The 529,541-nt window shown below is 38.5% G+C and overlaps 1 protein-coding gene across 9 annotated transcripts; it reads left to right on the top strand.

Annotated features, from left to right (window-relative positions):
* Positions 1-43,422: 43,422 nt before the first annotated feature.
* On the top strand, positions 43,423-503,742 carry esrrg.L (estrogen related receptor gamma L homeolog). 9 transcript variants are annotated; one of them, XM_041562543.1, is made up of 11 exons: positions 43,423-43,902; positions 99,286-99,321; positions 161,284-161,374; positions 281,425-281,502; positions 360,781-360,857; positions 409,962-410,377; positions 419,373-419,489; positions 460,104-460,214; positions 463,586-463,747; positions 496,785-497,054; positions 499,977-503,742. In XM_041562543.1, the coding sequence occupies exons 6-11, from the start codon at positions 409,975-409,977 to the stop codon at positions 500,219-500,221; spliced, it is 1,308 nt and encodes a 435-aa protein (XP_041418477.1). In that variant the 5' UTR covers positions 43,423-43,902; positions 99,286-99,321; positions 161,284-161,374; positions 281,425-281,502; positions 360,781-360,857; positions 409,962-409,974; the 3' UTR covers positions 500,222-503,742. The 9 variants fall into 9 exon arrangements, with proteins under 9 accessions (XP_041418477.1, XP_041418478.1, XP_018118082.1 ...); XM_041562544.1 differs by lacking the exon at positions 43,423-43,902 and adding an exon at positions 66,804-66,891; XM_018262593.2 differs by lacking the exons at positions 43,423-43,902; positions 99,286-99,321; positions 161,284-161,374; positions 281,425-281,502; positions 360,781-360,857 and adding exons at positions 368,830-369,064; positions 374,076-374,153.
* The last annotated feature ends 25,799 nt before the right edge of the window (positions 503,743-529,541 follow it).

The following is a 529,541-nucleotide window of genomic DNA, read 5'->3' as shown; positions in this document are numbered from 1 at the left end:
GCCAATTCCGCGTTGCCAACTGTATTTTTTAATCCCATGTGATGCTCAAGGTGAATAATGTGATCCTTTTAGTTAACAGTTTATGAGCCATGAGATTGGAAATGTATATAGACCCATCACTGCGCAGAACAGCAGGACTCATCTAAATGGGGAGAAGAATTGCTTCCCATCTAAAGCTTGTTCCCAGCAGTGCAGCGCTGCCCTGTAAATCTCCAAATCAGTCTTTCTGATGCTGGGGGGGGGGGGGGTTGTAGCAAGAGGTTAAAATGCATTAAACAGTTATGCTGGAACTGTAATTTTCATAAATAACAAAAAAAACTCCAAAATGTTGTGTATAACCCTTTCACTAATAGTCTGTATTTTATAACTATTTCATCCCTATGTGCTATAGATCTATAGTCCCCTTCTGCCCACATCCATGGGCCTCTGACCCCTTTTGCACAGCCACCCCTTATGGCTTTCTTGAACTCCCTGTGATGTAAAAGTAGTTTATGGAGTATCATGGGACGTACATGTTATGGGGCAGGAGGGTTATTATTATTATTAACATGTATTTATATAGCGCCAACATATTGCGTAGCACTGTGGTTGCAGGTTTTAATGGCTGTGGTGCCTCCTGTCCCTATAGTTATGCCACTAGTCTAAGAAACTGGTTCCGTTATATGAAATACCCAACATGATTGAGGAAGAAATATTAGGTTAAGGCACAGGACTAATAAACTGTCTGTATTTAAAAAAATACCGAAAACTTATCGCTGGAACAGATTCACTAAATATTCACAAATGCCCAACAGATATTTGCTACACTATCATATTCACTCATATTTGTTTCTAAATTCTGCTTCCCTGGCCAGTAACTTCAGAGATGCCGGTATCAATATACGGATAATTCAGAAGTATTTCTGCAAAAATATATTCCTTGCTATAGAAACAAGCTGTCTTTTAGATTCCAACATCTGAATGATTTATATTAGTCTTAATTGCTGCAAAAACAACGTGCTTTAAGAATGTTGGGTATGAATAATTCTGGTGTTGGTGCACAGTGCTGCTGCTGAGCTGCTCTGAGTACTGACACCCGCTGATAATGAATGTGGTTGACTACTCGGTGCAGCTGAACTAGTGATGTGCGTGTCAGGTAAAACCCAACCCGCACCTGACCCTAACCCTCCCTCCACCCGCTGACCCGACCCACCAATGATGTCACAAAAGGGGTGGGTGAGCAGGTGCGCGGCTATTAGAGTGGAAGCCGGAAGCCGGGTGAGGAGAGCAGGATGAAAAGTTCGACCCGGACCAGCCCACCAACCGCAAATGGGGTTGCGGGTAAACCCTTGGGTCCCGCGGGTATTTTGGGCCAGCTCTCACATAACTAACGCTGAACCTACTAGAATGGAAACTTTTGTTATTATCTGTATCATTTAGTTAATAATGTCTTGGAAAGGTTGCTAAATTATAAACTGGATTAAACTGTTGGGAATCCTCCATTTCAATCTTTGATTAAATGAGCCCACCTTGATACTCTATCACAGTGTATATTTTGTGTTCAACATAGAGTAGTGTCCTTCTAAGCCTCCAAACGACAGGGCCCATTTATCAATGTTCTAATTTTATTGTTTTTAAAGGTTTTAGACACTACAATTAAGCTCATTATCTCTAAAACCGCGAATGCCAAGTCATTTATTAAATCAGCCTAATATAACAAGCACAAACAGATAAAAATCTGAATACTAATACAAACACCTCAAAATCCTCAAATTTGTTGTGCAAATACATACAAACCGAAAAACCTCTAAAAGCTTGAATGAAAGAAAGATTTTACAATTGCAAAAGAACAAATCCCATTGTCTGCTACATGACCTTGACAGCTTTTAGATGACAACATTTGTATTCGTGTTTTTCATGGTTTTTACATTTAATAAATTACAACGAACGAACAAAATATGGCTCCTAGGTGACTGGCCTTCAAGGAGTGATGTAACACAGTGGATAAGTAGAAAACATTTGGTTTCACCAAATGCTCTAACACCATGATTGGTCTTACATAGTGATGGACGAATCTGACCCGTTTCGATTTGCCGAGCTTTGTGAAATGGAGAAAATTAGACTAAATGCATTTAAGTCGATGGGTGACAAATTTTTTTTTTGACACGCAACAATTTTTTTTGGGAGTCATTTTCGCGGTGAAACTTGGTGGAAAAATTTTGCTCAACACTAGTCCTACACCCAGTTTGTCTAGGAATGGCGAGGCCCAATGAGAAAGTTTGGCCACACCCTTGATTAACAAAGCTAAAGGTGGCCATACACTGAGAGATCCGCTCGTTTGGCCATGTCGCCAAATGAACGGATCTCTCCCCGATATGCCTACCTTGAGGTGGGCAATATCGGGCTGATCCGATCGTGGGCCCTGGGGCCCAACGATCGGATCCTAACGAATAGCAATGGGCGAATAGATGCGGCCGCGATCCGACAGGATTTTTTGTCCCATACGATCGAGACCTGGCCGACTTTCGGGCAGATCTCGATTGGTGAAGCCCGTCGGGGGGCCCCATACACGGGCCAATAAGCTGCCAACACGGTCTGTCGGCAGCTTTTATCGGCCCGAGTATGGCCACCTTAAGCCTGTGAGCTAATTTAATCCCACGTTTGATATCAGATATCATGCAGCACCCCTGGATTATGATTTAGGTGACAAGACCAAGACAAAGTATGTATTTGACCTTCACCCATATGAACTGCAAAAGAATCTCCTTGTATAACTGTAGCTGTTCATTTCTCCTCTACCTAAAAAAAACATAACACAGTTCTATACTGTAACGTTTTATAATACAGTTCCTACTAAAATGCTCACTAGCTTTCTCATTTTTACATACAGGTATGGAATCTGTTTTCCAGAATGCTCGGGACCTGGGGTTTTCCAGATAAAGAGTCTTTCCATAATTTGGATCTTCATACCTTCAGTCTACTAGAAAATCATGTAAACCTTAAATAAACCCAATGGGCTGGTTTTGCTTCCAATAAGGATTAATTACATTTTAGTTGGGATCAAGTACAAGCTACTGTTTTATTATTACACAGAAAAAGGAAATCATTTTTAAGAATTTGGATAATTTGGATAAAATGGAATCAATGGGAGAGGGCCTTTCTGTAATTCGCAGATTTCTGGATAACGGGTTTCCGTATAACAGATCCCATACCTGTATAATAAAAATGGATTAAACTGACATTTAATAGGACATTAGATATAGTTACCTATTTAAAATGTTGTATCAAAATATTTTTTATCTTTGTTTATCCAATATTACATTGAAAATTTTAAGTCATTTTATTAATGTTTTTTTGAAAACCCCCTTGACATACTCAGAGGCTTTGCAGTAAGTTTTTATGTTCCTATTTATTTTGTCTTTAACCAGTAGAAACTCTGAAGAAGTGCAGAGGATAACAGGCACGAAACGCGTTAGTTCTCACCCACTGCTGTACTTTTGATATTAATAAAGAAAAATTAGATATTAGCACGACTCCTCTCTGTGTTGATCAGCGCTCAGAAGCGAGCGATACAATGTCCAATCAGTAGAAAATGCCTATGGAATAATGAAATGAAATAAAGCAAAGATACCATGTGATGCTGGCGCTATATAAATAAATGATGATGATGATGATAATGTTGCAGCTCTGGGCAGATTTGTTAGACAGCGGAGTCCATCATAATACTGTAGGAAGCTCAATGGCTGAGCACCACCTCAGCCTGCAGACATAAGATATATGGAATATATTCCAGCAGACAGGTAGACAATCCTTAGCTGGACAGGCTGTGTGACAAGTTGCAGCCGGAGAAGGAAAAACTCTTCATTCGGCAGGTTTAGAAGCACAGAGGATGCTTATCAGCTGACAAGGCCCCATCCTGAAGAGTCCTAAAAATCGATGCATTCAGGAGACAGGGAGCTGTCATTGCGAGGGCATTCCAAAAACTGCCAATACTTCTAAGCCTATTAACAAACATTGGTGTGAAGGGGCTTTAAGTGAGCATCCTGACATGACTTAGATACACTTGTTTTCCAGCTAGACGGTTCAAGCCTTGAAGGCATTTAACCCCCATAGCAGGAAATCCTGAGTTAACCTCTAAGACCTTAATTAACCCCTAGTTTGCCAGAGGTCTTCTATGATGGTATCGCTACTATGAAGTGAAGTTAGTGAATATGTATACACCCTTCGGAAAGCATGGGATCTAATATCCAGAACGCTCCCCCATAGTTCTTTGTTGACTGATTAGCTTTTTCTTTTTAATAGGTATAAATACCTGTTACCTAAGTTGCATGCATTGATACTGACATTGACGAAACAATTTGCTTTCGTTTTTTCTAATGTTTCAATGGTTTAACATTGTGCTTCACATTGTGGAAATACCTCTTTTCTAGAAATAAAACATAACCCAGGCATTTGCTATAATAGATCTATGTATATACCTTTGTATATGCTACATGTCATTGTTCCTCGTATATAAAATATAGAGGCAGAGACTTTATATATCTAACTACAGGTATGGGATCTGTTATCCAGAATGCTCGGGATCTGGGGTTTTCTGGATAATGGATCTTTCCGTAATTTGGATCTCCATACCTGAAGTCTACTAGAAAATCTGGTTACATTAAATAAACTCAATAGTCTGGTTTTGCTTCCAATAAGGATTAATTATATCTTAGTTGGGATCAACTACAAGCTATAGTTTTGTTATTACAAGTATGGGATCCGTTATCTGGAAACCCATAATCCAGAAAGCTCCGAATTACAGAAAGACCATTTCCCATAGACTCCATTTTATCCAAATAATTGATACTTTTTTCCCCTGTAATAATAAAACAGTACCTTGTACGTGATTCTAACTAAGATACAGCAATGGGACCTGTTATCCAGAATGCTCGGGATCTGGGGGTTTCCAGATAATGGATCTTTCTGTAATTTGGATTTTCGTACCTTAAGTCTACTAGAAAATCATGTAAACATTAAATGCTCGGGTTCTGGGGTTTTCTGGATAATGGATCTTTCCATAATTTGGATCTCCATACCTTAAGTCTACTAGAAAATCATGTAAACATTAAATAAACCCAATAAGCTGGTTTTTCTTCCAATAAGGATTAATTATATATTAGTTAAGATCAAGTACAAGCTACTGTTTTATTATTACAAAGAAAAAGGAAATACTATTGAAAGATTTGGATTATTTAATTATAATGGAGTCTATAGGAGACAGCCATTCCATAATTCAGAGCTTTCCGGATAACGGGTTTCCGCATAACGGATCCCACTGGGGCTGGAATAATTTTTGAGCAACAGCATAAAAGCCTCCTAACTAGTTCTAAATACATTATTTGTACAGTATATTTTAGTTACTCTGTTGGTGAACAGAAACAAAGAGTTAAATGAAGCCACGTTTGTCTTACATTTACTTTAACCAATTTCAGAGAGAGGCTGACATTGATAGTAAACAATAGATGAATGAATGATATATGGATCTGCAATGACATATATATCTGACATGTATTTTGAAATGTAGTTTTGCATTTTTCTGTTCATTAACTCATTAATGAGAAGGAAGAATAACGTTTTTGCGATATCCCTTGATACTATTGATCAGATTTTTTTCCTCTTTTCGTTGTCATTTTAATTTTATTTTATAATATTTGCAATAAAAAATGTTTAATTATCTCCTGCATTTATACTTTATTTTAATATGTTATCAATATATACAGAAATAGCATTACTTCAATACTGTCAAAAAATGAAGACCTAATTTAGGACTGCCTTTTGATAACAGAATCACAGAAAAACTGTTTTAAAACATCTTTGGAAATCTTTAAATTCTCTTTTACATTTCATTGTGAAAAATAAAAATGTTAAAGTGTATGATTTTAATTTGAAAGTCCCAAGCGTGAATGCGCTGTGAAATAAATTCAATTTTAGCCGGATAAATCAGTGGAAAGTATTTACAATAACGTGAAAATATAGAATTTTTCACTTCATTTAAAGTTTTTGTAAAATGTTAACATCAATATTTTATGTTTCTAATGAAAACAAGATTTTTTTTGCTCAACACGGTTTTCATCTTTAACCTTGTTTAACAAAGCGATATAAAATTAATGAACCAAATTATCAATAACTATTTCCCTTGAATTCTTTTTTACCGTTCAAAACTGTCAGTTTCCTCCTAGAATATGAAAACCATTTCAGCTAAACCCAGGCAGAAATATTGAGACATGCAGAGTGAAAGTTTTTGCCTTCCTAGAGGTTATTTTAGTCATAAATTCAGTTTAATAAATATAATAATAATTACACATTGTTGCTCAAGCTTTAGTTCTATTTACATAATTTAGCATTTTTGGTCTCAGGCATGTTCTTCTTGACATGTGACTCACGGAATGATGAATTGTGAGCCCCTGACAAATATTCGCAATTGATTTACTGTTTCATTGATTATTAAGCAATCCATGTGCCCAATAATACATTCATTTCGGACACGGGAATAGAGGAATACCTGAACACTATGCTCATGCTCTGCTCTGTATTGAGAATATTTGCTAACGCAAATAAACTGCCTCTGTAAATCATTTATGGCATCTGGCATGGAAGGGGTTAATGCAAGATAGGCATGTTTGTTCAAAATGGTGGAATTTCTCTAAATAGATATTTGAGATTTCAGTATCAAACCAATGCTTTGCAAGATGATGGTCCTGCCTTGGTTCAGCATGAGTTAACGTGTAACGAGGGCAATATATACAGTAGAATGTAGCAGAAGATCACTGATATTATTATGGCATTCTATCAGCAAGTTGAAAGTATCGTGTTATATTTTTACCCTGTAATTTCTCAAACTCTTAGAATGTAGCTTGGGGAAAAAAAGGGAAAAAAAAAAAAAAAAACTAGTAGGATTTTCATTTCTGCATGCAACTTTAGATGGGGCTCATGTCTAAGAGATGTACTGGTTTGTTGCCTGGGATCTTTAGAATAGGAGCTAAACGTTAACCATCTTTTTCCCTTTTGGATTAAAAAGAGAAAAAAGAAACTTTCCCTTTTTCTGGCTACACACACACATAAATGTAATGTTATGCAAATCCTCCCTAGGTTTTCAGTTTGCAAAATGACCATTTTCTGAACTGCTGCAATCGAGGGAAGACCCCACGCTAAGAGCCCATTCAGCGCTATGTGAAGCCCCAGCAGCATTCGAGTAGTGATTTCAGTAAACTCCCCCCCCACCACCACCAACACCACCAAGTGTGCCTTGATCTGCCAGACCCCTCTTACCTTGTTTTGTACAGAGAGCATGGGAGGAATGCAGCCGTACAAAGGGAAGCAATGGCATTCGAGTAGGTCACATGCACAAAGCAATAGCATTGTCCCACACAGCAGCTGGCAGCAGATCAGTGCACAATATACACAATATCATATCTGTATACAAAGCTTTTGCACTGCTTTTGGGGGTGTTCATACTCAAACTTTTGCTGTTATTCCTCAAATCAAGTGTAGTCTTATTAAGTGCTAAAAAATGATTTCAATATTTCAGTTACTTAATTTAGAGTTAATTTAAAAAAAAAATCTATTTTAGAGTGGGGGAATTAAATGTACCTGCATTTATTTTATCCAGCTGCACAATGTATATATACTGTATATGTGTGTGTATAAGTATAAATATACACTTTATAGGGCTCATTACTTGTATTCAAGTAGCATTTTCTGCATCATTTCATTACAAAATGTTTTTTTCTGCCAGTGCAAGCTTTTTCCTTTAAGAAAAGTCACGCTGAAGATTTCCTCGCATACACAAAGAATAAATATACATAGAGATAAGACAGATATTTAGCTAAATATAGAGACCCGCAAATACATAGAATTACAGAACTAGATAGAAATATAGATAGAGTTGATGGATAGATGCAGTGAGATATATAAAATGATATCATAATTGAAGAATAGAAGATAGTGAGATAATAGATAGATGTCAGAAAAATAGATGCATTATAGAAATATGGGTGTTGAGATGGATAGATGACAGATGATAGATAAATAGATAGATAGATAGAACATGATAGATAGATGGATGGATAGATAGATAATAGATAGATAGATAGATAAAGATGATAGATATACATATATCTTATAGATAGACAAATACAGTAGGTAGATAGATAGATAGATAGATAGATAGACAGACAGACGGACAGACGGATAGATATATGATAGATAATATATATATATATATATATATATATATATATATATATATATATATATATATAATAGATAGACAGACGAAGATAGATAGACAAATACAGTAGTTAGATAGACAGAAGAACAGATGGACAGACAGACAGACAGACAGAGATAGATAGATAGATGATTGTTAGATAGATAGATAGATAGATAGATGATTGTTAGATAGATAGATAGATAGATAGATAGACAGACAGACAGACAGACAGACGGACGGACGGACAGACAAACAGACAAACAGACAGACAGAGATAGATAGATAGATAGATAGATGATAGATAGATCGATAGAACATGATAGATGGATGGATAGATAGATAGATAATAGATAGATAAAGATGATATATATATATATATATATATATATATATATATATATATATATATATATATATATATATATATATATATTATAGATAGACAAATACAGTAGATAGATAGATGATAGATAGATAGATAGATAGATGATAGATAGATAGATAGATAGATAGATAGACGGATAGACAGATAGATAGATATATGATAGATGATATATATATATATATATATATATATATATATATATATATATATATATATATATATATATAGACAGACAAAGATAGATAGACAAATACAGTAGTTAGATAGACAGAAGAACAGATGGACAGACAGACAGAGATAGATAGATGATTGTTAGATAGATAGATAGACAGACAGACAGACAGACAGACAGACAGACAGATGATAGATAGATAGATAGATAGATAGACAGATAGATGATAGATAGATAGATAGATAGATAGATAGATAGATAGAGAGTGGACAGCTAGGTAAAAGGTAGATAAATAGATGGATAATATATCAGTATATAAAGCAGATACTGTAGATAGCAGACCAGCCTACAGATTGATGGTAGGAATGGACCAAATCCATGATTTGGTAGAGGATACGATTATTCACATACATGCTTACAGTGGATTTGGTTTGGCAGTAACATAAAAGTCATGTGACATAACAGATAAAAGACATGTAATGTTAAAATGTATCTTGGATCTGAGTATACTGATTTGGTTTGGGATTTGTCCAAATGTTTTTTTGAAGGATTTGGTATTCTGTCAAATAAAAAACATTTTAGATTTGGTGCATCCCAGATAGACAGACAGACAGATAGATAATAGATAGATAGACCAGCAGATACACATTATGATAGATGATAGGCAGATGGACTGAAAGATAGATATATTTGGTGGAAATATGCCGAGAGATATACAGAATGATAGATAGATGATGGAAAGGAATGGGATGGATAGAAGATAGAGACATGATAGATATGTTATGAATGGATAAATGGATAGACATACAGATAATAAATAAATACATGCACAGAGAGATAGACCAGTGATTGTCTGTAATGCGCATTAGAAACTCGACTATTTGCTGCATCAGTTGTTAGTGACTTTTTTCCGTTTATTTATATTTGCACCTAATCTCCTTTTTTTTCTATAATCCCTTCCTTCAGAATGACTTTCTCCTAGTGAGTGGGGGGCAGGCTGGATAAATCAGATCATTATCTCTGAGTATCACACTAAGAACTTCTAGGGCTAAAAGCCTGCATTTTCTCATTCTAAGAATCAAATACCTATGTCTCTCCCACCCTGCTGGTTTAGAATTTCTCCCATTAGTATCCTTTGATGTCGGCCCATTCTGTATGCACAGACCATGCACATGTGTACAGAAGGATCAAACAGCTTTGTCACCCAAAGTCAGGCACTTGCAGTCCTTTATTAGCCATGATCAGAGAGACTGGCTGCAGAGGCTCCTAGAGTCATTCTAAAAGGTCTTTTAAATAAAGATGATAGATAAATAGATGATACATAGATATGGTGTAGATAGCTCGCTAGCTAGATTGGTAGATTGGTAGATAGATAGATAGATAGATAGATAGATAGATAGATAGATAGATATAGATAATATATAATAGATCGATAGAACATGATAGATAGATAGATAGATAGATAGATAGATAGATAGATAGATAGATAGATAGATGATAGATAGATAGACAGACAGACAGACAGACAGACAGACAGACAGATAGATAGATAGATAGATTATAGATAGATACAGTAGATAACTAGAGAGATAGATGATAGATAATATATTAGATACAGTGTATAAATGATAGATAGATAGATAGATAGATAGATAGATAGATAGATAGATAGATAACTAGAGAGATAAATAGATGATAGATAATATAATAGATAGATAGATAGATAGATAGATAGATAGATGTATCGATATATGATATATATAGATACATATATATATATATATTTATATATATATATATAGATACATTGATAGATAGACTGAGATGGATAGATAGACAGATAGACTGAGAGATAGATAGATAATATATAATAGATAAATAAAGATAGATAGAGAGAGATTAGCTGCAGAGGCTTCTAGAGTGATTCTAAAAGGTATTTTAAATAAAGATGATAGATAAATAGATGATACATAGATATGGTGTAGATAGCTCGCTAGCTAGATTGGTAGATAGATAGATAGATAGATAGATAGATAGATGATAGATAGATAGATAGATAGATAGATAGATAGATAGATAGATGATAGATAGATAGATAATATATAATAGATAGATCATAGATAATAGATAGATAGATAGATAATATATAATAGATAGATGATAGATAGATAGATTGATAGATAGATAGATAGATAGATAATATATAATAGATAGATCATAGATAATAGATAGATAGATAGATAGATAGATAATATATTATAGATGGATATCCTGAGAGAGATAGACAGATATATATAAATAGATATATAGATATATGCCTTTCAATACCAGGATTTTCCAGTGGGTATTTATGCCCTGAGGCACTGCTAACAATAACTAGAATAAACCTGATCACAAAGGGGAAAACAGTAGATTATTTAATGTATTTATATATATATATGTTGGTTTATCAGCACAAAACATTTATAAGACCCTTATTTTAAGTACACAGAGAGTATTCTTCTGTTGCTCCTTGGGGCTGGGGAACATTGGCAGAAGATGTCTCTGTACTGCTGTCCATTGTGCTGCAGATTAACATCCAGCAGTTGGATAAAGAGCCACTGTGAGTATTTCAAGGAGAATTAAAGCCTCTCCACGAAGCACCTGTGTACGTTTGTGATCCTCGCTGGTCAGACAAACCATCTCATCGACTCAGTGCTATATCTAGGGGGCAGCAACGCATTCTTCCAGAACCAGGGATTCCTAATAATATAACATGTAGTATAAAAAAGACAAAGAATTTAAGAAACATATTGCTTTACATGGTTTCTTTAAAGGGGAAATGGATAATAAATAGTAATAACTGGGCTGATTACTGCTTCTTTTTATAAAAGGTTTTTATTTGTTATGGAGAAGTATGAAACCTGAAATCTAAAAACCATGAGTACAAGATCATATTGCTATCAATCTGTAATTGCCCAGTTGGTAGGGTCGCTGACCCTAGCTGATGGGTGAGTGACGTACAAGCAAATCATTTACCAATGCGAATTCTACTAAACAATCAAAATTCTGTCCACATTATGCTAGTGTCAATAAAGGTACAAATAGAAGAAGCATTTTAGCTGCAAATCAGTAGCATTATAAATTGCAAATTTGCCAAGATAAAAGGTATTCTACAAAATTCTGCAAAAAACTGACAATTTGAGAAATTTGTTAAAAATGTTCTTTTGTCTTGTTGATGAATCTGCCCGAATATTAAAGATTTACAGGTCGCTGTTGTAGCATTTCTGCTGTTGAATACTAGTGATGAGTGACATTTTTCACCAGGCATGGATTCAGAGCAAAAGTCTGTGTTTTACCAATAGGGAAATTCTGCCAAGAAAAAATAAAATACTTTTTTCATTTCAGAGGGCTGTATTGTCGTCTCAGTTGTATTAATTAGTTAGCTTTTGTCTTCTTCAATCCTCGTCTGGGTTATTCTGTTAAAAGGAAGAAAATATTCATATTTTTAGGAAATATTCATGAATTAGCTCCCACGTTCTCTGGAATGGATGCAGAATTTAAAAAAAACTGAACATTATGGGGAAGATTTATCAAAGGTCGAGGTGAATTTTCAAATTAAAAAAAATTCCAATTTCAAGCTATTTTTTTGTGTACTTCGACTAGGGAATAGTCCAAATTCAATCCAAATTTGAAAAACACCTATTTGGAGTGAATTGGTTGACTTTGAAAAATCAAAGTTTTTTTTGGTAAAAACGTCAATTCGAATTTGATCGAATGCCCTATTACTTCGATTTGTACGATTCAAATTCGGCTGAATATGGACCTGTGCGATTGAAAACGGACCTATTCGGCCAAAAAAAACTTTGACTTAATTTCGGTTGGTCTTTTTGAATTTCAAAGTTTTTCAAATTTGAAATTCGATCCTTGATAAATATGCCCCAATGGGTCCTATTGATTAAAAATCATGACCACAGCGTTGTAATTCAAGATCTCAATTTGTTTTTCACATTTTCAAGATTTTTCTAAATACTTAATAATTTGAATGAAAAAATTTGACTACTAAAACCAGGTGCCTTTCTATAGTAGTAAATAGGTACTGTATTTTCAACATGTGGGACCCGATTTATGAATGCTGGAGTCAGTTACTAAAACCACAAAAGAATTACTATTTTGCTTTGTTTCTTCCTTTGAATACCTTGTCTTCCTGCTGAGCAGCTTTTCTTTTGCCTGACCAAAAAATAAAATGCAGGCAGGTTTTAAGTGCCAAGCTTTTTATTTTTCTGAAAAACCCAATTGAGAATAAAATGCTTGTCAGAAAGTCGAGATATTCAAATCAAAAAACCATGCAAGAGTTTATGAACTCTCAGGTGGTTTTAGTAACACATAAGATTTCTTTGGGCTCGAGCATTCGTAATTGGGTCTTTAAATTTGTAATCATTTGATTTTTTTCAACCGGTATTCTTTAAAATAAATGGAGCAATGTGATTTTCAATGCAATATAGTTTCCTTTTGGCAACTCCGTTTAGTTTTTTGCAGTAGGATTATGTTTTTACAACTTGTTTTTATGTACAACAGCAATAAAATAAAATCACAAAAAAAATAAAAAAAAATTCAAGTTTAAAGAAAAAAATCTAATCAGAAAATGGCTAAATCTGCCTCTATTGGGCTTATCAATGTTCGAATTCAAATTTTAACAGTGATTTGAGTTTTTTTGCTAAAACTAGAATTTTAGAGATTTAGGGGCAGATTTATCGAATTTCACAGTGGAAAATACTTCGAAATTCGACCATCGAATAGAATCCTCCGACCTCGAATTCGTATTCAAGGTACTATCATATTTTGATCGTATTTTGATCGTATTTTGATCGTACGATTCGAACGATTTTATCCTACAATGGTACAATTTTCCTTCGAAACCCAAACTTTGGGTTATCAACAAGACAAAAGAACATTTTTAACAAATTTCTCAAATTGTCAGTTTTTTGCAGAATTTTGTAGAATACCTTTTAGCTAACATAGCACTTCGACAGGTTTAAGTTGGCCAAGTATTGAAGTCAAAGTTTTTTTTTTAAAGACACAGTACTTCGATTGGTCGAATGGTCGAATAGTCGAACGATTTTTACTTCAAACCGAAGTTGACGTAAATTCGAAGTCGTAGTATCCTATTCGATGGTCGAAGTATCCAAAACATTTCTAAATTTTTTACTTCGAAAATTCCCTCGATAAATCTGCCCCCTATTATGAGCAAAAAGCTAAAAAAATCTTTGAATGCAAGAATTCAGCATCTAAAAGTTGGCAAATTCATTTGGAAGTCAGTGGAAGCTGTCCTAGGCAAACTGTACACAATTTTTCAGATTTTTCAAAAATTTGGTAGACCCATTGAAAACAAAGAGTAGAATGCACATTTGCTGCATTTGAGTTCAAGTATCAAGTATTTTATATCAAATTCAAAAAATTCAAATTTGAGTTTTTCTAAATATGCCTCAATGTGTAATGAACTTGGGACATTTTCATTTCCTTGCGTTGAATGAATGTTGAATTATCTTCTTTTTCCACCCAGGTTTCAAATTTTGCAGTTCTCCTTAGTAAATCCATATTTCTAGTAAACAAGATACTGGATATAATATTATTCTTTTAATGTTTTAGTCCTATCATCTACAATGGCTGCCTGTTACATTTCAATGACATAATAAGTGATTAGGAACCACTTGAGTTTGCCAGATGATTTAGTATTCAACTTTATGTTACTATGTTTAATATATTTGAATGTGGATTACTGAAGTAGGGCAGAGCATTTACAACACATTTAATACTCTCTGGATGGAGTGAATATTGCGGGAGTAATCTGCATGAAAGCTCTAAACTGTTGCGATGTACACTTGTATGTATATCAATCTGCACTTACATTTTCTACTTATAATTTCTCATGTGCAAAAGTGCATCTCATCTCTATGAGACAATATTTTCTTTAAGGCTGAAGATCTTATTCAGTAAATTATTATTGTCATATAATTCAGTTTATTCTAGGGGTTTTTTTTTTCTTTTTTGAAAAGCTTAACAAACAGATTTACAGAAGCAAATATATCATTACAGGTATGGGACCTGTTATCTAGAATGCTTGGGACCGGGGTTTTTCCGGATAACAAATCATTCCGTAATTTGGATCTTCATACCTTATTATACCCGAATTGAAAAAAACTCGAAAAACGTTTTTTTTCACTAGAAAGCACAAATTTTTGAGGAAAAAAAAACCTCAAATTTTTTGTGATTTATTATACCCCAAGGCTGTTAAAAGTCAGAATCCAAAAATACTCCAGCTCCAAGCTGTCGGGGTTCTGTAGAAGTCAATGGCAAAGGTTAAATTTCAAATTTGAAGATATCATAGTCTGCGCTGAGTTTCAGGCAATAATCGCCAAAATTCGGAGGGTTCGAATGATTTCATGAAAAATTCAAGCATTTCGGATAAAACCTGAAAAATTTGTGTTTTTCACAAAAACCCAAATTTTTTTACGAACCAATTTTATCGAGTAGTTTCAATGATAAATAAAGTCAAATCGTAGATTCTAGTTTGCTCTGACTTTTTTTAATTAAAAAATCTGAAACAATTGGATTTTGATAAATAACCCCCTTAATGTACTAGAAAATTATGGAAACATTAAATAAACTCAATAAGCTGATTTTGCCTCCATTAAGGCTGAATTATATCTTAAATGGGATGAAGCACAAGATGCTGTAATTACTGAAAAAAAGGAAATCTTTTTAACATTTTTTGATTATATTTGATTATAATAGAGTCTATGGGAGACCGCCTTTCCATAATTTGGAGCTTTCTGGATAATGGGTTTCCGTATAACAGATCCCATACCTGTAATGACAGCTTTCCAATAAGTTGTATATTTTTCTCAGTGGTCATATAAACATCAATTAAATTATCCACTGGCCAAGATTCTAAACACTTTTTAATCAAAACCTTGGAGCTTGTTTAAACTGAAAGGGAACAATACAAGAGCAAGTGTTCCATATTTAATTGAACTTATTTCATGTTTAAAGCAGTTGTGCTTCAAACAGCAAGGTTTAACACAAACCTACTTTTAAAAAATAGAAAATGTAGATGTTTTAAAAAAGAATCTTTGATTAAAAAATTAAAATGAATCTAGAATTACGTGTAGAAATAACCTGTAATCAACTATACAGTATCTGGCATTAAGCAATGTCACCTGTGACACTCGCTGAAATGTACTACAAGAGAGAATATACCTGCATATTAGAAGTCATCATCATCTTGTGACCTTTATGAAAGCACTTTGCTTTAGGGCTTGTCCCTTTATATGGTCATGGAACTTTCAACTGACTTCTAGGGGCCCATTTACTTAGTTCGAGTGAAGGAATAGAGGAAAAATAGTTCAAATTTGGAATGTTTTTTTTGGCTACTTCGACCATCGAATGGGCTACTTCGACCTTCGACTTCGAATCCAACGATTCCAACTAAAAATCGTTCGACTATTTGACCATTTGATAGTCGAAGTACTGTCTCTTTAAAAAATTCTTCGACCCCCTAGTTCGCCACCTAAAACCTACCGAGGTCAATGTTAGCCTATGGGGAAGGTCCCCAAAGGCTTCCTAACAACTTTCTAATCGAAGGATAATCCTTCGATCGATGGATTAAAATCCTTCGATGGATTATTCCTTTGATCGTTCGATTGTAGAAATAGTGCAAAATCCTTCGACTTTGATATTCGAAGTCGAAGGATTTTACTTCGACGGTCGAATATCGAGAGTTAATTAACCCTCGATATTTGACCCTAGGTAAATGTGCCCCCTAATATGACACAGGGTAATAATTAGTTAAACCAGACAGAAATGAATACCAGAATCCAGACATTGTAGCCTTTTTAAAAATATGGTAATTCATTTAACAAATTAGAGTTTTATAGCCAGAAAGCTCTGTAGATAAGTGTTGCTGCCATTTTTAACCATTAAGCTACTTTCTGCAAACAAGAATACTAGCACAAGCCTGGAGACTCTATCACTCGTCTTTTCAAACCCATCTTCCACTGAAGAACCATGGTTTTTCTTGAATGCTGTGAGATGCTTTTCCACCTATTGGGCAAAAATAAAAAAGAATTGTTTTGGAAGAGAGTTCAAACTGAAGTTAAGTTCATTATCAGTTCTTGGACAGTGGCAGTAGTCCACATTGACTACTAACCTAAGAGGAAGAAAGTCATAGTATGTTTGGTATTTCCAGTGCCAACTGCTGCTTCATTAAAACAGTATTCTACAATATTACTTTCGCAATTCAAGTAATTTCGCAACATTTAAGGATTGAATTTCAAGTTTTTGGCAGATTTTCCATGAATGCTGCCATGAAAGTGCACCAGAAAATTGAGAAATTCTTCTCTGTTACTTGTAAGAATTTCATTCACATTGCAACAATCAAAGGTTTCCCTCACAGTATTGGGCTGGTGGGCTAATACTTTATTTCGGACTCTTTGTAGGGGAAATGAGCTGTAAAACTTAAATAGACAAAATTAATTTGGTAGCATTTGCCCCATACTAATAAAATGGCGGTGGGTTGATAGGGCAACTATAGTATTAGCCATAATAAAATCAAGTAACATTTATATTTATGAAATTTTTTACTTTAAAGTGTCTTTTAAATCGTCCCTTGTTGACTACAGGCACGGGACTTTCCGGATAGCAGATCTTTTCATAATTTGGATCTTCTTACATTAAGCGGCAGATATATCAAGGGTTGAATTTAGAGTTCATGGGAATTTGTAAAAACTCCCAAAAACTCCCATGAACTCAAAATTCTAATAAAAAAAATGACCAATCAAAAAATTGCAATTTTCCAAATTGGGGTGGAAGGGATTGACCCGCAAATTCGAATCAAATTTGATTCAAGTTATTTCTCAGAAAAAACTTGATTTTCAGGAACGCTGCAAATAACTCCAAATTGATCCCAGGACGTCCCCCATAGGCAATTTAGTAGGTTTATGGTGGCAAATAGTCAAATTTGAATTCTTAAAGGGCCAAAACATGATACATTTCAAAAACTGAATTCAAATTTTATTAAAAACTTGAATTGAATTTTAACTATTCTCTAGTCAAATTTCACTAACAAAAACTAAAAAAAAAAATTTAAATTCTAATTTTCACTTCGACCCTTTATAAATCTGCCCCTCAGTCTACTAGAAAATCATGTAAATAAACCCTATAGGCTAGTGGTTTTGCTTCCAATAAGGAATAAGTACTATATATCTTAGTTTGGATCCAGTACAAGGTAATGTTTTATTATTACAGAAAAAAGAGAAATCATTTTTAAACATTTGGATTCAATGGATAAAATTGACTCTATGGGAGTCCGTAATTCGTAGCTCAATAACGGGTTTCTAGATAACAGATCTCATACCATTTTGGATGTGGCCATTAAAGTTGGCAGTTAAATATCAGGCAGAAACCTCTAAATGCAGCCAAGTCATATGATGACAAAACATTTATTTATCATCCTTTATGATCCTACATCAGGATTTTGGTTTCATAGTAAAGTTAAAAACAAATCAACATTTCAGTCTTTATGAGGTTATATCAATAATTGACTGAGCTATTAATTTGTTGACCCTTCCCCTTTTTTTCCAAATAAGAAGTTATTTCTAGAAACAATGGAGCTTCATTAATTTCATTTAAATACATTTACAAATTAATTGACAAGGAAATCAATGAATCCCCCGTATTCCAATAAAATAAACAAAAATCTGTAGCTAAATGTGTACGCCCCACCTCAGAGTCTGCAAGGTCAACCTAGCCGCTTGTCTACTTGCAATATTGTTCATTAGCGCTGCACTCACTGATGGATGGGATTTTGTGAAATGGTTTTAGTGATGGAACAAAGCTATTAGCCCTATTAACTTCAGCTGATTTTATTTTTTTTATAAATGTACAATTTCCTTGCTTTCTCAAATGAATTCCTAAGTGAAATACTTCCAAATATCAGAGGTTCCGCGCTATCAGGAGAGACATTGAAAGTGTGTTTTATTGCAAGATGAAACTCCAAGAGGAAAATGTTCTGTATGTTGCTAATTATATGCCAGGTCAAATGAGTAGTACTAATAATAGCTGGAAATTGTGAATTGCATTTCATTTGATAGGTAACAAGGTATAACCCAAATAACAGACTTATTTATTCCCCTTATAGATCTTGCGTGCAGGTAATGTTAATATGTGTGTGCTTATTTGTTGTTGATATAGAGTAATAAATGTGCAATATGAGCTCAAATAGATTCAGTGGAAACATTTAGGCAATATCATTAAAAGGGTCTTGGCATGAAAAGAGTGATATATCCAACTGCTTAATCTTGAAACCATTGTAGAATTATTACTCAACATTTACATTAAACGGGATTCTGTCATTATTTTTTCAAAATGCATCAGTTAACAGAGCTGCTCCATCTTAAATCTGCACTGAAATCAGTTTTTCAAAAGCACAAACAGATTCTTTTATATTTAATTTTGAAATCTGACATGGGGCTAGACATATTGTCCGTTTCCCAGGTGCCCCCAGTCACGTGACTTGTGCTTTGATAAACTTCAGTCACTCTTTACTTTGAGGATAGGCAGACAAGTCTGACTCAGCCAGGAAACCCTAAGCAGCCATGGACATATTTGCTTTCATTATTCTATCCAGTAAAAAGCTAAATGCTCATTGGTTTATTATAGATTACTGGACCAAGCCAAACTTTGCCCAATTTTCTTGCTCAACCCCTGATATTTATCCATGCTGAATTCTCTTTTGCATGGCAATCATGGGAATGAAAAACGTCTCAGCAGAATGAGGTCAGAGTTAGCAGTATGTACTTAATTAGTTGAGAAGGGTTGATTCCATATTATAAAATAGAGAGGTGGTAATGATTAAGATATATGGTGAAATATACAAAAAAAAAAGGCACACCACTCTCTCCTTGCAGCTCTTTCCATGCCCCCATACAGACAATATAGGGTTTTTATGTTTTTTACTGAAAACTTTACAAAAGAATATTAACATAATTTAGACTAACATGTCAGCCAATAACATTATGCTCATACAGAATGACAAATTCCCCTCCCCCAGTCCACTGGTCAAATGTCCCAATGAATATCTTGACAATGGGACAAAGACAATATAGGACTGAGTTTCCTGCCACCATGTGATTTGACAAAAGGGTTAATTTACAAATGCAGGGAAGGGAGAAATTTCCAAAAAATGGTCACAATCTGCAATGCTTTTTGTCCTGCGCTCCTCTTCAGAATAGGCAATTGGCGATCCATCGTGCGGTGCTCCATTTCTCCTCCCTGCCTTCCTTATAGGAGATAGCCAGGGAGGAGAAATCGAGCACCGCACGATGGATCGATGCCCTGTCGCCGTTTCTGAAAAGGAGTGCAAGCAGAGTTTCGGTAAGTTGTTTCTTAATAGCGACTTTAAAGTTTAATATGTGTTGGCGTCTTTGTTTTGTCGCATACTAAAACATTTTTTTAGAAAATGTTTGCTGTTACTGTTTACTCCACTTCTTCCCATGACATACCTCCCAACTGTCCCTTTTTCGGAGGGACAGTCCCTCTTTTGACAGCTCAACCCGCAGTCCCTCATTTGTACTGGAAAGTCCCTCTTTTCTCTGCACTGAACAGCCAGAGAAACAGGTGCAAATAAGATACTTTGTAACAATTTTGAGACACACAAACACAGTTTAGATAAGGAGAAATATTTTCAAACTTTCATAACCTGCCAAATTTTGTAAACCGAACATGGTAATTAGGGGGTGTGGTCACAGAAAGGGGTGTGGTCAAAAAATTTGCTGCGTTACGTGCGTAAAAAATTTTTTGTCCCTCTTTTTACTTCCAAAATGTTGGGAGGTATGCCCATAAATACAGTGCTGTCTGCATTCAGGAGTGCTGTATTCATTAGGTACGGCCAGGGTAAGGTACATGGGTCATATTCAGACAAGTTGGAAGGGGCAGGGCATAACAGGCTTTGTACAAAGGTAGTGTAGGAGCTGCCTTGCACCCACCTAAGCTGTGCCTTTTGCTGTCATTTTTATCTGGTGAGAGGTAAACATTTCAGCCAAACCTCCAAGACAAGTGCTTTCTGAAGAAGCTAGAGGAGCCCAAAGGCAAAAGCAAGTGAGGTAGGTTGGAGGCTGTCATTACTGGAAGGATTAAGTCAACGTTTAAGTAAAGGGGTACTTCTCTTGCGAAAGGAATGTTCCAAATGAAAAAAAAGAGGGGGTTAGAAAAACATGAAAGAAAGCAAAATCTTAAAGCTGGGCATCCCAAAGTTAGATGTAATAGTGCTGTACAGTACGGCCTGCCATAAATCCAAATATGTGTTTTAAAAAAGACCCATTACATTGCCTTTCTGGGAGCAATGCCAAGGTCTCAGTAAGTGTAACCTATATATCTATGTATATGATTATTTCACAGAATCACCTCCAGTGAACTGTGACAGACCTGGAATCCTTTAATGTGATGATTTGCATGTTATTTAAGGTAATGCATTACTAGAGAGGTGAAACATTATACAGATGGTAAACCATATTGATTGACTACACTAGCGTTCATAGTCCCATCGCTCACCTAAAGTCTCAGGGGCTCATCTACTCAAGGGTGTAACTACAGAGAAAGCAGACCCTGCAGCTGCAGGGGGGGCAGGAGCTAAAGGAGCCCAAATGAGGCCCTAATTAATTTACAATTTCAATAAATATTGGTAAAATGGCCAACCTCTAAACATTTTGGGGCCTGAAAAATAATTTGCTGATGGGCCTACAGATATCTAGTTACACCACTGCATCTACTCACAGTGGGCACAGTTCTAGGAGCAAAAATGTTTACAAAATGCCACATATAAGGTGCTTGAACCTATGTTCACTCCTTCTTGCACCAATGCGTCTGATGCCCCTAGCTAAGTACTTGAGGCACAAGTTACATGCGCAGGGCTTGTTTTGAGCACGCCAGTTCTTTTTCTTTTTTAATAATGGTGTAAGTACATTTAAGCCCTGCCCATGTGAGGCCCATAATACCGTGGGTGCAAATTGTGTGACACTTATAGGTGCCCCTGTTCTAGCACAGCCTTCATCTACTGTAGTAACACTTTAGCGTGAAATACTGGGGAAACAAAAATATCAAATTAAACAGATTTTTTGAACTTAGAACTTTGCACTATTTCGTAAACAGCTATAAGTGTTATTAAAAATTTATAAAGGGACTGTGTTGATACAACTCATGATTTCTTGGAATCTCAGATTGCATTGATAGTGCTAAATGTGCTAAGGTGCACAGCTGCAGATTTACAAAATAGTGCCACTGCAAACAAACATCTCCAAGTCTGCTCACTGTATGATTAGCATAGTGGAATATTCCTGCCTAATAATTTAGTAGCATGGTAAAGCTGTTATCCTTTACCTTAACTAGTACTAATATTGGAGTGTAGGCAGCCATCTAAGGTCAATGAGGCTGATCCTGTGCTTTTAGAAAGAACCAGCACTTCACAATGGAACTGCTTTCAGACAATCTATTGTTTCTCCTACTCAACATAATTGGAGGATTCGCATTGGGACTTGGATTTTTACTATTTAGTGCTATTCTCACATCTACCAGGGAGCTGATATCTTGTGTCAAGGAGCTGTTATCTTGTTACCTTTCCATTGTTCTGCTGATGGGCTGCTGGAGGGGGAAGGGAGGGTAATATCACTCCAACATGCAATGCAGCAGTAAAGATCGATTGAAATTTATCAGCGCACAAGTCATCTAACTGACGGCACCTGAGAAACTAACAACATGTCTAACTCTATGCCAGATTAAAAAATATATTAAATTTAAAAAAATCTGGTTATGCCTTTGACAAATGGATTTCAGTGCAGAATTCTGCTGGAGCAGCGCTATTTACTAATGATAAATGAAAAATACATGTTTTCCCGTGACAGAATCCCTTTAACTATCATTTTAAAGAACCACTGGCACCAAGAAACTGAAAGCTATGTGTGTGTGTGTGTAAGATCAGCATAGATCAACTTTTTCTTTACACTGAGGGCCCACAATGGAGAAAGAATCCCATGTAACACATACTCTACTGCCCTAATGGCATTATTCTCTGTGCTAAAGAGCGGTATGGATAGTTGGCCATTTGTGAATAGCTTTATATTATATTTAACCATAAAAATGCCTACAGTCCAGATGTAGACTTTCAAGGCATTTCTATGGTCTCCAGTCTGCCAAGGGTAACACAGTCTTTTTGTATGACATAATACAATTATTATAACCTGCGCCCCTAACTCCCCAAATGATACAAAAGAATGGGCTGCTGTACCTTGCAGCCAACAACTGAAATCCCTCAGCCTCCGCCTGTGGACTGTCTGCGGTGCTTTCATTAGAGAGCTACAGTTTGTGTTCCAACAGTTTCAGACTGATGTCCCATTTAATCTGTGTCTTTAAAAAGATCATACGCACAATGCCTAATTTGGTTCTCTCATCCTTTCTTAATGCTCAAATTAGTTCTTCTCTTGGGAATATATAATACTTTTCATGTTGTAAGAGTGTTTTCCCCTTGATAAGAACATTTAGAATTTCAATGCTAAATTAAGTCAACAGCCCATTATACTCGAGGATGAAACATCAAACTATTTATGGATTGAAATCTTTAATTAAGAATAATGTTTTTATTTTCATGAATGCAACAATTGATTTCTGGGAGAGGGTAATTGACTGTCGCTGTATCTATCCTGGCCAAGAAATATCCATATGCCAATATATAGGAAGTTTTGTCTTTTTGTAATTCTTCCTGTGTAATAACCGGGAACTTAAAGTGGAATGTGTTATTGCCAGCACTATAAAAAAACACAAGAATATATGACTTATTGATGGCCCGTACAGTGAAGTTGTTGACATTACATTGTAAAGAAGATGATAGCTAAATTTCTACACTATAATGCAAAGAATTACAGAGACCTGTTCTTATATATTAAATAAAATGGTCTCTATAATGGGCTGATATGCCAAATCAACATTTTATGTAATTCAGTGTCCTTTATTAACCATCATTTCTTATTTCAATATCTGTGTTAATTTTAATTGTGCATGTTTAATATATATATAGATGTCAGATATTTCTTTAATATTTGTAGGCTTCCTGCATAGCAATAGACAACATTACATAAAAGCATGGAGGCAATTGATTGGTTCCAGTTCCAGACGGGTTGTGTAAGTTGACTCTGACTCCATGCAGCTTTCCTTGAGCAGAACATTTGGATTAACTCTTTCTCAAGTAAAGCTGGATAAACATAAGTAGATCCAATCTTTGGGTAAAGTCACCAGGAGAGTAGCTCGTTGCCTGATGTGGCCACTCAAGCCAATAATCAGACAAGATTGGGGCCTCTGAGGTAGGGCCTCAGAACCTCATCCATGGTTTAACATGGTCCTTACCTGGTGGGATTTTTCAGCCTTCCCAATCAATATTTTATAAAGCCTGAACAGGTGTCTTTTGGGTGGTTCATTAATCATGGTCTGAATCTGTCAATAGTGGTTGTCTTGTCATCCAGAATTGGCCTATGAGTGATTAACTTAAGCCTGCAACCTAATATAGGAGGCTTCCAATATGCCCCATGACAAAGGGGCCATGTTCCCCCAAAGACTCACACCGCCAACCCCCCCCCCCCCCCGTGCCGGAAGTTGATGAGGCTGGGTGGGTGTGAGGAAATAAAAGTTTTATGTGTTGGGCAAAAACTACCCCTGGTCCCCCTGCCCTAAATAATCTTCCATGGCCAGTGGTATAGACTCCGTACACTCCAAATAAAAGACGTTTTAATGTCTGAATCTTTATACAATACTGAGCCTGCCAGAATATAGCCCATATACCCTTGTTTATTAAAAGAATAATCATGAGAACATATATGAACCCTACTTTTCATGGAATAAAATAGTTTTAAGACATTGCACTGATACACAGTTTGTTTTAAAACAGCAAGGGATTTCGACCACCAGTGAGTGATCATATTGTGATGAGACGGAGGTACAGAGAAGGTCCAAGCCCAAAGTTCCTAAAGGGACATCAGGCTGGTGGTTCAAGATATCTCATTTTGCAACCTGCAGCCCTCGTTTTGTCTGTTTCATTTCTTATAGAAATCTGTGTATGTTGTATTAAGTCTGAATCTAGCTCAGGCTTTGACAGTGATGAAAAATATGTTGTGTTTGGTATAATGGACTGTGATGTGTATGTCACATGCTGTAGCATATAGCATGAGTTGCATGGAATGGCAATGATGAAAATGAAAAGAAATTCACTTTGACAGAGGCTAAAGAAATGTTTCTTTGGAATATGGTGTGCGCTTTCATATAAAACAGCTTCATGAAATAGAGGTTAAAAGTAAAAGGGGGCGTCCAAGCTGCCAGCAAATTACAAGAGGGGTCGCTCAACTTCCTTCTAAACTGGTCATTATGAACTTAAAGTCATATGCAGTGTTCCAGCTCACCAACATTCCTAAAACTCATAATGTGTGGGGTCATTTACTATTGCACAAACACCAGCAGGTTGACCTAAAATGGATACAATGGAGAGCACATATTGATGCAATCCAAACCTGCTCTAATGATGCCACTTCTGATGAAGGCTGCCCAACAGCACCTATTGGAAATAGGAACCCTGGAGCTACTGCCACCATGGATCTGGCTCCAAGGTTCTCTGTGTTGTGTCAATAAGTTTTCCAGGCTTTCCTCCATGCATTTTGTAAATGAAATGATCCCTATTCTGAAATACTAATTGCAATTTGCACCCGATTTGCATCAAGACACAATCTGACACAATCTGGCACAATAGCACTGACCACAACTCAGATCACTATTCAAATAATGCTTTAGTTTAGAGTTATTGAATTGATTCAAAATATAGTATGGTATTTAAACATTAATTTGAACTCAATTTACTGACAGTATAAGGATATTCATTATGTATTCATTATGCACAAATTTTGAAGACCACATTTCTTGCTGTAAGGAACAATAACCCAGTGGAAAGAAAGTTGCGGAGACTGTTGAGTGTTACCAGTAAAAACAGTCCTTTTATTTTTGAAAATAGGAAGAGAAGAGCTGAAGATATGTGTCAAGAGTGTAACTCTGCATAACATTTATTGCAGGAGGTTTCTAACAGGTTGCTCCTCAATTTTATGGACAAGGAAACAAGGAAAATTGAGTGCACTATCATGGCTTTGGGGATGGCATGACTCTTTAGGGACCTTTGACTGTTTTAAACATCTAACTGGTAGCAGATACAGAGTAATAAGAAGCCATTCTTAAGCATAGGTCTGGACCTAAACTAATGGGGCCCTATACTTTTGAAAATGGGCGTTGGTATTGACAATTCCTCTCCCTTAAAAGCCGCATACTGGCGGGGGAGGATAGATCCTTTACACTGAAACCGAGGTTCAACAGACACTGATTACACTGAATGCTACTATGCAGTAAGACTTTTTATACCATGGCCAAAAGGCAAATAAGTTAGAGACCGCCATATGGGGTTTACCTTGACGTGGTATGGTGGCTTTTCAACTTTATGATCATAACTTTGTAACTAAAAACCCCTGTTTTATAAACTTTTGAGACAGAGGACTACGGGATGTGCATTAAAACTAGCACTTCCATTATACATAAATATACTATTACTTAGCCTTTAGAGTGCTTCCCCACCTTCTATTTTGTACACTGGACTTTGTGGGGCCACAGATGATGTTATTCACACATTAAGATGATCAAAGGTCAATCACATCTAACAGCTTGGCTAATCAGGTTCCAGTGGCCCTAGAGAGAGACATATGGTTGGTTATGTTTTTCCAATCCAACTTTTTACACTGTTATATCCACATTTACTGCTATTTACCATCATCTGAAGAGACCCCTAGGGTAGAGGCACATCATCAAACTCATTCTAGAACCCAGTATTTCCTACAGAGAGTACCCAGCCCGACTGCTGTACTTCAGGTAAGATGATTCATTTTAGATGGATTGTGAATTATGAAGTAACCAACAAAATCAAGCTTAGGGCACATGGGAACAAACACCCATTGCCCACTCACATTTGAAAGAAAGAGACAGAGAGGGAGCATAGCCAAATAGCAGGTATAATCTCTCTTGACGGATCCTTACTGTGACTTGCAGGATATAAGGCAATTAATGAGGCTGTGTAAGTATGCATGTGCATGTTTTCAATATAATGATATATGACGTGCGGTGTAATTAATTATGACTTAAATATGTATTAAGGCATGGTGTATTCATGTGATATGAGTATGTCTAATGAACCATGATTGTGCCTTTAGACCTCCCTGTAAAACTGTGACCTCCCATCTGTGTACATAGCAACCTTTTTTTTCTTAATTAGATAAATAATGTACTGTAAAGTCCCCAACACCATATACTTTTAGAAAATCTGGCATAGTCACTAGTAAGAGTAAAAATGACTCTCTGTTATGCTTATGATGGAATGCCAAGTATAACTGGTCCATGTATGGTGCTTAGCAAACACCAGAATATAGTGCAAGGCTATACAGATGACTGGTGCATCATTATAAACCTCCACAAGTGGCTGCCAAAGTTATAGGACACGTTATGTGGTTTGATAGATCTCTGACCATTTTCCTGCAAGAAGCTGAGAGCAAGCCAGGACCATGCCCATTTGTAATCACCAGCCCTTCTTCTGTATGCCTGGTGCGTTTGTACACAACAATATATCTATATATTCTTACCAAACAATACGCAATTTCCAAATTAAGGGAATTAAAGGGGTAGTTCACCTTTAATTTAAGGTTTAGTATGTTATAGAATGGCTAATTCTAAGCAACTTTTCAATTGGACTACATTTTTTCTTTTCTATAGTTTTTAAATTATTTGCCTTCTTTCACTGACCCCCATCTTAAAAACAAATGCTCTATAAGGCTACACATTTTTTTCCAATTATAATTTGTATTGAAATTTTATGACTAGTGATGGTCGAATTTATTCATCAGGTGCGAATTTGCGTGTTTTGCCCGACGGTGAATAAATTCACGAATTTGCAGCAAAAATTCACTGGGGGTCAAAGCTTTTTTGATGCCAGCAATAGAATTGACGCAGGCAACAATTTAGTCGCTGGCGACCATTGACGGATGCCCATTGACTTTAATGGGCACCGGCGTCAAATTTGACGCTGGCTAATTGCTGCCGGCGCCAAAATCGGCGTTTCGCTAATTTTCCCCCGTTTTGCAAATTTTGGGGGAAATTCACTAGTTATGACATGAACATCAAACAGTGTCGGTCTCGCAGGACCCAAATAGTATATAAGTATCTATAACAATTACGTCTTATGACTGGCAGCAAGAATTACACAATCATCATTGGGGTAGGAGGTGGGGAAGGACTGGTCAGAGTAAAAGGGGGAGGAGCAAGGGGGAAGAACTAAAGAGAGAGAAGAAAAGAAAGAGAAAGGAAAGAAAAAAGAAAAGAAAAAGGGGGAGAAGAAACTAGAAGGTGCCTTTATTGGTGTTGCTACTTTATTACTCATCTTTCTATTCAGTCCCTCTCCTATTCATAGTCTAGTCTCTTATTCAAATCAATACATGGTTGCTAGGGTAACCTGGAGAGCTGCTGAATAAAAAGCTAAATAATTTGTTTGTGATATATAAATAAATGATGATGGTAAATAACTCAAAAACCACAAATACTAAAAAATCAAAGTCAATTTAAAGGTGAACAACCCCTTTAAGTCCTCAATGTAGGTTTTAGTGACTCCCACTGGGATCTACCCAAGAGCAGTTTGTTCTGAAGCACCAGGAAAGGCTTCATTTATTTAATGGGCACGGTGCAAAGAGCATGCATTAGGTAGAAGGCTTCCTTATACCCAACATCTATGACTTGGACCATATTTTTTGACCCGTTTGCTCCGTCCAGTAATAGAGGTGGAAGTCCATGATCCTGCACTTGTGCATGTACCATTAGTAAAGTGGGCCAACTGTCTTATAACTACATTACCTATATCCAGTAATATGCCTCCTAGGATCATTTTATTGACTCATGTGGTCACTCATGTGTGGACCTGGGTGACCACCAATATTTGCAACCCTTAAGGATAATCAGACTTAGCCTGAGTGGTACCATTAGGATGTCCAACTCATAATCTTTTAGTTTAGCTTTCCAACCATTTCTATTAGAGCTCCCAATCTATACTCTTCTGTAAGGTTTATCCAACAAGTAAGAGTTAAAGAAAAGTGATTACTCCACGGAGAGCCAAAGCTCGGGCAGACTGTGGTGGGGAGAGGAGTTCTCATTAAAGTGATTCTGGTGCAATTAAAATATAAGTGTCCAGTCAGTTAGTTCAAGGGTTAGCACTACTGGGAATGTGTTTAGTGACCTTACACTGGCAAATGCTTGGGGTAATGCTGACTGAACTCTTTCATCCCTCGATAGTCGGAATCTGCAGTAACTCATGCGCAGGCAGCTGGGCATATTTTATGCTTCGAGGATAAAATGGAAGAAAGAGAGGAGCATCGCATAAGGTTTCAAAGGGAATCAGCATGTTGTCTCTGCTGGACTGCTGGGGCAGCACTGAGCATTAGTGAATTTCTTTGAATGTTAAGGGAAAGAAATCTGTTTCATTTAGATTAGAGAAGATACCACTGATAAGCACATCTATGATCATCTCTCTGGTCACTATCTCAAAAGTGACAGAGCTGCATAATGTATGGGAACATGGGATCTTAAACCGGCAATTAGAGAACATGACAAAGCCACAAATCATCAAAAAAAAGTAACCAAGAAATTTACATTTTTCACAGAATTCCTACAGGAGATGTCTAATTGCATCGCTAACTGTTGGGGGACGTAGAGGTTCCTTGGGAAGCTACAAAAAGCAACAGGCTGGAGATGTTGGGGGCAGCAGGTCGGATACCCAAACTGAGAGATAAAAATTAATTACTGGTGGACGCAAGTTACTGTTCAATAAATACACTGGGCGATGAACATGAATAATCTCCATTTGTTCACTTCCCATTAACGATTATAGTGGGAGGGAGACAGGACCAAAATGTCAGATAAAGAACGAATCAACATCAACAGGTAAGTGGTTCTGGGATTACAGTTCCCATGTGTTATCCTTCTTGTACGCCACATGCTTTGAGTAGCCCAATGGTTGCTAACTTGATAGCATTAACATAGACAAGGCTGCCATAAAGTGAACTCATGGCTAAGGCAGCACAATACCCACTGACCATACTGCTAAGCAACGTCCACCCTCCGTACTTTTGCTTCCCAGGACCACTGCCAATACTGCAACATACTTTAATACCAGTTACACCCCTTTTTTTGGACAGCCTGGTCTTCCCAGTGCCGATCTCTGCCATGTGCATAACCTCAATAAGCCTCTTCAAAAACAATGGTTGAGTGAGCCTGCATGTTATACAGTAGCTGGTCCTGCTACCCCGAAATTCATTTAAATTATGATCATTCACATCATATTGTTTCTTAAAGGAGAACTAACCCCCAAAAAGAGAAAGCCCCCATTCACTACCCTCCATTGTCCTTGCTCCCTGCTTCCTCCCTGCATAGTCCATTATTTTAAAAAGTGTCCTTAAATGTCCCAATGACCTGTCCATGTAGAATAGCCTTGTGGAGCTCATGGGCACCTTTTTCAGTGTCCAAGGATTCCTTCGCTAAGGGACTGCCAACGCTAAGCTTTTTTGCCCAGTTGGGGCCAGTCTTGTATTCACTTTCACTGCACATGCACCAGAAAGCTCAGAAAATTGCAGAAGGGAAAAAGAGGATCTGGAAATACAAAAGATGGGGTCCATAAGCTCCTACGGGGCACATTTACTTAGCTCGAGTGAAGGAATAGAATAAAAAAAACTTCGAATTTCGAATGATTTTTTTGGCTACTTCGACCATCGAATTGGCTACTTCGACTTCGAGAACGACTTCAAATTTGAATCGAACGTTTCGAACTAAAAATCGTTCAACTATTCGACCATTCGATAGTCGAAGTACTGTCTCTTTAAAAAAAACTTCGACCCCCTACTTCGCCACCTAAAACCTACCGAGGTGCAATGTTAGCCTATGGGGAAGGTCCCCATAGACTTCCTAACAATTTTCTGATCGAAGGAAAACCGTTCGATCGAACGATTTTTCCTTCGATCGTTTGATCGTAGGAAATGCGGTAAATTCTTCGACTTCAATAGTCAAAGGATTTTACTTTGACGGTCGAATATCGAGGGTTGATTAATCCTTGATATTCGACCCTAAGTAAATGTGCCCCTAAATGTATAGCTCAGTACAATGGAGGGTTGTGAATTGGGACTTTCTCCTAACTAAATCCCCACAATAAAATATGCCCCATCTACTACCTTAGATAGCCCCCCCTCCCTGCTTCCCCCCTGCATAGTTCATTACCCCTGAAAGTGTCCCTAACAGCATGCTCATGTATTCGTGCAGATTAGTGCATCAGAGCTTATGGATGCCATCTTCCGTATCTTTGGGCTTCAGCAATTCATGGCACTTTTGGCACATGCACAGTTGCTACGAATACCAGACTGCTCCAACTGTGCATGCGCCAATATGGTGCTCCCTTACAGTAGAAGACCAAAGATCCAGAAGATGGTGATACTCTGCACAGATACATGAGCGTGCTGGGGAAGCAGGGAGGGGGTACTATCTAGAGTAGTGGATGGGGCTTTGTTGGGGGTTTAGTTCTCCTTTAAAGGAACAGTTCAATGTAAAACTCAAAACTGGGTACATAGATCAGTTGTGCAAAATAAAAATAAAAAATTGTAATATAGTTATTTAGCCAAAAGTGTAATGTATAAAGACTGGAGTGCATTTCTCTCCACAGACAGCACGCCAAATTCTTAATTAAAATTCGCCTTTATTTATTTCATCTTGGGGCAGCAAAGGATGAAGTGAACAGATGTCTAACATAACAGAACAGAACACTACTTCCTGCTTTTCAGCTCTCTAACGCTGAGTTAGTCAGCGACTTTAAGGGGGGCCACATGGGACATAACTATTCAGTGAGTTTGCAATTGATCCTTATGATACAGGTCAGATTCAAAAGCAAACAGTTATGACCCATGTGCCCCCCCAAGTCACTGATTGGTTACTGCCTGTAAACCAAATTATGACATATTAGGGCTCAATTACTTATTCAGTGTGCAAGTACAATTTTCCATTGCAATTCATTTCTGACATTTGGGGGCACATTTACTTAGCTCGAGTGAAGGAATAGAAGAAAAAAAACTTCGAATTTCAAATGTTTTTTTGGCTACTTCGACCATCGAATTGGCTACTTCGACCTTCGACTTCGACTTCGAATCGAACGATTCGAAATAAAAATCGTTTGACTATTCGACCATTCGATAGTCAAAGTACTGTCTCTTTAAAAAAAACTTCGACCAAGTACTTTGCCACCTAAAACCTACCGTACCTCAATGTTAGCCTATGGGGAAGGTCCCCATAGGCTTCCTAGCAATTTTCTGATCGAAGGAAAATCGTTCGATCGATGGATTAAAATCCTTCGAATCGTTCGATCGAAGTAATTGCGGTAAATCCTCCGACTTCGATATTCGAAGTCGAAAGATTTTACTTCGACGGTCGACTATTGAGGGTTAATTAACCCTCGATATTCGACCCTAAGTAAATGTGCCCCATAATGTGTGGGTGATGCATTCTCCCTATTCATTTGACGCTACTGCACTGCGGAGAATAACACAGGACACTGTGAACCCTGGAGCTACCACCTGGTTCGGAGATGGTGGTAACTCCATGGTTCCCCTGTGCTCAATTCAGAACAGGAGATGGGAAGGATTGAGTGTTGCTGAGCAACAAGAGTGCCTTTGACACAAGTACCTTTAATGAATGGGGTTATTTGTACAACTGGCTGTGAGGATGTTTGTGTGATAGCACCCTAGGTAGAGTAGGTGAATGAGTTGGTTTCCATGGCATGTGTAAATGAGCCCTATGTATTTATGTATACTAGACACCTGCTGAAGTTCATTTTTTGAAGTTCATTGGGTTGGGTAAGAAGCAAGGCAGCTTCTCAATCTTCAGCCATCTTAAAGTAATTCTAATAAATATGATGGTGCAATTATATGTCATAGAGTATATTCTTTGCCTATACTGTATATATTTATACTTTGGGATATGTACTAAAAATAATCAATCCAAAAGAACCAATCCCGCTGCCTCTCATGTTGAGAAACTCTTGCATCCTAGGGATACTCTCACTTTAACGGCAAACAACAAAGTTCTTTTTCTTTTCCCCTTTTAATGTTCCTGAAAACTTTGACATTTCGTGACCATTCCACTAAGAGCATCTAGGCCTCTCCTGAGATTGTCTACCAGGATTTGTCCTTTCCTCTGATGTGAAAGTCTGATATCTGAACAATATATTCTCGGGCCTTTGGGGTTTTCTCAAATTTTCTCTGGTTGATGTTGGGGAACGCGTTTCTTCTCGGTGATTGAAATCCAGCCGAGGTATTTTCTAACTCAGTCCGGAGCGCCTTTTCTATGATGTCATCTAGAAAGATTTAAACGCTTTATACATTGCTTTGATCTCTTAGAAATTAGATGAAAAAAACTAAGGAATGTCTGACCCATCTGGAAAGCAATTTTGAAATGACTGTTGACTGTTACATTCAATGGGGTGTTTTATGCGCCATGATACATGTGAATATGTACTTTGTTTACACCAGATGTATATTATATAGCAGATGTGGTATTTTAAGTGTCCAGGGAAGAAATGTTTTTTTTTTATTGTTGTTGTGTCTGGGACACAGAAACCTACAGATCTACAGACGCTACTTGGAAGCTATAAAGACATTTGTTTTTCCCAACAGGAATATGAGCCAAATTCATTCTAACAATAAAATCTGCATCAGTGCCTTCTGAATATCTTCATTTTACAGAGAAAATATGTTTTATTAGAGGCAAATGCGATATCAGTTACATATTTTAATGTGATTTGACTTGGCAGAAAATGTCTTAATATAAAAGATGTGCGAAATTGCACAATGCAGCTGCCAATGTATTCCTTTGTCAGTAAATAAACATAGAGGCAGATTTATCAAAATTCAAATTTGTAGAATAAACAAAAAAAGTGGCAGTCTTAAAGGTGCGCTTATACAAAAAAACTGAGAAATTGATTCAAAATCACATTTCTAACTATTCCTTTTCAACGAGTCTGTAAATTTTGAATTAATCTCAAAGCTCTTAATTGAAGAAATTACTTGAATTTTGAAAATAAAACTCCTTTTGACATTTACAGGAGCTGGCCGACTTTTAGACAGCAAATTTTATTAGTACATTTTAAAATTGGGAGTTTCGGAAACTCAAATTCAAATGTTGCTAAATTTACCCCTAAATATTCGACAGAATGGAAAGACAAATGGTCGGTATTCACCAACTGAGAACAATAACACTTTGATGAAAAAGTAAAAAGGTTTGTATCTACAGTATTTTCTCAAATGCAAATTCTATAGGTTGATTAATCACAAATCAGTAAATTTTCTTGAATTCTTCAGTTTTTCTCTAGGCATAACGTTAAGGTTTTTTTGTACACTGACTATTATAATTGGCTTTTTTGTCACATAAAAATGCACAGATTCCATTGTGAGAATTCATTATGATCAAGTCCAGCTTTTTTGTGTTTTTCCACCTGGGTCCACAGCTGTTAGTAAACTGCTGAGTTTCAAAGAAACCTTCTTAAAACTGGTGTTTGTTAAATAATAGCTAAATTCTTTTGATAATTCTAAATATTTTCATTTTACAGAGAAAATACATTTAGGGGATTATTTATCAAAATCCACATTTTTCAGATTTTTTAAAATAAAGACGTCAACGTCAGACCGAGATAGAATCCACGATTTGACCATATTTATTAATTAAAAAGCACAATTTAATCAGATCGGCGAAAACTCAATAAAATCGAGTGAAAACCTGAATTTTTTTCAGAGGTTTTTCCTGAATCTTCCTTTTTTCAGGCTTTTTCCTGAAAAACCTATTTTCGGCTAATTCCAGACCACACTTCCAAATAGGGACCTCTCCCATTGACTCATATACAGTACAGGTATAGGATCCCTTATCCAGAAACCCAATATCCAAAAAGCTCCGAATAACGGAATGGCTGTCTCCCATAGGCTCCATTTTATCCAAATAATCGAAAAAAAATTAAAATGATTTCCTTTTTCTCTGTAATAATAAAACAGTAGCTTGTACTTGATCCCAACTAAGATATAATTAATCCTTATTGGAGGCAAAATCAGCCTATTGGGTTTATTTAATGTTTAAATTAATTTCTAGTAGACAAGGCATGAAGACCCAAATTAGGGAAAGATCCATTATCCGGAATACCCGAGGTCCCGAGCATTCTGGATAACAGGTCCCATACCTGTACAACCTTGACAGGTGTTGGCAGGTCTGAGTTAGCGGATTTTTGGATTCAGACTTTTTTTTTCCATTGAAAATTCTGAGTTTTTAGCGTTCAGACTTTGATAAATAACCTCCTTATTGATTTTATTTTTAGGAAAACCTAATATAGATTAAAATTATTTATGTGATTTGATTGGGCAGGAAATGCAGCATGCACATATTTCTCTTAGGCTTCCATGTGAGAAATTAGGGATCATTTATGACCAGAAGTACAGTGTGGAATGTGCACATTTTGGATGCAATGAAGAGAATTGTCAGTGCAAATGTTGTTGTGCCTGACACTATTGTGGCTACTGCGCTATTGCACTTGAACTTTGATGCAAATCAGGAGTAACTTCACGTTAGTCGGTATGATGTCCTTCCTGTGATCTGCATAAAAAATTCTGCATTTGTTTGATTCCTTACTACTATATCTATGGCTGTAGGCATGGCAATCAGTTTGGATCAGGAGGTAAGAAGCATGCTGCAGTGCCAAGCACAACTGGATGAACTATATGAAAGTGCAAGAATCGGCCTTTAAATGAATCCCGCCATTTTTGCAACCACTATGCTTTATTCCCCATGGACGTAACTGCCATTGCGGTGATAAATCAGCCCGTTTATCCCGCTCAAGTCAAGTGTTATCTTGTTTTTTACCTTGATCCACTGATAGATATTATTATTATTTTTTTTTTAAACATCCTAGAATTTTGCCTATAAATTAGAAAATAGTTTCACCGTTTATGATGGAAACTGAGGGGGGAAAAAAATCAACATTTGTAGTCAACTTTGATAAGGCCCACAAGTCCTGCAAGCCAAGACAAAAAAATTATATTTATATGTATATTTGATAGTTTCTCTGCCTTATAGCTGAACCATAGTTGATGCTCAGAGGTTTCCAATAAAGAATGTTAGTATTCAGCAGAAGATATGCTTGAGTTTCACTTGGTCTCGTTGGAACAATCTGTGACAGATGGACAAGATTCAGTAATGAACTAAAGTGGGACTCTGTTTCGCCCAGTACCTGCACATTTATCTCTTGGCAACAAATGTCCTGTTTTGTATAAGAAAGACTTTCATTTTATAATATATAGTAAAACTTCTGTAGCTCCTCTCTTCTGTAGAAAGATCTGAATGCCATTGGGCCCCTATTTACCTTCCTGTTTAGAAACAAAATCCATTGTTTTCTACACAACTTGTTTTGTTATTTACTATGTATATAAGAGCACATCTGCCCAACCTAAATGGCTGCCCCCAGGGCTACACAGCAGCTCACTGATATAAAGGGGGTTATTTATCAAAAAATTTTCTGATTATTTAATTTAAAAAAGTCTGACCAAACTAGAATTTGACATTATTTATCATTAAAAAAGCTCGATTTAATCAAATCAGTGAAAAACTATATAATTTCAAGCGGAAACACGGATCGTACATTTTTTTTCTCATTTTTCCCCCGAATCACTAAATTTTTTTTCAGACTTTTTCCTGAAAAGCCAAAATTTTTCGTTTTTTCCCCAAAAATAATCTGATTTTCAAGTTTTTTTTCGGATTTTTCGGATTTTTCACCCGAAAACTCAGAATTTTGCCTGAAAACTCCAAAAAACTTTGGGGTAATACCAAAAACCCAGTGCACATCAAAAAATCATTGAGACTTCTTCCATTGACTTATATGCAACCTCAACAGGTCTGAGATGCCGGATTTTCAGATTCTGACTTTTCCATCCTCAGGTTTTTTTTTAAAAAATAAAATCACAATTTTTTTGTGAGTTTTTGCATTTGGAGTTTAGTAAATAACCCCAGATAATTGTCAGTTGGCCCCTAAGCTCAGGTAAGGGTCAGCAGCCCAGAGCATGTGCTGGGAATCAGCAGGAAAGAAGATGGGGAGCTACTGGGGCATCTTTGGAGACATATCTTTAATGCTTAAGGGCTGTGGTTGCCTTGGGCTGGTACAGAGCACAAGACACCGGGTGCATACTTTTTAGCCTAATTCTTTGTTGAGTTTTAGTTCTCCTTTAAACTCATGGTCAGCTGGGTTCTGCAGCATCAGGTGGTAGCATGGCCTACCCCTATGTGTGTAGATGTTCACTTAACATATTTGCTAGATACATTTGAGACTGGGCAAACCTTCATCAAACACACTATTTAAGTGTCCTCTTGTGTGACACGGTCTAAAGCCGATGGGTGACTAGTCAGCCACGTCAGAATTACACAACGAAGTCCCTGGTTTTTCTGGGTTACTGGATATGACAACCATTGTATCCGTTGGTTCTCACTTACTTTAGCTGTCAACGGCGTTCTTGTTAATATTAATTTCCAATTACCCGGCAAAATGGATTGGGACATCGCTTAATTAGCAAAGCAGGTTCTAAGCAAATTAGGGATCAAAAACAGAGTTTTACGGATAAACAACTAGAGAAATAGTGATTTGTCACCGTGCGTCTCCAGCCCTGACATTAATTAATGATTGGCCCTGTTTGTCTCATGCCATCAAAACCAACAGTTGAGAACTCGTCTCTTTAAAGAAACATCTTAATAAATAATTAAGGGGGATATAACGAACTCCAAGTGACACGAACAGCCTTTTCACTTCACAGGAGCCCGGGATATCAGAGGAGTTTTTATGCTTGGAATGTGGCACAACTGGGGCCCCTGATGAAAAGAAGACCTGCGATGATTGCTATTTAAGTCATTATTTACTAAAATCCGAATTTATCACATTGTCCCAATAAAAAAAGCTTGAGCAAGCCCGATTGCCCGATTTTGCCTTATTTATTAATAAAATAACTAGAATAAATAGGATCAGGAAAAAACCTGATAAAATCGAGTGAAAACCTCAATTGTGTGATTTGTTTCAGGCTTTTCTCCTGAAAAGTTCCGAAATCGGACTATAACCAGCTCAGACCACGATACCTTGGTATAGGGACCTCTGCCATTGATTTATACAGGAACCTGACAGGTTTGAGATGGCGAATTTTTGGATTCAGGCTTTTTGCAGCAATTCGAGTTTTTTTTCCATAAAAATTTTTAGTTTTTTCCCCAAAAAGCCCGACCACCTCCATAATGTACATGTAATAGAAAGCAGTGTATTGCATTCTCTTTCTGCACTGCTGTGATCTAAGGGGGCCCAGCCTGAAGGCGATTTACGGTAAGATTCAAGGTGAGATTTGGGGTGAGCGTTTAATTGTGCCCTGGGTACCCCTGGTACTTTGGAAGGGTGACTGTTACCCCAATGTTTCTATATATCTGTAACCTTGTTATGAGCTAAGGGAGTTAGGGTGAGCTAAGGGGAACTCTGACTAAAGATTGGACCTGCAAGGGGGCTTACATTGAAGTCCACCAACTGCTGTTCCAAACTCCAAAAGTAAGTAGTATATTTCTCTAATATTTGTGAGAAGCTGAGTGCAAGAACAAAGCCTGGTTCCTGTGGTTCTACAGTCAGCCAATAATCCCGGTTATTTATACATCTGAGAGTCTATTCTCCATTATTTCAAACCAATGAAGCTCAACTGACTGCTCTGCACTTTGCCAAGTCTGCTCCCTGCCGCATGTGCACAAGCGATGCCCTTTATTTCAGCTTCTCTGTCCTGAGAATTCAGCTTCTTCAGAATTCGAAAGAATGAAAAACCTGATTTTTAAATTGTATCTCAGCATTCCATCAGTCAGAGGGGGGAAGTTATTGAGTTTGCTCCCATTGTCCCACTATTGGGTTATTAAACCCTTGAAAAGTAGCTTGCAGTAGGCATTGCCCAGTTGTCCAGGGTGGAATGATCTGCTGTCATTGGAAGTGAGAGTGGTCAGTAATGACTTTCTGTAGCCAAAGCAACAGCAGGAACAACCTCGACGTTTCCTTATCATTGAAACAATAAAACTTTTTGGCTTTTTTCTTTTTGCCATCCTCTCAGGGCAGGAGGTGTTAATAACAGCATTCATTTGGCACAACTCAGTTGCTGCTATGGACTGAAGCCTCGAAGGAATTGATCCCCAACCAGTGGCAACATGTTGCTCACCAACCCCATGGGTGTTGCTCTCAGTGGCCTCAAAGCAGGTGCTTATTTTTGAATTCCAGGCTTGTAGGCTGGTTTTGGTTGCAGAAAAAGATGAACTGTCCTCATGTGGGCTGCCACTCCACATAGGGCTACCATATCCCAGCCCTTATTTGAGGTTTCCAGGGACATTTTTCATGATGCCCAACTCTTTTTACCTTTGAGTGTGGCTCATGGTTAAACATAGGTTGGGGACCCCTGCTCCAAGTGAACCATGGAATTAACGGTAGGTCCCAGTTAATGATAATTTCAGAATTCCCTTTGAATCAATGTGCACAATTTATTATTGATGCTCAGCACATGTAGATAGGGAACCTGAGGAGGGCTTGGCCAGTTAGAACGTTGGCATCTGCTAAGTAAACACCATAGTGGCTAAACTTCTAGCTGCATATTATTTTATGGGAGTGGGGCACCATTCTTCTAAATTGCTTTCTATTGGGTTTGAATCACTGCCTGTACTGACAGTAGGAGATGGGGTAACAGGGAACTTATTTTTAAGCGTTTTGAATACATACACCAAGAAACCTACAGTCCAGTACGTCCCAGAGATCTGACTTCTGATCATGATCAATATGGTCTGATATAAAAAGTAATTATTCTGCTATATATGGGAGGAGGGCTTTAAATACATTTTAAATATACCGTGCTGATAATAAAATCAGATAGGGTTCTGGATTCTATATATTTCCGTATCTTCTCCCCTTTTCTAGAGGAAGCAAATCATCGAGGCAAATGCAAAATAATTCATTCAGACCACTGGTCGTTTATGGGTGAGAGTGAGTTTGAATCGCCTGACTGGAAGAAAGTAGATAGTTCCATGCCTAATGGGTAATATGGAAATTTAATTTTTTTAAAAAAATTATACTGATTTTTTGCAAGGATGTTCCTTATGGACATAATCCAGACCATTGTGCAAGTTGACCTTCATAGATCATGCTTCTATTCAGAGGTGTAACTACAGAGGAAGCAGACCCTGCGGCTGCAGGGGGGCCCAGGAGGTATAGGGGCCCCATGAGGCCCTAATTCATATACAATTTCAATAAATAACACAGGTCAACTTCTAGACATTTTGGGGGCCTGAAAATAACTTGCCGTGGGCCCAGTAATATCTAGTTACACTACTGCTTTCATTATAGTTGTGGTGGCAACCAACAGAGTAGCAGGTGAAGCAACAACCAACTCACTAGTAATGATACACTAAGTGGGACATTCACTAAGAATCGTAGTTGCGTCCGCCGCACTTCGCCAGGTGTATTTTCGGCAGCGCTCCGCAAATTCACTAAAATCCGAAGTTGCGCTCAGGGGTAGTGTAAGGTTGCGCTAGCGTTAATTCGCCAAGCAAAGCAAAGTTACGCTAGCGATGGTTAATTTGCATACGGCGCCAAATTCAAGTTGCAATGGAGGTATATGTAGCAGAACTACACAAGCCTGGGAAACCTTCAAAACAGCAAATAAAATTTTTATTTTGCCCTACACATGTGCCCACTATAAAGTTAAGTTGCCATGAGCTAGGAAATGTAGGGGGGAAGGAGGGGAGCCCCAAAAATTTTTTCGATCTTTTTCAGCCTATCACCCATAATAAAGAAAAAACGCCAGCGTTTTTTGGGACTTAGAAAAAATTTTAACTTTTTTTGAAGCAATCCCTATCTACTCTATTGCGCTTCGCCTGGTCTGAGGTGGCGAAGGAAGTCTGGCGTAAAAGGTAGCGTTCAGAACACTGCGCGCGTTAGTGAATTTGCGTAGTTACGTCCGTTGCGCAAATTTGCCAGGCGTAAGGGTGCGAAGTAACACTAGCGAAGTTACGCCAGCATCCGTTAGTGAATCTGCAAAGTAATGAAAATGCCCAATGCTGGTGAATTCACGCTAGCGTTAGGCGCTTCGTGAATTTGCCCCTAAGTATATAGACACCTGCTAGTTAAGCTGGTTCTCACTTGTCTACTAAAACCCTTTCTCTTGTTGAGAAAATGTTTCCATTCATATATGAGATTGGACTCTGATGTTGGGGATCATGTCTGGCTCACTATTGAGGCTCTGCTCCAGATGAGGTTCCTCTAGGCTCTAGCATCTAGGGGTGCCCAAAAGGTAGATCGGGATCTACCAGAAGACCTTTAGCTGGTGATCAGTAGATCTCAAGAAACTCTCAACAAAAAGCGTGTCTATATCACCCTCCTGTTTCATGATTTCAATTTAGATATTTATTGTGTTAAGATTATATAAGAAAGAGTTGTTTGTTAAATATAGCAATATAAATTTTCTCATAAATCCATATAATATTTAAGTAATATTTAACATGGAACAGAATGTTATCAATGATTTTATGGATGTAGATCAGTGATCCCCAACCAGTAGCTCGCGAGCAACATGTTGCTCTCCAACCCCTTAGATGTTGCTCTCAGTATCCTCAAAGCAGGTGCTCATTTTTGAATTCTGAGCTTGAAAGCAAGTTTTAATTTCATAAAAACTAAGTATAGTTCCAAGTAAAGCCTCTTGTAGTCTGCCAGTCCACATAGGGGCTACCAAATAGTCAATCACAGCCCATATTTGGCTCCTCAGGAATTGTTTTCATGTTTGTGTTGCTCCCCAACTCTTTTTACATTTGAATATGGCTCACAGGCAAAAAAGGTTGGGGACCCCTGATGTAGATCATAATGGGACAACATCACTAAAAGTAGACCTTGTATTAAGAGGCTATGAGAGGTTCCAGCTACTAGTTGCCTGATTTGGTCAATGAGATGGGATTTCAGAAGGAGATCAGTGAGAACACGGAGCTACTAAAGGTTTGGCTGCTGCTATCTGCCAGTTCAGCAGATAACAGTTGGTTGCTGTCAAATGGTCACTTTAATAACACGTTTGCATATCCGGGAGTCCTTTGGACTCTCTCTTGGGCATGTGAGATCCTATTTCTCAAAGAATGGCCCAATACAATGTTCTGCTCCTGCTGAGGTCACCTCATTCCTTTGTGTATTGACTGAGCATATTAGATGACTTTCTAAAGTTTTGAAGACTACAGCTGAAATAACATGAAGTGCCCCGAATAGTGATGGGCTATTTTGTCCCAGTTTGCCGAAAAATGTGCGAATTTCCAGTGAAATTTGCAAAACTTAAATTTTGACACGTGCGTCAGTTTTGACGCTGGCGTTAAAGTCAATGGGCATCCAAATAGTGTTGCCGTGCGACGGTTTTGATGGAAAAGGCTTTTCCAATGCGTGTCCAAATATTTTTTACGCCAGCGAATTTTCGCAGGAGTTGATGCAAATTTATTTGCCCGTGCGAAACGCGGAAATTCGCAGTGGATTTGCAACTGCCGAATTTATTCGCCCATCACTAGTCCTGAATAAGGGCACCACGAGAGGATCTGCTGCAGTTCAGGGCACCTAGTTGAACCTTTATATTGGCTGAGGGATGTTAAGTCATATTTAGCAGTTGGATGTCAGAACTTGATTTTGGCCAATGAGTTAAAATTTATCAGGGGTGGCTGAGGAAGAGGTTCTGCAGCAGCTGGGTTTGAGCAGTTATACCAAGTGAACCTGTGAGTGGACTCATGTTTGGAAGGGAGAGGGCTGCTGGTGGTCTAGTTTGGCCCAGTCACACAGAATTTTTTCTGAAACCAGGTGCTGCCACTGACTGTTAATAGTAATGTCTGAGCACATTGGAACCTGGTTTAGGAAATGTGGGTTCCCAGTTGTAGGATCTGGTCAAAGTTCCAGCGAATGGTGGAGCAAGAGGTTCTGCAGCAGCTGGAGTTATCTATCTGACCAGTTATACCAAGTGAACCTGTGAGTTGACTCATGTTTGGAAGGGAGTGGGCTACTGGTGGCCCAGTTTGGTCCAGTCACATGGATTTCTTTGCTGAAACCAGGTGAGGCCACTTAGTGACGGACATCAATAATAATTAGCTAATAAATACATTGGGACCTTGTTTAGGAAATGTGGGTTCCCTGGTGTGGGATGTGGTGAAAGTTCCAGGAATGGAGGAGCAAGAGGTTGTGCAGCAGCTGAGGTCCCCAGTGAGTGGCAATGAGAGGGCTGTGAGGAGTGACAGGGGCACTGCTGGGTCACATTGAGCGTCAGTGAGCGACAAAGAAGCAGCAGCAGCAGCAGCAGTAACTGTGAGGAGATCCGTCCCAGGTGGCACCGGTGCCCAACACAGAGGCTGCTGCTGCCACTCAATGTCACCCTGAAGGTAAAATGAAAGACGAGGCAGGAGGGAGGCTGCACGAGACTGATAACGACACAGCGAGGCAGCGAGTGGCCCCCCAGCTCCCCCCACAGCCCTGGCACCTTCCCACTGACTGAGCAGCTCAGAGCGGCCCGGCGCTACCAAAACTCGAGCAGGGAGGTGCCATCTGCAGCAGCGGGGGCTCCGGGTCTCTTCTCCTCACCGGGTCCCTCACATCCCACGGGAAGCCGCGCTACATCCCTGGGCTCCTCGCCCCGCCAGTCACAACCTTCCCCGAGCCGGAGAGCCCCGTGCCCCTGCCAAGTGCCAACCAACGAGGAGACATCATCCCCCCCCCCCCTGACAGAGGTCGCGGGAGCCGGCGGGAGGGGAGCGAGTGGCTGTTGTGTGTGACTTCCCCGCCGCTGCCTCTTGTCTCACTGGGACTCCAGCCTGTGACTCCGCGCTCCTGCCTGCAGCCTCCACCAGGTACCGTCACACTGCTGCTCCTCACACCCGACCCCTGCGACCCTCTCTGCTTTATACGTCAACTCCCAGCTGCACCCACACAACTCCCAGCATCTCTAGCTGCACTCACACAACTCCCAGCATCTCTAGCTGCACTCACACAACTCCCAGCATCTCTAGCTGCACTCACACAACTCCCAGCATCTCTAGCTGCACTCACACAACTCCCAGCATCTCTAGCTGCACTCACACAACTCCCAGCATCTCTAGCTGCACTCACACAACTCCCAGCATCTCTAGCTGCACTCACACAACTCCCAGCATCTCTAGCTGCACTCACACAACTCCCAGCATCTCTAGCTGCACTCACACAACTCCCAGCATCTCTAGCTGCACTCACACAACTCCCAGCATCTCTAGCTGCACTCACACAACTCCCAGCATCTCTAGCTGCACTCACACAACTCCCAGCATCTCTAGCTGCACTCACACAACTCCCAGCATCTCCAACTGCACTCACACAACTCCCAGGATCTCTAGCTGCACTCACACGACTCCCATCATGCACAGCTGCACTCACATAACCCCCAGACTCTCCAACCACACTCACACAACTCCCAGCATGCACAGCTGCAGTCATACAACTCCCAACATCTCTAGCTGCACTCACACAACTCCCAGCATGCACAACTGGGTCAAGACTTGCACTTGGGCAGCTTACATTAGAAATATGTGAAGGGCAACTGTCAGTAGGGTGAGTGCGGGGAGTAGCAATGAGCAGGCAGCTGGGAGTTCTAGGGTTATAGAGGGTCACACTGACCTTAGCCTGAACTTATCCCTTGGGGGAGTAGGGAGACACTTGTCCCTTGGGAGAGGGGGGGACATTAATAGCTTCTCGTTTAAATAGAGGGTAACCCTAGTGCAACACCCACATGGGATGGGGATAGGATGAGAATTGGATAGGATGAGAATTGGATAGGAATGGGAAAGGATAGGATGGCAATGGGATGGCTTGGCACTGTACAATGTTGTGTAGTCATTCTTCTGTCTCAGGGCAAAGCAAGGTCTCCATCCTTTAACTTCCTGAACTACAAGTCTCATCTGGATATGGGAGGCTTTAGTACATTATAGGCAGAAGTGGAAATATTCCCACAGATGGTAAAACACCAGACAAGCTGCTTGGGGGGTCTGGAGTCCGAGTACAAGCAGGGAGTGGGGGTTACTGGGTGGGGGTTACGTTTGAAATCAAGAGTTGAACGTATTGTTCCGGGGAGTTTGGGAAAGAGGGCTGAGAATTTCAGGATAAAAGAGAGTCGGCTTGGGTCCCCTTAATATTTCATTTCATTAGTATTGGCCAAACTTCAGAGGGGAGTCAGTGGGTCGTCAGTATAGAGCCTTGTATAGAGCAGTGATATTGGGAAGCATCAGGGCACACAATGGGCTTGACTAGTTATCAAACAGCAGGAGCCTCCAGTCTTTAAACTAGGAAACTGCAACTCCCGTAGGCAACATCCCAGGCTGAAGGACCCAGACAGGTCACTGGATTTAGGGCAACTCATTTGGAGCAGGAGACTTTAGTCATGTCCAACCTGTAACCTTCATAAACTACAATTCCCAGCATTCCCTGGGATTTTGGCTATCAAGGGGTTATGGTAGTCAAAGTTCAACTACAGGTGGAGGGGGGGGGGACATTCTTGTATTAACAATGTTATTATTTATTTTACCAGCATTCTCTTAGGCACCCGCAGAGATTCAGCCCCCACCTTTGTATAATAGTAATGAGTGATATTAACCCTGTCTCTCTTTCCTAAACTAATTGCCTTTCTCACTGAATTACAGATTGTCTGCGATAACCTAAAATAAGATTGTACCTAACAGCCCTGGTGGGATCCTGATGTGTCTCAATTTAGTGTTTTTGGTACATTTAGTTACAATGTAGATTTGCTACCTGTTTGCTGTAGAACGGGATCTAGTGTGTCCAGTAAAGTGACTGGATTTGGGGTTGTGGTGGGGAAGGTCGGGGAGAGGTAGCGAAACTGGGGAGCTGCCAATTCAATCACCCTCTCTGGGCAGCCACAGAGTTTGGGAACTTCTGCCATAGAGGGGCCATTAAGCACTACTAGAGTCCGTCTTTATTTGTACCCTGGGTACCCCTGGAACTATAGCAGGGTGACACCCCAATGTTTCTATATATCTGTAACCTTGTTATGAGCTAAGGGGGCCCAGTCTGAAGGTCAGTTAGGGGGGGATTTGGGGTGAGTGCTTATTTGTGCCCTGGGTACCCCTGGAACTATAGCAGGGTGACTGTTACCCCAATGTTTCTATATATCTGTAACCTTGTTATGAGCTAAGGGGCCCAGCCTGAAGGCCAGTTAGGGGGAGATTTGGGGTGAGTGCTTATTTGTGCCCTGGGTACCCCTGGAACTATAGCAGGGTGACTGTTACCCCAATGTTTCTAAATATCTGTAACCTTGTTATGCGCCAAGGGGGCCCAGTCTGAAGGCCAGTTAGGGGGAGATTTGGGGTGAGTGCTTATTTGTGCCCTGGGTACCCCTGGAACTATAGCAGGGTGACTGTTACCCCAATGTTTCTATATATCTGTAACCTTGTTATGAGCTAAGGGGGCCCAGCCTGAAGGCCAGTTAGGGGGGATTTGGGGTGAGTGTTTATTTGTGTCCTGGGTACCCCTGGAACTATAACAGGGTGACTGTTACCCCAATGTTTCTATATATCTGTAACCTTGTTATGAGCTAAGGGGGCCCAGCCTGAAGGTCAGTTAGGGGGAGATTTGGAGTGAGTGCTTATTTGTGCTCTGAAACTATATAAAATTCAAGATACAATCTAAAATTATATTGTTTTATATTTTCCTACTGTTAATAAACAAGTTACTTCTCGGTTTATTGTTGCAGTTTAGTTAGGCTGTAAGTTCAACCCTGTCAAGCAACACTGTGATATTTGGATATACTGTATATGATGATTACAACGATGAGCAAACAGTATGAATTGTTATCCAAGGTAAATAAAATTCATTGACAACATAAGCACACTGGTGAATCCGATGGCAATAGTACACACAGAATGTGCTTCTAAAGATCAGTATGTATTGCTCATTGTATTGTGCCATGCAGTTTAATATCACATCATCATGCTATTAATAAAGAGCTACAGCAGAATGATATAATGCTGGGAAGGGAAGTAGCAATGCTATGGGCGCAGGCGTTGGAAAATTTAGGGCCCCAGACTCTGGTTTGTAGTAGTGACAGGTGTGTATGTATTGTGCCCATTGCAGCAGAATAAGATGTGCAAGATACAGAGTGAAACCAGTGCATACAGTGCTGCATTCAGAGTGAGGGACAACTTTTATGCCCCATTCTAAAGGGTGGCGGCACACGGTAGATGGCACACGGTTGTCCGCGATAAATCTTCGCTACTGCAGGCGACTAATCTCCCAGGAATGCCTTCCCACCAGCAAGAATGTGAATCTCTGGTGGGAAGGCATACGTGTCCCTTTGGTTTTCCCGAAGTCACCTAATGTTTCCTAGTGAGGCAACTTTGGGCGACTTTGGAAAACCGAAGCAATGCTTGTGCCATCCCGCCGGCGATTCACATTCTTGCCAATAGGAAGGCATTCCTGGGAGATTAGTCGCCCACAGTAGCGAAGATTTGTCGCAGGCATCTAATCTCCCCATGTGCCACCACCCTAAATGGGTCTTTGCACCTATTTTTTTTATTGCACCTGTGTCAAAATAACGGTATATATTAATGCAAGTTGTGGTTAACATTTGCAGAATGGGGATTGTGTCACGTCAGGTGGGTGGTGTTAAAGGACCAGTAACATCAAAAAATAAATTGTATTAAAGTAATAAAAATATAATTCCGTGTTGCCCTGCACTAGTAAAACTGCTGTGTTTGCTTCAGAAACACTACTATAGTTTATATAAATAAGCTGCTGTGTAGCAATGGGGGCAGCCATTCAAAGGAGAAAAGGCTCATGTTACACAGAAGATAGCAGATAAGCTCTGTAGAACATAATGGTGTTATCTGTTATCCATTAGTTAACCTGTGCCATATAGCCGTTTTTCAATTTCCGCCATTGCTACGCAGCAGCTTGTTTATATGAACTATAGTAGTGTTTCTGAAGCAAACAGATCAGTTTTACCAGTGCAGGGCAACAGTACATGATATTTTCATTACTTTAAAACACTTAAAACAGTTTTTGGTGTTACTGTTCCTTTAAAACTGTGTAAATCTGGAATTACTACCATGTTCAGGGTTGAGGCAAGTCCAGACAATAGATGAATTTGTGCTTGATTCATCAGGGCAGACTGATATAGCCACAACATACAGTATACAGGTATGGGATCCATTATCCAGAAAGCTCAGAATTACAGGAATGAGGTCTCCCATAGACTCCATTTTAATCAAATAATTTACATTTTTAAAAAGATTTCCTTTTTGTCTGTAATAATAAAACAGTAGCTTGTTCTTGATCCAACCTAAGATATAATCAGTCCTTAATGGAAGTATAAGAATCGTATTAGGGTTATTTAATGTTTAAATGATTTTTAAGTCGACCAAAGGTATGGAGATCCAAATTACAGAAAGACCCCTTATCTGGAACATTCTGGATAAGAGGTCCTATACCTGTATATAATTGCTCAAAATGAAAAACACTGTCAGCCAATGGCTTCATGGGGTTGGTGGGTTAAGTTGAAGGGGGTGGATCATCACAAACCAGTAATGCTTAGGTGATCAGATCAATGGTCTATGGGCCAAAATATTTACCCCAAGTGCGTGAATGATATCCAGTTCTTAGTCATTGGTGCTATAAACTGCTTACTGATTCAGAAGAGCAGGTTGAAGATCTAATTTTTGGATTATTCCTGATTATGATTTTTATCATATTTCAGCCAGGTGTTGTTGCACAATTTTGCTTTATAAACTGTGGATGATGTAAATGCTGTTTCTTGATGTGGTGGCAAAATAAATCTAATCCCTAATTTCTAAACCCTACCCTTAATGGTTTGGGTTATAGATGAGGCCTGGAGATAATTAGATGTTTTAGGGGACATTTCAGCAATCGTTAGTTGTAAAAAGGCAGGAGCTGGGGCCAACCAATGAACCAATAGGATGTCACTGATGTATCTTAGCTTCTTGAGATTCTTGAGATTACTCCCAAGTTATCCAAATTGCCAATGTGACTATTAAGCTGCAGGCCCCCTCCTGGCAATGCCATATTTCAGATGGTCATCATGCTTGGTCAGCTACTCTTTCCATGCCCTGTTAACGTGGAGTCACCACAATTTGTATGAAGGTCATTTAGTGTTGGAGATTAAGACCACTGGGTGGGGGAAGCTGGCTTTACATCGAGGATCAACAGGTTCTATTCAACAGGTGATAACTGGCCACAGGTGTTTGGGTCATGTGTCTTCAGGACTGCCATCAGAAATCGCAGGGCCCCGTACGTCAAAATTTCCTGGGCCCCCTGGGCTGCGCCCACCGCAAGCCCCACCTACAGGTCCGCCCACCACACAGTAAAAAAACAAAAAAAAATTGATGGCTAGGGTTCCCACATGTTAATAAAAGATATAAAGATATTGGTTGTCAGGGCCCCCCATAAAAAAACATTTGTGGCCAGGGCCCCCCCATTAAAAAATATTGGTGGCTAGGACCCCACATGATAAAAATAAATTGGTGGCCAGCCCCCCCCCACATTATAAGAAAATTGGTGGCCAGAGCCCCTTAAACATCCATTCCTTCCCGAAGTCAGCAACTCTCAGAAAGATGGGGGGCCCAGCTAATCAAGTAAATGTGGCGTGGCCGGGGCCCCCTTACCCTCAGGGGCCCCCTACAACTTTCCCCCCTTTCCCCCCCCTGATGGCTGCCCTGTGTGTCTTGCACCCATGAAAACATCCCCATCTTCAAATGTTTTCTTATCTACAGATAAATGGGCTTGACCTTCTAAAGTTTTTATATGAATAGACACCTGTTGAATAGAAGTTGCATGATCCTAAATATCCTGCCAGCTTCCTCCACCCAGTGGTACATGACTTAATCTCCACTACTAAATGGGCTTCTTACAATTTGTGGTGACCCCACATTAACTTGGCATGGATAGGGCAGACATTCAAGCATAATGACCAGCTGAATATAGGAGGGGTAGGTAAAGAAGCCTCTTGGTGGGCTTGTTGGCTTTCCCAAGTAGGGTTGCCACCTGTCTGGTTTTGGCCCCGACAGCCCAATTTTTGAAGGGTCTGTTCAGTTTCCCAAAGAAGTAAATCTGTACAGGACTTCCACTGATTGATGTGGTAATCAGTTAGTCACCGATTGTCACGTCATAGCCATGCCCCCGATGTCACAAATCCCGCCCCTGATGTCAGCAGTCCTGCTATGATGTCACTGCACTGCACCCCTGTACTTGTGACTTTTCCCAGTGCTAAAAGTCAAAGAGATAACGGGTGACCTCTAACTTTTCTGCTCTGAAGAAGTTAAAAAACTGCATTTTTTAATTTAGTTTGAAAAGCCAATTGTAAATTGAATTATCAAAATTAATTGCCAGCTCCGCGTCTAATACCAATAGATAAATAAAAGGATTGTGTGTTTTCTTCTATTCAATATTATCTGAAGTCAAAGTAACGATTGCTGTCCACATGTATTAATCTCAATTATTAGGGCGGCTGTAAGGGAGCGAGACAGGGCGTGCGGTCACTGGCACGTGGCAGGGGAAAAAAAATGAGAAAGAAAGAATTGGCAAGTATGAAGTTCCCTGGAAAACAATGAAATTAGATCCTCACATGGATTTTTTTTCAGATCTATTCTATTACGTTCCCCATTCTTATTTCAGAGTGCAATATCAGAAGTAAAGCAACATGAAATATATAGATTTTATTGACATGAACATGAATTAGTGTAAGTGCCTCGTGCACACTCTGTGGGCTGGCTGGGAGGCAAATGAAATTACTGGCCCAGATCTCAGGCTTTCATTACATGGCACAGTTACACAAGAGTGTTTTTTGTGTCTGAATTTCTCTCTCTGTGTCTCCCTCTATATATTAATATATAATTCATAATTGTTATTGTATATATATCATCTTATAGTGAGATTTTGGCCCTTGTGTAGACTTTCATCCGGTAGGCTTGTTCCATTGGAATGGACTATATAGAAAATAAGGCACCCAGGATTCGCATAACTGACACCTTGAATTAAAGATGGTCCAGTTTTAATTCCAGTTGGTCTGGGATTCCTGGGGCAGGAAGAGGTGCCCTCATCATTCCCGTCTGGCCACATCTTGGGTTTCCACTGTTTATCATACCAAGATGTGGAGGGGGTGGTCATTTACATAAGGAAAGGGGGAAAGCAACAATGCAATGGGACAGGGTAATGATGTACAGGGCAAGTAATGAGCAGGCTTGTGGATTCTCAATGAATTGGATCAGTTAAAGGGGTTGTTCACCTTTAAGTTAACTTTAAGTATGTTGTAGAGAGTGATATTCCGAGACAATTTGGAAATGGTTTTCATTTTTTATAATTTGTGGTTTTTAAGTTATTTAGCTTTTTATTGAGCTGTTCTCCAGTTTGCCGTTTCAGCAGCCAGGTTGCTAGGGTCCAAATTACCCTAGCAACCATGCATTGATTTGAATAAAAGACTGAAATATAAATAGGAGAAGGCCTGAATAGGAAGATGAGCAATAAAAAGTAGCGATAACAATACATTTGTAGCCTTTCAGAGCATTTGTTTTTTAGATGGAGTCAGTGGCCCCCATCTGAAAGCTGGAAAGAGTCAGAAGAAGAATGCATATAATTAAAAAACATAGAAAATAAATAATCATGATCAATTCAAAGGTTGCTAAGAATTGGCCATTCTATAACATACTAAAAGTTAACTTAAAGGTGCACCACCCCTTTAAAGTGTTAGGCAGACCTAGATCAGGGCTTAAGTGGGCGCCAGGATATGTAGAAGAGACAGTGCCGACCGGCACTCAGACTGATCCACAGGACCAGAGAAAATCTTTAAAAAAATATTTTTATTTGTACAAAGTTTAAAAAATGTATATTTGCATCTCCATCCGCCCTACGCATTTCACACCCACTCAGGGCACTTAGTCATGGGCTCTGATGTGGGCGCCATCTCCTGGACCGTAAATCCGAGACATCAAATCACTGCAGTATTTACACCTCTGAATATGCAGCTTAGTCACACCTGAGCTCTTTCCAGGGCTGCCTCTATTTCCTCTAGGTAAATGTAAACAGGTTAATAGAGTTTCAGAGGTGGTGTTTAAATTAATTAGGAAGCAAAGTGTAGGAAGCAGGTGACCAGGAAAGGAAAAGGGAACTCAAATCCATGTGACCCCCAGAAATGTGACAGTTGATAATTCTTTATAGATCTGGGTGACTCCTGGTGGATGGGTTAATGGGCATCTATCTTGGCAGATGCAGGTTTTTAAACCTAGCAACCCCCCTGTACTTCTGACTTCAATATTAGTCAGTGAAATATATTCCTGCTTCCCCTTGTGAGCTTTTGGGTCTGATATTTTTCTGAGTTGGCTCTGTTGTTGCCTAAAAGCACCTTGTTGCTCCACGCTAACAATACAGGTTAGAAAGCCCATGTATATGCACTTGTGTCTAAGGAACAATCATAATGGTTCACTGATAAAATAAAGATTTTAAGGTCTCTTTATACATAAAACACCCCATATGTAAAACAGTTTCAGATAAATATTTCTATTCGTATGTGTCATTGGATAATCTCAAATTGAAAAAAAAAACCAGCCATCTAAAGCATACCTCCCAATATTCTGGAAATGGAAATAGGACCAATATTATTAGCATTTTTGTCCACGCCCCTTTTTGCGGCCACACCCTCTAATTACCATGCCCATTTTGCAAAATTTGCCAGGTTAGGAAAGTTTGAACACATTTCTGTAGTTTTTATGTTTTATTACTAATAAAGGCGAATTTCCCTTTAAGCTGACACGACTGTTGCAAATGTATCTTAAGTATCTATTCTGGGCTCGCCAATTAAGCTAGAATTAGAAACAGTTAGAAACTGTATCTTTTTTGGCTGTTCAGTGCAGAGAAATCGGGACTTTCCAGTACAAACGAGGGACTACAGGTTGAGCTGTCAAAAGAGGGATTGTCCTGCTATAAATGGGGCAGTTGGGACAGTGTCTAAAGGAGTTTGAGAGCCTCTGGCTCACATGAAGGTCTGTACTCACAAGGACACATGCTAGGTTACATCAGCCAATGAATGTACAGAGCTGTGTCTTTTACTACCTACTTCCTGTTACAGAACCTGCATTACTTCCTGTCAGGTGATCTCTGACTGAGCACACAGACCAACACAAAATGGTGACTCGTGGTAAAACACTTAAAAGGGCAATGTTTACTGCCATGTATATGCCAATTTGATAAGATAATATGTCACTTATTGGGATATAAAACATCTGTTGGATGTGTAATCGTTCAGATTAAACTTTTCCTTTAATACCATGAATAATTGATATAATAAAATACCAGTGTTTCTGTATTAAATGCCCGGCTCTGTTCTTTCTAGTTACCTGTGTACATTTTCACTGTGAAGTATGAGATGCTCTAAGTTATTCAAGTCTTATGGTTATGCCAGTATATCCAATAATTATTTCATTCAGTTAAATTAAAGATTAAGAAAACTTTGTTTTCATTCTCTAAAATTACGTTAAATGACCCCCAGAACAACGTATCTTTTCCCTCCATTTAGTCTTCTCTATTAAATTGCATCTCTTTCAGCTACTTCCTTGTCTAAAGTGTAGCTCCGCCCTCTTCCTTCTCTTCCTGACTTCGAAGACCTCAAAGAGGTGCCTACTGGCCATGCTCATTGCCTCTGCTCCAATGAAAATCAATCAGGCATGCGCAGTAGGCACCTCTTTGGGGTTTTCATAGTCACAGAGGGATGGAGAGCTCAGGGGGTGGAGCTTCACACTAGACAAGGAAGTAGGATTGTAAATAAAAGGCTTACTTATCCTTTAAGGTACAATGCCCATTGCATGCTCGATGGAAACCGCTCTTATAAGAAAGAGAGATTCTTTAGCAGAGGAGGAAAAAAAAAAAGAAGAAGCTCTGTTGGTTGAAAGATTAATATTAATTTACAGGACAGAAAAATCAAAACCCGGCAAGCAAATAAAATGTAAAATTCATATATAAAGTCTTGGGAAGGGACGGCTGGTTAGAAGAGTGAAATATATCTGCAACTATTTTCTATGAACTCAGTAAGGAACCTTGACAGCCTGTGCCTTGCAGGTAGCGTGCATGTGAAAATACATCTCCATTTAAATGTAGATCTGCCGTTCTCTCCAGGGGCCCCTTGGTGAATCTTTTGATTGAGCTTCTTCTAACGAGAAGAAATGGCTGAAGATTTCCCAGCAAATAGAGATCCTTTAAGCTATTTCTAAAAATCATGATGTTTAAGGTTCATATAATCTTATTTTTTTTTTTGTACTGACTTTAAAATTCTTCATGGGCCGATAGTCCTTTAGTCAGTTCTGATTTAATAAAATTTATATATTATTTAGAAAAGAGCATATTCAACCTGCAGAGGGAATTCATCAAATTGGTGTTATTTGTCGTCGGTCGAGTAACACGTGGCAATGAATTGCAGAAATAATAATAAAAGAACATTACTGAAAAAGGCACAGACAAGTGAGGCAGTAGAAGGTACCGGGTGGGATGGACACAGGCCCATGGCCTGAGAACAGGGTGCAGATGTCGGCCCGACCCATGGGTAAACCCACAAGTCCCGGGAGTTTTGGGCCAAACCACACATCACTAATTTTTTTGTGTAGGCCAACACAATTACATTGAAAACCAGGCAACACAACCTTAGCCACACCCCATTTGGCTCAAACTACTTCCAATCTACCCATAACACCAAACAACACTCCCTGCCTCTTAATAGGACTTCACAGAATTTCAGGTTTTAATGCTTTCCAATGTGAGCAGGTAAAATTTTGGTGCAAATTCTGCCATTTCTGTTCTGGCCAATCCTTCACAGTGATCTGATTCTATATTGCTAGTGATAAAATGTAACATCCAAAAGATTGCCACCTTTTTCTAGCCCACAATCCCAACAGGGGGGCGGGCTGTTGACATCATGGGACAGATCTGGTAACATCACAGGTGGATCCAGTGATGTCACAAGGCAGGGCTATGACATGGCGATTGGCAATTTCCTAATTTCCACATTAATCTAGGAAAGTAGGCAATTGTGAGGCAGCCCTTCTGAAAACCAGGCTGTCCAGGTCAAAACCAGAGAGGTGGCAACCCTAAATTTCCCTCCCCTGATTGGCCGAAATGCGTGTCAGAGTCCCGTCTGGGTTACTGAAATCGAAAATCAGGTGGTCTTTAAATGAACAGCCCCTTAAAAAACAGACAATGTGTGTGCATGGCGGCTAATTGGTTAGGACTGCTGCCTTCCGGTGCCAGGATCTTGATTTCGATTCCAGCCAGGAAGGAAGTTTGCATGTTATCTCCATGTACTGTACAATGTATAAATGCCACACAGGCAGTTTAATTGGCTCCTGATGCAGTTGACCCTCATGTGTCTGAATGTGATAGGGGTTTTTGATTGCAAGCTCCACTGGGGCAGGGACTGATGAATGTTCTCTGGAAAGCATTTTGCATCAAGCCCATATATATCAAGGCTAATGATACATTTGAGTGCCGCACAGGTATCTCTTAATCTAAGCACAGGGTCGGACTGGGCCGGTGGGACACCAGGAAAAAACCCAGTGGGCCCCTCTGACCCAGACCCGCTTCCCAACTCATGGGTGCTGCCCCTTGACCTCCCACCCTGACCCTGATTGTGGCCTCAAAAAGAAAAAATATGTGTGGGGTTGTTCGGGGGGTGCGGGCACTGAGGTGACAGCCCTGATGGGCCCCAAGTCCGACACTGTCTAAGCATTGTTCTTGTCCAACATGAGATGTCTGTACAGTTCTAAGCACACTGCTGCATTGTAGCACTGGGGTTCTAGGTTCAATACCAGCCAGGGAACTATCTGCCAGTAGTTTATATGTTCTCCCTGTGCTTGAGTTCCCAGCAGGTACTCTGGCTTCCTTAGATTGTAAGCTCCACTGTGCAGTGAATGATGTATACTCTCTGGAAAGCAGCATAATGATAATCCATGCATACCTCCCAAAATTGTGGAAATAAAAAGTGGGACAAAAAAGTTGCCGCATGTAGCGTGGCGATTTTTTGACCACGCCCCTTTTTGTGGTCACACCCCCTAATAACCATGTTCATTTTACAAAATTTCGCAGATTATAAAAGTCTGAACATATTTCTATTGTTTTATTTTAGTTATTACAGTTTTGCAAATGAACGTGAATTGCCCTTTAAGCTGTGAGTCTAACTTCTCCCAAGAGACCTGTTATCTTATATTGTTACAATTACTTATTTTCTTATCTCAAAATTGTTACAAAACTATCTTATCAACAGCTGTGGCTGTTCTGTGCTCTCTGCCAAAAGCCAATTAAGTTAGAAGCTTTGTTTCTTTTTCTGACTGTTCAGTGCAGAGAAAACGATGACTTTCCAGTACAAATGCGGGACTGCAGGTTGAGCTGTCAAAAGAGGGACTGTCCCTCTCAAAACGGGACAATTGGGAAGTATGATCCATGCGGGTGTTATTTGTAAGCACTGACTTAACTCTGTAAGTGCCAGCAAGCTTTTTTAAAAAACTAAGAGATTACTGCTGACACTGGGCACATTCAAGGCAAGTGTGCAGGAAGAACACTCATATTATAAAATGCCCCTCATGGACATATACATTGACAACATTTCCCTAATTAGATCCCCTTTTTATAATTCTCTGCATCACTTTGTGTTAGTTTATGTTAGTGATTCAATCCAGCGTTACGACTAAAGCTCTTTGCCTTTGATAAATGTCATATTTTGCCGTTTTTGGCACACTTTCCTTCAATTTCTATATCAGCGTGGCCACAATCCCCCCGTGATAACTTAAACAGAGGAGGGGAAAGTACAGGGATTTTCTTTTTCCCTCAAACAGCTTTCCTGATGGGCAATCCAGTGGCAGTGCCTTTGAAGCGTATTTAATTGATTATCATAAATTTTTTTTAAAAAAAGGAGATGTAACAAGGGATCCAACACGATGTTTTAGAATATATCCGCCGCCCCGCAACGTTCTTGAGGGAAATGTAAGGTTGCAGAAGTCATTTCATGCCCTGTGTGTTTTTGAACATAAATCAGTGGAATAGTTGGAGAGTTATGATCGTGGAGATGGCTGGATAATAAACAGGGGCGGCATATTTCTACTTATCTCTATTGTGCTGGTTTTCGCGTTGGATTTGGGGCTAGTTATTAGCAATATGGTATTTACATTGACAAAACAAAAATCTATGTGTCTCTATAGTCATCATCATGTCAATTAAAGGAGAAGGAAAGGCTAAAATTAAATAAGCTTTATCAGAAAGGTCTATATAAATATACAAGTAATCCCTCAAAGTAATGCTGCTCTGAGTCCTCTGTCAAAAGAAACACCACATTTCTTTCCTTCTATTGTGTACACATGGGCTTCTGTATCAGACTTCCTGTTTTCAGCTTAAACCTCCAGGACTAGGGCTTGAGCATGCTCAGTTTGCTCCTCTCCCACTCCCTTCTCCCCTCCCTGCTGTAGTCTGAGCCCAGAGCTATAAGCGAGCAGGGAAATTCAGGCAGGAAGTGATGTCACACCTAGAAAATATGGCAGCTGCTATCCTAATGAAACAGACAGAGCTTCTAGAGCTTCTAAAGTATTCTACAGAATAAATAGTGGTATAGCTTGCACTATTGTGGCTAATCTATTGGCAATAAACTTCTTTGCTAGCTTTCCTTCTCCTTTAAAGGATCAGATGTGTTTTATGAGGAAGCTTTATTTGTGTTGCATCAATCTTTACTGTATATAATAAAGCACATTACATCTTGTAGTCACATTGTGACACGAATTCCCTGCTTTGTGATTTCTGAGGACCACCAAGCTTAGCAAAAAAACAACAGCTAGGGTTGCCACCTAGCCAAAATACCCATCAAGTAGGTATTTGCCATCAATTTGTAATACCCTCTAATTCCCTGATCCAACCCAATTCCTTTTTAAATGTACCTTCTCTGTCCTGATTATCCTTAATCTGACTCCATGAGCCACTCCTTCAAATCACTCATTTTCATTGGTCTGCTCCATGATGTCATTGACTCACCCCCTTTATTTCATCACGCTTCGCCTTTTCATAATTGCCCCACTGGTATTAACTTTTGGAAAGTTGACAACCATAACAGCATCCTAGAACACACTGAGCATGTGCAGTGCCACTGGCACTCAAAAGATAGCCCAAGATGTGGAGCTGCTGTGGACAATTTCAAAGGCCCAGATCATTACTGTTATAGGTCTGCTGAACCTTTGGGGTTAGTATAAATACAGGTATGAGAACTACTGTATTATCCAGATTGCTTGGGACCTGGGATTTTTTGCATAACGGATCTTTCTGTAATTTAGATCTTCATACTTTTAGGGGCAGATTTATCAAGGGTCGAAGTGAAAATTCGAATTAAAAAAAAATTAGTAAATTCGAATATCGAAATTTATCATAAACCATCTTTTTAAAAATGTGACTTCAACTATTCGCCATCTAAAAACTGCTAAATTGCTGTTTTAGCCTATGGGGGACCTCCTTGAACCTATTTGGAGTCAATTGGTGGACTTTGAAAAAACTTGAAATCGATTCGATCAAATACGATGTTACTTCGATTCGTACGACTTGAATTCGAACGAAAACGGCCTATTCACCCGAAACAAACCCCCTTTGTTTTAATAAATTTGACTTTTTTTTATTCAAAATTCTAATTTGAATTTTAATAAATTCTAATTTGAATTTTAATAAATGTTAAGGTTTTTTTTCATTCAAAATTCAACCCTTGATAAATCTGCCCCTTAGTCTATAAGAAAAACCGTTTAAACATCAAATAGACTCAATTATTTTTTTTTGCATCCAATAAGGATTAATTATATCTTAGTTGGTTGGGATCAAGTACAAGCTACTGTTTTATTAATAAAGAGAAAAAGGGAATCATTTTTAAAAATGTGAAATATGTGGATAACATGAAGTTTACTATGTGCTTACTGGCATATTAATTTTATACTGTACAAAGTCGATAAAAAGTTACAGGTGTGGGACCTGTTATCCACAATACTTGGGACCTGGGGTTTTTCTCAGTAGCGGATCTTTCTGTAATTTGGATCTTCATGCCTTACGTCTACTAGAAAACTATTTAAATAAACCCAATAGGCTGGTTTTGCTTTCAGTAAGGATTAATTATATCTTAAGATGGCCATACATGGGCTGATAAAAGATGTTGACAGTCCGAGTCGGCAGCTTATTGGCCTGTGTATGGGGCCCTCCGATGGTCTTCCCCGATCAATATCTGGCCGAAAGTCAGCTAGATGTCGATTGGATGGGACTAAAAATCCCGTTGGATCGTGGACCGCATCTGTTCGTTGACTGCCCGTTTACCCATCGTTATGATCCAATCGTTGGGCCCTAGGGCCCACGATCGGATCAGCCCGATATTGCCCACTTCAATGTGGGCATATCGGGGAAATTGCCAAACGAGTGGATCTCTCCGTGTATGGCTACTGTTTCATTATTACAGAGCTACTGTAAGTACAAGCTACTGTTTTATTATTACAGAGAAAAAGGAAATAATTTTTAAATATAGATTATTTGGATAAAATGGAGTCTATGGGAGACGACATTCTTAAATTCGGTTCCGGTTAACAGATCCCATACATATATTCTAGCACTTGAAACAAATACCCTCCATTTAGATACAAGTCCATTGTTTCTCAGCGAAATGTTATGCAAGAACATGTAATGAGTTTAGGGGTAATTTATTAATGCGATTGCCCCCTACCTACCCCTCTAGCAAAGGTATTCTCATGGAAATCAATATGCATGCGATAAGCCCAGTGATCCCCAACCAGTAGCTCGTGAGTAACATGTTGCTCTCCAACTCCTTGGATGTTGTTCCCAGTGGTCTCAAAGCAGGGGCTTATTTTTTAATTCCAGGCTTGAAGGCAATTGTTGGTTGTATAAAAACCAGGTGTACTGCCAAACAGTCCATGTAGAGGCTACCAAACACCCAATCCCAGCTCTTATTTGACATCACCATGGCTTTTTTCATGCTTGTGTTGCTCTACAAATCATTTTACTTTTAAATGTGGCTCACAAGTAAAAAAGGTTGGAGACCCCTGCATTAGCCTAAGTGGGCATTTTAGAAAGATAAACATTCTGCCCTCTTTCAATTTATTTGTTTGGATCCCTCGTTCCATGTAATTAACATACTTTTCCTTTTCATAATTTTACTAACCAAATCTCATTTTGCCTTTCTGTTGAACACGAGCGCATCTTTGCTGCATGCCTCATTGGCTAAATAGCATAGAATGCCGTACACAAGCAGCTGGAATGGTATTAGCCCCGTAGGGCTTTATCAGGGTATTGCTGGTCAGAAGGAATCGGCGTAGAATCCATTGCATCTTTCCTTAATTTCATTGTATAATTAGATTTTTAAACTTGCCACGTTAGTGTCCTATTTTTTTTTTATTAACCAATTGTACTTTTCTTTTTAATTCAAAAAACAAGTATTTTTTTTACACATATAATTAAGGCATGTCATTATAGATAAAGAAGAAAGTCGGTGCCTTAATCTTGTGACTGTGAAATCTCAGCGACGTGCAGTCTCATGGATAGTCGGGGATTCAATTCTCAGATTTTTGGTGCATATATATATATATATATATATATATATATGCAAAAATAGAAAAGTTCATTACACAACGTTTCGGCTCTAATACTAGAGCCTTCCTAGTATTAGAGCCGAAACGTTGTGTAGTAAACTTTTCTATTTTTGCGCCTTACAAGTCCTATGGGTGCGGTTTTTCCAGCATTTTGTCTTACATAATACCATTAACCAGCACCAAGGCGGTTGTTATATATTGCATGAGTGCTCCAGCTTGACGAACAATATATATATATATATATATATATATATATATATACTGTAAAATCCTTGACAAGAGCACCTGTTATTTGACAAGGAGTATGAGAATAAGGTTTAAAGGGGCCTTCCCCTATAATAATATGGGGGAAATGTAATAAAATTCACAAACAAAAAATTAGCGAATAAAGATTTTCTTGCCGCAATGTAATATTCTTCATTAGGCTTTTATTGCATTGCGAATCTTAATTGTGCAACTTTTGGAGCAAACGTTTTCATTAAGAAGTTTTATTACATACACTGGAGCTTATTATTACACTTATTACATGCACACTGGAGCAAGTTATAAAATTCACAATCGCTATCCTACTGTCATGTTCGCAAAGGCAAAATTGATCACTTTGCAAACATTTATTCACAATGCCAACAATTTTTGCGTAAGAGACCAATATTACACCCCCCTATATATATGAGAAACAACAAGAACTTATGTTAGATTGATGAGCAGAGGGGCTTGTGCTGGGATAAGGCTTTTAGACCCTATGGACAACATTATAATGGGCCTATTCTCCAAAGAAATACATTACTTGTTTTATGTTTGTTACTTCTTCAGGAATCAGGGACTCCTAGTGCACTCCATGTATTTCAGTACAGAAAGTGGGTTTGGAGTGTGTGCTGTTCCTGTCAATTACTCCTGGCAACCCACACGCAGAATTATTGCATACAGACTGGTATAATTCTGGTATAAACAATATTATTATTGGTTGAGCAAGTGCTCCCCTACCAAGTATTATGACTTGCAGGAAAAAGGAAATGGAGTTTTCCGCACACCGTTAGCAATTAAAATCCAAAATCTTTATTAAACGATAGTCATCGGCACACACAGCATCACACACGTATTATGACTGATTAACCTCTAGCACAGTGGTTGTTGGACTTTTTCATTTGAAGTCCCTCCTTTGAGAAACAACTTGTGTCAGAGAATCCCGAAGCTCCTAACAAGTTTACAGATTTTGGTGTACAAGATATGGGTGTATAAGTCATTTAGCCGCATCAGAACCAAGAATATCTGGGAAAAGAAATACATTTTCAACCAAAACCCAACCCAACTGACCTTCCAAGTGGCCTTTCAGGTGTATCTAGATGAACAAATACTCTCCCCAAATCTTATTCTATTCGGGCTGAACCTTTGTGCCCATTTCTCGAAGACCCCAGGGGATTCAACCCCGGGAGTTTGGGAACCACTGCTCTAGAATGATTATAACCAAAATAAAGAACTTAGTTAGTCTTGCATTGGTTTGGGTACCCACAGAATACCCGCAAAGTAGTTGGGGTTTGGGCAGAAACAAATGTGGGCGGTGCCTGAGTACACACCTCCTGAAGTTAAAACTAGTGTTTTCCCACTGTCCTGGTTAATCCGCCTCTGTAGTGACATCACTTTCACCCACAAGTGACAGCACTGCCAGTTTGTGTGGGTCCCAGGTCAGGCTGAACTTTGGGGTAGTTTGGGGTGTTTCCAGCAGTGGGGACTGGGCAGTTAATAGTGAGCAAGCGGATCTCGTTTAGTTCACAGCTAGCGGGCCTGGGTTCGGTTCGCAGTTAGCGAGTCCAGGTTGGGCACAGGTCTTCCCAACTGGACCTGCACAGGACTCATAAGTGAGCCATTTATTGACCCTGTTTAGTACATGTAATGTCATCATCCAACCTGGAACTCTGTAATACCCACACTCCCCCAATTTTCCCCAACATTGAGTGATTTGCTCAGTGGCTAATATCAAGTATGAGGATGATCTCTCTACTTGCTCTATGTGTGGTCAGCCTAAATCCAATACTTCTGTATCTGTTCACGCAATACTGAATCCTAAATGACCTTCCTGCCTATCTATATTCTTGTTGTACTGGACCTGGATGAAATGCTGAGTTAGAAGGGTAAATAGTTAGTCTGAGTATCAGTTTTATGGAAACACTGACGTTATTTTCTGTATTTTAAAGTTGATGATATGATCATTTTGGGTGGCTTGTCGAATCTAATTGAATAAATGCATCCATTTCATTTAACAAATTATCATTTTTGTACATTTTTTTCTCTCCTAACCACTGATAAATGTAGATTAAGTAGGGCTAAAACATTCACAGTAGCCATGAACATGCAGAGGCAATTTCAGTATATTTAATGTGACCTTTTGAGATCACTGAAAATGACCCTGCAAAATCCCATTAAATATATCTGAATCTGAGGCAGAAGGCAAGATGGTGGAGCAATATATTAGTGCAATTGGACACTCTAAACTAATAAATTCTTATTCAAGAAAGGAAATGTTGTGGACAGAGGAAGCAACGTTCAGCTTTATGCAGAGAATGAGTGGAAATTGAAGCAGTCTACTTTGTCTCATGTGTCTTTAAAAGTCTTCTTGTAGTGTAGATTTAAGTCCTTTTCTGGCTTCCTTTTGCTTAGGAAGAAAGCCAGCACTGGTTACACACCACCTTCAACTTGCATTATGGTAGAAGAATGCACTCCACCACATTGAGAAGTTAGAAGGATTCTGTCATAATTTTTATGGTGGCATTTTTATTTCTAGATTAAATTGTTCACATTACAAATAATATATAACATATATATTATAATACATTCATACATACAGTATATAACATATAACATTTTATTCCTGGACCAATATTCCTGTAATATTGGTGTGTAGGCAGCCCTCTCAGTGCATTGTGCCTGGTCATGTGCTTTCAGAAAGAGCCAGCACTTCACAATGGAACTGCTTTTAGATAAGCTGTTGCTTCTCCAACTCAATGTAACTGAAGGAGTCGCAGTGGAACTTGGATTTTTACTATTGACTTTACTTATATCTACCATCCATCTGTTATCTTGTGTCAGGGAGCTGCTACCTTGTTACCTTCCCATTGTTCTGTTGATTTCTATTGGAGGAAAGGGAGGTGGGTGATAACTCTTACTTGCAGTGCAGCAATAAAGAGTGACTGACGTTTATCAGAGAACAAGTCACATGACTTGGGAGCACCTGGGAAACTGCCAACATGTCTAGCCCCATGTCAGATTTCAAAATTAAATATAAAAAAAATCTGTTTGCTCTTTTTAAAAACTGATTTCAGTGCAGAAGTCTGCTGGAGGGAAGCAGCTCTATTAACTGATGCATTTTTGAAAATAAATAACAGAATCCCTTTAAAGGAAATTAGAATCAATCTGAGTGAGCTGGCAAGTATGCATTTATTGGGCCAATACATCTGTTCCATGTAGAGGTTTCAGCCAATTGGGTTAAGTCTGTTGGGGCACTTTGACAGGGATTTGAGCCTGATCTCATCAGTGGTGCCGTCACTATTCTAGTGCCCATGTGGCGTGTTAGGGAACCAACCATCATAACCTAAAATATTCAACAAGTGGCCAGCTAATTTTGGAGTCTACCTTGTGTTTTGGGAAAACAACCCGATTATATTATAATAAGAAGAAGTCATATTAGTTTTGGCCAGCCATAAGACATCCATAAGGAACATTACTAGGAGAATATTTTTTTATTGACAGACACTTGGCATTTAATGGGCATATTGCAGACTTTCAAAAAGTATCATACCTCTGGAATAACATAAGTTGGATTGATTCACAGATGCCACCTTGTTGCTTTTACACTTAAAAGTCCAACACTTCATTAACCTACAGTAGTCCTGCCGGACCCACTGCCGGTTTCTGACTTCCGGGCTGTCAATTTATGCCTGCCCCGCCCCTTTCATAATGCCACCGAGGGGCGGGCTTGGGTCTATAAATAGAGGGGACAGAGCGGAGCTGGGGTTCGGATTGGGAGGGGGTGGGTGCAGGGAGGGTACAGGTCTAGGAAAACTCGACCCGCACTTTACTAACCTACAGCCCTAGCATGGCCCAGATACTGGATGAAAGCTATAAATGTAGGAATATTATTATATATATATATATATTCTCTTTTTTGTTGTGTGGGTTCTGTACACTCTTTGCCAAAAAAAATGTGTAAAAAGCTGTGTAAAATAATTCGAGGATTTATCAAGCTGTGGTTTATTTTATGCCATGTAAATGCCAGATGTTACGCCATTATATTACACTGCTTCAGACCTTTGTAAGTTCTGGCGGAAGTTGGTCAAAGAAAAACATGAAAAAAATATTACTAAATTCTTACACAATGATGTCTGGCGATGTGTGGCAAATTATTCTGCCGCTTTTTACACCACATGCCAATGAGAATCTTTATTGAGGGAACCCTAAAGAAGGTCAAAATCTAAGTTTATTGTTTTATTAGGGATGCACCGAATCCAGGATTCGGTTTGGGATTCGGCCAGGATACGGATGAATCCTTGTGCCTGGCTGAACCGAATCCTACTTTGCGTATGTAAATTAGGGGCGGGAAGTGAAATCATGTGACTTTTCAAAACAGGAAGTAAAAAAAAGATTCCACTGTTTGCTTTCCCGTCAGTAATTTTTATATCTAAATTAGTATCCGGAATAGGTTCTCAGTGCATCCCTAGTTTGTATCACAACAGAATTGATTTTATATGTCCCTGTGGCATCCCTATGTAATGCATTTTCACCCCTGCCAAGGAAATCCATATAACTTGGGTCTTTGTAAGATTCAACTTGATGGACTTGTTTTTGATCAACTATAGTTTCTCTTTTTACATTGTATAGTCAAGAATTCTCGTTGTCTATGCATTTCCTGTTAGCAGTCACCAATAGGGATACACAAATTAGTAACGATTCAGCTCATTTCAATTTAAATAGCACAGTTCATGATGATTTGTAATGAATCAGCTTCCTCGCGGTCACGTACCAAGTGGAAATATTCATGCAGCTATTTACTGAGTCAATTCACTGCAGATCTTTATTGGTATGAATCAGCTTGCTCATCTGTGTTAGGGAAGCAGTGATAACAGGTGCATTCTGGATGTCACAGCAGGTTTAAAGGGCAAGTTGATATTCACCTTGCTTCTGTTTATGTTTTTAGAGTTTTCGTGTGGGCTTCTCGAATTGGACCCTGGCATTATGCATGTTCCCAGGGCAGCTGTAGATTACTGAGGGGGGGGGGGGTTATTCCAGATGGAAGATGGGGGTTTGTAGATGAGAATCCTGCAAAAAAGGAAAGGGTACCAAATCAAATGATCTGCCATTTGGTTTCTCATTGCATTTAAGGAGCGTGTTCGTTGGTAATAAATTATCTTACTCATTTGCATGACTCTGCTTGCTCATGGGTTGGCAATTGACTTCTACAAAAACTGTCTGTGGACGCTTGCTGGATTCAGCCAATCAGAGCTGCTGAAATCTGTCAGTGACTCACAGCAAGTCTGAGTTGGTTGCACCTGGAACAAAATGTTATATAAACATATAAACGACTGCAAGAAAAAAAAATTATTGACCACATATTAAATAAACAATTGCTATGCTTTGGTGGAGTTTTTGGAACAGCAACAAATTCTATTATTGAAGCTCCAATAAAGAGCACAACCTTACTTTATAACAGGACGTTCCACTTAATCAGGGACCACATTTCACAGAAATCTGGCTTTGTATTTCTTAGTATTACGAACCCTGGACAAAGGGATTAGATAGGTGCAAAGCATTGTCAGGAACTATTCTTACCCCCTTGCCAGGCACGTGTACTTTCTTCTTGGAATAGTGTAAAGTTGCCCGGGGTAGCTCTGCTCCCTCACGCCTGGCACCAACTCCACTGAAATGTGATGCTGTTGGTTTTCAGTAAAGGTTCCTTTCTGCCGGGCTGCAAACAGACATCAGCTGCTTGTGTGTGTGTATCTACATAAATAGTGAACACATCAAGCTGCTCATTGAACAAGCTTCTAGTCCTGCCAAGATCGCCTCTCTCTCCATATAGGAAGTTTCTATTATCTCGGCAGATTTTAGTCTGGTGTCTGTGTAATCAGATCAGAGCTGGGGCTACAAAACACTTTCCTCGAGACAATGTGTCCTTGAAACTGCACCAAACTCTTGGAAGACCAGGTAAGTAGGGTCGATTTAGGCTGCGGAATGCAATGCACCTATTCAAGGGAATGTGATTGTGAGACAGGGGTTGTAGGGGGAGAAGAATAATGATTAAAGTTGGCATGTTCAGTAGTGATTTTGTTTAGGGTTCCATCCTGAAGCTGTCTTTGCTGCTCTTTTTGTCGGTGATGTTATGGATAGCTCGCGTTTTCATTTGTGTTTGTAGAGTTGCCACGTCCCTCATTTAAACAATACTGAATCCATAAACTGCATGTCTAATAAGCAATTCTTTTAGATTATCTGCCTAATTGATATCTGAACATACCCTTCTCCTGCCCTTTCTCTTACCACCAGTCAGGTAGGAAAGGGCTGCCGGATTTAGCCAAATGTGTCTGGTTTCAGTCTTGGAGGCTGTTTCTATATAGGTACCCAACTGAAGCTGCTGTCTTAGACATGAACCCTGGGCCACCTGTATAGAAAATGCACCCCTTCACATAGGATGTGGATTACAGAGATGCCAACCTGGATCTTGAGTGTATGGGTGATCCAAGATCCTTTTGTCAGGTGATAAGGACAGGGCTGCTTATATATGGCACAAGGTGCAAATCATAACCAGATGCCGTACAGAATTGATCTTAATGAGCATATGGGGGCATGCATTTCTGCCCCTTAGGGCTTTTGCACTTCTGCCCAGGGTCTAAGTAAATGACCTCTAATATTAACATATTAACCACCCCTCATCTCATTTACATTAAAACTTTTGCAACATGTCCATTACCGTTACTTTGCTGAGGTTGCAATTTCTCCCCCTCCCTTCCTCTCTCTCTCTCTTTTTTTAAGGACTATTGGTATTCCATCCACACGCTGCTAAATAAATGCACACAGGATAAAGGCAAGGTTTAAGAGGAGATAGCTTTATTACCCCTGAAAGCTTGCAGGGATGCACTACAACAGATAAAACACCCCTATCCAGACTTATTTCTGCCCTCTTGCCTTCTGCTCCAAGTACGAAGCAGCTGATCATTCCTGGGGATCCACACATTTTTCATATAAAACAATTGTCATGCTTATAAAATTAATTTCTCCCAGGTTACTTTGATTGATAGCTATATTGCTTTTTTCTTAAGAGCTTCCCCCCCACCCCTCTATGAATCCTGTGGACCGGCTGCATTCCATTTAACTAGTGAATGTAAAAAAAAGCCAGTAACCATGGATTCAGGCACCACTAACTGCCGAACGCAATGACTTGTTGTAAACAATACAAATGAGCCCGGGTAGCAGAAGCAACCAAACATGAAATGATTTTAATAGAAATTACGGTAAAGGTCATGTGACACACTCTCTGATTGTTGCCTTGAATTAACTGCATAAAAGCCCTTGTCGCTGGTGAGCAAATCGCTCATTCTTTAGCTCGGTACAAACTCACAATCTGTTCCCTTTATGTAAAGCAGGGTATTTTCCCTTCTTTGTTGTGTAATACAGAGGAATCCACTACTTACATGGTAATGATTCAGTATTACAGAGAAGTGGTGTATAAGCAAAACCTTCTTTATGAGCCCCAACATTTGGCAAGATGAATTGTTTTGAGTGTTGAACTTGATCAGGGCATCTATTGGGCTCCTCTGTACTCCAGAACCCATCTTGGGCTGGTTCTGCTGTGTTCATGTTATTTGCTATAGAGGGATGAAAAAACATTTTTATTTGGCAAAGTGAGTAAAGAATTAAGTTAGTATTTGCCACTTTAACAACTTTAGCAACGGCCTCACTCACAGCCTTCAGCATTCATTATATTTGAAAATTCGGAAAACCACAAGCAGAGAAGGAGCAAACTTAATTTTAATGATTGACACAGCTGGTTCTCTATGTCCATCCAAGTGACACTATATAAATGGATCATTATCATACCTTTTTACATTAAATTGAACTAATGGGACATGTTTTGCCACTGGGTAGAGTCATGCAGTATTCACAGACGATCAACAAAAATTCAGGAATTTTACAAAGTTGCAGGTTGGAATTGCTTTGTTATGGGTTAGGGCAGTGATCCCCAACCAGTAGCTCGTGAGCAACATGTTGCTCTGCAACCCCTTCAATGTTGCTCTCAGTGGCCTTAAAGCAGGGGCTTATTTTTGAACTTCAGGCTTGGAGGCAAGTTTTAGTTGCATAAAAATTAAGTATAATTAAGTAGAGCCTCCTGTAGGCTGCCAGTCCACATAGGGGCTGCCAAATAGCCAGTCACAGCCCTTATTTGGCACCCAAGGGACTTTTTCATACTTGTGTTGGTCCCCAACTCTTTTTACATTTGAATGTGGCTCAAGGGTAAAATAGTTTGGGGACCCCTGGGTTAGGGGGTCATGGTTTGTGTTGCAAATCTCAATGTAGGCCTTTCTGTCTCACTTGACACCTTTTTCCATCCTCCAGGCCTCCATACATACAGTAGGCCAGTAAGCCTGTCAGCCCCTCCAGACCAAGTCAGGCAGCTTTATTGGCCAGCTTAATTTCTAGTGTGCTTATCTCTTTTAATTAAATGACACCAAGTCAACGGGACACCAAATGGAAAGTGTTAAAGAAAAAACAAATAGTAATTTTGTTGTATTGGCGGAAAAATGAATTTTTTGAAACCAGAAGGGCACCTGAAATATTAGAGACATCATTGTTAGTGGTGATCTATAATAAGAACACATTGAAGCCTCTTGAAGGCTGCTTAATTAGTATGTCACCCTGAAGGTAAAAAAGTGTGTGATGCCAGGTCCCAGCCTGCTATGTGGGAGTTAGTTTCAAAGCCTTAATTTTTATTTTTAACAACATTTGAGATGGGGAATCTATGTAAAGCGATACCATGTTCCTTAAAAAATGACTTGTTCTAAACAGCAATTGGAACCAGGGGTAACATAGAAGCAGGTAGAAGCAACCCCTGTGGTCCATTAAGATAAGCCACTTCCTTTGCCACCATTGCCATGGTCCTCACAACTTCCTCCTCTTTCAATAAAGCCACAGCCTGATCTACCACCAGTTTGTCTCAACATCCAGGACATCAGGTTCTTTTTGGGTCTGTGAATAGGGATTGCTTTGTCTAATTCAAGGTAATATAGCAAGTGTGCTAACGGTTATTTAACAGTTTCTATCTGTACAAACCCCTTTAACTGTTCTCTAAGCAATAATCCATCTGGTCTTCTGCTTACCCATATCTGTATATATTATCATTCTCCCAGTTTCCTATAGTAGTACCCTTTCTGTTCAGTCTTTGGATAATACCACCTCTGTATAATGACCCAAACCATTAATGCCAAAGAAAGACAGAATAAAATCACTCTAATTTCCACCATATGGATGTGACTATATCAGCTCCATCTTTCTTTATATCAGTGAGCGGCTTTTGCTCCAGACAAGTTTTGTGGGGCCAAGACACTGTTTAATTACCAAACATAAGATGCTTCCCCAGGTTCTTGAAACATCCTTCTTAATGTCTTCTTTTATTACACTGGCCTCTTCTTTTTTTCCTAATTTTGCTGATCTTTGATGGTCTTTGTACAGAAGGCTTCATAGTCAATGCGCCTACCACCTTCTCCTGCGCTTTGCTTACTCACATAATCATGTTATACATTTCTAAGAAACAAGAGAAAGAGAGAGAAGCCCATGCAGAAGGTCAGATGGCCCATACTCAATGTCACACAGGTGCCAGTGTCTCTTCTAATTTGCAAACCTTTAGCAATCTCTGTGCTCACTCTTTTAAAGGGATGCACTTGTCTCTTAAAATAACATCACCTCTGCTTTATCCGCAGTACATGGTGAGACCAAAACAGCTGCAATGGGAACGTAGTTGGTCTCCCTGCAGTTTATCAACCTTCTGCTTGTTCGTGTGAACAATCAGTTGTCTTTAAAGAAGCCTTTGCACTGCAGATACAATACCACCCTACTAATAGTATCGAGGGGGGGTTCTTTGTATTCTTCAATGCAGTTTCATATTTATGAATAGTTTATAAAGCTATGGAAATTTGCAGGTCCATACAGCAATATATGACAAGGTCCAATGAGTACCTATAAAGGAAAAATGCAGTATTAATGACCTTTCTAAACTAAACTTTGATGCCCTGGCAACATCAACAAAGCTGGCATTCATAAGCAAGTTCAGTACTTTATTTTTGACAGTTGCTGGCAACATTAGAACATCATGTACTATAGCTCGTTGCGTCGATCATTGTCGTGTAGATTCTTAAAACAGAACACATTTTTCAGCAATATATGTGTTGACCATGCCGACAGGGTTCTTTACACGTAAAGCCTTTATATCTGTCAATAGCTGCAATGACTTTAATTCGGCACAGTCAGTAAACAAAACATACTTGGCAAAAATGATATACAATTTTCAGGGTCACGGGACCATTACATCATACAAGAAGTGGACTTTTATAGTGTGCACAGGGTGCTGCACCCACCGTAGATGGCCTCCATTATAGGCATGACTATTACAGATCTACTGCATTGTGAGAACCACTTGCCTACAAGTTAGGGATGTACCGAATCCAGGATTTGGTTCGGGATTCTGCCAGGATTCAGCTTTTTTCAGTAGGGTCCGGCCAAATGCTTCTGCCCGGCTGAACCAAATCCTAATTTGCATATGCAAATTAGGGACAGGAGGGAAATCCTGTGCCTTTTTGTCAAAAAAAAGGAAGTAAAAAATGTTTTCCCCTTCCCACCCCTAATTTGCATATGCAAATTGAGATTCTGATTCGGTTCGGTATTCGGGGAATCTTTGGCGAAGGATTCGGGGGTTTGGTCAAATCCAAAATAGTGGATTTGGTGCATCCCTACTACAAGTATATGTTGTGAAGAGAGGCCAAGCACGGGGGACTGATTTCAGGTCTTACTTCTGTGCAATTGGTATGTTATACAAATCAATAACATTTCCAGGGGTAACAATTTTCTAGGGGTTCAAGTAACAAAACAGTCTTTCCTTGGAAATTATTGAGAGTTGATGGTAATATATGTACAGCATTTTTTTTAATGTCCGAATCAGAATGTCACAAGATGCGAGTGGCAGTTTGTAACAGTGATAGGACATCCTTGTCCTATATTATTAAAGTGAAAATGAAAATTTTATATAAGCTTTGTCTCACTGAAATAATAAACTTTCTAGATGTAATCAATTAAAAATTCTTTACGGTTTCTGAAATAATGAAACAGAAATATAGTATGTCTCTCTTCATGCAGAAGTAGGAGTCAGAATTTGCTTGACGGGTAGGTCTAATATATATTTTAGGGAGGGCCTTTCCTTGCAGATTTGTTAGCGCTAACTCAAAGAATTCACTCTAGCACAAACACAATTTAACAAAATAACTAACTCCAGCACTGATCCTGCATGTAGAGAGAAATAGTATTTCTGGTTACTTTAAAAGATTGAGTTCTAATACATCTTCTAGGCAAAGGAACTTGCCCAAAGTATGTATTAGACCAATATGTCAATTAAAATCTGACTGCAACTCCTGCTGAAGACAGAACAACGAGAGACAGATTGATGAGAGGTGGACAGTGAAGGGTAACTTGATTTTTTTCAAAAACAGTACAGATTTTTATAATTGATTATATTTAGAAAGTTTCTTATTTCAGGGAGATGAAGCTTATATTACATTTTCATTTTCACGATAATTTCCTTTTAAAGGGAAAGAACACTTTATAGAATACATTTGGACTTCTGCATACATTTTAGTTAGGGTTCCAGTTGAGGAGCCTGGAGGTTGAACGTGTTCTTCATGCCCCCTCTAAATGCCCCTTCAGCTGAATTTTTGTTGAAACTCCACAGTTTTGACATTTCCTATAAAATGGTTAAATACATTTTTGATTACCCACTAATTTGTTGCATGAAGTGGTTACAGCTTTATTATTTTTACTGTAACATTACTGCCTAGTTTGAATTTAGCCTATTACTTGGAATGGTGGTTTTTTCCCAGAGGTTCTTTTGCCATTATTTTGGTTGCTCCCCTCAGCAATTTATTATTACATTTAACCATTTTCTTAATTTGGCAAAATATCTGGAGATTTTTTTACTGTTTCTTTTCCACATTTCTATTATATTTTTTTTGTATTCTTTCTGATATTGTTAGAGAGTATGGTGCTATAGCAAATAGATTTCATTGGCTTGAACTGTTTTAGTATTAATGATTTTCTAGTTCTTTACTGCACATTTTAATTATTACTTTTATAAAATGCTAAATCAATTTTAAGCCTTGGTAATTATAATAATGATTTCATGGTGGAATTATGCAAATAAAGCTATTGCAAGTAGAGATCCTAACACAGATGGGATGTTCCTCATGATAAAGCAAAGATCTAAGCTATTCTGTTACCATATTGTCATGTTGAAGGTCCATGAGCTCAGAGTTGGGGGCAAACATTTGCAATGCATAAGAGACCTCTAGCTATTAAATGTACATGCCCTTATTGGATCTATTTGATCCAAAATTTGCCGCCTTAGACGTTACAGTACCTCATGTTACAATAACCCACGGAGTGATGAAGTTGGCAACATTCTCTCTGAACACTATTCCAGTATTCAACAACAGAGAAATATTAAGTACTACAGGGGACATGGGGAATAAATATGTAATGAAGGTAGATGTAGAATATGCTACTTAATGGTTGCACTCCAAAACTGGCTTTTAATTCTGTCCTCTAATTGTTTTCTCTATTTTCTCTTTGTTTTACACATAAATATTTAAGATTTGAAACATTACAGCCACAGAAGAATGGCATGTTTGCAATAAAAAAGCAAACTGCTTGTTTTAATGAGGATTCCTAAGGGGTGGTTGGCGGGTAAAAAGCATTGCATTATCCGTTCATCTTGTTAAGCTTGTTTATCCAGAATTGGTCAGGACGCTCGCTAAATGCAGCACAGTGTTTAATAAAATGAACTGTATGCATAACTAAGAATACATTTCAGACATGTAATTGATGCTGTATACTTCTGGAATATTTTTATGTAAAATGTAGATTTTGTGTAAAAATGTCCCCCCACAAAACATATTCTACTTATTTTGAAAGGACTGAATCCGTAAAAATGTATTTTGTCTGAATGTTTTTTTTAAATGAGGTTTTAATTTTAGTAAATATTCTATAAAATTTGCAGATTTAAAAGGGCTCATGTACTCAAATACAGTAGTTGTCATCAAAATTTAGTGTACAACCATTTTAATTAAAGGAACTTGCATCAAAATGCACTCCTTGTTCTTCTCTTTAGTTGTGCTTGGTGCCGCTCAGTCCTTCCTGCCTTCTGAATCGAGTGCTACTGTGCCTATTGACATAAGGGAACATTAGAGCTAACACCACCTCCTGGCCAGGCAGGAAATGTTTGGGTAAGATTTGGAGAGAATGCTTATTTACACTCCTAGATAAGGGTTCCCTTTGCGCCCTTCACCAATAGACAAAGAACACTTGTCGCTAAAGAATCGGGTGTAGATGTCAATCACATACCGAACACTGGAAATTATGCCAGCTGGACCTCTGTGGAATTGATATAAAATGAATGGAAACAGTTTTTGGTAAATTGCATAAGCATTGTTACCAAAGTGGCCCTGAAATTCTGGGGAAAAAAGGCCTTTTTGGGGAAAAAATATGGCGTTTGCGCTTAATATTACTCACTGTACTTGCAGATGTATGTGCGCCCTCAAGGGTAAATCTTCAAACTTATCATCAATTCCTACACATAAATCAGTTTGTGGTGGGTTTTCTTTTATGTTTTAAATTGTTTAGCATTTCCATTGAATTTGTAATTCCCAGCACATAGACTGGGGGGGGGGCAACAATCATTTAAAACGTATAAACAGCAAAAATGATTTGACCCCCTTGAATTGATTTACACAACTGAAATTCAGAATTCAAGAATTGTTACATAGTAACATAGTAACATAGTAAGTAAGGTTGAAAAAAGACACATGTCCTTCGAGTTCAACCTTTTTTTTTTTTTAACTACCTATCTGCCAGTGGATCCAGAGGAAGGCAAAAAACCCATCTGAAGCCTCTCCAATTTGCCTCAGAGGGGAAAAATTCCTTCCTGACTCTAAAATGGCAATCGGACTAGTCCCTGGATCAACTTGTACTATGAGCTATTACCCATAACCCTGTATTCCATTACTTGCTAAAAAGCTATCCAACCCCTTACAATTTCTATATACACATGTAACATGCACCTTTAAGTGATATTTTTCAGCAATCAAAAAGTTTCTCTTATATTTAAAAAATATACCGTGAAGTTCATATTATACTCACTCTTTTATCTACTCTTTCTTATGGTATCTTTTTGCAATTTTCTTCATTGTATTTATATACAGTATATATATATATGTGGTTTGAGGAGATAATTATTGATGGAAGATATCTCTTCTGTTTTTGAACGTGAAAGTCATATCAGCTTTTTAGCAAGTAAATATCAAAGAACAAAATGAGGGAACTTACACAACCCTCCACTCTTGAACTCACTTTTGAAGGTAATATTGTATATCACACGGTTATATGTTCTTTGTTATTGTAAGAAGGGACATGGGTGAAAGTGAGCCATAATTAACTGCTCTTGCGAACCATAATTAAGACCATAACTCAACTCACTCTGGTTTATAATTACATTCTATAATCACGGCTGAAATCATGGAAATTAATTGGGGATTTTATTGGGGGTATAATTAGGAAGCAGAAGGGGTCCCACTTATGGATCAAAGGAGTATTTAATTATAGACAATACATTGATGCCATTCACACCCGGTTAAAGATGCTACTGGCAAACGTATCATTGACTGGTGGACAAGGTGTTGAACAATCTTCTCTTTTCTCAGCTTGGAATTTGTGTGGGTGGGCTGCAGTTTATAACAACATTAAAATTCCAGCCCTAGAATGCTTTACTGATCTATATATCCTTAAAGATGTATATGTCTGCTGATATTTTATTTCTGTTTTTGAATCTACTTTCCCCATAATCTAGACCTCACTGCAATTGAAACCATCTAACCATTTAAATTTACATGTTGATGGAATTAATGGGATATGAGAAAACCATTCATTAAATCTCATCATTTTTATGTCAGCTGTCACATGACACATTCATTTATGACCCCTTATTGAGTTGTGTAGATGGTGCTTTCTGCTTCTGTCTCAGTGTCTACTCCTATCAACAGATTTGCTGGTATCAGGGAGATGCCTTATGGCTCCCATACATGTAAGCCAGCAGCTTATTGCCCAGTGTATGGGGCCCTCCCAGGGGCTTCCCCGATCAATATCTGTTTGAAAGCTGGACCAATGTCGATCAGCTAGGCTTAAAAATCGGGGAGAGATCTGCTCGTTTGGCAACCTCACCAAAAGAGCGGATCTCCATATGTATGGCCAGCTTTATTCCCTTTAGCCAGACCTATCTTCTTCTAAACCTTTCTGGCTTAGATATCAAATTGTCAAGATTCTCCATCTAAAATGTTGAAAGATATTTTGTCATGGACCTTATATCACGTTTTCTTTCTACAATGTCCCCAATCATTCTCTAGCTCTCCAATTCTCATGTTTTCTTTAAAGGTCTTCTTTGTTTATAGTATGATGTTTATTGTAATGTCAGTGTAAAGTTCTGTGTGTAAAAATAGGGTGCTGAAGTTCCTACAAACCTCCTAGAGTCTCCATTGTGTCCATTGTGTCCATCTAACTTCTTAGAATTACATCTTCCTTTTAATTAAATATGTTAATATTTAAGATGTATGGTTCACTATGTTGAAACAGTTATGTTGACTGTGATCTCTTACACCTTGGTTTATAGATCAACTGTAATAAATATATCGCCCTGAGGAACTTGAGCAAGGGGGTTGAAACATTAATTAAAGGGGTTCTTTTAAGTCTATGCTTAAACAAAAAGTTTTAATTATCTCCATGTCACAGGAGCGAGCGAATGTCTTCAGATTTATTTATTTTGAATTTGTGTTGCATGGGTTCATGTTATAAGGATCCTGCCAGGCACTGTAAATAATATTTTTGACATTTAAGAATATATTGGTTTATAATAAGATTTGCAATTTTGCATGGAGCTTACAAAACTTTGGACTGAAGCTACTGGGATTCAAATATCTTCATGAAGACGGGAGAGATGGCACTGTAGCAACAGAGACGAGGTTTTTTTAAAAAAAATAACATTTTGACAATGTCAGACTGAAGAAAAAGGATCATTTTTTAATTATTATATTGTTCATGCTCTAAAAGTTGAGGATACTTGTCTATAGATGAATGCATTTGATAATGATAATATATTTTAGGCAGAAGCTCAGCCATGGTAAACTGACTGCTGTGCTATTCAAATTTTCCAATATACAGTATATACAACACAACAATTAAAATACTATTTAACAACACTACCATTATGAATTAGCTTTGCATTCTTTTAGTCTTTATTGTTTAATATTGACTAAGGAATTTCTGCTGAGTTTCTTCCAGTCCAAAATAAGGAAACCTATTGTGTCAAACAAAATAAAAATCCCAACACATTTCATGCATGAAATGTGTTAGGTCATTTCCTTACATGCCCATTAAATGCCATATCTTTTTCTGTTTGATCCTTATTTAGAATAAATTGTTGCAATTTACTTTTTGAGACTATATTATTGGATTTCTGATTTCCCTTGATTTTTAATCTTTAGTAAGAGACAATTTCATCATCAGTAAATAGACATGCATTAAAAATTAAATGATAGTATGCATGTAAGAGGATAGTAACGGTTTCAGGATTATGTATTTTTGTACAGAGGAGTTAATGAGCCATAAAGCTAATATTTCTAGGTATATTTCCGTTTGTGGTCCAACATTTTGTCAGCCCTTACCTAACATTACTCTGCTATCATTACAGAAGAATGCAAGTAATGAAATAAGTAACCCCTAGATCAACCCTAGAGCCTGGTGGCAAAATCTGATGACAGGTGATATCGCCAGTACTTTACTGATAAATTGTCATTCATAATTAAAAATTACTTTAATGACCCAAGGGATGAATAACTTGACCGGTGCCATCTACTGTAGATGCAGCCTTTCAGTCATCAGGCCTAAGAATTACGCCTCTCAAATTCCAGGGTATGTGGCATGGTAAAGATGATCCAAGATTTTCATTCATTCATGAAAATGGGAATCATATATATGTTCATTATTATTTTGGAGAGTTGTGTGGATTTAAGTGGTCTTAAAGGAGAGGGAAAGGATAAAATGAAGTAAGCTTTATCAGAAAGGTCTATATAAATACAAAAGTAAATCCTCAAAGTAATGTTGCTCTGAGTCCTCTGTCAAAAGAAACATCACATTTCTTTCCTTCTATTGTGTACTCATGGGCTTCTGTATCAGACTTCCTGTTTTCAACATCCTCCAGGGCTAGGGCTTGAGCATGTTCAGTTTGCTACTCTCTACCACCCCCTCCCTTTCCCTCCCTTCCTGCTGTAATCTGAGCCCAGAGCTATGAGTGAGCAGGGAGAGACTCAGGTAGGAAGTGATGTCACACCAAGCTAATATGGCAGCTGCTATCATAAATAAACAGAGATAGCGTATATAGTTGTTCAATCAGATATGGTAAAACATTCTGCAGAATTAATATACATCATAACACAGTAGGAGAACTATGAGATATTATATGGGAGATTGTGGCCAGGCAGACTAAGATAATAGCATCTGTAATGGAAACTTCAACTCTCACCCAAGATGGCGTCCAAGATGGCAACCGTCTGCTCCACCGCATGGCTCCTGCCGGGCGCTTTCCTGTGACATCAGCGCCTTCTCCATCTAGGATTGGTCGCCGGCGACGGAACGGACGCCGGCGTCAGAATCGGGCGCCGGCGTCAGGACGTCAGCGTGGGGACGCTGGCGTCAGCGTCTGACGCCACCGCGTCAGCGTCTGACGCCAGCGCGTCAATATTTTGGCGCCAAGACTTGGACTATTTAAACCCCATTTCCCCTGTCTTCATTGCCCAATTATAGGTTCCTTTGACTAGTGTTCCTGGGTGTGACTTCTATTCTGATTATTCGTGTATTGACCTTTGCCTGTTTCTCGTATCTCCATTGTCTGCCGCCTGAATTGATCTTTTGCCTGTACCTTGACTACTCTTCTGGATAAACCCTTTTTGTACCTCGAACCCGGTTGTGTCTCCTCTTTGGTCCACTACTATTACTGCTGCGCCTTCGGCCCATTACAGTATAATTGGGCCATGGACCCTTCGGAGGAGGCCCAAGCACCTCTTGATGTCGGAGGGGCTATTCGTGGGTTGGCTTCTCGTATGAAGACTTATGAAGCTCAACAATCCCATTTTGGCCAGGCCCTCGAGGCGATTCTGGAGAAGTTGACTGCTCTGTCTCCCGTGGTTCCGCCGGTTGTGCCTGCTCCGGCCATACCTATTCCGCTCCAGGTTTCTGAGCCTCGTATTCCTGCTCCACCTCTCTTCAGTGGTGATCCTGAAGCGTGCAGAGGCTTTATTAACCAATGCGAGATTCAGTTTGCCCTGCTTCCTGGTCAGTTCGTTTCTGAACGTGCAAAGGTGGGTTATATAATCACTCGTCTGCAGGGAAAAGCTTTGGAGTGGGCATCACCCTTTTGGGAAAAGGAGGATCCGCTGATTGACAACGCCAGGGCGTTTGTCCAAGAGCTTCGCACCGTGTTTGATGCTCCAGGTCGTGCCACTGCATCCTCCGCTAGGCTTTTTCAACTGCAGCAAGGTGTTCGCTCTGTCTCCGAGTATGCCATTGAATTTCGCACCCTGGTGGCGGAGACTTCTTGGAACAACGACGGTTACCATGCTGCCTTTTACAATGGTCTAGCCATGCGGATTAAGAATGATCTGGTGTCCCGTGAAATTCCCCCCAGATGGGAGGACCTGGTCGCTTTGGCAGTGAAAGTGGATACTCGCCAGCGAGAATTCCAGGTCGAATTAGACCGTGAACGCTCTAAAAGAAGTTCCCGATTTCAGCCTATCCTGGCTCCCCGCTTCCAGAGACCGTTACTCTACGACCCTGCTTACACCTCGTCCTCTCCAACCCCCGCGACGTCTGCTTCTTCCTCTTCATTACCAGCAGAGGAACCGATGCAGATCGGACGGGCCCGTCTTTCCGAACAGGAGAAGAATCGGAGAAGGGCGGCGGGGTTATGTCTCTATTGCGGGGGCAAAGCTCACTTTGCTCTGGAATGCCCAGTGAAGCCGGGAAACGCCAAAGCCTAGGTAAGTTTGGGGAGACTTACCTGGGTGGGATTTGTCGCTCTCCCCCATTCTTCTGCTCAACGTTTCCTCCTCCCAGTGCAGATCCAGTTTGGTTCCAAAGAGATCTCTTCTCAGGCCTTTCTTGATTCCGGTGCCGCAGGAAATTTTATGGACCGTGTGTTCGCTGCAACCCACTCCATTCCTCTCCAATCCTTGGCGATTCCGCTTCGAGTCCTGGCAATCGATGATCGGCCCTTATCTTCTGCGACCATCTCACAGTCCACTCAAGAACTCTCTTTCAAGGTGGGCTCTTTGCATCTGGAAAGACTGTCTTTTCTTCTTATTGATTGCCCCTCCACTCCGGTTGTTTTAGGTCTACCTTGGTTATGTCTCCACAATCCTGTTATCGATTGGTCCTCTACTCAAGTTTCCAGGTGGAGTCCATTTTGTGTACGGAACTGTTTACCTGCTGCTCCTGTCGTCAAAATTTCTTCTGTGTCTTCAAATTCTTCTCTTCCCTCCGTATATCAAGCATTTGCCGATGTCTTTAATAAAAATTCTGCCGAAAACCTTCCACCTCATCGTCCATACGACTGTCCAATTGAACTTTTATCCGGCTCCATGCCTCCTCGCGGCCGCACCTATCCACTTTCTCCCTCGGAGACTTCTGCAATGAAATCCTATATCCAGGAGAATCTGCAGAAAGGATTTATTCGTCCTTCCATCTCCCCTGCAGGAGCGGGGTTCTTCTTTGTTGAAAAGAAAGATGGTAGTTTGCGGCCCTGCATTGATTACAGAGGACTTAACAAGATCACCATTAAAAACAGGTACCCTCTTCCTCTCATTTCTGAACTGTTCGATCAACTTAGGGGTGCCAGTCTCTTCACTAAATTGGATCTTCGTGGGGCCTATAACCTCATTCGGATTCGTGAGGGGGACGAATGGAAGACCGCTTTTAATACTCGTGATGGTCATTATGAGTACCTAGTCATGCCTTTTGGTCTCTGCAATGCCCCTGCGGTCTTCCAGGAATTCGTTAATGACATTTTTCGAGATTTATTGGGGCAGTGTGTGGTCGTCTATTTGGATGATATTCTTATTTTTTCTAAAAACCTCCAGGAACATCGCAGCCAAGTACGTGAAGTACTATCCAGACTGAGAAAAAACAACCTTTACGCCAAGTTGGAAAAGTGCACCTTTGAAGTCTCTTCTATTCCTTTTCTTGGGTACATTATTTCTTCCCTAGGCTTCAAGATGGATCCGGCCAAGGTCTCTGCAATCCTGGACTGGCCTCTTCCTACCAGTGTTAAAGCTGTTCAAAGGTTTGTTGGCTTTGCCAATTACTATAGACAGTTCATTAAAAACTTCTCTTCCAGACTTTCTCCAATTCTTGCCCTGATCCGTGGTGGAAACAAACCTCAGCACTGGCCCCCTCAAGCTTTGGAAGCCTTCAAATCTCTCAAAGAAGCATTCTCCTCTGCTCCAGTCCTTAGACACCCCGAACCTCTTCAACCCTTTTTCATCGAAGTGGATGCCTCAGACGTCGGTGCTGGTGCAGTGTTATCCCAGAGGTCTTCTTCTGACGGTAAACTTCATCCATGTGCCTTCTTTTCCAAAAAATTTTCTTCCCCCGAACAGAACTATGACGTTGGCAACCGGGAGCTTCTTGCTGTTAAGCTGGCCCTGGAAGAGTGGAGACACTTATTAGAGGGCTCTTCGGTCCCGGTAACGATCTTTACTGACCACAAAAATCTCGAATTTATCCAGTCTCTCAAACGCCTCAATCCCCGGCAAGCCAGGTGGGCACTTTTCTTTTCTCGTTTTAATTTTGTTATTACTTTTCGCCCTGGGTCCAGGAACAGGAAGGCCGACGCATTATCCAGAAGCTTTATTCCTGAAGACTCTTGCTCCAAAGATCCTGAACCTGTTGTTCCTTCCTCCAAGATCATCGCAGCTTTGTTTCCTTCCTGCGCTTCTCAGTTACTCTCCGCTCAAGCTTCTGCTCCTGAAGAGACTCCCCTGGGTTTAGCTTTTGTTCCTCCAGAGTTTCGTCCTGCCATCTTGTCCCACTCCCACAATTCTAAACAGGCTGGTCATCCTGGGATTAAAAAGACTACCGAACTTTTGTCTCGTTTGGTCTGGTGGCCATCTTTAAGGAAAGACGTTAAAGACTTTGTTTCATCATGTTCCACCTGTGCCGTTTCTAAGTCTGGACATTCCCCCCCTAAGGGTTTTTTGTTGCCTCTACCCATTCCTTCTAGACCTTGGACTCATATTTCCATGGACTTTATTGTCGATCTTCCAAATTCTTCCGGCCACACTGTCATCTGGGTGGTGATTGACAGATTTAGTAAGATGGCTCATTTCACTCCCCTCCGCAAACTGCCATCTGCCCCGGAACTTTCTGAACTCTTCATTAAACATATTTTTCGTCTCCATGGTTTTCCTGCTGAAATTGTGTCTGATCGTGGTCCTCAGTTTGTGTCTAAATTCTGGAGATCTCTGTGTAAAGCTTTGAACATTTCTCTTCAATTTTCTTCCGCTTACCATCCTCAATCCAATGGGGCCGCCGAACGTGTCAACCAAGCATTGGAACAGTTCCTACGTTGTCACGTGTCCCTGTGTCAGGATGACTGGTCAGACCTTCTTCCATGGGCGGAATTTGCCCACAACAATTCCCTGCATTCTTCTTCCCAGAAGTCTCCTTTTTTCTGTGTTTTTGGTTTAAACCTTTTGGCATTTCCTCAGGACCTCCTACTCACCAACGTGCCTGCCGCCAATGATCAAGCAGCTCATATGATGGCCATCTGGCAGGCTACTGCCGCTAATTTGGAAAAGAGTGCTTCTTCCCAGAAGAAATTTGCCGACAAAAAGAGGATTGCTTCTCCAACATACTCTCTTGGTGACAAAGTTTTGTTGTCTACTCGTAATATTCGTCTCAAGATTCCCTCTCCTAAACTTGGTCCCAAGTTCATCGGTCCCTTTCCCATCATCGAGGTCATCAATCCTGTGGCTGTCCGTCTTCTTCTTCCACCCGAAATGAGGATCCCTAATGTGTTTCATGTGTCTCTTCTTAAACCTGCAGTCTCCTCTCCCTCTTCTTCTTCCACAGCTCCTGTTGTCGTCAATGATTCTTTGGAGTTCGAAGTCAATCGAATCTTGGATTCCCGCATTTCCAGGGGTACTCTCCAATATCTCATTGAATGGAAGGGTTTCGGTCCTGAGGAGTGCTCCTGGGTAAAGAACTCTGACGTTCATGCTCCCATCCTTGTCCGCAGGTTCCACAAACAGTTTCCTTCTCGTCCTGGTCCCGGTGGTCCTGAGGCCCCCCCTAGGGAAGGGGGTACTGTAATGGAAACTTCAACTCTCACCCAAGATGGCGTCCAAGATGGCAACCGTCTGCTCCACCGCATGGCTCCTGCCGGGCGCTTTCCTGTGACATCAGCGCCTTCTCCATCTAGGATTGGTCGCCGGCGACGGAACGGACGCCGGCGTCAGAATCGGGCGCCGGCGTCAGGACGTCAGCGTGGGGACGCTGGCGTCAGCGTCTGACGCCACCGCGTCAGCGTCTGACGCCAGCGCGTCAATATTTTGGCGCCAAGACTTGGACTATTTAAACCCCATTTCCCCTGTCTTCATTGCCCAATTATAGGTTCCTTTGACTAGTGTTCCTGGGTGTGACTTCTATTCTGATTATTCGTGTATTGACCTTTGCCTGTTTCTCGTATCTCCATTGTCTGCCGCCTGAATTGATCTTTTGCCTGTACCTTGACTACTCTTCTGGATAAACCCTTTTTGTACCTCGAACCCGGTTGTGTCTCCTCTTTGGTCCACTACTATTACTGCTGCGCCTTCGGGCCCATTACAGCATCTACAAAAAATTAAGTTGGGAATGCTTCACAGAAGCTAGGAGTGGGGAGGGCAGCAAAACAAATCCTGATTAAAAATGACAGTAGGACAATTGCTTTATTTAGCTATTTTCTTTTGTTCACTGTTTTATTTAAATTATACATTTGGTGATTAGAAGTAAATATAGACTAAATTGTCTTAAAGGGAAGCTGTCACTTTACTTACTTGTTATTTCTAAAAATGCAAAAACATGGTGCTGAATATACACATTCTCTGACAGCAGGACCAAATCATCTCGGATAAGCAAGTCTGATATATACTGTATTTATGTCAATCACCTAATGAGAAAAATAAAAAAACAACCCTGTATTGAGTATATGTACATTTATATATTGTGTAATTAATTAATAATTAATATTTTAAAATAAATAGTGATGGGCGAATTTGCGCCGTTTCGCCAAAAAATTCGCGAAACGGCGCCGGTGTCTCATTTTTGATGCCGGCGTCTGTTTTTTCGGAAAAAATTTTTGACGCGGGGAATTTTTGCCACGAATTTTCGCGGGCGTTTCACTAATTTATTCGCTCGCGGCGAATCGCTCAAATTTGCGCCTGGTGAATAAATTCGCCCATCACTAAAAAGGTTTCATGGTTCCCAGTAACAAATGGTGTAGATGATGCCTGACAGCTAAGTGGTTGGTTAATTAGAATATTCATTCCATTGGGTCTGAGACTGACATGAGTGATGGAAAAATATCTGTAAAATGCTGTATAATGTGGGTGCGATATAAAAAAGTACAATAATAATAATAGCATGAAGACTTCCGGCCAGATATACCTTCTTTACAAAGATCTCTTATTCCAATCCGTTTCTTGTTGGGACCTGCATGTTCTCATTTATCTCAGCAGTAGTAAAATACTTTTGGACGTTAACGACATTAAATCCGATATGGAACACACTTGTTGTATAACAAGGCCTTTTTATAGATCACATGGTGATTGCGTTCTAAAAATGATGTGATAATGAGCCGGAACACCAGACCACATGTACTCAACTATGTGCTAGCAAATTGTGGGATTACCCTAGCGGGTGAAAAGAAGGTTACTGTAACAACTGACTGGGTGTCTGTTCAAAGGCGGGCTTGAGTCTACTGTCCTAACCTAATTATCTGCACCACGGATATGGTTGATGAACATATCAGCAGCAAAGATACAGTTACTCTACATTTGGAGATAAGCTTGAGTCTCTGTTCTGTTGCCAGTTTGCTGAATCCTTGCTTCTGTTCCATTCTTTGCCTGGTCCTTAGATCTTATACCAGCAAAGATAAGATTTTTCCCCTTGTTCTGCATGCCATTGTAAGACAGTCAGTCTACTCCATGGAGATGCTTTGTATCATCAAGGACACAGTTCCTGGTTTCAGTGTCAGGTTTAAGTTATTTGTGATTATTTCTTTGAGTGGACATTTTATCCAAAGGGAAAATAATGTGATCTTATTTTTTTTTAAGTAGATGAGGATGGAAGAAGCAAAATAATGATCAATGTATCTTTACAAAGTAAACTGAAGGGCTAGCCTTTCTTAGGAGCTCCAGAGCCTTTGTAGGGGCAGTTCAGGCTAAAGTCTATTAAGGGCAGAGACACATGTGGAGATATGGGGAGACAAATGGAGACAAATCGCCTCTTCTTCGGGCGACTTCAGAAAACAAAGGGCTCTTAGTGCCATCCCACCGGCGATTTAGATTCTAGCTGGCGGGAAGGCAGTTCGGGAAGATTAGTCGTCCGAAGAAGAGGCGATTTGTGCCCGGGCAACTAAATCTCCCCGAATCTCCACTTGTGTCTCTGCCCTTAGGAGAGATTCATTTTTAAAGCCCTGCTTGAAGGCCAGTTAGAGTGATATGTGGGGGTGAACATTTATTTGCTATCCTAGATATTTTTTGGAAACATGATATGTTTACATATGTCTATAACCTTGAGCTATACAAATGTAGGGCCCTCTTAGCTTAACTAACTGTTTAATGTTATCCATTGTTGACAACCATATGCGGCTCAATGGCACTGACCGGTCATCATGCAGGTCAACTAGTTAGATATGCAAAAGATCAGCCAGAAATATATCTTGTTGATTTATTGGTTCAATTTAATTTATGTTTTTTAACTTTTATAATAATAGGATTTCACATGGGTGATGTTGTATAAAGAGATATATAGATTTTGAGTCTAAAATCTGTATCTCAGTGATGAGAATGAACAAGAAAAATGTATAATATATTAATTATAATAATTAATATATAATTTAAGGGTAGCGTTTTGGTGGATTTGGGTGAATCTAGGTGTGGCATAAATGATTTAGTATATCAGTTCTGGAATGTTGGGATCTATGTTCAAACAGAAAGATTACGCTGACTGATTAACACATGTTTACATTACCCAAGGTTCAGGGGATCATTCATATACGTTTGGGTTGTTTTTGCTGTGACTAAATGCTGTGACACCAATCTAAACTTGGTTTCTGAAGAAAATGCAATTCTAAGCAAATTTCCAGAATATATTCACTTTCAATAGGTTCAAAGTATCTTGTAAATATAATTCCAGTCGAATGCAGTGTTTGTTTATCTCCATCTGTTCTCCGATTCTGACTCTTGAAACAGTGTAGCAAAATACAGTTCTTTTCCAGCTTTAAGCTTGCTTTTGCTACATTTTTCAGGAGTAAGAACCAGCAGTGCAGTATATGTAAAAAGACAGACCGGTACTGTTTCAATAGCAATTACATTTACAAATATCTTTAAAACCATTGGCAATGTGTAATTAATGCAAAGTATAAAGGTTGTTTAGAATTATTTTTCTCTTTCATTATGCAAAATAGGGTTTTTGGGTGGAGTTCTTTTAATAAAATTAGTAGAATAGATTAGATTAATTTGCTCAATTCTATTGCAAAATGGGAGTATTTTTATGAAAACAATCATATTTATTTTACTCAGCTTTCTTAGCACCAAGTTGGCACATGAGCAACATAAATACTTAACCCAGTTCAGATATTATAATAATATTTACTTATTTATGATCGTAGTAACAGCCTGTAGTGCTTTCAATTTAACACACCAATGGTTACTACTACATATCTGATGCTGGAAATATAGAAACCGTTAATAAGATCTGAAACACCCTGTCGGTTGCCATGGGGGTGCTGGAGTGGTTGGTGTTTGCTGAGATGTGGTGCTAATTCTTGGGGAGGAATTTTACAATGGTTTCAACGAGGCAGATTCATCATTATTACAATAATGTTTTTTAGTCTCCATTTATACAGTATTATTTTCATTCTCAAATGAGCAATAGACTTTTACAGAGAGCTTTGTATAATATACAACTGCGCAGATTAGGAGATTAAGCTAAAATAATACTCTTCAAGGATAATTATTTTAAATCATAAGAAAGATCCATTAATAAATAGGGTACTGCTAATAGTTTAACGTGTGATGAGTATTCATCTCAGTCTATATTTCCATAGAATATAGATTTAACATATTCTACAGAGCACACACATACATGGTTAATTTCATTACAGCTCTCAACCCACCACCACAATTCGGTTATGCTTTACTCTATGTGGTAAGAGGCCTAGGCAAAAATCTCCCAGAAACTGACTTCAGAAAGTTTACATCTCTGAAAGTGAGCCAATAAATCTACTAGTATATTATGGTCTGAGGGTGGAAACCAGAGTACCCAGAAGAATCCAACACAAAAAAGGGTGGAAGACATATTGGAAGACATATTCCGTTCAACAAAAACCTACATCTACTAGAATAAAAAGAAGGGGGGGAAAAAAAGATATATATAGTGTAGTATTTTTGGAAATAGTCGATTCACACCAGGTGCTTGTGTACAAAGTTTCTATTTTGTTATATTTGTTCCCCTTTTCCCAAATTTTCTTTTATTTTAGTCCTCCATTTCGGGGGCTGTGCTTATATTTAATTTTCAACATGCATGTGTGTCTTCCACCAACAAATGGTTAAAGTGCCTACTTACAAGACTTTTATTTTTTCAACCACATATAACAGTGTTTTCTTTTCCCTTTACGATAAACTTCTGTGCCTTCCACCAAAAAATGGCCAAAGTGCCTACTTACAAGACCTTGATATATGGCTCGCATGTAATATTATTTTGCGACCCTTTCTTCTTTTCTCAGCTCCTCCAATCACTCCCACATGGAATAGAGACGTATATTGTGTAATACGTTTTAATAAATATTTAAAAAATTTTAAAAAGATTTTGCACTCACATTTTAATCGGGTTTTACAAACGTTTCTATAAAATCAGCTGTCCTTTGCAGGTTGCCCAGATCTTTCCGGGGTAGGAATAAAAGAGCCGGCTTTTCCTATCCCTCGTGGTTGCGTTCCTGCTGGTCAGCCTCCTGTCCCCTACTGCCTGACACGTTTCGCTGGTCCAATCAGCTTCCTCTGAATCTACTAGAATAACAAGTGTTGTACGGTTCTGCCACCCTATTTCAATTGAAAAATGTAACTTAGTAGACAGTAACCCTTCCAACAAATTCCATTTGTCTTTGTCCCTTTTTTCTGAGGTCAACTTACTCATAGTGGCTCGTATGATACATAAAAGGCACACTATGTGCTTTGTTTCTAGAAATAGAACCAAAGGCCAAAATTATTTTTATGCAGTCTTTTTTTAATGTTGGCTTATTTACAAGTGTCATGGTTTTACTACTCATATTGGTCAGCAAACTATTCTGAAGACCCCTGGCATTCCTTTTTAGGATGTGTTAGATAAAATACAGGAAAATGAAAGTTTTGAGCCAGTCTTCAAAAACATTTTACTGTTTGAAGTAGAAAGACATATTTGAAAACATATTTGAGTCCCAGAATGTTGCAAAATACGTTACTTTGCATAAATAAATGGTTTTCTGTGGTCAGCTTACTGTTATGGGACTTTCTGGCATTGCGAATCGCACTGGCATGCTCAGGAGATATGGGGCTTTTAGTTTTAGTTGTCTTTTTTTTGCTTTTAATAATGCATGTTTCAGCTGGTAGGTAATACAAAAGAAGTGCAAATATGAGCTAGCAGTGAAAGGATTAAAGGAGACCGTGACTTCAATGTATATAAAACACTCCTTTTACCTACATACCATCAAAATGCTTGTCTAACACTTGTTGGTATGGAAAATAGCATAGATATTTTCTGAAAGGGAAGTTCCAGTGTATAACGCAAATCTGAATGCAACTTGGAATGAGCCTGGTTTGATGAGTTAGAAGACATATTATGTTACACGATTAAAAAGAACAACAACAACACTAGTAAAAAAATATATGGCACCTGTCATCATGTCTACAAACCAGCTGGGTGGTGAGGATAATTTCCTTAGTGATCTTTCGCAGGACCCTTGAGATTAAACCATCATAAGCCTCATCCTCAACAACTGCAGAAATTCTGTGCCTTTAAATGGCTATGAAAACATCCACTAGAGTAACAGAAGGCCGCGACCTGTCAGTTCCAATCCCAACAATTTTGTTTTGATCCCTGATATTGGGAACATCTGTGGAACAGGCGAACAAGCTTTATTGCTGCTAAGTCATACTGGAGATTGCACGCATTCTAACTGGGAGAAGCAACAGATCCACCAGCTACAATTTGTGTTCCCAGCTGCACTTTTATAATTTGCTGAGCTCAAATGTTGGGATCCTAATCTTGTCCATATTATGTTAAACAGTAAAATTGCTCCCAACTTGCTTTGATGCCTTCTACACTTCACGTCAGCTGCACAGGACTAAATATTAATGGTTAGCGGAATAGAAAAATAAGTATTTACTGTCATTGTAAGCATGTAGGCATAGTTGTTTTGGCTTATTTAATGCCATTTCAGACGATATCTGTATTGTGCCAAAGTTGTGTTTAAACATAAAATATTGCTAAAAATGTATCAAGGATATGAAAGGAATCTGCCCTTTTGGACATTCCCTAGTGGTTTAGCTATTCTAAAAACATTTTATACTTGATGTTCAACTGCTGTCATAAAACATTTAAGACAAGAGAAGCTCCTTTCTACTGTGCCACAAATATTTTTGTAATAATTAAAATTCCCCATTGTGCCAGGGTGAATGCTATTCCATAGTGGGAAAAAGAAGATCTAGCTGCTGATTTTTGCCCAAAAAATTACTATAACTGAAAGTTTGGTGTGTTTTAACAAATTGATTATGAAAGTGTATTTCTCAAACTAAACTCGGTGTGAGCATTTCTTAAGTATCTCTTTAAAGGGGATCTGTCACCCTGAAAACCGTATTTTATGATGTTAGTCATGTATAATAAACTTCACTTTCACTACTTATTATTTAAATCTTGTTTCTTTTAGTCTTGGAATTCACAATCACAGCAAGCAGGCAGGTGCCATTTTGGTAACACTGTTATTAAAGTGGACCTGTCACCCAGACACAAAAATCGGTATAATAAGTCCTTTTCAAATTAAACATGAAATCCAAATTCTTTTTTTTATTAAAGCATTCATAGCTGTTGTAAACTCATTTACAAATATCAGCTGTCAATCAAATATTGCATTCCCCTCCTCTATGCCTTAGGCATAGAGGCGGGGCAAGCAATTACTTTTACTTTCCTTTCAGCATTTCCTAGATGTCACTGCTCTCCCCACATCCCCCCAGTTCTTTTAACCATTTAATTGTGTAACCAGTGCATGGGGATGGACATCAGGTCCCCCATTCTGGTGCACAAACAAGATTCTGAGATGATGCAAGACTTGTCTTAATAACAGTGTCCACAAAATGGCTCCTGCCTGCTTGTTATAATTATGAGTTCTAAGACTGATGGAAACAAGATTCAGATAATTTATACAGTGTAAGTAAAGTTCATTTTGCTTGACTAATATGATAAAATAGTAATTTTTTTGGGTGATGGGTCCCCTTTAAGGCAAGCATTGCATAATGGCAAAATCTTTATTATGCTCCAGAATGCTGCACCTGATGCCCATGCCATGCACTGGCTGGTGAGGAGGGAAGGGGAATGTGAGGAGTGCAGTGACATCTAGAAAATGCAGGATGGAAAGTGAAAGCAATAAGCTGCCCCACCTCTATGCCTATGGAATAGAGGAGGGGCAAGCATTGACAGTTAAGACTTTTAAATATGCTTATAACAGATATGTGTGCTTTAATAGAAAAAAAATTAGGTTTCATGTTAAATTTGAAAAAGACTATTTCACAGATCCCCTTTAAGAACAATGCCAAAGAGAAAATTTTTTGGGGGACACGTTAAAATAATTTTTTTATTTAAAAGTTCTTTTGAAACTTCTGGGATATTTAATTGATGTCTCAGATCCCACCCATTTCCCATTAAACTCCACCTACTTTGGAGTACGCAGTATGGAAATGTCCTCCTCAAATTGAGAAAATTATGGAGTATATCAGTGTTAATATGTTGACCCATATCAACACCTTTGTCCTGGACCATAGCTTGTGTGTCAGTTGCTACTTCTGTGTGCAGTGTTCAACATTTGTTTTTATTGAAACAATTATTCCTGTGATAGGCAACTGGTCATTATTTACTTTCAGAGGGTGATTTATTAAAATTCTGCTCAATTTTTCTTTATAAATGATTGGATTTTTTTCTTTTTTGGTAATCATAGTTTCTTCTTGAATTTTTCCAAGTGTAAAAATTCCATCAAAATATTTTTCTCCCATTGTGCAAAGTTCCTATAGACAACTTCAGAATTCTTGACAATTCTTGAGAACTATTGAACACGTGCTACAATACAAAGAATCCCATTCAAACCAATTGCCATTGATTTGAATGGATCCTAATAGGTTTGAGCTACAAAATATTTTAGCTAAAAATTATTTTGATAATTTTAAAAAATGGAACAAGGTTTGTGATATTTTTCATAGAAAACAACATTTAAATTATTTTTTTTCTTTTCTTTTTTTTTATTTCAGGGCGTAACAAGATATTAGAATAATCTTACATTTGAAGCTCAGTTTTGGCTGGAAGCAAATCAAATGAGATTTTAAAATGGGATATTTTTAACATAGATACTTATCATAGTTTAAGGGTATAAAGGAAAAATTAGGCCACCGAATAATAAGTGTATCATTAATGTCTCATCTCAGCGGATACTTTATCATAACATAACTCTGACTTGGAAAATTTCAAGCAAAGAAAAAAATATAATAATGTAAAAATGTTTCATGGAAGGAATAAGGGAGCAATGGAGTAAACTACACAGGCTCTGCATTACTGGAAAATATCTCCACTTGTATCATGAAAGCCACGAACTTTTGTCAATAGTAATAAACATCAAATTTTGCTGCATGTCAGAGAGAGAGAGAGAACTGTAGGGTTTGAATACATAAATGACCTGTTCTTCTTTGTGTTGTACTTTGTAATCACATGATCCAGTTAGAGGGGTGGGTGGGTTTAGAAGCTCTGAAAAATTGTACTAATTATTAACTAATTATTCAATTAATTATTTATTAAAAATAAACTGCTTCTGTGGCTTTGCCATACCTGCAGTATTACATTTCTAATATACAGTATGGTGTCTCTCCATGACTGATGCTTCTGCAGTGGTTATATTAGTTAAATATCTGAATTGATTAAGGCATTTAAGTATTATTAAAGCTATAACCAATATTTGACTTAGGGGGTTATTTACTAAACTACGAATGTATCTAATTTTGAAATTAAAAAAACGACGACCAAACTCCCATGCCCGATTGGTCCTTATTTAAAAACTCAAATTAATTGGATCAGGAAATAACCCAATAAAATTGAGCAGTAACCCGAATCATGCGATTTTTTCTGACTTTTTTTCCAAATCGCTCAGGTTTTCGGTTTTTGGACTAAACCCAGCTCAAGCCACGATATTGTCAAAATGAGAATGGTGCCTCTCCTATTGATTTATACAGGACCCGAGAGGTCTGAGATGGTGGATTTTCAGATTTGGGTTTTTTGCAGCATCAGGGTATAATAAATCTCGAAAAATGTTCCCATGAAAAATTCAAGTTTTTGCCCCAAAAAGCCTGACCAGATAAATTCAAGCTTTAGTAAATAACCCCTAAAACTGTTTGTTTCAAGGCAAATAGTACTACAGCCATGTGTGGGTAAAAATAGGGCTTTTCTTTTTCCCCTGCAGTATTCTTCTCCTTTGCCCAGTACTGGGCAGGCAAACATGTTTTGGATCCAAAGCAAGAGTGATACCATAACTTGTTGTGTGGCTGTTACTAGCAGGCACATATCAGAGGAGGGATGCCTAAAGCTATATTCTATGGTACCGTATCTCTCTGTGCAGGTCATGAGCACAATTGGATGTAAACCTGGAGAGCATCATCTCAATCTCTTTCAGTCTGGCCGTGCTCATAAGGAGGTCACAGCATTTGCCCTTTGCCACTAGGCCATGACCACTGACTTGTTTTTTGCAAGGGTATAAAGACACTGTAGGAGGGCTGGGGTGGAAAAGGACGAAACTGTAGCAAGCCAGCCTGAGACAATGGCAACTCAGATAAGACCTAGGGGGTTATTTATCAAAGGTCAAATGTTAGAGTTTTTCATATCTCAAATGGACTTGCAACTCGAATGGTATCTTATTTAAGAAAAAACTAGGGAAAACCCTGATTCTGTGAGTTTGAGGTGTGAAACCCTAAAACTCGAATCGCTCAAATTATTTGAGTTTTTGGGCAAAACCATCCCAAAAAAACTCGAACATCATGGAGGCTATTAACATCTTCAAATGATTCAAGAGACCTCTGCCATTAACTCCTACATGATTTAGACAGGTTAAAGATGATATATTTTTGGATTTGAGATATTTCCAGGGTATAATAAATCTTAAAATGTTTCTTAAAAAATACAAACATTTGTAGTTTTTTTAACCCAAATTTATTTTAATTGACCAAAAAATCTACTTGAAAACTTGAATTTTTGTGGAAAACATAACTCAACCTTAATAAATAACCCCCCAAACCTAAACTTCAATCTTAGTCAGTAACACCTACACAGCAACAAAGAAGCTACAACAAGAAAAAATTATGATAATTTCAGTCTTAAAAAAGTAAGAACATATACAATGACTGTTTATGGAGACTACTAGGTACATAGACATGTAGTGGTGCACTATGCCCTGGCAAACCTGTAAGGCAGGGTATGTTGTTTTTAATAGTAACTTTTTATTAAGTTTTCATTAACAAACAAGGTAGAAGGAAATATAGAAGGAAGGAAGAAGAGAGGTAGACATGAAGGAGATATAATGGACTATTCTCAAATAGACTTATTGGACCGTTGTTGTGGGCAAATCCAGCCAAGGAGTCCAGAATTTCTGTGGGCAGCCTCTGGCAATTTAAGTTAACTTGTAAAGTTCCAGCTGGGGATTTATGAGTTTAATCCATTTTTTAAGCATAGGGGTGTTGGTCCCATCCAACACCCCTATGCAGGGCTATCGTTTTCCTGGTGTGGAACAAAAGTGTTCTCATCAATAATCTGGAGTGGGTTATAGGTTCCAGAGCATCTGTAACGCCTAGTAGGCAGGTAGCTGGGTTCAATACTTGCGGTAGAGTAAATTCGTTGGCTAAAAACTGCATTACTTTTTTCCAAAATTTCTGTATATTTGGACAATAACCTATGAGATGTATGAAATCCGCATCTGGTGAGTTGCAGCGAGGACATCTCGAATGCTCTAGGCGACCCATAAATTGTAGTTTTTTTGGTGTCAAGTACGTTTGGTGCACAATTTTAAATTGAATGAGCCCGTCTCTTGTGCTGATTAGAGGGAGATAAAGGCTGTCCTCCATCTCTTCCCAATCATTGGGTTCTAAGTGAACTCCACTACCTTTCCACTTAAGTTTGACCCTGGGTCTGGGGTCACATTTTTGAGATGCAAGGTATGTGTATGTTTTAGATACTAGCTTATGTTTCCCTGGTGAGTGTATTATAGTCTCTACAGTTGTTTGTTGTATTTTGGGTGGAGTAATATGAAATTGAGAGTGGAATAAATGTTGCATTTGCATGTAGCTATACACCGACAGATCTGACAGAAGCTGTATGTTTAGTATCTTTTTATATAATCCATAGCTTTGCCTATTAACCAATGAACATTTTCACAAGGACTGACATATGGCATTTAACCCAAGAGAATATGGAACCATTTGATAGTTCTCTTTCTGAGCTGTCGTTGCAGCTTAGTGCTTGGCAGCTATGATATCCTCTGCGTTCATTTCTCTCTTTCTTCATTTTCATTCTTTTCTACCCGAGAAAATTAGACAAAGTTCCTATGGCACAGCCAATTAAAAATGTATTGTGCATACACTTTAGGAAAACAAAGGGGAATCAGCTGAAGAGCCCAGTAATCAGAGACAGCCATTCACTCTCATCATTGAAAATGCAAATGGCTAACAAGTTAGCGCAAGACCTATTGTAAACAGCAAATTCCAGCCCGGGCTGTGTCTGACAAACTGATTATTTGGTAAAAATCACCAGGCGCTCCGTACTAATGGACACTGATTTGCAATGAATTAAGCAATCAAACTTTGCTGTGAATAATAAATCAGACGGAGCAGTGATCACTTTCAAATTTGACATGGGGTATTGGTGTACAGAAGAGAAGCAAGCAAAGTAAGGGTGATACCTCAAGCGTTACAGTTGGATAAAGTCAAATTAATCAGGGAGCTTGGCACAGGCTGGTAATGTATCATTTGGGCATCACTAGTGGAATCTGAGTAAACCTCAATTTGACTGGTTGCATCACTATGACATAGACCTTAATTTGACTAGTTGCTTTTACCTCAACATGGGGCAACGTGTGATTTGGGGTAATGCTATTTACAGAAACTGAATAGTAAATGTCTCTCATAAATTCACTCTCAGCCAAGAAGCCACATTCATAAATGACTTATTGGGGTCTAAATTCTGCAAGAAAGTCATGTGTCTACCTCCACCACCAGGGAAGAGTCTTTACGATTAATAACAAAAAGGTATTGAGTCTGTGGGGTCTGCAGTCTACCATCCCACCTCAAATTACACCTCAAACCAGCAGTGCCCACTCCTTCCTAATTGGTTTGGGCAAGCACTGAAGGTATTTGTCACACATGTGTGTGTGAATAATTTCCTCTGAATTTAATTTCCAATGGACAGTTTGCCTCAGGGGTTGATTCTAACCACTGTCCGTGCATAATTCTTAGAACGTAGAAAACAAGCAGCCTAGAGGAAATAGATTTATAAATAACTTAAGACACTTCCCTAAAGGTGAAAAATATATTAAAAGATAAAAAAAACCCCCACAAAACGTGTATTTCTTTATTTTTATGCCTGCGATTAATATGTAATCTGGCCTAGTTTTACTATGGCTTGTCCTGTGTTATAGGCACCCATCACTAAGGTTTGGGAACCTGCTGTGTTTTTTTTTTTGCGTATGTGTGTCCAGACGCAAACAATACTGAACTTGAAACCAATCAGAGTTTTACATTTTTTTAAATTAACTTTTAAAAATAGAATTTCACATTTATGTGTTTAATTTAAAAATGTATTTGAAAAAACAGATCCAGGGCAAAAGAAGATTTTATGGGACCTTTTTATTTATAGGAAATAGGTTTTCTGACCTTTCAGTTGCTCTTGAAGTACAGCTTTGGGACCCCCAGTCTCTGTGTGTTGGTGGGTGCTCAGAACATACATCAGCTACAGAGTTACAGGTTACTGTTGCCGTTTCACCCATTCGCTTTGACTTATTAGCAGTGCCGCATGATTCCTACTAATTACTGATGCTCAATATAGCTCCCCTATGTGTTGGTTCCAGACAGTCAGCCATATTTTTGACTTATAAAGATAAGTATTTTTGACTGAGCAGTAATGATGGCATCACCTGATCTTTGAATACTGTAATTTGCAATGGGGAGCAAAGATTCCAAGGGGTGTTAGAGCTCAACGCTCCCATTGACCTCTAACATCCCATATTATAGAAAGGCACTCGATCAAAACTTTCCTGACAGTCTCAGGAAAAATATCAAACTTTTGGGAATACCTCTGGATTCCCCTGTTTAATATTAGTGATGGGAGAATCTGACCCATTTTGCATTGCCGGAAATTTGCAAAACGGCTAAAATTCAGTCAAAATGCATTGAAGTCTATGGGCGACAAAACTTTTGGTGCGTAACAAATTTTTTCACCTATTACAGTCTATTGGTGTAATTTTTGACAAAAATTTGCCCATCATATAATAAATCTGCCCATAATTAGCTACCTGCTTCATTGCAGCTATCAGTGGCCATGTTGGCAATACAATATAAAACTGGCAGGCATACATTAGACTTATTCGGGCTAATCCATTAAGAGAACAATGTCCATTTAGTAATCAGCCTACACTTCCCCTACCTGTGATTTCTTCTGAGCGGCTATGAAAATTCCCCTCACAGACAGAATTTCTCGGGTAGACGAAATATGTTCCAATCTTGTTATTGCTCCTGATAGATTGCAATAATGATTAATTCTTCCCGACAGTACTAAAAAACTGTCAAATCCAGAAAGGCCATAGGAAGAATAAAATTCGTACCCATGGGTAGCATTTCAAAGATATTAATGAAAGGTGAAGCCTGAATCAAACTGACATATAGATTTAACCGCAGATTGGTAGACTCTATCTTTATTACTTAAGTAAAACAGCTCTATTCTAGCCGAGTGCAATTAATGGCAAAAAATCTCCGTTATAGTAAACTTCTATTTAATGTTTAATGTTATGATATAGTATTCAGTAATAAAACGACACTTCTCATTCACACAAGGGACGGTCACTGGCCTTGCAAATTTAATTTTTAGCTTCAGTAGGCCAGTGTATTGAGCCAAAAAAGTATTATAGCCTAGTTTAAATTTAAATTTAATGACATTGATATATTCTAAATATTCAATGAAAACCCTCGGACACAGATGCAGGGTGCCGGTGGTCTGAAAGAAAATGTAACTTCGTAGGGTGGAACTAGAAGTTCTGGCTCAGAGCACACGCAAATGACTTGGGCTGGCATTGAACGAAGAACGGGTCTGTGATTTGATATAAAACTTTGCTTGTTGGTCATCCTTATTAGTGAATGCTCTGCTTATATGTGGTTTAAATGTGCCGCCCTTGTAGATTTCATTATGTGAATTATTTGCAGCCAAGATCTGGAATTAAAAGGCAAAATATACCCTGTTTATAAGTAGGGTTTACGTTGGTAAAGAGGGATAACTGTTGTGGCTTGTGTGTGCTCCAGTTGATACACTTTGTGTCTTGCTATTTTTGCTGTTATGCTGTGGTGTAGTTACTTTTGCCATTGCTCAATGTGCAGTTATTTCATACTACTTCTTAGTTGTAAACTGGAGATGGCTTGAGTGTATAGGAAGATGTGGAGCAGAAATTCCTGCAAAGTCTCAAGTTATGGCAGGGGTATGTGTGGTGGCCTAACCATGAAGATGGCAGAGTTGTGCTTTCCTGTTGGCATTGTCTGGAAAAATGTAACTATTATAGAAACATTATATTCATATTTTCCAGGGAAGCTTTAGCTTTAAAATGATGTTTTGTTCTTCTGTAGAAAGCCCAACATGGATGACAATTAGGTAGCCATGGCTGAATGACTGAACCTTAGCTAAGGAGGGGAACTATGGCCAAAGGCTGGCCCTCCAGTGGCGTTTTAACTAAAAAAGTCAACCACTGATCTAGAGGAAGGCAAAAAAAAAAAACCCCTCACATCTCCTCTTTGTCTGAGAAGACAATTGGGCATATACATTTCTTTTTCTATTTCTAAAAAACAAATTTAACCAAAAATTTCATTTGCGATGTGTTTCTACTTCTGCTTGGAAAGAACTTCAATATCTTGATGAATATAAATTTCAATAAATGTTTTATTCTCCAGCTTCGACCTGGAGAATACCCTAATGGAGAATGAAAAACTGGAAAATATAGGCAAATGGGAGCAAAAAAACTATGTTGTGAAGTATTTCTACAGTCTTTATTCTGTTTAGGAAGGATGCATGCTTTTTAATATAAATGTTAACTATTTTTTGTTCTTCATTATTTCCTAATGGAGATAAAAAAAACTTACATAAATAATGGAAAAGAGAGGGGAAAAGTATTATTGTAACTTATTTGGGTCAAATAACCACAAAAAAGGACAAACGTTTCACCAGTTAATAATTTGCTCGAATTTAAAACAATGGCATTTTAGTAAAATTTCTAGAATTAGATCATTTCAACAATAGAAATAAAACGATGCTGCAGTTGAAAGCATTTATACTTGAAATGTTTATAAATAGGACCTTACATTTCTAATTAGATTTTTAACAAGATGCTTCTTTCATGGTATAAACTATTCTCTGTAAATCTACCGTACATTTGATATTGTTTTCTTGTTTCTGCTATAGGCCTCACAGAACAGAAGAATTTCTATGAAACCAAAGGTAAGGTAAAATGTTCTCTATATTTATCTATATTTATTATAATGGCAAGAATTCCACATGCTTATTAGCTGGAAACTATTCTGTGTGATATGATAATTGGCGTGACCAAGAAGAGGTTGGCGAGTGGGTTTCTGTATGCACAGAGCATTTCTGATGCCTACGTTGTCTGTATTGTAAAATTTATCAACAAGCTGTCAAAACAACATATATAAATCCACTGATGGATGATAAATGAATCAAGTAAGATCTAAAGTAGAATCTTGAAATAATTCAGAGAAAGGCACTCAGATTAATATTGGGAATAGAAACTATATATATATATATATATATATATATATATATATATATATATATATATATATATATATATATATATATATATATATATATATATATATATATATATAGAAAGTGAGTGGGGGTGGTTTGCTAACCTTATGCTACATATGTTTCTAAGGCTGATGGTTATTGTACAGGTTGTGCCAAGTTGAGCTTGTATCATAGACCACCACTTTTGTTAATAAATTGATGATTTGGGTCAGTGACATATTCAGGGAAATGTCAGTCATTACATTTGAAGATCTTGGATCTGCTTCTCTAATATTGTGCTACTCCTTCAGGACCCTACAATGCAAGAGTCAAAATGGGTCATAGAGAATATTTTGGCACAAGGTCTTTAGATGGCCACCATAGCAATAAAGTTAGGATAACAACCTGAGAACCTTTCTTCTGATGTTGACTACAGATGTCAACTGTGTTACTATGTTATATAGGAATTCTGACAGTATCAAGGTTGTTGGTCACCTCTTTCTAGTACAGGTATAGGATCCCTTATCCGGAAACCCGATATCCAGAAAGCTCCGAATTACGAAATGGCTCCCATAGACTCCATTTTATCCAAATAATCCAAATTTTTTAAAATGATTTCCTTTTTCTCTGTAATAATAAAACAGTAGCTTGTACTTGATTCCAACTAAGATATAATTAATCCTTATTGGAAGCAGAATCTGCCTATTGGGTTTATTTAATGTTTAAATGCATTTCTAGTAGACTTAAGGCATGAAGACCCAAATTACGGAAAGATCCTTTATCCGGAAAACCCCAGGTCCAGGAGAATTCTGGATAACAGGTCCCATACCTATACTTCTATCCACAGGGGAAGAGAAGGAGGCATATAGATTTAAGGGTATGTCTTAATATGTCTTTACTAACTTTATTCACATATGAGTAATAGGTGACAGTTAGCACCAACAATATTGTCCCTTAAATTTAATGTTATCACATGGGTGTGGTTTAAAGTGGGGTCAGTGGTCAACACTGGCTTCCATTATCAGCCCTCCACCAGGTAGGCCAGAAAATGTATGGCCCTTGATACCACCGAAGTTGGACAACACTGCTCTAATAGAAAGTACTTTGTGCAGGTAAACATTTTTGCGAGGAGTAGAAATGGCATGGTGGTCCTAGCTTAGAAATTAGAGTCACTGGGGGGGTCTAACAAATTGGCACCACTCAAGAAATAAGGGTTTCTTTGTCCTTAAAAGTCTTCAATTCCCTATAGATTGTAGGCTACTGCGTATTGTGTTTTTTGTGCAAAACTGAAACAAATGGTGGATACAGTATGTTCAAGAACTGGTATAAATGGGAATGGTCATTACCGCCCCACCTGTTTTCCAATCTGCATGCAGAGGCCACAGACTGCAATGGGGTTCTTTCCTTACTGCCTAACATTCTCCACCTGAGGAAGAGAGATGGGAACCCCCGGACAGCAATGTACATGTTTCTCTTACAGTAAAAGATTGTAATGGAAGGGATGTTATTCACCATGAAATGTTCCTGTTCCTCCTTTTGCATGCCGATAGAAGAACAAACACATCTGGGGAGATGTAATAAAAGTCGGTAACGGGAAAAATATTCGCAATGTGAAAACTTATGCCTCTGTGAGAACAAATTTGCCTTTGTGCGAATTTCATATAGCTTTACGAACAAGGAAAATGTTTAGCAACCACTTCCGACAGTGGAAGAAGGTTTGCAAATTTTATAGTTAACGCCAGTGCGCAGTGAATATAATAAAACTTCTTACTGAAAAAGTTGTTATGTTTGCTCCAAAATATTACGACACCTTCAAGCACTTCTTAAAAGTGGGCAATGCGCAATTAAAATTCGCAATGCGCAATTAAAATTTGCAATATAAAAACAGTTTAAGGAAGATTATTACATTGAGAAACGAGACTTTTTATTTTAATTTGTGCTAATTGTTTTGCACTTTACAACTTACATTCCCCCAATCATTGGTTAACACAGCAATGCTTGTGATGGATCAATTGGTCGGTTAAGGCCCTGATTCTGTTTGACTTTGACTTTAAGCAGTGTGGCTTACACAAATATACAGTAACCCCTGTGGGTAAGGGGGTAGATCAACCCTTTCTAGCTGAGCCCCACAAAAAAAAAATCTTGGCCCCATCCCCTGACTAAAATGGCAAGTCCCTAGGGAAACATGAGTGGGTATATTTATCAAAGAATGAAGTTAATAGTGAAGTTCCGCCACTAGAGTGAAATTCCGCCACTCTCCATTCATTTCTATGGGATTTTTATAGGCGTATTTATCAAAGGGTGAACTTTCACTTTCACCCATTGATAAATACGCCTTTCAAAATCCCATAGAAAGGAATTGAGAGCTGCGGAATTTCACTCTAGTGGCGGAACTTCACTCTTTGATAAATTTACCCCGAGGTGACTTATGATTTTGCATGTGTTGTAGGTCACCCACAGGCCTTCCTTCCATAAATCAGACCTGGTCCCACCAACAACAGGGTCTGCTTCCTCTGTAGTTACATCACCTGAAGAGATTTGGCCTTAAATGTCACAGTTTGTACTTTAGATGGTGTGATTAAGTGGTAATTATGGAATCAAATTGATGGCAACCATATTCTGATTGCAATGCCATCTTGTTCCCATGTACATGATACCTCTGAATTTAAAATACTTTTCACTCACATTCACTGCCATTGCAATGGCAGACATTCATTCCCTTTCGGCGTTGTGGGCCGCTACCTTCTATTGTCCAATCATTCCTACCTGCGATGGTTTCGCTCTCTTTACATTGACTTTTATGATGTTATCAAAGTATATGTTGATTTTTATGTGATTTTTTATGCAGCAGCATAAACACTGACATTTTCATGGTGGCATAAAAGTAGCCCTGGCAAAAGCCCAAATTATTGTGCTTAGGCCTTCATAGCATATTGTAGTTTTATTTATGTTGCAAAGATTCTACTGTAGCTTTTGCTCTTGGTGCTGTCAAATAGGAATTCAGTTAGATTCCTTAAAGGGGATCTATCATGTGATGATTGTAAATAATTTTTACCACATCAGTGTTTATATCTAAAAAAACTGAGCTTTAGAGAGACTTATTTGGTTCAACCACAAATTTGAGACAATGTCTACTTAGCTCATAACAGGTCAACCATTTAACCACAGCTCCAAGAATATATCTAGGAATCAAAGAAGAGTTCATCCAAAACTCTCTATTTGACCTTCATGCTGGACTTCTGGGAGTTTCTAGGAAATTCTACTAACTGGCCTTCAGACTGATCTTTCCAATTCTAGGCTCTGGAAATAATTGCACTGGAATTGTGGGGAAAAAGCTGCATTCTGGGTTAAATAAACATGTTGAACGGCATCCAAAATTTCACATTATTGTTTGTAAGTCATGGAAAAGATGTGCATTACCAGCTACTGTACTCGCTGGCACCTGATGGCCTTCTTAAGATATGTTTATGACTAATATGCCTAACCTATCATTTATTCTAAAGGTTCTTTGTCCGATTCATAGAGAAAGTAATCAGGCCCAGGATGGGTATACTAAATTTAGTGATTAGGGTTCCTAAACCTTCATAAAGTAGGGTGCAGCGGTGTTGTATCCATGCAGGTTGCATACATATGCATACACATTGTTTCATAGTGCACCAAAAAGAGCCACTGGTACATCATGGGGATACCAGTATGTCATTGTGTTGTTCACCAGTAGGACATATACAAAACTTTTTTGGAATAATGTTGCTTTCAGTTTTTCCATATTTATTAAACTGTAACCTGCATATGGCATATTTGACTTTGATGCCCACTCATGACCTGGGTCTTGTCCTTTTAGTGGTAACTGACAAATTCCCTGTTTCACTCTTTTCCTGAAAAGCTACTTACTTCTTCTGCAATTTAGTGCTGATTATAAGCAACCAAGTTACCAAAGTTCCTTGAAGTTCAAAGCAAGTTTAGAGAACATATCAATGTACAAATGATCTGCCTGCGAAAGCTCTTTTTGAAATGAGCAATGTGGTGCTAATTGCTGGTTTCAGAATTCAGGACATCCAGATTTCCTCTCGTGGACTCTGTGTTCTTGTTGACCTCAGCAAGGAGGAGAGGGTTAGATGTTGCTGCAGTATGAGGTGTTTTAAGTAAGAGATACAGTGTAGACTATTAATGACCAACCCATAACCCTTTGGAAGTTTTTATAGCTTTAAATATATCTCCTAGCATGTCAGACTAAGATTATCCAAGGATGCTATAGTTCTACAGTAGATGGAGGACGGGCAGTTCTGCAATAGATAGAAAACTACTCCTCTTTGTGGTAATGTAGAAGAATGACCATCATCGTCAACTACAAAAACAAATATCATATTTCTCTCAAACCATTTCCCTTATGTTGTATTTATGCCCAGCCTTGTGCAGACTATCAGTGATATTAGTGATGTACATGGAAATATGCAAGTTGAAGCTAACTGAAGTGATCCTTGGTACCTTGGTATCATTTAGATCTTTATCCAATGTAAAACAACCTTGAAGGTATTGGTTATTTCTTCAATTCCTTGAACAGGATCAAGTTCATCTTAGTTCAGGTTCCCCTTTTGATGTAGCCTTCTTCTGGTCTACTAAAGAGATACCGAACTTATTATGGTCATTATTTTGAAGAGCAAAGAACACAGTATACTTTGCAAATATATGTTTGCCTTAAATGATCAGCATTCAGAATAAGAAGGACTCTCAATGGGCTTAAGCAACTCTGTCCTTCAGGTGATATTGGTTTCCAAGCTAAGGTGGGTTACACACCATCAATTTGGGCTTTGTTCTTTTCTTGACTTGAGACTGAACTGTTTGTAGAAGTTCGTACCAATAAACCCATAATGCACTTAATGGAATTCATATTGACCTCCATACCACTTGGAATCAGTTCAAACCATCACAAGATAACTGTAATTTAGGGGGACAGTTTCAACACTTTCGATATTCCAATTGATTTGTTATACATAATAGAGTTGAAAAGATTTGTCTGGATATTTTTATAAGGTAAACACTTGATATGTATACAGTACATATGTTAACTGCCTTACTGACTGTGACATACCATCTGAGAGGGCCTTAGCTGCCTCCAACATACTTCAAAAGCATCAACACATCAACAATGATGTTTTAAGCCATCTCATTTCTTGATAGGGATGCACCAAATCCACTATTTTGGATTCGGCCGAACCCCCGAATGCTTACGAAAGATTCGGCCGAATACCGAACCAAATCCAAATCCTAATTTCCATATGCATATGCAAATTAGGGGTGGGAAGGGTAAAACCTTTTTACTTCCTTGTTTTGTGACAAAAAGTCACACGAGTTTCCTCCCTGCCCCTAATTTGCATATGAAAATTAGGATTCGATTCGGCTGGGCACAAGGATTCGGCCGAATCAGAATCCTGTTGAAAAAGGCCAAATACTGGCCAAATGTCAAACCGAATCATGGATTTGGTGCATCCATATTTCTTTATGAGAGTACAGTAGTTAAACTATAACTCAAATTAGTTAGGTTATTACTAGTATCCTTTGTTTTACACAAAGCTTTACAGAGATGATTCTTAATACAGATCAGTTGCTGTCCCATGTTTCCAGGGTTTATATAATAGGTCCTCACACTTTTCAAGCTCCTTGGTATATTCCAGCATCTGGCCAACTACTTCACATAGCAGTATTTTATTCCCACAAAGGAGGGTAGGAAGACAATAGCCCAGCTTTGAACTTGGTGGCATATGTAGTACAGGTATAAGATCCATTATCCAGAAACCTGTTATACAGAAAGCTCTAAATTAATGCAAAGGTCATCTTCCATAGATTCCATTTTATCCAAATAATCCAAATTTTTAAAAATGATTATTTTTCTCTGTAATCATAAAATAGTATCTTGTACTTGACTCAAACTAAGATATAATTAATCCTTATTGGAAGCAAAACCAGCCTATCGGGTTTATTTAAGGTTTACATGATTTTCTAGTAGATTTAAGGTATGAAGATCTAAATTAAATTAATTCAATTAAATAAAACCCCAGGTCCCAAGCATTCTGGATAACGGGTTCCATATTAAACGTATGAAGAAGTTCCAAATGCATGAATAATACAGCAACTACAATTTTTAGCTCCTAGAGGGAAGTCTGGCTTTATTTCTAATTCCAGCATTTTTAAGATGAAGATGGAATTATGTAACACAGGGTTAAATCAGTAATCTGCCTTGCTTTCATCTTCCTTCCTCTGCTCTTTCGATGGGAAATACTTGTGTTCAATGTTTTACTGTAACAAAACTACCACGCTGATATAATAGAGGGCTTTGAATCTCTGTTGGTTAAAAATTGGATTTCAGGATGCATCAAACTCATGTGGTCTTTCATTTTGAGGGGATAATGATTACTGGGGTTAAATTTTTGTTTCTGACTTTAAGCTGTAATTCCAGCTTAATGGCGTAGTTTGTGGCTCTCTGCATGCAGTTTAAGTCGCCGCATAAGTACTAAAATCTATTATTTGTCTCCGTTTCGAGACAACATAATCGTGTTGGTAAATGACAGGAGCAATTAAGTGTGTAGCATTATGAAGAAATAAAGGTTCCAGGCCTTAGGATTTCACTTTATTTCCAATTACAAACCTGATGGAATGCGAGCATAAAAAAAAAAATTCTAGGTTCCGCTTGGTTTCTTAGTGACCCTTTTGTCACACATAAAAGAACACTAATGCAGAAGGAAATATGCATAAAAGAAATGTTTATTCAGATTTGTTGTTTTCATTTGTTTACAGACAGTGTAGGACTGGGGTGACGGGTGCTTATATATTTGCTTGTCCTCTGCTGAAGTGCAAGGAATAAGTACAACAGCCTCTTGGCCCAAAATCTGTATGAATGATCCTCCTGTCCCTGCCTTACCAGATCTCAACGGGTGAAGGATTGATTTTAGGGCGCCGTCAAAGGGATCCTTTGCCGTAGGGTTAGGAAACATAAAAAATGATAGGACCCGATGGACCAGGTTCAATTCTCTACAGAGAATCTTTAGTCTTTGGGGTATCACATTTAGGAAATAAGCTCTTGTTATATTGAGTGAGAAATAAAGAGAATCCCTTAAGAATATAACTGTTAAACTGCAACTATCAGGATCCCAGCCACAGCTGAAAGGAGTTTCAATATATATGGGAAGGGTGAAGCTGGGGGCATGGTCGGGTGGACCTGGCATTTTTTAATGTACAAAAAACTCCTGGAAATCACCTCTGGGTGGTTGACATCTCAGATTAGTTATGTGCATCATTCACATCTTAAAGGGATGCTGTCATGGGAAAAAAAATTTTTTTTCAAAATGAATCCGTTAATAGTGCTGCTCCAGCAGAATTCTGCACTGAAATCCATTTCTCAAAAGAGTAAACAGATTTTTTTTATATTCAATTTTGAAATCTGACATGGGGCTAGACATTTTGTCAATTTCCCAGCTGCCCCTGGTCATGTGACGTGTCCCTGCACTGTAGGAGAGAAATGCTTTCTGGCAGGCTGCTGTTTTTCCTTCTCAATGTAACTGAATGTGTCTCAGTGGGACATGGGTTTTTACTATTGAGTGTTGTTCTTAGATGTACCAGGCAGTTGTTATCTTGTGTTAGGGAGCTGTTATCTGGTTACCTTCCCATTGTTCTTTTGTTTGACTGCTGGGAGGGAAAAGGGAGGGGGGTAATATCACTCCAACTTGCAGTACAGCAGTAAAGAGTGATTGAAGTTTATCAGAGCACAAGTCACATGACTTGGGGCATCTGGGAAATTGACAATATGTCTAGCCCCATGTCAGAATTCAAAATTGAATATAAAAAATCTGTTTGCTCTTTTGAGAAATGGATTTCAGTGCAGAATTCTGCTGGAGCAGCACTATTAACCAATTCATTTTGAAAAATCTTTTTTTCCCATGACAGTATCCCTTTAACTTAGTGGAAGTTACAATCTAATCTAATCACCCCAGCACAGGCACACTAACACAAAAAGGTTCACTTACAACTGTGGGTTAACTGCACTCACACACAAATCGACAACATTAATTGAACCCATTGACACCATTTATTGAAAGCACTTGCTTACTCTTCCCTTTTTTGTCCTGCACCATTTTGGTCATCTCACCTCCTCATCTGAATCATGTGCATCTAGAGTAAATTCACTGGGGAACCCTGGAGCTACCACTGCCTTCAAGCTGACTGCATTACTGTGTGGACTATGATAACAGCAAGTTATCACATGCAAACATCTTAATAATGTGAATTAAACAATCCCCAACCGCAATTGTGTCCATTATGGCAAACTACACACCCACAATTGCATTAGTATTGATGCATCAGATGCAACTGAGGCAAATACAGTTGTGGGGAAAACATTTCATTGTGGGTACAAAAACAGTGATTTGTGTCCAAAAATTGTACTTTACACAATGAACTTGTCGTTGTAAATGAGCCCTTAAGACTTAGCATGATTTCATAAACCTTCTTGGACTGTTGGAAGAACTCATTGGGGCTCATTCATAAACAAAAATTTGCACCTGGGCAGTAACCCATGGCAACCAATCAAATGTTTGCTTTCATGGTTCAACCTGCAGCTGGCTGAAAAAAAACAGTCTCTGATTGGATGCTATGGGTTACTGCCCATGTGCAAATTTGCCCAGTGTTTATAAATAAGCCCTATTGCGTATGATTCCCATAGCAAGTGGTCCAAACACACTTAATACTCATACTTTAATAATGACTTTCTATGGGAGGTAATAGTCCATTGTAAGATTCAGTTTTGTCTTGACTCCTACGGGAAATGTAATAAAAGTCGGTAACGGAAAAACTATTCGCAATACGAAAATTTATGCCTTTGCGCAAACAAATTTTGCTTGGTGCGGATTTAATATAGCTTTTGTGAACCGGAAAACTGTTCAGCGACCACTTCCGGCAGTGGAAGACCGTTTGCGAATTTTATAGTTTGCACCAATACGCAGTAAATGTAATAAATCTTCTTCCTAAAAAAGTCGTTATGTTTGCTCTAAAAGATTAGGACACCTTCAATCATATCTTAAGAGTGCACAATTAAAATTCGCAATGCAATAACAGTTTAAGGAACATTGCGAGGTGTGGATTTTTATTCTTATTGGTGCGAATTGTTTTGCTCTTTGTAACTTTGATTACATTCCCCCCTTAATGTTTTATTTACCTTACGTAATTTGTATTACTGAATTATGATGCTCTGTTGGCCACTCTCAAATTTAAATTAGGGTTGGATTTTGTTCTATATGTTGACAAAATATTTTGGGGAGGATTCGGTATCCAAATACAAAAATTAGGAATTTTCCGAATCCCTACAAATTATCTCATTACGAAACCAAAGGTTTACCATAGGTTTTAAAACCAATGGATATTTTTGTTTGTTTTTGAAATCCTTTACTCAACTTACTTGAGGATTCACAAGAGTTGTTGAAAATTGTTAATTGTTATACCATTGGAGCCCGTGGCAACCTTACACAATGCAAAACAACCCCCCAAAAAAACGTTATGTCAAGCTTGAGAAACACTTAACTTCGGTGACAAAAATCAAAAAGAAATTTTAAAGGTTGGTATACACTTGGGTAGAGCCGGTTCATTCCTTAGTCTAAGGGAACTCATACAAGGGTAGCACACTGTAGTTGTAGGGATGAATAATCACAACATTCAACAAAATTCCCTCTAGGCGGATGCATTCCACCACTCGTGAAGTCGGTCAGAGTTGTAACTAATCAGTGAGTTGTACTTAGATACTAATGGTGTGCTCTTTGTGTAGAGCAGAGTGGCTTGAATAGCTTTGAGCAGCTTATCCATCATACTTGGATTTACCTGTTGCAGCTGTCTGATTGAATGACTGTTGCAGTTCAGTCATGGAGCTACGCGCATCGAGAAACCAATTTGCAGTAATGCATAATCAGAGCAGTTGAAAGCAATATCCATTAATAAATGTGGGAATCTTGATTTCCAATTTTTTATTTTTTTTTCCCAGGCAGTATAGACGCGAGCAGCTTGCTATTTGCATATTTGAAGCACCTCATAACAATTCCAGGAAGTGATTTGTTAATGATGGAGTTCTCAGAACAGCTTTCATGCCATAATTGATGCCAGCCTACAAACAACATCCCCAAAGCTCTCTTAGTCTGCGGCCATCATTGGCATGCTTGGTGGCACAAGAATTGCTGGCCATCAGTACCCAAGCGAGGACAGCTGGGATGCTTTGCGATGAAGCATTTTGGCACAGTTGTTGAGATAATCACAATTGCGGCATCATTTAGCTTTTGGCTTTATAAATTTGGCAACACACAAATAAAAAATATTATTTCATGGGCTGCCCATTTCTCCTAATACTTATACACTCTGACCTGTTCATGTTCATGCTTGTGTAAATGAGGTTATTCATTGTTGGGTATGGTATAACGTGGAAAATTTAAATCAGCTTCAGATGTGTTAAAGAACAACACTGACTAAGCAATCAATCCCTCAGGCAGACATGGCACATGTAACAAGTTTCTTCTGCTGTGAAAATCACCCATATCATTTTTAAAATGGTTGTATCCAACAATGGTATTTTGAGCAGGGTCAAAAATGGAGCAGGCAAAACACCATAAGCTTTTTAGGGTAGACTATGACCTGAATTGTTAATACATCTCCTACAATCTAAAAGTATTTTAGTAATTTGTTGATTAAGAATATTAGGAATGGATTGTGAAAAAATTTATCAAAAACATTAAGGGTGGCAGTTCACCAGCTAACATTGTGGATGCATAAGATTGCATATAGGTATCAGGGAAACCACATTCTTATATGTTAATTTAACTTTGTTGATGGGAGATCTCTAAAGATGGGCATTTTATTATTTAGAACAGATTTTCTAAAATTATAATGGAAAAATATTTTACAAATCTGGTGAAACCTGAGTGGGCTTCTTGCTCCTTAACCTTTGAGCAGCTACTGCTACCTCATTATAGAGTCAATTGCATTTCAATGTCAAACTATTGCATTATAATTGGTCTTTTTGTAAACAGTAATAACTGCAGGTGCCTGTTGACCTAAGTGTAATTTTGGAAGTGATTATTCTAGTGAGTGAGGCCCTGGTGTTGACTATGATAATCAATAGGTGGCTCACTATGTTTGACCACTACACATCCTGGCAGAGGATTAATTAATTATGGTCAAGAAAATGCAGATATTGCAGAATTTTAGTTTTTTCTTTAAAAACAAGAGTATCAAAGATGGACAATATGTTGAGCAAAAAACAAAACAAAAAGATCTGCTTCTTTTTGTAGTCCCCCTCTTGTATAACCAATAATGTTATAGTAGAAGTCTAATGATCGCTAATGGAGGGCCAAGTTGTCTCAGGCTTGAACTCTGAACTCTGCATTATAAGCAGATAGACTATATGGTATATTGATGGGCAGAAGTATTGAGTGTGTTCTGAAGACAATACAGCTACTTTTGAAGAGAAGTACTGCTTATATTAGCTGGGCTGACTTAAAGCAAAATAAGTTCATCAGCCAAGCTTCATGTATTAAATTCCACAACGGTTTACAAAAAGACTCTCAAGATCATGAAATTTGCAGTTCTGGTGTAATTATAATATGAATCTCATGCCATATAGAGGAACTGGTTTTTGAGCGGATCCAACTGGTTCCTAATCAGTGGTTGGTTCACATGTAACATCAGACTCAGGGAGTTATTAATTAAAAGTTTAGTTCTGAAAACTCAAAAAATTCAAGTTTTTTTCCACTAGAAAACTTTAATTTTTAAAGGGAAAAAGAACTAGATTTTTCAAGATTTTTTATACCCCAATGCTGTAGAAAGTCTGAATCCAAAAAAGTCAACGGTAGAGGCACCTTTCCCAATTTAATGTTATTGTGGTCTGTACTGGGTTTAGCCCGATAATCTGATGATAATGTTTCCGGGGTTTTCGGGTGTAAACTCTGAAAAATCAAGCGATTTGGGAAAAAGCTCCAAAAATTGTATGAAAATTAAGTTTTCTCTCAAATGTATCAATTTTTTTCAGAATCCAATTATATTGAGTTTTTTTAATAAATAAGATAAAATGGGCGTTCAGTCAAGCTTTTTTATTAAGATTATTTATTTTAATATTTACTTTAGTAAATAAACCCAGTTTTAGGGGTTTGGCACATGAGAAAGTTTGATCTCCATTATGGTGTAATAATGGTCAGTACTCTAAGGATCAAATGAGAACCTCACCCTTTGGACTGCAGTGCTAAAAACTACCATGGAAACCAGGGGTGCCCAGACTTTATCCATGTGAGTTGTACATTCATTAACATTATCATGGGCATATATTCAAGAATTGCTCTGCTATATGAATTGGACCCTTATTTCATTACACCAATGAAGCTGTAGGGGGATATTTATGCACTTGTCTAAAATCTGAGGTATTATTTTACATCATGCTTAGATCTATGCATGACGCAATTATGTTATACTACCTCCTATTTGGTGTAACCCACTGAAGTAAATGGGACATAAAATACTTTAGAATAAATGATATAATTTAAGGCACCTTTTTCACACATTTTGTACCAGAATTTTACTCTTGGTTACAGCTGTGCATCAACTCATTACTCAGTTTAACATGTTAACATGGTGTATTGTGTGATTATATGTGAAGTACCTTTATTTTACATACCTTTTTATAAATATATATATATATATATATATATATATATATATAGCATTGAATTGTTTATTAGTTCCACAACAATAACAGGGCCATGTGTGTCCATCTGATGCCTACCCTGAGTAGTAAAGTAAAGTGACTTAAATTCAGTAAATTTTTTGTTATCAGCTCTAAATAAGCCATGCAGACCACCATATTTTTAAGGCTGATAATCTGTTTTCCTCCTTATCCAAATGAACTATGTGGCTTGCTTTCCATACAATGTATGCACCACCAGCCATGCTTCATCTTCTGTGGTCTTCTTGGTCTCTCTTCGGTGCTTGATCCTAATGATATGTCAGGCAGGGAACTGCAGTGTGCAGTAAGGTGATTAACGATAGATCATGGGAGGGGGAGGAAGGCCAACTGGTGCCCATTCCTTGTATAAAAAGAAAAATACCTTTATCTGTTAACTTACTCTTTTGCCTTCTTTTTTGTTCTTTCCTTCTTACTTCATTTTTTGAAGGCAATTTATCCTATCTCTGGCACCACATTTGCATTCACTCCACTTTGGTCAGACAGTAAGAATAATAGCAGCTTCTCCACCTCCCTTAAGTATTTTCATTAAAATTTTCTCTTCTGGGTGTGGGGTGGGGGAGCAGCACTTATCTGTTTAATAATGTTTTATTTATTTTTACCAGAGTTACAACTGGCGTCCAAAACATGCTGAATAATTTAATGGTTAGATGACTTTCTTGAAACGCAATGGATTTCTGGAAGAATTTTAAAAGTTTATATACATATATTATATTATACATATGTATATATACAGGTAATGGGACCTGTTATCCAGAATGTTGGGACCTGGCATTTTACAGATAATGGATCTTTCCATAATTTGGACCTTCATACCTTAAGTCGTCTAAAAAATCATGTAAACATGAAATAAACCCAATAGGCTGGTTTTGCTTCCAATAAGCATTAATTATACCCTGGTTTGGCTCAAGTACAAGGTACTATTTTATTGCAGAGAAAAAGGAAATTATTTTTTAAATTTGGATTATTTGAAAAAAATAGAGTCTTTGGGAAATTTCCATAATTCATAACTTTCTGGATAATGGGTTTCCGAATAATGTATCTCATACCTGTATATACAGTATGTTATATGTATTTGTATATACAGGTATGGCACATGTTATCCACAATGCTCAGGACCTGTTTTTTTTTTTTTTCCAGATTACAGATCTTTCCGTAATTTGGATTGTCATACATTGTCTACTAGAAAATCATGTAAACATTAAGTAAGACCAATAGTGCTTCCAATAAGGATTAACTATATCTTAGTTGGGATCAAGTACAAACTACTGTTTTATTATTAGAGAGAAAAGGGAAATCATTTTTATACAACTGGATTTTTTGGAAAAAGTGGAGTTCATGGGAGGTGATCTTTTCATAAATTGGAGCTTTCTGGATACTTGGTTTCTGAATAATAGATCCCATACCTGTATTAATACATATATTATATATATAACAAACCCAAATGGGCAGTCTTCACAACAATAAAAAAATTAAGATGTTTCACACTAAGACCAGTGCAGATTCACTTGCTCTGCTATATATATATATTCTATAACACTATAGGGCCAGACAGAAATCCTTTAAACAGCGAAAACATTCTCTTAGGAAGTTGGTCAAAGAGCTGGAGTTGTTAGATAAAAAATGTCGATAAGGGCGTGAAGGGCTTTACATGTTAGTAGAAGGGTTTTATATCTTAGTACCAAGTATCAAGTACAAAGTACTGTTTTATTATTACAGATAAAAAGGAAATCCTTTTTAAAAATTTGGATTATTTGAATAAAATAAAGTCTATGGGGCAAATTCACTAACCTCCGAAAATACGCCAGCGATGGCTTCGCTCACAGCGAAACACTTCGCCAGGCAGAGATTCACCAGGATAACGCTAATTCACTTAAATCCGAAGTTGCGTCCAGGGCGCCGAACGATGGCGAAGTTGCGCTGGCGTTACGACGGAAACTAAAAGTTGAATGGACGTATATGTTGCAGCAAATTCATTACATTACACAAGCCCTGGAAACCTAAATAAAATAGAGTCGTTATATTGCCCTACACATAAGCCCAGTGTATAGTTTATGTGCCATATGTTAGGAAATGTAGGGGGGAAGCTGGTTACCCCCCAAAAAAATTATGCTATTTTTCAGCCTATCACCCTGAAAAAGGAGAAGACGCTAGCGTTTTTTGGGACTCCTATTTACTCTATTGCACTTCACCTGGTCTGAGGTGGCGAAGGCAAGTCTGGCGCAAAAAGTAACATTCAGTAAAATCTGCATCTTAGTGAATTTGCGTAGTTACATCCATTCGTTAGAGTGCAAATTTGCCTGGCGTTAGGGAGCGAAGAACCGCTAGAGTCAATCTCCTTCGCTAGCGAAGTTACGCCATTGTCCGCTAGTAAATTGGCAAAGTACCAAAATGATGGCACACTGGCAAATTTTCGCCAGCGTTAGTCACTTTGCCAATTTGCCCCTATGGCAGACAGCCGTTAAGTGATTCGGAGCTTTCTGGGTACATTTCCTGATAACAGATCCCTATATATAGCATGTCATCGGCACCTATCCAAGCCAAAGAGCAGTGGGCTACCTGTGCCTTATAGAGTTTCTGTGTTTTGTATCATTGTGGTTTGAGACATCATGGTCTGTGCCTGCAACTCTTGTATGACGGTCATGGTTTGTGCCGTTATGGTGCCATTTTTGGTGCTGTGGTAGTGTCCATGTCGTTGTCATGTAAATGTAACCCACATAGGGCCTGGAGGCTTGACAATACAGTAAATTACTCTTTCACAAAGTACATAACTAGTGCCTGGCCTTGAAGAAGCTCAGAATTCAGGACTACGTATGCTGGAGCTGTAGTTTATAAGTTTGGAGAGCAAGTGGTGCCGTATACAGAGAATAAAAGCTGCTGATATGAGTAATATCTCCTTATAACGAAACCCCCCACCCCCTGGATCTCCATTTAATGAGTGACACTTCTCTTTAAAGTGTCATTTAGAAAATTGAATCTGCAGGCACGTCAGGCAGCCCGGATGAATTTTCTAAATGTAAATGAGATTCTGCCAGTAATTTATTTACATTTGTTTTCAGCACAACAAATGAGACTCCACATAGCTTCATAATTTTCCATGACCGAGTCGCCAGCATGCGGTGTGTAATTTACCGTGATTTAAGACGGTTATCTGTAGGTGACTGCGAAAGTACCTGGGATATGGAGAAAATAAAATCTCCCCCCCATCCATAGGATTCTTCCCTTGCTCCGAGCGCACATCTGTTTAGCACATTAACCCCTTGTGCTCGTTAATTGCACAGCGATGTCAGGAAGCCATCAAAGAGCAAGCCATCTGCATAGGGATTAAGTACTAGTAATAGAAGCAAATGAGTCATTATACATACTGTAGGTAGTGCTAATTAGAAGGAAATCAATTAACTCTCTGGCACACTTACCCGTTTTACAAAATATCAAATTACCTGCAATTGTGTTAGTGATACAGCCAGAGACGTCAGCTAACTTGGTGTTATCATGAGATATAATGTAGGATACGATCTTCCAAGGGATGGTTCTGAGCAGGGAAGAGTGGAAATTTGCTTTGGGGCCCCAACCTTAGATGAGGCCCAGGATTGGAAATACTGTCTCATATTACAGACCAAAAGTTGAATTGATTACTAAGGTGAATTGAGATGTGTTACAGCCTTGAAGGAACCTCCAATACTTCCACTTCCTCAACCCTGTCCAGTATAATTGCACCAGAATACTTTTTTGGCAGGGGTTGCAAGAGGAACTTGAGAACACTCAGTTCTACAGTCTCCAGGACCCTGTTTCAGCAATCTGAATGACCAGGTTGATAATATATAATTTGGCCAGTGAAGCAGAGACCTTGAAACTTCATGATTTCCTCTCCAATGTGAGAGTCAGAGCGCTTACTGTCTAATGTTTAAGAAGACTGGTGAGTGGGTAGAGAGAGGTATTTAATATTAAACTATTGTTGAGTTACAACTCCAGTTGAGCTGTTGGCTGAAAGTGCAACAAAAGCCTGAAGATGTAACATGTCTTTTTGTTTTGGCAAATGTTGTCCACTTTATTTATTTGCCCCTACAGTTTACTACAACTAGGGATGCACCGAATCCACTATTTTAGGATTTGGCTGAACCTTTTGTGAAAGATTCTGCAAAATACCAAACTGAATCTGAGCCCTAATTTGCAAATGTAAATAAGGGAAATGAGGGGGGAAAAGAACCACGTGCAGCATGTGGCTAACATGTGGCTAACAATGTTTTGACTTAATTATTTTGGCCAGGCACTTGGATTTGCCCAAATCTGAATATTGGCTGAATACCAAACTGAATCCTAGATTTGGCGCATCCCTTTGGTGCAGCCAAATAGTTGCTGGTCAGTTGTTACTATAACTGGAGCAAACTCTGTATGTGTTTTAAATTACATAAATAGATAGACTTTTATGGCCACATCACATTTTGCACCAGAGTCCAGAGAAAACACAACTCTCTTGGGAATTTTCACAAGCTTCTCAGTTTTGACTCCAAACTCCTATAGTTGCAGCCTGTGCTTCATCCAATTTTAACATTCCCTCTAAAAAAAATGTAGACATTTCTGCAAAGACCCGTATATTATGATATACACCCAGGCACAAACACCCCATTATATCATATCAACTCCGTCGAACCAACATATTTGTCAGATGTGTTTCTTTTAACAAAAAAAAACAAAAAAAAACAGATTGCTTAATGCAAAACACTTTAAAAAGGTCAATGACTGAATTGAAGCAAACATTTTTATGTATTATATATAATGCGGGTGTTTTGCATTTCAGATACAATACTAAACTACTTTATTGCGCTTCTGCATTTGTAGTTTCATCAGGAACGAAGCCTTAACATGCCCTGTGGCAGTGATTTGAAAAATTGCTCAAACTTTGGATAAAGGCAGCGTGTAGCATTAAATCAGCTTCATTTGTTTCATCCTCATAACCAGTGGCTAATTTTTATTCCAAAAGCAAGTATCTGCTGTTTTAATGTATCTCTTTCATGCATTCAGCTGAGAGGGTTCACTCACTAAAGTGCTCGCCTATCTGTCTTGTGCTACCTTCAACTACAAAGGACCTTTAGGTCTGCAGCATAGCAAATGGATTAGTCCAAATTAGGAGGGTGTAGGTTTTCAGGCATCTTTACGGAAAAGAAGGATGCTTCTATTTATATTTTGTGCTTCTACATAACACATTTTGCTTATTCATTAACTAGAGAGCAGCAAGGGCAACGTTTTTGTTTCGTACCAAACCTTTTATATATATTTTGTATATACATGGGCCCCAGCTGTAATCCCCATATATATATATATATAAAATAAATCTGGTTTGATTCTAAAATTAAGCATCACTGTGGCGATCTCACACTAAATGTTGGCAACATTTCTTGAGAACCTATGGGAGGGGGGTAATTAAAACTAACATTTTTCTCATTATTTTAAAAAAAGAAATTTGACTTAACTCCCAACTGCAATTTGGTTTAATTTACAAAAAATCTGAATAAACGAATGTACATGCGGGAAAAGTCTCTAAAAAATCATAAGACTTTTTTCAATTGTCACCGAAAACCACAAAACCACAAACAGTGTCAAACAGCTCAAACCCCTGGAAAACCATTAAGGCAAAAAAACATTTTCCAATTGTAGAAGGGACATCTGCCATTGACTTTTACATGACACTGAACAGTTTTAGCTGTAGTATATTTGCATTAGGATTTTTAATAGTTCTGGAGCATAATATCGAAAAATTAGATTTTTGACGCTATAAGAATTTGGATTTTCCCCCTTAAAAACTTCTTTCTCTTTGCCTGATCATATCTCTTTTTCCATCACAACTGCCCATTTGACCTCAACTTTCATATAAAACACACTTTGAACCTACATAACCTCAGCATATTAATAAGTTTCACTGACTTTATTTCCACTTGTACACTAAACCCATGGCACCCATTACTGCTAAACAAATACCTCTTGTATCATATGTTCCCCAACTAGTGATGTACCTAACCCGCAAAACCTTAACCCACAAAATCGACCAGTACCCACATCATCTTGCTCTGTATGCTACTTCTGGTTCCAAGACACAGAATCTTTGGGAGCAGTGGAAGAGTGTAATTCCCCACTCTGGCCTGAACTCAACCCTCTCCTGCAATGGTTGGCCAAATTTCAACCCTGCCCAACCGGTGGTCAACGCATAGGTCACTGCACTGTTTCTGGGTCAGCCCGCACATCACTAATCCCAGGCCCTGGATTGTAAACTTTCAATGGCAAAGCCTTTTGACCATGTCTCAACATATGCTTGTTCCATCTTTGTTAGTATACAAACTTTAATATATATAGAGTGGTTGAGCCAATGTTTGAGGTCCAGTGCATTCCAAAATGTGTGGAATGTTCCTCAATACTAGTTAGGTAATTAATAGATTATGGGAGCACTACAAATATTTCATAAACAGGAACTGAATTATTTTTTGTCTACCATGTCACCACAAACCTTCCCTTATTGCAACTAATAACTGTTTTTGAAGAACAATGAACTGTAGTGAATACCACCTGAAAGTTCAACCATGGATTAAAATACATGTTAGTATAGTTGCAGGTGCCTATTTTATGTATTTACTTTGGAAATAAACCAATGAAATATGTGAATATTTAACAGTTTGTTGACTCATGGTAGAACGCACAATTATTAAAGTCTGTCTTGCTTATTCCTTCCTTGAGTCTCCACTCATCTTTATTTTATTCAGTATAGATTATGCACAGTTAAACGGTGATAAAATAAAGGCTAATGTTTGCCATTTCAGTGGAATAATTAAAGCAAAAGTGGTTTACAGACCCATTTTGTGTCCTAATGTTCCTCACATGGAGAAGCATCAGGTAACTGAAGAATTAATACCTTAACAGGTATAAAAACCATGGCAGTCAAGGGGCTAATTGCAAATCACACGGTGCAGGGGAAAAGGGTACATGGTCCAAAATAAAAATGATGTGTTTATACAGAGCAGACGTTTAGGCTGCCAAGATATGTGATCATAATTTTTATGTCCCTGAGAACGACAGCCAAAATCAAAACGAAAGGATCAATATTGGGAGAGGTGGAAGCTGTTGTGCTGAAAGTGGTATAAAAGTAGGTTTTATAGGAAAGACAAATTGAGCTCTATTTTGATTTGGCATAAATAATGGAAGCTCCGGTTCACAAATCCTGTCATCGACATTAGTTTCCATATGTCTATGGAATATCTTTCTTTAGGAAGAGCTACTTATACACACTGCACTATTCCTATTTATGCAGTATAAGTATATAGATGGGGAATAAACATTGCTATAAATAAAAATTCATATGTTAGCATCTGTCTTGATTCAAACCCTGGGCCATGGGATAATATGACATTACTTTGTTGAGCCACTGGAGTTTTTGGAAACTTTTGGAGTCAAGCCTTCTTGACTTCTTCTTCTTCTCCTACTATGTATTTGCTTACTTCTCCTCCAATCCCATAGTAATCAAGAGCCTATATAAGTCTGTCTCTAGCTGCCACTGGTGCTTGTTCATTAGGTTATTTGTTGTGATCTAGCCTTGTATCGGGATCTTTCCCAATTTCTGATCCCCTACCTGGTTCTTGCCCGATTCCTGTATTCCCTGTCTGTTCCAGAGCCTTGATAATTTTTGGTGATTGCTGGTCTAACCTCTGGCCTGTTTATTGGACTGTCTATGAGGCTTTCTACCATATGCCTGGATCAGGCCTAGATCAGACATTGTTTGTCTTCCACCTCCACAGACCATGAGAAATGAGTATACTTTATGTTATAAGCATTCTGCCCATGCAACCATCTGCTGGATTTAACCATATACACCAATGCTCTTTACACCTTGCCACTCAGTCCTGATATATCACAAATGCCAAGTGCCATGTGTTACGAGACACACAAGGACAAAGGTATCTGCCTGCTGAGCTTACAATCTAAGTATGCAACTTTCTGGTACAAATAGGAATGGAGTGCTGCTCTGCTCAATAGTTGGGGCATTGGTCCTTGTGTTGAGATACTCTGAGATACTGTAGGAATAGATTCTGTGCTGGTGCTTTAAGAGGTAGGATTTCAGTTCAGTTTTGAAGAGTCTGAGGGAAAAATACAAGGATGGAATTCCAGTGGTAAACATTTAAAGAGAGAAAGGTTTAAGGCAGGAGATGCTAGAGGATGTAGGCGGCATGAAGAGATGGTGGCTTTGATAGGAATGGAGGAATGGAGTAGACAACTAGGGAAACATTGAGGCACAGTGAAGAGATGTAGCGAGTTGTGGAAGAGTGAAGGCCTTTGAACATATTCTTTGTTTTACAGGGAGATATAATGAAGATTTTAACAGGTGAGGAATTTTTCCACAACCACTTTGCACATCATTCGTTGAGTTGTAGTTTCAACAATTATTGCCTTAAAAGGGAGGAATCATTTATTGAAATATGATAAATCTGAGCATTTTTGTCCACAAATTCATGAATAATTTTTGCAGGGGGCAAAATACGAAAATGACCTCTTGGCTATGGACTAAGATAGTTTTTTCCAGTGTTTCTAGATAACCTCTTTGAGGTTCCTGTGTCTGAGTGGATAAAACCATCAAGAGACTCTTCCAACAGTATGTGAACCACATGAGTAATAGCCACATAAAAGCTGTAAGAACAGTATAATGGTGTATATCACTTTTTACCAAGAACCTGCTTTTTCCTGTAAGTACCCTTCAGAGGAGAACTTTGCTTTTATGAGAAGAATAATGTGCTATCTTACTGAGGTATCCACTCCTAACTGTCTATTCCTTCTTACGCCACGGTCATAATCAAGATCACAGTTAAGAGCGATTACTTGTAATTAATGTAGATGATAGTGTTAGAGGTTCCAGTTAATTAAAGAAACTTGTGTAATTGACAGAAGCAATAATAATTTGGCCAAATTTATCTGCCTTGCTCAATTACTAATGTTGAATTTATAAAATGAGAAAAACCTCCAATCTGACTTGAGGGGGCACAGTGACAAAGGGGGATTAAGAATGATTTGATGTTGCAGAAAATAATATTAAATAAGGGGGCAGAAGCTTTTAGTTTACACTTTGTTTACAAACTAAAAATATTCAGTGGAAAACTAGGTTTTCTATGGATTTCTTTAAATGGTGGTAGCAAGGGAATGACTCATGAAAAATCACATCTAAAAATATTTAAATTCCAGGTTTGTCATTTCAAAGGCATAATTTCCTGATGGTGATTTTTCCACTGATTTTTGACCTAAGGAGCATTTTAAGTCAGGTTACTATGTATTTGCTATGTGTTTTCACAGAAGAATTCTAAATTTCAGTGCTCTAGGCCAGAGGACCACATATCCAGAGGACCACATGTCCAGAGGACCACATATCCAGAGGACCACATCTCGAAACATTTTTGGAGCAAAAAATACATTTAGATTCTTGACATATGTGGTAGTTTATATGGTGTAGATGCCCAGTAGCCATGACATCACACACCAGGTTGCTTACTGCTCGCCTCCATTCCTCTTTAAAAAACGAACAATAACTTATTTTCTCAAGATTTCTCAGATTTCTCAAGGTTTTGACTGGTATGTTAAAAAAAAAATCTATGACTAAATTGTAAGACCATAGTCGGGATCTCCATGGCCAGAGCAAGATTACTGAACAGGATGGTGCAAGTTCTGCATACTAATGGTTCGCCAAATTTTATAACTAAGGTTTGTGATATTTATAAGATAGGTTTATGTACAGATCCAGATTCAATAAAGGACATGGCATAGCATTGTTTTCCAGGGTACTTTACTCTTACTTCATAGCCTGTATAGACAAATATAAAACGGCTAACTTAGATATTCCCCTGTACTATGCTCAATTCAGTAGGAACAACCCCTTAGCTTTTTTGGATACTGTAGCATGAAACTATTGCAGCATATGTATATATTTTGATGTATTGAAGTTCAAAAATATTATTTTTTTCCGGCTCATCTTATATGTGAAATATGTTTATCGTTTTTTTAATTCGGTGTTACCTAATTTTTCAACTACATTTTCTCAAGTATGAATGCCAAAGAACTTTTTTGTAAATGTTCAAGAACTATTTTCAAATTGCGTGACATTCCTATAATTTGTCATGGTTTTTGTGATGTAGTTTTTATTTCTAAATTACACTGTTTACACTGCAAATAATTCACTCTACAATATAAAATGTCATTCCTGAACCAGCAAGTGAATTTTTTTAATTGTAATATTGGTGTGTAGGTGCATCTCAGGTCATTTTGCCTGGTCATGTGATTTCAGAAAGAGCCAGCACTTTAGGATGGAACTGCTTTCTGGCAGGCTGTTGTTTCTCCTACTCAATGTAACTGAATGTGTCCCAGTGGGACCTGGCTTTTTCTATTGAGTGCTGTTCTTAGATCTACCAGGCAGCTGTTATCTTGTGTTAGGGAGCTGTTATCTGGTTACCAACCCATTGTTCTGCTGATGGGCTGCTGGGGAGGAAAGGGAGGGGTTGATATCACTCCAACTTGCAGAACAGCAGTAAAGAGTGACTGAAGTTTATCAGAACACAAGTCACATGACTGGGGGCAGCTGGGAAACTGACCATATGTCTATCCCCATGTCAGATTTCAAAATGAAATATAAAAAAATCTGTTTGCTCTTTTGAGAAAAGGATTTACGTGCAGAATTCTGCTGGAGCAGCATTATTAACTGATGTGTTTTGAAAAAAAATTTTTTTCCCATGACAGTATCCCTTTTATGATGAGAAAATGAAAGAATTATCAGCAAATCCTTTGCATTCTTAGGACCATGGAGTGCTTGAGATTTCATTTCAAGAATTTCATTCCAGTTCCTTGAACAGATTGAGGAAAGGGAAATCTACCTGAATTCTTTTTGCAAGAAAACACCAGTGTGAAGGAGAATAAAAATTTGGATCTGCAGGAGAAAATTAATTTTTGTTCTTGTGACTTGAAATAAATTTTCATCTCAAACTTTGATAAATCTGCCCTTAAATACATGTATGAAGACCTGTGCTTAGGTTTGTGCAGGTCTAGTCCCCTTATAAAAATCAACTTCTGTAGACAAGTAAGAGCTCAGTTGCCAGGGGTTACTAGACTTGGGCAAAACCTTACAGTACATACGCAAGTAAATGTTATTTTTAAGATATGGCGTCAGCGCTGTGAAATGGATGTTGAGCATAACTTTAAATGTGAAGAGACTTTATTATTAAATATGATTCTGACACATATTAGAAACCAGTAGAAGGATTTACACTTTGGGCTTTGGAAACAAGAATGCTGGCCAAGAGTGATGATAGTTTGCACTATATAAATTCACTCCTGCATACTGTTGTATAAATAAAAAGCTGCTGAGTAAAGTGCATTGCCAGGGGTAGGGAGCAGCTGTCATATGATATGATCAGCACATAGTACGTGTGTTTACAGGGAACCTCTTCTATTGTGCCAGGTTGTAAACTTGTATGCCATCACTGAAAGGATTGGGGAGAGCTCAAGCAGAATTATAAACCCACACATATTCAGTACAGTGGCATCACTAATGCTGCATATTTCAAGAACTCTAAAAAACAGAGATTGCTCTTATAATAATAATGTTTTTAATATTTCCTACAAAACAGAAAAATTATTGCTGTCTATGGAGTTTATGTTTGTAAATTGCTCCTACACACTGACTTGCATCTAATAAATAGAATACCATTACTGGAGATAGTATTGCCCTTCAACTAGTAGAGGGAAACATCAATGTAGGGAGTAGGGGATAAACAGCTCTGTTGGAAGCTAAATGCGCAGGATGAGGGCTTTTTTTAAATAAAGAGGAATATTGACAAAAAAGGTTATTTGGTGAGAGACCGGGGAAGGCTTGAGCTGTAATGGGAATGGGATAAGTAGGAGAAGGGAGAAGAAAAACAGAGATGAGGGGAAGAAATTGGACAAGAAGATCAAAAGACACAGGAGAGATAAAAAATGGATGTTAAAAAGAAAAAAGAAAAAAGAACAGTAAAGAACAAAATACAACTAGAGAGTTGTATATTGCTGATACTTGATTTGTATGGTGTACTGTGTATGTTGTGCACCTCCATTACGGGTATCAAGAAAACTACCTGGGCATAGTATTATCTGATGGGGGGGGAAATATGTTGTATTAGTGTAGGATAATAACTTTGCTAAATGAATGGGGTTGGGGTTAGGTCAGTGGCGGAACTACCGGGGGAGCAGGGGGTGCGAGCGGGCCAGGGCCCGCACCCCCTCAGGGCCCCCCGGCAGCCCGTGTGCCACTGAAAATGCTGCCGTACAGAGGGGGGAGGGGCCCGGCTGCGCGTCACTCATCAGGGCCCGCCCCCCTCTAGTTATGCTACTGGGTTAGGTGCCTTAGGGAAGTAAAAAAGAAAGGGAAACTTATAAATGTAACTGTAAAGGGAGGGAGAGAGGAGCAGGGAAGGTCGGCTGAACAGAATAAATAGTGAAGGGGAGTGGGTTGAGATGTGAAAGAGAAATGGATATTGGAAGATGAAGTGGAGAGAATACGAAGGTTGGAAGACATCAAGTGAAAGAAAAGTAACATATAACAACAGCTGGACAGGGAAAGGAAATGTGGCAAGAGAAGAAAAGAAAAGGAGAACAGAAAGGAGACATTTTTATTAAGAGATGAAAGGACTAGTAAAGGCATCAATTTCACTAGTAAGGGATTACTACCCAAGGGCTGTCATTGATGTTCAACCACCAGATAACAAACTTCAGACTGTTATTAAATATATCAAAGGCCATCAGTATTTCTGAATGTACTAAATGGCTTCATTTCCCTCGGGTATTGTACAGATAAAATAGTCCCTAAACTGTGTTGTCTCTAAACTTCAGTACATAAACAACGTATTAGCACTGGATTAATAAGGAAACGCTGGTATGTGAATCACCATCTTTTGAGTTGTCTCAGTAATGACCAGTTTGGAGTTCTCAGTCATTGATTTTGCAGTCATGCTCTGCAATAATTACAAAAAGATTAGATACCATCATAGTAATCATTGTGATTGCATGCCTGCAGTGTTTAATGTGCAACTTTAATATTGTAATTCCACTTCAGCTATTTTCAAAGTTAAAACTTAAATCTATTTGTAATGTTAAGCAGGAAACGGGCCTTTACAGAGCGCCACGAGAAATACAGCACAGACTGCAAAATTATCTTAACCACGACTAGAATGACCTGCGCCAAATTGCTTTTAATAATCAGAGCTGTAGATTAGAGATGCATGAAATATTTTGTTGAGCAGTGATTCTAAGCAGATTACAGATGGATGCTATTGGTAAAAAGTATCCAGACACATTTTTTGTCCAAAGTATCCCAGTACAGACATTTTCCTGGTTGGAAAACTTACTGCTGGATTCCAAACTATCTCCAAATGCAATAACAGCATACAAACAATAGGGAGCATGTGATTTTTATGGGTGATCAAAGGCAAACTGCCCTAACATCACCATATAAAATGCTAAATATCAACTAGACTAATGTAGAGGCCACCAGTATTGAACTTTGGAGAAGTAGAAAATTTCACCATCTGTCAAAAAAAAGATTTTATGTGGCATGTCTTGAGAATATGCCAATGGTAAAAGTTTGGTGGTGGAGGTTAATTGAACTGGGGTTGTTATCCCTGGTTGGTGCTTGAGCCCCTGGTTCCACTACTTTATGGCAACAAATCTGGACAAGTTTTTTCTTCTTATGCCATCTTCATGACCCTATGCACAAATAGAGGTCTATACAGAATAGGTTTACAAAGATGGCAGTGGAAGAACTTGACTGGCTTGCACAGAGCACAAACCTCAGCCCAACTGGACTCCCATGGGACGAGTTGACACACTGACTGTAAGCAGATCTGATCTCCAGTCAATCAGTCAGTACACAACCATACAACCTATTGTGGCCGAATTGAAGCAAATCACACCAACAATGCTCCAAAATCTACTGGAAAACCATATCAGAAGAGTGGAGGCTTTTGCAGCAAATGGAAGGCCAAGTTAATAAAAATATCTTGATATGGAAATTAAAGATTGGGAAGGCAGGTGTTTTGATATTTTTGAGAAGGAAAACCAACACCTCCTTCATCGAGCACCAGGTGTCACGGAACTTGGACGGCCTTCTTCTTCGTTTTGATATTTTTGGCCATGTAGTGTACCAGGAGGCAGGCTCAGGTTATCAATGAATTGAAAAGGAGTGGAACATAGAAGAGGATGGGTGGCCTTTGAAAGATGTTGGTGTGTGTGGTGTGTTCATTTAGTATCTTAAAATTGTTAGGTTGTACAGAACGAATGCAGGAAATGCTTTGTAAACCAATTGGATGTCCAACCTATATTCTTCTAGCTGTGATTGGAACAGATGTAACAGTAAGATATTGGGAGTTGTATGGCAACTGCAGCAGACAGGCTAGACCTCCTTCCCGTAAATCCTTAAAATTAATATTAAATGAATTGTCTTGTCTTCTCCAAGCCCTAAATCTGATAACCAAAAAAAATAAAAAAAATTGGATGCATTTATATTTTCTATTGACAAATGTTTTGTTGTTTTCTTTATTGTTCCTATATTTTATTTATTAATTGGTAGCCAGAAGACCTTTCTCTACAGATTCAAAGTATTTTAAGACCTTTATTAACCTCACTTGACCCCGAGATAAAACCGTGGGACTGAATTCTCAGAATATCAATAAAAGTGGATGAAAGCGAAACATGAACATTTTTATTATCTCCCTGTATTTACACGCTGCAGTATATTCTAGCGGGTTTTGCCAAAATTAGACTCTGCTCTATGTTATCCAAGCAGGTATCAAAGGGAGACATTATTTATTTACTTTCTTTGCTGTTCAGTAACATGCAGCAAAATCCCATTGCTATAAGTACATTTTAGAGCGGGGAATGTTATTATTTATGGAGTCTTACAGCCCTCAGCTGTGCCATTTCCAGCAGGAGGCATGAGAATGCTTTCTGTTTAAATAAGGTTTTAACTGTATTTATTTTTAGTGGAGGGTTTTAGAATAATGTTAGCCCACCTTAGAATTACTAGTTACTGTGTTGTGTCTAACAACAATCATAAATCTGAAGAAGGGCGCAGAAGGGGCAAAACTCAAAGTAACAAGGGGGTAAGAACAAGACATTGAGAATCCTTCTTGCCTACAGACATCCCTGCCCTTCTATAGAATAGAATAGAATAGAATTTCAATCTAGCAGGCTATCCAGGGTCCCTTCCTGACATTTTATATAATCATTGGGGGTTGGAATGTAGAGAAAGTGACCTCAAATAATTTTAGTTGCAGAGATGTAAGAAGACTTTCTTTAGGTGTCCATCCTCCCTGAAGATTCCAGTAAGAGTGCATCCTTAATTGGGGGTGCCAGTGGATCATGTAGACCAGCATTTCCCTGTGGAGGTGCCTCCGTAGGGGGGCTCAATGTGTTTGTTGGAGAGCCTAATCTGAAGGCCAGTTTGGGACAAATTGTGGCAAATGCTCATGTGCTATTAGATGCTCCTTGTAGCCCATCTAGGAGGTCAATAACAGCAATATTTGCAGTCTGTACTACATTGATGTCCTAGCTTTTCTTGGGTCTGTGGCTGATTCAGCAATGTCTTTATATGCTTACAACTTTGTTATAAATTAAGGGGGCACAAATTTTGGGTCTGAAAGAGTCGGCTTGAACCACATAAGTTTAACAACTTCTGACTTGAACTTCTAAATGAGACTGCAATGACTGTTTTAGCAAGTTTCTAGGACTGATATGGCTTGTACTATAATGTGAATAATGGTATCCACCTATATACCATGAGGTTAAAAAGTATACGTAATAAAATATATGGTATCCTTTCAGTAATGTAAGGGATGCGGTCTCTCGTGTGCAATGCCCCCCCCCTATAGTTACACCACTGTATCCTTTACTGAAGTCCCAAAAATATATACAGTATGCAAATGTGCACCAACTAAATTCTGGGTGTCCAAGTCTTTCCAACACCACCTTCATAACTCTACTCTTTATTTTACTATAAAGTATTTTTATCTGTGTATAAATATATTGTTACAGACATATAATTTTAAAACAACCCTTTTGTTCCAAGGAGTATATATATATATCTGAAATGCTGAGCTAGACAAATTGTAAATAGGGTTATCACGTCCCATTACTAGACACTGTTAATAAAGCTCCTCACTAACTGCTTCCTTTAGGATGGGAAACACTCTTATAAAAAGACACATTATGAAGGAAAGGTTAAGCATATTTAGGCAATAGGAATTAATGGAGTCACCATTTCCAGGCTTAAGCAAGATTATTTAACTAGTAGTTAAGAGGCAACAAGGGAGCGCTTAAGCACAGGGTACTTGTGAGCAGTTTATGACAGCCTTAGCTTGGAACCTTCTATCATTTTATTTCTCCACTAAATCAGATATCCCATGCTGCAAGAATGTGCCGTGCTTCCTTTATTCCCTTAAGTCAGATGTGCTGTAGAGTGTATTGTGATTAAACCTAGAGCTTTATAGCTAGGAGGTGATACATTTGAATGTTAGTAAGGAAACAGTTGACCTCAGGCACCCGGGAGTATAAATCAGTTATATGAAAAACAATTTTCCTGTATATTCTAATGTTTGTATGGTAAATGACACTAATAAGGTGGCTTAGTGGTGATATAAAAGAATAATAGGATGTTTAATGGCGGCAATGAAGAGGACAGTATTTTCTGTTCTAAGTATTCAACATTGTTTTGTGGGTTATTATTTTATGAGAGCCGAGAGTGGATGCAGGGAATAGATACTGAATATCTTTTATGGTAAAACAAAGGAGTATAGAACGAAAACTTCCTACTAGCATCTTTCCAACTGCTTGATTGTGGATGGGTGAACTGAGAATTATACAGAATAATACAGAAATTTAGTACTCTAAGGGGAAAAGAGGAAAAAAGAGCATGTGGGCAGATCTACTTCAGATGAATAGGAAGGTAGCTGAGATTGAGAGCCAAGTGCTATAACTTTAAATGCATAGGGTAAATAATGGCTGCTTATTCAGACTTTAAGGAATTGGCAGACCATCTACCCATGTATAGTAGACAATTTTTGCGACAGCGCACTCCGGACCCCACAGACAGACCAGCGAAGTCAAGATTCCATTTAAAAAGGTATACATTTTATTTGAACATTAGATATTTGTATAAGTGTCCGAGGTCTCTGAGGAAGTGCACAGACACACAACGCATCAGACCTTGGACGCTTATACACATATCTAATGTTCAAATAAAATGGAAATATTGACTTCAGCGGTCTGTCTGTGGGGTCTGAAGTGCTCTGTCACAAAAATTGACTACTGTGGATGCCGTGACTTTCTTGGCGACGGACTCAGGGCGGCTGCACCCGGGTCAAAACACCTATTTGGTAAGAAACGTATCTACCGTGTATTGTTGAACCACACTATCTAAGCAGAGGCTGTTTTACTCTTCAAGCGCAGGGTTGGGGCCTGATGCACCTGAACCATTAAAAGTAATTGGTGAGCCGTTAAAGGAACAGTAATGAAAATATCATGTAGTGTTGCCCTGCACTGGTAAAACTGATGTGTTTGCTTCAGAAACACTACTATAGTTCATATAAACAAACTGCTGGGGAGCAATGGCGGAAATTTAAAAACGGCTATATGGCACAGGATAATTAATTCTATTACTATTCATGCCCATTTTGTTAAAAGTCTACAACTATCTATGGAATGTGGCAATACCCTTGAATAAATTATTCTGAAGAGACCTCCGGTCTAATAAGTTGAGATGAAAATGGAGTTTTGGTTTGGCAAGACTGGTTTTAATGCATGTTTAAATTACATTCTTGTAGGGCTGATTTATTAACCCCACGGATGCAAATTCTAGATCCACAAGGGGTGTAAAGTTGCACCATGCACTGAACGCTGAACACATTATACCTGTGTGGTTTGCTGAGGTCTTCATCTTTTGCCTGATTAAAATGTGGAGAGCACTCTTGGACGTAAGTGAACTTTTATTTAAAGCCTGCCACAGGGTCGCCTAGAACATTGGCCCATTGGTGCTTTCTGGCTGCATGTCTGAATTTGGAATTGTTTATTAATCCTTGAGTTGCAAATGCAAGAACCCTAAGGGGTGCAGAATAGTTCTATCCACTGAGCACTGATCACGGGCACATTAGGGCTCAACCTACAGTATAGGGCAGGTTTCAAAGTTGCCCTGCCATTCGTAAATAAGAAATAAGAATGTGCTTTAGGTAAGAGAAACCCTTACCACAGTTTCATTGTTTTTTAATATTAAAATTCACATTATTTGCCTGCCATGAAGTATGATATATCATTCTAAATTGTTCAGGAGCAGCAGAACTATAAGCTGTGAAACCCTTAGCCATGTTAATGCATTTTTGTTGATTTCAGAATCAGATAGTGGAACACATTCCACAGATCCTACAGCCTCTGTATAGATTCCGAATAAGCTTTTGAAAATTCCACCAGGGAATGCACTTCATTCATAGATTATTAGTTTGATGAGGAGGGACTTAAGGAGGAACTTGGCACCCAATCACTCATACTCACATACTGTGTGCTGTGTGATGCTCTTCTTATAAACCAAGTATCCAAGTAACCACTGGGGAATCACTTGAGACCGAACAGCTGCTACAAGTCGGCAATGCCAATTTCTGGGAAATAATCCTAATTTTTGACATTCTATAATTTATGGTTTAGGTACTATGGTGTTTCAGCCTAACCTTTTAGGCCACTGTTCCACAATATGCTCTAATATAAAATATGTGACTTTATGGAAGATGGTGGTTCAAGTAGACATGTTTAAAATTACTACATACACCTCCTTGTGATAAAAGAGATGGTACTTTCCAACAAGCTGTTCTACTCCAGGTTCCTGCCTTTCCTGTACAGTCTATTAGTCTATTAGTGTCATCTTTTTACACTTAGTGCACTCTCAGTGACTTATTTCACTCAGTGTCACATAATAATCAATATGACCCATTCATCTAATAATCAATAACATTGAAGTAGTTTTTTTTTATTATTCTTGCGTCTCTTCCCCTTCTCCTGCCATTTTTCTATCTCTCTGGCAATCAAACAACTGGTCATTTTCCAAAATTCACCTCTCATGCATTTTATATCGACTCAAGATTGGATTGCACCAATTCTTCTTTGTAAATGGATATTTCATTGGACATAAATAGATCCAAGGTTACATTTATTTTAATAGACACATTTTATGCCATTTGTTATAAAAAGGGATACTGGGAACATAATGGGAAAATGCCCCCAAAAACATTCTTAATCATATATACAGTATAGATTTTGTTGTTTATTTCCCCAAAGACTTATACTACATAAGATGCAATTTAATGGACCTGCAGATACAGGTTTGGGATCCTTTATCCCGAAACCCATTATCTAGAAAGTTCTAAATTACGGAAAGGCCGTCGCCCATAGACTCCATTTTATCCAAATAATCCGGATTTTTAAAACTGATTTCCTTTTTCTCTGTAATAATAAAAGAATACGTTGTACTTGATCCAAACTAAGTTATACTTTATCCCTATTGGAAGCAAAACCAGCCTAGTTGGTTTATTTAATGTTTACGTGATTTTCTAGCAGACTTAAGGTATGAAGATACAAATTACGGAAAGATCCATCATCCGAAATACTCTAGGCCCTGAGCATTCTGGATAACAGGTCTTGTACCTGTACTGCCCTTGATCTTTCTGCCATACTAGCTATGGCACAGCTCATGGGGAGCAGGTACATGGGGGGCAAAAAGCTAATGGTGCTTTGTGTTTGTCATTACCCCCATGATAAATGAACCCATATATATATTAGAAAATTGATGGTTCTTGCTTCCACAGGACTTGCATTAACCCACAGCTTAGAGCAGTGGTTGATGCTTTTAGTTCAAGTCATCCTTGTAGGTCCAACATTTGATCTGGCCCCCTCTTATCTCATAACAATATTACACACAGTGGAAAACAAAAGTGGATCAGTCATTCAGAAATAGTTCTATGAATAGCTAGGGTAGCAAATAAGTTTAGCCCTAGAACAGTCCCTCAACCTTTTATATCTGTGAGATATATTCAAAGGTAAAAGGGCTGGAGAACAACTCAGGCACACACAGGAGGTTCTGTTTGGCAGTACACCTGGTCTTTATGCAACCATAACTTGCCCCCAAGCCTGGAATTCAAATATAAGCACCTGCTTTGAGGCCACTGGGAGCAAAATCAAAGGGGTTTGTGAGCAACATGTTGATCATGAGCCACTGGTTTGGGATCACTGTTCTAGAAACTGCACTTTCAGGTGTATCTAAAGCCAGGCATACACATGTGCCAACCATATTCTGGGCCAAACCAGACTGATCATATAGTTTGGCCTTGGGACAACTGGATGCTCTTAAGGGCCTGTGCAGACCTATTAGGCATGGTCTACATGAAAGCACCATTGCATTTTTTTCCCAACTGGGTTTTTAAACCTGCCCACAATAGATATCTATCAATTATCATAAGGGCTGAGTTGGCAGCTTAAACTGGCCAGTGAATGATTGGCATGAATGATTGTTTGCTCTCTTAAAGTAGTCATTCTCCGGCCAGTATAAGCTGCCAACATTTTTAACCATGAACCACATTCAAATGTAAAAAGAGTTGGGGTCCCTGTGGATGCCAAATGAGGATTGTGATTTGTTATCTGATAGCTCCTCCGTGGACTTGCAACCTACTGGAGGCTCTGTTTGGCAGTACACATGGTTTTTATGCAACTAAATCATGTCACCAAGAAGCACCTGCTTTGAGACTACTGAGATCAACATCCAAGGGTTTGGTGAGCAACATGTTGCATGATTATTTCCTTCCAAGCATATTAAATATATTATACCCAATAATTAATATATTAATATATATTAAATATATTATACCCAAAATATTGACTCTAAGACGCCGTTGGGAATTCTTTGCTGCCTTGAAGCCATTGAACGTAGAATTTTGAGGTTTTCACTATAAAACATGTGATAGGCCATTGAAATGTTGGTACAGTTGGCATGTCTTCTGCTCCTTAGTCTGAGGCCACAGGCAAGTCAGGCAGTTTATTATGGCGGCTGAGTGAGAAACAAGAGCTGGGTAGGGACATCACTGCATGTAATATACCCTGACATAGCTGTGAGCTGATTCGATTTTTCCATGTAATCAGCAGCGAGAGAAATGATTGTGTAGGAGCCAAAATTTCAAAGAAAGGCCAGCTTACTAAAACTGTATAATACCTGGTAAGGATATAAAATAATCCCCTCAGTGCTGGTGGGGCCTGCATTTTCATTAACAAATTCAAGGAAAGCTATTCACATGCTGACAGGAGATTTAGGTAATATTTACAGGACTTCAGTTCCATGCAATTGTGTCCATAGTGTCCCATGGCATGAGGAAAATAACAGTGTGATATAGTCAGATGGGTATTTTATTTGTGTTTGTTCATTTTAGGAACACAATCTTAACCTGTTTCATTGGCTAGGCATCCTTCTGCAAATGATTAAGGTATGGACTGAAATATACAGTATGTATATTTTCTCGTAATTTTTTCACATTCTTTATAACTTCTGTCTTTAGCCTTCTTTTTTTTTTTTTAGCTCTGTTACTTTCCCATGGATCTATGCTCAGCCCTTTTACTTTTTTCCCTTTTTTTTATAAAAAAATATGTTTTGTATTTCTTCATTTATCTCTTTACATCTTGCTTTTGTGCACTGCCTTTTAGCTAATTGCAGTTCTGCACTTTTTGTTGAATAATTACATTTCTTAATTTCTTATTTTTTCCCTTCCCCTCTTCCCTTTTGGCTCCTTTGTGTTCTGCACTTTCTAAAAAATAATTTCAACCCCCACTCATCTGTTCTGGTTTTTTTTGTTTTTTTTAATTTTCTGTCATTTTTGCGCACTTTATAGATCACTTATTTCCATTTGTGGTCTCCCTTAACCTTTTTGAGCTGAAGATGGAAGAAGTCCACTTTGTAACCTATTGTTATTGGACTATGTAACTACTCCCTGCCTTTTGTAGGAAGGTTCTCCGTTCACACAGTAGATCAGGGTCCCCAACACTTTTACCAATGATCAATACTGGTGCAAAATAAGTGCTGCGATTGACCATTTCGTAGCTCCTATTTGGACTGGCAGCCTACAGGAGGATCTGATTTGAAGTACACCTGGTTTTTATGCAACCAAAACTTGCCTCCAAACCAGGAATTCAAAAATAAGCTCCTGCTTTGAGGCCACTGGGAGCAACATTGAAGGGGTTGGTGATCACGAGTCCCTGGTTGGGGATCACATTAGTAGGTGATGCAGCCATTGGTATAACTTCCCCTTGTCTCGATCCTTTGGTTGCATCATTGGTTTATTCCTTTGTGTGTCAATTTTTCTCAATCCCAGATAGCACTTCCCAATTCAGTATGATATAATGGCAAATAGGACAGAGAGGTTGGAGCATCTATTGAATCCTGAGGTCATGTGACTTCAAGATTCTAATTGTCTCCACGCCTTTGACATATCAAATATTGATATTTGCCATTTTTTGGCAACCTTCTGGTGCCTCCAAGCATTTGGTGCACATAAAAGTTAATGGTGCAAACATTCTGACTTTCAATTTACTACTTACATAGCCCTCTGGCTGTTTTGAAACTGTCATTTTAATCCACCATTAGCCGGTTTTCTTCTACAGGATGGAGGCCTTCAGCCTTCTGCATCACCAGAGGCCTTCTATATTCTAACTGTAAATAATAAATTGCATATTTCCTGTTGTCACCATACCCTCGCTGGAAGGCCATTCTTGTGTGTGACAGCAATTATCGTTAACTGATTTCTTTACTCTCCCTGCTCCCCCCCCCCATACATTGTCGAGGACTGAATTTAAAGCATATCTGTGTGACAGAAGCAGGGGAGGCTCAATTTGGGAATTAATAGCTGCTATCCCTTTTACTGATTTAGTAATCGGACTGTGCTTTATTTATGAACCTCACCGCATCTGTTCGCTGCGTATAGATTACCTGATTTTTGCTTAGCAATCTGAAAGCGTAGCTCTAAAATAGAAGTAAACGAGTATGCTAAAATGTGTTTTGTTTCCATTGCATCGGATGGTGGGGGGGGGATGCAAAAAAAAATGTATAGGATAAATTTCAGCTTGGTATCCACATTTCAAAATGCATATTGAAGTACTTTGTAAAAGAGATGAGTCAGCTCCAGACATTGTGACAAATCTCCAGACAAGGGGAAAAAATGAAGCATTTAAAGGAAAAGCTCTGGCTTTTTTTTTTTTTCGGGAAAGATCTGCTAGGAAGGGAGGGAAAAGATGGAGAATAATGAATTCATCAAACTGAAAATGCACGAGCCAACGGAGCGCTCAGGTTTCAATGCGTGGCAAATGGAAAGAGAGCTCCCATTACCTTCGAGATACACAGACACGGCTGCCCTAATCGCTTGGTCATGCTTGGGAGACAGTAAGTCATCAGCAGCCATGACACGAGGGAACAGGGCGGCAAGCTTGTTGCGAGAAGAAATTGTTTATTTAACATCCGCAAAGCTCCAAATCTACTAAGTCTATGGAAAGGGCAGCTTTGTATTGTTGGAGCTTAAGCGGAGCTCAATGTGGTGTCTGTGAAGTGGGAATTCACTTTATAGTTGGGGCAAAGTTTATAGGGGAGCATGTGCAGTGTGCAATGGCAGATCAGGACTTTCAAATCTCTCTATAAGATGATGGTTCTAATGTGCCTTCAGCTGTGGAAACCACCTTTTTGAACACTGAGCATCAGTCAGGGCTATCTCAGTTGGCCTGCTATGCCATACACTTAAACGTCAAACTGTGGCAGCCAACCGAAACAGGGATCAGTTTTTCGACAGTGGAGATAACTTTTGGTGGACCATTGACCATTAGCAGCAGAGTTTTTACGATTATTATTGAGTATATACAGAGGCCCCGGTATCCTCTCATATATGTACAGTATACTATAGGAAGGTTTTTCAATCAATAGTCAGATTTTCACTGCTACATTATCCCCTTCCTAATGTAGTATCTCAAATAATGGTCAACTTCATAGACCATTGAGTCTATTCTAAAGCACATTACAAATTGATCCAGAGGAAGGCAAACAACCCCCTGTAGACTTTCTGCTAATTCAGTCTCACAGGGGAAAAATTCCTTCCTGACCCTAAATGGCAATCAGATCAGGTACTGATTGTGTAATAAATTACATATGTCCTTTTCTGTTTGAAGGGCATCGCACTCCTTTTTGAACCCAGCAGAAAAATCGCTCATTGCTTTTCTTTGTAGGGTATTCAGTTACCTAACAAATATGACAATAAAGAAACTATTCTTATGGTGATGTTGAATTGTCCTGTCCAGCACCTTGTTGGATATGCCAATTGTTTTCTCTCTAGATCAGGGGTCTCCAACTATTTTTACCCATAAGCCACATTTACATATAAAAAAAGCTGGAGAGCAACTTAATCGTGCAAAAAGTTCTTGGGAGTGCAAGATATGGGATGTACTTGGCAACTGGTGGACTGGCAGCCCACAGGAGGTTCTGTTTGTACACATGGTTTTTATGTAACTATAGCTTGCTTTTAAGCCAAGAATTCAAAAAGAAGCACCTTCTCCCAGTGGCCTCAAAGCAGGTGCTTCAAAAAGAAGCACCTGCTTTGAGGCCACTGGGAGCAACATCCAAGTGATTGGAGAACAACATGTTGTTTATGAGCCACTGGTTGGCGATCGCTGCTTTAGATCCTCTCCTTTCTTGTCAAGTTTAGTAAGAGCATAGATGTCTTTAATTAGTTGGATGCTTATCTTTAAACTCTATTATATTCTCTTTGTCTTTTATGTAGACTGATTACCAATACGGCATCCCAGCAACTGAAGTTGAGGCAACCATCTTTATCATATGCACGATAGGGTAGAACATGATTTAGGGCTGCTTGGAGAAATGTTAATATAAAACTTGCCATTATTCTTATTTAGGCAGGACAGAAAATGGCCAGTCAGATGTCACAAACATGAGATTGTATAGGAGTTAGCGGGATCCCTGGAATTACCACCAGCTTGAAAATAGAAGAGGGTCTAGGGCTTCACTTGCATGCGATTCGGCACAGGAGGGGGGCCAGATGTGGGCAGCACAGCTATACAGAAGTGTAAGTAATGACTGTGGACTTTGAATGGCTTAGAAATCAAAATTATTTGGTGGTGCACTCCCATATAACGTTAATATCTGTAAGGTGCTAACTACTGGCGTCACCTGTATGATCCCCAAATATCATAAAATAAAGTAGTAGCGGGACACTCAAGTAGAAAAAACAATAATACTTTTTTATAATTACATGTCAAAACCCAATGTGTTTTAACCCCTCTATGATGGGTCAAACACATTGGGTTTTGACATGTAATTCTAATAAATTATTGTTATTTTTTCTACTTGAGTGCCTTGAATAGAGTCAATACATTCAACGAACATGTCCATTCTTGTGCATCCATACCTGCAGTTGTGTTGGTAAATAAGCCCTATACAGGCTCGGATTTGTGGAAAGGACACCAAGGCCCGGGCCTAGGGCGGCAGGATTTTAGGATGCCCAACCACACCCACAATGGTTCAAAAACACTTGGGATGTGCAGGGGGTCTTGATGATGAAAATTTGCATGAAAAAAAGGTAGGGGACAGGGGCGATGAACAGAAGTGGGCCTAGGGGTACCCGCTATGTAAATCCGGCCCTATATTGGATTAGTATTTACATTTATTAGTACACAGTTCACTTGGCTTTTCAAATTTGTCCCTAAACCAAAGGAGTAGCAAAGCCATGCCTCCGCAGTTCTGAACTACCATTACCAACATTGTCCCGCTGAGAGTACATTCCCTGCGAATAAAAGGTGTGCCAAAGTACAGCAACTGTATTAATTACATGTTACTAGTGTATCAAGGCACAAGGTCCATCAAAGAACTGCTCAAAACAATTTGACATCTCGCTTCAAATCAAACGCTTGCTCAAACCAACTGTCTGGATAATCAAAACAGTTTGCTGTGGAATCGCCTACCAGTCAACAGAAATTACTAAAAAAAAAAAAAAAAAAAAAAAAATGGGCGGAAGTGACAACCATATTGTCCCGTATCATTGTCCATCAGTGGTAACTATATACATAATCCCTAACCTCAAACTCATTAGTCTTGCGTGTTTCAGTCAATATGGATCCTTCCAACAAATCAATTTCCAGCCACAGATATGATTGTTAAATTATTCAGAAGTAAAAGGCCTCATGGTTGTGTGGGTCACAGGAGAAAATAAAAAAATCTTTGGCCTGTTCGATTTCTGTCATTCGTTTTCATTAAATATTTGTAATTAGAAGTAGGACTTTTGCTTGTTTATGAATATTCTGTAAATCATCTAGCCGCGGGCTACTCGGCACATATTGCATTCTCTTATCTGTAGATTTGTATCGATTCATATAATGGGAGGTTGCCCACTGTTTCCTTCTGTGCCGTGATTCAATGAAAACACAAGGTATCGTGAATATTTTCACCTAGATTTAACTGTACTCAGTCCAAACTGTATCTTCCAGTTGGTGTGAATTAAATTGGTTGCAGTTGATTTAATCTGTCTGTTATTACAGGTATGGGACCTGTTATCCAGAATGCTCGGAACCTGGGGTTTTCCGGATAATGGATCATTCCATAATGTGGATCTCCATACCTTAAGTCTGCTGAAATATAATTAAAACATTAATCAAACCCAATAGAATTGTTTTGCCTCCAATAAGGATTAATTAAATCTTAGTTGGGATCAAGTACAGGCAGGGTTCTTTTATTATTACAGATAAAAAGGAAATAAATGAATTTTAAATTATTTGGAAAAAAATAGAGTCTATGGGAGACAACCTACATATTACAGATAAAAAGGAAATGAATTAATTTTAAATTATTTGGAAAAAAATAGAGTCTATGGGAGACAACCTACATATTACAGATAAAAAGGAAATATGAATTTTAAATTATTTGGAAAAAAATAGAGTCTATGGGAGACAACCTACATATTACAGATAAAAAGGAAATATGAATTTTAAATTATTTGGAAAAAAATAGAGTCTATGGGAGACAACCTACACAGAATTCAGGGTTTTCTGAATAATGGGGTTCCGGATAACAGATCCCACACCTGTATAGTACTCTGGGAGACAGTGGGGGTCATCTATAAAGTTTGTGCAGCGCATATTCATTCGCAAATGGTTGTATTGCCCTTGGTTTTTCCTGAACGCTGAAATATTACACTGCTGTTCCCGTCTCTCTGTTTTCTATGAATTCCGGGTGTTTGCATGAGTGCGGCAACTTGCGAGTTTGTTGTGCGTGAAAATAGCATTGACAGAAAGAAAAAATACCTGGAAGTGCTGGATTTGGGGAGACAGATTTATTACAATTCTAATTCAAGCATTTTTGATTTTTTTTTATTCTGAATTTTAGACTAAGTTGCTTAAAGGGCTTGTCCCCCTTTGAGTTAACTTTTAGTATGATGTAGACTAGAGAGTGATTTTCTCAGACAATTATTTTTATATTATTTGTGGTTTTTAAGTTATTTAGCTTTTTATTCAGCAGCTCTTCAGTTTGCAATTTTAGCAATCTGGTTGCTAGGGTCCTTATTACCCTTGCAACCATACATTCATGTGAACAAGAGACTGGAATATGAATAGGAGAGGCCTGAATAGAAAGATGAGTACCGTATATACTCGTGTATAAGCCGACCCGTGTATAAGCCGAGGTACCTAATTTACCTAAGAAAACTGGAAAAATGTATTGACTCGTGTATAAGCCTAGGGGCCCCATGTCAGATTTCAAAATGTGAATGTGACCCGGCCGCAACAATTGGGGGACACTGGGCAGGTACCTGTTACTGTCTGTGACTGACTGTGTCGCCGCCCGGATTTCATGTTTGCTTCCCTCTGCCACCCCCATTTCATGTTTGCTTCCCTCTGCCACTTCCCCCCCCTGCCCTCCCCATCTGTCGCTCTCCCCACCCCGTCGCTCTCCCCACCCCGGCACTCACGTCTGCTGCTCTTCCCTCTGTCCTTCCCTCTGTCACAGTAAAACGTGACCCGGCCCCAGCAGGACTGCCTGTGACTGCCTGTGTCGCCGCCCGGAGCAGGTCCAGGAGCTCCGGGCGGCGCGTCCTTCCCTGCCGGCGTTCGCTTTCAAAATGGCGGCGCCCATGGCCGCCACGTGGGTAGCGGCCGGCGCCGCTACCCACGTGGCGGCCATGGGCGCCGCCATTTTGAAAGCGAACGCCGGCAGGGAAGGACGCGCCGCCCGGAGCTCCTGGACCTGCTCCGGGCGGCGACACAGGCAGTCACAGGCAGTCCTGCTGGGGCCGCGGAAAGGTATGACCCGCGTATAAGCCGAGTTTGAGTTTTTCAGCACATTTTGGGTGCTGAAAAACTCGGCTTATACGCGAGTATATACGGTAATAAAAAAATAACAATAACAACAAATGTGTAGCCTTACAGAGCATTTGTTTTTTTAGATGGGGTCAGTGACCCCCATTTGAAAGCTGGAAAGAGTCAGAAGAAGAAGGCAAATAATTGAAGAACTATAAAAAATAAATAATGAAGACCAATTGAAAAGTTGCTTAGAACTGACTATTCTGTAACATACTAAAAGTTAAGGGTGAACCACCCTTTTAAAATTGTGTAGAAATAAACATGTGTGTACCGTGAAATATGTATAAAGATGTGTTTCTGTTTTCAGAAGGCTTGTACTGCAATTCTTGCAAGGGCTAGAGGGCTTTTCGTCTCCTTTTAGCCCTTGTCACAGAATACTCTGTTATACAGATAGCTAGAATCTCAGCTGCCATAAAGCAGGACAGGACTGCTGCTTACAATGGGGATCAGATTGGATCTGTGTAGTCACTGGGACAGAATGCTCTGTTATACAGATAGCTAGAATCTCAGCTGCCATAAAGCAGGACAGGACTGCTGCTTACAATGGGGATCAGATAGGATCTGTGCAGTCACTGGGACAGAATGCTCTGTTATACAGATAGCTAGAATCTCAGCCATAAAGCAAGGCTGCTCTTTAAAAAAATAGAAGGAGGTGCCGCCCCATTAATAAAATAACCTTTTTTAAATATGCAATGTGTTTTCCGTTTTACCAAATATTATGGGGCCAAATCACTAACTTCGAGTGAAGCATTCGAAGTAAATAAACTTCGAATTTCGAAGTGTTTTTTGGGCTACTTCGACCATCGAATGGGCTACTTCGACCTTCGACTACGACTTCGAATCGAAGGATTCGAACTAAAAATCGTTCAACTATTCGACCATTCGATAGTCAAAGTACTGTCTCTTTAAGAAAAAACTTCGACCCCCTAGTTCGCCAACTAAAACCTACCGAACTCAATGTTAGCCTATGGGGAAGGTCCCCATAGGCTTTCCTAAGTTTTTTTTATCGAAGGATATTCCTTCGATCGTTGGATTAAAATCCTTCGAATCGTTCGATTCGAAGGATTTAATCGTTCGATCGAAGGAATAATCCTTCGATCGTTCGATCGAAATATTTGCGCTAAAATCCTTCGATATTCGAAGCCGAAGGATTTTAATTCCCAGTCGAATATCGAGGGTTAATTAACCCTCGATATTCGACCCTTGGTGAATCGGCCCCTTAGTGTTATTTTTAGACACACATACTATTGCATCATGAAAACTGGTCACATTTTTTTTACCCTCATTTCTATATATCTATATATATATCTATCTATATATATATATATATATATATATATATATATATATATATATATATATATATATATATATATATATATGTATATGTATATATAAAAATTTGACATCCATTTTTAACACAATATTTAACATCCCATAATTGGAAACGTCCAGTACTTGGGAGGTTAATAATAATAATAATAATAATAGTAATTTATTGCTTAAAAACAATCATCAAAATGTTGCTAAGCTTTACTTCCTTGATTGAAGTTTGTTGGACTGTTGTACAAGTAATGGACTTTTCATTCCAGTATTTCCATAACTGATACACAGTGTGTAAAAGAGGCAGTTTGGTGTACTGAGAAATAAAAAGCACCAATTAGCTGGTCTTTCATACAGACCATGGGAATGTTGAGCTATATTGAGTCTGATAATTAAACGTTCATTAATTAAGGTGACCCCCTCATATTTGGAGTGCCTCCCCAATTCCCCATCGTTAGCATACGGCCTCACATGTTTCCAAAACAATCATACGGCTCGGCCGTAGTAATTATTTGTGTTTTTTGTCCTTATCTATTGTGCCTTTTGTACCCTGCCTTCAATTAACCCCGTTGCTGCTGCAGGCGTCGTGGTTCTTTTGTAGAGCAATTTGTTGGCGAGGCCTGGAGCAGCAGAGGATTAATCAGCTATATTTATTTGGAGATTTACAGATAGCACGCAAGTGTCAGATCTATGCTTCTATTTTCTGCTTTTAATTCCAGTCTAGTGTGGAATTAAAGCGCGCGCAGAGGAAAGAACCCGATTGCAACTGCTATGGAAATTTATTGTCCTATTAAAGTCATATTGGGTCTTTGTTTATGAAATGTATTTTTCTAGATTTGAGGTTGGAATCGGTTTGATAATGAGGCTCTAAAGATTCATGGTCCGTTTTTTGCAGCTTAATTTAGGCTCTATATCAAATATGTAAAACAGCAGCCGCCTCTGTGTATAATACATTTTAACTGTGTTACTGTGTAAGTGTCATTTCCCATCTTATTTTTTCTTTGTGTGTGTGTGTGAATTAAGGCTTGAGTTTTCAAGTGGTGATGAAGTAAAAGTACTAGCTCTCTCCATATATAAACCTTGGCCCAGTAAGCTGTACTTAAATCAGTGTGTGTATGTTTAAAAGCGACATCAATTTCACTTGCACATCACTTATTCTTACAAGGGTACAGTAGTGCAAACGGTTGTTAAAGGGATACTGTCATGGGAAAAAAATTTTTTTTCAAAATGAAGCAGTTAATAGTGCTGCTCCAGCAGAATTCTGCACTGAAATCCATTTCTCAAAAGAGCAAACAGATTTTTTTATATTCAATTTTGAAATCTGACATGGGGCTCGACATATTGTCAATTTCCCAGCTGCCCCAAGTCATGTGACTTGTGCTCTGATAAACTTCAATCACTCTTTACTGCTGTACTGCAAGTTGGAGTGATATCACCCTCCTCCCTTTCATCAGCAGCAGCCAAACAAAAGAACAATGGGAAGGTAACCAGATAACAGCTCCCTAACACAAGATAACAGCTGCCTGGTAGATCTAAGAACAACACTCAATAGTAAAAACCCATGTCCCACTGAGACACATTCAAAACAGCAGCCTGCCAGAAAGCATTTCTCTCCTGAAGTTCAGGCACAAGTCACATGACCAGGGGCAGCTGGGAAATTGACAAAATGTCTAGCCCCATGTCAGATTTCAAAATTGAATATAAAAAAATCTGTTTGCTCTTTTGAGAAATGGATTTCAGTGCAGAATTCTGCTGGAGCAGCACTATTAACTGATTCATTTTGAAATTTTTTTCCCATGACAGTATCCCTTTAAAGGATAACTATAACCTATTAATTAAGTCATCTATGTAGCAATTCTTTAATATGGATGCAGGTTCATAGATTTTAGTTGAGCTGCCATGCATCAGTACATAGGCTTCATCAAAAAGTGCTACAGCGTTAAGGTGTTAAACTTGCACCAAATAAACTAGTAATTAATTTGGATTAGGGATGTACTGAATCCACTATTTTAGGATTTAGCTGAAACCCGAATCCTTTGAGATCAGCCAAATAACAAATCAAATCTGAACCCTAATTTGCATATGTAAATGAGGGGGAAAGAGAACCGCATGTGGTTAAAAAATGTTTTACTTTTTGCCTTTTTTTTTTACTTTTTGGATCAGATTTAGTTCGGCCAGGTAGAATCTCGGCTGAATACCAATTGAATCCTGCATTCATTGCATCCATGATTTTGATCCTTCTACAGAAAGGGATTATGTCATGATTTGTATGGTGTAGTTTTTATTTCTAAATTACACTGTTTGCACTGCAAATAATTACTCTACCATATGAAATTTTATTCCTAACCCAAAAAGCATATATTTTTTTAGTTGTAATGTTGGTGTGTAGGAGCCATCAAGCATTGTGCCTGATCCTGTGCTTCCACAAAGAGCCAATACTTCACAACGAAAATGCTTTCAGATAAGCTATTCTTTCTCCTGTTCAATGTAACTGTCATAGCCAACACTAAGGTCTTGGTCACGGCTCATGCGTCTGCCTATAACAGCCACCTTTCATGTCGGGAGGAGCCTTTCGCTACTTGGAAGCCGCCAGGACTTAAAGTGAGAGGACCAAGATGATGGAAGGTGACTGAAGGAACGAGGAAAGAGTAGGTGTAGTCATGGAACAGGCCAGATCAAAACCAACTGTAGCACAGTTCATGATAATGAAGCAAGGGCATAGTCAGAATGATGAGGCTGGGGTCAAACCTAATTGGTAAACACAGTACAGAGTCAGGATCTGGGAGAGTGGTCAATAACAGGCAAGGGTCAGTTCAGGCAGCAATACAGCGATGGTCAAAGACCAAGAAAGGGTCAGGGAACAGTAGAATAGACAAGAAAAACCCAGGAATAAACCTACATTGGAAAAGGCTCAATTGGGCATAGTTCTTTTAAATATTTTAATTTTCCTGGCAAGCATCTGGAAAAAAACACTACAAGGAGGACGGCTGCCGGCGTCCCCACAGGTGAGCCCGCTGCCTTGGTGGTAATATTACAGTAACTGGAGGAGTTGCAATGGGACTTGGATTTTTACTATTGAGTGCTATCCTCATATCTACCAGGAATTCGCCAGGTGCAAATTTGCGGTGAATTTCTGCATTTTCCGCCAGCGAATAAATTTGTGAAACTGTGGTGTAAATTCGTTGGCGAAAAATCTGCAGCATCAAAAACATTTCGGGCGAGTGTCAGAATAGTCGCATGCATAAAAATTGTCGCACGTCAAAATTATTCGGACACCCATTGACTTTAATGCATTTGGACAAAATAGGAACGCATATAAAAATTGTCGCGGTCATCAAAATTGAGGCCCAATACGTTTTACAAATTTTTCGCTGATTTGAAATGTTTTGCCCATCACTGAAGCTGTTATCTTGTGTCAAGGAGCTGTTATCTGATTACCAACCCATTGTTCCGCTGATGGGCTGCTGTGGTGGGGAAGGGAGGGGGTGATATCAGTCCAACTTGCAGTACAGCAGTAAAGAGTGACTGAAGTTTATCAGAGCACAAGTCACATGACTGGGAGCAGCTGGGAAACTGACAATATGTCTAGCTCCACATCATATTTCAAAATTAAATGTAAAAAAATCTGTTTGCTCTTTTGAAAATGGATTTCAGTGCAGAATTCTGCTGGGGCAGCACTATTAATTCATGTATTTTGAAAAATAGACAGAATCTCTTTTAAGTTTAAAAAAAATAAAATAAATCTGATTAGTTGCCATGGGTGATTGCACTTACTGTACCCCCTTTTTTGTTACTTTCTGTTGTTTATGCTGCTTAACACAGTGGTGGTTTATATTTGCAAATTGTACTGCCCATCTGAAAAGTACAAAGAAAACAGCAGTTACATTTTTACGGAAATTCTTTTTTAATGAAAGTTTTTTCTTTGTAACGACCAAGATAAAGTGAAAGCTGACAGATCCACTAAATTAATGAAGAATCTTAATTGTGGGGAATTTCACATAAAAAATTAACCGACTTTTTGAAAGGACCTGACTCCAAAGTCATCCTTTTGACTTCTAGCAAATAATTAAAAAAGAGGAGTTTTGGAATAGTAGGTCATTCTCTATAATGATAACAGATTTGTATCTTTATCATGTATGCAAAGTGCAGGGTGTGCATATATTGCTAATTATACAGATAGCTTAGGGTATTATTATTAATTGATTCATACATCATACATCACGACAAAAAGACTCAATGCCTATTGTCTTCTATTTTTTATCATAGGTAACCTTTTGTAAAATGTTAATCCCTTGAATACTTTTTAGTGACCCCTATAAGTGAAACAACTTGCTCTTGTATAAAGACACAGACAAAACTGTCCATCCTACCAAAGGTTTGAGTAGGAATATTATCCAACATGTGGCATTTGAGTTTATAGTGGTAAGACTTTTCCAATTTACACACTGAAACATCAGTATAAACATAGTAACTTCGTTTTATGGAAATATATATGGACATCTGGATAAGGTAAGTAACATGGTGGTGCAGCATTTGTTTTTTTTCCAGGCCTGTGTATTATATTCATAAAAGGAGCACCGGCCCTAGGGAAAAATGTAGCAATTTCAATTAATTAGGAAGGGGGAATTCTAACATATTAGTTTCCTCCAGGGAATCTGAGATTTCATTCATTGTCCTTTAACTATGTAACTTTAAAGGGATACTATCATGGGAATTTTTTTTTTTTTCAAAATGAATCAGTTAATAGTGCTGCTCCAGCAGAATTCTGCACTGAAATATATTTCCCAAAAGAGCAAACAGATTTTTTATATTCAATTTTGAAATCTGACATGGGGCTAGACATATTGTCAATTTCCCAGCTGCCCCAAGTCATGTGACTTGTGCTCTGATAAACTTCAATCACTCTTTACTGCTGTACTGCAAGTCGGAGTGATATCACCCCCCTCCCTTTCCCCCCCCCAGGCAGCCAAACAAAAGAACAATGGGAAGGTAACCAGATAAAAGCTCCCTAACACAAGATAACAGCTGCCTGGTAGATCTAAGAACAACACTCAATAGTAAAAACCCATGTCCCACTGAGACACATTCAGTTACATTGAGAAGGAAAAACAGCAGCCTGCCAGAAAGCATTTCTCTCCGAAGTGCAGGCACAAGTCACATGACATGGGGCAGCTGGGTAATTGACAATATGTCTAGCCCCATGTCAGATTTCAAAATTGAATATAAAAAAATCTGTTAGCTCTTTTGAGAAATGGATTTCAGTGCAGAATTCTGCTGGAGCAGCACTATTAACTGATGCGTTTTGAAAAAAACATGTTTTCCAATGACAGGATCCCTTTAAGGAAGTCATCTAGGTGCAAGGGAATCACCCCTCCCCATTGAAATGAATGGTGTAAACTACATCTGCCAGGGTTTAAAGGATTGTCACAGGAAAACATGTATTATTCAAAAACATTAGTCAATTGTGCTGCTCCAGTAGACTTCTGAACTGAAAGAGCAAACAGTTTTTTTCTATTTAATTTTGAAATCTGACCTGGGTCTAGATATGTTGTTAGTTTCCTAGGTGCCCCCAGTCATATGACTTGTGCTCTGATAAATTTCAGGCACTTTTAACTGCTGCACTGCAAATTGGAGTGATATCTCCTCCTTCCTTTTCCTCCATCAGTCCATCAGCAGAACAATGGGAAGGTAACCAGATAACAGCTCCCTGGCACTGCTAAAATTGCCCATGTCTCACTTTGACTCCTTCAGTTAAATTGAGTAGACTAAACAATAGCTTGTCAGAAAGCAGTTCCATTGGGACTTGCTGGCTCTTTCTGAAAGCATAGGATCAGGCAAAATGACCTGAGATGGCTGCCTACATACAAATATTAATCCAGGTAAAGTTCGATATTCAAGCAATTAATCAATTTTAGATTTGTTCTGAAAATTGATTTATAATACTATACAGTGTTTTGAAACACTCATTATAGTGTTATCACAACATGATTCTTAATTCACAGTATACAGTTGTATCAAGATAGATTTGCAGACATTTATATATAGATTTGTACAAATTCTTTTTGGGGCTATAGACTAGTGGTGATAAATATGGCATGAACAGAAATTTTAATTTCCTAATAATTTGTTACAATCTTGCAAAGCATTTTATTCTCCCTGTGCTTTTTATAATTTTAATTTTTCTTCTGTATCATTATTGCTGAAAATTATTATTGCTTTTAGCATTTGAAATATGTTTCTACACTGGAGCACAGATTTATTAATTTCTCTAAGAGCATTTATGTGTGGCATAAAACAATTGTTGAATTATGTTTTAGATCATTTTTATATAAATTGATGCCGTTGGTCCTCCATGTGGTGATTTTGAATTCATGGAAGCGATGGCGGTGAGTCACAGAAGCCCTTCCTAGACATGCCAAAAAAATCCAGACATCCCTACCCTGACATGCATATTGAAATACTCACATTTGGCAACTGTTACTGTGTGTTAGATGACTAGAAGTCAAATAAAAATTGCCTTATTGAAAAATATTATTTAAATAATAAACCCAACGGGAATCTATGGAATCTATCAAGTTGCACAGCAGTGCACCACTGGTTTTGGCTAAAACCAGAGGGATTACAGTCATGTTCTCTTGTGAGGTTTGCTTCGTTCATCTTGCATCTTTAAGAATAACTTTCATTTTTAAAACATGAGATAATGTAATAGAGTTCTCCTCTAAAAAAACTTTTCAAATGCTCTTTTACCAATATTGTAGTGGCCCTCAAAGACTGCTGAATTGGAGATGTTGTTAACAGGGGAATAATTCTTATTTCATGTGCTATGACAATAATTTTATTGATGAAGTATATTTATGGGGATATCCTTTGGAGTTTCAGTACTCTTTAAGGTGGCCATGGTTTGAAATTCGCTCCATGGATTATGAACTCACAAAGATTTAGAACCCTGAACAAAGAAATCACAGAGTTTTTATGAACTGGTAAAAAGTGGGAAAGCATAGAGATATTGCTCCACTGTAGTGATGTGCGGGTTGACTCGAAACCTGCAGTGATCCGTTGGTTGACCACTGGTTGGGTTAAAATTTAGCCAACAATTGCGGGTTATGGTTGGGTGTGGGGAAAGTTCACTCCTCCACTGCTCCCTAATAGTCTGTGTCTTGGAACCAGAAGTGTGCACAGAAGTTAGTGTACAGAGCAAGATGTCGGGTGCAGGTTGAGTTTTTGCCAACCCACACATGAGTACTCCACAGCACAGAAAAACAAAAAACTGCGCTTACAGCCAAACAGGTGGTTCTACCCTCAAGGCCAGGGTACTAGTGACCAAACCTAGCTTAAGAACAAAATCATCCAAAACAGTTGGCTTCTCTATTATAGTCTTTACTCAGGATTCACCCATCTGTTTTTTGGAGGGCAGTCAGCCTGTTTAAGCCTATGAACAATGCCCAATATACTAGTACACAGTAAGTATACAGTAAGTACACAGTAAGTATACAGTAAGCCTTTTGTGGGTACATGCAGATACGAGACCTGTCAGAGCTGTTTAGTGCAAAGTATTTCAATTTGCATTTATTATTTTTACCAAGGGCCAATGATATTTATTTTTTTCACTTATGCAACTCATAACAGACTGAAATTATTACATTCATATAAAATGACCTAATACTTGAGCAATTTTTGCAAGTTAGTGTAATGTTTTCTTTTCACTTCAGATATACTTTTTTTTAAATTCTGTGTTTTTTGCTTGTTGACCATTGTGTGAAATATGCTTCATTGCCTTTTATAGGGATTATATACACTTGTGTTCAACACCTGTTCATTATATAGGACTTTTGTTGATATGCATACTGCTTATTTTTTAAATTAAAAATATCCATGGTTTGTGTTGCAGGAAACATTGCAAAACAGTGAATTAAATGCCGGTTCACTTAACAATTGACATCTCCTGCCTTGTTCAGAAGATGGGAAGAATACAGTCAATTACATAATCTTTCCCAGTTTAACCATAGGTATAATAAACTCCTCCTTATTTGTAAACCAGAGATATCTCTAGCAACTGGTAGAAGTCAGGGCTTATACAGAGTTCCTTATCAATCAGATTCATCCCTGGCCAGTCCTACACTCAATTTCATCCGATTTATTAAGAATTCTGTTGCTTCATTATACATTTTACACAGGGACTTATTTTTACTTGCAACTTACTGTACTTGCTGCTTTCCTCCCAAAAATGGTTGCCCTTTTATTGGCTACCACTGGGATCACCTGACTATTGCTGGAAAGCTATATAATTTAGATATAATATATATATATCATTTTTAAAACGAATATACATAAATACAATTTCTTGTATTTCTTGTTTACTAATTTAAAAGAGCAGCAGCATGAAATTCACTATGATTTCTATAAATGACGGCATTTTTTTAGTTGTAATACTTGCTTGGCAATATTGTCCTTGTTAGATAATATACAAGAAACAGAAGGGCTTACACAGAGAGCAGGAGCAGTCATGCACAGGTAACTGTTCAGCATATGTAAGTACAGTTGGAAAATGGTTGTCTTGCTGAGAATTCTCAAAATTGGTCCCTAATGGCCTTGCCTATTGTCATATGGTCTTGATTATAATACTGGAATTGCACTGCCTTGGTTTTAAAGGGAATAAGCTGGATGCACAATCGTTATTTGAGATGGAGACCTTGTTTGAACCTCTGCATCCACAAACCATCAGTAGTAGAAGTAATAACAGTTTCCAAAAAATTGTTTAGAGTATTAGATATCAAATAATAAGAGAAACCATAGACGTGGAACCAAGAAGAACCCTATGCAGCTCGGTTGGCTACCCCTGAGTGTGCACACAAGCGCACATGTGCTATAACGGAGGGGGAGGGCAATGAAGGGGAGAAGGGCAGGGGTGGGAGGTAGGAAGGGGAGAGTGACAGAGGATGGAGGCAAGAGGGGATCAATCCGGAGTAGGCAGAAGACCCTTGAACGGGCACCTGCCCAGCGCCCCCACATCGTTGCACCCTAGGCAGGTGCCTCTTCTGCCTACCTCTAGTTCCAGCCCTGCCAGGAAGTGTAACACATTCTCACTATTTATGTATCATTCTCTTGTAAAATTACACCCCTCCCTCCAGATTCACCCTTTATTCTTATTGTTATAATAATTAACAAGAAGAAGAATGTAATGATTGTGTTTTCCTTTGAGTAGTCTTGGTCAAGAAGGCTGGATTCAGACAAGCTGCTTTGTTTTAATGTGGCAGCAAGCTTGTAGAGTTTATTTTGGCTTTGTTTTATATTTCAAGTTAACAGGACCAATTAGGGTCATGCACAACATAAAAACTGTCATACAGTGAATTTTTATCAGCTTCGGCACAGAGAAACATGAATTTCCATTGAAAACAGTGTCAGCGTACTCCTTGTTACATCTTTATTCTAATCACTTTTGGAACCTAACTTCTTGCGCATAAACAAGGAAAAAATAAATCCAAATGCCATCCATTTAGAATATATTTCATTTTATAAATAAAGTTTCCATTAATTACCTGCCAAGTCTATACTGTTATGGAGAAGGGAAAAAAACACTCAACTCAGCCAACACCATTAATTATCTTCCCTGCGGAAGCATTTGTTAAAACAACAAATACCAGTGTTATTCTGTTCTCCCTAATTTTATCATTTTGGGGTATGAGATGAGGCTTATTTTCCATGCCATCCTTTTAGGTCTGGTAATTAGTCATAGGGACATAGAAGGTACTGAACATTGCGGCATAATTGTCAGCACCCGGGCGAAGTACAAGATGACAAATTATGTTTCCTACTGTAGCCTTTCAAATAATCTGGCCTCTGCAAAGTAATGCCTTCCTCTGATAGGCTGTATCAGATAACCGTACATATTGTTTTTTTCTCTTAGACTCTTAACAAACACTAACCGAGTTGGGTTACTCTTCATAAAAAAGGGTAAATAAAACAGACCTTTTTCTAATATTTATAAAATGCTTGGATTAAAAAGGGAGACTACTTCATATATTAATAACGATATTAAAAACATTCCTTCAGACGGAATAAATTAAAGGACATGTAAACCCCTCCATTACAAAATGTAAAAAATGTTTGCCACATCCTCCCCTTCAGAACTGCTAGGTTTTATTCTAAAATGCTTATATCTCTTTTTATTGTCCCTGTGGATTGAGTATGCGCTGAGCATTTTTAGGCCACCATTTTATTTCCTTATGCGCCATACGCCATGTTAGATAAGCAATTCTGCACATGCACAATTTTCCCGACTCGCGTTGCCATCACCTACAGTGCAAGTTGGATTGAAGCTGCAAGTAATGTGCAAATGCTATGATCTTGGTCTTAGTCTGGGCAAAGTGCTTGTGTGGTTGAAAAGTACACCAATCTCTCAGATTTATATAGTTTCTGACCAAGCTGCTCTGGAAAGCATTGAAACAAGACATTATCTGTTAGTGGCTAAAGTGCCTTTGTGCCCTTTCAGGACAGTATAATTCATTTGGGGGTTTCCCTATACTTTAAAAATGTACTTTAAAAAAAAATGGGTTATTATTTTTTAAGTGAATCAAATGACACCGCTTAAAAATATTGCAATTTGCCACATTTACCTCACACTATTTCTTACATACAATGGTAAACCACCCTAAATAAGATTGCCAAGGGTCTATTGAAAAGTTTGATGCCCAATATGCATAGATATACCAAAGCAGGTGTCATGCACAAATCCCAAATAAAAACAGTGCATATGAATTTTCTCAGCTGCCAATTCGCCTTCTGTGAACAAAGCCCCCTGACTGTGTATTATGTGCTGCAAGACCCCCTAACATTGCAAAGACCCTTGTGCATATGAATTTTCTTGGCTGCTGCAAACAGAGTCCTCTGCAAGCCTATTATGTCTCATAAGACCCCCTAACTCTGCAAAGAACCCCAGAAAACCATATTTTTGGAAAGTACACATTCTGACGAATCAAAAATGGGTAAATACATCTTTCTATACCAAACTGTCAAACTGCAAAGCTATGCTATATACTATGTAATGAACAATTGTGTAGGGATACAAAAGCAATACAACCACAACAATTGTGCAAATCAGTAAAATTTACAGTGTAGAAATGATAAAAAGTGGTAAAAATACCCGATCTAACATGATCCAATAGTCACACTATCAAATGTATCACTTTTTAAACCCGATTTAAGCAGTGCCGTCTTAAAGACCCAAAATCCTGGAGATGGCAATTTATTTTTAAAGCAATACATTTTGTTCATGGGTTTATCTTAAGGTCACAAGCCATTGTCCGTAAATAACCATTAATCCTTTGACGTATTTGATACGTCAGAATAACCTTAATAGTGTCGGCATACTTTTCCTAATGGAACATGACCCAAATTGCAAGTTTAGTGTAAGCACCCATTATTCTTAGACTGGCCACAGCTTGGCACCACATTATACAGCCAAAAATTTGTGGCTACCTCTTTCAGTGATTTGAATTATCTATTTAAGACACAACTATCAGACAATAACATTCTGTTGTGCTACATACTTTATATCAACAGTGTGGGGAAGGGCATTTTCTTGATTAAGCAGGATAATAACCCCATGCATAAAGTAAGGTACGTACAGAATGGGTTTGGAGATATACAAGTGAAAGAATATGAGGCAGATCATTGACCTCAACAAAGAACTGACCACAACATGACTCCGGTGAGAATTCGAACTCCAACGCGAACCAGGCCTGAACACCCAACATTAGTGCCCAACCTCTATGAATAAAAGCAAATCCTGCCAACAATTTTCCAACATCAATATCTAGTGGAAAGGCTTCCAGGAGAATAGATGGTAAAGGCTGTTTCAGCAGCAAAGAGAACAACAAGCCCATATTGAAATAGGAACTTCATTTTGATAAGAGATGCTGGAGGGACAGGAGTCCAGATACTTTTGGCCATATAGTGCACTTAGCAGAGATAGCACCCATGCTCTCTAATGTCCTGATGTGAGACATAACCAAAAATACTGTGCCAGCATAAAAATTCCCATGTTCAAAGCACAATTATAAATATTTTTATATGTTTGCATAGATGCTTCAAGGTCATTCATTCACCTGTTTTTAGTAGTGAGTGAGTAGTAACAATTTTGCTTTGTTGTGTTTGTGTTGGACATGTGGATTTGACAGAAGGTATAAAATCAAACACAAATCTGGGCAGAAGCTGGTGAGCATATGGTTAATTTTGTTTGCTTTACAATGTCCATTTCTAACAATCTATTTTGTGTTTTCTGTGCATATGGCACAGACTGTAAACAGCTTACTTAATGCAATGTACGCAGATCAGGCACAAATTTGTGGCAGTGTATACATGACAAAAAGTCCAGAAATATAGAAAGGGGACTCTGAAATAAATCATTTTAGAGTAAATGCAGTGCTGTTGTGTGGTACACATTTATAAAGTCCTATAGGAACATCTGCAGGTATGTGGGACCCCTTTGCATGTCATATAAGGGTACAATGAAATATTGGGTTCACTTTCATGGAAGAGGTAATAATACAGTACTCTGGGCTCAGCTGCACATGCCCAGCCAACTGTGCAAAATGCCATCTTGGAAATAAATGTTTAGTCATTGCGACACAATTTGGAAGGTCAGTAAGAAGATCAGCAGAAGTTTGGGAATTATTAAAAAAGACCTAGAAACTAAGTCAACGACCTCCATTTTTTCCCAACTTTGGGGCAAATTCACTAAGATTCGTAGTTGCGTCAGGCGTAACTTCGCCGCACTTCGCCACACTTCGCCAGGCGTAGTTTCGCCAGCGCTCCACAAATTCACTAAAATCCGAAGTTAGCTTAAGGTCGCGAAGTTGCACTAGCGTTGATTCGCTAAGCGAAGCGAAGTTACGCTAGCAATGGTTAATTTGCATACGGCGCCAAATTCAAATTTCAATGGAGGAATACGTACAATCACTACAAATGCCTGGGAAACCTTCAAAACATTTTTTTGCCCTACACATGTGCCCACTGTATAGTTAAGTTGCCATGAGTTAGGAAATGTAGGGGGGAAGGAGGGGAGCCCCAAAAATTTTTTCAATCTTTTTCAGCCTATCACCCATAATATAGAAAAAACGCCAAGGTTTTTTGGGACTTAGAAAAAATTTGAACTTTTTTTGAAGCAATCCCTATCTACTCTATTGCGCTGCGCCTGGTCTGAGGTGACGAACGAAGTCTAGCGTAAAAGGTAGCGTTCAGTACAATGCGCGCGTTAGTGAATTTGCGTAGTTACATCCGTTGTGAAAATTCGCCAGGCGTAAGGGTGCGAAGTAACACTAGCGAATCTACGCCAGCGTTCGTTAGTGAATTTGCGAATTAACGAAAATGACCAACGCTAGCGAATTGACGCTAGCGTTAGGTGCTTAGTGTATTTGCCCCTTTGTTTCCCATTTTTTTCTTCCCTCCTTTCTCTATATAGAATTATTTAAAAGGTTCTTTGATGATACTTCTGAAGTTGGCTGATCTATTTTACTACTAAAAATGACAATATGAACCAACTGCAGATCTGAACTTCTGTCACTCATTTAATAGCCAGTGTTAGACTTCGATGCCAGGGGCCCACCAGAAAACCTTAGACATAGGTCCACTTTCCAAACTGTTACTTCTCCTCTCCTCACTCAACCTCTTTATTCTCTTATTATATCTACTTACCTTCCATTACTACTCATTTTTTTCTCATAAAGAAATAGGGAATGACTTTGAAATTGGTCAAGTGGTTAGAAGCAAAAGGGCCCCCTAACACCTGGGCCCATTGGGATTTTTCCTGGTATCCCAGTGGTCCAGTCCGACACTGTAGCCATTTGTATGCTGCTGTCAGACAATGACCATATAAATGTGCTGATGCCATCTTGCCATGATAGAAATATTTCAGCTGAATATTTGTTGGACAGGTTCTCCTAAGGATCCCATACATGGGGCAATAAGCTGGCGACTCTGTCTGGAGGGATCTACTCAACAGCTTTTATAACCATGTAGCAGCCTTTAGTAAAAGCTGGCTATACACAGGCCATAAGAAGATGCTTATTGGTCCATGTGGACTGCATCAATGAGTCTATATGGTCCTTGCCTGATGGATTATTACAGCCTGACAATTTTTGGAGATAGAAAACAAAGAGACTGGACCACTACTGCTCACCGCTACTCCTGACCAGGTGCTCTGTCGAACAGTGTCCCCACTGCGAACTTCCAATGAACTTGAAACAGGCAGATGGCACTTCTGGAAAGGGTTTTATTGGGGTTACTGCTGTAGAACCTTAGGCCCCTATGACTAAGGGATTTACTTCCGAAACGCGTAAGGTTCTACAGCAGTAACCCCAATAAAACCCTTTCCAGAAGTGCCGTCTGCCTGTTTCAAGTTCACTGACAATTTTTGGCCAGATATCTGGAAAGCCATTATAAAGGAACCATATTAAGTGGAGCATACACGGCAAGATCTCCTTGTTTGGCAAGTCCTCTGGGTCAATAATAAACATGCCCTCTCACTTTGCATCATGTCCTTCAGACCCAACATTCTAACTAATTTGCTGTGGTTACATTGCCTCTCCTAAATTTACAGAGTGAGAATATTAAAGGTCACGTTTATATTCCAAATAATAATTTTATTCAGATACTAAAAACTGTCAGAAAACTGCACTGGGTTGGTTCAAACTCCATTATCTTAACAAACGGAGATACATTCATAGCAGATAACATCTGAACTACTTAATACCCCATATCTGAAATTATAAAAATGTTTTGGAATCCATCTAGATTTCTGTAAAACAACTGTCATTAAATGTACACAAAAAAAAAAAAAAAATTACAGAACATCAGGATGGTAAATTGAGGTTATTTAGAGAAAGCTGCCAAAAAAAACAAAACAAATTGGAGACCTACAGGAATTTTTAAGGTAAAGTAAACTATTTTTAATACCTGAGGCGGCCCTTTTGGCTAAATCTGTTTTCTGCAAGTGCACTAATAAATGCTGGTTAATTCATTTTTTTAATCTCTCTGGGGGTCTGCTTGTTGAGTTGCCCAGCAAAGGAAGCATCCTGTTACATCCCTTTAATAATTGATGGCTTTCAGTCTCAGCAGCCCAAACAAAATTCTGAAAATAGTCCCTGATAAAAAAATCACATCTTCTTTAGCTCTTTTCCCTCCTAACTGAGTAGCAGCCTGCAGTACTGCACTGTGAGTCCTGCAATATTGGATGTTGCTCCTAGACAAAGAAATATATATATAAAATATTCAAAACAAGGCTTTTTTAATTTATTTTTTAAATTTAAATCTACTACTGTGACAATGTTATTAGCAAGCATTTTACAAAGCAAAAACGGTGGCCTTGTTTTATCACAGCCCTGAATCATATCAGTTGGGTAAAGAGTCAATACCCATGTCTACTCTGAAAACATAAATAGATATCTCTCCATTCTTTGCTCCTGACCCAGTCTAAGAATTTGGCAGGTCCAGTTAATGTCACAGGAGCTGGTGTATAAAAATGTTGGAGTGTGAAGAGCAGGATTATGCAACTGGATGCCAGATGTGATCCTTCCAAGGGATTTTATTTTTTTATGGTCCCCAGTCTTCATGATGGCTTAATAAATATCTTTGTATTACATCATCATTTTAAAATAATATGACCCTGGAATATGCGGAAAAACAAATAATTGGCTCATGAAATGTAAAAAGCTGCGCATTATAAACTGAGCGTCAGGGATCTTTTACATAAAAAACAACAATGAACAAGAGGTCACCTTTTATACTTGAGGAACGGATATTTCATTTGAAGCAGTATAAAAGGCTGTTATGGCCTGGGTGACTTCTTGAGCAAGCATAATATACAAAGCTAAAGCACAAATGGTTCTTCATGGTGAGGGCCATGAGGCTGTGATGGCTTGGATGACTTCTTGGGTTATTCATGGTGTGGGCTAGGCTGAGATGATTTGGATGACTTCTTGGGTTGTTCATGGTGTTGGCCAGGCTGTGATGGCTTGGATAACTTCTTGGGTTATTCATGGTGTTGGCCAGGCTGTGATGGCTTGGATTACTTCTTGGGTTATTCATGGTGTGAGCTAGGCTGAGATGATTTGGATGACTTCTTGGGTTATTCATGGTGTGTGCCATGAGGCTGTGATGATTTGGATGACTTCGTGAATGACTTCTTGGACAAGCATATGTGTATCAGTAGGAAAAAAATCCCCATTGATCCAGGCTCCCCCCTCTGGAAGTGCATGTGCCGATACTCTCGCAATCCTCCATGACAAATAAAGGCAGGAATGGTCACAGGGCATTCTGTAGGATATTTAAATCTTCAGTCCTGACTTGAAGGTCCAGTTTTGTTTCAGGATAGTTTTTGCAAGCAGCTGGCATGCACATAGTTAAATTGAAGTGGCAGCATTCTGAAATAAAGTGGTTAATACACTTAAGTACTAGATTTCTCATTGTCTATAAAAATAGGAGTGTCAGCTCTTTGGTTACCTGGGGGGCTGCCTGTTTGGTTTGTCTCACCCTCATGCCAGGAAGGAGTTACACTTCTACTCTGTCTAAGAGCAAAGCTTTTTTTTTTGCCTCCATAGTTTTGAAATTCAAATTGAATGCAATTTTCAGCTCATTTGAGCCAGAATATACAGTTGCCGAGCTTCAGTGACTCTTAAATTCGAACTCACAGGAGAAAACGGATATCATCTGTCGCAGAGGGCTCGAAAGAGGAGGAGAAATGTGCAGACGTATTTGCAGAATCCTGGGACGGAGGTCTCTCCCTAGGTCTGCATGTGGAGTCAGTCGCTGATAAGCAGTCAGATAATCAATGAAATCTTAAGCAAGTGGATACTGAGAGTCATAATGAGCTGCCGAGTGCAAAGTCTGAGCTTTCAGATAAACCTGTGCAGATTCCTTATGCCGTAATTAACTTTTAAGGTGGGAAATGCATTTTTGCAAAATATAATTACTGCTGTAAATATTTTTATTTTATGGGAGCTACCGATGAAGTTGCTACATTTAAAAAAAGAGATTAAAGAGCCACTAAAGATCACTTGTCATTGTATTGATCTACGTGAAATATTAAGAGTTGAAATGATTTTACTTTTTTGCTCCTGCTTTCCATGAAGGTGTTGCTAGCTAAGCTAGCTAAGTTTGCAGTTCCAGCCTTGCCTAAGATACCATTGGCAGGCTGCAAGCTTCCTTGTATCAGTGTAACAGTGTTTGCCCCCCCCCCCGAAAAAAAAACTTCAGAGGGACCCGGTGCACATAGCTGCCCCTGCCCAAAAACTTCCCTCCCCGCCACATGCTCGTGTGGTTGCGAGCATAACATTGAAAGAAAAAGAGCAGAGAGAGTAAACCAACCCTGTTTCCCTGGCTTCATGAGGGCTCATTTACAATGCCCCACAAAATACAAAAAAAAGGCCCTAACGAGCCACGTTAGAGCCCTGCAGCTCCATTTGCCAACATCGCACTTTTAATGCTGCTCTCTTCACCGAGTGCCAGATTTTTTTTAGTGCTCTTGTGCTTGCTCCCCCCAGTCAAGATTGATCCCTATGGTCTATAGGGGTCTAGGAGTATCTTCTTACAGTATATAACTTGCTAAACTAGATGAAATGTTTTCTTATATTCTGCATGAGAAATACAAAAGAAACATGGCATTATGGGTATTCCCTAGGCCATTCCTGTAGTATGTACAGAAAGCTAAAGGTGCATGGTACATGGGTAATCCCATGTAGCAAGCAAAATTAAGAAATGCCCTTTAAATTGATATTAAATTGATGTGTGTGCCTATCATGTGCTGGTGCTTTGGGTAAAAACTCCTGCCCCACCATACAGTTGGCCCTGGACAATACATTAAAAAGCTGCTCAGTAATGCTCAGGAACTTACCGTCCACTCGGTGGGGACGCCCGCCTCGTTGCGCGGTCCCTGCTTGTAGGCCGCAGGCGCCTGCTCTATAGCTGTTTCATTTAAAGGCGCAGTCACGTCAGCTCGCAAAGGGCGCAAAATCCAAAAAGTATAGATAGCCTGAAAGGGCTTCCAGACCTAGCCCTTGACAGGAGTTTGTTCCTGGTGCTTCCTGAGCTTTTGCTAGATCCTGTTTTGAACCTGTTTAATTCCTGTTGTGACCCCTGCCTGGCATTTGACTATTCTGACTTCTGGATCCTGACCCTTGCCTGAATACCGACTACTCTTCTGCTTAACCCTCTGATTGACTTCCTGGTTTGACTCTTGCCTGCCTGACTATGTTTATTCTCTGCCTGCCTCGACCCGGCCTGATCTGACTACTCTATTGCCTAATGGCTTGTACTACGACCTTCTGTCCAAAGACTTTGCTCTACAGTCGTGCCCCTCTGCCTATCCAGAACATCTGGTCTTGAACCTCTCGTTTAAGTCCAGGTGGCATCCAAGTAAGCCGAGGGCTCCTCCCGAGGCCCAAAGGCGGTCACACTACTGGTGAAGCACGAGCCAAGACCAGGGTGCCTGGTGTTTGTTCTGGTGTTGGTTGCCGACTGTGACAGAAAGCCTCTCATGTCCCCACACAAATGCATAGAAGTTTGAAGGGGGTATGTAATAAAAGGTACTAAGTTTGCCCAGGTGCAGTATCCCATAGCAACCAATCAGCAGGCAGAATGGTGCATTTTATCTCCAACATTCTAGCATAATTGTGCCTGCTTATGGTGTGCAGAAAACAAGGGGGTCCTCTAATTCATGCCTGGTGCTTTCTCTGTGCAATTAAATGCAACTAGTGCATTTGTGCAAGAAAACTTAGGTCCAACATCTCTGCATGTGGTGTGTTTACTCTTTGTGGTTGTGCAATAATTAGTATTTAAGACTCAGAATGTTCTGTGCACAATGCAGAATCTACATACTGTACCTTATGGACCCAAATATGGGGCTTATGATAAGGACCTATATGACGGGATCGGTATTCATAGGACTATGAAGATCATCAGCTAGTACTGGACAATTGATTGATGATTGCTATAGGTTGTTTACTGGGTCAACTTTCTTTAGTGTTAATGATGCCCATTAAGGAGCAGTTAAATTAATGTTTTACATTGAATTAAACTCTGTGTATAATTGTTTTCTCTGTTTCTAGATTTTAACTACCTGAAACCAAAGCTGTCTTCAGATCTTCCAGCCATCACATACCGATCACTATATACCTCACCAAAGTAACACCTCCAGCGGTAAGGGGAGCCAACAAACCTTCACTTCTGTTATCTTCTTCTTTCCTGTGTTTGGAACTTACTTTTTATTAAAGGATTATAAAGTGTTTCTTAGGTAGATCCAACAGTTAAGAAAAAACAATAGGAAAATAAATTGTTGTGTATGGGATATATTATCCAGAAAACTGTACAATACAACCACAGTCCTATTTAAAGAATTCATAATTTTTCCAAATGTTTTGTCCTATGAAATTATAAGTACCTTTCACTTGAAGGTAACCAAGTTAGCGTAAATCAATATTGACCACAATACAGTTCTATTGGTTTTTTTTTTATATCAAAATATTTTTTAAGGCATCATGTTCCTCATTAGCCAAAGATCCTGAAAACCTCGGATCCTAAGAATTCAGGTTAACAGATCCCATATTATACACCTGATTTTGGCGATGATCATAAAAATAATATACCATATAATTTTGAATGGTAAGAGAAGGCTTTCTTATATACCCATCTGATATATATGAAGTATATATATTTTACATGTCTGTGTTACCAATAAGTGAGAAATCAATGGCAATTAAAAGGAAGTTGGCAATTTTACCTTTTTTCCTAGACACTTCTAGATAAGAAGTTCACGCGTCTATATAAAAGCATTGGTAATCAACACTTTTTCATGATTTTTAACATTTTCGCCTTATTTAAAAAAAAATAAAAAATTGTCATTTTATCTAAATTCAGTTAGAATACTGGAGATTTGCCCATAATTGTTCCATTTCCTTTAATATGTGTGGGATGGTTGAAGTCTACAGTTCTTTCAGTTTCGTTGCAATTAAATTCCTGGTTATGTACAAAAAGCGTACTTTGTGGTATTGTTTGGGGATATCCAGGCATATTAGTTCCGGTAAAAAAAAAACATTTGCAGTCCCTATTTATTGTTAATGCACTATGTAGGTCTCATCATAGAGGGGCAGGTGCTGGAAAAACTCACCAAATGCAGAGGGAATTTCAAAATAAATTAATTTATTAGTGAATGGGTCTAAAAAAATCATTTGAATAAGCTCCTGTGTAGTAGTGATTTGCTATACAGGTATGGAATCCATTATCCAGGAAACCCATTAACCATTAAGCTCCAAATTACAGCAAGGCCATCTTCTGTAGACTCAAAGCTAATCAAATAATTGAAATTTTTGAAAACGATTTCCTTTTTCTCTGTAATAATAAAAGAGTACCTTGTGCTTTATACAAACTAGGATATAATTAATTTTGAGTGGGGGCAAACAATCTTATTGGATTTATTTAGGGGCTTATTTAGCAAAGGTCGAATTTTACAGCTTTGTGAACTTTTTTAAACATCGAAGGAACTCACAATTCTAATGGTTTATAATTTACGAAAAAAAAAACTTGACTATAAAAAACAAATCAGTGTAGTTGGGGTAAAAAACTCGAATACTCAAATTAATCATGTTTTTGGCCAAAAAAAACCCCTCTAATTGATTGCCTTTTCGACACAACCCACCAAAAAAAACCCTCATACATTATGAAGGCTATTAATATCTTCAATTGGTTCATGGGACCTTTGCCATTGACTTCTACATGATCACGACAGGTCTTAGATGGTGTAGTTTCAGATTCAGCTATTTCCAGCTTTGGGGTATAATAAATCTCGAAAATCTTTTTTTTTTAAAAAAACTGGAATTTTTAGAGTGTTTTTTAACCCTAAAAATTGATTTTTGACTGAAAAATACCCTTGAAAATTTGATTTTTTTTTTTTTGTGGCAAAAGCAACTCGACCTTTAATAAATAACCCCCTTAATGTTTAAATGATTTGTTAGTAGACAAATTATGGAGATCCAAATTACAGAGATCCCTTGTCAAAAAAAACCCCAGGTACTGAGTATTCTGGATAACAGGTCCCATACCTGTACCTGGTTGAAATTCTTGTTTGACCAGAGAAAAATTCAATGTGTTAATTGCAGAAAATTTGAAGGGAATGCACAGAGAAGTTCAATGTCCAATTAGATTTCTGGTTCTAGCATTGACCAGCCCATCATTTGGCCAAGGTGGTCTGTCCCATAGTATTTCTGTTGGGTGTAGCCAGACCTTGTTGGACTTTTTAGGGACCTTTTGTCTGTTTTTCACCAGAAACATTTTAAAAATGTTGTTTGTTGTACTTGATGATACCCTAGGGATATTATAGAATATAATATTTTGATGGCTTACAACTAATCAAAAGCCTTTTCAGTATCTGAACTTCAGAGGGAGGGTGGGGTTCTGTTCTGACAGAAGGAGCTTATCAAGTCAATGACAAATGGGGTGTTATCCCCCACTTTTCTACCCTATTTGTTGAAGATGACTGTCAAATAACAAATTGTTAAATAAACATTTTTATTGCCTTAAGTCTTGAGTTCAAAGGTGCTATCATTCTGTAGGTCTCACATTTATCTGGAGCCCTCTTTATGGATAGAAGTAATAAGAATAAGAATTGTATGGCCTGCATAAATAGCTACAGTATGGGAGGCTATCTGACAAAGGTGCTTTGCTAGTTGAAAACTTTCACTTGACTTTGTCAGGAGCACCCAACGGCCCTCCGTGTCCACTTCAGTTCTACGTGCAAGATGGAGGTGCCCAAGGTCACCACTCAGGTTGCGGCACTGGCCCATTGACGTCGGCACGCAGACACATGATGTCATCATGTCGCATCTGGTGTGAAAATTCTAAATAAATAGACACAGAGGTCACAGGTTCAATGCCCGATTATAAGTCCCGCTTGCTAATGTTCCTGGGTGCACTATAATTCTTGAATTGCTGATTACTGCACTTTTGACCCTCTGCTTTGTTCCTGATGATGATCTTTGCTGCCTGCCGTCTGATCTTTTGTCTGAATTCCCGACTATGCTTATTCTTAACCACTTAGGCTACCATGAACTGGACTCGGCCATCTGAGCCGTAAAGCCCTGACATCTATCTATCAATCTATCTATCTATCTATCTATCTATCTATCTATCTATCTATCTATCTATCTATCTATCATCTATCTATCTATCTATCTATCTATCTATCATCTATCTATCTTTCTATCTATCTATCTATCTATCTATCTATCTATCTATCATCTATCTATCTATCTATCTATTATCTATCTATCCGTCATCTATCTATCTTTCAGCTATCTATCTATAATGGTTCTTGGACATTTATAGCTTTATTACTGTGTTGGTGTTAATGTTCTGCATCTATATTTAAGTAGTGACGTGAAAAGAATAATAGGTTTACAATAAGGCCTTTAGGATGAATGTCCAGCAGGATTCTTGCTGCCATCACTTCTTTTAAACCCTTAAGAATCGCCTTGTTTCCTACAAACCCATATGCCTGATAAATGTCAGAGCAGATGCATTAATCACATTAAAAGGTATTTTCTATATGCTATTTGGCTGCCAATCCGGATGCTTCCGCTGACATTGCTGTCAGCAAGGGATTTCGGCTGCTAGTGTAAGGCTGAGAGGAAGGAAAGGATAGTCAGTAGTGCTACACAAGCCATCAATGAAAAAGTCCACCATGGCTTCATTGACTTAGTAAGGCACAATTTGTAGCTAAGATTTTCCACAATGCAAAATTTTTAATAAAATGTAATAAACTAATATATTGAAATGTTGATGGTAATAGAACCACTTTTCAATGACTGATGATTACTGTGTATGTACAGTATTTTTTTTCATGGTTACTATGAATTCCAGAAAAGCGGAAATAAAGAATATGTCATAAAATAACATGAGCTTTGCAGAACATGAATCATTCTTCTACGCACCTTTGTTTTTAATTTGTTTTAGCCAATTTTTTGACATCTGTGATTCATGCAAAATATGGATTCAACCATTATGAATGAAGACTTACAGGTAGAAAACTAATTTTGGCTGGTGGGGTCTTAGAACCTTTGAAGATCATATCCTTATAGGATGCTGAAAGCCCCCATTATGATCCAAACTTTGACTAAAACAATTGGATCACCCTCAATTTGGTCCAGTCTGTGATGAAGTAGGGTTAAAATTCACTCATTTGACCAGGATGCCAGACGAGCATATCTAAACATTTATGCCCAGCTTTTCTGGAGAAACAGGGAATTAGAAGATGAGCACAAAACTGTTAATTTTTCATCCTATAATCTCAGTGTGGAACTCATCAGCTAGAGCATATACTGTAAGTATCAATATACTTATACAGAGCTTGACTTGGATATATGGAAAGAGGTGAGAAGTTTGCCTACACCATCAGTATTGGCTTGTCAGCCTCTCCAGTCTTACCTATAGTGATACCCTATGAAAACTACCTTGGATCCTCATTGATGCTTATGAAGAACAAAGCATATTGGTTTCTTCTAGTCTTTAAATAAATAAGTCATGAAAAAGAAATGCCCCGTGTTCATGTGTAGCCTTTGGAACACTCCAAGCAGTTCATGTTTCTTGATTGGGTTGCACTCTGAAAGGACCTTTGACTCTGACCTGTTGAAATAGTAAACGCTACACAGAACTTAAGAAAGGAAAATGTTACACCCAAGTATAGCAGGTAAGGAACTGGAATATTTATTATTTAGGCTAGTGTTGATGATCATGCTTGAGACCTGGGGTTTTCCATAATTTGGATCTTCATACCTTAAGTCTACTAGGAAATCATATACCGTAACCATTAAATAAACCCAATAGGGTTTGCTTCCATTAATTATATCTTAATTGGGATCAAGTACAAGCTACTGTCTATGGGAGATGGCCTTTCCGTAAATCAGAGCTTTCTGGATAACAGGTTTTTCAGATAACAGATCCCATAACAGAATTTATATTGGAGGAAAATTCTTCTTGCTTTTAAAAAGAGCAGATACTTTTCCTGTTTGCAGTGTGGGACTTACATTTTAGGCATTTCAAAATTCATAGGGGCAAATTCACTAAAATCCGAAGTTGCGCACAGGGGTAGCGTAAGTTTGCGAAGTTGTGCTAGCGTTGATTCGCCAAGCGATGGTTCATTTGCATACGGCGCCAAATTCAAATTTCAATGGAGGAATACGTATCAGCACTACAAATGCCTAGAAAACCTTCAAAACATCAAATAAAAATTGTATTTTGCCCTACACGTGTGCCCACTGTATAGGTAAGTTGCCATGAGTCAGGAAATGTAGGGGGGAAGGAGGGGAGCCCCAAAAATTTTTTCGATCTTTTTCAGCCTATCACCCATAATGTAGAAAACACGCCAGCGTTTTTTGGGACTTAGAAAAAATTTTGACTTTTTTTTAAGCAATCCCTATCTACTCTATTGTGCTTCGCCTGGTCTGAGGTGGCGAAGGAAGTCTAGCGTAAAAGGTAGCGTTCAGTACACTGCGCGCGTTAGTGAATTTGCGTAGTTATGTCCGTAGCGAAAATTCGCCAGGCGTAAGGGTGCGAAGTAACACTAGCGAATCTACGCCAGCGTTCGTTAGTGAATTTGCGAAGTAACGAAAATGCCCAACGCTAGCGAATTGACGCTAGGGTTCGTCGCTTCGGCGCTTAGTGAATTTGCCCCATAGGGTGTAACTATAGGAATGAAAAAAGATGTTCAGCATTTGAGGTGTTCCTGCAGCTCTTCTAGGCCCCACAATGTTTGTGACCCTGGGAAATTGCTACTGCTCGGACCAACCCCTATAAAAGATAGTTCTAGGGGAACTGTACACACTGTACCTATTTTCTTGTGCAAAATTACTCCCAAATGCAATTTTAGACATAATATTAAGAATATATAATATAAAATGTTTTTGTGTGTTTGAAATACTTGCAATCGCCTTTTCTTTTACAATTATTTTAATTACAGAGAGTTAAAATAAGATGTTTGAAGGAATCACTGTATATAGAACTTCCTTGCAGGCTAGATTTTATTATCTGTCCTGGCAGACAGCTGTTTTGCTTGTGCTATGAACCTATACTAATATGATGAATAGAGTCAGCTCAAAGGCCAATGGACACCTCCTTCCTAAAAAGATAAACAGAGTTATTTTGTCTTGATGTTGCCTTTCATTTCCTTCAATGTATACACAGGGCAAGTGAAACCACTTGGACTATCTTGCCAGAAAAAAACATGAAATTTATATTTAAAGGGAATGATATGTTTTTGCAATTGTGGCGTATTATTATACTTTTATTGGTACAAAACAAAGGCTTACATTCTTATATAAATATATAGTAGAAATGGTGTAGTGTCAATATTAAGAGCAGTGCTGTAACTAGATGTCAGTGGGCCCACAGCAAAATCATTTTAGGGCCCCCAAAATATCCAGAGGTTCTCCTGTTTTACCAATTACGCATTCATTTGGGCCTCATGGGCCCCTGTAGCTCCTGGGCCCTCGTGCAGCCACAGGGACTGCTCCCTTTATAGTTAATCCCATGATTAAGAGGAACATTTATCTAATATAAAAATCACCTAAATTCTCATTAAAATGCTCAAAAAGTGTATTAGATATATTTTTCTATTTTTCTATATTTTATGTCAAGCTTTGATATAATTATGTCAAGCTTTGATATAATTAAATTCCTCTGTTTTTAAAAATGCATATATTTTCTTAGTATAGTAGGACTTTTCCTATGACATTTTTAAACAACAATCCATAGTTTCTTTTACTGAAAACCTTTCCTTGAGAAACTGGGGAAAAATAATTATTAACCTATTACTGTATATACATTTTAAAAATAGCCATTTTTAGAAAAAAGTATTGAAAATTTGCTGAATACAGTTACTATTTAAGTCTAAGGTCTAAGACAAATAAATCAATCACCTGAATATTCTAGAAAGAAATTTTAAAAAATCCCAAAAAATGTTCCAGAACTTTTTGGTGTATCATAAACAACTTGAAAAATCATTAATAGCTGAAAATTAGTAAGAGGCAAAAAAATTGTTTTCATTAATGGTAGATTCATGGAAATCAGGCACACGATAAGCGTTGTAAACCTTTTTTTGTGGTTCTTTAATACGTTATTAGTGATGGGCAAATTTGTGCCACTTCGCCGATAAATTTGCGAATTTCCCGCGAAATTCACAACCGGCTGAAAATTTGCGAAACGGCACCGGCGTCTCGTTTTTGACGCCGACGCCCATTTTTTGACGCAGACGCCCGTTTGACGCAAACGCCCGTTCTTAACGCTGACGTCCGTTTTTTTTGGACGCCAGTGCCAATTTGTTTTTGACGCCGGTGAACTTTCGCCAGCGAATTTTCACGGCCGTTTCGCAAATTCGTGCCTGGCGAATAAATTCGCCCATCACTATACTTTATAATTTCTTGCTTGAGTTTTTTTGGGAGTGAAAATGCTCAAGGAAATTATCTAACATGGTAACTATAGGTATAGGTTATATTTATAGCAACTAAGGGGCATTTTTATGAAGCCGCATGTTTTTCTGGTCGCGTATTTTAGGGGGAAAACTCAAATTTTCCCTAAAGCTGCTTAAGATCCACATCTGAAAATACTCCATCTAAAACCTGTGGAGGTCATGCAGAAGTCAAGGGCAGATGTCCCTCTTGACACCGTGATCTGCTCTGGTTTTTGTACGATAATCCAAAAAAAAAAAATCTATTTTTTTGGACGACAAGTTCAAAAAAGTCGTACAATTCGAATTGTTGTATGATTTTGTTGAGACGTTTCCCGATAAATTTTTGTTAGATTCATGAATGGGAGTTAGGTCAACTTGTTTTAATAAAAAAATGGCATAAATTTGAGTTTTAGTAAATACCCCTCCTAAATTTCTCAAGTAAGTGGAGTGATAGAAACATTTCTATTAATGCAAATTCCATTCTGCAAAAAAAAATTGCAGTTTTTGCTGATTTAACTGAAATTATAATCTCTGCCTTTGATAAATTGGTCCCATAACATGCATTTTATTTTTCTCTCCCCATTTCGCTGATAATATAATAAAAATGAATACAATTTGTAATTTTTACGTACACTATGTCAGATATTCATTTAGTGTCCAGATGCACTTAATTTTTTTTTTGCCTGTCATTAGAAGCTGGCAGTGTGTGAGATGAATTCTGTTAAAGCAGCTTGATTTGTATGGATACCCCATCTGGCTTTTTTTAAGTTCTTATCTGTGAATCATTAAAAAATGAAATTGTTCCTCCCAGGTGGAAGAACAAAATTAAATGAGTTCTCGGTAATAAGGGCAAACATACTTTTTCTAATTATTTAGCAATTAATATAATACCCAACAGGCAATGACTTACGGCCATGGAGCGGGAACTGATCTGTTGTTGATGGAATTCTCTTAAAGGGAAATATAGGCTTAAATCTAAATCACTTAGGAAATGGAATGTGGAGACCCCGTTTTAACGGTCACAGTTAATATATGAAATTGCATGTGCTTCACTGCATTAGCCAATAGGAAGGGATGTCCCTTCTTTATACTTTCAACTTCAATGCGAAATTGCTCCTCAGTCCCAGAACATTCATGTAAGGCAGAGAGTCTTTAGAACATATTTGTAATGTCACAAAACCCTGGGGACATAATTGTAGAGAAAGACAGTGGAGCAATTATAATCAATCAAAGCAGAGCTTGGGCATGGATATGTAGAAGATGCAGCAGTTGGGAACTCTGTTCCCTGGACATACAGACAAAAGTCCATATAACTTTCAACACAGTGATTTTAAATTAGGGTAATGCTAAATATACACATGGAGCACTTTGTGTGTAACAGGACCACCATGTTGACCCATGGCATCTTTATCTGTCACCTGGATTGCCACATCTTTATTGATTGTGGGGCCCTGTAAAATCTGCTATTCCGTTCCACTGTTGTCTTAAAAATTTCATCAATGTTTTAATGTAAAGGCTTTTTATTTAAAACCCAAAAATACAAATTTCATTTTTCATTTCACTTTCATTAGGTAAAATTGTAATATTGGATTTACATCATCTTTATTAGGTAGATGGTTACATATGTAACAGGACACTTTGGTAGCGATAGGACCAAGAGCAAACAAGATATGAAGGTGCCAAGGTCCGCCTGATGCCAACCTGCCACCACCATCTGCCTACAACCTCGATGCATCTTTACCCATTGCAGCTGTTTTTGCTGAGAACATCGCTGAGAAGTAGACCTAATATCATATAGGTACTTGTTTAAGTAAATATTGAAGGAGCAGAGCTTAATTATTACTGAGCTTATGGGTTCGGTATTGTGTATATTTACTCCCATTTATAATACTGGAAAGAAAACCTGTTAATTTAAAGAAAACAAAGGGTACGTAGCCTTCAATATTCTTTTCAACACTGCAAGCCTGTCAGCTGCGCCTCTACTACATATGTGCAGCTCTGTGCATTGAGACTGAGGAGATGGCTGTTATGAGGACATCAGCAGGGGGCTAATGAAAAGGCTTTGTTTATTTTAACGAATTGCAAGTGACTGTAGCCAAAATAAATATAATCTTCTTTTTGGATTAGTCGTTACAGATGATTTTACCTACTAACAATGATTAAGCAGTCCTGGTGGACAGGAACCATGGCTGATCCCCAAAGATTTATCCCAGAACTGCAATAAACAGATGCAGAAAAAAAAGATTCAGTGTATTTTGTAGTGGTGATTGTAGAATTATTTATGATGGGGTTTATCTTAAAAGATCGAACTAGTATAACATCTTACAAGAAGATGCTTTGTACAGTTTATTTTTATATATATATATATAAACAGAAAGAATCTCTGCAAGCCAACTGGGGGGTTACCGCTGTTTTAGATTAACTCAGGAATAAATAAAGTAATACCATGGGTTTTTCAAAAATTATTTTAAACTCACATTTCATTTATTTACAGTGTATAGCTATAAAATTCACCTTATCTGTTTACCCTGCCTCAGCTAAGCTTTCCTCTCCCTTCTACTCTCATTGTTCTATCAACCACAGGTATCTTCAAGGAGCAGTGTAGTAAATGTTAATGGGCATTTCAGATAAAGGGTAATTGATCTTGCTTTGTCTTGTGGGATGCATTGACTCTGATCCTGAGTGAATCTCTGTCATAAAGCAAGACCAGGCTTCTGTTGCTTCCTAAGAAGGAAATAGAAGTGTTATATGAGTATCAGAAATGCAGAATAAAAGGGAATTTTCATTTTTGGACATGGGGGGTCTTTTATATAAAAAATTTCATTTTTCTGATTATTTTAATCCACTAGAATCCATGATTGGACCTTATTTATTATTAAAAAAGCAAGCTTTAATCGAATCGGGGACAAACATGGAAAAATCGAGCGAAAATCTGAATTGTGCGAGTTTTATCTAGAATCACTCGATTTTTGCCCAAAATGTCCGAAATAGGCAGGTTTTTTGGGATAAGTCCAACACAGACCACAGAAATTTTCACATAGAATAAGGACATCTTTCACTGACGTATATACAACCTCTGTAAGTCTGAGATTCTGAAATTTCTTTTTCCATTCTTGGGTTATAATAAATCATGAAAAATTCAAGGTTTTTTTTCTCACTTAAAATTCAGATTTTATAGTAAAAAAAAAACTTGAATTTTTCCTGTTTTTGGCATTCAGACTTTAATTAATAGCCCCCTAAGACTAATTTATGAATGCCAGCAAAGTGCCAAGTGAAAAACTCAGTGCTATTTTGTTCACCATGTTACTTGTAGCTACTTACACAGTCCTAACAACCTATGCTTAGGTTAAGCCTGCTTTAAATGAATTGTTAACCTATGCTCTATGAGATGCTACTTCCATGTTGCACCTACTATATACATGCAACTGACAGGTATTGCAGTGGATTGTGCAGTTAGGGCATGTAAGCTTGTAAACAGGACATGCAGTATGCTCAGGTTCCTGGTGAAGGAGGTGTGATGGTTTGTAGACCAAAAGTTCTTCACAAACTGTCCTGAAACTATAGGGCTCATTTCTTTGCACTTTGCACCCTAACGCATGGGCTTTTGGAACAAAAGAAAACCTTTTTCTTCATTTTTCTTCATTCCAAAAGCTTTTCTGGTTAAATTACAGAAATCGCCAAGGTTTTTTGGCCCGAAATCCACCGTGAGTTAGAAAACTCATGTGTGGTTTCCTTTAAGATTGTGATAATCTAAAAGATTGGGTAGTCTTTAATAGGCCTATAGATACAGGTACTGGGTACATACTTAACACGTTCCTACAGTCTTTTTAATCTAGTGCAAACTTCAAAGCAATGCCCACAAAACCAGTTAACATTGTTAACAACTATTTGATTCAGAAAGGATAATTTTCTTGATCTCAATTTACAGTCTAAAGCACGCAAATAGATTGCAAGCTGTATTGAACAGGGCCCCTTTTTACCCCTGCATTACTTTTTTACTTCTACTTACTTTTTTTACACCTTTTTTCTTGTTCAAGTTGTGTTCAACACAGTTGCACCCAATGCAGCAAAACAGACCCAACTGCATTTTGTACACAAATCAGATGCACGTTGCGTCTAGCCTTTTCAGAGTTGGAGTTGCACCAGTGGTGTTTGCATTTGATACACTGAGCATAGGTTTGGTGCACCTACTGATGCAACCAACTCAAATGGCCTCCAGGTCAAAGGTGTAGCCCACTGTCGTAACCCTTAAGTTATCGCCTGGTCAAAGGTGCAGCCTAACGGTAAGAACCCTCAATTTACCTCCAGGTCAAAGGTACAGCCCAATGTAGGAACCCTCAAGTTACCTTCAGGCCAAAGGTGCAACCCACTGTAGGAAACCACTATGACTCACCACAAGTGGAAGGTTAAAGTTCGGCAGCCTCAGGCATCCGGTCAGGTGCAAGAATCTTTCAGCATCCCATGCTGTACAAAGTATCATAATGATTAAGGGCAGCTGTGCCCGAAACGCGTCAAGCCAGCAGCGTGTTTTAATATGGATTGAATAAAGATTAGCAATTTTTAAACGTACAGTCCGGTGTCTGGTGTGCGGAATTTGCTGCTTTCTCTACTGTAGGAACCATCAAGTTACTGCCAGGTCAAAGGTGGTGGCAGCTCCAGGGTTCCCTAGTGGAACCATTTATCACCAATTATAAGGAAAGGCAGATGAATGCAAACAGCTTAAGGAGTTGTGTTAATATGTGCTTTCCTTTGCGTGTACTTGTGGGTATGTTTATTAATAGTCCCTAATACAGTTGTCATGCCAAACATTATACCCCTTTGTCCCTCTGTTTTTCATGCATATGAAATACATTGTCAGTAGTGTGGATCATAAACATACATACCCCAGTGGGGGTTATTTATTAACATTGGGCAAATTTGCCCATGGGCAGTAACCCATGGCAACCAATCAAATTGCTGCATTCATTGTTCTACTTGCAGCCAGCTTCAAAAAGCTAATCACTGATTGGTTGCTATAGGTAACTGCCCATGGGCAAATTTGCCCAGTGTTGATAAATGATCCCTCAGTTTTCATTTACTCACAATGAAACAAATCTGGCTCTGTGTTGTGATGAGGAACTACACACCCACTACTGTAATTTACACACCAGATACAAGGACGAGACCTAACTGCGCTTGCTGCTGGCAGTTGGTATTACTCTGCCGCTGTCCTATAGCTGTCAAGAGCACCTTGACTCGTCGTTATCAGTGTTTTATTTTAAGAAGTAAACAGATCCGGTATGCTTGTGAGGATGGAGACATCCATGAGACACAGAGTTTCCAAATTATCTTCAATAATGATGGCTATTTCACCGGCTGGATTTTTGTTTTATTAGTCTAAGAAAATGACTTGATTTAATTCTTAGCTAATTTATAGCTTCCTCATTTGCCATACGCCGACACTATACCATAAATAGTTTTATTCCCATTAAAAAACACAGGAACCCAAATACAGTTAAACGTTGTCCACTGCATTTTAATCAGTGTCTGTGCGTAAATTAAAAGGATTCCTGGCCTGGGACCTGAAAGGAGCGGCGAACCCTGAAGGAGGGACCAGAAAGGGCTTCTTGTTATATGCATAACACCACAGCAGTGGTTTGTAAGTAGGCATTTTACATAGAAGGTGGAGGTGCTCCACCTCTGGAATATATTTCACTTCACAGGAAAGGCATTATCTTTTCTTCACTTCTATCACTAACCTACACCCCCATTAATAGTCACCTGAAGGAAAAGGGGAGAATACACCTATGTAACATCCAGTGTATGCACGGGGTGATATCTCATATTATGAACGTATTACGCTATGCTTGTTTTTAATTTCTGTTGCCACAGGCGCTGATCTCTTCTTATACATATCCCTTTTGGGAGTATATATACGCTTGGTTTTGGACTTATATACAGTTGAGAGACTGTGAAGGGGTCGGCAAGAAATAATCTAAGAGACTGACATTTTTTAATTGGCTGCATCTGTAAGCTATATATTGTTTTTACTAAATTAAAAGGATGTTGGCAACACCACATGTTGAGTAAAAATAAATTCAGAGACTGTGCAACACTACGGGGCAGATTCACTAAGCTCAGAATTTGCGATAGCGTCCACCTTGCTCACATCACAACACTTTGCCAGGCGTAGATTCGCCAGGACAACGCTAATTCACTAAAGTCCGAAGTTGCGTCTGGGCACCGAGCGCTGGTGAAGTAGCGCTAGCGTTACTGCAGTTGTGCTAGCGTTGGCTAATTTGCATACGGCGGGAAGTTAAAGTTGAATGGACGTATATGTTGCAGCAAATACATTACACTACACAAGCCCAGGAAACCTTCATAAAATAAAAAATAGAGTTTTTATATTGCCCTACACATGAGCCCAGTGTATAGTTTATGTGACATATGTTAGGAAATGTAGGGGGGAAGCCGGGTACCCCAGAAAAAATGTACAATCTTTTGCAGCCTATCACACTAAAAAATGAAAAGTCGCAAATCTGGCGCAAGAGGTAACGTTCGGTAAAATCCGCATCTTAGTGAATTTGCGTAGTTACGTCAATTCGCCAGAGCACAACTTCGCCAGGCATAAGGGAGCGAATTACCGCTAGAGTCTATCTCCATCGCTAGCAAAGTTACACCTGCGCCCGTTGGTAAATTGGCGAAGTAACGAAATGACATCACGCTGGCGAATTTTATCTAACGTTAGTCACTTCACCCTTTAGTAAAACTGCCCCTATGATTTTAGATTATATAGGAGGAGAAATGCACAAGAGGCCAGGCTATACCATTGTCTGTGCTAGCATTGGAGGACTTCTATTTACCACTGATGTAATGCTGGACAGACAGTAGAAGATCAAGTAATTTTACCATTTTGGCAAAATCATTGGATCCTTTGCAAAGCTACCCACATATTTGCAAAGCTACCCACATACATGGATGGTCAGGCTGGTCATTAGACACAGTGATCTAAACTTTTGGTTTAGCAGTCAACATTACCATTGGGGGCTCATGGTGGACTATTCTTCAGTAGGTGCATCTGTAGAGTTCTCAAAATATTACTGATTCCAAATCGATTTCAGGAAAAGTGGGGGTTTTTTGTTCAACTTTCATTGTTTATTGTACCAGTATCTTTCGACTGCCCATATATTAGTTCTAATACTAAAAAGTGGTTTGACATTAGGTTATTACTTAAGTTCCACTCCATTAATGGATTTCCCACAGCCCTATGGCAGCTAAAATCACTTTACATCTCACCATGTGCTGACTGTAATGGGATGCTTTCTGCCCGTTTGCTTAGGATTAGAGGTTTAACTCAATACCAAGTAAGTCCTTTTAATATAATTAACTAAGTTGGATCAGTGTCTGAGATGTTCTACAACGATATCATTAGGTCTATCTTTACTAACCAAGTCTGACAGTCTGAAAACCTGTCACCTGAAGAACTGAGATAGTATCTAATATTTAAGAGAACTGTTTTATAAAACCCTCCCAAAAAGTATTCACGAGTAAATTGGCTTTGATTAGCTTTTTCAGAGAATTCTGAATTCTTCCTTTAATACAAATGCTTGCTATGCTAGTCATAAAGATTATAGAGGTTATTTATCAAAATCCGAATTTATCTCATTATTTTCTGAAATATACTCCGACCAAAACCGCACGGGTTATGTCCCCTTATTTATCAATACATTTTCCAGAAAAATCTGAAACTTAAAAAATATCGAAAATCGAAAATTATAATCGTATAGATTTTTCAGATTTTCTGCCCGAAAAATATATTTTTTTAAAACATTTTTTTACCCTAAAATACAAACTTTTCATCAAATTTTTGCACTAAACCCAGTGCAGATCAGGATATCTTCGGTACTTCTCCCATTGACTTATATTCATCCTTGGCAGGTCTGAGATGCCAGATATTTAGATTCGGTATAATAAATCACGAAAAATTCAAGTTTTTTTTTCTCAAAAAATTTAAATTTTATAGTCGAAAAAACTGAAATTTAATAAACAACCCCCTACATGTTATGATACTTTGGTTGCTCAATGACTTTTCAAAGCAGAATAAATTCACTCATTTTCAGTTGTAATTGGGGATGGAGAACCATTGCTAAATTAAAATTTGCTTTTTTATTTTGTTTCTCTGTACCGAAGACAGCTACAGTGAGGATAATAGTTGATTTAGTAGAAAAAAGCAGATATGTTTTTTCTTATTCACCCCCAATTTAAGAGCATGACCTGACATTCTAAGAAATAATTCATTATCCTATTTCATGATGTTAGTCAAGCAAAATAAATGTCACTTACACCAGGGGGCCCATTTACTAACAACTGAATTTAGTTTTTTTTTCATGAATCTGAAAAAATTTTTAGTTTTTTATTTTTTTCTCTAAAAATTCGAGATTTATTAAGTGTAAAAACCACAAAAAAACTCTAATTCCAAACTTCGCCAGGTAAAACTGGTTGAAGTCCTATAGAAGTCAGTGGGAGCTGTACTGATCCTATTAGACCATTTTAAATCAATTCGGACTTTAAAGAGGTTTTTTGAAATAGGAATTGTGGAAAAACTAAATTTTTTATAGGTTTCAGAGGTATTTCGTATTTTTTAGTCCATCTTTTAGCGTTATTTTCCATTTGTGCTTTTTTTATTTAAATCTTTTAATAAATGTCATGACATGACATAGTGGTTTTAGAGAAAGTGAGTTGAGTCGCAATTTCAAAAACCTCTAAAACTGCTAAAATCTGACCTTTTATAAAAAGGCTCTATATAAATAATTTCAATCTTGTTTCCTTTGGAGTTAGCAAATTACATCAAGCAGGCAGGTGTTATTTTGTGGACTCTGTTATTATGCATTATGGCAAAATATTGTTTATGCTCCAGAATGGAGCACCCAATGTCCATGCACTGGCTACACAATTAGATGGAGAGGAGGGAAAGTGAGGAGTAGTGATGGGCGAATTCGCGAAACTGCCCCAGCGTCTCGTTTTTGATGCCGGCGCCCGTTTTTGACACCGGCGCCCGTTTTTGACACCGGCGCCCGTTTTTTTGACGCCGGTGCCCATTTTTTGACGCCGGCGCCCGTTTTTGACGCCGTGAATTTTCACGGGCGTTTCGCGAATTGCGCAAATTCGCCGCGAATTTGCGCCTGGCGAATAAATTCGCCCATCACTAGTGAGGAGGGCATCTAGGAAGTGCAGAATGGAAAGTGAAAGTAATTGCCTGCCCCGACTCTATGCCTAAGGCATTGAGTAGTGGCAGGCAATATATGATTGACAGCTGAGATTTTTCAATGAGTTTGTAACAGGTATGGATGTTTAAATAGAAAAATAATTTGGGTTTTATTATACAGCTTTTTATGTCTAGGTAACAGGTTTCCTTTAAAGGTTACAAATTGTATACATTAAGCTAGCTACATTAAACTACTGGCCTGATTTTGCTTATCTCTGTCTGATCTATGACAGAAACTGAAGATGAGTGATTGGTGACACTATATATATATATATATATATATATATATATATATTCTGAGCATAGGGGAGACGCTAGTGCGTAACTACTGAGGGAGCTGGGGGTGCAATTGCACCAGGGCCCGCTCCCAGTCGGGGCCCACTGAAGATTGTGCGGCAGTGCGGCAGTAAGGGAACTGCACATTTAGCACATCTAGAGGGGTGTGGGGGGCCTGGCTGCACATTCTGCACCCTGACCCGAAGGCTATTAGTGAAGTTTCTGCTGGGAGCTGAAGATGATGGTAGTTAGAGTTTTCTGAACTGTTTTGGCCCAATATAGTTGGCTAGCATCATATAGCAAAAGATTCCTCAACAATATTTTGATCGGACAGATGTTAAAAGGTTCTATTAGTTTCCTTTCTTTTGTCCTTATGGGAAATGTAGTGAGTTGTCTTGCATTGTTACACCATGTTCTGGCCCAGTGGTATAGCTAGAATGAGCTGGGCTCTCCTGCAAAAAAAATCTTTAAAAGAGCCGGCACACTGCAATCCTCATCCTCCTGTCCACTTCCCATCCTGCCTCCACCCCGCCCACACCCCACCCATGCTCTACCTCTGCTCCGCCCACTCCCCACCTCGATTCTGCCCACTCCCGCCCAACTTGCGCCCCAGGTAAGAGAGTGGCTGCTAAGGAGGGAATTTTTTATTAGCTATAGATGAAGCAGACCCCACAGTCCTGGCTCTCCTGTTCCTCTGCCTCCCTTGGCACTGCAGGTTCTGCTTCCTCTATAGTTACACGATGTTCTGGCCTCAGAGATCTGCCCAGCATTTATCTATTTTTGGGCTGCTTGTAATCTCTGCCATGGCATCCAGTCCAAATATTCCAAAAATGCAGAAACCGTCCCCTCCATTATAGTTTTTGCATCAATGCCCTGCCTTTAAATTAAAAGGCATAAAACTTTATAGCTACCAGGCTATTTACATAATAACGTGTTAATGGTGGAGACGTCCGCATGAAATATATATTGTCTAGATTGCATCTTTCACTCGCCGCACCAACAGAATTTTCAAACGAGGTCATGTGGTTGGTCAGTGCTAAGTGAAGTGATGTAATATCTTGGCATGAGCCGGATCTCTGTTGCTATCTGGATTAGCAGAGGAAGATAAAATGGCTAATGCGACATTCTTATGCACTTCGTGCCATTGAGAGAGAAAGGAGAACTTCATTCTCTTTATTTTCCAGATTTAAAAAAAAAAAAGATAAAGAGGAAATCTGATTATCAAAACATAACAATCTCCCTCTGGATTGAAAGCTGAAGTGAACAAGAAGTTTATATTATCCTCGATTAAGAAGTTTTGAGGTTTTATTCTTTTGAATACTTTGAAAGCAGGATAAATGATTGGGTTATTAAGGATTTATTTTGAATATTGACTATGCAAGTAAAGCCCGAAATGCTTCACCACCAACAAGCAGGTTCTCACCTAAATAGCACGAGATACATACCTATGTAGTTTTCAGTACAGGTATGGGACCTGTTATCCAGAATGCTGGGACCTGGGGTTTTCTGGATAATTGATCTTTTTGTAATTTGGATCTTCATACCTTAAGGCTACTAAAAAAGAATTTAAACATTAAATAAACCCAATAGGCTGGTTTTGCTTCCAATAAAGATTAATTATATCTTAGTTGAGATCAAGTACAAGCTACTGTTTTATTATTACAGAAAAAAAAAGAAATACTTTTTAAAAATGTGGATTATTTGAATAAAATGGAGGCAGCTTTCTGTATAACAGGCTTCCAGATAACAGGTATTATTTGGATTATGTGGAAATCCATTTATCCAGAAAGCGCAGAATTACCATAGACTCCATCTTATCCAAATAATGCAATTATGTAAAAAATGATTTCCCTTTTCTGTGTAATAATAAAACAGTAGCTTGTACTTGATCACAACTGAGATATAATTAATCCTTATTGGAGGCAAAAAGAGCCTATTGGGTTTTTGGGATCCAAATTACAGAAGGATCCATTATGTGTGGAAAACTACAGGTCCCAAGCATTCTGGATAACAGGTCCCATACCTGTACTCCCAAATTAGGCATTTGTCCACTATATGAAATTTATGATAATTTTTTGAAACATATATAAATTATTGTATGTAGCCAAATGCTGACTGTGCAAACTTTAATGTGGCTAAATGGGAAAAAAATAATCTTTATTTTATTCAGGCTATCACTTTTTTGTGAAAAACTGCCTCTATTTTAACAAAAACGGCATTTGAAGTGATGTCATCCCTGCCTGTTGTTAAAATGCGCCTCTTTTTCTGAAAGGGGATCTATATTCTGATGTGCCGTTAAAGCGTTACATCAAAGGTGCCGCTCAGATCTGAGCGCTCGGAGAGAAAGGAGAGGGGAAAGGGAGAGGCCCCAGATGACTAAAAGTTGTTCAGAGCATTTTATGAAAGCACAAAATGGCCTTTCTCCCCTGACGAATGGTTCAAAAAAGAACCCGCAGTGTGGAAGCGTCCCGACACACGGAATACAAATGTGGCGACTGTCAATCGTTGTTCTCTCTTGTATGTTCTCATGGCACGTTTCTGATTAACCCCTTAGCTCATGCAAAGCACTGAAACAGTGGGGATGCCCCATACTCACAGGACATTACAGGGATACTGTCACTGACATAAAAACATGCTTTTGGCCTGAATCATATTTATAAAAATAAGACCATAGCCAATATTTACTTGTATGCAACCTGCTACACTTGGGTCTTATAGTATTTAGTATAATTTGTTTACTAGCTGGGCTTCAGTTGATTTTATTCCGATTTCTAACCCAACCCGTAATTTACAGATATTGATATTAACAGATTCTACATTCTGCCACTAAGTAGAAACAGTATTTTATTCAGTCTATCACTTCTTGTGAAAAACTGCCTCTATTTTAACAAAAACGGCATTTGAAGTGATGTCATCCCTGCCTGTTGTTAAAAACAGAAACAGCAGTAAAAGCTCTCTGCTAAAGTCTTTGGAAAATGGCATTGCTGCAAAGGCTCTGGGCATTATTAAACCCATTGTAAAGCCTTTTCTCTAAATAAACTGCAGTATAATTGAGCAGATTGACATAACTGAGGTCAGAATGGAATAGGGGTTGCCACGTTTTTTGTTTGGGAAAAAGGTCGTTTGGCTGATCGTCATGTTCGTCCTGTCCGTTTTTCTAATTTGGAAATCTGGGCAGACACTTTTCACCCGGGCAGCTCTTCTGAAACCGGGCTGTCTGGGTGAAATCTGTACAGGTGGCAACCCTAGAATGGGACTTAAATCACTGCATGTCAGTGGGACAAAAGCTCAGGGAGGGATCTGTATTTGTGGCCGGGGGTGCTCCACCAATGAGGCAAGTTGATCCACTTGCCTCAGGCGGCAGCGCCCCCCTGGTTACAAGGGGCTGCAAAAATGGCGCTCCTGGTAACTAAGAGCTGAATTTCTGGTTTTCAACCCGGAAATTCGGCTCTTCTAGTGCAGAGAGCGCAGTTGCGCTCTCTACACTAGCGTCGTGCAGTGCCCGACCGCCTCCTGCAAAGAAAATGTGAGCGCCGTGAGGAGGGGTGGAAACAGAAGGCAGCCTCCGGCGGCATAAAGGCGCGGATTGTCGCTGTTTGTAGCCGATATCTTTCTGCTCCCTGTCCCCCCTCGAGTGCATGCACACTTTATACTGCACCATCTCTGGGTCTTTGCACATGGCAGATTTTAAAAACTGTCAAAAACTCTCATGCACCCCAGTATGTCAAGTAGTAAGGGAGCAGGCCACGCCTAAAATTTTGTCTCCCTAAGCCTGAGCCTTTGTGGCCTTCCCTCAAATACAGGCCTGCAAAGCCACTTGTCATAGAGCTGAAGAAGAGACCTGCCATGGCCATAGCTGTTAGTTTGAATCTGGCAGACACTGTGACGACTTTTTTATGTTTAAAGTTGCCATTTTTGGGGAATGGGTTTACTCCTTAGTTTATGAAAAATAGCACAATAAACTACATATTTCAGCAAGAGAAAGAGGAAAACAATAGAAATTAACAATAACAAAACAACCCCGGCTCTCTTCTGTCATGTCAACTGTAATTTAGATCCTTTGGGCAATGGTAGACAAGGAGACTAGTCATCCACAACTTATCTCCTCCAAATGCAAAGCAACTTCTGGTGACTTCAAAAAACCAAAGTGTAGAAGTTGCCTTTCTTTTCTTACAAAGATCTATTAGTTTCTGGCCCTTACCCAACCAACACCCATCCTTTCTCAATTTGGTCTGAGGTTGAACAGGGTTCAAACCTGCCCTGCCTACTTAGGGGTGGACATTGAGAATCTCATCCAAACCTTGGTGGTTAAAAAAATATTGTCACACTTGACAAAGAGTCATACAAGACTCGAAACATGTTGTGTTAAAACAATAAAACACTAAAGGTGGAGCAGTAAAGCTGCGTTTGTGTCGCTCCTTGTGAATTCCAATCGTTTGTATACTTCATTAGCACACACGGCGGAGGTGCATCACTTGGAACTCGACCTTAATTGTACCTGCATACGGTTAGAGGTAACAGTAATTTATTTATAAAAAAATATTGTCCTCATTGTTTAGGTTCATTTCTGGATTTGATGATGGTTGGCTAAGACGTCAGTTGAGAAAATGGGTTCAAGCAGTCCAGTGTCTGCTGGACTATTACCAAGTAAATATAAGAAGATATAAAATTGTCTGGATTGTCTATTCATATTTTTCCTGACAGAGTAGATATACAGTACATCTAGAATTCACCAAACACTCAAACCTATATTTCAGCACCAGTAAAAATTAAGAATTGACTAAATTTTTTTTTTAAAAATTAACCATTTTCCACTGGTGTGGAACTGAACATATTGACATACCTGTCGGATAGAGAAAAGGCATAGATATTGTAATGTCATAGGTCTATAGGTTCAGGGAGAATCCAAATTAAAAAAATGCCATTGACTTCCAGTGGTTGCTGCTCACTGGAAAATATCATAGATGTTACATTTTAGTGCCTGTAGAAATACCAAACTCTTCTCTAAACAAGTATCAGGGAAATCACCGACTTCCATGTCCTCAAGAGATTCCAATTCTATATATGAGGAGACGATTTGAAAATTAGAAAGAGGAACATAAAAAAATTGGAAATGTAACAAAAAGGAGGAGCGAAAATGAGAAAATGAAGATAGAATGGTAGAAAAATTAAGTAGGGGATGGAGACTAAACAGGTTGGATGGAACTTGGTATCTCCATTTTCCAATTTTAATTACTTTTGCATATTCTCCATCGACATATTGATCAATAGAAGTAAAGCGGAAACCTCTTTCATAATGGTGGCAATGAAGTATTCACAGGCCAACTCTTCTGGAGGTATCATTATTCAAATACTTAAGATAATGTAATACTGGAACCAAGACAGCTTCAAGCCTTATTTTCTTTACTCGAGTATCCAAGAAAGGTCATGTCAAGCCTGAAGTGATTAGAATTTGACAAAGTCCTCTCTTTAGATAATGCAGAGAGACACTTTTCACTCTCAGAAGTTTATTGGTAACAAGGGTTTGGCCGTATCGAGCCATTCAGATTCATTGATGTTGATTAAAACTAAAAGGGTAACTGACACCGAAGATCAACTGTTAATACACTAACTGTGTTTGAGAGCTGCTGTTTAGGAAAATGCTCTCCACAAGTTTAGTCAGTCTAGCAAACCAGTAATGGAGCTTAAGCCTTTTCGTCTTGTGGAAAGATATGTTTTAGGAGGACTCACCCATGTATGGATGTATATATTGTTATAGCACATGTGTGGATAGATTCTTAAATATAACTCCTAATGGAACAAAATCAAAATTGGTACAGGTATAGGATCCATTATCCAGAAACACATTATCCAGAAAGCTCTAAATTATGGAAAGGCTGTCTCCCACAGACTCCATTATAATCCAGATTTTTTAAATTAATTTCCTTTTTCTCTCTAATAATAAAATAGTACCTGATGCAAACTATGATATTATTAATCCTTATTGGTTTTATTTAATGTTTACATGATTTTCTAGTAGACTTAAGGTATGGAGATCCAAATTACAGAGCCATTATCCGGACAACTCCAGGTCCGAGCATTCTGGATAACAGGGCCCATACCTGTACCATAATACAACTGAAAGGAGAAGATGAGAGGCGAAGAGAAGAGAAGAAAAGTAAAGGGCCTTGGCAGACAGAACAGCAGAAGAAAAAAAAAATTAAAGAGATATGGAAAAAGTTGTTTTCATAACTGGGCCCCTCATAAAAAGTTTCATGGAGGCCCTGTTGCATTTTTTGTAAATTTTTTGTATAATTGTATTTTCTTAGGTATTTCTTCCAAGCAAATAAATGTGTTTGTTTTATGCATGTAAAAGCACATTTTAAAATTATTATTTATCAAATAATATAATTTTCATTGTTATATTGTTGAACTTATAGAATGTAGAATGGAAGAGAAAAAGGAGCAAACTCAGGATTTTTGCTCTTTTGAAAAAGTATCAGGGCTTCAAGTTATGATCACTTTCCTACTGAGGGGCAGATTTATCAAGGGTCGAAATATTGAACAATTTTTTTGTGTACTTCAACTAGGGAATAGTCCAAATTTGATTCAAATTTGAAAAAAAAACTGAAAATTTGAATATTGAAATTTAACATGTACTGTCATTATAATAGTTTCGACTTTGACCATTTGCAATCTAAAACCTGCCAAATTGTTGTTTTAGTCTATGGAGGACCTCCTAGAACCTAGTTGAAGTCAATTAGTGGACTTTGAAAAATCAAAGTTTTTTTGGGAAAAATGGCCTATTCTCCTGAAAAAAAAAACTTTGTTTTTTTTTAATAAATTTCACTTGGACTTTTTTTATTTGAATTTCAAAGTTTTTTTTTAATTCGAATTTCTACCCTTGATAAATCTGCCCCTGAGAGTGTGTTAGTTGATCTTTTATGTAGTAATATTTTTGTTTCACTGAAAAAAATATTCACTTTGGGAGGTGAATCTTAGTTATGTCTGTATTTGTAGTTTACTACACACAGGACCATTGTATGAACATGAAAATGCACTTGTAAGTGAGAAGGCTCCTTAATTTCTCTGGTTGCATGCATCCCACTGTTTATTCATGTCCACTCAATGTCCAACCAGTGGGAAGGAACACCTGAACAGTCAGCTATTTTCCTACTGATGTCTCTATAACCAAATGGAGCTCCCTATCAACTGTTAGGCATGAATGGTGGCGAGCATGTTGCTGAACATGCATTTAACGGAAATGTTACTCTCCAGGTGACTGGATCAGATGATGGGTTTGAACTTTCATTAAAGGATTATGTTACAGCATGTTCAGGAACTCCTGTGACTTGTAGGAGGAAGGCTAAACCTGGCCTCTGAAGAATTATCTCAATTCAAGGCTCAGTGCCATGTCTGTGTAACATTGTACAAATTACAACAAGTCTTAACAGATAGCCCCCTTATAAGACATTATTGCACCTTTGTTTTTCTTCCTTTTCTCTCCATCAGCTATGGAGGAATAACTGACCACAAAGATAGCAATAAAAGACCACAAAGATAGCAATAATGTTAGCCAGGGACATCAATTCAAATTCAGCCTTGGAGGTCCAAGGCTGACAGATATGAGAAAACATGGCGTATCAGTTATTTATTCACATTTAGGTGAGTAAACAGACTTTTTCCCTATCTGGCCTTCAGGCTGAACCCCCGTACCTTGCTCCAATTCCTTCAGAGGCAGTCCCACAGTTTGGGAACCACTGCCTTATGGGTTTCATAAGTTGCTGCAATAAAGAAAAATGATAGGTGCTCCAGAATAACAATGTAAAGGACTCACCAAGTAGATCATGTGGTCCAGGTGCACCAGACCCCCAGCTTCAGGGAGCGGCAAAACAAAACACAGCAAAAGAACAGGACTGTCCGGCACTCAAGGGATCCACAAGGCTAAAAATATAAGTTAAAAAATTAAGTATTTTTTTGTGATGTTTAAAAGTATAGGTACATCCCCATAGGCCCTATGCATTTCATACCTAAAAGGTACTTAATCATGGGCCCATGATTAAGTGGTGCTGAAGTTTAGGTAGAATTACTTGCAAATAAATATTTTGTCTACTACATTTCTAGAAGCCAAGCCCAAAGATCAGTTTGAAAGAGGTGTGGGCTTAACATTTTTTGCTGTCCTAGATATTTTTGGCTTAGTGCTCTACATTACAGAAAGATCCCTTTATTGAGAAAACCCAATACAATTAGCTCTCATACCTGTATAACATTTTTAAAAAAGGAATATTTACTTTCCTTGTAAATAAAAATACAAATTAACATTTTTAATCTGCCCAGTTTTACATTTTAGAAGTAACTTATATTTTTTTAGACGTTTCGATGTCAACATTTAATACTGTATATTATATAGGATACACAATATTATATATATTTTGCTTTTTCCCCCCCCTGTTTATGTCCAGTATAATGTTTGCGTATTAGTCTGATCTCAAGGCAGTGTCCCAATCCTTAATCTGTACAGGTTGACAGAACAGTTGGCAAGACAGGGTCCCCAAAGAAATAATTAATTATCTGGTTAATGTGCATCAGGCTGCGTGCGCGGGAGATTAATCACATGCACCCGGATGTGCCGCTGAAGTGGATTTAGGGTTTTCTTGCCACTTGTCATTTGTTAATGGCTTTTCCTTTCTTCACCATCAGGTGAACAGGTGCATAGATGCTGTATTTTCATTTTCTCATAGGCTGAAGCAGCCGGTAGCTGGAAGGTGACTTTTTTTTAATGCTGGGCTGCTGCTTGAGCAGTTTATAACATGCAGTGTTTTTTTTCTTCATGGGCAGCAGATACAGAGACAAGTGACTTGATAGTGCACCTTCTCCTCCAAGACAAGGCAGTGTTTTTAGTCAAACCTCCTCCCATGCAGACATCCTAGCAAAACAGTAGGAATGTCTACATCTGTTCTTGCATATATTTATTAGCAGCTGAAATCAGAGCAAATAATAAATAACGTTCATACAAGCTAACTATGTAAACAAGGCTTCATATACAGTAACTATGTCTTGCATCAATAGACTACTACTGTGCCTTTGGTTGTCCAACAATTACCTGCGGCATCCAAGAAACACCAGATCAAATGATGGCTCCACTTCTGAACTTACATTAATTTGCCCCACGATCCCACAGCTATATTCATAAAGGTGAGACTCTAAGGGGGTTATTTACTAAACTCCAAATACAAAAATCACAAAAAATTCGTGATTATTTTAATAAAATCAGACTTTTAAAAAAATCACGAATTTTACAGAATTTATAAAACCCTGAGGATGGGAAAAGTCAGAATCTGAAAATCTGGCATTTCAGACCTGTCGAGGTTGCATATAAGTCAATGGGAGAAGTCCCAATGATTTTTTTTTGGGCAATACCCTGAAGTTTTTTGAGTTTTCGTGTAAAAAATCTAAAAAAAAAAAATTGTGGAAATCAGATGATAAATCTGATAAAATCGTGAAAATCTGATTTTCGGGAAAGTGTATTAATAAATAAGCCCAAAAAACCCGTGCAGATTTGGTAGGAGTTTTTTTTAGAAAGTATTGAGATAAATTTGGACTTTGATAAATAAACCCCTAAGGGACCCATTTGTTAACAATCGAATTTTGTTTTTTCCAGGAGTCTATAAGAAATTGTGTTTTTCCTACTTTTTTAAAGAGCTCTAAAAATTTGAGAATTATTAAGTGTAAAAACCACAAAAACAATAATAATAAACTTTGCCAGGTAAAAGTTGTCAAGGTCCTATAGAAGTTAATGGGAGCTGCGCCAATCCTTTTGGACTGCTTTAAATCAATTTGGACGTTTAGAGGTTTCCAGATTTTTTTTTTTCCGCTAGGAATTATATTGTATAGGTATTTGAATTTTTTATTGCATTATTTCTGTTCTTACCTTTTTTTATTCAGGATTTTTTAATAAATGTCATGAAATTAATAGTTTTAGAGTCGTGGTTTCAAAAACCTCTACAACTACTAAAATCCAACTTTTGATAAATGGGTCTCCTCATGTATTGGCATTTGGTGTCCAGTCTTTACTTCAGTGTTTTCAGATGTGTACACTGGTCTCCTAGGATGTTAAGGTCCACTGCCAGTAGATTTGCTACAACTATTATAATGATACAGTATATATTTAATATAGAGATATCTACTGGACAGAAAGGGTGCATTTAATACGTGTATGTAACCCCTCTCTATTTGTCAGACACTTCCCCACCAAGGCAAAATTCACGTTCAAGGGATACATTATCTTTTTGATGGCCTAAACCCTTGGCTGATAACCCGGATCTCGGCATATTCTCAGAATATTCTAAATTACACATTTAAATTTGTAAATTCTGTTCCATGTTATGGAATATATTTCATAAAACATATTCAGAGGGGCATAACACCATTTATTAACCTCTTTACTGCTCCAACTACTCATGTCTGACCAGGCAGAATTTGCTAAATGATATTTATCCATACACTTAATGGTGCTGCTATGGGGGTTTATTTGGGCCCTTGTTTGAGATTCACAGCACAGTCTGGCGGTTGAAGAAAGAATTGCTGAAAACTTGTCAGTATTCTAACGCTTGAGTAGTTTCTAGACCCAAGCATGCCAAAAACAAGCAATGTATTATGGTTCTGAATTTCAAGCCCTAGGTGGAACTAGCCTATTTTGCTTCACTTTGCACACCAATATCTAATACATGACAGCTCTGTCAAATGACTTTTCAGAACCTCTGCGATCTCGGCACATGGTTTGCCACTGACAAATGAGATCCATATCATCTAGCCTAACCTTTTATTTTCTTAGAAGTGATTAGGGGACAACTCGCCTTCATGTGAAAGCAGATGACTTTTGGCACCTGGAAAATCTTTGTTGACCTGTTACATGGCGTTTGCGAGCTGGCTTTTTATAGCCCCAAAGTCTTCTATAGTTTGGTTTCTCTTCCTAATAGACATCCTGAGCTTATTCTGATAAGTGAAGCCAAGTTTACTCTGCTCAGGCTCAGCTGTTTTCAACAGTCTAAAGATAACAGGAAAAAAATGAACATCTTTAGGGTGAAAGAAGCCGAGTTCTCTCTCTACTGGCAGGCGAATGGTCTTTTTAATGGCTTTATTTGATATTTAAAGATTAGATAAAGAATGCTTTGGATATTGATGGTGTTGGTGTCTTTGAGAGGGGATCATAGATTGTTAATAACGGCAATGGAATAGAGACATCTAACATAGTAACATCAGTTTCAAGAAAAAAGTATTTTCAAGAAATACTTTTATTTTTTCTAACTGCCATTAGAAACGAGCAAAACATCTTTTCTTAGACTTTTACCATTTATTTTTTCTCTAGAAAAAGTATTTTACGGTATTTCTAAATAGATATTTTTCAAAGATTCGTTTTATTTCAAGATCAGTTGTAACTGTAACAAAGTGGTCAGTTGTGCCCGAATGGATATGTTTTAAATTTTGAGATTTAATTGATTACATGAATATGTTTAATAATAATGGGAGGACATATTATACTATAAATATTGTTTAAAATTATTTAGAAAAGAATAGAAAAACATTGTAGTCTCACAGTAAAACTAAGAACACTCATAAACAATAGCACTGTAGAAGCTTGTTACAAAGATGCTGGTAGGTGCGTGTGGTTGGCCTTTTAAAGGTTTGGGTAGGGTCCTTCTGATGGGAGCAGGGGGAGGGAGTATCATGGTAAGAACTGACATGAAGTTCATCAAGGAAAGGAAGATCATGATAAGTAAGATACAATTTTCCCTATTCTGCCTTCCATTCAGAATCATGTGCGCATTTTGACGCAGGTGAACCCTGGAGCTACCACTACCTCCAGACCAGGCAGTAGCTCCAGGATTCCCTCATCAATTGGTGCAGCTGAGTTGTGCTGAAAGAATAAGGTGCACATGTCAGTTACTTCAAGTCAATAGCCCCATTGCTCCCAATGAGACTGGAAATCTGGGGAAAATGTTGCATTGTGGGAAAAAAACATGGCAATTGTGCTTGAAATTGCACTTTGCTTGCTGCTCCTCATGAATGTTCCCTTGTGGCTGCTTTAGTCATTTTTTGGGGACCGCGAATTCACGCCTGGTGAATAAATTCGCCCATCACTATACAGCAACTGATTTATTTTTGGATCATCTTTGTGCGGTTCTAAGGGGCGTAGAAATAAGAATTACAGATGGCTTAAGGAATTCGGCTAAGATGCTCTACCGCGTCCTACTATGCCACTCCATTTAAATAGATTATTAGCACAAAGTGAGTGCTGGGACCTCTTGTACCATAATACCCAACTGATCTGACCTATTAAAATAAAGCTTGCTCTATATTTATTTACTTAAGAAACAACAAAAATGACTTAGGGCAGATTTATTAAGGTTCAAGTTGTATTTTCCACAAAAAAATCAAGTTTTTGAGGTTATTTTTATTTTTCGGGTTCAAAAAAACTAAAATTTTCAAGCTTTTTATAAAACCCTGGACCCTGGAAATAGCTTGAATCCAAAAATACTAAAAATCAAAATATAAACACCTTCTACCTATCGAGGTCATGTAGAAGCCGTCATGCTTGATTTAACTTGATCAATTAGAGCTTTTTTAGGTTGTTACTCTGAAACTCTCTGATTCAAGTTTTTTCTTAAATTAGAAACCATTTTTTGTTGTGAGTTCATTCGAGTTTTTTATGGTCTTAAAAAGCTCATATTACTCTAAAATTCTATAAACAACCCCCTTTAATTCTGACCCGTTCATAAAACAGTTAGTTCAGCTGTGCTCTCTCTCTCTCTCTCTCTCTCTCTCTCTCTCTCTCTCTCTCTCTCTCTTTCTCTCCCTCATCTCATCCGATGTTTCAGTCTCACATGGTCTCACATAAAGAGCCTAATAGGTGAAACAATATAAACAAATATGAATTATTGAAACAGGTTTGTTAAATCTATCACACCCTTTATCAATCTTAGAGAACAGACCCCTCTCTCAAAAAATAAAGCCAATACTCCCTTCTCAGTAACCTATTATAAAAGTGATATTTTTGGGGGGGGGTTTATGGTCTGTAAAGTATTGTGAATAAGCTAATTTTCCCTTGTATGTTGTACATTTTGTGCAGTGGAAAGATAGGAGTTTAATATATTTCTTAGCAGCCAATCAGAAACTCATATATCAGGGGCAGCCATCAGTATTGGCACACAAAAACATCAAAATGTAATTAAATCAATCAGTTCACAATTAATACCAAAATTTCCAATAGCTCTGGCATGTTCCACGTATTAATTTTGCATTTTCAATGCGGTGTAATTGATATTGATTTGCCCCTTGGTCCCTACAAGCTATTTCTATGAGTTATGATTTGTGATTACAATCCCTGGCTTTTCTATGTGTGTTTAGGATGTATGGCATGAAAGAGTCGGTGGTAGAGAATCAATTCACACTGATAGATTATGGTGACATCACTTAATCTCCACAACCAACTCTTCTAATATTCGGTGCGTACTCTACTACTGCATTGTTGAAGAACATTTGAGTCTTGGGCTCAGAAGCGATTGCCAAAATCCTATTCAATTCCGAATAAAAAAAGATTTTGTAAATGAAATAGAAGGACTCGTTTCAATGATTGAATTCTGATTTATACAGAGAAATATTAGCCACGTTAATGGAAATAAAATTGTACGTTTTAGATATATATATATTAATTTATTTTTACAAATTCTCTCCACAGGGAAAATAGCCCAGAGGACTTTTATTTCCCTCTTGGGCTTCCCCTTATTAGTTGTCCTGCTTATGATGTGAGAAAACATTGTCATTTCTATTTAGATTAGTAAATATGAAATGTTGAGATGAAGTTTAATTAAATCTTGATATTGTTTTTCCCCAGGAGAATGAGATTCTTAAATATTTACAGGTATGGGGCCTGTCATCCGGAATGCTTGGGACCTTATACGGTATAAGGGGTCTTTTAGTAATTTGGTTCTTCAAACCTTAATCAATGAAGCTAAAATTGAAGCTTTATTCCATGCTGCTAAAAGTTACACGTCCTAACACGTTTCGTATCCAACGATACGTAATCATAAGTAGAGCTACAGGTTCAGGGCACGGCACCCGGGCCAACTACCAGACTTGGTGAGTGCGTTATTGGCTGACTGCATTGTAAAAACTGCCAGTTTGAATTGATAAATCCCAAGGTGTCGGACCTGGGGTTTTTACACCCAGGTCACTTCTCCTATCGGGTGAGCTGTAGTTCCACATTGACTTTTGTCAGAGTACAGAAATTTATGGTTCTGTGCAATTAATATGTTTAATGAAGTTTTATGAGGGAATAGAGCCGGCTATATTTCATTTTTCTTCTTCAAACCTTAAGTATAATAAAAATCATTTACACATTGGGAGGTCCATTTATCAAAAGGTCGGATTTCGAATTCATGTGATTTTTTTTAATTTACTCACAATTCAACTGGGAGGTTATTTAAGAAAAAATTCAATGGCTGATATTGGATCGAATGATTCCAAACCATATTCGATTCGTGCGAATCAAGTTTTTCCTCCGAAAAAAACCTCAAATGTCAGGAAGGCTATTAACATCTCCAAATGGCTCACTGGACCTCTGCCATTGCCTTGTACATGAACTCGACAGGTTTTAGGTGGATAATATTCAAATTAGGATTGTTTCCATGGTCGAGGTGTAATAAATGTTACATTCAAATTTACATTCGAATAGGGGGATTAAAATTCGAATTTGTGAATTTTGGAATTCAGAAATTCACATTTGAATTTACAATTCAACCCTTGATAAATCTGCCCCTAAATAAATCCAGTAGGATTGTTTTGCTTCCAATATATACAAGATACTGGTTTATAATTATAGGGAGAAGAGAAATTATTTGGCATTCCCCTAATTCCGACTTTCTTGATAATGTATTTTCAGATAATGTATTCAATACTTGAACATTTTTCTTGTGATTTTTTTTGACAAAATAATTTGGGGGTTCAGGCATGCTATGATTCAGGCCAATGGGCAATCAGTATTATTTTTTAACTCTCTATTTACTCAACAGTTCTCAAGTTACTTTTCTATTAAAGTTTACGGGAAAAAATATGCTAAATGCCTGGGAAGGAACAGAAGCAAAAACATGTCTGTGACATTTCTTAGAAGAATGTTCACAATTTGATAAAGCGTTTTCCAAAATGTTACTTTAACTTATCCTGTGCATCGGGCTCTCAGAAATAAATTGCCCATTCACCCTTAATCTCACTCTAATAGACACCTTATGTTGTCCCACTGCAGTGAGACACTAAGGGAGTCAACTCCACAGTTTGCTAACCTCTGTTGTAGAATTTTTCCTCCTTACTTTTCCTAGGTTTGGAGAAAAGGATGAGATCACATGACTTCTGTACTCTTCTGTAACTTCTCTTTCTTACCACCAGTGATTTCTCCCCTACAATCTTCCTTTGACATATGTCCATGTCCTTTTTCCTTCTTTTTCCTTCTGTTGTGACCATTATCTTGCTCTAATCTTTTATTCATTCACCTTCCCTCATCTCTGTACTCCAAGCAATTTTAAGAAACTTATTGTGAGAGTAAATTTCTTGACAGTGGCTTATTGGTGTGGTGGAAAGTCTATTTTTTTCTTTACCTACCCTCCTTCTTCCTCTTCAAAACTTTGCTCTTCTCAAAGTGTTGTGATCAGATACCTTCTCAAACACCAGCCGTAAAACATCAATTACTTTTATAGAATGAACCACAGGGGAACCATGGAAATCCCCCTACGAAAAGGCCATATTCTCCTGTTTTGTTGCAATTGTGGTGCCAATAATTGTTCCACATTTTAAGTAAGGTTAGGCAGTGTGTAACCAGAAATGATGTTATGTCAAATTGAGGTGACACCAGGATGGCCCCCTTCCTTAAAGCGGACCTGTCACCCATACATAAAAAGCTGTATAAATAAAGTCCTTTCCAAATTAGACACAAAACCCAAATTCTTTTTTTCAGTAATACATCCATACTTATAAATGCATTTAAAGATTTCAGCTGTGAATCACATATTGCCTGACCCTCCTGTATTGCTTAGGCATAGAGGCGGAGCAAGCAAGTACTTTCACTTTCCATTCTGCATTTCCTACATGTTGCTACACTCCCCACATCCCCCCTCCCTGTTCACAATCTATAACTGTGTAGCCAATGCAAAGGCATGGGCATCAGGTCCCCCATTCTGTTGCATAAACAAGATTTTGGCAAAATGGCAAAATGACAATAAATTGCAGATGTTCTTTCACAATTCCAACAGCCGTAGTCTGCTAAAAGCTAAAGCTAATGGCTGATTGGTTGCTGTGGGTACGGGCACTTTTACTAATTAGCAGTAGTAATAGACAGATTATGGCCATATATTTTGTTTTATCGATTCATATCTCCATGCATATTCATTTTATATTGCAGCCCTGCTCTTCAAATAACTTCTTTCCCTCCTACCTGTATATTGCCAACCACTCAAAAATTCGGATCCGTTAAACTGACTTGTATCTGGAGATGTTTTTGATATTCCTATAAAGCACAATACAAGAGGAAGAAGATAATAATGTTCCTTGTAACCATTTACCTTATATCTCCTTTCTCCCTTAACAGGGTGTAATTTAGAGGCATGAAATTTCTCATTGGAAGTGTATTAGCGTTAAACAGCTCTAAGCAACCATGAAAGAGCAGGGGCCGAAAAAATCACAGCCCTGGCCATGAGAATCCAGAAGTTGCTTTTTTTTTTTTAATAGGCATATAAACAAATGGAATAAACATGTTTTTCTCCTGCAACTGAGCGGATCTAGTGGTAGGAATAATTTGCTAGCAGGAGACAGATGCTTGTGACCTTGGGGTGAGCAGTCCTCTCCCTGTGCATCTTGTACTCAAAGAGCTATTTTATTGGTCGCTCATTGGGGCATGAATTGTATAGGTCTCTATATTCCCTGCCAGCTTTGCATTAATTATATTAACCCCTTTGTGGCTTTTGAGCTTATACCATTAGAAGGATGTAGAGATGCTAGTTTAATTTACACTACAGGTATGGGTTCTGTTATCCAGAAACTCATTATCCAGAAAGTTGCAAATTATGGAAAGGCCATCTCCCATATAGACTCCATTATATCCAAATAATCCAAATTCTTAGAAACGATTTCCTTTTTATCTGTAAAAATTAGGGATGCAATAATTTCACTATTTTGGATTCAGGCAAACCCCCAAATCCTTCGCAAAAGATTTGGGCAAATACCGTACCAAATCTGAATCCTAATTTGCATATGTAAATTAGGGGTGGGAGGGGGAAAATGATTTACTTCCTTGTTTTGTGACAAAAAGTCACATGATTTCCCCGCCCCTAATTGGCATATGCAATTAGGATTCAGATTTGGTTCGGCTGCTGAAAAAGGCAGAATCCTGGCCGAATCCCGAACCGAATCCTGCATTCGGTGCATCCCTATTAATAATAAAAAAATTACCTTGTACTTCATTAATCCTTATTGGAAGAAAACTTGGAAATCCTGCTGTTTTTGGTCACATGACATCTGTTTAAGGGTTTAAGTTACCCCTTTTAAGTGGAAAAGCTGGAAGCACTATATAGGGGAATGCAACATGTTATCAGCCAGTCTTTCTTATAACGGAGTAATACAGTACTAATAAGATTAGTGACACCTTCTAATACTGTAACGTCTAAAATTTAAAGTTCAGGTACGAGACCTGTTATCCAACATATTCATGATCTGGGGTTTTCCGTAAAATGGATAAATTTGGATCTCCACACCTTAAGTCTACTAAAAGATAATATAATAAACATTAATTAAACTCAATAGGATTGTTTTACTTCCAAAAGGGATCAATTATGTCTTTGTTGGGATCCTGTAGAAGGTATTGCTTTCTCATTATAGAAAAATTTGAATTATGTTAATAAAATAAAGTCTATGGTAGACGGCCTTCCCATAATTCAGAGATTTCTGGATAATGAACCCCATACCTGTAGTTTTATCAACAACGCACGGAATAACTGCAGAAGTCTTGCTATAAAAGCTGCCTCGCTGACAGCAGAATCAAATATATTATGCCGTGAATTCCCCCCCCCCTTCTTAATTAATAGGGATTTTTGTTGTGGAGCTAAAACAGACTAAAAATAAATAGCTGTATAGTACTTCATTAAGCTGCCTGCTCCCAGTGATTTTCCCATTGATTAGTCTCAGGGCTAATGCTGGTTCATTCCTCATTTCATTGCTAATTAACATCAGCTCAGCTCCTGACCACTTGACCGCGCTGTCTGTGCACACACGTTCTGCCAGTCCTGCCCCGAGTCTTGCTTGGGAAATATCTGAGAACATTTTGGGCTAGATTTACTAAACAGCAACCTTTTTTCCCGCAGGTGTAGTATACTGTATATATGCATTGATTCTCATTACAAATATGCAGAAGGAGCACATAACCTTTCAAATGTTTAACTTCCTTGTTTTGTGACAAAAAGTCACGCAATTCCCCTCCCCTAATTTGCATATGCAAATTAGGATTCAGATTCGGTTCGGCCAAATCCGAATTCTGTTGAAAAAGGTTGAATTCTGGCTGAATTCCGAACCGAATTTTGGATTCGGTGCATCTCTATTATTTTTAGACCTTCGGCCAGGGCCAGAACTAGGACATGTGTTTAGAACTGTGGTGGGCGTGAGGCCTTACCTTCTCTGTCACCTGGGCCCATGGCGCATGTCCCCTCACTACCCCCCGAGTGTTGCGCTCCCCATAGTCAAAGGTACATGCTCCTTTGCTCATGTGCACTCCCATGGGGGTGACATGGATGCTCTGGCCCGCCTCCATTTTTTATTTCAAAACTGCACTCTGGTTTCTAGGTTAATAAGCAACAAGATAGTTTAAACTCGATCTAGAAGTCTGCAGCTTGGTCATCTCCTTTCTTGGGGCAAAACAAATTTATTGAACAGCTGAAAACAAAGCTACCAGATTGATCGTAATCAATATTAATTTCTTATTGTTGATTTTCCCCAAAGAGGACACAAAGGTTGGCAGCCTGGAGGCTACTTAGGGGCATATTTGGGTGGAATGCCCTTTCCTAGATATTTCTGGTAGACCACTTCAACTGGAGCAAAGCCTTGGGTGAACCCTTGTTTGATGTCCTATGTATTAATGGAACCATGACGTATACACCAGTGTTTACATATGTTTGTAGCATTGTTATGGGTTAAGGGTACTGTACAGATGGAGACTTGAAGTCCAAAGTCCTGTGGATTAAAGGAATAGCACAGTGACAACTAAGGCACAAGAACAGTGATCCCCAACCAGTGGAAATATGTCTCTCACAATTCCCATGACTGTTGCTCTCAGTGGCCAGTAGGAGCTTATTTTTGAATTCCTGGCTTGGTGGCAAGTTTTGGTTGTATATAAACCAGGTACTGCCAAACAGAGCCTTCAATATGTTGCCAGTCCACACAGGGGCCTTCAAATAGTCAAATGTGGCCCTTACTTGGCACCCCAGGAACCTTTCCTATGCTTGTGTTGCTCCCCAACTCTTTTTACATTTGGGGTAAAAAAGGTTGGGACCCCTGCTCTAGAATGTCTCTAATGGAATAAAGATGATCACACATCCTGAGATTTTCATTTGACTTTATAGTTTTATAACCTGCAGACTCACTGTGTTGTTCTACAGAGGGAGAGAAAACGGCATCTTATATATGAAAAATAAGGCAACTCTGATTTTCTGACAAGGAAATGCATTTCTTCCCATATGGATCCTCATATGTTATAGGACTGAATCCATATTTTTGCCTTCTTTTCCCATACACTTTATTTGAGCTGGAGCCGCACCGTTTTATTGATGCTCCCTGCAAACGGCTTCTGCTTCTTCTTAGGTACTTTTATCCTGAAGAGCCTGTCACAATGGGCAGTAAAAGGCGACAGAGCTGATTTATACAGATACAAGTAAAGTTTTAAGACAACTAAAAATGTTCTTTATATGTAATCACTGGGGATCAATAACAGCCCCTGTCACAGCTGTCACCAGCGTCATTTGTAAGAGGTTTGTAGCGTTGTTTACTTTTTATAGGACCTCAGTTAACAAACCCGAACCTTGAAAAGTCGCCAGTGCTTCGATTCATCAAATGTCTTCTGGTTGATGCATACATGGCAGGACAAAAGGGGCATTTAATCTGAACCCCCCTGCCTCAAGAGGCTCAAAGTGTGTCCTTGATAAAATAACATATTAAATATAATTATGCTGTGCTCGAACTGATTGGCATTTACATTAGAGACACCTTTGCCCTGACAACCAACAATACTTGACTATGATTAACACCACAGAACCTTCATTACTATCTACATTTATTGGCATTGAGTCCTCAATTCGAGCCTGCACTGGAACCATTGAGGCTGCTGGTCAGAGAAGCCCAAGTTAAGTCCTGGAACAGTGGTGTAATTACCATACAGTAGACCATGGGCAGCCAGGTTAAGATGGGGGCTCAAGTGGTTGTGGGGTTTGCTGTATGGTGCCATTTTCCCCTTGCTATCTGACCCTCCACCCCAATAGAAACCAGAGAGTGAGAAAGCAAGTGTGCGGCGAGGAACAGGGAAAGCAAAAAGTTTTGCTTTCACCTGGGACTGATATTTTTTTTGTGGGGAGGCCCAGATAATCATTGTTTCTACACTGTCCTGGAACCATCATGGATTCAAATATAATAATCTCATGACATATTTCCTGATAGGAGGTAGGAGGGGTCCATCATGGCAGTAGACAAATCTCAAAAGCATGAATAATAGCCTTAAATTATCATGATTTTCTCAGGCCCAAGGAACTGGGCCTGAGAAAGAGCAGCCCAAATGATGTCCCGAGACTGTACAGATTCTGGTAGTCCAGAGTAGCTGTTTTTAATGTTCCAGATCTATTATGGTTAGTGATTTGTCACAACTCTGATAGGCTGAGGAGCTGGAGTATTGTCCTGGTGCCACCATTGCTGCTGATAGTCTTGAGCTGGTGTTAGCTGTGGCCATAGCCCCAAATGGTTTAAATACAGTAAGACAACAGACATGTAGTTAGACAATAACTAAAAGCCATAGTTTTTATTGATCTAATAACAAACATGCCCTTCTCAACACTAGATGTCAATCAGTTAAACATGGATTTCCATCAAAATCATCAAAGTTTCCTAACCCCTATTCTCCTGACAAGTGCTTAGAAAAATTGCCAATAAGAGCTGCAACAACAAAATAAATAATGACGGACATGCACAATAAAACTTAACAGTATGAATAAGTAACATTACAATGAAGGAAGGAACTGGGAGAAATGGAAGAATGGAGGGAGGTGATTAACACTATGAGGTAGGAAAGTTGGTTCACCTGGTGGCTAGGTTCTCATCAAATAAACCCAAATAAACTCCACCATCCCTGTTATCTGTCCGGCAACCATGACCCACACCCACTTGCAAGTCAGGGAATGTCTACTTGATCCTGAATGGAATCCATACACCCAACTTGTTTGCATCCATTGATGTTGCTTGCGGTCTGCTTGGCACAATCCCTGAGTACTAGTTATAATTTCTGTGCAGTACAATATGCATCCCATTGTTGGCTGTGATTACTCTGCAATAATTATCCCTAACCCAGCAATATTAGTGAAGTCAGGCTAAAGAGATATCCAACATATGGCTTTCCAGCTGTCACCCTTGCGGCTCCTAGAGGATGCAGGGAGTTGTAGTTTGGGAAGAGCTGAAGCACCACAGGTGCCAGGCCCATGCTTGGAAGTGCACAGAAATTCCACATCTATTGGTTGGTGCAGTGTTTAAGATTGTTTAAGATTCATTTAGGGCAGGATTTCATTCGTTCCACTGTTCTATTCTTTACCTGATGATCTCACAGAGCGAGCGCTTGCGTGTCCCTCTGATGGCATCCAGTTTCCATTCCATTCACAGTGGAGAGGGATCATATGGCACAGCCACTTAGAAACACAATGATCTTTACCCCCTGAGAATGCAAACGCTTTCTTAGTCAGATCTATTGATCTCTGCCTCTATTTCTGGCTTTCCATTCCCTCACTGGCCACTTGCAGAAGCAGGATGATCTTACAGATCACGTTGGGAGCTCACAATCATACTGAGACCAGTACAGCCGCCATAGTAGGTACATGGGATATTTTCTATGTCTGTAGAATTTCCATATGGGAAGTGACATACTTAAACTCTTCATTTCTGGAGATCCCCAGCCCTCGTCAGCCACTATATACACTGCCATCGAACCCTTCTTCCATTGGAAAACCCACATGGCAGTGGCCCCTGTCATACAAGAATAAATATAGAGTCAAACAGATGTATGGATAAGGGATTTACAGTTCTTATTACCTGTAACAACCAACCAGGAATCAGCATTTACTGGTAACCCTGCATTGATGCTATTCTGAAAGCTATTTTTGCCTGTACATGGACCAATGCAGCCCTTTAGCCTGTTCTGATTAATTGCATGGTCCAACTGTCAGCTTGGACCTGCCAGTAATTCATGGCAGGATATATCAGTAGCTGCAACTGACTAAGTGAATGAGACTCTAAGAGCAGTTATATGCACCACTCACAGGTGGTTATGCCACTGGAACCAAATACAGGTTAAAATGTGCAATAACTTCTACTCCCATTTATCATAATTGCACCCCAATTGGTGCATATGGCTCATGCCGTGATGGCTGCAACTTAGCATGAGTCTAAAATATCCTGGGAAATCAGTTGCATTGTGGCTAAACATTTTGCACATTGCACCATGTTTGTTTATGAGCCTTAAACAGATTCATATGTTTTTCTTGCACTTGACCTGCTTTTACATTGCTTGCACCTGGCGACAGCAGAAAAACCTTGTACCAATCTGCAGTGGGAACAGAGACTTTGAAATTTCAGTGGAAAAAAATGTAGTATTGAGGTAGGAAAAATATGTCAAATTGAGCTGATATTTTGCATTTAGCCTTTGTTATTAAACACGGACCTTCTGAACAGCTAGTATTTTTTTTAATTTTTTTTTTAAAAGTAACATTTTCCTAAACATCACCAATAAGTTGGATGAAAGTGATAGAATGGCAAAAAAACAGAATACATTTTCATAATTGCTTGTATTTACGATCAGCGACGTGTAGACCTGCCACGGATAAGTCAAAGACCCACCTGACAATACAAGCGTTAATTCTGCCGTCATGAGCTATTGCCCAGTGCCTGTAAATACTCTCTCCCTTGTCTAATAACTGGAACTCATTATTCAAGCCGCTTTATGCCGTTCTAGAGAATGTCTTATATATTTCTTATGTCTGTAACAGATAAGCTGATGCCACGCTGATATATTATACCTTTTAGTTGGTTCACTTAACTTATGGACCCTTTAGGAATTCTAAGAAGATCTAAAAATTTTTCCTTAAATTTTATTGCAAATATTCACATTTAAATAAACCATATTCTAGCTAAGCTGATGTTCATGGCAAGCTTGATAGATGGTGTATTTTTTATTCCATCCACGTCTTAAAGGACTGAAAGAAGACATAAGTTACTTACAATGGGGCAGTTATGAATGTCCAATTTGGCCTTTCCTCACCAAACTAGCAGACTATTCTTCCGTGTCAAATATTTCTCTGTTGAAGACTATTCAAATTCATTCAGATATTGATTGGGCCAAGCAGAAGATCCTGTTGGCAAAAGGCAACATTAGTCTATGTACAGTAGGTGGTATGTGGCTGACCACACAGCAAAGACCTCCCTCATATGATTGGAATTCAAAAACTATTATTGATTCCTCTTGGATTTTTTTATTAAAACGAGTTGACAAAGTTTCTCATATTGTCTCTTTGTCAGAGCCTGAAAACATCAGTGAATTGTTTCTTCTCACATTGCGAGAAGGTCTCCATAAACTGAAGAATATTTAAGAACCTCGGGAAGTCTCAATAAATGGAAAAAGAAAAAGATTTCCATGCAAACTTCTTGATGTGCCTGTTGGTTTTAATGGCAGCTTTGGACTACCAAGTTTTTCAGTAGAAATAATGCCAATGAGAAGAAAAACAGATAAATATAAAATTCTGTGGGAAAAACCTGATTTTAAGGTGTGTTTTAATAAAATGTTTTGTCTTGACTTTTAATAGGTCACCCTCTTGGTATAATTCACATTTTACTAAAAGATTTCATTTGCTCTCACAGGAAAAGCTGGTTTAAAAAACAGACTGGAGTCCAAGTGGTGGATAATAAGGTGAGACTATAGTGTGCTCAGGGCTAGATCTCAGACAAGAGGCCCAATGCAATAGAGATACAACATGAAAAACCTAGTAAAAATTATTTTCAAAGCTAGGTCAACAGGTCTTTCTTGCTCAGGCTGCTCATTTGTTGGGATGTCCCAGGTTCTAAGCAGTTCTGCCCCTCTCATAGTAAGACCAGTAATGAACCAATGCGATTGAATTTGTTCTAGGCCTCGTAGAAAGCTATGAAATTGGTCTTGTTTAGTTCTTAAACCCTATATAGACTTAATTAGGTTTTAATAGTTTATGGTTTCATGTTCCACTGAAAGGTTATGCACAGCAACCATGGCCAATTAGCTGAAATGCTGCATGCAAGAAGTGGAAACATATTTGCACCATTAGAAAGAAGACCAGAAAAGAACTGCTAAAGTTCTAATTACTCATCCTCTGTAGTTCTCTGATGGAAAAAGTGATAGGTGCCCATATCATTATCTTCTATAAATGTGTTACTGACTCACCTTGCTATCTCTATCTTAACATCTTCTCAGGTTGGCTGTCTACAACCTTCCTTACTACTGTATGTATTTAGCCTTTCTGATATGGTATAAACCCTTAGCAAGAAATCAGAAGATGGTATTGTCTAGAAGCCCGGGGGGCTTTCTTTGAGATTGTAAGTGATGTGGCCAGGAAATGGGTCTCTTCATAAACAAACCCAATAAGGGTTCCACCTTGTTCTAAGCACAATTATTCAGGTCATTTTACTTCTATATTGCCCCATTATAAGCATGTAAATACAGCCATTTCCTCTGCGTAATTCAGATATTTTCAGGCATTTTTGTAAGTAAGAGGTTCAGAATAAATATGAAAAATCTCAAGATTGGTAAAATCAGTGGTCTATTCTCATCAGCTATCCAAAAGGCAGCTCACATCTTTTCCTTATTACAATTTGCCGATGAATAAAACTGAGGCGGCAGAACATGTTTTTTTCCTCCTTTCGTTGTGTTTAAACACATCTGTGTAATATATTTCCATCTGTAATGCCCACATGTAAAATGAAATCATAAATATATAATGCGGTGAGTTAGATGATCTATCCGAGCGCAGAGTTAAAGACCACAGATAAGTGGCACTTATACGATTGGATTTCTGCAGTTTTGTGCCAGACAGGACTGCTCAGGAAACGAAGAAAATCACTTGTTTGAGAGTTTATTCTCAGAAGCTAATATAGATTTTAGCCAGCATGTTAACCGCTGTTCTTAAAGCTTTGAGAAAGAGGATTATTCTGCCCTTCATGGACAAACATGCTTTTTTGTATTGAAAATCAAACATGCAATATAGTATAGAGGCAAAGAGAGAAAAGAGGGTGGGTCATATTGGAAAGTAGGTGGGATTTAAGTTAATTAGCATTATTGGGAGTGAGCAGAGGAATGAGGGAGTTGCCTAAAATATCCTTTATTTTAAAATATAATGGGGGTTGGATATTGCAAAGCTGTTTAAATCCTCAACTTTACAGCTACTTTATTTGGTATTCAGTAATACAGTAAAGAAGAAACTCACCTTTCAGAGCTTTCACTTAAAAACCTATGAAGATGGGTATTTGAGGGTTCAATGAGGCCTCTCTACAGTATGTGCTTTTATAAATATATATACAGTATATTGCATTTAGAAGCTTCTTTTATATGCAATGTGTGGTTTTGTGCCTGACAAAATGCAACCCGATATTCTATTCTTATGAATGTGTGTAAAGCTCAATAAAATTCAGCAAAATATTGCAATTTTTTTTTTAAAAAAAAAACACGATGAAACTGGACTGCAATAAAATGTAATTAATCTGCTTCTTAAAAGAGCCTTTATAAACCTCAGAGTCAGAAGATGAAGGCAAATAATCAAAAACCTGTAAAAAAAATTTAAAAATAATAAAGATTTCTTAGAATTGACCATTTTTAACAAACTACAAGTTAACTTAAAGGGGAACCGCCCCTTCAAAACAGGTTGACAAAGTTTCTCATGTTCTCTTGTGGAGGGATGATATCCCTTTGCATCTTTCCCCACTTACAGCACTAAGTGGATGTAGAAAATGTATGTGTAGGAATAGACCATCCACTGATGAAGTAGTAGCCAAAAGCATTTTGTAAGATTAAAAGAAGTATTTAGTAGGACATGTATTGGCCTGATGGATTTCGTGCCTGAAGTGGGCCTAAAGTAAGTGCCCACTTCAGGCACGAAATGCGTCAGGTTAATACATGTCCTATTAAAGACTTCTTTTAATCTTACAAAATTCTTTTGGCTACTACTTCATCAGTGGATGGTCCCTTCCTACATATTTTCTACATATTGCAAAAATGGTCGGCAAACCTTTGGACTGGGGGTTACCTTGGTAAGAGACCATTCTATCAATTAACTTTTTTCTTTATTTTTTCTTATCATTTTTTACTTTTTGCTTATTTTCTTTTGAACCAGAACCACACACCATTATTTATGTGACTAGGTGGATGTACCATATTTTTGGGGGTTTTCTCACAAACTTTTTTCTAAAAAAAAATCTCACTCCTCTGCCTTTACTATGTCCCATTGTCCCAAAATGTGGCAAACGATTCTGCTCATCCCCTTGTACTTCAGCAGCACATTGCTTTTCCTGCTCCTCTCACAGATGGTTCCTCAGCCTTGCACATCCCTCTCACTTCCATAATAAGCAGCCCTGACAAACGGAAGAAGTGCTTAAGCCTGAGTTATTTTTCCAGAGCTAAAGGGCTACAGACTATATTGATATATTGTAATAACACAAGGAAGTGATATCATTAGCCCTCAGCAGTTTCCATGATTACACGGTGCTGCCATTTCTCAAGGTATCTGTGCTCGTGGCCAAGATGAGACACTGCTTTCTCAAACAAGCTGCTATTTCATCCAGCCCCGAGTCACTGTGTCGTACAGCTCCTTAGGATAGCAATTCATTGTTGCCATTTTCTGTATGCACAGACAGGGCCAGATTGAATCTTCTCGGTACTTACAATAATGAATTGTTATTAGCTGAAAAGGGTCCGGATCACTGCGGAGCTTCCTGCCTTTGTAATGATTGTGCTGCAAAGTGTTTCTCGGAAAATACGGGACTTAGTTTACATAAAGATAACATAGGAATAATAACATTTCTGCCTTTTTTCCTTATTCTATTATGGTTTGGTGGATAAGAAAGGACAGACCTTGGGAATTATGACAGAAATTAGATTTTTATATTTCATGCTTTCTTTTTTTTTTTAACAATACTCAATGACTAATACCACCCCAAGTGTTCAATACCAGGCCTAGGTCCAGCATGGTGGTTGAGGCCTTCTTCACTGTTTATCTGCCATCTTTTTTTATGGGTCAAAGTGAAATTTTGGGTCATGGATTATCGGAAAGGGTCATGAATTGTGGTTGGTTCTGAGTATGGTTTATGTGAATATAGAGTTGGGTTAAAAATGCCCAGGTTTTTAAATTTTGGAATGTTCCCCTGGTTTCTCTATGTCATCTGCCAGTCTTGAAACTTTTTCCTGGAGACACATGTGATAACACTGGTCTAATGCTGGCTACTTAAAATAGTAACTAGTGATGGGCAAAACGCTAATTTTGATGTCCGCATCAATTCTGACACTCGCGTCAATTTCGATGCCAGCGTTAAAGTTAATTGGTTATCTGAATAATGTTGATGCGCCATGGTTTTGACGTGAGCGACTTTTCCGGAGCACGTCCAAATTTTTTTGACACCGCCGGCGGTGAAACACAGAAATTCACTGCGAATTTGCCTGCCGAGTTTATTCACCCATCACTAATACAGTAGTAGCCAACATTTGTCTATTTGCATGTGAGCATCTGTTTCGTATCATTTTATACAGGGAGTGTATCTGGTATAAGCTTATTCCAGGGTTTTAAACCTAAAGGGACTAGTAGGTGCAACTGTGGACAATAATCATCAAATCAAAGTTGTAGTAGGCCCTTTTAGCCTGTACATACAGCTGCACCCCAATTTAAGCTGTGATTTATCTTTTAACCTCCATCTGTAGTTAAACATACAGTAACACAATATAGAGTAGGAATTTCCAGTACATGCAATAAATGACAAATTTGATGCCCGGTGATCTAGAACTACTTTTACTGACTTACACAAATTTTTAGTTTGGGCACTCAATTCTCTGTTGGTTACTTGTTTTATTTTTTCTCTCCCATGGATAGGGTTTTATGTTTTAAGGGGAAATATGATAAAAGGGGCAAAGTTTGCTTTAGGTCTAGCCAACTATATCAGCCAATAAACATTTACTGGACATCTGAAAGAAAACAACTGATGTTCTTCTATAGGATACTACCTGTATCCAAGGCCGGCCTTAGGCCTATTGTACCAATTGGGCCCAATAGGGCCCGCACATCTGGGGGCCCCGCACCACAGATAATATTTCCCTCAGCACATTATGCTGCCTGGCCTGCCTCCAACTTTGAGCGTCCAGCCCATCCCCAAATCCATAGGTCCAGCCTACCCCCAACTCTGATAAACCAGCCTATCCCCCAACTCCATAGGTCTAGCCTGCCCCCAACTCTCATAGGCCCAGCTTTCCTCCAACCTTGATAGGCCCTTCCTGCCCCCAATCCAACCAAGCCTGCTCCCAAGCTGAATCGGCCCAGCCTGCCCCAAACTAATTGGCCCAGTCCACTCTCTCTATTTCCTCCCTCTCTCTCTTACCCTGTGTGCCCCTATTTTGTGCCCCTATTTCATCCCTCTCACTCTCTTACCTTGTCTGCCCCTTTCCTTTCTATTTTGTGCCTGTATGCCCTTATTTTCCTAAATACTTGGTGTGTCAGTAGCCAGCAACACTTTGTCTAGGGGCCCCGCCAACATGGTCCCAATTGGGCCCCACATTTGATAGGATCAGCCCTGCCTGTATCTCTGTGTTCCCTCTTGAAGAATATCAAACTCCTAAAATACAACACTTAAGTGATGTGTGGGCCAGCCTGAAACCTGTAGGACCATGTGTATACCCACGGGTGGGGTTGTGCCGACTTTCACGCTAAAATTTCCAGGTTGGGTTTGGGTTGAGCTATTCTTTCTGCTTTCCCCGCCTGCAACCTTACTGTGCCAGCAGCCTCTATTTAAAGGTGTGGGCCTCCCCCTTTCATGACTTGAGAGATGGGCTGGTGGGGCTCGTGTCTAAATTTAGGGGACTTGCTGTTTTGGGAGTGGGAGGGTTAGGGTTGGGTGTGGGTTGATTTTTTTTGTCAACCCACATAACACTTCTGTACAATGACTGGCGCTCTCTGATTTAAAGTGGTACAAATTCCCTTACTGTCGGTGAAGGCCTTTTTCTTGTCAAGTAGAGCTACATTTGTTCCATGCTGAGCAATCTGTGTGCCTATAAATCTTATCAAGAGAGAGGGGAGACTATGTCGCTATCCTGTAAATCTTAAAAAAACTAAATAGTAATAATAATAATAATAATAATAAATACAAGCAGATTGAGCAGTAAGAGCATCTACAAAAGGATCCAGCCTTGAAACCCAATGGTGGGCAGAACATTTTTTCTGATCGGTCAATTCGATAAAAGCGTCTTCATATTTTCCATTATATTTCTGTAATATATTTGAGCTGGTTGTAGAAATAAAGCGCTTGAAATACTGAAGGGCAAACATGTTGAAGAGGAAGCAAAGGGATATGTTATGTAGGAGAAGAAGCCAACGTAATTCACAATAAAACGACAAAAATATTATATCCTGTTGCTCACCCAAATCAGGTCAAACAGCATCAATAAAGACTGCATGCGGCTAGAATTAAGGCAGAACAATTTCAGGTTTAGAAGGAAATAAACACAGACAGTGCTTTAACTATAGCTCGTACAGTAGAATTTGCTTCGCTGTGTGCCGTTGAGGTTAAAAGGGCTTTCTTCTCCTGCCATCACATTACGGTTCTCTTCTCACAGTTGTGGCTTTTAGTTGACTTTGTTGTCCTTCCCTGCGTGCACCCCCATAACCACACCTTCATGTCCCCTGCGTGCAAAAAAACATCTACTTTTTTTCCTGAACGACTCAGGCAGGAGTTAATCCAGACTCTGTACGGCACAGCATATGCCCACCGATGTGAATAAGCTGCCTACATGCTATCATTTCCTAGGGCTCCCTACAGGCAGACAAGGATCAGAGCCAAAATGATGCCAAACTTCGAAGGAAGAAGAAGACAATGAAGGAAAAAAAATATAAAAGTAAAAAAGTACAGTCAACAAGATAGAAAGTTTAGCCAGGCTGATTTATAGGAGGCACTGTAACTTTTTCAACTTGTACTTTCCGTCTGAAGGACTGAATCGAGGCTTTAAAATATGACTCTTTAATTTTTAAAAATTACATAAATTAAGCAGAGAGCCCATTAACGCGATGCCATCAGGATCACATGGCTAATTCAGATCAAGTTATATTATCTTGCCTGCAGGATTTGAATGAGAATTAAGAAATTACTATTCCAGAGCAGTACAGGACATTGATCCTCATTTACGATGAAATTCGTCACAGTAACTACCTGGAACACCGCTGCCTTGACAATGGCTCGCCACTGAATCTTCTCCATGTTATAACCTTTAGGAGAGTATATTAGAGTAAGCATAGCTGCTAATTAGTTGTTCTGGTGACATGCTAGATGAAGTCTTGTTTAACAGATATATGGGTTAGAGGGAAGATGATATGCATTAACCTGAGGCTGGGAGCTGGGGGAATTTCTTCCCATAGTCCAAACCCCTTGAGAGACATAACAGCAGCCAACATATCTCATTTCAGGCTGGAACAACCCTTTGTACTTTAGCTGGTCCTTGTGGAAATTGACTTAACCCTTTCGGCCAGCGCTGATAATGGCCCCAGCACTAAATAGCTTATCCAGGTTTTGCTTAAAAGTTATATTGCTGCTTTCTATTTTCATTTCAAGTTATCAATCAGTGTAATGGGGGAAATTAACTTCATGTCCCTCTAATCAAAATTTTCCCCCCAAACCAGTTCTACCTCTCTTTTATCTAAAAACTGATTTACCAACATTTAGCCCTGTCTGAACACACCATCATGTGTTACTGTATTTGCGGATGTAGGGACAGATTTATCATAATTTGAGTTTGAATTCAAGTTTCTGACATTTACATTTTTCAGTTTAAGTTTTTAAGATTAATTTGAAATTTGACAGATTCATTAAAAAATGAAAGGTAGAAAGTGATTTCACTGCGTTTGAGGTGTTGTTTCGTGGGAGTGATTTTTTTGATTTCGACGTTTCTACATAAATAAGTGCATATTTGAGATTTCTATTTTACAACTCTTTTTTAATTTTTAAAAAAACATGAACATTGACATTTTGGTTAAATCTGCCCCTTGGAGGCCTATTTAGTCTCATTTTAGTGATTTTAGAGGTTTTTAAAACCATGAATAAACTCACTTTCTCTAAACCACGAATGGCATGGGATTTATTAAAAGATCCAAATATATAGGTGCCCATTTATTACACCTCAAATTTTTCAAAAGGACACATCTCCATAGGCCCAATGCATTTCATACCCTGATGGCATAAAATGTGTAGGGCCTATGGAGATTTGTAATTTTTAATTTGTACTAATCAGTGCTGGTTAGCCCTGATTTTTTCTATTTGCATGTACTGATTTAGCCATTGACAGTTTGTTTAATCTAAGCCTACTGTACTACTACAATATTATTATTATTATTATTAACATGTATTTATATAGCGCCAACATATTGCGTAGCACTGTAACAATAAAATGTCATACTGGATCCTCTGTTGAGTTTGCTGAGGAAATAAATCAGTCTACAACCTCTGGTCTTTATTTGGCCATGTAATTCCATGGTGACTTCTAATATCCTTATATGTAACAACAGGGGGCACAGTGCTCCCTATTAGGGATGCACCGAATCCAGGATTCGGTTCGGGATTCAGTCAAGATTCTGCCTTTTTCAGCAGGATTCGGATTAGGCCGAATCCTTGTGCCTGGCCGAACTGAATCTGAATCCTAATTTGCATATGCAAATTGTGGGGAGGGCGGGATTTCAAGCGACTTTTTGTTACAAAACAAGGAAGTAAAACAATTTTTTCCACTTTTTCCTTTCCCGGCCCTAATTTGCATATGCAAATAAGGATTCAGATTTGGTTCGGTATTCGGCCAAATATTCCAAGATGGATTCGGGGATTTGGCCGAATCCAAAATAGTGGATTTGATGCATCCCTACTCCCTATATAGACATTTTGTATTATGTATAATATTAATCACTTACTATTCTATGCAAATCTCCAGACTATAAAATAAAACATTTTTTGCTGTTGCCCAGACATATTATCCATGTATTCTACTTTCCGGCTTAAGCTATAATTTTTCTCTTGAAAAACATAATTTGAACAGATTTAAACATTTCTATCTGAAAGCCTGAGCAATTCTCGAGTCTAATCTTGCTTTTGAATTCAGAGCCTTATTATTTCAGGAAAGTATTACCACTGCAAAAAGGACAATAATTCAAGTGAACTCTCTGCTAGGCTGAAGGAGATAATGGGGAGGATTTATCATTAAAATATATCAGAGAGTCCCGGGGCACACCCTAAAGGAGCCATTAAATAGGAAAGATGAGATGAAGAGGTGCACCAGGGTCGTGGCTGAGGAGAAGGCTGGTGTAATCATACGGAAAGGAGGCAAGATTTGCTGTTCACTATCGTGTGTACTAATAAATGCACGGATTGTTAATGCCACAGAGGCGAGGACTTCCAAGGTAATTTTCTCAGAGATATTACCTGAGCCACGAGCAACGCTAAGGAGACAGCGGGAGCGTAGGGAGATTAATGCGTGGCTAAAAGATTGGTGTAGGGAGGAGGGTTTTGGGTTTTTGGAGAACTGGGCTGATTTTTCAGTCGGCTACAGGCTCTTTGCTAGGGATGGGCTGCACCTCAATGATGATGGGGCAGCTGTTTTGGGAGAGAAGATGGCTAGAGGGTTGGAGGAGATTTTAAACTAGGTGTGGGGGGGGAGGGTTCAGTAAAAGATTCAGTGGTAGACAGGTTAGATGAGATAGTGGGCAAAGAAAGGGAAAATGGGGGAGGAGATTTGGCTAGGGATACTGTTAAGGATAGGGAGGACCACATGTCATATGTTCAATATGGTGCGAGTATTAAATGTATGTTTACAAATGCAAGAAGTCTGACTGGTAAAATGGGAGAGCTGGAGCTGCTGGTGATGGAAGGAAAATATGATGTGATTGGTGTGGCCGAAACATGGCTGAATGAGTCGCATGACTGGGCAGTAAATATCAGTGGCTATACTTTGTTTCGGAGGGACAGAGGCATTAGAAAAGGAGGAGGGGTATGTCTGTATGTTAGGCAGGATTTAAAAGCTCATATAAAGGAGGAGGTTATGTTAGAAAATGAGGGGCCAGAAGTCGTATGGGTGGAGTTCTTCACCAATTGTAAAGAATCCAGCAAATTAATTGTAGGAGTATGCTATAGACCCCCTAATGTAAGTGAGGAGGAAGAGACAAAGCTCCTAATGCAAATAGAAAAGGCTGCTAGTTTAGGTAAAGTAATGATAATGGGGGATTTTAATTACCCAGATATTGACTGGAGCAACGGTACTGCTAGATCAGTTAATGGGAGCAAGTTTATAAACTTATTGCACGACAATTTTTTAGCACAGGTTGTTGAGGAGCCTACCAGAAAAAATGCTATTCTTGATTTAGTGATCTCAAATGACCCAGAACTTATAGCAAATGTGCAAGTCATTGAACCCCTGGGTAATAGTGACCATAATGTTATATCTTTTAATGTCTGGTGCAAAAAACAAAAATATACTGGGGCAACAAAAACCATGAATTTTGCCAAAGCTAATTTTAGTGCCTTGAGGGCTGCCCTACAGAGCATTGATTGGGGCATTAGGTTTTCAGCTAAAAACACAGAACAGAAATGGTTGTCCTTTAAAATGATATTAAATCATTACTGTTCTCAATTTATTCCCTTAAGGACTAAACGTAGAAGCTCTAAGAATCATCCTGTGTGGCTTAATACAGAGGTAAAGATGTTAATGGGAAAGAAGAGAAAGGCATTTAAAAACTACAAATCTGTAGGGACAGAAGCTGCATTTAATGAATATAAACACTGTAATAAATGTTGTAAATCAGCAATCCGGAAGGCTAAGAAAAGAAATGAAGAGTTAATTGCGGTGGAGGTGAAAACTAACCCTAAAAAGTTTTTTAAATATATTAATAGTAAAAAGATGCAGGTTGAGAGTGTTGCTCCATTAAATAATGGTATCAGTATGGTTGTAACAGATACAGATAAGGCAAATGTGTTAAATCAGTTCTTTTCTTCAGTGTATACAATAGAGGAGTCTGGGTTCACAGGCTCACTTAATAACTGCACGAATGGTTCAGCTCAATCTAGTCAGTGGCTGACTCAGGATATGATTCAAAAAGCTTTAATACAAATAAATGTAAACAAGGCTCCAGGGCCTGATGGCATACACCCCCGGGTTCTAAGAGAGCTTAGTTCAGTTTTAGACCAGCCCTTATTTCTGATTTTCTCAGATTCACTGTCATCTGGTATGGTGCCTATGGATTGGAGAAAAGCTGATGTTATTCCAATATTTAAAAAGGGATTACGATCTCAGCCTGGCAATTATAGGCCAGTAAGCTTGACATCTGTGGTGGGCAAATTATTTGAAGGCTTGTTAAGGGATCACATACAAAATTTTGTCCTAATGAATGGCATTATGAGCAACAATCAGCATGGCTTTATGAAGGATAGGTCATGTCAGACGAATTTGATTGCATTTTATGATGTGGTAAGTAAGATTCTGGATAGTGGGGGGGCAGTAGATGTGATCTATTTGGATTTTGCCAAAGCGTTTGATACTGTGCCCCACAAACGACTGCTTTCTAAACTAAGGTCTGTTGGGCTTAATGAAGTCGTTTGCACATGGATAGGAAACTGGCTACAGGATCGGGTACAGAGGGTGGTTGTTAATGGGACATTCTCTACTTGGAGTAAGGTTCTTAGTGGGGTCCCCCAGGGCTCAGTATTGGGTCCACTTTTATTTAACTTGTTCATTAATGACTTAGGGGAGGGTGTTGTAAGTAATGTATCAGTGTTTGCAGATGACACAAAATTATCCAGCCCAATTAATTCCATCCAGGATGTGGCACTTGCAACAGGATCTTGACAAACTGGCAATCTGGGCAGCTAAGTGGCAAATGAGATTCAATGTTGATAAATGTAAAGTCATGCACCTGGGATGTAAGAATATCCAAGCCACTTATACCCTAAATGGGACTGCACTAGGCAAATCCATTATGGAAAAGGACCTTGGAGTCCTTGTAGATGATAAACTTGGCTGTAGCAAGCAATGCCAGTCAGCAGCATCAAGGGCAAATAAGGTCTTGAGCTGTATTAAAAGGGGCATAGAGTCACGGGAGGAGGGGGTCATTCTTCCACTGTATAGAGCACTTGTAAGGCCCCATCTAGAATATGCTGTACAGTTTTGGTCTCCATCACTCAAACAGGACATTATTGTATTAGAGAGGGTACAGAGAAGAGCAACTAAGCTGGTAAAAGGTATTGAAAATCTTAGCTATGAGGAAAGACTGGCCAAATTGGGGATGTTCACGCTGGAGAAGAGGCGCTTAAGGGGTGATATGATGACTATGTATAAATATATAAAGGGATCATATAACAATCTCTCTAATGCTTTATTTACCAGTAGGTCTTTCCAGCTGACACGAGGTCACCCATTCCGATTAGAAGAAAAGAGGTTCCGCCTAAATATTCGGAAGGGGTTTTTTACAGTGAGAGCTGTGAAGATGTGGAATTCTCTCCCTGAATCAGTTGTACAGGCTGATACATTAGATAGCTTTAAGAAGGGGTTGGATGGCTTTTTAGCAAGTAAGGGAATACAGGGTTATGGGAAATAGCACATAGTCCAAGTTGATCCAGGGACTAATCCGATTGCCATTTTGGAGTCAGGAAGGAATTTTTCCCCCTCTAAGGCAAATTGGAGAGGCTTCAGATGGGTTTTTTGCCTTCCTCTGGATCAACTGGCAGATAGGTAGTTAATAAACAAAAAAAAAAAAAAAAGGTTGAACTCGATGGACATGTGTCTTTTTTCAACCTTACTTACTATGTATGTTACACAGAACCCTAGACAATGAGTTGACGGCTGAGACAAACACAGACACACGTTATTATTCACTCCTACAAAAAAAGTGTGTAGAGAACAACTAAAAAAATGGTAATTTACTAAACCAAGTGAAGTGCTCCATTTCACCATGGTTTTTAGCCGCAATGCAAGGCCCCCTGAATTCCAGTGTAATTGCGGACTTGTGCAGAATAGTGCTAGACCGCTTACATTGCAGATTAACAAATTGGAAACAATCCCGCTTAATAGTCAGTATGTCAACTTTTCCACACTCAGGGGTTATTAAAGTCAGAATGGAAAAAAAACTTGTTTTTTTTACTATAAAATCTGAATTTTTAGTGGAAAAAAAACCTCAAATTTTTCTGGATTTTTTAAAGTCCGATGCTGCAAAAAGTCAGAATCTGTACATTCAGACCTGGCGAGGTTGTATTTAAGTCAGTTTGGAAGTTTCTGTGGTCTGTGCCGGAATCAGCCCAAAAACCGGACTATTTGGGCTTTTCAGGAAAAAAACTCAGATTAAATTGTGCTTTTTAATCATAAATAAGGTCACATAGTTGGGTCGTGAGTGTGTATTGAGGCAGTCCTTAGTGGGAACACTGGAATTACCGCCACTTTCAGTGGCACTTGCATGTGATTCAGCAGAACAGACTTGGCAGGTGCAATTGTGCTTTGTGCAAAGATACCTGGTGCTTAGGCACAAATACCGTATATACTCGAGTATAAACCGTCCCGAGTATAAGCCGAGGTACCTAATTTTACCTCCAAAAACTGGGAAAGCTTATTGACTCGAGTATAAGCCTAGGTGAGAAATGCAGCAGCTTCTGGTAAGTTTCAATCAAAAAATTAAGGGTTTCTGCTCCCATTGGAGGTGCCGCCGTCTCGTTTTTGGATGCCGGCGACCATTCTTGGACGCCGGCGAATATTCTTGGAGACTATTCTTGAACGCCGGCGACTATTCTTGGACGCCGGTGACTATTCTTGGACGCCGGCGACTATTCTTAGGCAGCGGCGACTATTCTTAGTTGCCAGCAACTATTCTTAGACGCCGGCGACCGTTTTTGCGCTTGACCCGAGTATAAGCCGAGGTTTTTCAGCATATTTTGGGGCTGAAAAACTCGGCTTATACTCAAGTATATACAGTACCTTTCATGGATCGTTTGCTTAACTATTGTATCCAGTTTTGCATGACCACAGCTGCGGCTGTAAATTAGCCATATAATGTTTTTGAATAAACACAAGACAATCCTGTAGCACATTTTAAAAGATAAGTAAAGCTCCAATCCAAGGGAGTGCCAAATGTTAGGGCTCCCCCCAAAGATTGTAATGTTATCAAAAAACTGCACAGGCCCGGGGCACTAGCGAGCAAGATCCTCTACCTCCCTTCTTCTTTCTTCAAAATCCAGCGGCCAACAGGTATGCAGTAGACCCAAAAAGCCAGCTTTTTTAAGTTCTTTTTGTAACTCTACTGCACATGCATGCCTGCATGAAGAATGAAGGAAGAGCATTGCTTGCTTGCAATTGCCCCAGCCCGGTTCTGTTTTCTGTTAACGGGAGCACTGTCCGGGGTATCAGGTAAGTCATTACAATCCTTGGGGGAGGGATGCCCTAGCATTTAGCACTGCCCTTGGATTGGAGCTTTCCTTCTCTTTTAAGGCATAAACCAAATGTCTAATTTACTAATGCAAGTCAAAATGCAATTATGGATGTAGTTCTTCATGTTTTTTCCCAATAATGCCACATTTTTTCAGTGGGAACCCAGATGGAAGTGGCAAATGTATTAAAATTAGAAATTCTATTGTGTTTTTATCACAATTCCAGAAAAGAATTGCCCACTAAAACCTGTCAAGCTTCTTTAGAAGCCAATGAGTGGTTTATTTTAAACTATTTATTTTGTCAAATTTTATGGAATAAAACAATGCAAATTTCAATTTCAGTTGAGGGTGTTTTTTTTCTTTGATTTAATACAGTCTATATGCTAGAAATCATGCAAAAAACTGATTAAAGTGACACGTGGGGGCACATTTACTATTGATCGAATATCGAGGGTTAATTAATCCTCGATATTTGGACGTCAAAGTAAAATCCTTCGACTTTGAATATCAAAGTCGAAGGATTTACCGCAATTCGTTCGTTCGAACGATCGTAGGAAAAACGATTTGAAGGATTTTAATCCATCGATCGAACGATTTTCCTTTGATCAGAAATTGCCTAGAAATCCTTTGGGGACCTTCCCCATAGGCTAACATTGTACCTCGGTAGGTTTTAGGTGGCGAAGTAGGTGGTCAAAGTTTTTTTTTTATAGAGACAGTACTTCGACTATCGAATGGTCGAATAGTTGAACGATTTTTAGTTCGAATCGTTCGATTCGAAGTCGAAGTTCGAAGTAGCCAATTAGATGGTCGAAGTAGCCAAAAAAAAATTCAACGTTTTTTTTATTCTAATCATTCACTCAAGCTTAGTAAATGTGATCATGATTTTTTTTTTTGTGAATCAAATTCAAAAATGAGTAAATTGGCTTCCCCAGTTTGGAGAGAAACTGAAAGCAGCCAATCGGCTGTCAGGAGAAAGATTCATTGGGTGCCATTGTCTACTGCATTGGGTAAAATCCACCCACTTTTAGCAAATGAGCCTTTTTCCATATAGTTATGGCAAAGCCGCATGGGCCCATTCAGGACATTTTGTAGAAAGAGCAATTTCCAACTCAGAGGGCACTGACAAAACACTCGGATTCAACCGTAATTTCGACCTTAACCCAATGGGGCATTTGTGGATCCAGGTGATTGGCACTTAAATATTAAGGTTATGGTATACATCTTCTATTTCAGTGTTACCAGAGTTTTAACAATTAAATAAATATTGTAAAGGGAAATGTAGAAAACATAAAAATATACAGTCAATAATATCAACGCCTCTATTGTTGCTTTGGTGGTGGTGGTGGTAGGGAGGAGGCATCTCAAAGGCTCCATGCAGCTTTATTGTATCTGTGCTTGATGCTCTCGCTTGGTGGAGAATAAAACTTGGCTTTCCTGATATTTCCCGAGTGACAAACACATCAGTATTTTCATTATAGCAGCGATTTATTCACTAAACTTATTCTGTGCCATGTGTAATATTTTGATAACACGATAGTGTAAGAGTCCGGCATGGGAAGGAATAACAGCTGCATATCACTGATCTCTTTAGAGCTTGATGCACTGAAGCCTATTTGCCGGCTGGATGGAGGAATAACAGAGATTGCCAGTCCCTTTGTCTGGTCTCTGTCCACGAACCCCGAGGAAACTTGAGTAATTAATGTAAAACAATTGTAGGCAAAGCTTTCTCTTTTAATGCCATTATTGTCCTGAAAACATTACTAGTGCATAAAAGGCTTTGTTAGTGGTAATTAATGCTCTCTGACTCCGAGCACGGTGGCTCCCAATCCACTTTCCTTTTATTTTATGCTGGAGAGGTAACAACATTAGAAACGTAAAAAGGATTTTTAGCTTTTATTTTAAGGGAAAGTATCCCAGCTATATGCAGTCATCTGACTTTATTTCTATAGGGTTTAAGAGATAAATGGTTTATTGGCATTCTTCTTCAGCCCAGCATTTCTCCTGCTGCAAACAACTCAATGATGCAGTTTGGCACGGGTCTTCCGAATGGTTTCCCTGTGGAAACAGCTTGTTAGAGCAAGTGCCATCTGTACCAGTTGGCATGTTGTACCTAGTGTGGGCATGGGATACAGGTCACAGTGCTTGACCAGGGGGTGAGTACAATACTCTGTGTGCCTGTTGCAAATATAAGTGCCCCCTCTTGTGTGTACTATAAGGACGTTTAAGTGTATGTCCATGTGCTCACTCTTCCAGCATTGGACTGGGGTGCCAGAGTCCCACCAGAAAACTTTAGACCATGGGCCAATTCTCTAAGCTTTTTTCCCACTCCTCACTCAACCTCTTTATTTTCTTAGTCTTTTCCCTGTACACAGAATACTCTTCCATCTATTTAGCCTCTTTGTTCCCATACAGAAATAGGCGATGAACATGAAATAGGCCAAATGCATGGAGGGCCCACTGATACTTGGGCCCAACGAGAGTTTTCCTGGTATTCTGGTGGTTCAATCTGATGTTGTATGATAAATTTCACATATCGACACCCAATTTATTCAAACCAGTTCTGTTCGATATCCAGGGCTGTCCCTCCAATGAGAGTCTTGCGCAGGTCCATTTTTTGGAACCCATACCCGACCCATACCTGCTACCTGCAATCCGGACCCGGATTCTTAACCGATTGGACCCGCTACCCGACCTGCAAGTACCTTATCCGCAACCCAGACCCTTGCCCCGCTGACCATCAAGAATCAGGAATTGCCGTCATTGTAAACTGGAAGTGACATCATCGGAAGTAGGCGTGATTAGAAAAAAGGAGTAAATATCGCTATTGAGAAGACCCACGGCCCGACCCACGACCTGACCCACAAACCAGCCGAACCACCGACCCGCGTCTATACCTGCACCCAGAACTGCAACCTGCAACCCACAGGGTACCTCAGGTTTTTGCAGGTAACCCGCGGGTACTCGACCCACTGCAGGACTCTACCTCCAATTGCCAAATGGTGCACGCACAGACTACTGTATGTTGGGTATGTGCCAGTCTTGGAAATTAGGCTTATTTCCTCTCGGATTTACCATCAGATTTAGATGCAAGTGTCTCGTGGCAGGCTGGGCAATTTTTTTCTCAAGCATTTTCTTCCCATATAGGCACCTGAGGGCTGCCCCCACTAAATCTGCTGTCTTAGGCATTGTCCCTTGGGTGCCTATAGTGTAAATGCAGCCTTGTATGGGTGGATATTTTGTGCCTGATTATAGCAGCAGGGACAGTTTGCTGCAATTCTGAGAAAGAATGTTGTGTTTTGAATGAAAACAAGTTGACTTGTAAAATTGTATGCACTCTTGCCTTGCCAGTTCTTTTTATATAGATATTGCACGCACCCCCCCTAATGGAAACATAGCCAATCCAAACCACACTGTTATTATAATACAACTGTCTGAAGGGCTCCCCCAGTCCAACTGCAAAAGCAAATGAATTTTGGTGCTATATAAAGAGATATTCTGAGGAGCTATTTGACATGTACACGTGAGGGGTATTTCAGTGCCTCCATAAAAAACTGTCAATTCCATCAGTAGTCATAATGCACACAGCACCTGTTTAGCCCAAAACCAGCAGCAGTGGTACTGTAAGTGGCTAATGTCACATCTGATTTACAGTTGTCGAGTGGAAATTATTTAACTATCAAAGTCATACGGCTGAGTCTCTGCAGTCTCCTTGTTACATTTGCTGGGAAATAGGTTCATCCTGTTCAACAAGAATTCTATTCCACCATCACCTTAGATATCATTGCTCTTGCAACATCAGTTAGTAAGACCTTCATCACTGTAGCTCTTCTGCTTTGTTGGCCAATTTTTATTCCTCTAATAAAGTCACTTAGTTATTGTAGCCAAAATCCAGATATGGGTGGGACCTGTTATCCAGAATGCTTTGGATCTAGGGTTTAGATAACAGATCTTTCTGTTTGGATCTCCGCACCTTAAGTCTACCAGAAAATCTGTTAAAAATTAAATAAACCCAATAGGCTGGTTTTGCTTCCAATAAGGATTAATTATATCTTATTTGGGATCAAGTACAAGATACTGTTTTATTATTGCAGAGGAAATTATTTTAAATTTGCATTATTTGGATAGTATTGAGTCTATGGGAGATGGCCTTCCCTTAAAACGTAGCTTTCTGGATAATGGATCCCACACCTGTATTGGAATTGAGTCCTGCCAACAGTTTTGTTCATTAGCCTAAGCATTATTGAATGTTAAAGGGAGTTTAGAGACTCGTTCAACCCTACTAACTAATGACTCAGCTGTTCAGTTGAGCACTGAAGTCTGGTCCTAGGGGGGACAGCTCACAATTTATGCGTTATCTTCAATATAATTATTGTTAGATAATATGTCAGTTGAAATGGAAAATGTGCATTTCAGCATTCATTAGTTATTGGGCCTTGTAATGTATAGTTTCCATAAATTCTTTCATCATAACCAGCTCTGTTTATGCAGTACTGATACAGCATTGTACATATGGAGGTGGCAGTGCTTACATTAGCAGCACAAACATATGGCACCAAGACCATGCTGTATATTCAGTATTTGCATTAATTCCACGGCTTGTACAAAACAGTGAAATGCTTGCATTTTATTTCCCAGATTTGCAGACCTTTGTTTTACATATTCAGGTTTTGTTTGTGCTGTCCATCTGTCATAGCCCTCAGGCTTTAGCCAAAGGGGCTTTTAACCTCCCTTAGGCGATGTGCTGCCTATGTGCTCTCAGGCAAGACCATATGATTCCAATAGTATTAGCACACAATTTCCAGTTCAAAGTGGCCACATTCAAAGTACTTCCATAAGAAAGAGTTTTAATAGCACCGTCTAAATGGGACTTGTTTTTGCTGGATTGTCCCTGAAATATACATGAAGCATGACTGGTTGAAAAACAGAACAAAATGTGGTAGATGAACTCCAAGTAGGAGAGTTATTATCTATTTGAAAATCCCATTGGGCAAGAATCACAACATCACATTGATGCCAGTCCTTTTCTGAAGGGTCTCCCATAGGCCCCCAGAATGATCCGACCATTGGAATAAGTTTACCCTGTGCATGGGTGGCCAAGTCAGCCAAAGATCCAATATTTTATGACCTCTTAAATGTACAGCCGACTTTTGCTCGAGTTAATAAATATTAAATCAGTTGGCCTCAAAAGATGGCATAGGCAAATATAAAGTTAATAATCTTATAGTGGCATTTCACCTGCAGTTCTGGCACTCATTTAAGCCCAGACTTCAGCATGAATCAAATAGCTATATGCAACCTTTTTTGGGAAATCCTGATTTTGCACCAGGCCTCTCTCCCAACCAATTCTCTTGGTGGACCATGAAATGATACCAGGTATTACATAACACATCACTGGGCCTTAAGTCACTTTTGAAGGATGAGGCTCAGATGCCAAAAACTGAAAATTTTCGTTATAATCAAACTTAATTTTTTTTTTTCATTTGCAAGTCCCATATTTGACCACACTGGAGGGCTCAATGATTGAGCGAGCTTGCCATCACCCACTAACTGTAGCAAACTGTATATCATGGATCTTTAATGTTTTAATAGCGCAATCTCCAAAATCTGAGTGACCCAATGGTTATCAGACTTATAATTACAAGATTCCCAAGAGTTATGGCTTTATGGAAGGCTTTACATAAAGTGTCTCCAAATGTCAGTGTTAAAGAAACAGTCTATACATTTTATATAGATGGTATATTACTCCTCAAAGGAGACAAGCCAAGGTCCCTTCAACCTCCCCATGTGCTTCAGAGGATGTGGTGACATAGGCACTTATTTACATACATGGTGGCTATGCCCTATTGTCAAGAATTTTTGGATACAAGTATTTCAGTTAGCCACAAAGATAATGAAAGTTCAGTTGATCCCCCACCTGAAGCAGCTTTATTGTGCCTTCCTTGTAAAATTGTTTCACGACTCTATAATCCATTGCTATGTCAAATACTGGCTACTGCTCGATGGGTGATCTCTCTCAACTGGCTTGCAACCACATTATCACATGTCCATCTGAGACTGAATTATATACAAAATATGTATTTTCTAATTGGTTAGAAGACACTTTAGATTCCACCATGATATTTGGTCTCCACGGGACATATAAGAAAGATCAACAGATACCTACAGATTAACTTGACTCATTGGTAAAATTAGGAATGATAAATCTTTCTGTGCAGCCCTACACAAGTGCTAATATGTTTGTTTGAGGACAGGTCTAAGTGTGTGTGATTATATCACTTTTGACTACTCCTATAATGATACATTGTGGTTTATTATATTTTACTTTTTTTTCTTTTCAGTTCTCCTTTTTATTTTTATTTTTTAATTTTGTAAAAAATAAAATTTCAAATAAAGAGGAATAAAAAAAAATGAAATTAATTTGACTGTGGGGGAATTCTGCAACTAGTGACCTTAGGTTATCGAAAGCCAATGTATGATCTAAATTTTTTTTGGAAGTCATTCATTGGTAGTTGAAGCTGGTGGTAGATGTCTGTCATATACCCTATATTACACCTTCCTCTGTAGTTACAGAAGTTGTATTCTTCATTTCTACACAGCATCTTCAGGGTCACCAAAGAGTGGGCTGCTCCTCTGACCTCTGACTTGTATAATGCCAAACTTGAGGCACTGGGTGCAATCTTAGTAGTAGTAGTTTGTCTACAGGAACTCATAGAGACTCATTAGGCTGAGACAAAACTATGGGGTCCATTGGGTTACAGACTTTGCCTGTAAGCCCATATGTAATCCTCATTATGCACAAAAAGGTCAATACTTAAATCGCCAACCATGTCTTATCTACTGTAGGTGTTTCTGAGATACATGAGACGGCCAGCTGGTGGAAGGCTGATTGAACTGTGAAATGCAGCATTTATACTCCAAACAATTCCTGTATGGAGGATAACGTTGGGCTTTACAATAATTTGCTATCCATGATCCATTTGAATTATCTGAATTATTTCCAGAACAACTCAATAGTACATAATTCTCAGTACTGTGTTGAGGCAGATGCTGATGCCTAGAATTGGAGAAGACCTCCTGAACAGAAGAACCCGTCTTGATGCTTTGAGTCCTACAGATTATACAGGGAACTTCCATTACCTGAAATAATTTACTGGTCAAGGCATCATGTATGTCCAACAATATGTGAAATCCAAGGATAAAAGCCACTAGAAGTTTGGGGTAATCCAAAAGGTTTAATTAATCAGCTATGGTTTTGCATATCTTCTCTCTAGTTCAGAAGGAGAAATACAGATACACTTTTGGGCTGCTTATTCAGGGACTGTATTATGTAGGGATTCAATGAATCCAGGATTGGATTTGGCCGAATCTGATTCCTAATTTGCATATACAAATTAGGGATGGGAAGGGAAATCATGGGACTTTTCATCACAAAACAAAGAAGTAAAAAAAAAATGTTCCCACCTTTTCCTTTTCTGCCCCTTATTTGCATTTGCAAAGTAGTATTCGGATTCGGTTCGGTATTCAGCCGAATCTTTCACAAAGGATTCATGGATTCGGCCAAATCTTTCACAAAGGATTTGGGGATTCTGCCAAATCTTTCACAACGGATTCAGGAATTCATCTGAATCCCAAAAAGTGGATTCTGTGCATCCCTAGCTTTATGATATAAATAGAGTTCTTGGCTGTCGGAATAATGCGTGCTTCACCTTTTGGGTTTCCTGCTGAGCATCTTTACTCCAGAAATTGGCACGTTCAGCACACTTTCTGAGATCATAGTTCTTCTTTGAAGTTTGTTTAAAGGGAAAGGATGTTCAGCCCTCCATCTGCCAATACATAAGGCCAATACAAGCTCGGCCATTAACGTACGCCAGTATATAATATCATTCCGCTGTCAAGGGGAAGGAAAAGTTGTTTTGCAAAAACCAAGATGCACATTCTTTCAATGGGGTTTTTATGATGGCGGCTTTTAGCAGAGAGGTCTCCTGCTAGACAGATACTGATAAGCAGCTTTTACAATATTTTGGTTATTAGAGATACTAAGAGCACTAAAACCTTACAGAGGGATAATAAAGGAGACTATACAGAGAGCTTAAAATTGATAACAGTAATTACAATTAGAAAGGATGATTTTTTTTCCCTGGTTCCTTGGATCTAAACCTATAATAAAGGGATATATCAAATTGGAACTCTGACAGTTGTGCACGGGATTAGCTGTAAGGAAAATTCACAACACTTTGTATAACTTAGTATTAACATATTAAATGCACAGTACGTAGCAGGAATATAAGAATGCGCTGCCATTGACAAAAAGGATTAGTGCTGTTTTAAGCTTTTAGCACTGTTTGTTTAAGGAGTTGAGGGGTTTTGGTCTTGGTTACTGGTCAGTTGTCACATGGGCTATATTGGTGGCAGGAATGGGATTCGCTATATACAAACTGTTTATTGCCCTTAGATATACTATGTGGCTCTGCTGGATTAAATTTGACCTTGGCTTTAAACTGTGTGGCCCACAGAATCATTACCCTGGAGTTGATGGAATTACACGGGTAATGTATTCTGCTGGAATACTTTCACTTTCTTATTTATCTTTCTTCTAGCCTCCAGGCAATACAAAATGCCAGAAATCAGGTTGTTTGCCCACTTCTCTCCTTTTGTATCCTGGTCGCTGCAGTAGTGAAAATGGGGCAATCTAAAAAAAAAATAAGGGGAATTAAAAAAGTGTTTGTATCCCATTTAAGGACCACCATACTTCATAATTTCCATAAGAACTGTGCTTAGTACAAGGGAATCCCTATGCTTACATATGCTGGACAGGCTATGAGAAAACCCAGTGTGTCAACATTCCAATGTTCCTATGGCATTGTGCAGAGCCAGGCCAATAAATACTGGTGCAAAAGGTCCCCCACAGCCAAACCAATCCTCCCTCCTCCTATTCATCTACTACCACCATCGACCACATCTCTCGCTTTCCACTCATGGCCAACCACCCCCATTGCACAGCCGGTGCAAATGGGAACTATGCAAAATAATATTTAAAAAGGGGAATAATACCCTTGTCCCAGATGCACCCAAGGCACATACTTATGCTACCTTCTCCTACTGTAGTTCCAGTCGTGGCATGGAGTTGACATGGAGCTCCTGGTCAGCCTACCAGTGAGGCAATGGAGGAAAATTATAAATGAAGGTATACTAGACCATTAAACTTGCAGCCAATTAGCTAAAGACATATATAGAATAAGCCAATGAAGTTCAGGAAATTGCATGTTTGTCATTAGACAAGGTGACAACCTTTACCCTTATGCAAGTTTAATATTCTTCACTTTTAGTACAGATTGTTCTCTCTGCAATAGCCATGAAGGCATTCCCGCCATCCCGGTCCAAGTCTTGGGTCTGCCTTCTCATTTTTAACCCCAAATTACCCGAGATTACATATTGTGTATAGACTTTATAAAGCCTATGGATGCAAACTTTATTTTTAATGATAGAAAACCAACTAAAATTAATCAATGGGTCTATGTATGTCATAAGAACCTTAAATTGTAAGCTCCACTGGGTCAGGCACTGATGTGAATTATGTCTAATCTCTGTAGAGGAATATGGTGGCACTATATAAATGAAAGATAATAAAATAACTCATTAAGCAATAATATAGCTCTCTGTAGAAAAAAAGCATAGCTTAATGAAATGTATGTCTTAAGTGGTAAACTAGAGGGAGCTGATGCTTAAAGCAAGTACTTATGATTATTTATTAGGCTGGCATTACCGAGACAGTATCTACATACTTAGAGTGACACGTGTTACGAGAAAAGCAAGATATGTTATTTAGATAACATGGGGTTTGTTGTAGTGTGCAAAGCAAACACGGCTTTTTCTGCGCTGCTGCTAAACATAATCATCTTGGCTATGCAGAGCACTGAATCTGTGCTGATCAGTGTTTATTGCCGCCTACAATTGCTAATCTCACCTATTACATGCTGAAAATTGCTCAGAAGTCAAAGAAAGAGGCTAATATATTTAGAGTGTGTGGGTTACGTCTTTTAAAATGAGTTGTTTATGAGATTGTTTTCTAATTAAGGCACTGGATATATTACTTCAAATACAGGGTGAAACTGGTTGCCAGGACACTATGGAGCAGAATAGTTGAATGGGATCTAATGCTTCATTACAGAATTGTTAGGATTCATCACCCAACATTCTCCAACATATTAAAGGTTCAAGCTTAAAGGAGGGAGCACAATTAAGGTTGGGTTTGTAAAGCAAAGCTGTTCTAATGTCCCACTAAATGAACCTGAAACCTCCAATGATATATTCTGCCTGTCTTCTCTACATCCAGATCTTCATTCTTTGCTCATGTCATTGTGGGAGGCATTAATCACACTTTTCTGGCAGTGAAGACCAAAACACTACAAAGTATTCTCTTGAAGTTCCAGCTGTATCTAAAGATTCAGAAGATGAAGCCAGTGTTATACAAATGGAAAATTCAAAGTATAGTAGCCTAAACCATGCCCCAACACAACAGGTTCAACTCAAAATACAACCTCAAAGACTGTGAATCCTTAATTGGAAGATCAGGAGCATTAGGATAGTTTTTATGGAAGGTTAAGCCCACTTTAAGAATAAAACTCTAATGCTGCTGGACTACACCTACCAGTATGCTTGAACCCATGATAATATGGTTGATTAAAATGTGGTTGAGCAACAGTCTTTAATACCGAGCTTAAAAAAGATACAGTTCTCAATACAGTACATAGAAGAAGCGTCAAATATTCAGTAGTCTGATCCAGTCATGGATGCTCATATTCAGTTCCTCCCCCTAATTATTCATTATTCTGTTTTCTAACTCTTATTGAAGCAACTGTGGTAACATTAAGACAAAAATGATGATATTATGCACAAATTCCTTTGAAAATATACCTACACTGTGTGCAGCCCCACAGGCAAGTATAATTATTTCTTCCAGAAGATGCAATGTTCTGACCTGTAAGACTGTCTATCAACAGCACTCTCCTGTTTTCGTTCATTTATCTTCACAGCTGTTGTGCTATACTCATTGGCTGGACTGCAAAACTAATTTGTTCTGCCATAGAGTGATGAAAGAATGTACTATCATTAGGCCAAAGACTGAAGATACAATTACTAGTCCAAAGAAACAGCAGCTATCAGCACCTCAGAAACTGGTCCCAAAGCTCCCTAGTGCCTGAGACACAGCACAAGCTTAGGGTGTTCAAAGGTCCTATGGCCTATACGTTATGCTTAGGAACTGGAGCAAATTGTACACTGCACAGCCAAAAAATAGCTTGACCATCCATATTAACAAAGGATGAATGAAAAAATAAGTGCAGCATGCATGGCAAAGATCTAAGAAATCTACTTTTCTATCTACTTTTCTCATTTAAGAGACCCTGTTTGAAAGGTAGTTATGGTTGTCTTTTATAAAATACACATGCAACTACAAGGTGTCCAAATGAATGGCTAATTTAAGTAATGTAAGTGATGTGCTGCCTAACGCTCACCTGGTTGACAGCAGCCAAGAGCTCACTGATCATATGTTGCACCTTAGAAAAAAGATACGGGTGACATTTTCCACCAGCACCAATCTTCTTGCTGTAGGACTCGGAACATTAGACAATATTTCTAGCCTTATCCTTTTTTGAGATTTCGTTACCCTTTAAGAAGTGATTTAATATTTATCCACAGTTAAGCTCACTTTGGAATCCACCAGAAGTCAGTACTTGTTCATATTGGCCATGCAAACAGATCACTCGTGGTGACCCAGTGTTGCCATATTGTGACTATAACATAGAACACTCTATGGAGATAAGTGATGTTAAGTGCTATGCAATATGTTGGTGCTGTATAAATACATGTTAATAATAATATTAGTTTTCAACTTGATAAATGAGTAGTTTGTGACCCACAAAATTAGTATTTCTTTTAAATCAAAGTTTATTAAACATGCATATTCATATGCATAAATATTTAAAACTAAAAACCATGGTAGGACTTGCCTGCTGCGATACAGGTAGTATTGCCATGCCAGAGGCTCACAGTGGGTATTGGGACAGCAGCAGGTGTGGTTTGCGGCAGGGAGTCATGGAGCCGGGGGTGGTGGGACCTTGAGGTCTTCCCTAGGACACAAGGGCACCCCTTGATATTAGAAAAAGGGAGATTTAGAAGGCTTTGTGTGGAATGTGTTCTGAAGCAGTTGTCGGAATGGCAGATATACTGGTTAGTTTAATGAAAGAATGCCATTTTGGTAAGTTCAAGTATTGAGGATTGGACAATAGAGTTTGGTTGATTGTAGTAGCATGTACCCCTTAATGTCCATGCCCTCTATGAGTACAGTGCCTGCTATCAAAGTGAACTTACACACACTCACTCCCCTGAAATGAATTGGGTCACAGCCTTTCTTTTTGTGGTCTACTAGTCTTCCTTCCTGGGCTGATATGCCCCTGAATAGAGCTCTTTGGTCTTTTACGTGTATTTATCTGTTTACAAACCTTCCAATGTCACAGTTTTTGTGCAAAGGCCTCACATTCACTTCCCATGTCACAATTCATTCAACAGGGCCCTTTGATCCCAGGAGACTTGTATATATAACACGTGTTTTCAGGCAACCTGCTATCAGTCTGTGTGCCCAGCAGCATAAATAGTATGATTACATATCAATATTTCTAAAGGTGCTTTTACATATTAAAAGATAATGGTTTGTACTGTATTGTTATATAATGCGTTTCTTGTGTGCATGTGACACATTCCCGCAGATAAGCGTCACACACAGGAGTCAGTTGTCTGGCTGGTTATTAAGATATAGATTAGTAGTTAAAGTGAAGGAGGGGAGGGAGCTACAGAGCTTTGTACACATGTAAAAACGTGCCACATAAAATAATGAGCAAAGAATGGACTCTCCCTGCCTTTCATTCACAAGCCAAGTGTGCACAGTAAATATTTGATATGTCTACATCAAGATTATATTGTAGCCATTCACCAATAAAGAATATATTTCCGTTACTGAAAGTCTTGACAGATTACATGCTTTTTTTCCCCCACTCAGTCCATCTGATATTTTCGAGTTGCTGGCTGGATTTCTGCACTGAATTGACTGCCCTTCCAATGTGTAATGGAATTTCGAAGAAAAGCAGAGCATCTTACTTAACATATCCAAGATCAAAAACAGTCCTCAACAAGTTCGGAACTAATGATGCATTTGGACGGGTTAAGATAAATTAAACAGGGAAAAGTAGCTGGCATGGGTTGAAAATAGTCTGGTGGAGAGAAATTGGTTTGGAAAATCTGGAGAAGAATTTTGAAGTGTGCAGATGGAGATTATAATTGTCTCTTACAGAAGTATTTCTATATGGCAGGAGGGATGGGGGAATTCATGATTGTGGCGCAGGGTCACACAAATCTCTTCTATACATTCAGTGCTAGTCATATTTTAATCACAGTTAATCAATGGAAGTCAACATTGTACTGGTGGAGAGTCTTGGAGAAGTTGTAGACTGCAGAACTAGGTTTCAACTTAGTAAAGAAAAGTAAATGTTCTTAATAGAACTGAATTGTGTTTTCATATATATATTTACATATAATACACAAAAGCCGTGAATATCTTGTAAATTATATCCTTATAAACGGTGAGTACTGATGTCATCAGTTATAAACGGTGAGTAGTGATGTAATTTCTGTCACATGACTCACTAAAATTTGTGTATTATAATAAATAAAGTACCCCCAGTTGTAAAATATGAGGATATTAGAAGTTACCTCGGAGTTCCATGACCTGTATAAAAACACTCGGCCTTCGGCCTCGTGTTTTTATATGGTCATGAAACTCCTCGGTAACTTATAATATCCTTATATTTTACAAGAGGGGGTACTTTATTCACTATATATACTGAACTTAAGAAAAAAAAATCACTTTTTTAAAGACTTATTCCAGAGATTTGACTACTTGAAGGAATGTTTGTCTGATGTGTTGTCCCTCATTCTACAAAAATGAATAAGAACATTTTCCCAGTAGTTTTTGCATATAAGCCTCCATAAGTTTTATTTTTAAATAAAAACAAAGGGTTGGTTTACCTTCAAGTTAACTTTTAGTATGTTATAGAATGGCTAATTCTAAACAACTTTTCACTTGGCCATCATTATTTATTTTTTATATTTTTTGAATTATGTACCTTCTTTTTCTGGCTCTTACCAGCTTTCAAATGGGAGTCACTGACCCCATCTAAAAAACAAATGCTCTGCAAGGCTACACATTGTTTGTTATTGCTACTTTTTATTACTCATTTTTCTATTCAGGCCTCTCCATTCATATTCCAGTCTCTTATTCAAATCAATGCATGGTTGCTAGGGGAATGTGGACCTTAGGCACCTTATTGCTGAATTTGCAAACTAGAGAGCCACTGAATAGAAAGCTAAATAACTCAAAAAACATAAATAATAAAAAAACTAAAACCAACTGGAAATTGTCTCTGAATATCACTCTCTACAGCATACTCTTTAAGAGCTCAGTTAGGATTGGTGGATGCAGTGGTAAGTGGAATGGGCACCCCAAAAATGTTTCCCCCTACTTTTGCCATACTATTCACCCTAAAATAATTTTGCAATTTCAATTACAGAATGTGATTCTGGAAAACAATGTTGCATTGTGGTGGTACAAATCACGGTAAAGAACTCAAACGTCCTTTTGCTCTTGCTTCTTAAATGAGCCCACACGTAACAGTTTTTAGAGAAAATATTCAAATAGTTTCATGGTCCCTCAATCTATCTACTAGTGAGTGGACCCTTGTTCAGTCAGTACAGGCAATCCAAGGATGCAATGAAACAAAATAAAACTTAAACCAGACCTTCAAGGTTCTGACTACATTAAAGACCTGCAGTTATAGGGGCTTTTCCAAGAATTATATTTTCTTGTGATTATGTTTAGTATATAGTTGAAACATTATTCTCAAATGTTTCAGCTTTCCATGCCTGAGGTATCTTCCCACCAAGCTCTCTGAGATATGGACACAAATGAAGGTGGAAACTTGAATCCACCCATTACTTTCAAAATCCTGCTTGCTGTGTCCACCATACGTTCTATAAAGGCAAACTTTGTATCATTCTAGGACTTACACTTGCACACCACTTGTGAGTTTTTGCCATAAAATTGTTAGGCCATCAGAAAAAAACACTCCTTGATGTGGTTCTGAGGCAATTTTTGAGTGTGCACTTTTTTGACACCAAGGGGCAGATTTCTAAAGGGTTGAATTTTGAAGTTAAAAATACTTTGAAATTCGACCATCGAATTGAAATACTTCGATTCGAATATTGAAGTCGAAGATTTTTTCATTGAATTTGGGTATCCTGCGGTCGAAGTAAAATCGTTCGATCGAGCGATTAAATCCTTCGAATCGAACGATTCAAAGGATTTCAGCGATCGATTGAATGATTTTACTTCGACTTCCAAAAACTTAGAAAAATGCTCTAGAAGGTCCCCATAGGACTTCGGCAGGTTTAATTTAGTGAAGTATTGAAATCTACGTTTTTTTAAAGAGACAGTACTTTGATTATCAAATAGTCGAATATTCGACCAATTTTACTTCGAATCGAATTCGAAGTCGTAGTATCTTATTTGATGGTGTGGGGGGCCGATTCACTAACTTCGAGTGAAGGATTCGAAGTTAAAAAACTTCGAATTTCGAAGTATTTTTTGGGCTACTTCGACCATCGAATGGGCTACTTTGACCTTCGACTACGACTTCGAATCGAAGGATTCGAAGTAAAAATTGTTCGTCTGTTCGACCATTCGATAGTCGAAGTACTGTCTCTTTAAAAAATACTTTGACCCCCTAGTTCGCCATCTAAAAGCTACCGAAGTCAATGTTAGCCTATGGGGAAGGTCCCCATAGGCTTGGCTAACTTTTTTTGATTGAAGGATATTCCTTCGATCGTTGGATTTAAATCCTTCGAATCGTTCGATTCGAAGGATTTAATCGTTCGATTCGAAGGATTTAATCGTTCGATCGAACAATCTGCGCTAAATCCTTCGACTTCGATATTCGAAGTAGAAGGATTTCAATTCATAGTCGATTATTGAGGGTTAATTAACCCTCGATATTCGACCCTTAGTGAATCGGCCCCTAAGTATCCAAAAAATTACTTTGAATTTTGAATTTTTTTACTTCGAAAATTCCCTCAAATTCACTTCGACCCTTGATAAATCTGCCCCCAAATATATGCATTGAGGTCAAATTCTAATACCAACTCAGCTGCAAATCAGTACGCAACTATTAAACAATGTAATTGCCTATAAGTAGATCATTGCTAGGATGAAAACAAAAATGCTTGCTATAAAAAAGTATAGCTAGTTCTCTCAGAGATCAGGACCAATTTATTTTCATTAATTAATCCACATCCTGATGAATGGAGACCTTTAAATGAAATTACCACATAGCTAAACAGTTAATGAGTCCTTTGGGCTGCTTCAGATGGAGGTAAGACAGATCTATTTGTAGTAAAGACTCTTAAGTCTACAGCAGTGGTTTGGGTTGTACAAGAGAGCAGCATTTTCACAAATGATAGAAAATGGCCATTTTTAGTAAAGATCATCTTTTAGAAATACGGGTGTAAGGAATATCACATTATGCTCATAATGTTTGTATTTTGTGTTGTATATTTAGCTATAATCACCCTAAATCGATCTCTGGCTGGAGGTTTCTCTGCAAACATTTCATAATTTCTAGGTATGAACAGAATAGGACGACTAAACATTACCTGGCAGTTGGGGAAACTAATATCTGGAACTGACACAGTCTGAAGGAGTCAAATCGGCAGCTTAAGTCTGCTCAGTTTTAGTGGGTCTGACTGGCCCAACTGCGAGTCCAGTATAATTTCAGGAGCACGTCTATCCCTCTTGTACAGAGATTTAACTAGTCTTGAAAAATACCAGATCCTAGGCATCCATAGGGCCAACAATGTGCTGCTTGGAAATTCAACTCTGGGTGCAAAGTGCAGTGCTGGTGGGCACAAGACAACTCTGTTCTTGCCATCCACCTTATCCCTCATGAATACAGAGCTGCCTAGAGCTGTGTTCATGGGTAAAACATTGGTCTTTGTTCTCTGTTTTGGAAGGCAGACACCTGTGGCAATTCTTCTACATACAGGACAGGAATCAAGGGAAAAAGACATGGCAAATCTCATCTATTTTTTGCACTTTGCACCCTGCCCTGCAAGTAGTAAATGATGCCTCTATGCTGTCCACCCATGCATAGGATTCTATGTATCTTGTGAATCATTTGTGACCACTTAGCTTGATCATCAGTGTATGTGTGGCCCTAAAACTGAGGTTCCCTAAGTTGTATCTAAATAATAACTTTTTTCTTCCCCATGCAGTTAATTTCAAGTATTACCTCATTTCCCCCTTATTTGGAGGTTCCATAAATAAGGAATGGCCCCTTGTGCCAAGTGCAGTTAAAGAGAAGTGTTAAACAACAGTGAATCATTGAGCTCCTTAAACTACTACCACTTAATTCAGCATCTAATTCCCTGGGCTCAGGGAACCTTTCTAATGATGTTCGATGTGTTATTGGCAGAGTTCCACATAGATTGACCTAAGTGTTTTTTATACAAATTACATTTAATTCTTTTTTTTATTCTCGTGCTCATTATAGAACAAGTAGCTTTCACTTTTGGCAAATGGAAGGTATATAATCTATCTATCTATCTATCTATCTATCTATCTATCTATCTATCTATCTATTTATTATCTATCTATCTATCTATCTATCTATCTATCTATCTATCTATCTATCTATCTATCTATCTATTTAAACCCATTTGACTCTGCCCCTGAACTACCCATTTCCTTTAATGCCCAGACATAGTAAAGATCTGCCCAACCCCAATCCAATCCTTTTAGGTACTTATGACTTTTTGCATACAACTCTTGGGGGTATGCACTTGGTAGAAAATAGTAATTAAGGATGTGCCAAATCCAGGATTTGGCTCTGGATTTGGCCGGAATCCTTGTGCCTTGCCTAACCGAATCCTTATTTGTATATGCAAATTAGGGGCAGGAAGGGAAAGCAAGTGACTTTTGTCACAAAACAAGGAAGTAAAAATTTGTTTTCCACTTTTCCTTTTTCACCCATAATTTGCATATCTAAATTAGGATTCAGTTCGGCAAGGCACAAGGATTCGCCAAAATCTTGGCTGAATCCCTAACCAAATCCTGGATTCAGCGTCAGTCAAATCTTTCATGAAGGATTTGGGGATTTTGCCAAATCCCAAATAGTGGATTCAGTATATCCCTAGTAGCAATGACAGGAAATAGTAAAACGTGTGGTTATTGCTGATGAATTAGTGCTTAATACAGTGGAATAACTATACTGGCTTAGTTTATGGCACTGTATCTCTCTACACAGCCTGTGAGCAATCGTTCAGAGAAGTTCTGGCAAAACAGGGGAAACATTTTGCTGTTTGGGAATTCACTCAATTGGCAGAAGCTGTAATACTTTCTCCAAAGTTCCAGTCATTTACTTCCAGGCTAACTCCAAGCAGGTAACCGCCTGTGTATTCACAGCGTAATTATCCACAAACCAAGCTAGAGTCCTCCTCGGATCTTTTTTTTTGTAACCCGAACCTACAACCCGAAATTTGACCCACATGTTCCCGCTTCCCGACCCACAATAGCCAACTAACCTTCTGACCCCAAGGAAACGCAAAACTGGAAGTGACATCACATTTGCCTGGAAGTGACTTCACTCTGGTGCCGGATCTTCCCAAAAAAATTTAAAAACTGGAAGAACCACAAGGGTGGGAGTGATCAAGCCTGCACCTTTGTTGGGAACCCAGCCGGGTTACACGGGGACTACCCGCACGACCAAAGAATCGGGGACCAAAACTCGACCACTGATGCAGGACTCTAAACCAAGGCATGTTTTTTACACAGCCTATGTTACAATAAATTGCAACAATAAAAAAAAGTGCTGTGTTTTGAAACCAGAACACTGGTAGTCTGAATGTATAGGAAACCTGCTCATGGAGAGTGCCTCAGCCACTATTAGGAGAAATTGATTCAGGAAAATTACAGATATTTTGCTGACAATTTATGGCAAACAGAGAGCAATATAATATATTAACCTACTTATACATCCAGTGGAAAACATTGTATAGAGCAATAGAGGTTAAAAAAGAACACATCCCTCGCATTCAACCTTATGTTCAAATATTTCCTGCTTAGCTTCTGCTTAACAAATATAAACATAAAAAAAAAAAATACATTGAAATTACTAGAATATGCAGAATAAAGAAAAAGTCCAGCCTATTGAATTCAATCAGAGCATTGAAGACAGAAATGGCTTTAATGCAGGTAGCCAATTACGGTAATGTGGTTCAGAGCACCTCAATAGGTGTTTTCATCTCACGCCAGGACTAACATTTGTAATCCTTTAAATGCACTTAAGAAATTGATGTTACAGTCCCACTATCTGTTAGGGGCCTTGCTTGCCGGCTGATTGCACGGTATCCCATTGTTAATTGGATCATCAGAGTGTGATCTTAGTACTGGTTCTCAGATTATAGAAAGCTGTCTTTGCTTTGACGCGTTGAACCCGCATCTCTCTGCTCTGGAGAGTTTGACCCTTAATGTAGATAAGTGGTATTTTTCATCAATCTTAGCTTGCATTAAAAAAGGGAAATGTCAATTCCGTGCGGGGATGTTTAACTCAATTCAACATATTTTAATTTAATACCTTGGGAAAGTTACTCCCTGGACGACCCGGCTAACATTTGTGCTGATGGAATGTCGAGAAGCCACCGTCTTCCATCCTAATATCCTTGTGGGCAGTGCATTCTGTAGGCTGGAAAGACAAAAGGCCAATGCTGGAGCCACTCCGGTGAAAAGGAAATATTTCATATTAGCCAAAAGTGGATGTTCAATTGATTAGTTAGAAATGTTTTAAGATCATAAAATGCAGAAATTACTGGCACCATAGGAAAATCTTTCCATTGCAGTAGCCTACAGGATCTAAACAAACATCTAGTTCATTATTCAAATTGTAGTACCTGTAAAAACCCCATTACGAAGAGTCCCATAGATCAAATTATCATTGACTTATTGAAGAATATTTTTGTTAAAGGGGAGCTTTAATTTTTTAATTTTTTTATTTTTGAGTATTGATTTTATGCTCATTTATTGCATATTTGTGCATAAATCACAGCTATTTTACAATATGGGCAGACTTGCTGCAAAATGATGCACAGCGATTAGTAATTGCCTGGAGGCATCTGAATGTTTGTAAAGCTAGGCAGGCTGAATAAGTTGCCTTCAACTCATTGCAGCCTGCCATCGACAGAATGATTGACTTGAGCCTTCAAGTAACAGCATGGGTGCTTGATATGGGAATTATTGCTGGTGTTAAGCATTTAGGGTAATAGCTGGCAGGGCAATTAGTGGTATATTATGACCTGTGCAATTTGCAGCTTGGCAGGTGGACAACAGAACATTTCATATGCCCCCCCCCTTTTGATTTCTTGCACAATTTTCTGAACCCTGGCTCCTAATCCTTCATCCTTCTCCTACTCTTCTGGCTCCTTGTCCTTCATCCTTCTCCTACTCTTCTGGCTCCTTGTCCTTCATCCTTCTCCTACTCTTCTGGTTTCTTATACTTCATCCTTCATCTACTCTTCTGGCTCATTATCCTTCATCCTTCTCCTACTCTTCTGGCTACTTGTCCTTCATCCTTCTCTTACTCTTCTGGTTTCTTATGCTTCATCCTTCATCTACTCTTCTGGCTCCTTATCCTTTATCTTTCTCCTACTCTTCTGGTTCCTTATCCTTCATCTTTCTCCTACTATTGTGGTTCCCTATCCTTCATCATTCACCTACACTTCTTGCTCCATATTTTTCATCCTTCATTTATTACACATAAATACAATTTTCTTCTTAGTCCTGGAGGGCCTTCTGTGTATTTATTGTGGTCCTTAGAGCTCCATACAATAAAAAGAGTTGCAGAATAACAGAGGGAGGTGCAAATCTTCCTCCAAAGGTCACATAAACTTGCCCATTGTTTTTTTTTAAATGTGTTTTAATGTACTTGAAAAAGTTCATTCTTCATGCACAATGCTATACATCTCCCCCTCCCATCCACCTGAAAATTCCATATTTATATACCCAAGTCCATTCAGGACAAGAACAGCCTAAAATAAAAGGCAGATTGTTTCTTTGCCTGCTTGAATTACATTGATTGACCACCATTGTGTTATCTAGTTTTATCAGGAGGTGAAAGATGATTAGATATTTTGTACAGCTGCCATATAAACTTCTAAAGAACCAGTAAATAAGGAGCTTACATTTGTGAGGTTTTGTCTGTAAAAGTTTTGCCATTCAGGTTGGAAACAGAATGAATGAGACGAAGGAAAAAAAAACTCAATCAGCGTATTTGAATCATTAATTTGAAATAAGGTGGTTTTCAAATAGGGGTCAGGAAAAGTTAATGGGTCAGAGAGAGTACTGCCAAAATCATTCATCATACCAGATGAGATTGGCACAGCAATGATGAAATATAAAAAAAGTTATAATGTATAAAATACCCTCATGCATGCACTTAGTAACTTTCCAAATAAATCAGGGAGGCAGAGACAAGGGCTGACATTTTTCAGTAGCCATACAATGTTAATGGGAAGACTTGGTAGCAGAAAACTTGCTGTTTTTGAGTTCTTACATTTAGAAAAATATTTATCCATAAAAATATTTTCAAGTTTTAAATTCTCTTCAACTTCGTTTTTTTTAAGTTTCACTTATGCAGAAAATCAAGTGGCCCATTCTGAACGGGGGGTGAACTGAATCCACTTTTTCTAGTACTAAGATTCACTTTAATGTTAAGCCAAACTGAATCTAAGGAGACATAGTTATTATTAGTTGACCTTTGGGTTCCAGCATATCAATGTAAGACAACTTGATCGTGATCTTTGTGTTTTCTTGTATAGATTGCTTTCCCACCTAGAGCAAGTTTTTTTTATACACAGTGTACAAATATTTTTTATTTCAAAAAAACTTACTACCTAAAACCTGGCATTTTTTTTCAACCATGATTGTAAAAAAAAAAGTCCCTGCTTCAGGGAAAACATTGATGTAAAGATAGACTTATACTGGTATGCCCAATTCCAAAGGTCGATTAATAATAAATTTTCTCTTAAAATCACTGAACACAAGTGAACCCAAATTTTCTCAAATTTGAATATGCAAGTTATGATTCATATAAATATACATATATATTGACCCTAAAGAGCTGAGAATTGTGGAGTTCCCTTCTGAAGAACTCTGTCTTTGACTTATATACCCCCATGTTAGCTTAGCCATAATCTAAATTTAATCTAAACTATACATTTTAGGAGTAGTCATGATCAAAACTAGCCCATTTTTACTAAGATTTTGTCAAATGCATCAGAATCAATGAGTGATTTTTTGCTGTGCTTTTCCTCTTGCCAAATACATTGAAGTCAAATGATGTTTTCCCAGCGTTGGACTGGGGCTCCCCCATTCACCCTCTGGCCCCCCCAGCCTCAACCACCCTCCGGCCTCCACATCCAAGCTGCAACCATCCATTGGCCCCACTGCGCTTACCTATTCTTCACTGCAGTGAACTGGCCAGGGAGAGAGGTCTGAGGAGCAATGGCCGGGTAACTGAGGGAGATAAGGAGAACGGCATTAGGTATTGTGTCTGGGCCGGTGGGGCACTGGGAAAAAACCCGGTTGGCCCCATCGACCCAGTCCGACCCTGCTTATTCTAGGTTTTGTTTCACCAATTGCATTGAGGTCAATGGGTGTTTTTTCTTGCACCAAATTCATTGGGGTCAATTGCAATTTTTTCCCATTTTTTTCTTGCTTTTTCCAAAATGCATGGACAACATATAGAGCAGATTTGAGAATTTCTTTGCCACTTCGAAAACTTTGAATTTTGCTGTGAATCTTTATCAGATGAAAAAACACACTCATCCCTAGTTAAGAGTTTGATGTTTCACCTAAAATGTTTTTGATTATTGCAGACCACCCTCAGCCACCCCTATTGGCCAGTTTTTAATGAGATTCAATATTAGTGTATGCAAAAAGAATAACTATTTCATACCTAATTTACCCTTTTTCAAAATTTAAAAAAAAATCTATTTGAAAAATAAACTTGTCTGTTCTCATACACACACCATGGTTAAATGTGAGGCTTTTAAATAGTTTACTTAGTAATATTTCATTGTTAATCCAGTATAAAGGATTTCTATCTGTTAACGTTAATCAAAGATGAAAAGAAAAAGCAATCACAAAAAAGGAAACCTTTGTCTTGTATCTGTTTACCTGGATATGGCCATGCCCCTCTGTAGGTTTTGTAACTATTATCACCAACTGGCTTAATGTTTGACTGAATGGCAAACACAGTTGTGTGAATGAACAGGTACTTTCATTTATCTGCTGTTGACTTAAGTAAAGTAATCTATTAAACCCATTGTTTCGAGAAGTTAATACTCCAATAACTGGTAATTATAATCTTGTTAATTTCATTATTAATAGCAATAATGAGACAATAATTCATCTTTAAGATATGTTGTTAGCATGTTACATGCACATTATTTGCACATGTCTGCAAACTTGTTGTCTAGTACTGTAGAACATGCATATTGGAGACTTTGGCCATTGTCAAGGTCACATATTCCTAACAAACACGCTGAGACTGCACTAGAAGACCATCCAGACAGAACTTAGCATAATATACAGCAGAAAATGTGTTGTCCAGTTTTTCACCTAAGAGTTCAGAAGTTTTGCAAGGAAGCAATGCTTTTAGAAGTCCCCCTACAGCAGTGTTTTCCAAACTGTGGGGCTGGAACAGTGGGAGGGAGTGCTAAGCCTGATAGGGTAAGATTTGAGGAGATTGCCCATTTGCGATCATGGATACACTTGAAAGCCCAGCTTGAAGGTCAAGCATTTTGAGATTTGCATTGAAAACATTTGCTGCCCTAGATATTCTATTCTGTAGCATTGTTATGAGCTGTGGGGGGAGCCTGGCCTAAGATTGAGCCACCAAAAAGGATTTAATGGAAAAAGTCGAATTACTACTCGAGAAGGTCAAGCAAGTTCTACCTTGATATACTGTATGAAGCCACATATGAATAAGGTCTCACACTCTTCGGAGGCATTGATAAGTAAGTGTCACTGCTGAAACTAAACAATGAGCCTCTTGGGGTTTTTAAAATTTAGTACATATATAATGGCTTTTGCTAGACCACTAGAACTCAACTCTGAGAACCTTTTGGTTGTGTACACAATAGCATTTCAAACTTTTACACAGGTTTTACATGGTGCAAAAAAGTTTTTCCTCCAGTCACATACAGTAATATAAATAATCAAGGGTGTCAATTGAAATGGCTTATCTTTTTGCCAAAAAATTACATTTTAAGGGGGCTATTTATCAAAGGTCAAATTTTAGTTATGTGTGCTGTTTTAGCCCTCAAATGAACTTGAATGAACTCACAACTGAAAGGATTCTAATGTAAGAAAAAACTTGAATCGCTTGAATTGATTGCATTTTTGAGCAAAACCCTCCAAAAAAACAAAAAACTTGAGCATCCTGATGGCTATTAACATCTTCAAATGACCTCAAAGAGTTTTAGCTGATGTATTTTCAGACTTGAGCTATTTCCAGGATTGGGGCATAATAAATCTAAAAAAAAAATTAAAAAAATTAAAAACTCGACACATTTCCGTTTTTTTAAACCTGAAAAATCTATTTTTGTCTTTAAAAATAGCCTCGCTTTTCCACAACTTGACCTTTAATAAATCTGTCCCTAAGGGGCACATTTACTAAGGGTCGAATATCGAGGGTTAATAAACCCTCAAATTCGACCCTCAAAGTAAAATCCTTTGAATTCGAATATCGAATTCAAAGGATTTACTGCAAATCCTACGATTGAACGATCAAAGGAAAAATTCTTTTGAATCGAACGTTTCTATCAAAGGATTTTCCTTCGATCAAAAAAACCTTAGAAAAGTAATGGGGACGGTCCCCATAGGCTAACATTGTACCTCGCAGGTTTAAACTACCGAAGTATGTAGTCCAAGTTTTTTTTAAAGAGACAGTACTTCGACTATCGAATGGTTGAATAGTCGAACGATTTTTACTTCGAATCGTTTGAATCGAAGTCGTAGTCGAAGGTCGTAGTAGCCTATTCGATAGTCGAAGTACCCAAAAAATTACTTCGAAAGTCGAAGTTTTTTTACTCAAGCTTAGTAAATGTGCCCCTAAGTGTTAAAAAGCAAAAATGAGCATGTGTTACAAAAACTCATCCATTTTATTTTTACTAGAGACACTTTAGACCAGAGGTTGTCCAGGAGAATCCATGAGAAAACAAATGGTGTAAAAGTCAAGTTTATGAATTATAATGCTGAATCGAAAGGATTGGGACTGGTGGTTATCATATTATTATATACGTGTGTGTGTTACTCTTTTAGTTCAGGAAAATAACTGCCTGAGAAATGTACACAAAATGTTACCATGGAAGTGGTCTCAAAAGAACAGTCTTTATCAGCCCATTTGTTTCTTATCAGCCTAGATATTTATAAAAATAGAAACATTTTAGTAGGAACATTATATTATTAGCATTTTGCAAAGGAGGATTTCAGGCAAGAAACAGAAGTGATTAGTGTTTGCTTAATATTTTTTTTGGGGGGGGAAATTGTATGGAATTTTGTCCCTGGATCAGTTGCCACAAAAGAAGGTTCGGAAGTTTATTTACCCTGCATAGCCAAGTCTCCATGCAAACCTTGCTTTAAAGGGGACCCGTCACCCAAAAAAATTATTCAAAATCCTTTTTTTATCAGATTAGTCAAGCAAAATGAACTTTAATTACACTATAAAAATTATTTGAATCTTGTTTCCTTCAGTCTGGGATTTCAAAATGATAGCAAGCAGGCAGGAGCCATTTTGTGGACACTGTTATTAAGACAAGCCTTGTATCATCTCATAATCTTGTTTGTGCACCAGAATGGGGGAGCTGATGTCCATCCCCATGTCCTGGTTACACAATTAAATGGTAAAAAGAACGGGGGGAATATAAGGAGAGCAGTGACATGTAGGAAGTGCTGAATGGAAAGTGAAAGTAATTGTCTGCCCCGCCTCTATGCCACGGGCATAGAGGAGGGGCAGACAATATTTGATTGACAGCTGAGATTTTTAAATGAGCTTACAGCAGCTAGGAATGCTTTAATAAAAAATAGAAATAGGATTTCATGTTTAATTTGAAAAGGACTTTTATTATACAGATTTTTGTGTCTGGGTGACAGGTCCACTTTAAACCCATTTTCTGTGTTCTTTTTTCCCTAAAACATTTCTCATAATGGATGTGAGAAACCAATATCTTTGGAACAGGCAGCATAAGCTCCCCAAACAGTTCAATAAAACACAATTGCTTGTTTGTAATTTGTTTGCTTACTTGTACTTTTACATTTGCAATTTAATTCCCTGTTTGTAGTGATTTTTTTTTTTTGCTTTATCTCCCCCCTTTTTCACAAAAGAATTTACGTGCCAAGCCTATATAGACCAAAATTAAATACATTCATAGTTATATTAATTATATTTATGTGTGTGTATATTTATATATATATATATATATATATATATATTTATATATATGGGGTAGGCAGAAGAGGCAGCTGTCAAGGGGGCAATAATAGGGGGTCGCGGGGCAGCTGCCTCTAAAATTGTCTTTTGCCTACCCCTAGTCTGCACCTCTCAGTTCTCTTCCTTCCCTCCTGATACCCTCCTCTCCGTCGCTGTCCCTTCCTCCCCTCCATCCCTCCCCTCCGTCTCTTACCTCTCTCCGTCGCGCACATGCGCACACACACCTAGGGGCGCCCAGCCGGCCTGGCCCGGCCCTGGAGTTAATTTAGGTGGTCCTACTGTGTCACTAGATTAGCTCAATTTTTTTTCCATATATGAAATGAACACTGTGACATATGGGTCATTTACTTACCCAAGTGCAGTGTGCAAAGTGCAATTTGGATGCAAATCCCCACTTTTTGGTGTAATTTTAAATCACCAGTTTGTTACTATCTTTGTTTGTATATATATATATATATATATATATATATATATATATATATATATATCTTATAGTAGTGGACAGCACTCCGTTCCAAGTCCTTTGCCTGGGTGCTCGGTAAGACCAGTATATAAAGATAAAAAAGACCAGCAACACCAGGTTTTTTTGCAAGTAGAAAAAGTGTTATTGCATATGTAACCGACGTTACGTTTCGGTCCCTTTTGGGACCTTTCTCAAGGTGACCTTGAGAAAGGTCCCAAAAGGGACCGAAACGTAACGTCGGTGTTGCTGGTCTTTTTATCTTTATATATATATATATATATATATATATATATATATATATATATATATATATATATATATATATGGGGTACACGGTCAAATTAGAAAATTAGATATACAAAAACCGACTCTGTCACACCCTATAAAAACGTGACTTTATTTTAGGGATGCACCGAATTTTGGATTCGGCCTCATCCCCCGAATCCTTTGCAAAAGATTCGGCCGAATACCGAACCGAAGCCGAATCCTAATTTGCATATGCAAATTAGGGATTGGAAGGGGAAAAAATTACTTCCTTGATTTCCCTCCCCGACCCTAATTTGCATATCCTTCTGCTCGGTTCGGCCGAGCAGAAGGATTCGGCCAAATCAGAATCCTGCTGAAAAAGGCCAAATCCTGGCCTAATCCCTAACCGAATCCTGGATTCGATGCATCCCTACTTTATTTTAGACACATTGCACAAAGAAAGGAAGTTTTGATCCTGTTTAGAACCTCTCTCCTAAATAGGACCAGAACATTGTTCGGTTGTATAATGGGGCTCATTCTTAAAGATCGTGCAGCGCATATTTATTCGTAAATGATTGTATTGGCCATATTTTTTCCTGAACACTGAAGTATTGCACTGCTGTGCCCATCTTTCTTGTTTTTGCGACTTCGCTGAAATATTCCCAAATGGCTCTCAAATGAGACAGGTGTTTGCAGCCAGTGCAAGTCTGTTGTGGGCGAAAATAGCAGTGACAGTAAGTTAAAATCGCAATTTGCAAAATTGTTTTGCAAATATTTTCTCCTCCTTCAAAGCCGTGGCGTAACGCAAATGCAGAAATATTTGCAATTTGTGATTATGGCTCATTTAAAAAGCTTATATGGACGTTCAAAAAACGTGCAATTCTGTTTGCACATTAAATACATAACTTTTATTCAGCTTTATAGATATAACCATGAGCAAGGCAAATATGTCCACTGTGCGAATCATTCTGCGTTGCTCGAATTTTATAAATAAGCCTCAATGGGGGGAAAAAACATGCACTGCGTGGACTTTAAAACTGAACCCCAAAGTGTCTAAAATAAAGTCACATATATTTATAGGGTGTGCTGGTGTGAAAATAGTTTATATATATATATATACAGTATAAATACAATTCTTTAAAAAAATATATAAATACATTTCATTTTAAGTTTCTGCCATGTTTTTGTGTGTGTGTGTGTGTTTATTTACCTCTGCATTTTCCTTTGATGTATAATAATATCATTTCCAAGCTGGAATTCTATATAAGACAATCCATCTGCCTTGCATTCTCTTTGCCATTTGATTTAGTTTTTGTCGTCGGTGGCTGATCTATTTGCAGTGTGTTGTTTGGGATTATCACTCTCTGTGGGTCCTCTTCCCGAAACCTCCTCTATCTCTGCCACTCAAACCAATTTCATCCATCCGCCGGCTCTCATTTGGCATAATAGCCTTTTTTTTTTTGTGCCGCTGTCTTGTCATGTTTGATTCGGCGGCACAAGGACTCTAAATTAGTCAAAACGTTTGCATGCTGGGCTTCCTCTTCTGCCTTTAGCTGTTGTGGAGGTGCTGAACCACTTGATGCTGAAATTGATGATTGCTTGGGAAAAATAAGAAATTGCTGGTGGCTACCAGAAAGATTCATTCACGCCGAGCCCCTTTAAACAGCATGGTGGGTGGGAAAGAGATTTCCTTCTTTCTCCCGGTGGCTGGCTGCTGCCTGCATTGTGTATGTGCCAGTTACCTGCTGGGTGATTACAGGCCTGCTAGACTGGGAAGTTCCTATGAATTCAGAAATATATATATATATAAAAGAGGAGCTAAAGAATAAAGAACTGCTCTGTTAAATTCAATGACACGCTGCCATTAATCCTTAACTTACTTGTAAAGATTTCCTTTTATTCCCAGCCAGATTGAAGTTAACTTGTTACAGGTTTACCAATGTAGACGTCTACCTTCTGACACCAAATATGGCCGCCAGCATAGTAACCTCAGAACACAGCTGGATAGAGATATGTCCTTTGATTTATTTTATCCCCCTGATATGATAGCCTTGGTCTTTGTCATAACTGAGCTCGTGTAACATCTACAGAAGGCTTCAAGCACAATTAGGAGCACTTGAGATGGGCAGCAAACAGACCATTTGCTTCACTCCGCCGGTGAGAATGTTGTAGATATTGCTAAAGGAAGTAGAATGAAGGACAGTGCCTGTATGTTAAAGACAGTCCAGCACTATTGGCTTTACTTTATGTTGCTTTTATCTGTTTGGGTTGCATTAATCAGATTTGCTGTGAACAGTCTACAGAATATATACTGTACAAAGGTATTATAGCAGTGGGTATTAAATGGTCAGAACCATCACTAACTCCAGGATTCAACAAAAGTAAAGAGCTCTAGTTCATCAACAGTGTCTCCATCACTTCACTTCACATTCAACATATAAGGCACGCCAAAGGGTAGGTGGCAAAGTTGCAATAAACTAGGCTTTTTGCCTTCGGTGTCCCACTCCCTAGTCATCTTCTTTAATTTGAAAAGTGCTCCTTCCTATTGCTTTCTGTTAGTGTTGTAGTGTTCCCATACCAGCTCAGATATAAATAGGGATGAAGATCTTTTATTGTTAATTACAGCCCTCAATCTCTGTTGTCAACCAGCTCTCTTGCTGTCAAGAAGTGGCAAATAAACAATGATGGTCAAGAATGTGTACATGAGCTCTGAGATTATTCTCAAGTGGAGAAATATATAAGTGGACTGGCCAAATAGAGACTAAAAATGGCACCCGAGAACCTCAGTCAATCAGTTCTTGAGACAACAATTTTGCAGACTTTGCTTGGCCATCAGACATCACAACATGTTCTATAATGAGCTGTTCAATCAGAGTAACATGGTGGAGCATGGTAAGCCAAATGTCTAGATAAAGTATCCATCTGTAGTTTCATGTTCATACAGCAGCCACTTCCTATTACATTTTAAGGACTTAAATTTTACTTGAAATACATGAATTTCCAGTGGATATACATTTTTATTGTATGCGTTTAAGACGGGAGAAGCATATTGGGGCTGAGGCTATACTGTTCTCCTGGCAGTGATATGGGGACTGTGTACTGCATAGAAGTTTTTTGGGGATATGCAGGAGGGCAGAATAAAGAGTAAAGAGCTGAAAAATAGATATAGATAGATAGATAGATAGATAGATAGATAGATAGATAGATAGATGATAGATAGATAGATAGATAGATAGATAGATAGATAGATGATAGATAGATAGATCGATAGATGATAGATAGATAGATAGATAGATAGATAGATAGATAGATAGATAGATAGATAGATGATAGATAGATAATTGATAGACAGATAGATAGATAGATAGATAGACAGACAGATAGATAGATAGATAGATAGATAGATAGATGATAGATAGATAGATAGATAGATAGATAGATAGATAGATAGATAGATAGATAGATGATAGATAGATAATTGATAGACAGATAGATAGATAGATAGATAGATAGATAGATAGATAGACAGATAGATAGACAGATAGATAGATGATAGATAGATAGATAGATAGATAAAGAGAGAGAGAGATGATAGAGATAGATGATAGATAGATAGATAGATAGATAGATAGATAGATAGATAGATAGATAGATAGATAGATAGATAGATAGATAGATAGATAGATAGATAGATAGATAAAGAGAGAGAGAGAGAGAGATGATAGAGATAGATGATAGATAGATAGATAGATAGATAGATAGACAGATAGATAGACAGATAGATAGATGATAGATAGATGATAGATAGATAGATGATAGATAGATAGATAGATAGATAGATAAAGAGAGAGAGAGAGAGAGATGATAGAGATAGATGATTGATAGATAGATAGATAGATAGATAGATAGATAGATAGATAGATAGATAAAGAGAGAGAGAGAGAGAGATGATAGAGATAGATGATAGATAGATAGATAGATAGATAGATAGATAGATAGATAGATAGATAAAGAGAGAGAGAGAGATGATAGAGATAGATGATAGATAGATAGATAGATAGATAGATAGATAGATAGATAGATAGATGATAGATAGATAGATAGATAGATAGATAGATAGATAGATAGATAGATAGAGATAGATAGTATGCCATTTTATTTCCAAAAAGACTGCATGAATGGACTATTGAATGGGGGAAGTAAGAGCTAAGATAGCTTGAATAGATAGATAGTGGATAGATTGATAGATAGATAGATAGATAGATAGATAGATAGATAGATTAGATAGATTGAAAACTCCCAGGTATCATACGTAAGATTAAACAAAGAAAATGATGGCAATTGTTTTATTTATACACATCACACTTGTCTTTTACTTTCCAGCACATCTTCCTGGGTAATGCTGTGGTTGGTAAAATCCCCCAAATCACTGCAATTTGAGTGAGCCAGAGGGTGGGAGAGCCACCATATCCCTGCTGCACAATATGCCGCTTCAAGGAATTTAATCATAATGTAAAATAAATAGTTATTTTTCCTGCTTAGTTGGGTGCATGGGTTCATTCTGTGCCTAGTGTGATTTTATAGCTGTGATAATTGTGCATATAAATGTTACAGGATCGTTTATGAAATCCATTTGGCATAAGCAAAAAAAAAAAGCCTCCATGTAAACTGATCAGTGCCAGTGAGACAATGCAATCTGTTCCCTTATCTGATTTATACAGCCTGTGTGCATGTGTCTATGGGATCTATACGTTGATGGTGTATTTTTATTATTTTTACTGAGTAGCAATTAAGCATTATGGTGTCAGCAGTGAAACTGCCATAACTAAAATGCACAGCCAGGTGGGATATATTTACCCATTTGCTCATTTTCATTCTCCCATTTTCATCCCGGCATCAAAATAAAGAGTACCATTCTAAAAGAAAATCAATAGTAAGTGGACGTGATACTGATTATGGTTCTTTCCAACGTGAGTTTCAGTTTAAACATAGACTTGTTGTTCTCAAAGGAACTTATAGCTCCCTCTGTTCTTTAGTCGGAAAGCAACAATTACATGGATTTATACGTCTCTTCTTCACGTAAACCTTTTTCTGCTTTGTAGCACTGTTACTCCAAAGGCCATTAATTTATTTGTTTGTAGAGTTTTCAAAATTGAGTTTTCAAGGACAAGGTAGGTTTGTAGGCTAGAGGAGACAGTCCCAGACCTTGAGTGGACATTTTTAGTTTAGTAGGTCATTACTTTCAAGGTCTAAATTACAGTATGTTAAAATAATTATTTAGTTCAAGGAATTATGGAATCCTTGGTCCCACCAGGAGTCATAGCTATCTTTGAAGCACTATATCCAAGCTATAGGCCTACAGTAGGCCTACACTTGACAGCTTTGGTCAAGGCAAATAGGTTTAGCTAAGGTTGGTCCTGGGGGTGTTGGCCAGGAGGACCACAATCAGGCTGTAGACCAGAGTTTTAAGGTATCGTGAACACTTGTAACATTGAGTGTGAGTTTTCAGGCTATTGTTATCTTCATAATCTATATTCATACCATTCCTTTTAAGAATGGTATGTGCTCCTCACTTATTTATAATTAATATGTTGATTCATTCCCTTTTATTTCCACTGCACTTCAATTGCTCTGATTTTTGCATTGAGATTTATGTTTGGATATCCAAGGTATTAGCACTTGAAAGTTGACATAAGTGACATCTGGTTGCAGTATACTTGGGGAGGCCCATTATTAAAGGTCAAATTTTAGTGCTATTGGAGCTTTTTGAAACCACAATTAAACTCTATTTCTCTAAAATCACAAAATGCCATCAAAGATCCGACTATAAAGTATGAACGGAAAAAAAATTTAGTTTTTTGGATAGTTGCTACCGTAAGAAACAAAATCTGAAAACCTCTATAAGTCTGAATATGATCAGCGCAGCTCCCGTTGACTTCTATGGGACCATGACTGCTTTTACTTGGAGAGGTTTTGTATTAGCGTTTTTCATGGTTGTTACACTCAATCAAATCTCAAATTTTTTGGAGTTTTAGAGAAATTTTAAAAAATGTAATGGTAAATAGTAAATAGGCTCCTTAACGTATATGAGCAGTATTTATCTCCATATAGTTACCTGGATTTTATAATGTGGATTGTATAATTGATATGTTAAGTATTTATCAGGTATGTCCAATCAAACCCTTTTATTTATCTAGTTGTCTTTGCTAATATTGACAACTACAGATGGAGCCGACTTTATGAGTTCATTATGGGAGAATCCAACACAACAAGGGACCCCTTTAAAGGAGAAGGAAAGTCATTTCATTCTTGGGGGTGCCCCAAGTAAATATATTTACTTACCTGAAACCCTATCAGCAGAAAACTGCACCGGCCCAGGTTTATTCCAGTGAGCACCACGGAACAATCCTCTTCCGGCTTCTTCTTGCTTCTCACGGCTGTGGAAATGCACATTAGAGTGAAAAGCCGAACTTTAACTAAAAAGTCGTCCATTTCATTCTCCGTTCGCTCCGTGGTTCGTGCTGGAATAACTCCGGGCTGGTGCAGTTTTCTGTTGATAGGAGCACTGGCGGGGGTTTCAGGTAAGTCAATACAATCACTTGGGGTGCCTAACATTTGGCACCCCCAAGTGTGAAACGACTTTCCTTCTTATTTAACTGCAGTGGAATACAGGGTGTGTCATGTTGCAATATATTGGGCCATTACAACTGCCCCCCCTGTTCTTACAGTATTTGCCTATTATATTGGGAATGATAGATTTCAAGCACAAATCTAGGAATTATTTTCCAGGTCCCACTTTCCCACTGATTGCTGAAAAACAGGAGTAATGCTTCTTATCATGTAACAATGTACAAAAGCTTATTTTGCCACCGGGCTAATAAAAGGGAAAAGCTTAATTAAATCAGGATCCTAAAAGCAATTCAGTGCATTTTTAAGATGTGCATAATACACATTAATATAGCAATACAATTAAGCTACACATTTTGACTTGCAATAAAGCTTTGGGAATAGTGAAATGTACCTAATAATGACTTGGCACGGCAGTTTTATTTTTATTTCTATTTTTGCTTGCGTACATTTCAGACTGTTAGATTATTATATAATTATTTTAAAGTGGCCTACTAAAGGATGGAAGCATTTATTCTCTACTTTCCCTACTTCAGATGAACAGAGTATCCAGTGCCACCTTTTGTGGCTTTGTAGGGAAGACTCTCGGCATTAGACATTGCGTTATTTCATTAAAAATCTTATATTTGGGGATTATTTACTAAAACTCAAATTTATCTCATCTTTATATTAAAGTAAACTCAACCAAACTCCCATCCATGATTTTATCACATTTATCAATAAAATAGCTCAAAAAAAGTTGGGTCAGGAAAAGATGATAAAATCAAGTAAAAAATAGAATCTTACAAATTTTTTGGATTTGACACCTGAATCGCTTGGTATTTTTGGGGAGTTATCACCCGAAAACCCCACATTTTTTTCGATTATCAGACTAAACCATTTGCAGATCACGATAACATCAAATTGTAAAAGGGACATCTGCCATTGACTTCTACATGAACTCAGCAGGTTTGAAATCGTGGATTTTCGGATTCAGACTTTTAGCAGCTTCAGGGTTTAATAAATCTCAAGTTTTTCCTCTAAAAATCATTTTTTTGCACAAAAAACCTTGACCAGAAAAAAAAACAAGGTTTAATAAATAACCCCTGTGATGTTGCTATATCTTCTCTCCTTCACTCTATATCTGATACATTATAACACCCCCCCATTTGTATCTCTTAAAGACAGGTCCAGTTATGGGAGACAGTTGAATAATGGGGAGCCAAACTATTCCCCAGACCTCATTACATTTTAATACAGTGGTTACTGGAATTTTTCATTTCAAGCCTTCCTTGTAGGTCAGGGCCTCTGTTAGCTCATAACAAACTTGCCTTAAGCAAGAAGAGGGAGGTGTTAGGATGAATCCAACTGGTTGATGATATATATTTGGGAGAGTGACCAAAATGTCTACAGTTTTATTTCGGAAGGTTATCAATGGCATTGCCCTTCTGTGAAGAATGAATAGCTCTTGGTATCTATTTATTTTACATCACAGCATCATTCTAGTGCAGTGATCCCCAACCAGTGGCTCATTAGCAACTCCCTTGGATGTTGCTCCCAGAAAAGGCCTTAATGCCGGTGCTTATTTTTTAATTTCCAGCTTGGAGGCAAGTTTTGGTTGCATTAAAAGCAGCTGTACTGCCAACCAAATCCTCCTCTAGCCTGCTAGTCCACACAGGGGCAACATAATTGCCAATCACAGCACTTACTTGGCAACCTCCAGGAAAATTTTTCAGGCTTGTGTTGCTCACTAACTCTTTTTTTTTGTAACTTAGATTTTTATTGGTTTTACAAAAGTCACATAAAACATTGCAACATTACACTTCTGTAGAGCAACATATACAATGGATACAGATAAAGGTACAGACAAGCAAATAACCGAAACCAGGGGAGAAACCCAGTTCACCACAGCGGTCATCAGAATGAATAGATGTGCGTTAAGTCAAAATAGAACCGGTACTCTGTTTCCGGGACAGACTGTACTAGTGTACCAAATCACCTTCACTAAGTAAAAGTATAGAACGGCACACCAAGCCTCTCACGCCTAGCTAATAGAAGGGGGGTGGATTCCTTGGGACCCATTGGCAACGAAATCTCTCAAATCCCATATGGCCCAAATATTAGTGAACTTATCCATAGTGTTAGATAGCATTGCAATACCCGCTTCAAAGGTTCTGTTTCTCACTAACTCTTTTTACATTTGAATGTGACTCACAGGTAAAAAAAAAGTTGGGGAGCCCCATTCTAGTGAGTTTATAAGTGTATAAGTGCATCTGTCTTTACCCAAAAATTTGTATTACCATGATTTATACTGCGCCTACTAGAGGCCCCTCAAGAGCAGAAGTGTCAGTTTAAGGAACCCTTGGAAGTCCAGCCTTTGCTAGATCCCCCTTTAGCTCATAACAAGGCCAAAGACATAGAAAATATTGGTGTATCAATCATTCAGACTTAGTTCCAAGAATATCTAGGATAGTAAATAGGTTTTCACCACAAATATTTTCCTTCAAACTGAGCTTATAGTTGTGTCTAGGAGAGCAAAGAGGCAGTCTCCTATCTGAAACCCTGCAAGAGAACCAATGACTTAATCTCTGTCTTTTCCATACCCCTGTTCTATTCGATGTTTATTGTCAAAAAAAAAAAGGGAGAGAAAAAAAAACCTGTAGGAGGTTTGAAGGCTCCCATAAGATACGAGAACAGTTTTCAATTCAGCATAGATGGATAAACAGCACAACGGCCTTAAAGTCCGTGAGCCTTGAAGCTTGTACAAACACAACTCCCTAGGATCCTATACCTCATAACTTCTCATAAGCAAGTACCTGCCATCCTACAGAGAGCTGGAGGGCTGTGCTTTCCCTAATAAATTCCTCGCTGAACCCACTTGTTAGTCAGGCGTTGTGCACACTAACTACAGAAAGGGCCCTGTGTATTGGGCATAAATTACTCCAGTGTGCCACTGTCTCCAAGCAAACCCTCCCTCACTAGTTATGGATTACTTTGTTCTCGACTTGACAGGAACATAATTAGAACTCTTGATGAAATCTACCAAATTGTCCCTCCGTGGCCTCAATGGTCAGGAAATTTGGCTGAGTCGTATTTGTCACCGATGTAAAGCCTCTAAACACTTCATATTAACTAGGTTATTAATGTGCAATGTAATCTGTCCAGGAACTGTGAGCACTCCTAGCAAAGGCTTGTGTTCATGGTGCCCTGTAATGAATCAAATACACAGCCAGGCAACAACAACAACAATATAAAGTTTCCAAAGGAAACAAATGCAAGCGGTGAAGGTTTTTAAGTTTTATTTAAAAAAACAACAACAAAAAAAAAACCCATCATTTTCACTAAGGGCTTTTTGTTACATTATTTCTTAGTTTAATTGACTCTGACTCGCCGATATTTTAATTTGTTTAAGCAGGCCTATAATGAATACAGGCTATTAAAGTGTTACAGCCGCCCTCTTACATATGCTAATGGTGTTTAGAAACTTGACTGTGTTGTCTTGGTATATTGCCTGCCAAGCAGCAATGTCTCTTTACCATCATAATTACTAGTTTAATAAGCCTGGAAGCAGTTTAGAGCTGAACATCGTGGTATTAAATGGATCTGCTGAATTATGTCGCTCCCACAATGCCGGGGCTATGTATTAGTAATGCGGAGTGAAAGGTCAGGATAAAATCATAACTACCGAATGTGCTTAAGTTGTTTGTAGTAACATTCTTAAATATGTGTTATTTCTCCATTACGGCTAGCTCCTTGCTTCCCGAGACTTGTTTTGTGGATTTATAGCTAATGCCCGGCGTACATTTCTTTGCTACAGTTTTAAATAGCTTACGGATGTGTTTCAGTGGCATAAGTATACGTTAGCTATGCCCCTAGCAAAATTGCTTTGGCTCCCTCAAAACTGTATTGAAATCACTTATCAGTTGAGGCAATATACCTGTATATGTGAAGTTATTCCTACCGACTTTCTGGTCTCTTCAGCAGTGCCTTTACTAGATGGTTCTGGCATCTCAGCATACTCATTAAAGGACCCCCAAAATTTCATAGGTTGACCTGATTTACAAATATATACCTGTATTAATTTTTTTTCATTAACTGGGGCCTCACAGGCCCTGTAAACTCCATGCCACCCTACAGCCATATGCCTTTCCTCCTCTCTAGTTATGTCCCACCTTATCAATCTTCTAAATCTGTTAGTAGAATGTTCCCCTCTACTCCAGTGGCCAATGCTGGGTTGGGACATGCCATTGGTTAACATCACATCCTCCTTCCTTACTTGACGTTGAAACCACTGAAACATTAGCAACCACACAATACCTATACATTTTTTGTGACTGCGTGGGATTTTACATTAACAGCTGTGTCAAGACTAAAGTAGTACTCACAGTGGGGTTCAGCCACAACTAAGAAAACCCTCCAAGTTGCATTCTTAGGGATTCTCCACTACCCTGAGCCTACATGCTTACAAATTAGTAAAACTAAACTTTGCTCTGTTTAAAGGAGACATAAGCCGACTACCCTGCATTTTTCAAGAGTGCCCCTTGCACAGTGTCCCCTTCCCAACTGCATTGCTGGCCTGTGTAAACATTCAGCGGTATGAGCTCTCTATCTGCAGAGATTAACAGGGCTGGCAGGTGTCATATTTTGCTTGGTCACATTCATGTATACTTGGCAGCAATCACTGACCAAGAGCATGGGCAGCAAAGGGCAAGACCAGATTGACTTCCACTGTGCATTTTTCTGGTTAGCACAGATTGCCAGATGGCATGGACAAAATGGCAACCACCAAGAGCTCTGTACAACTTTGTAGCTAGAGAGCTGGTAAGGGTGGGCTTGGACTTGTGTGACCATTGATGATGTTGGGGTGGGCTGAATTAGAGAAAAATTAGAGAAAAACATAGGGTGTGAGGTTTATTTCTCTTTTAATGAGTGGTAAAAAAAAACCCAATGATCACCAATTGTACCATCTAGCAATGTTGCTTACAGTTTCATTTCAGCATATGGCATTATTTCAGATCTTCTTCTCCACCTTCTACTGAGCTAATCTCTTAGACCTTCCGAGCAGAAGTGAGTCTATAAATACTGACTGCCGGAGGAGAAAGTGGGGCATAGTAAGGCCGTGGTGCACAGAAGGAAGAGTTTGGCCTGAACCCACCCATGACTACATCTCGCTACTGAACAACCTGGAGCAAACCTGCCTAGACATCACAGTAGTCTAACTTTTACATACTTACCCCTAAAGTTGTTATTGGTGTACAGAATATCTTTGAGGTGGTGTACAGGGGTGTATCATGATTTCCCAGGGCCCACCATCAAAGAACATTCTGTGACCCCTACATACACACATATACATTAAAAGATGCAGGAGTATGCAGGTAAAACATCACAGACAAAAAAATGCATGGAACTTTACACATGAATCTTTGTGTGTGTGTGTGTGTGGTGTGTGTGTGTATATATATATATATATATATATATATATATATATATATATTTATTTAGCAAATTATCAGGCTGCATGAACTTCATAAAAATGAAATATAAAAAAAAAATCATTAAAAAGGACCACTGGCTGTCCATTCAGGGGCAACTGATCCAGTGTCACATGACTGAAAGATAATTATGTTCTCTTAATGTAAAGCAATTGGATACATTGGTTTGAGGCCCTGCAAGCACTAAATAGTTAACTCATCTAAGCAGTCAAGCCTCATATGCATTGTGTTAAAAAAAAAAAAAAAGCCTAAAGAATTGCATATGGATTAGAGGGATGAATATTCTATTATTTCAGTCTGTTCTGCTGATCTTCTTATTGTGACTTTGCGCTACAGAAATCTGCCAGGAATTTGGCTTTGCTGTCCTCACCAGTCATTTTAAATGTGTATCAAGCACTTGATAGTGTATGATTTGCGTGCTGTTGCATTTCCGTCTCTTAAATTTTCCACCAATTTATTACTTTTTTTCCCCGGCTCTTTTAATATTTCAGGATGATGAATATATACAGCATCATTAAAGGTAAATAAAAAATGCATGAAATTAAAAAAGGGGATATTAGATGTTTCTTCACAGTAATCCCTGGGTCCAGGAGAAATGAAATGTCTCTGCTCTGTCAGGTAATCCCTAAACATGATTAGGGACCTTGTAGTTTCCAAATAGCCTACGTAATATTTGTATCTTATAAGCCTATTTATAGAGGGTTTGGGTAGGAGTTGCTTTTGGAAGAGCCATAAATCTTCTTTGCAATTCAGAAAAAATAGTCCTGGCTCTTAATCTCCTTTGCTTTATTATTTTGATTATTTTGATGGCCATGTGCTCTCAATTTGCTTTGAGATAGATGGATTTTTCATGTTTCCTGGAGCTATCCATTTGAGAAAGTGAGGCACAGATAGACAAGCTCATTGAACCTTAGACCTTTGGCCCTTCATAATACATTTTGGCTGTCACAGCAGGTGGACATCCATATACAGTGTTGTATGTGGATATTGTTGGCTAAGTCTTGACCTGAGAGCATATGTGAAGATAACAAGACATCACAATAATGAGGACACAAAATAATTAAGAAGATTGTCCAACACATTATCATGGATCTTACCTGACAGTGAGTTAGTAGGGACCATCAAAATGTGAATGTTGACTTCTCAAGCAGGAGTACCAAACAAGGAAGAAAGGCATTTGCTAATTATCAGTATTAGTCATGGGACCAGAAAACATTCTTTAGCCTTTCAACTATCACTATCAATACAATAGAGATTCATTAATTGAACTGGTGAGGTGGATTATCACTACTCTCGTCTTGAGTGGTAGGTTTGGGTAGGGTGTTTCATTAAAGGGGTTGTTCACCTTCAAATAAACTTTTAGTGTGATCTAGAGAGGGATATTCTGAGACAATTTGCAATTGTTTTTTTTATTTTTTATTAATTGAGGTTTTTGAGTTATTTTGATATTTAAGTAATCCGATCTCCATTTTGCAATTTCAGCCATACCATAACAACCATGCATTGATATGAATAAGAGATTGTGCTATGAATAAAAGAGGGCCTGGATAGTGACCCCATTTGAAAGCTGGAAAAGAGTCAGAAGAAAAAGGCATATAGTTCAAAAACTATAAAAAAAAAAATAGTGAAGACTAATGGGAAAGTTGCTTAGAATTGGCCATTCTATAACATAACAAAAGTTAACTTAAAGGTGAACTACCCCTTTAAGTGTTAAAATAAATAAATAACAGAGGGCAACAAAGTGTAAACAAAATCTGGACATCTCTGAGAACAATAAAGGCAAGAAATGCACTGTAAACAATAAAACAAGGGGCGACCAAGCCTACTGACTTCCTTATTTGTCAATATTGTGGTTCTCTTTGGGTTTGTACTAATTTTTAAACTCTGGTTTGCCTCATTATATCATCCCCAAATGGGCTTCTGGTTACTTAGATCTTGCATAAGCTTATTATTGTGTCTATATCTGGTTTCTTACTCATACCTGTTGACCGAAGTGTTATTCTAGCTTTCTTTCCTCTAGCCTTTCCCTCAATACAATTTTGTCTCATCCTTGTCTGTGCATTATCTTTGGTGTGATCTCCATAGTGTAAGGCTGTCATCAGTCCTGTCACATAAAATTCTGGTGCCCAAAAGTGGCATTGGTGAAGTGCATTCTCCTGCTTCCTAAAAGAGTAAGGCCACTTTTCCTAATGAACATACAGTTAACAGATCAGGTATGGAACCCGATGTCACTGTAGAAAGTAAATAAGACACATAGGGGCCGATTCACAAAAGGTTGTTATTCCTTAAGCATAGTTTCATGCGTTAAAAAATTATGTTTACTATAAATTGCCATTTTCCTATATATTTTTTTAAACCTAAAAAATTGGGCTCAACCCAACATTCTTTCTGTTGCAATTCTCCATTTATTCAAATTCTAAATAATTCATAACAACTTCAAGTCCAGATAAAGAAAACTGTGATAAATCTAGGCAATGAAAACTATTCAAATCTTATAAACACAGGATTATTTAGAAATATATTCATGATCCGGTGTCAATTTCAAGAGTCTCAAATTCTCCTTTTTTGTGTGAAAATAAATATCATTTATTTCTATGTCAGCTGCCTGCCAGCCTTGGTTTTCTTTTAAGTATTGTCCCCACTCTGTTTTATGAGCAGTGAGCACTGCTGATTAGGAGCTGTATTTACTGTGTCTGACAAAAAGGTGTGGAAATTAGCTTTTGATTTAAACTGTTGATGAGATAGGGTCAATTTAGCAGTGTTAGATGGACAGCTGCACAAAGGATAACAACCAGGATGATTTGAAATTAAAAAATGAGAATGTGCGATAAGGATGAGCGAGCTGATAACTCAATGTTTAGTGAGCCTTTCAGACCTAAAATACAGATTTGTTTTTAGTATGGCTGTGGCTTTTATTTCTGTATCAATTCCACATGCACATTTTTTTAGTGTATAAAGTGTTCACCAATGTGCACTAATGTCCTTTTAGTTCCCTATAAGCTCATAGTGATTTCTGAGCACATTTCCATATTTAATAGCTGATGATAAAATTCCATATAACCATATTTATATGTATGTATCCATACAGCCAAAGAGGAGAAAAACATTTTTAAGTCAAATTTTTGGTTCTTCTAGGAGAACCTTTCACAAGACGTACCACCATGCCAACAACCTACGGACAACCTGTCTTGAGAATAGTTCTCTTGGTAGAACTAAAACGTTGACTTAAAATAAAAATATTTTGCTCGGATTCCTTTTCTCCTTGTGCTTTGCACCTTATAAATCAAAGCAGGTGCGACTTGCTAATGCATATATATAATCTCACACACATTATTGGATGTGGACTTGGTGCACCGTCTTGGGGTCTTCCCCCAGCGTACTAGGACCTAGCATGTGCTTCAAGGCAATTCACTCTCTCTGAGCCCTACCAATAGAGTTCCTGCAGTCTGGTGGGTGTTGCCTAGGGGCCTAGCTCACACTACAATCTCCTTGGTGGAGCACAAAGCTGCTCTTACTAGCTCAAAAAGGTTATCTACTACTCCTAGAGTGCTCTATAACATGAGCTACTTACTACAATCCTTACAAAACAAATATCTGTAGGAAAGCTCTTGATTAATTATAAGAAAGCGCCAAGTGCAAAACACTGTGCTGTGTTAATTTTGTAAAACTTGTCTAGAAAAGTGCCATGTGCTGTAGACCCTTCATGTAGGTTAGACCAAGGATGATAATCAGCCACCCTATGGAAAAATTGACTATTCACCAAACTTTAAAAGTAAGCAAACATCAAGCAAGTTCATGCTGAGTCCATGGTGTCTTCAATAGTCATGCAATATTCATGAAAGAAAAAAAGAATGTGGCCCCACAACTGGGTATACAACATAACAAGAAATTGATAATGTTGTACTATTAAAACAGCTAAATTGGCACTGCTCCTAATCATTTGCTACTAACTTTACCTCATTCAAGGGGTCCCTTATCTTCAACTTCAGTAAAGCTTGTGTTATCTTAGGGCTTTATCTTCTTACTGAGGTCTCCTCAGCCTCCTTCTCAAGTGGAGTCTAAAGAGACAGAACTATGTTCTCCCCTCTCCCTTCCACAGACTAGGTAATTGGAGCTACTCACAATACCCCTGGGCCTGTTGGAACACATCCCTCTCCCATACTTCCTCTTGGTAGGGATTGTGAACTCCTTTACAATGGTCAGTAAACCCAACATGTTTGACATATTCTTTTGCTGTGGTTTTACTACTCCCTTTTCTTCACAATGAAAATTATATTTTTGGGGTGGGGGACGAAGCAGGGATGATCAGTTAGATCCAGACTGACCTTGATTTGGTTCAGATCACAGAGGTTTGTGTCACCTTTTGCAGGAATTACATAATTAACATACACATTAACTCAAATTAATAATGCTGGTATTAGATCTGTAGAACGATATCAAGGTAGTGAAAAAGTTTAATCTTGTACAATGGCAGGTAATGGTTGGAAAGGGCTAGTGTGTGGTGTCTGTGAAGGAACTGACAATGGTGTCTGCTTCATGTAAGGAGTCGTATTCATCGTCATGTATATTATTTTTTCAGAGAATCTTGAAATTGTTTCACTCCCACACAGGTAGCTCCACTGGCTCCTGATGTGAATGATGTATGATCTCTAATGCACTGCGGACTATGTCACTGCTATATAAATAAAGCATAATAATAATGCTAGCCACCAGACCCATTTGAAAATACATCTCTACATTTTTAAGCTCATTTCAGTTAGACTTTCTGGAACTGAAAAATCAATATCTATTATTATGTGAGTTGAAAGACTTAATATTAGAACATGAATATAGGATGCTTTTCTTAAACACCGCAGCCTATAGTGCCAAAGAATGCATCATGTCCTAAAATTATTGGTTACTGTTATCCTCAGTTTGAAGACTTCTCAGATCACTGCATGGCTGCTGGACATCATATCTGCTGCAACGTGAGACCAAAGCAGCTCTGCAGGTTAACTTGATTGGAACCTACTATCATTACCCATTGCCTTTGGGTAAATTATAAGTAAAGCTCAAGCTTTCAGTCTTTAATAAGAGAGTGTAAGCTCTTCCTGAAAATAAATTATATTAAATAATAGCTTTGCTTGCAGAGTCCTACAATTGTTGTAGCACAATGTTATACCCAAGTTAAAGAACCCCTATTTCCATCTTTGTTAATAAAAAACATCCTCAAGAATACTGGTGTAAACTGTGTTTATTTTGCATTGCAACTGAAATATGTACGAGAGCAGAATATATTTTTTTAGAATACTGTATGTATTTCAGTGGGGATGGGGGATCAATATATTTTGGTGATAACTCCAGATTTTCATTATATAAAACTGGTTGGTCTGATCTAAAAAAAAGGTTGGGGTTAAGATGCATATGGATCTGGGCCGGTATCCAAAATGTCCAAGATTCTCAATTAAGGTTGCCCCATCTATGGAGTATAGGTAACTCCCAGTAACCTTCAGGATTATTTGTGTCCATCAGTGTTTGAGGGTGTCTGTCTTTACACAAAAATGTGACTGTCATTTTGCCTTAATCTCTGGTGGACATTCATAAGCAGAATTTGTTCAAGGTACCCTTGCAATCCAGCCTATTGGTGTATTATTAGTTACTAGACATTAAGCCTGTTAAATTAACGGGCACTAGAGGTCCGTGGGGCACATGCGCAGTAGCGCACTCCCAGGGACACAGGGACTGGACGCAGAGACACTTCAACTTTATTATATAGGATTCAACCATAGCATCAACAATATCTAGAGCATAAATATAGATTTCACCCCAGTTCAAACCCTAACTGACCATCAACCTGGGGTTCCTGTCATATCTAGAAAATTGTCATTCGACTCAAATCCCAGCCTCACCTTTCAGGCTTAAAGTGATACTGATGCTAAAAATTTTATTTTTAAAAATATTAATCTACATGAAAAGTTACATATAGGTCATGTTGATTGTTTTTCGCTGATAGTTCTGATTTTATAAGTAATTTTTACTTCAAGTTCCTAAACCTGACTGTTTTGCCAACCTGACTGTATCTTCTCAGCGTGTTAGTTACAGTTTCTAATGCTAACAGACTCCTGCTGCACAAATATGGCAGCCCCTTCATCGGGGAAAAAAGGGGGTAAGAAAGGCAATGTAAAAGCATCAAGCAGATACTTTTATGTAAATATCATTCATAGATAATTTTATGATAGATATTAAGAAAGTTTATTTTCTGGTGTTAGTATCTTTTTAATTACTTCTTGACATTCTACCCTGTAGTAAGAGCACCACTGCTCTAAAGCAACTGCACTTGCTGAACAATTTTGAAAATGTCTTGCCACTTGTCCAAATGTCCAAGTGTTGCTCACGAAACCCTCGGATGTTTCTTCCAATGGCTTCAAAGCAGATGCTTTTTTTTGAATTCTTGGTTTGGAGGCAAGTTTTGGTTGCATAAACAGACAGAACCTCATGTTGGCTGCCAGTCCACATAGTCAATCACAGCCCTTGTTTTGCACCACCTAGGAACATTTTCCATGCTTGTGTTGCTCCGCAACTCTTTTTTGAATGATGCTCACAGTTAAAAAAAAAGGTTAGGGATCCCTGCTGTAGGCTTATCACCAGTAGATGCTGTATATATATATATATCATGACCTGGATGAATGAAAACATGCATAGAATTATGGACAGTTAATTTGAACTGACAGCACAATAATATTGGGGATAACCTCTTTGTGCATCAACAGTTCAGAACTAGTATCTGCATTCTTCTCCCACTGCTCTTATTGGTACACAATAGCCAACTTGGATGGATGTGTTTAAAATTCATATTCTAAGCTGCGGATTGGGTCTAATCTAACTGTAACCTAGTTAGTCTGATGGCAGTCACCATTTATCATTAATATCGTTGAAAAAGTGAAATGTCAAGTTTGTGGCACGAGGAACATTTTGCAGCCTAAGCCTGGGATTAACACTTCCTGAACAGAAGGTGTGATTGATCACAGTCATAACAGAGAATAGATTATACCGAGCACATTACAATTGTATGTCTCCTCTGTTCAAGCACATGGGCATCAGAGATAGGATTCTGCATCGTCTAATCAAGGGATCCCTCCTACCGTGCATCCCTTTTACAGGGGGAAAAAAGGTCACCGCTTTATGTATTCCTTTTTATATTTCAACTGAACTTTTCCGTTTTACTTCTCAACACATCAAAATGCAGGCAAATAATTTTAAATTCAAATACTAGTGATTGCCTCAAATGACTTGATCATTTTTATTGCGACTAATTCAACTCGCAGTAAAAATACATTTTCAGCTAAAGAGAAAAGGTGAAATCATTGTGTCATGTTTCCTTCTTTCTTACATGCATATAAAAGTCTAAATAAATAAACAAGTAAATACAGTATACTAATTAGACTTTTCCAAGGTAGAACTGTAGAGGCAGCTGTTGGGGTGCTCAGGAATATGGGGAGCCTTGTGGGTAGTGATGGGCGAAACGGCGCCGGCGTCTCGTTTTTGACGCTGGCACCCGTTTTTTTTTCGACGAATTTTCGCGGGCGTTTCACGAATTTATTCACTGGCGGCTAATCGCGCAAATTCGCCGAAAATTCGCGCCTGCTGAATAAATTCGCCCATCACTACTTGTGGGGGTTACTTACTGATGAATCATTTTATATCCGCAAAGATGAAAAGAAAGTTCATACCTGGACTTTCAAATGGGGTGCTCCCAAATTTCTTGTAGGTGCATACAGACGCTCTAAATGTGGAGAAAATGTTTCAGGACTTATTCAGTCTTACCCAATTTTCATCCTAAAACGTTTGTTAAAATGTGAGTTTTTCTATGTACCTTGAATACATTTGGGAGCACCCCATTTGTAAAGTCCAAGTACCAACTCTGTTTCATCTTTGTGTACCATATGTACTGGCTGGAAGAGGCCAGGGAGTGGACCTAGGAAATCCCATTATTATTTTTGTTTAATTTCCATATTCCTGGGCACCCTAGCAGCTGCTAAGTGAGCTGTCTCTATATTTCCTTCCTTAGAAAAGTCATTTGTATATTTAGTTAATTATTTAGCTGAATCTTTATTTTTACTGTCTGTAGGTTTTTGGTATGGGAGCCTAAAGAAAAGTAGATCTATCTATCTATCTATCTATCTATCTATCTATCTATCTATCTATCTATCTATCATCTATCTATCTATCTAGCTATCTATCCATCCATCTATCATCTATCTATCTATCTATCTATCTATCTATCTATCTATCTATCATCATCTATCTATCTATCTATCTATCTATCTATCTATCTATCTATCTGTCTGTCTGTCTGTCTGTCTGTCGGTCTATCTATCTATCTATCTATCTATCTATCTATCTATCTATCTATTATCTATCTATCTATCTATCTATCTATCTATCTATCATCTCTCTATCATCTCTCTATCAGTTCTTTCTACACAGGGCAAGTATCTCCTTCCTCTTGTGTCTCATAAAGTAGAACAAAACCCTGAAAACAACCCTAGGACCCCTCCAGAGGCCTCTCCTCTCCCAAATCACACCAGTAGCACTGTATTGTTGTATGGTGGCATCTCATGCTGCTTCAGGTCCTCTTCTCTGAAGTCTCACACAGGAACAAGTGCACCTGAAACCGATGCAGACCTTGCTTCAACTGCACATGCTCTTTGTCAGTGGTCAGAAGAGGTGTGACATGACTTTTGCCAGCCATTCTACACTACTCTGCATTTTAGCCAGGAAATAAGATGTGGTTCTGTGACTCCCTAATGGTGTGGTTCAGTAGTGGGTGGGTGGGTGGCCACTATAAAGAGCTTAGGATCATCTTCATTGTTTTGTTCTCCTCAAACATGATCATGTTTTTTTGTGCATTTTCATTTGAATTAAATGTAGTTTTTGTCACGTTGTTTGTATATAAAATATAAATGTACATCGCTTCATATACAGTGGCACTATATACGTAAAGAGAAACCTTCACTGGTAGTTCTGTATGTATCTGTAGATCATCTGCCTCTTTGCATATTCATACATCTTATTTTTCCTTCTCAGCCAGAAATTTTGATTGTACCTTTCGCACAGCTGGTGAGTTTTTCGCGATGGGACTGAAATATATTAAGTTTTAATGGATTCATAATTAAATGCTGTGTGTTTATTATGGTTTTCATCATGCCCGAGGGCTCTTCTAAAAAGACAAAATTGCTCAGTGCAATCAAAAAGGAGGTAAGAAGGTCCATGGCGTCCTGCTGGCTTTGGCTGGCTCTGTACATGCGGTATCAGTATGCTTAGCCGTATGTCCCTGTGCTTTCATGTGAACTCAACTATCTCCTCTCTCTCTCTCTTCACTTCATTCGCTGCACACTGACGTCAACGAGAAGAGGAAAGATTTTAGGATCACCCAGTTTGTTCTGATATAAAGAAATGTTTAGCTGTGTGAGAGGTGGCCTAGTCAGAGCGTCTGAGTGACATTTCAACAGAGAGTCTATAGGGATTGATCACTTTATGGCTCCTCACATTCCTGCTGTGTCCTGTGTGAATGCTCTTGTCTAATCTTCACAGTGAGACGAATGCCATTCCCCTGGGCTTCGGTACTCAACACCTTGTTAGACAGGGCTTATAGTGACACATTTCGCTTTTTTCGTTTCAAGGCTTGTCTTCGGCATTAATATTTCCTTTGCTGGTCAAGTTTCACCACTGTTTCCATTCAATGTCTCTCCTGTGTTCCAACCATGTAACATTAGTAGCTGTGATGCAGGGCAGACCAATCTGTAGTTCTGGTTCATGTAGTCATTTGTCTGTTGTTTTACAGAAGAGTCAGGGAGGAAACAATAGAGGCAGCAGAACAAATGGCCCAGGTGTATAGGAAGCCTGGAGTAAGTCTTGCCTGAAGCAGAATTTCACTACAATGTACAAGAACTATGAATATCATATAAGACAAATAATTACAAGCATGTCTTATGCTTTTTAAAGCTGAGTTTTATTGAAATGTATACCTTATTTAAAAAAATAAAATTATACCCTTGATCTTTATTAAAGCACTCAGCTTGCAGCCTTGTACTTTTGTAAACTGACCCCCTTCCCTTGATAGACTGGTCTTACCTTAGCTCATAACAAGCCATATATATATATACTGTATGTATAGAAATATTGCTGTAATGGTCACCCTGCTATAGTTCCAGGGGTACCCAGGGTACAAATAAGCACTCACACCAAATCTCACCCTAACTGGCCTTCAGGCTGGGCCCCCTTAGCTCATAACAAGGTTACAGATATATAGAAACATTGGGGTAACACTCATCCTGCTATAGTTCCAGGGGTACCCAGGTTACAAATAAGCACTCACCCCAAATCTCCCCCTAACTGACCTTCAGGCTGGGCCCCCTTAGCTCATAACAAGGTTACAGATATATATAGAAACATTGGAGTAACAGTCACCCTGCTATAGTTCCAGGGGTACCCAGGGCACAAATAAACACTCACCCCAAATCTCACCCTAACTGGCCTTCAGGCTGGGCCCCCTTAGCTCATAACAAGGTTACAGATATATAGAAACATTGGGGTAACAGTCACCCTGCTATAGTTCCAGGGGTACCCAAGGCAGCACCATTCCCTAGCAATTCAGGCTAGTTCACCCAATGTGGCAAATTCACTAAAGTGTGAAGCGCCTAACGTTAGCGCAAATTCACCAGCGTGACGTCATTTCGTTACTTCGCCGATTTGCTAACGGGTGCTGCCATAAATTCGCTAGCGAAGTAGACCTACTCTAGCGCTACATCGCACCCTTACGCCAGACGAAGTTGGGCTATGTCGAAGAGACGTAGCTACGCTAATTCACTAACTTGCGCATTTTACTGACCGTTACCTCTTGCGCCAGACTTGCCTTCGCCACCTCAGACCAGGCGAAGAGCAATAGAGTAGATAGGGATTGCTTCAAAAAAAGTTCCAAAAAAGTCCCAAAAAACGCTGGCGTCTTTTGCTTTTTTAAGAGTGATAGGCTGAAAAAGATCGTAAGTTTTTTTGGGGGTACCCTCCTTCCCCCCTACATTTCCTAACATATGGCACCTAAACTATACAGTGGGCACATGTATAGGGCAAAATAACGCCTCTATTTTATTTTATGAAGCATTCCCCGGCTTGTGTAGTGTAATGTATTTGCTGCTACATATACGTCCATTGTACTTTAACTTGGCGCCGTATGCAAAGTAGGCATCGCTAGCGTAACTGCGCTTTCCTTGACGAATTAACGCTAGCGCAACTTCCCTACCTTTCGCCTCCCTGAGCGCAACTTCGGATTTTAGTGAATTAGCGGCGCCCTGACGAAACTTCGACTGGCGAAGTGTGGCGAAGCCTGCGCAACTCCGCAGGTTAGTGAATTTGCCCATATGTGCTACATTGGGCTCCTCAAAGAAGAACAAAGCACCATATTTTTAGCCTTTGCCAGAAGGAATCAATATTTACTTTGCATTGGTGCATTTACATTGCTCTATAGACCCGATCTTGTTGATTTGTAGAAATGTGTTTTTCAATGTAGACGGTGCCCTTATTTGCTATTGCTGAGACAGAGGAATGCAAGACTGGGTTTCTAATTCCAAAAGTAACACATGTATCAGAATGGCAGGTGTCTGCAGGGTGACAGTAAATAACATGGGCACTGGCCTGTCATTATTGTTCTTCTATCTCAGTCTATAAATATTTAAATATGGGAAGAGGGGCCATATGTTATTCCTGATTGTACTTTTCTTAGGCGGTGGCACGCAGCTGGTCATATGTGAACTCTAACTTGAGCATACACTAAAAATATAACTCCACGACCACAGATTCAAGTAGAATGGATTTATTTCTACTTTTTTTTCAAGAGAAATCGACAATATAATTCTGTGTAAAATATAAACACACATATATTCTAAATCTTATTAAGCAAAATAGAAATTCTGTAGTTAAAGATCATCAAATAAAGTTTTTGTACAAACTATTTGATTCTCTGTACAGTCGTGGGCTAAGGGGACCCAGTCTGAAGGTTGGTTAGGGGTGAGATTTGGGGGAAGTGCTTATTTGTGCCCTGGGTACCCCTGGAACTATAGCAGGGTGACTGTTACCCCAATGTTTCTATATATCTGTAACCTTGTTATGAGCTAAGGGGGCCCAGTCTGAAGGTCAGTTAGGGGGAGATTTGGGGTGAGTGATTATTTGTGCCCTGGGTACCCCTGGAACTATAGCAGGGTGACTGTTACCCCAATGTTTCTATATATCTGTAACCTTGTTATGAGCTAAGGGGGCCCAGTCTGAAGGTCAGTTAGGGGGAGATTTGGGGTGAGTGATTATTTGTGCCCTGGGTACCCCTGGAACTATAGCAGGGTGACTGTTACCCCAATGTTTCTATATATCTGTAACTTTGTTATGAGTTAAGGGGTCCTGCCTGAAGGTCAGTTAGGGGGAGATTTGGGGTGAGTGCTTATTTGTGCCAAGGCTACCCCTGGAACTGTAGCAGGGCGACTGTTACCCCAATGTTTCTATATATCTGTAACCTTGTTATGAGCTAAGGAGGCCCAGTCTGAAGGCCAGTTATGGGGAGATTTGGGGTGAGTGCTTATGTGTACCCTGGGTACCCCTGGAACTTTAGCAGGATGACTGTTACAATATATAAATACATTTTACTTGCTGGGTTACAGATTAGATATTACACATAAAACCTCTGCTTTAGAGTATCCAGAGGAAAAAAACTAGTCATTTGCTATTTCAAACTCATGGGGTGTATCAAGGCTTTTAAATTCATTGTAGTTCAAAAACAATGGAAGAGTTGGGTGGACAACTCTGGGGCCCAACTGTCCTGCTTTCCCCAGGGCCCCTTGTAGTCACATAGTGCTCACCTTTCTTTTTCTTAGCAAAGCACCCATAAAACCGTGCAAACAGGACACTTTTTATTACTTGGCAATATTTTGATGAATGGATATATATATATTTATATTTTCCTAAAAACAAATCCAAGAAGTGGTGTAAACAAGAAAGGCCAGTTGGCTAGCCCTTGCAGCAACCTTTCCATTTTATGACAAAAAGACAGATAATTAGCATAGCAGCAGTAAGCAGCCTTTCCAAATTTGTGGCAATTATGCATTCTGTTAACCGTGACTCCAGTCAAAAGGTAATTGGCTTGCAGTAACATGACATTTCAAATCATCTCTTGAAATTACATCAAAAGGCCGGCCTGCTTTGTTTTGATTGGGGAACAATCAATTTGATAAGTGGCAACGCCGCTCATTGTTTCCTATTAATTAGACTAATTGCCGCACGTTGGCCTGCGAATCACATGGAACGGAGATGCCACAAAGGCGGCGGCCTTCAGCTTTCAACTCGCCTGCACCGCGACACATCACAAAACAGACTTGTTACAATTCTGCCTCGGAGCAGCTATGCAGTTAGTCTTTTGGTGTTATTTATTAAGATAAGTTCCTCTTAAAAGGGAAACTATAACAGCTATAGAGCTTTGTATTTATAGTAATATTTTTATATACTTTTTGATTTTTTTTTTAATGGGTCCTATACCCATCCATGTAACAATGTCAAATTGCTCTACTGAGCACTTTTGCTAATTTACATAAATTTTTTAAGTTTTCATGATATTAGCTCCTCTGCTCATTTGCCCGTTCAGGGCCCAGACACAATTGCAAAGACTTATGTTTCTGATGCAGGAATAGTTCATTGATGCTTCTCTGCTATCACTTAAGGGCCCATTTACTTAGTTCGAGTGAAGGAATAGAGGAAAAATAGTTAAAATTTCGAATGGTCGAATATGGCTACTTCGACCATCGAATGGGCTACTTTGACCTTCGACTACGACCTTCGACTTCGAATCGAATGATTCGAACTAAAAATCAAACAATTTTCTGATCGAAGGAATATCCTTCGATCAATGGATTAAAATCCTTCGAATCGTTCGATTAGAAGGATTTAATTGTTCGATCGAACGATTATTCCTTCGATCGTTCGATCGTAGGAATAAAGGTAAATCCTTCGACTTTGATATTCATATTTTACCTCCTGACCACCTACACAAAAGATCAGTAAAAACTGCAAATATCATAATAACTAAAAAAAACACAATGCATGTAAAAGTGCTCACAAGAGCAATTTTCCATTCTCATATGGTTGTGTATATGTAGGTGTATATACTGTATATTTATTTAAAGGAGACCTGTCACCCAAAAAAAATATTCCAAATTCTATTTTATCCTGTTAGTCAAGCAAAATGAACTTTAATTACACTGTGAAAATTATTTTAATCTTGTTTCCTTCCGTCTCAGAATTCATATTTATAACAAGCAGGCAGGAGCCATTTTGTGGACACTGTTATTAAGACAAGCCTTCCATCATCTCAAAATCTTATTATTGCACCAGAATGGGGGACCTGATGTCCATCCCCATGCCCTGGCTACACAATTAAATGGTGAAGAGAACAGGGGGAATGTGGGGAGAGCAGTGACATGTAGGAAGTGTTGAATGGAAATTGAAAGTAATTGCCTAAGACATAGAGGAGGGGCAGACAATATTTGATTGACAGCTGAGATTTTTAAATGAGTTTACAACAGCTATGAATGCTTTAATAAATAAAAATAATTTGGATTTTATGTTTAATTTGAAAAGGACTTTTATTATACAGATTTTTATGTCTGGGTGACAGGTCCACTTTAATTATAACTCCTCTCACCCAACACAATGGGGCACATTTACTAAGCTCGACTGAAGGATTTGAAGTAAAAAAACTTTGAATTTCAAAGGTTTTTTTTTAGTACTTCGTCCATCGAATAGGCTACTACGACCTTCGACTACGACTTCTACTTCGATTCGAACTAAAAATCGTTTGACTATTTGATAGTCAAAGTACTGTCTCTTTAAAAAAAACTTTGACTACCTACTTCGCCACTTTAAACCTACCGAGCTACAATGTTAGCCTATGGGGACCTTCCTTTTTCAGATCGAAGGAAAATCCTTAGATCGATGGATTAAAATCCTTCGAATCGTTCGCTTCGAAGGATTTAATTGATTTTTTATTGGATCGTTTGATAGAAGCATTTGCTATAAATCCTTCGACTTTACGAAGGTTAATTAACCCTCGATATTCGACCCTTCGTAAATGTGCCTCAATGTGCAAACACTGCAATGGTGCTGTTAGACAAGTTGACAAATGAAATGTTTGACTCATATGGAATTAGGTATTTTTTCACCTCGAAACTATTGTGTAAAACATGGTCCTTCGTCCACACAATTTTGCTATTCCTCCATAGTGAAGGGGTTTTTTTTTTTTTGCAGCAGGACAAAATATTCTTGTCACAGTGATAAATAAAGCCTTAATATCTCAGAATCGACAATACTCTTTAACAAAACTAGGTTTGATAGGAACCTCGTGTTACAGATGATTTATTTCAAAGTTCTGCATTCCAACGTACATTCCTTCTCATCTTGCTTGGGTTAATTGACAGTAAATAATGCTACTGTATTTGCTCGATTTTCATATATTCGGTATAATAAATGTGTTGCCAAAGCAGATACAGAGTGTATGTTAATTTATACAGCTCCTCACTATCTTCTCACTAGGTTACTACAACTCAAGAGGATAAATGGGGATACTTCTAAATGAAGAGCCTCAACAAAAACATTGGTTTTAATATTTTGGGATCCCTACTTCTTACCCTTACCCTACAGAATACAACATTGTATATAACTGGATGTGCCTGATGCCACCATTGGCCTATTTTTTATGAACATCCCCCCATACACACCAATAAAAGAAACAACTCCCACACTTGCCAACCCAAAGGTCAATTTTTTACAGCACAGCAACACTTTTATACAGATATTTCTTTATAAATTTAGGGGCAGATTTATCAAGGGTTGAAGTGAATTTGAGGGAATTTTCAAAGTAAAAAAATTCGAAATTCAAAGTAATTTTTTGGAAACTTTGACCATCGAATAGAATACTACGACTTTGAATTTACTTCGAATTCGATTCAAAGTAAAAATAGTTTGAATATTTGACCATTCGATAATCGAAGTACTGTCTCTTTAAAAAAACCTTTGACTTAAATACTTTGCCAAATTAAACCTGCCGAAGTGCTATGTTAGCCTACGGGGACCTTCTACAACCTTTTTCTAAGTCTTCACACATCGCAGTAAAATAGTTCGATCGTACGATAAAATGGTTCAAATCGCTCGATTCAAACAATTTAATCGTTCGATCAAACTATTTTACTTCGATCGTTCGATGACCAAATTCGGTAAAAAATACTTTCTACTTCGATATTCGAATTCGAAGTATTTTAATTTGATGGTCGAATTTCAAAGTATTTTCCACTTCGAAATTGATAAATCTGCCCCATATAGTATGGAGAGCCCAACAAAACACGAATCCTTTGTAACTTCCCAACAGATCCTTGGGCAGAATGTATATATGGTGCCTCTCCTATTAGTCACATCAAATTTGCCCAGGAGAAGTAAACCATAGCAACCAATCAGCAGGTAGCAATAATGGTCATAAAAGTAATAATCTTATTGGTTGCTATGGGTTACTGCGCCTGGGCAAACGTAGTGCCTTTTATTAAAATGAGGGTAAGTCTTTTGCCTTAACCAATACAGTCAAACCAGATGCCAAATTAGAGTAGAATAATAGGTAGGGAGGTTGCTTGTAACACGGGAAGCTCTTATTACATAATAGTTTTTGTGGAAAAAAAATAGAATTTTTAGAGGTTTATTATACCCCAAAGCTACGAAAATAAAACCTGTCGAGGTCATGTAGAAGTCAATGGCAGACATCCCAGAAGGTGTTTCATGACATTGTGATCTGCGCTAGATAGTCCTCTAAAGTCTGGCTTTTTGTCCGATAATCAGATAAAGTTGAGTTTTTGCAGCGACAGTTAAAAAAACGTTTTTCATAGCGTCAATCGTACGATTCGAGAAAAAATTTATGATAAATGAATTCAATTTGTGGAAGGGAGTTTGGTCAGAATATATAGTTCAAGACTAAATACTCCTAAAATGCAAATGTAGTCTGAATCTTGGAATCTTGGAACTGCAACAGATAACACAAGATCACAAGTGTCAGTACTGGCTCCTCGTGTAGGAATTTAGCCAAAAGGAGAAGTTAGTGCAGTTTATTAGGATTTGGCAGTAGTATTAAGTCTTCTTCTGCAGTCGTGTTCTCACCATCTTCCCACACCAGCTGTCCTTTACTCTTTCTACTTAGAACTCTATGTGGCACCACTATATGTTAGACCTAGGGCAGCTGCCCTTCTTTGGAGAAACATTGAGGGGCAGATTTATCAAAGGTCAAAGTGAATTCGAGGGAATTTTCGAAGTAAAAAAATTCGAAGTAATTTTTTGGATACTTCGACCATCGAATAGGATACTACAACTTCGACTTCAAATTCGATGTAAAATTGTTCGAATATTCGACCATTCGATAATCGAAGTACTGTCTCTTTAAAAAAAACTTTGATTTCTATACTTCGCCAAAATAAACCTGCCAAAGTGCTATGTTAGCCTATGGGGACCTTCTAGAGCATTTTTCTACGTTTTGGAAGTCAAAGAAAAATCATTAGATCGATCGTTGAAATCCTACGAAACGTTCGATTCGAAGGATTTAATTGTTCGATTGAACGATTTTACTTCGACCGCAGGATACCCAAATTCGCGATATTCGAAGTCGAAGTATTTCAATTCGATGGTCGAATTTTGAAGTATTTTTAACTTCGAAATTCGACCCTTGATAAATCTGCCCCCTTATGTGAAAAGACATGACCACATTTTTTCATATTCAACTAAATACCACCCATTAAATCACCCCTGAATCTTCTTGACATAAATGCTTCCTCCAAATTTTATTTGAATAATTCCCAGGAGCAAAGACTTTCAAATGTCACAGTCATACATTGTTTTCCTTTACTACATAAAAGGTGGGCAAGATGTGGACGTGGCGCACAGGAGACGAAATTCTTCGCCTGTGTTTATAAAAGAGCTAACTGTGAAAATACCCAAGATTAAAAGGCAAATATAGACTGAACGGTACTTTATTGTTCTCTTATCAAACAGATATGACTGCTCCAATTTATAATTTAGCAAAAAAAAAAAAAAAAAGATTAAATAAATAATTGCAATCTTAGTCACGGGTCCTATATATGTACATATGTATTATCAAATAAAATGTGGATTTAATGTAAAGAATCAACTAGAAACTAATACCATCAGTTGCTCTTATTTTTTCAGTTTTTATCAAGTCAAAATCACACAAAAAATGACACTGATTTAGATCATTTATTTTGATTTTCTATATTATGTACTCTTATTTCTATGGTTTATTTTGCATTTATTTAGCTTTATGTGCAGCCAGTTAGTAATAGAAATGTTAGTAAAATTTGGTACAGGTGGGGGACTGTTACAGAATACTCAGGACCTGGGTTTTTCAGTTTAGGGGTCTTTCCATAATTTGGATCTCCATACCCTAAGTCTACTAAAGGTATGTGAGCGTGAGAAATGCACTGAATCCAAGATTTCGTTTGGGAATCTTATTAAAGGGATTGGGTAAAAACGAGGTTTAAAAATGGTTTCATTCTGGTTCATTTATCTGAATCTTGTTTTTTTTTTTTTGGGGGGGGGGTCGTTGCATTTTTTGTTTTCTTCTAAAAATTAAAAAGCTTGCCAGGGTACGGGCATCAAGCTTTTGATTTTTAAAGGAAAAAAAATGTGGTTAAAAAATATTACGTGGAAAAAAAAGCATGCGTGGCAGAAATGAAATTAGGAACACACCATTTATTTAAAAAAGAAAAAAAATGAAAAAAAGTCCGAATTAATCTCAATATTCTCTGAAAAAAACGCTGCATAGGTTTTTTCTGCTTATTTACTATTACACTTTCTCGAAAATTTTGTTTGCGGGAAAAGATCCGAAAAAAACGTGAAAAACACTGGGGTTTTTTTGGATTTTTGCCTGAAAACCCTCAAAAACTTCAGATTATTGCACAAAACCCAGTGAAGATAAAAATATCTTTGGGACTTCTCCCATTGACTTGCTGTATATGCAACCTCAGCACCGATTCTGGATTTTTTGGATTCTGATTCTTTCCATCCTCGGGGTATAATAAATTCCAAAAAAATTCATGATTTTTTTTCCACTTAAAAATTCAGATTTTATACTAAAAAAACACAATTTTTTCGGGTTTTTGACATTCGAGTTTTAGTAAATACCTCCATTAGTGTAACCCCCTTTGCCAGTTTTCACTGGATTTTCTAAGTTAAACTATTCATTTTTGTGCTGAAATCGATCCTGTGTACACTTAGGGGCAGATTTATCAAGGGTCAAATTTGGAAGTAGACCATCGAATTGGAATACTTTGACATCAAATATCGAAGTCGAAGTTTTTTTACATGGAATTCGGTCATTTGTGTTCACAGAAAAATCGTTCGATCGATCAAACGATTTTTTTTTTTACTTCAAAAAACTTATAAAAGTGCTCTAGAAGGTCCCCATAGGCTAACATAGCACTTCGGCAGATTTAATTTGGTGAGGTATTGAAATCAGAGTTTTTTTTAAAGAGACAGTACTTTGATTATCGAATGGTCGAATATTCAAACAATTTTACTTCAAATTGAATTTGAAGTCGAAATTGTAGTATCCTATTCGATGGTTGAAATATCCAACAAAATTACTTTGGATTTTGAATTTTTTTACTTCGAAAATTGCCTCAAATTCACTTCAACCCTTGATAAATCTGCCCCCTAAAGCACACTAGTTGAGAAAATGCTGTGTGCAACTGACTTTAATGCCATGTGACTTTAAAGGACAAGAAAAGTGAGATTCACTGGGGAGTGAATTAGTTAATAGCTAAGCCTGGTCAGCTTCTGTCACCCCATTTCTTCCCCCTCTCCTTTTCCCCTTCTGAATTCTGTCCAATCCCTTAAATTCATGTCAAATATATTTTTCAAATCACTGCTCTGCTCATTTATTTGTATTAAATAAATTGTTTGCGATTCTATTTACCAGAAACATTCAACCCATGAAATCAGTGAAGGAAAAATTTGAACCTCAAATGAAAAAATTCCAGTTTCCCCCAACATCTTCGCTGCAATCAAGTCCATCTACAATTATTTCCTTTTCCATAACTAATTTGCCTAAAGTGATGCCTTTTAAATGAGAAACAACTTACTCATTACTAGTAGTGATGAGGGAATCTGTCCCGCTTCATTGCAAAACTTATGAAAAATTTGTGAAATTATGAAAAGATTAATGAAACATATTAAAGGCTATGAAGAAAATGTAGCAAAATATATTAGAGTCTACAGGTGACTTTTTTGTCTCTGTGACTTTTTTGTCGCAAAAAATATTATAATCTACGGGCAATTTCTTCTCTCCTTTTTTTCCTCACTCCAATTAAAGTCAAATGGGTGTTTTTCTTGAGGTTTTTCTCAGGGGAAATTTTTCTGCAGTTTTTGTCTTAATTTCACTGAAAAATCCACTGATAAGGAAATGCGGAATTTCGCTGTGAATCCATGCATGCTGAAAAAATTCGCTCATTTCTAATTACTAGGGGGCCGATTCACCAAGGGTCGAATATCGAGGGTTAATTAACCCTCGATATTCGACTGGGAATTAAAATCCTTTGATCGAACGATTAAATCCTTCGAATCGTTCGATTTGAAGGATTTAAATCCAACGATCGAAGGAATATCCTTCGATCAAAAAAACTTAGGAAAGCCAATGGGGACCTTCCCCATCGGCTAACATTGAGTTCGGTAGCTTTTAGCTGCCGAACTAGGGGGTCGAAGTTTTTTCTTAAAGAGACAGTTCTTCGACTATCGAATGGTCGAATAGTCGAACGATTTTTAGTTCGAATCCTTCGATTCAAAGTTGTAGTCGAAGGTCGAAGTAGCCCATTCGATGGTCGAAGTAGCCCAAAAAACACTTCGAAATTCGAAGTTTTTTTTACTTCGAATCCTTCACTCGAAGTTAGTGAATTGGCCCCTAGGTGTATGACTTTCTATTTAGCCATGTTGAACTTCATCTGCCATTTCTCTGGATTTCCTACTAATTCACTCCAGAGAGAAAGAGTGAAAATAACCTTTTTTGGGTTTGATCTTGTGTAATTTCTCTCTGTTCTTTCCTTAATGTATGCAACCCAGCCACGTCTGAAAAAACCAAATCAGTTCCTCTATTATCTCAATAAATAGTCACAAATATTTTTTTTTTTTTGTAAAGTGGACAAACAAATAAATAAATAAGGGCTCTTTGGAGAAAGCAATATATTGCGGCCGAGCTGCCATTATGCATCTCCTGTAATGATCTGCTTTTATGAAAACTCTTTGAGTTTGCATCTGAGGCAAATTAGGAGATAGAACAAGATTGAAGCCTTTTAGCGTACAGTTTAAGTGCCGGTTCCACATGCCTGAACACATGCTGGAAACAGCTTTGTTAAAATTCAGGCCGACACCTTGGCTGTCACTGCTGGTTCTAGTGTAGTCAAGTTCCCCCGTTTGAAGCACAGCAAATCTTTGCTCAGTTAAGCAAGCAGCAGTCAGAGGCAAGATTGGCCCAGAGCCCAGGATCCTTAGGTTTTTTTTCCCCCTCATGATACACCTGAATAATATATTGATGAGACATTGCTACCGAAACCTGGTGAGGAAACACTAGATAAAAATAAAATGTAATTAAATTGTCATAAGACTGACAGACTCACGTGAAAACTGAAACTCGCAGTGGGAATTTCTCTTTTTCCTGGTCTTTGCTGTTAATCCACATGTCGAGGCAGGGATCTAAATCATCCCGAAATTCGAAGTGTTTGTATAAATAGTTTGAGCTTGTCCATGCTACATCATAATGTCTCGGCACGATTTAGCTCAGCTGTAGCACAGCAGCCAGTTTTATGTGCGTGTTCTTCTTGTTCACTTTTTCTTCTCAACTGGGGAACAACATGGTTTCTTCTCAGAGTATTGGACTTTGGTCTTCTTGAATTTTTCTTTTAATTTATTTAACATTTAACATACTACCTTTGTGCATGAAGGGGGGTTCTAGAGAAGAACGTTTTTGCTTTACAGGTACTTTTAGAAAACACAACTCTCAGTTTCTCTAAAGTTCCATTTGAAGTAGACACCCAATTATTTTCTCACCCCCAGAAGACCAGATTTCAGGTTAAATTTATATCTATACCAAGTTGGGTATGAATTATAAAGAGGAATTTTCATAGATGTGGTTACTGACCATTTTAAGAGTTGAAATATGAATTTTAAAGGTTTAATTCTCATATTGGCTACTTGCTCAAGCACTGGGGTACTTACTGGCTACTTACTCCAGTTCTATGAAAGTTCCAGGGCTCTGATTGGCTACAGGTTTATTCTAGCTGTTGATGCGCTAATATAAAGTTGGGCTAAGCTTGTGCTACCTATAATTCTGTGGGTTGGTTTCATCTTTTGGTCTGGAAAATCACTGGCAAAATGTCCACTCATTCATTTTTCCACCAATCATACTTGGCCTTGCTTTGTATGTTGGATAGATACCAGGAACCTTTGAAAGAGGCTGGCACAAGCCTGGACCCACGAAGTAGTAAAGTCGGAGTCAGATTGTAATTAAGTTCAAGTCATTTGGGTATTCAATACTCAAATGACTTGAAATCAATTACAATCTGACTCCGGCTTTACTCCAGCTTTACTACTTTGTGGGTCCAGGCTTGTGCCAGCCTCTTTTCAAATTTCCTGGTATCTGCTCCCCTTGCTGAAGGTCTGGGGCACAGTATCTAAATGCATCAATGCATCTAAACGTAGCATATACTGGTTACATATTTGTATAGTTTGTATGTTGGATCCCTATACACTTCCCTGATGTCCTAACTGGGTAGATGAAAATTAGTAGATAAGGGTGGAAAAGGGCTCTAAAGAGAGGCTGAAGTTCAGTGTCATGTAGATTATATTATTCCCAAATGTGCGGTGTAAGGTTATTTCTGTAAGGCCTTCTATATCTCTATAGCAGCCTCAGACCCATTTACGAGCCAAATCAGTGCCCTCCATAATCAATTTTATTCAGGGATCGATCAGATATAGATTTACTATATCTTAGTTATTTGGCCTTTGAGTACACACACCATGTTATACATGTTTATACAGACGGGCATTTACCACATTTATTGTGACCACTTGTGCTTTAATATTTAAAGGGAACCTGTTAATAGAGCCTGCACTCCAGCTGGGGAAACAGTAGTTATTTTTTTAAAAAAATGAATAACCGCCCCACCAGCGCTAAGACACAACCGCCCCAGGAGAGAGCTCCCAGTGCGAGTGGCCATGTTGGGGCATATGCATATAATAAGTGAGTGCCGCAATTCGTTTATTATGCACATGCGTGTGACCTCATAACATGAGCACTACACAACATGGCCACTTACACCGGGAGATCCCTCCCTGCTTGGGTGTCCTAGCACTGGTGGGCCAATTTAAAGGAGAAGTAAACCCCTACCCTACATAGACCCCCCTCCCTCCCCCCCAGCCTAGCGGCTACCCAGGGCAAATGCCGCTAACTTTTTACTTACCCCTCGGTGCAGATTCACAGCATCGGAGTTCACATCATCCATCTTCTTCTCTTTGGTCTTCATTGGGAAGTAAGTTCCGTATCAGCGCATGCGCAGTTGGAGCAATCTTTTTGTCACGAAAATTGTCAAAGTGCCAGAAGAAGACCCGATGAAGACCAAAGAAGAAGAAGATGGCTACCGTGAACTCTGATGCCGTGAATCTGCACCGAAGGGTAAGTAAAAAGTAAAAAGGGGCATTTGCCCAGGGTAGCAGGTAGGCTGGGGAGGAGGGAGGGGGGGGGTCTATGGGGGTAGGGTCTTATAGAGAAGATATTACATAGAATTTCAAATTATTGCTGGCATCCAAGGTGTTAAAAGGGATTAGACACAGTTTTGTTAATCATGCCAAGCTTAGAGCACTTAGCACTGGAGAAGTAAAGCAGAAAACCTCCAAACAGTTATCTCCAAGCAAGCATTAAAAGCCATCATTTAAATTAGGGTATAATGATGTTCTGACAGCTTAATGAAAACTAATAGCAGACAGAAATTTCTTTAAATGTCTGTTGCAATTATTATGCCCAACCTCCGTTTTTTATTTATTTCATTTGTATTTATTTATTTTATGTTTTTTAAGAAACATCACTTAAGTGACTTGTCTGTGCGCGAGTTCTGCTCGGAAATCCTCCATTCATCTCAGTGGGGGTCTAAATATCAGAAGTTGAAAGGAATAGAAGAAAACAATTTCGCTTTCTGTTCGAGGACTGAATGATCTGTCAGCTGCGTTTGTTTCAGTTTATAGAATTATATCGGCTGTCCGAGGGTGGCGTATACAAATGCACTTTTCTAACGCTGAGCTTCATTGAAGTGTATTTTGCTTCTTGTGTAATATCAGCTCTTTTTTTCTGTTGGGTCCAGAATATATTTTATACGTTTATGTGGGACTTTAAAGGAGAACTAATTCCTCTAAGGCCGGTTTAACAACTTCAAAAGATGAGGTTTGAAGGCATGATTCATTATTGGTATAGGGGCATTGATGCCCTGGAATAAATATAGGGTTGCCACCTGGCTGGTGTTTCACCATCCTAGACCTGGACTGCAGTACAATGTTTTAAAATGAAATCACCTTGTCCCAACCCCAATCCAAGGTTGGCTCTGTCGTCTCCCATACCTTTCCTCACGCCCAACCAAATTTCTTCTGCATTGGCCGTATCGGTCCTGCGTCAACCCTTCTAAATCATAACGCAGTTCCCTTTTGCATCACAACCCCACCCATTTTGCTTCATAATCCCACCCCTGTTTTCTTGAATTATCCGAACCATTGGTATAAAAGCTGTATTGAAAAGTCTAAGCTTAATGTGGCTTAAAGGAGAAGGAAAGCTACAGAGGCATTTTATTGCCAATAGATTAGCAAGCTATAACACTATATTTATTCTGTAGCATTTTTACCATACCCGAGTAATCAGCTCTAGAAGATATTTGTTTGTTTAGGATAGCAGCTGCCATATTGCTTGGTGTGACATCACTTCCTGCCTCTGTCTCTCCCTGCTCACTCATAGCTCTGGGCTCAGATTACAGCAGAGAAGTAAGGGGGTGGGGAAGAGGAGCAAACTGAGCATGCTCTTGCCCGGGGCAAGGAAGTTTAAGTTGGAAACAGGAAGTCTGATACAGAAGCCCATGAGTACACAATAGAAGTAAAGAAATGCAGTTTTTCTTTTGACAGAGGACTCAGAGCAGCATTTGGTGTATTTATATAAACCTTTCTGATAAGGCTTACTTAGTTTTAACCTTTCCTTCTCCTTTAAGTTCAGCTATGGACAGTAAAAAATATCTCTGTTTTATCCATGTGCAAAATATGATTTTTTTCTCAAACTACTCTGTACATTGCACACAACCTAATTTAAATGCAAGATTATAAATGAGCACTGATGATCACTGATTCTCAACATATCCATGTTTATTGCAGGAATGGTTAAAAAAAACGACACTTTATAAACATACTTTTCAGGGTTTTTTTCTTAGTTAAGCCACGTTTCTAAATATCTTTTTCAACATAATACAGACGCTAGACAAGTAAAATATTGACTGCTGATTGGTTTCTATGGGCTGTAAGTCTTTTAAAGTCTCACTGCATAACACCTATATATATATATATATATGCACATGTCCATGCATAGAGTCTCAAGGGAGCAAAATGGGATTATACTGACCTTGTCTAGCCAATCTTTATTAAAGTCACAATTTTGTTCTTGTTTTTATTTCAGAGCTTTGAAGGCTCATTTGTGCAACGCAATAAGAACATCAACTCTGGAAAAGACCTTTAGACATCACATATGAGAACGGTATGGAAAAGAAACCAATGCTAAGAACTGATTTTTCCTGCAATGAATTATTCTATTTGTTTGTGTTGTACATAAACTGTTACAAAAATATCAAAAAGGGAAAAAAACTCTACTAACCGCAAGGTCAAAGTTTATATATCATTTCTCATTTACAGCAACACCTGTGCTCTGTTCTTAATAACATTAGAATAAATTAGAATTTGGTCAAATTTTTTTTTTCAAATAAGAAAAAAACTCCTACATCGAAGAAAATGTTCAGGCATATATTCCCTATTTATATATAATAAGTACATTTGCTATTTTGAAGAACATATTGATGGGCGTTGAAAGATCTTGTTATTATATAAAGATACACCGTATATAGAGTGAATAAAGTACCCCCTCTTGTAAAATATAAGGATATTATAAGTTACCGAGGAGTTTCATGACCATATAAAAACACGAGACCGAAGGCCGAGTGTTTTTATACAAGTGATGGAACTCCGAGGTAACTTCTAATATCCTCATATTTTGCAACAGGGGAGACTTTATTTATTATAATACACAATTTTCAATGAGTCATGTGACAGAAATGACATCAGAACTCACCGTTTATAAGGAAATAATTTAAAGGATATTCATGGCTTTTGTGTATTATAGATATATATATGCAGGTATGGGACCTGTTATCCAGAATGCTCGTGACCAGGGGTTTTTCGAAAAATGAATCTTGCTGTAATTTAGATCTTCATACCTTGTCTTCTAGAAAATCATATAAACATTAAATAAACCCAATAGGCTGATTTTGCTTCCAATAAGGATTAATTATATCTTAGTTGGGATCAAGTACAAGCTACTGTTTTATTATTACAAATAAATAATAAAAAGAAGTGAATTATTTGATTAAAAGACTTTATGGAGTCCTTTCCATAGTTTGGAGCTTTCTGGATAACGGGTTTCCGGATAACGTACTTGTCTGTTTGTGTATTGTTTGTGTGTGTGTGTGTATATATATATATATAGTTTGTTTTTTTTTTTTTTTCAAAATAAGAGAAAACATAATTTGAAATTTCTCGCCTGTTTGTATGAACTTGCTAAAAAACTAATACAGGTATGGGACCCGTTATCCCGAAACCCGTTATCCAGAAAGCTACAAATTACGGAAAAGCCATCTCCCATTTTATCCAAGTAATCCAAATTGGGTTTATTTAATGTTTACATGACTTTCTAGTAGACTCAAGGTATGAATAATCCAAATTACAGAAAGATCCATTATCCAGAAAACCTGAGGTCCCAAGCATTCTTGATAACAGGTTCCACACCTGTACTACAATTCGATTTCAGCAACAATTTTACAACTTTTCAGTCCAACATGCTACTGTACTTTGTTCCCCTTCCTTAAAAAGGGAAAATGTTATGGATTTATAAATACAATAAATTACGCCTATGTCAATTAAATGTGCTGTATCAAAGCTTTATAAAAAGAGTCCATGTTCACTAAGGGGCATAGTAATTAAGGGTCAAATTTAGAGTTTATGGGAGTTTATAAAAACACCAATTTGGCAGGTTTTGGATGGCGAATAGTCAACTTTGAATTCTTAAAGGGACAGTACAGTTCGATTTGAACTCAAATCGAATTTGGACTATTCCCTAGTCAAATTACACTAAAATAAACTCAAAATTCTAATTTAAAAATTTGAATTTTCAATTTGACCCTTGATAAATCTGTGGAATTTTGTTGTGGCCTTAGTCACGTTCGTTTTTTTTTATTTTTCCATTTTTTGGGGGGGTTATTGATTTGTTTTCTTCTTTCTAATGTGAAACTGATACCTTAAAATTGTCTTCAGGGCACTGCTACTCAAGCATAAGCCTAGGCCTTTGCTGAACTGTGTTATTATTGTATATTAAATGGGGCATCAATATATGAAACATCCCTTGACTAACTCAACAAAAGTCATTGAAAGGACCTGGAGTTGCTCTAGGAAGTCTATCTGGGGCATCACATGTGAGGAAGCTCGTTTCTTTGCTTCAACCAGTAGACCTCAGAACGTGTGCACCATCAAATAGCAACTGGATCTTATTATAAAACATATGGGTTAAGGAAAACACATTTTTTTAAACACAGCATATTTTTCGCCTGAAAATAACCTAGTTTGATAAAAGGTTTTATCCTCTAATACACACGTTCTACGGGTAACTAACAAAACAAATGTCAAAAGTCCCTTCATATTCTCAAACTCTAAAAGATTATCTCCTCCTCCTCTATAATTTGTCTATAGTAACTGACTGATTAAACCCTAGCATATTGTTTGTAAGCGTTGGCTGTTTTATTTGCATGTCTAAGCATTACTAGTCATTCATGATCAAGGGGCACATGTGCATTCGTCCCTTGTTTCCCATAATAGATAATGTTTGTTTCTTCCCTGTACCAATGTTGCCTTAGCCTGTGTTCCTCTTGAAATATCAGCAAGCTGAGCAGCTTTCATCATATTCTTAAAATTGAAAAATGTCAAAAATCAAAAATAACTCTTCCCTGTAGGCATGGTAGCCAAAATATAAGTCAACTTGTAGTAGGGAGCATATTAACACTAGTGGCAGATTTATTACATTTCCAGTTGTTTTTTTTTCCATAAAAGTTTTTTTGGGGGTCAAAACTTACATTTACAGGTTTAAAAAATAAACTCGAATGATTCAAGTTTTTTTTTTCCTTTAAAACTTGAATACCCCAACCCTGGGTATTGCTTGAATCCGAAAATACTCCACCTAAAACCCTAAAACCCGTCGAGGTCATGTAGAAGTCAATGGCAGAGGCCCCTTGAACCATTTGAAGAGGTAAATAGCCCTCTTGATGTTCCAGTTTTTTTCAGAGGGTCTTGGCCAAAAACTCAAATCGAGAACTCAATTTGATTGCGTTTTGAGGTCATTCAAGTTCATTTGAGGTAAAAAAAATCTCTAACACTCGACCTTTGATGAATAACCCCCTACATATCAAGTATTAACTTCTTGGCTGAGGAACCACTCCTTGTGTAAAGTAGCTGCTTTACTACAGAATACAAGCCCCTTATGTAATATAATGCACCAAGTTTGCCCAGGAGCAGTAACCCATAGCAACTAATAGAATGTTTCTTTTGAAACAGGTGAACATTAAATTCTACCTGCTGATTGGTTGCTATGAGTTACTGCTCCTGGGCAAAATTAGTGCCTTTAATTACATAACCCCATATATATATATTACTCATCAACGTGTCTCCTGTGTTTTCTTATTCACCTCTTCATCTTCTATTATGCCTTTTTACATACAGGTAGGTATGGGATCCATTATTCGGAAACTTGTTACCAGAAAGCTCCGAATTACAGGAAGGCCATCTCCTATAGACTCCATTTTAAAGGGGTTGTTCACCTTTAAATGAATTTTTAATATTATGCAGATAGTGATATTCTGAGACATTTTGCAGTTGGTTTTCATTTTTTATCATTTGTGTTTTTTTGCCTTATTTAGCTATTTATTCAACAGCTCTCTAGTTTGCCATTTCAGCAATCTGGTTGCTAGGGTCCAAATTATCCTAGAAACCAAGCATTGATTTGAACAATAGACATGAATATGAATAGGAGAGGCCTGAATAGAAAGATGAGTAATAAAAAGTAGCAATTACAATAAGGGGTTAGTAATCAAAGTCCGGTTTTATCTCAACATTTTTTGCTGCAAACTACGATCAAATCTGCTCGGGTTTTTTACGCTTATTTATTATTTCATTTTCCAGAAAATTTGCTATGAGGGGGAAAAAAATCAGATTTTCACAGGTTTTTTTGGGATTTTTCACCCAAAAAGATCCGGAATGTCCGAAATGTTTTTTGCCTGGAAACTTTGGGTTATTTTACGAAACCCAGTGCACATCGAAAAATCATTGGAACTTCTCTCATTAACTTATATGCAACCTCGACAGGTCTGAGATGCAGGATTTTCAGATTTGGACTTTTCTATCCTCTGGGTTTAATAAATTCCGAAAAATTCCCAATTTTTTAAAAGTCCCAATTTTATTAAAAAAATCACAAATTTTTGCATTCGGAGATTAGTAAATAACCCCCTAAATGTGTAGCAATACAGAACCTTTGTTATTAGATGGGGTCAGTGACCACCTTTTGAAAGCTGGCACGAGTCAGAAGAGCAAGGGAAATGATTCAAAAACTATAAAAAAGAAAAAATTAAGGCCAATTGAAAAGTTGCTTAGAATTAGCCATTCTATAGCATATTGAAAGTTAACCTAAAGTTGAACCATCAAATTATTCAATTTTTAAAAACTGATTTCTTTTTTCTGTGTAATAATAAAACAGTAACTTGAACTTGATCCAAACTAAGATTTAATTAATCCTCATTGGAAGCAAAACATTTTTTATTGGGAATGATTTTCTAGTGCACTTAAGGCATGGCAATCCAAATGACAGAAACCCCCAGGTCCCCTGCATTCTGGATAACAGGTCCCATACCTGTGTTATTACAAATAACAATGGGATGAACAACATTGTTTATATCTATTTGAATACATTTCTTATTGCACACAAGCCGATCAGATTACATTGAAGGAAACCAATCAGCAACTGCAGCTCAAGTTAAAAGCCAGCCAGTGAAATATTTATTTCAATCTTCTGAAATTAAATTCTAATATGGATTTTGTCTCACATAAGGGCTATAGTACACAGGGTGGTTTCATCCTGGAGCAGAATTAATGCCAGCAATGAAAAGTGATGAACCACTTACAACCTACGCATTAGCTTTGCTAATATAATATTCAGAGCAAGCTCACCAAATTTCGTTGTTGGCTTCTTCCACAGGTATTCTGTGTATAATACCCAATAGTTCAATGCATTCAGTAGTTTGTGGAACAAATCCAGGGCAGCAACTTGTCTGCAAAGTTCTTTATTGGGAAACTGAGTTACACAACATGTTTCGGGCCTACGCCCTTTATCAGGCACTTGATAAAGGGCGTAGGCCCGAAACATGTTGTGTAACTCAGTTTCCCAATAAAGAACTTTGCAGACAAGTTGCTGCCCTGGATTTGTTCCACAAACTACTGAATGCATTAGCTTTGCTGTAGCCATTAATGTTGATCATAATAGAGTATCACGTCTCAGTTAGTGATGGGTGAATTTGTCCCGTTTCGCTGAAAAATTTTCGCAAAAACGGCGAAAAATCAGTGGAACGTGAATTTTGCTGCCGGTGTCATTTCGCAGGCGTTAAAATCAGCAGCAATTCCAATACTGCCAACAATTTGATGCTTGGCTATTTTGTTCAATTGCATTAAAATCAATGGGCGTGCGTTTAGTTGTCGCAGGTATCGGAATTGTTGTCGATGTCATAATTGTCACGGCAACACAAAAATTTGCCCATCACTAGTCTCAATGGTTTATAGCCCCAAAATCAAGAGGCCTGGGTATTAGATATGTCCCAACAGAAGAAGTTTATGCCTCCATTATGATTTATTGTTTTAATTCAGTTCAGGCCCAACCATTGACTTACGATATATTTATCCCACTATGCGGAAAAAAAGTTTGACAGCCGTGCCCTAAATATTTTTACTTTTGTGGGCATCTCACTTTTACTAATTCTGGGCTAATGATTCTGAATATAAATTCAGCTGTGTCTTTTCATAAGAGCAGCGGTGGGAATAAAATCCATATTTTCATGTGCGGCTGCATTTTTTTTTTCAACTGATTTTGCTAAATATGCCTGCTAAATGAGAACCTTTTAAAACACACCCCCGGGGCTTGAGCATTTATTCAAGTTTTACAAAGGATGTTTCTACAGCGCTTTCATGATCCAATTTGCACATTTGTATGTGGAAATCCCCCTGTGCGGCAGCAAATCGGCAATCTCAGAGTCAGGATCTTATTTTTCCTTCTGACGGTCCCCTTATCTGCTATTTAGTGAGCTACAAAAGCCTACGCTTGCTGAACATTTTAGTTGCAGGTCCTTTTCCCCAAGATAGCCGTGCCACCCTTAACCCGTGCCGGGGCAATTTCACTAGGGAGCATTGAACATGCTATAGCATAACTGATAAATGGAAATTAGCCACATTCAGTCCTGAATGAGATAGCCCTAGGTTTGATACAATGACCATGTAAAGACCATGTATGAAAAGCATCAATTGCATTGATAGTTTTATTTATTAATCTTCTGTGTTGGGTTTCAGTTTACTTCTACATCCTCCTTGGGGATCAGTTGACATAGAGTTGCATAGGCTGCCAAATATTCCCTTAAAGGGATCCTGTCATCGGAAAACATGTTTTTTTCAAAACGCAACAGTTAATAGTGCTACTCCAGCAGAATTCTGCACTGAAATCCATTTCTCAAAAGAGCAAACAGATTTTTTTATATTCAATTTTGAAATCTGACATGGGGCTAGACATTTTGTCAATTTCCCAGCTGCCCCTGGTCATGTGACTTGTGCCTGCACTTTAGAAGAGAAATGCTTTCTGGCAGGCTGCTGTTTTTCCTTCTCAATGTAACTGAATGTGTCTCAGTGGGACATGGGTTTTTACTATTGAGTGTTGTTCTCAGATCTACCAGGCAGCTGTTATCTTGTGTTAGGGAGCTGTTATCTGGTTACCTTCCCATTGTTCTTTTGTTTAGCTGCTGGGGGGGGGAAAGGGAGGGGGTGATATCACTCCAACTTGCAGTACAGCAGTAAAGAGTGATTGAAGTTTATCAGAGTACAAGTCACATGACTTGGGGCAGCTGGGAAATTGACAATATGTCTAGCCCCATGTCAGATTTCAAAATTGAATATAAAAAAATCTGTTTGCTCTTTTGAGAAATGGATTTCAGTGCAGAATTCTGCTGGAGCAGCACAATTAACTGATTCATTTTGAAAAATGTTTTTTTTCCCATGACAGTATCCCTTTAACTCCATGGTGGGCTAATACCAATTTAAAAACAGAGGTTTTATTCTATGTATCTAATTTTTGGAGAATGAAAGGGCATCATATATTGACTGTATAGAGCTTTCCTGTTCTGCATTGTCTTCAGGCAGTTATAGTCCTCGTCAAAACAGATCTGAAGACCTCAGCATAGCAAGGTGGCAATGCTACCCAAGGAATTCTTTTTCTATGCTTTTTATTTATTAAGGTTCGAAGATTGGAGTGTTTGAGTTTATTTTCACATTTTTGGATAAAAAAAATAGAATTTTTCGAGATTTATTATACCCCGACCCTGTAATTAGCTGAAATCTGAAAATACACCATATAAAACCTGTCAGGGTCATGTAGGAGTCAATGGTAGAGGTCCCTTGAACCATGTGAAGATGTTAATAGCCTTTCTGAGGGTTTTGCCCAAAAAGTCGGATCAATTCTCGCTGATTTGCATTTTTACCCATTCAAGTTTTTTTTTTAAATTAGAGACCATTCAGTTATGAGTTGATTCGAGATATCTAAAAACTCTAAAATTCGACATTTGATAATAGTATCAGCAGTGTTTGTAGTTAGGAGTTAAGTCAAGAGTATAAAACATCCCATAGTAACATACTGTATATTGTTCATATTGTAAGGATGAAGGTAGTCACTCATGGAACATGTCCATCCCATTCCGCTGTATACTGTTATCTGCTCCCTCTAGCTCTCCAGCCTCTTTCCCGAACAGCCTGAATTTTTCATATTTTTACCCAAAAATTCAGAAATAGTCAGATATTCCGGCACAGACCACAGAAACTTCCAAAAAGGATAGAGACCTCTCCCATTGGCTTATATACAACCTCCGCAGGTCTGAGATGCCGTATTTTCGGATTCTGATTTTTTTCCGCATCAGACTTTCATGTATCCGAAAAATGTGAGTTTTTTTCCATATGGATGTTTAATAAATAACCCCCTTAATATTCACTAAACGAATGTTAGTTCCATGAAAAAAAAATGTCAGGTCAACAGGGCACCTTGAATTTTCAGTGCTTGTGTCTTCATTATACTTCTATAGAAGCTAAACCAGAAGAACACACCAGCACCCTTAGCATTCCATATCACTGTAAGCCTGGTACTAAATAATAAGGGAGTTGGGATCAGCACCAAGAAACCAACAAAACACCAGCACACAAGCCAGAACATGCAATAAATATTCTATCTTGTGTGCAAGTATTTTATTTTGGTTTCTTCTATTGAATCCATAGCTGTGATCATGTGATACTTCTTCCACTCTAGGAAGTCTTGGAGAAGCAAGCTACATGAGAGTCAAAGTTCAGGCAACCATATTTTGTCCCGTTGTTAATTATTTGGTTATATGGAACCAGCTGCACCTCAGTTCTACTCTTCTCTCCCATGGATGCACGTTGCACCACTTGAAGCAATAGATGTTGAGTAGCAAAACTATTATTAATGATCACAGATACACAAATTTGTACAAGAAACTGGAAAACAACCTCCTATTTTTCTTGCAATTGTTTAACAATGACAATACAATAAAACAATTTGTGTGCAGATAGGATAATAAATCAGACCTCATCGTCGTCTGTTGCCGATGTTACGTTGTTGCTTCCAGTAAGAGTAATAATGTAAGCACAGACCAGTGGGAATAAGCATGGGGCAAAAGCTGGAAATTAAAGATTTAGCAAATCGTGCGTGATAGCTCCGCTGAGATCAAGAATAAAACTATCAACATGCTAATTGTCTGTCTGCCGACAACAGCTCTTTCACTGCTGATCTTAATTATTTTATAAATTAAGTTGATTTCAGCTCTTTGAGTGCAAACATATTGATATAGAGACATGCACAAAACACACACCCACCCACACATATACACACCCACTCAGCGAGGCAGAGCTCGCCCGCTATACATTAATTTGCAATATCCGTTCTTCATTATTATTCATTGGATTCTAACCGTGTAGCACCACATAATGATAGATATTTCGGATAAACAATCTACGTATCTCTGTAGCGGTGATTCTTCTGCAGTGCAGCTAAGGGTTTCTGGGATCATATGATTAGCCAAAATAGATTTGTCCACAATAACTTTGCAGACAGCAATAACCCAACATAAGATCAACATGTGGGGTTAAAGGGTTAAAGAGAGCTCATAATCATATCCAGGTGAAAAGTTCAGGACAGGCAGCAATTAGCAAAGTCAGGAGTCAAATCAGTCAATAACCAATTGTAAGGCACCCAGGAACACAGAGGACTTGAACATATATTCGGGCACAGAACTTGGGTCTCTGTCTCTTTTATTTTACATTTTTGTGGCATGATGATGTCACGCACACATCATCACGATGACATCAATGTGTGGCCATGGGCGCTGCCCAATTGCTGAAACTGAGAGCTCCATTTAGTGAACTGCCAGATACTATGGTACATAGATAGAATTGAGATAGTCCAACATTCACATGTCGAAAAAAAATAGGTTATTATCAACTACTCTTGGTGGTTTATCCACCACATACAGTAGTCCATTGGCAGTCATCAGAAAAAATGAGTTCTTGACTTAAAGGGGGTTATTTATCAAAGTCCAAATTTATCTCAATATTTTCTGAAAAAAACTCAGACCAAATCTGCACTGGTTTTCTCGGCTTATTTATTAATACACTTTCCCGAAAATGGTATTTGCGGGGGAAAAAAAATTGTGAAAAATTTTCAGATTTTTCAGCCGAAAACTAAGAATTTTGCCGGGGTATTGCACGAAACCCAGCACACACCAAAAAATCATTGGGGCGTCTTCCATTGATTTATATGTAACCTCGGCAGGTCTGAGATTTTGTGATTTTGACTTTTCCATCCTCTGGTTTTAATAAATTCCAAAAATTTTCGTGATTTTTGAATTCGAAGTTTAGTAAATAACCCCCTTAATTCATACTTTGGACTTATTATGGGTCAGTTTGATCTCCGCTCTGTGTATTTGGCTGAACTAAATTTCATGCACCAGTTCCTCATTGGAATGTGTAGCTGCTGTTTTTAATGCATTAGGCTCTTGGCAAAAATCCAAAAAGAACCATTGGTTTATATGCTGCCCATTTAGTTTCTTCATCAGTACTGTCCAACATTGTTCCTGTGCAAATTATGCAGTATACAAAAATTCTGAGACAGGAGACATGAAACGGTGTCATACAGAGCAGTCTACTTAGACTTAGTAGACCAAGAGAGTCCACTTCTACTTGACTAAATTGACAAATTGTTTTCATTTTCCCAGATTAGCTCCAATATTTTTTTTTTGCTAATAAATATGATCTTAATGGACAAAGAATATTTGCACTTACTCACAAATAACAGCTGTGAAAAGTGTGCATAAAAAAATGATTTCTCATGTACTTCTGTATTTTATCGGTGCCATTCCAGTTTTAAAATATCTGTCGTTTACATATTATACAATATGAATTGTCATTGATATATTATGATGCGATACAGCCTATAGGCAATGTGAGCTCTGTGGAGTAGAAAATGAATCGCAGTGCCTGCATTATTCATTTGTATTAACCCACCCCCCCCCTTAAAAAATGCATCTTTTTTAAAATGACTCCTCTTTAAGAAGAAAAGAGAAGAAAAGAAAGAGTCAATTAATATTCTCAGCATATAATGGTTTAACAAAGAGTATACGCTCCATGAATTTGTCATCAGGTTCAGAAATAACATAGGAAAACCATAAGGTTTTTTTTTTTTACTTCAAGTTAATTTTTTTTAATTGTTATGCTCAATTTTTTTTCCTCCAAATCTGGCAGCAAAAGATGAAAAGATACATTACTTTAGAATCTTTTTTTTTTTTTTACTTTATGTGCTTAATATTCTTCAATGAATTTATTATTATTATTATTAATAACATTAAAATATCTAAAATTATGCAGTAGGTTCTTATTCTACAAAAACAACTCAGGTAAAATGTGTTTTAGTTAAAACAGATTTAAAAAATATAAAATATTTTTTATTTTAGCAGTCGTTCCCCTTTACCCATCACTGGTGACTTGCTTTGCTTTCCTCTGCAATCTGCTTGACAATGCAGGGGTTGACTTCCTTCAAAGGGGCAAATTCACTAACCTCCGAAAATTCACCAGTGACGGCTTTGCTCACAGCGTAACACTTGACTAGGCGTAGATTCACCAGGACAACGATAATTCACTAAAATCCGAAGTTGCATCCAGGGCGCTGAACACGGGTGAAGTTGCGCTAGCGTTACTGCGCCTAGTGAAGTGAAGTTGCTCTAGCGTTGGCTAATTTGCATACGGCGGGAAGTTAAAGTACAATGGACGTATATGTTGCAGCAAATACATTATACTACACAAGCCCGGGAAACCTTAATAAAATAAAATAAAGTTGTTATATTGCCCTACACATGAGCCCAGTGTATAGTTTATGTGCCATATGTTAGGAGATGTAGGGGGGAAGCCGGGTACCCCAAAAAAAAATTACTCTCTTTTGCAGCCTATCACCCTGAAAAAGAAAAAGACGCCAGCGTCTTTTGGTAAAAATTTTCAACTATTTTTTTAGGAAGTCCTATCTACTCTACTCTACTCTACTGGTCTGAGGTGGCGATGGCAAGTCTGGCGCAAGAGGTAACATTTAATAAAATCCGCATCTTAGTGAATTTGCGTAATTACGTCCATTCGCCAGAACAAAAAATTCTAAACAAAGTACCGGATCTATCTCCTTCGCTAGCGATGTTACGCCAGCATTAGTAAATTGCCGAAGTACCGAAATGATGTCACGGTTAGTCAGTCACGGTAAGTCACTTCGCCCTTTGGTAAATTTTTCCAAAAAAAATGGTCATATAGTCAGAATGAAAGGTAATGGCACAACCATTACATTGTATATAACCATTAAAGGGGTTATTTAGTAAAATCTGAATTTATCTCATATTTTATTAAAAAAAAAACCACAACCAAACACTCCCATGCTTGATTTGACCTTATTTATTAATAAAATGACCTTAATGAATTGGATCGTGGAAATACTCAATTAAAGCAAGCGAAAACCTGAATTGATCAAATTTTTTGGGCTTTTTTCCTGAATGCCTCGATTTTTTCAAGTTTTTGCCCAGAAATCCTGAAAAAGTCAGATTTTTGGGCTAAACCCAGCACAGACCATGAAAACTTCTAATTGAGATAGGTGCCTCTCCCATTGACTTATACATGACCTTAGAGGACAGGTCTGAGATGGTGGATTTTCAGTTTCGGGCTTTTTGAAGTATCAGGGTATAATAAATCTCGAAAAATTTGAGGGTTTTTTTCCACAAATTTATCTACCAGATAAATTTGAGGTTTGTTAAATAACCCCCTAAGTTTTCATAAGAGAAAGGTTAATAATAGGGTATCTGTCAATGTTTAGAACAACAGGAAGAAATACAGAATCCTTGTAGGAAGATCCTGTATTTATGTGAAATAGGACATAGAGTACAAATCGCCGGTAAATAAATGAAAAAAGTGCTTTTTTTCAATTATACTCTAAGAACAAAAATCTTATTCTGGCTAAAGTAATGGCATTTTAAGTGCTAAATTGGCCTGAAAAAAATGTCATCACAATTATTCGTCCAGAGTTTAGAGGGCCATTTGTTAAAGGTTTAATTTTTATGGTATTAGAGCTTTTTGAAACCACAAATAAACTCTCCAAGACCACGAATTCCATGAAAGTTCCAAATATAATAAGCATGAATGGGAAAAAAACGCAAAACTATTTGCTAAAAAATACTAATGTCTCTAAAACCTCTAAAAATGCAAGTGTTTCAGATAATTACTAGTGACCCCCCCCCCCCTGATCAGCGCAACTCCCACTGACTTCAATGGGACCCGACTGCTTTGCTTTATGTTTGTATTTTATGTTTGCATTAGAGTTTTTACACTTAGGGGCAGATTAATCAAGGGTCGAAGTGAATTCGAGGGAATTCTCGAAGTAAAAATATTCGAAATTCGAAGAAATTTTTTGGATACTTCGACCATCGTATAGGATACTACGGGGCAAATTTACTTAAGGTCGAATATCGAGGGTTAATTAACCCTCGATATTCGACTATCAAAGTTAAATCCTTCGACTTCGAATATTGAAGTCGAAGGATTTAGCGCTATTCATTGGAACGAACGATCAAACGAAATTTGAATCCATCGATCAAACGATTTTTCTTCGACCCAAAAGCTAACTATGGGGACTTTCCCCATAGGCTAACATTGACTTCGGTAGCTTTTAGGTGGCGAACTAGGTGGTCAACGTTTTTTCTTAAAGAGACAGTACTTCGACTATCGAATGGTCGAATAGTTGAACGATTTTTAGTTTGAATCGTTCGATTCGAAGTCTTAGTCGAAGGTCGAAGTAGCCCATTCGATGTTCAAGGTAGCCAAAAAAAACATTCAAAATTCGAAGTTTTTTTTATTCATTCCTTCACTCAAGCTAAGTAAATGGGCCCCTATGACTTCGAATTTACTTCGACTTAGATTCGAATTAAAAATCGATGTACTGTCTCTTTAAAAAAAACTTTGTCTTCAATACTTAACCAAATTAAACCTGCTGAAGTGCTATGTTAGCCAATGGGGACCTTCTAGAGCAGTTTTCTAAGTCTTTAGAGGTCGAAGGAAAATCCTTAGATCGATCGCTAGCGTTACTGCGCCAAGTGAAGCGAAGTTGCGCTTGCGATTTAATCGTACGATCGAACGATTTTCGTTCAATCGCTTGATTGCCAAATTCGGTAAAAAATCCTTCGACTTCGATATTCGAAGTCGAAGTATTTTAATTCGAGGGTCGAATTTCGAAGTATTTTTTACTTCGAAATTCGACCCTTGATAAATCCGCCCCTTAATAAATCTGGATTTTTGGAGTATTAGAGACATTTTTTAAAAATACGATTCTTGAAAAAAGTAGAAATCCGAATTTTATTAAATCTGCCCCTTAGTAACGCAAGAGGCAGTTTATTTGACAGACTCTTTGGTTTGAACAGAAAATGTTTCACTTCACAGGTCTTGTGTTTTGCGTGAGTAACAACTCTGAGACTTTGAACTGGTCGCGTTTATCCTTTGATTTCTCTGTAGTTTGGAATATGTTCATTTTGTTTTAGCAGATAAAATGTTTTTTTTTGTGTGTGTAGAAAATCAGTCTAAATGATGATGAAAAGAAGTGTGATGCCTAAGAAGTGTGATGCCTAAAAGGCTTTATTATTGGTTCCCCACTTGGATACATGTGCAGATGTTCCTGCTCAAATTATAGTCAAGTTTTGAAGGATGTGCACCTATGTTTCTTCTGAAGGCAATAAATACCATAATACAGGTGCACTGGAATGTATATGCAAATGCATTTTATTATTATGATTTCCCTTTATTTTTATGGTACAAACATATGTCTATTGTTTCAAGAGTCAGAATCAGCAGTGCACAAGAAAATACAGGTATGGCACTTGTTATCCAGAATGCTCAGGGCCTGGGGTTTTCGGATAACAGATCTTTCCTTAATTTGGATAAATAATCGTACCTGTCTATTAGAAAATCATGTAAACATGAAATAAACCCAATAGGCTGGTTTTGCTTCCAATAAGGATTAATTATATCTTAGTTGGGATCAAGTACAAGCGACTGTTTTATTATTAAACAGAAAAAGGAAATAATTATTTGGATAAAATGGAGACTATGGCAGAAGACCTTCCCGTATTTTGGAGCTTTCTGGATAATGGGTTTCCGGATAACGGACCACATATCTGTATTGGAAATGTGGACATTGAGGTTTCAGGTACTACTTGGTTTGGTTTCAAAGAAATTGGTGGCAGGTCACAATTCCTTAAAACACTAAGGGGCTGATTCACTAAGGGTCGAATATCGAGGGTTAATTAACCCTCGATATTCGACTAGGAACTAAAATCCTTCGACTTCGAATATCGAAGTCGAAGGATTTAGCCCAGATAGTACGATCGTACGATCGAAGGATTATTCCTTCAATCGAACTCTAAAATCCTTCGAATCGAACGATTCGAAGGATTTAAATCCAACCATCGAAGGAATGTCCTTCGATCAAAAAAAGTTAGCCAAGCCTATGGGGGGGTCGAAGTTTTTTTTAAAGAGACAGTACTTCAACTATCGAATGGTCGAATAGTCAAACGATTTTTAGTTCGAAACCTTCGATTCAAAGTCGTAGTCGTAGTAGAAGGTCGAAGTAGCCCATTCGATGGTCGAAGTAGCCCAAAAAAAACTTTGAAATTCAAAGTTTTTTTACTTCGAATCCTTCACTCGAAGTTAGTGAATCGGCCCCTAAGGGGCAGATTTATCAAAGGTCGAATGTTAGAATGAACTCGAATGACCTCGAAATTAAAATCGTATCTTATTTAAGAGAAAACTTGAATATCTAAAACAAACGAATATTACCAACCCGAAAACTGAAATCAAATTCGTATCAAATTTGACTAAACTCAAATCGATTCTCGCTAATTCTCTACTAAAATGGGTCACTGGACCTCTGCCATTGACTTATACATGAACTCAGTAGGTTTCAGGTGGCAAATAGTCAAATTCAAATTGTTCCCAGGGTCCAGGTATGATAAATCTCGAATTAGAGTTTGGATTATTCCTTACTTGAGTTTGTGAGTTTTGACCTATAATCCAACTTGAACATTTCAGGTTTCCAATCTAAACCTTAATAAATCTGCCCCTAACAAATAACATCAGACCCCTAACCCTAAAATGTTTGGGCCCCTGTTACTCTCTGCACCATATAGTTCCTTGCTTGCAGTCATGTCAGCAGTGCAGTGTTCCATGATGGTGCTAAGCAGCCAGATCTAGAAAGTGTTATGATGTGTTGCTATGCTGACAGTGTCATCTTAACTACAGCTGACAAACAGGTTTTAAATAGACATGTCACTTCACTATAGCATTCTCCATCTGTTCTTTTTTTCCCCTTCTTCACATACTTCAAGAATGTGAGATATGCTAGCACAATAGTTTAGTTCACATGTCTTTCTAGACACGGATATGATTTAAAGTGCAAGTTAATACCAGGCTTTACTATTTTAAAGTCCAATTCACTAATTTCTTTGTGGTGTATAAAGATGTCCTACTTAGTCTTCTCTGAACTGAGGTGATAGATCCTCGCTACCTTCTTTGTGAATGAAATAGGATAACTTTATAATATACTACATTTTTATGATGGAAAGTCTAGTGTAATTGGTAAAAGTGGTATTAGGACTTGATTAGTACATCGGCACAGAAGGATTAAAAGATCACACCATGTCATCGTTGGTGCATTATATGGGTTTATTTCAGTTCTTGGGATAGAAACTTGGAGAGGTATTTTCTTTAAACACTGACCTATGCCACTGCTCAATCTTAATTAATGCTTTGCTGTGACATCCGAAACTCCAGATCTGAAAGACCTTGCTGGCCAGATGTAAGTAATACCCTTGATGTAGCACAGGCCACTTGATTTGTGGTTTAGTCTAATTATGTAGGGTTTTTTTGTTTTGTTTTAATAGAATACTCAAGATGCAAATACATGGCTAACGATGTCCTGAACCCCTCTGATCTTAGCTGGCTCGGATTGTTGGGTTGCCATTTACAGAACAGATCTTAATTTAGCATCCTTTGCAGCAATTTGTATGTGAGGTTTTTGTCTTGTAAGAAGGCTAGATGAGGCTTTTTGGTAGCAGGTCCTTCAAGCAGACATGAGGGCATCCAATCAGATTATAAGAAAGGACCCTCTCCCTGAATCATTTGTGCTAGGAGATACATTAAAGGGCACCTGTTGGGTAAAAATGTTATCCCCAACCAAAGGTGTGGGGTAATAGAGCCCGCATTCCGTTTGAGGATAATAGTAGTTTTCTTTTTTGTAAAAAAAAGCCCCCCGGGAGCTCTCGGTGCGAGCAGCCATGTCTAATCACTCGTATGCGCATAACATGCATGTGACGTCATGTGCATAATGAGCAATTCAGGGTAGCTTATCATTATGCGCATGCGAGTGACTGGACATGGCTGTTCACACTGTTATCACTTCGAAACTTCACCTCAACCTTTGAAAAATCTTCCCCAAAAGGTTGAACTTGAAGGACGTGTGTCTTTTTCAACCTACTTACTATGTTACTATGTTAAGGTAAAGGTATTTTATGTGGTCAAATCCCCTGTTCATAGGTCCCTTATAGTTCACAAGAATGATGCAATATATAGTGAATAAAGTACCCCCTCTTGTAAAATATAAGGATATTATTAGTTACCGAGGAGTTTCATGACCATATAAAAACACGAGGCCGAAGGCCGAGTGTTTTTATAGAGGTCATGGAACTCCGAGGTAACTTCTAATATCCTCATATTTTACAACTGGGGGTACTTTATTTATTATAATACACAAATTTTAGTGAGTCATGTGACAGAAATTACATCACTACTCACCTTTTATAACTGATGACATCACTACTCACCGTTTATAAGGATATAATTTACAGGATATTCATGGCTTTTGTGTATTATATAAAAATATTATTAAAATGTTTACCTTTCTATAGATTTATATATAGTTTGGACATAAATACAAATTCAACCCAACTATCCAAGGCCAAACTGAGTCCCTCATTCATTGTTTATTGCCTCCTGGGCAGCCAGCATCTAGTTTTTATTCAATATTTTAGACTTGTCTCATCTTTATGGGTGCGAATAATGTCCTCAATTGTTGTATTGGCCTATGGTGAAAACAAAAAAAGGCTTGACAGGCATTGTTCTTGGCTAAAGACATCAAGATCTTCTAGTAGTCTTCTAAGCCAATCTGTTAAGACAGTCTGAAAGTCTTTGGAACTCCATGCTTTTTACTTTTACTGAGTCAACATTTTGATGAAGGTCCTTTATTTTCCAGTAGAATAATAGCCCCATGTACAAAGTAAGGTCAGTACAACATGTATTTGCTGAGAAGGCAGTAGAAGAACTTGACCAGCCTGCACAAAGCCTTGACCTCAACTCAACTGAACCCCTTTGGGATAAATTGGATGTTGATGTGGGTTAGGCCTGATCCCCAACATCAACTCCCAATTTCCCCATGTATGAATGTAAGCAAATCCTACCAAAAATGTTACAACAGTGACAGTAGATGATAAAGGCTGTTTAAGCAGCAAATAGTGAACCATACTTATATTAATACTAGTTTTGAAATGAGATATTGGATAGGCAGATGTCCCCATACTGTACTTTAGGCCATATAGTGTATGTTACTTCCTATTATTAAAATCATTATTTGTTTTTCTGTTGCACTGCTCAAACCCTTCAGTGTATGCCATCTTACACTCTCACACCCAATTACATATTACATCTGTTAGAGTGCACTTTAAATAGAACCCTTTCACCGCAGGAGTGGCGTAGAACATGATGCAAATGTTTTGGGAGCCTCTGTAGCATTAAAGGGTATTTAATGGTATAATGAGCCAGGGAGATAAAAGAGCTGTGAAAGTTGAGCTGCCGAAGACTTGTTCCTGGGATTTAGTCCAAAAGATTGCTGTAACAGAACAATTTATGCTTAAATCATCAAGGATTAAAAAGAAGAAAGTTAATTTATCTGAGAAAAAAATCGGTAACTATTCCACCACGTCCCAGAGAGATGCTGAAATCTGACAGGAAGACGCCTGCATTTATTCTGCAACAGAAAGTTTACTCCGGCCCCTCCTGAAATGAGGAAAAAAAGAAGGCTGTTGTCTTAAGCTAATTTATCCCAGAGTTTGATAAAAGGAATAAAATACAGGCAGATAAGTTTCTGAAACCTCTCAAGGCTTCCTTTAATGATTATCATTAGCCTAGTGCTGAACTGTATTGACAAAGTGCTACAGTGTTGTGGAAAACATAACTCGCATCCTTTTAAAGAAAGAACAGGTTAATTAAAAGATCTAATGAAACTGACCCGATTGTAGAGCACAGCAGGACACTCTCCTAAGCAGTAAATTAGAGGCACTTCTCAATGATGCCAGCTTAACATATATGACAAGTAAATTAAACCATGGCGCTTACTAGGGGAAGTGGCGTGATGACTTGGCATTTTTCAATAAAGTTTGTCAACATGTTTAGAAGAGCTATAAAACAAGTTAAAGGGTTTAAAACAAGATCATAATTACATCTTTTTAATGGGCAGCCTAGATGGACAACCTGGTTCTTATCTGTGATAGAGTTCTGAGCTGAGAAGAGCTGAGGAATTGGCTTAACATTGTGTAAGTTTCATTGCAAAGACAGAAGTTGTAGGTCTACCATATCTAGAGGCCACCTTTGACCATCGCCAGTCTAGAGATCTGGGGAACATTTGAAGTTCAATAAGTACCAGATAAAACAGTTGACCATATGTTGAAGAAGAAGATTGAAGAATCTGCCATATAGGGGCCAATTTGCTAACATTCAAATTTCTATTTTTTTTTCACGAAAAATGTGTGGTTTTTCCAAGTATAAAAGTAATTAAGTCTAAAATCATAAAAATGTTGCCAGGTTTAAGCTGTTGAGGTCCTAGAAGTCAATGGGAGCTGCGCTGATCTTATTGGACCATTTTTAATCAATTCAGACTTTTAGAGGTTCTGAAAAACTTGAATTTTCAGAGGTTTTTGTAATTTGTAGTGTATTGTCGAGTGGTTTTTTTTTTTGTTCATACTTTTTACATTAGGATCGTTTAAAAAAATTCCACCGCATTTGTGATTTTAGAGAAAGTAAATTTTAATCATGGTTTCTAAAACCACTAAATTTCAACCTTTGATAAATAAGCCTCATACTGTAGGCAACTTTAAAGAGGTGGGCTATCAGAGAACATTTTGAGGTTTGTTGGCTAGGGGAAAGCAGAATTTAAGAGTCATGAGCAAAATCTTGCAGTCGTGGGATGACATAGTCCAAAAACAATTTTTTCTTCAGCACACTTGAGGAAGGGGTTTTCCCCCGAAAGGTTGTATGTGAATTCCGCTGAAATAAAATGTTTTAAAGGCAAAGCCTGAGGATGGTGTGCTTCATATCCTGTTATTCAAGTGGAATGACATAGGACAGAGATAGTGTTTAGGACGTGTGAAGGAGTGATTTTGTGGGAGAGGGATGTATAGGATGACAACTGTTACGCTAGTTCTCTAAAGTCTCCAAACATTTCAGATTTAAGAGCCTCAAGTGCATTATCCATTAACTGAATGGTTCTTCAGCACTGCTTTGTTCTGTCTTCATAAGCTATAAATTAAAGGGGCTGAAGTGCAAGTCTGAAACATGAGTACATATATTTGAATCACACCGTTTCAGGAGTGAGCATATACAAGTTCAAGTTCTTTTTAGCACTTCAGCCCATTAAACTTCTTAGAAATGTACTATGAGAAGGGAAAAAATATCAGTGAATAACCACACTTGTACCAATGGACACTCAATAAGAACATTCTAAAGAGCTGAAATATTAAGCTTTGGCTTAGCTCATGTGTTTCGGATGTAAAATCAAATCCAAAACACAATACTCAAGATTGATTGCAAAGGATGAAACCCTTCCATGTAGATAAAATATATTTTCCAGGTATCATTGACAGAGTTTGAATCCCTAAAGTAAATACAAGCTAAGCACTTCTCTTCTTAGTACTGACCTGGTTACCATATGTCATATTAAAACAAGACATTACATTTTTGAATATCATGTTGGTCTTTCTGGAAGCTTAAATGTGTAGAAAAACAACTATAACAATTGCCTATCACAAAGAAATGCTGAGACATATCCAGCAAGACAAAGAATGAGGTAATGATTTTGATGAAGGCACCTTCTGATTGATTTATTAGGCCATATTAACTCATTAGAAGTAGATATGCTCAGTTAAATAAATTATGGAAGGAAGGTAATAAGGATTAGAATGGAAGATTATTTTTAAAGGAATGTAAATAGTACTAAGCAGTGGAAGATAAATGCCTGACTGACCTCGTTCATTGTGTGATCACCTGCTCCATAATTTTGTTAAAGAAAAATACCTGAAATAACCCATAAAGAACATAGCTGGGTACACATAGGTGGATTTTTTCTGTTTGACCTGATGGACAAATAATAGATTGTTGTTCATTTACAGGCATAAGTCTCTTTGTTCTGCACTCCCCAGCGACTTGAGTCTCTTTGCCTGATGATTCTATTTACAAACTGTTACAGGCATTGGAAGTAAACATGCCCAACAAAAATCTGCACATTCCAGTGGCTACCATTTGAAAATTAGCCAGGGACCCAGACACCTTGGCAGAGTTCATCTAGCTGGGTTTGCACCCTTTTGAGACCATAGAGCAGGGACTCCAACCTTTTTTTACCCATGAGCAACATTCAAATGAAAGAGTTGAAGACCAACACAAGCATGTAAAATGTTCCTGGGTGGGGCAAAATAAGTGCTATGATTGCCCATTGGCCTACAAGAGACTTCATTAAACCAAAACTTGCCTTCAAGGCAAGAAATCAAAATAAGCAGCATGTTTGTGGCCACTGAGAGCAACTTCCAAGGGGTTGTGAGCAAACATGTTGCCACTGTTTGTGGATCACTGCCATAGTGGAAGCACTTGAGTTTGCTCTCAGCCAAAAGGTAAGATCTTTCCAAGAAAGATTGTTTGTTTCAATACACATGCGTAGAGCTGAATCATCAGATTAACGAGCCGACCACTATCCACCATACACGCACTGAATTTCGTGAATTTTTCGGCGAAGCGAAACGGCACAAATTCGCCCATCACTAGCCATGTCCCATCAATGTGCTGCATCTCCACTTTGCAGCACTAGTAAATGCTGCTAACACTGTGTACAGGTACAACTGTCCATTCTGGGAGTACAAAGGGTAGCAACCCCAAAAGTGGCAAGATTAATTCCTGACAGGAAGGTTAAAATCCAGGCCTGTTGTGTTCCATATGTTGAAGTGAAGCGACCAAGGACAGTGTTCCTATAAATTATCAAAACTGTGCTGATTCCTTATGATGCATCAGTCCAAATGGGAATTGAGGGGAATTGTGTGCATCAATTGATAGTCCCAGAGCACTGCAGTTCATTCTCCTTTGTTATTGGCATTCTGATTAGCTAGATTCATGCAAATGTAAGTATGGTTTAGACCAGTGATCCCCAACCAGTGGCTTGTGTTGCTCATCAACCTCTTGAGCCTCAAGTTTGCTGCCAGCCCACATAGAGGCAGCCAATCAGAGCCATTATTTGGCACCCCAGGGAACGTTTTTCATGTTTGTGTTGCTCCGCAATGTAGCTCAAAAGGTAAAAAAATTTGGAGACCCCCCTCATATAGACAATTCTGTGAAAAAAACCTAAGGGATGAACATAGGGTTGGGAACCTTTGGGGCTATTTCTGCTTCTTAAAATGCTGCCATTTGTTCAACTGCTCTGAAGCAGAACGTATTATGCAAATGAATGGCCTGTTATACATTAATCCATATAACCTTTTCAGAAGTAAGAACAAATATTTACTGTTATCTATCTGTCACTCGTGACAATGTAGATTATCTGCAAAGTTCTGAAAGGTTGGGCAGTGCTCAAGTGAAAATGATTATATTATTACGCATGTATATACACTTTAACAATAAAATAAGTAAACCCCATAATTTTGCTTGAGCAGGCTCAGGGGATAGGTGGCAGAATTCCATCTTCCCTGTCCATGGGGGAATACATGTCACCAAGGAGTAGGCCCCTGTTCTATGAATTTCTCTTGGATTCAATGTTGCATAAAGATTTAGTTGACTGAGTGAGGATTGAAATGCATCAGTCAATATTATCTGTATTTCTGATGTAAACATTGCTGTGGAATTAAGGTATTAAAGTGGTCAACCCTATGTGTTATATGATGAGCATGAACTTATCTTTGCCCAATTTGACCACCCAAGTGATGGTCCAAACTAAGCTTATGTGATTGTTTGAATCACAAGGGCAACCCATGAAGCACTTCAGAAGTGGACCTCATGAGCGATGTGTTGTGTTCTTCAACGTATTTCATTTTCCAGCTACCAATAGGCTGCCAACTCAGTCAAGAATGGTTGCTTTAGTCCAGTGATCTGGAACCAGTGGCTTATGAGTAACATGTTTCTCACCAGATGGTTGGATACTGCCTCCAGTGAACTCAAAGTAGGTGATTTCTTTTGAATTCCTGGCTTGGAGGCAATCTTTGTTGCATAACAACCAGATACTGTCAATTATTATTATTATTATTATTATTAACATGTATTTTTAGAGTGCCAACATATTTTGCAGAGCTGACAGAGTTTTTTTTAGGCTCCCAGTCCACAAAGAGGCCATCACATCCCTATCTGACTCCCCAGGAACTTTTATTCATGGTTGTGTTGCTCCCCAACTATTTTTAAATTTGAATGTGGCTCATGGGTAAAAAATGTTGGGGACCCCTACTTTTGTCAGTGGTAAGTTAGAACAGTCAGCTTCCAGGGTAGTGCACAAATGACATTTGGTCAGGAGGCCAGTGTTAGACAGACCTCTTTGTCTTAAAGGAACTATAGGTGTCCAGAATATCGAGTTCCAAAAATATCTAGGATAGGAAATATATATTCATCTCAAATCTCAAGTGGCCTTCTAGCTGGACTTTCAGGTGTAACTAGGAGAACAAACAGACATTCTCCTCAAATCTCATCAAAATTAACCTAGGTTGAGCCCCACTTCTACTGCTTCAGGCCCCTAGGAGCTCAAGCCAAACAGTTCGGGTACCACACACAAGGATAGAAACCAAAATCATATTTCTGGTAATAAAATCTGTTTAATTGTCCCAATGAGCTGGTTGGGGGACATTTCCTGGGACAGACAGTCAAAACCAGGGACGGTCTTTATAAATGAAGTACACTTGGAATGATAGCATTTAAGCAGCATGAAAAACTATTTTACAGTAATATTTTTTAAATATTTGCATGATAATGTCTTGCCCAGAATTCAGCAGAGAGGAATGAAGGCTACAGTAATGTTCACTGAATCCAAAACGAGTACTAAAAATGAGCATGAATCACTGAATTCATATACACATAGATCAAAGCAGTTAAAGTCTTGTGTTTGGGGGCCTGGAGGGGCCGACGTAGCTGCCTATAAATAGCTCAGGAGGGGACATCAGTGTCGGGATGGATCCTGCTTTCAGCTGTTAGGTAATAGCTGTGTGTGTTTCAGTTGTAAAATTACTGAGGGATAGAGCGTGCTTAAAGGGTGTGAAACAGCTGCTAACATCTCCAACTTATAAACTGAAACTTCAAGAAAAAAAGAGATTTTTGCTCAGCTCCATGAATTCCTGCAGTTAAGCAGCTGTTTCTTTCACTCGCAGTTTAAGATTTTTCATGTAATTGATATAAAAAGAGAAGTTTAAATTCATCGAGATGGGCATAGAAACCATTAAGCTGTTTGACTAGGCTGAAATCTCTGTGCTTCATATAGTCCGAGCTGCATTTGATTTGAGTTGACTGCGCTTTCCCTTTAAAGCACATTTGTCATAAGCATTCCTACAAACAATGGCAGTTTAGTAGATGATTAATCCCCACACAAACTCTTCTATGGGCAGGCCATGGAATATTAGGTTATATGGTGCTATGATTAGTTATTATTTACTATTTACCTGGAAAATGGAGAATCACCCAGGATTATCATCATTCATCCTATGGGAACTCCTGAAAGTTTCATGGGGATCTACTTCTCCCCTAATGTTATACATGTGGGTCTTTGTGCTCAGCTATCTGCAAAACCTTGATGGCATTTTGGAATGTTTGGGTACCTCACCATAACAGCCTAAGGGTCCTAGAGCGAGTTAGTATTGGAACCTAGCACAGCTCTTCTATTCCATACATGGTCTCCCAATGAGTGGACTTTTGCTGATTTGGCCACCTAGGGGGTGAGACATTGTGTAACAACTGGGTCATAACATAGTAACATAGTAAGTTAGGTTGAATAAAGACCCATGTCCATCAAGTTCAACCTTTTAACTCTATTTTAACCTGCCTAACTGCTAGTTGATCCAGAAGAAAAAAAAAACAAAAACTCATTTGAAGCCTCTCCAATTTGCCTCAGAGGGAAAAACAATCCCATCCTGGATCCAAAATGGCAATCGGACCAGCCCCTTGTACTATGAGCTATTTTCCATATCCCTGTATTCCCTCACTTGCTAAACACCATCCAACCCCTTCTAAAAGCTATCTAATGTATCAGCCTGTACCACTGATTCGGGGAACCACCTTTTTTCTAATCGGATTGGGTAAGCTTGCGTCAGCTGGAAGGACCTACTGGTAAATATGTTCCACTTATATATTTATACATAGTTATCATATCACCCCTTAAACAATTCCAGCATAAACATCCCAAATTTAAGATTTTCCATACCTTTTACCAGCTTAGTTGCCCTTCTCTGTACCCTCTCTAATTCAATAATGTCCTGTTTGAGAACATTATGTTGGTCATGAGAGGACAACATCAACAGCATAGTGCATTCCTCAACCGGATGCCTCATCACCAGCCAGATATGGGTCAGAGATGATGTTTCTTTGCCCCCATGGAGGGGCTAAATTGGCAGCCTATCTTGACTTGTGAATGGCCATCTTTATTCACGGTGGCACCATTCTGGATTTATGTTGTTCCTCAACTATGAGCAAGTTTGATGAGTGAACGTCTCTGTGTAGAGGGTCAGTTTATGGATAGGCCTGAGAGGAAGATGCCTTGGGCCTCCAGCCCTCCAGCTCTTGTTGCACTGCAATTCTCAGCAGTTATTGTTCAAAAAAAGCCAGTGGGCCACATGATAGTTATGTCTGAATTATTTATTTTTCCAGTCCTAAAATAGAGGCCCAGCCTTGCTGCATTGCCAGGAGGCAAATTTGTCTAACTCTGACATGGGATATATTTATATATTATATTTTTGGCACAGACAGCTTCCTTTGAAATACATCAGCTATGAACTGTTTTAATTGTCCAGGTTTTTTTATCTCATTTTTTTGGCTGTGAGGATTGATAGCAAAAGGCGATTGGAGCAAAAAGTTACTGTACTGCTGCCAGAGACAAGTGCCTGGGAGTCATGTTGTCATTCTGCAGTCTGTAGAGCATCCCGAAGATGCAGATCCCCAGAGCAGCAGCAGAGTCAGGATTGCGTCACTTACATCGATAAGCGTTAAAATCTACATTTGAATGTGATCCTTTGCTGCAAATCGTCTGCTTCATCTACTGACATCACCTGCTGTGAGATCACTGGAATTACTTCCAGGGCGACGAGGTTCCCCAGTGTCAGTAGACGGACTTGCCCGTGATTCTGTAGAAGACGCAAAAGACACAATTCCGCTTGCACTGTTATATACAAGTTCATTTTTGGAAGCAAGTACAGGTATGGGACCTGTTATCCAGAATGCTCAGGACCTGGGGTATTCCAGATAAGGGATATTTCCATAATTTGGATAGTCTTACCTTAAGTTTATTTAGATATTAATTTAGATATTAAGTAAACCCAATAATATTGTTTTGCCTCCAATGAGGACTAATTATATTTTAGTTTATAACAAGTTTAAGGTACCGTTTTATTATTACAGAGAAAAGGGAGAATATTTTAACATTTTTTAGTTATTCGATTATAATGGAGTCTATCGGAGATGGCCTTCCCGTAGTTAGACGCTTTCTGGATTATTCTGGGTTTCCAGATAACGGAACCCATACCTGTACCTTTAATGAATAACGTGCAACCTTTGAGTCCATTCTTGCATGACCACACTTGCAGCTATGTTGTATTTTGTAGGATTTAACAAAATCCCAGATATAAATGACTGTACGAAATGTTTATGAACCATTGATTTGATGGTCCCTGACTCCCTACCATCTACAATCAGATCTTCAATAAAGACCCCAAAAAATGTAAGTTGTAACACAAACTTGGCGCAAGTTTAGAATTAAAAAAAAAATGGTCAGAAATGTTCAAGGGCATAACTAGTCCTATTATGCTAATACATAGCCTCAGATTGAAAGGTACTTAATTATGGTTATGTGGCTCAAGAGATTCATCAGCCCCAGCTGTCAATCTCAGATGAAATATGTACGACAGCGAGTGAATCAGTGAGTCGAGCCGGTGTGTTGTGACACAAGAATTTAGTTTCATGGGTTCCTAAAATTCATTCCTTTGTCAGTAGTGCGGGCGACATTGTTTTGTGACTGGTGCCAGTAAAAGGTTGTAAGATCTGCTGTATATGGCGAGGACTCTATAAAAATAAGCAATTGAGTGGGAGCTGCCATATTTTCTACTGATGCAGCCTGTCTGGAAAGTCTTTAAAAATGTAAAGGGGAACTAAAGCTCAAAACCATGGTGTGGAATATACAGGCCAAAATAAATGAGTATGTGCACAGAAGCCTATTGTGTTTCAATGATCTCACACAATTCCATGTGTCTGTGGACTCATTTTATGGGAGTAATTATTCATGTTTGGGTATGAAAAGCAACAATCTTCTTCGTATAAATGTCTTTAGAACCATGGCGTATCCATTATACATTGGGTTATCAACTGCGGGATCAGACCAATTAAATGTCTTAAGCTGGCCATACACTGAATGATCTGCTTGTTTGGCAAGGTTGCCAAATGAGTGGATATTTCCATGATATGTCCATCTTGAGGTGGCCAATATTGGGCTAATCCGATCATTTGGCCCTACTGGCAAACAACGGATCACAACCAATGGGATACAAGCTGTCAGGATGAGGAACTCATCAATAAGCCAATACAATCATCCCCCCCACCAAGAATTTGAAACCTGTCCAATTGATATCTGGCCAATTTTCAGCCAGATATTGAATGGTTAGGCCCGTCAGGATGCCCCTTAGGTGGCCATGGACGCACAGATAATATCATACTAAACAAATTTTCGTACAATATTCGGTGCGTGTATGGTGGGAAAAGAGCTGACCGATGTTAGTAGAAGACTTGGTTATGGGTCGGCTCATCGATTGGGCTGTACGAGAAATTTTGCACTTAGATGTAGGACTCTATTGTATATATTATTACATCCTAATTTCAAAGAGGCTGAGGAAACCCTTAAAATTTACTCTATCCTGGATTTATTTCCCACCTTTCTGCAGTCTCTTTGACTGAGACTTGGTATAATATCAGTTGTTTAACCACATAGACTGAAACTGCCAATCGCTTAAAGGAGAAGGAAAGTCTGTTTGCACTTGGGGATGCCAAATGTTATTTATCCAGCCCTATTTTTCCTATTAGTCAATCATCGGGTGATTTATACCGCACCAGTCTGGCAAGCCACTCATGGTGCATAACAAAATGTAAAGCAGAGTCGTATATAACCGCACGAGAGGGAAATAGTAAGAATAAAGTCCACCCTGGGAATCAGACACATAACTCAAAGCCTAGGCAACAGCATATTAATTAAAAAATCAAAATCGTTTTTTAACATAACGCTGTTCATAGAGTATGGGCACACAACGGATTAATTTCATCATTACCTAATTTCTTAATATTATACCATCAATACGCCAGACCTTATTTACCAAGGCAAAGTGGAACATGTCATTGGCCCTTCTTAGAAGTCCAGGTATTAATAGTCCAATGATTAGGTCCTGTGAGGCCAATTATGAAGAATATAATACAACACTTCTAGAAAGATCTCAACATATGAATGGCCTGGAAGGTTCCTTTGAAGGAAAAAGCTTCCTGGCTGTAACAATGAACTGCCTTCCTCTACTCGCCCTTCAGGCAACACTAACAAGAGCTCTTCAAAAATAACTAAATGCTTTTAGAAGGAAAATGTCCCGGAGTTGGAAAAGAACTAACATATTAGATAGGGGAGTCGTTTGGGCATTTGAAATAGGTGTGGACATAAGCCATGTACATTAATCTTATATTTCATTTTATTCACTATTTGTATACTTATTCATTTATTACATAAGATTTTACTTTATTTGCACATACCTCCCTATGATTCTAAACTGGTAATCAGAATATATGGTTCTGCATATATATGATATATATCCACCATGGCCACCCATGTTCATTTACATCTAGATATGACACTAAAAACCACATTTTACCGGCCTAGCTGACAAAACACCTGCCAAGGCCTGGGGCAATGTAGTTGATAGTGTGTTTGTAATACTCCAAAGTTCAGCCCCTGACCTGCCCCCTTAAGCCATTGATGTGCCCAGAACCAGCTCCAAACTTACCCTTCCTCTTCTTTTTCTCCTTTCCCGATCCTCCATTGATGCCAGCGCTCCGCCCACATTTCATCACTTACACATGGTCCACCTTACGCGTTTCGTACCCTCCGGCACTTAATCATAGGTCATTAAGTGCCGGAGAAACAGAGACACTTATGATTAAGTGCCGGAGGGTATGATACGCGTAAGGTGGACCATGTGGGGTCAGTATGTATCGCTATTTTAATGTAACTTAAATACATATTTTTGTTTTAACTAATGAAAAAGCCTTGGGACGTATATCTTTTGATATAAACTTTTTTGTATGCTGATTGCCTATGGAACTGGGGCGAGTCCCTTTGGCTTAATGTATATAGAGATCAGTTGTGGACTCCCACTCAAATATTGACACATTTAATCACTTGCCCACCCCTCCTAATTCACAGACTGCCCCTTTTCTTGCTGCCCCCCCTGCTGGCTGGTGGGTTTATTCCAAAAAGGTGGCAACCCTAGTGGACCCATCTAGATGCCTGTTAAATAAAGCTTAATTCTAATAATTATTGTAAACCCTTCCCCGGTATTCACCATTTGAATGGAAGAATACTTCATGGCTCATCTACAAACGCAACTGTAGCGTGCAATTTCAGATGCAATTCCTCATGTTTTGCCAAAATGCAGCATTTCCCCCCAAAATTTCAATGCAATTGCATCAGACATGAGGGGAACTTGTGCAAGACCCAATAGCACTCAAATTCGCACAATTGCACTGGGGCCCAATTGCATTTTTTAATTAATATGCTGTTTTTAATTAATATGCTGAAAAAGTGGCATCTGAGTGTAATTTAGATGCAAGTCTGCTGCGCCTATTAAAGCAGCCTGAAGTGGGAACACTTGCATGCGATTGGGAACAGTTGGTGGGACGGACACACTTTAGGAAACCACAAGGATCATCTTTAGATGCAAATACCGAAAATGAACGTCACCAATGTGTAAATTTTTGCTCTTTGTAAATAAGCCCATTCTGCATTTACTTTCCAGACCTTAAAGAGCCAAAGTACATCATTCCGACATACAGTATAAAGCTCATTTCACATGACTTGCTGAACTGTAATGAAAAGTTGCCATTAACCAATAACCAGCATATGGATAAGACAGGAGATAAAGTCCGTGTGTCCTCAGATTTGGGAGAGAAAAGTAAATTTTTCCAAAAGCGGCGACTGAAGAAACATTTTCATTTGGGGAACATCTTTCAGCCCTGAACTGATATTTGAAACATTCCAGCGTTATTTGGAGTTTCACAGTGAATTAATGTAACAAGAAGGAGTAATTAAAAGGAAATATGCCCGCTCTTTCTGTGGATCTAGGTCTGCTTGCCTGACGCCTGCTCTGAGCTGTAATGGAATTTGAAAGAGCGTTATCTGTTAGTTCAATTAGACATCAGACATTTACTTTGTGAAGTATTTGAAGACAGATTTGATTTGGGTCCAATCATTTCAAAATAAGAGAGCGGAGCTGTGCCGTAATTCTGATATATGTACCTCTGAAGTCCTAATTGCAAATTCAGATAAGGATTAGAAGGGCCTGTATCTCTGCAGACCAAAGGTATTTGTTAATACAGGAGATATGATATAAAAGAGGGCAGATTTCAATATTTATTGATTTAGGATTTTTTGGGTTTTGGTTGAGCTTGGAGCGGAGCGTGAGGCATTTACTGGGCGCGGGTGGCAAATGGACGGCCCCATAACGTTTAATTTCACAGGAATCTTGAGATAATGCATTGGATGCAAAGCATATTGCTTCTTGGAAAAGAAAATTGTCAACAGCGGCTCTGCACCGTTGGCCATTTATTTACTCAGAAGAAATGTATTAATGAAAACTGTTTTAAGTGCTTATTATCAAGATGGTTTGTTTTGAAACATGGGCTTTTCACAGCAGCTTTACACTTCATTGTGTACCATGAAAGACGTACTAAGTAGAGGTTGTCACGGTCTCGTCTGAACTAGTTCTACTGCTAGCGGATGGACCCATTTATGATGTCACTCATGCAGCCCAAATCCAGAGTAGACGTCTGATAAATAGCTGGAAACAAACACTCGCGCCAAATCATTCCTTTTTCACTCCTTAAAGTCACATTGCTTGCTAGTTGGCCAATTAAGCTTTAATGGACCCCGCAAAAAAAAAAAAAAAATCTCGTTGGGTGCTCCAAATTATAAGCAAGATGAACCATTTCACAAATGAATACGAATTTGCGCATCAGTCATTAACACCAAAAGTCATTTCTTCTTACCTTCCATCCTTCAAACCCGTGATCGTTAAGGGGGTCACTGAAGATACTGGACAGAAGTGAAAGTGTTCTACAGGGTGTAAAAGAGCTCCCCTAAGTGTTCCTTCATAGAACACTCCCGTTCATGGTCTTGTTGCACTCTGCACCTTGCACTGGATAAGAAACCCAATGCAAGGTGCTGAGGGCAGATTCAGTGGGCAAAAGGTAGACCTGTCCATACCACCTGCCATAGGACAGCAATCATTGTAACCTCTGTTTTTTATATTCCTGATCCTTCCATGCTCCAAACCAGGGATTCCTAAGGGAGGGGTCATTTATGTAGACAGTGGACAGAAATGCATGCTCATTCAAAGAGCATGTTTGTCCAGGTCCTAAAAAAAAAAAAAAATCAATGGGCCCAAGGCAGCCCTGTAGAGGCCCCTGTTGTAGCATTCGCTCCTCGCACTCCCTAAGTTGCACAAGCTATGGATCAGGACCCAAATATGGGGATGCTGTTTAAGGTGGGTCTCCACGATGTCCCCAGTTAATGGGAAATATCTTTCTACAATAGAGCATAGTTATCAAAAAAGCAGATTTTTACATTTCACGATTGGGCAGACAATATAGGATTGACAAGTTTATAACAGATATTGATCATTTTGCCACCAGTAAGGATTAACTATATGTCAAACAGGATCAAGTGCAAGGTCCTGTTTTATTATTACAGAGAAAAAAAAAATAATAATAAAATAAACTTTTTAAAAATGTGAATAATGATTCAAATGGAGTCTATGGAAGATGGCCTTCCTGTAATTCAGAGCTTTCTGGGTAATGGGTTTCCAGATAACCCTATACCTAAACTTTAAGCCCAGTTACCCTAATTTACCAATAGATGGATGCAACTGGGAACATTTAAAGTTTTGCTTAATTCCAAATTTTATGGAGGACATTTGCAATATGGCTAAAATGAAGTGGGAAGGTGAAAATGATATTGATGTTTCAGAACCTCACCAATAAACTCCCAGTTTATTGTCTACCGTTGCCCAGTAGACTATCATAAGAAACCAGTGATTTGATTCCATTCAAGCAAATCCTATATTTTCCTTTAGAAAAAATGTGTCATTTCCCAAATCTCAAATATATTTTTTGTGCTGTTTATTTTAGGAATGCACCGAATCCACTGCTTTTTATTCGGCCAAATCCTCCGCGGAATACCGTATCGAACTGAATCCAAATCCTAATTTGCAAATAAGGGGTGGGAAGGGGTAAACATTCTTTACTTCCTTGTTTTGCATATGCAAATTAGTATTCTGATACAGTTCCGCCAGGCAGAAGGATTCGGCTGAATCCGAATCCTGCTGAAAAAGGCTGAAAATCCTGGCCGAATCCCAAACTGAATCCTGGATTCGGTGCATCCCTAGTTTATTTATAGTAATTTCATACCCCCTCTTGTGCAGTTTGGCCAGCCAGTGCCATGATCCTCCCTATATCTTGCATATGTTCCTCCTTTTCAGATAAATGACTGGGACAGACAATTATCCCCCAGATAGTTACAATTGGGAAGTTCTATTTCTCAACCACCTCCAAGATTTCCTAACTTCAGTCCTGAAATGACATATCCATGATCTACTTACTGATTGACCAATCACAATACAGCATAGAGGATCCCATAAATCATGAACTGCGGAGGGACTTGAGGGTGAATTTGGAACCACTATAGATAAGAAGTATCCTCTTTCCATTTTCAGAAGAAGAAAACATGTTTAAAAAGGGCCCATTCTACAAGAAAATGCTTCGATACTGAGTTCAACCTTTCCCCCTCATTGTAGCTATTTTGAATGCATTCCACTGACGTCTGCCTTTGTTACTCATTATTTCACTTTTTTAGCATTAAAAATGCATTTGGTGTCATTAATAGAACTGCTCATGTATTCTTGATCTTGCAGTTAAAAGAAGCCACCTCCATGTACAATAAAGAAGGCCCATCACAGAGTCTTAAAATTTCCCCGGCATATTCCTATCAATGTGCTTTTTTGTACTCCGTTAATCAAGCTTCTCTCATTAAAAAATCATGCCAACTAGAGAAACTCTGGTAAGAAATAGCTCTCTGGAAGGGGCCCCCTGGGACAATAAAAACCTTTGAGGATTATAGCCCCAGGTGATTGGAGTAATATGTATCCCGCAGTCTGTTGCGGCAGAAAGAGTTTGTCATAAATCCCTGTTCCTAATTGGCAGAATTAGCTCTTTTTAACTAATTAAATAGTTTAATTGTTTTTCCATTACCTATCAAATTCTCTCCAGAAGCTTTAGAAGAGCTCGGGCTGAATGCGGCTGCCTTCTAATAGACGTGTCTTGCCTATGAGCACAGGGGTAAAATAGATAGATTAACCCCCTCAGTCCTGGGTGCATATTGGACAATTTCTTGCAGGTATTAAGGCATGAGACCTTCATCAGTAGAGGATTAACACACAGTGGAAGTGAGCTCTATTTTTAATGTCTCTTGATGTTCTCTTCTGCTACCTCATTTGTTCAGCTCAATTTTCAGCTCAACCTTATCTTGTGCTTCATTCAACTGTTTCTTCTTTCTACCTCTTCCACTCTCTCCATTCTTCCCTCCATTCTTTCTTTTACGTCATTCTCTTCTTCCTACTGTCATCAATGCCATTTTCCACTCCCCACTTGTAACATTAAATTTTTCCCGTTTCCTTTCTTCTGCTTAGACTTCACATGCCCACCCTTGTTCTTCTAGATTCATCCATTCTATCCTTTCTGCTCCAATGTTCTCATTCCCTTTTTCTCTATATTTCTTACTGTCAGTCTTTACTCCATTTTTACAGTTGTTGCCCAAGTTCAGCATCATCTAACCCCACCCATTGACTTCTCTTTTTGGATCATTTAGAACACCCTTTGTGCTATAGTGTATTTAGCTTTTTGGCACTCAACTCTTTTCCACTCAACTTTTCTCCTTCCTCCCTCTTTCTGATCTCAACCCCACTCAATGTCCCAATTCCAACCTTGTTTCTCTACTAATGTATATCATTTTTTTGCTGCACAAACTCCCATAAATAAAATTCATAACAATATGTTCTTTTTTTCTCATTCTCCTTCACCAGAGACAACACATTTCTCACCCTGATTTAGCAGCCAGTGCAGGTTCTTAAAGTGACCATGTATCTTAATGTTGCATAAATATTTGAGGATCAGCACCATACAAGTAAAAATTCCAAAAAGACCTGGACAACTCAAGTGACATTTCAGGCCACAACAGGCCATTCTTCTTTACACCAATTGCTTTTATTTTATTCTTCTCTCCCTTACCAACCCTATTATTCCCCCATTTTTACCACCAGTTCCATTCTATGTTTGCCCTTGTTCATGACTATCCTATTGCTTCTACTTATTCTTTCCTGTGAGTCAACATCAGTAATACAGTACATGCTGATGATCTATTTTCCCCTCCTCTCTCTCCATTTCTATGCTTGTTTTTGTTTTCCAAGCTTATTGGCAGACTATATACTGGAGGCTAAGGACGATGAGTGTTGCAGTTCAGTTACAGCTGGAGATCATGATTTACAGACTAGTTTTGCTGCTGAAGGAAATTACAAGAATTACAAGTCTTATTGTTCAAAGGAATGAGTAGTAATGAATATCTAGGTGGGAGAAATGCACTGTTAATCATAAAGAGGGCCTCCTGAGAATAAAGGGAAATACATTTTAGGAAAATACTGTATATAAGGCCATGTCCAGCAATGGAAAATAATTCAGATACGGCAACTCACTGTGCTGAATGTGTACTCCGCCGGTCAGCTGTCCTTGCCTTTCTGTCAAACAATGTATCATCCTCCGACACTTCTACTGAAAACACAATCCATCCAGCCACAGTCGGGCTAAGCTATTGAGATGCTCAAGCTTTGATAGACATGTTGAAATAATAAGCCAATGTTAAAATATCATTGTCCCTGCTGAGACTGAATTAGAATATATGAAAAATGTTGAGGATAAAGTTCTATTTTTTACATAAAATAGCATTCTTGTTACAAAATTGACTTATTGGGGGTAATTTATCAACACAGGGCAAATTTGCACATGGGCAATAATCCATGGCAACCTATCAAATTGCTGCATTCATTGTTCTTCTTGCAGCTGGCTATAAAAAGCTAATCACTGATTGGTTGCTATAGGTAAATGCCTGTAGGCAAATTTGCCCAGTGTTGATAAATGAGCCCCGTTGTATTTCAATGCTTTACAGAAATGATGCAATTACTATTGAACATCATAAAGGATTGTAATTATCATACAGGATTTATATGTTGGCAAGGTGGTCCGTAACCTTATAAATGTATGAGGATGCAGGCTGAGTTATACAGGGAACTCTGAGTATCACTCATGTATTATAAGGGATAATGTACCCCCTACTGTAAATGATAAGGATATTAGAAGTCACTGAGGGGTTGTTCTGTGACCATATAAAGACACAAGGCTGCAGGCTGAGTTATACAGGGAACTCTGAGTATCACTTATGTATTATAAGGGATAATGTACCCCCTACTGTAAATGATAAGGATATTAGAAGTCACTGAGGGGTTCTGTGACCATATAAAGACACAAGGCTGCAGGCTGAGTTTTACAGGGAACTCTGAGTATCACTCATGTATTATAAGGGGTTATGTACCCCCTACTGTAAATGATAAGGATATTAGAAGTCACTGAGGGGTTGTTCTGTGACCATATAAAGGCACAAGGCTGCAGGCTGAGTTATACAGGGAACTCTGAGTATCACTCATGTATTATAAGGGATAATGTACCCCCTACTGTAAATGATAAGGATATTAGAAGTCACTGAGGGGTTGTTCTGTGACCATATAAAGGCACAAGGCTGCAGGCTGAGTTGTACAGGGAACTCTGAGTATCACTCATGTATTATAAGGGATAATGTACCCCCTACTGTAAATGATAAGGATATTAGAAGTCACTGAGGGGTTGTTCTGTGACAATATAAAGGCACAAGGCTGCAGGCTGATGTATACAGGGAACTCTGAGTATCACTCATATAAATTATCCCAATGTCTGCCCTGTGCTGATGGGCTGTATCCTGAGCATGACATTAACCTTAAAGAGGTTGTTCATCTTTGAGTTCACTTTTAGTATAATGTAGAAAGTGATATTCTGAGACATTTTGCAATTAGCCTTAATTTTATATTATTTTTGTTTTTAAAAGTATTTTCACTTCCAGCAACTCTCCATTTTGGAATTTCAGCAGTTATCGGGTTGCTCGGGTTCAAATGACCGTAGCAACCAGGGAGTGGTTTAAATCAGAGACCGGTATATTAATAGGAGACGACCTGAAGTGAAAAATAATAAAAGACGTAATGATAATAAAATAGTAGCCTCACGAAGCAATAGTTTACTGACTACCAGGATCAGTGACCCTCCATTGGGAGAGAGTCAGATGAAGGAGGCACATCAAGAAAAAAAAAACTATAAAAAAATAATAATGACGACCAATTGAAAAGTTGCTTAGAATTGGCCATTCTATAACATACTAATATTTAACCATCTCTTTAACACTTTCCCTAGGTTTTAGCTTCAGTGGCCTGTACTGTATATTCCCCCATCTTCCATTCCAAAGCTGCAGTTTCTTCTCTCTACATATTATCTCTATGGTGTTTTGCCTGTGTTCCTTCTACAGATCAGAAAGAGAGATATGTAATTAGAACATTCAATTTGCTTTTCCAGCTGTGCCTTATCGATGCAGACAGATTAGTGAGGTGTCGGCACGGCAAATTAACTATGAAATGGGGGGGGTGGGGAACAAACCTGAGTCATTTTATGTATATATTTGCTATATAGAATATCCTATATGTTTGGAAAGTTAATCCGCTTTTCCTTCAAGTTTATACATTGATTTAAACTGGAAGGAACACATGAGAGAACCCGTATTATTATTTATAAAATAGAGAATCCAACAAAGTTCTCCAGTACTTCATTACTCCAGCACCTGAAACTTCAGTAGGCGAAGCCTAAAGCCAATAGACTTTATTTGCAGTGAATTCTATTGCTGCCTCTGCCATTGGGTAGAACAAATGGGGGTTAAAATGCCCCTCTGTGCCTGCTAACAGTTTGCTATAGTAACACATTTCCTATATACTATAGACTGGCCCATCGAGAAACGGTAAGAAATCCTTGTGGGCCCTTACCCTAGTCCAGGTCTCTGTGGCAGGCATGTGAACTGTAGGCAGGGGAGTTGCAGTGGTGAGGCTGGAGGCATCGCTGGTAGCGATTAGTGATGGGCCAATAAATTTGCAGGTACGAATTCGCAGCAAATCTCTGTGTTTCGCCGCTGGTGAATAAATTGCTGAAACTGGCGCAAAAAATTCACAGACGTCAAAGATTTTTGGAAAAGTGTCTTGCGTCAAAACCGTTGCGCATCAACATTAATCGGACGGCCATTGACTCAAAATTTGACGGGCGTCAAAATTAGGGATGCACCAAATTCACTATTTTGGATTCGGCTGAACCCCCGAATCCTTGGTGAAAGATTCAGCCGAATACCGACCGAACTGAATCCGAATCCTATTTTGTATGTGCAAATTAGAGGTGGAAAGGGGTAAATTTTTTTACTTTCTTGTTTTGTGACAAAAAGTCACGCGATTTCCCTCCCCGCCCCTAATTTGCTTATGCAAATTAAGATTTGATTCGGCCGGCCGAATCCTGCTGAAAAAGGCTGAATCCTAGCTGAATCCCGATCTGGAGCCTGGATTCGGTGCATCCCTAGTCAAAATTAACGGGGGCATCAAAATTAGCATTTTGCTAATTTTTTCGACGTTACGCTAATTTCTCAGGGAATTTGTGAATTTTTTCAGTGAACCGAAACAGGATAAATTCACCGATCACTAGTAGTGATGTGTGGGCTGGCCTCAAACCTGCTGTGATCCACGGGTTGACCACTGGTTTGGGTTGAAATTTGGCCAAACATTGTGAGTTAGGGTTGAGTACAGGTCAGACTGGGGAAGTAAACTCCTCCTCTGCTCCCAATTTATTCCCTGTATTAAAACCAGATACGTGCACAGAAGTAATGTATACAGTGAGATGGGGTTGGGCACAGGTCCTACTATAGCAACATTTTGTGGGTTACGGTCGGGTTGAGTTCTTCCTCACCAACACATCACTTATCACTGGCATTGGTGGCCAGACAGGCAAGGTGTGGGGAAGGAGAGGCACTCGCTGGTTCTGAATCCTTGCACGAAATCCTGAATTGGGCCATATCCAATTCAAGTGCCTATCTGAACCAAATCCGAACCTTTAAAATCATTAGAATCTTAGACGGCATGATTTGTGCACTGATTTTTTTTTCAACCAGGATTTGGTTCTAGTTTTGGCTTTCTAGATCTGATGCATTCGTAATTAGTGATGGCCAATCTGACCCGCTTTGATTTGCTTATAAAATTCAGAAAACGGCAAAACATTCACCACATTGAAGTCAATGCCCATTTTTCCATCAAACGGCGCAACTATACATTGGAATCTATAGGCAGAAATGCAGCAAAATATTTCGCTCATCCCTATTGTTAATGTAAACATCCCTCTAAGTCATAGGACCAAGAGTATCTAGGTCAGTCATAGACTGTATTCCCCAAAATCTGACTGGTCTTCAACCCAGTCTTCCAAAAATAAGGGAGAAGATAAGTATTCTCCCCAAATCTCTCCTAAGTTGCCTCTAGCCTGAACCTCACAGTTTGGGAACCGCTACCATTAACCCATTTTGTAGACCCAGAATACAACCAGTTTTGTTCCTTTAAGGGCTGATTTATTAAAACTCTCATTGATCTCACTTTTGTTTCTGAAAACAAAGCTGTCCTAACTCCCTTCCATGAATTGAACTCATTTATCAATCGTTTTTCTCGAAAAAATCGAAGCTTCATCAAACGTCATGATAAAATCGATCGGAAATTTGTATTGTACCGTTGACGATCTGAAATTCTGATTTAATAGAATTTTTGCTGTGATAACTCAACTTTTTCAGATTATCCAGCGCAGATCATGATGTCAAGAAACAACTTCAGGGACATCTGCCATTGACTTCTACATGACCTCGACAGGTTTGAGATGGAGTATTTTTGGATTTAGATTTTTAGCAACTTTATATAAATCTCTCAAAATTCACGGGTTTTTTCCATGAAAAAAGTTTCCTTCTAAAAACCTTGACCAGAAAAAATGAAAGTTTAAAAAACGGGCCCCTAAGGGCAAAGACACACGTGGAGATTTTGGAAGATTTAGTCGCTTGGCAACAAATCACCTCTTCTTCGGGGTGGCACTTGGAACGATTTGTTTTCCGAAGTCGCCGGCAGGATGGCACTCGGAGAGCTTAGTTTTCCGAAGTTGCCTCACGAGGAAACTTCAGGTGACTTTAGAGATTCTTGCCGGCGGGAAGGCATTGCGGGGAGATTAGTCGCCCGAAGAAGAGTTGATTTGTCGCTGGGCGACTAATCTTCCTGAATATCCATGTGTGTGTCCCTGCCCTAAATGTCATTACTAGCAGTTTCACCTGATTTCTATAGCTATATAGTGTTGGGGGATGATGATGGCTGAATTGGCCAATCAGTGCAGCCTGAAACTCCATTTCTCCTTTTTATTATGGAGAGAAGTTCTTTTTCCATCTTGACTTTTAGCAATTTACCTCTGAAGAGTCAACTTCATGTATTTTAACTTTCTTTTCGAATACAGCCCCCCTCAATCCTTGTTTCTGAATCCTCCCTGACTTTGTAGGTCACAGAATATTGAATGGTGGAAAGGCATTATCATATCATCAGTACCTTATTAGTCCCGGCGCCGAGGCAAACGCCTTCTGAAAGGAATTCACCTACAGCTCAGTATCGGATGAGCCTGGCAGGGGGCAAAGGAATTTATTACCTTTATTAATATGAAAGCCATGTTGTTATTTTTTATATACAGATATATATACCTGGAGATGAAATCTCAATAACGCAAAGACGCGGTCTCATCCCGTAACTTTTTTTTTTTTTTGTGTTTCAAAGAAATACTTTGCTGTTTTTATTTTTTTCCTTCTCCTTTATAACATGTCAGAAGTGGGTGAATAACCCATTCACCAGACTGTGTTGGATACATTTTAAATCAGCCTTTGCCCAAATTTCAATCATGTGGGTAAGAAACGATTGTGCTTCTGTGAATGCCAATAAGCCGGGTAGGCAAGAAATTCATAGAATGATAGGCTTATGCCTGGGCTAATGGAGTTTTTCCTTCCGGGGGGAACCTTTGGTCGCACAGTGGAAATAATTGGGTTATTAGAACATGTCGGAACGGTGGTTCTGTCCTGTGTTTCTAAGGTGAGCTGAGATCTGACAGGTTATATGTTATTTAAATTTACTATGGTTGTGTAGCTGTATACAGAGTTCTTTATGATTTCTACTACTACTTTTGCTATTATATTTATCTTTATACAGGTATAAAATCTATTATCCATCATGGACTCGTGCAGTGACCTCTAAACCGGAAAAATCTACTGTGATGGCAGTTGTCTAGAATCTCAGCTGCCATAAAGCAGGACAGGACTGCTGCTTACAATGGGGATCAGATTGGATCTGTGCAGCCACTGGGACAGAATGCTCTGTTATACAGATAGCTAGAATCTCAGCCATAAAGCAGGGCAGGACTGCTGCTTACAATGGGGATCAGATAGGATCTGTGCAGCCACTGGGACAGAATGCTCTGTTATACAGATAGCTAGAATCTCAGCTGCCATAAAGCAGGACAGGACTGCTGCTTACAATGGGATCAGATAGGATCTGTGCAGCCACTGGGACAGAATGCTCTGTTATACAGATAGCTAGAATCTCAGCTGCCATAAAGCAGGGCAGGACTGCTGCTTACAATGGGGATCAGATAGGATCTGTGCAGCCACTGGGACAGAATGCTCTGTTATACAGATAGCTAGAATCTCAGCTGCCATAAAGCAGGGCAGGACTGCTGCTAACAATGGGGATCAGATAGGATCTGTGCAGCCACTGGGACAGAATGTTCTGTTATACAGATAGCTAGAATCTCAGCCATAAAGCAGGACAGGACTGCTCAGATCTGTCTCATATCTGTTGAAAATAGAAGGTGCAATATATAAGAATACCAAACTGTAGACAAGCACTGTAGTAGCTCTCTGTAATTGAGTGTTGGTGTACCCCCAACTTTATTCAAGCCTTCCCCAATCCATTCAAGGGATCCAGGCTAGTGCTCTCCTCACTGGGGGACACCTACATATAATCATGTTTTTATTTTACCTGTCACTCTTTACTATATCAGATTCAGTGTTTGTATGAAGGAAGTACCACTTGCCCGTTATGGCACCCAATTCATTCTGCATTTCTGCTGACTCTGCACGTGAGAGTTACAGTTCAATTGTATCATCCTTCCCTCCACCACTGCCTTGACTCTCTTCTCCACCCCAGCATTATTTATCTGGAGTCACAGTTTGGAGATCACTGGTGTTACCTCTAGTGCACTGTCCCTGCTGATGCCTCCAGCCCCACCATTGCAAATCACTGCAGTCTCTCATATACCTGCAGTGCAGTGGGGCCCACCTGTAGTTCTCCCGGTATCCTGGTTGGCCAGTCCAACGTTTCAATTGAAGTGGGCAAATATTTTGGGTCAACGTTGTTTGTATTAATTGATTGATTTATTTTTTACGCGGCAGGGGTTTCAAGTCCTGCAGCAATGGGTGCAAAATAGAGAGCAATTAGAGAGCTGTCAGGTGCAACTTTTGGTGCTGCATTCAGCAGACATAAAGAAGAAAAGGTATATGAGGGGGGGGTTGTGGCTCAGCCAGAGGGGGCTTTGAAGCTGGGAGCTTGGGGGGGTGGGGTGGGGTGGGGTGGGACCCTGAGGCTGCAGCCCCGCTGGGCCCCCCAGTTCAAAGCTGCCCACGACTGTGCCCTAGGCAGGTACCTACCATTAGGGGTAAATTTACTAAAGGGCGAAGTGACGCTGGAGACAATTCGCCAGCGTTACTGTTTTTAGGAACTTCGCCGATTTACTAACAGGCGCAGTTGTAACTTCGCTAGCAAAAGAGACAGACGCTATCGGTGATTCACACTCTATCGCCAGGAGAAATTTTGCTCTGGCAAATGGACGTTACTCCACAAATTCACTAAGATGCGGATTTTACTGAACGTTACCTCTTACGCCAGACTTGCCTTCACCAGCTCAGACCAGAGGAAGTGCATTGAAGTGCAGAGATCTTCCTCAATCTTCTGTTTTTTAGTGGAAAAAGTTTCTAAGTCCAAAAAACGCTGGCGTCTTTTCCTTTTTTTCAGAGTGATAGCCTGCAAAAGCCCTTAAAATTTTTTTTGGGTAACCGGTTTCCCCCCTACATTTTCTAACATGTGGAACATAAACTATACACTGGGCTCACGTGTAGGGCATTATATTAACTCTAATGTCTTTATTAAGGTTCCCTGGACTTGTGTAATGTAATGTATTTGCTGCAACATATACGTCCATTCAACTTTATAATTTCCAGCCGTATGCAAATTAGCCTGAGCGAAGACCTCTAACGAAGTTGCGCTATACATAATTGAACGTTAGCGCATATTTGCTTTGATTGCCGAAGTAACGATAGAGAAAATTTGACGCCGTTCGGTGCACTGGACGTAAATTTGCATTTTAGTAAATTAGCGTTGTTTGAGTGAATTTTCACCTGACGAAGTGTTGTGCTGGCTGCAAAGCCGTCGCTGGAGAATTTTTGCCCCTTAGTAAATTTATCCCTTAGAGTGCAGCTCTCTGCCCCAGCCAACCACTCCCCCTACTGAGACCTAGGGGCATCGGCATGCCTCCTGCATTCGCGCACGCGGAGGGGTGATGTTTGGAGGAGGTGAAGCTCATGACTTTTGTGGGGGGCCCCAAGGCAGCAGCCCCAGTGGGCCCCGGACACCCCCAGTCTGACATTGAGCATTATGCACCACTATTTCTTTTTTGCTTTTTACAAATAGCACCTACCCTTCTTAGAAAATGAACCCATTGATCTCCTAATTACAATATATACAGTATATATATATATATCATGTCAAATTAAATATATCATGGCAGTTTTTATTGACTGTAAATTTCTGGGTTGTGAGTAAATGCCATAATCAATCAATTAATCTTTAGATTCCTGCACTATAACCCCCAGCATCCTCAAAGGAGCTCACTGAGCATTCTGGGAGCTGTAGTCCTTGCTGAATATCACGGTGCTTATTTTATTCCTTGCGGCACATAATGATTTCCCTATCTGGAGCACATTACGCCGGGGCAGGCAGCGAAGGGATTACATTACACAGGAGTAACCGGGCAGCAGCGCCCGCCGTGCAATATTCTTTGTTTTACGAAGCATGCCCTGGGTAAATTGGATAATTATTCATTTAATACCGAGCTTTGCGGTCAGTATGTATCGGATAGAAAGGGGGTCATTAATTTCCCCTTGACCCCGGCAGGATAAAATATAATTCTTGTTGCCGGTGGGGGTGAAAGGGTTAACGTCGCTGTCGCTCTGTTGCACGGCATTCATACCCCAAGATCTCCATGTCAATCATCATCGTTATATTAAAAGAACACAAAGGACACATCTTTTTTTCTTTTCTTGCCCCTTCCTTCTGTGTTTTTTTTTTTTAATTGTCGATAAAAATCAAACATTCCTGAATAATTCCGTGGCCGGCTTGGGAAGTCAGCAGCAGCAGTGACAGGAGTGTGGGAGATGCCGGGCAGCAGATCAGAAGCGTGACTGCCCTCTGTTGGTGGCAATGCAAACACAAGCAAAGCTTTCAATGGAAACCTGCGTAAAGCAGAATGTGTCAGTGTGTATAAAATACATTCTTATCTTTAGACAAATGGTGCGGATATGGGTGCGGATTTGGTAGTGGGAATACAGGGTGCAGAGCACAGCCAGACCCAGGGTGCAAATGAGCATTAATGGGTGCACTTTGGCACCACTTAGGGCACTTGCATCCAGGGTGTCTGTAAATGACCCTCTACTGACTTGTAGGTCAACTCCAGACTTGAAAATCCCCCTGTAGTGTTATAATACCCCCATGTCTCTCTAATCATTAACCTGGGACTCTGGGTCAGCACTCCCCTTCTATTATTTTTTTATTGATAAAGAACCTTCCAACAGATCATTGCACCGCCATCTTGAATTTTACCAGGGTTCCCTTGTGACCTCAACTGGCACTTGCTCTATACAGTAAGTGTCCCAACTTTACCATCAATGTGCCGGATCCAGGCCCAGACAGTCTACTGCATCAGGGCCCCTCACACACACCCTCGGGCCCCCAACCCCCCTGCCCCAGCTAGAACCTGTCTCGCCCACATTCCTCCACCTTCCCACCAGCACATACTTGATTTTCTCTTACCAGTCAGGGTGGGGATAGGCCAGGGAGCTCACAGTTTCAGACGGCCATGAGGAGTGGGTCTGGGCATTTTCCCATAATCCCTTAAACCCAGTCCAAACTGGCTCCATCTTGTTTTGAACTGGGCAAGCCTGGTTCTTCAAGAAGCTGTCTGGTTCAAAAACTATCGACCCAGCTTTACATTTTGAAAACTGGGCAAATATGAACTCAATCTCATCAGAGTGATGCAATAATGTCATATGCTATGATGTCATAGCCAAGCCCCCAATGTCATCACATTCACCCCTGATGTCTTAGCTCCACCCCCAATGTCATTGGCCTGCCCCTTTTTGCTTGGTTTTAACCCTTGGCATGATAACAGCCCTAGCGCCAGCCCAGATATGCACAAGGGATCGAAGTTGGTGCCGTTGTGGCAGGGCACAGAACATAGAAATGGGATGTGAGCGACATCTTTAGGGGACACGTGACTGTCAGTAACAGTAAGGGTGATCATGGGTGGGGGTTGAAGGAATGAGTGGGGTAACTAGCAGTCCCGGACTGGCAATCTATGGGTTCTGGTAAATGCCAGAGGGGCTGCTGTAAGTTGCCATAAACAGTCATTATTTATTGGGCTGGTGGGGGGCTGGTTGGGCCTCTGTCTACTTTGAATACCAGGGCCTATTGGGAATTCCAGTCCGGAACTGGTAACTAGTAATGGTAATGGCGGGTTGAATGTGCTGTAGGCTGGCAGGGTGCCTGGGGTGGCAATACTAACTGGCCTGGGACACTCAGATTAGCGATTAAAGTCCCACACGGTACCTAACAAACTGCCACCCTCCACAGTTAATTTGGGTTTCACTGGAAATCTACATAGTTAACTCATTTAATACCGGAGTAAAATAATCTGTTTCATGCATCTCTGCACTGATTGGTCGGCATGTCTGTGTGCCTTTAATTTAATCCATCACATACACTAAAAATGCTTATATCCTTTTAGTTCCCCTTTAACAAATACCATCCTGATCCCAGATTCCGGCAGGGCAACCCAGTGATACCGCCTTATTATTGTACTGATCCCAGCCTCCTTATAAACACCTCAATTAATATTCCTATGAATGTGTTCCCAGCATTCCTTGCCAGACTGAGGCTGCTGGGAGTTGTAGTCCGACGTGAGCGGGACAGACTGCGCCAGACGCTCGTGTTTCCATTCAAAGCCTAGAGGTTGGATTTAAAGGGAAAAGCGATGCTCAGACTCTCTGTCCTGTCCTAGCTCCCAACATTAAAGGCTGAATGCAACAATGACAACTTCATTCATGCGGATCATCTGGAATTACATAAAACAGCTGCTATTTAACAGCTGACAACAAAGAGGCCCATTTTCCCTCTGAACAGCGGCGCAGAGGTTCCTTCCCCTTTAGTAATGTTATGGAGAAAACACAGTGTGTATATAGCAACACTCCCGCACTCCCTGCTGTGCTGGTTGCTAAACTCCCCCCCCCAGCCTTCTTCTTCACTTTGTATTCAGCCCAGTCCCTGGGAAGCCACCAATGCATCCAGACAAATGCAGAGCAGTGTAGTTTAACTAGATATAACAGGTGCTATGGGCACAGAATGGGTGCAGCCATGATTTGGGCCTTGGAGAGGTTCTGCTGTGCTCGGATCGCCTGAGGTTTCCTAATTGGCTTTCTTTTTGTTGCTCACAATTCCCAAGAATGGTAATCGCCTGGGCCCTGCAATTATTTCTTATTTCTAGCAGAGCCAATTCAGGGCAAAGGAGGGGCAACAGTGCCCCATGTGCCTTTGACCATAGACATTAAAGAAGAAGGAAAGCTACGGAGGCAGATTATTGTCAATAGATTAACCACAATAGTGCAAGCTATAACACTGTATTTATTCTGCAGAAAACTTTACCATACCTGACTAAACAGCTCTAGACTCTGTTTGTTTAGGATAGAAGCTGCAATATTAGCTTGGTGTGACATCACTTCCTGCCTGAATCTCTCCCTGCTCACTCACAGCTCTGGGCTCAAATTACAGCAGGGTGGTGAGGAGGGAGGGGGAAAAGGGAGGGGGAGAAGAAGATCAAAACTGAGCATGCTCAAGCCCTAGCCCTGGAGGTTTAAGCTGAAAACAGGAAGTCTGATACAGAAGCCCATGAGTACACAATAGAAGGAAAGAAATGTGGTGTTTCTTTCGACTCAGAGCAGCATTAATTTGAGGGTTTACTGGTATATTTATATAGACCTTTCTGATAAAGCTTAGTTTTAACCTTTCCTTCTTTGTTCACCTAAAAATTAACTTTTAGTATGATGAAGAGGGTAATTTGCAATTGGTCTTAATTTTTTATTATTTGTGTTTTTTGAGTTATTTAGATTTTTGTTCAGCAGCTTTCCAGTATGGAATTTCAGCAGCTATCTGTTGCTAGGGCTCACATTACCCAAGCAACCAGGCAGTGGCATGAATGAGAGACTTGAAGATGAACGGGAGTGGCCTGAATCGGAAGATAATGAATAAAAAACTACAATAACAATAAAATTATACCCTCACCGAACAATAGTTACTTGGCTACTGGGGTCAGTGACCCATCATTTGAAAACTGAAAAGGGTCCGAAAAAGAAGGCAACAAAAACAAATAAAACATGAAGACTAATTGAAAAGTTGCTAAGAACTGGCAATTCTAGGAAACTTGTTTACTGGACAGGGCTACATCAGTAATCCTTCTTATTAGTGCTGTCCAGCATGAATATGCAGCTGTTGTTGAACTACAACTCCCAAACAAATGCTGCCAGGGAGTCTCATTAAATAGAAGGCTGGCTATATTGGCAGCTGAGCTATTCTGCATCCAAATGCAGCCCCATAGTAATAGGAGGCAACGCAGCTCCCACAATGCACTTCTGCTAATTGGCAATGACACCCGCCAACCCCAGGGCTCATGGAAAAAAACAAAAAGTCAGATTGTCATGTGGCTGAAAGTGATGCCGGGGGCACGAGTTGGAGAATGGAAAGAGCAGAGACGAGCGTGATATGAATATGTCCCTTATGGGGAGGGGAGCGTTTGTTTGCAGTGGTTTATCTGTTGTGCCTGGATTGCAGACAAGAGATGTGTGTAAATATATATATATATATATATGTGTGTGTGTGTGTATATATATATATATATATATATATATATATATATATATATATATATATATATATATTTATATTTATATATATGTGTGTGTGTGGGGAGGCCATGGACTCTGCCACATGGGAATATTTCTCGTTGTTATTGGAGGCTGCAGTGAGTTGTACCGTGGGGCAGTTACACCAGAGGATAATGGGAGTTGTGTGTTTCCCTGCCCCGTGTGTATTCCCCGTGTTTGTGTTGCCTCAGGGTTGTTCAACAGAGGTGCCCCTTGTTCCACAGGACTGGCCACCGTTTTTTTTACATTTGATTTTGTCCCCAGAATTATCCCTGGAAAAAAAACAAAGCCTCTGTCTTATACATCATCGTGTCAGACTGGTGCTTAAGTAGGAAATGGTACTGGGTGTTGGCTGAACTGGGAGCAGTGGCTGGGTATTGCCTAAACTGGGAGCAATAGTGCCGGGTGTTGGCTGAACTGGGAACAGTGGTGCTGGGTATTTCCTAAACTGGGAGCAGAAGTGCTGGGTGTTGGCTGAACTGGGAGCAATGGTATTGGGTGTTAGTTGAACTGGGAGCAATGGTATTGGGTGTTAGCTGAACTGGGAGCAATGGTACTGGGTGATGGCTGAACTGGCAGCAGTGGCTGGGTATTGCCTAAACTGGGAGCAATAGTGCCGGGTGTTGGCTGAACTGGGAACAGTGGTGCTGGGTATTTCCTAAACTGGGAGCAGTAGTGCTGGGTGTTGGCTGAACTGGGAGCAATGGTGTTGGCTGAACTGGGAGCAATGGTATTGGGTGTTAGTTGAACTGGGAGCAATGGTATTGGGTGTTAGCTGAACTGGGAGCAATGGTATTGGGTGTTAGCTAAACTGGGGGTAATGGTATTGGGTGTTAGCTGAACTGGGAGCAATGGTATTGGGTGTTAGCTGAACTGGGAGCAATGGTACTGGGTGATGGCTGAACTGGCAGCAGGGGTGCTGGGTATTGCCTAAACTGGGAGCAATAGTGTTGGGTGTTGGCTGAACTGGGAACAGTGGTGCTGGGTATTTCCTAAACTGGGAGCAGTAGTGCTGGGTGTTGGCTGAACTGGGAGCAATGGTATTGGGTGATAGTTGAACTGGGAACAATGGTATTGGGTGTTAGATGAAATGGGAGCAATGGTATTGGGTGTTGGCTGAACTGGGAGCAATGTTATTAGGTGTTGGCTGAACTGGGAGCAATGGTATTGGATAGTGGCTGAACTGGGAGCAATGGTATTGGATGTTAGCTAAACTGGCAGCAGTGGTGCTGGGTATTGCTTAAACTGGGAGCAATAGTGTCGGGTGTTGGCTGAACTGGGAACAGTGGTGAACTGGAGCAATGGTATTGGGTGATGGCTGAACTGGGAGCAGTTGTGCTGAGTGGTGTCTCAGCTGAGTGCAATTATGCTGGGTGTTTTCAGGTTGAATAAAGAGATTGCAGAGCTGCTTCTATGCACTCAGTGTATTTGTTAAATAATCAGGAGCAATATTTAATGTGTTTCACTTCCCCTTGAAAGCATCAGATGAGAGGACTTAATCCCTGGGAAAGATCTGTCCTGGCTCCCGTCTTCCTTTAGAATAAAAATGGAATTGCGGCGGCGACTAAACTCGTAGGAATGGAAACCCAAGATGTTTTTTCAGAGCAGAAGCCAAATTAAAAACTCATTGCGAGTAATTCAACATGGGATTTGGGGCAGGACTAGTAAGCCAGGTAAATTAGCAGCGGCTCAATTGCTCGTGGAAACTAGTCTGTAGCCACATATGTTCCCCCCCTGCAAGATATGCAGATATTTATATCCGTCAGTAATGGTGTCATAGCAAATCCACAGCAGAGGCCAAGCCATGGTCAGCTCCTGGGTTCCTATTGCATACAGAAGGTCTTTGCTTTGTGTCTTTGCTGCTCAACTACAATTCCCAGCATTCCCTGGCAGCCATCAAGGTGTAGGTGCAGTTTAGCAAAAACCTATGGCACATGCAACAAAAGGCTTTTACAGCCACGTCAGTCCGGGGGTCCGGGGCCCACCAGCGCTGCTATCTCAGGGGCTTGCCCCCAACCAGAGCCGCAATTCTCCTCCACCCCTGGGCCCCACCAAGGCTGCAACCCCCCTTATACTCCCCACGTACCTTATTTTTAACTTGTTGGGTCCACGATTAGTGAATGGGCGAATTTGTCCCGTCTCGCCACGAAATTCGCAAATTTCCCTCAGCATTCGGGCGAAAGTCTTTTTGACGCCGACGACAATTGACACACATTAAAGTCAATGTCGCCGGCGTCTGAACTGTCGCCTGCGTCAAAAAAAAATTATCGCGGCAAATTCGTGAATTAATTCGCTGATGGCGAAACACACAAATTCGCGCCTGCCGAATAAATTCGTCCATCACAATCCACAATCAAGACGGGGGGGCGGGTGAAGGTGCAGCTCCCAGGGTTTCCGGTGCTGAGTGGGTCTGGGTTGGTGGGGCCCACTAGGTTTTTTCCGGAATCCCGCTGGCCCAGTCCAACTCTGCTTAGAGCCTATGGCAGGGTCAGGAGCGTAACTGTAGAGGAAGCAGACCCTGGGGCTGCAGAGGGGCCCTTGAGGTATAGGGGCCCCATGAGACCCAAATCCATAAACAATTTCAATAGATATTAGTAAAACAAGTCAACCTTTAAACATTTTCTGTGCCTGAAAAATAATTTGCTGTGGGGCCCAGTAATATCCAGTTACCGACTGGGCAGAGTCATCCTCCAAAGGGACATTTCCCAACACAGTGCAGGTTCCAAATACAAATGTAGTGTTTTTTTTTTTTACCCACAATGCATTGTTTCCTCCCAGAATTCAAGGGTAATTGTACCCAGGAAGGAAGATGCATCACAATGGACACAACTGCACCCGCAGCTGCAAATCATGGCCATACGTATTTCAGAATTATGGGTAAAAACATGCTAATTTTATTCAAAAAAATACACTTGCATTAGTAAATGACCCCTAGTGGCACTTAGCATAATTACAGCTATGGGACCTGTTATCCCGAATGCTCTGGACCTGGGGTTTTCCGGATTACAGATCTTTCTGTAATTTGGATCTTCATACATTAAGGGGGTTATTTACTAAAATCCAAATTTATCTCACAATTAAAATAAAAAGCTTGACCAAACTCCCATGCCTGCTTTTGCCTTATTTATTAATAAAATAACTCAAATAAATCGGATCAGGAACAAAATCCAATGAAATCGAGCAAAACCTCTGAATCATGCAATTTTTTCAGACTTCTTTCCTGAATCAATCTATTTTTTCAGGTTTTTGCCTGAAAACCCTGAATTTATCGGATTATCGGGCTAAACCCAGAGCAAACCATAATATCTTCAAATTTGGATAGGGTCATCTCCCATTGAGTTATACATGACTAGTGATGGGCGAATATGCCCCGTTTCACAGAAAAATGTAGCGAATTTATTTTCGAAATGCAAATTTTAGTGCCCGCGTCAATTCTGACACTCGCAATTTTTGACGCTGGCGTTAAAGTCAATGGGCGTCTGAATAATGTTGACACGCAGCGGTTTTGACACTAGCGACTTTTTTTGAAACGCGTCTGAAAATTTTACTTTTTGTGGCAGTTTCGCGAATTTATTCGGCGATGACGAAATGCGGAAATGCGTTGCGAAATTGGTGCCTGACGAACTTATTCGCCCATCACTATACATGACTTCAGAGAGAGCAGGATTTTCGGATTCTGGGTTTTTGCAGCATCGGGGTATAATAAATCTCGTAAAATTTGAGTTTTTGCCCCAAAAAGGCCGAGCAGATAAATTCGAGGTTTTATAAAAAGTATCTACTAAAATACTGTAAGTTTTAAACATTAAATAATGTATGGCATCAAACTCTGGAATTGTCCAAGGTTTGTAATATCAATGAGGAACAGATGTCTCCACCTTTTTATGAACACAAGGAGCGCCATACTGTTGTTGGCGTTTGCTCAGAAATCCATTTTCCCCAAGGCAAGCAGTATGGCAGCCCCCGTGTCTGGCTTTATTTACAAATAGAAAAATCTTTCCATTATTCTGTTTGTTCTTCATTTACCAGGATCAGAACTAGAGATCCCAACCCCAGCGATGTGCCCATCATATCACCTGCTCGCTGTTGTTCAACTACAATCCCCAGCCGTCCCTGACAGCCATTGGAAGAGGACAAATAGTGTTTGTGTATTTTTAGCAAAGACATTGTCTGACCACGTCCCCCTATGTGTGTGGTCCTGGGGCAAATTGTTTCCCAGTTATAAATCTTAAGCGGGTATTTGTCTTTTATGAAACACAAGGGGAGCAGGTAACACAATATGGTGTTTGTCTCTAGCATATAATAGAAGTCTCATTGTTTCGCTTCTTACTAGATACAGGTATGGGATCTGTTATCCAGAAGCTCTGGACCTGGGGTTTTTCAGATAAGGGATTGTTTCATAATTTGGATCTCCATACCTTAAGTCTACTTAAAAATTGTTTAAATATTAAATAAACCCAATAGGCTGGTTTTGCCTCCAATAAGGATTAATTATATCTTAGTTGGGATCAAGTACAAGCTACTGTTTTATTATTATAGAGAAAAAGGAAATATTTTTTATAAAATTTGGATTATTGAATTAAAATGGAGTCTATGAGAGACGGCCTTCCCATGATTCATGGCTTTCTGGGTTTAGGGTCTTTCCCAAATGCTTGGGAAAAATAAACATTTATGGGATCTGTTATCCACAATGCTTGGGACTTGAGCTTGTCCGGATAATGGATCTTTCTGTAAATTGGATCTTCATACCTTAAGTCTACTAGAAAATCATGTAAACATTAAATAAACCAATAGACTGGTTTTGCCTCCAATAAGGATTAATTATATCTTAGTTGGGATCAAGTACAAGCGACTGTTTTATTATTACAGAGAAAAAGGTAATTTTTATTAAAATTTGGAGTATTTGGGTAAAATTGAGTCTAATAGGAGATGGCCTTTCTGTAATTCAAAAGGTTTCTGGATAACAGGTTTCCTGATAATGGGTTTCCAGATAAAGGATCCCATAACTGTATACAATATAAACCTAATTGGACTATATTTCCATCAGTGTGAATTTAATACAAGGTTCTCTCTTATTATTGTCTATTTGTATGGGAAACGGCATTGCTGTATTTCGGAGCTTTCTGGATAATGGGTATGTGGATAAAGGATCCCAATATCTGTATTGTGGTTCCCCCCTCCCCCCGACTCAAGCACAAATCGGAATTCAACACAATTTGAGACTTCTGTGTTTTGTAGCCGAGCGCTTTTTGTTTGGTTTTTTTTTCATGCTGTCCCGATTTTCCGACCCATGTGTTGGCCGTGGCTAAAAAGGGAAGCAGTCTGCTCTCTCATGTCACGTCTGACAGTATCTGTCGGCACCATCAGTACAGTGCAGAGCGCAGCGAGCGGAAACGCACACCGACACGCTGGATTGTGAGCTCATGTGGCAGATCAAAGGGGTGCCCCGGGGTGGCAGAAGCTGTGACCTGTCAGCACCGCTGGTGAAATGGTTTAATGGCTGCAGCACCCGCCGCCGCTTCACTGTGGGGCAGTTTATATTCAATTGCCTTATGCTAAGTGCCAGATTTGTGCCTTTTTGGAGAAATGCTTTTTGCAGTGTGCTGCGTAAAGGGGCTGTTCACCTTCAAACAACTAATTGTTTTCAGAGAGATCATCAGAAACAACGACTTTTTATAATTACTTTCTTTTTGCTATATATCACGGTTTTTCGAATATTGAATTATAAAGTGTAATTTTCACCCAGGATGGGGGGGTCGCCGACCCTGTAAATCTAAATTAATACATTTAGTTGATACATTTCTTATCTTTGTCCCTGCTGAGCAGAATCTCTGGGTTTCATTACAGGCAGCTGTTAGAATTGATACAATAGTTGCTGATACTCCAGAGATGCTGCTGAGAAATGGATCAACTAAATGTTGCAAAATTGTAACAGTTGCAAGCTCCGAATCCCCTATTTTGGATTCGGCTATATTTTATTTACCCACAATGCCTTAGCACTCTTCGCCCTTTGTGAAATATTCGCCGAATACTGAACCGAATCCGAACCATAATTTGCATATGCAAATCAGTGAAGGGGATTTGTTTTGTGACGAAAAGTCACATGATTTTAAGCATCCGGATTTGGTTCGGCCAGGCACAAGGACTCGGCCGAATGCTGCTGAAAATGGCCAAATACCGAACCGAATCCTGGATTCGTTGCATTCCCAGTTTAGAGTCTGCACCTGAATTACTGAGCTGCCAGACTGAAAAACAAGAGACAGGGACATTAAACGTTAAACTTAGATTCTCGAAAAATTTTAAAAAATAATAAATGGAAGGTAATTGAAAAAAGTTTTTATTTCTGGGAAACAACTGAAACTGAAATGAAAAAAGTGTTTGAAAGGTGAAAAACCCCTTTAAGCTCCTATATACAAGTATGGGATCCGCTATCCTGAAATCCACAAAGCTCCGAAGACCCTCTCCCATAAACTCCCTTATAAGCAAATAATTCGAATTTTTAAAAATTATTTCCTTTTTGTTTTAATTAGGGATGCACCAAATCCATTATTTGGGATTCGGCCGAATCCCTAAAATCCTTCATGAAAGATTTGGCCGAATACAGAACAAAATTCTAATTTGCATATGCAAATTATGGACGGAAAGGGAAAAAGTGATAAAAAACGTGTTTCCTTGTTTTGTGACAAAATTATGCGATTTCCCTTCTAGCCCCTATATACAAATTAGGATTCAGGAAGGGAAATCACATACATTTTGTCACAATGCAAATGCATATGCAAATTAGGATTCTGTTCCGCCAGACACAAGGATTTGACCGAATCCTGAACCGAATCCTGAATTTAGTGCATCCTTAGTAATAATAAAACAGTACCTTCTACTTTGCCGAAAAATTTGCAAAATGGGGAAAAAATTTGCAAAACAGAGAAAAATTAGAGAAACACATGGGCGTTACGTGCAACAATTTTTTTACGCGTTTTTCTCACTCTGAATGCATTAAAGTCAATGGACATTTTTTCTTATGGCGACTTTTTTGTCCAAATGCATTAAAATCAATAAGCATTTTTTCTTATGGCGACCTTTATGTTGCAGCAAATTTTCGCCACAGTTTCGCGAAAAAATTCACAGATGGTTGAAATGCAGAATTTTGCCACAGATCCATGGCTGGCAAAAAAATTTGCTCATCGCTAGATGTGATTAATCCTTATTGTGGGCAAAAAATCCTATTGAGGTTTTAATGATTTTTAGTAGACAAAGTGTATTGCTGCAAATTATGAAAAGATTCATTAACAGGAAAACCCCAGGTCTTGAGCATTCTGCAAAACAATAGTTGCTATGAATACCCCTTCCTAGCAACCATAATTTAGCTTGAATACCGGCCAACGAAAGGATTATATTTTTTTCTCCTGAAATGAAATGGCTTCAGGAATGCAACTTTGATTGGCAGGTGCCGGGGTCCCATCTGTAGGCATAATGGCTCTGTCATTAGCGTGTGCGTGTTGTTTGCGTGTTGTTACCTCCAGAACCACAGCAGGGCTGGCAAGTTTCTGCCAGGGGGCTTTTTCTACCATCTGGCCGGGGACTCGTGGAAACAAAAAACTGATGAAGAAACATGACATTCTGCACAAATTGCATACATTGCAGTCCATCATGTCTATCACATGCACTTTAGGGATACGCTCAACACCATGGGGCCTATTATTTACTAACATTTATATAGATCTTCCTTTCCAGATTTGACTAAAAAAAATGTTTTTTATTTTTTTCAGGAAAAAACAGATTCATTAGATTCACTAACATAATGTTAATAAACAGAAAAAACAAAAAACTTGGTGGGCCTTGGGAGTCTTGGGCCCCACCGGCCAAGACCACTTCTCCATCTTGCTGGGAGGGGGCGGCCTGTAGAGTTGGGTCAGGGGCCAGTGGAGGAGGTGTGTGGGCCCCTCATTTGGCAGCCCCAGACCCCCCATCCCTACACTGACACTATTAGCAATGAAGCCTCTATATTGCAATTTATCATGGTGGCAGACCAGGCCTGTCCTTCCCACCTGCCCTATGTCTGCCCATTACAACATCAGTCGTCAACGTTCCTTGACTTGTGCATCTGATTGGCTTGCAAGCTAGGGGATGAGCAGCAGGTCATCTATGTGCCTCCCACCACCTGCACCTCATTAATACAGTAAAGCCAACCACCGACAGTCTGTCTCAGGGAGATTCTGCAATTTATATTGGCTGGAGGGAAGGAAGGATGCAAAAAAAAAAACACAATTTTTTGACTTTGTATCCTGCCTTTCAGGTTATAACCCCCCCCCTCACCAAGTGTGAACCCTGGGTCGCTGCTCATACTGGGACCCAAAATACCAAATTTCCAGTTTCATATATAAGTGCCTTGCTAGCATGAGCTGAGTATCACTTTGCACCCATCCCCCTAACGCATTATTACTCTTTCCACTGATAAAAATGATGGCAGACCAGCACTGTTGTTATCCCTGCCTTGCGAATGGGGTGGCATGTGTAATATAGACATACAGTCTATTGGGACCATAAGGAAATTCATCCCTGACAGATCTGATAGGAAACCGTAGAGCAATCATTTCTCTGCATGCTGTTCAAGATCTGTATATACTATTGACGTAATGTAATAAAAAAACATTTGCTACAGGCAGTGGCGTAACTGCAGGGGGTGCGATTGGGCCAGGGCCCGCACCCCCTCAGGGCCCCCCGGCAGCTTGCTCGCCACTGACTTTCCGGCCGTACAGAGGGGAGTCCCTCGCCAGGGCCCCGCCCCCTCTAGTTACGTTACTGGCTACAGGTCTACTAACCCATGATCAGCTTTTGTTTGAAAGGATATATGTTATATCTACCGCTCTCCCGCAACTTCTCTTTCACTGCAATGGTGGTGCTGGTCCTCCGTCAACCCGGCCAGGTCCCTCCGTCGACCCTGTTTCGGGGGGTTCAACCTCCCTTCCTCCTGATGAAGGGAGATTAAACCCCCCAAAATATTGATCTCACTGGTGGTATAGTAATAAAAAGAAGGACCACGTCCTGACTGCAGACAATAGTGTGTGTGCGGATCCATGAATTCACTACTTTTGTTTGAAAGGAAACATAGGTTGCTAAGGGTTACTGGACCTGGGTGCATTACCCCTGGAATGTAGAGGAGAGGCCACAACCGTCTGAGATGTGTAGGATGAGCCCGTGATGGATAAAGCCATTTATTCTATATTTTCTATCATTTTTATCGGATAAAGATCATGCATACGGGGCCTGTTTTCGAGTATTTCCACTGGGCCCCTACAAAAATAGAATCAATTTCATGAAAAAATTCAGATACAAGGGAATTGCCTTATTATATTGTATAATAAATCAAATATATATTCATTCTATGTGCAACACTATTTTGAACCGTAACCACTTCTGGGTATAGATGAACTTGGGTTAGGTTCCACACTCCACCTCCCCCGAGTGCCTCCCATACCATTTTGCCCTAAACACGCCTCTTCTGCCTACTCCTAGTTCCGGCCATGCCAGCGGTAGTAGTCCTCGGTACAAGAAGAATGCTCACAGATGTGCTTACTCCATGAACCACTACCCTGAACCTAGTCTGGTGGGTGACAACACAGGGTTAGTGATGGGCGAATCTGTGCTTTGCAAAACGTATTGAAGTCAATGGGCGTAAAAATAATTTTGATGCACGTCAATTTTGACGTGAACGCCGATTTTTATACGCTCAACTATTTGGTCCAAATGCATAAAAGTCAATGGCATCCAAATAATTTTGCTGCGCAAAAGTTTTTACGTGTGTGGCAATTTTGATGCGTGACAATTTTTTGGCCGCGGTGGATTTTTCACGGGCGGATTGTCGTAGCAGTTTTGCAAATGACTTCACTTGCGGCGACATGTGGAAATTTGCCGCAAATTTATGTCTGGCTAATTTATTCGCTCATCACAACACAGGGTACAGAAACGTCTGCGGTCCTTGTTGTAGCCTGTTGCTGCTCTATGAGCTGTGCCTAGCTCCCCAGTTCATCAGGGCTAGTAGTAAGTTATTACAGAATCGTTCCTCACACTAACTACTCTTAATGAGGCCTTCTTGCTCTCCAGGCTCTACAGCACCAACCACCCCCTCCACCCACTCCAAAGAAAAAGAACCATATAGTGTGTCTACTTTTCAATACTAGGGACACCTTCCACCCCGGCCAACTACTGAACTGGCAGGAAAATATTCTGACCAAGAAAAAAGAAACAGTTCATCTTCAAACCCTGAAACAAATATGTGACAAAAAAAGCCAGACTTAAGGTTATATTGATGACATAATAAAAGATTAACTTTCTCTTTAATTTTTTTCACCAGCAAATATAAATAACAAATTTGTAATGGAATAACACTCTTTATCTCCCTCCATGCCACGCTCCTAAACATTGACTTTTGAGGCACAAATCACCAGCAAGTTTTGCTAAATTCTTCCCTCCCCCACAAAAGTCTTTGTGCATTACACTGGATTAGTGTCACATACAATTTCCCAGATTAAAGCCGACTTCATATTTTTTTTGAGAAGACGCCAAACAAAAGTAAGCAGAACATGGACACAGTTGGAGTTAATGAGAACGTTTGTATTCATCAGTGGCGTCCCCACACTCCAAGAGAAATAAAGGGATTGTGTTATTTTGTGCAGTTGTCTTTCGGGTGACATTCGGTTGAGGGAGAGTAGGCCTTATCTGTCGCTCCTGTTCCTTGTTTTCGATATCAATGTTAATGAAATAAACAAGACACAATAGGGGAGGTAATAACGACAATTGTCTGCCATCACCAACTAGTCGGATGCAATTAGCTAAAAATGTTTAAATGTGGTATATTAAGATTTAGACAAAGCACAACAAAACAAATTGTCCCAAATAGTCTATTGTTTTGCTCATAATTGTAAATATTTGATTTTTTACTGATGTAAAATTTGTTTTCTTGTTGAAAATAACTCCCACTTATAGCAGGGACAATGGTTTTTACCATGTAGCTTGACCATCTGGCCTAGTACACTAGGTTGGGAGCCAGTTTTTTGGCATAGTAGGGGGAGATGGTGCCTATAGTAACAGTGGATAATAGTCTCTGGGAAGGGAGTGTGACTGTGGGATAGCAGGTATAGTAGGGAGAGATGGTGTCTATTGTAACAGTGGATAATAGTCTCTGGGAAGGGAGTGTAACTGTGGGATAGCAGGTATAGTAGGGAGAGATGGTGCCTATAGTAACAGTGGATAATAGTCTCTGGGAAGGGAGTGTGACTGTGGGATAGCAGGTATAGTAGGGAGAGATGGTGCCTATAGTAACAGTGGATAATAGTCTCTGGGAAGGGAGTGTGACTGTGGGATAGCAGGTATAGTAGGGAGAGATGGTGGCTATAGTAACAGTGGATAATAGTCTCTGGGAAGGGAGTGTGACTGTGGGATAGCAGGTATAGTAGGGAGAGATGGTGCCTATAGTAACAGTGAGATAATAGTCTCTGGGAAGGGAGTGTGACTGTGGGATAGCAGGTATAGTAGGGAGAGATGGTGCTTATAGTAACAGTGAGATAATAGTCTCTGGGAAGGGAGTGTGACTGTGGGATAACAGGTATAGTATGGAGAGATGTGCCTATAGTAACAGTGGATAATAGTCTCTGGGAAGGGAGTGTGACTGTGGGATAGCAGGTATAGTAGGGAGAGATGGTGCCTATAGTAACAGTGGGATAATAGTCTCTGGGAAGGGAGTGTGACTGTGGGATAGCAGGTATAGTAGGGAGAGATGGTGTCTATAGTAACAGTGGATAATAGTATCTGGGAAGGGAGTGTGACTGTGGGATAGCAGGTATAGTAGGGAGAGATGGTGCCTATAGTAACAGTGGGATAATAGTCTCTGGGAAGGGAGTGTGACTGTGGGATAGCAGGTATAGTAGGGAGAGATGGTGCCTATAGTAACAGTGAGATAATAGTCTCTGGGAAGGGAGTGTGACTGTGGGATAGCAGGTATAGTAGGGAGAGATGGTGTCTATAGTAACAGTGGATAATAGTCTCTGGGAAGGGAGTGTGACTGTGGGATAGCAGGTATAGTAGGGAGAGATGGTGTCTATAGTAACAGTGGGATAATAGTCTCTGGGAAGGGAGTGTGACTGTGGGATAGCAGGTATAGTAGGGAGAGATGGTGCCTATAGTAACAGTGGGATAATAGTCTCTGGGAAGGGAGTGTGACTGTGGGATAGCAGCTAAAGCAAGAGAGAGGAATATCAATAGTAACAGAAATGGACTGTGGGACTGTAGGTATATTTGGGCACAATGTTAATGGTAGAACCTTCTTTTAACCATTTAGTTACCAGTAGCTACTGACCCAGTGTCTGTCACGGGCTACTGGTAAATGAACAACTGTGTAAGGGCTGTGCAGTGTAAATAAACACAAACATTGGATGCTGCAGTTTTTGGAGGCCTCTGTATGATTAAAATCTCTGATACACTTTAAGTTTCTCCTGTTATTGTTCTATAAAGAAGTTGCTATCAGAGCTCTAACAGATATTTAAGACCAGCATGTGACTGAAGCCTTTTATATTGTGTTTCAGGTAGCCGTTGAAACCAGAATACTGCATGTACCCTTTGAATGATGCCAATATTTTCTTGGATCAGGGCAGACGATTCATTGGATACATTAAAAAAAAATGCCGGACAGAGCGTAACTTTTTAGGGGAAGCCCACAACACAAATGGCTGTTGAAACTTGTCTGATCTTTGTGGAATAGCGCCAGTATTTGAGTTTTAATCTGCTCCGCTGACCCTGCCAGGTGCTCATTATATTATCTGTCATTTTCTGCCAATAGGATCCCCATTTACTGCAGTGCTCGTATGCATGGCAAGAGTTCCTCGCATATTTATCATACATAGGATGGGAGAGAATGATGAATGCCAAAAATTCATAAATGACATCATTACCATTAAAGTGGGCAAGTCCGATGAGATATGTACATCATATATACATTAAGGTTTATTCTGGTGCCAAGATACACTTGGCTTATTTCTCTGCTAATTTTCTGTTTTACTGCTCAACCTCTGACATCGTCTGATTATATTATATATAAGATAATGGCTTAAAGATTGGAAATACCTATGTCTATCATCTTGTTGTAAACTAATGTTGAACAGCAAACTGAACCCCCATATGTCTGACACCTTTGACCTATGTGTTTCATGAGGTTTATGTTCAAAGGCTATAAAACATCTAACTAATAGAGGAGTTTACTAACTTTGGCTATAGAACATCTGCAGAATAAAAATATCTGACCAATGGTGGACGACAAATGGAGAACTCAATTGGATTGGATCTCCAAAGGAAACCCAGTCGGCGCAAAAACCCTCCCCCCTCCCGTGTGTTGCCCACTTTCCCTCCTCCCCCCTGGCCTACCTGTCCCGCTGGGCAAATGCCCCTAACTTGTAACTTACCCTTCTGCGCAGGTCCAGTCCACGGAGTTCACAGGCACCATCTTCTTCCACGCGATCTTCTTCCTGCTTTGACCGGCGTTTTGGCGCATGCGCAGTAGGAGCATTTCGCCGGTACGGATCTACGCGCAAAAAATTTTCCGATTTCACTTTGTGACTTTTGGCGCATGCGCAGTAGATCGTACTGGCGAAATGCTCCTACTGCGCATGCGCCGGTCAAAGCAGGAAGAAGATCGCTTGGAAGAAGATGGCGTCGGTGAACTCCGTGGACTGGACCTGCGCAGAGGGGTAAGTAACAAGTTAGGGGCATTTGCCCAGCGGGACAGGTAGGCCAGGGGGGAGGAGGGAGGGTGGGCAACACACGGGAGGGGGGAGGGGTTTTTGCGCCGACTAGGTTTCCTTCTCCTTTAAAGGCAAGTTTTAGTTGAATACAAACATATGTACTGCCAAACAGAGTGTCCTGTAGGCTGCTAGTCAATAAAGGGCAGGGATCCCCAACCTTTTTTACCCATGAGCCATATTCAAATGTAAAAAAAGTTGGGGCGCAACACAGCATGCAATATTTTCCAAATAAGAGCCATTTGGTAGCCCCTATGTGGGCTGGCCGCCTACAGGAGGCTCGGTTTGGCGGTACACTTGGTTTGCATGCAAACAAAATGTGCCTCCAAACCAGAATTCAAAAATAATCTCCTGCTTTGAGGCTATTGGGAGCAACATCCAAGGGGTTTATGAGCAACATGTTGCTTGCGAGTCTCTGGTTGGGGATCACTGACATAGAGGTTACCAATAGCCAATTAAAGTTCATTTATGACACCCCAGGAATTCATTTGTTGCTCTACAACTTTTTTTTACATTTGAATGTGGCTCACAGATAAAAAAAGTTTGGGCACCCGTGCTGTAGATTAATAACAACTGAAGGGTTGCAGGCTGGACATCCATCATTTACTTACATTCCATGAAAAGGAACATTTCCAACAACTAAGCAGCTGAACTGAGCTTACAAAACCAGTGGGACATTACTGGTATAGTATAAACCACTGTACTTCTTTTCTATTATCTACAAGAGTATGTAGGGTGTTGTCCCTGCTATGGAGCACCCATGTTTCAGTCTAATTTAGTTCAATAAGTCCACCTGGACCTCTAGGCCATGCTCTAACCAGGCTTTTCTTAATGGTATTGCAACATAACTAGAGAGCTTGATAATAAAGCCTGATAAACAATGGCTCCTTATAAAAGTCTGAAACACCTTTATTAAAGCAAAAGTCAAGTAAATATACTTGCCCATATTTATGTTAAATGTTTGCATTAGGAAACCGTTAGTGGACCCATCACCAAAATTATTCATAATCCTATTTTATCACATCAGTCGAGCAAAATGAACTTTAATTAGACTATATCAATTATTTAAATCTTGTTTCCATCAGTCTGGGAATTCATAATTATAACAAGCAGGCAGGAGCCATATTGTGGACACTCTTATTAAGACAAGCCTTGTATCATCTCAGAATCTTGTTTGTGCACCAGAATGGGGGACCTGATGTCCATCCCCATGCCCTGGTTACACAATTAAATGGTAAAGAGAACGAGGGAATGTGGGGAGAGCAGTGACATGTAGGAAGTGCTGAATGGAAAGTGAAAGTAATTGTATGCCCCGCCTCTATGCCCAGGGCATAGAGGAGGGGCAGACAATATTTGATTGACAGCTGAGATGTTTAAATGAGTTTACAACAGCTATGAATGCTTTAATAAAAAATAGAAATTGGATTTCATGTTTAATTTGAAAAGGACTTTTATTATACAGATTTTTGTCTCTGGGTGACAGGTCCACTTTAAAGGGAAAACAGAACATGAGGTCCAATGGTTCTTTAAAATCCCAACCCTAACCTATTTGTTACAGTTGCTCGTACACTAATCCCTGAGTACAGGGGGGAAGATTTCTCATGCTGAATATTTGCCTTTCCTTTGTAATGCCAATGAATAGCACTATGTAATATGTACTGACTGTGCAAGTAAATAAAAGAGTCATAATTACAAAGGCCGATTATGTAAAACATGATCTAGTCATTACTATATACCTCTAATTAAACTTTAGCGCAGCGTGGATCTACAAATTCCCATTCTGTGCTCCTGAAGACGTGTTTAGTGCAACTCCATTTGACCCCACGATAAAGAAATATTCATTCCAAAGGGATTAGCTTTCCTTTTATAAAATGAAATAGAAGAAAAAGTTCGCAGAATGATGAGCTGGAGAATATTAAACTAAAACTTGCGAGATCTGGAAAATGTAATTTTTTTTCCCTGATAAATACTGTTCTATGGAAGGAATATACTGTTAATTAACCCCCAAAGCCCTATGAGATGCTTTGGTGGAAGAACTCAAATTTAAGTTTATGATTATATTCTAGGTTGTGTCTGCTAAGAACTCAGGGCGTCTTAGTTTTGTGGGAAGTAAAGGGCAGGGTTCAGATTTGGGTAAGAAACAAATGACAGCTATTACTGATCTGGCTTGTGTTCAGAATTTTAGGGCTTTGCTCATTGCAGGAGGGAACACCTTGATGCTTTTTTTGCATCTATGACTTTTTTGGGGCAGCTAAGTTAGCATCAATTAACTCAGGGTATTCATGTCCTTGCAGACCTGTGCCAACATTAACGCAACATTAATGGTGTTGACTGAAGAAGAAACCTATATTAAATTTTTTTTAATGTTTTAATGGCTTTCATTCATACATAAACCATTAAATGCAAATGCAACAAATAATAGTTTGGTTGTCTCAGATGAATATTTGATGTCAGTAAAGGTATATCTTTACTAATATTGCATTCTTCGCACCCTATTTTTGGAAAACATTGCATATTGTTTAGGGGTGACAATTTTCACATATTTTCAGTGGGCTTGGCATGACATGACTCAAGGTCATTGAAGTGATACATGGCATCTTTCTGGTTATGTCCCGTGGGGTAAACCAGTGTTGTTCAACGTATTACATGTACTGAGCCAATGATAGCTCATACAGCATGTTGGAAGGCTTCAAAAAACAAAATTATGATGTCATATAGTCTATGGAGCCTCTGAGAAGACTGGGGGCCATAAGATCATTTCGGCCTGTGGGACTCCAGTTGAACAACCCTGGCATAGACAATACACATCTAAATCTGTATTAAATCCTTCTTTTTTATTCTTAAACCATTTTTTTTTATTGTTGTTCAACGGAAAGACCAAGAAAGACACTTAGATAGGGCTTGGGGGACTTGGTTCTCTACAGATGTTGAGAGCCGCCACCCACAAGGAACCATTTATATAGCACATGGGTTTCAACTGACCATGAGTAAGGCACAATGTGTGTACATTTATTTGCCTGCTACCTGTACACACATTGTGCCTTACTCATGGTCTGTTGAAACCCATGTGCTATAAATGGTTTCTTGTGGGTGGCGGCTCTCAACATCTGTAGATCCCCAAGCCCTATCTAAGTGTCTTTCTTGGTCTTTCCATTGAACAACAATAAAAAAATGCATCCAAATGGTTTAAGAATAAAAAAGAAGGATTCAATGCAGATTTAGATGTGTATTGTCTATGCCAGGGTTGTCCAACTGGAGCCCAACAGGCCGAAATGATCTTATGGCCCCCAGTCTTCTCAGAGGCTCCATAGACTATATGACATCATTGTGTTTAATGAAGCTCTCCAACATGCTGTATGAGCTATCATTGGCTCAGTACATGTAATAAGTTGAACAACACTGGTTTACCCCACGGGACATAAACAGAAAGATGCCATGTATCACTTCCAGGACCTTCAATGACCTTGAGTCATGTCATACCAAGTCCACTGAAAATATGTGAAAATTGTCATAATACACTTAGTTGAAGTATGCCTTCAACAAAAGAGAGGTCCAGACTTTATCTCTTGAATTTCTTCAGATAGTTAGAGCCATAATTGTTTCATGTATATAGACAATAAACTATTTATAACACATGGGTTTCTACAGACCATGAGTAGGGCACATTGTGTGTACAGGTATGGGACCTGTTATCCAGGTACTTTGGGTTTTCCGTATAATGGATCTTTCCATAATTTGGACATTTATACCATAAGTCCACTAAATAATCATTTAAACATCAAATAAACTCAACAGGCTGATTTTGCCCCCAATAACGATTCATTATATCTTAGTTGGGATCAAATAAAAAGTACTGTTCTATTATTACAAAGAAAAAGGAAATAATATTTTTGAATTATTTGGATACAATGGAGCCTTCCCATAGTTCTGAGCTTTCTGGATAATGGGTTTCTGGTTTATGGATCCCATACCTGTATTTCCCTATTAATACACTTTGGCGTGTGCAACAAGAGCATGCCTTCAACAAAGAAGAGGTCCAGAGTTCATCTCTTGAATTTCTTCAGGTAGTTAGAGCCATAAGTGTATCATGTATATAGACAATAAACCATTTATAACACACAATGAGGGTCATTTATCAACACTGGGCAAATTTGCCCATGGGCAATAACTCATGGCAACCAATCAAATATTTGCATTTATTGCTTTTCCTGCAGCTGGCTGAAGAAAGCTAGTCGCTGATTGGTTGCTATAGGTTACTGCCCATGGGCAAATTTGCCCAGTGTTGATAAATGAGCCCCAATGTGTGTATTTCCCTATTAATACACCTTGGTGTGTGCAACATGAACATGCCTTAAACATAGAAGAGGTTCAGGGTTTATCAGATAGTTAGAGCCATAATTGTATCATATGTATAGACAGGAAAGGTAGGTTCAGGTCAAATAACCTAAAGTTCTATAGATCTGGAGCCCTGCATATGCATTTCTGTGTTTCAGCTAAACCTAACTCGTTGATATACTCATGCCATCCAAACTTGGCTTGTTTGACCTCCAGGAATTAGAAGAGTGCGCCCCGCATGGGAAGGGTGCCCTGTATCGTGTCAACAACAATATCTATAATGCACTGCAGGGCACGAGAGCAATAAACCAAGCAGTGGTATGATTATTTTGTTTTGCTTGAAAGCATGATCAATAAAAAGGAGTTACACAATCTTTACTGTGCAGGCTACACTTGTCACAGAAAGCCCGAGCTTTTTTTATTTTTGATTGTTGTATTATATTAAGGACGGCTCTTGTGGGCTATATTCTTTTATGAAGTGTAAGTAATAGAAAAACCTCACAATTCCATCCTTATCACAAGCTACATGAACTGTCTCGGCTAAATTGGCCGGCGATTCCATACTGTTTGACAAATAGAATTTTTGTAAACTGATTTAGTCTTTTCATTGTTTGCATTTCATTACAGTGCCGGCTTTCATGTCACAAAATCGGTATCCATTTCACAGGGAGAATTTAGAAGGAGGAATATAGCGGTGGCAAGGGAAAACTGTATATACTGTACAGGTCAGGTCTATTAACCATGGAATAATAGTGATTCAGAGATGCAGAGGTTAGTTTTGCAGTGGGGAATGGCTAACAGGAGAGAGGTCAGGAGTCAGATCTCAACAAAACAGATGTTGGGACAGGCTGGACTAATAAATAAATCTACAGGGAAAAGGCTTTGTGAAAGAGGGAGGTCAGTTTTATAGTAAATATAGGACCAATCATTTATAGAGAGACAGCCAAATCAGCTTTCTGTTACCTCCTCCCAAATATTAAATTTCTTCAGTGGCTTTTCAGCAGTTCACTGAATTGTTTTCTTTATTTTTGGACTTGGTTCTTTAAACCTTTATTTTTTTTATATACCCTGATGATATGATATGTCTGATTAATGTATAGTTATATTACATTTGGTTTGTTTCCCCTAGCAGGTATAAAGGTCTTTCAGGCTCATCTTGCAGTTTTGAGCCTTGCTTTTACCTGATATAAGGGCTCGTTTACATTCACAAGTGCCATAAGTAAAGTGCAATTTCGAGCCTGGTAACCATAATGAAGCATTTTTGCCCAGAATTCCCGCATGGTTACAGTCTCCAGGGGGAGTTGCACCTGACACAATTGCAACAAAATTAATGCAATGGTGTTTGTACTTGCAGTACATCGTATGCAACCAGTCTGGTTGCCATCATATCCAGGGTTTGGTGCAAGAGTGAATCCTGGCCTGATTCTTTCGATGCTGTATCTATTAACTGAGAGAACCCAGGAGCCACCACCTGCTCTGGAGACGGTGGTAGCTCCAGGGTTTCTCTGTGTCATTAGGTGCAATTGTGTCAAATGTTTTTTTTTTTTACACACAACTGACTTTGTATTGGATGTAAATGAGTTATTTTGTCAAAAACACTGTATGACCTCCCAAAATCCTATAGTAAAATTTATAATACATGAACCCAAAAATGAACATGACTTAGTAGACCAGGGAGTTATTACCAGCCACAGTGGGCATCTATCAGTGGAAAAATGTTTCCCCACCGTAGGTGTAGGTGGAGTTCATATGGGAGGGAACTCCAGGTGCGGGAAGTCATTTTGGAAAAGCTTAGTGTCCCAGCTTGATATTTATACGTGTCATATGTGTGTGCCATCACACGCATGCATAAAATGAGTAAGCTGGGATGACCTTTCCTTAAATGCATACATCACACGAAACATGGAGCTCCCTCTCTGTGCAGGCAACATAGCACTGATGGGGGAATTTAAAAAAAAATAGTATTGTTTCCCCTAATCAGGCATGCACCTTGTGTAGGGGAAACAATTTTCCACCAATAGGTGCCCATTAAATGTCCGTAACAGAGACAACTACTTGGCTGTACTGGGAGATACCATCCAATTTAGTTTCTAAAACCTTTTGCTAAAAGACCATTCTCCATTATTGTGGAGGTGCACCAGACGCCCAGAATTGTGGGCAAACAACATGGACGTTAGCACGAGTTTTTTGTTGCTCTTTAAACACTTTTTTAGGAAATGATGCCTTTGGCCCTTGATATCCTTCTAAAGGAAAATAATTGTTAAAAATTATTTATTAAAAATAATAAATTATAAATGGGTATGACCATTTTTGAGCTCACCCATTTACTGAAATGTTATATGAATAGTTAATCATTTGGCCAGCAGGAAAGAAATTCTCAGAATTTTTTTAAAAAAATCCAGAAATCTTAAAAATGTTATGTGTTATTGTTAAAGAAATCTTTTGACATAAGGATGTGTTGTGAGAGGCTACCCTGTCTCTTTAAGGGAATTCTTGGCTGGTCTCAGATGTAATGTAAATTCTATACATCTCATTAGGTCAGATTTTGTGAAGCTTTCATTACTGTGAATTTACCGTATAGATGACACTAAATTACACAATGACATGTTGGTAATGATGAAACATGGTTATCTATTCATTGGCATTACTTTATTGTTTTGATGCTTTGGTGCACTTGTTAACCTCAGCTTAAATCACTACCAGGGTCTAAAGAAAAGCTATTTTAAAGGGCTTAATTACTTTTTTTTTAAAACAATATATTTAGCAATATTCTAAAAATAGATTAAATAAGATTAAAGAAAAAATGTAAAAAGACTCGCTGTCATGAGCGGGGTGATTTCGCTACGGTGACTCTCGCCTTTTGATTCCCATCAGTCTGTCTGCAGTGATAATTAGCAATTTTCATACTTGGATACAGTGATATAATCATAAGTTTTCTAATTATAAACAGGCTGTAATATTTGTGGCATCTCAAGTCGGTCCCCCCACCATCCAACGACAAATAATCATTCTCTTATTGTTTGCTTAATGGTTTTTAGTTCAGCGATGGCAATTTTGTTATTTTGTAAGAGTTGACATGGTCCTTAGTAATGGAAATGCTGGATGCTGCTTGAAATTCAATCCAGACAAATTACAGTATGCCTCCTGCTTTTTTTTTATTTCAAACATTTTCATATCATTACAGATAAAATTCAAGTTCCAGTAATGCCAGGAATTGAAAGTACCCTTAAACCATTTACACTGTAATTTTTTTTCATGAGCATACTTATATTTTGAAAAAATATATAATTTATATTAATATAATTTTTAATTAAAAGATGAATTTAATTTATGTTTTTTTAAAAAAAAATAATTTTACTATTGAGGATGAATGTTCCTTAAAGCATTACTGTAAATGCGTGAGAATTGTTTTTTTCTCAAATGCATTTACCTGGGATTTTTTCACAAAAATCGAAAAGCTTGCAGAGCAAGTTTTATATTTTTTTGAAAAAAAATCCTGTAGGAGAAAAAGAGAAGCAAAAATGTACAATTTCTCCTAAATGCATTTGCAAGGTATTTTTTTCATGAATATGTTTCTTATTTACTTTTTTATATATTTTTTAAAAAATGCTTGTGTAAGAAAAAATTCTTTCGGAGAAAGAAAACACGTGTACCCCAAATGCATTAACAAGTGTTTTACCCTAAAGTAACCGCAATTGTATTTATAAGTGACGTTTTTCAAAAATAATTAAAAGCTTGCAAAGTAAACTTTTTGCTTTTTTGAAAAAAAAAAAAAACCTCATGTAAGAAATCCCACAAATTATTTTTTTCCGGCAAATCTGTTTTACCAAAATATAAAAAAACTTACAAAACAAGCTTTTTATGTTTTAACAAAAATACACTTGTGGGAAAACCCTGCGGAAGAAAAAAAAATACAAAACAATGTGAGCGAGATAATGTGTTATGCATAAGACTCTGTGCAACACAAGAGATAGGGTGGAGCTTTGTTTAGACAACAGTTAAAAGATGGCTGAACATTGGGTTGTAGCCATTGGAGAGATTTCTGCTTCACAGTAAACATTTTCATGCAGGAATGTAGTTTTGTACCAAATTAGCCAATCTTAAAAGGCTTAAACAAACGAGCTATAAACTGTTTTCACCACCTTCTGTATTAACTTTAATTAATTATATGAAAGCAATAACCAGCTAGTCATAGGGAGCTAATGTTATATGTTGTATCAGACATACCCAATGTGCTCTCAAGTTTTCTAACCTGTTCTTGGTGACTGACGGTTTTGAGTTTTACTATTACAGGAACCATAAACAATTTTCTGTAGTTTTGCTTTGTAAAGGAAATCCATGTTTTCTGGACAGGAAGTGCTACAGAAGATATATCAATTTTTTCTTTCTTCATATTCTGAATAAAGTTTATGCTCTGCTATACTTAGGGGCAGATTTATCAAGGGTCGAAGTGAAAATTTGAAGTAAAAAATTTTTGAGCTATTATTGTTTACTTTGACTAGGGAATATTGAAGGTTCTTTTTGAAAATACTTGGAATCGAATTCAATCAAGTTAAATCTTACTTCGATTTGAACAATTGAATACAGTCTATTCACCTGCAAAAAATTTTTTTAATAAATTTCAGTTTTTTTTCGAATTTAGAAGTTGTGGGAGTTCAAAAAAATCTCCCATTACTTCAATATCCGACCCTTGATAAATCTTCCCCTTAAAATTTAGCAAATTTCTAGACATGGATGAATTATCTTCAGGTCTTTGAATAACATAATGACCGATTATGGGGTCTGTAGTATGTGTTGGAAAGAAATTGTTGATTCATTTACAAATTAGAGGACATTCAATACTTTGTTTCTCTAAAAAAAAATAAGTAAGCAAAATAGCTGCTGAAATGTTGACTTTTTACTGCAATTCAAATTGTTCTGGCAAGTTAGAGTTTCCAAAACTTTTATTTAGAGATTTATTAAATACCTTGACAATGTGAACTTAAAAGTTTTCAAGATGAATTTGAAAATTTGGCAAATTGAAAATGATGGCTAGAATGTGCTTTCCCTCTTTTTGAGTTTTTAGTAATAATAATACATTTATATGTATCCTTCTTCCCCAGTTAGACCCACGTGGACACTGTTTATGTTATAAATGGACATGGCACTCGTAGGACTTGTAAAGATAATAATAATAATAATAGAATTAATAATAATGATTGCAGTTTACATAGGGGCCGATTCACTATGGGTCGAATATCGAGGGTTAATTAACCCTCGATATTTGACTAAGAATTAAAATCCTTCGACTTCGAATATCGAAGTCGAAGGATTTAGCGCAGATAGTTTGATCGAACGATCAACGGATAATTCCTTCGATCGAACGATAAAATCCTTTTAAATCCGATAAAATCTTTTTAAATCCTTTTTAATCCAACGATCGAAGGAATATCCTTCGATCAAAAAAAGTTAGCCAAGCCTATGGGGACCTTCCCCATAGGCTAACATTGACTTCGGTAGCTTTTAGATGGCGAACTAGGGGGTCGAAGTTTTTTTTTAAAGAGACAGTACTTCGACTATCAAATGGTCAAACGATTTTTACTTCGAATAGTTCGATTCGAAGTCGTAGTCGTAGTCGAGGGTCGAAGTAGCCCATTCGATGGTCGAAGTAGCCCAAAAAAAACTTCGAAATTCGAAGTTTTTTACCTTCGAATCCTTCACTCGAAGTTAGTGAATCTGCCCCATAATGTACATAAAATAATAAGTGAATATGTGCAATGGCAATATTTCTGGCCACAGTGTGTGTTTGTGCCTGTATAGAGTATAAATAGTCCACTCCATAGGCTTACAAAGTAATGGCCCTATACATGTTAATGAGCCCAACCTGTCAAGCAATCATTTCAATCCCCTACATAAAGATTACAAGAGTAAATAGATACCTAACTCTGGAGATAAGCATCTCTTTACTATATCATCTGCATGTACAGTAGTTGGTTAAACTGATTGCTTGACATTTCCTCCGAACTGTAATTGAAATTTCAAATATGTCAATTATCCAAGACCTTTAATGGTGATACACAGTATTGTATATGCATTGGGACTTTTAGGGTTATACTTTATCTACAATAGCAATGTTTATATCACAAGGCAATTATCATGAATGCCTGTGCAGTGTATAAAAAGTAATTTATATACGTACATGGATGAACACAGTAGGAAATGTCTGTATTCTGGGTAATTGGCCTTTTTCATGGAAAAATATGGACAGAGCCAGAGGTAGAACTATTCTCCTTGTGGCAAATGAGTTGGAGCACAGATTTTACAGTAGGTATAATGGTACCAGTAACCACCATTATAACCATCTATGGGGCTACAGCAGAATGAGCAGAATCTTGGTTATGAATACAAATATATATGTCTTATAGTGACCAATGTTTAGACATTTTGCATTGAATTTCGTAGCCATGAAAGGAGAGTGTTGACTGATAAAGGGGTAGCAGAGCATTTACATCTACTGCATCCAAGATTATTGACCACGATTGAATAATTGAATAGAGCTAACTGTTGGATCAATAAGACCTGAAGCTGATAGGAGGCCAGGGAGTTGGGCACATGATAGAAACTTCTATGTTGTCTCATTTGTTCATTCTCAATTCAAATTTAAATTAAAAGTAAGAATTGTGAACTCTCGTCACGTTAGTTAGCCTTCATGCAGTTACTTGTATCATCTTGGATCTACCATGTTTTATCAAACAACACTAACCTTTTCCTGCTAAGAAAGACTAGACCGATGGAGTTTTGGGAATCGATGAAGTTATAGGAATCTTTATGGCTCTAGTCCCTGATGAAGGCTCTGGTCTGTAGGGGGTGAAACACGAAATCTTTTCTGTCTTATGAATAAATTTTTTGGGGGTTTTCTATATCTAATATGGAGGCTTTCAGGCAGCCCCCTATAGTGTGCACCCACGTTTACTAAGATTACTTTGGTGTGATATCCTAAAAGTCATGTAACCCATTGAACTGGCAATGTAGCAAGCACACGTTGAGTAGGGACTGAGAATGGACGAGGCTTTAGATAATTATGTTTCTGCAACAACCTGACCCAAAACATTATATATAAATGTATACACTACCCATATATATATATATATAAAACTAACAAGGGAAAGTTGTGCTCACTACTATTTTTTAAAACCATTAGGCAGGGGTGCAATGAGGCTGTGACCACAAAATACATATAGTCAAATACAAGATTCCTCTGCACTCAACCCATTATCAATATATTTAAGACAGCGACATTTGTGCATACTGCTACAGCAAGTAAGTTGCAGGTAAAACCTAGTCCCTTTGTAAAATGTATAATGAAGCAATAGAATTCTTAATGAATCAGATAAAATTGAGCATAGGACTGGCCAGATATGGGATGACTTTGACGTAGTTGTTCAGCTTAAATATATTGCAATATATGGACAAACAATCCCTGTTTTGTTTAAAGGGTAAGGCATTTTTCAGTAGCAGTATGCACAAAATGTCTCTGTCTTAAATATATTGATAATGGGTTGAGTGCAGAGGACTCTTGTATTTGTCTATATATATATATATATATATATATATATATATATATATATATATATATATATATATATATATATATATATATATATATATATATATATATATATATATATATATTTGAACTGGTACAAATCTATAAGGTAAGGTAATTCTAAGATTCTAAGATTTGGTCATTGTATTGTGGCAGTCAATTTCTGGGGGCTCCTTGGGGCTGCTGACCTGTGATCATTTAAAATCATGGGGGCTATAGGTGGCCTTTAAAAATTACTGCAGGTGCATGTCAATAAGCACATTGCTTGTGTGACATGTCTGCTTTGTGACAGACAAGTGTCACAGAGATGATACAGCGTGCTGGTATCTCCGCAACGTTTTCTTTTTCTTATGGAGACAAGACATGTGAAAATATCTGGTACAGAGTTTCCACCGGGTCTAGTGAATGACAGAGAACAATTTATAAATTTCATTCAACAGCAGACCTGTACATGTTAGTTGGTATCTGGTTACTGTGGGTTACTAGACTTGGAGATGACTTTGTACATGTTCTTATATAAACTTATATATATACTAAAATGACAACGACTCTTGTTGAAGCATATCCACCTATCCCTTAACCTGTCTCCACCCCAAAGACGAGCTAATGGTTAGACCAGACCAGCTTGGAGTGGCCAGGAAGGTAAGAAGCAGTAGAGGATATCAAAATGATCCCCTTCACTTACAGCTGACCCCAAACATCAATGACATTGACCCAAGCATGTCTGTATCTCTGCTAAAGAAATGAGATTGCAAGCTGCACTAGGGCAGGGTCTGATTAAACATTCGCAGTAAACTCTTGGTAGCATGTAAGCACTAGGAACTAATAAAGCCTATAATGCATGAAATTCTTTAAATTGGTAACCATCTGCCCAGCTGTAGGATATGTTAGTGCTATCTATAAATGATAATTATAGATTAATTTTGTATCAGCCTTGGAAATTTTTCAACGCTATGTACTTGAACATATCTTTCTCTCATTCAGAAGCTTCACATCTCACCATCACCAGTCTTCAGCAAATCTCACATTTCTCTGTATTGACTTTCTCTGCTATTTTTTCCCCTCTTTCATTCCTGGCCACAAAATAAGCCATTTGCCCTCCCTATCCTGTATCTCTTGTTTGCTGTTCCATCCAATACTAGCATGTAATGCACCATTAATTGCTGGGAAAGGAATCTAATGGATTGGGCTAAAATGTAGCTTTTAGTTTACTGTGGCTGAAACGGCCAGCGAATATTGACATTTGTGCACTGTTTTAGCCAGTTGCTTCACAGAATTCCCCTCAGGACTTTGATACTGTAGCTCTGTGAAACAGCTCACCGCCCTGTAGGAACTGCATTGAGATTTATTTTCTTGTGACTAGGCACTATATGAATATCTGAGCAAGTTTTTAAGCAATCCCATCATGCTCAGCTTTATATCGTGACCAGATACAATATAAAGAGTAACAGGATAATATTAGTTAATATAATTAGTATATAATAAGGAGCACAAATGGCCGGAATAACAGTAACAAAATAATGGGAAGTAAACATGGATAATGGGCATGAAAGCCAACAATAAACGTTGGTGCAACGTTGAACAATAGTGGATATTCTCAACAAGAACCTTTTTCTATAAAGCTGCAGAGGGTTCCTGATCATATGCTGGATCAGAAAGAGTAATTTTCACCATAAAAAGTCTAGGGACTACATGTTGGTGTAATCATTTTGTGGTCGATATACGTTCTGTAGGGTATATAGCATGTTTATGTTTCTTGGGTCTTTCTCTAGTCTTTTCAGGGCTTCTTTGACCAGTATGCAGTCAAGAGTCAGTCTTCCTACTGTCTCCACCACACTGAAAACATTGCATGTGTTTGTAAAAAAATGACAATTGCTTAAAAAAAAACATCACTTGAAAGGCGAGTTGTGAAAATAAAGCCAACAGTCAAGTCACATCAGTCATCAAAGAAAGGCAACGAAAGCTAGAAGAGCATTTGTAAGCGCAGATAATATTTGTCAGCAGCATTTCTAGATGTGAGACTTCACACTTGCGATGGACTTAACATGCATTTTATCATATGAAAATGGGGTTTTTGCTGACGTGTACAAACAAAAGGCTAACCAGGCAAGGAACATAGAGACAAAGGCTCATGTAATTGGAGAACTTCAGATCATGTTGTAGCTTTGGCTGTCAAATCTTTCCATGTCTTCACTTTTAACTTATAGTTTAGCTTTTGTTTTTCTCCTCTACAGATTGGAATTTTAACAGTTAAACTGACTTTGGGGACAAACTGATGGCTTGTCCAAGCAATATATGGCTTGTCATAGGCAAGATATGTAACAGGCACAGTGGTGGATTAACTTCTGTGAAGGCACTGGGTGATGCTTTGCCCCCTTCCTGATTCACCCCAATCTAATCTGCCCCAGCATCACTTCTGCCCTGCCCCTTCTCCATGCATCTGGCCCCCTGCAAATAGAGTTGCCAAATGAATGGGAGGGACAATAATGTCGGGGGGGGGGGTGACAACGTTGGAGTGTGATCGGTTGGGACAATGACATTTGGGGGCAGAATTGTGACATCAGGGGAATGTTATGATGCCAGTGGTTCAAACTTGGCATTGGCAATCCTGCCTGCAAGCCATGAATATGGGCAACCTCCATGTATGATGACTGCATAGAACCATTGATGTGGTTCTCTCTCACTGAGTATACATAGTCCTCTATGATGGGCAGGGGACAGCAGATCTAATTTAGCTCACCATATTGGAGACTGGATTGGGCAATAGAAGTTGCCAAATGAGCAGGTATTTTTGTTTCTGGCCAGCAGTGGTATGAATGACAGTATATAGGTGAACAGGAGAAGACCTTAAAGGAACAATATGTAATCTAAAATATTACAATAAAAATAACAACCTGCAACCCTGCATCAGATCCTGACTACAATTACCCTCAAAAGCCTTTTCAAACTATGGCTTTTTTGCATTTATTCATATACTGAGATGCTGGAGGCCCAGCAAAAAATGGTTTACCCTAAAAAAAAAAAAAAAAAAAAATATATATATATATATATATATATATATATATATATATATATATATATGCATGTCTTTTCAATTAAGGTGTGGTATTCCTATGTGGAAAGTTCCCTCTTTTCATTATATTCTTTTGCAAAACTGAAGACACATTTCCCTGGCTGCTATTCCCTCTGTGTCATAATAGATTAAGTTGCTGTGGACTGATATGTCACCAGCATGACTTGTGCACATGGATATCACTGGAGGCAACAGCAAACCTGCCTTTTTGGCATATGTGAAGCGCTCCTTTACTCCAGGGGTTAAATTACTCAGACACCCCCGTGGATCTGTTCCTAACATGGCTGTAAAAGAGAAAAAGAGGGATGTGAATGTTGCAATGAGAGGGAAGGCAGGGTTAGGGTAGCCAATTCGCTGTAATCCTTGGTATGGCTGTGTTTGCTGTGTACAGGAGAGATAAGGATCAGAGCCATAAATATACACACGTGCGCTTTACATTACACCGGCTGATCAGATACTTGCTGCTTTCCCTCAGCTCTCACTGTGGCTTTAAGCCATGATATCCTAGGGCGAAGTATCAAGCAATTCCTCTCAACTCGCGCTGAAGATTATTGGTGTTTCCACCAGGGAAATATTTGCACTCCATCTTTTATTTTCTATTTTTAGAGCCACTTGACAGGTACGGCATATGGCGCATTCCTACTCTGGAAGGACCTCATTTTGTTGTCCTTTTAAGTCATATTACTTGCAGAGGGCATAGTCGTCCTCTGAGCACAAACGGGTTAAAAAATAGCTAAATAGCTAAAATTACAGCTCAGTGCTCACAAAGTAGTTAACTATTATCCCTGTGTTTATAGCAAGGTGGGCTGTAGGTTGGCCAACCTTGCTATAAACACAGGGATAAGCTGACCCACGGACTGATTTGGTCTTAGATGATGATAGACTTGAGAACTTCCAGGCCTTTGCCTGTAAAGGAACCACAAGCTGCATTTGGGTATTTCCCACACACCGTTTGGGTATTTGGGTATTTCCCACACACCATGACCAATGGTCAACTTCTGATTAATCTAATGAGGCAATACTAATATTCCAAGTCAAACATATGCCTGCTAATATTCTCAAAGAAAAATTACAACTTGATCACTCCTTTGTCCACTGGAACTATAGCCAGAACCACCAGGCCATGAACATAAGGGGTAATTACCCCACAGCTCAGTGCTCACAAAGTAGTGTACTATTTCTCTAAGACAGGATGGACTGTAGGTCGGCCAGCCTTGCTATAAACACAAGGATACACTGACCCCCTGGCTAATTTGGCCTTAGATGATGATAGACTTGAGGACTTCCAGGCCTTTGCTCTTTGTAATACAGTAAAGGGACCACAAGCTGCATCTGGGTGTTTCTCACACATCTTGACCAATGGTCAACCTCCGATTAGGCAATACTAATATTTCAAGTCAACCATATACCTGCTAACATTCTCAAAGAAAAATTGGCATGTGCAGAGAAGCATTAATGGCAGAGCTCAACCCACACAATATGTCTCACCTCGTCCGTCGCCGCTATCGCAGGATCTCATCACTTGCTTGCCAACTACTATGAACTTTGGATCCCAAGATCCACAGCCAACAAAACCTATAGAACATTGCTTTAGGATTGGGACAGGGCTTTATGGCAGGTTTAGAGGGGTTTGTTCATTGACCCATAATCTTCAGAAACCAGAACGTGGTCTTGCAAGGAGTACATATCAGATTTCACTACTATAGTATGAAAATTAGTTTCAATATCGATATCAGATTTGTGTTAGGTATTTCCCTATGCTTGTGCCTTTAATATGCAATATAATATACACTGAACTATATGTGCTATGGTACGGCGAGGGGGATGACGGGATCACTTGAAAATTGATTTCAGGACCTTGAAATATCTAGTTACACCAGCGATGCTTTTCTTTAGTTCTAAAGGGCTGAATTGGCCTTGTTCACATTTAGTATTTATTGCAATCATTTTCCTTCAGAACAGTCTAATTCATTGTTTTTCACAAGCGGAATATTTTACGTGTGATTATCATAATATCACAGCTACCAAAAGGGTCTTTGATGGGCCACTGACCTTGAAAGAGTTCCTCGTTTAAACGGTGCTTAACATGCAAGAAACAAATCGGCTTTGACTTTTTTTTTTAAATATATCTTTTCCAAAACATTAACCCATTCTGCATGAATAAATATTGACAGTATGGACAATTGCAAGCTTTGGGTTCTAGAGGAAAAGAGGGGGAAAGGATAAAAGCTGTGCTGCTTTTCCCCATGCAAATATGTCTGAGATTGTCAATGATTCCTGCTGGGAATATTTCACCAGCTCACTAAGTTTTCCCTTTGGTGATACGTGAGTTTCTGATGTAATTTTTACTGACATCCTACCAGTTGGATTATTAGCTTCACAAAATGAAAGTGAAATAATCCTGCATTAATTAAACAGGGCAAATAAATTCCCCTAGTTAAGTTATCTATTGCTGGAAACACAGAAAAGGAAGATGTTGGTGGAGGAAGGGTGAAGTAGTAGAATAAAAATATATTAAAAAACCACGGAGTATCATAAAGGTTGGTATTGGATTTTCTGGTTGGATATGGGTTTAACTATTTTTTTCCTTAGTAGATTTCTGTTGCTTTTAACAACACACTGATTAATATTTTGCATATGTTAGCTTTAAATGCTATTATTACATTATATTTAAATATTTCTGTTTCATTTATTAGGTACTTCAAGTTAGAGGCAGTCATTTTGTTGGGTCTACAAATCAAGACTGTCCTGTCTAAATACAGAAAACTGGAAGGTATGTTTCAGTTGATAATTCCATTATTCTATTATTCCATACATTTTATTCCCCAAAAAAACCTAATCCACTGAAATCCACTTGAAATAGCCAACTAGAGGAATAATTATTGGGCATGTAGGGTGTAGTGAGGTATATCGAGATTTTTCTGTGAGTCCTGTTGGTTTTTTATTCTATTAAAGGTATATACAGTATGCAAGCAACACAATGTATTTGACTCTCCAGTGACTCCTTACAGTTTGGTTCCCAACAAAGAACCCTTTACCAGGTTAATTTTTTTTTGTTAAAGAGGCACAATTTTGTCCACTGAGTGGCGCCTAACAAATATACAACTATGTACTGTTCCAGAATACATTTCTTCTGCCCTTAAATGTTTATTGCACAGAGTTTGTGTAAACTTCCAATTACTTGGCATGCTTCCAAGTCTGTGCATGGAACACCTAGGAGCAGTAGACAAATGGTATTGCCACATAATTCCCAACAAATTCCCTCCCGCTGCTTTTTTTTTAGCTAAAGGTTTTTTTTTTAACTAAAGGTTACAGACTGGCAACCCCCTAGTGTTTTGAACTTTCCCTAAAGTACATAATCATAAACATGAAAAATTTGCCCTGTCTTGTATCACATTAAGTTTATGTCATGGACAGACATAAAGTGGTGCAGCAGATGCACTAGGAAGATAGACAGTATCATAATCAGTCTTTTTGCTCATCCCCACCCCCGCACATCACACACACACACACACACACACACATACACACACACACACACACACACACACACACACACACATACACACACACACACACACTCACACATATTTATGACTCAGGCAAGATACAAATATATGTAATGTTGAGCTTTCACATCAGTCATAACCCCACCTGACCATTTACTTTTTTAAGCCCCACTGCTAATGGTATGGGCTGGTTTTGGAGACTTTGTACAGCTAATTGGAGACTTCTACAGGATGAAGGTACATACTGAGGACAGCACTACCCAATAATTTTTTGCATTTGTTTTATGTGTGCTTCTTCCCAACACATGGTTGAGCACCTCTGTATTAGGCAAACACTATATTCATTATTTATTTAAAAATGGCAATGCCTGCAAATATTTTCTAGAAATAACAGCTATTTGTCAACAGAAAGCATGTAACAGCTTTCCTTTAATCTTATAGGGTAATTCAATTATTATATTCACATTAAATCACTTACTGGATCCAGAGAAGAGCAAGGCAATGCTCTGCTGTTAGTTAGTGCTGTGTGCTAACTGAGTAAGCAGTGTGAGACAGGAAGTCAGTAGATTTCTACTGATATCTAGTTATACTGGATCAGATGATTGTTTCCTAATACTAATAGGTTGCAAAGCATATTTTGCAGATTGTATATTAGAGGTGTATAAAATGTTGTTTTGCATTTTAATTGGTTTGACCTAGAGGCTTTGGATAATGATAGCATATGATTTATTTTAGTAATAGTTCTCCAAGCTGTTCTACTTTTACAATATACAGGAATCATTTTCTTGAGAGGCCAAGCAGGGCAAGAGCTTCAAAGTTTCACATTCCTGTTCATCTAGGCAATCATCGCATGATACACTCCCTTTCCATTGGCTCTATTAAAGTAGTGTTAAAGGAGCAAAATGCTGTCCAAGCAGTATTGCTTGATTGATGTACTGAGCTGGTATGGCTGCAGGTAAGTGATTTGTGGAAAGTGGAAACAGGGGAAGGGAAACCAGAGGGGTGGAGAGGAAGGGTACAAGAGAAGGAGAAATTGAAAACAGCAACAAAGCAGTGAAAACAGAGAAAGAAGACTAGAGAGAATGAAGGGACATCAAAAAAGGTTAAAACTGAACTACTTACAGAAATAAAGTAAAGCACTTGAAACTTTTTAAAAAATTTTAAGGAAGCACTTCCTTTTTTGCTTCTTCACTTTTTCTCTGTCTGCTAGGTCTAGCTAAATGCTCTGGCCTCAATTTGTTGGATTCTGACATTTGTATAACTATTTCACTTCAATACAGTTTTCTCATTTCCTGTATCTTCTGTCTCCCACTCTTCATGAAATACCACTTATACCTTCACCTAATCTCCTTTTCTGGGCTTCTACCCCCAATTACCAATATTTTTTGCTCTCTGTTGGATAAAATATCTTGCAGATGCCAGATTCAAGCTTCATAGGTGGAGTTTTACTTTAAAAAAAAAAAAAGAGGGTGTAAGAGGTGCCTAGTGTCTCTCCTATCCTCTTTGATGCTACTTCCAAGATGGTGGTGCTCATAGCCATCACACTGGACACATCGCTGGTACACTGATGTCGTAGATGCATGTGGTCATGGTGGCCCAGACCGTGGGGTCTGTTTCCCCTATAGTTATGAAAATCTCCCTTCCCAGCCGCACTCATACCTGGAAAAGGCCTGGCAGTGAACAGAGATACGAGTGGGTGGCAGAGGGAGGGGATGGGAATGGGTGTAGTGCACATCGGCCCTCTCTAAATATATTTTTGTGGGGGAACCCAACACCTTAGACTTATGCCACAGTCTCCAGTAGTTATTACAACTCAGCAAGACACATAGAAGGTCTGAAATCCCTTTAAGCTACACGAGGCAACTTGTCACATTAACTTTTACAATGGAAGGTCGGTATGATAAATCACTAAAGCTGGCCATAGACGCAAAGATCCGATCGTACGAATCAACGTACGATCGGACTTTCCCATCTCCCGACCCTCCACTAACCATTCAGATCAAAGTCTTACCATTCCAATCAAATAAAGTAGTAAAAGAACAGATCTGCCGATGTTCTGCCCCTGACAGCAATCGTACGATACTTATGTCTGACAAAGCCAGTGACAGTCTCCCACTGAAAATCGTACGATCGGCAATACACGCAGAGATATTATCGGCAGGCGACAGAAATTTTCTAACCTGTCCGATCGACCAAACGACCGATCTCCGCCGGACGAAAAAAGTCGGGACTCCACACATGGTCCGAAAATCGTACGAATCCACAATTCGTACGATCGGATCGTTGCGTCTATGGCCAGCTTTAGTGTGATGATACACTTGCTTTATTAACTTTTGCTATTTAAAATTTCATAAACTGAGAAAGATTTGCTAAATATTATATAGGGGAATCCAAAGTGATTTCCAGCAGGTGAATATATTTTCCAAATGATTACAATTTTTCTCACTGTCAGGTAGATTTTATGAATTAACACATGTACCACACTATATATTGCTTTGGCCGATTAGTCAGCTGATAAGAATGTGTTTGAGCTTAACTCTGTTGTTTTCTATGGGGTGTTGGAACTCAATAGTGATGGGTGAATTAGCGAAATGCGAATTTTGACGCCCGCAGCAATTTTGATGCTCTTGTCAATTCTGACACTAGCGTCAATTTTGACGCCGGCGTTAGTGTCAATGGGTGTCTGATAATGGTGATGTGCGCTGGTTTTGATGCGAGTGACTTTTCCGACTCGCGTCCAAAATGTTTTTACACCGGCAAATTTTTTGGGTGCTTTCTTGAAATGCGGAAATTCGTTGCGAATTTGTGCCTGGCGAATTTATTCGCCCATCACTAGTACTGATCTCTAACAGCCCACTGAATCTTTATTGCATTAAAATTAAGCAGTGCAAGTCAGTAGGGCACTTCATTATCTGAAAATGTTCTTTTCTGCATTGTAACAGTTGTTACAGTGCAGAAAAGAGCTCTGAAAATTTAAAGATATAGGTATGGCTCTGTTATCCAGAAACCCGTTACCCAGAAAGCTTATAAGGGAAGGCCATCTCCCACAGACTCAATTTTATAAAAATAATCCAACTTTTGAAAAATGATTTCCTTCTTCTCTATTATAATAAAATAATTCCTTGTACTTGATCCCAGCTAATCCTTTCTGCAAGCAGAAATAAGCCTATTGGGTTTATTTAATGTTCACTAGGTATAAAGATCCAAACTACAGAAAGATCTGTTATCTGGAAAACCCCAGATACAGAGCATTCTGGATAACAGGTCCCTCATATACAGTATAGTCCGTTGGGATCCCTGATGACTACCCATACCTCTGCCTAGACTCTGCAGCAGCCACAGGGTCTGCATTTTGTATCTTTACATCCCAGGTGATGAGATGGAAAAATGTTTCAGACATAAACATTGTATATTATTATATATATTTAGGAACCCTAACTGATAAACAGTATACTGTAATTCTGTATAGGTATGGGATCTCTTATCCAGAATACTTGGAGCATGGGGCTATCCATAATGATGTAGATGGTGTCTTTAGTCTATAAAAAAAACATTTAAATATTAAAAAAAACCCGGTTGTATTCATTGTTTATCATAATGCATTTATCCAAGCTTATTTTACATAAAGTACAAGGCACTGCCTTATTACAGGAAAAAAAGCATATTTTTAAAAAACGGTATTATTTTCTTAAATAGGACACTATGGGAAATGGTATGGTAATGGTATTACTTATATTTTATAATTATATTATATATGTTTCATTTCTAAAACTGTATTTGTAGTGCAAGTCAACCTTCTCTGGTTAGGACACCCCTAGACTGATGCTAGAATACAAGCCAACAGCTGTGTATTATATATGCATTCTTTTCAGAGTACCGCTGACAGTTTTATATAATAATCAATGACAGGATATGCTGATATTCTCCCGTTCGTTCTCCTCTTGTGCTTTGAATACACCACAGCCGGGCTAGTGAATCACAATGTATAAAAGCAGTGCATTTGACTACCTAATTCATATGGAGAGAGTGGTGAAAGGCAACGCCGGTGCCAGATTGCAGGATTGCAATCACCGTGTCTATATTATCCTCACCCCAGGAAAGTCCCATACCCTCTGAAGGGAAACTCTCTCCAGTTATAGAGAGAGAGTAAGCCAATTGCTTTGTCTGTCACTGCTCTCTCTGATGTCTGTGTAAGAAAGCTGTGGTGATGAGGACAGGCGTTTGCGTTGATGAAAGATGGTTGGTGGCTAGGGAGTGTGTTGGTTGATACCGTAACAGCAGGGGAGTAGGAAGGCAGAGCCTTCTTGGTGGATTTTGAAGACATGAAAAGGAACCTGCTTGGGAAGATGGTGCGATACCATAATCCTTTAGGCTCAAGGAAATTAAAAACCCAAATCGAACACCCTCAGTCATTCCTTTATATATTTTAGGCACGTGAATTTTTTTTTTAAATCTAATTCAATTAAAATGATTTTGTCCAATAAAATGAAATATTATGTATGAATATTTAATTTTTTAGCACATTTTAAAAATTGGCTGGCGGGGGTATGACAGATAAATATATTGTGATCTTATAAGTGTCGGTGATGTTTTAGACTTAACGGCTATGCGTCTACGATGAGCTGGAATTAGAGTAGAGCAAAAGGGGCTTTTAAAATAGGCTCTTAATACGAAAGGGGCTCCATAACAAACAACAAGAAAATTTAAAAAAGGTAAAATGCTATTTATCTTTTCAAAGAGGTGTGACACGTCAATAATAATTGCTGGAGTCGTTTTCGAATCCGCAATACAGTTTCTTTTCTTCTGACTCCTTCTTTTAAAATTTTTCAAAAATATATATATATATATTTGGGCCATGTTTCAGATCAACTTCCAACAGAATCCTATAAAGAGTGGAAGCAACATTCCCCCAAGGATATTATAGCTTTCAGCTCCACAGGCCAGGTGAATAAAGACAAGGGAAGACCGAAAAAAAAATGTATTAATAAATTGAGGGCACGTGAATGTAAATAAAATGTTAAAAAACACCTTTTTAAATTGAATTTATGCCAAAAGGCTATTTGAATGTGAGCAAAAAAGCCCTTTATTGTGAAAGAATTTTGAAGCTGACTGCCTCTGGCTGCTTTAGGACTACAACTCCCAGCATCACCTTTAGATCAAGTCTGCCCAGCTGCATTCTCTACGCTGGGGTATAACAATCAGAGCCGTCAATACAGCAGAGGGATAATGCTGGAAAGTGGGTTCTTCTTCTCAGTCCTTCCTTTATTCTTTTCATGGGATTTTACATTCTGGTTCCAATCAAGAAGTCCTCACCAGAAGGCGTCTGAATGTTATAAACTGATGGAACGACTCCCCTGTTAAGGTTTGAGCCTAATCTTTTCCTTGTTGTACAGTGGCTGCAGAACGCTCACATTTTACCTCCTGTCCCAAAGCTATTTTCATTCTCCGCTCATAGCAAAATTTACATCTTAATTGCAGGGATCACATTTAACAATATAGACAGCGGAATGCTGTCGTTAATTAAGATTTTACTACTTGGCTCTTTTTTTTTTTTTTTTTTAACAGTGCGCAGCCACCGAGTTTGGGGCTTAATCCGATCCCTTATGCTTTACGTGGACCCAAGTTAATCGGCTTGGCCAGGTACGATACATCTTGGAATATCAGAACTTTCAGTCAACTTTTTTTAAAAAAAAAATGTATTTTTTCGGCTGCAATTTTCTTATTTCTTTTTGGAACATCGGATATGGCTGTATTTCTGTTCAGTCGCAGGCTATACCTGGGCATTGTTAACGCAGAGCAACATTAACAGGGGGTGGGATGAAACACAATTCTTTTTTTTTTAGAAAAAACATAGGAAAATGAAGAAATGGTTCAGAAACTTTTTTTTAGGCATGGGACATAAAAGTGAGCAGGTGTACTTTTCTCCTCTAGTCATTGATTAAAAGGAACCTTTCAAGCGTCTTATCTATCAACTTAAAGATATCCCATTAGAAAGAACGGGCTGCTCTGTATCTCCCCCCTTATTTCATACAATATGTTTGCCTTTTCTATCTCCGATACGTAACAATTGTATTCTACCTGAAATGGTTGCAGAAAATTAGAATTTTCTGTAAAAATGTAAAATTTTTTTAGATTTGATGAATTTTTTAAAAATTTTTTATTTTTTTTTATTTTTAATTTGAATCTTTTTTTTGCACTCGGCTCAAATGTTTTACTTTTTTTTAAATTTTGCAGCAGAGACCTTATTGAAATGTGTTCCGCTTGATCTTATTAAGAAGGGAACCAGTGTGGGGCTTGTATGGGGTAATCTAGTCACTGTCAGCAGGGAGACAGCAGTTGATCAATCTGACTGCCTCGGCTCTTCTCATTGTTTTACCATCAACTGAATCCATGTGCTACGAGTGTAAGAGTAAGATCTGATTTCCACTCCCTAACTCACTTCAAAAACAACAAAAAAAAAACAAATAGGGGTTGACAAGCAGACGGAGATGTGGTTATTCATTCCCTGCGTCTGTAAAAAAATAACACCTCTATATTTAGCTTGAACGTCGATTTGCGCTCTTCACCGACGCGTTTTTACCCACGGATAAAAGAGATCTGAATCCCATCGCTCCGATAGGCGGCATGTGAAGGGTTAATAGACATAGAAACTTTTTAATGAAAACAACTAATTCCATCTCTGGCGGCGGGGAGGGGTGGAGGGGAGATTCTAAAAAATGGATCTGATTTTTTTTTTTTTTTCACTTTGGTTATTGGAATTAAAAAAAATAAAGTAAAAAATACACTAGTTCAAAAACAGATACATCAATAAAAATATAAATAAAGGGCAAATAGAATAAGACTTTATTTCTGTGCCGGCTGGTGAAATGAAGAAAAAAAAAAAATGCATTAGAAAATGAAATGAGGCTCCAGAAAATCCAGTTTTCATTGAGCTCGGGTGAGTTGTGTTTAATGTTATAACAAACGTTTTAATGCCCAAAACAGAGAAGTCTTTTATTTCCCCTTTGTACTGTCGCCCTAAGGAAACATTTGTAGCACTGGAGAGAAGTCCCTTTCTATCTGCTTCAGTTTTCAGTCTGTTTCGTCCCCCCCCCCCACTGCCCTCCTCCCTTACTACCTGCCTATCTGTCACAATGTGTGAAGTGTCTGCCCTCCCCTGCTCCCATTGGCTATCCTCCCTCCAATCCAGTCGCCAAGTGGGCCAGAGGGACTGCATATGTAAAGCCCTACTTCATATTAATAAGCTGCAATCGGGGCTTTAAGTCCTTGATTAGGAGAGTGTGAGAGCTTTTGGTCCCAACTGGCTGTGCCCATAGGCTTGACACCAGGAGAACATTTCTGTTAATTGCGCTGTGCTCTGTCAAGGAAAGTTTGATTTATAGCTGGGGTGCACAAATTATGGTTGCTGAGCGCACATGGATTCGGTAGAACTTTGCCTCCCTGAATCTTTTTCCCTGCACTACGAAGAAGAGTAGGTACCTCTCCTTTTCTTTTATTCCTCCTTCTCTTTACACAATGCTTAATATTTCTTCTCCATGCATAGATGCAGGTAACAGGAAAAAGCTGAAAGGATTTTCTGTGCTTGAGTGATTGCCTGAGCTTGTCTTGTGTCTATTGTGTGCTGCCGGGTGCCGCTGCCTCCTTCTAATTCTGTGAGTGCTGAATTGTTTCAGTTGCTTTCAATGTGAGTCCTGTGACAATCAGTGGAACAGCTGTGTGACAGTCACTTCTTTTCCATGTTCTAAGAATAGGTCTCTTGGCACAAAAGCTTATGCAAGTGTTAAAATGTGCCTTTTTTTTTTTTAAACAAGCATGCCGTACATCTTCCTAGAATACCCTGGATCGGGGGGCAACCTGCAGCTGATTATGACTATAGAATAGCCCCTTTGAATTTGCAGCCTGTCACACACTTTAAGTGACACGTTCCGTAGGAGAACGACCAGGATTGAAAAGGCACGGTTAGAGAAAGTGTCTCCTGTGTAGTAGAATTCTAACAGGGTAAGCATTAACTAACTGCAATGCCTAGACTGGTCAATGAGTAACCGCGGGTAGTTGAAAGAGCAGAAACTAGGGGAAAAAATAAGGAGTTGAGTTGGGTTATAAAACGTAAATATTCTGGTTAATTACTGCATGCATTTTTTTTTAATTGTACTTTTTAAAAAACAGTTGGAATTTGTTTATAGGTTTTGAAAATGTCATTTTTTTTTGCTTGCATGTAGGATGTAAGAGTTTATATCTGGAAGGAGATGAGGCTGTCTTGTGTTTAGAGGGATCCAGCTTCCCATTAACAATGTCCCGGAGACCACCTAAACTGGGCATTCCTGTAACATAGGGCCATGTGTGCATGTGTCAACCTAGCTGCTCGCCCCGAATTGACTTCAGTAGCCGCTCATTGCAATGCAAATTTTAATTAAGGCTGGGAAGTGATCGGGAGCCGCAAAGCAGGGATTTGTTAGGTTGCAAAGGCAAAGGGGTGCAGCGCTTCAAAAGTTGCCCATTCAGATATGTGCCTAAAAAGGTTCATTCGGAGCCCGTGTTTATTTTGTGTAGATAAAATAGAATACTACATGGAAATATTAGATCAACTTTTCTGTGTAGACGCTGCCATGATACGAATCAGGCCAAGTTTTTCGAGTTTGGCTTAGAATATAATAAACATTAGGGCATGCCCTGGACTTTGGAAGCCTTCTTAAATTTACCTTCTTATAGCTAATTTGAATGATTAGTTTGGATAAGCTCCTTACAGAACATGCCTGGGAATGATCTGGGTGACACGTCTTTTGTGGCAGGGCAGGTGGACGCAGACCAATTGCCTTCGCTCGTACACATAGGCATCGATGCAGGGTTAGCTGTGTGGTTTGCGAGAGACAGCGCAGAATTATGAAATGATAAATAAATCATCCGTCTATCTGTTTCAATTAATAAACCACAGGGTTTATGTAGTGCATGCTGATATAACCTGCTACAGGCTGCCAGTGGCTTCCAGGCGTAGTCCTTCCAACAATTTATTCTTTCATTGTAACTTGAAAAAGAATCTCTTAAAAAAAATTTCCAGTTGGATTTTGGAATTTTTTTTTTGCTATCCAAACTGCCTGACAAGCGGGCGATGGCAAAGGAGAGACTGTTTCAAGACAAGTCGAGGCCAGCTGAATACATACACAGTCACAGTCCCAATAATTGTTAATAAAAGTAACAGATGCAATAAATAGATCTGCCTCTGCTGACATATGTGTCGGGCTAATCTTTGGAAATGAAACAGTAGGTCGCTTCAAATTAAAGGGAAAAAAAAAAACCCAACACAATCTACTTCTGATTAAAATGTAACGTTGACTAAAGGATTACGAAGCTGACTTAATTTTACTGACTGTTTTAACAGTTGTCACAGCTGTTAGAAGGCAGAAAGGCAATTGAAACAACCAACCCCCCCCCAACCACCACCCAAAAAAAAAAAGAGATTGTTAATAATATTGATACTCAACTGGAATTGGGAAAAAAACAAAACAAAGGTATTGCGTCTATATAGTTTGCATGTATTTTTGTGTTTCGGTTAATGGTCTGCAAAAAGTTGCTCAGAGGATAAAAACAATGGAGGAGGGTGTGCAACACTGAATAAGGCTATAATTGTATGGAGGGTTCACCAGATAAAGAGGGCCTACTGCTTGTCAAGAGTCAGAGATAAGATGACATTAGTGCTTGAATAAATGAATACACATCTTAAGTGATTGCTTTTAAATGATCATGTTTCCAACTGGGATCTATGGATGCTGTTCTTTTTTTTTTTTACTCCCCCCCGCTCTGATTTCCTTCCTTTTACTTCACTTTTACCCTAAAGTTTTCTCCCGAGAGGTTGATGTCAATAAGGCATCACAAGACACCAGAGAAATTGCGGCTCTTCGGAGAAAAATAGACAAAAAACCCCAATAGAGTGGACTAAGTTGAAAGGAAGTCTTAACTTGACTCCCGCTCCCAAGAAGAGTCATGGGCACGTTGGCTTAATTCTCTGCAATTCTCCCATTACCCCAGGGTATTTAACATAAAATGCTTTTTTTTTAACTCTCCCTCCCCATCCCAGTTTTTTTTTAATATAAATAACAAATCTCCGCTCTGTGATTTTTTTTATCCCCAATGCTGGATTTCCTTTACACATTTACATTTCTGACAGCTCAGCCTGTTCCGGAGAACTTGGCCCATCTTATAGAGCTGGATGCTCATTTTAATGTGTTTATGCCTCTGCTCTTTTATTTATTGAGCCTTGTGAGTTGCTGCTGTAATTAACCCATCTTATTAGCAAAGCCCTTGTGAATATCCATTAATTTCCCAGAATGGCTGGGCTTTCACTGCAATTTTCAAGGTGCGTTATGTGTTTTTCCCCCCTTTTTTTGGTGAAGTTTTATGGGGATGCTGGTACTCCAGTCTCCTTAATTTTAAGAATACTATTAGGTAGAACCAGGCTGATTAAATAGCTATATATGCCATCAAAACAGGGCAAATCATCTTGTTTTCTCTAAAATAAAACCTTAAAGAATATATGTATTATTTATTGTACCTACATTTTTTTTAAAAATAGTCTTTGTGGATTGAAATGCCTCCCATCTGCTCTTGGAAAGAAATATTTATTGAGACACTAGTATAATACACTTTGTGCAATTGTATTGATAATGCAATGCACCCCCTGCATACCCCCCTTGCGATTAGCTTGAAGCGTGCTTGGCTTTCACATCAGATGACCTGATAGCTTATCAAATTCCATGACATTAACTCATGGCAAATTCTAGCACGGAACTCTTTTATTTATTTTTGTTTAGAGTATCCAATCTAAGAATGGTCATCATAATGAAAGATCTAGTTATCCTTAAATAAATGTATCTTAAGTACCTTTGTCTTCTTACACTACAGAAGCACAAAAGGGAATTCCATAAAGCATTGTGATGCATTGGACGAATACCTGGCAGGGAAGTGGCTCAACTTGGTTGTGTTATTACACAACACAAGGGTTCATTTGGAAAGGAAAGTAGTAGTTCTGCTGAACGCTATCCATCATTGTATCCATCATTGCATCTTTAAAGCAGCTGTAGTTAAAGTGTAACCTACTCCCCAAATAGCAGTCATGATACAGGGGGTCCCCTGCCTCTTTTGAAGAGGAAATAGTCCTAGTCTGTTTTTCAACTTTCAATCAGTGCTCTGGACTTTATCTGCCATAGAAATGAGATTAAGCAGCATACATTGGAAGTGTTAAATTTTATAGATTATTTTCAAAACAACAACCTCCATAGAATAGCCCCGTTTTGTTGCTCTGTTAACCCTATCGATCACTGCGGACCCAACGCCCTTCTCTATATATTTGCTAGAATAGCAGGAGTGATCTATTCTATGTAGACATGAATAAACCAGCTTAACAGAAGCCACATCTCTAGAGGATGCTTTTGATTTTCCCCGGCCTGCTTTCCCCCAGTCTTTTTATTTTTTTCGCCCCTTTCTTTTTGCATTCCATGGCCTTGCATTAAATTGTCATTGTCCTAAAGCACATGAGAGAGAAATGAATTGCTGTTCTCGACATGCTCTGACAGTGAAATATTTAGCCCCTCTGCCTCCAATCATACTTTATGTGTAGGTTTGATAGTGCAGGAATGACATCCACCATCTTTTTCAGCCTGACATCCTATTGCATGCGCTCTCCCCACTTGGGCTTGACTCCTGCACACTTAACACACTGTTAAGTGTTTGATACATGTATGTGTGTGTGCTCACAACTCTCTGTTCCACCTATCTGTGCCTCAAACACTTACTGTAAGTTGTTGGCTAGCTGTTTGTGTTTGTGTGAGCGTGTATTTGTGTACGTGGATACAGTATATGCATTATTTGTATGAGTGAAGGTGATTGTATAGTGTAGGGTTGGTTTCAAATAAATTGCAAATATCTATCTCTCTATCGTCTATCCATCTATCTATCTATCTATCTATCTATCTATCTATCTATCAACATATCTACATGAATTAAATGCAAACAACTTGACTGTACTATTATTCTGCTGAATATATTTAAATTTCATAATGGCTCTATAGTAATGCTTATAGTCAACATGCATGTTATATGAACATTTACACACTCACATACAATATTAATATGATTTTAGTATGGAGCAAAATACTCACTCCTGCAGACAGACACACACTCATAGATGCATACACAAGTCACATATATATATTTATATTTACATACATGTATATGCGTGTGAACATATTTAGTGTATATATGCATGCGCACACATAAATATATATATATATATGCAGAGACAGACAGCGATTGATCGAGAGATTACATATCTATTCATAGGGATATATTATATATATAGATGATTTGGGTAACATATACAGTCCATTAATATTTAATGAACGAATTACAGTAAATATGTTGTTTTGCATGTCTTTTTTTTAAAGGCATTTCCCCCAGACAACTGATAAATTCTTTTATCTTTATCTTAGGGAAATGGTTTATATACACAGGCATGGTGTAAATGTGAGGACGAGCTCTTTTTCTGAAAATAAAACCTTACCTTCATGGTAGGACGATATCATTTTTTTACTTTTTTTGTATGTCTGATGCATTTTCAAATCTAACATGTTTTGCGATGTTTTGGCACCCCTCTCTCCATACACCTCCCCCCCCCCATTATTATTCACACCCAATTTAATTCTCTGGCAAAATAACACTTAGCCCCCCACATAGATGTACTTTGCAAATGCAGTCATTTGCATTCACAAGGTTTTTTTTTTGTAAGCTGGGTTTCTAAATTGATTGTGCAGCGGAGATCTCTCCATCGTGGGGTCCCCATCAATATGCGCAATTCTTTCTTCTCCTTGGTTATCATCTATAAAGCCGCCTTTTGTATTTTTATCAATCCAAACCACTGTAATGCTTCCCATCACCAAGTCATGAAATCATCTCGTATTCTCATAGACACGTATTTTTCATATGTGTTGAGTAAATGTTGTCACGATTCATTTTCAAAGTACAGTTTACTACTTGCATGAAACACAATGTGCATCTTCTCTTTCCAGGGCAGGATGAGTCTCTTCCAATAATTAAGATGATTTTTAAAGTTTGTTTTGATATCATATGTAGTGCCCAGAAGTTGTGTATGTTTAATATATGTACATCCCATACGTTTACGTGTATTTATAGAGGTAGATTTTCTGTTTTCTCTGAAGCTACACAACTGCATAATTCTTCCCCCCTCGACCAACAATAAAATTTTTTAAGAATGAAAAATATCTTTTTCTATAGAAATTAAAATAGGACTGCTTGGGATTGAGCCCTAAAAGCGTAGTAGATCTTTCTACAGAAAACCATTTTTCCCTACAAAAACATAGAATTATTTAACCTTCGATGGTGCATATTAACTTAACCAGAAAAACACATTTTTTTTCCAGTTGGTTGCCAATGGCTCAATGAGATATTGAGATATTTTAAGAAAAATTGTGATCCCTCAGTTGAGGATGATTTAATTATTCATTGTTACTGTTCTGGAAACCAAGCCACCAAATCCACTGCAGTTTTTTTTTTTAACGTAATATTGTTCTATAGATTTTTTAGTATAATTTCTAGGCTTGTTAAGATCTGAAATGCATTATGGTGTTCACTTCAGGGTCCACTGCTGATGTCCAGTACTTGACAACCTCAAGCCTTGTTGGCGCTGAGTGGAGATTAGAGCATGCATTTGTTGACTAATATGTAGACAGCATTGTAAACAAAGTACAGGAGAATTAATGGCGGAAACATTGTCTGTTGATAACACTTAGAAATACATTTAAATCATATATACAATGGAGTCAATGTCAACCATGTTATTGTAGATGTGGATGTCTAGTGATAAACAGCCTGGATAGGATAGATTCAATTGTAAAATGTCTCTCTTTTATCATGCCTTTTTATAAATGCATTAAACTGGCTTCACACAGAAGAATGCAATCCTTTAAATATAATTAAAAAAATGGCTTCTCATTGAAAACTTTCAGAGCCATAGCCCTTTAAGGCAGAACAAAACTATCTAAAATTTTAGAATGTCTGGGTATTTTTAACAAATATTTGTAACATAAATTTAAATAAGTGCCGAAAAACACACACATTATTATATTTTTGTTGTGCTTAATTAATGACAAGCAGTCGTAGTTTATGTTCTTATCCTTAAATTCAAATGTAAAAAAAATACAAAATTTGGTTGAAAAAAATATGTATACGGCCCAAATGAATTATCATAATGCAATATAAAAAAAACGCCCTTTTTATTCAAATAAGAACATGCATTTCGCACAAAATGGAGCAAGTCATATTTTCCCTTGTCATTTCTTCAAAGCAGGTTGTCCATCTGTTAACACCACTTGTGTTTCCCATGTAATGAAGTGTGAAAATGTAAACTAGGCAGCAGCACTCTTTTTCAAACTGTCAATTGAAAAAGTTTGAGGACCTCTAACTGGATATTTTGCAGCTGTTTTTCAAAAAAATTCACTCAAGGAAAAAAGTAAAATAAAATAAATGGGTAGCTAGCAGCCCAACCCCTAGAGGTAGTTATAGAGGCAGATATTGTGGAGATGTTGCGTTTATTGATCCAGGCATTAAAAAAAAAGGCAAGAAAAGTATTTAGAATAATCATGGCACCGATTGTAAAACCATTTTCAACCGTGTAAATAAACAGATATTTAACAACTGTAAACATTTGAAATTCTTATTGCAGCACATAAATAATTAGCCAACGTTGAAAAAAAGTTGATAGAATGAGTTACCTAAAAGATTTCTTATACGATTCCATAGGGGTTTACAACGAAGCTGAAAGGGGTCTTTACATATGTAGCTTAGGGCTGTTCTATACCATTCCACTTAGAAGAGAGAGAGCGTTTGAATATTGCACGATTGTTAAGTCATTTTAAAAATGTTTAAATTGTCTTCTGATTTCATCTGAACCTTTTCTTGAATTTATATTACTTTGTGAAGGCCAACTTCGAAGTTACATTTTTAAAATTGCTTTGTCTTTTAGACCAGTATTAACAGATGCCAGGCTTAAAATGATATTTCTGTTGACATCCCACCTGATATATATATACTGTCTCCAACAGAATTTAGCATCAGTTAAATAAGGAAAATCCTTACATGCTTTTGTAGATACAGGTATAGGATCCCTTATCTGGAAACCTAATATCCGCAAAGCTCCGAATAACAGAGACATCCCATAGACTCCATTTTATCCAAATAATCCACATTTTTAAAAATAATTTCCTTTTTCTCTGTAATAATAAAACAGTAGCTTGTACTTGATCCCAACTAAGATATAATTAATCTTTATTGGAAGCAAAACCAGCCTATTGGGTTTATTTCATGTTTAAATGAATTTCTAGTAGACTTAAGACATGAAGACCCAAATTACGGAAAGATCCATTATCCGGAAAACCCCCAGGTCCTGAGCATTCTGAATAACAGGTCTCATACCTGTACCAAAGGGAAATACTTAGTAGCAATAAGACATTGGCTATGAAATTTATTAAATACTAATAAATATAAACGAAGATTAGGTAGTCCAAATACCTTTTGTCATGCAAAGTTAAAATGAATTTCTAGGCAGCTATTTTGGTACAGTATATAGACAAATATTTGGAAAAAAATGAATTGGTATTGATTTTTTAGCACTCTTCTTTTACAATAAAAAATATTTGATTTAAATATAACCGTTCACTGAGAACGTAGCAATCACAAAGAAAATGCTGAGAGCTAGAGGAATTGTTCAAGTAGCAATTAGGAGGGTTAAGTAGGAACTCTAAATAAAGGCTGCGGCAAAGCACCTTATTATCCTGCTCCCAAAATAGGAATTAACACAGGTGGTAATGGTCATATCAGAGAGCCAATGAGAAGCTTGCATTCACTCAAACGACACCTGTCCCATCTGTCTTATGTCTGCTGTGTCACGGTTGCTGGTGCAAGGATTGGCTTAGGTCTAGATCAGTGTGCTTCCTACCATCAAGAACCTTCTCTTCTAGAACATGGCGAATTCCAAAGCAAATTCTATACTCAAATCCAGGTAGTGGGGTAAGTAGGCCATTTATTTCAAGCCTTAAGTGAAATATTTAAAATATAGGGGGAAAAAATCCACGCATAAAAACCTTTAGCTATGGCAGAAGGAGCATTGAATTGTAAAATAAATTAGAAAAATTCACTACATTAACTTTGCTGTCAGAAGGTCAGAGCAGAGCAATCGTGCATTTCAGGCTGAAAATTCAATAACCCCTTCCTTACCAAAGGCGCGTGCAATGCATGAAAACTACTGTAAAGCCATTTCATTAGCCTCACATTGAAAACATTTGTCTTGGGGTCATGAACAGGGCACGTGACTGCCAATTCTCATTCACTGGGCCGGTGCATCACCTAAGTTTCCTTGTTTATTTGTCTAATAGATTCAATCCATGAAAAACATTGTGTATGTGTGAGGCTCTCCCTTTTAGCCACACTAATTTCTAGAATTTTACTAAAGAAAAATGCAGGTATCAATCTAGTCTTACCTTCAAAAATAAGACCATGCTAAATAAGCTTGCAACTTCCAAAATCCAAAGATATTTAAAGTCTCACCTTTAAGCTCATGGAGACCATGAAATACGGCCAGAAATAATATATTTGATCAAATTAAAAAATAAAACAAAAATCTTTCATACTTAATTACTTTCATTTTATTTAAGCGAAAACTTTTAGACAATATACATGTAAATAAGGTTCCCCAAATACTTTTAAAATTAAAAAAGAGAAAAGAGCAATTTGTCGGAACTTCTAGCAAGATTTTATTCCCCTTTGTGCTCCTCTTATCAAGTCTTTAAAATTGTGTTGAAGTTCTTCATTCGCACTCGGTTGACCCTCCCATATAGAGAATCATGACATATTCTACTGACACCTGTCTTACTCTGTATTTAGGAAGAGTTGTTGACCTTTAACCCACCACACTAATAAACAGTAGGAAATGTCTCTGTCGGTTTGTATCTCTGGTGCTACGAAGACAATGGTCATCTGTCAAGGTTAAGAAAATGATTTCTGCATGCACAAAATAAAACAAATCAGAAACTGAAAATACCATAGCAATTATTTGAGGAGAACCGCTATATCTAGACACTTTACAATAGACTGTTTAGTGACTTACGAACTGTTCCCAGTAAGCCAGTAGACTTATGTTGTGCTGTTAAGAGTGAAGGAGTTAAACAACACTTTCTCAGAAATGTACATTTGTACAAAGATTTATCCTTACAGTAGTTCTTTGAATCGGACATGTTATAGATAATGTCAGCTAGCAAGTCACCATAGTGCTATAACAGAAAAAGATCCGTGTTATTTAGCAGTTTTGTACTGGGGAGGGTAGCTGTGAATAAAATGTGAAAACATGTCACTTTCTGTAATATTACGGACAATAAGAAGAGATCTTAATACGGCTCTCCTTAAAATTTCAGCTTTTGAAACAGACGCATTTGTGCTGTTGAGTTTATTGGGCATAAAGGTGTTTTTCTCTGAAAAGGTCAAATGATTCTTTTTTGTCCCTAAAAATCACACGTATTTGTGTTCCTTCAACTAAAAGAAATGCGACTCCTAGCATTTGTGCATCTATCGGTTAGTTAACGGTTTGGGTTAAGATGATGTGGTGTAACGGGATTCCATACCAATAAAAGTAATGGAGAAATTTCCAGAAATGGCTGCCTTTAGCTGACACTTTGGACGTGAATAAAATGGCAATATTGGGTCCCAAACCCCACCCCTATTGGAATATAACGCATTGACCTTGACATAAAATATTCAGTCTGGAGATAAATACATAATAATAATTCAGATATGCAATCTACTATATGTACAGTATATCCTTTATCCAGGAAGCTCAAAAACATGGTGGTCCCTTCCTACATGTCCTCCATTCAGTTTCTGTTTGATTTGCTTTTTCTCTTTAATAATAAGACTGTTGTTCGTGCTTGATGGTATCTAAGCTATCTTAAATCCATGCTGATGGGAAAAAAATATTTTATTGGGTTTTTAAATGTTTCAAGGCTTTTTTTTTAGTAGCCTTAAGGCATGGTGCTCTAAATACAGTCCCAGACAATCCAGATAACCGATCACATACCGGTCTAGTAATAATGCTTTAAATCAAAATCATCTTAGTATAATAGCTCCTGAGTTTATTTTTTGATATTCCAACAATGCGCTACATTTATTTGAACATAACCTTCAATAGGTCGCATGCGCAAGTGATACAATTATCCTTGATGTCATTTTCTTTTTTTCGCGATACGCACAATTGTGTGTAAATACAGTTCATTACTTTAGATTATCTGTTTTCCGTTAAGTGCGCTGGTTAAACAGCTGATACAATTGAAAAAGCTTTTCAAATGCTGATATGCTTTGAATAAGAAAAGAGTAATCTTTTTTTTTGACTGGCAACACGTTATCAGTATAGAAAAGTGCCAGCACTTTTACATTAACAATTATGAAAAGTTTCGGATACAAGGTATATAAAGAGTGAGAGTTTTTTTGGTGCCCTCTTTTACACGTAATGATGCTTTATCAACTCATTGATCATCTAGGAAAAAACTTTAATTTGCCTTTTTTTTGTACGATATGTTTTTTTCATAAGGACTTCTAGGGGCATTTGAAAGCTACAATATGTGTAAGGAGGTATCCTGTCTAGTTCCTAAAGAGTTAATTTAAAGTGACTGTGCCTCTGTTAATAAATAGTTTAATTTTAACTCTCCTTAACTGAATAGAGCTGGTGTTGACGGGATCCAAGAATAGACAGTGATGAGAATTTGAGGCAGGAAACTATTTTATCGCCAACTTATGCTCCATTATAAAGTAGTGAGAAACTTTTCATATACCACTTTCGGCAACACTTTCTTTCTTCCTTTTCAAAATAGACCCATACTTTTAGTGAACATGCTGTTATTTAGTTCATTCAAACACAGGTGGGCCAGCTTAGATCTCTCCAATGTGTTTAATAGGTTCTCTCCTGTTATAAACAAGATATATGTTTTGTACCTGAGACTCTACTTTAGTTTCAAAGGCAATAAATAGTTTATTTAATAATAGCAACTCTCAAAAAACAAGCAAAACCCTGTGATTTTTTGATGTTTTTGGAAAATCAGTTAGTAGTTTGCCAAGAGGATTCTTCAAGGAGGAGGAATGAACTCGGACGTTTCTGATGAGCTTTGAATTAATGTTCTGCATTGGCCATGTCTATTCATGATTTCAGTAATGAAAGGGTTACCAAAGGTTTAAACACAGGGTTATTGTTTAAATTCCCCTTTTATCTCATATCTCTCCGTCTCCATTTCTCGGTGTCACTCTCTCATTTTTCTTCATTTTATACTTGGAAGTGGGTGTTGCATTCTGATGTGATAAATGATAGTGCAAAAAGTGTTCGGATTGATTTTGGATTAGTATTGATTGTTCTTGATTAGATCACTGACACCCTGGGATCAATACAATTCGATAAGACACTGCGCCCTGTTTCCTAGACCTCTCTTTCTCTCTCTCTCTGCCAGCCGGGGGGAATTCAAGAAAACTGAATGTTCGAGGATGATAAATTGACCAAATGTCCATCTGAAAGAGGAAAAAAAATCCCTTTTCTCTCAACGATAGGGCCTTTGCTTTAGTCAGTAAAACCTCTGTTTAATTGATAATGTGAAAACATTTAACATTTAAAAAATAAAAAAAATCAAATAAAACTTGAGCTTTGCTAGAATTAATACCAACAATAATATATGCTTTAATATCTGGGTCCCCAATACTTCTGATCTAATTAAAATAAAATTATACCAGTCATGTGGCAATAAATTGATCTACCAATTCACTCACATTTTTAGTAGAAAATGTCTCCGAATCGGGAGGAGAATGTTGGCAATGAAAACATTATACAATATATTATTTCTAGCACATTTAAAAATAAATCTTACTTAAATAACACTTATTAATATTTCTCACAGTCACCTGAGAATACAGGTGAGTTTCTTTTTGATAAATAGTCCTTGGCCCCTAAGGCAGTAATATGCAAATGAACCCCTGACAGAATTAGGATCGGTTCATAGAAATGACTTTCTTAGCGCAACAAAAACACTAAGTATAAAGTCAGTTACTGGTCAGTTTACAATCATATCACAAGTTACTGCGGCATTCATGAAGCTTGAAACCCACAATGCTGCAAAATTGCTGAGAATTTCCTATCCGATATCAGTAGACAAATATGTTCACTTTATCTCCATCTACAAATTATTACATCTTAAAAACTACTTGTAAAAAAAGGCAGTAGATTTCAAAATATTCTCACTTTTGTACAACCTTGCACTTGAGTCGGCACTTAAGCGTTGCTTTTCCTAAACCACTCATGACCTCCTCCCCACCCCATGGACTATTATTTCTCTTAATGTTTTACTTGCATTTGCTTTGGAATGTGATTAATCAACCTTTATTAGTGCCACCGGGGCAAATCCTGCGTGGCGGTGAATATTTTTAATTAGGTCTCCTGATTAAACCTTATGATTTTAAAACATTTCCATATGTATATTTTTTTTCTGGCTTCTCAAGCAAGAATAAATTGCTGCCCTTCCTTGATGCTTTTTAAATCATCTTTAATCTGATCTATGATAAACACTGGTTGCTTTGCCAAAAGCATCCCCACCAAAAAAATAAAAGAAATCCAAGCAAAGAGAAGGGTCATAAATTATTGTTGGACCTTTTAATGGGATAACGTGGTCTGCTAGTGTATTTCATTGAATTAAAGTAGAATTTCGGCCCCCGACCAAAGATTCAGGTAGATGTTGCTGAGTAGTCAAACACTTTTGGAATTGCGGTTGGTCAGCTTAGATTTTGTAAAAAGAGACGATATGTAATACTACTTGCTCAATAGTAATATTATATTTATATTTAATAAAGTAATGGTTTGCAACTGTTTTGAATAGCAGTTCTTCCCAACTCGTGATGATGTTGTGATTCACAAGAGCTGGAGAGCCATAAGCTTTGCACTCCTTGTGTAGGAAGAAAATGCCATGATTTTCCCATATTGAAACACCCTTTTCCTTGTGGTACCCAACAGGGCAGGTCTCAGCTGTGCATTGGTCAGAAGTGATTACTCAGAACACGCAAGTTTGATCAGTGATTCTCCCGCAGTCAGTAGTTGGAAGGGGAACTGAAGTGGAACTAAAGTCGTTGCCTTATAAAATAAAAATAATGGGTACACCAGTAAAAAGCTGCGAGGGATGAATACCTCCATGACAAGATTTATGGAGCCCTATCCTTTAGTGACACCCACTATATGACAGACTCATTTAGCAGCCTTGATTGCTTTCTTCCAGCCCTCCACAGCTGGACCTCAGACACCTTCCATGTTCTAAAGACACAAACAAACAAGCCCTAATGCGTCGTTGTACATTTTCCCTTTCTATTCTTCATCTAGACTTGGAATTCCTTTTTTTGTGCTATGCTAAACATATCAAGATGCATTGCTTGTGTATGTTAAGGCAAGACAAGAGTTAAAGATATGTTTTTGTGTGTTATTTTGTGCTTTTTTATATGTGTGGAAGAAGTATTATCTATAGAATAATGGGGTCCCCATTAGAGAGTACAATTGAATATATATATATATATATATATATATATATATATATATATATATATATATATATATATATATATATATATATATATATATACAATCCTCCTGTAATTGATTAGAATCTATTATCTATATATCTATCTATCATTGATCATCTCTCTCTTTCAATTTATATATCTACTTAGATTGATCCTAGAATCTCTCTCTCTCTCTCTCTCTCTCTCTCTCTCTCTCTCTCTCTCTATCTATCTATCTCTCTCTCTCTCTCTCTCTCTCTCTCTCTCTCTCTCTCTCTATCTATCTATCTATCTCTCTCTTTAAGATACCCCAAGAGCTGAGCATTTTTGATTACCCAACACTAAATATCTAGACTTAAACAACCTTATTGTAAAGGGTCCTTATTCTGTATGCAGTGAAAGAAAGGTTCATTGAGAATGGTATTGTAGTCTAGCATGATCTGCTATGTCTGGCTATTATCTGTTGGTTCCCAGTTGTGTAGTAGAAATCTACATTTGTTAGGTGTTTTTCCTGAAACAGAAACCTCTTTGCAGTCTTACAGCCTGTCTGTATTGTAAAGACGTTTCCATCACAATAAACCTAATGAAAGGGCTGTGTGTGTGTTATGTAAACAGTTGAACAGTGACTGCAGTTCTTGGATCTGTAGAGGGAGTCATTATGTCCCCCCATTGAAGTGAGCCAGCGAGTTCCTTCTCTTCCATTCCAAGTCAAGTCCTCTGGTGCAGCAAGAACCGCATCTCATCAGCAGGCGACCAGTCGGCAGCAGGTGTGAACAACATAAAACAAGATTCGAGAGAGGCAGAGTGTACACTATAAACAGAATGCTCACACCCCTCTTGCCCCATCTTCAAAGGAGAGCAATGCACGAGTCACTGTGGCCCTACATTCCTTATTTACTAAACAGGAACCAGTGTGCAAATAGATTTGTGCAGCTGCGACCGAAGGGCCCTCATATCTATATTTAACAGAGAAACCCCTCCTTGGTAATAGAAGACAATAGATCAATTTTCTACAGCTAAAATTAAAGTTACAAATCAATGATACATTTGTTACGTGTACAAGTCAAGCTCTTCACTTAAATCCTTTTTTTCCCTTGACTACAACTCCCAGCATGCTTGCCATTTAATTATATCTAAAGAATGTTGGAAACCATCAAGGGATTGCTGGGTTGTACCTTTCTGCAATTCTTGCTATGGGGTGAAGTTTTAAAATCCATATATTTTAAAGTAAGATTGTTCAAGTTGCAATGAATCATGTGACAAGTGACATCACTCAGCTGTGATTGCGACAGATGACATCACCCAGCACTGTTTATAATAAGAAATAAAATACTTATAATAAGTATAAAACATAATATAGCTACATTTGTAAATGTCTGAACTACCAGGCTTTGCTGGCCAGTTGGGTCTGCTACTGAGTAGGGCTGAGGATGCTGAAGATGATTTTGGAATGATCGACGGGTTCTCACCCAGCCAATAGGAAGTGATAGATCACAAGTGGTAGAGTGAAAGTAGATCAACATACCTATGCTTAGAGCTTGGATGATAAAGCATATAAGTGTGACTGTGTAATTGGCTTATTTACATGTGTATGCTTGTGTAACCCTCTGGATATCTTAGTGGCAGTGTATGGAGCAATTTGAGGTTTGGAATTGTACTGGATAACAGATGATGAATTCAAACCTTGGTGTTGTTGACATTTGAAAATAATTTGTTGCCGGATGTTGGGCCTTATCAAAATTGGGTAAAAAGGGGGCATAAAGCACAACACCTACAATAGACATACTCATGATCCTAGAGATGCACTTATATAGAGAGTTATAGAGTAAAAACAAGTCATTTCTTATAAACAGGGACTTTGTGACTTGGGTTGTAGGGTAGGATCCCAACCGGAATTGATACTTCTGAATTCTGGTGAAAAGCTTAACCCTTCTGGGGGGGTAAATTCATCAATCTACCCTCAGTTTTTGGATTCACGTGTGGTACTTACATGCAACATTCAGCCTTCTTTTAGCCTGTCCTCCAGGCAGCAGAAAAGAAGGTGGTGGCCAATTGTCAAGCTGAGGTCTTGCCTAGTTTTGTTAATGTCACCACCCATAAGCTAAAGGAAAATTGTTTTTCATCGAGGGTATAATGAAAGAAAGCAAAGGCTTCAAGCCAATTGACCATTCAGAGGACTGTATGAATATACCCCTCAATTAAATGCAGTTCATAGCTTCCCCCATCCCGCTTGCCCTTTTTACTGAACGTCAATGTCTTACGCATCATTTTCCACCGTCTTGTGCCTCTGATAGCAGTGCCATTTTGGTTCAATGGATTCCCCTTTTGAATGTTTAAACATTTGCCTACTATGTTTTGCAAATGCCCATTTACATATGAAGGTGTCTGGACATTATTGTATAAGCGCCCAAGCTTTTATAAGAGTTGATATCACAATGGGCTATCAGCATATAGCAGGCACATACGCAGTCACCTGGGAATAAGAGTGTGGATGTCAGCTGTTGTTCCACAGATTGCTTCAGACATTCACCCTAAATATGTTGACACTTTGGATACAGCAAAAATCATATTCATGCAGTTGATCAGACTTAGAAGCTGTAACTGTGCCTTAAATGCTTTTTGCAATACAAATTGCAGGCAGCTTGTAACACACAAGTGCTCATTAGTGACTTAAATAAGTAAAATAATTAAATATTAATATGGTCCATACCATTGCACTCAAACCCACATGTCTTTAAGCGGCAACTATCAAAACTCTAAGAGGATCTGTCTTTTTAACCCTTTGGGCAATAAAGCGGAGCTTTCAGAATGTGTCAGTGGGGGGGGCAAATCAATTCTCAGGCATGCTGGGAGTTGTAGTTTGTGCAAAAGAGAATCAAGGGTTCGTTGTGCAATTATGTAATTGGTTCATTATTTGTGTATGTATGCCAGCTTAACCCCTTTGCTGCCGGGCAAGCATGTGTTGCACAGCCGTCTTACAGCAAAGGGTGCAAGCAAAATATATATAATAAATATATGGAGAGCACAGAATGAATTTTCTCTCTCTTAGTTTTCAGAATTTAAAGAGCAATTATTGAAGGAGAATATAGGAAATAATATAAGAGCATTTCGTTGGATTCCTTAATTTAAAACAAGATGTCTTCCAGAGATTTGCCCAATATATCTCAACAGTGGATAAAGTAAGACATTTTTTCTACTTACTGTATTTGTGCACCTGCGCATACATACATACATAATGCATCTACATGTAGTCTTATTGTGCATAAGGACTGTGTATTGGCTGAGGGATACTATGTCTACTGTATAGAAGGATTCGGTAAATGTATCAAGGGGGAACATGTAGTGTTCATTGATGGGTGCCAGTGTTACAGTTAACATGCCATAAGGTCAATACCGTGTATTGTTTTACAGATATAACCACTCAGAAGTAACATGTTAATATTTGCAACATCCAGGTCCTTCACTTTTTTATATGTAATAATGAAACACAGTGATGTGTCATTGGCAGCTTTTAAGACGTTGTTGGGCTAAAACCCTCGAGACACCCCAACAAACTTCCGGTGTCAGTGGGATTTTAGGAGTTTTAAATGTAACAATATTGTAGGCTCAAAAGTTGTCCATGCCTGGTATTAGGTTCAGATAACAGATAATACATAGGAGTCCCTAGAGGAGAATGAAATATACCTTGGTGATTGTTTGTAATGCCCTCTCCCACAAAGGACCCACTTTTCCTTCCCAAACCAAATCTAATGCTTACCCATCAACTGCCTCCTAGCCCTGTACCTGTGCTTGAAGAGCACAATGAATGTAAATACAATAGGTGTATGAATACATAGATTGCCTTGAAATTGCATTATCTACTATACATTAAAATATGGTCGTAGGATCTAATTTTCAGTTTGGTAGAAATGGTCCAACCTGAGTCAAGACCCAAAGGAGCCCCTAAAGGAGAATAAAACATATATTGGTTATTTTGTATAGTGCCCTCACCCACAAAGGGCCCACATCACCTTCCCAAACCACATCTAATGTTTGTCCATCAACTGCCTCCTAGCCCAGTACCTCTGCTTAAAAAGCAGAGGTTGGTGGCTGCTATGTCTGGTTGTGTCAAGCATTGATCGTCGATGGGTCCTGGTTTCCTGTGGAGATGTTCTTGGTCGATAATCAACATCAGGAGTCTCCAAACCAGGTATGACATCCAGACATGACACTCACCAACCTAATCTACCTTCTCAGCCAAGACAGTGACATTACTACAGGGGGTACAAATGCACTCAGGTTCTCACCCACTTGGAGTCATAATAAGGCTTAGAAAAAACACCAGTTTCACTCAAGGTATAGTATCATTAGTAATAACAGTTCACATGAGACTATTAGGCTAATGAGAAGTTATTCAAATTCCATTTATACTTACTGTTTATGGGGATAGCATTCCATTATTAATTACAGTGTTACTGAAATCAGCCAAATGGCCTGACCGTTCTGCTCTGTGCATGGCGGCCTTGGACAAGGCTTATATAGATAGACTGAGAGTTTGGCTCGCTCATCTCATTGTTCATCAAATTAATGAAGAAAATGCTTCATAATGCCAAAGATGCGGTTTGGATTTTACATCATATAGGTTCTTTAGTTTTTGGGTTTTTTTTAAATCCTTATGCTAAAGTAGACTATAGGTTCCCTATCTGGGAATATGGTACCTCAGGGGTGGTATAGTGACTACACACCATTAGATTGTAGTTGGTTCCGACCAAACGAAAACTTTATCTGCTGATGTTGTTGTGTAACTTGAAGTCATAAGCAATACATTTTGCTGATGTCATTTGCCCTGAGCTCCCTTGGGGTTTTTAACCTTGGAGGAGAAGGAAGTGTGGAGCGCGGTTTACGGCGCAGCATTCTCGTTTCAATTAGCACAACTCACACAGTGCATTAAGCCCCTCGACCAGGCCATAGTCTTATCAATACAGCTTCAGTAGCAGTTTTATTGCAGCCTTTGATTAATACTCACTTGGTTAGTTTCTTTTTTTCTAAATACCACATCCAAGCCGGATACAGAAGAGACTGACCATATGACAAGCTAAATGTATTTTTGTGGTGCGGGGCCTGTAAAATTACCGACCTGCTCTCAGTTTCAGTAAGACAAAGAACCATCTCCTGGACACATCTCCACGCATACTGTAAATTCGATGGTAATGACAGAGGTCGGAAAATAATTTTTACATATTAAACTTCATCATCGGAACTAGACAGTTGAATAGGTCTTCATTTACTGTAATCAGCTGAATGATCAGATAGGATGCGATTATCTTAAAGAAAGGGATACTTCCTAACCCTTCAGAGCACAGGGACTAGTTTCATGAATCGGGGAGTTTGTGTTCCATTGACAGACCTTATACACTAATGTCTGTAGCTTTTATGCCCTCCATGAATTTTAGAACTGAAATGATGTCCCTAATGTAAATGAGATTCCATAAGGAGCTATATAACTGTTTGAATGCAGTTGTTCACTAAGGGATAGAACATATAAAGTTTCTTAATCTAACCCTCAATTGCCTTCATCACCACTAAGAACATTCTGCTCATTTGTCCAACACGGTTCTAACGGGCACCTGTGCAGTTGCCACCTTTAACCAAAAAATGTGTTTTGATTCTGTAGAAATAAAAGGCTGGTTGGTGCACCCGTGTTAATAAATTGGCCACTTGGCACCTAAGCCCAAGGCATGTAGAATTACATAAATAGTAATAGGCGAATTTGCACCGTTTCGCTTCGCAGAAAAATTATCGAAACGGCGAAAAATTTGCGAAACGGCGCCGGCGTCTCGTTTTCGATGCCGGCGCCCGTTTTTGACGCCGGCACCCATTTTATTGGACGCTGGCGGCCATTTTTGACGCCGGCGTCCGTTTTTTCCGACGCCGGCAAAATTTTTTTTTTTTTTTTGACGCCTGAGAATTTTTGCCGCAAATTTTCGCGGGTGTTTTGCGAATTTATTCGCTGGCGGCGAATTGCGCAAATTCTGCGAATTCGTGCCTGTCGAATAAATTCGCCCATCACTATCCATAAACATAAACATAATGTAAGTGCCACAGGACTTGAAAACAACCATCATAAGTAAATATATTCATTAGGCATCTTAATTTAAGTTCGAACATGAAACCATGAACGTACAACATGTGCCCTTGTGTAATGAACATAAACTATTCTATAATAAATGTTAATGCTTGATCCACCCAATTTACTGTTTCCTATGTATGAAGTAACACTCTTTTCTTCACTCACGTGACCATTGGGCACCACCACTAATCAGTTATCTTCTGTGGCTTTTCCCCATGGAGATTTCTGCTCCTCTTTGGACCATCAGGGAATCTGTGGAATAAATAGGTTAGCCGATAAAGGGTTGATCAATAGTTCTAGTGCTACACCAGATGGAGAGCTAACAGAAATTCTAACTGGACATATTGCTTTTTGCTGTGTTAAATAGATAAACTTTATCCAAGTAAGCTCCGAAAGCGTTAGTAGAAGTTTATCAGTGCTGACGGGGTTATTTAATTCCTGTCTAATTCTGGCTATGTGTTTCTTTGCTCGCATGCTGCTTTCTGCTACACTGACATAAGTAGCCCTGAAAGACAAGGCAGTTGAGAGCAAGGCAGCCAGCGTCAGACAGGGCACCCTGCCATCTGTCCCACCTGCTGCATTTGTGTGTCCATCTGGTAAGAAGCAATAGCTCTTTGCAGGCTGCACTGTAAGAATCCACTGCCAGACCAAAAAAAAAACACAGGCAGCATGAATTATTTAGGTTGCTAGTGTCAATAAAGTATGGGGAGTGGGATGAGGGGATAGAATTATGCAAGCCGATGCACAGATATAAACTATAGTCTATGCAACTTTGCATTAACTGCTGTCTGTGTGTGGGTGGGCCACTAGGCATTACAAGAGGGTGCAGATGAGGAGTCCCCTTTGCAGACATCCCAAAAAACATGGTTTGTTTTTTTTGTTTTTGCTGCACAATGTTCCCCAAAGGTGCTTTATTATTTTTCTCCGATTTTGTAAGTTATAAACAGTCCCTTGACATAAATGAAGAATATGTGTAGCCGGCTCTTATATCCAAACTCCGTAAAACTCATTAAATAAATATCAGCTCGGAACCATAAATCCCAGAACATTACAATATCGGCTGCAAAATAAAGTAGAACTGCAGCTCACCCGATAGGGGCAGTGACCTGGGACACAATCCGTGCAAAATATGGAACGTCGATAAAATCAGCTTTGTATCGCACTCAGCAAGTTCGGCGATTGGCTCGGGTGCCGTGCCCCGAACCCATAGCTTGAGGTGAATTCACAACCGGAAAAAATGAACACGCACTCCTGGAGGCAGCCGATGAGGTGGAATTAGTGGAATGTTAAATTCATAGGGGCTTCTTCTTTCTATATAAAGCCCTTAAGGTTTATGATACATGAGAAATTAAGAAATATTTTCTTATCAGTTCAGGGGCTGCGAGTATTTGCCCGTCTGTGCTTCTGATTCCCGTACGCTTCTTCTTGTGCTTTCCTCTGTCATAGAATAAACCAAACATTATCCATTTTATCACTGACACTTGTTTGATTGCAAGCTCCTCTTCCAAGACCACACCCTGATATAGATACAGCCTTGTGTCAAACTCCACAACCTTTTATAAGTCTCAATTCTTTTCAGGCCAGTGAAAAAGGACTACCCTGCCAAAAATGGTCAGACGGGAGGACAGAGGCGGACTTTTTGTCTCTTTTCAGCCCCCCTTTAACCTAACTTTACTTTAAGTGATAATTTATCGACTTCTCTGCATTGCAGTAAACTGGAAAGTCATTTAATGAATCCACCATCATAATATTCAAATTCTAATTCTAATGTACATCTTATATGCTTATCAGTACGAAGAGGGAGTGAGTTGTCCTACTCCCTATATTGTACAATGAACAGTATCTTACTTAAACATAAATATCCCTGAATTAACAGATATGTTCTTTCCCTTGCATTTGGCACCAGCAGAAACCACAAATTCCAAAGGAAAAAAAATAAATAAAAAAGAGACAATTGTTCTTCATATTTTATAGTGCCAAAGTGAATCTGCGATCTTACAAAAGCACCACAAAAACCACAGAGGCTTAGCACATGAAATCCCTTCCACGCGTCTATTATAAATCATGTCACCGAAAAGAGAATCCAATTTCGGGAGTACACTTGTTAGGGGCGGGAAAAAGACATTTGAATTGAATGAGTTTAAAGCAGCAACTACTTTAAAAGCTGCATCTATAGGTACCCCCACTTCTGCTTAATCAGTTGAGAGACCACCTATTCACTGCTATGAAAGGATCGGTCTGTTTGTTCATGCAGTGCCTTAAATCTACGTCTTGTAGTCTAGCCTGTCCATCATCTGGTCTATACCTGATATAAGAATGATCAGCTGTTGAATACTCCATTACTCCTGCTTTTGAGTGGCCCTCAGATGCATAAAGGTATCTTTTGCTGCTCAATGGTTGACTTACAGACTCCCAACCCCCCACCCACAATCTCACTCCCACTACTTGATTTACCTTCTCCTGTTTTTATGGTCCATTGCTCAAGTTAAATATTGCCTACTTGCCTTCCCCTGTAAACTGTCCTCTGAGTATTTAGTTTACCTCTACCCCTGTATGATAACATTATAAAAATAATCAAGTTTCAATTTTATTATATATAAAATCAAGTTTCCCAGATGCTAAATAAACTGTAAGGTTCTGTACTGGCCAATGGTGTTGACTCAATACTTTGTATATATCTTTGGCGGAAAGTAGAATTACACAAATGATGCATTAAACTGGAGTAAAATACAGGTAAGGGACCTGTTATCCAGAATACTCGGGACCTGGAGGTTTTCCAGATAACGTATCTTTCATAATTTGGATCTTCATACCTTAAGTCTACTAGAAAATCATGTAAATTAAATAAACCCAATAGGCTGGTTTTGCTTCCAATAAGGATTAATTATATCTTAGTTGGGATCAAGTAGAAGATTTTGCTCTATTATCACAGAGAAATCATTTTTAAAAATTTTAATTATTTGGATAAAATGGAGTCTATGGGAAATAGCATTCCTGTAATTTAGAGCTTTATGGATATCAGGGTAACGGATTCCCATACCTATATTCATTTACAAATAAAAATCATCTTGGGTGGCGCCAACATGGAGCACATAGAATTAATTAAAAAAAGTTAAAATAGGATAATGAACTAGAAATTTCTATTCTTCTACAATGGCTGTTGTAGTTTAAGAATGTACAATCTTCTTTAAGTGTTTATTTTTTTCGTCTATAAGGAATGGGCCGACAGAAACACGTAGTTGAGAAGAAGAAAATAATATATTTGGATATAAAATATTACAAAAAAAAATCTGCTTTGCTTTTTTGCCCCCCCCCAAAAAAATCAGCCTTTTGCAGAATGAATTCCTAAAAAGGTGGGTGTGATGCGTGTGTCAGGCGAGTTTTAGATCTACAGAAGAAAGAGACAGCTTGAAAACACAGCCGCTCGGCTACTTCTATAAGATTTGCACAAATTTCAGCCGCAGCCTTCAAAAGGGATTTGAGTGGATTGGATTTTTTTTAAGGTTAGTCCATGTCAAACCTATTAAGTTCAATTCACATGCAAAATCCTTTTTACATTCTTTCTCTCCTTCTTGTATTTTTTTTTCTCTTTTTAGATTTAGTTAAGCCAATAAGACATTAAGATTTTTTTATGCAATAGAGGTTATTCAACCAGAATATGCATTTGGTGATTTGGCAGACGTACCGCCTGTGACTAAATAGTACTTTCCATTAATAAAGGCTACTGAAACATTGATTTTACTCCCAAATAAAAAAACAATACTAAAACCTCTATTCAAGTCCATTTAGTTGATTACTAAAACTAAAGTCGTACTTAACGTGAGTGTATGGGTAGGAAACAGCATTCCCTATTTACATACGTTTTAGGGTTAGAATAATAATAGATGGGAAAGAGATGGTCCTAGTTTAGAAGATAAAAAGTCATTTATATATATATATATATATATATATATATATATATATATATATATATATATATATATATATATATATATATATATATATATATATATATATATATATATATATATGTGTGTGTGTGTATGAAATTGTTATCAAGCTCGGGACCTGGGGTTTTCCGGATAATGAATCTTTGCGTAATTTGGATCTTCATACCTTAAGTCTACAAGAAAATCATACAAAACCCAATAAATATAAATAAACCCAATAGACTGGTTTTGTTTAATTATATCTTAGTTGGGATCAAGTACAAGGGATTGCTTTATTATTACAGAGAAAAAGGAAATATTTTTTTTTAAATTTTAATTATTTGGATAAAATGGAGTCTATTTGGAGATGACCTGTCCGAACTTTCTGGATAATTTCCAGATAAAGGATCCCATACCTGTATGAATATTGAATGGAGAATAGAAAATCCCCCCAAAATTACTCCCACTCCATATAATCCAAATACGTTTTTATTTTTAGGACTTTTTACAAGAGTTTATTTCCACGTTTATCGATGAATCCCTCCACATTCGTTTCAACCTCTGTATTGTAAGAAATAATGTAAGCCCTAGAATAAAATCTGAGTATATTAGAAGCCATCTCATTGTTCCCTGACCTGTATATAACACTTAGATTGGGATCGGGTTAATTTGTATGTCCCAAAGCGCAGCCCTTATTGCTTATTCAAAGAGCAGCATGTATAGGACTCCGTTACAGCCTGCGCCGGAATGATGCACAAGATAGAGGATGACTAGGGATTGGGGGCGGTGCCTATGTGCCTTACTCCTCCCACACCTCATAAATAAATTGCCATATTAGGTTTCTGTGTCCAAAATGGCTATTATTCTACCTGATGGGCAAGGAAAAAAGTGCAATGCCCTCATCTTTAGCTCTTTGCCCTGTAGGAGGTAAATGACCCCTCTATTACTCTTATTTAGGCTACATTATTTCCTATAGAGATATTCAAAAGAAAATATATCACACTACTAGGAGAGGATACCTGCTAACTGGGGCATCAGTAAAAGGATCTACTCCTGGTTTTGTCAAAGCGTTGATGGCAATTTCATATTTTGAAAGGAAAGGTTGTAGGCTGCAAAGGCTGGTTAACACGGCAGCTATTGGGGGTTACAGGTGAAACACAGGTCAGAGCTAAAATATTAATGACTGCCTAGTAACATGGGGGACAGTGTTAGTGGTTTCATGGGGTCCCAACCCAGCAGGCTGTACTTACAAAGAACAATCAAGGGTGGAAATCCAGTGCAACGATTTGCTTGCGGGTGGCGCAACTCCTCTTAAACGAGGTGCATCTGTGGGACAGAATGTTGAACGGAGGGAATGCAGGATCGAACACTCGGAGAGCGTAAATGTTGATAGTCTTAAGTGCAAAAATCAATTGGCATAGCTCCTTGGGAATACATATGGCAAACCATGCATATTAAAGTACACTATGGCAAATTGTCTGCAGTCAATACGCGTACAAGTGGACTTTATCCATTCAAGTAGAAAAAATTGGCCTATTAATGAAACAAGGGACGCTGGAACATTGCATGCAGGATTTTAAAGAAACAGTGTCCAGTATACCAAATGTATTTCTCAAGGGATCCTGGGAGTTGTAGTCTACCAACATCCATGATTTAATTCATCGGCCATAATCTATATCCGTGCATTACCATGACCCCCCTTTTTCCTCTAACTCTGTCACCTCGAGCAAAGTCCCAGTTTGGGCCATTGGCACCTGCACCCCAGCAGAAAACAAGATCATTTTCCAAACACCCTAGAGGAACGATTAGAGCGCGGCATAAATAGTACCATTAATTAAATCCCAGGCACTTTCTAGCAGGATCATTTCATTAGGACAATGCCATTTTAAAGAAGTGGCTTCCAACTGTAACTGCTTTCTGATCTGATTAGATTTGAGTTAAAGAATACCATTTCATTATGTAGCACTTCTCTGTGCTGGAAATGGCTCTTGTACAATTCCCAGGGCTGAGGATTCATTTGACTTATCAACACTTGCCGAGAGTCAGATGTTGGCTGGGAAATGACACCCTATTTATAAGTAGGGTTTAGAAACAGCAAGAAGCAAGAATTTCTGGGGAACATGCAAATATCAGGGTGGCTGATTTATCGACTTACATCATACTGCATCCTATTACACATTAGTGCTGATAAAAACATACAGATGAGTATAAGATCAATGCTGCCCCATTGTACAATTCTGAGGCTCGTACATGGTATGATGTCATCAAGGGGCGCCACTTTTACCCCTGTGCAATGCCTGTTTACTATTAAAGGGGTTCTTCAGCTTTAAATTAACTTTTAGTATGATGCAGAGAGAGATATTCTAAAACAATTTGCAATTGGTTTTCATTTTTTATTATTAGTGGTTTTTGACTTATTAAGCTTTTTATTCAGCAGCTCTCCAGTTTGTAATTTCACCAATCTGGTTTCTAGAGTCCAAATTCCCCTAGCAACCACGCATTGATTTGAATAAGAGACTGGAATATGAAAAGGAGAGGCCTGAATAGAAAGATGAGTAATAAAAAGTAACAATACATTTGTAGCCTTACAGAGCATTTCTTGTATAGATGGGGTAAGTGACCCCTATTTTAAAGCTGGAAAGAGTCAGAAGAAGAAGAAGCATTGTTTAGACTTAGCTATTCTATAACATACTAAAAATTAATGTAAAAGTGAACCACTACTTTAAAAGCCTCACCCCAAATAATTGTTTCATTGACTGGTCAGTTCTGTTTACTGTATACTGTGTTTGTGTTTTAAAACCAGGACAGGATTGACCAGAATATACATTCCACCCTCATGCATGATGTCCTGTTTTTGTTAAAACCCCCCTTTTATTGTACCAAAACCACAAATTGTCCCTAAACATGTTGAATTTAGACAGAAGGAATTCCTTTAGAGATGGGTGTTATATATAAGGCCTGGTGGTCCCACCTGGTGGTCCCGTGGACAAAAGGGCTTTTTTTGGGGTCAAGAACTCAAGAATATTTTAAAAATACACATTTGTAGAAAGGGCAGCTGGTGGTTAGGTGGCCATTTAAGGATGTGGGAAGTTTCTGGAAGCAATGGTCTGCTGGATCACATTTGTTAAGCATGCAGTCAAGTTGGGTACATGGATGGTCTTTGAGGCTCATCTACTACCCTTCTGATTGGGTGACCGGTTTATAGCCTTAAACTGGACATACACGGGCCGATAATAGCTGCTGACAGACCGAGTCTGCAGCTTATTGGTCCTAGTGCTGGGCCCTCTGACACGTGATCGATATCTTGCTGAAAGCCACATGTCGATCGGGCAGGGTTAAAAATACCATTGGATTGCGGCCGCATCTTATTGTTGATGCAGTCCTGTGATCGACCGCCGTATTGCCCTAGGGCCCATGATCGGATCAGCTCGATATCGCCCACCTCAATGTGGGTATATCGGGGAGAGATCGCCAAACCAGTGGATCTCTACGTGTATGGCCACCTTTATTGTTATAGCCTAATTGGATGCACAGTGCCATATCCACCTGCTTCATCCACAAATTCACATTTATGCACAAATACACCCCATATTGTCTAAAATGTGTTCTGCACCCACTCGTAGCTACTCTGATGGGATAAATGGCATCCCCCTTGTACCTCCAGGTGGTGCCTAATGTCTCACTCACAGTAACAGGCACAAACGTCTGTACATTTTAGCACTTAGTGACTGCTCCTGCAATCATCAACAAGTCCCTTTGAGTTCTCCCTTTAGTTGTACGAGATATATATTAACCTAACAGACAAAAGCATTGCATGAAAATGAACAGAAAGCGGCGCGTTCTGTTTGAGGGTCACAGCTTTCCCAACGCTAAGGTTTATTTTTTTAATGGAGAGCAACTTTTGAGAAGGTAGGAGGAGAATTAGTATTACAGAACTAAACCAGATTAAGGGGAATGTGAATTAGATTTGGTAACAGATGGTGCCGGGGAAATTAAAGGTGCTTTGCGAATGGAAGCGACAGCCGCTCTCGGCTTCCCTCTTTCTGTCTTTCCTTCATTCTCTTGATAGACGGGTATAAATCACAACAATCCTGTCCTGACAGCCAATTTCTAGAATTTGATCTGGTTAAAGACATGGCTTTCGTGCTCTAGCAGCCAGCTCTTATTTTATTTTCTCTTCCTTACACGGTAGCTTGTCATCTCCATAAAACCAGTCACCTTCCTTCCCTTGCTCTGCTAATTACAGTTGTAGTGTAATTACTTTATGACATGGACACAGTTTTCCATCAGTCTCACCAGCAGGCTCATTCCTTTCTTTTTCTAGTCTTTATGTTCTGTACATTCTAAAAACACAATCCATGGACTGAGCAACCTTCACTTATTTCCGTTGTTCGAATGGCATAGCTTTAGTTCTTCATTATGGTGGGATTCGCTATAGGCAGATTGAACACTACAAATGTGCTTAAAATTCTGGCAAGAATATTAGTATTCCTGTTTCAGATGCAGATATATTCATCTATTCTTCAACCACGTTCCTGCTGTATACAGGGGAATGTCAGTGCTGGTACAGCTACAGGATCCGCTATCCATAAACCTGTTTGAATTACTGGACGTATCATTGAATCATCATCAATCAAAACTTTTTCTTTGTAATAATAAAACAATATCTTATACAGGTATAGGATCCCTTATCTGGAAACCCGATATCCAGAAAGCTCCGAATTACGGAATGGCTGTCTCCCATAGTCTCCATTTTATCCAAATAAACCAAATTTTTAAAAATGATTACCTGTTTCTCTGTAATAATAAAACTGTCGCTTGTACTTGATCCCAACTAAGATATAATTAATCCTTATTGGAAGAAAAACCAGCCTATTGGGTTCATTTAATGTTTAAATGAATTTCTAGTAGACTTAAGGCATGAAGACCCAACCGTTATCCGGAAAACCCCAGGTCCCGAGCATTCTGGATAAGAGGTCCCATACCTGTACTTGATCCCAACTCAGATATAATGAATCTATGTTGGAGACAAAATCCCTATTGGGATTTTTTCATGATTTAATTATTTCTGGTAGACTTAAAGTAGTAGACTTATCTGGAAAACGCCAGGTCCCGAGCATTAGTTCCCATACGGTATTGTTTAAGGGTATCTCTCTGTACAGACTATGGGCAAATATAGGGGGTTGCTTGTAGAGAATAGGTGTGGACTGGCCCACTATGATACTGGGGGAAATCCTACTAGGTTCTGGTAGTAACTTGCACCCCTAGTCCTGCTGCAGACCCTCCTGTGGTGACATAGGTGGAGGTGGTGTTGGCCAGAGTGTGAGGCATTGGAACTAGTGGGAGGTGGAAGAGGGGGAGATGTTTGGTGGGATAAAGGGGCCAAAAGAGTGGCGGTTAAAGATCTAGTTCTCCATTGGGCCCAAGTTGCCCACGTCCAACATTGTAGGCTGGGAATAACTATACTGACTTAATCATACAGCATTTATCTTTACATAATATGAGCGCATGAAACTTTGCCCCCTAAGTGCCAGCTCATGCTCATTTCTAAGTTTCTATTAAGGGGGTTCCACAGGGCAACAAAAGATATAGAATGTGAGAATAAAGGTTGTGATCACACAATGTATACAATGACTGCACTTGCGTAGTCAGTAGCTAAAAGGTATAAAAAAAGCATAATATCATTGCATAATTATATCTTCATCTTTCCATTAGACAAATGTAAAGGGGAAATTAAACATTAAAATGGTTTCTATCTATTGCTTTATGTTGTAAACCGCCCCCCATAAGGCTCCAGTTCTTCCCTGTGCTTTGCCGCAGGCTCTTATACAGCTTTAACTGCAATGGATTAAGCATCCGATCCCGTCCCTCTGCTATTCTGTGATTATCGGAGTAATAAAGACGTTGGGAAAAAAAAAAAACAGAGAGTGAGAAATAAAGCGCTCAGCGATTGGGGAACCAAAGCCAATAAAGTCTTTGTTTTGCAATAGGGATTGTCAGAAACTTTATGCAGATTAAAGGGTAAGGCTGACAACTGACTACAGTGAATTTAAATACAATTAGCCAGTCACTTTGTTTGTCAACTGGAGTTCTCTGTAACATATGCCGAGCCTCTACTGGCAAAATGGGATGAGAGGAGGCTGTCTAAAGAAAGCACAGATCTTTCCAAGAGGCAACAAACAGTTGGTGGAAACGATGTTTCCTACTGGCAATCAAATCAAATGTAGTAACAACTCACTAGCCCCCCCGCTGAGAGCTGACAGCATGCGGGGACACACTGGGACAAACATTCACTTAGACACTGATTGCAGGGAAACGTCATTTTCCAACTTACAGAGCCGTTCTACAAAAGACAGGCAAGTCTGATCTATTCTACTCGAATTTTTTTTTTTCCATTCTTTTTGCCAGGGTTCCATTAATAAGAGAAGTTGTTACTTTCCCTTTAGAGTGCATGCATTTATATATTTGCATTTCAAACTAAAATAAACTAGTTCCGAATAATTTCAGGTTTTCTGAAATACCTTCATGCCAAACCAGATATTTTTTTACATTTTAGCATTTTGATTTGGCATAAAGATCTTGAGTATAGAATATCTGATGGACTAGTCATAATGAGATGGAAGTGGGTAAGTTACCCTACATTAACATTCCTGATATAAGGGATCTATTTGATAAAATGCATGGGTCAAGTAAGGCGTTTCTCATATTAATGCTTTTAAGATGTTGTATTTACTAAAAACAAATCGGGTTTTCAGAATAACATGACTCCTTCATGGAAGCTTTTGTGTTTTTTTAACAGCCCAGGAATTTTGGACGGTACATAAATAAAGCACGAGGGTATAGGAAATTTGGTTTGCCAAAATAGTTTTGTCTGTTTTACTGCTTCAACAACAAATTCCACAAGCAATCTGCCCAAATCCTCCTTCACTTTGTCCTTTTCATGACTATTTATTTTTGTTGTGCGGATATACACTAGTGTGGGTCGGCTTCAGGGCCTTCTTGGAGAACAAATGGATAGCTGAGAATGCTGGGTATTACGAAACAGCTGTAGTTTTAAAAATTTGGCTATTTCTGACCTTATCTAAGCTAAATCTGCATGTTACCATATGAGGCTTGAATTTGTGTTGGCGTTTGGCAAAGGAATTTCCTTGTGTTGGAATTAGTTATCTGGTGCCTTCAGGGGCCAATGGCCAAAAATAAAGGATCAAAATAAATTGTATTGGGTCACTGTTGGATAGATGATAGATAGATAGATAGATAGATAGATAGATAGATAGATAGATAGATAGATAGATGATACATGATAGATAAATAAATAGATGATAGATAGATAGATAGATAGATAGATAGATAGATAGATAGATAGATAGATAGATAGATAGATAGATAGATAGATAGATAGATGATAGATGGATAGATAGATAGATAGATAGATAGATAGATAGATAGATAGATAGATAGATAGATAGATGGATGGATAGATAGATAGATAGATAGATGATAGATGGATAGATAGATGATAGATAGATAGATAGATAGATAGATAGATAGATAGATAGATAGATAGATGATAGCAATACTATTCCAGCACCTCTTCCATATTCAGTACTCTCCAGCTAAAGTTTTTCCACCCATCCATACTATAATTCATTATTGGTCACATGAGCTGCAGATCAATGAGATGCACTAATGGACAAATCACAGGCTGGTTCCTCGGGCATACAAACTAAGAATAGAGACAAATAGTTTGGGTTGGGGGGGTGAGGGAACTCCCACTCTGATTATATGTAATCCAGTCCACTGGCCTGTCTACTAATTTGAGAAAATTACTCATATTCACCAGGTCGGTGATGGTTATGTCATAAGTCTGTTAACTTCATTAAGTTATTTTAACATCTATCTATCTATCTATCTATCTATCTATCTATCTATCTATCTATCTATCTATCTATCTATCTATCTATCTATCTATCTATCTATCTCTCTCTCTCTCTCTCTCTCTCTTTCTCTCTCTCTCTCTCTCTCTCTCTCTCTCTCTCTCTCTCTCTCTATCTATCTATCTATTACCTATGTATTACATATATATTATCTATTATCTTTCTATCTATCATCTATCGCTATCATGTCTCCTGTTCTCATACTGTTGCCCATTTATGAGTATTCTGATTTCAGTCCAGTGCACCTGCCTCACACCAAAAGCCTCTATAAAAGACTCTTCTTAAAATATGTCCCAGCTGTATCGATTGAATGGTAGCAGTTTGTTTTATACGCGTGTGTCCGCCCTGTTAGTACATCTCTGCTCTGTAATCAGAATGAAAGCCATCACTATGAAATGTCACCATCAGTTACAAAGTACCATCATAACAATTGATCGGACTTTGGCACTAAAGGATAGCTCTGTACTCGGGTGCCAGACACGGACACGCTATAAATGATTGGAATTAGCCTTCAGTGCACATCATCTTCCCATAGAGGGCTGAGATCTCTTTTGTGAGAGAGAAAGATGCACAGGGTCTGGTTGAGGATGCTGGGAAGTGTGGTTCCTAAGAACATTTTGTGGAGGGTGGTGCTGGCAGGGGTGTCTGCCCTGGGTTCTAGATTTGTGTTGCTCCACAGAGCAGAGGAAGGAGGTTGTAAAAGCGGGCTAGTGTATATAGTAGGGAGGGATGGTGTTAGGCGATACCCCTATTGTAGGGCCCCAAATGCATAGATATAATTGGGCCTACACAAGCTATTGGCTCAACCCAGGTAAGCGATTGACACGCATGTAATTGAATGGGTTGCACAGTGACTACAGGCTCTAAAAACCATGGACATATACAAAAGAGCGCAAGTATATTTACACGTGGTTATTATTCGTTTAATGGCGGTATTGATTTTCTGTTTCTCGTTCAGATGCCAGCACTATGACAGGCGGTTGCCCATAAACAAGGAATACTTATGTGTAGCTGCAAAGAGGATTGAATAATGAGAACAGGATCAACAGCCTGGGGCTAAGCTCCTCGGCTCTTAAAGAGACAACAACACCGAAATGCTAGAGCAGTCAGAAATACAAAAGCTTGTTTATCAATGCAGCTTAGTGTGCAAAGTGCAAAACTTCCATCGTAATTGCCGACCCCTGCATCCACTGCAACTTGTGAGCCATGCATTAATACAGAAGCAAATCTGTTTTGGACACTTGCAGGTTATGGTGCATGCTTTTTCCTGCATCTGTGTTGGAATGGGATGACTGCTGGCATGCAGGCATTAAGATGCAATTCACTTGGTCATTTGCAGCTACTGATGCAACCCACTAAGGGAACCTTGTAATTATGGGTAGGACCATTAGAGCATGCTGAAGGGACATGCAAAAGAAGATATCACTCATTCTGGATAGCATTTATGCACACTTGACCTTTTGGGGATTATGTAGTAACAGGCACAAAGTTTGGCCAGGAGCAGTAACCCATAGCATATATATTACTAGGGCCCCACAGCAAATTAATTTTCAGGCCCCCAATACAGTATGTCTAGAGGATGACCTGTTTTACCAATATTTATTGAAATTGTATATGAATTAGGACCTCATGGGGCCCCTATACCACTTGAGCCCCCCTGTAGCCGCAGGTTTTGCTTCCTCTGTAGTTACAAACCTGGCAACCAATCAGAAGGTAGCATTTACCGCCCCCTTGCTTAAAAGCAAACATCCTATTGGTTGTTATGAGTTACTGCTGCCGGGCAAACATAGTGCCTTTTATTACATATGGGGATTTGTATCGTTTTTTAGATTTGTCAGTGAGCCTTACCATCCCAAAAATGACTACTCTAGAATTCTATTTCCCTACCATTTCCAGCATTAGACACCCGAACTGCGCACCTGGGATCATTGGATCAGACTTCTTTTAAAATGCCCAGTTCCCATTTAAATAGATTCCTGGCTTGCGTCAGTATAAACCAATAAATAGGGATTTAACAGCGTCTGTGAGCTAATAATGTTGTTAACCCTTCGTCGGCCGGAGCCTACCCCACTCAAGAGGTTAATTTCTGCTAATAAATGCAGAGCAGTTTAGCCAACCCTGCAAGCGAGAGGAAAGCTTTTTCCGCTGATCGGTCTCGGATAAGTAGCCGCTGTGCTGAATTGTCTGAGCATTTCCATCAAGCTAACCAGGCAATGCTTGAGTGATGTCTTATTAACAAACAGGAACAGGGGGGGAAAAAATGCTATTCGGCACCTTGCTTCAACTAAGCCGCTGCACCTTAATGCAGTGATGATATGTTAGGAGCAGCAGTTGTCAAAGCACCGTATTACTGTGATGCCGTAATGACACCCTGTCTCTGTAAAGTAGTCATGTTTTCTGAAAGCGCACGTTGCACCGGTGATTTCTGACATGACACTTTATTCACTTCCTTCGCTTTTCTTCTACATTATTTTACCATAGCAGCTGGGGTCTATTTTCCCACTAAGTGATTTGTCTGTGTGTGTGTGTGGATGTAGAAATATATATTTTTTTGCCTTATTGCTAGAGTGCAATTTACCCAAGCAGAAGAAGCGCTGCTCAGTGGAAAAGAGAAGTCGGTGTTTAAAATGTCAACCCCAGTGGAACCCCGAGCAGATCTCCAAGTAGTGACTGGAGAAGTTCAAGCACAGGTCTAGTAAGAAAGAGCTTTTGGGAGAATTCCAGTTTCCTCTCATACATATTTGTAGAAGCTAAGCTTGAGGGTCAGTTAGGGTAAGAATTGGGGGTGAACAATTTTCCTAAATTTTAAGATCGAATCCCCACGTAGCTCCTACAACAGGTACAGTATATTAAAACATTGCTGTATCAACCATACTCCCCAGGATATATGGGGCAGCAGAGCTTGATCCCCAAATATCACAATTAACCTTCAAGGTAGGCTTCTAGATGCAACTAGGAGAGCAAAAGTGGCCCTGAGTAGATGTTGGCCTAGTGTATGGTGGAAACGGTCAATGGGAGAAACCTTTTACTCCTAAAAAGGGGACCTCAGAATGTTGAAAGTTGCATATACATCAGTATTAATTACAGAGTGTGGGGCTGACAGGGGAGGAACGCCCCACTTCTACTATCAGTGACATGGCATACAAAGTTCATATAAGTTGCTGCTCCACAAACCATTGCCCATGTGACTGATCAGCAGCCCTGGACATATGTTGAGGGACAGGAACATGAACCCAGGGCAACTTATTACCTCAGGCCCCTAAATATATGGGGACCACACAGGCAGATTCAATTTTCATGTTGACCAGTAAAAAATCTGAATCAGAGTAAGCAATGCTAGTAACAATAATATTTTCTAGCCCCATCTATCTGTATTATGAGGCATAAGCTTGTAAAGCCAAGTGGAGGCCAAAGAGAACAATGTTCTTCCCCGTGACACATTAATATTGTTAAATCAGCAGTCTTCTGAAACCTGCTTTTCAGATACTCTTTTTTGTGGTAATCTTCTTTCATCTGGCGATACCCTTCACAGCATCACAGAAGCTTCTCATATTATATTTGAGCCACACTCAAGTACCGTATTCCTCTCACTCTAACATTGCCAGGCATCAGAAAATCCCACTATACATATATATGTGTCCAACCTTCCAACTGTCTCTTAAAGTGATTCAAACAGGAAAATATCAGCATCACATTAAACACATTCCCTGTTGAATTGGATGAAATGCATGAAATAGATATGGGGCTTGGGGGTGGTCAAAGAATTAGATATTTTATAAAAAGAACAAAATGTGGAACAAAACCATAGCTGCAACTGTGGTCGTACAAATTTGGATGCAACTTGAGCATTGACAACATTTATTAAAGGCATACAAAGGCACAACTTGCATGATGGAGCTTCCACCACTTTCAAGGTGGTAGTGATTTCAAGGTTCTCTCTGCAGGCTGTGTCAATACACTTGCACCCAGTGGATCATATGCAGACATCATAATAAGGCCCAGCATTGGAAATGAGAAACTTCTATGTCTGATTCCTCAAATCACATAGAATTATCGGGGGATGTATGAATGTGGGTAAAAATCATAGAGATTTTCATCACTGCACTTGGGGTCATAAATGAGCCCTGTAGTCTGTAAACAAAACAGTGACTTCTTGTGTTGGTTAAATTCAGACTGACTTTTTGTACCTGCAATCCAAATCCAGGCCCTTTTTTTTTTTTGAAGCGCAGATAAAGTCATCATCTTGAAAATAGCTTCTTTCTGACAAAAAAAGAAGAGCTTTTGAAATAAAGCCATATTCTCTAGATCCCAACTTTAGTTAATGTAAATTTTAGTGCCTCCAATTTTGGAATGAAGTAAAGTCCAGGATAAAATCCTCGGTCTGACAGCAGAATTGATAGATAATTGTGAATATTTCTGTCCTTGACTAATAAAACGACAGAAGAGAGGAATGTGAATGTGAATGAGGAGCTGATGGGAAATGCTGAACGTAATGGAATGAAGCTCACAAAGTCTTTAGCGTAATGAACTTGGTGGTAATTAGGTCTTCCCCCCTCTTCCAGAAGCCTTGTTTGCTGTTTGACTCCAAATGGAAACACAGCACCACAATGGCTACCCTGCCGCTGATGTTTTAGGTGCCTTCATCTGGAAGGGGAAATTAGGGAGATCAGGGCAAAATGATACTTCTTACTGTGGATATCAGTCGAGCTAAGTATTTTTAATCTGCATCGCCTTGTGCAAATATGCTGCCATCTGACAGATGGTTTAAGCACCGTAGGACATAATAATTAAAGTAAATATTGGCTATCAGTTGGCAAACTCTTCAACAACTGCTAACACTATGAAATAAGTGAAAGAAGGAATAAAGTACTACTGTGTATATTTTAATATCTTCCCTTTTCTAGGATATGTTGCAAAAGACCATATTAAACATATATACAGTGGGTATCAACCCTGTTGTGGACCTTTTAGCATTCAGCTCTTTGATATTATTCACTAGCAGCCAAAAGCAGACATTACTGACTTACCAGAGGACAATGTTATTGTTCAAAACAAATCATACAGTCTTATCAATACTGTACCCACCCACGCATGCTGCAAAATAAACAGCTATAAATTCTAATTATTACTGCAAATAGGGAGAACATTTTGCTTGTGAAATTGAGTTAAAATGCAGATGATTGTAGAGTAGCTTTGAGAGAAGTTTATGGTGGTACATCTTGGATACCTAACCTTGAGATATATTTAAACATTTGCTATAATAGTCTCAAGCTGGGCTTCTAGACATCAAGTTGGACTTCTAGAATCTCTGTAGCCACTCTAGTATGAGAATTTTGTTGAAGAATCTGTTCATTAGTAAAAGGATGTATTCATGAGAACAGATTATGGTAGTAGATCTTGGATACCCAATCTGTACCTCCAAAGTTTGCCTGGAGATACAGTATATTTAAACAATAGCTATAATAGTCTCAAGCTAGACCTCTAGACATTAGAATCTCTGAAGCCTCTCTAGTACAAGAATATTGTTGAAGAGTCCATTCTTTAGTAAGATGATGTATTCGAGAGAGCAGCTTATGGTGGTAGATCTTGAATACCCAACCTGTACCTCCAAATGTAGCCTGTATAGCTGCAATAGTCTCAAGTTGGACTTCTAGACATCTCTAGAATCTCTGTAACCCCTCTAGTATGAGAATGGTTCAATAGTCTATTCTTCTTCATTCCATTGTGATCAAGGAAGGAAATAAGGAAGGAGGCAGTCAATTTTTTTAAAATGATCATTTTAGTTTCCAACTTGCACAATCACAATTGAGTTTAAGTTCAGAAAAAAGTCCTTTTAGAGGTGGCTTTAGAGAAGACAGATTAGCACTTCAATTCAGCTTTAATAGATCAGATAAAAAGCAGTGCAAAAAGTGATTAACTCATCTGTGTTCAAATAGAAAATATACTTAAAATCTATCTCTATGCATTTGAAGCCATCCAACATAACCCCACCCAAGCATCTCAATCAAGGGCACTGCAGAGAAATACCAGAAAGTCTTGTGGTACCATTTAATAGTAGTGAAAGAGAATTGAAGGACAGGCAGGATGAGGGAATTGCAATCCGATTGGACAGAGCATATTTAGCTGTAACTGGGGTAAGGAAGGGAAACCTTTTGGCGTGGTTACAGAGAAAGAATCTGCAGTACCTGGCACCAGACGAGATGTGAGGGATGAGTCTGAACGGAAGAATGTTTTAATCATGGCTGCATAAAACTCAGCTCCGGGGAGAGAGAACGTGTTTTAGTGCCCTAATAACTTCTTCCTGTAGCCTAAGATCATAATGTATGTGAGAGCAGTCCAGTAATTATAAGGTAATAAGTGGTTTTGTAAGTGCTCTAAATTAAAAGGAATTCGCGGAGCTGCTGTAAGTCAGAGCCGAGATGCTTTCTTTCAAACGCCGGCTTGAGACCAGAGTGTAAAGAAATATGGGAACACCACAGATTCTGTTAATTATCTTGCTCATTAACACTGATGGGTGCAAATGTATCAAAGCAGATACTTTTTGGGTTCTCCTGGTTATTTTTGGGGGGCAAGGCTTTCCAGATGTTCCCATTGACCAATAGAATTATTATTATTAAATATCAATAAACTATGAATACCAGGTTTAATGGTTTTAATATTTTACAAGTTTCTAAAAGTCCATGTATTTCATTTCTGGATTTCCAAAATATATTTAATCAAATAGTATTATACTTCTATCAGGATAGTGATGGACAAATCGGCAAGTAGGGTTTAACGGATCTTTGGGGTTTTGATTTCTTTAATTACAAAAGTATTCTGTCATGGCTACCTTGTGTAAAATCATACAAAGTAAAGGTTCCACGTTGATGCTGGTCATTGCCAACTGCTTACAGTCATCCAATAGGGTTATTATATGGCTCAAACACATTGTATTGTATTTAAAGGGATGTATCCCATTGCCAAAGCAAAGACAATCCCTGGTTCAATGATGCAGATCAATCTATTTACTACAGGCTGTATGTTGCTTATCTACATACCAATAGTGTGTGTGTGGATGTGTCCATGCTTGTTGTCCAAGCCAAATGGCTTGTTCTGTTTACTTAAGTCTAGACTATTTCAATTGGTTGACTTATTGGTTACCATTGGATTTTTCTTAATTGATATCAATAAAAACTCCCTTAGATGCCCCTTGTTATTGCAGAAGTACTGTAGCAATTCAACAACAACTTTGAGTAAAGGCTTGCTTCTTTAACCATAATTACTCGTGAGGATCCAGTTCATTGCCATCTGTTCCGATTTGTTAAAATAATAATGCTAAGGAGTTAAAATCACTAAATGAGTCTGCACCATATCACGGACTGCTGATAGTTCAGTCCCCGAAAACGTGGAATATGATATGTCTATTAAGAGACTTCATGGCGTTTTTTTAGTGCACAAGCAAAAAGTCTGATACACAATCTCTGTTGTGTTATTTAAACAGGTACAGTGCATTGGTATTTGGATAGTTCAGTGTTATTTTAATCTTTAAAAGAAAATTATTTGGAGAGTTCCAGTAGAGAAAGACAACTTTAGTGGATAAAATAAATGAGCTTTGAAACTTTTTGCATTTAGTTATTTTTTACCAGTATATAAGCGAGTCCCATATATGGATATCCATCCATAGCCCCATGCGTTCCTTGCCCAACAGGATTTCCAGCCTGATCAATATCAATGTGGAGGTACTGTTTTTGTCCCATACATGGGCCAATCTACTGCAAACTTAGTCTAGAGTGGTCAAGTTTACATCCAGCATTTGCCAATGTGTATTCAAATGTCGTGCTTGGGTTCTGGGTTCCATTCTGCCTGTGGCACCATTTCCACGAAGTTGAAATTGTATCCCTGTGTCTATTTTCTTTTTTTTTTTAAATGCCAGTTTCAAAAACAAGGATAGGGTGCATGATCCAATACAGAGACGTAATCCAGTAGTTGGTCACCAATGTAGAAGTGAATGTTTATATAATGTTTTGGTTTTAACCACATGCCACCTGTGTTCTATCTGTCTATTGAGACCTCACATTGAACCTTCTAATAATGTGACACTATTTATTACAGCTGCACACAAATGTTTTGTATTGTGTACAATACCTATTATTAAGATTTATTTTAAAGTCTAAATAATTTGTAATCCAAAGAAATCACAATTACATATTTTCCGTTGAGGCCTCAAATTCTCTATTTTTCATTTAGCTGGAAAAAAAAGTCTCCACTGTTGCTCTTTTCAGATCCTCTTTATGTTTCGAGTTAATCTGGAAATTAGCCATGATCCTCACTGGGCTACAAGCTGGTGTTATGTGGCCTCCCAGGCACTAAGGGGGAGATGCTAAAAATAGGAAGCACTTATTGCAAATGTGTGGATTCTGGTTTACAGTGGGTTAAAGGTGGGGAGATGTACTGTTGCACTGCATGCTAATTGAAGGCACATGCATGAGCTGTATCCATAGCCCATATCCTATTCATAGCTGACTTGCTATTGACAAATAGCCTACCTTTGGGAAAGGAGATTTAAGCTTTTTAAAGTTTTTGTTTACTGCCTGTCTATAACACTGCTAAATCTCTGTCATAGCCTTATGCTGATTACCTTCATGTACAACAAGAGATATTGACTCATGAATGAATGATGTGCAGCCTTTAGCCCATACAGAGCAATCTTAAAGAGCACAAAGTGTTCATTTAATAACCAGTGTCTTCTCCCTCTCCCCTCCACAACACTTTTTTATGTAGGCTTCTCTGCAGAATGTCAAGCAAAGACCGACACATTGACTCTAGCTGTTCGTCATACATCAAGACGGAACCCTCAAGCCCAGCCTCCTTGACGGACAGTATCAACCACCACAGCCCGGGAGGCTCTTCTGACGCCAGTGGGAGCTACAGTTCCACTATGAATGGACATCAGAATGGACTAGATTCACCACCTTTGTACCCATCCGCCGCAGGTCTAGGTGGCAATGGACCTGTCAGGAAAAGATATGATGACTGCTCCAGTACCATTGCCGAAGAGTCACAAACCAAGTGTGAATATATGCTAAATGCAATGCCCAAAAGACTGTGTCTGGTGTGCGGTGACATAGCATCAGGTTACCACTATGGTGTGGCTTCATGTGAGGCCTGCAAGGCCTTTTTCAAAAGGACAATTCAAGGTTGGTGTTTGTTTCTATTTTTCAGAAGCCAAACTAGTATAGATAAAGAATTTATGGAGCCCCATTCCATTTCTAGAGAAGATATTTCTATTGACCTAACAGAATATGTAATGTACAATATTTCTTGACAATTAGGTTTTTGGATACACTCATAATAAGATGTTAACCCATAAGTGTTTGAAGTTAAAAATAAATTATCTTTAAGTTACCTAGAGCACATGGAGAATAACTAGGTCCATCAGCTGGTCAAGTTCATCTCTACTGAGATGAGGGGAGAGAGTGACTTCCCCATGAGCTCAATGACCAGTAGGAATGAAGGTTCATTATACACTAAGGACAGAACATTCACCATCAAAATATTTAATTTTCAGATGAATCTCTGTACAATGTGTGGGTGATGTATAAATAGGTATAATAATAATTCAAGATTTTTTTGGAGCTAAAACTCATGAATTGAAATTATGGTTTGAAAAACGTGAATGTTTGAAAGTTTCTTTTATGGTTGTATTCAATCAAGTTTTTTAGATTCAAATTTTTTAGTATATAAGCAATTATTAATGTTTGATAAAATGTCAAGTTAATTCAAATTAAATTCAAATAAAAAAAACAAATAGGCCTGTATGGAGAATCCACTTTAGGAAGCCACAAGTGTGTCGTGAGGTATTACATATAGATGCAAGAAGGGTCCAGGCTGCCCCATATGCCATTTATAGACTTTGTGACCAAGCTTTTGACTTACTACCATATGTGCACTTAATACCTCCTGAGCATGCTTTATGTTGCCTATTATGATATAGAAAGCTTATAAGGATCCTAGGTACCTACAATAGTTAAACTGCTTATCTTCTTGCTACTAGAAATTCTTCACAAGTTTAAACCCATTCTATTATTATTCCTCCATACAATGAATATCATTAGTAAGAGGTTCATGATGGCAATTTTCAAAATGGCCTTTAATTCCTAGAATCACAGCTTCATTGTATAACCAGTTTTCAGGCAACAAGGGTTAACTACTGTTATAATTCTTCATTTTGCACTTCACTGAGCTACGTAAGTTGTTTATCTCTATATTATATCTTTGTTGACATATAAACCATTCCAGTGGAATCAGTAGATGTGGGAAAACGTCCACGGTCATTATGGAATTAAATATTCCGATTACCATATTTACCCTAAGATAAGGTTGTTTTAAAACCGAGATAGGTTGTTTCAAATTGGTTGCACATTGTGGATTTGTTTGCTCATACCTGGGGCAATTCAATAGAACACACGTACCACAAGGGAAAACCAAATATAATTTGGCTTTCAGCCACGCCGATAGCATTTTTCATTCATATCTATTGTTTTTGATAAGACTTGTTTTTCCTCTGTTTGTGGTGTCATGTAATGACCGAATAGTCTCTGGTTGTCCTTCCAAGAACAGTGTAAATAATGGTTAGAACCAGAAGGGGATAAACAGGATTTTCCAAAGTTTTTCAGAAATAGACATTGCTTGCGTTATATATTATATAACTTATGTGGTGTTGAAAAAAGTATCTACAAGTCTACATAAAAATAAAAAAATCATGATATTCTGAAAGAGACGGATTTGCCTACACTGTTGAGTCTGGAGGCCTTGGTTATGAAATCCTGTTTCATAAAAGCAAAGCAATCCACTTTTCATTAAAATGTATAATATATTATATAAGCTAGGCTTCAATTTGTAGGACCCTCAGTCATACCAGATAACCGGGGCTTAAGTAGATAAGTAGAAACAATAGAATTCTACCTGTATCTGACAATTCAGCACTAACAATGGCCGATGTTTGGGTGCCTTCAAAATCTTCCCTCCAGCCCAATAAACAAGCCAACCGATATCCAAGCCACTGCCAATATTGGTCGTCTCACCTCCCACCATAGACATATGGAATATCGTAAAACTTTTATTTCATACTTTTCTCAATCCCACTCTGGGGTTTAATTAATTAGTAAATGAATTCATTAATTAGGATCATACATTTTCAGTCTCAAAGGCACACAAAGAGTAATATGGAAAGTGATCTTGAACTACAAAATATACCGTGTACAGAGCTCTCACCTTCATAGTATTAGTACTATGAGACAAACCTATTCATATGACCAACATTTCCACTAACAAGGGAAGCAATTTGTGTTTTCAGTACTCAACCCTAAATTCTACACTGCAGAATATACAAAATGTTTAATGGGGTTATTTATCAAAAATCTAATTTGTGAGGTTTCCTCTACTCATCATTTAAAAAAAAAACCCAGATGTTTACTTATTTATTAAAAAAAATCTCAATATAAAAAACTTGATTTAATAAAATTGTGGGAATATACAAACTTGAAAATCACAAATTAAAAAAAAATTGCCTGAAATTTGCCTAGGACAACTCCTATTGACTTCTACAGGAATTCACAAGTTTTTAGATACCAAAGTTTTACATATATATATAACTCACCCAGCCAGTAATTATTATACACTTTGTTCAATATTCAGTTCTTTTACAGTTGGTTGTGAAAGTCTATTGAGGCAGTGAAAGGAAAGTACAAATTAAGTGCTGGCACTTCAAGCAGGAGTTTTGCATAGACCCCCTTGTTCTGTCAGCTAATTCACTAAAATCCGAAGTTGCGCTCAGGGAGGCGAACGGTAGAGAATTTGCGCTAGCATTAATTCGTCAAGCAAAGCGAAGTTACGCTAGCGATGCCTAATTTGCATACGGCGCCAAGTTAAAGTTGAATGGACGTATATGTAGCAGCAAATCCATTACACTACACAAGCCTGGGAAAGCTTCATAAAATAAAATAGAGGTGTTATATTGCCCTATACATGTGCCCACTGTATAGTTTAGGTGCCATATGTTAGGAAATGTAGGGGGGAAGGAGGGTACCCCCAAAAAAATTTACCATCTTTTTCAGACTATCACCCTTAAAAAAGTAAAAGACGCCAGCGTTTTTTGGGACTTTTTTGTGACGCAATCCCTGTCTACTCTATTGCACTTCACCTGGTTTGTCTGGCGCAAGAGCAAATGTTCAGTAAAATGCGCAAGTTAGTGAATTAGCGTAGTTACGTCGTCCCTTCGCCATAGTGCAATTTCTCCTGGAGTAAGGGTGCGAAGTAGCGCTAGAGTAGGTCCACATCGCTAGCGAATTTATACCAGCACCTGTTAGTAAATCTGTGAAGTTACGAAATGACGTCACGCGAATTTGCTCTAGCGTTAGGCGCTTCACGCTTTAGTGAATTTGCCGCTTTAGTGAATTTGCCCCATAGCATTCATTTATTCTTCCCCTTGGGACAAGCCATATATATATATATATATATATATATATATATATATATATATATATATATATATATATATATATATATATATATATATATATATATATATATATATATATATATATCTTGTCCAAGGGGATATATATACAAATTTCTAAATCTGTTACTTGATCATTGTTTTATCATTCTTGACAGTCTGGTTTAAAAATCACATCTACCATGTTGGGTTTATTCACTTGAAAGCACAGTAGCCTTTCCAAATATAGCATGCAGCCGGATATTGTAAAACAAGTAAATTGTATCTGCCCAGTTAACCATCTGTCACCGCACAGCCTCATCTGGAATTGAGGGGAGCCAAGCATTTTCCAAAGAAATCAGAACAAGTTTTCTGATTCTTGTTTTGCTTGTTACTATCATAGATTAAATTATATAGTAAAGTGTTGCTGCACAGGTGATGCTATGGGCCCCAGATAGTCTCCAACATAATATGGATTGTCATATCTAGAAACTATAAAAATACAGGTATGGGACCTGTTAACCAGAATGCTTGGGACCCGATGTTTTTCAGATAACTGATCTTTTCTTAATTTGGATATTCAGATCTTAAGTATATTAGAAAATAATTTGAACATTAAATAAACCCAATAGGCTGGTTTTGCCTCATGGATCAAGGATTGATTATATTTTAGTTGGGATCAAGTACAAGCTACTGTTTTATTATGACAGAGATATAGGAAATAATTTTTATCAAATTCCGATTATCATATCTCTAAAATGGAGTCTGTGGGAGACAACCTTTCCATAATTTGGATCTTTCTGGATAATAGGTTGCCAGATTATGGATCCCATACCTAGAACAGCAATAATGTTTTATAATATGACCTTTTGTAATTTTTTTTAAATTACCCCAACTGATGCCCCATATGAGCTGTTTTAAAGTAGGCATGGGAGCTGCCGTTTTGTTTTGTCTTGGTGCCATAGGCTCAGAGTGAGGCTGACTCTGATTATTCCTAATCAAATACTTAGCAGAGTCCATTAATATTACATTTTGAAGCAGAATGCAGAATTTCTTGAGCCAGGACCACACTCTATTTTAGGTACATACATCTGACTGCAAAACAAATTAAGATATGAAGTTTGGACCACTCCAACCATTTGGATTCCAAAATTATTTACATATAAAACCTTTGCTCCATCTGTGTTAAATGCCACCAATGATTTTATATCACCTATTTGATAAAATAGTGACGGTGAACTAGAAAAACAGGCTAAATGAATCTCCATATAGGCTTAAAATGTACAGATAGAGGCTACCAGCCCTTGGTAGTGCAGAAAATCAGACTCAAGTTTGCTCCATCTCTATTAAAATGTTGCCTTTGCTCTTCTGCGAGCATGCACCCACATTTGAAGCCATCTCTCTTTAACTTTCTTTGTGCAGCAGATGCTATCTATAATGTATTCTTGAAAAATGAAGTGTAGGCTCACAATCTTGTTTTTAAGTACAGAACGATATGACCTGCTTGACAAATAGAATATCCTGTGCATGTATTAAAGCCTCCTATATTACATCTCACTCAGCTGCATGTATAATATACATCATTAATCGTGTTTTCCTCTTAACCACTGTACTCTTGGCAGCGGTGAAGTGCATTGTGGGCTGCGCCATGCTGCCTTCGCATGTATTCATTAACCTCTCTCGCTGTTGGCTCATCTGCCCTTCTGCTGTAGCCGAAGGGGTTACAAACACGTTAATTTAAAAACAGGCTGATATATGGCGTTGGAATGAATTATCCTACCATCCCACACAATTGCTCTTCATTTCATGATGAAATTCTTAATAAACTACTGATTCCGTGGAAAGAAATCACTCACACTTTGATTATTAATTCATATATTCATCAACAATTCCCCCCACTGCCTTACTTAAAAACAATTGCAAAGAAGGTAGTATTTTTTTTTTTTATCTGAGAGACAGAGGGAGGCTATTGCGGAACAAGTGTGGCACAACAAAAAGGCATTTATCTTTCACTTGAGCGGCTCTTGATTTTTGCACTCAAAATATGACTACATTAGCATTCAGACTTAGAATATATACATGCCTTTGCATAGTCAAGTGTCTCTCAATGACAATCAATGACCTTTCTTACTATGGTGACACAGACAAGCCATGTGCATGTTGCCACCACCGGCATTAAATATTACCAATACCCATTTTTTTACTTACATCTTCATTGTCCTCATAGTCTACATTGCAACTTTTTTATGCCTTTATAAAGGCCAAGCTTGACTGCACATGTGAAATAAAAATTGCAGATCAACAAAGTGCAGGACAGGGGCAACTGTTAAAATGTTTTGCATGGTCCTTACAGAAAAATTAAGCTTGTAGTTAAAGATGAAAAATATACTAATCTGTGATGTGTAAAGTTTGGAAACTGGTGTTAGGCAAGAGACAAAAAGGCAGAGGTTCCCATTTAATGGGTGGAACATTTCAAAGATCTGGTATTTTTCATTTGCAAACCCCAGCTGTTGTTAAACTACAACTACTAGTATCATTTACAACATCTGATGGAGCCTAAGGATTTTTCGAGATCTTGGAGGCCCTGTTTTATGACTAGAGCAAGGTTTAGAGCTTTGGCTAACTTGATGAACCCTAAGACATTTTTGAGATCTTGGAGGCCCTACTTAAGACCTGGAGCAAGGTTTAAAGCTTTGATTAACATTATGAAGCCTAAGGGATTTTTGAGATCTTGGAGGCCCTAGTTTAGACCTGGAGCAAGGTTTAAAGCTTTGACTAACAAGATGGAGCCTAAGGGATTTTGGAGATCTTGGAGGCCCTAGTTTAGACCTGGAGCAAGGTTTAAAGCTTTGACTAACAAGATGGAGCCTAAGGGATTTTGGAGATCTTGGAGGCCCTGCTTTATGCCTGGAGCATGGTTTATAGCTGTTGCTACATATGTAAGCAAGACCTTAAGGCAAGAAGGTTGTTCATCTCTGGAACAGGCAACATTTACTTGTCATTTTGGATGGTTTGTGTTGCTAAAAGCCTATTTTACCAGATTAAGACAATCCACTCCAAATGATTGATAGTGTTGGTGCTCAGTGCATCTATTGCTGCACTCTTGTCTCCCTTTGCCAGGACCCTGGTCCTATTGCCAGTTCCCACAATTGTTCTCCCTCCATAGGTCACCCTCCAGTTTCCATATTTACCTCTTTCCACAGAATTCTGTTTTTGCCATCTATTTCAATTGCATTTGTGCTGCCTCATTCCCTATCTCTGTATCTAATTCTTGCAAAATAATACCCCCCCTAGTTATCTTTATAGTTAGCATATTTACCAGTAGAAATTCAGAAATTCAGGGTGCCCTAATCACAATCAAAATGAATCCTGAAATAAAATTCTAAGGCTTTTAACCTACCATTACCAATCTCATCATTTATTAAATGGTCTTGGCTACTCTGTGAGCTTTTGACCTTTGAGGAGGGGGGGTCTATTAATTCAGCAATCAGGTCACACTTATTAGAGTAATTGAGATGGGATTGAGGTGTCAATTCTGTTTTCCAAGTGTTCAATGATTTATTTAGTGGGACAACTTCAATCTTTTTTAGACAATATCATTGAGATCTGAGAGCACCTATTGTAATTGCTTCTTGGTGTGTGTGACTGCAGCTCTAGTAGGCAGGGCTGGAATCAGAACATTACAATCACATATAAATATATTTATGGCAAATGTTAATTGACAACTATATAGGAAGGTCAGCTTAATTGGTGAAAGCAGTAGTGTACTACTTACATCTTAGAGAACATCTCACAAACCAACTCTGGCCATCCAAGGCTATAACAATAAGATAAACAGGGTAAGTCATTACTGTTTTCCCTGAGCCTCCAGTGATTGTATTGCATTGTCCACTTCCATCCATCAGGTTCTTGGGAATATAACTGCTTCAATGTGTGATATCACAATCAGACTGTTCCTGGGTTCCCCACTGATGTCTGTTGGGGTCAGTTCAAATTAAGATATGGACAGAAAACAAGTAATGAGTGGAAGTGACTCAGTGGAGGTGACAGAGGACGTTACTTCTTCATGGCTTTGTACAGGGTGACCATGCTCATTGCCCTTGTTCTTTACCTCTATGGTGCAGTAAAACGTCTGCCAATGCAACACTTACATCATTACGCCCCAGAAGTCTACACAATAGGTTTGCAGCCCAGCCACCACCGAGATTCCCAACCCCAAATTGAACCGCTGAATAGTAATACTAATATAATATAAAGAAATGGAACAGTATCAATAGAGCCCATTTTGCGGCAACCTCCCCATTGCACGTGTGTCTATTTGCTTTTATTTAATAAATAATAGACACCCACACATACATACAGAATATCCTTAATTATTCAGTTGACACATTTTTATCCTTAATTATTTAATGCTGACAAGTTTCCATATCATAGCCACTTAACACCCTCTCAACAAATACGCATCTCATTTCCCCCCGCTGTTGCCTTAGCGCTGGTCGAGTGTTCGACTCTTTATGCAGTCCTGCAATCCTCTAATGTGATATTTAATGAGGAGACATCAGTCCGGAGAAAGGCAGTCAATATAAATCAGTGTTTACAAAGTGTGATTAACTCTGAAATATTCCGTCAATGCCGTGGTCCTGAGCCGGCTCTATGCTAATTACTAGAAGGGGCATGTGTTTCTGGGGGGCTCTGATGCTCCCCAAGTGCTGTAAACAAGAGCATGTAAAATTGCAATTATGCCTTGGCTGTCTCCCATGACAATTTATGCATTTGGTGTGTTGACCTCCCCTTCCCAAGAGAGTAATAAACAGAATGCATTTTCATTTAGATACTAATGCACTTAATCACTGGGGGGGGGGGGGGGGGAGGGTGGAAAAAGTAAAGATAGTCCGGAAGCAAGATGAGACGCATCTCTTTTGCAGTGTATACTTTCCCTTGCAGTCGTAAATAGGCTATGCCATTACTCACGTACCCCTATTCTCAAATATCATGTTAATAAATCATAGTCACAGCTTTATTAACCTTTAAACTTGTAACTTTCAACCATTAACCTGGGAATGATGCTAAGAAGGAAACATGCAAATGAGCCACTGAGGGGATACTGGTTTCCTACAAGATGTCTGGACAAACAGATTGACCTCCTGCCCCCTCCTTCAAGCTCTTTCAGTGCATAATCCAAAGAGTACCGCATCCTCGCCAGCTGTCCTGCTGTCCTGGAAAGATACTCTGACCATTTAAACAAGGGGGGGGGGTTAAATCCCACAGAACGGAGTGGGGAATGAGTGGTGTCATCACTAGCAAATGAGGCCTATAGTGTTTCAAAAGCTTATCTAGGCTCCTTCTTCAGGCTAAAGTCTACTGCACATATTGTAGAGTATTTATGATAAATATATATAAATCCTCATCCTAAGTATGACAAATACCTCAAAAGCCGCAGTTACCAAATGTTCCAAATTTATTGAGACTACTTAACAGCACCCCAATGGGTGATGATATGTGGAATGGAGTTTAGACTCTCATCTTGTGTCCTTCAAAACACTTATCTATTGAAAAGTTGCTTTGTGTCACCAGTAAACCACAACTACCCATATCCTAGGATATGTATTCCACTGGAACTTATTTTATGACCCCTCCTCCCACTTTTATTTCAATTTCTATTGGCTGCATGCTAACCATTTTTAATTCTGCTGCAGGTAACATAGAGTACAGCTGCCCTGCAACAAATGAATGTGAAATAACAAAGCGCAGACGTAAGTCGTGTCAAGCCTGCCGGTTCATGAAGTGTTTGAAAGTTGGGATGCTGAAAGAAGGTACAGTACAAAAAAATTATTTGCTCACTTTTTTTGGGGGTTTCCATCAGCAGACGGGGTATCTTACACTGGGGATACAGGTCTCAGGGTGAAGATGGTGACACATGCATGGATGGGTGGGAAAATATTTTGGTCGCTAGGGTATGTGGGACTATGATAGCCAATAGTAAAAAGAGACATATATTATCATATAATCCAAATGTCTACATTCCATTTCTTGGAAAAAAGAAGAAGGAAAAGGCTTAATTTGCCCTTGTTGAACATTCATACACATAGATATATATTTCTTTGCAGTGATAGCCTTTGCATTAGGATAATTGTTCCCTTGGAGAGTGGACCATTTCACGGTAGCACAGAAGGTTATTTCATTTTGCTTGTGCTGGGGGGGAGTCCCATCCCATAAACAGGTGTTTAGTAATTGGGCTAAGTCGCTGCTGAGCAACTGGAAGAAAGAGCGGCTTGGTTGTGGAGGGAGGAAAATTCAATACATGTGAGACAGACAATGAAAAGGGTCTGGGAAGGAGAGTGACGGAGACAGATTGTGGGTGAAGCAGTGACAGACAGAGGATTATGCACAGTTAATAGAGAGGTCAGGGAGATGCACAAAGATCTGAGGTAGAGTTAAGAGGTCTAGAATAGAGGAAAGGAAGACTGGCTTTTGGATATCTTGGGTTATTAGTAAAAATAAAAAAATAAAATAATGGTATCTACCAGTGATAATAAGTCTAATGCAAATCAACCTCTCAAAAAAGTCCATATACTCAGCAAGTCCATTAGCTTTAGAATTATCACTACCAGTAACTTGACCTGGAGACATTAAATGGGGGTGTCTCAAGGGATAACGCACAATGCTGGTTGGTTTCCCATAGCAACCATTTAGCACTTACTCTAAATAGGCAACTATATTAAATGAATGAAATGAATGGTCGGTGACTATGAGCGATTACAGTTTGCACCAGGGGGTTGACTTGCAAATGTAGGTAGTAAATTGCACCTGTGCAGTTACCTATAGCAACCGGATTTGATGTTTCCTTTTAATTTTCGAAGTAGATCCAAAGCGTATTGTTTTTTGGCAAATCCCATTGTACAATGTAGCTCCTATTTTAGTAAGTGGGCCCTCAGGTGTGGACTTGGGTAGACTGTACGCAGTAAATGAATCGCTGTTTAGTCTAGCAGGTGCATATGGGTATAATATGTGTGAAATTCAGCAGGTCCAGGTGCTAGTTTTTGCATTCTGTGCCCTTCTTTGCATTAAGATGGACTACCACAGATAGACCTGGTGGCCCCAATAAATACAGTGCTACCGAGAGGTCTGCAGGTGACCTAGGTACGGTAGCACTGTATTCATGAGGGGCAAGTGGGGGTGGCACCAAAAGCACTAAGCCCCTTGGTGCTCTTGCACTCACGGTCTTGATAAATGACCCCTATGGTCTATTGTTTGTAAGCTGTCAGCCCAATGCAACAACCACGGTCTAATGGCACAGAGTCAAAATACTTTTACGGGTCGCAAGTAGCGGCATCAAATATTGGGCCAACTGATCTGCATTAAATGTGGTATAATAAAAAGGGCCAAAGAGGTGAAGTGGCGAACCCTTCCTTCATCTATAATTATTTTTCAACAATCATTGGCTGTTGGCTTCTTGCATCCATACCCACTGCAGCCAAAGCTAAGGGACACACAGTGGTTTCTGGGACCCAAATGCCACATGAACCTGTTGATATTTTTCATACCTTTCCCTTTTCCAATTAATTGTGAGGATTCTATTTAAAATACAGTTTTCTAATAGAGGAAGGAAAGTGCGATGCCGAAAAGGAATAGCCAGCACCATGTGAAACAATATCCTTTGGTTAAATATGACTTTCTGAGTTTAGCTTGCATTCACAAAAAATGGCAGAGCAAAGAGGGGGAATAAAGGCACATTAATTCCTAACAAATACATTTATATTAGATGATAGCAATCTAGAGAGATGCTCCGTAGGCATTGTATCGTGCACTGCCTCCGAGGAATGGTGCCAAGCTCACGGAATACTTACAGAAATCATCTTCCTTTGGATGTGAGCGGAATAACACACAGCTGGTAATGTACAGAATAAAGACTCACGGCGCACTCATTTGCCAACTACTTATGAACTTGTTTTAAATGCCTGAACAATACCCCGTACTGCAATAAAGGCGTAAAGGATTATTGATATGAGCATTCGCTTGAGCAGTTGTTCCATATCCAGGAGCCGGAATTAGCGATTCTACCAACTGTCATGAACATGCTAAAATTTTAACTGTAGATTCTGTTGAACGTGGGTGCTTAAATGGATACTTAACTTGTTAAAGGGATAGTGCTCCTAATTTCTGATGACTTTATCTTTAAAGAGGAATTAATGACAGAAAACAATACATAAAACAGAATGAGTAAAAAGCACGTATCACAATGGTAATTTCTTATTTAAAGGGATACTGTCATGGGAAAAACATTTTTTTTCAAAATGAATCAGTTAATAGTGCTGCTCCAGCAGAATTCTGCACTGAAATCCATTTCTCAAAAGAGCAAACAGATTTTTTTATATTCAATTTTGAAATCTGACATGGGGCTAGATATTTTGTCAATTTCCCAGCTGCCCCTGGTCATGTGACTTGTGCCTGCACTTTAGGAGAGAAATGCTTTTTGGCAGGCTGTTGTTTTTCCTTCTCAATGTAACTGAATGTGTCTCAGTGGGACATGGGTTTTTACTATTGAGTGTTGTTCTTAGATCTACCAGGCAGCTGTTATCTTGTGTTAGAGAGCTGTTATCTGGTTGCCTTCCCATTGTTCTTTTGTTTGGCTGCTGTGGGGGAAAAGGGAGGGGGTGATATCACTCCAACTTGCAGTACAGCAGTAAAGAGTGATTGAAGTTTATCAGAGCACAAGTCACATGGCTTGGGGCAGCTGGGAAATTGACAATATGTCTAGCCCCATGTCAGATTTCAAAATTGAATATAAAAAAATCTGTTTGCTCTTTTGAGAAATGGATTTCAGTGCAGAATTCTGCTGGAGCACCACTATTAACTGATTCATTTTGAAAAATTTTTTTTTCCCATGACAGTATCCCTTTAAGGAATAAAACGTATCCATTGTGCTTTAATCAACATTTTCTATCCTAGAGTTCGCTGCCATAAAGGGGCCCCAGCCATCCCATCCCATTACTAACACCAGCCCATTATGTTCCATTATAGTCAGTAGAGAGTAGAGCTGACACGGGTTTCCTCTCATTCTCTCATGCACAGAAACACATTCCCTGTCTCCAGCCTGAATTGTAACCTGTGCTGAATTGGCAGGAAGTTTGGAATTTTAACCCCCCTTTATTCCTTAAGCACGGATTCCAGGCCCATTCACTGGCCGTGAGATCATACTGCAGTAAATCTATTCAAATGTAAACCTGTTCAATTCAATTACCAGTCTATAATACAATTTGCTTCCTCCACCTCGACGCTGGCCACAACAGTCTGTACATGCTGATGGCACAGCGGGTCTCCAAATTGACAGTTCAAATCTATTTAGCCGAAAAAATAGAGTTGCACAATGTGAAATAAGCTTAGATTCGCATAGGCTGAAGTCCTACTACAAGTAAATGCCATTTGCTACCATGTGATGTCTGATCTGTGGGGCATCCCACCCGAATGTGTTTTATGTCTTGTGAAATAAAAAGGCTTGTCAGGTTTATCTCTGCTGGATGGTATGCCTTGTGTTGGGAAGTATGTATTAATCCTAAGAGATATTAGGGCTATGGGACAAGAGGCATATACTTCTTTTTTAGGATGAAAGTGGTGGTTCCTGGACTGTCATGTGCTTCTCATACAAATTCAATGTGAAGTAGAAGGGTTAGTGGAGAATACACCCCAAAGACCACTGATTATTTACGGTTATTTACACTAAAATGAAAAATTGGCCCCATTCTAAAGCTGGCCATAGATGTTGAGATTTTTAAAAGATCAGATCCTGATCGTGAGACCACGATCTTCTCAGAACGATCGTACGATCGTACGAATCTACCATCAACTAAAAAGACCAATTTACCAGGAAAACAAAGGGGAGCTGCCTGCTTGGCCCTGCAAACATAGAGAGATTGCACTGGGACCGACAAAGATTTTTTGACCTGGCCGATCAATTTCCCGACAGATGTCGGACGAAAAATCGTAAGATGTACGATCGTTCGAATACCACTAACCGCACGATAATTTCGAAGGATCGGTCGGGCTTCCCTAAAATCGGTCGTTCGGCAAGAAGAATCGTCGCGTCTATGGGGACCTTAAGAACATGAATTGCTTGATTGCAGTAGACCTTAGAAGTCAGGGGGTGTTAGGGCTTGGGGTCTTTAGATGTGCTAAATGGTACAGCTTTTTGAGCTTGTAGAGTTGCACTTATAGAGGAGGTGAATAGTCATTGTGGGAGATGCCAGACAGCACTCGGATGGCCCCTAGAATAACCCCTACCTTAAGTGTCATTCAGAGGCCATAAGGTGCAGAAGATCCTTGTACTTAATGGAAACATTCAAGTATAGAGCTGCCATGTAGTCAATAACATTGAACATGCTGAAGGGTGTACTTCTTCCCACCTTAATGCTCTTGCATTTGTGTCTAGGACATTTGTAAATAAGTCCATGAATAACAGTTTGAAACAAATGCCATTTATTAAGTGTTATTTACAAAGATTTATTGTAAGCCTATGCTTGATGGCATGGGGTTCCTTTCTCCTGGTGTATCACAGCTGATCCCCAAAACCATCCTTCTATGCACCAAGATTTAGACCACTATTTACTTTCTGATTTTTAATGAATATATAAACAAAGCTACCTATTATTTTTGGGGCAAAAGCTGGGGGCTACACATTGTGTTTGTATCTCAAGTAACATGGTACCACTAGGACGTGTAGTAGTAGTAGTAGTAGTAGTAGTAGTAGTAGTGCAATACATTTCTTCCCCCTCCCTATTTCCAGCCTACAGTTACGCACCCACTAGGTGCTAAGTGCTAGGTGCACTATAAGGCCGTCATTACATGAATTCAAGATGCAAATGGCTTTTCAACCCCCCCTTCCAAGTCATTGATTAAGTTATACTGACTAGTTAAATGCTGTTGAGAGCTAAAACATTTCAGAATTCATTAGCTGCTGGGGCTTGTCTGGAAGAATAAAGTGAAGGTGAAGGGAAAAGAAACCTTAAGAGGATTACGTGTACAACTCAGATAATGAAAATGATTTACTGTGCAAATACCCTGCTGTTAGAAAACACTGGCCCATATATGTGGCGGTTCTTGCTACAAGGACTGCAGGCCATTTATTATTTCATGCTTGGAACGCTAAGAAGACAACTGATAAGGATTAAGGGAGTGAAGACAAGACAAGGCAGCTATTTGTTATTTCTTAGGTACAATATGGATGATTGTTGATCAACATAGTAAAAAGTACTATGTATAAATATATTACATGTTAATATTTGACTTATTCTTCATAATATTAAACTGGACATTAACCAATGGTTGACGTTCTGCCCTTCCTAAAAATACCCACAATTACACGTGACTATGGTTTTTCTATTGGATCACTTATTTGGCAAGGGCATCAAACAAGGGTATCTTTGCCCAAGTCCCAAGTAGTGGGCCAAATAAATATAGCCTTTCCTCAACTACAGTGTGGGCCTCTTCAGACTGGTCAAGACAGAAACTGGGGTGGTGCACATATAATGGTATTTTCCACCCATAGAGACAACAGACCCAAACATGGGAAGACTAGTTTGGTGAGGTTATCAAACAAGTGTATCTTTACCTGATTTAGCCACCTAAGTGGTGGGAAAAAATGAGGTGCAGGCCTGCTGATGTTTTCCAATCATTACGATTGAAATCTGATGGAGAACTGGTCGGATATTGGTCATGGAGGCACATTCTCAATGAATAAACCTCAGTCACAAGCCATCCATCTCCTGCTATACTTTTTACTTTATTCCTCAATAAGGAAATTGGGTCAAAGCTGATTTTATAGGACAGCAAAAAATTAGTAAATGAAGACACATAATGGCCTTCAAGGAAAATATTTCTGCCTTGGACATTGGTTAATAGGGTGGAGGTGACCTCAGAAATATTCCCTCTGCTCTTGCTTAGAAGAAGAATCTTAAGTGGCCCCTTCATTAATGGGAGATATTAAACAAAGCACTTGCACTATAATAGCTGGGGGAAACGCTGCATTTTAACGTGCCTGTAAGGAAAGCAAAGCCTTTATGTTTTTTTAATGTGTTATAAAGAGGCAAATGAAAGCTTGGCGCTGTGCCATGGAAGTGTGAACATAATTCTGGCAGAACTTGTTTGTCGGCTGTGTGATGACTGTATACAGAGTGCCTTGTGCTTTTACTACAATAGGAAGAACCAGTTTGCTCCCCAGACCTGAGGTCAGGAATCATGTGTTTTACTGAAAATATTTAGTGTTTTGACTGTACACTGTGGATGGAACTAGGTCAGATGGGACTCTGCACTTGGGTTTTGGTTTACAACTTAAGGCTGGTACAGTAAATCCCTATATTCAGACTAGTGTCTTAGCTACTGTCCTCTGTGGAGTTGATTTTTTGGGTAGGGAAAAGAGGAAATTGCCCTCTCACAAGTGCTATACTTTACTGTTTAACAATTGCTAGCTATTTTCAGTATAGTTTCAGAATGAGAGTTAAAAAATGGATAGTTTAGACCTATACATTAAGGGGGTTATTTATTAAAATCTGAATGGTAAAATCTCTAAAAATTTGAGAGAAAATAATTTGAAAAAGTTTGAGGGAAAATAACTCAAATTATTTGAGATTCGTTATACCAGATGCTGCAAAAAGCTGAAAATCCGCCATCTCAAACCTGTCAAAGTCCTGTATAAGTCAATGGGAGAGGCACCTAACTTAATTTGAAGTTTTCGTGGTCTGCATTGGATTTAGCCTGAAAATCTAACTTTTTCTGGGTTTTTGGGCAAAATTAGAGCAATTTTGGGGGGAAAAAAGCCTCAAAAATTTGAGTAATTTGGGAAAAAGCCTAAAAATTCAAGCGATTCTGAGTTTTTCCATGATCCAATTAAATTGAGTTTATTTGTTAATAAATAAGCTGAAATCAGGCATGGGAGTTTGGTTATTGTTTTTTTAAATAAAATATGAGATACATTTTAGTAAATAACCCGCAAACTATATGTGTAGACATTAGACAGATAAAGAGAGACATAGTTAGAGAGAGAGAGGTGATGGATATATGATAGAGATAGATAGAGAGAGAGAGAGAGAGAGAGAGACATGTGATAAACAGATACATAGATATGTAGAGAGATGGATAGACACGAGTTGGATAGAGCCCCTGTTTACTGGATATTACAAAATACACTATCCTTGGCTTCAGGACCCTACTGTAATTCCATTAAAAAAAAAAAGTCATCCATATTTCATCATGGGAACCTAGTTGAAGGCTTTCATTGCACCCCTGCATTTGTCATTCCTCTCCTGGGCTTGATGAGTGATGCTTGCATTTGTCTAATTTCTAGGAATACCATAGCTGCCCCCCCCCGCGCTTTCCTTGTGCTTCTATGCTTTCGCACTACAGGAGAAGCTACTTTGGGTGGGAGTGCAGGATATTTGCCTATTCATTGAAGCTCTGGTGACAGCAGTGTAATTGATAAGGGGAGGTGGGAGCAGACCTGAAGGATGTAGGACACAGTTTGCTGTGGCATCTTATCCCTAGAGTATGCAGACAAATAGCTGTCCTTTGTTCCAGCTTCCTGCTACCCATAAGCACATATATCAATATGGCACTGCCATTTGTTGCAAAGTGCATGCATTTTATATAAATAGGCCTTGTGATACATCTAGATCAGGGTCAAATGGTTTTGTTGCTTCGGATTCAAGTAATTGCAAGATATGCATCCCTTAATACTTAATACTACCTAATGTATAATCGTACTGCTATAACATGATCATTGGATAATTATTTACATATTGCAGGAAATAATGTTCAATGTAAACCACAAATAAAAGGCTAAGGATTAAGAAAGTAACACACAGCCTATGGCACTGTAGCTTTTGTTGAGCCACAGAGAATACTGGATGTTGTAGTCCAACAGTCACTCATGTACCATCAGCTGAATATCATTAATAGAAGAACTCATATCGTATATGAGTTATAGGACAATCTTAGACTATATACTATCATGCGCATCACTGAAATCCAATAAGAATAAATAGATTCACTGTTTCCCAAAGCCACCACCATGGAACAATATAACTGCCCAATGAAAATGAGTGTATTAGAAACCAACCAAAGTCATAAACCTGTAGACCACAGCTTGGAGGTCTGTGACCTGAAGACACAAATGCACATGTCCTACAAAGCATTTTATGGTCCGACCCTGCTCAGACATTTCACTGTCTTCTTTATATGATATCATATAACTGCACTCTGTTAATGTACACTTCTGTCTGTAAAACTATGCATAGCCACCCCCCTCCCTTGCATTTTATGTGGCTGCATATATGCAATGACAAGTCTCAGGGCCATAACTCACGGCAAGAACAGAAAGAATGAATTGTAAGGCCACACCTTCCCGTCTCATGAGCGATGAGTTGTCTTCAAACCATTTATATTTCACCGCTCAGTGCTCATTCATCCATAGGGACTAAAACATGTAAACATTAACTCTCTAACTTTAAAAGAAGTGCATAATTATTAACTCTCTGAGTTTGTGTATATATGTATACATTACATAAGGAGGGGGGAGAAAATTCCTAGTAAATGAGTAATTTATGCTTATTTGCATTTAGACAGGTTTCCTCATTTCACAGATAGTTTATATTTTTTTCATTTTTTATCAATAAACAGGTTCCTTTTCCCAATAAGTTGCAATTTAGACTGGAGGGCTATATTAACGAGTTAATGTTCCATGGCTCCCAATGGCAAGTGAACTTTGACCATTTTTTCCCACTTAATGGTAATGGCAGTTAGATTATGTGTGTGCCATCAGCCTACAGGCCAATAGTAGCTACAGACTCTGTCCCTCCAGACAAAGTTGCCCATGTGCCAAGCCCTACCGACCACCTGATGTATTGTTGAAGTCAGTAAATTCCATCTTTCAAAGACTGCATTGGCACATTGATCCGGTCTTCTCTGTAGGCCCTGGGGCCTAACAATCGGATCAAACCAATGGCCAAAGTGGTCAAAGACCTTTAGGTGTCAGCAGGGAGATAATTTATAGGAAAGATAACTACAGTAGGATAAAATAACTAGTTGAAAATGGGGCAACTCTCCATAAAAGAAGCTTGATATATGATGACATCTGGTAAACAGCAGGTCTAGTAGGACTCATGCCATAGGGTCAGTCAATAAAAGTGACAATGCTTGCACCAGGTCTACTAACCAACAGTAACCAATACATCTTGTCTGGGAAGATTTCCGGTCAACATTAAACTCTGTTTATAAAGAAAGGCTCACTTATACCAATTATATTGCTCAATCTAAGAGTCAGTGTTTTGCTAGTGTTCATAAAGACCAGCCAATGGGCTGAAGCATCTGTCGCTATATAAAATTCTGGCTACAGTAGGCAATGATCTGATTTGCAATGTGCTTGACTCTTATGTTAAGGGGAAAATAGCCCTGGCTGTATCCCATCCGATGCCCTGTTATTCTATTAGTTTTCATAGAGGTCAGGATAATCAATAGCAGATCTTTAGGACATGTGTACATCATCTCCTTGCAAATCCTGAAATATGATAATGAACCCAAGCCAAGGGCTTCATTAATTCAATTTGAAATCTGTTGCTTTGCTTAACAAATGAATAATTTGTCATGTAATCAAAGAATTGGACAGCGCTCTGCAATGTTTCGATCTGGCGGCAAAAACGTAATCATACAAATCAGAGGTTTAGGCTCGAAACAAAATGTTTTTTGGCATCTGAAATCTATGCGCTATTGATATGCAGAGTATGTACAGTATCAATTTAAATATCTTATCTGTCGAGGGTAAGTGACATCCATGTTAATGAAGGTTATTGCCTAAAATGCAGATGATGACGGTTTAACAAGCTGAGCTCTTTGTATTCATTTTAAATACACGGATGGGGTTTCTGTAGTACATGTGGATCCAACCTGAAGCCAGACAGCTACAACTTGTTTGCTTGAGGCATGATGGGAGTTGAAGTCCAATAGAACTTAAAGTATAACCTGAACACAATATTGTGTAGATCTCAGGGTCTCAACCAAACTCAGAATACCAGGGGACACAACATCAGCTTTTAGTCGACCATAGTTTTAAAAGAGAGAGAGAACCTTTTACAAGGCCTCTATCATTTGATGGTTTGTTTGTCTCTGGGAATTACATTTCTGCAATTTAGCTCTTTTACAGTTGAAATAAAGTTTCCAAAAGAAAATTTGTTTCTGTTATATAATATACCAGAAAAAATGCCTAGGTCGGTGGGAAATTTGTTTAAGAGGAACCAGCGCCATGCCGCCATCCAAAGAGTTCTGATATCTGTTTGAAATCAGATATGAGGGAAGGCAAGTATATGGGCTAGACTCTCCATTATTACTGTCTGTGTCAGAGCAAGTCCATGGATTCATTAACTCATTAATGAAAAATAAGAGACCAAGTGATACCTTCGTTAATAGTTTGAACTTGATGGGCAGAAGTCTTTTTTCACTCTTAATTGTTGTGTTATTTTGATCTTAAAGGGATACTGTCATGGGAAAAAAAAAACATTTCAAAATGCATCAGTTAATAGTGCTGCTCTAGCAGAATTCTGCACTGAAATCCATTTCTCAAAAGAGCAAACAGATTTTTTTATATTCAATTTTGAAATCTGACATGGGGCTAGACATATTGTCAATTTCCCAGCTGCCCCAAGTCATGTGACTTGTGCTCTAATAAACTTCAATCACTCTTTACTGCTGTACTGCAAGTTGGAGTGATATCACCCCCTCTGTTGTCCCCCCAGCAGCCAAACAAAAGAACAATGGGAAGGTAACCAGATAGCAGCTCCCTAACACAAGATAACAGCTGCCTGGTAGATCTAAGAACAACACTCAATAGTAAAAACCCATGTCCCACTGAGACACATTCAGTTGCATTGAGAAGGAAAAACAGCAGCCTGCCAGAAAGCATTTCTCTCCTAAAGTGCAGGCACAAGTCACATGACATGGGGCAGCTGGGAAATTGACAAAATGTCTAGCCCCATGTTATATTTCAAAATTTAATAAAAATAAAATCTGTTTGCTCTTTTGAGAAATGGATTTCAGTGCAGAATTATGCTGGAGCAGCACTATTAACTGATGTGTTTTGAAAAAAAAACGTTTTCCCATGACAGGATCCCTTTAATTGACAAACATTCAGCTATAATGCTGGAAGGTCCACTTTAATTAGCCTACTGACTGGACATCTCTCATGTATATCCCTCATGATCCTGGCCCCAAAATTCATTTTACATTTAGTAACAGTGAAGGCCTTAGCCAGCTTACTAATATACTGTATCTGGTCCCAAGACAGGCATGAGATATCCATGTAGGAAACGCTGTAGCATTTGCAGCATGGTGAGATTATTTTCTAGTCTTGCCAGCTCTTGGCAGCAGAAGTTCAGTAGAGAAGTGTTGGGGTTGCACCTGAGCTGGCTGGATTGTGCCAGCCTACTGAGAGCATCTGTCTTGCCACCACCTTGCGCACGTTGTCGCCTCTGCAGGCTTTCCCATTCTTCTGACTAAGAGCATAAATCATCCACCTGTCAAGAGCTCCGCTCGCTCGGATTATGCAACGCCTGCCTTCATTTGGAGATGGTGAGAACAGAAGATTGCTGCAAATGGTCTGCATTCATTTTAATGCCATTATAGCATCTCCACAGCTTTAATGAGGAATCAAGGTGAAGACAATGAAAGTCTTCACATACGCACCCACACCTGGCTGGATTTTTATTTCTAGCTGGGAGGGGGGGGAGCATAGGGTTTCATGACTATGACTTATGCTGGGAATGAAGCTATTCAAGAATACAAACACTTATATATTTAGATATTGTTTATATTTAGGCCTATTTCCCTCTGTGAGCTTTGGAGGGAACTGCAGAACTAACCCTCTCAGTACATTGTGGTGCTTTCCAGTATATGTACAAGCCCAAGGCACTTCTTTAAATATACCAGCTTGGTGTCTCTCATACTCAGAAGCATAAACCACTGTGAAGCAATTACAACTGCACTGAATATTCCAATCAATAAGAAAGCAGCTATAGAAAGTGATGGCCGTTTCGCGAATTTTTCGCCGTTTCGCAAATTTCACGTGAAATTCGCAAATTTTTCGGCGAAGCGAAACGGCCAAAAATTTGCGAAACGGCACCGGCGTCTAGTTTCTGACGCCGGTGCCCGTTTTTTGACGCCGGCGCCCGTTTTTTTTTGACGTCGATGAATTTTTTTTTGACGCCGGCGAATTTATCGGGCGAATTTTCGTGGGCGTTTATTCGCTGATGAATAAATTCGCCCATCACTAGCTATAGATGTGCATAGTGCACCTGTACTGCACATTTCATTCTACCAGGTGAAACAGTTGAAGAGGTATATAGCCTTCTGCCAGACAAAACAATTATTGAGGAGCATTGTACTTTAGATTGTTGGGCAAATCAGTTGTACAGGCCACAATTACATAGAGGTGCACAAGTGCCGGTGCATTGTCGATTCACTGCATATTGACAGTAGAAGCTGCTGGACTACTATTGCTATCAGTTCAAGGCAACCCTTGGAGATGGAAGGGGCTTAGGTAGCCATATACCTAAACATCTACATTGAACATAAGCTACTTAAAGTAATTATGCAATGGGCCTCAAGCACCGACCTTAGCATTGGTCGTGAGCTATTAAGATATATTGGATGTAAGGTTTTAAAGCTGGTAAACAATCAGGTGCAAGAATATTGCCTTTCCAATTAACTGCGCTTACAACTGCAATTAAGTTTGTTTGATTTGTTTCCTTGGTACAAAGCCTTACGACGCAATGGCCAATTACTTGCTTCTCAATCTCAGTCGATAAGAGCGTCAAACTGAACCAGTTGCCAATAAGGTAACTCTTTCAAAACATCTGGGAATTCTCAAGACAATTTAAAGGCAATAGGGACAACGTTCTGGGGAAGGCGATCGTTGGTTGTGTTTGGATCCACCGGAGCAAGCAATAAGGCCTTTATTTACATGAAAACTTGAGATTCACGGAGCTCCCACAATGCTTCACTTAACAGCATTGATAGTTCTGAGGATTACTGTTTGATATATCGCCGTGATAAACCCTTCTTTAAAGCTGCCCAGAGATGCTGCAGAATTGTTGAGATTTATTCATATGATTTAAGTACTAAGAAATATTCCCCATTGTAAGGAGAAGTAGGATTGCGGTGCTGCTCATTGCCTGATATATGAGCTCCATATTAGAGAAGCCATCCCTCCATGTGCAGACAGGCACCGATGCACGCCTATGAATTACAGTATGAGCGTGCATATGGCTTTGCTGGTTGGGGTGTGTCGTGACTCATATTTTTTAATTCATGCAACGGAGGGAAGAAAATCAACCTTGTTTTGCTAATTGCATTCATGTGTCAGCATAACAGATGGCCACAATGATTGCAGCACTGGAACCGGACGATATGATACGACTTTATAGGAAGAAATGCGGCTATTTAGAAATATTTATACAACTCCAATGGTCCGACAGCATTGGCTCGACAGCTATGCTTGAACATTATGGTGTAAATATGGTATGAAATAATTATGTCCATTTTGATCACGTTGAATCGATTCAATACAATATTATTTATGCCAGACTCATCATGGTGCCTAAAATGACACCATTCTTGGCTAAACCAACTTCACGCCACTTCAGTGGGCATAAAATCAATGGGTACAATTCAGGCTGCTTGAAAAATGATGTGATGGCATTTTTTGTACATTACTTCTTATGCCAATTGTTATTCTTCCATGATTATATCTATGGAGGCCACCCAAAAGTTAAGGGAAATACTGGCTTCCTCTCAGTAATCTGTTTCATTTTTGACTGGTTATGGCTGACAAATGATATCAGATCATGATCTCTTCCTACAATATTCAACAGCAAGCTTGTGTTTTGTTAGATTTGCAGTATGCAAACAGGGGGCCTAGGAACAATTTGTATATAATAACAGCATGGGTCTCATTGACAGGGGGCAACTTTGTCTTTGTCGTTAGATTAGTCAATGGACCCCTGTAGATTTGGAACATTCTAGTGAAGCTAAAATGACTTGATTTTACAACTAGAGGCCCATTTACTTAGCTCGAGTGAAGGAATAGAAGAAAAAATACTTCGAATTTCGAAAGGTCAAATATGGCTACTTCGACCATTGAATAGGCTACTTCGACCTTCGACTTCGAATCGAACGATTTGAAGTAAAAATCGTTCGACTATTCGACCATTCGATAGTCAAAGTACTGTCTCTTTAAAAAATACTTTGACCCCCTAGTTCGCCACCTAAAACCTACAGAGGCCAATGTTAGCCTATGGGGAAGGTCCCCATAGGCTTCCTATCAATTTTTTGATTGAAGGAAAATCCTTCGATCGATTAAAATCCTTCCAATCGTTCGTTTCGAAGGATTTAATCGTTCGATTGAACAATTATTCCTTCGATCGTTCGATCGTAGGAATAGCGCTAAATCCTTCGACTTCGATATTCGAAATCGAAGGATTTACATTCGACCCTATGTAAATCTGCCCTCTAGTGTTGGTCTAAATGCAGTAAAGCTTGGGAGAGGGTGCAGTTAGTTTATTCCATTGTTACCTGTACAGCCATTGCAAAATCACAATGCAAATGTTTTATGGGTTGTTTACGCTGTAGATTTAATAGTAAGAGTAAGAAAATGAAGAAATTGAAGAATTTTACTGCAAAACCAATAAAAGGCTTTGTAGTTAAATTCTACAACATTACTATTTATGCTTGACTGGTGTCCAGACAGAGGTTATAGTTTCCACCTGGTCTGTATTTTACTGGCCCAGCCGGTAACGATGAGACTGTTGCCAATGTTATTAATAGGAAGAGAAATAGGAAGGCTGGTAATTTTTTCTAGAAAAGATGGCAGCCTTAACAGGGGCAGCAGTAGAGGACTAGACTGAACACATACACTACAATTTGAGGCTGTAGATTTAGATTCTAAGAGCATAGAGACACAGAAGTAAACAATATCGTCTGAATTAATCTCTGTCCTGTACCAAGAGAAATGAGCTTTATCATCAGACCTGTCTTTGGCTTCTGAAAAGAGCTCCTGACAGTCTTTTCTGCTCGGGAACGTCATCGTCACAAAGCTGTCACCGGCCTATTTGAATACACTGACAAGCTTATTATCCTGTTTAAGACCACTGACAATGCCTTGTACTCACAATGCCATGTATTGCCAATCTGGTGTACATGAAACAGATTTCCTTCCCATTCAAACAACAATATTATAAATTGACAGCTTTTTTGCTTTTTCTGTGGATGCCGGCACTTTATATTCCACATGTGGTTCCTGAAAAGGAATAAATAGGACAGCCATTTATATAAGAGCAGCTGATCTTATTTTCCGGAGAAATGTATTTTAAGATTTTTATTCTTTAGATAAGAGTCGGTTGAAAGCAGTTGCCTGTTTAACAAAGAGCTGCTGCAGCCCCCCATTTAAGGAATGCCATTAAAAATATATATATAGCCCCACCAAGGGATTCTCTGGAATCAACCTTTGGTCTTGGAGGATGTACAGACTCCATTCACTCCATTCACCTCCAATGTAATTGACCTTGTGTAATGTCTGGCATCAGAGCAGTAGAGGTGTAGATGATGCAGTTCCCAGTGAGTCACCTAGGGCAGTGGTTAAAGGGGACCTACCTGCCTTAAGGCCAGTTAGCATGATATATGCAAAGAACGGATATTTATTTGTCTAGTCCAGGGGACCCCAAACTTTTTTACAGATGAGCCATATTTAGATTCTAAAATAGTTGGGTAGCATGAAAAATGCTCCTGAGTAGTGCAAGTTTTTATTAGCCATGTGGTAGACCCTTATGTGGACTGGCAGTCTCAAGAAGACAGAACACCTGGTTTCTATGCCACCAAAACCTGCCTCCAAAGCAGACATTCAAAAAAAAAACACCTGCTTTGATGCCACTAAGAGCAACATCCAAGGAGTTGGTGAGCAACAACCACTGGTTGGGGATCACTGTTCTAGACACTTTGAGAACAAGCAGGGAGGTCACTTATGGGGTGAAGAGTATTTGTTGGGTTCCATTATATTTCCCCTTTAGGAATGGTAACACAAGGAAACATCTGTACTGACTAGGTGGACTGCTGTACATTATTAAGAAGTTGATGTAGATGCAGCCAGTAGATTAGAAATAGTATTTCATAAGGAGAATCAGAGAAGGATCGGGGTGAGCAACATTCTAGACTGTTGCCTACTTTACTACTCATACACAAGGCCCTGGAGAGAGGGTAGCAACTTTTAACCCTCTTCTCCAGACCTCAGACAAGACTATTCATCTCTAAAGTTGGAGAGGAAATATGGCATTATCTGAATCCCAGTATTTGGCAGATTTAGATTTATCCAGGTACTTAAAACTTTTTGCTTTAGTCGTGTAACAAATAAAAATTCAGTTGGTGGCAACAATAAACCTTGCCATGTCTGACTATAACCTTTCATTGTTTTGTGATATTATAGCACATTATTATACACTACTTTGTAGAAAATTATTAGCCATTTAGTTTTGTGTCAATATGGACAACACATTATTTAGTAGTCTATACAATACCAACAAAAGAGCCGCAAGTACCCTGAATCTTCAGCTAATGCTCTGCTTCCCAGCACAGCTGTACTAAATAAACAGACTAAATGACATCTTTGAGTGTAATGTTCCCATTGCTGTGGCCTAAATTTCCCACATTTGTTTATGCAAAAGGCAGCCAAGACAGGTTCCTAATGCAGAAGATGCACACACCAAACAACTTTTGGGCTGGAGCAAACGGATGGAGCTCAGAGAGGTGATGTCATGTTTGCTCCGGTTCTCTCTCCAGAGGTTAGCCAAATGTTTCCTGTTACTCGCTCTAACGCTCCCCACTAGATTCAGTTTCATCAAGAACCGCAGGCAGTAATGCCTGTTTTAGGAACTCTTTAGGAGATCAATAGGAAAAAAGCTATAGAAACTTTAAATGGCTCTATAAATGTGAATAATAGAGAATATTGCTGATGGGGCAGTGTCAGTGGGATTGTTTTACAAATGTCAAAAGCCTTGCTAAGCATCTCAGCGAGCCTCTTGCAAAAGTGCAATGACTTCATAACAACTATACACCTTTCTCTCCGGCATTAATTTATCGATGCGTTCCCGGCTCGCATTCAAAATTGTATTTATCTCTCATAAGAAATTTATTAAGAGGGGGAAGAAATTAAATGTCTTTTGTCCTCCAGTGTTATATCTATAATTTTGTGCGTATAAATGGATGGAGGACCAAAATAGATGAAAATTATAATAATAATAATAATAAAGACGTAAGCTTAACATATAAAGTTGCAACTCCCTGCCCACAAATACAAAGCTAATGTGGAATACTTTTCAGTAGGGTATTAAGTGAATATTTCTCTTCAGCTAGGTCATGGATGAACAGCATTTTCAAACAGAATACTGCCATGGAAATGTACCCTCTTGTGTGTTTGGTGGGTGCATTTCAAGAATAAGGAAGCCTTCGGTGCTACAGGGGGCATCCTGAAACTATTAGATAAGAAAAAGATGCTCCTCTGCATTGTATAGTCATTGATTATTAAGGTAGTTGCCTCACTGGGGACTTGGATCATCCAAAGTGATCATGGGGAAGAGTGGCAGCATTACTCTACATACAGTAGCTTGGTTGTAATTGGTGGGCAGCAGGCTATCAGAAAAACTCTTCATTGACCTCTGGAGTAAGCCCATTGAGATTTGTAGGTTGCACATGAATATCTTGTGGGACAGTCTATCTTACTGGCCATGGAATTATTTCTCCTATATTTCTGGGCAAATACACAATGATTTAAATAGTTCTAGCCTAAACTCTATCATAAGTGTCATAAGTAACCTGAAATTATAACACCTGCAAACCAGGTAGCAGCTTTTATAAGTTAGCCAGAACATCTCATGATGTTGCAGAATCAAAAGCCAATCCTAACCAAGTCAGAGGACATAGGCAAATGCACAGGGTATGGGGCCTCCAATCCAGGTTCAGATTGGACATTGGGGGCCCACCAGGTTCTAACCCTCCGGGGATCAGGGGAGGTGGTCTGGGCCAGCGGGGGCCCATGAGGGCCAGGGCCCACCAGGGTTTTTCCTGGTGTCCTGTTGGCCAAGTCCTAACCTGCCCCAATCTGAGAAACTGTACAAAATCTAATCCTTAAGGTGTTGTACTATAATCACCATGAAGGTCTGTGGACCCACGGCTTGAACCCCCTTTAAGGTTTATTGTAAAAGTATGTAACAATTCTAATTTGCCCAAACATAAAACCAGCCCTAACAGGAACAACTGCAAATACTGATGAAGCAAAAATTGTTCTGACATCACAAGTCCCATGACTGCATGACATAGCAACCACGTCACAGCATGCTTTTGAATAGGAAAAGCTTAGCTAATGTCTCTTGGTGAGTCACCTGAGACAGTATCTGGGTACAGTTTGCTCCAGCTGTAAACGTGTGAAACGTTCAATATGAAGCCGAGCTGAGACATCCATTCTGCTTAACCAGCATTCCGCAGAGTATGGAAAAATATTTCCATTGGTGAAAGCGAGCACCAAAGTGATACAGAACTCAAACTTACACGGAGGCCGCCAGGCTCTTTAAAGTCTAATTTTGGAAATACACAAGCTCCTTACACACAGCGATAACATTAATCTTTCAATGGAAACAAGTGGGGAATGTGCCGAAGACCAGAAGCTTTGCATTCCTGTCTCCAGCCTGGCACTGCAAAGAAGTGATCTCCTCTGTTAAATATAACAGGGATATATATTGCAGCTCACTGGGATTAAGGGAACGATGATTTCATTCGGCCCTCTTTCCTTAAAGGAACCATCATGCTGAAACTTAAGATTCCAGAAAGTGTAGAAGACAAATATATATGGCCAGTTCCACAAATGGTGACAATTGATCCCATTTGCACAGTTATTTTAGCTCTTTTAACCTGACATTGCTTGAGTGTATGTTTCCCCTTATTTATATATATCCAGACGTCTTGTATAGTTCGATTTAGAGAGGGCTTTTATAAAAATGGGTGGGAACACTGTCTCTTTGCATTTGACATCAAACGCTTGTTAAAAGTTGCAATATCTGCTGCAAGTTTGAAACTGTAGGTTTAGAAATGAAAACACTAAATGCAGAGACCCCAAGCTTCTCACAGTTATGTTCATTATAGAAAGAATTTTGGCAGGTCCTATTTGTTGACTACTATTTGACACTATTGTGTTACCTCTTCTTGACAATGAGTCCCATGAGTCAGAAAAACAGTGCAAGGCCTTTTATTATTGCTCTTGTCAAGGGTTGGGATGGAACTTATCAGTTCCAACAAAAATTAGAAAATGCAGATATCCAATATCCTAGGATGGGGCAAGATTTTAGGGGGCCCCTTTGCATGACTATAAGAGAAAAGAGAGAAGCAAGCAATGATTTGACCATATAAACCTATTGTTCTATCCTCTCATTGAGGCTGTGCCAGTCATGAGTTAAGTGATTCCGTCTGTGGCGCTTGTGCCTCTGTATTCAAATGTAGGGAATGATAATTATAAAAAGGAGGGGAAAAAAGGATGTTACATAGGGTCACCAGTGTTGGATCTTGACAGATTGTAGCCTTGCTTTACATGAGCAGTAACATCTCATTTGTCAGTGTTTGATCTGTGAGTGCAGGGATGGGAGTTGGAAGGCATTTCCCATCTTTGCATTGTTTTAATTGGTTACAGGGCAGCAGGAATAAATGAATCTTCTGCTCTTGAAACACAGACATGATGTGGGATGGAACTGCAAGCCTGCATTGTGCCATTAAAACTAGCCATGGAATCATTTGATAATATGCATAAGTGCACCTTTTCCCTCTGCACCTCTATAATGAAATGATACCCAGTAGAAAGGTTTCCATTGGAGAAACTGGTCAGTTTGGGAAGGAAGCATCATTGTTTTCTTATTGTGCTTTGTATTTTATGCTAACCATAGCATGGCATTGTAGGCTCATTTGGCACTATTTGGGTATGCTGATGGTATGCTATCTTCTAGCTTGTCCACATAGGGTGATTCTTCTGGGTGAAGAGTTACCCAAAAGTGACTTTTGTGGCAATTTGACACTGCAACACCAGCATACATAATACATAGTCTGGTTCAGTCCAAATAATATATGATGGAGATGAAATTTAGGAGGACTTCCCTAGTCACACAAATCTGGCTAGATGTAGCTCTTATTTATATAGACAAGAGAAACATGTACACTGCTAAATGGTAAAAGGCACTATTACTCTGGCTAAAATGAGCAGGAAATTACTTTACGTGAAAAAGCTGATCAGGATCTAAAGATGTTGGGAATAGTAGTTTGTAGTCCAAGAAAATTCTGGATATTCTTTTTGTGGAGCACTATTGGCATACTATCCAAATGCTTCCATTTTTACTGAAGACCCATGTCACATCATCCTTACCCATAAGCATGCTGCCCACCTTGCCTGTGTAATATTGATTCTTGGCCGTGTTATCTCAAAGCTATTGTGAATTGTTCTGCTAAGCCAGATCCGAAAAGTAAATATCAAAATAGCCCTTTTTATTTATTTTTACCCTGGGCCAGACAATGGTTTTATTTCAGATCGGATTTACTGTGCGGCCAGTAACGTGTGGAAATGACAGGTTATATGTGTAAAGAGGAGACAAATTCTGTAACAGCTTGGCTGCTTCCCAGCGTGAGTATTCAATGGTAAAACGAAGGGAAATCTGGAATACCAACAGGGAACGGTAATTGGTTCTGCCCTCGTTCCTTTATTACACCTTCAGTAAAACCAGCATGGATAGTGGTGTGCTTGTATAACTGCACAGGCTGCATGTGGAAACAATAGACAAATGTATGTGTTAAATATCGGAAAATAGAGTCTTTGTCAATTAGATTGTAAGCTCTAAGAGACCGGAACTAGTGTTGGATATTGTTTCTACAACATGGCATGAAAAATGTGTAACATTATGAAGAACTGGATGGGAGGGGGGCAGATTAAAGATAAATATATTTTTTTTTCAAGTGTATCGTTGGGTCCAGTTGGAACAGTTTGAGATTTAAATAACACAGAAAATATTTTAGTGATTTTGATGACTTAAATGAAATTCCACCCAGCCTTGTAGGTTAGCTTCCCATAAGAACAAACAGCATTCAATGGCATTCGACTGCTTTATCAAGTGATGGTAGCGGGGAAAGACTTTGCTAAATTAGCAAAATTGTTACAAATTAAAAATATCTCATGAAATATTCCAGAATGTCAACAAATGTTGGTTAAGAAATGGTAAAAATGTTAGTTACAGGGCAAGTGCTTCAGAAGAACCCTACTCATTGCAATGCACTTCATTCTAATTAGAAGGTTTGAACATGGCAGTTTGAGCCCATCCAATTTTGGGTTGGCTAGGCTTGGCATAGGTTTTCCATATGGACCCCCAACAATAGATTTGCCCAACTAAAATCCGTACATTAGCAGAACTCGGATACATTTCTCATCAGGTTGGTATAAGGCTGGGCTTTTGACCACCATTGGTGACCTTGTTCTTCAGTTCCACGGGCCTAATTTGAATAGGAGTTCTCAGAGTGCAGGATCCTGCTTATCAAAGCATTGCCATTCAGTTTAATGTACAGATAGATAGTTTGACACCAACTTGAAAGCTTGAGAAAGGGTCTGAGACAGCCTTTTTTAAATTTGAAAGTAAAGAAAAAGTGGCGTTCACTATTCTGGAGTTTGGCTGCAGTCATAGTGAAGACTGTCATATAAACAAGCCCTTATACAAAGCTCATCTCAAATATGCTGCTTCTTAATCATCAAATACAGACCAATACTTGAGATCTGTTGTTTCATTTTGAGATCCTGGTGGCTGATAGCTTCCGGAAGCACCAGCCATGGAGTTTTAAGGTTCATTCCAGAGCGTCTGTGCAACTGTTGTTATAAATATCCGAGAATAAGCAGTTCCCAGCCGAGCTCCAGATTAATCTGCCTCTGCATTAATCTTTTAGTCAATTCCATTCCATTCTGACACAGGATACTTGGAGAGCAAAACCAGCACTTGAACAGTGAATCGGTGACATAGTGACCCTTGTCTGGCATGGTTTTCATTAGCGCAAACACCACCCGCTGACAGTTCAAATCATTCCTGAAGTGACCTGCTCGCGGCTCGCTTATATATTTTTCCCCCTGTTTTACTCACCAGCGACATTAAGATACACATTTACATTTCAAATGAGCCACATACACCATTTCTCCTAAATAAGTGACTGATTTGTACCTCTCGTGATTCATTAATATTAATATTATGGACTTTCTCTGACACAGGTGCTGGGGCAATATTTGCTTCTGTTAGGGCTCATCCACGTAGCACTTGTGAGCTTGTGGGATATCAGTGTGGCTGTGTCATAACATAAAAGGGGCTAAGACACACCTTAGACATCTCCTGGGGTCCGGTGCCCTTCCCGCTGGCTGGGGAGGGGGACTATTACACAACAGACCCTGTCTTTCAAGCCCCCCATCTCCAGGGCCCCTCCATGGCCACATTCAGATGTAAAATAAGTTGGAGAGCAACACAAGCATGTAAAAAACTGCTGAAAGTTGCAGTTATGGGCTGTGATTGGCTATTGGTATTGGCTATTGGTGGCCCCAATGTGGATTGGCAGCCTACAAGAGGCTCCGTTTGGCAGTACATATGGTTTTTATGCAACCAAAAATTGCAAACCCAAAATTCAAAAATAAACACTTGCTTTGGGGCCACTAGGAGCAACATCCAAGCGGTTGGTGAGCAACATGTTGCTTGTGAGCTTCTGGTTGGGGATCACTGATGTAGAAAGTGATATTCCAAGGCAATTATTTTATTTTTTAATTTTTATTATTTTATAATTATTGTTTTATGTGGTTTTTGAGCTTTTTATTCAGCAGCTCTCCAGTTTGCACTTTCAACAATCTGTTTACTTGGGTCCAGATTCCCCCCAGCAACCACGCACTGATTAGAATAAGAGACTGGAATATGAATAGGAGAGGCCTGAATAGAAAAGATAAGTAATAAAAATTAACAATAACAATACATTTGTAGCCTTACAGAGCATTTGTTTATAGATGGGGTCAGTGATCCCCATTTGAAAGCTGGAAAGAGTCAGAAAAAGAATGCATATAATTGAAAACCATAGAAAAATAATGAAGACCAATGGAAAACTTGCTTAAAATTGGCCATTTCATAACGTTCTAAAAGTTAACTTAAAGGTGAACCACCCCCTTTAATTCAACTGAAGGGGATACCCACTGACCCCACCCACTGCTCCCCATATGATTACAGCTGTTTACAATCTTTTCTGGGGGATTCAAACCATTGAGTGCTTGATAAATGTGGCCTAGGGTGAGTTTCATTATGGATAAAATACATGCTGATTTAGTGATTTAGTTAGTGAGCCTTCATGAACTACAAATATATATATACAGTTATGGGACCTGTTATCCAGAATGCCTGGGGTTTCCGGATAATGGATCCTTCTGTAATTTCGATCTTCACACCTTAAAGGGATACTATCATGGGAAAAAATTTTTTTCAAAATGAATCCGTTAATAGTACTGCTCCAGCAGAATTCTCCACTGAAATCCATTTCTCAAAAGAGCAAACAGATTTTTATGTATTCAATTTTGAAATCTGACATGGGGCTAGACATTTTGCCAATTTCCCAGCTGCCCCAAGTCATGTGACTTGTGCTCTGATAAACTTCAATCACTCTTTACTGCTGTACTGCAAGTTAGAGTGATATCACCCCCCCCTCCCTTTCCCCCCAGCAGCCAAACAAAAGAACAATGGGAAGGTAACCAGATAGCAGCTCCCTAACACAAGATAACAGCTGCCTGGTAGATCTAAGAACAACACTCAATAGTAAAAACCCATGTCCCACTGAGACACATTCAGTTACATTGAGTAGGAGAAACAACAGCCTGCCAGAAAGCATTTCTCTCCTAAAGTGCAGGCACAAGTCACATGACCAGGGGCAGCTGGGAAATTGACAATATGTCTAGCCCCATGTCAAATTTCAAAATTAAATATAAAAAAATCTGTTTGCTCTTTTGAGAAATGGATTTCAGTGCAGAATTCTGCTGGAGCAGCACTATTAACTGGTTCATTTTGAAAAAAATTTTTTTCCCATGACAGTATCCCTTTAAGTCTACTAGAAGATCATTTCAACAGGAAGTAAACCCAATAGGCTGGTTTTGCTTCCAATAAGGATTAATTATATCTTAGTTGGGATCAAGTACAAGCGACTGTTTTATTATTTCAGAGAAAAAGGAAATCATTTCTAAACATTTGGATTATTTGGATAAAATTGAGTCTATGGGAGAGTCTAAACCGAGCAAAAATTTGCGAAAGAGAAATGCGAACTGCATTTAAGTCAATGGGCGTTTTTTCTTATGGCGAATTTTTTGTCCAAATGCATTAAAGTCAGTGGATATTTTTTGTTATGGGTGTTTTCTTCCCTGCTACTTTTCTGTATTGCCATAGTTTCATGAAAAAATGTGCAGATAGTAAAATGCAGAATTTTGCCGCAAACTCATGGCAGGGAAAAAAATTCGCCCATCACTATTCCATACATGTATATCAACAACTATAAGAAAGGATGAGATAAAGCCATAAAGAACCATATAGGGACGTGTAATATGGAATAAAAAAAAAAAAACAGAGCCTTTGAAGCGATTTCATCAGTGGCCGACGTGCAACACATCCCAGACAATCCGCTTAGGGAAAAAAGAGAGATAAAATATGACTGTAAGTAAGTTAACTAAACACATTACAGTGTGTGAGAGTAAATGGAGTTAGTCTATTGTACATGTTTAATTTCCTATTAGTCTCTGACGTTTAATACAGCAGCCTGAGCTGGGGCTTCTGTAAATTCAGTTAAATATGGTGCATTGTCTAAACATATCAGCGCTCCAATCAGTCACCCGGGCCGCTGATAAGCACTCTCTTGCATTATTGAATCTACAAAAGGGACGCTCTGCAGGCACAAAGATAACAGCTAGTTATTTTACTTTAAGTATGAAAAAACACTGGCTCGCCTTTGCTGCCACCGCCATGACATTCATTACCAGTTGTGTGATTTGTTTTATGGGACTGACTTGATTGGTTTTTGTTTGTAGGCAGTGAATAACCCCCCCCCCCCAATCGTCGGATTTACCATTTGTATGCCGGGGTGCAGCATGTAGGAACGTGTATTGTATAGAATATGCTTTGTGATGTTTGAAAAATATAATGTAGAATTATTTTAGGGTGCAAACGCTTTCGTGGCAGAATCAAAGAGAATTAGTAGGGAGGTCAAATGCCAAATAGTGATGGGAGAATTTATTCGCCAGGCGCGATTTGCCACCAGCGAATAATTTCGTGAAACGCCGTGGAAAAAAATACGGGCGCCAGCGTCAAAAAAGAGACACTGGCGCCATTTCGTGAAGTTTTCGCCGTTTTGCAAATTTCGCGCGAAATTCGCAAATTTTTCGGCGAAGCGATACGGCGCAGATTCGCCCATCACTAATGCCAAAGACTGTTATCCCTGCCATTATTGGTCCTGCTGTGCTATTTAACCTACTATTATAGGTATCGGTGGTGCTACTATGATACTTTCCCTACTTCTCTAGGTGCTACTTCATTATGATCTTATATGGACTGATTTACTATGTCCAATGCTACTATGGAGGCTAATGTGCTACTATAGGATATAGAATCTCCATCTTTTCCCTCTGCAGAAACCGGGCATGGGGCCAGCAGGCGACATCAGAGGGATAACATGACATGGGTGGGGTGAAGAAGTTTTTAGGTCAACCAATAATCAGGAGGTGGGACAATTAATACCAGCAGCTGGACAGCTCCAGTAGAAACTGCTGTGCTATGTTAGCTGCTACTATAGGGGCCGATGCACTTTTACCTCTACTACTAAAGGAGCTGCAGTGCTATTATAGCTGCTACTCTAGGAGCAGATGCGCTATTATCAATACTACACTAGGGGCTGCTGTGCTATTTTAGCTGCTACTCTAGGGGCTGGTGCAATGTTATCAATACTACCATAGGGGCTGCTGTGCTTTTTTAGCTACCACTATTGGGTCTGGTGCACTTGTACACCTACTACTATACTACTACTGGCTGCACTGCTATTATAGCTAGTTATGGGTGAATTTGTCCCGTTTCACTGAAACATTCCCGAATTTCCCACGAAATTTGTGAAAAGGCAAGAAATTAGCAAAAAGCGAATTTTGGCACCCGCGTCAATTTTGAAATTCTGGCGCTCCTGTCAATTTTGACGCCGGTGTTAAAGTCAATGGACCTATGAATAATTTTTTTTGTTATATACTTGATCTTTATTTCCATTTTTCCGTTATAAAAAGGAATTACAGCATGTTAAAATATCACAATTTATCCATTTTATATCCGTATTCCAAAACATCTCAGTTTCCACATCTTTATTTTTACATTGGCATATAATTCCAAGACACAGAGAAAAGAAGACGAAAAGAGAAAAAGGGGAGAAGAAGAGAGAGATAGAAAATATATATATATATATATATATATATATATATATATATATATATATATATACGCACGTCTTTTCCGTCTTTTCCGGTGCACGTCCAAATTTTTTTGACACCAGCGAATTTTTGCGGCAGTTTCGCAAATTTATTCGGCGGCAGCGGAAAAGAGGGAAATCGCAGCGGATTCGCACCTCCCGAATTTATTCACCCATCACTAATTATAGCTGCTACTATAGGGGCCGGTGCACTGTAATCAATGCTACCAGAGGGACTGCTGTATTATTATAGCTGCTACTATAGGGGCTGATGCACTGTTATCAATACTTCCATAGGGGCTGCTGTACTATTATAGCTGCTGCTATAGGGGTTGGTGCACTGTTATCAATAATACCATAGGGGCTGCTGTATTATTATAGCTGCTACTATAGGGACTGATGCACTTATACTCCAGGGGTTGCTGTGAGTAAAGTCTAGCCATGCTTGCTCTCTGAAGTTGCTTATGTAATAAAATGTGAAATGTTCCTGCACTTGTTTAAGCAATGACAGCTGTAACAAAGACAGGCCACTATTCTGCCTTGTAATGCTTGAAATTTGGGTTTAACCTCAAGGCAAACATTGTTGTAGTCATAAAAAGGCCCTGGAATTACTTGGCATGATGTCATACATATGTATCTGTTGTGCGCCTATCACGGAGGTTATGTCTGATTAGTGGAGCCGGGGCTCTCGGCAGAATAGCCCAAGTGTGCTTGTCACTCAGCGTTTTATAGCCGGTCAGATTCTTTTACAGTCTGGGTTTTGTTAACAGAAGCGGTTAATGTATGCTTCCCTAATCCCTCGTCAGCAGACGCGCACCTCCAGCCTTACCAGTTTAATTAACACTGAAATTCTCATATTATTTTGGGGCACTGATTACAGGCACGGCTCTAAGTGGAAGCCAGTTTAGGATCCCGAGAGATTTGCGTTTTTTCACAATGCCGAGCATTCTCTTCTTCGCTCCTGCCTGCCTTCCAGATAAGCAGCAGGCCTGCGCTAGATTTCATTACTATCACGCACACTTCATGGTCATCTTCTAATATTTGAAAGGATCATTTGTTAACTGGAAATGGTCAATTTTTTTTTTTTTTCCTCCAGCTTTTGAAATATAATTTTCAATTTTTAATTTGATTCATTTAGATGAAATCATTAATCAGGGTTGAAACTGAGTTAATTTTCTGGAAAATAAATGAGGTTGTTAGAGTGAACATTATTAAGTGGGTTCTTTGTAAGGGAAGGATAATAGCTGAAAATCTAAAACTATAGCAGTTAGGGTCTTTGGGAAAAAATGATGGTTTTAATAAACTGTAGTCATTTATTTTAAAAAGGAAATAGAACTGGACACATTTGGAATTAATGATACTTAAATCAGTAGACTAAACAATTTATTAACGAAGAAGCGGGAGTAAAAGATACTCCAGTTACCTTTTAACCACTTTTATTACAAACCAGAGCTTTCTCTAGGGAGCTGCAATAGAGGTAACTGTCCTGGCCCCGATCATATTTGGGGATCCCCCCAACAGCAGTTGTTGGAAAGAAGAATGAGTGATAGCAGGTACAGTTATGAAAAATGAAAACAGAAGAGGGGACAGTAGAAAAAAGGTGGAGATAAAGGTGCACAAAAAATCTTCGCACAACAACCTACCTGCCTCTTCCTCCCACCGCCTCGACTGCCCGCTGCAGATAGTTTGCAGTAGGTGTGCACATTTTCAGGGGTTAGAGAGTGGCTATAGAAGAAGCAGACCCCATGGCCTGGGCTCCCCTGCTCCCCCACCCTTGCTCGACTGAAGGGTCTTCTTCCTCTATAGTTATAGCCACTACAAAGGGGCAAAATGAAAATTGTAAAGCAAGTTGGAGACAGTATGGAAAGATGGAGACAGTAGGGTCAGATAAAAACATTAAGCAAGATGAAGACAAAAGGGCATGATGGAGACAATATGGTAATATGAAGACAGTAGGGTAAGAATGAGACAGTAGGGTAAAATGAAGACAGATGAGCAAGATGGAGAAAGAAGGGCAAGACAGAAATAGAAGGGCCGGAAGAAGACAGTCGGATAAGGTGGAGATAGTAAGCCAAGATGGAGTTCATCTTCTAGTTCTTGACACAATTTTGGCCATGCCCTGGTATTTTTTAGACATGTCCTCTAATTATTGGCCTTTTACACCAGTTCATGTATTGGGTAGCCTCGTCCCTTCTCATCACCTTAAATTATTACTTGAATTCCTTTTTAGCTACCGATGGATAAGGGTGTTAGTACTCAAGGAATGGTCCAGTTGACCAGAGTTGAGAGCCTCTCCTCATGTGATTCTTCTGTTGGACAGCATTGCTGAAGGAGTTGCCTGAGGTCCCAGAGGGTGTATATACACTCTAAACAAAAGTTACTATTTTAGGAGCACAGCACCTTACAATTTCAGAGAGACCCTTCCATTCACAGTGAACCAGAGCCAGGGGTAATGGCACATTGAATTACTATTTATGTCTAGAACAAGTGGCATGAGACAGTAGCTTGTGTTATTAAGCAACAGAATGTTCTTGATCCCTTCTGCCCAGCATTCATACTGTTAAACACTGCAGTTGTAACCCACACTGGCAATCTGCAGCAACCTATTATAATGCCTCAATCACATCCTTAAATAAGATGTTTTATTTCAAGTTAACTCTTTTTGATTAAATATTTACAAGCCTTCCGCACTTTGTATGCGGCCAACGATCTGTCGATAAGTGCCCTATTATTAGGTTTAAATTTTGTAGAAGGTATAGGGAAAATACAATAGCGTTCTAAACCCATAGCCGTTCCAGAAAGCATAGCAATATGATTGGTCCAATAATTAATGCTGTGGTTGAAACACTGCAGCTGTAAATATAGATCGATCCACAAGGCCTATTATTGTCCTATACATAATGCAGATAAAATGTCAATATAGAAAAAAACATTGTTATAAATCTTGCTTAAGCAGAAGATGTACTAGGAGATATAATTCATGGTGCATGACTATTTTATTTATATATATATTATGCTGATGATAATGTAGGCAGCTCTGCTTAGGTACTGTATGTTGGGAATAGTAGGGAAAAAACCCTTTTCAAGATTTTCAGGGCCTGGCCAGGTAGTTCAATGTTGATTTTTGTGCTATTATTAACATTATTATGTATTTCCTTCTGTATACAGAAATGGTGTAGACTGAATACCAGCTATGAGAAATTTTTGCAAGTGGCCAGTATTACAATCTACTACATTAAGCCTATTATGTTAATCACCCTAATCTTAGTGTAATACGTCTCTGGGTGGATCACGCCATGGGAAGAACTGTACTGTACGTATATGTATAAAGAAGCAATTCATATAATGATCAGAATTGGGGCTTTTATGCTTTTCCTGCATGTTTGATAACAATTTCATTTTACATCAGTGGTCAATGGTGAAGTATACCCAATTTAGAGTTGGTTTTATTTATTTGTCCTTAGACAGTACTTTTGTTTTGCTGTAAATATGAATATACATATTGGTACGATGAACAATATTTTGTCTTACTTTAATAGTTTCCCATTACAATTCTGATATTCTGATTTATTGACTTTTGGCCTGCCCTGTTCTTGATCATTGCCTCCCCCTGAACCTTCTTATACCTTTCTGCTGGACTTTGTCTATTCTGCTGGTCTCCAGTGCCAACTTCAGCCTTGTTACTGGTAGCCTTGCACCCCTAATATAGACCCCAAAATTCTGCCAGAATAAGAGTGAGGTGTATCAGTTTAGAGAGAAGGCACTGCCACACTGCAATAGGCCCCAGCACACATAATTGTGAAGAGTACCCTTCAATACATCTCCATCACCATCATCATTATCAAACATTCATTATAAATACCAGAGGGAAGGAACTGCCACATTGCACTAGGCCCCAGCAAACATAATTGTGAAGAGTATCCTTCAATACATCTCTATCACCATCATCATCATCATCAAGCATTCATTACTAATACCCAGAATTCTGCCAGAATAAGATTGATGTGTATCAGTTTAGAGAGAAGGAACCGCCGCACTGCACTAGGCCCCAGCACACATCATTGTGAAGAGTACCCTTCAATACATCTCCATAACATCATCATCATCATCATAACGAATCTCAGCAACAGAGTTCTCTTGCCAAGTTTTGATCTCCTTATTTTTCAGGGAACAATGGGTCCACCTCTTCCTTTAATTGAAACAGTAAAAGCCGTGTCTTATAAATACATGCAGGAGTCACAAAGAACTGTAATTGATTTGTCTCGTTTCATTTTTTTAATGCAATTAACAATAAAACAGCAGATCGCGGGCTAAAAAACCAAAGAGAACGACAATGGAAAGGCAGACAATGCGCACAATGCCGCTTCCATAAATTAGAGTGGCATGGTAAATGTTACCCACATTAAACACATTGTTTAAAATTAACTTATTATGCTACAAACAAAGGAAGAGCGAGATGATCTATCCTTACTAAAGTGAACTCCGCACTGTTTTAAAAGAATCTCATTTGGTGGGGCTGGCCTTAAGTGATACAGTCAGAGAAGGATAGCTGCCATTAATCGTCCTGCTCTTCCTAGTAAATGATAAGTCATATTACAATTTAAGCAGAGATCATTTTAACTGCATTCTATTGCTGATATATGATTAAGCAAAATTTGTAACTTAAAACACAAGTTCTTGTATTTGATCCCAACTAACTTTAGATTAATCCTTATTGGAAGCAAAAAAAAGCCTATTGGGTTTATATAATGTTTACACAATTTTCTAGTAGACGTGAGGTATGAAGATACAAATTACGGAAACATCCGATATCCCAGGTCCGGAGCATTTTGGGTAACAGGTCACATTCTTGAATAAAACCTCCAAATAATCCTAATAATAATAATAATTTTATAAATGATATATAACTTTATATCAATGATATAAATAATTTTGTGGTTGGCAGTTTCTCTGCTCACAGCCAGTGCCACTAATCCTATGCCATATCAGGTTCTCATTGGATAATTTATGCCTTACTGTTGTTGTTCTGAAGATTTCTTTACCCAATGTAAAGTGCAACTCTCAGAATCCAGATATCTTCAGCGCAGATTTAAAATTGCTAATGGTTTGGCACCCCTCCAAACATATCAGACGGGAAGCCGGGTGTGTGTTTTTCAGCACAGGAGATGTTGGTTTTTAGTAAAGGCTCTGTTACACAGTGGCTGGAAAATTCTCATTATAAGGATTGCTATAAAAAAAAACCACACCAAAGATACATTTTGTATTTTTATTTTAATAACTGCTGTCATAAAACCCCCCAAATAATCCTTACTTACCGCACGTTTGTGATTAACAGCTGTAGATCAGAGGATTTGTGGAGTAGCCGTACCCTTGAGTCTGACACTAACTGTTAGGTTTATTGGGGACTTGGGGATACTGGTGTGATGAAGGCAGCATTTACGACATGGAGAAGTCGGTTTTCTTGTGGGATTAACCTATTAAAACTTGTGTTAATACAACTCAGACAAGTATTGGAAGTCAGAGACATTATTGCATAAGGTTCTAAGGCTGCGTAGGGTCATGGTCACTGCCTGAAGGAAACTAAAGCTAAAATCTAAAGCTAAAGGAAAGAGTATGGGACAATATTCTCAAAAGTCTATGAAGGTATTCAATCATCGAGGCCATGTTATACAGCAGTGATCCAAAACCAGTGGCTTGTGAGCATGATATTGCTCAACAAGCACTTGGCTGTTGCTCCCAGTGGCCTCAAATAAGGGGCTTATTTTTGAATTTTTTGCTTGGAGGGATTTGGTTGCATAAAAAACAGGTGTACTGCCAAACAGAGCCTCTTGTAGGCTGCCAGTCCACAAAGGGGCTACCAAATAGCCAACCACAGCCTTTATTTGGCACCCCCAGGAACTTTTTTTTAGATGCTTGTGTAGCTCAACTCTTTATACATTTTCAAGATTACTCAGCAAGTCCAGTTGCTTTACTACAACTAGTAAATAATTTACATTGTCTAGGGGTATTGCAATATTCATTTTTTAAAAACTTTAAGCTTGTGCAGAATACACTGCGTTTCCCATAATCTTTCTGTGGTCAATAGCTGGATGTTAGATTGCGGGATTCGTAGCGTAACAACAGATAAAGGACGGCTAGAGTGCCATGGCTGGTTTCCATGCAAATATCTTCCCTTACATATTTATTTTCACGTGGCTTTCTCTAATCAGTAAACGTTAAATACACGCATAACATGTCAAAGTCATTTTGGTATATTACATCTATACTGTTTGGTTCAAAGTTTTACAGGGGACATATTTATCCCCATAGATCCACCCCAACCATTTTTCTTCATAAAGCATGTCATGTGTGATGTAATGATAAAGCAGATAAGTCCGAGGTATGGACTTTAATTATGGTTCAGTGGAGCAGTTAATTACAATCCAATATATCACAGCTCTATGTGTGCTGGGGTCTCAAATTGCAGGCTGAGCTCGGCAGTACAAAAAAAGAGAGTTAAAAACATTTAGCGTTTGATGGATATTGTCTCCATTCTGTTCCTAGGTCCTAAAAATATCTAGACATGTGATTGGATATTTATGTGCAGTTTTACATAATGGTACTGGGGTACACCTTGGTGTTCAGTTTTTGCTACTTTGCTTCTTATTGAGCAGGGCCACAGTTAAAGACTAAGGGGACACTTGAAACATTGGATGACCAGCAGCCTCTTTTGGGAGTATGAGCCCCTCTATAGGGACTATTAATCACAATTCTTTGTACGAGGCTCTGTCTTTACACATATGGGTAGAATGAAGACATAGCACAATAGAAAAGAATAAGAGGTGGCTTATTGAGCATTTGATTCATAAAGTAATAAGCCTCCGTAAAATCATTCACTTGCATGGCTGCTGTGCATCTTTCACTAGGGAGTCAGGGTATATATTGAACATTGAAATGGAAAACAACTGTCATTGAATTACATTACAGTGCTGTGATATATGGCAGAGCTAAACAGGATTCTTCCCTACAGGATCAGGAGGTTGTAAACAGTGAAGACTAAAGGAAGGCAGCTAGTCAGATTACACTATGCCGAGGAGGTCAATGCAGTACATACAGCAAGCTGTGATTGTGTATATGACATAAGGGAATTGCACGTGTGAGGATTTTTTTTACCATTTCCTATTTTTATGGCCATTGTAAAAATGGTGCAAATTGGATGCTCATCTAAGGCTGTTTTTGAAAGATTATTTCAGTTGAATATAGGCATTCTTATCTCTACACTAAAGGCAGAATTGTCTTTAGGCAAAAAGGGGAGCCCACCATTGGAAACAGCCATTGCCCTGCCCAGAGTGGATCAACACCCACAGCAGCTGTAGGTAGGAAGAGAGTGGAGAAGCTCAATAGTCTAGCACAAAGAAGCTCTTGTCAAGCAGCCTCTAAAGCAACATGAGGTATAACAGCCTCTAAGAAGACACTATGGCTGTGTGATAACAGGTATAGTAGCAAGAGATGGTGGCTTTAGTAACAGTGGGATAATAGTCTCTGGGAAGAGAGTGTGACTGTGGGATAGCGGGTATAGTAGGGAGAGATGGTGCCTATAGTAACAGTGGGATAATAGTCTCTGGGAAGAGAGTGTGACTGTAGGATAGCGGGTATAGTAGGGAGAGATGGTGCCTATAGTAACAGTGGGATAATAGTCTCTGGGAAGGGAGTGTGACTATGGGATAGCAGGTATAGTAGGAGAGATGGTGTCTATAGTAACAGTGGGATAATAGTCTCTGGGAAGAGAGTGTGACTGTGGGATAGCAGGTATAGTAGGGAGAGATGGTGCTTATAGTAACAGTGGATAATAGTCTCTGGGAAGGGAGTGTGACTGTGGGATAACAGGTATAGTAGGGAGAGATGGTGTCTATAGTAACAGTGGGATAATAGTCTCTGGGAAGGGAGTGTGACTGTGGGATAGCAGGTATAGTAGGGAGAGATGTGTCTATAGTAACAGTGGATAATAGTCTCTGGGAAGGGAGTGTGACTGTGAGATAACAGGTATAGTAGGGAGAGATGGTGCCTATAGTAACAGTGGGATAATAGTCTCTGGGAAGGGAGTGTGACTGTGGGATAGCAGGTATAGTAGGGAGAGATGTGTCTATAGTAAAAGTGGATAATAGTCTCTGGGAAGGGAGTGTGACTGTGGTATAGCAGGTATAGTAGGAAGAGATGGTGCTTATAGTAACAGTGGGATAATAGTCTCTGGGAAGGGAGTGTGACTGTGGGATAGCAGGTATAGTAGGGAGAGATGGTGCCTATAGTAACAGTGGATAATAGTCTCTGGGAAGGGAGTGTGACTGTGGGATAGCAGGTATAGTAGGGAGAAATGGTGCCTATAGTAACAGTGGATAATAGTCTCTGGGAAGGGAGTGTGACTGTGGGATAGCAGGTATAGTAGGGAGAGATGGTGCCTATAGTAACAGTGGGATAATAGTCTCTGGGAAGGGAGTGTGACTGTGGGATAGCAGGTATAGTAGGGAGAGATGGTGCCTATAGTAACAGTGGATAATAGTCTCTGGGAAGGGAGTGTGACTGTGGGATAGCAGGTATAGTAGGGAGAGATGGTGCCTATAGTAACAGTGGGATAATAGCCTGGGATAGGACTGTGGCTGCAATATAACATTTAGTCACTGAAATGAGTTGGGTCCCTGTCACTTGACTGTTGGCATGATGCCAAATGGTTATATATTATATAAAAAGTATTCAATCCACTGTTATTATTTTTGGAGTCTCTGCAGAACAGCATTTCACATCCGTAAACAATGCAGCAGTAAAATAATTACACAAGACTGGAAAGTTCAAGACCATAGACAAAAAAAAAAAACAAATCTAAAAAGGGATGGGGGTTTATATGGAACACAAACAGAGGAGCCTGCAGCAGCTCCGGGATGCATTTCATAATAAAGAGATACTTTCCCCAATGGTATTGCCCAAGATCTGATTAAAATACAATTTAATGGCATTCCCTGGCAGGTATTGATACAGAAACAATGACACGATTTCAGAAGGTAATTATAATGCACAGTATTACACTGGCCTGAAATAGATCCAGACTTATTAGGCTTTCCTAACGTTAAGAAAATTCTAGGATTTTTATCTTTAAAGCAACGGAATCATTTCAGATCAATTCTTTTCTCCGCTGGTTGGATGTAACTATAGTGGCCTTGAGATCACAGGGTTTGTGCCATCAGAAATATAATATTAGTAATAAATCTTCAATTAATCACTGGAGAATAAGCTGAGGAACAGATGCAGGAGGTGTAAGGCAGATAGAATGTCGCTCTGGAAAAGAGCGCTGGTATTACAAAAGAAACGAGGGTGGGCGGACGGGGGGTTCCCGGTAAAACAAACCCCCTTTATGCTGTAGAAAGGCATTGTTTGGTAGATTCAGTTACAGCCCTGTTGGTATATATTATATTATCATCCCTTTATACACAACATGCTCATCACTGGGAAAATATGTGAGGGACTTCATTGCCATTAGATCTCTATTTTGCTCTGGAATATGAGCGAAAAGTATCTGTTTACCCAATGTACTTCTCTCTGTTCTTCATGAACTTTGTATAAATCTATTAACTGTTATTCATATCAATTCACTGGACTGGACATATTCACGTCCAATCCAAAGTCCTCCTAGCAACTGATTATTGATTGGATGCCAGCTAGTAAACTGGTTAAAAAAAACATTTCTGTAGATGAATTCTTGATTACATGGCAGGGTAGGGTATAAAGGGCATTTGTCTTCTTTGAACCCCAGTATTAGAAAGGTCCGTTGGGGGTTACATTGTTGATACAATTCCAAAGGAGTGCACTTTACCCATAGCTTTACCAGGAACTCCCTAAATCCATAATTTCTGGATATGGCCAAGTACCGAATCCCCTACATAAATCGGGCACATATGAACCCTAATTTACATATTCAAATTTAATAAAAATCCCGTATAATTTTTTTTTTTTTTGGTTGACCAGATCTATGAAACCATGTGACATTCAAGGTTTTGGATTTGGCTTATGAGTTATGAATGTTTCAGAAATGTTGTCACCCTATTGAATTTATTGCACCCCAGCCACCTGTTTTAAAGCAAGCATCTGATTGGACGCTAGGGGATACTGGAGCTGTGGCAAACTTTGGGACTATTTAGTGCATTTACCTAAATGTTCTTTTACCAACCAAACTTTGTTTTTTTCTTTTAAGTATTCCGAATCCTCTATTGGCATGTAGAGTCTGTGTAACGTTAGCGTTTCGGAACAGGGAACAAGGAGTAACATGCTTGTCTTACATCTAGCAAAACAGGCTCTCATCTCGAAAGAGATTAACTGTATCAGAAAGATGTTCCCTGCTGTCATATTTGGCTTCCTCCTGCATTGTTAGAATGAGCCAGCTCTTTATTAAAGCGTTTTATGTTACTCTGTGTTTTGGGCTGGAGTGGAGCTGAGAAAAGATATCGGTATCCATTACGGGGCCCCGTCTAAGGCAAAGTCATGAAATACTTCAGTCACTAGTGTTATTCCAGTCTTATTCCACTACATATATGGATGGAGAACTTTCCACTGTACTATTTTAAATATCTTCATCATTTATTAAACCGCGGCTCATAGATTTAGGAGGGATGCTGTTTGGTGTAGGCCAAGAACGCATTATGGGAAAAAGGTTTAAAGATTCTGTAAGGTACCTGAAATTTCCTCCTTAAACCCAGGGAACTGTACCCCTACTGCACTGTACCCATGCACAGAAGATAAACACTATATTACCAGAACTGGCTTTAGAAATAGAGTGAGCCGAGGCATTGAAAGAAACCTGGACACCTTGTCTGGTGTATGTACTCAAATATCTCCTCTAGTGTCTCTTTCTGTCATTCCCTAAAACCAGCTCTGCGCCTCTTACAGCCTCAGGGATTCTGGGAATTGTAGTTCCACCTGCAGCTGAAGGTCTTTAGTTGGCGATCCCTGCTATAGTAGCTGTCAGGTATCCACGAAGCATTTAATTTCTTCACCGTTGCATGAAATGAGGCTGGTACTCCCAATGGGATTCTCCCTTATTTCCACCAAGATTTGCATCTTTGGGAGTAATGAAGAGTTCACTAGGTGTCAGCGCCAGTGTATAGATAGCTGTTTAAAAATAATGAGGTATTGGATATTGTTAGACTCATTTATTCCCAAGCTCCCTGCATCCACTTCTCAGACAGAAGTCATTGCCTTTTAACATGCAGATGTTATTTTTTTTCTCTTTCCCCTTAAAACCCTGAAGACCTCAAGACCATCTAAATGGAACATCTAAATGACAGTGTATGTGCAAAAGTCTTTTAACTCCATAGGGGTAATAATAAGGAATAAACTGTTAAGTGTATATTGAACCTGTAAGAGATAAAAGGGTATTCACAAGTGCTAAGGAGCCATAGTTGTGACCACTGAGCTCCCTAGGCTGAGCACTTGTGCCTACACATAGAGCAGTACAAAAGCAGTAAGTACAGGGTTGTCCTACTTGAGTGGCTTCAATAATGCACAAGTAGAGGTCATACAGTATATGTGGGCTCCAATAGGCACAAAGAGTTGCTACTAGCATCAGCACAAGTTCTGGGGTACCTACCTGATGACTTTGATTCTATGTAACTTAATGGCAAATGAGCTTGATCATTGTCTGTACTGGAAAGATTTACAGCTCCATTGATAACATTATTAAGAGGTCTTAACACAATTAGATAAAGGTCTGGGAATAGGCAGGCAAAAATGAAGCAAAACCAAGGCAAAAGGGGCATACTTTTCATAAGGACATAACTAATTCCTGGGCCCCATCAAAAAATCCTTTTAGGCCTCCCTACAACTTGTGAATACGATATATTTCATGAGCACCACTGGGGGACCCTGTTGGACCTCTAGCAGCCACACAATCCAAAACATGTCATGAGTCAGTTACAATTCTGCATTAATATATTAGTTGTTTTACCCCCACCCTCTAGCACTGGCCTCAGATTACTGATATGCTCTTAATATTTAGTTTTGGAGACGGTGTGAGTCAGGGCTTTTTTATCTGCTTTTATGACACAAGATGTTGTTTTCAGCAAAAAAAAAAAAATCAAGTGGCTAATGGACTGACTCTCCCATACTGTAGAGCTATGGGAAGGTTTTGGTTTTCACCTGAGCTTGGCACTTTTTACCCCTGATGTGCTGTAAATTGATTACAGTATTTGTCAGGTGAGTCGCTTTATCTGATGTCAGCGTGCGGCTATAAAAAGGTGCTGCTTTGGTGGAATAACATTTTTTTGCATGGCAGGAATAAAAATAGAAAGGCGACGTTAAATGACAACCAGCCTTAAATTAACCGGTGGGGATATTTAAGCACTTGGCATCCCTCCGGGTGTCATGTTCGTGTATTTCCAGGGAAGCAGTAAAATGTACAGTAGCTCCCCTAACTAATCTTGTCACTGAGCCCAGGAGCTTACATGTCTGTGTTATTGTGCATTCCCTTGTACTCAGCGCAGTTTAGCAGGAACACCTTCCTCCCCCATTACCTGTACAGAAGGATATCATAGAACTATAGCAGCGTAGGTATTTCCCTGTACTAAGCACTATTAGCAGGACAATGGGAGTGTGTAGTGGCCCTCCAGTATCTGTTTTCTTGAGGATCATGTATCACTAAGCATTAAGGCACCAGACTATGCATTTTCTCAGCCCTGGTTGGGTACAGCAGTTCAATACCAAAGCGGAGTACAGAGGCTTTTTTTCCCTCCCCCAGTGATATCCATCTTTAGCTCTTTTGCACTTTATATTCAGAAAAGGGAATTTATGTGCCGGCCCTATTGTGATACCCAGGCAAATACAATGATTGATTAGAACAGATTCATATTATTTAAATTTAGGCTGCAGTCCTATTACTATTTGATTAAACACACTGCTTTTCTGCGCTATCCATCTTTTGCATCCATGAAATCAGCCACCAAACAGGCGGGATGATAGCACCTGAATTATGCAGAGTTCATTTTCTTCTCTTTGCTATTAAGATGCGGGGCGGCCATTCATAGTTCAACTTTCCATCTTGTGATTTGCTGCACATATCGCCCCCTTCTACAGCTAATCCACATTTCATGCCTTTAAATATATGTATATGTATATTCTGCCACTCTTTCTTTCTTTCTTTCTTTCTTTCTTTCTTTCTTTCTTTCTTTCTTTCTTTCTTTATTTCTCTCGTTCTTTCTTTCTTTCTTTCTCTTTCTTTCTTTCTTTTTTTCTTTTCCATGCACGTATCCATCTCCATCTCCATGTCCATATCTTTAAATCTGTTCACACTTGAACCATTATCTATGTAGCCACCAATTATCAATCTATACACTGAGTCATTATCAATCAACTCACCAGCAAATGATCTTCTATGTATGTATCTATTATGCTGTCACTTCTGTATTCATCCATCCAAGATTTTGTTAAGTTCTTTGATATATTTATCATTATCATGTTATTGAATGTTCATGTAACATACACATCTCACTTGTATGTTAGAAAAAAGGCATTAATGTCAAAAGAACATGAAGTTGCCTATATGTACAGTATTATTTGTGTGTGCCCTTGTATTTATACAATGAATTTCTAAAACATTATTGCAGACAGAGTAAAGGTCTTCTTAACTGTTTTTAGGGCATATAGCATTGAAGAGCCATATATGTTGTATTAACTCTCAACACAACTTTCAGATGCCAACGTATCAAGCCACTGTATCTAATATTGTTAGCTACGTCTAATTGCACTAACCAGGTACTAATAATCACTTTTCTTCTACATAATTACACTGGAACCCTTCTTCTGTCTTGCAGGAGTTCGTCTTGACAGAGTACGTGGAGGTCGACAAAAGTACAAGCGCAGGATAGATGCAGAGAATAGTCCATACCTCAATCCTCAGCTTGTCCAACCAGCCAAAAAGCCATGTAAGTACATCTGGTACTGTACTTAAGTAACTGTTGTAAGTGAGTACAGCTGACACTGTTGGGTATTATAGGTTCAACTTACTACTTACCAGTGGTAATAATAACAGTATAATGTTGTAAATTGCTGTATAGCAGTATAGGGAAAAGCCAGGGTCAGTCAATGTGATGAGTAAGGTAGCTCCCATTTAAAGGTATAAATGTTCATATGCAGAAAAAGCATTTTTTTAGGACAAATTAGGAATTTCATGTCTTTTAATGTCTAATTTATCATATGCATTATTGGCGATATTCTTTTACTTTAAATACTTTAATTTAACCATATCACCTGCCAGGTTTAGTTGCTGTGTCAACATAGGTAAATGAAGTACCATTTTGTGTCCAAACAAGAATCTGCATTATTTGATTTCAAAAATATAAAATGTTGCTTGTTCTCCTTTTTCCCAAGAGGGGTCAGTACTGAGCTCTTGAGCTAAAACAGACGACTCACACCAAACACACTGGCTTTTTGTAACAGATTTTTTTCACTCTATGGAAAAGGACATTTTAGCTTTATCAAAGGCAGAACAACCAGTTTTACAGAAAATTAAATCTTAAGCGAACATATGGCATAGTTTCCCCTTGCCTTTCCAAAAACATTACGCTGATTATACCTTCAATTGTCCAATCTGGCACATGCCACTCAGCTTGAATAAGCTGTTCCACCATTCTGTAAATACATTTCAGGGTTGCACTAAGCAGATTTGAAGCATTATAATGAAAACTTTATGATAATACTATCAAATGTAATAAATTGTACTGCTTAATTTCATTAGAGGTTTAATTTCCACTGGATTTTGGAATGTAGAGATTACCCTTTCATTTTTTTTTTTTGCATGTGTTTAGTTCTATCATTGTTGACAGTGTCACTTACAAGGGATGTAGGTTAACAGTGCGGTGACGCTTCCGTACTGAAATGGGGAGATTATTGTGAAATTGCGTGTTACAATATCTTTAAGAAGATAACTACACCAATTTCAGTAAGCTCCGTTTGTCGAAGATAAACCAAGCCCTTCTGAAATCATTACTCAGTGACTAAAGACTTCCCCGAGCTAATTTAGCCTTGCTCGCCTAATTAGCTTGTTTTTGTTTAGCTCGGAGCATTTATAAAATGTAATTTTCACGACCTGTCAAAACAAACAAACAAGAAAAAAAAGAAAATGCTGGTGAACCGTCGCATCACTTTGTAACGTTCCGCGCCTGGCCTTTGAAAAAAAATTTCAGTTCTTTGACAATTGTTGTCGCACAAAAGAGAAAAACCACAGAAAATTGGGTTTTATTGATTCCAATTAAGGAAACATTAAATAAGATTTACTTAGAAATAGTGCTTGTGGCTGTTCAATTTCCAGAACACTTGGGCATTGAGTGTAAAATGTGAATTCCATGAGATCTTTTAACAGGGTGGGGGAAGCATAGAGTCAACAGTATTTAAGGTCAGAAAGGTGGGAATTTTTCATCATCTAAACAGGGGGCATATAGGGTGATCTCAGCCTTGTATATATCCTTAGTAAAAAGCCCTACAAGATATCATCAAATTGTAAAATGAATTGATATTCAGAGATGTCCAACCAGCTCTTGTAGAACCCTCACAGTGATTGGGGACATGATTAATTTGACACTAATGTAGCCTGAGATTTGTTTGCTGAATTGGGTTTAGTATTGGAACACCTATGCTGTTATTGTTTTATGATATCTCATGCTATAGTGCATACTGAATTCTTCTTTGCATAGGAGGATACCTCTAGCGCCAAATATTTATAGAAGGGAAAACATAGGATACTTCCTTCTGCACCCATGTCTGGAGTTGACCTCATTCCCAACGACATCCAACCATCGCTCCTGGACATTCTTTTGTCTAAATTCTTTTGTCTGCCCCTGTCATACCAGTGATATTTAAATGTCATAAATAAACAGTACCCCTTACAGTATTTTGGGCACCCTAAGTGGACCCGCTAATATACCTGTTACTAGATGCATTCAACAAATATATCAGCAACAGTGGTCCTTTAAATCTTGCCTCAATTAATACAGAATCTAACAGAAAATGAGACATTCAGCAACTCATTTACAAACCCCGAAAGAAAATAATCTTATTTCAGTAACGCGGTGCATCTATTTCTTCCTTTATCAAGTGCTTTGGAGAAACGCTCTGCTATGTGGTTCATCTCTATTCATGGGCTAATTATCTTGTTGATTATATTGATTTTATTGTAATTAAAATAAATGCTGAATGCTGGGGGCTATTTAAAGTTTTTCCTTTAAAGACGCTTAGAATACAAAATGGAAAGAAAAACCTACATTTTGATGCTGACTTGGACTCAGAGTTTATATCCATGTTGAAAGAAGTCTCTTTACATCTGGTGAGGATTTTAGTGGGGACCCTACAACTGGAATTTTGATTATTTTAAGCTCCACTTAACAATAAATGTTCCAAATCATCTTTTTCAGCTCCCTAATTATTGCATTGTATTTGCCATGTCTAGTTAATGAGGATTTATTGGGGTTTGTAGGTTCCACCTCATTATCTTCACTTCTGTCTATGTACTGTATAGAGTGCATGGTGATACTGCTCACCAACGAAGGTGATTTCTTTATATTAATATCAGACATTCATTAAAAGCCTCACTATCACCTCCATCTAGTGGTTGGCTATGAGTCTCTACATTTGCTGAAAAGGCAGTCAGTTTTAGCAAGTACATATTATTTTGCCAAGGTATTGAATGGGGATTATATCATCTCAAATATTGGGAACCTTCTAGTATTTATTATTTAGATACATTTAGAATGTCAAACCTGCAGTTTAACTGCATTTGATCATTATTTTTTGGAATAACCCCTTTTCAATGTCATCATAGTGACATCATTAAGCATTGTAAATATATTTACATATATATGGGTTATTTATATATGGGTTATTGTCTGTTATTCATTAACAGTATAAATGATATTGTACATTTCTGGGGTCAATTTACCACCTGTCCTTTCTTATGGGATATGGGGTATGGGTTACAATTCCCTCCATGGAAAGGTCACACTATTATATGCGCCAATTACAAGCCAGTTTGACCAACCAAACTTAATTTATGCCATAACTAACATGAGATAACGGACCATAAATAATTTGATAGTTGGGCATGTAAACATATAGGGAATAGATATTTCTAGACCTGTTGAACCAATGATCTTTGTAAAATGCCAACATTGTTCTCCAGTGGTCATCAAACCCATGAATTGTGTAGACTTCTTTGTATGCTAGTGTAATATATGAGGTAAGTGTTGTAGAGATAGAAATTATTCTGCTACTAAATGTGCACCACTTTAATCTTCTTTTTTAGATAACAAGATTGTCTCCCATTTGCTGGTGGCTGAACCAGAGAAGATCTATGCCATGCCAGACCCTACAGTTCCTGACAGTGACATCAAAGCCCTTACTACACTTTGCGACCTGGCTGACCGAGAATTGGTTGTAATCATTGGGTGGGCCAAACATATTCCAGGTAAGGATCTTAACATCATCAATCAACCTCAGCTTACCCAGTGTCCATATCTTCTGAAGTCAACTGGGCTTTAAAATTGTGCAATAACCCCCTGTACTGTTATGGAACATAAATGGATATACAATAATATAAACGAAAGAATATAGTATAACAGAATCAAACAGAATCACACGTCCAGTATTGCCTCGTTCTTTTGCAAACCACTCCAATTTTTCAAATTTTATTTCATAGAAATGAACTGACAAAAAAAAGGCTCTAAATGTGTTCTCCTCTACTGCAAATCTGTCACCTCCACCACTCCACTCCTCTATAGCAATCATGAGGGAGTCAGGGAAATAAAAACTTTATTGGGATTTGTGGGAAGCAAGTTGCTTTACAGAAAATATCACCATCTCTTTGTCTGTGACCAGTGATATAATAAATACCATACAAACAAACAAACACACACACACAGGATTGTCAATGGTGTTGCCTAGTAAAACATGCACCATCCTTATGTAATAAGATATACCACATTCCTGCCACTTAAACCAACTACTACTGCTATCTAATGCTCCAACAATTCTTACAGAACAGGACAAGTACCGTTATTATACCTACAGATGGATCAGCAGGTATTGCAAGAAAAAGCACATTAATGCCTCAATAAACAAATAATAAGTTTTTCCGAGAAAAACTGTTGGGGGGAGTTGTAAAAATAGAACAATTCTCATTCTCAGGCAGTTAACATTGGGCTGAAGGTATCTTAATTACCTCAAAGGCATAATTTGCACATATAGAATGTATCTGCCATCCCAACTTATGCTCTATCTTGGTAAGCTCCTCCTTACCTTCTACCATGTTTTTCCTGTTCATCATTTCTTTTGCCCTTTGCCACTGTCTAACGTGACTACTTCTTTTGCTTTTCTTCAATATATGACAGACAGCTCTTTATATTATCTCTACTCTGCATCTTTACAATTCTAAGTCAACCTAAAAAAAACCTTCAGGGAAAGTATAACCTTTGACCCTAAAACCCTTGAGCAAATTGTTAAATAAGGTTATCTCATTAAAGCCACCATGCTCCCCCTCATAAATACATTGAAATGAATGGCTAGAAAAAAAAAATCCCTTTAGTCAGAATAATCTTATGCCAATATGTTTTACTGGGCATTTAAAACAAAATATAAAGTGAATGCAAGCTCTATTGAGAAATGGGTTCTGCTTGCACTTTAATTAAGTAAATGGAAACTTTTATATACCTCCTCGTTAAACATAAAGCATAGAATGCAATTTTCCAAAATCAAGGGACGTGTTTTTGTGGTCTGAATTGACTTTACTAGGGTAGGGAGAGTCAATACACTTGGGTCCCTGTATTCATTGTGTCTATGGACAGTGGTTGGCATGAGGATACTTCCTATGCAACAATGCTCTGGGCTTCCTCCTGCATTTTGATTGGAGAGACTGTTCTTCAACTTCATTTTAACACTGGTATGGGCAACCTGAATCTTACAGGCGTTGTTGAATTACTGGGACGCAGTTCTTCCATGCCTATCCTAATGCAAGGAGAAAATAATGGCTATTGCAGTATAATATTCCCACTCATAACTAAATACAATTCAGATGTAAGGAGAACATTTGATAGTAAAATCAATGTGTTTCAGCTGTGGTTAACTTCTGTCTTTTTCCCTAAACTACTTTGTCTTTATGCTTTGAATGCTACAATAATTTCTTTAATCAAATTGATGGAGGTCCCTTTCCCAGCCCCAAGTGAAACCAATTTATTGGTCATGATACGCCGGCTATGTTGCTAAGAGTCGTAACGAACTGTCAGGCAATATCGCAGTGGAGCTAATTTGAAGTCATTAGGTGTGCAGCGTTCAGACAACAATTTGTTACAGTGGTTAGGAGTGCAGCTGACATTTCTGAATGGCTTTGTTCAGAGCTAGAACTATATGAGCCCAAGCAAATTGTAAACTAATTTAAACATCACTCTGTATTATACCACCCCAGCTACTTTTTTTTCCTACGCTGCTTTCTAATAAAGAGCCCGAATTAAGTTAAAGCCAGTTAAATAGGTGAGTGTATTATTTTATTCTTCTAAGCATCTTCTTTTATCTTTGCAAGGCAGCTACGCCGGGCAAATTTAAATGGAACAATAATGTTAGAAGTCACACACACAACGGAAGTCCAGAATCTGCTTTTACTTTGATTAGTTCTGATGTAAAATGACACAAACAAGGCAGCTAGTGGAACAGGTCGAAATCAGCTTCTCTGGCTTGTGTGCACAGAAATCCATTAGACGGTTTCGCTTGGTCACAATGCTTTTATTTAAAAGACAGGCGCTGGAGATTGGACACAAACCCTCCAAAGCAAGAAAGTGCCTGTTCTTACTCACTATATGACTATATCACTGGATACAGAAGAGAAGTTTCTCTATGGAAACTAATACTGATGCTTCCAGTAAACACGGGACGCAGCTGTAGGACATTTCCTAAATGGGACAATATTCAGTCACTCAATGGAGACCTAAAAAATATAGTTACCATCTAGGTGGGACTTCTGTATCAAATATAGAAGGCTCTTTACTTTTGATCTATACAGTGTAGCCATTTTCATGTATTACAATCGGTATAGGACTTTTATAAATATCAATGCATACAGAAGAGGTGTTTCTCTATGGAAATTATTACTAGTGCTTCCAAGAATTAACAGCTGTAGGTTATTTCCTTAAAGGGACAACATTTAGTCAAGCAATGGAGACCTAGAAATATTGTCACCATCTTGGTGGGACTTCTGTATCAAATCTAGTAGGCTCTACACTCTCAATACATAAAATGTAGCCATTTTCATTTATTACACTCAATATAGGACTTTTATTAATATCAATGGATGCAGAAGAGATGTTTCCCTATGGAAATTAATACTGATACTTCCAGGAAACATGGGACACAGCTGTGGGACATTTCCTAAGTAGGACAACCCAATGGGGACCTAGAAATATATTCACCATCTAGGTGGGACATCTGTATCAAATCTAGTAGGTTCTCCACTCTGAATGCATAAAGTGTATTCTTTTTAATTTATTCATTGAGGATCAGAGGGGTTTGCTTAGAATATTTACTTACTCAGACCTGGCTTTAGCCTAGCAGAATTTACAACTGTGGGTCTTAATAATATCCAAAAACTTTAAGAAGTGGAGTGTTCCTTCATTGAGAAAACCCAATCATCCTTCTGCCTAAACCTAAACTATGCCATCTGCAATAAAATGCAAATTTAGCAAAAGTTCACCGCCAACCCATTTATGGTTACCATATTCCATTGTGGCGTCATCTAATGCTTACTCTACATAATAAGAATAAATAATGGCAGAAATAACAGTTAATTACAAGTTACACATTTTATATACAGTTTCCTGCCATAAAAAAGACTCAGTATTTTTTTCTAGCACTACAATGCCTGACCAGTAAAACTCCTGTATCATTCATTTCAGAATATATCCTATAAAAGAGGCTGGGACCCTCAGGGCAAAGACCCTCTCTGAAAGTTAATATTTCCTTCCAGAAGATTCTCTTACAGGATATGCTTTCCTCACAAAACATTTATAGTGTCCACAGATGTCTAAGTTGACTAAAGAGAAGGGAGGAAAAAAAGGAAATTCTGCTATCCGAGGGTAGCCTTGGAAACGGCTATGGCACATTTGACCCCATTTATGTTAAGAGACTAAATAGAAAAATAGAACAATCCTTTTCTGTGCTTTTCGATAAGGGAAGGTCACTGATATAATCTGTGCTTTGCACTATTTAGCCGCAGATGACAAAAATCAAATTGCAGAGGGGGCTTGACATGCTAAAGGGCAGATCTGATGGGCCTGTGTCTCCAAGATTCCAGTCTGTTTGTGAGTGACGGAGATGCATGGTTGAACTGGGCTGACAAAGAGGGGGCCAGTGATTGACAACGAGAGAGATGTACCCAGGAGCCCTAAATAAACACAAGCAAAAGGGTTAATTGCTGGACAGAAGTCTAAATTCTGGGCAAAGTTTTGGTGTTTTTTTTTCTTTTTCCAAAATGGTAAAACAGAATAAGTTAATAATACCATCACTGCTCATAGGTAACTTTTTACTCTCAACTGTATTATCAGTGCTAAAAAAATCCATATGTATGTTTATATAAAGTAACATCAATAGACAGATGGACAGATAGGCATCACCCCTAAAAAAAATGGCTGCCGAGATATGCATCATCATAAATGATGTCACAATTATGTTCACATCCTCCTTATACTCAACAACAACTGCCGTCTGTATGCTGAAGCCAACACACAAAATGTTAAATTATCATTTCAAGCACCTAAAGACTTTCGATTACAATAGGCGGGGAAATAGGAGCCTCTGTTTTGTGGTCCTTTTTCTCTCTTTAGATTAAGTTAAAAGGTTGATAAAATCAGGTGTTTGCCACTGAGCTGCTGCTTTACAGTTTCTTTTTTTTTTATACAAAGGGAGAGAGAAATACATATCCAACTGCCTTTATCAGTAAATAGAATTAGCCTAGTATGATTTATAAATCAAATAAATGGAAAGTATTTTGTTGTGAAGCATGATCGTGTCTTATCTAGGGGATGGGGAAAGATCACAATAGCATTAGGGAAATGCTTGACTTTAGTTAGAGAAGTGTAAGGACATAAGAACGGATGATGTTGGCCCTAATAGCCCTTTCTAAGAATGACAGCGCCCCGACCATTAGCATTCTTTTATATGCCTGGAAATTGCTCATGCCTCGCTTTTCTGCTTCCTATCTGCCCGAGTCTTTTTTATTTCTCTTTCAATTTTGTCCGCGCTCGGATAAGCGCATGCTAACACAATATGATTGAGCTGTAAAATGGAATGCTGTCGTCTCTAATCTCTTTTATGTAGATATGGCGGCCCCTTCCACACTCCCTGCCCATTGTGGTCTCGGTTTAGCGAGAAGGGACTTTAGGGTATTGGAGGCAGTGTCAGAGGATGGGATAAGGAGATTACCAGCTAGGGAACATATCTATTGCTCCTTTTTTGTGCCTGCAGCTCCTAAGCATCCTCGGCAACATCATTGTTGTGACATTGTTCATATTTTGTAAGAAATAAAACACAACTACACTTTTTAAGTATAGAAGATAGGGATATTGGGACTTGCTTATGGTTTCTTAAAGGAGAAGGAAAGCTACTGAGACATTTTATTGCCAATAGATTAGCTGCAATAGTGCAAGCTAGAATGCTATATTTATTCTGTAGAATGTTTTACCATACCTGAGTAAAAAGCTCTAGAAACTCTCTGTTTGTTTAGGATAGGAGCTGCAGTATTAATGTGGTGTGACATCACTTCCTGCCTGAGTCTCTCCCTGCTCTGGGCTCAGATTACAGTAGAGAAGGGAGGGGGCGGGGAAGAGGAGCAAACTGAGCATGCTCTTGCCCAGGGCAATGAGGTTTAAGATGAAGGCAGGAGGTCTGATACAGAAGCCCATGTGTACACAATAGAAGGAAAGAAATGCTGTGTTTCTTTTGACAGGGGACTCAGAGCAGCACTACTTTGGGGGTTTACTGGTATATTTAGATGGACCTTTCTGATAAGGCTTACTTAGTTTTAACCTTTCCTTCTCCTTTAAGTCAACATTAAGTATGCTCCCTTAGTTTATCTCCATATAGCTGTGATGACATGATAGAGACAAGGGAGGATTTAACATAGCAGATGCAACATTTTCACTTTTAGTTCTTGGAGACTATAGATTGCATTCCTATACATAACAACAGCAGAGGATCTGGAGACTAAAGGACTCCAAAAGTGCATAGCTCTGAAAAGCATGGTACCCTGCACTGGCACAGATATAAGGTGGTTGTAAGTCACAGTTTGGTGCTACATGATCAGGGACTTCTGTATCATATTAAAGAATTAATTCCAAACTTGTATTGAATAGTTGAGGAAGGCTCATATTATAGGAAAAAATGTATGACCCCAGGACAGCCTAAAACAGCACTTACATGTTAATGCAATGAATTAGACACACTTCCTTTCCATAAAAGAGTAATATTAAATCAAAGCTTATATTCATGCTGACCTTTAGGAGTATTCAACTATCCAACATATCCAACTATTGACTTCTGTTAGTCGGTGCAAATTCCTACATACACACCCAGGCCTCTGCAGTAGATAATGGGACTCCCTATAGAGCATACTGGATAAGTAATGATACCAACACTCTAAAGCCAATCCAACAACCTTTTGGGTATACCCCTTCTAATAAAGAAGGGCGCAATCCCAAAACATTGCTCAATTTTTGTTTGCCTCAATAAAGCACAGGAGTCCACCCTTCTGTATAAAGGGGATCTAAACAAACTTCACTCATTAGTTGTCTAAAGAAGATAAAATATAGGCATCAAATGGAGTCCCAACTCCTATTACAACCTGCTCTGAATAATTCATCAGATTGGTGCAATATAGCTAAATTAAGGGATATATATATATAATAAGATTGACAGAGTTGAGTATTATTGCAGTACTAACTTTTGCTCTATGGAGTCAAGGAAATGTATGCAAAGGGTTACACAAAAAAGTGTGCCTGCTTTTAATGAAATATGATGTTCTTTAGAGTGGAGGATGATTTCCTTGGGACCAGATCACAATTTTGGAATGACTTTAGCAACAGCCCTGTAATGTAAGTGTCTAATTGACATTCAGAGAAATGTGCAATGTCCCCTTGTCTTAAATAGAGGCAGGAAACATTAAGCTCTTAAAGATGTGCCTAACAGGAAGATAAAGGCGCTGAATGGAATGCTTCCATGCTTCAGAAAATACTAACTAGGCTTCTGAAATCAACTTTCTCTTGTACGAATTAGAGGAAAAGAACATGTGCGACATTAATTGAAATACATCCAGTAAAAAGTGGGCAGTTTCTGTTATTCGATAGTTTTAACAAATGCACCATTTATAATTTCAGTCCAGTGTTTGCATATTAACCATTGTTTTGGGGTCATTCCTGTGATTCTAAAATGGTACGGCATGGAATTCCAATTCCAATGCGGTCATGGTAAAATGGAAGCAATTGTTGCACAACCTTGTTAAAGGAGAAATAAACCCTAAAAAAATTATGTAGTTAAAAAAGCCATATTTTATATACTGAATTTATTGCACTAGGCTAAAGTTTCAGCTTGTCAATAGCAGCAATGATCCAGGACTTCAAACTTGTCACAGGGGGTCACCATCTTGGAAAGTGTCTGTGACACTCACATGCTCAGTGGGCTCTGATTGGCTGTTGAGAAGCTAAGCTTAGGGCTCGTCACTAATTATCCAGCAGAAAATGAGCTTCCCCTGTAATATAAGCTGATGCTACAGGGCTGATTATTAAATTCTGATGCTAATTGCACTGGTTTCTGTGCAATTAGGCAGCAATATAGGCAGCAGTGAAAGATACGTGCCTGGCGCCCCCTCAGTTTTGTCGCCCTAGGCACGTGCCTACTCTGCCTACCCCTAGTTCTGGTCCTGCACCAATGCACCCACCCAGTCCACTCTGTTGTATTGCTCACAAGTGTGCCTATTGCATGTACAAATATAGGGTCCAATAAGGTTGCATTGGACTAGGATAAAGCTCAAAATCTGCCCAAATGTTTTACCCCATAGCAACCAATCAGATGTTTGCTCTCTAACATGTAAATCCATCCAGATGATTAGTTTCAATGTGTTTCTAGACCCAGTGCCAACTTTCCAACTTTAATTCTTTACATTTTCTTTACATTATGCCATGGATAAGCTGTATACTCAACCCTTAGGGCTGGGACACACTGGGCGATTTGGGGAGATTTAGTCGCCTGGCGACTAATCGCCGCGACTTTCCACGACCAATCTTCCCCGAATGCTTCCCCTCGCTCTGCGCCTGGCTAAAATGAAAAATCGCCTGCGCTAATCACACGCGGCGATTCGTTTTCCGATGTCGCCCGAAGTTTCCTCGTGAGGCAACTTCGGGCGACTTCGGAAAAGGAATCGCCGCGTGTGATTAGCGCAGGCGATTTTTCATTTTAGCCAGGCGCAGAGCGAGGGGAAGCATTCGGGGAGAAAAGTCGCTGCGATTAGTCGCCAGGCGACTAAATCTCCCCAAATCGCCCAGTGTGTCCCTACCCTTATTAAAACTCATCAAAATACCTTATTTTCATCTTTTTTATATTCATTGTTTCTATGGCCTAATTGAGTCAACATTCAAACTCTTGTGAGTTATTCTTGTCACCTAATATAAAGGGGCATAACAGGGTCTCTGAAATAGTAACTGTTATCTGTTTCCTGTCACCAAATGGAACCCCCAAGTCCCATCATATTCACCTCATTGACTCTCCCTTTATCTCTCCCAGACAGTCTCCCAGTTAAAAAAATGTCTGTCATCTCCCTGGATCTGACACTCAACAGATATTGATTAATAGTCGCCTGAAGCACCTTTTAGCAAATCAAATTTTCACTTGTAGCAAGGAACTCACCTCTGATTTATTCAGCAAAGTGCAATGCACTAAATTGACTTTGACATTCAAGTGGAAACTGTGAGAAACATGTGAAGGAACAGAAAAACATAAATTGCACAGCAAGCACCTATGGCGGGTAGCGTGCATCTAGAACAGAGGGCAATCGGATTTTAATAATATTACTTTAAATCATTATTTTATTTGTAACACAATGGCAAAGTCATCCTGGTTTCTATTTCTGACTAGGGCACCATTGGTAGGTACAGTATGTTCTCCTCGTGTTTGTATGGGTTTCCTCCAGGTCCCTGCATTTCCACCTAGAGTCCAAAACAATAATGATAGCTACATTTATACCTGTTGATACAAGATACAAAATATAGGCCAGGAGTCCCCAACCTTTTTTACCCATAAGCCACATTCAAATTTAAAAAGAGTTGGGGAGGAACGCTAACATTAAGAAAGGTTGGGGACCATTGCCTTATGTGAACTAGTAGCCTACATGAGTTTCTGTTTGGCAGTACACCTGATTTTTATACAACCAAAACTTGCCTCCAAGCCTGGAATTCAAAAATAGGCTCCTGCTTTAAGGCTACTGGGAGCAACATCCAAGGGGTTGGAGAGCAAAATGTTACTCACGAGCTACTGGTTGGGGACCATTGCTATAGACAAACTAGAATTCATGTACACTAACATATCAGATCAGACAATATCCCTTGGTGTTGGACCATCTTCTCTAGAAGCTACTGGGCTTCACACAAAACATGTTATGCCCCTGAATGTCTCCTGTAGTTCAGACACCTATAGCTCCATTCTGATCTACTACTCAGCTCTCCAGTCATGATCTGAATTGTGATGCAACAAACGCTAGAGGTGAGAGCCATTTTGTTATACTGGTCCCATCTTCCAATACAACCGTGGTGAATGTCTACAAGGTGAACCCTTGTTCAGATAAATAATTGTAACAGAGTTTTGCTATTTGTTAAGTGTTTTTTTAAGCATAGAATGGCCTATTGCCTTAACAGTGAACAATGCTCTTAGGTAGCAGATAACTTTGTGTTAGGAAGCAAATCGAATATCCCGGGGTGGAGGGGGGGCTGGAAATGTAGCATTTAATGTGAAACACATGTAGAGAGGCATGCTCATTTACAGAACATTGCCACCACACAATCTAGGTAATAATGCAAGAAACAGACAGCAGGTAGCATATGCTGTAGGCTTAACAAATGTTTGTTGACAGGGCTGGCCGAACAGCTTAGGGAAACCAGGTGGTTGCTTAAGAGACAGATTTTTATGTGAGGCGAAATGTAGAAATTCTGTTAATGGTATCTGTCAGCTGTGCCTTTGGTATATGTGTCCCTAGCTGCTCTGGTGGCAGTAGACTGTTCTTAGCACAAGTCAACTCTGTTCCTCTTGCAAGAGTGCTGCCATATTTGTAACCACACATGTTGTTGCCAAACTCAAGTTATATTGGGTATGTTTTATGAATTTAGGGGTCAAACAAAAAATAGATCTAAACAGCATCAAAATAAGTATTGCCTATACAGGTTGCAGCTATATTAGGGGGCTTATTTGCAACTGGACCGCAGTTGCAGTCACGCTAAACTGGACACGGTTGTTGGGCAAAGTAATGCAGTCAAAATTATGGGAAAATGGGGAAAAAACTTGATGTGCTCCATCTGTACATAGTTGACAAATTCAGATCCTTGCATTCTTACAGTACAACATGTAATCTGTTATCCGGAAATCCGGAAATCCGGAAATCCGTTATCCAGAATTATGGAAAGGCCATCTCCCATAGACTTCATTTCATCCAAATAAACCAAATTTTTAAAAACTATTTCCTTTTTCTGTGTAATAATAAAACAGTCGCTTGTACTTGATCCCAACTAAGATATAATTAATCCTTATTGGAAGCAAAACCAGCCTATTGGGTTTATTTCATTTTTAAATCCTTTTCTAGTAGACAGAAAGATCCATTATCCAGAAAACCCCCTGGTCCCAAGCATTCTTGATAACAGGTCCCATACCTGTATTAAGAATTTTTTGGGTGAATAAAAAATACTCTACGGAATGCAGCAGCACAGTATACATAAAGAATAATAAGAACTTATTCTCAATTCATTCAGAAAGGCTGGTGCTTTGGGAATTCTTGCACCTGAATCCAGCCTGAAAATATAATCTCTTCTTTTTAGTTGTCTTTACGTCTCCTAATGCCATATTAGAAAAGGGATTAATTACATGAATAAAGTAGGCGCTAGTGGCCAGTCAACACGTTTATATCAGGGTCACCCAGTGCCCCCCGAGCGTATATAGTGCATGTCAGGGAAAGAGAGAGCGCGAGGGTCGTCCAGGATATTTGCAAAGGAGAGTCACCATTTTATTTTAAAGTCTGGCTTGGCAGTGTAAAAATATAATCATTTTGTTAGTAACCAGTCATTAGGCAAATGGTATTTTGATCAGAAAGTAGTTTAAATACAGGTGTATTATTCAGAGTGCTTGGGACCTGAAGTTTTCTAGATCACCATACTTTGTCAGCTAAAAGTCATTTAAATATTAAATAAATAAATTTTGCCTCCAATAGCGATTTTATATTTTTTATTACAGAGATAAAGGAAATCATAAAAAAGAAATTAGAATTATTTTCTCAAAACGGAGTCTTTGGGATAAGGCCTTCCTGTAATGCGTGAGCATGCTCAGTTTGCTCCTCTTCCCCTCCCTTCTCTGCTGTAATCTGAGCCCAGAGCTATAAGTGAGCAAGGAGAGACTCAGGCAGGAAGTGATGTCACACCAAGCTAATACTGCAGCTGCTATCCTAAACAAACAGAGAGCTTCTAGAGCTGTTTACTCAGCTATGGTAAAACATTCTACAAAATATAGCATTCTAGCTTGTATTATTGCAGCTAATCTATTGGCAATAAAATGCCTCCATAGCTTTCCTTCAGCTTTACTGGAACATATAAGCAGCAAATAGAGGTTCCAAAACATTGGCCAGGATGCAAAGTGCAAAAGAATGGTCACAAAGTACAATGTTTTTGCACTTAGTCTCGGCCTATTGAAATTATCTGATTGTGCCCAACTACTGTAGCTCATAATCAGTGATAGTTCAGGTTAAACACTGACTTTTCACTGGTTCTTTTTAAGGGAACATTTGTTGGTTCTTATTTGCAGTAAGATTTTTTTTTATTTAATGAATAAGATCAGCATTATGCATAAATACAAGTGCAGTGAAACAGTGTACATTGTATACAAAATACTCCTTTAGATTTGCCCCAGATCAACCTAATTCTAGATAGGATTTACCTACAGAGTCGCCCCTACACATTCTAGAGGATTTGTTTCAATAAGCTGCAGCAGAATTAACCCATTTAACAAAGTCAGGCGTCAGCAGAATGGTGAGCTCTGCAGGCAGGCAAGATGATACCTCTATTTGTTGACAAATAATTAAAAAAAACATACACATATAAGGGATAATGCAATAACAGCCTCAAATTTTAGTCTAGGTATATTAATCCAGATGTTTGCTTTTACTGATCTACAGTTCCCAACATTCAACTCCTCACCAACAAATTTGCAATTTACTGCTCCTGTATTTGTTTTTTTATTATTATTTTTTATATAACAAGACTGTTGTAATTCCAGAGTGATACAGCAGGATATAATGCATAGGAACAATTTTATACAGGGTATTATTACCCTTGTTATAAAATACAAGAGTCATGTGGTACAAATGATGTCACTGCTTACTGATTACACTTGGTGACATCATCAAGCATCATTAAATGGACTGGTTATCTCATTTTCTTATTTAAAATGCACCATCAGCTCCTCAAAAGACAAAGGGCAACAGTTTAGGCCTTCCTCATATAGATACAGGAGGAATCATTTCTGATCATCGGTGCTAACTTGCTCAAGTGCAGTTGCCAAAAGCAATCGATCTTTGCTTTCAAGTTGCAGGCTGTCAGATCTAACTGCCAACTGGTTGCTATTGGCAGCTGCACTTGAACATAGGAACGTATGTATAAATATGCGCAGTTATGTTTGTCATGTATATGGCTGGTGGCACATTCAACTATAAATCACAGTCTCATTTCTGCCGGTGCTCAAAGATGGGACCTTATTATTGCTGTAGAGGCTCACAATCTATTGAAGAGCCCTTCAGGCATGAATGATGTTAATACAGTGAGCAGGCAACAGAGTCACATATATTACAGTCATTGGAACCCGTCAGCGGCAGGACCAGCGGAAAAGCTATAATCTTCATGTACTTCCCTAGTAGGTTTGGGATCCTCTTATCAAAGCTCTTTGCATCCTATTGTTTATTGAAGAAGACAGGAAGACGGTTTAGAGGCTGCTTACTCAGGGATATCATGCTTGTTGGCAGAGAAGTGATTGCCAGTTGAAAAAACAAGGCATTATTGCTCATTTTTCCCCTCTTATTAGTTTGATTACATTTGCAAATCAAATCAATCCATCAGACATGATCAGGCCTCGTCCGCGTTTCAAGCAATAGTAATCTCCGTCTAATAAGATGCAAATGTGTCACATCGGAAAGTAACCAATAAATCACGGCCTTGTCTTTGGCAATCATTAAATATCAGAACCAACAGTCAATTTTTAGTATTTTCAATTTGCGATATGCCGCTGGAATATAAAGATAGATGGACGTAATTACACAAAACCAAACACTATTTCAGTTCATTCCAGACAGCAAATTTAGTGGAAGGTATAACTGGCTTGTCATCACACTACATTATTTCTGCCGGTTCATGCAAAGTTCACAGACAAGCTTCAAATGGACATCACATTTTTTTTTTAACTTCCCCTATGTCCCTATCACGACCCAAACTTAAATAAATGACTTAATTGGGGCATCATTTTCATCAGTGCCAGGAAAGCATAAAGCAAGAAATATTACAGCTTTTCAAGAAGAAACCTCTGAATCACGTCAGACACATTTAAAGGGAAGCTACGCTTATTATTTTGAAAAATCTTGCCTTTTCATCAGGTGTTGAAAAATAGCAGATCATAAGATTTATTGTATATATGTTATCCGTATTGTTCTGTAGAATTCATCATATTCTTCACTTGGGTTGGTTTTTGCCTCTGGTCTTGTCTTCTGAAGGTGTTTCCACTTTTTTGGAAAAGCTTATGAACACTTAGGGGCCGATTCACTAACTTCGAGTGAAGGATTCGAAGTAAAAAAACTTCGAATTTCGAAGTGTTTTTTGGGCTACTTCGACCATCGAATGGGCTACTACGACCTTCGACTACGAGTTCGAATCGAGCTATTCGAACTAAAAATCGTTCGACTATTCGACCATTTGATAGTCGAAGTACTGTCTCTTTAAGAAAAAACTTCAACCCCCTAGTTCGCCATCTAAAAGCTGTCGAACTCAATGTTAGCCTATGGGGAAGGTCCCCATAGGCTTTCCTAAGTTTTTTTGATCAAAGGATATTCCTTCGATCGTTGGATTAAAATCCTTCGAATCGTTCGATTCGAAGGATTTTATCGTTCGATCGAATGAATAATCCTTTGATCGTTCGATATTCGAAGTCAAAGGATTTTAATTCCCAGTCGAATATCGAGGGTTAATTAACCCTCGATATTCGACCCTTTGTGAATCGGCCCCTTAGTGGTGGTGGTCAGGCTTTTTGGAGCAAAAACTAAAATATTTTGTGGAAAAAAACGTTATTATACCCTGATGCTGCAAAAAGCCTGAATCCAAAAAATCCGCCATCTCAGACCTTTTGAGGTTAAGTATAAGTCAATAGGAGATGTACCTCTCCCAATTTGAAGTTATAGGGGTTTGTGCTGATTTTACCCTGATAATCCTATATTTTTTGGGGTTTTCAGGCAAAAATAAAAAAAAATAGAGTGATTCTGGAAAAAAGCCAGAAAAAATCATAGTTTGGGGTTTCACACACTTTTATTGTGTTTTTTCCCAATCCAAATTATTCAAGTAATTTCATTAACAAATAAAGCAAAATCGGACATGGGAATTTGCTTGAGATTTTTTTATTTTAATTATGGGATAAATTAGTAAATAACCCCCTAGATAAATATTTATGAGAATTTCAAACTGAGTGTCCTTAAGGTATGCTGCCCTGTTTTATAGGTGATTTAAAACTAAAGTTTTGTTTGGCAGTTTGACTTTAGTGTCCCACCATCATACAGTACTTACCTCTGAGCTCCAGAAGATTAGAGGGAGTTTATCAATGCTCCATTTAACTATTCTAAGTAGTTTTTTTTTTATTTATTCCATGCCTTTACAGAAACACGTTATTCTTTTGCAACTAGTGCTCAGGTAAAAGAGTCTATCATTGCATCAGTATGTTTAGGGAATGAATCATTATTTCCTCAAGCATTGAGCATCTTTATGAGGACATGAACCACATTGGCAATCCAGCTGTTCAACAAATAAAACTCCCAGCACCCTTGGCGACTGGTGTAACCAATGCATGGCCTGTCGACAACCAATAATGATGCTGATGTTCTTAAATGCTGAAATGAATAATGAGCTGGTGTCTCCATTGTGCCCTTTATGGAGCTCCCTCAAAGTGTCATATGATGCTGTAAATAAGAAGGAGGATAAAGTCATGCAAACTGATTTCTAAAAATATTCCTATGAATCCAAGTCATAAGGGAATCACCTACAGGCATTAGCAGTTTTAAAGACATTGTGCTTTTTAAAAGTGAACATGAAGAACTAGGCATCAGTTTGAATGATGTTGACTTTTCCATACACATTTGTTTACTTGCTCTCATCCTAAATGCAGAAAATAAATACGGCATCAATGGGTTAATCTTATATTATATTTTGTAATTGTTTCTTCCTGTCAATCAGATTTCTTTTTTTTGTTTTTGTTCCTTGGGTCACTTTAATATCATAATCAAAGCCCCACTTCTGAAATTAGCCATCTGTTCTTTTATATCCTGCATAATATACAGCATGGGTTAGTGGCAATGTGAATTTGGAAGAGAATTATCTTTGTATTTGTAGCAGAACAAAACTCTTGTCTCACAGATCTTGCTTTCTACTGACAAATTACCCTATTGATAGAGCAATGGTGCAATCTGTGAATTATTAAAGAGGGAGTTGCACTTGACATATACCTCATTGTAATTTTTTTTTACATTCTTTTGTGTTGCCTTTGATCGAAATAAGATGCAGCAGTAGTTTTTAATTTAACAGATTAAGAACTACAATTAAATCATCAATGAATGCAAGATCTTAATCAATGGCTTTTCTCTCTCTTTGTTTTCTACCACCATACTGATAACAGGCTCTTGGTTTGAACAGACTTTGCAAAAGGGCCTTAGATCATTGTATAGGTAACAATTACCTCTGCATCGGTGAATCTGTTCTAGCTGCTAGCTGTGGTGTTAATAGATACCCACCAATGTTCCAGAGGGAAAAGCTTTGCTTAATTAATTAACTAGGAAGAATACCCAGGCAGAAAACCATATCTTTCTTATTAGCAGTTCCTTCCAGAAAAGAGAATCCCTGCATGTAAGACATTATTAAATGTCATACACTTGGGTAGTACATAGCCCTGTTGGGAAAAAAAAGTGTTGAGACTGTGATGGAAATAAAATAGTTCCTTGGACAGAATAAAATATTTTGTTAATAAAATGTCATTGAACATATAATGTACATCTGTTTACATTTCAAATTCAAAGTGGAGATTTGAAGACAAGAAATTTCAGCTAAAAGTTAGTAGGGTTAGATGCAGCTATAGATGGATTCATTTCATGCATTGTATTAGACCACAAAATCCCAAGGATATATTTTTGGCACCCCACTTTACCCAACCTTTTTTTTTATTAGGGATTAACTAAATCCATTTCAGGATTTGGCCCAATCCAAGCCACTTTTATAGGATTCAAATTAGTTGCAATAAGTTTTTATTTAGAGATGTCTCATTTTTTTAAAAAAAAATAAATAAATAAAAATTCATTCTAATACATTCAAGTAAGGGATCAGATTCACTTCAGTATTCGGGCAGACAAGGTTTAATAAAAATGTAGTATTTATCCATAGTGATGGGCGAATTTATTCGCCAGGCGCAAATTCGCGGCGAATTTGTGCGTTTCCCCGCCAGTGAATAAATTCACGAAACGCCCGCGAAAATTCGCGTCAAAAATTCGCTGGCGTCAAAAAATTTTTTTTTTTCGGAAAAACGGATGCCGGCGCCAAAAACGGGCGCCGGCGTCAAAAATGAGACGCCGGCGCCGTTTCGAAAATCTTTCGCCGTTTCGCGAATTTTACGCGAATTTTCGCAAATTCGCCCATCACTATTTATCCAAATTCAAAAGATAATGGATTAAATGCTCGTCTCTACCTCCAAAAGAACCCAAACTTTTTCCATGCAGGTGTAATTTATTCAAAAATAATTGCAGTGGAACTTTTTGGAAAACAGCTTGTTAGAACTTCAAAGTAGACCTCTAAGATATGAAAGTTAAAATATGTTGATATTTGCAGAGCTCTACACTTGGCCACATTAGTTAAAAAGCCATGTCTCATTATTTGTGTAACTGATATTTGTTGTTATTTTTTTTTACCAGTACTGCTCCTTGTAGGCGATTCTAGAACTTTTTTTTTCTTTTTTAGAGCTTCTAGAACTGCAATTCATATAGTAACAATTTTTCTTCCTACCAATCGACAGTAAAATTCTCCAGCATTGGGTTTGATAAACTAATCATCCTAATACAACTTTATATCTGAATAAATGCACAGCATAAATACATTGTTTTCCTCCTAATATATTTCATTAAAGATCCATATTGTAAACCTTATTATTATTATTCTCATTATGAAAAACAATTTCTTGCTCCATTTGCATTCAATTAATAAAAGCCGATTTCACAATGATTAAAATTCACAAAGAATCCAGCTCCATCAAGAATTTCTAAATAGATTCTTTCCACCTAATTATTAAGAATCGACAGGCACCTCATCCAGACTATTGCTAAAAGGACTGTTGACTTAGTTTCCTTAGACCCTTTTACACGACTGCTGGTTATCGACTGGAAGATTGTAACAAGATACTTGGTTAGGTATATTGACTGGAATAAGCCTGGGGAGATAACTGAAGAGGCCCTTGGGAGGTGATTGAAAAATCTAATACTCAAAAACGAGTAATGTAATTTTCTTCATGTGGCCAAAAATAGATTTTTGACAGATGATGTGACTGGGAAACAAAAGAGTGTAAAAAATCTGCTTCCTATTATGATAATTATTAGGGACCCTGCTTCAGTAAAAAGTAAAGTCATATCTGATGTGAAGGTATTGATCTACCTTTCTGCTATATATTTCTTACATTGTTCTTCATCTATTTATCTAAACATTCATAGTATTTTAGGGCAGATATATCAAAAGTAAAATTTCGAATTCATGTGAATTTTTTTACTCTAATAAATTCGAATGCACTCAAAACTCAAATGTTATCTTATTTAAGAAAAAACCCAAATGTCTAAAATTCGAACCAATGTTACTGACCCACAAAACTCGAATCAATTTGAATGAAACTCAATTTAAGTTTTTCTCAGAAAAAAACTTGAATGTCATGAAGGATATTGACATCTTCAAATGGGTCAACGGACCCATTCAAATTTCCATGGTCGAGATGTGATAAATCTCACATTCTAATTTACATTTTAGTTGGTGCTTTTGGAGTTTTGACAAAAGAAATTTGAAAATTCAAATTCGAATTTACCATTGGAACGTTAAATCTGCCCCTTATAGTTGAAGATCTTTAATAAAATGCAAGTAAGCATTAATAGTCCATGACAAAAAAATTCCAACATAATTTTTCTTTTAATTTGAAAGAGAACATTTCCTTTCCATATTGTGATCTTTATATAATCCCAACATAATTTATTTGACAGCATCCTCTTCCAAGGCGCTCTTCTACAGCATTAAATAAATTACTTGGACTTGCTCTGATCCACTTGATACCAGTGTATAAACGCTGAACATCTATTGTTTCCTCTTTAATTCAGAGATGGAGGAAGAAGCTATAAATTTGCCCACATATTCCTCTTTTATGTAAGGAACTGCTGGTGGAAGAGTAATGCTATTTCTTCTATCTCTCAGTCAGGAGACAACATCATCGATCTTCTTTCCTTTGATTTTTTTGATGTTGAGCAATGGTTGAGACCTTCAACTGGGAATGTACAAAATCAAAGACACTGCAAATGGAACAAGAGAGAGCTATATGGAAGTCCTAATGCAGACGCTCTCTTCCCCGACAGTTTCATCCTTTTCCTCTCTGTCATCCTTAGGCAATGCGCCTGCGTTTGTGTGTAGATTTATAGTTTATCTTTATCTGTGGCTTCATCTGTAGGTAGCTATTATAGCTGCCTTGCTTGGATATTGTTCGGGCCTGATAGATCTGTCTGTAGTTCATCAAAGAGAAGCAGAGTGGCTAAAAGCCGTTGGGTCCAGCTGATGATGAAATACGAGCCATCAGCCTTGGTAATGGCTGTAAAATTTCATAATTACACGGCCTTTATTACATTGCATAATGATCCTGAAGCAGTATGGAACAATTAATTAAGATTTTCAAGCGTAGCTCTTTCAGAAATTAAAAGGTGCTAGCGACTGAGAAATAGGGAAGTGTCTGTCTCTAAAAGCATTAGCAATGCTCTTGAATATGTGCTGTGCCCCTCTTTCTTTACAGTATTACACGGTCATAGTTGGATAATAACAGAGTGATGTGTTTTTGTCTATGTAGTGAGCACTGACAGTGGAATTTCATCTTACTAGTGCTAAGGGGAATAAATTCATTTAAGATCCTGACACTTCGACAGACATTTCAAAGGAAGAGTTATTGTTCGTTTTCTGCCTCCCTGAAAATAAAGGATGTCAGGTGGTTTATTCTGCCAATTTTTATGAATACATGTTTGAGAACATCTGTATTGTTAGATTTTTTTTTATATATCTAACTTTTTAAATGATAAAGAATTTCTTATGTTTTGGTATAAAATGCAGAGGATGTTTCGAGCCAAACGGAACAGGCACATTTGTGTGGGAGGCTATAGAGTGAGTATCATTCCTCTTAAATAGGACTGGTGACATCTCGATCTGGCTGCCACTATAAATCATTCTGGATAAGCAGATGCATCTTTATTCTGGGGTTAATAATTTGCTCTTTGACTGCAAAATTCTTCATATTAAAAAGCATTGTGCCCCCAGCAAAAAAAAATAAAAAATACAAATATATATATAAATATAATATACAACTAAAACTCACACTGGTTTCAGACAAGATACATGCCCAGGTGCAGCTCCACTAGTTGAGGAAATTGTACAAACAGGGAAAAACAGGGCACATTCTGCACATTCTCTTACTGTTAAATGCAAAACCTTAGTTTAATCGTGGGTTCAGTCCAGGTTCTGGGTCCATTGTCAATGTATCTGTACCACTCTGTACTTTTGGGTTCTACAAATTTCCCCACAGTCTGTAATGTGAAAAATCCCATTCATTAAAGGTACTTGCATCGATTGTGTTCCAAATCAAGTGCTTTCGCGCCTATTTGCTTAGACTGTTGTGGGAAACCTGGAGGTGCCACCACCTCAAAACCAAGTAGCTCCAGGGTTCCCACAGTGACCATAGATACTCCAATAGAATTGCACATGTCTTACAGTGAACACCAACAGAACTATTCAGTGTAATTGCATTTGAGTCACATTAAAGTGTAACTTAGTCTTACCGGATTGGCAGAATTGCATCAGGAGCATCTCCTCCTAGTGTCTACAATCATGCTGAGACCATAGGAAAAAGCCCCGCATTGTGGGAAAAAAACATGAAGATTGCACTTTAAGGGGCACATTTACTAAGCTCGAGTGAAGGATTCGAATGAAAAAAACGTAGAATTTCAAAGTATTTTTTTGGGTACTTCGACCATCGAATAGCCTACTACGACCTTCGACTTCGATTTGAACTAAAAATCGTTCGACTATTCGACCATTCGGTAGTCGGAGTACTGTCTCTTTAAAAAAATACTTTGACTACATACTTCGGCAGTTTAAACCTACCTAGGTACATTGTTAGTCTATGGGGACCTTCCCCAGCACTTTTATAACCTTTCAATCTTTCAATCTATCGCTAAAAATCGTTCGATTAGTTTGATTCTAAGGATTTTATCGTTCGATCGAAGGATTTTTACTTGATAAATGTGCCCCCCTTGTATCCCACTATGGTGCAGTAAGTAAATGACCTACCCCTATTGTCTTCTATGCAGTTTTTCTAATTAGCCTCTGGAAGACCATTGGCCATGGATATGGATAATATAATATCAAATAAAATGGAGGCACTCACAGATAACTGGATGACTGGGCCTAGAAAAGAGATTTGCACTTCACTAAACATATAAACATTTAAATAACTTTATTTCAAGGATGCACATTTCAGCTGGGGGTTCAGTCTTAATATTGGTCCCTGCAAGCCAACCTTGCCCAACCTCAATTTTACTAACCTTCGAAGCATTTGCTAATTGCAGATCCTTTCTTCAACAAAGTTTGCACCTATTATTACAGTTCCCTAAGACAGTGTTTTATGATGCTTGAGCGTGTTAACTCATACCCATGGCATTAAGTGCAGAGCCATTTGTATGTCATGACACAAGCATGCACGCCTATCATCTTTTACTTATGAGTGTTGACTTGACACACATTGTATTTGCACTTTAAGGTGTTTTTTTTCCTTGCAAGTGTGAACTGCTTCTTTCAGCCAGAAAGAAAAAAACATTTGAAAATGAATATTTGTGTCAAGAGGGGATTAGCTTTGTAAAGTCAATTTTCTTTTCGGGAAATATATTCCCTTAATAGGACTTTTCCGATCCACTGTCATTCTTGTTCACACACTGGGTGTCAATGCCTTTAAAACGCTTGTCACTCTTTAATGGAAACAAAACAGTCTTTGCAGTCGGTGCTGCAATGTCATTCCCGTACCCCTTGCTGCGTCGGCAATCGTGAAAATGACAGAGCGCCTCTCGGTAGGGGTAATTAAAATGTAAATATTGATATTTTATTATTTGAAATTACTTTCCAGTGTGGCATTTAATATCTCTCCATCTGTGCCTCTCTGTTTTGTGGTCACTTTAGTGCAGCTCTGGGATGGCAGGGAACGGCTTGATCCCCCGTTATGTCAAAATGCTTGTTGCTGCTTAATTTTGATATCTAATTAAGTGGAAAAGTACAGTCCACACAGTAATCCATGGCATCTTAACCAGCTGCTTGGGTATATTTAGAATTAATCTCCACTATGGAATCAACCTAATGTATGCAATTAAGAGTCTGCCGATGGCTAATTAGGTGTATTAGAACCAGGCAGCTTTCTATCTTTCATTCTTTCTTCCTTCTATTTGTGTGTGGTTTCTTTTGGGCTCTCAAGGGCTTAACCCCATGGGTATCAGAAAGGTCTGATTTGGAGACTTCTGCAGATAACATAGGCTGAAATAAATGGAAACTGTTACCCCAGAAAGGCCTCTGAGACTGAATATAGACTTGTTTACAATAGAAAGATGACAGATAACTTGATTACATTTAGGACATACCAATATGAAGAGGTGGTACTTTGACCGTCATTTTGTTATAACAAACTGCTATCTGGTCGCTAGGGACTCTGATCTAAGTAAACTTGCAGAACCTGTTTCAAATGGAAGATCAATATTAAGAAATAGAAACAGAAATTGAGCCTCAGAATAAGTATGTGTTCTAGTTGATTTTGACAAAAAGTTCCCTGTTTTCCAATTCCAGTGGAAGTATCGCCATTGTAGACTGGTGCAAAGTTTGGCTAAAATCTATACAGTAACATGGATGCTCCTCTTTGTAAATGACTTGGAACCATTTTACCAACCCAAGCAACCAGTCCAGTTGGTACCGTTTGGCCATAATTATGTGTGTCTTCATTTCACAGTATCCCACAGTATGGCCTGGTCAGATAACTCTAAATGACTAAATAGAGCCACCTTAAAGCAGACAAAAGATAGAGATAAGTACAAGACATTTGAGACACTCATTTTAACATTTGTACTCTAGTTACTGTCTATAATGTATGTCCCATTAGATCCATGAAACTGTCTCCTACATGGATATTTTGTTAAAACCTGTAGACAGGTCATGGGTTTTTATCAAATCTCTGTTGTTCGATATCCCACTTTCCAGATCTCACTTATTTGAGCCTCTTTATTTTCTGTCTGTTGTTCGATATCCCACTTTCCAGATCTCACTTATTTGAGCCTCTTTATTTTCAATCATTGTTTTCCCTGTTAATTTGCCACAATCTATATGGGATTGAAGGAGTAATTAACTGGTTCTTGTTGATTTACATTGAAAACTAGAATTATAAAAAGAAGTTAGGGTACTATTATGTATGTGAATGAAGTACCATGAACCTATAGGTAGCGCATAGCCTATGGTATTAGATAAAGACATTGAGATATAGGGGCTGTGCATGATTTAATATAATCTTAGGGTCTCTTGGGATTTAGCCGTCATTTGATTGTCAATCAACATCAAAGCTAACTAGTGTGATTCAAAGAACAAGTATTATTGTTATTATTTTGTAATAGTCCCATATTATTGATTATTTTTTACATTGCACTGGAGAGAAGTAGCTTCTTCTCCCCAACTATATTTATTCAGCACTTCAGTTCTTTTTATAAATCCTATAGAAAGGGCAATTAAAGAGGAGGAGGAGGAGGAAAAAAAACACTGACAACTAGATGCAACAAGGGACTGTTTATAATTCACCAGATGGACCGATGGGGTGAAAGGATTGCCACTATTTTTTGATGAGGATATTACTGTTTTCCCCTGAAGGTAAAAAAAAATGACTTGGCAGAGCTTAAGCCAAAGTGCCTTCACAGTTGACCCAGTAGTGGGTAGATTCATAAACACAGGCTCATATGGAGATTACAAGTCATCCAAAGCAAACATCGCAAATCAGCAATAGCCGGAGGGAATTAAACAGTCGAGTTCAAAACAACTTTCATTTTAAAGGGGAAAGATAGATGCCATCTTTCTTTTGTATAAAAGTGACCAGACGGTTTATCCTCTGTTAATGTCTCCAACAAAAATAATAAAGAAGAAAAAGAGAGAGGCTTTAATGAAAGTATTCTTAATTATGCCTAGTTTCATGTGTATTTGTAATTTTTCAATTAACTCTTAAAGAAGTTGGCCCTGTAAGAGAGAGAGGTGGACATCAAAGTGACTTCTGGTGCTCTGTAGTTACTCATTCCTTAAAAGCTTGGAGGGTTCTGGATAGCAGACATTTCCAAACAATTCCATTATACAGTACCTTTAATAGTTAGTCTAAGGGATAGTTATTGTTTAATGTAGAAGAATGTTTCAGCTACACTGAACTGAGGCCTCTAGCATCCCACAGCAGCCAGAGGTTGTGTTTGGCCTCCATGATCATCATATAAAACCCTGATGGTGAAAAAATGGGGTATGGTAGGAGCATATTGGGAATAATATAATAGATCTGGATCTCCAGCACCATCTTTTCTATGAAAATAAAGCTACATATAATAAGATAGGGACAGTAGGGGGCATCTCCTCTCAGATTGTGGGCTTTTTCAAGATACCCCTAAAGGTGCACTGAGAGCATGATGCTTCTAGATTTATAGGACTCTTTTATCGAGCTCTAATTTGAAAACAGACAGTAGCAAAATGCTGGCGATGCTCATCTTCTCAAACTTTGCACCCAAGATTCTATTGTCAACACCATGCAGACCAGTGAACAAAACGCTAGTTTGGTTCCCTAATAGGAGATCATTATTCCATCTACATGAAAAGCTGTATTTAAAGGAGAAGGAAAGCTACGGAGGTATTTTATTGCCAATAGATTAGCTGCAATAGTGAAAGCTAGAATGCTATATTTATTCTGTAGAATGTTTTACCATACCTGAGTAAAAAGCTCTAGAAACTCTCTGTTTGTTTAGGATAGGAGCTGCAGTATTAACATGGTGTGACATCACTTCCTGCCTGAGTCTCTCCCTGCTCTGGGCTCAGATTACAGTAGAGAAGGGAGGGGTGGGGGGAGAGGAACAAACTGAGCATGCTCTTGCCCAGGGCAATGAGGTTTAAGCTGAAGGCAGGAAGCCTGATACAGAAGCCCATGTGTACACAATAGAAGGAAAGAAAAGCAGTGCTTCTTTTGACAGGGGACTCAGAGCAGCACTACTTTTGGGGTTTACTGGTATATTTAGATGGACCTTTCTGATAAGGCTTACTTAGTTTTAACCTTTCCTTCTCCTATAAAGCACCGCATTCCTAATGATCCCTTCACCTCAAGCACAAGAAGAAGAAAGGCCAAAAATAATATGCAAATTATAAACATCTGTAAGGGAATTTTTGTTCTTAGTAGTCAATAAGCACCTTTTTTTTTTGAAATGAGTTTATTTGATTGGCTACCCTGTAAAAGTCATTAGGAGGCATTTGTACATGAAGTGGCATTCACAATTATCCCCTACATGTGTTCCATTTCATTAACACTTTCTCAAATAGCTCAAGTGAAAGGTCACAACTCGTAAGAGACAAGTAGCATCTTTGCTGTTTGTAAATGCCCAATTTACGGCTTTTAAATTGTTGCAGAACACACTTAGTATTGCAGAATGAATCTTGTGCCTCAACTACTCCTGACAAGTGAATATTTGTTTAGTGGGAATCTATTGTCCTTAATGGATTGAGATGGACGTGTACTGTGAATGCATTTTTATTGCCACCCCACCTCCGTTCGGTTGTTTCAGTGAAATTAACTTGGTGCTCTGCTAAAAGCAAGACATTTCTGCCAACTTGGTTAAAAGCTGCAAAAAAAATGTTCTGTTCTTCAATAAAATGTGTTAAAATAAGAAACATATGTTTGATCTGTTAACAGGTTATTATTGAGGGTGTGTCAATCAACAGTGGCTTTATAGTTCCACTTCTGTTTGGTACATTTAACTATGGAAAGGTTCTAACCAGTCTATACATCTACTATAATTCTATAAATAAATATAGCAATGTGTCTTTTAAAAGAAGAAATAAACAATAATAATGCCATATTTTATATATTAAGCTTAATGTGTCATTATCCATGAATTGAAAGTTGCCCACAGCAGCTCTCCATCTTGGACCTTCCATTTTCTGAGTGTCAAAGGCACTGTACATGGTCAGTGTGCTCTGAGCTGCTTTTGAGAAGCTAAGCTTTGGGCTTGTTAAAAACCATTAAAACATTAGTTGAAAGTAAGGTTGCATCTATCATGGAAACTGATCACACAGGACAAAGTATTGCATGTATACTGTATATCAGTGATCCCCAACCAGTGGCTCACGAGCAACATGTTTCTCAAGAAGCCCTTTAATTTTGCCCCCAGTTGCCTCAATGCAGGTGCTCAGTTTTGAATTTCTGACTTGGAGGGAAGTTTTGAAGGCTTACAGACCATGTGTACTACCAAACAGACCCACTTGTAATCTGATAGTCCACATAGAGGCTACCAAATAACCAGTTACTTATTGGGTACCCCCTAGGATTTTTTTCATGCTTGTGTTGCTCCCCAACGTAAAATAGTTTTGGGACTTCTGCTCTATATTAGGAAACTGTATATCTCTCTCCATCCATCCATCCATCTCTCCCTATTTATCCATCTCTATCTATCTATCTATCTATCTATCTATCTATCTATCTATCTATCTATCTTTTATATGTTATTAACTTTAGAGGCCCATCTGCCACCCCTTCACAGTCATTTGGCACTGATTATTATGGTGCCATTCTGGCAGTAACTTTCTGCATATAATACAATGGGTACCACATTTCTTTATGACGCAGGTAGTAGCATTGTGCTGCTGAGAAACATGCCTATGGGCAACAAGAGTGGTGCTTATTGCTAACAATCATAAATAAGCCTCAAGTCTATGCTACATTTGTATTTTGCAGTTCCTTGGTTTCAGCTACAAATCACAAGAAAAACTATTTTTTTAAGGACTTGTAGACATTTTTTTTCTTTGTAGTTGTACCAGTGATATATTTGCATGTAATACTTGATAGCGATTCCTTCTGTTTTTCAACATCCTCCCAAATACATCTATTTTGTGTTGTTTACAATGGATTTACACTGTACAACTCAACAGGAGGTTGGCCAGGAGACAGATTTAAAATTATTGCCGTTTTACTCATTAACAACAGTTAAATTCCTTGTGTGAAATCTTTCAGATAATGATATGCAATGTTGACAAAATAGTGCGGTGATTAGGATGTAATTATCATTCTGTGATGATGTGTGCTGTTTGAGGAATGTCTAATGTGTCAGATTTCAGACACACAAACAGCAGTCAAGGCATCAAAAAACAGACACAAGAATGCCCTACTTTACTGATCCTACCAGGCACTTTGGTATGCTGGAAATGCTGAGAGCTAATGGAGAATGCCTAAGAGGGGTTAAATTCATTGCAGCCTATTTCTGTCAACACTCGGCTACAAAAATAAACATTTATGTTTTGTGAAGTGAAAGTGTATTTTTGAAGACTACCCATCAGAATTTTTTTTGTCCTTCACACTTTCCTGTGCTTAGCCTTTTTTGTTAAGTTGACTGCAAAGTGCATCGGTACGCTTGGCTAAAAAGGAAAAAAAATGATAGAATAAAAAAAAGGAAGAAAAAGTAGCTGACAGCTGCCTTTGGCACCATTGTCAAGCGAATGGACAGCTAGAGAAAAATGGCAGACGGACAGGTGCACTTCACATTCAGGACACTTCACCCTTTCTCTACCACAGAGGAAAAGTTATTGACTCACAGACTGCAGTTTATACCTTTTCATATTTAAAGGCAGAAGTCAGACCATTATGCCAGCAAAATTTTTATCATTAATTATATAAACAAAAAAAAACAAAATAAGAACAGCAAACTCAACTTGTAATTATATGATCCAGTAGTCACCAGGCAGCTTACGATTGACCTGATAAAGATAGCAAAAAGTAGTGTAATTAACAATTAAGCATGTTCTTTCTTCATAGATCAATGCTGCAGACCCTTGCCTTAGTAAATTCATGTTCAGCTAGAGGACTATATCAGTAAAATACCAAAATATGCTTTCTTTCATGAGTAAAAATACTTTCATACAGTTCTGTTGTTTTTTTTACTTGGAAAGTTTTTTTAATGTTCTTATAAATTTGCATGAAAGACTAGCCAATTTTTTTTTCATATTTACTGTATTTAATACATATTATTAACCTGAAGACATCATCGTCTTTCAGTGTGGAACATGGTGTAACTGAATGAATGATGTACTCTATGATTATGAGTCTATGATTAAATGCCCATAGGTGGCACAGAACACATAAGGCTATTACATGATTGTTTAAGACATGCAACTTCTTTTATACTTACAATAGCTGTTTTTGTTTTTGTTTTTTACATGTGATGGGATTCAGATTAGTTCCAGCCAGAAATTTTGCTTTGACCATTTTCTCCCCTTTGCTGAAAGTCCAGGGCATGTGCACCCGGACTCAACATCCTTGATGATAAGCTTACACCCTACTCCTACATTTCACTGGAATTCATCTATATACATACAATAGCCATGCCACCAAATATGTCCTCAAAGTCCATATCTCCCACCTTAATGTCTAGCTTTCCTAAGAATGGTTTCCAATGTTACACTTTTTAATATGCATTAGAAAGTGGTTGGAAGTCTGTTACATTACCCCACTATACAAATGAGTTCCACTTTTATTCTGCCAGTAACTTTTTAAAAAATAGTTTATAGTTATTGTAACTCATGCCATAATCTCTGTGCATCACAACTAGCACAACAAACTGAACATTTTATAGCAGGATTACCGAAGGTTGTGCCAGGAAACAAGCCCTATACCGATTGCATGCCACAGTGTGCCTATAAGTCTGGTGTACATTGCCCAACACGTGTGCCCACAACAAAAGCTAAGCATTCGAAATGGGACTTTTATGCCTTGCTTGCATTCTTTCCCTGCTATTCCTTAAGGCTCCACTGCATGCAGTATAGTAATAATACAAGGTGAATACTGTACAGCCAGATTGAAGAGGTTAATGAAAGGGGGCACTTGTTCATGGGTGGTAATGTCCCTGGAGCTGACTGTTGATAAGTCAAGAGTCCGGAGTCCTAATTTCATAACCCCTTTTATCACAGTCCTTAAGAGATTTTGACCCATCAAAGGCAAGTGTTCATATTGAGAAGGAATTTGTTTTTATAACTCTGGTACCAATAGATGTACATTAATGGTCGTTTATAGCATGTATATGATCCTATAAAGGAAGTACAAAAGACTGGACACCTTGCTGATCCATCCAGGTTGTCTAAAACTACCTGATTGGGGCTTTTTGCATGTAAACGTGTCTTTGGGCTTGTGTCTGAATCAATTATAGAAGCATTGGCCTGTGGATTGCCCACTTACATTTTTACTCTTTCATTAAAATATTAAAAAGTGTATAATGTGGCCCCTATTATATAAAGTGTTAATGAAATTAAATCTGAAACAAAGCCAAAGAAACAAAGAGTGCATCCAACATTACTTCAAAGTTAGTTCAGCAAAGAAAGATAGACATTTTTACACAAGTTCTTTTCTCTTTTTTTCCTGATTTCATTTGCTCATGTCAATATTTATTATCCTTTTTTTCTTTTTTTAAATAAACCCCACTGAGGTTTGGGAAACATTGTAAGGTCTGCAGAGAAATTGTTCATTTGTAAATCATGGACAAAAGAGGCCATGAAGAAACTCTAAAGTTTCCGTGCACGTAAATGTCAATATAGTGTCTTCTCCATCATCAGCACTAAATTCACATTGATGCCTCTTTTCTTCTACGTATTGATCCTTCCATGAGAACGTAGATTTGTATCTGTTAATTAATGCGTCCTGAAACAGCGTTTGTATTAATCAGGCAGATAAGAAAAATTGGATGCCTGCACCCTCGTGACAGCCACAAAAGTGCTGGTCCTGATAAAATCGTGGATGGACCTCAATAAAAAAAAAAAGTTCCTCCTTCCACTCAATAAACTAATCATCCCACTTTTAATTATGCGGTACAAAGATGTGTGGAGATTGGAGAATGTGTAAATCTAATTATTTACTAACAGCAGTGTCTGGGAGGGAGAATTGGCTGTCACAGAAAGGTGCTGCAGGCTATATTCTCTGCCCATCTGCTCCTGCAGAAAAAAAAATCCTGGGTTCTTGAGAGAAGTAGAGCATCTAAAGCTAATTGAAACCACACAATATTCTGAATGTATTATTTGTTGTGGAAAAAAATGCTGTAGAGCCGATATGATTTGTGGCAAAAGCTTCTGAACAGTTTTTGAACTTCTGGCCTGCAATCTCCTCAAGTAAATGCATTTGGCTATTCAGGAGGGAATCGTATAAAATCTAATTTTATTTTATAGAAACAATGTAACTTTGTATGTTCTTGTATATTCTCTTTTTATAGCTAGGACTGTAGCCACTTTCAGTGCTCAAACAACAGTCATATACTATACATTTCCCGGCAAAGAAAAATGTCAACTAAAATATTTGTTTTTTTGCAAAATAGAATATTGCTTAAAACAGCTCTTTTTTTTTCTCTTTTACGTTTAAATAAATTGTATCAATAGCTAACTCAGATGTCATGCTGTTTTAAAAGAGATTGAATGGCAGGTGGATGTTAACTTGCATGAAGGTGCATTTGCTGGTTGAATGAGTATAAGAATTTTGAGTTATGGGGTTGAGCTAATTATTAGAATTATGCAATTACAGGAAAGTTAATAAAATGAGATTTTTTAAAAATAGGAAATAAAAAATTTAATGAATTTAAAAATTCTGAATTAAAAAATAGGAAACAACAAATGGAAAAAAAATAAAAATACATTAAGTAAAATGTTTGTGTAATGCAATGGCATAAGACTGCATGAACAACAGTAATTGGCTTTTAATGCCCCAACCATTTACCCTTTGATTGTCAATCAGTATTTGAAGTTCTTATTTTGTGCAAAATATTTTTTTTTATATTTTAACATCAAACTTTTGTGTTAAATGGTCTTTTATAGTAATGATTGTTGTTCATATGACAAGAATCCTTGCAAACGTAGTTTGTGCCATAGCCAAGTCAATTTAAAGCTGCAGACCCCCTTAAGAAAGGCTGCACTAATCCCCTTTGATGATTTTATTATGTCCCTGTCGGGTTTTTTTTCTGGCAAAGTTCTGCACTTTGCCAACCAGCCAAGAAATTATATGCAATTGTATATTGCTGTATAGCTTCTAACATACTTATTAATGCAATGTAATTTTCACTCTAGTTTAAGGAGTAGAAAGCAACACATATCTTTGTAGTTGTGTACTAAGCCAGGAAGTAATATGAGTTTGGGTGGAGAAATGTACAAATTAACTACAATTTGATTATTATTTTTAAACCCAAAAATTATTTGCTGTTTGGTTATTTTGTATTAAAAAAGTTAATAATGTTTTTTTCTAAAATTCAGCATTCAAAACAGTGATTATTTTTAAACGTTATAAAATAATTAAAAAATAATGCATTCTATTTTAATTCTCATTTTGAGGTAGATAGCAATTATCACGTAGGTGTTTGTGCAGTTAAGAAAACTGGATATTGGAGCTCAAATTTCACATTAGGGTGAAAAAAATAGTCCATAATATATTTACCATGGCCCCAAATTGTAAATGAAATCAAATGACAACTACTCTTCTGTTTTATTTAGTGATGCAGCTATTTTAATTCCTTCTTCTTTTTCCTGTCCTAATGTGAAACCAAAAGCTTTTTTTTACTTTCACCAATAAAAACTAATTTGAAAGGCTGGAAATTTTAAATAACTTCATGAATCATTTCAATCATTCATCTCTAATAACCATTGCTTTGTTCTTACATGAGCCATGAACTCCACATACAATAAAACTCAATTTAAAACATCCATTTCTTCACCACAGTCAGACAGTATAAGATTTTGTTCAGAGTTATGCAGAATGTGGAGCGACCATATTTCAGAAGAAATTCCCATATACAGAGAAACAGTTACTAAAGACATTAGGCTGCTGTATATGGCATGCCCTAAGTATAAAAATATTTATATTGTATTGGAATTGATGTAGCTTTCTGGGTTCCAGTAGCATTTTCTGACTGTAGGAAATCTATTGTTTCATAAGAGACTGATGAGAAACTTGGAATTACTTTTACAGGCAACATATAAATCTACTAGTTCACTAACAAAGCTTGGTTGTGTAGCATTGCTGCCGAGATAAATAAAACTTTTATTTTGTAGGACAGGTGAGAAGTGATTAAAATATAGAAAACTTCTTATGTTTAATTTCGTTTTATATTGGGAGTTAAGTCTAGCCATTCTAGATCTACTTTAGTAAAATTCTACTGAGGACAACATATATATAGGCCACAGGCAGTTGTAATTGTTGTCAAATTTCACAAAGATAGATACAATTCCTTTTAAAAATCTCATAGAACTCCATGTAGTAGAATTGGCCTTGATTCACAAATGCTCCTAAGACATTGACAGCAGATGGTATAAAAGCAAACAATCCAGTAAATATTTACAAACATGACTATTTAATATGGATCTCATATTGTTTCATAGAGAGAAATGGCATTTTTTCTGATGAGATGATAATACAGTAGGTGCTGTTGCCATGGATGAAATGCCAAAAACATTCCAACAATTGATCAACATGACAATTTTAAATGGAAAATACACATATTTTTACAATAAAATTATTTTTCTTTTCGTGTTTAGTAAATCAGAGGCAAAAGTTATTCAGTTCAGAGTTGTTTGTGTGTATTTATGTTTATGCATATGAATGGGATCAGCCTTAATTGTTCTGACAAAGTAACTCAAAATCTTTCATGAAACAATGACCACTATTAAACAGACATTAGAAAAAGATGGTAGCATGGGTGCTTGTCTTTATGGAGCACTAACTTCACTAAACTGAACTGAGCATCTGCCTCAATGCTCCAAAACAATAAAACCACGTTTCCATGGTTTCCTTTAACTATTGCTAATAAAATATTTCCTTAAAGATCAGAAAACTAGAAAAAATTATAAAAGTCCAAAGGAAGAGAGAAAGGGAAAAAATCAAATAATTGCCTTTTGCTTTCAGACTTTAGGGGAACTAATTATAATATGAAAAAATAATGCATTTGATCAGAATTCTTGGTTTAAATTAAGGTGAAAGAATCTTTGCATAAATCTACAACACATTGTCAAAATACAAAAGTCTCTGGGGTCTTACAAATGCATAAACATGCAATTTATTTAAAAAGACTATTGCAGTACATGAAACTAATTTGGCTTGAAAAACTATAAATCAAAATAATAAATATGCCATCCCTGTTTCACCTACGGCCCCTTAGGCAAAATAATATATGATGCCTCTGCTGTTATAAAGTGCACACAAACTTTTGGGAGACTTGATTAAGGTTTTTGTTGCTTTATTTGTGTTGTAAAACAAAGGAATATTTTAAAAAACTACCGCTAAATAATTATACCAACTGGAATACAGTATGTTGAAATAAACTCATTTCGGAATAAAGACTGTTGGAATAACAATGACATTAATCTTCATTTTAGGATTCTCTACCTTGTCACTTGCCGATCAGATGAGTCTTCTGCAGAGTGCATGGATGGAGATCCTGATTCTTGGAATTGTTAACCGGTCGCTCTCCTTTGAAGATGAACTAGTCTACGCTGAAGACTACATAATGGACGAAGACCAATCAAAGTTGGCTGGGCTGCTGGAACTGAACAATGCCATCTTGCAGCTTGTGAAAAAATATAAGAGCATGAAGCTGGAGAAGGAAGAATTTGTAATCCTAAAAGCTATAGCTCTTGCTAATTCAGGTCGGTAAAGTTCTGTAGCCTTTGCATCACCTTGTGTCAATGTGCTGCCCCTTTCCAATGTTTCCAACGTACAGTATGATAGAACCTGCACTAGGGCGGGAGAAAATTCTCAATGTCAGCTACTATAGTCTGGGAGCATGTTTTCTTTCCAGCTGCCTTAATTGTGCCTCCTTTGATGCTTGGCACTGTCCTGCCATAATTTTAAAGCACAACTTCTAAAGTGGCATTGACTCCAAATGGGTATTAAAAAATAATGAAGATAGGGGTGCCAATGAGGCTTGAGGTCTGGAAATGAACATTGCTAATATACTAAGTCCTTACAAAGAGTTCCATGTAAACACGATAACCTGACTAAGAATGATGTAGACAAGCAACATGCCCTCAGTCAATATTTTAATATAATTTACTATGGGCACCCAAATACTAAGATGGGCAGTCACTTTATCATAGGAAACCAAGCATCTATAATCAATCTCTGAGTGATAGTATGTGCCAGGCACTAGCAATGCATGCTTGCCAAAGGTTTTATTGCATCAGTGTTTCTGTATAATGGGGGGGGGGCACTTTGGGGCACTTCCAGGGATTCTGCTGGCATGGGTTTCAGAATTGACTGATAAGTGTGTCTGGTGTCTATGAGGGGTTAAAAGTGAAAGGGAATTATTTAGCTGTGAGTATACATAGCATTTGAAACCTGGGTCTAGATTTAAAGACAGACACTTTTCATTTTACTGTCCCTTTAAGTTTCTGCTCTCGAGGGAAAGCTCATTCACACAATACAATCAAATAGACAGAGAGCAGCCAGTCCAATATATAATGTAATCTCTCTTCGTGCTCTTCTATCACTGCCTCTTTTATTTTCTTTCTCTCTTGCTCTTTTAACAATGTAACCATTTAAATGCTAAAAACCAAGTGGTACTTTACATCCTCACCAATAAATCTCAGTAAAAAAAGTAAACAATTACTGCTGCCACTGTTTCTATTTTTTTACATATGTGATAAAAGAAAACCCTAGAAAGGCTTAAATGGGTTTTAGTGAATAAGGGGTTAAAAAGGATTTAGCACTCACGAGAGCATAAATGTGCTGAAGCAGTGAACGGTATCAGATAAGTAAAAATCGTTTGGGCTTTGTTTTCCTTTTGTGTCACCTTAATGCTTTTCCTGTGGTCTTAAGTCCCTTTAGCATTTGCATATAGTTGATGATAGATCAGTAATTAATAACATGCTGATCATTAGATACCTGTATGTCAATAACATGCTCTGATGTTATGTACCATTGACAGTCACACCGTGCCCCTCCATCTGCTTTTGTTTTGACCCTTTCTTTGAACTTTATCTTGGTTGCTGGCCAGTCATTTTCCCTTTAATTACAAGAAGGAAACTGTCAATAAAATCTGTTAAATGGGATGCAATGAGTGGCTTGAATGGGCAGACGGCTATTTGTTCAAATTCTGGAGCATTCAAGGTATTGACAGTTTGTTTTCTGGGGCCATATGCAGCGATCAATCTCAGGCTGGGCTCAGCCGCGCTGAAAAATGAAAAACCAGATTGCTTTTGCCTACTTGTGAATGACGACTTGTGATTTGGCGCAACCCTACTGAGCTGAGACCTTCTGCCCAAATTGCCCCCCAGAGAGATGGAGATGCGTGACTGTTTATAGAATTTTTTTTTAATTGATTTTGTGATTAACAGTTCATCTATAGCCTTGTCGCTGTTGTATGATAGATTCAGAGTTTTCTTTTGACTGTGCATTGTTGCAGTGTAGATAAATATATGTGTGTATAGTTTAAGATGCAGATTTCTTGCAAGACAAGTAGTGTTTTACATCCTAATCAGCCTTTACAATTTTGTTGTACTGGAGCATGCACAACATATTTGCAGCTTGTTTAAGTTCTGGTGGCTATTTTGTGATATTGGTCAGTCAGCTATTGGGCTAACTGATCACGTAAGATACAGTTTGGCCATACATCCTAATGGCGAATTTGAACTGACCCAAATGACTTTGAGATGATTGGTGAGATGATGGTGACTAATGATCCCCATAGACATTCCACTGAGGATCATTGGTAAATCTCATAATCTGTTTGGAGGTAAAATAATTCTTATACATTTTGGATAAGAATGGGGTTGTGTAATGGTTTGTTTGAGATTCTCAAATATTTAATGGTAGTCTAACAGTTTGGTTAAGAAATGACCAAACTGGATGACCTGCAGTAGATAAAAAACAATAGTTTTAGACAATCATATACAGCGGCACATTAACCAGTTGCAGCTGGAAGCATCGCTATAAATGGACTTTCTTATCAGACTGTCCCAAAATAAATTTTGGCTGATATTCAGGTTGAAGGATGTTCACCATGTAGAAATCCAACGAAATCCAGCCAGCATTGTTTGACTATATATTTCCAAAGGTTGACCATTTGTTGGCCATAGTATAGATTCAAATGTGCTCATAAATAGTACAGAAGTTATAAATCTATAAAAAAAAAAAAAGTGCCTGTGGCTGTAAATTGATTGGGTAGTTAGTAGTTGACCCCAATCACACAGTACTTCATAATGTAGGAAGAGTTTACTTTTATTGACCATATGGTACATTTCATTGAACAACAGATATAGCAAATTTGTATGGGATTAACGACATGCAGTCACACAGTACCCCAATAAGTCATAGGAGTCATTACCGTGGAACAATGTATGGTAATGATCTTTATAAATATAAGGTGATGATGGGACATGGTCAGTCATCTGAGTCAAACGTCTTTATAAAGTTTGCTTCATATTCATATTCTCTCTACTGTTTTAAATGGCATTTATCTCCCATTAAAAAAAGAATTCTAAAATAAATTGTATTCATTTGTTAGTTCTCTTTATCTACAAACTTAAAGTATCTGATTCAAAATTAATCATCCAATATGTATTTTACAGATTCCATGCACATAGAAGATATAGAAGCTGTCCAGAAGCTTCAAGATGTCTTACATGAGGCTCTGCAGGATTATGAAGCTGGACAGCATATTGAAGACCCTCGTCGGGCTGGCAAGCTATTGATGACTTTGCCTCTTCTTCGGCAAACATCTACCAAGGCCATCCAACATTTCTACAACATTAAACTAGAAGGGAAAGTTCCTATGCACAAACTTTTTTTGGAAATGCTAGAGGCCAAGGTCTGACTAAAAGCATCATTGGTGTCCCCAGGGTGCTGATTGGTAGAATAAGGGAAAAGTTAAAAAAGTTCTGGCAAATAAACTTAGAACTGAACACAAAGCAATTGACTGCACTGATATTAGCAGCAAGACTTAAGCAGCTTTCAACTTTTTGTCTGTATCCTGAAGATACAGGTATTTCCTCTTCCTTTTTTGCTGCTGAAATAAAAAAAAAATAATAATAATAAAGTCTTTAACTGCAAGAGATGGAAGCCAGCCCTGCCAAAGGACAGAAATCCATAGAAAGGAAACCACTGAATTTAATATGGACCATAAAGTCCTCGACAAAAATGAAGGAATCAACAAGAGAAACATCATATCTTGAATATAGTTCAAACACATTGACTGAATGAGGTGTTAAGAATTCATGGGAGTAGCCTCTAATATAGAGGAGGCTATCCTCCATCTTTACAGCTGCTGTTGAACTCCAACATGAAACATTCTCATCCAGACAGCTGGACTAAGGTTATAGGAGTTGTCGGTCATAAAAAGTGTCGTACGTCAACTGTCCATGGACTCCTGACCGGCATCTCTTTGGCTGCTTCTTACCATTTCATTTACGATTTAGAATACTTTACGGCATTTGATTTGTTAATTGTTTTTTCAAGTCTTCCAGAAATTTCTTGGTTATGTACTATGGTAACTTTTTTCAGGGAATAATTTGAGCTTTGGTCATTTACGGAATACTAATTAAAAACTGAATTCTAATGCTGGCTTGAGCATCAATGAACAATAATTAAAGGTGGATACATCCTTGAGGGGTTTTTTTATTTTATTGTTTCCCTTATTCTTATAAATTGAGATTATTTTGTATCAGCTTTACCATGTTTCAGCCATTTAATATAATGTTGGTATTTAACTGATTCAAGCAATAGTCAAAGGAGAGGTGCATATTACCACGGATGCAATTTATGTTGTGTGCCAGTCTAGTCCCTAATATTCAGTTTCTTCAACTGTATAAAAAAAAAAACGGATATATCTTTATGTTCAGAAATATTAGATTACTCCTGCAATGCAAATATGTAGTCTAGTGCACTTAGCCCTTACAATAAATGGGGTCTTAGCACTCTTTTCCAGAAGAAACTGAATTTTCTCTATCACCCCGCCATTACCTAAGCGAGAATCAAATGCGCAAAACCATGTTGCAGGCAATAAGGCAAAGGCCAGCAATAAAAATGTAATAATATTTCTGATGTTTAGACCATCAAAAAAGGAAAATAATAACTGTTAGAACAGTTCTTTCTCAACTGTCATTTTTTAACAAATAGCTCTAGCAGTCAATGTGATTTTCTGTCAGTTTCGTTGGAGAATGATAGGAGTTTGAGTATACAAGGTCAACTCTTTCATTCCAAAAATGTTACTGGCATAAAAAAAGGTATAATCTAATGTCTATGCCACTAAATTGCTGGCATAAAGGGGTAAAAAGGAGTGTAATCTAATGTATTTTAAAAATATGTTCTGGTTCCTAAAAGCCACAGTCAATACTTAACAGTTACATTAGTACTATGCTAACATACAAGTGTTAATAGCTGCTCCCTGCCCTGTATTATGTGAATGCCCCTTATTATATATACAAATGTCATTAAAACTGTAATCCTAACAGACTAAAACATTGTAGTTCAGCTTTTCAATGTTTCATGGTTGCTGTGTATTTTCCTTGACTTGATTATGCCAATATTTCTTTCCTTCTTCCTCTTTTTCTTTGCAGCCATCATGCTCTTTGTGTGGCATTTTCATACTTGTGGTGTGTGCTTTTAGACACAGGGTAGAATTAGAAAAAATACCACATTTTAAAAAATATCTAAGCAGCCGAAATTTATGGTTCTTTCCATTGGACAGAAAATCCCAAGAAATAAATCACACCGAAAATGTAGAATGTTTTCAAAAACCGAACTATAAAAAACAAAAACGTTTTTGACCCAAAATGGTTCTTAAGAGGACACAAATGTATATCTTATATAAAAACAAAACTACTTAGATAAGCCTAATTTTAAAAAATGCTGTAAATATAGCTTTTATGGAACCATCTCAAATGTTATTAACTATCTCTGTGTTGTTGCAATTTTTTTCTTTCTTTTTGTGCGTACAGGTTCCCAAAAAAAAAAAAAACAAACAAAAAAAAAAATATTGCTACTCTGTGTGCTATAAAGAATATACAACCGGCTGGTGGGCTGTCAGTCGTGTTCTATAAATACTGTGTATCTATCATTAGCTATATAAAGACTATATTGTAGATTGTGGTTTCTCAGTAGAGAAGTAACTGTAGTGTGGTTCTAGATAAATCATCATTAGCAATTCATTCAGATGGGGAATACCTTGAAATTAATAGTGCGGATAGGTGTTCATAGATTGCCACATCCCTTTTTCAGAAGACAAATTTTACAACTCCTGGAATAAAAGGTGCTGACTGAATTAGGATATTTATTTATGTAAGCATATAATATATACCATATATATTGTTTTCCAGAGAGCTTGGCAAGTTGGACATTGATTCAATTATACTATATGCCTACATTCTGTACAGCTTTCCAATATACACATTTTCACTGTAATCTGTGTGTCTTTACTAGGTTATATTTGTACAGCTCATCATAGGAAAAGCGTTGGAACATTAACCAAACTAAAACTGAAGTTAAAATTTGAATAACTGTATGAATAAGAATTCAAAGACAGCACTAATAGATCGTGTTAAACCTTGCTTGATTATTATTTTTATTTTATTTTTTTGAGGGGTGAAATTATACTCGGCATGGGTTATAGTTAATGGTGTATGATTGAGAATGAAATGCTACTATTTATAATTTGCTTCGTTTTTAAAATATTTTATTTTTCTTTAATTTAAGGCAATTTGATTGTGTGTCTCTAGGGAGCCACAACTGTGTCTCACACAGATCAGATGGTGTATTTATTCCAGTATTTTGCATTTAAATTATATCAAAAAAAGATATAAAAAATTTAAATCTGCTATTTTTCTTATTGAAAGAGGAAATGGGTGATGGTGATTGTATTTTAATTATTTAAGCTTCTCTGTTTACCTGCCTCAAAAAAAAAAAACATCTTATATCGGTCTTATAGGCAAAGGACATTTTTAAAAAATGAATTAATAAATATGATTAATGAACATGATTATTATGATCCAGGAGTTGCAACATAGCCAGTAATTAAAAATTAGAAAACAAATAATTAAAAAAAAAAATGAAATAAAAATAAGATAAAAGAAAAAAAGAGGAAACCATGTCTATAGTTGTAGATGTGCTTCACATCTGTAAAGCAATCAACTGTATATTTTTGTGATGTGTACCATACCATGTGCTCCAAAAAAATGTCCATTTGTGTAAATGTATTTATTTTATATTGTATATATTGTTAAATGCAAAAAGGAGACATGATTCTGTAACTTCAATCGGTTCAGATGTGTAAGTCAAATAATTATGCCTTTCAGGATGATGGTAGAGCAATATTAAACAAGCTTCCACTTTTGGATTGGTTTATTGTCTTGTGTTTTATTCCATTTCATAACATGGGCATAATATGTGAGAAGTATCTGCTACAACTTGACAAAAAGCAAACTCATGGAATAAGTCACTGTATAGCTGGTGTCCTGGATAGTGGTGATTAATGGTGGCCATATTTTGAGGAACATAAAATCCTAATTTAGGATTGAAATTTATTTGTCTGGGCAGAAAATATGACTTGTTCTAAGAGAATGTAACAGAGCCCAGGGTCAGACTGGGGGACCAGGGCCCACCGGTGCTGCTGTGCCAGGACCCCCCTCCAGACCCCTGCCCTCCACCATGAGTTTTTATTTGACGCCGATGATCCAGGGAGAGGGTCTGGTACAGGCACACTGGGTTTTTCCTCTAAAATAAGAGAAACTGCAGTCTAACTTCTATTCAGATCCTTTACTGCCCACTGACATTTGGGTGGCCAATAGACAACATCCAGTCATCCAAAATATAGGACAGTGGCTTGAATTAAACCATCTACTTACTGTGTATGAAAACTTTATAATGCAAATTAAATAAGGCCTCTTTTAATACTGTAGAGGTCCTCAATGACCACCTGCTTGAGGACTTGCCAAGAAATTCCAGAATTAAAACACACACAATTCTTAGTTTCATAAAACTGCCTTTATGTCCACTGTGCCTACTGCTTTAATGAGTCATTATTTGGAAATAATGCAGCCTTATGAAATTACAAACTGGTGCTATTGAATTCTGAAATTTTTTAACCACCTTATAATATGACATGGGCCAAGACCATAGATGGAAAAAAAATCAATCTAACATTTAAATGCCCAATTTGGAAACCCCAGTTGTTATTAATATTCCTTTCCTAACATCCACCATACTTAAGAATCAGTTGTATTCAAGGGCTAATATGTGTAGAGTATTGATCCTCAACCAGTGGCTCATGACCAATATGTTGCTTACCAACCCCTTGGATGTTGATCACAAATGCCTCAAAGCAAGTGCTTATTTTTGAATTCCCTGCTTGGTGGAAAATTTAAATTGCATACAAACTCAGTATACTGACAAGTAGAGCCTGTAGGCTGCAGTCCACATAGGGGCTACCAAATAGCCAAATACAGACCTTATTTGGCATCCCCAGGGACTTTTTTCATGTTTGTGTTGCGCCCCAACTTTTTGAATGTGGGTCACTGGTGGAAAAGGTTGGTGTAGAGCATGTGTGTTATTCCTCATATTTCAAATGAATGTCATTGGATATAAGGTTGTCAACTTAAACCACATTGAGCCACCTATCCCATTTAAGCCTCCTCCATCTATTGCTACTAATATTTACCCAGCCTTCTGACATCCACTATTTGTGACCCATATTTGGTTCTGCTGAAGACCTCTGTTGGGATGAAAATGCTTTCATTATGTGTACCTAGAAAGCAAGTTTCTTTTAAATGTAGCATTTTGTGCAAAAGATACATCAACTGATTTAATAAAAAAAACCTTGGTACAAATGCATTTGTGATGCATCAAAGGACTTTTCTCATAGATATGATATAGACATTTTTTTTAGAGAGAAGCTCCTGCAAGCCCAACTAAAGCATCAATTGGAATGAGAACTGTGGTTCTTGTAACATCCAGACTGGATTACCTGCAGGTTACTAGGAAGTCTGTTACAGTTCTGCTATAACAGTTAAAGTACTGGTTCAATGCTTTGGTATCTTTGGGCACATGGTAGGCATGGCTTGTTAAACTGTTGTTAATCTGGCCAAAAGTGCAGCACTGAGCTCACTCACTACCCACTGTTGGTCAAACTTGCTTGTTCCTAGGTGGTCTAAATTTTGATTCCTGCTGTTTGCTGGTCTCCTGTTCTAAACTCCTTTTCCTTGGTAATGTCCATTATGTTGATTCCTGGTTCTGACTGACCCTGGTCATGAGTTTGCCTCACAATTCCAAAGTTGTTACCTGGCCTGTCTGACTACATTCAGCTCCGTCCTTACTGGCTCCTTCCTTGCAGTAACCTCTGGATTTTCATTCATTAATACCTTATGGCACCTGAGTACCTGAAGGACAGGCCCAAAGCCAAAGGTAGTGGTTAATAACTATAGAGGATCCTAACCAAATATTAGACCTCAAAAGTGGGCTTGAACCCAAAAAGTGTATCCCCAACCAGTGACTCATGAGTAACATGTTACTCTCCACTCCCATTGATGTTGCTCCCAATGGCCTTATAGTAAATTAAATAATTAATAAATAGTAATTTGAGATTTCTTGCTTAAATGTAAATTTTGGAGGCATAAAGACATAGTCTTACTCCAACAGAGCTTCTGCAGGCTAGAAGTCCACAGGGGGCACTAATAAACCTATCACAGCCCTTATTTGGCATCTCCAATGAATTTTTTCTTGCCTGTGTGGCTCTCCAACTGTTCTTACATTTGAGTGTGACTAAAAAAGGTTGGGGATCCCTGCTTTAGATGCCATTTTACAAATATCAATCTTTGGCATAACATGTCACATCTCAAAGACTCGTTTTTAGCTGTTATTTTTGGACAAAGTTTTGTGTCAATTGTCAACTGCTACGAGATGCAGCTATACCTAACATCACATCTGCTAGGAAAATGTGGAAAATATGGGAATGAGTAGGCGTTATACCATTTGAGTGTATGTGGTGGAGGCAAAACTAGAGAAAACAGGGTTTAGGTTTGAATAAAGAAGGAGTGTACTCCAATGTATTCTCTGATGATAAAAGAAACAAAGTGGTAATGCTAAACTTATGTTTTAAAGACAGAATGATGGCATGGTAGCTTAGAAAAAGTGAGGTCAACACTCTAGCACGCTAGCATGGAAGAGCCCTGTATATACTGTATATCCATTTAGGCAAAAATGCTTCCCATTCTTAATCTGACATATTAAAATATGGCCAAATTAAAATAGAAAAAATATATCCTTGGATTAATCATTAGTGCTAACATTTAGGGACCCATTTACTTAGCTCGATTGAAGGAATAGAATAAAAAATACTTCGAATTTTAAATGATTTTTTTGGCCACTTCGACCATCGAATGGGCTACTTGGCAATTCGAACTAAAAATCGTTCGACTATTTGACCATTCGATAGTCGAAGTACTGTCTCTTTAAAAAAAACCTTCAACCCCCTAGTTCGCCACCTAAAACCTACCGAAGTCAATGTTAGCCTATGGGGAAGGTCCCCGTAGGCTTTCTAAGCTCTTAAAATCGTTCGATCGATGGATTTTTTGTTCGATCTTTTGATCGAGCGAATTGCGGTAAATCCTTCGACTTCGATATTCGAAGTCGAAGGATTTCCATTCGGCAGTCGAATATCGAGGGTTAATTAACCCTCGATATTCAACCATAAGTAAATTTGCCCCATACAGTGTGCAGTGCCTTATCAGCAAGTTCCTTTATCTGAACGTATTTACTATTGAGTGCAATAGCCCAACTATCACCACTAGCATTGAACTTGCATGACCATTTTGTGCATTATCCTCTCTGTATATACATTTGATAAATACTTTGCAGCATTTAATTATGCACAGGTATATCTTAAAACGTGAAACCTAAGCACGCTTAGACGGAGAGTAGAATATCAGCTTTTTATAAGGTCTCATCTCCCCCATGTGCAAAAGTCACTGGATTTATTGCAATGGTTAAATCAAGGGTACTCTGCGTTGTTCTGAGAGAATGACAAGTGCTAAGCTTTCTGGTTGAAAAGGTTGCAACACTTGTGGCAAGGGTCATCTTTCAGGTCCCAGTGAAATGTACTGTGCCCAATGAAAGAAAGTGCTAATGTGCTTTTTTAGCTTTGTCCAGAGGATTTCAAAATCCTATTTGCCAACGCGCTTTGCACCTTCAGTCCTGCAAATCCTCCTAAGGATTAGAGTGATGACACACAGGATATAGTGCTAAATACTACTCTGAGACCACGGAGGCTCAGGCAGTGTTTTATTTAAGAAACGTATTTAATATGATTCATTTGAGGCTGGAAAATATCTATTCAAGTTTTTTGGTTTTATTTTTTTTTTTATGATAAAAGTCAAGTTATGTTGAGATTACATCATGCTGGGACGCATGGTCATTATATATTTTCTCATTTTAAGGTGTAGATCTTATAGTTACTGAATAATGAGGAAATATGTTCCAAACCAATAAGCAATACATGAATGGGACCTGTTATCCAGAATGCTCAGCACCTGGGGATTTCCAAATAATAAATCTTTCCATAATTTGGATCTTCATACCTTAAGTCTACTATAAAATTATGTAAACATTAAAAAAACCCAATAGGCTGGTTTTGCTTCCAATAAGGATTAATTATATTTTAGTTGGGATCAAGTACAAGCGACTATTTTATTATTACACAGAAAAAGGAAATCATTTTTAAAATTTTGGATTACCGTATATACTCGCGTATAAGCCGAGTTTTTCAGCACCCAAAATGTGCTGAAAAACTCAACCTCGGCTTATACGCGGGTCATACCGTAGATATGCCCAGCAGTGCGACCCCGTGACCCGGCCCCAGCAGGACTGTCTGTGACGCCGCCCGGAGCAGGTCCAGGAGCTCCGGGCGGCGCGTCCTTCCCTGCCGGCGTTCGCTCCCAAAATGGCGGCGCCCATGGCCGCCACGTGGGTAGCGGCGCCGGCCGCTACCCACGTGGCAGCCATGGGCGCCGCCATTTTGGGAGCGAACGCCGGCAGGGAAGGACGCGCCGCCCGGAGCTCCTGGACCTGCTCCGGGCGGCGTCACAGACAGTCCTGCTGGGGCCGGGTCTCAGGGGGTCGCACTGCTGGGCATATCTACGGTATCTACGCCGGCAGGGAAGGACGCGCCGCCCGGAGCTCCTGGACCTGCTCCGGGCGGCGTCACAGACAGTCCTGCTGGGGCCGGGTCGCACTGCTGGGCATATCTACGGTATCTACGCCGGCAGGGAAGGACGCGCCGCCCCTAGAGTGGACACAGTGAACCGTCCTGCAGCTCTTTCACAGGGCCCCTGGCGGCCATTGTTAAAAGGTCCTAAAGCTTGATTCCAAGTTTGCCAGCAGCAGAGTGCTATCTGTGGAGCTGTACATGTACATAGGGTAAGCATATTTTTGCAGTGTCATGTTCCTGCTGATGGAATTATGGGGAGGCTCTTTTAAATAGTTTTAGATAGATTTCTATGCCATAAAACATGATTACACATTTACACATTCACATTTTGAAATCTGACATGGGGCCCCTAGGCTTATACACGAGTCAATACATTTTTCCAGTTTTCTTAGGTAAATTAGGTACCTCGGCTTATACACGGGTCGGCTTATACACGAGTATATACGGTATTTAGATAAAATGGAATCTATGGGAGATAACTTTTCAATAATTCAGAGCTTTCTAGATACCAATTTTCCAGATAACGGATCCAATATCTGCCCTAGATGTTTTTTTACAGGCAAATAAAAAAATGCCAATGCCTGTAATAATAACATTATTAATAGCATCATTTTCACAAGTGGTTTAAAATGACCATTACCTGGACAAAAATAAAGCATTATGGGTATAAATATTTATTAAGTGGGGAACTAAGGAATTTCTTTTGTACATGTACATGCAAGAGTTGTGGTATCTGCAGTCTTAGCAATAAAATGCACATAATCTGGTGGTAGTATTAATTTTTTCCTTTTACTATCACTTTGATTCCTGTTTTATCCTTGGTTAGTCTCATAAACTAAAAGGATACAAAGTGCAAAAAATGGCACACACAAGTGTAATTATGCGGGTCACAATTGGGGGCACAATTTTACTCCAGATACCAGAAGCAAAAGTTAGTAAACTGAACTCAATGGGTAGCATTTGTCCCTCAAGGGATAGGTTGGTGCAAAGAAAGATGTGAGTGTGCAATTACATTCACTTATGTGTACATTTACTTTAGTGTAATGCAACTAGTATCAGCAGTGTGTACTAGTGATGTGCAGGTCAGTAAAAACTCAACCCAAATCCAAACCTAACCCGCAAAACCTTAATCCGCATCCGATCCTAACCTGAAAAGTGTAGCCAACCAACCCACAACCAACGTTAACCCACAAAGTCATGCACCTGGGATGTAAAAATATCCAAGCCACTTAGACCCTTAATGGGACTGCACTAGGCAAATCTATTATGGAAAAGGACCTTGGAGTCCTTGTAGATGATAAACTTGGCTGTAGCAAGCAATGCCAGTCAGCAGCATCAAGGGCAAATAAGGTCTTGAGCTGTATTAAAAGGGGCATAGATTGCATCTTGGAGTCAGGAAGGAATTTGTCCCCCTCTGAGGCAAATTGGATTTTTGCCTTCCTCTGGATTAACTAGCAGTTAGGCAGATCGTATATAGACTTAAAAGGTTGAACTTGGCGGACATGTGTCTTTTTTTTCAACCAAACGTACTACTTTGTTACAAACCCTAAACCCCACCATACCTGCATCATTTTGCTCTGTATGCTACTTCTGTGCGTGCCTCTGGTTCCAAGACAGGGAATCTTTGGGAGTAGTAGAGGAGTGTACTTCCCTAGTCTGACCTGCACCCAACCCTAACCCACAACTCAAATCTACCCAACTGGTGGTCAACTCACAGGTTTCTGGTCAACCCACACATCAGTAGTCTGTACCTATCTGCACTACACACAAAGCTATAAAACCCCAACAAACTATAAACTGTTGAAGGCTAATTTTCTAAATTATGTGGTGGTCAATGGGCAATCCATTCAGTCTTGAATGGACTGCATAGAGTTTTACCTGACAGTGAACTGCATGCTGGTAGGTGCATATTGACTTGCCATTTAAGTGGGCATCCTATGGACATCCAAATACAAAGTACACTCCCTTCTCCTTAAATACACAATTCATTTCCAGACCCCACCTTTGCAGCACTTTACCCTGCACCTTTCAACCAATATTCAATATGTAGCAATGATCCTCAACCAGTGGTTTGTGAACCAACCCATTAGATGTTGCTCCCAGTGGCTTCAAAGAGGTGCTTATTTCTGAATTTCTCAGTTGGAGTTTCGGTTGCATAAAAACCACGTCTACTGCCAAACAGAGTCTCCTGTAGGCTGCCAGTCCACATAGGAGCTACCAAATAGCCAATCACAGCCATTACATGGCATCCCCCAGGGACTTTTTTTCATGCTTGTGTTGCTCCCAAACTCTTTTTACATTTGAATATGGCTCATTGGTAAAAAAAAAGGTTGGGGGCCCTTGATATAGAGTAAGGCAAAGAGCGCAACTTGACTGCCCTGCACTGTAATGGGTAACGCACAAATGCTCATTATATGAACATGTAAGGGGCATAATCCCCACAAATGTACTGCTCCAGCATGGGCTGTAACCAAAATAAAAGACCCCATTGTTGTCCAAAATCATTTTTGAACCAGGGACTTTTCTTAAATGTATCATACTTTGTATACCTTTTAATGGTATGTAATATGCATTATACGATAATGCATAACTTTGTTTAATATAAAATTGCATACTAGTTGTGAGGAGCACCTCCCGGGAATATCTGTTCTTCCTGGTACTGTTTCAAAGATGGCAGCACCCATGGGCACCATTTCGTTTCCCGATGTCCGAACACCAGCACTAATGTAATTGCAAGTGTGAGTGCGGTGTGATATCAAAATACAAGGAAGTCAGGGGCCCAGATTCAAAGCCCAATTATACGACTTATCTTGCAAGTTCCTGGGTGTGCTCTCAAGTACTTTTTCTAAGCGATCTTCTGGTTCCTGACCCTTCTGCCTGATTTGGACGACTCTGATTGCTGCCATTCCTGACTTCTGCCTGATATTTGGCTTTGAGAATCTAAACCCTTTGGATACTGCAATGTGTTGCAGTGTGTTGCTTCCTTCTTGGTCCTGACTTCTTAATTGAACTTAATTGGCCTTAACACTTAACATATTAAAAAAGGCTTGGGTTTCAGGATGGTAATACGTGATTTCAACATCACCAAGGATAAGCAAGGGGCATTTTAAAGTGCTGCATCAACAGTACAGCCAACAATTTGGATGATTACAATTAAAGTATAAATATGTAAATGTAATGTATGACTGGTAGGACAGCCTATAACTGACACTACAGTTGGTATGGAACTACTTTTCTTGGTATCGACATTCAGTTTTTCTGGCTTCTGGAGTTTCAATGGATTGTAGTTTGGCAACAACTGGAATGCCACAGGTCAACCATCATTGTCAGCAATCACACAATATGCAGCCACCAGGGTCCATTTTTAGACTCCCAGAACAGCTTTTAGAAGCAGCAAAATGTAGTTACTGGCTAAATGCTCATTGAAACATGACTTCCTTTATTCTCAGTTTAGCACTCACATCGCTTATTGATCTTTTATACATGTGTGCAGTTTCTGGTTGGATGCCTTTTTTCATTGTACATTGTGCATTCTTGAGAGTGCCAACAGAGTATTTATAAAGAAAAACATAAAATTTAAAAGCTGTTTGCATATATCGCACCTTGGACAAAGACAGTGTATTAGTGAAGGAATCACTTGAAGTGTGAAGTTCCTTGTCCAAAAGCTGCTAAACAGTGCGAAACATGGTATGTAATAATAATTATTATTATTATAATAATTATTCTAAAGGCTCTTTGTTATGATAATGACATAAGAGAATGTGGCAACAGTTCAATTGCCAAAAAATAAAAAAGATTTCAACTTTTTTCCATAGCGATTTCATTTTACATTGAACCATAACTAACAAGCCCATTATTAAAGGCATTCTGTGGTAGTTAATAATACTGCTCCAGCAGAATTCTGCAGTGATTCCCCTTTTCAAAAGAGCAAACAGATTTTTTTAGTTCATTTTCAAATCTGATATGGTGCTAGGCATGTTGTTAGTTTCCCAGGTACCCTCAATCATGTGACTTATGCACTATTAAACTTCAATCTCTTTACTGCTGCATTACAAGTTGGAGTGATATCACTCACCTCTCCCCCCAGCAGCCCTTTAGCAGAATAATGAGAAGATAACAGCTCCCTGACACAAAATAATAGCTCCATAGTAGATATGAGAATCACACTCAATAGTAAAAAGCCAAGTCCCAACATGACTCATTCAGTTACATTGAGTAGGAGAAACAATAGGTTATCTGAAAGCAGTTCCATTGTGAAGTGTTGGGGCTTTCTAAAAGCACAGAATCAGGTAAAATGAGCTGAGGTGGCTGCCTACACACCAATTTTACAAATAAAAAAGAGTACATGTTTTGGTTAAGGAATGACATTTTATTTAGTAGAGTGTATTATTTATAGTATTGACAGTGTAATTTAAAAATAAAAACTACACCATAAAAAATAATGGCTGAATCCCTTTAAGGCTCATGACTGAATATATTTATAGTTTATATATTAAAAAAGGAGATTACTTTAATGTGACTAGTTTACAATAATAAAAACAAAACAATGCAATAGTTTTCACTTGATTACATTTAGTAACACTTAAAGAAACATGAAATGCTATGGCCAGTGTGTTATATAGTATGTTATATAGTGTGTGCTATGGCAATGTGTGTTAAATGCTGGGGCCATTGTGTTATTCAATACAGAGGTTTCTGTGTCATAAATTTTGCCATGTATTAATTGGTCACTGTGTTATGAAATGCAGGAGCCACTGTATCTTGACATTCTAGGTAACTATGAAATTAAATGCTGGTGACACCTTGTCACATATCCCCATGGATATTATAAAATGCTGGGGCATCCACATCATACATTGTTGTAGAGCCACTGTGACATATTTCTAGCGTTATTGTGTCATGAAATACAGGAGTCACAGGGGCCCATTTACTTAGCTCGAGTGAAGGAATAGAGGAAAAAAACGTCGAATTTCGAATGTTTTTTTTGGCTACTTCGACCATCGAATGGGCTACTTCGACCTTCGACTACGACTTTGAATCGAACATTTCGAACTAAAAATCGTTTGACTATTCGACCATTCGATAGCCGATGTACTGTCTCTTTAAGAAAAACTTCGACCCCCTAGTTTGCCACCTAAAAGCTACCGAAGTCAATGTTAGCCTATGGGGAAGGTCCCCATAGGCTTTGCTATCTTTTTTTGGTCGAACAAAAATCGTTCGATCGATGGATTAAAATCCTTCGAAACGAACGATTCGAAGGATTTAATCGTTCGATTGAACGATTTTTCGTTCGATCGTTCGGTCAAACGAATAGCGTTAAATCCTTCGACTTCGATATTCGAAGTCGAAGGATTTAACTTCGACAGTCGAATATCGAGGGTTAATTAACCCTCGATATTCGACCTTAATTAAATTTGCCCCACAGTGTCATGAAATGATCAGGCCACTCTGTTTAGAAAAACTGGGACATACATATTATTAGGTCCACCATGTCATATAATTTCCAAGGCACATGTGTCATGAAATGCACAGTTGTTCTATACTTAGAGGTCACTATAAACTGCAATATTTTATTGGTACAGAACAGCCTTCATCATTAGGGGCGTGAATGGCATTAAATTATGAATTCTGGTTGGTTAAATCAAACCAACTTCCTAATTGGATACATTGGAAGGTCTATGCTAGTTTCTTTAAAGAAGCTTGAATGGGGAAAAAAATGCACCGTGTATATATATTAACCCTGAAAATAATATCTAATGCAGAACATATTTTGCATAAAAAAGTTACTACAGATCGAAGCCATAATTTGTCTTATTACTATTCACTTCACAAAGGTTAACTAAGACTATGCACATAAAATGTATTACACATACACAGATAACGTTTTACTCTTGCCATCTGATCCATCTCTTACCATTCTTCCCTTCCAGTATACATGTATAGGACCTGTAATCCAGAATGCTCAGGACCTAAGGTTTACCGGATAAAAGATATTTCCATAATTTGTCTCTTCATACATTGTGTCTACTCATTTAAACATTAAGGGGCCGATTCACTAACTTCGAGTGAAGGATTTGAAGGTAAAAAACTTCGAATTTCGAAGTTTTTTTGGGGCTACTTCGACCATCGAATGGGCTACTTCGACCTTCGAATACGACTACGACTTTGAATCGAAGTAAAAATCGTTCGACTATTCGACCATTCGATAGTCGAAGTACTGTCTCTTTAAAAAAAAACCTCGACCCCCTAGTTTGCCATCTAAAAGCTACTGAAGTCAATGTTAGCCTATGGGGAAGGTCCCCATAGGCTTGGCTAACTTTTTTTGAACGAAGGATATTCCTTCGATCGTTGGATTAAAATCCTTCGAATCGTTTGATTCAAAGGATTTTATCATTCGATCGAAGGAATTATCCTTCGATCGCTCGATCGAACTATCTGCGCTAAATCCTTCGACTTCGATATTCGAAGTCGAAGGATTTTAATTCCTAGTCGAATATCGAGGGTTAATTAACCCTCGATATTCGACCCTTAGTGAATCGGCCCCTAAATAAACCCAATAGGCTGGTTTTGCTTCCAATAAGGATTAATTATATCTTAATTGGAATCAAGAACAAGTTACTGTTATATTATAACAGAGTAAAAAGAAAATCATTTTAAAAGATTATTTGGATAAAATGGAGTCTATGGGAGACAGCCATTCCGTAATTCAGAGATTTCTGGATAAACGGTTTCTGAATAACGGATCCCATACCTGTACTACCAACTGTAGAATTCATGTTAGCAAGCAAGAAGATTATATAATGCGATCCTTAGAACTATTGATGCAAAAATCTCTTCCCTTAAAAAGTTTTCAAAATTATTTCTGAACGTGCATTCTCTATATGGGTAAAGAGATTATTAAATAAATGACTAAATCCAATTCTTGTATACTTTGTAGGTTTAATAAATATTTTAATAAACACCCTTCTTGCACTCTGTGGGTCACTATAATAGATTACTTTGTAGTTTCACAGCTCAGACAGTTATGCCTACAGAGAATTACTGTGAAGAAAATAAAGTCAATAAAATACATTTAAAGAGAAGACCATCTGGGATTTCAAATGTGTTGCCTTTTTTTTTTGGTATGATTGCCACTTTTTAATTTTTTATTCAGTCTGTAATAGCTGTCAAAGAATTAAAAAAAAAAAATCTAATTTTCAAATAGAAAACTATAAGTAATAACAAAGTGCGCATTAATCCTTGATGTAAGATTTGCTTAAAGAAATAACATTCTGGAAATTTACTATGAAAATGTGTTCCCTTTGAAACTTGATTATAATGTTCTTCGGGAGTTGAAAAATGAATAAGGAATCTATGATGCACTCTGAGGGGTCCATAAATGGTTGAGGAACTGGAAATATCAAATATATCATTCATCTTCTTCAGATTAATAATATATACACAGGTATGGGATCCGTTATCAGAAAACCCGTTATCCAGAAAGTTCAGAATTACGTAAAGGCGGTCTCCCATAGACTCCATTATAATCAAATAATCCAAATTTTTAAAAATGATTTCCTTTTTCTCTGTAATAATAAAACAGTAGCTTGTACTTGATCCCAACTAAGATATAATTAATCCTTATTGGAGGCAAAATCAGCCAATTGGATTTATTTAATGTTTACATGATTTTTTTGTAGACTTAAGGTATGAAGATCCAAATTACGGAAAGACCCGTTATCCGGAAAGCCCCAGGTCCAGAGCATTCTGGATAATAGGTCCCATACCTGAATATTATTTCTTAATGAGTAAATGGATTGGTATTACAGTATTTGAAACTTTGTAATTTGTCTTCTGTGGGGTCCTGTGACAAATATAAAATATGAAAAGTTGCACGTTGAAACTAGGGATGCACTGAATCCACTATTTTGGATTGGGCCGAACCCCTGAATCTTTTGTGAAAGATTCGGCAGAATACCGAACCGAATTCGAACCCTAATTTGCATGGGTGGGAGGGGAAAAATAATTTTACTTCCTTGTTTTGTGATGAAAAGTCATGCGATTTCCCTCCCCACCCCTAATTTGCATATGCAAATTAGGATTCAGATTCGGTTCGGCTGGGCAGAAGGGTTCGGCCGAATCCGAATCCTGTTGAAAAAGGCAGAATCCCAAACTGAATCCTGGATTTGGTCCATCCCTAGTTGAAACCATGAGGTTCTGCAGGAATGGTGGGTGACCAGGTATTGTCTGGCCTGTTTTCCAGTTCTTTCCACCCTGATCCTCACTAGAAAGCCCTCACCAACTGGTGCTTGGCTAATAATGATGACTATAATGTTCTTAGCAATATTTGGGCTCACAATTAAACCAATATTTTAGTTGATGAGGTTACTCTGAGGACACTGTCAGCCAGATTGCATTAAAATTACATTTTGTATATGTGATTTTAGTAAATACGTGTTTCCATATTTTTAATAAGTAAACTTGGAATGGACGAAAAAGGTAATAAGTAACATATTTTATTTATTCAACTCACATTGATATGCGTCATGGTGGGCTGCAAAGTTCTTCCTATCCCAAGCACCCGATATAAAGAAACATTACATTTTTGACAAAAGAATAGTAAATCTTGCTCCAGCTATGGGAAAGAAGGCACTGATGCTTGAAATTTGTTGGTTGAGTACAGACACCCCTGTCAGCTGCATTTTCTGTGAGCTGGGAAAAAAGGTGTTGAATCATGTTAAAAAATAAACACACAGTAGAACAATGCTATTCACTTGTCAATAAATACAGTACACTGAAGATAAATATTGAAGCATTTATTAAATGGATTTAAAACAGAGCTTCAGAAGTGTTAACGGTAACATTTTTTTTATTTAATGATATGAAGCCAAATACAAAAACATTAATACATGACTTCCTTTCCATAGACAGTACAATTCTGGTTTTTTTTTAAACCTTGTTTTCATCCTACTTTGTATTGTTCGTAATTAACTGTTGAGAATATTGGTCTTTTGTGATTGCTTATGTGGGCATAGTAAGGCCTAACATTTATTTTTATAATTTTTAGTTTTAGTATATTTTTGGGGTGGTGCAGGGTAGTAGAAAATTAAGCTATACATAACTTAGGCAAACATTGGAAGTGACGCAGCCAAGTCAGGTTCTTTTTCTGTTGGCCATGTGGAGAGCAGAATCCCACCCCTTCACCCCACTGTTGCCATCTGTCCAGTTTTGACCTGGACAGGCTGGTTTTCAGAAGGGCTGCCCAGCTCAACTGCCTGCCTAGTTTTCCAAATTAGGTAAACTAGACAGTACTTCCCTAGACTGGCACGGCAAGTGACAAATCACTGAGTGCCACTTCTTAATCCCATCCCACATGTCATCACCTCACCCCATGATATCACAACCATGCCCCTGTGAAATCATCTCCCACCCCCTGTCTGGCTTTCCAGATGGGGAAAGGTGGCAAACTTACTTCACCCTTAAAATAGTTTGTTGGACAATAATCCTTGTTTGTATCACAGCTGTTAAGTGGAAGGGGGGTTGCTTGAAAGAGTGCAAAGGGGGCTATTTTTCTCCTGCTTAATTGAGTATAGCTCAGCCTCTTTCAGTATTGGTCAATGCAGGCAAATGCTTGGAGTGTCTTTTTGTGTGTTGTCCGGCACATCTATGTTGTGTGTAGCACCATGGTCCTAGAGGAACGTTGTTTCATTTCACTGTGTACTGTACAAATGTATATGGATGAAATGACAATAAACTCACTCTTGACTCTTGAGTGTGGCTTACCTTGCTTTCACTTGCCTAGTGCAGTAGAGCTGGGCATAAGTGTCCTGTTCACTCCTGTGATGCTGTTTATTAGTTATATTGTTTAAGTGTTAATGAAGCTGTGGCCTTTCACGTCCATCCTGGATAGGGATGAGTGAAATATTTGTGGTGTAAAAAAAAAAAACGCCCATTGACTTTTTTGTGGTTTCCCCTCTTTTTGGCAAAGCAAAGTTAGAGCTGTTGTTCTGTTTATAAGTTAGAGTTATAAGATTCATTGAGGCACTGGGGTATTAGGTTCAATTTCAGATTTATGATTCTTCACATGTTCCTCACATGCTTATGTAAATTTCTTCTGGTCGCTCCAGCTTCCTTATGGTTTCCTGAAAAGTTTGTTTGTTAGGGACCTTAAGGTGCCCATACATGCACAGATATTATCGTATGAAATGAAGTTTTGTATGATACAGTATTTGGTGTGTGTATGGTGACTAATGATATCTGCAAAAGACTTGGATATCTGTCATCTTGTTGATTGGCCAAAGTGGAAAATGTTTATCGGGTGCCTTTGAAGGCCATTGGGCGAAAGCTAATGCTGAATCATTAGATACAGGTAGAATTCAGGTCTAATGGAGGCTAACAATGCCTGTTCATATTCATTTGTGTCATCTAGATGTGTCTTACCTACTTTTTTCTGCAGATCTTGAATTTTCTGTTACACTTATTCCCAAAATGACTGATATCCCATGAGCACAGTCCACAAGATTGAATTTAGTCTATTGGATCAATATACTACTGAAGTAATAGATTGTCCAAAGAACATACTCACATTCAAGCCATACTTTCCGAGTCTGAAGCTATTTCATACATATTCATACAACATATGCCATCCTATAGCCACGCTGTTTGCTTCAGCTTGGTCTGTTCCTTCAGATATCTATCTATCCATCATCTATCTATCTATCTATATATATCTATATATATCTATATATCTATATCTATATCTATATATATATATATATATATATATGTATGTGTGTGTGTGTTTATATATATATATATATATATATATATATATATATATATATATATATATATATATATATATAGATATATATAGATAGATAGATATATAAGATATATATAGTTCTCTGACAACATACACTTAAGTATCTTATCTCAAGATAGTTATCTATCAATGCTTGAATTACCAGCTTTCAAGACAATAAGATTCCAACTCTTCAATGCAATATTCAAGATAATTGGAACCATCTGTTCCACTACTCTGCCATGCATCTGGTTCAGACAAATAAATGTGATATCCAGCAGTGGAACTGAGTATTTTCTTCAAATATTACCATGGTGGGTATGACTGTCAATTGAGCAATTGTGTGTTCTCTTTTGCTTTTACAATTTGTTTTACGAAGTGCTATTTGCAGGGAATTTAAAAGTTGTCTTTTTACCCACTCAGCTAAGAAAGTTTTCTTCTCATCTTCTTCAGAATGGTTTTTGGCTAAATGTAGAAATAAACATCTCACAAGTATCTTCATAGCTAGAAATGTTCAATACTAGTAAACTTCAAAAGAAAAAAAGTAAAAAAGATTGTGGGTCATCTACCACCTGATTGATGGATATAGCTGTAGGAACTCATCTATTCATATACAGAAAAAAAGAAGAAAAATTGATCAATGCACATTCCCTGGTCCCCTGTCATATCAGTAATCTATGCAGATGCATGTATTTACAAAGACAGGGGGTTTTTTAGTTACAAAATTATGATCATAAGATTGATAAGCCACCATACCACGTCAAGGTAAAACCCATATGGCGGTCCCTAACTATTTACCTCTGGTCATAATTTCAAATGCTAAAGCCTCCCGGCATAAGAGCATTACCTGAAAAATAAGGTCTCCCGACCTGGGCATTGGTTTTCATCATAGGGCTTAGTCCTCCCCCGCCATTAGCTTTCAAAGGGGAGAGATAACCTAGACCCCAGCATTGGTTCCATGAGATTAATCCTCCCCCGCTATGTCTGTAGTTAATTTGGCCAGATCAGTAGCACTTCCAATGTATTTTAGTACATTTTTATTTAGCCATGGAGTGCTCTCACAATTTTTCCTTTTTGTATTCATATACAGTATGTTGCATATTACAAACAATGTATGGCAATGTAGAAATTCCAATGTTTCCATTGCCACAGAACCAGTCTTAGACCAACTGTTGATGGTCAATTGTGTTTAATGTCCAAGGTCCAGAGAAGCACAATGAAAACATTATTTGAGGCCCAGGGGATTCTATATACCCCAATCCTGGAGCATTATACCCCATTAAATATAATTTTTTTAACTGGAAGATGTATTAAAACAATATTGTCTTGCAGGGACCAGTTTGATGATAGGATAATATGTGGGCTCCCCCTGCCTACAGAGATATCTGTTATAGTTGGAACACTGAGGTATGGAGGTACCATGGCAAATGTTTTTATTAGGCCCAACTGGATGCAAATTCCAGCTCCTACTGTTATTCAAATGATTTTGCTGTCCAAAAATTAGCTTGTTGATAACAATTACATTTTAATCAAGGGGGGTGAGTCTGTTGTAAATTGTCTTTTGTTTAACTTGTCTGGTTTGGGTTTAATAAGCAATCACATATGCCTTTGTACTTTCAGAATTCTGTATTAAAACATCCCATACAGAAGCAAATTTGCAGAAGGTTCTCTCTCTCTCTCTCTCTTTCTGTGTTATTTTGCTGTTGTTTCATGTGTGAGCAATATTGCAAGAAATCTTGGCAATTTGCTGATTTTTAAAATTAAAATAATTTTTACCAAACAATCCTCTTTAAAGAATCAAATCCCATAGGGGCCAATTTATTAACATAAATTATTAATTATTCCAAAACTCAAAAATTAGGCATCTAGAAGCTGGGGAGTTCACATAGAAGTCAATGCCTCTTAAAATTCAAAGTTCAAGATATTTTTCAAATCAAGCTGAAGATGAATTCGAAATTTGTTTCATTGAAAACTCATGAAAATAAATAGTGATGGACAAATCTGACCCATTTTGTTTTGCCAAAAATTTGAGAAAAGGCAAAAAAATTGTCAATGGAATTGACATGGACAATGGAAAAAATGAACAACGGAAAAAAGTCAATGGAATATTTTCATGTGACTAGATTAGCGTCTATGGGTGATTTTTCAAGGCAAAATATTTTGATCATCCCTAAAAACGAATAATACAAAGAGATTTCACTTTTGAGTTGTTTTTTCACATTTTTATGTGATTGGGATTTTGTAATTTGTGTTTTTTAATTAAATATGTGCAAATTTGAGTTTGGCAAGTGTACAACTTTTTTGTTTTTTCTTTCAAATTCAATTTTTTTCAAAAACTCCAACATGCTTGAATTTGGTTTTTGAAAAACATGTCTCCTCGTGTAAGCTACACTAGATAAAAACTGCATTAGGTCCCTAGGTCCTAGGAGGGCCCATAGTCAAAAATAAATAAATCTTTAACCAGGGAATAAAAACATGTAGTTTTAAAATATTTATTCCCAATGCCACATTTAGAAATATTGTTTGATAAAAGAGTCTGGATTAAAAAATAGTGGTCACTAAGACATTTTTGGGAACTCCAAGTATAGGTCTCCAGCCATGTCTCATTCCCAAATTAAGACTAGTCTTCCTGTTAATTTATGCAGCATTAATAATACCTATATGAAAACATTCTGGTTTATTATTTGGCCACTAAGGTGAGAAATGTTCCAGAAAACCATATCTTGCATATTCCATTGGAAATGTAAATACATCTTTATGTTACTTTTTTATTTTCTCTATCAAATTAACAGGGTCAGGGTATTCATCTGCTTTACACTCACCACAACCTGTGAATCGCGGTGGTAAAAAAAACCTCAATGCAAATTATTATATTACAGCAATGCAAGGAAAGCTCTGTGAAAGAATTAAGATTCAACTCTGGTAATGTACAAGATGTATTTTATTAATTTAGTAGACTTTGTATCTTGGTACAAGGTGCTTAAGCATCAGAAGGGAATTAAAAGATGAAAATGTAGTGGAGGAAAAAATAACGCTCTGCACTCTATGTTTTTGAGACATTTTCAATCTGTTTTAAGATTGAGCTTTAAAAGGGACAAATGGGAATCAATATTACCATAAAATATGCAGTCCAAACAGTGCTAATTGTGACAGAACATGAAAGGGGAGCAAATTTCCTTAATTTTCTGAAGCAAACATGTCGATGTAATCTGAACAGATTAATTTTCTTCTCTTGCCCTCTTTTATGGTGCAGCAGTGTTGCTAAATTTATTGATTATAAGACAAGAACACTAATCCCCTTAAGGTCATTAGTAGTACTTAATTAAAGAGCAGTTAACAAATGTCTACATTCTAAAATATTATTAGCAGGATCGGGTGATTAATATGTTGCCAATATGGTGGACCTTAATTAGAAAAACAGCCTTAATTTTTGTTTTGGTTAAAATACAGTTGTAGGTAACATACATGCCTACATGTAATTTCAGTTTTACTATATTTGGAATTAAGATACTGAGGGCAATATGAGAGCTGATCTGGTTAATTGTTGGACTGGGTAGAAAATCAGCCAAGGAAAACATCAATCTATGGATGCACAGTCAAATCTGGTCCCCTTGGATGGCCAAATGCAGTGATGACCACTCTTTAGGAATAAGAGAAGAAAAGGGAAGATTAAAAATATGGTTGCCATTAGTAATGGGCGTATCTGTCCCGTTTCGATTCGTAAAAGAGGGAAAATTTGCAAAAGCATTGAAGTCAATGGGCGTCAAAATAATTATTTGACGCGTGACAATTTTTGACGTGAGAGACAATTTTTATACGCGAGACTATTTTGTCCAAATGCATTAAAGTCAATGGGCATCCAAATAATTTATACAATTTTGACGTGCACCAATTTTCTTTGGTCGGGGCAAATATTTCGATGCAGTTTCGCGAAAACATTAGTGGTCACTTGCTGCCATCACTTTCACATTTACCATCAGATAGTTCATATCTGATGACTCCTAAAATATCCTGTAGGAGGATCCTCTGGGGGCAAAGCATTAGTAGTAATTATTTATAAAGCAAGAACTTACAGGTAAGCTGCACAAGGCTATATGAGTTTTCACATGCCATGATGAATCAGTAGTTTCTATGGACTGCCTGATGAAAAATTCAGAAAATGTTTGAAAGTCTAGTTGGATAAGGACCACATTCGTGTATTTGATGCAGTCCTTTCCTGATGGATGGCCATATGATCCCATTATTATTCTATGGTCAAGGGGGTGGACAATCACATCAACCCAATAAAGCCTATTTGTGGGCAAATCTGGTTTGATCTGATAGTTTGGAAGTGTTGTTGCTTTACTCTTATTGCTAAGCCACTCATAGGCATTCCAAGGAACAGTGTAGTGAATATTTGTGAGCCATATAGATAAAGAGTATGTGAACCTGTTTTGTCCAATGAGACACAGACACTAAGCCTGAGTATATATTTAAGACTCCTGCAATAAAGCAAGTTAGACATGTTTGCAGGAACTAAATAGAATTTAAATTTTTTGATGTGTACCAGGAAATAGATTCCCCTATTCAAGCACAAAAAGAATCAAAACAGAATCAAAGCAGCAAACGTCAAAATTGACACAATATTTCACATTGTTTTCAATAAAAAAGCAAACAATTTCATTTTTGGCAACACTGTCCTGTTAAATGAAGGAAGCATTTGTTAGTGTCACAATTTATTAAAGGATAAAGTAATTGGCGAGTTACCACTGATTTACCTTTGAAAATAACTCTAGTACCCTAGTCTGTTATTATTGTTATTCCTGGGCCCACCCTACAGTATTGTGGCACCTCCAGGCTTCTGTTCCTGATTCCTCTGTGACTAAATGGTACCAGGAAAAATATCATGCATGAAAGTTAACCTCAGCCCATAATGCAATTGAATTGTAGAGATGTGAAATACTAAACTTTTAGTTACAGGAAGTTTTTTAGGTGTAATCTATACCCTTAGGGAGGGCAGGTTTGAAAGATTGAAAGAGTGTGCCAAGGCCAAAGGAGGCTTCATTGCTGTATTACATCATAGACTAGGACCTCGTGATTCAGGTTTTAGTCAGTACTAAGTTAAACCCTGTCATAGTACACCATAGGAGGTGTCAGGGTCTGCAAGCATGGGCACTTGTGAGCCCCTTGTAAGCCCCAACCAGGAGAATTCGTGGAGGAAGTATTTACCAGGCAATACTTGCGTTTTGTAGGGACCATAATGAAATCATACTAAAGCATCTAAAGCCCAACTGAGATCAGATCCCTGCATTCACATTGCCTTTTAGCAAAACTAGTAGACTTCAATTAAAATAGCAATTTAGGGCTACACATAAAAAGGTTATTTTATGGGGGATAGCTATAGTGGAATTTCAGTATTTGGTGACCCTCAAGTTTATTTTCCCTTTGACTAGAGCAGTTCAAGCATCTGATTATGATATAAACACAGGTGCAAAGTATGCGCGAACAATCGCCAATGACTCATCCTGGAGACTTCATTTGATCTGGTTATTTGTCATGAAACCTGAAAAACCAGAGAGATGCAATATGGCACACCAATGCATATTAAATTGTCCACAGATCCTGTTGTTCTGCAATCAGGATAAATGACCTGCATATGTGCAACCACCTTTAGGCTTCCCACACATGGAAGGTTGATATCTCTACCACAATGACCAAAGTCAGGAAAAAGGTCAAGGTAAGCCAAGCAGCAGCAGCTGGAGAAGATGATGGATATGGGGAACAATGAAAAGACCTGAAAGAGATGATCACAACTTATAATCATGACGTTAATCACACACCATCATATTAGATGATATATAGAAGCCTTTGGCATTAAAGTGTTTCTTCTGTCCTAGAAACATGTGAGTTTACTTCTTGCTCTTTCCCCACTACACATATTTCCAGCTCAGCTTTCCACTCAGATTTTAATTATAGGTGTTAAACAAAATGAATTTGTTACTTTCAAGCTCTAAGACTCTGCTATAATACGAGGCAACTGTCAGAATAAATGATTCAATTTCCCAGAAATGAAAGCTGAAATACTCATATTTGCATAGCTTTGTGTCTACAGAAAGTGCAATATCAATTAACGGCCTTTGTTTCCCGCAGTACTGGTAAAAATGATCACTATTTACTATCTGCTTAGAGCTGGCAGATTTGAAATATTGCGCAGAAAATACAGAAGACCTTTCTGCCTAAATTATTTACAGATGCTGGATAATACAATGGGATTTCATGCCGTTAGAATATCTCCAAATTATTCATGAATGATTGTGATATGCAGCGCATGCAGAGCTTTAATTGGAAGACAGAGTAACACTTATATTATCCTATTGCTCTATGGACTTGGATATATTGTTTCTCTAACAATGGATATTAGATATGAGCAAGAAATGTTTATTTTGTGAGGACTATTTCAGCATCATTAAATCTATTGCTGCTGTTATACTGGCCATTAGGATTGAGCTTGTTATTAAAAATGACCATTGTTAGTCTAATGGACGAACCCATCTCACACTCTCTTGATTAATGGTTAAATTAGTGCAATTAAATTAGGGGGCACTGGCATGATGATGGGACATCACCAGGTTGTATCAGCCCCAGGACCAGCAGACAAATTGGACTGACATAACCACTGGGTTGCCACAGTGGGCTCTCAGGTGCCTCTGGCTGCAGTGTTTAGAGTGGAGACCTAGAAGGAGGCTGGTTGTGAAACAGGCAGGCAGTAGTTAAACAACTGAAGGTTGCCTTTATTCAGCAGAACAACTGTTAAGGCACAGGAAGGGTTAACTTATGGACTTATTTACTAACATTCAAATTTCTATTTTTTTTAATTAAATTAATTTTTTTAAAAATTCTCTAAAACTCTAAACATTTGAGATTTATGAAGTGTACACATCACAAAAAAAACAAAAATTGCAAAATAAAATTAGTACAGGTCCTATAGAAGTCCACCGGAACTGCACTGATCCTACTGGACCATTTCTTTAGCCATTCAAACGTTTTTTTCTCTGACTTGTTTTCTCCAGTAACTGTCTTTTTTAGATTTTCGTATATTTTTTAGTGCATTGCTTATTTTCATTCGTGCTTTGTAATATTCAGATCTTTTAATAAATGACATGGCATTTGCAGTTTCAAATAAAATGAGTTTAATAACTGTTGTAATATTTAGCAAGCATTGGGGGTAACATAAACCTTAATACGAAATTGGCAGCACTCCCAATTGCAGTATAAAACCGCCTTTATCTTTCACATATATCATGGCAACAGCACCAACGTTTCAGACCTACAATGGTCCGAAACGTTGCTGCTGTTGCCATGATATATCTTGAAAAAGGACCATTGTGGGTCCGAAACGTTGCTGCTGTTGCCATGATATATGTGAAAGAATAAAGGCGGTTTTATACTACAATTGGGAGTGCTGCCAATTTCGGATTTTGGTTCCATAGAAGCAGGGCCGCCATCAGGGGGGTACAGGGGGGACTGTTGTCCCGGGCCCTGGTGGTTTGGGGAGTTAAGGGGGGCCCGGCCGTGCTGCATTTACTTGCACTTACTTGCATTTACTTGCACAGCCGGGCCCCTGCATCAGAGCTCCGATGACTGGCTTCTTGTGTTCTGATTCGCCATGAAATGTAAGTCCCGGTAAAGCCACATGCGGAATGGTTGGGAGAAGTTTGAACCTCCCCTCTACTTTAACCAATCACCATGCGGGTTTACCGGGACTTACATTTCACTGGCGAATCAGAGCACAAGAAACTGAAGATACCGGCATCTGAACTCCCTGGCTAAGGTACGTGCAGTTTTTTTTTCTTTTAACTTGTGGGGACCCTGACCAATTGTTTATTTATTTATTTTAAATGTATGTGGGCCCTGGCTAATAGTTTTTTTTTAATGTGTGGGGGCCCTGGCTAGTTTTTTTTTTTTTAAATCTGTGGGGGCCCTGGCTAATTTTTGTTTTTTTAAAAATGTGTGGGGGCCCTGGCTCATTGTTTATTTTTAAAATGTGTGGGGGCCCTGGCTAATTGGGTTTTTTTTAAAATCTGTGGGGGCCCTGGCTAATTGTTTTTTTTTTTAAATCTGTGGGGGCCCTGCCTAATTGTTTTTTTTTAAATGTGTGGGGGCCCTTTGCTAGTTTTTTTTAAAGATGCGTGGGGGCCCTGGCTAATTGTTGTTTTTTTAAAAAAGTGTGGTGGCCCTGGCTAATTTCTTTTTTTTTTAAATGTGTGGGGGCCCTGGCTCATTGTTTTTTTTTTAAATGTGTGGGGCCCTGGCTCATTGTTTATTTTTTAAATGTGTGGGGGCCCTGACTAATTGGTTTTTTTAAATGTGTGGGGGCCCTTTGCTATTTTTTTTTCTCTAAAGATGTGTGGTGGCCCTGGCTATTTTTTTTTTTTTAAATGTGTGGGGGCCCTGGCTCATTGTTTATTTTTAAAATGTGTGGTGGCCTGGCCACAAATGTTTTTTTTCTTTAACCACCACCTGACACCAAAACTTGTAGGAGGGGCCTGGGCACCAAAGTTATTTTTTTAACTTGTAGGGGGGGCACTTAATGTTTTAATGCCTGTGTCTTGTGTGTAGGGATGCACCGAATCCACTATTTTGGATTCTGCTGAATCCCCGAATCCATCTTGGAAGATTCGGCCGAATACCGAACCGAATCCGAACCCTACTTTGCATATACAAATTAGGGGCGGGAAAGGAAAAAGTGGAAAAAAATTGGTTTGCTTTCTTGTTTTGTAACACAAAGTCGCATGAAATCCCGCCCACCCCACAATTTCATATGCAAATTAGGATTCGGTTCGGCCAGGCACAAGGATTCGGCCGAATCCGAATCCTGCTGAAAAAGGCAGAATCTTGGCCGAATCCCGAACCGAATCCTGGATTCGGTGCATCCCTACTTGTGTGGCCTTCATACTGAGGGAAGGGTGGCGAGGGGGGCCCAGAAAATTTTGTTGTGCGGGGCCCCGTGATTTCTGATGGCAGCCCTGCATAGAAGCATGTGAAGGTGAACACATGATGTGGCGTGTACCCTGCTGTTAGGGAAAGAAATCACTGAGGAGCTGGGCCAACAAAGAAATTGTATGGGGTAACATAAACCTTGTAAATCATTACTACAATTTTTTATTGTATAACTAGTTAGTTACAATATAGTTAAATATAATGAGAAAATATTTGAATATTAAACATGTATACTTGCCTAATACAATGGCTGTGTAATGCAACTGAATTCCTTGTCCTTTCTGCTTGTCCTGTACAGCTGAATAAACCTGGCATAGAAAAAACAAAAAGTTTGCACCAGAGCATTTACCCAGAGGAAACAATCAGCAATTAGTTCTTAGCTGTCCAATTAGATGCTTTTGGTTACTGTAAAATTACAGTGAATTTAGCAATAGAGCTTCAACGTTATTTCTTATTTTTCTTCAGATTTGTATAACATTTTTTTTGATTTAACAATATTTCTCAGATTTTTCATAGAGCTGAACAGAATTGCAGCCAAATCTATGTTGGTGGATCTTAATGGTATTGCTTCACCTATAGTACATTCTGAGCACTCTGAGTTAAATTCTTATTTAAAACTAGCAAATCCAATCCTTCCAGCTATTTTAATGAGTGAGGCCATTAGCTTCACCAGATTTCATATGAATAAAAAATGGATGTTGCACAGAGATCATGTGTGTGATCTGTCCAACCCGTCTGTGGTCTAAAACCTAGTGGTTCAGTCTATAAGGTATTTCATGAAAAATGGAAAACTATGTATTTCTACCTAGGATTTCTGCATTTTTTTAAAAAAAACCATCTGAAGCTTTTCCAGTTTGCTTGGAGGGAGGGTACTTCCTCCTGACCAATATTTGGATCAGATTTGGTATTTCCTCACTTTAAAGTTTGATACTTCCTCACTTTAAAAAAGCCATCCAACCCTTTCTTGAAGCTAGTTAACGTGTCTGCCAGCACAACAGATTCAGCAAGAGAAGTCCACATCTTCACAGCTCTTACCCTTTTTGCACCCTAATGGGAACTCCCTTCTTCTTCTCTCAAGACATGTCTTTGTGTCCTCTGGAAGATCCTGTAAGCCTAATTCACCTCTACTAGTAAATAAGGACAATGTAAACTAAATAGAACTCACTGTGCTGCTGCAGG

Source organism: Xenopus laevis, chromosome 5L (assembly GCF_017654675.1).
Source record: "Xenopus laevis strain J_2021 chromosome 5L, Xenopus_laevis_v10.1, whole genome shotgun sequence".
In the NCBI taxonomy this organism is placed as follows: Eukaryota; Metazoa; Chordata; class Amphibia; order Anura; family Pipidae; genus Xenopus; species Xenopus laevis.
The sequence above is the reverse complement of the archived record's forward strand: the minus strand, read 5'-3'. Positions and strand labels throughout refer to the sequence as shown.

Bases quoted from the DNA above. Each gene is read 5' to 3' on its own strand.
- esrrg.L (XM_018262593.2), top strand. From the start codon at position 369,009: ATGGATTCGGTAGAACTTTGCCTCCCTGAATCTTTTTCCCTGCACTAC. The intron at 369,065-374,075 runs GTAGGTACCTCT...TCTTTATCTTAG, and splicing joins TCCCTGCACTACGAAGAAGA to GGAAATGGTTTATATACACA. The intron at 374,154-409,961 runs GTAGGACGATAT...TTTTTTATGTAG, and splicing joins AATAAAACCTTACCTTCATG to GCTTCTCTGCAGAATGTCAA.